This window comes from Giraffa tippelskirchi, chromosome 3, assembly GCF_054371585.1.
Source record: "Giraffa tippelskirchi isolate mGirTip1 chromosome 3, T2T-mGirTip1v1.2.pri, whole genome shotgun sequence".
Taxonomy (NCBI): Eukaryota; Metazoa; Chordata; class Mammalia; order Artiodactyla; family Giraffidae; genus Giraffa; species Giraffa tippelskirchi.
In genome coordinates, this window is record NC_137277.1 from 9301483 (window position 1) to 9787707 (window position 486225).

The 486225-nt window shown below is 52.4% G+C and overlaps 10 protein-coding genes, 5 long non-coding RNA genes, 3 other non-coding genes and 1 pseudogene across 43 annotated transcripts; 8 read left to right on the forward strand and 11 right to left on the reverse strand.

Annotated features, from left to right (window-relative positions):
• Positions 1–2502: 2502 nt before the first annotated feature.
• Positions 2503–15140, forward strand: BIRC5 (baculoviral IAP repeat containing 5). Of its 2 annotated transcripts, none has more exons than XM_081575680.1 (4): positions 2503–2658; positions 3065–3174; positions 4631–4748; positions 14986–15140. In XM_081575680.1, exons 1-4 carry the CDS (start codon positions 2548–2550, stop codon positions 15019–15021), a joined length of 375 nt encoding a protein of 124 aa, XP_081431806.1. In that variant the 5' UTR covers positions 2503–2547; the 3' UTR covers positions 15022–15140. The 2 variants fall into 2 exon arrangements, with proteins under 2 accessions (XP_081431806.1, XP_081431805.1); XM_081575679.1 differs by lacking the exon at positions 14986–15140 and adding an exon at positions 8544–10747.
• TRNAE-UUC (transfer RNA glutamic acid (anticodon UUC)) lies at positions 4099–4171 on the reverse strand. Its single transcript has one exon. It is a non-coding gene; the product is annotated as a tRNA-Glu (tRNA).
• TMEM235 (transmembrane protein 235) lies at positions 14986–22468 on the forward strand. 3 transcript variants are annotated; one of them, XM_081575678.1, is made up of 5 exons: positions 14986–15140; positions 15376–15631; positions 17023–17103; positions 17636–17773; positions 20805–22468. In XM_081575678.1, exons 2-5 carry the CDS (start codon positions 15454–15456, stop codon positions 21044–21046), a joined length of 639 nt encoding a protein of 212 aa, XP_081431804.1. In that variant the 5' UTR covers positions 14986–15140; positions 15376–15453; the 3' UTR covers positions 21047–22468. The 3 variants fall into 3 exon arrangements, with proteins under 3 accessions (XP_081431804.1, XP_081431803.1, XP_081431802.1); XM_081575677.1 differs by having other exon boundaries at positions 15419–15631; XM_081575676.1 differs by having other exon boundaries at positions 15419–15631; positions 20842–22468.
• Positions 22469–24099: 1631 nt separating this feature from the next.
• Positions 24100–30135, reverse strand: LOC145540673 (uncharacterized). The gene is made up of 7 exons (XM_081575681.1): positions 29836–30135; positions 28157–28240; positions 27375–27463; positions 26744–26929; positions 25937–26074; positions 25527–25719; positions 24100–24803 (listed from the first exon to the last, which is right to left on the reverse strand). Exons 1-7 carry the CDS (start codon positions 30035–30037, stop codon positions 24517–24519), a joined length of 1179 nt encoding a protein of 392 aa, XP_081431807.1. The 5' UTR covers positions 30038–30135; the 3' UTR covers positions 24100–24516.
• A 68820-nt stretch (positions 30136–98955) lies between these two features.
• On the forward strand, positions 98956–104518 carry LOC145543379 (uncharacterized). The gene is made up of 2 exons (XR_014080672.1): positions 98956–99005; positions 102370–104518. It is a non-coding gene; the product is annotated as an uncharacterized LOC145543379 (long non-coding RNA).
• Positions 104519–110453: 5935 nt separating this feature from the next.
• On the reverse strand, positions 110454–113807 carry SOCS3 (suppressor of cytokine signaling 3). Its single transcript, XM_081578194.1, has 2 exons — positions 113483–113807; positions 110454–112903 (listed from the first exon to the last, which is right to left on the reverse strand). The coding sequence occupies exon 2, from the start codon at positions 112810–112812 to the stop codon at positions 112123–112125; it is 690 nt and encodes a 229-aa protein (XP_081434320.1). The 5' UTR covers positions 112813–112903; positions 113483–113807; the 3' UTR covers positions 110454–112122.
• Positions 113808–129020: 15213 nt separating this feature from the next.
• On the forward strand, positions 129021–165531 carry PGS1 (phosphatidylglycerophosphate synthase 1). Of its 4 annotated transcripts, XR_014078482.1 has the most exons (11): positions 129021–129180; positions 137946–138135; positions 140823–140900; positions 142422–142521; positions 143319–143508; positions 144140–144318; positions 146547–147068; positions 152583–152732; positions 155707–155782; positions 160288–160416; positions 164957–165531. XR_014078482.1 is itself a non-coding variant. In XM_081575686.1 (10 exons), exons 1-9 carry the CDS (start codon positions 129038–129040, stop codon positions 160405–160407), a joined length of 1671 nt encoding a protein of 556 aa, XP_081431812.1. In that variant the 5' UTR covers positions 129021–129037; the 3' UTR covers positions 160408–160416; positions 164957–165531. The 4 variants fall into 4 exon arrangements, 2 of the variants coding, with proteins under 2 accessions (XP_081431812.1, XP_081431813.1); XM_081575686.1 differs by lacking the exon at positions 152583–152732 and having other exon boundaries at positions 155634–155782; XR_014078481.1 differs by lacking the exons at positions 152583–152732; positions 155707–155782.
• Positions 164030–258730, reverse strand: DNAH17 (dynein axonemal heavy chain 17). Of its 4 annotated transcripts, none has more exons than XM_081575683.1 (81): positions 258592–258730; positions 257338–257700; positions 255377–255570; positions 254413–254605; positions 254140–254239; positions 253805–253890; positions 253469–253594; positions 252598–252750; positions 252416–252505; positions 250611–250778; positions 250267–250383; positions 245547–245812; positions 244745–244940; positions 243637–243783; positions 240399–240507; positions 239978–240081; positions 237484–237624; positions 235963–236106; positions 233632–233814; positions 230664–230918; positions 229281–229450; positions 228523–228745; positions 226658–226774; positions 226475–226561; positions 225921–226073; positions 222903–223151; positions 221064–221186; positions 219436–219783; positions 219246–219337; positions 218713–218839; positions 217883–218035; positions 216443–216568; positions 216159–216266; positions 215519–215650; positions 215067–215227; positions 214273–214429; positions 213218–213322; positions 211530–211687; positions 210758–210896; positions 210380–210607; positions 209850–209987; positions 208853–208985; positions 207476–207603; positions 206604–206752; positions 202584–202866; positions 202309–202482; positions 201854–202061; positions 201299–201464; positions 200598–200700; positions 199796–199943; positions 199328–199419; positions 197926–198087; positions 197259–197423; positions 196954–197145; positions 194400–194666; positions 193532–193693; positions 191408–191641; positions 190111–190275; positions 188498–188593; positions 188142–188359; positions 185367–185574; positions 185008–185123; positions 184020–184212; positions 183514–183749; positions 182755–182877; positions 181032–181236; positions 180352–180516; positions 179572–179712; positions 179171–179341; positions 178606–178728; positions 177907–178100; positions 175742–175890; positions 174595–174722; positions 172816–173043; positions 171952–172143; positions 168380–168559; positions 167838–168020; positions 166994–167176; positions 166639–166782; positions 165951–166176; positions 164030–165049 (listed from the first exon to the last, which is right to left on the reverse strand). In XM_081575683.1, the coding sequence occupies exons 2-81, from the start codon at positions 257680–257682 to the stop codon at positions 164802–164804; spliced, it is 13392 nt and encodes a 4463-aa protein (XP_081431809.1). In that variant the 5' UTR covers positions 257683–257700; positions 258592–258730; the 3' UTR covers positions 164030–164801. The 4 variants fall into 4 exon arrangements, with proteins under 4 accessions (XP_081431809.1, XP_081431808.1, XP_081431810.1 ...); XM_081575682.1 differs by having other exon boundaries at positions 215513–215650; XM_081575684.1 differs by having other exon boundaries at positions 252416–252502; positions 258592–258729.
• Positions 258731–272314: 13584 nt separating this feature from the next.
• Positions 272315–298832, reverse strand: LOC145540677 (uncharacterized). The gene is made up of 10 exons (XR_014078483.1): positions 297513–298832; positions 296616–296730; positions 287814–287989; positions 287337–287551; positions 277025–277122; positions 276629–276863; positions 275289–275362; positions 274791–274924; positions 274357–274509; positions 272315–273112 (listed from the first exon to the last, which is right to left on the reverse strand). It is a non-coding gene; the product is annotated as an uncharacterized LOC145540677 (long non-coding RNA).
• Positions 275339–275445, forward strand: LOC145543854 (U6 spliceosomal RNA). The gene has a single exon (XR_014081102.1). It is a non-coding gene; the product is annotated as a U6 spliceosomal RNA (small nuclear RNA).
• A 6179-nt stretch (positions 298833–305011) lies between the features above and the next one.
• Positions 305012–306502, reverse strand: LOC145540680 (uncharacterized). Its single transcript, XR_014078487.1, has 2 exons — positions 306282–306502; positions 305012–305975 (listed from the first exon to the last, which is right to left on the reverse strand). It is a non-coding gene; the product is annotated as an uncharacterized LOC145540680 (long non-coding RNA).
• Positions 306503–306979: 477 nt separating this feature from the next.
• CYTH1 (cytohesin 1) lies at positions 306980–380789 on the reverse strand. 11 transcript variants are annotated; one of them, XM_081575695.1, is made up of 16 exons: positions 380686–380789; positions 369318–369472; positions 366361–366569; positions 333116–333351; positions 326855–326937; positions 325695–325759; positions 323665–323731; positions 323274–323392; positions 322885–322965; positions 321879–321991; positions 320954–321102; positions 320446–320557; positions 315237–315313; positions 311712–311783; positions 310746–310900; positions 306980–308876 (listed from the first exon to the last, which is right to left on the reverse strand). In XM_081575695.1, exons 7-16 carry the CDS (start codon positions 323722–323724, stop codon positions 308798–308800), a joined length of 1017 nt encoding a protein of 338 aa, XP_081431821.1. In that variant the 5' UTR covers positions 323725–323731; positions 325695–325759; positions 326855–326937; positions 333116–333351; positions 366361–366569; positions 369318–369472; positions 380686–380789; the 3' UTR covers positions 306980–308797. The 11 variants fall into 11 exon arrangements, with proteins under 11 accessions (XP_081431821.1, XP_081431822.1, XP_081431820.1 ...); XM_081575696.1 differs by lacking the exon at positions 333116–333351 and having other exon boundaries at positions 369318–369377; XM_081575694.1 differs by lacking the exon at positions 333116–333351.
• On the forward strand, positions 348213–355454 carry LOC145540679 (uncharacterized). The gene is made up of 2 exons (XR_014078486.1): positions 348213–350430; positions 353729–355454. It is a non-coding gene; the product is annotated as an uncharacterized LOC145540679 (long non-coding RNA).
• Positions 380790–381115: 326 nt separating the features above from the next.
• LOC145540683 (uncharacterized) lies at positions 381116–391739 on the forward strand. The gene is made up of 4 exons (XR_014078490.1): positions 381116–381215; positions 385582–387147; positions 389453–389566; positions 390058–391739. It is a non-coding gene; the product is annotated as an uncharacterized LOC145540683 (long non-coding RNA).
• Positions 385162–385233, reverse strand: TRNAC-ACA (transfer RNA cysteine (anticodon ACA)). The gene has a single exon. It is a non-coding gene; the product is annotated as a tRNA-Cys (tRNA).
• USP36 (ubiquitin specific peptidase 36) lies at positions 391528–424140 on the reverse strand. Of its 2 annotated transcripts, XR_014078488.1 has the most exons (22): positions 424055–424140; positions 421318–421481; positions 416810–417071; positions 416114–416335; positions 413025–413135; positions 411900–412002; positions 409656–409723; positions 409146–409216; positions 408442–408524; positions 406872–406983; positions 404559–404699; positions 403660–403760; positions 402680–402818; positions 400410–401048; positions 399713–399843; positions 397350–397937; positions 396725–396918; positions 395653–396582; positions 395101–395202; positions 394313–394428; positions 393854–394005; positions 392735–393629 (listed from the first exon to the last, which is right to left on the reverse strand). XR_014078488.1 is itself a non-coding variant. In XM_081575699.1 (21 exons), exons 3-20 carry the CDS (start codon positions 417060–417062, stop codon positions 393874–393876), a joined length of 3306 nt encoding a protein of 1101 aa, XP_081431825.1. In that variant the 5' UTR covers positions 417063–417071; positions 421318–421481; positions 424055–424140; the 3' UTR covers positions 391528–393629; positions 393854–393873. The 2 variants fall into 2 exon arrangements, 1 of the variants encoding a protein (XP_081431825.1); XM_081575699.1 differs by lacking the exon at positions 395653–396582 and having other exon boundaries at positions 391528–393629.
• Positions 417705–419415, forward strand: LOC145540682 (histone-lysine N-methyltransferase SETMAR-like; annotated as a pseudogene).
• A 7860-nt stretch (positions 424141–432000) lies between the features above and the next one.
• TIMP2 (TIMP metallopeptidase inhibitor 2) lies at positions 432001–485761 on the reverse strand. 4 transcript variants are annotated; one of them, XM_081575705.1, is made up of 6 exons: positions 470080–470120; positions 468995–469124; positions 448229–448329; positions 445853–445961; positions 436391–436515; positions 432001–434926 (listed from the first exon to the last, which is right to left on the reverse strand). In XM_081575705.1, coding segments are annotated over exons 2-6 (534 nt in total). In that variant the 5' UTR covers positions 468996–469124; positions 470080–470120; the 3' UTR covers positions 432001–434728. The 4 variants fall into 4 exon arrangements, with proteins under 4 accessions (XP_081431831.1, XP_081431830.1, XP_081431829.1 ...); XM_081575704.1 differs by having other exon boundaries at positions 470051–470120; XM_081575703.1 differs by lacking the exons at positions 468995–469124; positions 470080–470120 and adding an exon at positions 485324–485761.
• CEP295NL (CEP295 N-terminal like) lies at positions 460830–470120 on the reverse strand. 3 transcript variants are annotated; one of them, XM_081575701.1, is made up of 3 exons: positions 470080–470120; positions 468995–469124; positions 460830–462742 (listed from the first exon to the last, which is right to left on the reverse strand). In XM_081575701.1, the coding sequence occupies exon 3, from the start codon at positions 462144–462146 to the stop codon at positions 460893–460895; it is 1254 nt and encodes a 417-aa protein (XP_081431827.1). In that variant the 5' UTR covers positions 462147–462742; positions 468995–469124; positions 470080–470120; the 3' UTR covers positions 460830–460892. The 3 variants fall into 3 exon arrangements, with proteins under 3 accessions (XP_081431827.1, XP_081431826.1, XP_081431828.1); XM_081575700.1 differs by having other exon boundaries at positions 470051–470120; XM_081575702.1 differs by having other exon boundaries at positions 470007–470120.
• Positions 485762–486225: the final 464 nt, after the last annotated feature.

Consider the following 486225-nt stretch of genomic DNA (forward strand, 5'->3'; position numbering starts at 1 on the left):
TTATGTATATTTTACCATATATAATTGTATGTATATATATGTATATACATCTAATAGAATGATAGAGGGAAAAAATGCAGATATTCTAAATTCTTCCACTTAATTATACCTCTTTCAGTTGCCATAGAAATGAAAAGTAACCAAAACCCAAAATGTTGAGATTTCTCTGTGTATGCAGTGTTATCACACATAGCAACTTTTTTATATACATCTTATGCATGTTATATATGTTACTCTTACTGTGATAAAAATACAAGTAATAATTAAAAAAAAAAAAACCTTATGGAAAAGACCTAAGCAGCTGAAGCTTTCAGTAAAATGAAATTTTAAATGGAAAATAAGTTAGAGCATGTTGGTGCTAAATAGGAAATGAATCACAGAAATACATTGACTTGATGGTGTTTTTCCAGAAGATGTCTATTTTTATTTATTTTTAAAATTGTATATATTTTTTGGCTGCACCACGCAGTTTATGGGATTTTAGCTCCTCAAACAGACTGAACCTGTGCTCTTAACAGTGAAAGTGCCAAGTCTTAACCACTGAACTGCCAGGGAATTCTCTGTAAGATATATATTTTTAAACAGATGCCATCAATATTGGTAGAACTCTGATTAAAACAGACAGGATGAAAAAGGCAGGGTCAGCTCAGGCAAGATTGCAGAGCAAACCGTGTCCCACTCTGATGATTGAGAGGGCAAGTTGGCTGTAATCAAAAATGTTGAAGGCACATACACACTTTGCCAGAAATCTTGCTTGCTGATGTTTATGCTACAGGCATAGTTGGATGTGTGTGTGTCTGTTGACTCTAGTATCAATAGAATTCATAGTAGCAAAAAAAAAAAAAAAAAAAAATGGAGCTACCCAGTGGGAAACTGGTTGATTGGAATTAGGGTAGATCAGTAGCCCATCCAATATACACCACGCAGATGTTACAAAATGTTACAAAACGTTAGATAGTTGCTATCTCTGGGTTCTGATAAAGCTGAGATGTGCTGTTTTCTGAAAAGACAGGACACCAACTGATACATACACACACACACCACCCCTAGAAGTATATATAGAAACTGCTGAAAAGTTTCCTTCTGCTAGAGGTCTTGGGGGAGAGGAACACTTCCTTCCCATTGCATGATTTTTGCTTGTACAGCATTGATGTGTCACTCTTACAACAGGGGAAAAACATGCTCACAAAAGGTTTGGTGAGACTAGATGGCCATAAGGCAATATCTAGCACTGATGATTTACAATCTCAAAACTGTTTTGTCGGGTCATCACAGTGTCCATCAGGATTTGTTGCCAACTATTTAAAAATCCAGAGAGTTTACATAGAAAATTTGCCTCTGTGATAAACAGATGTTTGGTCTTTGTGCCTGATTCTTGGCACACAGCTCCTAAAAAACCTTTGGAATCTCTCTAGTGATAGGAGAGTCTCTTATTGTAATGAGCAGTTCTTGGCAGGCCCCTAGACAGTAGCCAGAAAGACCAAACCTTCATTAGATACCAGGAGGTTTCAGTCCCACCTTCCCAATCTTCAGGAAGTGAAGAAGAGCTGGTGACTCCATTAATCACCAAAGGCAAATGATTCAATCAACCAAGCCTGCGAAACCTCCATAAAATCCTCTCAGAGAGGATGTTCAGAGAGTTGGAAGGCTGGGGCGTCTGCCTGAGGCTGAGTACCAGCTACTCAGGCCTGCTCTGAAACCAATCTGGTTGAGCCTACAGGCAGATGCCTGCTCCCTGGGCAATCATTTCTATTGTCCAGTCATACTGTCCTGGGCTGTTCACTTCCTTGAATCACATTCCAATCCCCTCCCACCTCTCTGAGAAGACACCCAGGTCTCCTGGAGGTAGGGCAGTGGGCATTATTTCTTTCTACACATGGCTTCACCTCTGTTTACCCCTACCTGCATCTCTGGGGCCGGGACTTAGAAGGGATATCTAACTCCTGAGGAATTCTGGTGAAAGGGAAGAACAAAGCGCCAAGGATCAATTTCTGGATGTCCAAGAATATTCAGTGAAAAGACTCGATAAAAGACTTGATAAAAGAGTGACCAGCTCACTCCAGCAAAGGTGGAGGTTTAGCGGTAGACTTCATCTATGTGACACCTTTCCCCGAAGGATGCATGCCTTCTAAATGGACGGGCCTCAGCACATATTCCAATCTGGCCAGCGCAACGCCTGGGGAAGCTAGCACTAATGGTTTCAGGAATGGGGCGCCCACAACATAGAGTTTGCAGGCTGAAAGGGCTTAATCCATTCGTGCTCTGCAGGACCCACTTGAAGTTATCACGGAGGCTTCAGCCCATCCCAGCTTCTCTTCCCACCAATCTTAGCAAGTAGTTGGGATGTAAGTAAGCGCGGGGCGGGGTTCGCTCGGTGGCGGCTGAGCAGCTGCAGAGCCATGCGGCGAGAGGACTACGACTCCCAGCATGCCCCGCGCCACACAGCTTCCCATTTCCCAGAAGGCAGAGGGAGGCGCGTTCCCGACATGCCTCGCGGAGGCCGTCAACCGCCGGGTTTGAATCTCGGCACCGCTCGGCGGCGGCGGGATGGGCGCCCAGTCGTTGCCCCCGGCCTGGCAGCTCTACCTCAAGGACCACCGCGTCTCCACGTTTAAGAACTGGCCCTTCTTAGAGGGCTGCGCCTGCACCCCGGAGCGGGTAAGACCTCCCGGAGTCCCCAGGTCCTCCCCGCCCCAAGAGTCCCGCCCCCGTCCTAAGGCGACAGGTCCCGCAGACTCCAACCCTTCCGTGGGCTTCTGGGCCCGGGGCGACGTTTCCGTCGGACTCCAATCCTTCTGTGGGCTTCTAGGTCGTGAGTGACCTCTCCCTCGGGCTCCGGCCTTTCTGTGGACTTCCGGGCCCGGGGCGACCTCTCCCTCGGGCCTCAACCCTACTGTGGGCTTCCAGGCTCGGGGCAACCTCTCCCGCGTGCTCCGGCCCCTCTGTGGGCTCTCGGACCCCCCTGTGGGCTCTCGGACCCCCGGGACGACCCCTTCCGCAGGCTCCGGCCCCCCTGTGGGCTCCCTTCTCCGAGCTGGGGCCTGAGCCGAGCTCTCCTTTGCAGATGGCCGCGGCAGGCTTCATCCACTGTCCCACTGAGAACGAGCCCGACTTGGCTCAGTGTTTCTTCTGCTTCAAGGAGTTGGAAGGCTGGGAACCAGATGACGACCCTATGTAAGTCCCGCAGGCCGGCCTCACTGGGCTTCCTGGGTGCCCCAGTTCCATCAGGACCTTTTGTTTTGTGTTGGGCTCCTCCAAAAAAAAAAAAAAAAAAAACCCTGAATTTTGAAGGATTAGTGAAGGAGCTTCGGCTTTCCAACCTCCTTTGGCCTTAAACAGCTGTTGTAATGGATGAGTCTGCTGCTGGCACATTGGTAATGCTTTCAACCTAATCCAACCCGATTTGGCTGAATATCCTTCTGGATGGATGTTAAAGAAAGGCATTTTCCTGTGGGTTCTTAATACCTTTTAAGTTAGAATACTGGAGCAGATCCTGCTGTGACCTAGAGCTGTCCAGGTGCCTTTCCTATTTTGGAGTTTTTAAATCTGAAGCTTTATTATCTGGACTATCATTCATACAGCAGAAAAACCACACCTTAAAGTAGTACACTCAGTGTTGTTTTGGATTTTGTTCTTTGTGTCTAGTTTGTGTGTGTGTGTGTGTTCCTGCATGCGTGCATATATTCATACAGACAGCAGCTGTCTTCCTGTAATGTAATACCCCGTTTTTCCCTCCCATTTTTTTCCCCATCAGAATCAATAGCTTCCACAACTTGAATTTTTTTGCCCTGAATCTCTGGAATTGTTTCTCTTCTTGGCAGAAAGAGTATTACTGTTTTTCCTAATGAGTTTGCTCTTGTGACCCGGTATTGACTGGGATGGCATGGTGATCATACCAGAGATCAGTGGAGAAATACTGGTCGTATTCTTGGAAGTGAATTTCCAAGTGCTATAATGTTTTCAGATTATACTTACTATTGGCTGTCCTCTTGAAATTTCTGTGGCTGTGTGTTTCTTCCAGATTGTTCTGGGTTGTTGTGTTTTTTTGTTTGGTTGTTTGTTCTTTTTGGCCACACCAAGTAGCTTGTGGGATCTTAGTTCCCTAACCAGGGATTGAACCTAGGCCCCCAGCAGTGAAAATGCAGAATCCTAACCACTGGACCACCAGGAAGTCCCCAGACTGTTCTGGTTCTAGTGCTGTCTGCTATGCAGGGATAATTCCCACTGCAGAGAATGATAGTATAGGCACAAGAATTCACCAATAGATTATGTAATAAGCCCAATAAAATGAGATAACTGCAAATGGTTCCTGGATGATTTTAAGGGCTTTGACATGTGGTACCTTTAGATTTACACTCTGTAACACTTTTCCTACTGCTTGCTAAAGGACTCCAAATAGAATATACCAGCCATAGGAGGGGATGGGGGGTGTCCACAGACCGAGAAGATGCTGAGATGAGGTGTGTGGGAATGTGGGTCCGGACACTGGTTCCATCCACTTCAGAATTCATACTCTGCTCCTGAAGCAGAGCAGCGTGTATCTCAGGTGGGGAGGGAGACTGGTGGTAATGAGCTCTTCTCCCTTTACTTCACTGTCTCTGTTGACATGCTCGTGTATTGTTTTTTCTAGAGAAGAACATAAAAAGCATTCATCTGGTTGTGCTTTCCTTTCTGTCAAGAAGCAGTTTGAAGAATTAACCCTCAGTGAATTTTTGAAACTGGATAAAGAAAGAACCAAGAACAAAATCGTATGTATCGCTGGAAATAAGAACCAAGAACAAATCCTGTTCAGCATCTTTAGTATTAAACTCCCAGTCCCTCACAAACACTGCATAGACGCTTTTCCGCAGCACTTTCTAAACCCCTCAGATGTGTGTGTGTGAAGATATAAAAGGACAGAAAAGCATATGACCTAGAGTCACCTTGGGGTTATGCAATCAAAAAAATGCATGCCCTGAGTAGAGGTGCCCTCAGTGTGTGGTTACCTCTGGTGGTGGGACGTGTGAGGGCTAGGCTGGCATTCCTGCCTTCAGTGACAACTGAGATCGTAGCTCATTTATACGGAGTGTGTTCATGTGTTAGCAGAGGTGGGGACAGAGGGTTTGGAGACACAGAGTAGACAGTGTGTCAGGAAGGGGCATTATGTGTATTGGGAGAAAGAAGCGCCAGTCCTACTGGGCCTTGAAGGGATCTTTACAGGCAAACTTTGACTCTTGCACAGGTAAACTAGGTTATTGGGAGAGTGAAAGCATGAATCCATTAAGAAGTAGCTCCCAAACAACCTGGGCTGTAGAGAAGTAAGGTTGCCAGAGAAAACCAGGACTCCCAGTTAAGTCTGAATTTCAGGTACACAAGGAATAATTTTTTAATATATGTCACATTTTGTGTAGGTGTTTACTAAAAAATTACTTGTTTATAAGATGTTCACATTTAACTGAGCATCTTCTCTTTATGTGCTAAACCTGGTAGCTTTACGAAGAATAAATATTCAGATATTTAATTTCTTTTTAGCAAAGCCCTGGGCAGGGAGTCCAGACATAACACTCATCTCTGCCACTCACAGACTTTGTGAATTTAGACTAGTCTTGATCATAGTTTCCTGCCTATAAAATGGAGGATAGACCCCCATGGTTTCTGAGATCCTTTTCAACTTGAAAATCATGTTCTTTTTTAGAGATCAATATACATAATTCTGTCTAATATGGTACTTTTAAATGCTGAGGACAAAATCGAAAAGATTTTCAAGAAGCGAGAAGTCAGTGGTCAGTAAAGCTATGTATTCAATGGAGGTCTTGGGAACTGCCGTGTTGGAATTAGGAGGAGGGCTAGAGAGGGCTTTTGAGGTTAGGGGTCAGTTCATTTTCTGTGAAGTGCCACAGATGGTAAGTGTTTAGCCATTATGGGACACAGAGTTTCTGTTAGATATTCCTTTTTTAAAAAAATATTTATTTACTTATTCATTTTATTTTTTGGCTGTGGTGAGTCTTGTTGCTACACTCGGGCTTTTTCTAGCTGCAACAAGTGAAGGCTACTCTCTAGTTGTGGTGCATGGGCCTCTCATTGTGGTGGCTTTTCTTGTTGTGGAGTGCAGGCTCCAGGTTCAGTAATTGTGGCCCATGGGCTTAGTTACTCCTCAGCATGTGGGATCTTCCCGGACCAGGAATAGAACTGGTGTCCCTTGCAGGGTGGATTCTTAACCCTTAGACCGCCAGGGAAGCCCTGGAAATTATTCTTTGTTCATTTTTTCCCCACAAATATTTAAAAACATAAAGCATTCTTAGCCACTGGGTTAAGAACAGGCCATGGGCTGATTGGATGTGTCCCACAGAGCATATTTTGCCAGCCCTGTTCGAAGTGAAAGACCAGCTTGTGTACTTTGGGAACAGTTGTGGGAAAGCTATGCCTGTGCGAATGGGAGGAATGTTAAGGGTAGTACAGTGAGTCTGCAGCCAGATTGTGGAGCTCTGAGAAAGACAAAGATGTTTTGGTAGTTGAAACAAATAGGAAGACAGACACTACAGTTGTCACAGTCCAGTTCTAGAAAATTGAGTGCTTGTGGTCCTGTGATCTGATAGAGGAAGGTGGTTAACCTGTTGAGGAAGGTGACTTAGGAAGACTGGAAGAGGAGACCCAGGAGATGCTGGGCCTCCCTTATCTGGGTGTCAGCAGTGGGGGCAGAACCAGACCAGAACCAGGTGTAAACACCCAGGAGAAAAGTGGGGAGATTGGAAGAGAATGGTTTGCTTCCATTTTGCAGCTACTTTTTTGTTCTCCTCAAGTCAAAATACTTTAAAATCATGCATTTGTTTTTATTACCTTAATTATAAAATAAACTATCAGTATAAAACATATAAAGCTTTTGTAAGGAAGAACCAAAAGCTTCACCCCTATGCCGGTGGTAACCACCAGTAACTGGTGTATTTCCTTCCAAACCATCTTTAAATGTATATTTTTGGGGGAATTCCCTATTGGTCCAGTGGTTAGGACTCTGCGCTTTTACTACACGGGGCACAGATTTGATCCCTGGTCAGGGAACTAAGGTCCTACTAGTCTTGTGGTGCAGCCAAAAAAAAAAGAAAATCAAATAAAATTCAGTTTCACTAGTGGCATTTTATCTGCGCAGTAGCTACATGTGGCCAGTGATTACCTTATTGAACTGTGCAGACAATTGAACATTTTCATCATTGCAAAAAATTCTGTTGGATAGGGCTGCTCTAAAGTGATACCCAGTTGTGAGGTTTGTTGCAAATAATATATCCCTGATACAAAAATTCAGGTCCTCTTGTTTCCTTATGAGCATATGCTTGTGAGTGGATGTGGACAGTAAGGTTTGGGGTCAGAGCCAAGTGCAAGGAATGGGTGTAACCAGAGGCCCATCTGCTTCCTGCTAGAGCTCCAGGATGAACCATCTAGAGTACATCACTCCTGGAGGTGAGCTGGCATGCAGACCTTGTCTGTTCTTTGATAGGAAATAAGGTTGGGAGCTGATCTTTTAAACCATTTATTAAATTAGCAACAGGATTGCAGTACACAGTTTTAAGACAGACACTTACCCAGGTGAGATAATTACATGTTGCAGTTTACAAATACTGAAAACAAGGAACGAGTGTTGTCTGTCGTGATGCTCTGGATTAATGAGACCCCATATTTAATGAGATGCTACTGGTCAGTTCGAAGGACCACTGACTGGTCAGGCAGCCACCTGGGTGCTGGCTGGTGTGCGGCCAGGGACGAGCTGGGGCTTGGGGTCTGACCCGGAGCGCACCGTGTGCTCTGTGCTCCTGCTGCTGCATCTGCCACCGTCTTTGAAAACAAGTTACCTCTATTGTTTTTCTTATTTAACCCAATAAAAACCTATTGTTTGTTTTTTAATATGGCAGAGAAATCAAGTAGAATGAATTTGGGAAAGAGCTTTCTGGATTTGTTGACGTGATTATCATTTGTCCGCCTGGAGAGAGTACTTGGCAGATGAAAGATTGGAAGCCAGATTCAAAGAGCAACTGCAGGTGGCAGGTTTTCTGTTTGAGGAGAAAGCTGTTGCTTGATGGGGAGGAGAGGAAGGCTGTGGACTTTCTGTGGGAGCTTCAGAAGCAATGTAGGGTAGTGGGGAAGAGCGGGGCTCTGCCACAGACTAGCGGGTAACCCTGAGCTGGATGGTACTCTGGACCTCGGCTTCCTCTTCTGTATAATGGGGATAAAGGTGGCGTCTACCTCACAGGACATGGAGCGGTGAGTGAGCTAGCATGTAGGGAGCAGGTAGAATGGTACGGTGCAAGCGAAGCCATCCATCAGTGTCTTCTGTTATAATTATTGTGAGGCAACTCAGACGAGAGGCATTTGAAGGGAATTCCCTGGCAATCTGATGGTGAGGCCTGGGAGCCAGGGTGTGATCCCTGGTTGGGGAACTAAGATCCTTGGTTGCATGATGTGGCCAAAAAAAAAGAAAGAGGCAGCTGAATGAGAATATTTACCCCATAGAGCTGGGCATCCCTATCTGAGCATGCCTAGAGCTTCAATTTCACGTGTGTATTCTTTATTTCCAGGCAAAGGAAACCAACAATAAGCAGAAAGAATTTGAAGAAACTGCAAAGAAAGTCCGCTGTGCCATTGAGCAGCTGGCTGCCTTGGAGTGACACCTCCCTGTCACTGCTGCACAGTGACACAGACACGTCGTTTCCAGGGCACACCCCTCAGCATTACCAGTTTTTCTCTGGGGCCTCTTAACTGTGCCTTAGGAAAGCAGAACATCAACATTTTGAAATTAGAATATTTAAATTGTATTTTTTATTTTTTTTCTTGAAGTTGGTGCCAGGGGCTACTTCTGTTATATAGCTGGAGCTAAGTACTGTAACTGACCCTGTCTTTTCTCTTTGGTAGTTTTCGTTTTATTGCTTCCTGGACTTAGGGTGAGGGGAGGCATTTGCTCATGTGGGTAGAACCCTTTTACAGCAACGTGTTTGGGCTTCATGAAGCTGGTGACTGGCTGTCCAGCTGAGATGTGTTGTGTGAATGTGATCATAGGTCCGTTATGACAGGACAAACAAGATTAAGAATACCATTTTTAAGTTTCACTTGCATAATAATCTGCATTTATGGTGTGCACTTATTATGTTCCAGATGTTCTATATTATCTCACATTGATGTCTGCAGGTCCTGTGACCATCTTTTTTACCCCATCAGGTCTGTGGTGTCACAGCAGCTCCCTTCCTCCCAGACAGATTGTATGACCCATCCCTGCCACGCCTCTGAAAGTGCCCTGTATGTTAGGGGTTCCTTGCCATCCCATCTTGTGATTTTCAGATTCACAGGGGTAGCCATAGGATTAGACCCCAGGCTCTGCCTCTGGGTTTGATCTGTGTCAGAGCCCTTTCCATGACTGTAGTATGTGTGACTTGGTGAGGGTGATGCAGAAGGACTGATGTCTTGAGAGTAGAGCTGGCCTCTTGCTTTGAGGTCAGCTTGAAGATACTTCTGCCATGGCTCGTGGCAAGGTTGCAGCATTTTTCTACAATAGACGAGGAGGTCTTTCATGCAGAAAAGGAATGTTTCAGGGGCCTGACTCACTGCTTCTGGATAGCAGAGCACACAGTCAGAGTGGATTCTTCCTGCAGAGTCCCGCTGTGGACCAGCTGTCATCCGTTGGACGGGGCACACGGGCAGGATGAAAAATCTGAGGAAGGAGTTCATGGTCTTAAGTATTAATACTCTTCAAATACCTACTTTCCATTATTGATGTGCATTAGGCAACTGATAATTCTCCTGTCTTTCCAATGTGAATCTTCCTAAAGGAATAAATTAATTTAAAAAGTAGATTGCAAAACCTTTTTGGGGGAAACTTTAAAAGAAAAAAAGCATGTTTTTTTTTTATGTTGTTTTCATTCTTGCAAGATCATAAATGCAGTGATGTATGAGTTTCAGCCCCAGCACAGACTAAGCAAAGAGTTGGAGCAGTTGTAAAAAAAAGCGTGTGGAACACCCACTCCAGCCCTGAACTCTGCCCTCTAATGGGATGCTTGCCTTGTGGGCTTGGGCCTGGCACCTATTGAATTGGAGCTGCAGTTTCCTCAACAGTGATGCGAGGCTCTTAGAGGCTGTGCGGCCTCAGTTGACTTTTTGTGTGTGTGTGGCAACAGGATTTTCATGTAAAGAGGAATTGGGACAAAGCCCTCAGCCCCTCCTAAGATCCTGCAGTGTTGTTTTCTTATCTTGTTTGAATTATTATTTTCCATAACAGGATAAACTATAGTTAAAACTGAGCACAAAGCCTTTCTTAGTCATTGGGGACACCAGTGTGAACTTCAGGTGGATTTGGAGACAAAGTAAGATAGCAGGAAATATCTGGCAGAAACTGTCATGAAATTGCTGCACGGTTAGCCAGCCCTGGTGAGCTGGAGGGCGCACACTGGCTGCTCCTCTGCGAGAACAATGTAGTGGCCTGAATCCCTTCTAAACAACTTGGCTCAGAGCTGTGGGGACTTGGTGCGCTGTGCGGGCGGTCTGGCAGCCCTGATTGGCTGTGTCTCCATTGCTCCACATCTGCGCCACATTCTCCACAGCATTGCCTCCGCAGCAGTCCCCTCCTCCCTGAGGCCGGCTCACTCAGGGCTGAGGCCTGATCTTCAGATGATAGATTTTATTTCACCATCCTTCATGAAGTAAAGCTGCAGGGTGGATTGTTACTGTCCTATTGGAACCTCTGGGGGTTATCTGGGTAGTTGCTGAAGAATAAAAACTTTCATTTCAAACACTGCAGACCCTACTGGGTTTCTTAAATATTTTTGGCTTTTCACGGCAGTGCCTTCTTAGCTTGCCGATTGGTCGATCCCACCCCAGTGCTTGTGGGGGAGGCATGAGTCCTTGCAGAGTGACAGAGCCAGCCTTGGGCTCCTCTGCAAGAGCCGCTTGAGACCAGGGCCATTTGTGTCATCTGGACTCATTCCATGCGTAAACCAACTGTGAAAAACACACCTCAGACATGTTTTTCTGCCATATCTCAGTAAAATGAATTTTTCCCTCCAAGTATGGAGAATATAGCAGTGGTTTTTATTATGGGGAAAAAAAGCATTTCAGCCTTTATATTCATCTCAGCTGCTTATTTTTGATATTTGTGCCAATCTGTAAATGAATAATAACTGATCCTTACAAACTAGCATTGTATAGAAGCTGAGAAAATGTTTTTGCTCTCTTTTGCGTGATGGGTTCTTTGTGTTGGGTTCTTCGTGCTGCAGTTCTTCGTGTTGTCAGGCTGTGCTGTGGGGCAAGGCTAAGCTCGCGCTGACCCCTCGGACCATCTTTTTTTTTTTTTTAAGTCTTTATTGAATTTGTTACAATATTGCTTCTGCTTCATTCATGTTTTTATTTTTTGGCCATGAGTCATGTGGGATCTTAGTTCCCTGACCAGGGATTGAACCGACACTCCCTGCATTGAAAGGTGAAGTCTTAACCACTGGACCACCAGGGAAATCCCCCCTCAGACCATCTTACCCATTTCCTCTTCTAGAAACTTACATTCTAAAAAAAACATATCACTGGGCTTTAATGGCTGCCAATGTCCAGAAAGTTTACCAGACATCCATTAATGAAGCTTTAGGCCCTTACTAAGGGCAACAGCTCTTGCCTGGAAAATCCCGTGGATGGAGGAGCCTGGTAGGCTACAGTCCATGGGGTCTCTAAGAGTCGGACGACTGAGCGACTTCACTTTCACTTTTCCCTTTCATGCACTGGAGAAGGAAACGGCAACCCACTCCAGTATTCTTGCCTGGAGAATCCCAGGGACGGCGGAGCCTGGTGGGCTGCCGTCTATGGGGTCGCACAGAGTCGGACACGACTGAAGTGACTTAGCAGCAGCAGCAGCAAGGGCAACAGCCTCAACTTTCTCAAATATGTGTCTGCCTTTCTGATTGTTCAAGCCAGTGGGAGTCTGGAAGGGTTGTAACTGGCGGTGAGAGTTGTCAGGTGTGGCGAGATCAGAGCCAGTGGAAAGCCTGGGGAATTGGGACCCTCCATCCTCAGTGCTACGAAAGATGGGGTACCAGCCAGCCATTACCTGCAGGTTGGCACCCCTTTGGGGATGTGGAGCATTTGCAGGTAGTACTCACTTGAAAAAAGTCAACAACTGCCAGTAAAGTCTATTGGGATCTTAACCACATATTTTGAATACAAAAGTGGAGATTTATAAAGAGATGAAATAGCTTGTCCAAGGTCATGTAAATAGAAAGCATTCAGGTTGGGATTTGAATCCAGGCAGTCTGACCCCAGAGCTGGTCCCTCACTCACTAATGACACTGCCCAGCCTTGTGGCCTGGCCCCAGGGGGGCTAGTGCAGTAAACCATCCCCATTCTTGTGAGTCCTGGGGGATGAGAGTGGCCGGCCACGTGGCTGCCATCCTGTATGTCAGCGCTTCCCAGCTGTGACCCCAGCCATTTGAGAGCCCTTTGGAAGGGTTGACTTTGACTAGAATGGTGTCTTTAGAGCCTCCCAGGATGAATTCACTTCATAATGCATGCTGAGTGAAGGAGTTGACGTGTAGGGAAGGGCGATTTAGGGAGGTTCATTTTCTGTTGGAGGATGTTTGCCAAATGCAGTGAGATTAGTTGTAGTGTAGCTGGTGCTGAGCTGCTCTGAGAGTAATTTCACCAGTGGTTTCAGCTGCTTCCCAGTCCATCGCTGGGGGCCATTTATGGTGTCATCGGCCTGGAGCAGGAAGCTCGTCCCTGGTCTCAGGCATCCTGTTCTTTCAGCCTCTGTGAGTCAGTTCAGTGTAAGTTTAAAGAAAAGAGGTCTGGGGAATTCCCTGGTGGTCCAGTGGCTAAGACTCGGTGCTCCCAATGCAGGGGCCCTAGGTTTGATCCCTGGTCAGACAACCAGATCCTGCATGCTACAGCTAAAAAGTCCCACATGCTGCAAAGACGATAGAAGATCCCTCATGTAGCAACTAAACCCTGGCACAGCCAAATAAAAAAATATTAAAGAAGAGAGAGAAGAGGCTTGGCTGCATCCCTGTTGTTCTGTCACACATAATTGGGATTTCTTCCATTAAAGTTCTCGCTTGCCCCTGATTTCAGTGGAAGTGGTCTGATGCTGGCTTTGAAGAGGCCTCGGCAGCCTGGTGACAGGCTTGGTGCTCACAAGTTCGGGGTTGCAAGTTGATGAAAGGAGGACGAATAATGAAAAATAATCGGTCATTCTAAGAGGCGCCTTTTCAGAACTGGGCTAGGGTATAATTTGGGTCCATCTCAAGGGAGGTAGACTAGCGGAATTCATCAGAGTAGCCCCTCAAGGACTGATACCCATTGTCTGGGGACAGTCCAATCAGTCACTCCGACTGGCACATCTGGGGTTGAAAACCCTGAACCAGGGCTTTGAAGCGATGGGGTGTAGACTGCTCACCTGGCCATCTACACTGCAACAGGAGTGGGATACATGTCTGTTCCTCTGCAGAGAGGCGGGCTCTGGGGGCACAGTGGCCTCAAACAGCGCCCGACTCTCGCCCTGACGGCAGGATTGTATTCTGTGTTACAGGGGATGCAAACGAGACCTTTTCAGACAAGCTCAGGCGAGAAGCAGGGGCACTGGGAGGACGTGTGTGGAGTGGGCAGCCACAGGGTTCCTCTAGTTCTCCCTAAACACTGTCTCTCGGGACTCGCCTGGTGGGCCAGTGGTTAAGAATCCTTGCAATGCAGGGGACGCGGATTTGATCCCTGCAGGGGACGCGGGTCAGAGAACTAATAAGATCCCACGTGCTGCAGAGCAACTATGCCTGCAATACTGAAGCCGGTGTGGTCTGCAGCCAGTGGACAGCAACGACTGAGCCTGAGAGTCCATGTGACATAAGGAGGATCCTACGGGCCACGACTAAGGCCTGATGCAGCCAAATAAATATTTAGAAGAATAACAGCAAAACACCATCTCTCAAGCGTAGCTTAAACACAGAAGTGGTGTCCATCTTTGTCACGTTTGGGTCATTACCTTCTTTCCCAGCTCCACCCCCACTTTCCCCTGTTCCCCTAGTTCCTCCCCCCAATTTTGTAGACCGCTGCTGCTCCCAAGCACATGCTTTTCTCTGTCTGCCTGCTGGATTCTTTTACCCTCCAGGTCCAATGCCCCCCAAGAGAGGAGGGCCCCTGGCTGGTACCCAGCTTCCAGGGTGGGGGCTGGGGGTAGGGCTGTCAGGCAAGAGGGTACAGAAACTGCCACAGCCAGGATCACCACACCCTATCCCCACCACATGCCCCAACCCAGTCTTGAGTGTGGTGTGAGAAAGATGCGTGGTTGGCAGGACAGTTCGAGCCACTGTGTCTGAATGCCCCCCGAAGTATTATTTCAATAACTTTGTTGGGACTACTTCTACTTCCTGATGATATTGCTCAAACCTAGAGAAAAGGGGGTCAAAATAAACACTTGGAAATGAGAGCCCTGGGATGACCCTAAGTGGAGAAGCTGCTGGTGGTCTGAGAAGGACCACCCTCACTCAGTGAGGCTCTGACCCCCATCTTTGCCCTGCATCGGTGGAATGGGCAGCAGTGGATAGTCCAGGGACCTGGAGTGGAGGCCCTTCCATTGCCCAAAGCTAAACTCCCAACAGCCTCACGATGACAGCCCTCCTGCTCCCGGGTGGGGGCCCCTTTGTGGCTCCTCTGCCTCCTGCCCCACCAGCACCTGCCGCCTGTCCTCAGAGAAGCTTTGCTTATGTTTGTGAGTGAGTGATGGACAGGCAGAGGCTAGCTTTGCCTCACAGGGTATTAGTAATTGGAACCAACAGGAAGCCAGGTTCCCTTCTGTAGCCCCTCACAAGCCCACCCACTTTATCAGGACCCTCTGGTGGTTGATCCTGGAGACTGATTAAGACCCACACCGCTGAGCCAACCAGCAGCCAAGTGCTCCAGTGTAGCGGGTGGAGGTTGGCAGGGGAGCTGCCTCCCACCATTCAGGCTTCCTGCTGAGTCTCTCCTCCGGGCTTTTCTGGCCCCACCCTCCCTCCTCAGCTTGGCTATTTGGGAGCTGAAGAACCAGAGGTTTAGAGAAATTAAGTCCTTTGCCCAGTGACCCACAGCCAGGGACGCTGGGATTTGAACACAGCGCTGGCCGGCGCCTGCGGCTTCCTCCTCCTTTCCTCTGGGAGGTAGCTTGGAGATCACAGGTGGGAGTTCCTTGTGCGCCCGAGGGCCACCGCACCCGCAAGAGCCCACCTGCCGCTCCTGCTCCCCATTCCCGGGCCCCCTCCCTGCCCTGCTCCCCAAACCCCCGCCCACCCCACCACCCCCGTGCCCCTTCCCTAGACTTACTTCCTTACTCCCAGAACCCCCGTCTCTTGAGACTCTCTCGGGTCTCTCCGCTCCCTAAGTCCCGGCTTCTGCGCTCCCCCCACTCCCCAGCCCACAGCTGCCCCTCAGCTCCTGGCTCCCTCCGCTCTCCTAGACCCCGCTCGGCTCTGGTCCTGGTACCCTGACCGCATGGCCCGGCTGGGCGCTCTGCTCCTGGCCGCTGCCCTGGGCGCGCTGCTCAGCTTCGCGCTGCTGGCGGCCGCCGTGGCCAGCGACTACTGGTACCTCCTGGAGGTGGCGGGCACCGGCAACCACAGCGGCCACGGGCAGCTCTCCTCCCACTCGGGGCTCTGGCGCATCTGCGAAGGTACTGGCTGCCCCTCCCCCACGCGACCCTTCCCCTCAGACTCAGGGGGCCGCACCACCCCTCCCAGAGTAGCTCCGAGAAGTCACCCCCTCCCCCGCCTGTCTGCCCTCAGGGGCACCCCTTCCCCCAACTCTCTCCGAGACAGTCTGGCTGCAGGAGGGCTTAACTCCCACCGTCCCAGGGTGGGAAGTGAAAAGGAGGGGCCCAGGGTGGCCCCATAAGGACCCCAAGAACTTTCTAGAGCAGGATTCCTCCACAGTCCCTTGGCCTCACTCTTTGGGGGCTGATCTTGTGTTCCAAGTGATGTCATGTCACTTGGCAGGTGACAGGACATCGCTGGGTGACCCGGGACCTTGTCCCTCAGCCTCGTTGGTCAGATGGGGAGAAAATGATGCCTCTGGAGATGTGGGACTCGGGGTGGGAGAAATGAGGCCGGGGGAGGCACGGGCAGGCCCAGCACCCAGGGGTGCTCAGCACTGTGCTTGTTACTCATCTGCAGGGGCCCTGGGCTGAGGTGGGAGCCGGGGGGGGGGGCCCAGGTGTGGGGAGCTGGGGCCCTGGCAAGACCAGGGTTCCTCACCCCAGTGACCTGGAGTTGTTTCTTCATTTCTGTCCGGGTTTGGTCTGGTCCCTGCTCCCTGTCAGGCACAGCCAGGGCTGTGGCGCAGGGCCCCTGTTCCCCACACCCCTGGCCTGGCACGGGGCAGGAAACAGGAGCGCCACGTGGCTTCAGACCTGAATGGAGAGAGGCAAGGGCTCTGTCCCATTTAGGGAGGGGTGGGCTTCCACACGCTCCTCAGCTGGGGGCCTCACCAAGCTGGGACCAGCCTGGGGGCTTCCCCTGCGCAGGACATGCCCAGGGTGGCAGGGATGTGTGGGAGCATGTGTAAACGTGTGTGTGTGAGAGAAAGAGAGACAGTGCCTTTCTCAGAGCTACCAGGGAGGAAGGACACTGCAGTTTATTCAACCCTGCCCCCCACAGACAGCCTAAGGCTCCAAGCGTTCACGACTTGTGCATGTGTGTGCACCCTAGTGTGCGAGAGCCAGAGAGCCCATATAACACGCCCCTTTCTCATGCAGGCATAGCCTGGCCTCCACGTGTGAGCAGGCCCAAGGGGGGCCTGAGGGCATCCTCTCTGCAGTGTTTGAAATTTTCTGACAGGCCTCCACGTAGATATTATTTGCACATCATATAAACAAAATGAAAGGTCTTGAGCCCTCCAAGCCCATTTGAGCCCCAACTCTGAGTTCCAGGAGAGAAACTGACAGGGCCCTTGGCCCCGGTGGAGGGTGGTGAGAGCTGGCAGACCACCCTTCTCTGAGAAGCACGGGGGTGGGGTATACCCAGCAATGTCTGGCCCACCAGGCTGTGCGTACTTTCTACTTTTTAGGGCACAACAGCTGCATCCCCCTGATCAATCCCTTTGCCAGTGAGAGCCTGGACGCCTCCACTTCGGTGCAGCACCTCATCTGTGAGTGCTCGGGTGGGAGTCACGCCCTCCTTCCTTGATCTTCAGGCAAGGCTCAGAATCCCTCCTCCTAGACCCACAGAACTGCTTCCAGCTAGACCCTGTGTTGCCCAGAGCACATTTCCATAGTTGCTTGAGAACTTCTCCTGACTGGCCTTGGCCCCCCAGGCTCTGCCATTAGCTTATAACCACAGATGCTGGACCCACAGCCTGTCTCGCCCTCCCTGTGCCCCTTCTGGAGTCTCTTTTATGTCCCCAAATGAGTCTACTCACTGGGCATCTCCCACCTGGTGAGTTGAGGGGCACGTGTCTGCTGCCCCTGTGCCAGGACAAGGGGTGGCCCCTGGGAGGGTCAGGTGGTTACCATGGAGACATCACAGGGAATCAGATGGTCCAGCTCCTCCTCTGGCTGGGGCCAGGACAGTCCCATGTGTCCTACGAAGGAGGACATCCAGGCACTGAAGTGCTCTGTTGAACCTCCATTGGGGGCCCGGTCTGGGTCCCTGCCTGTTCCCTGAACCTCCTCTCCTGGCAGCGCTGCACCGAGCCATCTTGGTGGTCCTGCCCCTGAGCCTCGTCCTCATTGTGTGTGGCTGGATCTGTGGCCTCCTCAGCTCCCTGGCCCAGAGCATCCCTCTGCTGCTCTTCACCGGCTGCTACTTCTTGGTGGGGGGTGAGTCCAGGGACTGTGGGGGCCGCAGGTCCTGGGAGTGGGGTGCTGCCTGTCTCACTGCCCCAACCCCTGGCTGCTCTGAGCCTAGGCCCACCCTGGGGATTGAGCTGCAGCAGGTGAGGCACCCTGGGTGGCACTGGAGCCTTTGGAGGAGCAGGGATGCTGACTGTGGGGCCAGAGCCAGGGATGGGGGTTAGGAGCCCCAAGTTGAGCTGCCAGGGGCAGGAAGCATGAGGATCTCAGAGGTGAGCCCAGGACCTGCCCTGCTGGACCTGCATGAGGGGGGTGGGACAAGCTCCCATCCGTTCCCCTTTTCTTCCAACACCATCCCGGTGAGGGGGCAACATGGGTAGGGGTTTGGCAGCGGCCAGGAAGGGCTGAGCATTAAGACAGGGTGACACGGGGCCTTGGATTCCTTGGCAGTGACCCCAAACGAGCCAGATCCAAACTTTGACTAGTAACAGTGCATGCACTGACATTCACCTAGCCCGCTGGCACTGGGCCAAGCCCTCCTTCAGGAATGCAGTGACAGACACAGGCCCCTGGTCACAGTTTCGTGCTGAGATGTCCGAGGATTCCCCGAGCTCGGCAAGAAACTGGTCCTGGAATCCCCATCACTGCCTTTCGGGGCCATCTGTCCCAGCCAGCCACCTGGTGCCCCTAGCTGCCCAAGGCTGGCCGTCATTGACCGTGGGCTGGAGGCTCCTCAGGTCAGTCCTCAGTGGCCCCTCCCATCCAGGGCCAAGGCCTGAGCCGAGTCTGGCACCCTGGGCCGGCTCTCCTGCCAGGGCTACACCGGGAGGACCAGACCACGCTGGCCGGGGCTCCCTTCTGGGTAGGCCTGCTTCCTCCCAGGGGCTGCTGGGCCCTTTGGGAGGCCTTGGTCAGGAGGGAGTAGGTGCCAACTGCCAGGGGGCCCAGCAGCCTAGGTGTGTGGTTCAGAGAATGAGAACAGGAGGAAACAAAACGTCAGGCCTAGCCTGACCCCAGAGACTGTGTCCACAATCCAATTAAGAGGGCCTTGGGAAGCCATGGAGAGGAGTGATTGGGTGGGATCGTAACCAGGAGACCTGACGGAGACAGGAAACCTTGGCATCGTGCTTGGAACCAAGGCGCCGGGCCAGTGAGCTGAGGGACAGCCTGGAGGCAGCGCTAGGGTCATTCCCCCTGCTCCAAGGGAGGGCAGGCAGTGGGCCAGGTTCCAGGAACACCCCGCCTGCTCCCCTGTGCAGGGGCCAGACTGGCTGCACCTCTGCTTTCCTTGCATGGCAGGCTCCTGGTAGAAACAGATCACCTGACGTCACTGTCAGGAGCCTGCCCAGGGGGCTGCAGTGGGGTCAGGGACCCAGCTCTGGGGACTCGGAGTCAGGACTGTCACACCAAGGGGACCTTTGTGAGGCCAGATCACCCCAATCCCCCCCATTGTCACTGCAGAAGGGGAGGGACACGGAGGGTTCTAGGTCAACGCTGGCTGGGCCCTGAGCTAGGGACCTGGGGACATATGGAGCCTGGGGTGATGAGTTCCATGGCCATCACCTGGCTCGAAGCTCCAGAGCCAGCAAGAGGAGAGGCCTGAGACATCTCAGGAGGTCTGAGGTTCAGAAGCAGTCTGGCAGGAGCCGGACCTGGGTGCCTCCATCCCCAGGAAGAGTCAGGTGTTCCATGTCGGGGTCCAGCTTGGGAGCTTACTCTGGCAGAGCGGCAGGTCCTGCCCAGAGCCAGGCTGGACAGAAGTAGCTGGCAGCTTGAAGAGGCATGCTCAGCTGGTGGGGCAGCCTGGGAGGGATGGTGGGGGTGGGGTGGGAGGGCCTTGGCTGAGAGCTCTGACCACTGTAGGCTGAGACAGACACCTCTGTTTCTGAGGCCTCAGCTGCACAGAGTTCCCTGAAGAAGCCTGAGAGATGTGTTCAGCAACCCCCCGCACTGGGCACTGACCTCAGTCCCAGAGCCCTGCAGTTGATTTGGCTTCACAGCTTCCCAAAATTAAATCCATAACTTCTGTGGTGGCTCCACCCAGCCCTAGGCTGGTGGAGGCCAGTCCGTCCTTCCCATCTTTGGGCAAGTGAGGAATCCCAGAGGACCTGAGTAAGAGGCAGGCAGTATGGGGAGCCCAGGGTCTGCCCCTTCTCTAGGTCCCAGTGAGATGCAGACCTAGCTCTGAAGGTCTGCCTCGTGCCTTAACTGGGCAGTGTCCAGAGGGAGCACCATGCACCCAGGAAGTGCCTTTGGGGGTCTCAGGACCCCACCTACATTCCTTGCAGCTGGCACCAAGGGCAGGCCCTGACATCAGCCTGCAGCGGTGGGGCAGAGGGTGGCTCTCTGGGCTGGTCCCCCTGAACCTGGGTGGACAGGCAAATGTCCCGGTGCCCAGCTCTTTGCTTGCCCCTGACCTTCCAGGGTCACCTCACACTAGGTGCAAAGCCAGTCTTCTTCCTGCAGAGATGTAGGGTTGGAGGGAGGAGGATATCCTCGTATGGGGACGGACCGGGGTCATGGGATCTGTAGGAAGGGCCTGAAACTCAGACCTGGGGAGGGGACAGGGCCTCTGGAAGAGGGACACTGAGCTAGGGTCAGGAGGGGAGGCTGTGGGCCAGTGAAGTGGGGAGGGGGAACTGCGAGGAAGAGGGGGCCGGAGGTGCAGGTCAGGGGCCTGGCTCAGGATGTCTGGCCAGAACTCCAGAGCTCCTCCCACCCTTCCCACTGCCGGTAGAGGTCACTGGCTCTGTGTGTGTGCGTGTGTGCATGTGCGTGTATGTGTGTGTGTGTAACTCCAGGCGCGAGGGGAGGCTGTGCATGCAGGGGCATTTATGTGAGTAGGGACTACCTATTGGGGGTGTAGGTAGTGCTGTTTGCAAGGGGTTTTTGTAGGGTGAAGTCCTGAGGTTTGAGGACTGAGTCGGAGCCTCCATCCTCCCCCAAAGGCCAGTGGGCAGAGGCCATGTCTAAAGGACCACCATGCTGGGGTCCCAGGTAGGGCAGGCGCCCTCAGCAGGCAGATGCGCTGAGTGGTCACTCTGCACCCCCTCCCCAGGCGCCCTGACCCTGGCGGGGGTCATCATCTACATCAGCTACTCACAGCTGGCCTTCGCGGAGACGGCCCGCCAGTACGGCCCCCAGTGCGTGCAGGACGTCCGCATCAGCTTCGGCTGGTCCCTGGCCCTGGCCTGGGGCTCCTGCGCTGCGGAGTCACTCAGCGGCACCCTCCTGCTTGCAGCGGCCCGAGCCCTCAGCCTGGGTGGGCAGCCGGGCGCCCCCCACTCTGTGGTCATCTGAGTCCCAGGCAGGCAGGTGCGGGAAGAGGGGCTCCATTTCCCTTTGCACCTCCTGGGGTTTGGGGCGCTGAGCCCGGTCCTGAGAGGCCGCGGGAAGGAGGCTGGGAGCCCTATTCTCACGGCCCGGCTGGAGTCCTGGCTGGGAGCAGGCCCTAGGGTGAGCAGAGGCCGGGGGTGGAGCTGAGAATCCAGGCTCTTGTTGCTTGATGTTTGGGGGGCTCCCCTGCCCATTGTGCCTTCAGGGACTAACTGGTTTAGCCTCTTCCTAGAGATGAGAAAGGTAAGACCCAAGAAGTGGAAGCAAAGGGACCAGGGATGGCTGTGGTGGTCGTGGGGGCGGGGCACTGCAGGCTGTTGGCTGGTCAGCGGGTCCCCTTGCCTCTCGAGGCTGTGGCCTGTGCCCGCCCCTCCCCACCTGCCCTGGTGGGCCACAGCTGCCCCCAGTCCTAGAGGGGGCAGTTCAAGAGAGAAGCAGATATCCATCAAACACTCTATGCCAGGCCCTCACCAGGCCTTCTATGCCATGTTCTGTAGAAAAGCTGCCCCAGTCCTCAGAGGGGGCAGTTCAAGAGAGAAGCAGGTATCCGTCAAACACTCTATGCCAGGCCCTCACCAGGCCTTCTATGCCATGTTCTGTCCTCCCCCCGCCCCTCCCAAGGGCAGCTGTTGGTGGGGAGGAGACTGAGGACTGGGGGCCTCTTGGATTTCCAGGTGCAGGGGGAGCAGAGGGGAGTGGGCACACCTCTGCCCCCCTTGTTTTCAAGTCTCTGTCCTTGTCCTGGGGCCAGTGCTCCGGGACCCCACCCTCATCTATAGTTCCCAGAGGGATGTCTGTGATCCCTTGTGGGCCCCTGGGCAAGCAGGTGTGGAAGTCCTGTGGGGTGGGGGAGCCATGCCAGGATGGAGAGTGAGGGGCTTCTCTACCAGGAGGGGCGGCTGCCCGGGGCAGCAGAGGCCAGAGCCTGGAGTTTTAGCCGCAGGCTTGTTGAATGGAGGCAGACCCAGGCCCAGTGTTCCTCTAAGGGCCAGACAGACAGGAAGGTGGGTGGCCCGCCCGTTCCTGGTCATCGTGGTCTCTGAAGGCTGAGGCTCCTTCCACTCTGGGCAGGACCTGAAGATCTACTTAGCGTTTGTTTCAGGCTCAGGGCCCTCTTGAGTTTGAGGTGTGTGCAGGGGTCCATGGCAGCTTCTCTCACCTTGGTCTTTCCCCTCCCCCAGTCTCCCTTTATGGCTGGAGGCGGGGTGGTTACAGGAAGCTCCAGGTCCATCAGGGGCTGGTACCATTTGGGGAGTCCCACTGAGGGACAAAGAGCTGGGGGGAGGTGGCGGGGGGTGTTAAATGCAGGCTTCCCTTCCTACCTGTGTTTTAGCATTTAACGTTGTACCAATGTGTCCATAAATAAATCAGCTTGTTCTGTGTGCAGTTAAACCTTTATTCCCTTAAAAACTTTCAGAATAGATAATACACGCCATGGCTTACAAACAGTGCAGGGGAAGCCCTGTCACCAGGTCTGTGTGTGGTCTGTGTGTCCGCCCATCCAGAGTCATCTTTGGCAAACACGATGAGCTCTCTCTTATCTCTGGCTGGCCTAGGCAGGGAGGACCCCCGGGGCCTCACGCTGGTTCCAGGGGCTGGCTTTGTGGGCAGGCCCTCTCAGCTTGGGAGGCTCTCACCTGACCTCTGCCTCCTCTCTCACAGCAGCCAGGGGTCAGCAGTGTGAGGGTTTAACCCTGGGCCTCTCTGCAGACAGGCTTGGGCTCACGGCACAGGCAGTGAACCAGACACACATGGGTGCACCTCAGATCCCAGAACTACTGGAGGGGGGTGGCATTGCCCCTTCCCTCTCTAGAACAGACCTGGCCATGATTCAGAGAGGCCAGCCCGGGTGAGCCTCAGTCTTGGGTTGGCCAAAGTCCACAGTGGGTGCTTCACAATGGCCCTGGTCCCTAGTCCAGTCTCCACTGCAGCTTCCTGAGAAGCTCCCGGAACTCCTCTCCCTAATTCCTGGACCACAGAAACCGAATGATAATAAAAGGATTATCGCTGTGGGGGAGTAATTTGTTACCAAGCAATGGATTACCATTCAGTTCAGTTCAGTTGATTACTATTACAGTACAAATTTACAGGGCATAGCAGGGCAGGGTAGGGCAGGAGACAGTGCAGAGGTATAGAGCTGCTGGTTTTCTTTGGATTCTCTGTGTTATTGTCACCTTCTCACACAGGAGAGTGATTCCGGGGCCTTGGGGAGTCCCGGATGCTGCATTTCCCAGAGTATAGACAGATCTAGATTCTTCTAAGGAGGGAGGCAGGAACTTCCCTGATGGTCCAGTGATTAAGACTCCAAGCTTCTACTGCAGGGGGCCTGGGTTCATTCCCTGGTCAAGGAACTAAGATCCCACATGCCACACAGTATGACCAAAAAATAAATAACTAATAATAAGGGAGGGAGGCAAAGAAGGAGGGTCCTTAGCTTCAGGCTTCCTTGGCCCACCATGGATGCCTTTTCTCCTGTTGCTCACACTCACCTCCGTGCCTCCAGTCCAGGTCCTCTCCTAAGCACCATGCCTACACTTCTGCTTCTGGCAGCTTCTAACTACTCGTGCGTGGGGCTAAAACAACGTTCTTAAACTGAAGTGTCCTCTACCCTCACAAAGCTATTCCTCCTCCTACGATCCTATTAAGGGCTTTCTAAAGCACTGATGTGATGGCCTATCTCCCCTACTTAAAAAAATCCACATGCAGTTTCATATAAATGTATATATACATACATATATATCCAGAATGAAATATGCAAAAAATAGTAATAGTGGTTATTCTTAGGTGGTTTTCAAAAGTATATTTTGTCTAGGTCTTCCGGTTAACCTCAGCAGGAGCGTGGTATAGATATATTCTTTTTATTTTACATTGGCATGTAGCCGATTAACAATGTTGTGGTAGTTTCAGGTGGACAGCAGAGGGACTCAGAGGAGGGTGGTCTTAATCACCGAGTCTAAATCACCCCAGGAGTCACTAAAAGGAGATCCAGTCCCAAATTATGTGCAGTAATGACATTATTTTGTAAGTAAAAAGAAATTTATTGTTTAAAAAGGTAAATTAATTGTTAAAAAAAAAAAAAAGTCAGATAATTGCAAGGTAAAGCCCCAGCCCCCCACCAGGCCACCCGACGCCGGTGTCCCTTCCAGTGTCCCGTTCTTCCTCCTGCTGGTCCCTGAAATGCCCTCATGCCCCCTGGGCTGTGGTGGGTGTCCTACCTGTCCCGGCATGCTGGGGCCCCCATCCCAGACACAGGAGCACGTGGGGTCTGCTGAATGAACAGGTGGAAGGCATCACCCCACGTGTCATGGAAGTGAGGGCGTCCCAGGAGACCAGCAGATAACAGGGGTGTTGTTTTACTGCCTCTCCTTCCACCTGCTTGCTGGAGATACCTGCCCTTGTCACCTCCGTCCATCCTAGCCAAGGCACAGGGTCCGTCACCCCGTCCTCAGGGTCCTCAGCACGAATGCCCACTTTCCCAGCGCCAGCTCTGTGTCCTGCGCAGAGACGTCCCGGTGCCACACCGCGCGCACTGACCGCTCAGTCCAGGGGAAGAGCAGCACGCGCACTGCGTGGCCGGTCTGGGCCACCTCGTCAGCGCTCACGGCCTGCAGGCGCTGGCACAGCTCCTCAGGCGGCAGCCCGTCCACCCTCACCATCACCATGTTGGTCTCCACAGTGGTGGGGTCCACGGAGCAGACAGGGGACGCCAGTTCCTGGAGCCCTGGGCCCAAGTCCTGCAGTGAGTTGAGCCCAACCCCAGGGCTCTACGGCTACCCCACCACCCTGGCCTTGTCACCCAGGAAAGGCAGAGGGCAGCCCAACCGTAGTGGGAAGAAAGGAGGGAGCCTTCGTCCTGACCTGGGCACACTTGGCCCTGCTACTTTTTAGCTGTGACCTTAGACAAATCAGTGGTGGCTCAGATGGTAAAGAATCTGCCTGCAATGTGGGAGACTCAGGTTCGATCCTTGAGTCAGGAGGATCCCCTGGAGAGGGGAATGGCAACCCACTCCGGTATTCTTGCCTGGAGAATTCCATGGACAGAGGAGCCTGGTGGGCTACAGTCCATGGGCTCGAAAAGAGTCAGACACAGCTGAGTGACTAACACTTTCTTTAGACAAACAATTAACCTCTCGGTTTCCTCATCTGTAAAGTGGGGACACTGTGGTGTGGTTATGAGGATTCAACCCAGGTTAAAGGCTACATTCTGCCAGATCCTGCAGAGAATTACTGACCCCCACTGGGTGCCTACTAGTCCAGGCCCTGCACGGGGTGTGGTCTGGTGAAGCCCTCTAGTTCCCTGGATCCCACCCATCCTGGTTCGGCGGCTGACCTTCACCTACTCGAGTTGGAGGGATGCACGCCTGCTGGGGACTTGGACCCTGCTACAGGGGACCCACAAGGCACCACCCTGGGGTCAAAGGGACGTGGTGGGGTGTCCAGGCACCTTTGGCGAATCTCAAGGCATTCTGGTGGTCCCTCTGCAGCATCTCCTCGGCGTCAGCCAGTCCCACCAGGGCAGCTGCAGCCAGCACCCCCGCCTGGCGCATCCCTCCACCCAGGGCTTTCCGGATGCGCCAGGCTTCTTCAATGAAGTCCTTGGGTCCCCCAACCAGGGCCCCCACTGGTGCACCAAGGCCCTGAGGGAAGAGAGGAGTCCTGCCCACCGGCCCATGGGTGTGCATCTCTGTTCTTGGGGTTTTGGAGGGGGTAAGAGGGATGTGGAGAGGCAGACACTGTGGCCTTGTTAGGGGAGGGGGTTAGAGGACCCAGGGTGAGCAGCTGCCTGCCCAGGAGCACCGGGACACAGCTCATCCTCCTGGGGTGGGCACCTCCACCCTCCTGTAGCTTCCCTACCTTGGAAAAACAGAGAGACACAGAGTCACAGTGCTCCACAATGTGGGAAGGGGGCACGCCTAGCGCCACTGCGGCATTCATCAACCGCGCCCCATCCAGGTGGACACGGACCCCGTAGCTTCGGGCCAGCAAGTGCACCTGTGGGCAAGATGCAGACGGGGTCAGAGGGGCTGAGCTGGGGGGAGGACGGATCTCCAAAAGGTCACTAGCGAGTCACTGGGCTTGTCTCCTGGAGGAAGCACGAGGGGTCTGCATGGTTGGTGACCAGCTTGGCCATCTGGAACCCGAGCAGTCAGGTCTGGGCCTGGGCGTCCTTTGTGAAAGGGGGTCGACGATAAGGGCTTTATCTCCTGTTTATGGTGGGCTCACTGTAGGCCAGGCCGCGGACGCCTCATCCTATCTAAGCAGTGCCACAGCCCCATTGCAGGGGAACCCTCAGCCCTGTTTCCCAGGTGAAGAATAGGTGTACAGGGCGAGCTGGCCCTCAGGTTCTCACGGGGAGAGTGGCAGCGCTCAGCCCTTGCACTCTGGCCATAAGACCCGGCCAAGCTGGTGCTGCCTGGGGACTTGCCCCAAAGGGTGGGTCTTTGCTCTTTGGAGAAAGGCTGGGCCCTGGGGGCTCTACACTGGGCCATCATTCCCTTTGCAGCTGTGCCTAGAATCACACCCATGTCTCCCAGAGCAGCTCTGGCCACTGATGGGCACCCAGACATGTATCAGAGGAGACTAAACCCCAGCAGGGGACCCAGGGGACATAAAGCCAGTCGCTGGCTAGTGGCGGGGGGACAGTGGTGGAGCTGGGCCTACCTGGCGTAGGTATTCCATGGGGAGGACCCGGCCCCCCGAGCTGCTGTGGGTGTTCTCCAGGCAAATGAGCTCGCAGACCGGGTGGTAGGGGCTCCCAAGGCCCCGTGTGACCAGCCTCTCCAGCTCAGCCAGGTCCAGGGTGCCGTGGGGCAGGTCTGGGAGGGGGTGGGAGTGCACCCCTGCGATCTGCAGGTGTGGGGGGAAGCAGAGGATAAGGTCCAGGGGCCCAAAAGTACCTCCTACTCCTGTCTTGTCTGCTCCTCCCCAACTCTGGGCAGTGGAGGCTTCCGCCTGAGCTGTGGACCCGGGCACAAATGTCCCAGCGAAGGCAAGGGAGGCTGTAAGACGCCATGTTTGCTGTCCCTCCGCCCGGAGCGCCCAGTGCGCTGAGTGCCCACTAGAGGGCAGCAGGGTGCCGAGCACAGTCAGCATACAGGCTGCTGGACTGAGCCTAGCCTGCCCCTGCGTGGTCAATCTGGGAATGGCTCTCCTTCCTGCCTCCCCCAGAGAGGCCACCGTCCCAGCCATTTCTCTCTCTGCAGGTCCCAGCCCCGAGCCTGGGAAGCAGGTTCCCACCACAAGTGTTGAGCATCCTGTGCTGGGCCCAGGGTGAAAGGTGCTGGGTGCTTACCTGAGCCACCCCGCCCTGCTCATAGACATGGAGGTGGCATTCGTGCCCCAGGAGGAGCTGGGAGCCCCGGCGCCGGCAGTGACACATCACTAAGGTAGATGGGGTGGGGGCAGTGTTGGGATCAAGTGTTGGCAGACTGCATCTGCCAGCTGCAGCCTGTGGTCTCAGTGGCCGCACATGCGGGTCCAGGGGGCCCTCAGTCAACCCTCTGCACCCCACCCCCTCCTGGGCCAAGTCCTCCCCCCATCTGTCCCCACCCAGCTCAGCCAGGCTGACCCTCAGGGCCACAGCCAGCTCCCAGGTATCTTATGCCAATTAGGAGAGAGCGCCCCTTTAAGATACCTTCTTGCCATGTGCTGGAAAGCATCCTACTAAGTCTACAAGTCTAGGCCTGTGGATCATTGCACACTCTGTACCTCCCCCCTCATTCTCTGCAGCCCCCCTGCAGAGTACCTCCTGCAAGGGGAGGCCAGCCACAATGCTCCCCTTTGAGGGACCAGTAGCCTGGGGCACTGCATCAGTCAGGCACCAGCAGGAAACAGAGGGCACCCACTGGGAAACTGGGCTGTTTGATAAAGAGGCAATTTACAAAGGTGTGGCAGCCTGCCGGGAAGTCACAGAGGTTAGGGGCAAGACCCCCAGGCAGGAAGGGGTGAGAGAAGGGTGTGGCTAAGGGTTCCTGAAGGCTCAGAGCCCCACTGATGTTGTCACAGCCCCCACCACAAAAGGGAGAAGTGTGGAAGGAGGGCCTGGAGGGCAAGCGGAGGTCGCCCTGCGCTCACCAGAGATGAGGTTGGCCATGGTGTTTGTGGGCACGAACAGGGTCCGCTCCACCCCAAGCAGCTCCGCAGCCGTGGCCTGCAGCTCTGAAGTGGGAAGGGATGGGGGTGGGGGCCCTATTAACAATGGCACTTGTCAAAGTCCTCTCCTAACTCACCCATGAGCCCCTTGTCTGGATAAGGACATCTTGCCCAAGGCTGTGGTGAGTGGCCAGGTAGGACGCCAGCCCCAGTCTTCCAGCTGCAGTCTGCGGTCTTGGTGGCTGCACATCTGGGTTCAGGAGCCCCTCAGTCAACCCTCTGACCGCCCCCCCCCACCCCCGGCCTCCTCCTGGGCGGTGTTCTCCACCCCTCCCCCCCACATTGAAACTCTGTGGTTTGAACCCTCCTCTCCCACCCAGACCTCACACCTGTCTGACTTCCTTTCCCATCAGTCCCTTGCAGGTGGGGCCCTGTGGTTTCTCTGCTGACTTCCTCTCCCAGAACACGAGGACAGGAGCCCTCAGAAGGAGACTCTGGGGGCCTGGAAGGGGGGCGGGGCTTCCGGCTCCTGCTTTAAAGCTCCCCTCTCTTTGCCATGACATTCAAGACCTATGGGATCTGGCCTCTGCCTCCCCTCCAGGAACAAAGGTGCTGTCCTACACCCCAGCTCCAGCCACATTCCCCATTCATATCCTGAATACCTTTCTCACCACTATGCTTCTGCCCTGGTGAGCCAGCACTCTCTTCCCTGCCTGGGACTGGGGGTGGAGCATTTCATTCATCTTTGAAGAGGTTCCTCCACAAAGTCCCCCTTTCCTGTGAGTCCCATGTCTCCCCTCACCCACCCCTAGTCCCCAAGGTGCTCTCTGTGGATGCTTTAACCCCAGCACTTCCCTCACCCAGTGGGGATGACTGTCTATGCATCAGGCTGCCTGCTGAGCAGTGGGTCAGCATCTTTGAAGTTCCAGGCCAACAGTGGGTGTCTGCTGGATGCTTGATCAGCCCCATCATCACCTGACCCTACATCCAGGCCCTCAGGGCTAAAGTCACGACCCCCGACGACTTGCCCCTGGCACAGCTGACGGTTTGTACACACCCCAGCAATAGTGATGGCTCACTATGGCAACACCCCTCAAACCAGGGTGGGTGGCAGCAACTTTCAACCATCTTGAAAATACTTTCGAGGTTTCTAGAACTCACTCCTCTGGAGGAGCAGCCTGTGGAGAAACCCTTTTCTAGATGGGTTTTCTGTTGTCTTCATGTGGGAAGGTGGTGGGTGCAGGACAATAGCCAAGGGTTCCAGAGTGAGAAGACCTGAGTTCGAGTCCTGCTTTGCCGTTTACTCGGCATGGGACTTGGAGCACCTGGCCTGCCTTCTCAAAGCCCTCCTCTGCAAGATGAGATAACACCCATGCTCATCGTGTCGTGGGGCCGCACTTCAATGAGCACACAGATCAACCAGCGATCCTGTTAACTTGCAGATTCTGGCTCAGGAGGTCCGGTGTGGGACCCGAGACTCTGCATTTCTAACAGGCTCTCGAGTGATGGGTCAGACTGAGCTGCAAGGAAACCGAGTGCAATGCACGGCCTGCAGCTGAGCCGCCACCCCGAGCTCCGGGCCTCCGCTCCCGCCAGCACCACGGACAGCGCCCCGGGGTCGCCGCGAGGACCCCCGGCTCCGGCTTGCACGCCGGGCTCACCGCGGACGGTGGGGTCCTCGCCGTAGTCGTCGTCCCCCACGACGGCCTCGGCCATGGCGCGCCTCATGGCCGGCCCGGGCTTGGTCACCGTGTCGCTGCGCAGGTCCACCACGTACGCCGGAACCTCTGCCAGGCTCCCAGACCTCCGCGCCCAGAAGACCCGCTGCCGCGGGGTCGCGGCCCAGACCAGTCTGCGGAGCATGGCGGGGATAGTGCCGGGCCCCCCAACCCCGATCTTCCTTGGTTGGATCTGAGCGGCAGGACTTTCCCGACTTTGGCCGCGAATGACCTTGGCTGGCCGGAGGGCCCCCGCGGCATGCTGGGAGTTGTAGTTCAGCTTTCGTCGGGCGGACACTGGGCACACTCCCGAGGCATCCTGGGAGTTGTAGTTCTGCTTTCGCCGCGTTCGGCTCGGAGCGAGCTTGGGCTGAGGGAGAGAGAGGAAGGGTTGCGCTTACCCATGAAGAAACCAAAACCAGGCAAGTTTTTATGGAGCAGATGCTCATGTGCCTCTTACCGTGTGTCCAGGACTGTCCCAGACACTTCACAAATGTTAAAGCTGTTAAGCCTCCCAACAGCTCTCAGGTGACAAGCGTTATTATCATCCCATTTTGCAGATGGGGAAACTGAGACGCACAGAGCCAATGAACGTGCCTAAGGTCGCTTGTCCGGGAGCGTCCAGCTCTAACTGGACTGTGCTATGTTGCCCCCAAAAAAGTAGCTTCCCATCATCTACGTTTCAATACAGATTTATTGAGCACCTTTTGGTGCGAGGCATTGTCTGGGTGCCAGGCAGAGGGATACAAAGGTGATCCCAAAGTCTGAGCATCCTACTTTGGGAGCATAATGGAGGTGGAATTAGGGGGGTGACAAAGAGTCCCCTCCTCTGTACCCACCAGCCCTTGGTGGGGAGCAGGGCTTGCCTCCACCCCGGGCCAGTGTCGGGTTGAGGGTGGGGAGTGGTGAAGGGCCCTGACTGACTCAAGTCCCCGCTTAGCAGGTGTACGGTTTGGGACGAGTCAATTAACCTCTCTGCGCCTCAGTCTCCTTAAATGCAAAATGGGCTGTTTTGAGGATTTGATGACTTAAGGGTTTCTTTTGTGCTGAGTCTGCGCCTGGCTGGTAGTAAATGCTACAGATGAGTGTTTTCTGTCTTACTGCTGCTGTTCTATTGTGGTTACTGGTCACAGCCCAGGGCGCTGGGGTTTGGTGCTGCTGCTGTGGGGTGCAGCCCCACTCGGCCTAGATTGGGCCTTCTGCAGAGTTGACCATCCCTCTGCCAGGGAGAAGAGGCCTCTCTCTGGGCGCCCAGCTCCACTAGCAGCTCTCCTTCCCCAAGTGTGGGCCACAGATGTCTCTTCCTCATGGGAGGAGACTGGTCCCTAAGGGCTGAATGTGACTAGAAGAGGCACCCACAGCTCTGATCAGGGCAGCCCTCAGCAAAGAGGGCTCTGACCCTGACCTTCATCAGAGCTCTGACGTGTGTCTGCTCTAGGTCAGGTCTGGGGATAGAGGAGAGCAAAGCAGCTTGCCCTTGGAGTTCAGTTCTTTGGGATGGGGACAGGATGCTGCCTGTTGGCTCTGGGAAAAGCTGCAACAGGCCTGGCTGAAGCACCAGGGCAGGCTTCCTGGAGGAAGCAGTGATTGGCTGAGTTTTGAAGGCAGAGCAAGGTGTTAATCAGACAAAGGCAGAGGGAGAGTGTTCCAGGTGGAGAGAACAGCTTCAGCAAAGGCTTGCCGTCAGAGGCAGCTGGAACATTTGAGGCCTGCAAGGGAAGGGAGCGGGGGTGGAGATGGAGTCCTATCCCCTGTGCCTGCAGAGCCATCCTAAAAGGGCAGAAATTGCAAGTTCCTGTAGGATCTGGGGCCCCAAGGACACCCATCTAAAGGAAAGACCCACTCTGCCCTCCCCAACTTCCCCCTCGGTGCCCTGTGGCCCTGACCCACAATCTCCACCAAATTCCGGGCCCTGAGAAAACAAGCCCCTTATCTCAGTGTCTGGCTCCAGCCCTTCTGCTGGGAAGTGGGGGAGGGGAGCGGGGAGTAGCGGCCTCTGTGGGAAGGAAGGGAGGGTCTGGGGCAGCGATGGTGGCTTTAGGACGAGCAGGGAGAAGGGGGCAAACAGCTGGATCCTCAGGCACCTCCCAGCCATGGCAGAGCCACAGAATGGCCTTCTGTTTGCAGGCACTTAAACCTTCCCACCCATAACCTGCCTGCTAATCCTCACTGCAACCCTGGGGGGAGAGGGACTAGGCAGGGGCCTCAGGGGTACCCGAAAATGCCACCATGATGGAACAGATGGTCACCAAACTGGGCCTTTCTCCTCCCAGGGCACAGCTATTTCTTTAGTAAGCTGGGCTCTTCCTGGGGAAAGTTGGCCCCAACAGAAGTTGCTTCTGCCAGGTGGCCACTTATCACCGCCTATCTTGTCCCAGGGCACCTGGGTTACCCTCTCCTTGCCCAGTGGTGGCTTTTCCAGAGTGAAGGGAGCAGGAAGCTTGGGCTATCATGGGAGAAGGGTGGGGGCCCTCCATGGCCTGTTTCTGAGGCCTCATCATGAGGGCTTGCTGTTGTTCAGTTGTTAAGTCGTGTCCAATTCTTTGCAACCCCATGGACTGCAGCACGCCAGGCTTCCCTGTCCTTCACCATCTCCCAGAGTTTCCTCAAACTCATGTCCATTGAGTCGGTGATGCCATCCAACCATCTCATCCTCTGTCTCTCCCTCTCCTCTTGCCCTCAATCTTTCCCAGCATCAGGGTCTTTTCCAGTGAGTCGGCTCTTCGCATCAGCTGGCCAAAGTATTGGCGCTTCAGAGACCCTCTTGACCAAGACTTGGTCTCAGGGAGTTGTGTAGGCACATGCATGTGTGTGAATGCGTCTATGTATGTATGTGTATACATATATGTGTATAAGTTTGTGTGTGCATGCATGTTGGCATGCCCACCCAGGCATGTGTGCACTGTGCACTTACATGTGCACGTGTGTATACTTGTGGGTATGTGTAACTGTATTAGTATTTGTTATGCATGTATATAAGCACCCCTCAAGAGATATTGCTGATTTGCTTCCAGACCACTGCAATTAAGTATCGCAAAGTGTGTCACATGAATTTTTTGGTTTCCCAATGCACTTAAGTTATGCTTACACTATGCTGTAGTCTTTTAAGTGTGCAATAGCATTATGTCTAAAAAAAGTACATACCTTAATAAAAAATATTTTATTGCTAAAATTACTAACCATCATCTGAGCCTTCAATGAGTTGTAATTTTTTTTTTTTGGCTGCACATCATGCACATCTTAGTTTCCGATCAGGGACTGAACCTTAGAAGTGCAGAGTCTTAATTAACCACTGGACCGCCAGGGAAGTCCCAGTGAGTTGTAATATTTTCGTTGGTGGACGATTTGGAACATTTTGAGAATTACCAAATGTGACGCTGAGACAAAGTGAGCATGTGCTCTTGGAACAATGGTGCTGGTAGACTTGCTCGATGCAGGGTTGCTGCAAACCTTCAATTTGTTAAAAAAAAAGAAAAGAAAAAGCAATGTCTTCGAAGCTCAATGGAACAAGGTGTGCCTGTCCATATGTGTGTACGTGTGTGTGTGGGTATGTGTGTGCATATGGGCATCCCAGGTGGCACTAGTGGTGAAGAACCTGCCTGCCACTGTAAGAGACAAGAATTTGATCCCTGGGTCCAGAAGATCCCCTGGAGGAAGGCATGGCAACCCACTCCAGTATTCTTGCCTGGAGAATCCCATGGACAGAGGAGCCTGGTGGGGGACAGTCCATGGGGTCACAAAGAGTCGGACACGACTGAAGTGACTTAGCACGCATGCACACACGTTTGTATACGCCCTGTGTGTGTATTTGTGTATACATATGTATGTCTGTGTGCATGTGTATATGTGTGTGTCCCTGGAGTGTGTGAGGTCCAGTCACCCTGTTGGTAAACTGAGGACAGTCCACAGCTCCCGGACCAGGATGAGAAGCCAGAAGCCCCTGGTGCAGCCAGCATTGCTTGTCCCTCCAGCGCCCCAGGTCACTGGGCTGATCCCCTTCTCTCCTCTTCAGCCCCCTCCCCAGCTGTGAACCTGGAGGCCTGGGGTCCTCTCCTGCCTCCATGCAGACCCACCCACCCCATAGCCACTGCCCTAGGTCAGGCCAGATTGGGCTCCTGCCCCTGCCCCCACCCCTGGGATGTAGCCTGCACTGCCCACCCCCAGCCCCCCTCACCCCACCCCCCCAACCCTCCTCACCACCCCCACAACCCTCCCTCCATGTCGCATCCTCACAGCTGTCTCCCTCACACTGCTGCAGCCCTTTCTGATTCCCCGAATGCGCTGGCCTCACTCTCACCCTGAGATCTTTGCACCTGCATGCCTTCTGCCCGGAAACCACCCCCCACCCCCTAGCCAGTGGCACGTGTCTCTGGTTACCACCTTCTCTGTTTTCTTGTCTCAGCTGAGAAGCTCCTTCTGGAAAGCTCCCTGACCCCTTTCCAGCAGGGAAGGGAGGTGGCTCTCCTCTGGGGTGTCAGTAGGGTCTCTTCTCACTGCCTGCAGGTTTGGGGAGAGGCCGGGACACTCTTGGCCTTCGAAGTGTCCTGTGTGCCCAGACCAGCAGCACCCCCCTAGTACTCCGTAATTTCAGTTGAATGGATGATGAAGGAGACAATGACCCAACTTCCCTGACCCCGGGGACCCCCATGCAATATGGACAGTGTCGTGGGAGGCAAGGAGCCCTGTTGGGAGCTCTGCCCATGGAGGGCTGCAGGGCCCCTGTGCAGGAGGAGGCAGGAATGAGTGAGGAACACATGCTGGGGAAAGTTGGGGGTCTCCGAGGTAGCCCCTTCCTGGCCTTCTGGAGGTGTCTGTCCCGCAAGCAGGGTGAGGATGATGGGCAGGCTTTCAGGGAAGTGAGATATGAGTCCTGGGGTGACTGCCTCTTGAGGCACCCCCAGGCCCCCTGGCCCCCCTCCAGGGACAGGCTCTGGGGTGTGGGCGCACACTTGTGCACACACACATGCACGTGAGCCAAGTTCAGTGTGCATATTCCTGTAATGCTGGGCCGCTGGCAGGAAGTGAGCAATGGGGAGGCAGCTGCTGGGAACCCGGGGCTGGCCCCGCTGAGATAAAGGGAGGCCGCAGATTGGAGCTGGAGATAGTGGCCAGGCCCTGTAAACAGGTTGGGGAGATGTCCTTCCCATCGCATCCCCTTGGCCCTGAGCCTGCAGGATCCATAGGGCGCTGGCCTGGGTCCAGCCCCACAGCCTGGGAGTCTAGGGAAGGCTCTTTGTACCATCATCTCTGAAGACTGGGGGGAGTGGCAAGGGACAGAGCGCTGGGCCGGAGGGCCCAAGTCATGTTTGCTCTTGGGAGGGAGGGTAGGGGGGTGGGAGGAGCCAGTTCAAGCCCTGTGCCTCCCCCATTGGGGAAGAAAATGTGACATGCATCGGAGGGGTCCCCTTCAGAGCTGTCTCTGCATTTCCGAACAGGGTGGGGGACCAGGAGAGAATGGCAGCCATGGGAGGCTGCACCCTACCAGTCAGCAGGCGGGCTCAGCCGACAGCCCATGGTGAGCTTGAGGTTATGGTAGCCAGGAGACCCTGCGCTCTGCTGGCCAAGGGGAAACCATAGAACTTGCATCCTCATTCCACAAACTCCTGGACCATGAGCGCCAGGAACAAGGCTGGGTGCAAGTCTGTGTGAGGAATCCCAGTGCCCGGCACAGTGGGTGCTCAGATACACTTGTGTTTTTGAAAAAATAATGAGCTACCCACACAACCTAATACAGAAAAGTGCAGGAAGCACATATGCACAGTTTTACAAATACATATAAAGTAAACTCTCATATCATAGCCACTCAGATCAAGAAATAGAACATAGCCAGGATTCCAGAAGCTTCCTTATCATGCACGACCCGTTCCCTCTGCCAGAAGTTATGCTGCAGCCTGACTTTTATGCTCATTACCTGCTTAGCTCTATCGTTTTGCCATCACCCTATTTCCTTAATTCATAGCTAGCGCTGCTAGCTTTTGGATTTGCTGTGAATTTTGGGTAATGTATGCCTTTATATCCCTGGAGCAGGGATAGGCTACCCACTCCCGTATTATTGGGCTTCCCTGGTGGTTCAGGCGGTAAAGAATCTGCCTGTAATGTGGGAGACCTGGGTTTGATCCCTGGGTTGGGAAGATCCCCTGGAGGTGGGTATGGCAACCCACTCCAGGATTGTTGCCTGGAGAATCCCCATGGATTCTTCAGGAGCCTGGGCGGGCTACAGTCTGTGGGGTCACACAGAGCCAGACACGGCTGAGCGACTAAGCACGCATGTGTGCCTTTGTATGCCTGGCTCCTTTTTTGATGCTCCAGCTGTCAGATTCATCCGTGTTGCAGCTGTAGCTCGTTCTTGCCACGGCTGTGTGGTTTTTCCACTGTGTGCCACGGTTTATTTCTCCACTCTACCGTTTGGGGACCTTTGGCTGTTTTCAGACATAGTTTCCAGACAGCCCTGCGGTGAGCAGGCACATTCACCCTGGTGTTGCTTGGGGCACAAGTGTGCACATTTCTTTTGGACACATGCCTGGGGAGGAACTGCTGAGGCTGCGATCCTTATCTCCTCACTAGACCCTCCTGAGCCTTCCCCAAAGTGGCCAACGTGATTGACACGCCACTGTTCTCATTGTTGTTCTCGCCATCTTCCACATCATCAGACTTCAAAACTTTAGTCATTCTCATGGACGTATGGTGGTTTCTTGTGATTTTAATCTGCTCTTTCTGATAAGTGACGAACTTGAGCACCTTTTCTTAGGTCTTAACCATTCGGAGTCCGCTCCTGTGAGGAGCTTGATCAAGTTTTCTAGTCGCTTCATCAGAGATTATTCCCATATGCTGGGTACTAACCCTTGTTAGTTATATGTATGGCAAAAAAAAAAAAAGTTCCCCTTTTGTGACCTGTCTTTTCACTTTTATGGAATTCTTGCTAGATCACAGGCTCTTTGTTTTCTGTAGTTAAATCCGGCCCCCAACCTTATGATCGATGTCTTGTTTAAGATTGCTTTCCTTTCCTCGAGGTCGTGATGACATTCTCCTCACTGTCTTCTGAAATGTGGGAGTACTGCTGTCTCATTACATTTAATTACTTGCTGGCTCCATGGTGTGGCAACTTCACTTCGGAGAGAAGGGGCCCGTGTGACATGGGGACTGCGTCCCCTCCACCCCAGGGTGGCCCAAGCTGGCAATAGGGGGCTACCCGGGTCAGAGTGGGAATCAAAGTGTCCTGACTGGGGGAGGCTGGGGAAGGTCTTGGTCAGAAGTGAAAGAGAGGGTGGGAGGCACGTGCCACCAAGGCTTTGGGGACAGAGGTGGCCTTGGTCAGACCTTTCAGCTCTGTGAACCTCGTGAGGGTGGGAGGCATCTGCTGCCTCTTGGGCCCCCCCCAGAGTGTGCAAAGTTGGGGGCTCAGCCTCTTGGGATTGGAGGTGCTGGGTCAGCATCTGACCCCTTCCAAAGAGCACCCACACTGTGGGATCCCGGGGTCGGGCCACAGGGAACTCTGGGTCTTAAGGGCTCTTCAGGGGCCTGGGGAGTCCATGTGGTCAGGGTTAGAACAGCCCAGGGTGAAGCCTGGCAGGTGGACAGCCGGAACGCTGGAGTCCGGGGAAATCCGCTGGGACGGTACACCCAGGGTGCCCTCCATTCTGCGAGGAAACAGCCAGCCTTCCAGGAATCGCTTTGGGGTAGGGGCAGGGAGGATTGTGGAGGGAGCCAAGCCATCCCAGGGCTGGGTCTCCACTTGAAGGGTCTCCCTGGGGAGGGTGGGGCTGGGTGTGTGCCTCCTGGCCGTAGGGCCAGGAGATGTGGGGACAGCGGGGAACATAGCCTTGGAGACCCTCTGAATTTCAGGCTCCACCAGCTGGGGCCAGGGGACCCTCTGGACACCCCACCTTCCCAGGCCCCCCCAGCTCTGGCTGCAAAGAGAGCAGACCCTTACACTTTCTGCCCCACCTGCCGGCCCCAGGCCCCAGCTGGGCCCCATCAGCCACGTGAGGCCAGCGTTGGGGGCCTGGCATTATTTACTGCAGCAGCTTCCTCCTCCTTCCAGTAACTTGTCCTCCAGCTCCAGGCAGCTTCTGATCAGGCAGCAGACCTCTAATCTCTCGAATCTGCTCTCTTACCGGCATCAGCCTCTCGCTTCCTGTTACTCTGCCCGGGCCGAGGCGTAGGGTCAGCTTTGAGCTGGCCGGGCCCCGGCTGTTCCCAGGGCCTCTGCCCAGGCCCCTCAGTCCACCCGGCAGGGAGCACACAGGGGTCAGATGCCGGGCATGGGCTTGGCAAGCCGGTCTGGGGTGGGACCAGCTCTGCAGAAGCTGACCCTGTGCTGTGGGTAGAGGACCCCAGGATGTGGGGGGCATGGGCTCCGAGGCCGCGACTCTGGGTCCTGCATGGTGGGTGGCTGAGGCTCCTCCACTTGCCCTCCGTGGGGCAGAGTATCCACGAAAGGCACCCTTCCCCTCTGACTTCCTCTGCCTCCTGGTCCCCTGTGCCTGCACTGGGGCTCGAGCCTGTGTGAGAAGGGAGGGCACAGAAGGTTCTGGAGAGCAGACCTGGATGGAACACACAGGGATAGAAGGAATCGGGGCTTTGGCCTTATCTGCAGGGGCAAGAGCTTCCACTGCAGAAGGGGAAAGGGCTTCCACTGCAGAATTCCAGGGTTATGCACCTTGGGTGGGCCTCTCTAGCTACCCCAGAGGAATCGCAAGGCCGTAGGGTAAGGTGGGCAAGAAAGGCTGCCCTGCCTCCACTGGGCTCTGAACATGGGAACAGACATCAGGCGCCCTGGGCGCAGATCCTACCTTGTTTAGGAAAGGTAGTCCTAGTGATGGCGTACCTGTCCTCGAGACCTAGCTTCTGCATCAGTCATGTAGCCAGATTGGAACCAGGTGTCTAGTCCTGAACAGCACCTCCCTCTGTGCCCAGCTGCAGGAATTTTGTCTTATAAGGAACCCTCATCCTTCTTTGGGCTTCCCAGGTAACACTAGTGGTAAAGAACCTGCTTGCCAATGCAGGAGACCTAAGAGACCCAGGTTCGGTCCCTGGGTTGGGAAGATCCCCTGGAGGAGGGCATGGTAATCCACTGCAGTATTCTTGCCTGGAGAATCCCATGAACAGAGGAGCCTGGCGGGCTACAGTCCATAGGGTTGCAAAGAGTCGGACACAACTGAGGCCACTTAGCACAACAATCCTTCTTTATTTTGTCCTCAGTGGGCCTGTTCCTGTCCTCTGTGCCACAGACTCATCTCATTTCCCTTCCCCTGGCAGTCCTGCAGAGGATAGGAGATAACCGTTTTTTTTGGGGGGGGCTCCCTGGACACCTTGGGCTTAACTTCCCAGCTGCTGACAGGATTGCTGGTGTCAGGGAAAGCAGATCTTCACGGTGGCAGAGTTCAGAGGGGATCTTTGGGAAGGAAGAAGGTCAGAGTCTGAGGCTGGGGAATGAGCCAAAGTAGGGGAGCTGCCAGGGACCCCATCCTAGTTGGGGAGGCCAAGGGATCTCTCCCTGTCTTTGGGCTCCAAACACAGAATAATCCACCAGGGTGGGGAGGAGAATTTTATGCTTAGTATTTACATTTCATCCTTTTAAAATGTCTCTCTTTTGTGAATATTTTATAACGCAAGTAATAGATTCATAGTCACGGAAACTTGAAATCTATAAATAACTATACATATATAGTTATGAGTTCATATGGAGTTATGAGCTCAAGCATTTCTTATGAGAGAGTGCATGACCCAAGCAGTGAGAGGGTTTGAAGGTCACTCTCTCTTAGCGCTTATGATTGTTTTTCAAATCCTAGGCACCTTCCTACTGAGTTCAAAGTCCAAGAGGGCAGAATGAAGGAAGGTCCCACATTCAGGGACTTGGAGGGCTGGCATCAGCAAAAAATCTTGAGCTGGCTTGACGGGGATGATGGAGGGGTCTGAGGACCCGCAGGTGTCGCAGGCATAGTTGGGGCTCCGGGCTGTCTCTGGTGGGCACCTCCTCTCATCGGGAGAGAGGCAAGACTGAGCTCGCCCTGGCATGGGGTAAGGGAGAGGCAGCCACGGCTGGGCCTCTGGTCAGGAACCCAAGGCCCCCTTGCTCAGGGTCGAGGACAGCACCCAGGACTGGCACCTTCTGAGCACACCCACCTGTCTCTCCAGCCCTGGGTCCCTGGGAGGAGCTTTGTTACTGGAGCGCTTCACTCCACAAAGTATTTGTCATGCTTCTGTGGGGCCCCAGGCGGGGGCAGGACACAGCTTGTGCCGTCATGCATCTGGTCAGGTGGGCGGGCAGCAGTACAAGATGCCAGGGATCCAGGGTGGGAGTGCATTTCCAGAGTCCTGGGTGAGCAGAGGCTAGTGCTCCCTGTCGCGTTTTGTTGCTGCCAGGGAAGGAAGCTCAGCAAGAAAACGCCAAGTCCTCAGTCCATCCACAAGTCAGTATCTACTGGGCATCTGTTAGGTTTACCAGCCAGTGCTGGGTGCTGGGGTGGGGGGCTTTGTCTCCCGTCTAGGACAGAGGGCCAAGGATGGATCACACGGAGCTCTGCACGGCGGGACCCTGATCCCCATTTTACAGATAAGGAAACTGAGGTCCGGGACGTAGACTAACTTGAGGGTCAATAGAAGAGTCAGGATTGGAACCCATACCTCCCAGGTCCGTCTGTGAGAGCCACAGGTGTGTGGACAGCCAGCAGGGGGCAGTGCTGGAAGCGCCTGGAGGCACCGCCCAGCCGCCCAGCCTTGCTCCCCTTCTGAGCTTGGAGGAATCCCTTGTATCTTCCAGACTCAGTTTAGCTCTCTCCTCCTCCAGGAAGCTTTCCATGATACCTCTCAACCCTCTGCCAAGACACACCCTTTTCTCCCTGTTCCCTCCGCACCTGGCTTACATCAGAGCAGCCCTTGTCACCAGCCACTTGTCGGTGTCCCTCACTGGGCTGCAGGCCACTTGAGGGCAAGACCTGTGTCTTGTTCTCAGCATCCTAGCATCCATCCAGCTTAGCACATGGTAGCTGTTAAGGAAATAACTGAATGGATGAGAAAAGCAAGAGTAGAGGGTGCGAGGGCCTTCCTTCCAAAGATGGGAAGTGGCCCCAGAGAGAGAGGCAGGATTTGCATGCATTGGGGGGAGAATCTGCTAGGGGATGCCTCCAGCCTGGGCATCAGACAGCACTGCCAGGAGGGAGCCCTGGCAGGTTCTTGAGCAGGAGCACAGCAGGGCAAGCCCCTCCTTATCCCTGTGCCACCCCGTGCTGACCCTCCTGCAGTGGGGAGGGGCAGGAGCTGCACTCTCCAGGTCTGTGACCTGACTCCTTCTGGAAGTTCTTCCAGCCTTCTCACCTAAGGCCCTCAAGCTGCATCTGGGAACGGTGTCTGCCAGCAGCTGGTCAGGAATGGTGAGGGATGAGCTAGTCTCATTTCTCTTCCCCTGGCATTCATGTAGAGGATGGGAGATGGCCCTTTTGGGGGGGGGACCCTGGGCACCCTGGGCTTGACTCCCCTGCAGTTGACAGGATGCTGGCATCGGGGAAAGCAGGTCTTCATGGTGGCAGAGCTGAGGGCAGACACTCCCCTGGAACCTGGGATCAGCTCCTTCCTTGGCTCATTCATGCGTTTAGTCAGTAAATGTTTATTGGGCACTACTGGGTACCTACACCCTGCTAGGTCTTGGGGTTGGTGGAGCCTGGCCTCTGGGGGTGTGTGAGGGCCACTCCCATGGTGGTGCTAGTCCCCCTCACCCCACCGGCGGGCTCGGAGCCCCTCTGCCACCCTTTCCCTGCCCACTGTGGGCGAAGCAGGGAGACAGTCCCCTGGGGTGGGGGAAGGGGCTCTGGGGGTGGAGAGCCCCTGGCGGACCCTGGACCCTCCCCAAGGAGCAAGCGGGGTGGGTGGGGGCGGGCCTCAACGTGGGTGGGGGTGGGCCTCCGGCAGCCCTGCCGGGCCCCACACAGGCAGCTGTTCCCGGAATGGGGGTTTTAAACTTTTTTTTTGTTGGCGCATATGCATGTGGTCTTAATTATTTATACGCAGCACTTATCTCCCCCAAATGTTTTATCGGGATTCGGCAGATCCGAGAGATGGAAGCCCCGGCAGGAGGGGGACGGGGAGGGGACTGTAGGGGAAGCAGTGGGGAGCCAAGGGTGAACGGAGCTAGTTTAGGCGTCCCCTAAATCAGCCCGGGGGTGAGGGAAGGAAGGACCCCAATCGCGGTGTGTCGGTTTAAGTCTTTCAGGCCCTGGTGGAAGTTGGGAAACCGCAACGGGTATCCGGCCTGCGGGAGTTAACACTTCGGGCGGCTTTGCTTCAATTAACCTCTCTGGGCTCTTGCCTGCGTGGGTCCCGCCGACAGGGGGCGCCACGCCGCGGGTCACTTCTCCCCTGAGCGTCCTTGGTGGATGCGAAGGAGGATGGAGAACCACATCTGGCAGCAGCAACCCAGGAAGCCTTGAGAAAGGTCCCTGCTCTTTCCTGGTGGAAGTGGCCAGAGAGATCGGGCCTGACCTTGGGATCCCTCACCCGTTAACGTGCAGGGGCATTATGTCTTCTTTATACTCACCAACCCCTGGAGACATTTCCTGCCCATTTTACAGACCAGGAAACTGAGGTCCAGGAGAGTCACCAGTCTAAGGACCTCCAAGCAGAGCAGGGATTGGTGCCCATGTGGACTCAGGCAGGTGGTCTTTACTGGAGCAAGGGGAGGGTAGTGGGCCGGGCCTGCCCCCTCACTTGGCCCCCAGAATCCCAACGTCCCCCTAGCTGCATATGCCCTGTATATGCCCTCTTTTCCTGGACGTTTGGGCAGCGCGGGCGGGAGATTCCTGGAAGCGCCTCCCAGGCACACACCCCTCCTTGCACCCGCCCACCCTGTGCTTGCAGGATTTGCAGGGGGCTCCGAAATCCTGGGGTGGGAGGCCAGGAACCTGAGCCTGGAGGGCCCAGGAGTGCTCAGCGCGCTCTGGCCTAACCCCTGTCCTGCCCACACTCAGGCGGCCTTCTGGGACAGGAGAGCTGAATTGGCGCCCGGGGAAGGCGCGCAGAGTGTCCCAACGGGAGGTCTGGCTGGGGATGGGGGCCCCCGCGATGCGGTGGGACATGGGGCACTGGGTGGGCTGTACCCAGCTGCTTGAAATTCCACAGGGACAGAGACTTGGAGATGCACCCAAGAGCCTCCTAGCCCGGGGCCACCTTCCCCCTCCCCACCGGGGGCTTCCAGGGTTGGGGTGGGGGGCTAGCCCCTTGCTGGGAGAGTGTGCCTGTTTGTGCTGGGGGTGGGGAGGACTTCCTTGAATTTGCCGCTGCGGGGCGGAATCTTCCCGGTTGGGGCTGGGTGGGGACCGGGTTGGGGCAAGTTCTTGGGCCCCCTGGAATCTAGATTCCCTTGGTTGGGGCAGGGCCAGAGGGAGGGAGGGTCTCACCCCAGGCCACGGAGTCGAGGCTCTCTCTTTCAATGGGAGATTCCCGAGAGCTCCGGACGGCCCTGGGTAATCGGTTCATCGATTAACAGCTTGGGTGTGGGGGGGCGCTTCAACAGGGGGCGGGGCTGCTGAGTCTGGGGCCCAGCCCAGCGAAGTGATGCTGGTGGGAGGTGGGGAAGGCGGTAATTCCAGGTTGGGGGGGGGGGTCTCTGCACCTCCCTAAGACGGTGAGGATCCTCCGAGGGGCCCCCCGGGTGCCAAGCGCCAGTCGGGCCCCCTTGGGCCCCTGGAAGAATTGGTTCCCACCAGCCAACCTGTTCCCATAGCCAGAAGTTGCCATGGTGACCCCCTCCCACCTTCAGCTACAGCTTTTCCAGTAAAACCACTGCAGAAATCCATACTTCCCGACAGGCACGCCCCCGGCCCCCCACCCCCCACTCTGCGCGGTAGGGAGCGGCCAGGAGTTAACCCTCTGCCTGCCGGCTGGCCGGCACTGTTGGGATAAGTCAGGGGAGTGAGAGCTGGCCGTGGGGGACCTGGGGCTGGAGAGGAGAAAGTGAACAGGGGACAGGCCAGCTGCTGTTTTCCTCACGGCCCCAGGATAGGACTCCAGGAAGTTAGAGGAGAGAAAGGAAGCTAGCGCCCCACTGTCACCGGCTCTGGAGGATTCTTGCCGGGGTGCCAGGACTGCTCCCGGTGGAAGCCAAGTGTCCCCGCTAGGCTCTAGCTAGCCGCCCCAGGGTGCCTTCCGCTGTCGGTGGGGTAGCAGGTCTCCCCAGCTTGTCCTGCAGTTGCTGACGGATCAGCTCTCCCCTCTCCCTCCTGTCCCCCTCCTCCAGCGCAGACCTCTTTCTGGAGGCAGAGAGGGCTCAGCTCAAGTCCAGCAGCCTCACTGCCCGCACCCGACAGCCCCTCAAGGGAGACCACCCCCCACCCCCCAGCATGGCTTTGTGTCCATAGTTCCACTCTGGTGGGCTGTTGGACAAAAGAAGTCACTGACCGCTTGGGGTCTTGGCTTCCTTCCCCGAGAAGTGAGGGGAATGATCCGGGCTGCTTGCAAGTTTGAGGAAGAAGAGATATTCCATCCTGGCGGGGCAGGGGGTGGAGGGGGGTGCCAGGGATAAAGCCTGCTTTGTCTCTATCGGGGAGGGGCCCCTGGGGACCCCTAAGACTGTGTGGACCCAGGGCTCAGCTCTGCAGCCCAGTCTGCTTCCACTTTCAGAGCTGTCAGTGGGCTCTAATTGTTCTCTCTGTAGCCCAGGATGAATAATTGAGAGGTCTTTGAAGAGAATTAATTAGCCCGTTTATTGACTGTAAATGCTTTGCTGCAGATGATAAAGGGAAGGCTCGGCCGCTGCACCTGCCGCCAGCCCACACCTCGACGTGGTATTTGCACTTGGGGTTCCCTGGGCACCAACAGGGCTCAGCCTTTGCCTTTCCCCCCAGAGGGGTGCAGACTGCGAACTCCCCCACCTGCCTGCCCCTTGCTGCCAGGTTCTGCCCCTCAGCCCTGATTCTGCTTTGGGTATCTTCCAAGAGGCAAGTAGGGACCTCCCTGCCCGCAAGGACTGGGGGCAGGGCACGTCCCAGTGTTGGGAGCACTTGGCCAGCACGCTGAACTGAGGGAAGAGAAGTAGGTGTCCCGTGAGGTGGCTAAAGCCGGGGAGGCTGATGCTCAGGGCTCAGGAGGAGAGGAGGAGCCCTGTGTGATGATGTCTGCATCCCAGGCAGGGGCAGGGGCCAAGCTGAGAGCCCAAGCCTCCTCCAGCCCCTCCCCTCAGTCCTGCTGGTGGTGGACATCTGTGCTTTGGGTTGCTTGGTGTCCAAACAGCCTTCCCAGGGCCTGTGGCAGGCGCAGCGGCCGAGCCTTCCCTTTATCATCTGCAGCAAAACATTTACAGTCAATAAACTCTCTGTCAGATGCAGTACGGACTAGTGACTTCCCTTGTGTTTCCTGAGAAACTCCCTGTATCAGTCAGCTACTGCCATAATTAGGCTCCCTAACAAACAGCCCCACAATCTCAGCGGTGTTCCACAGTAAGCATTGGTTTTTTGCTGTCGTGTGAGTAGGCTTGTTAGGGTTCAGCAGATCCAGACTGGGCTTGCCTCCGGGTTGTGGGTTGGGTCCAGGTTTGTTCCACGTGTTTCTTGTCCTCCTTGGACCAGCGGGCGACCCGAGGTGTGTTCTTCCCTGGTCTGTGTCAGCAGGCAGGAGAGCAGGGTTGTTGTGCAAGGCATTTCAAGATTCTGCTCGCTGCATATCACCGCCATCCCATTGATCAAGTCATATGGTGCTCTGATCTGAAGGCTTGTGTCCCCTGAAAGTTCAGATGTTGAAATCCTGACCCTCAAAGATGATGATATTAAGAGGTAGGGCTTTGGTAGGTGACGAGGGCTCCAGCCTCGTGAGTGAGGTTAGTGTTTTGATAAAAGAGACCCCCAGAGCTCCCCCGCCCCTTTCCCCACGTGAGCACATAGTGAGAAGGTTCCCACTCGAAACCAGGAAGAGGGTTCTCACCAGAGCCTGACTGTGCTGGCTCCTTGGTTTTGGATTTTCAGCCTTCAAAACTGAGACATTTCTGTTGTTTATAAGCCCTGAGACTGCGGTACTTTATATAGACTGAGATGGGGGGCGGTGCCCAATGTCAAGGATACGGATGCATAACTGCAGAAGGGAGTGAAGCGGCAGGATAACCCAATCCCCTCTTTTTTATCTTTAGTTTTATTATGAGAATAGGTTTTTAAAAATCAGAAAGCAAAAGTAGGCAAAGGGGCCTAGTGAATCTCTTTGGAACGTCACCCAGATTCCGTAACTGTTAATATCTTGCCATATTTTCCCTGATCTGCCTCTTTTTTCTTGGTAAGGTATTCTTAAAGCTTTTGAAAAATTGAAGTTAAAATACACATAACATGAAATTTACCATTTTAACCATTTTTAAGTGTGCAGCTCAGTGGCATTAGATGTATTCCCACTGCTATGCAGTCATCACCAGCATCCACCTCCAGAACATTTTTGTCATCCTAAACTGAGATGGTGTCCCCATGAGACACTAACCCTCCATTCTCCCCTCCCCCAGCCCCTGGCAACCACCATTGTGTTTCTGTCTCTATAAATCTATTCTTGGTACCTTATCTAGGAGAAATTACACAATATTTGTCCTTCTGTGACTGTCTTATTTTGCACAGCATAATGTTTTCAAGGTCTACCCATATTGTAGCATGTGTCAGAATTTCTTTTTTTAAGGCCAACTAATATTGCATTGCATGTGTAGACCACATTTTGTTTATTCATTCATCCACTGATGGACATTTGGGTTGCTTCTATCTTTTGACTGTTTTGAATAATACTGCTATGAACCTGAGTGTACAAGTATCTGCTTGAGACTCTGTTTTCAGTTATTTGGAGTGTATACCCAGAAGTGGAATTGCTGGATTGTATAATAAGTCCACGTTTCACTTTTTGAGGAACTGCCATACTGTCCTCCACAGTGCCAGCACCATTTCACATTCCTATTTGCAAAACACAAGGGTTCCAGTCTCTCCATATCCTCACCAACACTTGTTATTTTTTGTTTTTTCCTTTCTTTCCTTCTTTCTTCCTCTCTCCCTCCTTTCCTTCCTTCTTTCTTCATCATTGCCATCTTAAAGGGTATGAAGTAGTGTCTCATAGTTTTGTTTTCCTTTAATATTTATTTATTTGGCTGTGCCAGGTCTTAGTTGCAGCATGTGGGATCTTCAGTCTTTATTGCAGCTTGCAAGATCTTTAGCTGTGGCATGTGAAGACATGTGGGATCTAGTTCCCTGACCAGGAATCGAACCCGGGCCCCCTTGCATTGGGAGCACAGAGTCTTAGCCACTGAACCACCGGGGAAGTCCCCTCATTGTGGTTTTGGTTTGTGTTTCTATCCCCTTTTAACTTCAGCTCTCTTTTGAGATGGGTTTCTGTTTCTTTTAACTGGGACTAGTTTGGGTGGGTTTAGCAGCAAGTGTCGTGTGGTTCTAACTAACATGTGCTGCAAGCCAGGCTCTTCACTCCCAAGCACTGTCCCAATTCAAGCCCCCAACAGCCCAGTGAGATGGGGGCTGTTTATGAAGCCCAGTGTAGGGGTGAGACTAGGGTAGACAGGTGACTTTCCCAGAGGCATAGAGCTGGGGTTCAAAGGCAAGCCTACACCTGAGCCATGACCTTGGGATCCTCAGGGTAGGGTAGGCATTGCCAGGTCACTGCCAGGGGAGGCCTGCCTGTTTCCTTGGCTCAAGACTTGGAGAACTGGTGTTGGGGTGGGGGAGACCCCAAGACCTGGACGGCACCAGGGTGCAGGAGAGACTGGGAAGAGAGAGGGCACTGAGACTCCTTGCTTCTCTCCCAGGATGAGGCATTTGGAGGCTGAGAGCATCTTGAGAAGAGGAGCTCATTGCCCTAAAGAGCTGCTGTGGCATCTAAAAATATGGGCTTCCTTCCTTCCGGGAAGGGGGATGGAGAAGGAAGCTGCCCACCCCCTGCTCACCAGTAAGCTGCCTGTGTTCAGATGAATTGCTCGATTGCAGTTAACACCTGGCTCCTTGGCCTGGCCTGCAGAGCCTTAGCATGCTGTTGAACTCCTTGTGGAATGGGCTTGCTGTGTGGGTCTGGTGGGCCGAAGTGATGGGGAAGAGAGCCTGCCTGCTGGGGGCTCCGCAGGAGGCAGGCCAGGCAGAACCCTGGCATCCCACCTGCTCAGTGCCCACGGCCCCACGCAGGCTTCAGCTGGCGTCTTTACTGCTTGCCACGTGTCCCGTAAGCCCAGACATCAGTGTCTGGCTTCCTGGAAACTGAGGTGGTGGTGAAAGGAGTGGGCAGAGCCAGCTGGCATGGATGCCCACCCCGGGCCTCAGGGCCACAGGAGACCACCTGCAGAGGAGCTAGGAGAGGGGTGGTGGCTGGGGCCCACCAGGCTGAGGCGGCAGGCACAGCTGGGCCTGTGGGAGGGGTGGAGGGGCCTCTGGGAAAGGGACTTACCGGCAGGCAGCTCTGCTGAGACCCCAAGGGCCCTCCTCGATTCCAGTAAAAACAGAACACGGGGTGGGGTGCCAGCTTCTGCCCGCCTGGGGCCACCCTCTCCCCTCGCCTGTCTCCCACCTGCTCCCTTCCCAGCCAGGCTCCTCTCCTCCTCCTCTCAGTCCTCCCCCTCCCCTTGTGGTTGAGTCCCAGGCTACTCCTGCTTTTAAGGTGATGCTTAGACAGGTATAGCAAGACTGTTCTCATGACAACTGGGAAGAAAAGCAGGGGCCAGTGGAGGATGCTGCCCGGGGGGATGCAGCCTGCTGAGGAATGGCCCCGTGACCCCCTTTCCCAGCCTCGCTGCCCACCCAGATGCCTTCCCGGCCAGGCCTGAACTGAGTGCCTGCTAGCCCTGCTGCCCACCGTGGCCCAGCAGCCCAGGCTCAGCTCCGTGAAACTGTTCCCCGCCTGTCCTAGAGGCGGGGCAGGTGTTCCTTGGAGGTCTCCCTCCAAGGCTCTGTCGGGCATAAAAGGGGGAGAGACTGTTTCCCAGACAGGTGGTCAGGGATTTTCACAGGAGCTCCCTGTGACCTCCATTCTAGGGGACCCGGGCCTCTCACCTCCACCCTGTGGGGACACGCCAGAGGGGACACGGCCGAGGTTGCAGGGCTGCCCACTGAGCTGACACCTCCCCGTCCCACTCCCTGGGGTCTGGAGCTCACCCTGAGAGGTGGGTGCTGCTTGCCCCTGCCCACTCCACTCCCCACAGCCAGCCACTCAGGTGCAGGGAGTGGTCTCGGGGGAGACTTCTGGGCAAGTTCCCAGGGCCTGCAGGGCAGCCCCTCCTTTTCCAGAAAGAGGAAGGAAGGCCCCGCATCTGGGGACAAAGCCTCCATCCCCACCCTCCCTGGCCTGAAGCTTCAGTTCACCCTGTGACCTGGCCTCTGGGAGATGGGCCAGCTCTGGGGTGGAGTCAGTCCCTTAGGACCCCCCCACCCCCAGGAGGACGTTTGTCCTCTGTGCTTCAGGGGCCAGTCTCTTCTGGCCCCCCTTCCCAGGCCCGGCGTGGGGGTCTGCGCTCTCCCCCTTCTCCAGGGCCCTGCACTGGCCCTCTGTCCTCGGGCTGGCATTGCAAGCCTTTCCCAGCCCCAGGGAGCAGGCTGCCCTGAGAACACTCATCTTGGCCACAGCCCCCTCCCACCCCCTGCCACCCCTGCTGGGGTTGCAGAAAAGGCCCTTCCTCTGACTGCTCCAGACTTTAAACTCCCACCAGGGTAGTGTTTATGCAAAGCACATGGAGAGCCCCCCACCCCCACCCTGCCTGCAGCTGTGGGCTTGTTGTCACCAGCAGCAGTGGCAGCAGAGATGTAGGGGCACCTACTGTGTGCAGGGGGCTTCCAGGCTGGAGGGGAGGTGTGGTGGCAGCTTTCAAAGGATTTTTTTTTTTTTGGTTGGTTGCACTGAGCCTTTGTTGCTGCTTGCGGGCTTTCTCTGGTTGCAGAAAGGCAGAGGGGGCTACTCTCTAGTTGCAGCGAGTGGGCTTCTCATTGTGGTGGCTTCTCTTGTGGAGCACAGGCTCTAGGTGCACGGGCTTCAGTAGTTGCCACACTTGGGCTGGGTAGTTGCGGCTCATGGGCTCTAGAGAGTGGGCTCAGAAGTTATGGCACACGGGCTTAGTTGCTCCACAGCACGTGGAATCTTCCCGGACCAGGGATTTAACCCATGTCGGCTCCATTGGCAGGTAGATTCTTATCCACTGTGTCACCAGGGAAGTCCAGGATTTTTTTTTTTTTTTCTGGCTGAGCCAGGTCTTAGTTTCAGCACACGGGATCTTCATTGCGGCATGCGGGATCTAGTTCCCAGACCGGGGATCAAACTCCATGCTTTGGGAGCACGGAGTCTTAGCCACTGGACCACCAGTCAGTCAGTCAGTTCAGTCGCTCAGTCATGTCCAACTCTTTGCGACCCCATAGACTGCAGCACACCAGACCTCCCTGTCTATCACCAACTCCCAGAGCTTGCTCAAACTCATGTCCGTTGAGTCGGTGATACCATCCAACTATCTCATTCTCTGTTGTCCCCTTCTCCTCCTGCCTTCAATCTTTCCCAGCATCAGGGTCTTTTCCAATGACCACCAGGACCACCAGGGAAGTCCCTTTTCAAAGGGTTTAATCCTGATGGGGAGACAAGGAACAGGCAGGGGGACGTAGCACCCACAGGTGTGGGGCCCACAAGGGGTGGTCCTGCCTCTGTGATAGAGTGATACCCAGAGATGGCCACCATGAAGCAGGCTGTCCCCTCTTCCTTCCTTTGTTCATCTGTTCTCAAACTGTCTACTCGGTGCCTGTTATGTGCCGGGCGCTGTTCTAGATGCTGGGACAGCACATCAGGCAAAAGCACCCACCTAGTGAGCTGGTACTCCAGTGGGAGGCCTACGGACCTCCAGGAAGTAAGGATTCCAGTGTATTTGAAGGAAAAAGGAGAGCAGATTAAATGGAGGAGGAAGGGGGTTGGGGCAGAGTTATAAAGTTCAAGGGTCATCAGGAACTGTGCCTGACCCAGTGATTGAGCCAGGCCTTGAGGCAGAGAGGGCTGAGCTACTTAGGAAACCTTAGGGGACAGCTGGAGCAAGGGCCCTCGGGAACAATGGCCCTGGAGGATGTGCTGGGTGTGTGTTCCCAGAACTGCAGGACACCTGAGGACCCAGTAGGAAGATGGGAGGCGACAGGATGGGAGTTGGCCTTGTAGGTCACCTGGGGGCCATGGGGAGGTCCTGATGGGGGTCAGGGGGGTCATTGAGTGGAGACAGTGGTCACCTGGGCAGAGATGCAGTGCTATGCAAGAGTGCCAGTGGAGGTGCTGAGAAGCAGTTGGCTTTTGGGTGAATTTGAGGAATATTATATTTCCACGTTATTTACATCAAACAAAACCCCAAAGCAGAAACAGAGACCTGTGTGTCCAGTGACATGGGTGCCATAAAGGCACATGAGCCTGTGGATGCAACCTGAAGTGGAAAGTGGGGACATGGGAGGTTCTGGGGCAGGGAGGGTGTCTTCGCTGAGCTCTGCGGACCAGCGGCTTTCCTTCAGTGCTGCCATCCACACACTGCTGGACACACCACAGCCAAACTAAGCAGAACCCCAAGTCAGGCCATCACAGGGAGCTTGTCCCTGAAGCCCCCTTGTGGGGGGAGCCTTTTCTGGGGTCCCTGGGGTTCACCTCTCCTAACTTCCACCTGTTGGAAGGGGAAAAGCTGGCTGCCTCTGAAAGTGGATTTTTTTGCAGCAACCAAAAACCACTTGCTACTGGGCTTGGCAAATGAGGGACTGATCAAAACTGGATCATGCAACTTTTGACCCCAAAGCAGCCCCCGCTCTGAAAATCCTGAGGCCAGTTTTCTCAAGTGGCTCCAAAGTCTGGTTGCAAAGCCTCTCAGACTGAGGGTGCAGCCTCACAAGTTACCAGGCTCTGCAGCACTCATTGCGAAGCCTCACCCTGCAGTCGAGGGAGAGGTCCCCTGTGAGCCTGAGCTTACACTCTCCTCTTGTGAAACAGCAGTCAGCACACCCCCGCTCCCCATCACAGTTGAGAGGCTTGGATGAAATCTGTCTCTAAATCCTGATCAAGGTCACACCTCTTCTCTTCGTTGTTCAGTCGCTCAGTCGCGACCCCGTGGACTGCAGCGCACCAGGCTTCCCTGTCCTTCACCATGTCCTGGAGTTTGCTCATGCCCATTGAGTCGGTGATGCCATCCAACCTTCTCTTTACCATTTACCTTTGTACCTAAATGATCAGTACCAAGGCTATGTCGGTGCCCCCTGAGTACCCCTGGCTGCTCATCACTCATAGCTTCGGGACATGGTTAAACCCACTGAGGCCAAGAACACCTGCTTGGCCACCTTCGAGCTCCTGCACCTGTGAGTGTTCCCTGTCATCACAGCATTTATTCACATTAAGAATTCACTTATGAAGATTTCCCTGGAGGTCCAGTGATTAAGACTCTGCGCTCCCAATGCAGAAACGGCTAGGGTTTGATCCCTGATTGGGAAACTAAGATCCCACATGCTGAAATTAGAGAAACCTGTGTGCTGCAATGAAGGCCCAGTGCAGCCATAATAAGTAAGTAAAATAATTTTAAAAAAAGAATTCACTTGTGGGGGGTGGCGATTCATCCTTGTTCTTTAGTCTCACCAAAAGTTGCCAAATTTAGTAAAATTAACCAAGAGACCGAGTGTGTAGTTAAAAGTGAATTTCAGATAAACAGCATTTTGTAGGATAAGTGTATGGGATGTGTGGAATATACTTATGCTAATAGTTATTCATTATTCACCTGAAATGCACAGGCATTTTCTAGTTGCAGATTTCTCTAGTTTCTCTCAATGCAGTGGCTTCTCTTGTTGCGGAGCATGGGCTCCGGAGCACACAGGCTTCAGTAGTTACGGCATACAGGCTTAGTCTCCTCACAGCTTGTGGGATCTTAGTTCCCAGACCAGGAATCAAACCAGTGTCCCCTGCATTGGCAGGAGGGTTCTTAACCACTGGGCCACCAGGGAATCCCCTGAGCAGCTTGTCTTTTATCTTTCAACCCTAGTCCCATCCACCCCATAGATTTCTTGCACGGAAGCTGCATTTTTATCATTCTGCCTTTCCCGGAGCTGAAATGACTTTTTCTTTTCCCCTTTTATAGCTTCACAATGGCAGCAGTAAAAAATTCTTGTCAGCAGGATGATTGAAAATTTAACTACAAAGGGAATCATTTGTTATATTTGTGACAGAGGCATAAAATGGATTCCTAGTCACACCACTGCAGTTTTTAAATATTCCCTTGGTGTTGGTGCTTTATAGTTACCTACCCAGCACATTTTATACTCTCCGGTATGAGGCTCCTTTGCAGCCAGAGTGGAATTATTTGTTCGTGTTTGGGGGCCCAGAAGTAACATTTATTCCCCCTCAAAGTTTGATGCAATGGGTTCTTGGTATTTCACAGTTATTATTGCAGTAAAATTTATATGCTTCAGAATTATGCCAATATTCAGCTACTAATGAGGTTATTGTTTGTGTTTCAAAGCCCTGGAAATAAAATTTACTCCCCACAATACAACTGCAATTTTATGTCCCCAAAACTGGCTGTAAATAGTAAACATAATAACAGAATGCTTGTAAAACACATAAGACATCCTTCTCGGAAGAAGGGTCTCTCTGTGTCTCCCCTGATGGGACGGGCAGGGTCAGGACCGGGCTTAGTATTTAGGGTTCCCAGGATGACTTCAAAGGGGTGAAGCAACTTCTTCCCAGGCCTCCTGGAGAGCAAGTTAGTTAACATTTCAGAGCCTCAATGGCTGGTGAAATGGGAACAAAAATACTGACTTATTAAATAGAAGGGTTGGTCTTGAGGGCATGCGATGGCCTCTCTTTGGACAATCCCTGTATTGGTTTTCTGAGGCTGTCGGAACAAACTACTGCAAATTGGGCAGCTTTTATCAATGGAAATTGATTCTCCATGGCTGTGGAGGCCAGAAGTCTGAAACCAGGGTGTCAGCAGGGTTGTGCTCCCTCTGAAGGCTCCAGGAGAGCATCCTGCCTCATCTCTCCCGGAATCTGGTGTCACAGGGGTTGCTTAGCTTGCGGCCACGTTGCTCTTCTGTGCCCCTGTGGTCGCAGATCTCTGTGCCTCTGCATCTTCTGCCCCCTCTTCTGTCTCTTATAAGGATACCTGTCATTGTGGTTTCTCCTTCGTTTTTTTTTTCCTATTTTTTTGGCATGTGGGATCTTAGTTCCTTGACTAGAGATCGAATCTGGGCCCCCTGCATTGGGAGCACAGAGTCGTAGCCACTGGACCACCAGAGAAGTTTCTTCTTTTCTGTCTCTTTTAAGGATACTTGTCATCGTGCCTTCTTCTTTATGTCTTTGGATGTAGGATATCTTTTTTGGTAGGTTACAGTCTTTTTTCTCAATGGTGGTTCAGCAGTTAGTTGTGATTTGGGTGTGCTCGTGAGAGGAGGTGAGCTCAAGTTCCTTGTACTCCACCATCCCGTCCCTTCTCTCAAGGATACGTGTCACTGGATGTAGGGTGCACCCTAAGTGACCTCATTCAAGATCCTTAACTTAATTGCACCCTCAAAGACCTTTTGTCCAGATAAGGTCACTTTCACAGCTTCTGGGTAGACATATTTTGAGGGGTCAACTCAAGAAATACCATCATCATCATTTTTAACAATTTTTATTTATTTATTTGGCTGTGTTGGGCCTTAGTTGCAGCACACAGGATCTGTTTCTCAGAAGAAGCAGTCTCTCTGTGTCTCCCCTGATGGCACGGGCAGGGTCAGGACCCAGCCTAGCAGTTAGGGCTCCCCGGGAGACTTCAAAGGGATGAAGCAACTATTTCCTAGGCCGCCTGGAGAGCAAGTTGCAGCATGAAGGATGTAGTTCCCTGACCAGGGATTGAACCTGGTCCCTGTGCATTGGGAGCTCAGAGTCTTAGCCACTGGACCATCAGGGGAGTCCCATCATAATCATTATTATTATTGCCAGCCGGGATGTAAGATGGAAACACTGAGAAGCACTAGCCCTGTGGATGGGATCAAATAAGAGATGACCCTGGAGGACCATGTGGTCCGTCCGTACAGTGGGATGTTATTTGGCCTTGAAAAGGATAGAAATTCTGACACGGGCTGCAACATGGATGAACCTTGAGGGCATTGTACCCTGTGAAATCTGCCTCTAACAAAAGGACAAGAGCTATGAGACATCTAGAACAGTCACATTCATAGGGACAGAAAGTTGACCAGGGGCTGAGGAAGGGGGCAACAGAGAGTTAGTGTTAAATGGGGATAGATTTCATTTGGCAATTTGCAAAAGTTCTGGAAATTAATGGTGGTGATGTTTGCACAACAGTGTGAAGGCATGTAATGCTACTGAATTAAGGCACTTAAATATGGTTCAAACGGCAACTTTTATGGGATGTGTATTTTACCACAATTTTCTTAAAACGAGGGAAAAAAACGCTCACAAGAGCCTGAAGGCTTTTATGGTCCCATGTGGCTGTGCAGAAGCCAAGTCTCAGAGAGGCAAGGGGGGCTGTCTGGACAAGTGACTGCTACGTGCTGAAGGCAGGAGCTGCAGGTCCCCGGCCTGGGCCTCAGTCTGTGTCCACCAGCACCTTTGGAGCAGACTGGGGCCAGAGTGCCTCCTCTCCCGAGTGGGCCCAGAGGCCCAGAGCGTGTGGGAGTGGCTGAGGTCACCAGAGCCTGAATTAGTTCCCTCCTGAGTCCCCAGAGTGCCGCGTACCTTCTGCCCTGGAATCTGGAGGCCTTAGCATCTCGGGCCTAGGGCCTGCCCAGGCAATTCAACGGTGCCTCGGGGAAGCAGATGATTTCCAGATTTGATCTCTGAGTTCCCTGGTCTGCTGGTTATCACATGGCCTTATTTCCTGCTGAGTCTGAGTCAGCAGGTTGGGAGAAGGTGTCTTGGAATCTGTTGTCAGGAAGGGCGGAGGCACCTGTGTGATACAAGGATGGCAAAGCCCACCGGTCACTCGTTTTCATTCACTTGTCCATGTTGTGCCCACTCAGTGTGGCAGCAACTCCGCTCTTCCTTCCCTGTCTCCCCAGCCTCCTTTCCATTTCAGCAAAGCCCAGCTGGCTAGAGTTCCCAACATTCCTGTTTCTGGCCTCCAGGGGCTGCCCACTTTTCCCTCCTTTCTTCTCTCCTGTCTGGGGCTGTGGGACGCCATCACCACCAGCAACCGTACTCCTCCCTCTGATGTTCCAGATCTGGCGTGATCCTGGTGTGACCCTCTGCATCTGCTAGCAGCCTGTTCTGCCCCCTCCCCCCCCAACCCTCCACCTCCCCACCCGTCCTGGGACTCTAGGCTTGTCCTTCTGCTCTGAGATTTGAGCCTGGGCTTGGGCTGCTGCTGGAAAGTGTAGGTTCCCGCCATGCAAATGAATGAACACACAGAAGACAGGCATCTGGCCAGACTGGACTGGGCACTGGGAGGGAGCTGGAGCCCCTTCCACTGCAGCCCCAGGGTCAAGCCCGATTCCTGCTGCCTCTGCTGAGGGTTCGGTGTCAGGCACAAGCGAGCAGCTGTTGTTTCTGGAGCCACTAGAGGGAGACCTTCACAGCCCAGCTTCGGCTCCTCCAAAGCCACTGGGTGCAACTGCCCAGCACAGGAGAAAGTGTGTGTGTGTGTATCCTACCTGGATGGTGGGCAGTGGCTTGGCTTCCTGCAGATGTGTGTGTGTGTGTGTGTGTGTGTGTGTGTGTGTGTGTCTCCTACCTGGGCGGTGAGCAGTGGCGTGGCTTCCTGCAGGTGGAGGTCTGTTTACTGGATGGCAGCGGGACTTACTTAGAAGCTAGGGGGTGTGGTGGGAGCCAGCACCCGGGCAGGAAGTTCAGCAGATAAGAACCACAGTGGGTTGAATGGAGGACACGTACTGGGAGCCTTTTCCATGCCCATGCCCTTTTCTATGCCCTGGGAAGGGAAGAGGGGCTGGGAATGGAGTTAATGATCCATCATGGCTGCATGAGGGAGCCTCCAGAAAAATCCCCAAAGTGCAGGGTCTGGAGAGCTTCTAGGTTGTGACCACCCCAAAGGTGATAGTGCTCACGACCCTCCCAGACCTCCCCCTGTGTGTATCTCTCTGTTTGCTGGCCATCTGTGTCCTTTCACGTCCTTTACTGTGTAATTAAGCTTCCCTGGTGGCTCAGATGGCAACGAATCTGCCTGTGCTGTGCTAAGCATTCTGTGTATTATGAGAAATAGCCCTAAGGAGAGTAGGAGCTATTCATATAAGATCCATTTTTCAGATGAAGAAACGGAGTCCCAGAGAGCCCAAGTAACTTGCCATAAGGGCTATGGTAAGGCCAGAGCTGATGATGTTCGAATCTAGGGCAGGGGAGTCAGGGCTTGGAGCCCACAGCTGTGGGGAGGGTAGTACAGGCTGGAGACAGCTCTTTGCCCCTTCTGCAAGTCTCTGCACCTCCAAGCCTGGCTTCCCCTCTGAGAGATGGGACTAATGATAGCTCTCTGGGGTGGAAGGGGCGTGATTCAGAGGCTGAACTGAGACACACGATGTGCAGGGAGGCAGACTCCAGGGCTATTGTTAGGCCCCATGGCATGTGGCCTCAGGGCCTTGGTCTGTATCACGTGTGCTCCTGAGTTGCCCACTGTCACGTCCTTGCTCCCCCACCATGGACTTTTCTCCTCTTGTTCCTCTGGCTGTACCCAGAAGGACCCTGTGCCAGGCTTAATGCTTTGCTGTCACCCTCCTGAAATCCTTGATACTTTCTGACCCCAGGGCCCTGCACATGTGGCAGCCAGGTCAGTTCTCCTGTCTCTGTCCCTGGGTCATCAGGTCCAGCAGGCAAGGAGCCACCTTCATGAGGAAAGAACTCACAGAATAGCCCAGGGGGGCAGGTCTTCCCCAGGCTTTAGGAGCTCGCCGCCCCCTTTCTCTGGGCACACATGCCACTCGGCATCCCGGCCAGGTGCTCCCGCTAAACCATAGCTGGAAGCGGAAGACCTCTGGGTCCCCCAGTCACAGTGGTGCCATTTCTGAGCTCACACTCGTCCACCCTCAGTTGTTAGCAGGGATCTCTGTCCTCCCAGACCCCCCTAGTGCACCCTGGGGGGAGCCCCGAGGCCAACGTGCAGTGCCACTGCCTGAGTGCTCCTCATTTGGCATCCGGCTCCCCTTAGTCAGTTCACTTGCCTGCAGGCCCGGGTCCCTGAGCACCCTCGGTGTCCCCCTCCAGCAGCCCGAGTGGGCACGTGGGGCCTTCCAGCTGGCACCTTTCAGTCCTCACCCCTGGCTCCTGGGCTGGGCCCCTGCCCTTGAGCCTGACCGCCTAGGGTGAATGGCCTCTGGGGCAGGCGGAGTTCTGGGAACAGGCTGTGTCCTGGCCAGGAGAGCGGCTGGAGCAGGAGGCTCTCTGAGGTCCACCCGGGGTCCCCAAGGCCTCCTCAGGTGCCATGGGTCCTGGCCTGTTACAGGCCTGCCCAGGGGGCTGGGCGGGGGGTGCTGAGGTCACGGGCTAAGAGGGAATGGAGCCCATCCCCCAGCTGGTCTCCCCAGACAGCGGCCTGGCCGGGGTGTCTCTCACACCTGCCCCACCCCTCTCTGATTCAAGAGTCCACCTCCCATCTGCCAAGTTTGCCAGGAAGGAAGTCAGAGGAATGTCGGGCCACGGCTCCCGAGAGCAGCCCCGGTCAGCGCACCTCATCTGCAGGGCGCTTCTGCCCACTCTGCTAGGGCCCCACACCACAGCTCGGTGGTCTGAGCAGTTATCTTCCGCAGCTACCACCTTCCTGCTCCATTCTCCGCCCTTGGCTTGGCTTCTCCCCAGGGAAGAGCAGGCTTCAGCCGCTGCTCAGGAGGAACTCTCTCCTTGTCACTGGGACCCCCCACTGATTTTTTTTTTTAATATTTATTTATTTGGCTGTCAGGTCTTTAGTGATGCCATGCAGAGTCTTTTCATTGCGGCATTTGAACTCTTAGTTGCAGCACGTGGGGTCTAGTTCCCTGACGAGGGATCGAACCTGGGCCCCCTGCCCTGGGAGCACAGAGTCTTAGCCACTGGACCACTAGGGAAGTCCCAGGAACTCTCTACTCTTAATCCACCTGCATCAACCACATGCCCTGGGCTCTGCCCTTTCTTCCCTCTTTCCCCCCCCACTTCTTTGCCTCCTTGCTCCCTTCTGTCCTTCCTTTCTTTCATTTATTCATTTAACAACCATTCATTAAACTTCTATTATACGGACACAGGTGGCACTAGTGGTAAAGAACCCACCTGCCAATGCAGGAGATGAGATGCAGGTTCAGTCCCTGGTTGGGAAGATCCTCTGGAGAAGGGAATGGCAACCCACTCCAGTGTTCTTGCCTGGAGAATCCCATGGACAGAGGAGCCTGGCAGGCTACAGTCTGTAGGGTCACAGAGAGTCAGACACGACTGAAGCAACTTAGCCTATGGACAAAGAGTGCTGCTACAGGTGTTCTCCGGGGCTTATAATCCTAGCAGTTTGGCTCCCCCCAGCCCCCTCCTAGAGTGGACATTTCTTGCTTTCCTCCCCACTATCCACTTTCCGCATGGACCCAGTTCCAGCCCAGGGGTGATCCTTGATTGGTTTAAGCCAGTTTACTAATGCCTCAGCCCCTTGGCCACAGTAATTAAGGACAGGGATCCAAACTCTGGCCAGATGGGCCCCATGAGATGTCAATTCTGGACTTTTTCTACAGCTGGCACTAGATGTGTTCCTTTTCTGTTGGGTTTGGACCTAGCAGCACAAGCCCTGGAACTGCTTAAAGGCCTCCTTCCATCACACGGGAGAGCCTGGCAGGATGGAGCGGGTTCCTAGGCACTGGGCACCTCTCACGGCCGCCCCTCTGGTGGAGGAGCCTTCCCAGGACCGTGGATCGCTGCCCCTCAAGGTTTAAGCTAGGAGGACTTGGTTTTTCGTGTCTCTGCAGTCCAAAGCATCCTAGCAGGCTCTGTATTCCCAAGAGGAGACTGTCTCTCCTTGAGTGTCCATCCATGGGGAGCCTGTTGCTAGGGGAGGCAGCCCTCTTGATTCTGGAACATTCTGACTCAAGAGAGTACTAATATTGACCCCAGATCTGCCATTTTGCTTTTCTGACCTTTCTACCCTTGGTCTTGGGTCAGTTATTTCCCAACTCAATGTGCACCAAGTCCCAACATGCACCAACCTGCACCAAGAATTCTCTGCTGCCTCTGTCCGGAGGCGCACACCAGAAGCCTTTGCTTCAGGCCACATCTCTCCAGAGTCCCTCTGCAGAGGGCGTTTAGGTCCACACAGGCTTGTCCTACTTGATCCTAACCTGGACCTCAGGGCAACCTCATAGGGGTGAGACGGACACAGGTAGTGATGTGTCCAAGGAGGGCATGAGAGGTTCCTGGGGGGCTCCAAGGGATGTAGACCTTCAAGTGGTCACTGAGGGACTATCATTGGTCCAGGAGGCAGATGGAGTGTACACTGCAAAGAGGACTCCCCCGGGGCTGGGGGAGGAACCTGGAGCCATGGCTGTTCATGGACGAGGCACAGCTGCGAACGTGGGAACCGTGGACCCTGGGCCCTGTCCTGCCAGCTTCCTGGGACACGTTGGCACCAAGTGGCAAAGTGTGTGCCAATCTCGTCCATCAACCTGGGCCCTGGCTGACATCCCCTGCGTGTAACCACAGGACGGGACCTCACTCCTTAAATGGGGAGAATATCCCAGAAATCAGGCCAGTCGTGGGTACTGGCTGGGTTGCCATGCCAATGCCCAAACACACAATCTTAGGGGTCAGCTGCCTGGACGGTGATCCTGGCCCTGGGCTGAGTTCGTGGGAAACCCCAGGGAGCACTGGAGTGGGGGTGCCTCCCATGCGTTGTACTTTGTACCGTTTGTGAGAGTGCTGCTCTCCATGTTTGTCTTCACTTTAGTGGTGTTTGAAATGGGGGGATGGGAATTCCCTGGCTGTCCAGTGGTTAGGACTTGGCCCTTTTACCACCAGGGGACCAGGTTCGATCCCTGGTCGGGGAACTAAGCTCCCACAAGCAACAAGGTGCAGCCATAAAAAAGGGGGAAAAAAAAAAGAAATGGTGAGAGGAATCTGTGCGAAGTAATAGAAATACATAAATATGTATTTATTAGTAGTACTATATATTATGTGTTATTATATGTGGTGGTCTTTGACCCCAGTTCTTGGCACAGAGTGCCTAAAACCCTTGTAATTTCCTAAGTGATAAGAGCACTCAGATTATCTTTTTTTTTTTTTAATATTTATTTATTTATCTGGCTGTCTGGGTCTTAGTTGCGGCATGTGGGCATGTGGGATCTTAGTTCCCCAACCAGGGATCAAACCCATCTCCCCTGCACTGCAAGGCAGATTCTTAACCACTGGACCACTAGGGAAGTCCCTTGTTCTAATATTTGGTCTTTGACCCCGGTTCCTGATGCAGAGCTCCTAAAGCCTTTGGAATTTCCTGGGCGATAGTCACCCAGGCGACTCTGTGTGGGGACCGGTCATCAGAAAGACCGGGCCATGATTAGCCGCTGGGAACCAGGAATGTGCAGCCCATCCTCCCCCCTCTGGACAGGGAAGAGGGGCTGAGAATGGAGTTAATGATCCATCATGGCTGCGTGAGGGAGCCTCCAGAAAAATCCCCAAAGTGCAAGGTCTGGAGAGCTTCTAGGTTGTGACCACCCCAAGGGTGACAGAAGCTCCTGTGCTTGCGACCCTTCCAGACCTCTCCCTGTGTGTGTCTCTCCATCTGCTGTCCATCTGTGTCCCTTCATGTCCTTTACTGTGTAATAAAGCTTCCCTGGTGGCTCAGATGGCAAAGAATCTGCCTGCCATGCAGGAGACCTGGGTTTGATCCCTGGGTCAGGAAGATCCCCTGGAGAAGGAAGTGGCAACCCACTCCAGTATTCTTGCCTGGAGAATCCCACGGACAGAGGAGCCCAGTGGGCTGCAGTCCATGGGGTCGCAAAAAGTCAGACACGACTGAGCGACTGACACATCCATCCATCCATTGTATAATAAACTGGTAAATGTCAGTGTTTCCTTGACTTCTGTGAGCTGTTCTAAAGGAATAATCGAATCCAAGGGGGAGGAGGTCATGGAAACAGAAGTTGTGGGTGACCCCAGGGGACCTACTCTTCATGATTGGCATCTGAACTGGGGGGCAGTCTCGTGGGACTGAGCCATTAAACTGTGAGATCTCTGGGCAGAGAGTGTCAGAATTGAGTTAAATTGTAGGATAGCCAGCTGAAGTCACGGAGAATTGCTTGATGTGGAGGGAAAAAGCCCTGGGAGCGGGTGTAGGTCTGAGGGGAGGGCAGGACCAGCGGAGTCCGATACTGCTGCAGACGCTATAGGACCAGGATGGGATGAAGGGGTGGCTCTTTCGAGACCTTGACAAGTGCAGTGAGGACGCAAGCCAGGCTGAGTGGACCAAAGAGATGCTGGAGGTGGGTGGGTGGACTCAGATGCTGATTTTGGGCTATTTCATTGCTGGGGTTGAGGAGGTACGTAGGGATCGGAGTGCAGAGACAGGAAGGAGCAGTGTGGGGTCCAGAGAGGTATTAAGAGACAGGAGGTGGCCCAGCGTGTCTGGTCTGGAGGTGGGTGGCAGTGAGGGGTTGCGGGGGAGATAGGGGGAAGACTGCTGGGGAGGTGACTGTGAGAAGGGGGAAGGGACATCTGGGCCTGAGAGAGGACCTGCAGTGGGGAGGGTCCCGCTCATGGTGCAAGGTGGCCCATCTGCGGAGGCTGGGTGGCCACAGGGATGGATTCAGTTTTAGGTTCATTTGTGAATGAAGAGGGTAGGGAGGTGTGAGGAGACAGAGTAAAGTCCCTGCTGGGGTGAAATAGTTACAGGGAGTGAGCTGGCAAGGGAACTGCTCAGGAAACGGCATAGGACTCCTGGGGGTCTCTGTCCACGTATGTACAGAAAGCCCAGCCAGGTTTACCACTCAGATGCTTGCAGGGGAGGAGCTGGGGACATGCTCAGGCCTGAGCCTGGACTCCTATCTCCTCTTCTCGGTACATTCCAGATGGACACACACTCGCTTAGCTACGATGATAACAGTCCCAAAATTTCCATGAGGTTTCTATGAAGAGGGTTAGAGGGCTGCCCTCCAGAGAGAGCTGGGGCTCAGGGACCTTGGACCTGCTTGCCTGGCAAGTTCACTGTTCCATTCACATGGAATATTCTTAGGAGGCCTGGTGGACCTCTGGGAGAGGTGCTGAAGTCCCAGAGCCCTCCCTAGCCTGTGCCTGGCTAGTGAGAGAGCAAAAGACAAGCCTCTGAGTGTAAGTTGACCACTGGACTGGACACTATTGTCAAAGGACCCAGATTGTCTTTGTAAAGACTGTATAAAGAACTCATAGGGACTTCCCTGGTGGTCCAGTGGTTAAGACTCTGCACTTCCAATGCAGCGAGCAGAAATTCCATCCCTGATTAGGGAACTAAGATCCTATATGCTGAGGGGCACAGTTAAAATAATAATAATATAAAATTTCCATAAAAATGAACTCCTAAACTTTGGAAAGGCTTCCCTGGTGGCTCAGTGGCAAAGAATCCACCTGCCATGCAGAAGACGCAGGTTCTATCCCTGGACTGGGAAGATCCCCTGGAGAAGGGAATGGCAATCTGCTCCAGTGTTCTAGCCTGGAAAATCCCGTGGACAGAGAAACCTATCGGGCTACAGTCCATGGGGTTCCAAAGAGTTGAACATGACTGAGCAACTAAACGACAACAACAAAACATTGGAAAGGAGGGTGCAAAAGGAAAATGGGCAGAAGATTCGGAGAGGCACTTGGCAAAGAGGATGCCCACATGGCAAACGGCTACTAAGCCAAAAAAAGGCTCACAAATTAAATCCACAGTGTACTACCGCTGCCCTGCCCACCCGTGAAGAATGGCTCCGGTGAAAAAGACAGGAGACCCCCTCCCACTGGTGAACATCTAGGGCAGATGGGACTCTCATACGCTGCTGGTGGGAGCTACACCGATGTAACCATTTCGGAAACAGCCTCCTGGTACCTCCTAGAGCTGCACACGCTCATACCCAGCGATTCTCCTCCCAGGCGTGCGCTCAGATATGGACTAGAATGTTCTCTGCAACACTGCCTGTAATACCTGAAAGTGGAAACGGCTGGAACCTCCATAGGAGAAGGATGGATAAATGGATGTTGGTCCAGCCACCCAGCAATGAGAACAAACAAGGGCCTACGTTATCAGTATGGGCGGATCTCTTCAGCACAATGTTAGCTCAAGAAGCCAGGCAGAAAAGAGCTCACACTATTTGATCCCATCCATGGAAAAGAAAATGTCCAAAGACAGGAAAAACAAATACAGCATTACAAGTCCAGGGAGGGGTTAAGAATATCTTGGGGTGGTTTCTAGAGGGCTTCCGGAGGGCTGGTGATATTCTGTTGACCTGGGTGCTGGTTCAGGTATGCTAAGTTTAAAAATTAACCCACTTGCACCCTTGGGACTTCTGCGTTTTCCTATATGTATATTATATTTCGAGCTTCCCTGGTAGCTCAGCTGGTAAAGAATTCACCTGCGGTGCAGGACACCCCGATTTGATTCCTGGATCGGGAAGATCCCCTGGAGAAGGGATAAGCTGCCCACTCCAGTATTCTTGGGCTTCCCTGGTGGCTCAGAGGGTAAATAATCCACCTGCAATGCAGGAGTCCTGGGTTCGATCCTGGGTTGGGAAGATCCCCTGGAAGAGTTCATGGCAACCCACTCCAGTATCCTTGCCTGAAGAATCCCCATGGACAGAGGTGCCTGGCGGACCACAGTCCATGGGGTCACAAAGAGTTGGACACGACTGAGGGACTAAGCACAGCACAGCATGTTATATTTCAGTTTTTTAAAAAAGATTAAAAAACAAAAAGCACCCTGCTTCACTCTACTGGGTGTGGAGCTTGGATTGCTGGTCCAGTGTTGACAGGGAACTAGCCTGTGCATCCGTCAGCATCCAGCCCCTCGTACCACTGTTCTAACCACACTCCCCTTCTCACCCCCTCCCATTGTCTTCCAGGCAACTCCATGCTGTCAGTTATTAGGTCCCCAACAGTGCCTTTGTCCTTGACATCCCCCACCCCACCCCCATCTTCCTCTTGCATCCCAAGTTCAGTGACTCCAGCTCTGCCTTCTGGGTGGACCCAGAGGTTAGCCCTTCCTCACGCACCCTGGTCCTGGTCCCTCCCAAGGTCCTCCTTCTGCCCTCCCCTTGGGGTTTCCTCCCAAGGGCAGGAAAGGAGGTCTTTCTAAAATACAGGTCTGATCGTGCACTTGGTTATTCTGTTATTTGGCTTCAGAGTCAACAGGTTACACGCGGGAAATAACCCAAGCTCCTTCCCAGGGCTCCCCAGGCCCTGTGGGATCCGGCCTTTTCTCTCTCCTCCCTCCCTGGGCTCCAGCCTCACTGGTGTCTCCCCACCTCCATTTTTTTTTTTAAACTAACCATTTTATTTATTTAGTGTGGCGTGCGGGATCTTCCCCCACCAGGGATAGAACCCACGCCCCTTGCAGTGGAAGTCGTCTTAACCACTGGACCACCAGGGAAGTCCCTCAAGACACCCCATTTCTTCTGCTATCATCCTTCTTTTCCAGACCCCTATGGCTCTCCTCCACCATTCAGTCCTTCTGTAAGCACGAGACCCGCTCTCTCAGCCCCAGTGAAACCCTGAGCCTTCCCTTACCCCTGCTTTGCCCAGGGAGTCCCCCAGGGGCCCAGCCCCGTGTCTCTCACACCCTGCTCCCCTCCCCTCCCCTGGGCACTTCTTGAATCCACTGTGACCAGAGCACTCTGACTTCTCTCTCCTCCAGCCCAAGAAGGTGACTCCCTGGCTCCCTGATTGGCCAGGTTGGAGGCTTCCATCAGGACTGGGGTGAGGCACAAGTCGTTTCTTTCCCCAAATAGGCCTGCACTGCAAAATGATTTACTTTTTTCCAAAAACAGAAAGTCAACCAGGCAGTTTTTAATATTTGTTTTTCTGCTTCTCTGTATTTTCTGACTACAAGGATCATCTATTACATACATAATTTAAAATAAAGCATCATTTCAAAGTCCATTCTCTTGGATTCAGTATTTGCACTTCTGGGAAAACACCTCCAAGAAATAATCCTACATAAAAGAAAAGAGTTGTGCGAAAAGAACCGGATTCAGTGGAGCAGATTCAAGGCTCCCCTTGAAGACCCTCCCTCCCCTACCATCCAGTACACTCTCCTCTGGCGGGGAAGCTGAGGCCCCAGAGTGGGGGGTCTGTGCTGCACCATCGCTGCCTGGGGAACTGAACTGAAAGTGGTGAGCATGGCTGGTCTACATGGACACCAGCTCTATCCTGTTTCCTGTTTGCCAGACACTGCATCCAGTACTCTTCTTCATGTTTTCATTTCTTCCCAAGACTCTGCAAGGACACCACTCTTGTTTCCCCCAGTCTCAGGTGAGGGGTATGAAACTCGCCAAGCACAGGTAACCTGCCATGACAGGGCAGAGCTGGGACTCGAAGCTGGCCAAGTCTCCCCAGTGTGATTTGTCCAACCTGGCCTTATGCTGTTGACTGCTACCAAGCAGCCATACCCTCTTCTTCTTCATTAATAAGAGTCCTGGTCCCAGAGATGAACAGTGATGGGGCTTAGCCAGTCATACCAGCGATCGGTCCAGGGTGACCATGAGACTCGGGCCTGCCAATGAAACGTAAGGAGAGTGTCTCTTCAGGATTCTGAGAAGTCCAAGAAGAATGTTTTGCTTGCATCCCATTTCTTCTTGCTCAGTATACTGTCATTTCATGAGGGTGTGATGCTTGGAGCTGTGGCAATTATATTGTGCCCATGAGGAGCAACATCTTCAATACTAGAGTAACTGAAAGTCTTGCGTCCTGAGAAACGCAAATCTGGATTTGCGTTTCTCAGGACGCAAGACTTTTAACACTAAAACTGGGGAAGCCTTGGGCAACAGGATGATGGGTCACGTTAAATTGGTGGCATGGAAGGATAGAAGGAACGTAGCCCTTGCCAATATCCTTGAGTTGTTAACCAGCTCTGGAACCCCTAACCTCTGGACTTTTTTGTTATATAAACAATGGTTATTGTAAGAGAGGCTACAAGAATGTATTATACACAAAGGGTATATAGCCAATGTTTTGTAATACCTGTAAATGTAGTGTAACCTTTAAAATTGTATAAAATAAAAATAATTTTAAAGAAACAAACAAAAACCCAGTGATTGTCTTTATGACTTGAGTCTTTTGTTACTTGTGGCTGAAATCACAGGCAAGAGCATTGCCCACCTTGCATCCCTTTATGCTGTTCATGCACTGTGCCCCCTGACCCCGTGACCCGCCTGCCTGCCATCCATCACTCTGCATTCACTCTGTCAGGTCTCCTTCTGGTGCCACCTCCTCCCTGAAGGCTTCCTGAGCTTCTCCTCAGCCAGCTGCAAACTTGCTCACCTTCGGAGGCTTTTACTGTACTCCTTTGTTCTGATATTTCTTGCTCCCTCCCACATTGCAGCTAACTGGGTGCTCGCTGTTTCTCTTCTTCCCTGCCCCCTGTGCCTTCCCTTCCCCCATGCACTACAAGCCCCTGGGAAGGGGGCACAGACAGAATGACTTTCTCAATCTTCCCTCCACCCCAGTCTCGGCGCAAGAGAGTGGACCCTGGTCTTGGTTTAACGATCCAGGGATCCAACGTGGAGTGACTTCTCGGGGCTGGGAAGTGAGGCCAGGCCTGACCTGCCTAGTTTCATTCCTGGACCAGGGGCTCACTGAACCCTCAGCCAGTTTCAAGGCCCCAGGGCTGCCCAGCAGCTTGAGATCCGGCCGGTCCTCTCCGCCTGGTGGCTGACTCAGCTCCTTATCACCTGTCTGCCCGGCCCTCTTCCTGAGAGAAGCCCCACAGGTGGGTGCTGTTTCTCCCCTCTGGAGACTCCAGCCTTTCTCCTCTGGCTGCTCCCCGCAGCCCCACGGCCCTTGGGAATGTGCCCCTCCCTATCCTTTGTTTTCTGGACTCCCACTTTCCCCAAAGCCGCGCCCGACTTCGCCCAGCCCCACACCAGGAGGTTGTGCAGGTCACTTCATGGATAGATCTTTCGGGTCGTGATTCAGACCGTACTGCCAGGAAAACGCACTGCTGTTGTTGGGAACAGTCCGGGGCCTTGTCCAGCCCTGGTTTGTAGTGACCCCAGGTTCCTCTCTTCCCCTCTCACCTGGATGCTGTTTAAGGTCCTCGCATTAGACTGGGGGCGAGGCGTGTTTAGGTCACTTCCCCTGAATGAGCAGCTTCAAGATGGGGCTTGAGAAGGACTGGCGTGGACAGGGGTCAGGCTGGGTATGGCGTCCTGGGGCGGGTGGGGGATGAGCCAGCCCAGCTGAGCTTTCTGGGGTGGCCGCTCCTCTTCTAGGGAATTGGTGCTGGAGGGGGAGGTGGCCTGGGCTCTGAGGCCAGCCACGGTGGGACGGGAGCCAGTGGGCTTCCAGGAAGGGAAGCTAAAGATACCCCCTTCCCGGCATGGCTGGAACCCTGAAAGGACAGGGATCCAGTTCCCGTCCTGTTGTCACTGGGGGGCAGGGGGTGGTGACCAGGAGGGCCCTGTAGCAGCTGTGCTGGGCCGGGCGTGGCTGGGGGGCTGGAGCCCAGGACCGAGCATCCATTGGCTGAGTCCCTGGGCCGGTGGGCGAGGTCAGGGCAGGGCCAGCATGTTCCTGGAAGCCCGGCAGCTTTGTCTGTCTCTCTGCCAAGCTGCCCACTGCATTCTTTGCCCTCCTATTTCCAGGCAGTCTCTGTATAGGTCTTGGCCCGGGCCTGCCTCGAGCCTGGTGCCATGGCGCCCGTGTGTGGGGTCACTTGAGCTCTTATTTGGGGCAGTGGTTGAGGTGGGCAGGGGGAATGGGAGGGGAGCTGAGGGGAAAGGATCCCCTTTCCGCTGTGTAGTTCTGGAAGCTCCAGGGACCTGGGGGAGGGGACCTGTGTGTGCGCACTGCCTTGAAACCAGGGATCGCAGGTCTGTGTCTGCCCGAGGTATCCCAGAGTGTGTGGGTGAATGTGAAGGGCGTGGGTGTGCCCTGTCTTCTCTGTGGGGGTGATCTGAGGGGCGCAATGTGCACAGTCTTCCCAGAGGTCAGCCTTCATATTAGATTCAGGATTTGCATCCGTGAAGGGGAGGGACGGTTTGGGCCTGGCTGCCCAGTGCGCTATCTGATCGGCCCCAAGGGGCTGCTGCCCTTGAGTCTTGTTCCAGAACGTCTTCAAGGCTCCTGGCTTCTGGGATCCTGTGTTCCAGTATGTTGGCAACCTCATCCCCTACCCACCCCCCTGCCCTGGGATGTGAGGACGGGGAGAAGCAAAGGTTTGGACCCCGCAGCCAGTTTTGTGCAGTCTGGTGGTTACACCATGGACACCGAGGTCATTGCCTGGGTTTTTTTGTTTTTATTTAATATTTTTTTATTGTGGTAACATGTACAGAACATAAAATTTTCCACTTTAACCGTTTCTACGTGTACAGCGGCATCAAGTACATTCATGTCGTTGGGCAACCCTCACCACCGTTCATCTCCAGAACCCTTCATCATGCCCAGCTGGAACTCTCCCCATCAACACTAACTGCCCATCTTCCCTCCCCACCAGCCCCTGGCAACCTCCACGCTCCTTTCTGTCTCTCTGGATTGGACTGTGCTGAACACCCTGTATGAAGTGCAATCCTACAATATTTGTCCTTTCGTGACTGGCTTACTTCACTGATCATAACGTATTCAAGGTCAGTCATGTTGGCATGTGTGTCAGAATTTCCTTCCTCTCTAAGAGTCCCCTGGACTAAGAGTCTCTTGTATGGATAGATCATGTTTTGTTTATCCATTCAACCATCAGTGGACACTTGGGTTGCTCCCACCTTTTGGCTGAGATGTCTGGTTGCTGATCCTGGCACCAAGGAACAGTGGGGACCTGGGCACATGACTGGACACCTCTGGACCTTTCGTCTGTGACATGGCATCTATTGTTGTTGTCGTTCAGTGGCTAAGTTGTGTCTGACTCTTTGCGACCCCATGAACTGTAGCACACCAGGCTTCCTGTCCTTCACCATCTCCCAGTCTCCTGGTTCTCATGTTTGGATGAGGTCGTACACGGGAAGCAGTGATAGTGGTCCTCCCAGAGGTCAGCCTTCATGTTAGATTCTGGATCTGCAACTCTGTGGGGAGTGGGGAAGTGGGCGAATCCACCTCTCACGTGGACTGTGCTGGTCCACGGGGAGTGGGAATAACCCCACCCATGGGGCCCTGGTGAGGAGGCTCGGGTGGCACCTGGGAGGGCTCCGTGCAGGAGGGACTCAACCTGGGCAGTGAGCCCAGGAGGAACCTCCCGGGGTCCTGTAGGGGGACTTCTCAGCTTGTCCTCACTTCTGTGCCCCCTCCTATATCATTCCTCTCAGCCAGCCTTCAGGAATCCTCTCCTGGGGCACAGTAGTTCTACCTGACCTATGTGACCGGGAGATTATCCTGTTCTTCACTCTGGGACTCCAGGTCCACAGGCTTTTCCTCCCTGTGCAAATCTGGCCTCAGCACTCCTGCTGGACCCCCTCCTTGAAGTCAGCAGACCTTTTCCAGGGCCTTGAGTCCAGGGCCTTCTAGTGGGCAGAGGAGATCTGAAAATCCAGCCGGCTCTAGGGGTGCCTACCACCCTCCTCCTACTGGTGGCCTCCCTGCAGCAGCCAGGTTGGGCCGGCCCCAAAGGAGACAGCAGGATGACTCCAGGAAGCCTGTGCAGCCAGAGATGTGAGCCTGAACTCCCCGGATCAATGTGGGGAAGGCTGGCAGCCAGAGGCCTGCGGCGTCAGAACCTGGGTCTCAGATTGCCTTGGGCAGGGCTTCCAACCCTTTTCCCAGCCTCCGCCCCAGAACATTTCCTTCCCTCTTTCCTCCCCTGACCCCCGGCTCGGCCCAGGGAGGGGGACCCTGGCTTCAGAAGTCTTCTTCCGCAGTCTCCACCCTACTCACCTCGGGACCTCTGAGCCTCAGTTTCCTCCTCTGGATCCTGTGGTTGGAGGACACCCAGTGTGAGAGTCTTTCAGGGCGTAAATGGGAGAAGGCTGTAGAGGGCCACCGATGGCCAAACATGTTAACGTAGATGTTACCCCACCCACCTGCCCCTCCCTGGTTCCTCCATCTCCACATTGAGGGAGGGAGCAGATACGCTGATCTACATGGAGAGCAGTGAGACAGAAGCTCAGAGAAAGGAGTTACCAGCCAGGACCACGCAGCAAAGAGGTGGCCTAGATGGGGTGCCCCTCCCCTTGCCCTTTCTGCAGGGCTCCAGTTCCCCAGGAGGGGGTCCACGTCCCTGTTTGGAGAAGCAAGACTGGGAGCTGTGATTCCCTTCAATCAGCTTAACCCCTGAACCGCTTCATAAAGGAGCCGGGGAGGTGTCCCACTTTAGGGCCTCAGGGTATGCTCTAGCTTCTCAAGTGCCCCGGGCTTACTTCCCTAGCCTTCTCCAAGCTCCCACCGGCCCCTGTCCCCCCAGCTATCCCTCGTCTGGTGGCCCGTCTCCAAGATGGCCCCAGTGATCCAAGCTCCTGGTATTCACACCCTCAGTAGCCCCTCCCATACCCAGTCTTTGTTTTCAAAAGAATACGGCAAAGTAGCAGCATGTAATTTCCAGCGCAGGGTCGTCAAGTGTTGCCTCTTCCATCACGGTCTTTTGGCTCACTTGCTATTGGGGAAGCCAGTCATCATTCCATGAGGATGCTCAAACTACCCCACGAAGAAGCTCATGGGAAGAGGGACTGTGGTGCTCACTCCAAGCTGTGAGATGGTGCCTTACATAACATACAGTGATCATGGGGGTGAGAGCCCATCCGCTTTGCCATATTCTGTGGGTGGGAAGCTAGTCTTGGGTTCTGCTCACGCTCACAAAGAGGAGACTATACACAAGTGTGATGCTCTGGGGTCGCCTTAGGGTTTGTCCACAGACGCTATGGGGGGGTGGTTTTCTCCTGCCAGACTCTGGCTGGCTCCGGAGAGGGAGACGGTCTCTGCCTCCTGACACTGCAGTTCTGATCTCAGTCCAGCTAAGGCTGGTTTCTCAATAATGAGGCTTTTCTCCCTGGTAAGATAGTACATCTCATTTGTATAATACATAGTCTTTTGATTAACGCAGCTCTGACCCAACTCCTATAGAATAACTCAAGTCTAACAACTGAGCTTACTATGTGCCTACTTAGGTAACTGAAGTCATTGTCATATACAAATATCACAACAACCATATGGGCAGGTATTATTGTCCTTGACTATATCTCCTGAGGCTCAGAATGTATGCAAAATGCCCAAGGTCATTTAAATAACTCCTATTAGGACTGTGCGAAGTCAACTTCCACTGGTTTAAGCAAGTCAGAAAGTGGTTATGTTACTGGCTCACTTGACAAAAATGCACAGGATGAGAGCTGGGCTTCAGGCACCACTGGACTGAACCACTGAATTCAGATTCCCCACTGGTGTCACCTAGACCCTGTCTCTCTCCATCTCTCAGCTCTGGTGACCTCAGCCATGGCAGGCTCTCCCTAGTGGTGGCTAAAAAATGGCTGCAGCAGCCCTGGGCAAAGAGCAGGCAGGCTGTCTAGCCACAGAGCTGCTTGGGTCTTGTCCCCAAGCTGGGACCAGCAAATGTGGGCATGTTCTGATGGGGCCATCCTGGGTCATGGTCCCCTATAAGGGGTAGGGGAGGTCAGCCCCATCAATGAGCCACAAAGACCAAGGATGGTGGGGAAGCACATATTGGAGATCTGTTACTAGAAGAAGAGGAAGGGGTGCTGGGCAGGCAAAGGCAGTGGATGGCCTGTCCTCTAGGTCATTAATTTGTGTATGGCCTCCTCCCACAAACAGTGCAGACCATGTTCTGGGCCAAGCCTGGGATGAGAGATGCCCTTGAGGGGAGGTCAAGGCACCAAACAGCCTGCAAGTGCTGGAGGAGGGGAGGGTGAGAGTAACTGCCTCCTACTTACTGCTCAAATTTCACGTCTGACCAGGGGGCCAGAGGATGCTGGGGTGAGGTGGGTGTGATTAGACAGGGTCATGCATGGTGTCCTGGCATTGGTGACTCTTGTCAGCATCTCGACTAGTGACAGACACAGATGATAGGATTATCTCAACCAGACCTACACCCAAATGAATGCAAATAAATCTGGGGAAATCAGAATTAGGTGGACAGATTGCATGAAGTCGATTGTGCTGGGTATGATATTGCAAGTAGCTTTGAAAAGTGACACCACTGGGGGAACTGAGCAGAGAGACCTTTCTGGTATTTTTTACAACTGCCTGTGAATCTACATTGATCTTAATACAAATTTCCATTAAAGGAATTTATTTTTGGTGCCAAAGCTGGGCTTCAGGGCTACTCCCCTGTGCTCATGGCTGCCCAGGCTTGCAAGGGGAGCTCCCCCTCCATCACGGCAGAGCCCCTTCACAGTATCTTCATATTCAGGCTGTGTCTCATCCACTGGGGGTGCTCATCAAAGGTGGGATGAGAGACTAAAGGAATTCGTGAATGGATGGGAGAATGAAGAGATGCATGAATGAATGCATGAATGCATGACTGAATCTGAATGGATGCATGAATGGATGCACTCCAGACAAGATGAAGAAGACACAAAGGCTTAGGGCAGGGGGGTAACCCTGCTTGGACCTTGGAGTAGGACAGCACCTTAAAAAGCCCACACACATGCCTGGCCTGAGACCTGGGTCCCCCTCAAAGGAACTCTGCCTGCAACTAAAATCAAGGGACTTGGGTTCTCAGTCTGCCATTTCCAGACATCCGGGGGTGAATTCCAAGTCCACAGCAGCACTTCTTACTATCTCATCCCAACCCCACCCCCAAACTTCCCAGCCCCAGGCACCTGATCGATGGAGGATCCCTGGGGTCTCCCCTCCACACTGCCATCCCTGTGAAGTAGGGCCTTGAACCTGGTGGGGTCTGAGGGTGGGGCCTCAGATCCAGATTTCCTCCCAGATCTAGGCCTCTTTTCCCATCCAGGTGAGCAGAGAGCCAGTGACCTGGGCGGGGGAGGGGAAGGGAGGCAGGGAACCCTGTGCAGGCTGAATAGCCTTAGAGTTCCTACTCTGACCTCAATACCTGGCCCCAGGAAAGCAGTGGAAACCAGGGGCTCACACAGGCGGTCTAGTAAGAGCAGGAGCCTGCCTCCCTTCATGCTTTGGGTCCCAAAGTCAGGCCCAGGGAGGGGATACCCTGCAGGCCCCCTCCCTCTGTTCCCCTGTCAGACCTCCCCATCAGGGTGGGGTTCATGCCTGCGCCTCCCCAAAGGTCTTCCACCCCATCTTTCTCCTCTCCCTCCTTCCCTCTCTCTCCCCACCAGCCTCCCAAATCAGGGCGGGGGAGACCCGATAAGCTGAGCTGAAGCCCCTCTCAGGCACTTCCCTGAGCTTATCCGAGGGCACCTAGGCCACCTCTCTCTGCACCCCCAGGGTGGGCGAGGAGGCCCCAAGCTGCAGCCCTCCATGAAACGGCTATCCTCTGCACTAGGAAGGCAAATCCGAGGCCCCCTCCTCCTTGACTAGAGCAAGACCCTGCTTGCCTTCTTTCAGGAGCTTTTTCCAAGGGAATATTTGCTGATCACTGGAACCCCTTTTTAAAAAAAAAAGTCAGGAGGAGGTAGTTCTAGTTAAGAATAGTTCTAGTTAAGGGGGAAGAGCTGGCTGGTTCAACTGCAGGTCAATGGACCTGGCCCGCAAGGCCTGCACTAGGATCGTCTGTGTAGCAGAAAAAGCGGTGACTTCTGAGGGGTCCGCATTCAGGGTCCTGGGTCCCTGAGCACCGCTGATGCTCACAGGGCGGGCTCTGGGGTGGGGCTGACCGGCCCTCTGGTTTTACAGACATGCCAGGAGGCGAAGCGACTTGCCTACCAGGAAGGAGTAAGGGAACCACCCGTGAAACCAGCCCGGGCACCCGCACGATGGGGGCGGCCTCGGCCTCGGCGGGATTAGAGGCGGGCGTGCATTGATCGCTGGTATAGACGCAGCCTCTCTGCGCGCCCGCGCCCGGCCGGCTGTCGGGAACTCTGGCCGGCTCCTCGCGCGCTTCCTGGAAACGTGCTCCCGGGCGAGGAGCCGCTCGGTGGCTGCAGCCCCGGGCCGCCTCGCCCGAGGGCCGGGCTGGGCACCGCGGCGCCCGCGGGCTGCCGCCCCCGCAGGGCCGCCCTGGGCGCTGGTCGGCCTCGGGGGATCCGGCAAGCCGCGGGGCGGGTGGGAGGCGGGAGGGAGCTGGCGCGCTGCCGCGGGCGGGGACCCGCCGGGGAAGCCGTGGGGCGGGATGTCAGCAGCTGAGCGGCGAGCCCGCCTCCCTTCCCGGTAACCTCGCGGCCACCGCGAGGGAGGTGGTGCCGCGCCAGGAGGGGGCGGGGCCGGCCGCCGTCACGCCCCTCGAGGTTGCTGGTCGGCCTGGGGCCCTGGAGGGGCTGGGGCGCGTCTCCCCTGCAGGAAGAGAGCCCGCTCCCTGCTGCTTTCCAACCAGAACCCCTGGGCACATTTCAAGCACACAATATTTATTGGGCACCTACTAAGGGGGAGTCCCTGGGTGCAGCCCACTGGGATGGCAGGCTGTTTCTTCCCTAGGAAATGTTCCAGAATTTGTGGATTGATTTACTTGTAAACCATAGGCACCTTATTGCTAGGTTTATATATTATGTACCCACAAAGGTTGCAATTTTCAAAGGATGAGATAAAGAGTAGAAATAGAAAGGTTGTGTTTCTTTCCATATGTCAATGGTTTGTCTTGCACCCACCCCCCCTTCAGAGACCTAAGTTTAGTGGCTGCATCCAGGCTGGACCTGAAGTTGGAGAAAACACCCCGACTGTCACCCTTATCCTCCCATTGGGATCCATATCATCCTGCCCCTCCAGGTCCAAGGCTGAGCTGTCTTTGGGGGCCCTGGATCCCACTTCAGCAGAGGGTAGCAAATGGCATGCTAGTATACTGGGGGGTGCTCTGAAGTCTGGGTTCAAATTCATATCTGCTGCTTTCTGGCTCAGTGACCTCTGGCCTCTCTGAGCCGCAGGGTCCTCTTTTGTAAACTTGAGGAACCAGTATTTCCTCACTGCCTAGCAGAATACCTGGGTGCGGGCTGCCCCCTGATTTGGCTCAGCTGTAATTGGGTAGCCATTCTCTTCTCCAGGAGAACTTCCTGACCCAGGGATCAAACCCTAGTTTCCTGCATTACAGGCAGATTCTTTGCCATCTGAGCCACCAAGAAAGGCCATGGGTACCCCTGAGCCACCCTGAATGGTACAGCAGTTAGAAGCACATCCCAAGGAACCAGGCAAGTCATATAGATTCAGACAGAACGAATTTATTGTGTGTCTAGCTTCCTGGTGGCTCAGATGGTAAAGAATCTACCTGCGATGCTGGAGACCTGGGTTAGATCCCTGGATTGAGAGGATCCCCCGGAGAAGGGAATGGCTGCCCACTCCAGTATTCTTGCCTGGAGAATTCCATGGACAGAAGAGCTTGGCAGGCTACAGCCCATGGGGTCACAAAGAGTCAGACATGACTGAGCGACTAACACTTTTAGCTTAGGGTACAGTGAAGGGTGGGCTTCCCTGGTGGCTCAGATGGTAAAGAATCCGCTTGTAAAGCGGGAGACCTGGGTTCGATTCCTGGGTTGGGAAGATACCCTGGAGAAGGGAAAGGCTACCTACTCCAGTATTCTGTCCTGGAGAATTCCATGGACTGTATAGAGTCCCAAAGAGTGGGACACAACTTTCACTTTCACGGTGAAGGGTGAAATTATTATTAATAACAGTAAAATCTGTGTCACCAAACTGAGGGGCTTCAAGGGAGAGGAAGAGTTCAAGGAGGAGTCGATGAAAGAGAAGAGGGAGGGATCAGAACAGTTAGTCAGTCAACAAACACAGAGTCTCGGCTCTGTACCCAGCACTGTTCTGGGCAGTAGACAATCAGGGTGCTCATTCAGCAGCCTGGGATCCCTGGGAGCCCAGGGTGTCCCCACTGGGGAGCATCGGAGTCGCCTTCAGGCCAGGGCTGAGGGGCCCCCAGGAGCTGGGGCGGCAGGGTGCAGCTAGGCCCAGAGCTGAGGTGTGGTCCCCTTGGGCGGAGAGTGACTCAGGCCCCTCCCAACCTCCCCACCGCCTGGGTTTGGTTTGTTTAAGAACAAATTAGTCACGGAGCAGGCAGCTTTCCCGAAAATAAAATGAGAATCCCCAGGAAACAGGGAAAATTGAAGGCAGGCGGGTGAGTCAGCACGTGCTGGCCCCAGGGCTCCACTTTCCAAAAGGCTGGGCCCTCTTCCCCCTGCCCCTCTCCGGCCCCTCCCTGTCCCCGCTCCGGGGACACCGACTTGCACCTCCCCACGTTCTCTGCCCCCACGAGGCTCCCCCTTTGTCTTTCTCCTTCCCCCTTACTTTCCTCCTCCTCACTCTCCCCTCCTGCTTCACCGCCCGGCCTCTCTCGGCCCGGCTGTGGCCTCACGCATGCGCACTCACTCATTGAGCGCTGGCCCTCCCTCCGGGGCCCCGGGTTTGCAACGTTTGCGTGCGTCCGTTCGTGCCATCTGTATTTACGGCGCACCTGCCAGGTCCGGGTGCTGCGGCTGCGAGGGAAGACGAGCCAAGAAAGCCCCTGAGTTTTGTGGGGAAAGGAGAGACTCCTGCTAGAAGACCTTCGAGGATGTTTCCCCAGACTCCCCATCCTCCCACCTCCCCCGACCCCTCCCGTCACTCCCTCCGCTGGGACACCCAGAGCTGGGCCCCCAGCAGATTGCCTGAGGACTTGATTCTGAGCTCTCTGTCCCTGCCTCCCTCCCAGTCAGAGCCCAGGGACATCAGAACCCAGGGCCGAGGGCCAACCACCAAGCGGGCAGAAGAGCCAGGGAAGGCAGTCCTCACCCACTGTCCCTCCAGGTGCTACCCAGGTCAGGGGTGATGGGAACCTGGGCTGTGCTTAGAATCTGAGAGAGGGGCTGATGGCCACCTGTTCCGTGTTTCCCCATCCTGATGCTCCTATGGGAGGAGGAGGCCAGGCCTGGGCTCTGGTCAGGACTCGGGCAGGCCCCCTCCAACCTCAGCCCCTGGGGACAGCAGGGAAGGTTCCAGGCTGCAGGCCTCTCAGGACAGTGCCAGCCTGTTGCAGCCTGGAGTCCGTCTGGCCAGAGCAGGTGAGATCCCTCCATTAAGGCAAGTCTCTGAAGGGCTAGGGGGTCTGTGGGTCCCCACGTGGCCAGGGCCCTTTGGTTCAGTCTCCTCCCACTCCCACCCCTTCCTCCCAGATGGAATCTGTGCAGGACCCCTGGGGCCAAGTCTTCCCAGACCCCTCTAACTAACTAGCCCCTCAGGAGCAGGGAGGCAGCCCCAGACCCAGGTCACTAGGCTGGGCTGGGGTCTCCTGGCTCTCTGGTCACTGTCCAACTGCCTCTCTCTATGAATAATTTAGTTGTTCGAATTACAGTAAAGAGCTGTTCAGTCTCCCTTCCCAAATCTGATACAAGACTCCTTGGTTCCTTCCAAGGAAAGTCCCTTTCCCAATGAAACTGAGCCTTGTGGGCAGGGATCTCTCCCTCCCCACAATCATTCACCAATATTGGACAGTGATAGAAGATAGATTTTTTTTTCCAATCTCAGCTGTAAAAAAATGAATCATAGCCTAAGATGCCAGTTTCTGGGAGCGGGAGAGTGCAACTGTCCTAGGGGCGAGGCGGGTGTACTCTGGGAGGAGCCTTGGGGGGGCTAATGTTGACCCCAAGTCACAAGTGCAGGCCCCTGGAGGGGACTTAACATGCAAGAAGGAACACTGCATGAGCCTGGGAGGAAGGAGCATGGATGAAACCAACGAGATGGTGCAAGAGTGCGTGTGTGTGCACATGCGCGCATGTGCAGGCATATACATGAACGTGTGCAACATATATGTGTGCCTCTTGTCCTCGTGGCTGTGCATTGCATGTGCACAGGTGAGCATGTGTGCATTCCTGTGCACACACATGTGCATTACATATACAATGTGTGTGCACCTGTGTGGGTGTGGGTGTGTTCTTGGAGTGTGTGGCTGGGACTGGATGAGGGCTAGTAGTGCTCGGATGACTTTTGAGCTGTCAACTAACTCTCAGTCTCTGGCCAGAGCAGGCATTTCCAGAGCCCAGAGAATTGGGTGAGGAATCCAGCGGCCCAGTCAGGTGACTTGAAGGCAGGGGAGGGGCTCTAGGAAGTTCAGAGAGAGGGAGGGAAGGGTGGGAAAGGCCATGGGTGGGGACCTTGGCTGAGAGATGCTGCAAAGAGTGAGGCAACATCCAGGGGCTTGAGGGTTCCGGGTTTCCCAGCCAAGAATGGCGGGAGGTGGGGCTCCCCTGCCTGATGGAACCCACTGGGTGTGGGCCCAGGGGAGAGGGCTGGAGCCCAGGCCTGGAGCCTCCGCCCTGGGGATGGAGGCCTCTCGGAACCTGGGAGGGGGTTGCGGCCCAGGGGGCAGGGCCGGGGGATGTGGAGGAGCTAGGAGGGCTGAGGTCGCAGGCTCCCACTTCTTGCAGCTGTGCTGAGGCTGGAGGAGGCGGGAGCCTCTGAAGTCAGGCCAGGCAGCAGCAGGAATCCCCGCCTCCAGCCAGCTCTCCCCTGGTCCAACTGGAGGAATTGGTTCTCCCGCAGCCCTGTCACAGGAATGGACCTGCATCTCCCACGACTCACCCCCGCCCAGCCCCCTCGCCTGCAGCCTGTACCTGATTTACCACTGCCTCCTACCTGGGCCAGCCAAGCAGGTGCCTTCCATGTCTGTCCTCCGGAACGGGGACGCCCAGCACAAACAGCACACCTTAAAGGGCCCAGGGGGTGAGGGTGGAGACCCCTCCTCACTTCACTTCTTTCTCTCATCTCCACCTCTGCCTCTGAGACCGCCCTCGACTCTGGGGAATCCAGAAATGACTGAGGATCAGGGGTTTCTAGAATCACTCGAACTGGTCCCAAATACTCCCAGGGGTAGCCCTGGAGGGGCTCGTCCTTAGGCAGCTGCCCAGTGGCCCCCGCCTCTGGAGGGGAGCTTGGAGACAAATGCACAAAGGCAGCTTCTTGAAGAGGGCTTGTTTGCAGGTCTGTGTGGGGTGAGGGAGGAGAGGGAAATGACAACCCACGTCAGTACTCTTGCCTGGAAGATCCCACAGACAGAGGAGCCTGGCAGGCTACAGTCCGTGGGTCGCAAAGAGTCAGACACGACTGAGCCACTAAGAGGCCACAGGCAGGTGGGGTGAGGAGAGAGCCCTGGATTCCATGTCTCCTGCATACTCCAGTGAAGGGCTGGCCCCCGCCCTCCCACTGCTACGCAAAGGAGACACGCCCGCCACCCCCCAGGCTCATGGGCTTGTACCACTTTTCCTGCCCAAGCCCAGTCTTGCAGCACCACCCCCCCCCAGTCGCATTGGGATGGGAGAGGGCACCACTCTCCCCCGCTGGCTGGAGAGTTTACTCCATAGATGCCCAGGGTCCCCTGAGAGTCCCCCATGGTCCCAGCTTCCTGGGCGGGGGTAGGTGGGAGAGCCTTGAACATTGATTCCCTTCTGCCCGCATTTGAAGGCCATGTGACCTCGGCACCCCCCGGCCTGATGTGGGCCCACCCCAGGCCCCCGGGACAGTCCTTCCTCTGCTCTGGGACTGAGCAGGAGTGGAGAGAGGTGGAGGGCACAGTCCCGTGGGCCTCACTGGGGCCCCCTGAAATCAGGACAGCAGCTTCCAGCACCCTCTCTATCCCCCCTCCCTGAGCTCCAAGCCCAGTCTTGGCCTCCTGAGAGAGGAAAGCATAGTCAAGCTCCACAGAAGGGAGGAGAGAGTTTCCCAGTTTCGTTGGAAAGAACAGGGAGTGTTCTGATTTCCAAGCCCTCCCATGGCAGCTCCTTGCTTCCTAGTGATAGGAATGGGGAACTCTGTCCCCCTCCTTCCTCTCCTCCCCGTCCCCAGCAGGCTTGTGCCGGTGGCGCCCAGCTGGAGGCGGCTGAGCAGAGCCCAGCCATCCCCAGCTCTTGTCCTCTCCTGGGTGGGGACCGACAAGCTTGGCTGGGATGTGGTGGGCAGTTCATCTCTGTAGCCTCTCTCCTCCTTCACTGCCAACCTGCAGCCTCACCAAGCTCCACCCCATCCGCAGTGGGCTTTTCCCAGGGTCCAGAAGGTTTTACTCTCTCTCATCCCCTGGCCTGCGAACATGTCTTCTCGAGGTCAGGGGTCAGAGAACTTTTCTGAAAAAGGCCGGGGGTCCGTATTTGATTCTCTGTCGCTGTAACCTGAAAGCGGCTGTAGAGAATTAATAAACCAATGCATGTGGCTGTGTTCTAATAAGACATTGGTGATGGACATTGAAATCTGAATTTCATATACTTTTCACATGTTCTGAAATAGTATTCTTTTGGTTTGTTTTTTGACGGTTTAAAAATGGAGAAACCATTTTCTTTGTTTGTGGGCTGAACCAAAACAGGCGGCAGGTTGAATTTGGCCTGTGGGCTACGGTTTGCTGCCACCCTGTTCTTGGCTGCCCCCCTTTTGGGCCACAGCCGACACACCCCTTCCCTGACCAGGTGGGACCAGCCTGTGGGACATACCCAATGCCCTGCACTGCTTGTTTCCTAATAACCCAGCACCAGACCTGGCACACAGTAGGTGCTCAATGAGTGTTTGACAATTAAGTGTGCTTCCTACACATTGTCTTTCTCTCTCTCTCTCTCTCTCTTTTTTACCCCAAACTTTTAACTTTTTATTTTGTGTTGGGGTATAGCCTATTGACAATGTTGTGGTAGTTTCAGGTGATGTCTCTCTTTTGAAAAAAAAAAAAAACCTTTTATTTATTTGGCTGCATCAGTCTTAGTTGCAGCATGAGGGATCTAGTTCCCCAACCAGGAATTGAGCCCAGGCCCCCTGCACTGGGAGCACTGAATCTTAGCCACTGGACTAGCAGGAAGTCCCCACATGATCTCTTTTGATCTTCACAACATGTGAGCGAGGCATAGCTATTATCTTCATTTTATAGACAAGGCAACCGAAGCCCAGAGAGGTTAAGTAACCTACCCGGGGTCACCCAGCTAGCTGGGACAGAAGGAGGAACTGAGCCTACACACTGTTTCCTGGGTGGCTGGGCAGCACTGACCTGGTGCTGGCCTCTGTCCTGAAGCTTGGCCTCTAGATGGTGTGGCCTGGTTGCTCCAGCCGTCAGCTAGGGAGCCCAGGTTGCCTTTCATCCTTGGTATCAAGCTTGCTTGGCACTGATGGAGGTTCCCATCAGCCCCTGCCCTTACGGTAGCATTCCGTGTGACTTGATTTTGGGCTTCCATCTCAGGGACAGACCCAGGGAGGTGGATCCCTGATTCCACAGTCCCCTGTCGCCCCTCCTCAGCCTCCTGTCTGAACACCCCAGAACACAGCCTGTCACAGCTGTCCTCCCTGCCCCCTAGCCGTGGACATGTCCCTACTGGCCACGGCCTTTATTCAGCCTCCATTCCAATCCTTCTTGCCAAGTGTTAGCCTCCCCATATGTCAGAGGAGGATGATTACCCTGACACCTTCCCAGTCCCGTCGTCAGCCTGGGAATTGGGGCGCGCTCCTGGGCGGGCCAGGCTGGATAAACATGTGGTCCAGCTGTGGCCTCCCTTCCCATCACGGCCGTCTCGGGAGGTTTGTGAGGTTGGAGGCAGGAAGGTACGGGCCACTCCTCTGGACTTTCAGGCCCTGACCCCAGGACCACTGCAGCTCAGCTGGCCCTTCTAGCTCTTTCCCACAGAATATCCTGGCTTCAGGGATTCCCATCACCTCGGCCAGAGTTCATCGGAAGTTCCCCCCTCCCCCGCCTCCCCTGGAGAGAGACAAGGAGGAGAGAGATGGGTTCCTCCAGCGGGGCTGGAGGAGGAGAAGGCTGGGATTCTGGTGACAGGGGTGCAGGCAGCAGGGTCTCGGGACAGGTCAGATTGTGGGTAGCCACCGTGTGGGTCCCACAGTGCACATCACGGCTCTGGGAGGCAGTGATAGGACAACGTCACCATCAGACATTGTGGGTTTTCATCCAGAGGCTTGAGGAAGCAATGCCAACCCCAGGGAGATGGATGGCTCTGCTGGGGAGGGGAAGTAAGTACAGACAGAGGAGCTGGGGAGCCGGGCAAAGGAACTCCGAGGAGCTAGATTCCTTAGTGGAAGCCCAAAGCTCTCTCCCAGCTCTCCCCCTCTTCTTCCCCATAACTATAGCCTGAAATGCCCAGGGTCTCCAGCCAGAGAGAGAACATGGCCGTGCTGGGCCCCCATCCCCCGCCGGGGGCCTCACTCTACTGCAAAAGCAGCCCTCTGCTATCAACTGAGCCGAGGGTCATCTGCCAGCTGCCACCAGGAAGATGGGGATGAGGTTCCTAGGCCAGAGCAGGAGCAAAGGTTGAACACTTAGGGAGAAAGGAAGCAAGGAGGTGGGGGAAGAGAGAGGGAAGGAGGGAGGGAGAGAGTGGAAGAGAGAGGGGGAAAAGGAAGAAAATAAAGAAGGATGAAAGGAGAGGGGAAGTAAGGAGAGAGAAGGGGACGGGCCGTGAGCAGCCTCCCCACTTTGCCGTGGTCCCCAGGAGGCCCCGGGGCTCAGAGGCCCCTAGGTGTGTATGTGCTTATTTATTTGCTCTTTGGCGGTATTTATCCCACGTGTGCTGATTTATCTTCTGGCTCTGGCCCGGGGTCCAGCCCCGATTGGCAGCCCAGAGCCCGCAGGCCTGGTTGCCACAGCAACACCTCTTTGTTAGGCACCAGCATCGAAAATGTCAGACTGTTTCCAGCTGGTCAGATCTGGTTCCCTCCCTTCTCTCCCCTTCTCCTTTTTCAATTCCAGTTGCCTCTGCCCAAGTTGCAAACTTCCTCTGTCTCCATGGGGATGGAGGAGGGCTGTCTCTCTTTTTCCGTCCCAAACATCTGTCTCTATAAACAGTTGTTCGGGGCACCTCCTCCTTCTTCTGGGCCCGGGCTTTGGGGCGGAAGTGCTTTGTTTATCTGGAGGGGGTCGGTTTCCTTGCTCCTCCGGGGCTGGCCGGTGTGGGATGGCTGTAGCCGTGGACTCTAGGAGCCCTAGGCGGGTGGCCAGTGCCTGCTGCTCCTCTGAGGCCAGTGTCTGATGGGAAGGGTGGCTGTTCTGCACAGTTGTCTGGTAGTCCTTGGCTCTGCTTTGCTAGCTGGGCTGCCTTAGACAGGTTACTTAACCTCTCTGAACCTCTGTTTCCTCCTCTGTAAAGTGGGGAAGCTAATAGTGCCTCCCTAACAGATCTGTCCAGGGGTGATGACATCACAAAGTGTCAGGTGCAGTCCCTAGAGCTCTCTCCAGAAGGCCCTTGTATTTCACAGTCCTGGGGATTCTTCCTGGAAGTTACTACTATCATCAGCCCCAGCCAGGAGAATGTTGCGACTCCGAGAGGTTGATTGGCGAAGGGATGGAATTCCACCCATGGTGCAAGCCCAGGCTTCTTTCAGTCCATCAGGACCTCTGTCTGAAACCCAGGTCCTTCTTTTGCAGACTAAAGAGCTTGGATCAAGTGACCTCCTCCCCAGCTTGAGATTTTCATTTCTTTCAGGGAAGAAGGTGGGGAGAGCTAAGAAGTTAATGGGGTTTTGCTGAGACCCAGGGGCCAGAATGCAAGCTGTATGGGTGAGGAGTCAGGCACAGGGACTCCGATGACTCAGACGCGCTTTCCCCAGCTGGTGGAAATGCGAACTGGGCCGCAGGCAAGAACACAGGACTGGCCCAGACTCAGCCCCAGCTCGGCCACCTCGGAGAGCCTGTCCTGAGCCCACGTGGCCTAAAGCGCCAGCGTCACTCCCATGGGTCTCACCAACCTCACTCCCAGCTCCAGGTCCTGAGCTTTTTCTTAGGTGGTCCACAGAATGAGATCAATTACACTGCTTCTTCCCAGGTGGCGCAGCGGTAAGGAATTTTCCTGCCAATGCAGAAGGCACAAGAGACGCGGGTTCAACCCTTGGGTCAGGAAGATCCCCTGGAGAAGGGAATGGCAACCCACTCTAGTATTCTTGCCCGGAAAATTCCATGGACAGAGGAGCCTGGCGGGCTACAGTCCATAGGGTCGCAAAGAGTCAGACACGACTGAGCACACACACACAGACACACACACACAGACACCCACACCCACACCCACACCCACACTGCTTCTAGATGATCAGAGGAGAGACCTCATAAATAGCCAAATCAATGGCTGAGTGACAGCTCGGGCTTCAGAGCAGGAAGAGCTGGGTTTGAATCCAGCTCCATTCATGGCTGGTGGACCTCGGGTGAGTTAACCTCTCTGAGACTCTGTTATCTCATCTGTAAAATGGGTAGCAGAACAGTGCCTGCTGGAGGGGATGCTGACAAAGCGCTGGGGGCTTAGCTTGGGGAGTGGCTGTAGAAATGAAGAGGACATTTCTGGTGTGATTATCGGGAGAGCGGGAAGCTGTGCTCCCCTCTCCCATGGTGGCCTGTGCCCAGGAGACTGGATACTTAGGGATTTGGGGTCTGGATGCAATGTGAGCAGAAGCAAGAGCATGGTGGGAGCAGCAGGGCTGGGGTGGTGGCGGCAGGGGTCGTTGGTTGGGGGTGGGAGGGCCGTGACCAAGAACCCGTCCTTGGAAGTTGGGAGGCAAGACCCCACTGGAGCTGAGCTTCCAGCCCCCAGTGCAAGCTCCATCATCCCATTAGGCTTCACATAGAAAATATGGATTGAAAGGTAACATTATGAGGAATTTCAAGGGGACTGCAGAGCACTAAACCCCAAACACGGGGCTTTGTTTTAGATGTGGGCCCTGTGTGACAGCCTGCCCCTGAGAGCGTAATGTGACTGATCGCTGTTGCCTGCGATGTCTTCCAAGAGACTGAATAAAATGAGCCAAAGCACAGATGCCAGGAGGAAGGGAGAATTGATACTCAGAGTTACCCTCCAGCAAACTGATGTCCCAAACATCACGGATGCCTAGCGGTTCTTCGGCACTCCAGGTGGGGTGAGAGGGAAGAGCTTGGGGTGCTAGGCCTGGGCCAGGTGCGGCTAGGTGGGGACCCCACCCCATGCCCATGGCTGGCACTACAGGCCAGAAGCATCTGAGAAGGTGCATTAAAAAGCATCCAATATGAAGTCCCTTTCCTGACGTTGATGTTGCCTCTGTAAGATATGCCCTTGTTGGACTTCCCTGGTGGTCTGGTGGTTAAGACTCCATACTGCCAATGCAGGGGGCGTGGGTTCGATCCCTGGGGCAGGGAAGTTCTGCATACCTTGCAGTGAGGCACCGTTCTTTTTAGGGCAATGCAAGCCACCCAAGTGTTTCAGGGGAAAGAGGCATCATGTTTGCAACTTACTCTCAAATAGCCGATGGGGGAAATGAGGCGAGAGGGAGAAAGAACATGGTAACACAAATGTGGCATGATGTGAACATTTGAGGCATTTGGGTGAAAGGTATACGGGAGTTTTTTGTAGTATTTTTGAAACTTTTCTGTAAGCCTGAGTTATTTCAAAATAAAATGTTGGGCTTTTCTGTTTTGTTTTGAAGGGTGTTTTACAACTGTTACTGTCGGGGTTTGGGGGAGAGGGGAGAAATAGCTGGGGGCGGGTCCATCCTGCTTGGAGTACCCCAGGCTGGGCCGGAGGCACCTCGGCCGTGGGACAGGGCAGCAGTGGCTTCGCAGTGCCAGCACCCCCCACACACTCCTGCCACCATCGGGCTCCAGCTTTCCGGCCTTGTGGCCAGTCTTTCCCTTTGGGGGGCCGGTGACTCAGCCACAGCTTCCATGTGGCAGGAAGTGGGCACAGTGACTCACGGGTGGCTCTGCCCCATCCCTCCTGGAGGCTGGGATAGCAGCTGAGGCTCCAGGCCAGAGTCTGCCTCCAATGAGGGGGGTCTGCACCCCACGGTGATGCGCCCAGGGAGTGCCACTCTGGAGGCTGGACCTGGAGCACTCCCCCAGCTGGACCCTCCTGGGACTAGCCGAATGAGCCCTCTGCTAGCTCTGCCCACAGCTGTGACATTGTGTGGCCACCTGTGGGCCTGTGGGACACTCCTTATGGACTCCCCACTGTCTGCAAAGCCGGCGGCTGCTGCCCAAGTGTCTGACCTTACAGGCTGCCCACAACCAGGTCCCTTGGCCAAGGGCCTTGTTAGCACCCAGGAGTCATGCAGACGCCCGGCTGTCTAGGTCCCTAGGGCCCAGCCCTTCCAGCCTGGGAAGGCTCAAGCCCCCTGGCATTTTCCACTTGCCTCCAAGATTTGTGCTGGGAGCCTGTCTACTATCTGATTGGTGGGTTCAAAACCAAAATAGTTAGCAAAGGAAGATTGCTTCAGGGCCCAGGCTGTGTCTTCCCTCGGAGACGCCCTGACCTTGCCAGCTTTTCTTCTCACTTAGGGCTGGGATTACTCACTTCAGAGTTAAGGTGTGATCATATTTATGGGGGTGAAAGTGACCCAGCACTTGCACACCCACTGTCTCGTGTATCTTCATAACACAGAGGAAAACCAAGGCTCAGAGATGTTAAGGAGCTGCCAGAGACCACACAGCACCAAGTCTGGATCTGAACTGGGGTCTTCCTGACTCCACAGTCCACCATGTCTTTACCACGCCTTGAGATGAGCTGTGAGTTCTCCTTGACTGTTGGTGGTCTTTCATGTGTCCACATTTGTCTACCAGCTTTAAGATGAATCAGGAGGGGTGGCCTGGAGGAGGGCATCCTCATTTTCTGAAACCTCCTTGCACCCTGCACACCCTGACACATGGGTGCTCAGGCACGGCTTCAGGTGAACGAGTGTCTGATTGAGGGCGACTCTGGTCCAGTGCCAGTCTTCCGTCTCAACCCCCCACCCCCACCCCACGCCTGTTCCTCTCACCTCCTCGGTGGATGAGAGATCCCTTCCCGGGCTGCCTGGTGCTGGCACTCACCTCCAGGCCGGTCTCTCTGCAGCCTCCTCTGCAGCTTCCTTATCTGTTCCTGATGGTCCCTCTCCTGTGTGTTTCCCTTTGTTCCTCTCTCTCTCTTATTTAAAAAAAAAAAAAAAAAATTATTTGGCTGCACCGGATCTTTGTTGCAACACAAAGGATCTTAGTTTCGGCATGTGAACTCTTAGTTGAGGCATGTGGGATCCAGAACCCCAGCCCCCTGCATTGAGAGTATGGAGTCTTAGCCACCGGACCACCAGGGAAATCCATTCTCTTTCTGCCTTTTGATTTACCACTCTGCTTCTTCTTTCCTGCCTTCCCTTTTTTCTTTCCCCTATTTTTTGTTTGTTTTGCTGTTTCTTCATTTTTTTCCTTCATTTGTTGGGGTTTTTTCCTTTTTTCCCCCTTCTGTTTTCCCTCCTTCCCTTGCTCCACCTCCTTCTCTGCACTGTCAGCAGACTGTTGTCCATTCCTCCAATGGCCAGTTGGCCGGTGCTGCCTTTCCCAGGGACACCCCTACTCAAGGGCCCTGTCTTGGTTTTGTGAGGTCACTTCCCATTTCTTTGGTGCAAACCTAAGGGAGACCCAGGGGAGGTGCTCCCAGCCAGTTGGAAAAGGAGCTGGGGGTCCTCTGATCCAGCCTCCTGGGGGTGAGCCAGCCTCTGCTGGAGCAGTCCTGTCCTGCTCCATCCCCGCTCCCCACAGTCCCCCGGTTCCTTTGGGGATGATGGGGTGGGCTCTTGGGACAGCTGGAGGAAGTGGTGCTCTGAGGGGCACCGTTTACTCTTTCGTTGTACTGTGTTGAAATCAGCCGCCTGGAAACTTCCTGTGTCCTCTGATCTGGGGGAAGCCATCTCCCCAGGATCATCAACTAGCTGGTGAAGCTCACTGTCCTTCCCCTCACAGATTGTGAGTTTTCATTCTTCCACGTCTTTCCCCCCAACTCAGGCCTCTCACTTCTAGGGCCCCTGGAGCATCTGATTGAGGACTATTTATTCAGTCCTTTTCGACTTCATCTGTCTCTTTCATCTTGTTGTTCTGGCCTGTCATCATGTCTGAATCCAGGTGAATGGGATTATCCCCCTGAATTTTGTTTTATTTGAAAATCTGGTCATTTGCCTTCATGGTCTTCATTCCAGTCACGGATGAAAACGTTCAACAAGAAGGCCAGAGATTTGTGGCACATCTGTAAAGACTTACCTTCAGATGGGCATTGTTTACTAATTGATTGCTTTTTTTGGTTTTGTTTTTTGTTTGGTTTTGTTTGTTTTTAGCCGAGCTGCATGCAGGATCTTAGTTCCCTGACCAGGGATCAAACCCATGTCCCCTGCATTGGGAGCAAGGAGTCTTAACCACCAGACCGCCAGGTAATTCCCATGCAATTGCTTTTTTTTTTTCTTTTTAGCTGTGTCTCCCTGCAGCATGTGGAACTTCCCTGACCAGGGATCAAATTCACACTCCTATGAAAGCACAGAGTTTTAACCACTGGACCAACAGGGAAGTCCTGTACTTTTTGTTTTGTTTTTAGTAACTATTTCTACCTGCTACAACCTAACCTAAATCACTGCTGATGGTGATTGCAGCCATGAAATTAAAAGACGCTTATTCCTTGGAAGGAAGGTTATGACCAACCTAGATAGCATATTGAAAAGCAGAGACGTTACTCTGCCAACAAAGGTCCGTCTAGTCAAGGCTATGGTTTTTCCATTGGTCATGTATGGATGTGAGAGTTGGACGGTGAAGAAAGCTGAGCACCGAAGAATTGATGCTTTTGAACTGTGGTGTTGGAGAAGACTCTTGAGAGTCCCTTGGACTGCAAGAAGATCCAACCAGTCCATCCTAAAGGAGATCAGTCCTGGGTGTTCATTGGAAGGACTGATGTTGAAGCTGAAACTCCAACACTTTGGCCACCTCATGAGAAGAGTTGACTCATTGGAAAAGACCCTAATGCCGGGAAGGATTGGGGGCAGGAGGAGAAGGGGATGACAGAGGATGAGATGGCTGGATGGCATCACCGACTCGATGGACATGGGTTTGGGTAGACTCTGGGAGTTGGTGATGGACAGGGAGGCCTGGCGTGCTGCAATTCATGGGGTCGCAAAGAGTCGGACATGACTAAGCGACTGAACTGAACAACCTAACCATACTATTTTCAAGCCTACCTTTTCTTTTTTTTTAAAATTTAATTAAATTAATTAATTTATTTTTTGGCTGCGCTGGGTGTTCGTTGCTCTGAATGGGCTTTCTCTAGTTATGATGAGCGGGGGTTACTCTTCATTGTGGTGTGCAGGCTTCTCATTATGGTGGCTTCTTACTGTGGAGCACAGGCTCTAGGCTCTTGGACTTCACTAGTTGTGGCTCGCAGGCTCTATAGCTCGGAGTAGTTGTGGCACGAAGGCTTAGTTGCTCTGCGGCACGTGGAATCTTCCCGGACCAGGGATTGAACTTATGTCCCCTGCACTGGCAGGCGGATTCCGATCCACTGTGCCACCAGATGTTCTCATGGAGTCAAGGTATTCTATATCTATAGCAACTTTGTTGTTTTTTTTTTTCCTGGCCACACTGCATGGCTTGCAGAATCTTATTTCCCTGACTAGGGATAGAACCTGGGCCCCCTGCAGTGGAAGTGGGGGGGTCTAACCACTGAACTTCCAGGGAATAGGGAATTCCCTATCCATAGTATTTCTGTGATCTGACAGTCTTGTCAAAGAAGCAAGGACTTATTTGGCCAGAGTTGTTAATAGTTAGGTTTAGCATTTTTTTATCCTTGAAAAAAGGATAGTCAATACTCATTGTATTAAGATTCCAAAATACAGATAGAAGACAAGAATTGTAAAACATTCTAAATCCCCCTAGGCCAAGATAAGCCCTTCAAACATTTTGATATATATTTCTACAAGTTTCTAAAAACGTCTAAAAGTACATACGTCAAAAATTCATAAAATTCCATCATACCACTCTTTTTTTATCTGCTTTTATTATCTGCTTCTTTAAATTACTAATATTTTGTGAATATCTCCCCATATGAATAAATGTACAGCTAAACTGTTTTGATTGGCTATATAGTATTCCATTATAAACTGTTTTGATTGGCTATATAGTATTTCATTATGAACTGTCTTGATTGGCTAAAGAATCCGCCTGCAATGCAGGAGATCCTGGTTTGATTCCTGGGTCAGGAAGATCCCCTGGAGAAGGGATAGGCTACCCACTCCAGTATTCTGGCCTGGAGAATTCCATGGACTGTATAGACCATGGGGTCACAAATTGTCGGACATGACTAAGTGACTTTCTATTCTATAAAGACATCTATTCAACAGATTCTACATTATTAGGTTCTGGTCGTTTTGCCTTTATACACGTTGCTACAGAGACCTATTAACTATGTGTCTGGTTCCTTCCCTGAAACAAGTTCAGATCTTTTTTTTTTTAATTAATTTATTTATGTGGCTGTGCCTGGTCTTGATTGCAGCATGCAGGATCTTCAATTCTTTAGTTGTGACATGTGGGATCTAGTTCCCCAACCAGGGATGGAACTCCCTTGCACTGGGAGCTCAGAGTCTTAGCCACTGGACCACCAGGGAAGTCCCAAGTTCAGATCTTATATTCTGCCTTTTTAAAGGACCCTTTGAATCCTCATAGTGTTTATCCGTCCTTCTCATGTGAACCTGTTTCCATTATAATAATTATACAATATCATCTCCCTGCTTGTAGCCGCCAAATCCTTTAGTCCACTCCAATTTAATGCCCGACACAGTAGCTTATACTTAGAGACACTCCGTAAATATTTATTGACTAAGGGCATGAATAAATGAATTTATTTAATGATTCATTCCAGAGTTTTGCTGGTGATTAACATCATACCCGCTGGTTTCCAGTTTCCCAAGTCTGGTTTCTGCCCCAGCGGGGCCTGGTTTGCCCATTTTCCAGTCTCCCTCTGGAAATCAGGAGTGACAGAAAGTGCATTGCTTCCCAGCCAGGGGTGTGAGCTCCCCATCTCCCCCGACCCAGACAATGGCCTTGCCCTGGGCTGACACCAGCTGATTCAGAGCCTCGCCGCCCACCCTCAGGGTTTCCTTTCCTATCGGGGACTGCAGTTCCCTCTTAGCCTCACTCTGCTCTCCTTTCTTTCTGAATCTGATGGTGCTGCTACTGCTAAGTCGCTTCAGTCGTGTCCGACTCTGTGCGACCCCATAGACGGCAGCCCACCAGGCTCCGCCGTCCCTGGGATTCTCCAGGCAAGAACACTGGAGTGGGTTGCCATTTCCTTCTCCAGTGCGTGAAAGGGAAAAGTGAAAGTGAAGTCGCTCAGTCGTGTCCGACTCTTAGCGACCCCATGGACTACAGCCTACCAGGCTTCTCCGTCGATGGGATTTTCCAGGCAAGAGTACTGGAGTGGGGTGCCAATGCCTTCTCCGTGAATCTGATGGAGGAACAGGTAAACTTAGAGCAGGTCTGCATGGCCTTGGAAGGCCATCTGGGGAATGGGTGAGAGTGTGGCCAACTTGAATGGCTCCCTTTTGAGGAAGAGGCAAAAGGCACTGCTCTTGAGGGCTTGGGTGAGATTGACAGAATTTGGGGGCGGAGCAGTACACAGTAGGTGCTCAGTCAAGGCGGTTTCTCTCCTTCCTTCATTTGACACAATTCAGTCTTTGCCCCTAAGGTTCCTCTCTCCCTTCTGTCTTCTTTCCTCCCTCTTCTCTCCTCATCTTTTTGAAATATGACTTCAGCTTCCTAGAAGTGCTTTTTTTTTTGGACTGCACCACATGGCTAATTCCCCAACCAGGGGACCAGAGATAGAACCCTAGGCCCCAGCAGTGAAAGCAATGAGTCCTAACCACTGGACTGCCAGGGAATTTACTAGAAGTGATTTATTTAGTAGCCCCACCCACCAACACTGTTTCACATAGAGCTCTTTTGTGATTATTTTGTCTGATATGTGGATTTTTTTTCCTAGTTCATTATTTTCCTTGACCCATTTTCACTCCTAGGACCCATAACTTTCTTGGGCCAGAGTTTCCCTGAACTTTTTGGAAAAACATCCCCTAAAGTGTAGAGAACCCATCTGACAATCCCCAGTGTCTCTTTCCTTAGCTATCATTAACTCATAGGAAATCACCCTAAAGAGACCCCACAATGAAATTCCTATCCTAGAGCTCAAACACATCAGACTCTTCACTGGGATAAAGACCAGCATCATTCCCACCGCCACTGTGATCTGTCAGCTTAGCCGAGGATTAACTACTTTTTTAAAAATTTTATTTGTGGCTGTGCTGGGTCTTTGTTGCTTTGCGTGGGCTTTCTCTAGTTGCAGGCAGTGGGTGCTACTCTCTAATTGTGGTATGCAGGCTTCTCACTGCGGTGGCTTCTCTTGTTGCTGAGCACGGGCTCTAGGCGTGCGGGCTCCAGTAGTTGTGGTGTCTGAACTTTGTTGTTCCACAGCATGTGGGATCTTCCTGGATCAGGGATGGAACCGGTGTCCTCTGCATTGACAGGTGGATTCTTAACCACTGGACCACCAGAGAAGGGCCAAGATTAACTATTGATGCTATGCCTGGCTCTGTAAGGGGTTGATTTTCTAAACAATGGCTAAGAAAAAGCAGCACAGTCCAACAAAATCTACTGGGCATCGACTCTGACTATGAACCAGGGAGTGGAGAGAGACAAGACAGATGAAGATGAGATTTGGTCTTGCCCCCAAAGAGCTTTGCCTCTAATGACTAAGAACTTAGGTTTGGAATTAGAGGGCTTACAACTAAACTGAAGAAGCACAGAGATGAAGCAGGTGAAATAGGGATAGATTTTTCTTTTTTTTAAAGAATTCTGAAGTGGTGTTGCCTTCCTATTTCTTCATCAGGGGGAAGCAGTTTCCAGTCATCCCATCCATTAAACAAATATGTATTAAGAAAGCAAAATACAGGCCAAGAGCCTGCTTTGTGCACAGCTGGATGTACACTGAGCCCATTCTCAGGAGACTGAGCTCTGCCTCGTGAGAAAGCCTTGAAACGAAGGGGACACCAAGGTCAGAGGGCAAGTGCCCAGCCCTTGCCAGTGGGAGTCACGTTGAGATCCACTTGAAGGGTTCAGAGTTGGGTCATCGAGGGTGGAAAGTTCTGGAAAAACCCTAATACCCCTGTTGCAACATTCTAGGGAAAATAGTCCATCTACTGAATAAGGGTGAATCAGCCGGGGAAGCTTTGGGGCCCTCAGCGTGGTCCCATGGCCACTTGTCCCCACTCTTCGGTTCCCCAGTGAAGTTCCAGCTACCCTCTAGGGGCCAAGGGGAGGAGAGAGTGACGCTCTGATCGGGAATTTCAACCAGATATATGCAAATGGCCAGCGGGCTCTTCGGAGGAAGTTCTGGGAGGAGAGAGCTGTGGGCAGCTCAGCGCCCATAACCGGCAAAGCAGAAGTGAGAACCTGAGACTTCCCAGTCCTTCCCCCCCCCCCCGGGGGGCCCCCTTCCCTCTCAGAAACAGGACCTGCGACTTTTCCCCAGTTACCCAAGACTGAAAAGAAACTAGACTTGCAAGCCTCTTTTGGGCCCCAGAATTGAGGAATAGATCTGGGGCAATGCGGGGGAAAGGAGTACCCTCCCTCTTCCTCCCCTGACTCCGAACCCCTGCCATGTGTCAGGTGGGGAAACCAGAGCCCTCTGCAGGGTGTCACCACCCTCACTGGCAGTGAGTGGCTGGTGGGGCCGGGACCTGACCTCATGTGCCAGCCAAGTTCCCATACATTCTGGCCCTGGGGCCACTGCCGGCCTCCACGGTAAGCCCCCCAGATGCTGTTCTTTCAGGAAACTAGGACCCCACTTTGGCGTATTTCAGCTGCACCTCTGGCCTCTGACACAGACGCACCTCTGGAAAGTGCAGCCTTCCCTGGAGAAATTTTGCCTGAGTTCTGGAGTCCCAGTAACTTCCACTTGTAATTAATGAATCGTCAATTGATTACACGTGTGAGTGTGAGGACGCTAGCCTCTCTGTCAGGAAGTCAGTGAGTCAAAGCCTTGGGTGGTTGTTACTTACTCATGAGCCAGGGTGCCCACCTCGCTGGGTTTCCCCTCACCTGTTCCAGCTTGCCCTGCAAGATGGAAGGAAAAGGCCCTGGGGAGAAAGCGGTTTCCTAACATTTGCTAGGCCCATAGTTGAACCACACTTTCCTCTCTCACCTGATTTCTATCGCAGGTCTGATGGCTTTTTGCCTGACCTTTTACCATATCCTGTTAACCCTGACCAACTCAAGGTGTAAACAAATCTCTACCCATAAAGCATCGGCAGTAGACTATGCTGCTACTGCTGCTGCTAAGTCGCTTCAGTCGTGTCCGACTCTGTGCGACCCCATAGATGGCAGCCCACCAGGCTCCCCCATCCCTGGGATTCTCCAGGCAAGAATACTGGAGTGGGTTGCCATTTCCTTCTCCAGTGCGTGAAAGGGAAAAGTGGAAGTGAAGTTGCTCAGTCGTGTCCGACTTCTAGCGACCCCATGGACTGTAGCCTACCAGGCTCCTCTGTCCTTGGGATTTTCCAGGCAAGAGTACTGGAGTGGGGTGCCATTGCCTTCTCCGGCAGTAGACTATAGATCGTATTTATTTCTCTTTCTGGGGAGTGAGGCGAGATGAGTTGGACGTGGGGATAAATTTTCCTTTTAATTCACATATAATTGATTTTTTATTTATTTTAACCGAGTTTAACTATACATCAGGTACATGTGATTTACTCACTAAATTTTATTTTTTTGTTCATATATAACTGGTTGTTCGTTTATTTTAACCAAGTTTAAGTATACATCAGGTGCATTCTCTGTCACTCAGTCGTGTCCATCTCTGCGACCGCATGGACTGTAGCCCATCTGGTTCCTCTGTCCATGGGCTTCTCCAGGCAAGAGTACTGGGATGGGCTGCCATTTCCCCCTCCAGAATACATCAGATACATGGGTTTTACTCACTAAGTTTTATTTTTTATTCACATATCATTGATTTCAATTTATTTTAATTGAGTTTAAGTATACATTTGGTACACATGTTTTACTCACAAGTACTAGTGTGATACCAACAAAGGTCCGTCTAGTTAAAGCTATGGTTTCTCCAGTAGTCATGTATGGACGTGAGAGTTCGACTATAAGCTGAGCACCAAAGAATTGATGCTTTTGAACTGTGGTGTTGGAGAAGACGCTTGAGAGTCCCTTGGACTGCAAGGAGATCCAACCAGTCCATCCTAAAGGAAATCAGTCCTGAATATTCGTTGGAAGGACTGATGCCAAAGCTGAAACTCCAGTACTTTGGCCACCTGATGCAAAGAACTGACTCATTGGAAAAGAGCCTGATGTTGGGAAAGATTGAAAGCAGGAAGAGAAGGGGACGACAGAGGATGAGATGGTTGGATGGTATCACCGACTCAATGGACATGAGTTTGAGTAAACTCTGGGTGTTGGCGATGGACAGAATGGCCTGGTGTGCTGCAGCCCATGGGGTCACAGAGTCGGACATGACAGAGCGACTGAACTAGTGTGATAATTTGAAAGAAAAAGAAAAGAAGCTGAGGGACTTCCCTGGTGGTCCAGTGGCTAAGACTCCGTACTCCCAATACAGGGGGCTGAGTTCAATCCCCTGTCAGGGAACTAAGATCCCATATGCAGCAACTAAAGATCTCCAATGCTGAAACTAAGACCTGGCACAGCCAAATAAATAAAGAAGCCGAGGGGTGTAAACAGCCAGGGAAAGAGCCTGGGGCTAAAGGTGGGGCACCTGGGGACCCAACAGCTAAGGCTCAAGGGTCAGGGGATGTTATGCTGTCCAGCTGGGCTTGGGCGCTGACCTCGACACGGAAGCAAGCCACTGAATCTCTCTAAACCTTATCCTGTGCTGGACACTGGGGACTCGGGGGTTGAACCACATAGACGCATGGTTTAGGGGTGACAGTCGGGGGAAGGGCAGGTAAATGGGACACGCGGGGACAGTGGCTGTCCCCAGAGGAGCTCAGGGCGCTAGGAAGACCAGCCCAGACGGAGAGATGGGAGCAGAGGACCGAGAGGCTCAGGCGCCAGCACCTGCGTGTTGGGCACCGGAGGCAGGAGCATCGTGGCCACAGGCTCTGGACACTGTCAGCGATCAGGCACCAGAGAATGTTCCCGGCCAAGGGAAGGACCTGGGTCTGGCCAAAAAAGGGGAGGGGAGCTGGGCGTGGGCTGGGAGGAAGGTGGGGCGGTGGGGGGAGGAGGGGAGGCCTGCCCCAGCGTGCCCTCTGTCCCAGGCGCGCACCCTGCCGGGAAGCCCTGGGGCCGCAGCTGCTCTGGCCACCCGGCCCAGAATAGCCTGCCTTCCGGGCAGGGCTGCCCGGGCCAGCGGCGCCAGCGCCCGAAATAGGGCTCAGCCGGGAGGTCCGCGGGCGCCGGGCGCGAGGGGCCGCCCCGGCTCGGGGACTCGCCGGGGAGCGGGGACCCGAGGCTGGGATCCCGGGCGCGAGGCCAGGTGCGGGGCGGCGGGGCTGGGCGCTGACCTCAGCCCACGAGGAAGCCCGTCGGGGGCCGGCCGCGCTGATGGAAGGGCTGACGAATCCGCAGCTGGCGGCGCGATTGGGCGGGTGTGTCTGTGTAGGTACACTTCCCCTTTAAACGCTGCCGGCAGAGGCGCAGTTGCCATGGGCACGCACGAGGTGGGTGGGATCGGGATCAAAGCGCCCCCGGACCGCGGTACGGGTCCGAGTCCTGGCGCCCGGCCTCGCCGGGGTCGAGGAGTCCAGAGATCCCGCCGACTGGGGGAGGGGTAGCAGGGACCCACCTCCAGGGCCACCGCCATCCGAGCCCGCACCCTGCTCCTGCGGGGTCCCGGTCAGATGCAGTCCTAGACCAGGGGGTCCTGGGGAGTCTCTGTGCCGGCCCCGCCCACCGAGAGGTGCGCCTGGGAGGGGGGCGGGGCAGCACTGGCTCCCGGCTGTTTGTTACCCTCCTTGGACCCTGAGGCTGAGCTGTTTAAAAGGGACCTGACCTCACTTTTTGCCCGTGCAGCCTTCATCCCTCACCACCCTCCACCCACCTGCTAGCCTTCTTAACCCTCCCAGCCTCAGTTTCCTCATCTATTAACCAGTAATTAGTCATATCTACAGTACAGGGTGGTTGTGATTAAAATAGAATAATTATGTAATGTGTCCTGTGCTCTGTAGATAGGGTCCTGTTTCCCTCCTCCTCCCCACTCCCTGTTTAATCAGGCCGGGGGCTATCCTGTCCCCCAGGCCTGGAGCTTCTTGGCTGAATCAACACCCTTGCCAGGGCTCTCCCCTCCTCCTCTCCACTCAGGGTTACCTTGGAAGCCGCCTCCTACAAGGGGATGGCTTAACTTGCTGTCGGAACCTGCAGGAATCCCAGGCTGCGGTCCAAGAATATTAACAGAGGGCCCAGCCTGGCTGAAGTGAGTCAGTCGCTCCTTCTGAAACGTTAGTTGCTGCTTCAGCTGCCCTTTGCAGCTTGGACCAGTTGGTTGCCAGGATTGAGCGGCCCCTAGAAATCGCTGGGAACACCAGCATGTCCTGGGGGGTGGGGTTAGGAGCCAGCCCAGGGTACCAGGTTGGGAAGGGGCTGGTGATCCCCCATTCGTCTCCTCTCTGGGAAAACAACCAAGGCTCCAGGACCTGAGAGCCGTGGTACCCCATGTAAGGAAGGGCGGGCCTGGCTTACTGTAACTGCCTGGCTAACAGCCTGATTGTCCTGTGGTTGGGCAGGCCAGCTAGAGAGGGGCCCTGGTGGGGTGAGAGCTCACACAGTGTGAGAAGTGGAGACAGGAATTACTGCTTTCCCAGGGAGTGTTAGTAGACCAGGTAGGTCTGCCAGGAGGGCGCCATTTCTCCCTTAAGCAGGTAAGACCACTCTGTAAATGCCAGATTATTTGCAAGAAATAGTCTGTCCCGGCTCAGCCCCTTCCCAGGGGCAGCAGAGCAGCCAGTGTGGACCCGTGCTCACTATGGTCGCTCAGTGGTCTATGACAGCAACCCTGGGAAGCAGGGATGTATTCTCCCCATTGTAGCAGGTGGGGAAGAGATTCACAGACCTACCCTAGTCTCCTAACTTTGAGGAGGCAAACTGAACTGGGGAGACAACCCGGGCTCCTAATCCCCACTCCATCTGGCCTCCTGAGTGTGGGAACTAGTGTGGCCCAGAAAAGCAGAAGAGTAGTTGGGGGGGGGGGCGGTGCAGCTGACCGCCCAGGTGCCTGAGCCCCTCCCCCAGCATGCTGTTTGCTTAGTACTCAGCTGACTTCCTGTCCCGGAAGAGCACCTGCGGGTATGCTGGGGTAGGCGGTCCCCTTCCTGTGGTTCAGGTAAGAGCAGAAGCCCCTGCCTTCTTGGCCTTCTCCCTTTCTCCTTTCCCAGGCTCTAGATTATCAGACCTGGGGGCCCCAGAAAGCCTCTCAGGACCAGAGGTTTGTCCAGAGTCTCCAATTGTAGGTGAGGGACTGAGGAGGCAGAGGAAAAGGGCTGCAAGGCCCTGGGTGAGGGCAGGACCTGAGAACTTGCCCTTCAGCTGTTAACAGACCACCTGGAGCTTTCTTCACACCTCTTCTCTGATGATGATAACAATGCAGTGATGAAAGGTGCAGATGGAAGTCCCTTCACTTCATATCCCCAGCTCTCTGTCTAACCTGGTTGTCTGGTCCAACAGGAACAGCTGAGGGATGGAGGCTGCTGTGCACCTGTGTCCACCTCACCATCAGATACCCAGGGCTTTGCAAAGAGCTCGCTGTTGGGCATCCCCTGGACTATCCCCTAGGTGACATTGCCAAGGAACGGTGTGGCACTGGCCAGATTTCCTACGCCCAGCCCTGAGGCTTCACCTTCCTCCTATCTCTTGCCTGCAGAAGCTCAGAATAAGCTTTCTAGAGGATGCTCTTTCTTGCGTGTAGGGTCATTTGAGGTTGCTAATACTGAAGCTCTTCCCCAGAGAAATGTAGGAAATATCCCTGCAGCTAAATGAGGCAATGTCTGAGGAGGACCAGGCCATGCCAAGCAGGCTACAGACACATCTCCCTCCTCCCCAAGAGGACTGCCCTTGGCCATGCAGACTGCTTCTCAGCCCTGCCCTTGGCCAGGCCATCTGCTGGGTACATCCCCAGGCATCTTTTCAGCCTGTTCTTTGTTCAAGGTGTCTTGGATGGAACATAAAAGAGCCTTCCTCTCGTTCCTCCTCCCAAGGGCAAAGAAGGACACATTGGTCAGGCTCTCTTCCTGGAAGAGACAAGGAAAGAAAAAAATAAATAAAATGTTCTTAGTTTTAGATCTTGCAAGACCAGTCGGCAGTACCGGGTTGAACAGAATCCTCTAAATTCATGTCCGCCTAGAGTCTTGCATGTGACCTGGTTTGGAAAGAGGGTCTTTGCAGATGTCTTTAGTTAAGATGAGGTCATCCTGGATTTGTTTGGGCTCTAATCCAATGACTGGATACAAGGAGAGGGAGATGTGCCTGGATACAGGCACACGGGGAAGATGGCCATTTGAAGACGGGCGGAAACTGGAGTGATACGTCTACAAGCCAAAGGATGCTGAGGCTTGCCGGTGATTGCCAAGTGCTGGGGAGAGGATTCTCCCCTAGAGACTTCAGAGGGTACATGGCCCTGCTGACATCTTTTTTTTTTTTTTTTTTAATATTTATTCATTTATTTTTGGCTGTGCTGGGTCTTCGTTGCCGAGCAGGGGCTATACACTCTAGTTGCAGTGTGCGGGCTTCTCTTCGCAGTGGCTTCTCTTGTTGTGGAGCACAGGCAGGGGCTTCAGTAATCGCGGCTGGAGGCTCAAGAGTGAGCACAGGCTCAGTAGCTGTGGTGCACAGGCTTTGTTCCTTTGTTACTCGGTGGCACATGGGATCTTCCCCGACCAGGATCGAACATTGCAAGATGGATTCTTAACCACTGGACCACCAGGGAAGCCCCCTGCTGACATCTTGATTTGGGACTTCTGTCTTCCAGGACTGAGAAAATCCGTTTCTGTTGTTTTAAACCCCCTAGTTTGTGGACCTTTGTTACAGCAGCCCCAGGAAAATCCTATGAGCACCAAATGTCAGACAGAGGGCAGTTGTGGAAAACAAGAAGGAAATGCAGCAGGCACGGAAAGCAAAAGCTTGGATGAGACCAAGGAGGAAACAGGAAGGAACACTTCCTAAGCACCCTCCTCCCACTCAGGACAGGAAACCGTGGCCAAGGCTTGTCGGTCTCCACTTTTCTCACAGCATGAGGATGGGGAGTTTGATGGGGGTGACTGTGGGAGGTCATTTTGAATCTTGCTGGTCCCAGGGAAGCCTTGCTAATAGTACTGACCCTGTGACATGATCTTGTCTCCACCTCATGACAACCCATGAATCAGGTTTTGTTGAGATGCCCATGTATAGATTAAGAACCAAGGCAAGGGCTTCTCTGGTGGCTCAGTGGTAAAGAATCTGCCTACCAATGCAGGAGATGGCGACCCACTCCAGTATGCTTGCCTGGAAAATCCCCGTGGATGGAGGAGGCTGGCAGGCTACAGTCCATGGGGGTCACAAAGATTTGGACACAACCGAGGGACTGAGCACACATCGATGCTGGAGATACAGGTGGCTCCCTGATCCGGATGATCCCACGCGCCCTGGAACAGCTAAGCCTGTGCGCCACAACTATTGAGCCTGTGCTCTAGAGCCCAGGAGCCACAGCTACTGAGTCCATGTGTCCTGAGCACCCTGGAGCCCATGCTCCGCAGCTAGAGAAGCCACCGCAATGAGAAGCCTGTGCGCTGCAACTAGAGAGTAGCCCCCGCAGCAACACAACTAGAGAGAAGCCCACGCAGCTATGAAGACCCAGCACAGCCATAAATAAATAAATCAATAATTTTAAAAAAGAACCAAGGCAAGACCATTACTAGGTCATGGAGGTACCCACATGATCAGGAGGTACCTGCTCCAGGTCATTTGCCAGGAAGCAGTGATCTGAGACACGTACCCACCTGACTTTCCTGCCCTACAGCCAGCGCCCTGCACTCTGCCAGTCCAGAGCTCCTGTGCCCACGTGCAGTGCCTCAGTGAGGCTGGCAGACACTGGCCGTGGGCAGGGATGTGCAGCCCAAATGCCTGCGTTTGGACCAGCTCTACTCCTGGGTAGCTGTGTGACCTTAGGCACGTCACATTATGTCTTTGTTCTGTAGTTCCCTCCACTATAAATATGGGGACAGTAATAGGACCTAACTCAGGGGGTTGCCCGGAGGAGGCAATGGCACCCCACTCCAGTACTCTTGCCTGGAAAATCCCATAGACAGAGGAGCCTGGTAGGCTGCAGTCCGTGGGGTCGCTAAGAGTCGGACACGATTGAGCGACTTCACTTTCACTTTTCACTTTCATACATTGGAGAAGGAAATGGCAACCCACTCCAGTGTTCTTGCCTGGAGAATCCCAGGGACGGGGGAGCCTGGTGGGCTGCCGTCTATGGGGTCGCACAGAGTCGGACACGACTGAAGCAACTTAGCAGCAGCAGCAGCAGGGGGTTGCTGGAGAATTAAATGCATTCCTACCTATCACAGGCTTAGAATAGTGCTTGGCGCATCAGAAGCAGGCCTTGAAAGTATGTGAAATACATAAAACACATGGGGGTGGGCTCTTTCCCTGCAGGGTTGGGGCCAAGAAGAGGGCTACGGGATGGTGAATCTGTCTTTATTCTTAATCCACAGGCCAGGGGGAGAACCACGGTTGAGAGCATTCTCCTGTAGTCCTTGTCTGTTTCCCACTGAACCCTCTGGAAACCTGCAGGGAGGGCCCCTGAGACCAGGGAGCAGAACCCTGAGCAGGCTGATTCAGTTGCTTAAATCGTGCCTCTGGGGCCTAGAAAACCTGTGATCCTGGTTCAGGCCCATTTCCTCCTCCCAGAGGAAAGATCGGACCCCTGCCATCACCTTGCCACTGAATGCTGGTCAGTCATCTCCGGATTTGCTGTGTTGCTCATGGTGGAAAGCTAGACTGGGGTGATTCACCATCACGCATCATCCTGTGGAAAGCTCATGTACTGCGCACATCGAAGGAATGGTACTGGGCATCGCGTTTACAGACAGAGCTCAGAATGTGCTGAGCAGCTTGTGCACGCAGCAACGTGTCCACCCCGGGCACGTGCAGGAAGTCCTCCAGGCACCTCTGGCCATTTCTCCATCTTCCTCTCAGGGGCCTGCAGCCTCTACTGGGAATCTGGCCCTTATAACTTCTTCCTCTCCAGATGTCTCTCATATCAATGACGGAGTCCGGCCTGATGGTACCAGGGCCTTGTATCTTCTGCCGTGGTTGAGGCCCCTCCCTTCCCCCACTCAGGACAGACCGGCTCAGTCCTTATCCTAGTGTGGGCACAAGGTCTCTTGTTGCAGCAGGGCCCCTTGGCTGACCTTTGCAACTCCTCTAAGGCTGGAGAGGGCTGGCAGGATGCCTGCGGGAGGGCTGGGCTGCTCTCCCGGGCTCCTCCCCTCCACTCCAGGGCTCTGGCCAGAGCCTGGTCAGGGTCCTTGCTGGAGTTCCCAGGCAACCCCTGGAGTGATGGTCTGAGAAGTCCAGTGGGGAAGCCCCAGTGTGGAGGGCAGATTCCATAGCCATGGACTGTCCCCACCCTCTCATCGGGCAATGCTGGTTGTTTCTCTGACTAGCTTCTGGGTGGCCTTCCCTCCAGAGCCCCTTGCCTACTTTCACCAGGTGCCAAGGCACACTGGAAAGAGCAGTGAGTGGCTGGAGGACCATGCTCCAATGCCAGCCAGCCTGTTTCCCTCCCAAACTGGCTCCTTTCCCTCTAGCCTCCTCTTCATAGAATTCTGTAACAGAAAGAGATACAGAGGTCGGGATATAGAGGTCATCTCATCCCTCCCCTGGCTTCCAGAGGAGTAGTTTAGAGTGACAGGAGATTCACTGAGGCTTCACGCAAAACTCTGCACATTGGGTTGGCCAGAGGTCTCAGTAGCGTTTCCTTGGCCCCTTGGGAATACCAGTCCTGAATGTCTGAGGCTCCCAGCTGCTGGGAGGTGGGAAGATCCTGGCGTTCCTAAGGCCTCAGTGGATGGAACAGCAGCCCCAGGACTGCCCTCCAGGGCTGACTGGTCTCTGATGAGAGCCAGGTGTGGATCCAGAAGCCATTTGGATCCCCTGGGGAGCCTTCACAGTAGCTGTTACGTGGAGATCCTGGGTGGTGGGGCTCTCACATGCACATATGGGTAATGGTGGGAGGGCAAGTGGTCAGTGTTCTAAGTCTGCTCCTGGGACGTCTTCCCTGGTGGTCCGGTGGTTAAGAATCCATCTTGAAATGCGTGGGATGCCACTTTGATCCCTGGTCAGAGAACTAAGATCCCACGTGCTGCGGGTCAAAGCAGTCCGCAAGCCACCATAAGACTCAGTGCGACCAAAAGCAAAAAGAAGTCTGCTCTTTCCACTGATCGTCTGTATGACTTGTGTGTTCGTGATAAGTTGTTTTAGTCTTGTCCAACTCTTAGCAACCTGATGGACTGTAGCCCACCAGTTTCCTCTGTCCATGGGATTCTCCAGGCAATAATACTGGAGTGGATTGCCATGCCCTCCTCCAGGGGATCTTCCCGACCCAGGGATCGAGCCTCGGTCTCTTATGTCTCCTGCATTGGCAGGCAGATTCTTTACCACTGAGCCACCTGGGAAGCCCCTGTGTGACTTGAGGCAAGCCTAAATCCCCTGACACCTTAGTTTGCTTATCTGGAAAATGCAATATAGTTCATCTGGGCTGGCTCAGGTAGGAGTAAGATAACATATTAAGATGTCCTGAAAGAAACAAAACGCAACGTATTCAAAATAAAAGATGCCTCTTTGCTTCCCAAAGTAAAAGTTGTAAATGATTGAAATCATATTTTAATGACTCCAGAAACCCCTTTGTGTAAAGAAATTTCTTCTTTTGTACAGTCAAGCATTTGGGGTCAAGCATTTGGTGGGCTTCCACCAGGCACCGTGACCCCCTCTTATTAGACTTTGTGAAGATCCCGTGCCTGGTACAGAGTAGGCATTCAATAAATTATTGCGAAGGAATGAATAAGAGTAAGTTGTTCCTTCAAAGAGTTCATGGTCCAGTTTGGAAGAAACTGGCAGCCACGAAAGAGAGGCAGAATTCGAGGGGGAGAAGGGCTGTCTGGGCTGGTGGAATGACCCCCGTATGAACCAAGCTCACAGGTGGGCACAGGTGGGAAGCCTATGGTGGGCAGATGAGGAGACCACCTGGATGGGAGGAAGTAAGTCTCCCTGTGTGGGGTGGAGTGGGTGGGGGAACTGAAAACAATGAGCTTTGCTCGAGAATGAGAGTCTGAATATACTGGAACCGTCTTAGAGGAAAGAACCGCGGGAAGCAGTGTGCATCCTATGGGGAAGGACTGCATGTGTCATGTGATGACGATTTCTAGAAGAAGAGCCTGGCCTGGATGTGCCTGATGGGGACACACCAAACTTCTTGAAGTTCCCCAAAGTCTTCTTTTCCCTTTTTTGGCCATTTCCCTGTTTTGATCACTGGAATGCCTGGCTGTCCCACGTCTGCTGAGAGAACACCTGCTACTTCTCATCACTACTAGAGTCATCTCTTCTGGGAAAACACTGTAGGTCATTTCCTCCTGGAGGTCCTCAGCTGTACCCTGTATACCATTTTATTTTTATACCTATTCCTTTTTAGGGTACTTCTTGATTTTCACGTCTGGTTCCCCTTTCAGACTATATGTATGCCTCAGACTATATGAAGTCTGAATGCTTCCTGTCGGCAGTGGTCTCTCCAGCATTGGTCCCAGTGCCCGGAGGTTCCCACCTTCATTGACATCACTTGGGGGCACCCAAATGATATCAGGTCCTAATGTACCCTAAAGCTCAGAACCACTACAGTCCCCATCGTACAATGTCATGGGACCCTACTTACAAAGATCATATCGTGAACAGCACCCCCTGTGGTTGTGTACAGGATGTGTACACACAGGCCTCCTGGAGGACCGGGTCCTCATGGATTTTATGTTTCATGTCTATACCTTCATCATCCTGTACATTATGGACACCACATAGCGTTTTCTGTATGGAAAGATTTAAGACTTGGGGGAGGGGAGGTGAAAGAGAGGAAACACATTTTCTTGTGTAATGTAGATACCAAACTTGCCTTCTGTGTGTTTCTTCTTTGAAGTCTAGGTTTTCCACTTTTCTCTAAGGCTGGGCCTGGTTATTACTACGAACAGCAGCTGTGATGTTATTAACGAGGAAAGCATGCAGTTTTAGCACTCAGGAGTCCTGGCTTCTCTTCACATGAGATCTGGGGGCCTCTGGTTCTCTCTGCAACGCAGCCTTCCAGGCCGCTGCTGTTGCTTAAGGCTGTGCTGCAATCTGGAGCACTCAGGAGTGGGAAGTCCAGAGTTCTCCCCACTTCTGGGAACAGCCCCCCATCCCCCTCCCCGCGCCAGCTTCCACAGGCAGCCCTCATGACAGTGGGTCAGGCTAACCCAGGGTTTCACAAATGCCTGGCCTGTTCCCAGCACAGCACAGCTGGGAGGGCTCAGCACTGGGGGGAAGGCGCACTGTGCTCCTCCCCCGACCTGCCACCATCCTCGGCCTGGGGCCCAGGGGCTGGAGCCCAGCAGAGGGACGGGCTGCACTTGTCGGCACTTGCCGCATCGAGAGCAGGCGGTGAACCTGGGCCTTCCCTCCCTGCTGATTTCCCAGCTCCGGCTTAGTCAAGGTTCCAGGAGGAAATCCCCAGTCCCAGGAAGTGAGGAGGACCGAGGCTTGTCTTCCCGGAAGGCAGCGAGTGGTCTCAGAGTCACCTAAGGTGGTGTTGAGTATTGAGATTGCTGACTCTCCTTGGGGCTTCTGATTCAGAAAAGCTGGGCTTGGAGTCCGGGAATCAGCAATTTCATCCACTCCCCGGGGGACGGCTGCAGGTGGTTCTTTGGCTTTTTGAGCCTTGTGGGGGGAGGGGGGCAGCCCTGGGTGGTAAAAAGGGTTGAGGCAAAAGAGCCCTGGATTCTCAGGTAGGACCTCTAACTCTCTAATGATCCCCACCACCCTGAAAGAACTGTCCTTGTAATCCAAGCCTCAGTTTCTCTATCACTGACATGATTGTGTAACCCGAGGGAAGAGTGATCAAATGTCCTGGACACTCAGGGCTACTAACCCAGGACAAGCTGGTCACAGTGCCTAAGGATAGACAGAAATGTGGATGTCTGAGGTACTGGAAATGAGGCTTAAAGATGAGTATTCGGGGCGCAGATAGCAGTCTATTCATTTTATTTACATTTTAACTGGTGTCTGTCACTCTCACGAAATCTCTGGAGAGCAGGAGCAGGGCTTTGTCTTGTTCATGTTCAATCCTATTAACACACGGGATGTGTTAATAGGTACTTGCTGAGTGAATGAATGAATGAGTGAGTGACTGACAGGCAGGGGCTGCGAGCCTGTTTCGGGGAGGTGGAGGCGCTGCTGGCCTGGAGGGGGAATCTCGGCTCCCCCGGGAAAACTTGATCCACTCGGGGCTGGCAAAGAGTAGGGCGTCCTGAGCAGCCTCTCCTCGGAGGGGTCACTGACCCCCTCAGTGACGAAGGACTCCCTCCCTCTCTCCCTCCCTCCCTCCCCCCAGGAGCCCCGGGAGCGCTGGTCCCCGCTTCTCTCCTCCCTCTCCCGCCCCCCACCCCAGGGAGGTGCGCCTGGCAGGCTCCCGGCCGAATTTCCTGGCACTCGTCTGAGAATAAACAGCACTCTGCGACTGTAATCCTGTTGCTATGGTGACCGCTCCGCCGGCGGCGGGGGCGTGGCGGGGGCGTGGTCTGTCCGCGCGCACGCTCCGCAGGGCGGCGGCGGCGGCGCGGGCCCAGGGGATGCCTGCCACTCGCCCGGCTCCGCGCGGACATTCTTCGCATAGCTCCGCCAGGGCTCCCGCGGTGTCCGGGAAGTGACTCTTCCTGGCAGAGGCCGTCCTCCAGAGCGACGCGCTCGCCTGCTTGCCCGCTCGCCGGGCGGCCGCCGGCATGGGAGGGGGCGGGACGCCGCGCAGGAAGATTCGCCCGGGACCGGGCTCATCCCACCTCGGTCTCGGTCTTCCCGGTCCACCCCTGTGCAAATGGTCCCCCACCCCGCAGACTTCTGTCTCTGCTTCGACTCCCTCTGTGGCTGTCTGACTCTGCCCCTCTCTGTCTCTCTCTTTCGCTCTCTCTCTGCCTGGTACCCCGGCGTACCCTGTCTGGAACATCCTTACTCGTTCCTTAGACTAGGACACACGTGGCCGCTTATTTCCCATCTCCAGCTCCCCGGTCTGTGGCCTCCTTCGTTCCCTCCTCTAGAGCAGGCATTAGAGTTCCCGTTCCTGGCTCTTAACTCATCGGGAGGACTGCCCCCAAACAGCACCAACGGAGAGCGGATAAGGGCCTCTCCGGGGTGAATTCCTACAGCGCCTGAAGCAGGGTGATTGGACTCAGGGCCTGCGGAAGAGCATCTCCAGCTTTGGTTTTGGCCAAGCACCCCCAGCTAAGCTTAACCTCCTGAGATGTGGGTGCCTGCCCAAGCTGCGGAGAATTGTCCCCCTTGCCTGTGGGACGCTTCTTAGCAAATCTTGGAAGCTGGCGGCTAGGATAGAGGGTCCCCCACAGGCAGTTCTCTGGAGGAGGGGTGCCTGCCTCCGAAAGGGTTGAGAAGTACAGATTTCTGCAACAGGGGTTGGGGTGAGGAGGGAAAAACAGAAAGGCGCTGGTGAGCAGAGCGAGCTGAGACTTTCTTGTCCTGGTATTGCCGATAGCTAGCTTGCTGTGTGAGCTCCAGTAAGTTGCTTTCCTTCTTCGGGACTCAGTTTGACTTGTCTGCCAAATTAGAAGGGTGGTCCAGTCTGTGGTCTGTAAATGGAGAGACCTATGGGATGAAGGGTGGGGTGGGCAGCGAGGGAAAGGAGTCAGGCGTCTTCTGAGTTCAACCTCCAAGGGGTGAGGGAACCACCTCCCTACCAAGCCCTCTCTTTGAGTGAAGTGAGTCGCTCAGTTGTGTCTGACTCTTTGAGAGCCCACGTGGAATTCTCCAGGCAAGAATACTGGAGTGGGTAGCCATTCCCTTCTCCAGGGGATCTTCCTGACCCGGGGATCGAACCCTGGTCTCCAGAGTTGCAGGCAGATTCTTTACCATCTGAGCCACAGTGAAGCCCCTTTAGTACCCTGTGAATACTGGACACTCTGGCTGTACAGCTGCCTTCTGGGTGGAGGATGGGGATGGGGCCTTGGTACGCTCTGGGTTCCAAGGTTCCATGGAGGCTGTCGTGCCAGCAGACGGAGGCAGACTGGCAGGCCTTGGGGTGGGGAAGAGCCTGCCAGAAATCTCCCAAGCCCTCTTCCTCCTGGGAGGCACTGGGGAGCTAAGCCCCACTGGGTCCCCTGCCCTGACCTGGCGCTCTGGGAAGGTGACTTTGCCAGGGTCTGCATTCCTAGTTCCAGAGGTGGTTGTCTGGTGTGGTTCCTACATGCTCCGTCCACTCAGTGATCTCACGCCTGGTCTGGCCCTTTGTCACTTTAGGTTATTTTCCCCCAAAAGTCCAGGAAATGGGAAAGAAAAACGATTTTGTTTATTTACTCTCAGTTGCCTTTTGGACACTGATTCCTGCAGCAGCTTATCGGGGGCCAGGAAGAGGGCTTTGACATTGGTTTCAGGCATCCGAGGCAGATGAGGGAATGGGCCCCTGACTTGGTGGGGGAACACTCGTCTCTCCATCTGTTAGGTTTGGGGGTTTGGGGGAGGAAGGAGCATAGAAGGGAAGTGTCTCAGAACAGGCATTTTTAGTTTGTGTTTTAGCAGAGCCCCAGTGCTGAGTGTGCATGTTGGGGAGGAGGTTACCAAACTCTTGGCTTTGCAAGGGGGACCCACCTAGGGGCAACCCTGGGCATAGACTTCATGCTTACTTAGGGAAGCAGAGCATTCATGGGCTTTGGGAAAATCAAAGCCTCCTGGGTTCCTAACCTGTGTCTTTCCCTCATTCCTAAGTGATGTGTCCCTTGGGCAGGTTGCTTAACCTCCATGAACCTAAGAGGCTGCCCCCAGGATCAGCCAACAAATATTTACTGAGCACCAGTTCTAGGCATCAGAAGTGACCAGTCCAAGTCCCCGCTCCCAGGAAACACGCAGATGGGTCTGCCAATGTGGGGTAATAACACCTGCCTGGTGGGGGTGGCCAGGAAGGTGAACCCAGGTGGTATCTGAGTGCCCCGGGGGTGGGAGTGGCTGAAAACAGGTGAATAGACGGCTGCTCTTATTGGGAGGCGGGTGGCCCCATCCACTGCTCAGGCTGGGGTTCCTACCCATGGGAGGGCCCCACTGCGTGCAGGGTTTGCATCGGGACCGCCCCTCCCCCCAGCTCCCAGGGACCTGGCTGTGCTGAGGTCACGGGTCACTGCCAGGACCCTATAGTCTGGGCTTTCTCGGAACACCTCTCTGCCAAGGAGCCCAGTGCCTCTAATAGCTTGGAGCCTCTAAAAGCTTTGACCACAGCTCAGTTTATACTCCTTGCAAGCCCTTTGAAGCGCTTCCTTCGAACTTGCTTTGCATATTCTGGTCAGATCTGAATCAGACTAGCAGGAATTACCCCTCCGGGGTACAGTCTAGGTGGCTGCCTTCGCTTGTCAGTGACGTGAAGCTGAGTTTGATTCCATCACGAGAAGCACCAGGGCCACCAGGGGGTAGGGCCGCTATTCTCTGATGTAGTGTGTGGGTGTGGGTGAAAGAGAAAGCAAGGCTGGAGGGGCGGTGGGGGGGTGGGAGAAAGGCTCCAGTCAGGTTTTTCATTAAAAAATAGTGCTCTTTATTATAAATTACTGAAATGTTTCTTTTTTGAATATAAATATAAATATGTGCAAAGTTTGATTTGGATTGGTATTTTTGTTGAGTTTTTCAAGCATCTTCTATCAGCCTCGAAGGCCTGGGTAGGGGGAGGGGAGAGGACTGGAGGTGGAATCTTTATAAAAGACAGCGTGATTGAGGCAGATTGTAAACATTATTAAAAAACAAAAACAAAATCCAAACAAAACAACAAGAAAAAAAAAAAAACACCCCAACACACAGCTGACCCATCCAGCCCAATACCTGACACAGAAAACTTGTGTGTGTTTGGTTTTCCCCAAAAAAGAACAGTTCCAGATAATTCCATCGCTGCTACATTCCTCTCAGTTTTCGCTGATCAGTGCTATTGCAGAGGGGGAGCAGCTGGGTGGCAGGGCCTCTTGATGACTTCCTGCCGGTGCCAGTCCCCCAAAGTGAGGAGGGAGGGCTGTCTGTGCAGGGGCTGGGGGCTGGGGGGCCCAGTGGCTCTGCCTCGGACCAGAGCCCAGGTCCCACTGGCGGCCAGTATCCACTGGGCTGGCTGGCATTCTTCCTGCGCTCAGCTGGAAAGCAGCATGGCTCTCTGCCCCCTCCCCCCATCCATCTTCGACCTCCACCACCAAATGGTGAGTGGCCGCTGGGCGCCCCTCTGAGAATCCCTTGGCCTCAGCTGGGGTTGGCTGAGTGTGTGGCTTCTTGTGTGCCAGTCCCTATCCATGGGACAGGGAGCATTTAAGGCAAATCTCCTAGCCAGATCTAGTCAGGAGGCACAAAGTAGAATGCCCCATCGTCTCTGTCTGGGGTCAAAGGTGGCTCATCTCCTCCAGCCCCACCCCCCCAGGTGCTGAAAGGTAGAGCACGGGTGGGTTCAGAACCACTGACCAGGCCATCCATTCCCCGCCCCCAATGCCACTCCCCCCTTAAAACGGGAGAAGGGCCCTGGGCTCTTGGGCACTAGACAGACTCTAGGACCTGTGTTTCTGGTGGCCATCTGAGGGGCAGGAAGAGGGGGGGGCAGAAAGGTCCCCTTCGGGTCGCCCTTCTCCCCAGAGCCAGAGGTGGAGCAGGCAGCCGCCCCCTGACCTGAGCGGAGCGGTGGGAGTGACCATTTCCTTGGCCAGCCTGCAGCCCTGGGCCCCTGAGGCACCCTCTTTCTCTCTCTCCTCCACCCTTTTCCAGGCTCTCAACCCGCTGAGGTTTAAAGCTCTGTTTTAAACCAAATCAAAGAACAAACAAGTTCCGTTGGAAAGTTCGAAGATTCCCCGGCAGTTCTCACAGTTCAACACTCCCCGCGGTGTCCCCCGTTTGGAAGCGCAGCGGGGTGGAGGAGGCGGGAGCGGACAGAGAATCCACTGCGGTCCTTGCTGTGGTCCCCCTGGGCCAGCTGGCTCCTCCGGAGAGGCTGGAGTTGGGGAGGTGCACTCGGTGGCTCTTCATCTCCCCTCAAACACATTCCAGGTGCCGCCCGCCCTGTTCTGCGGGTGGAGGACCGGCGGGAGGGGGCTCCCCGCCCCCTGGCTCACCTGGGAGCTGCAGGACTCTCGCGGCTGGATTCTTGTGCTTGTGCCATGTGCCACGGAGGAGAGGGGACCCGGGCCCCCTCGCCCTACCCCTGCCCCCTTTGCTCCCTAAAGCGGAGCATCGTACTGGTCCAGGAACTCCCGAATGGGCCCAGGCAGTTGGGTGACTTTCTCGTAGGAGTCCAGGTGGCCGTTGACGGTCTTCCGACAGAGATGTTGGAGAGTGGCCACGTTGGAGGAGAGGGGCCGGCTCAACACCAGAGGGATCTTTTCGCCCCCCGAGTAGATGTAATAGGCTCTCCTGGGGGGGTTCCCGGGGAGCGCCTGGGCCGGTGGCTGCTCGGGCACTTCCGAGGAGGGTGAGGAGGAGGGTTCAGCGGGGGGCGAGGAGAACGAGGGGGCGCCGGCGGCGGGCATGTAGTGATGCACCAGCTTGAGCACGCAGTCGAAGCGAGGCACGGGCTGCGTGCTCCGGGGGTCGCTCTGCAGAGAGAAGCTGCCCCCCTCGCACTGGATGCGCAGATTCTTGGTCCCCGACTGGGTCTTGACGCTGAGGGTGAAGAAGTGGCGCTGGTCCGAGCTGTCGCGGATGAGGAAGGTGCCCGCGGGCTCGGTGCTCAGCAGCAAGTTCGCTTCGCCGCCTGTCACGGTGCTCCAGTAAAAGCCGCTCTCCTGCAGCTTGCGCACTGCGTTCACCACCAGCTGGTACTCGCTCTTGGAGCTGAAGGTCTTGAGGCGCAGGCTGGTGTCCAGGGGGCGGCTCATCCCGGCGGCGGGAAACTTGCTGTGGGTGACCATGGCGCACGGAGCCAGCGTGGATCTGCGCGGCGGCGGCGGCTGCAGCTGCTCGGCGGCCTCCGCACAGCGGCCGCTACCGCATCCCGGGGGGCTGCGGGGAGGAAAGCGCGCGCCGCGTGAGTGCCCGGAACCCTCCAGCGCGCCCGACCCGCCCCGGCTCCCCTGCCTCTGCCGAGCGGCCGGGACACCAGCTGCCCCGGAGGCGCTCGCCTGGGCCCCCAGTTCCGACCCGGACGCCCCACGGAGCCCGCCCAGCCCCCGCCTCCAGGCAGCCCTTTCCCCAGCGCGCACTGGGAAGGCGCCGAGTGGGAAACTCGGGCGCGGAAGTTGGGTCTCCAGGAGCGTGGCCGGGGTGGGGAGGGAGAAGGGCCCCCGGGACGCTCTGGGCGCCGCTCAGTCCGGTGGCCCCGGGGGGGTGGGGCAGGGACGGAGAAAGAAATCCGAGGCATGGGGTGGGGGGTGGAGGGGTAGGGAGGGGACCCGAGAAGCCGGAGGGCCCCAGCCTGGGTATTCCGGGAACCTGGGATCTCCGGCTTCCATCCGCTCTGCCCCCTATCTCGTCCCCTCCCTGCCGGGAATGACCCGGGAAGGGGAGGGGAAACCGGGAAAAGCTCCCGGGACTAGCGAACCCCCCAACACCCCCGCTCCACGCCGTGCCCCTCCTTCCTACCTGGTCCCAAACCGAAGTCTTTGGCTTCGAGGCTGCGCCTCCTACGGTCCCCAAGGCACAGCGGCCAGCGGTGGGCAGCCCGCGCTGCGTCCAGATGTTGGCAGCCGCGAAGTCCACAAAGGGGCCTCGCGCGCGCGTCCCTCGGGCTTCTCCGGGGCGCCCGCCCTGCCCCCTGCGCGCCCCCGGGCCGGCCGGGCGGTGGGGGGTGGGGGGGCGCGAGGCGAGGTGCCGCGACCGGAGCTGGGCCGGGCGGGCTGCGTGCGGTGCCGGAGTGGCGGCAGCGACGGCAGTGGCGGCGGCGCGGGGAGTGCTAGTCGGAGCCGCCGCGGAGGCCGTGCTCGCGGGTATATACGCGGCCCCGGCGCCCCGCCCCCCCGATTCCTGGAACTGCTCGGCCGGCCTTCTTGTAATGTTTAGTCACTACTCGCAGCAATGAAAGGCTGCGCGCCGAGCGGAGGGAGGGGCCGCGGGCGGCCGAGGGCGGGCCGCGAGCGGGGCCGGGGACCCGCAGAGACGCGCGCGGAGACAAAGCGCGACGCGAGGCGGCCCGGGCGGCCCGGCGGGCGCGGCGCCAGCCCCGGCGGCGCGTTCCTGGCAGCGGCCCCTCCCCCGCGCGCGCTCCGCCCCCAACTTCTCATTCACACTTTCCCCCTCCCTTCTAAGAAGGCCAGTTTCTGGCAGAGGCGGGGGCGCCGCTCCCGGAGCGCGGGCAGTTCCAGGAGGCCGAGCGGGAGAGGCTCCTGGCTTCCCCCTCTTCCCTTTTCTCGGACCTCGCGGGGAGACCCCCCCCAACCCACCCACCCACCTCGCCCCCACCCGCGCCCGCCTGAGGTTCCGATCGCGGCCCCAGGAGGCCCGTGCCTGTCTCTGGGGAACTGGGGACACCCCCCCCTCCCCAACTCCCAAAGCCGGGCCTCGAAACTAGGACCGGACCTGGAAGCCTGATGGCGGGAGAAAGCGCGAGCGTCACCCGTGGGCCTGTCCCCCGAGGTGAAGCCGGGAGTCCTAAGCGTGGAAAGAACGCAGCCTGCGTGGCAGCTGTCCGGTCTCAGTCCATCGACCCCCTGCTAGGTTCTCTGACGACACGGGTGCCGCCTTCCACCGCTCCAAAGACAAACGCAAGCAACAACCGCTGTGGCCCTTCTGACTCTCCAAACCTGCCAGGTGCCCTTAAGCAGCGGGACGGGCCCGAGGGCGAGCGATGACCCCACCCCGCGCCCCGAGTCCGCTAGAGGGCGCCCTGGGGTCTGCGAGATGTAGTGGAGTTTTGTGCTGCACCCCACAAACCCTGAAACGCGAACCCGCAGGGGCGGTGGGGGTGCTGGCTCAGGAGCTGGGGGTGGGGGACCCAGGGAGAATTCACACCACAGTCTGGAATTAGACCTGGGAATAAAAAAAATCCAGCAGCGGAGAATTTCCGGAAAGCAGTTTTCAGTTCAGCCCCCTTCCAGATACCCCAGTACCGCCTAGAATATTCCCCCTCCGCTCCCCAAGTGTGGGGGTCCGATCTCCCCCCGGGGGCGAGAAGAGGAGGTGCTTGAGGTGAACAACGGATTTGTTCTTGGTCACTTTGGCATGGATGTGGGTGGTTTGGGTTAACCAGGGCCAGCTTTATGAAGGATGGAAAGTTTTCTGCACCCCAAACAGGCAGTGGCGTGCTGGGGACACCTGAGAACCAGCTTAGGAGGCTCTTAGATTGTCATCTCTCAGAACGCAGGGGCTGACAGCTTTGACCCTGCCCTCTTCCCGGACTCCCCGCCTCTGAAGATAAGGAAAGGAAGGGGGAGAGAAAACTCAGAGACCGGGCTCCCTGGCGTCTCTGGGAGCTGATAGGCACCTCTCCGCGCCTTCGATTTGCCACTGTCTCCTCTCTCCCCACAGATGTCAGAGGACTAAATGAGCTGTAGGCACGACACCCAACCTCTCTGGAAATTGGCTTTGCCATCTGTAAAGCAGGAATAATAATCTTTTCCCATCAGAGATTTGAGATTAAAAAGATAAGAAAAGATTCTGCACATCAAAATGTGCTAGAAATGGAAGTAATTCAGTCCAGTTCTCCCTTCGGATTCTGTTAGGAGAGCAGTCATTAGGAGGAAGTCTTCTTGTTACTTCTGCAGAGGGGGGAATTGATTTATTCAACACATTTCACAAATATTGGACTCTGTGTACCAGACATTGTGCTGGGCATTGAAATATAATGATGAAGAAGACCTGGTCTTTGCCCTCCAGATTTGCAGGCTAATGAAATGGATTCTCCTTCTCTGTAGACTCAGGCATTCATTCTTTTCCTCATCCATTGATTAGGAGGCTGCACCATGACTATCCACTTCTGTGCTGAGCCCCGAGGAGGACAAGGAAGGCTCACAAGGAATAGCCCTTGAGTTAATGGATGAGAGAGTGCTTTGTAAATTATAAGGCTCTGACACAAGTCAGGTTCATTCATCCATTCCACAAACCCTCAATGAGTGCCTGCTTTTGCCAGGCACCGGGCAAAGTGCTAGGAACACGGTCATGCTGGGTGAATCCTGCAGGGATGCTGATGAGGTGAGGGGACATGGGACCCCCACGTGATGGGTGTCATGTGAAAGGAGTGGTTGTCATTACGATCAGTCCTATGAGACTCTGATAATTCATTCTTGGTTGGGAGAGGGGATTAAAAGTGGGGGTGGGAGAGACAAGCAGGAAGAAATAGCCCCTGAACTTGGGATCCCCAGTCTGCTTGGAGAAACACAAAGCTCTGCAACAGGTAAGTCCTAATGTCAACAGCATGGTACCCCAGTGAGCCTAGGGTCTGCTGAGGGCCAGCGGCAAAGGGTATGTGACTGGCAGGGGAGCACAGAGTGGGTCCAAGAGTACAGGGATGATGGAAAGATCAGAGAAGGGGCAGGGTCACCTTGCATCCTGCTGGAGGGGGGCAGGGCTCCCTGAGTGATGACTCAGGAAACTGAACTGCTGTTTGGGCTCCACCACCCAGTAGCTGTATGACTTTGAGCCACTGACTTCCCCAGCTGTGCCTCTGTTTCCTCATTTGTAAAACAGGCTAAAATAGTACCTACTTCATTGGGTGGTTGTGAGGACTGAGCCAGTGCATCCAACGTGCTAGAATAGCGTGTTGCATATAGTGAATGCTCGACAAATGTTAGCTGTAATTATTTGGAAAGCATTGAGGAGTCTTTGGGGAGAGGGAGGAGGGGAAGGCTGAGCTCCCGCACCTTGGGCTACTAGGGGAAGGATGCGGCTATACGTGGCTTGATGTTTTGGAGAGCTATATATCTCCTATATGATACATTCCAAAAAGCTGTTTGTCTTCAAACAGTTCAGCCAGTCACCAAGTTTCCCTTTGGCTTTCTAATATCTCCACAGGCTTCCCATTGCCTTTCTGTGCGTGCTAAGTCACTTCAGTTGTGTCTGACTCTTTGCGACCCCCTGGACTGTGTAGCCCGCCAGGCTCCTCTGTCCAAGGGATTCTCCAGGCAAGAATACGGGAGTGGGTTGCCATTTCCTTCTCCAGGAGGTCTTCCCAACCCAGGGATCGAACCGGCATCTCTTATGTCTCCTGCATTGGCAGGCAGGTTTTTTCACCACGTGGGAAGCCCCTCCCATTGCCTTTGGGATCATGCAAACCCCTCTCAGTGAGTGTATGTCTAAGGCTCTCTGCCCCATCTCATCTTCATCAGCTACCTCTGCCCCACTGACGCTTTATGCCCGAGCTACCTGGAGCTCTAGGCTGTGTCCAAAACATTCCCCAGGCCTGGGTCTTTGCATATTTGCTTCCCTCTGGGTTGGACTACCTTCCACATCTTGGCTGATTTCTACTTTTCCTTTACGGTTTGGCAGAGACTCAGTCTAAACTTTCAGGGTAGCTCCTACGCTGACCAACACACTCTATTCCTCCACTGATAACCTAGAGGAAAGGAACTGTCGTTGATTTTTTTTTTTCTTTTTAAACCTAGCCAACTGGTCCATAGAAAGTGCTCAGTAAATCTTTAAATAAGGGATTGTGTTGACTTTTATTTTCCATCATTTTTAGATACCACCAATTGCTTGCTTCTAGAGTAGCTTTTGTTTTTTTTCCCTGACGGGCTAAGGAGTGGCTGTTTAGATGGGTAGAAGGGTATAGAAGCCCCTGTGTGGCTGGTGAAGACTGTTAGGCCTGCTAATCAGAAGACAGAGGGAGTGAAGACTCAAACTCTGCTGGAAAAGTCAGGGAGGAGACACCAGTTGGATACTGGGCACACTCCCAGGGACCTTCTTCCAGGCAAGAGAGATGCCCAGACCGGGGCAAACCTTAAAGCAGTTTCCCTGTCTGCTGGGGACTCCAGGGGAGAGAAACGTTATCCAAGTCCCTTCCCGTCGTTTTCCTGGCTAAGGAATTTAGGAGCCTCCTGCCTTTTCAGAATCTCTCCCTTTGCAGCATTTCTTATGAAGTCAGAATCCCATTTCCAGGCAAAGGTGCTTGGTCATAAAGATAATGAAGAGAATCATTCGTGATGGAGGGGAAGTACACAGCGGTTTCGGCTGCCCGTGGGGCTTCGCTTACTCATGGTGTGTGACAGACAATGCGCTCTTGCCCAAGCCTCCTAGATTGGAATGCTGGCGCCCGTCGGGGGGTCGCAGGAAGCTCTGGCCACCTTGGTGAACACAAGGTCCCACACTTGCGCACACGGTCTCCGTGTCCTCCGGAGGCTAGCCTGGGGGGCCGGCACCCACACTGCCATTGTTCTACTTGGTGGCTGCCTTTGCAGCCGGATGGCTTAGGAGACTGGCCTCAGACCACAGAATTGCTCAATGCCAAGCCCAAGGCCTCCCTCTGTCTCAAGACTGGTGGGCTTTCCACAGCATCAGGAGGCACCCTGGGTTCAACTGTCCAGTGGCCTGACTTATGCACGTTGATTGTGCTTCTCCTGTGTGACAGTTGGCGAGGCTTGGGGACACAATAGGGGCTTCCCTGGTGGCTCAGGTGGTAAAAAAAAAAAAATCTGCCTGCAATGTAGCAGAACCAGATTCAATCCCTGGGTCTGGCAGATCCCCTGGAGAAGGGAACGGCAATCCACTCCAGTATTCTTGCCTGGAGAATCCCATGGACAGAGGAGCCCGGCAGAATGGTGAGGAAAAGACTCTGGTTCCTTCCCTCTGGAGCTTCTAGTCTAGGGCTGATGGTTACTGCAGATACACAGGAGGCAATGAAGCCTCTCCCTTCCTGCTCCCCTTTCTCTTGGACAGTTTGGAGAAAATGCGTGTGTATGTGTGTGTGTGTTGTGTGTGTGTGTGTGTGTTGGGGGGGGTGTCTCACCTGATCTCTTGGAAGCCCTGCCCCTCACTGCCTCAGTGAGTCTCTCCCAGGGCTGGGCTTCCTTGGGCATCTTAGCCCCTCTTAGCTGAAGCCCCTGCCTGCCAAGACTGATGGTGGGAGCCAGTCTTGCTGGTGCCCAAAGTGATCGTAGAAATGACCTTTCCTGTGCAGTTGGAAAGGTCCAAGTGTTGTGTAGCAGGTTGACCCCGACCTCTCTCTTTCCGGCTTCAGACAATGCCAAGGGACAGGCTGGGGAGGCCTGGACAATGGTCTGGAGCCGGAATCGCCATTCCAGTTTGCAGGCCTTTGTTCCTGCCGGGAGGGGCCCGAGAGCTAATGAAAAGGTTTGTGGCTCAGATGTCTGTGAACAGTGGAGGAGTTCTTTCAAGCCTGACATTCCAGGCCCAGCCGGCCTCTGGCATTTCCCAGAAAAAGTGCCGAGGGAGGAGAAAGAAAACACTTTACCCACCCACCCACCCACTTACCCACCCTGCCTGCTGAGACTTCTCCTCCCTCTGGCACTTGGGCTGGGCCTGAGCTCAGACCCCCTGCCCTGGGGGAGCCCAGTCCTCCGTCCAGACTCTGGGGGTGCCTGGAGAGTACAGGGGTGGGTGGGGGGCATCTGGGGAGGAGAGAAGGGTTTCTTCCACGGCTCCAGTTGGAGTCTCCATCTGATCCAAGTTTGGAATTGGGGGTAGAGGAGGAGGGGAGTTGGCTTCCAGCCAGCTATCGCCCCTGACCTCAAACCAAAGCAGCCCTGCCGTGTCCTGGGCCGGGATGGTAAGAAGCTCTGTTCGCCCTGAAGTGGCCGCTGTGCCTGCGGCCCGTGCCCTTTCCTGTGCTCGGGAACAGACACCAGAGCAGCGGGCAGTTCTGGGAAGCGAGGCTGTGGTGAACCATCTGGGCTATAATGCAAATGAGGCCTGGCCTGGTGCCTGGAGCTGAAGTGGCAGTGCCCCGGAGGGAGAGCCAGCAGTGGGGTGAGGACGAGGCAGGCTCCTGGGCCCCAGACGCCCTTGGAGAGCTGGGATGGGTGGGTACCGGGTGGACGCCGTGGTCTGGCTTGCCCCACGATAGCCAGATGGGCTGGCTGCCAGACCAAGGTAGCGGGGGAGCTCCTGAGCTGCCCCGGGGCCCTGGGTCAGATGCTCACAGCATCTGAACTGACCTCCCCGGGGTGGGTCTGCGCTCAGGCTCCCTGCCATGGTGGGGTCACCAGGAAAACTTCCCGAGTCCCCCATCCAGGTGGTGACTCCCACCTAGGAAGGGCGCCGGCTCTAATGTGAATCACACATTGGCACGCACTGATTCTGGGACAAGTTGAAAGGGATGTGATGTATCCTCTCTCCGGCTAACCCAGCCAGGAGGGCAGAGAAGTGGCTCAGAAGGACTGGGAGGTGGGAAGTCTCCAGCAGGGACAGAGGTGAGATTCCAAGGGGTGACCCTGGGGGCTGACTCTCCCAAGCCCTTCCTTCCCAGCTCTCCCCTCACCCCTGCTGCACTCACCTGGCTCACCTGAGTGGAGTTCCGAGTGTCTGCACCTGGGCACATGAAGATTCCATAAGACCCCTATAATTGTAAACAAAATTGCTGATGGCAGTTCAGATTTCTGGGGTAACTGGACCTATCTAGAGCCACTTCTTGCTCTTGCAAGACTTGTTTTACAAAACCATTCATTCATTTCTTTTCTTTTTTGGGGGGAGGGACCAGACTATGTGGCATGTGGGATCTTAGGATAAAACTCAAACCCCCGGCATTGGAAGCAGGAGACTTAACCACTGGACTGGAAAGTCCCTCATTCATTTGCATGTGGGATCTTAGTTCTCCCACCATCCGGGAATAGAACCCAAACCCCCAGCATTGGAAGTGAGGAGTCTTAACCACTGGACTGCCAGGGAAGTACTCGTTCATTCATTTCTTTCTTTTTTAAAATTATTTTTTTAAAATAATTTTATTTATTTATTTTTGGCTGTGCTGGGTTCTTTGTTGCTGCGTGGGCTATTCTCTAGTTGCAGTGCTTGGGCTTCTCATTGCAGTGGCTTCTCTTGCTGCAAAGCATGGGCTCTATGGTGCGTGGGCTTCAGTAGTTTCGGCACATGCGCTCAGTAGTTGCGACCCCCAGGCTCTAGAGCACAGGCTCAACAGTTGCGGTGCACGGGGCTTAGTTGCTCTGTGGCATCTTCCCAGATCAGGGATGGAACCTGTGTCTCCTGCACTGGCAAGCACTCTTGACCACTCAGCCACCAGGGAATGCCTCATTCATTTCTTTAAGAGGTAATTTTTGAGTATCTGCTATGTATCGGAGATTGGTCTGGACGCCTGGAATTTATCGATCTGGGCCCTCAAGGAGCTTAGATTCTTTCCAGAAGAACAAGGTTCTCCCACAATCGATGTCATGATTAATTAGTTGCAACTGTGGTAAGTACTCAGTGAAGTCTCGGGGGCTGTGTGAGCATACTATGGGAACCCCCAGTCTGTGGGTTGGGGGGACAACTGGAGGGAATCCCTGAGGAACGGGCATGTGTTGACTGATGGGAAGCTGAGGTCTGGAGAGGTCTCCTCCCCACGTCTCCCAGCTCGCAGGTGCTAGGAGCAAGCGGAGCTTTGGGACAGACACACCACCAGCTCCAGGGCGCCAGGCTCTGCCGCCGAGTGTCTTCCCACTGTCCACTTCTGTCTCCCTTCACACTCTCCCCCCTGCCCACCAGGTATAGAAGCCTTAGCTCAGCTTCTGAGCTCAACCTGAGGCAATTCCAAGCAGAGAAGATGGTCCATTCTACTCCATTCTATGGGAGGAGAATCAGATGCATTCTCTGACTTCTGGAACTTTGTAAACCTCAAAGATGTTTCACGAAAAGACAGGACGGCTGTTTGCACAGCCACAGTCCAACATTTGCAATGTACAGATGAACTGCTGTGACCTTCTACAATTACCCTTCCTCCTGCGGTAACTGGGACATTTTATATATATATATACATATATATATATCTCCAAAGATGCATGCAAAGTGATGAGTTACATGCTGAATGCAGCTCAGAATTTAAAATTTTTGAAAGTGAAAGTGTTAGTCGCTCAGTCATGTTTGCCTCTTTGCAACTGCATGGAGTGTAGCCCTCCAGGCTCCTCTGTCCATGGGATTCTCTAGGCAAGAATACTGGAGTCGGTTGCTATTTTCTCCTCCAGGGGATCTTCCCGACCCAGGGATCGAATCTGGCTTTCCTGCGTCACAGGCAGATTCTTTACCGTCTGAGCCAGAGACAACATTTAAAAATCTGGAAATTTCACATTCGCCTTTGACTTGAGGGCTTTCTTTGGACCGATCTGGCAGGTCTAGGTGGACCCTCTAGTTGGGACCTGGGCTCTCCAGCTCTGCACAGCCCACCTCCCAGGATGACTGCCCTCCCTGCACTTCCCTCCCTGCCAAGAGCTACAGAAACAGAGGTGGCACCTCTACCTGGCCTGTGTCCTCCCACCTCTCTAGGCTAAGGGGTGAGAAGGACAATTGACTTCGGGGGATTTCCTTTGAGCATCTTTCCTAAATTCCAGGAGGCTGGATGTAAATCAAGCTTGGGCCTGGGTATCTGAAGTCTCATCTCCCACCTGCTGGGGCCTGGTCTGACTTCATCTCATCTCAGCAAGAAGACTTGTCCTGCTGGAGACTCTGCTGCCAGCCCTGGGGCGCACCTAGCCTCTTGCACCATGCAGACTGAGCAGGGAGAAGCAGGGAAGGTGGGGCAGGGTGGGGTTCCTCCAGGGAGCCCCCCAGCAGCCTACCTCCACCACCCAAGCGGGGCCCGGGGATCCCGGGATTCCCTGGGACATAACTGGCCACCGGCCGCCGTGTTTCCCCACGGGCTGGGCTGCTGGATCACGAGGAGGCCTCCAGCTCCTGGTTGGGGTGGCGCTGGCTGCCTGCCACACCACAAAAGGCTGAGATTCCCCTGAAGCTGAGAGCCGCATTTATCTCTCACCGGGACAGAGAAACAAACGGCATGCTTTGCCCAGGAGGCATTTCCAGAAATTTGGGCTCTGGCTTCTTGTTGACGAAATGCCAGATTATCCTGGCCCTCTTTGTGGTGAGAGAGAGCCATTGAGCAATAGGTGTTTTGTTTTGCAGATGACAAGATTTTCGACACTGAAAAGTTTAAATGACAGATACAAGAATCTTGACCACATCCCCACCCTTGTCAGCAAGGTTAATGGTTTGAACTCAGTGGCTTGGACAGTTTGTCCCTCACCACCCACAACTCCAACCGACTCAGACCCTAGGTGCCAGAAGACCTCTTTCTTAGGGCCCTACAGGCCCGGTGGGGCCTGTGCCAGGTCCATGGCTGCAGCACAGGGAAAAGCTGTTTTCTGAAGCAGACATTGGGAAACTATGGTGCAGAGCTGGCAGGATGCTTTTGTAAATAAAGTTTTATTGAAAATACAACCACATTGGTTTGTTTTGCTTGTGGCTTTTGCACCAGACTTGAGTAGATGCCACTGAGATTATCTGGCCTTCAGTATTTACCATTGAGCCCTTTAAGAAAATATTTGGCAACTCTTGCTCTGGGGGGACAGAAGCCTGTCTCACGCCAGGGAGGACAGGGGTCAGGTCTTAACTTTGGGGAGGAAGAATATCAAGGGCTCCACAAGCCGCAACTACTGAAGCCCGCACGCTCTAGAGCCTATGCTCTGCAACAAGAGAAGCCACTGCAATGAGAAGCCCGTGCACCGCAAGTAAAGTCCACGCAGAGCAATGAAGACCCAGCACAGCCAAAAACAAATAATAATTAAAAAAAAAAAAGTATCAGGGCCTGGGAAAGATCAGAGTAACAGCTCAATGGGGAGAGCATACCCCAGGGAAAGTGAAGGCAAGAGAAGGGCTGGTGGCCAGAAGGGAGACCTAGGGGGTCTCTGAGGTGCCAGGTTTGCAAAGTGATCTGTGGCAGGAGGTCAGTAAAATCCCAGGGGGCCAAGCCACGGTCATCCCCATTTCCACAAACTGGGCGGTTCCCTCCTGCACCCTGAGGCTCCAGGGCTCACAGCTCCTACCCTACCCTAGGTGCATTTGTCAAGCCCGAGTGAACGAGCCGCTTCCCGTGCTAGATTCTGTTCTGGGTACTCAGTGCCGGGCTTTAAGGGCTCACATTTGGAGGGGGGCCAGGGAGACAAAAGACACAGCAATCCACCAATAAATAGGATTAGATCACCGTTCTTAATAGAAAGAAAATAAAGTCCTGTTATGGGGTATGGGGCTGGGGGGTGGGGGTGGGGGACACTTTTAAGGGAAGTGACCTTTGGACAGAGCTGTGGGGTGGGAGGTGGACGACAGATCCTAAGGCAGCAATATGTGCTGGGGAGTTTGTAGGGTTGTAAAAAGGCCAGGCTGGTGAGGCCAGGCAGTCCCTGGGTGGAAGAATGGAGGCAGTGGTCCCAAGGTTTCATGCCATCCTTGCACCAGTGCTGCACAAAACTTGAGTGTGCTCCTCAGAAACAGGCAATCAGACCCCAAGTCAAACTAACCTAGGGGAGTTTCTCATCACTGATGGGCTGGCCAGCCAGCTGGGCCAGCTCTTGAGTTTGCAGTAGCCCTGTGTTCAGGAGAGACCCTCGCTCACCGAGCAAGCTGGGGGAGGGGACTTCCTCTTACACTGGCATGATTTTCGGCTCAGGGAGTGAATCACAGACAGTGAGGCATGGGTCCTTGGCTCAGGATTTCCTGGTGTTTCCTGCCTGCAAGAGCAGTCCTGCTATCAGGGGCGGCAGCCCACCACTCCTTGACGTCAGCTCTCCTTTTCATGAATGGATTTCCTTTTCCGTTTGGGAAGACACGATCTCGGTCATCAGTCCATCAACCCTGTCTTTCTCGCCCTGGCACCTCCTGTTTGGAAAGAAGCGAGCAGACTAACCAGAAGGCAGTGGGTGAGCACAGGAGGTCATGGAGGGAGACTCAGCAGATGGGCTTCTGAGACACCTGGGGGTTTTCAGAGGACAGATGCTTTCTTGCTCGAGGTCATCAAGGTGTGACTAGCAGCTGTCCTTGTGTCTGCCCAGACTGCTTGTCCTCCAAGTAGCTTGGGGCACTACCAGGCAGACTTGGGTCACCTGTATTAGTTGAGCATGACTTAGCTCCTCTATTCATTTTCCCTAACTAGACCAGATGAGACCTCTTGGAGGAAGCAGTGTTTGTCCTGTCACCATGGAAAAATGTAACCATGTAAAAAATTGCTCAATCCCTTAAAACCATTATTTAAAATTTTTGCAACCTCTCAGTGTGCGTGTTGGAGGGCAAAGTCGTAGTTGCCTCATTCTGGTTGTAGCTCTGTTTCAAAGTAGCCACGAAGGCCAGAGGCTCTGTGTGTGTGGCTTCAGAAAGGACTGGGGTCATTGCCTGCTGTTTATGCTTAATGTAAACACTCCTTAGTTTAACTTACCATACTGTCGATATCTCTGTGTGCTACTACAGTTTACTTTAGGTTAGAAGTTCCCAGTGGGGTGGTACTATTGTTGTTTATCTCACTTAATACCTCACTCAGCAAAGCATCACATGTAAAAAGAAACTGCCAGCTATTCTCCAGATGGTCAGGATGCTCCTGTGGTCCGCGTGGTACTCATTGCCCAGTATCATGGTGTGGCCATTCGGCAACTTGACTCTGCAACTACTCTGTGCCAGGCACCGTGCAAAAGTGGAACCAAGGAAAGGATAGTTTCATTCGAGTTCCTGTAAATTAGGCAATTTGGTGATTCACCACTTCTAACTTGGAAGAGCTGAATCAAATTCCACCCTGTATTTGTGAAGCTATCTGAAACTTAAGGGAAAAATGAAAATCTGAAATACTCATTGATTATAAACAATCTGGAAAATCTTAAATAGCACCAAATAACCAATGTTAACATTTTGGTGTAATTTACTTTCAGTCTGTCTGTACACACACTCTTTTCCCAATTTTTAACAGAACGGCATACGCTCTATATTACTCTTTGAAATTTGGATTTTACACTTAATTTCATTAACCATTCTTCTTTTTGTTGTTGCTGCACTGAATGTCATGGGGGACTGGCTTGTGGGATCTTAATTCCCAACCAGGGATTGAACCCCAGAGCCTCGGCTGTGAAAGCATGGAGTCCTAACCACTGGACTGCCGGGGGACTCTTTTTAGCTGTTCTTCTAGAACATACTTTAAGAATGAATGCATCGTCTTCCAACATAATGATGTACCATTATTTAACTAAATTCCCCACTGTTGAATGCTTTCACACTTTTGATATAAACAAAGTTGAGATGAACATTTTTGTAGAGAATGTATAATTGATTTCTTCAGGATAATTTGATGAAAGCAGAACTCAGAATATTTTGTATCCAATGTGTCCATATTCTTTTAACCACACAACACCTCCTCTGGAATAAGAACGATATCATCATCTCCTACAGCTTTTCCAGTTTCCAATTCCCAGCCTATGTGGGTTCTGCCAAGGAAACACTTGTTATAGATGAAGTTATCATTTAACTTTTCTTTAAAATTTATGTATTTATTTTGGCTGCACTGGGTCTTCTTGCTTTGCTTTGCATGGGCTTTCTCTAGTTGCTGCTGTGGGTGGGGGCGGGTGTCTTCCTTGCAGTGCATGAGCTTCTCATTGCAGTGGTTTTCTCCTTGTGGAGCACAGGCTCCAGGTGGTTGGGCTGCAGTTGTTGCAGCCAATGGGCTTAGAAGCTGCTGTGGCATGTGGAATCTTCCTGGACCAGGGATTGAACCCATGTCCCCTATATTAGCAGGTGGATTTCTATCCATTGGGACACCCGGGAAGTCCCATCCATTATTATCTTAAAATCAGCAAAGGAGAAAAGGAAGGATATACCCATTTGAATGCAGAGTTCCAAAGAATAGCAAGGAGAGATAAGAAAGCCTTGCTCAGTGATCAGTGCAAAGAAATAGAGGAAAACAACAGAATGGGAAAGACTAGAAATCTCTTCAAAAAAAATTAGAGATACCAAGGGAACATTTCATGCAAAGATGGGCTCGATAAAGGACAGAAATGGTAGGGACCTAACAGAAGCAGAAGATATTAAGAAGAGGTGGCAAGAATACACAGAAGAATGATACAAAAAAGATCTTCATGACCCAGATAATCATGATGGTGTGATCACTCACCTAGAGCCAGACATCCTGGAATGTGAACTCAAGTGGGCCTTAGGAAGCATCACTACAAACAAAGCTAGTGGAGGTGATGGAATTCCAGTTGAGCTATTTCAAATCCTCAAAGATGATGCTGTGAAAGTGCTGAACTCAATATGCCAGCAAATCTGGAAAACTCAGCAGTGGCCACAGGACTGGAAAAGGTCAGTTTTCATTCCAATCCCGAAGAAAGGCAATGCCAAAGAATGCTCTAACTACCACACAATTGCACTCATCTCACATGCTAGTAAAGTAATGCTCAAAATTCTCCAAGTCAGGTTTCAACAGTACGTGAACCGTGGACGACCAGATGTTCAAGTTGGGTTTAGAAAAGGCAGAGGAAGCAGAGATCAAATTGCCAACATCCATTGGATCATCGAAAAAGCAAGAGAGTTCCAGAAAAACATCTATTTTTGCTTTATTGACTATGCCAAAGCCTTTGACTGTGTGGATCACAACAAACTGGAAAATTCTGAAAGAGATGGGAATACCAGACCACCTAACCTGCCTCTTGAGAAATCTGTATGCAGGTCAGGAAGCAACAGATAGAACTGGACATGGAACAATAGACTGGTTCCACATAGGAAAAGGAATACGTCAAGGCTGTATCTTGTCACCCTGCTTATTTAACTTATATGCAGAGTACATCATGAGAAACGCTGGGCTGGATGAAGCACAAGATTGCCGGGAGAAATATCAATAACCTCAGATATGCAGATGACACCACCCTTATGGTAGAAAGCGAAGAAGAACTAAAGAGCCTCTTGATGAAAGTGAAAGAGGAGAGTGAAAAAGTTGGCTTCAAAGTCAACATACAGAAAACTAAGATCATGGCATCTGGTCCCATCACTTCATGGGAAGTAGATGGGGAAACAGTGGAAACAGTGGCAGACTTTATTTTTTGGGGCTCCAAAATCACTGCAGATGATGACTGCAGCCATGAACTTAAAAGATGCTTACTCCTTGGAAGGGAAGTTATGACCAACCTAGACAGCATATCAAAAAGCAGAGACATTACTCTGCCAACAAAGGTCCATCTAGTCAAGGCTATTGTTTTTCCAGCAGTCATGTATGGATGTGAGAGTTGGACTATAAGAAAGCTGAGAGCTGAAGAATTGATGCTTTTGAACTGTGGTACTGGAGAAGACTCTTGAGAGTCCTTTGGACTGCAAGGAGAGCCAACCAGTCCATCCTAAAGGAAAACAGTCCTGAATGTTCATTGGAAGGACTGATGCTGAAGCTGAAACTCCAATACTTTGGCCACCTGATGTGAAGAGCTGACTCATCTGAAAAGACTCTGATGCTGGGAAAGATTGAGGGCAGGAGGAGAAGGGGATGACAGGGGGTGAGATGGCTGGATGGCATCACCGACTCAATGGACATGGGTTTGGGTAAACTCCAGGAGTTGGTGATGGACAGGGAGGACTGGAGTGCTGTTGGTGATGGACAGGGAGGACTGGAGTGCTGCAGTCTATGGAGTGGCAAAGAGTCGGACACGACTGAGTGACTGAACTGACTGGCAAGAAGTGTTCTTGGCTATAGGGATGAGCTCCTTCAGCCTCTTTGGCCATGGGCCGTAGTTCCCCGACGGAGGTTATAACGTATGTATGCATTTGGGCTCACGGAGATGTCTTCACTGCCCCTAGACTGGGTGAGCCGCTCTGTGTCCTCGAGCTGCAGGCCCGGAGCTGACCAGGTGAAACATGGTCCTGCCTGGGTCTGGTGGGGACTTTTCCGTTCTCAGTGCGCTGGGGTAAGTCAATGGGTCACCCTCATCTGGACATCTTACCCAGTGCTTGGAGGCGGGGCTCGGCCTCTCAAGTCCAGCCTGAACTCGGTCACGGGACCTGGACAGGTGATGCCCCCCACCCCCACTACTCTCCACCCACTGTCCGCCGAGTCAGGGGATGCTGAGGCCCGCCCTCTGCTCTGCCGCGGCCTGGCTCCAGCTCGCAGCACACCTGTGCCCACCTGGCAGGAAACCGAAGCCGAGGGGCGGGGCCGCCGGCGCTCCCGGCTCGCGCGCGCGGCCGTTGTCCGCGCGCGAGGGTGTCAATAAAGTTCTCGCGCGCCGGAAGCGGAAGCGGAAGCGGCGAGTCTCCATGGCGGCGGCGGCGGCTGCGGCGGCGGGGCCGGTGTTCTGGAGGCGGCTGCTGGGCCTTCTGCCTGGCCGCCCCGGGCTGGCTGCGCTCCTGGGGCGCCTGTCCGACCGCCTCGGGAGGAACCCGGACCGCCGGCGCAGGAGGTGAGAGGGCAGCGGGGCTGCAGGCGCGCCCGCTCCCCCGCTACCCGGATCCCAACCCCCCTGGCGGGGCGGCGAGACCTCCGAGTCCCCCGCGCGGGCCCGCCCGGCTCCACTTTGCCGCCAGCCTTCCCGGGGAACGAGGGCCCCGCGAGTGAGGTCGGCTGGGCCTGCCCGGGGCTGCGATAGGCGAGCCCGACCCCGGTCCGCGTACGCTGGAGCGAAGGGGCTCCTGTGTGTGCACTCTGGGCGTGGGGTGGGGTGGGGTGCCGAGTTCGTACGTTTTTTGGGCCCCAGAGTGTGAGTGTTGGAGAGTGTTCGCGAGAGACACTGCGTGGGTCCGGAGGGGTCTTTTCCTTAAGTAATCCTAGCTGCGGGGGTGACTTGGCGGGAGTGAATCAGCCCTGCTGGGATTCTGTGCATGCAGCGTTTCTCACATCCTGCCAGAGGGCTATGAAGCAATCCTGAGTCAGGAACACTCCGGCAAGGGAAGAGGAACCACTCGAAACCCCTTTTACACTTTGCAAAGGGCCTGTGTTCTGGAAAAGTACTGAAGTGACTTATGAAAGTGGTGAAGGAGGCTTTGAAGCAATTCTCCCAGGCAGTGATTTTTAAAAGTAAACATTTACCGAGAACTTGTTGACCTAAGAGGCCTGCTGCTGTTGCTAATATTAAAAAAAAAAAAAAAAAAGAATCTGTGCACAGTTTTTTTTTTGTTAAAGAGATTCGAGCTTTACACTTATTTTTTAAGAAAACAAACAAACGTAGAACTGCATCCTTTCCTAGAGTTTGCGCCTTAGATTTTTATCTGCTACTTGGGTGAAATTTGACCTTCTGGCATTTGGTAGATCTGTGGTCCAGTCCAGTGCTGATTCTAGGTATGGAAAGGAACTTGCTTCATATTGGGTGACGTTGGAAGATTTTCAGCAAAAAATTAAAGTTTGATTTAGGGGAGGTTTTTGTGGTAGAATCAGTGCAGGTTGGAACTCGTGGACGCTTACTGATCAGAACAGCTTTAAACTTCACATCAGTGAACCTAGTGGGAGTGGTGTATAGAGGAGGTGGCCTCCCTTTTCTGTAGTTGGTGCTTAACAAAGACCTGTTCACTCCAGTGGATAATCAAGTCAAATGACTTCTATGTCCTGACCTCAACCCACTAAGAAATTTGGTTTAAAGTTTGAAAAAAGGCCCTGAAGGATGAGATGTTTAGGCCATTTTGTCATTTCCCTTGTATATATTTAAACTGTACAAGAAAACATTTCATGATTAATCATTGTTTAACACTGGAATTGATTACTAAAAGATGTTGAGGTAATAGGCACAAATTAAGACCTTTCTCTTGAGTGGTTTGTGTGTGTGTGGGGGGCGGGAAGGGGGCAGTGGGGATAGTCTAAATTGACTTCTTAAAGTCTTGTAGATGGCATCAGTGGATGCAGGTGTTGTGGCTCCATATTTCTTATTAAGTTGAGAGACTTGTTTCTGTGGGTTGGCAATTAAACCAGGAACCCAGTTAAATCACAGAAACACAATTGCCCGAAATTTTCATCTTATGATGCCTGTGCTAGGGTGGAGGATACATACTTTGAGCAGTATTACTACAATACTGTGGATTTCTGACCCTTTCTTTGTCTTACTCGGTTTGCAGATTTTTTCTGCTGCTCTGTGGCTTGGGTGTTTGGGGTTACTCATGTCTCTATGGCCACTCACCTCTAGTGGCTGGTGACTTTCGTTTCTTCTCCATTGTTCAGTTGCACCTCCCAATTCCTCATTCCCCGAATGATGTGGTTTCTTGTAACTCTGATCATTGATTCATTGATAATAATTCTGTGTAGTCATGAACTTAACGTTATTGTAGATTTTAGCTTGCCAGTCTGACTCAACTGTTGGAGTGCCTGGTGATTCCTTGTGGCTAGCAAGGGGAGTGGTAAGAGGAAACAGTTCTTTACTGCAGTTGTTTCCTTTTAGTTAGAGACAGCCATAGTGACAGAGAACACTACTTAAAATCACTTGTAATTAGTGATCTGGAAATAGTTGTTTTTCTCTTGAGCAGGCATCTGACTCATCATGGACAGCTGGATTCAGTCACTTATTCAGCCTGTGTGTATAGAGCACTGCTGTGCCTGTGTTAGGTACCCAGGAAACAGAAAGACATAGTGCCGCCTTCAAAGTGCTCAGACCCATAAACAGACAATAATAATAGTAAAGTGAGGTAGGAAAGGTCATGGCAGCACTGAAGCACACCTGGAAGTCAGAGGCTTCCTGGTGGTGATGGTCGTGGAGCTGTGTCTTCGAGGCGTGTCGTAGTGGGCTAGGTGGGGAAGTGGGGAGCCAGTGTTCACAGGAGGATAGTGAGTGATGTGCTAGTAGGTCGATGGGGACAGCAGTGGAAGGCAGCTCCAAGGTCCCACAGGTCTTGTTTCCAGGAGCGAGCTGGCTACTGAGGAGGGGAGAGGGGAGAGGGGAGCTGGGCCGAGCCCTGGGGATGCTTACTCTGAGAGACCCCGTGCAGTTTCGCTGGCTAACTCGTCTGGGCCTGCGGGGGTGGGGCTTGCTTGCGGGAAGAGGTGAGGGGGTTGGATTGGATTGGAGTCAGCTGTGGCGTGTGTTGCATGGGGGGTTGCTGAGGAGGCAGGTCATGTTTCTGACTGGGGCAGCCACAGGGGCGGTGGCACGCTTCACCAAAACAGGGAGTGGGAAAGAGGGCCAGGTCGGGGGGATGATGATAAGGTGAGTTCAGGGCGTGTCAGTTAGCCTCCAGGTGGGTCCAAGCGGAGGCACCGCCTGTTCAGGTGACGGAAACTTCGGGGAGTTTCTTGGAGCCCTCGGACTACGCAGAACTGGCTTGTTATTTGGAGCAGATGAGACCTAGGGGGAGCTGTGTCAGGAGGGCCTTAGCTCCTAACCAAGCTTGCCTGCCATACAAGGAGATATTTTCTCTGTGGTCTCCTTTTTCTTTTTTAAAAGCTATTTTCAGTTTGAGCTATGTGCAGAAAAGTCTTTATTTTTGAAACCCGAGGTCTATTTTCTTTATTCTAGGTGTGTGTATGCCTGCATGTGTGGGGGAGTGGAGGTGTTGTGGGGGTGGGGTGTCCTGACTTTCCTGAGTTGTCAAAGGGCAGTGTCACCAGCGAACTGTTCTTTTTATTGCATTTTTTATTTTTTTTTTACCTTGTAATGCCAGCTCAACCTACTCTTGTTCAACTTCTTAGTGGTTTCCACTCTGAGGGACCACCAGATTTCCAGAAATTACTTTTTCTCTGAATTTTCCCAGTTCCCCCTTACTCATTAGAGTTCAGTAGAGCTATCTCTTGGTTATTTATTACAACAGAATGGGTGAGGAGGAGGGGAGGACATTTAAAATCGAAGCATGATTTCCCCAAATAATTCAAATTAGATCTTGTAGAGAACTAAATTAAGATTAGCAGCAGTAGACCTTTAAATGGTAGCTTTATTAAGATCCTATTAATCTGAGTACCCTCTGAGCACATTGCAGCTGGTGACGAATTAGGCTGGTCAGCCAGCTGTGTTCTTGTGGATGGATAGAAACTAGCCCGGGACTAAAGCGTTCTGATAGATAATCCCGTGGTAAACAAGTGATCTGAGTAATGTAAACGAGTTGTTTTCAGAGCTGCCGAGTTGTTTTCAAGGCTGCCGGGAAGTCAAGCTGATTGAGGGAAGTCAGGCTGGTAAAGCCGTGTGGATTAGTAGCACAAGTGAGTGGTTCTCGGCAGGCTCTCTTCTCTGCCGGGAGCCCATGGCTCCCAGGGGGTGTCAGGGTCAGAAGTCTGCCTTAGGTCTTTGGCCCCTCGATGTAATCGACTTTCTTCTGGAAAGCCAAGAAGAGGATCACCGGGGCCGCGTGTAACCTCACAGTGGCAGCCCCAGCCCGGTGCCGGACTTCTTGTAGGAGTGCAGCGGCCGTTGGTCTTCTGAAGTGACCTACGGGAATTCACACTCATTTCCCTTACTTGGGGTTAGGGCTTGCGTTAGTCAGGAAGGGCCGCCTGCTGCCAGGGCTGCAGGAAGTCTGGTCCCTCCGTGTAGTTTGAGTAGTTTCTCGAGCCTTTCTCAGGAAGTGTTATGACTGTTGCTCTTTTCTCATCACTTCACCTCTTTACGTTTAAGTGTGTGTGACGGGGGTGGGGTGGGGGTTTCTTAAAAAGCAGTTTCTGAAAATAATGGCAATCCAGAGTTCTGTTTCTTTTAAAAGCTTCTTTCTTTTTCTTGTCGTTTTGTACCGATTTGGGTGGGACCCAAGTCACAGCATGTGTACCGTGAATCTTATTGTACAGTTCCCGGAGAGTTTGTGGACGTTCAGACCACGACCCTGAGTGCGGGATGCTTAGGTAATGCCCTTGCGTGGTGCAGGGGACAGAGCTCCTCTGCTGTCCCTGGTGGATTTGTGGTTGGTGTAGGAGACAGTCCTCCGGTACCCCCCTTTTCTTCCTTCAGAGCCTCACAGCCCCTGTCTTGCAAACACTCTAGGAGGCTGGCCTGCTTCCTCGTGTCCACAGGTAGCAGGTGGCACCGTTGGGGCCCCCGGGGAGCTCCTTGTGTCCTCTGAAGCCATGAGAGCCGTGGGCTGCCTGGCGGAGGTGAAGTGCAGACCCAGGCGGGATTCTTGGGTGTCAGCTTTCCTTGGCACCTCTGCTGTCCCCGTGAGGACTTGTGAGGGCTCAGTCGGACCTCCAGGCGCGCTGTCTTGCGTCCTGGCGAAGGGGGAAGGCAGTATGTGTGGCATTTCTCCCCCCCCGGAGCATGTGCAGTTTCAGAATGTTTGGTGGAATGGAAAACTCCGGTCCTCCCCCACAAAGGAGAAATGCCTTCTCCTGTTTCCCCGGGCTTCCTTTGCACAAAGGGGTGTTGATGGCGTCTCAGCAGGTCTTCTGCCCCCTCCCCCACCTTGGTTCTGCTGGCTCCTCTGAGCCCCGGGGTCCTGCTGCCGTCCGGTGCCTCTCATGAGTCGGCGCGGAGCATCGTCCCGTCCAGGGCGGTCTGGCAGGGTCCTGCCGTCCTTGCTCTAATGGCAGCCCCGTCCACGGACAAGAGCGTCACAGCACGCGGTTCTTGGTCACGGTGGGTCAGGTGTGGATTCCTCTTGGAGAGGCAGGGAAGACGCCGCCCTCTCTTCCCCACTGCCCCCCTTCATACTCACCGTGCCCGCCTAGTCGCCCCCCATTCTCTCACCCCATGCCCCCAGGCCTCTCTCCAAATGGAGGGAGTGGCCCCAGGTCAGGGGTCCTCAGCTTAGGCCCAGCACACTCCCCAGCTCAGGGAACTAGTCTGCAGATTCCACAGGAAGTCCTCCGTCACGAGGCCAACCCTTTCCCTGAGCCAGGTGTCCTGTGGGTGGTGGCCGGAGCCGCCCTGTGGAGAGGTTGCTCTCCCATCTCACCTTCAGAATTGTGAGCTGAGGATTGTTTTGCATTGTTTGCAGCTGAGGGCTGTAGCGAAGCCATTAAGCTTGCCTGAGTTTGAGTTCCAGGGTGCGCTCTTGCTGTGACCCAAGCCCTGTCCTCTGAACCTCCCTGCAACCTAGAGTCAGGGCGGGAGAGGGAGGCAGAGCCTTATCTGGCCCCCCAGCCCCTGTTACTTCCTCCTCCCTGTAACTGGAAATGGGAGCTCGATGGTATCTAGAAAGATGATTCAGGGGAGTGCAGGGCTTGGTGTGGAAATTGTGTGTGTGAAGGTCTAGTTCTCTAAATGGTGAGTGTGACAGCTCTGCTTTCTTTGTAGAGTAACCACAGCTCTCTGCCTCCTCTCATCTCTCGGGGGTTCGGGTTTTGACCTGGGACAGCTGCCTGGGGTGGGGGGAATTGCTTGTGCAGGTGGTGGGCCCCTGGAGGCTGGGATTACCATGCAGCAGGGGCTGTGGCTGGCACGGGGGGAGACCTTTTCTGAGAAGATTCCCAGGAGTCCCTTGTGGAAAGCGAGAACTCGCCCCCGTGGGGATCTGGCTGAGATGATCGGGGAACGTGGGCCCCTGCGCAGTCCCCCGCCACCCCACACTGCCCTGAGGGCTGGCTGCTTCTGCCCTGGCGGGGCGGCAGTTAAATTTTGAGGGTCTGGGGCCTGGGTGTGGTTCCCCTGCCTGTGCTGACCTTGTGGGGCCTTTATTAAACTCGGTGCTCCTTTTCCAAGCACCTTCCTCTTTGGAATGCAAAGCTACCTCTCAAGGGTTGGGTCTCCTCCACCATGAGTCCCTGAAACCTAATTAGCTTTCAATTCCTTCTTCTCTCTAACAAAAATAAACCTGTCAGTACACAGGTTAAACAGGAAACAAGGTAAAAAAGCCCTCAGCAGATCTTGGAACCCGGCCCCGGTGGAAGCTGCCCGGGAGAGCTGCCCGGCAGGCCAGAAACCTGCCCATGGTGGCCCCTGGCAAGCCAGTCCGCTGAGCCCCTCTCGTGGGTGGCCAGGGCCCCAACCCCCCTGCGCTCACTGTGTATCTTCTCTGGACTGCCTGTTGAGCCCCTCCTGGGTTTTTCTGGCACCGTGGGTTTTGGCAGTTCTGCCTCTTTCCCTTGCACACACCTGTCCTTGCTTGGGAACCCCCCGCCCACCGCCGCACTTCCTGTCTGAATCCCACCAGGCGATCAAAGCCCATTTCGAGGGAGGGTTGTTGTGAGGCTTCCCCAGCAGTTCAGGCATCAGCAGCTCCTGTGTGTGATCACTTGAAGCACATGCGCCGTTTGTGTATTCTGACTTTTCCTGAATCAGTCTTAGTGGTTTCCTTTGTGTTCTTAGACGATTTCAGGTGTGTAAGCTGGTGAGGCCACCAGGTTTGTGGGCGGCAGGGCCCTGGGCCGGCCTTGCCTCCCCCGAACAACATCAGTGCTCACGTGACCGCTTGGATTGAGGCCCAAGTTGGCACTTGCCTTCTCCTGGGTTGCTGTGTGGCAAAGAGGTGTTTCCTCATCTTGCTTTTTGGGAGTGGCTCTGAGTCTGTTGGCTCATCTGAAGAGCTTCGGGGACTACTGCATGGCCTGGGGCACAGGCATTGCCCTGGATCTGTTTTACCTGGTCTGAGCGATATAAGTGCTCTGAGGCTGGGAGATGAGTTGATTTTATGGTGCTGAGGGGTTTTCCACTTCAAGCAGACTATTTAATTACTGAGCATTAGACTTTTGGGGCTTCCCAGGTGGCGCTCGTAGTAAAGAACTCACCTGCCAATGCAGGAGACATAAGAGACATGGGTTGGATCCCTGGGTGGGGAAGGTCCCCTGGAAGAAGGCATGGCAACTCACTCCAGTATCCTTGGCTGGAGAATCCCAGGGACAGAGGAGCCTGGTGGGCTCCAGTCCATAGGGTCTCAAAGAGGCGGACACGACTGAAGCGACTTAGCACACATTAGATTCTTCAGGCCCCCTTTGGGGCCTCACATTGATTGTCGAGCAGTTTTGGGAAATCGAGGCTGTAGCCCCTCGTTTGCACATCCAGGCCTTTGATTTGCTGCTCTTTACGGGGAAGCTGGAGGAGAAATGTAGCAAGCAATGCCTGGGAGTGTGGTCCCCACCTCCTCAGAGGCAGCGGGAAGGGACCTCTGCTCGGGGGCCTGTGGCGAACCCTGGCTTCCCAGGGTCCAGAGCCGGTGCCTTCAACCCGTTGACTAAAGTTTTCTTGGCAGTGAGTCGCCGTGACCGCCCGGTGGGCTTTCTGGGAAGCCCAGCTGCCGGCCATCTGGCCTGTGTGGAAGGACATTCACGAACCCTGGGAAGATTCAGTGTTTTATCAGGAGACAAGTGAATGAAATCATCTTCCTGGAATCTGTGGCCCTGCAGGCCTCAGGGTGTTTAGCATCCTCTCCCTAGAGTCCCTCATGAGGCCGTGGCGAAGGTCACAGTCTGAAGAGGATTTTCCCGTTGCTCTTTGCTGGAAGTCAGACAGGGATGAGGCTCAGCGGACAGGGGGCCATTCACTGCGGGCTCGACCTCAGTGGCAGGGAGCCAGCCAGAGATGGGGTGTGACACCCCGAGGAGGCTGTGTCCAGTGGTGAAGGGGCAGTTGTTGTCACCACCGGCCCCTCCTGAGATGTTCACTTCCCCAGCCTCTTCCAGCTTTTCTTCTGTGTGTGCTGTGCTCAGTCGCTTCAGTCATGTCTGACTCTTTGTGACCCCATGGACTGTAGCCCGCCAGGCTCCTTGGTCCATGGGATTTCCCAGGCAAGAATACTGGAGTGGGTTGTCAGTTCCTTCTCCAGGGGATCTTTCTGACCCAGGGATCAAACCTACGTCTCTTAAACGTTCCCTGCATTGGCAGGCAGGTTCTTTACCACTAGTGCCACCCGGGAAGCCGAGTATTAAAGAGAAAACTTCATTTTTTTTTTCTTTCTGGTTCCTTCCCTGAATAAAAGGCCGTTTATCTCATCAGAGAACCAGAGGTCTGGGTTGCAGTCACCAGACTGAGACCAGCCCTGCCCTTGCTCTGGATGGCCTGCGCAGCTTTCTGCAGGGGAGTTTGCTGGGAGTATTAACCAGGTGATGGCCTTCTGAGGTTACTTGTGGCTGCTCTACATTTTTAATAGTTTTCAATCAGCGTAAAGTTTGGGGTTTATCTGTAGGCTTTGGCACTTCTTAAGTTGCTTGACTCGTAGGGGCTGAAGAAAAACTCTTTCAGGGTTTGACTAGGGCTCGTTTAAAATGGTCTAGAAGATCTGAGGTTCTCAAAAAAAAAAAAATTTTTTTTTCCCCTTATTTGCCCACAGGAGCTGAGAGGGACTTGTGAGGAAGTCTTTGAGACATGTGACGGACTGTGTGTGTCTCTTCCAGGTCGCCATGGCTGCTGTTGGCTCCTCTGCTGTCCCCTGCGGTCCCCGCGGTCACCTCGCCTCCGTGCTGCCTGTGTGCAGAGGGCGTGCATCGCTTCCAGTGGATCAGAAACCTGGTTCCAGAGTTTGGCGTCTCCAGCTCTCACGTCAGGGTGCTTTCTTCCCCAGCAGAGTTCTTTGAGCTCATGAAGGTAAGTCGTATCTAAGGGAGAGAGGTTCAAGTGTGGGGTTAGAGGTTTGGTGAGGGGGGCATAAGGTTGGGTGAGCCCTGAGCCGAAACACCTGTTGTAGAAACTTTCGATGGCTGCTCAGCTCTGCCTGTCAAGTGTCGGGCTCACACCTGGCTGAGCCACGCCATGACCAGAGGCTCCCTGCATGGCGGAGGTCTCAGGTGGAACAGCTCAGAGCGTGAGGGTCAGGTCCCAGATGTTGGTTCTCGTGGACAGGTTGATTCCCTTTGTTCCATGTCGGCGATGGAGGCTAGCTGGGAGGCTAGTGAGAGCTTGGGGACCACATGGGCACATTCCTGCTGAGGCTGTCCATGCTATGCATGTCCAGGGGCGTGGGGAAAGAACCTCATTCTGGTCAGGGCAGGGCAGACCACTAGGGGTCCCTGGCAGCATCTCCAGAATCCAGTCACTCCATCCGATGGTGGACAAGAAATGGAGACCCAAATGACCTATGGGGTGGGATCTGATACTTAGGAAGTGGCTGGAAGCCTCTCGTTTAGCGGAGAGCATTTATAGAGAACTGAGAAGTCTAGGCGTCTGGTTTTAGGTCTCAGGGTTCTGGTTCTTTCTGGTAATTCTGCCTAAAGTTTGTACCTTCTGTCTCCTGGTAAATATGCTAATCTTTGCATTTAGGGGGTTCAGGTTTTAGTGCATTACTCAGGCGTTCATGTCACGTCTAGTTGTTTGTGGTTAAGCTGCTAATTGGCATGAAGTAATTCAGCGCTCATTAACTTTTATTCACGTGAATTCTGAGTGTATGAACAATGATGTTAGAGTTAAGGTATGGTGCGGTCAGGAGGAGTGCTGGGAGATAACAAGAGATACAGGTAGACTTTCCTTTTTCTGCACAACAAACGCTAGTTCATTTGAATGCTTGCACATTTTTTTCTCCTGTGCCCTGTTATTTTGTAGATCCCCACTTAGTTTCCTGCTAGCTTATTCCATTATGGGTGTGTGTGTGTGTGTGTGGGTGTGTGTGTGTGTATGGGTGTGTGTGTGCGCGTGCGTGCATGCACACACTCCCCCCCTTCTCTGCTCTGCTTGACTCTTCGTGTGTCCTTGTTTGTGTAGAACTGATGCTGAAACTGTTTACTCTCTGCTCTTACTTGGTCCTCTGCTTGGCTTGAAGAAACAGATTTTTCAAAGGAGGCTGGTCTTGGTGTCCCAGTCAACTCCTGGGAAACAACAGACTGTCCATGGGGGTCTCCTGGCCTGGAGACGGGCCGTGCTCTCATCTGCCCGGGGTGGGGGAGCTCAGGCCAGGAGGAAGCTGAGGCCACCGTTTCCTGCCTCCTGCACTGAGTCATGGGCAGGTTCCCTGGCACTTTCCATGCGGAGCAGTTGTGTTTCTTCCTGGGACAGAGTGGCCCACATTCCCTGAGAAGAGACTGCGACGTGGTGCCTGCCTGGGCACAGGCCTTTGTTACAGCCGAGCTTGTACCAGAGGACCCAGCGTCACAGCAGACGATTGCATTGTCTTTTGTGTTTTGCTGCCGGAACTAAATCACCTTTCTCCTTACTTGTTGTTTTCCTCTTTCCTGTCTTCATACTCACTTTCCCCACAAGCAACCATCTAGTAAATAACAAAATGAAGGAAACAGCAAACATAGGAAGTTCTTCGTTTGTTCCTTGCATATAAGCCTTTCCTAGTGTTGTGCTGGTGTGTTATCTCATCAAGACACCCCTCTTCCTCTGCTGACAGTGCAGGCCGTGGGGGCCATGTGGGAAAGCAAGCTGGAGTGTGCGTCTTGCCTCTCCTGGTGCCCTCGCCAGCTTGCCCTTCTTCCTGCCCTTGACCTCCTCCAGGGCCTGGCTGCTCAGCTCCTGAGAGGGGTCTGGTGTCCTCCTGTGGCTGGAGCGGGTCTCAGGAGAGGATACGGCGGTTTGAACTGAGGCGTCATCTTTGGGTGTTGTGTGTTCTGTTGGTGTGTCTAGCTAGGTACCTGTCTGTCTGCATTTCAGAAATGTTACGTGCTCATCATAAAATCTTAGGGCAGATGGGGGTGGAGTGCAAGTTTGCACCCGTACTCCCTTCTCTGCTTCTGCCTCTTGGAGACACACACACACACACTCGTACACACACACACACACGTATAGTGTGCATGGGGGTGGTGACAGGGCAGCACGATTTGTGTTCTGTTCAGCGATGTGCTTCTGTCTCTGCAGTGCATGGCGGACCTTCCCTCAGGCCATGTGCATGGGCCTCCTTCCTTCTCAAGGCTGCGCTGTATCTTGTAGCATGGCTAGCTCATGCCTTACTTTCAGGTTGCGTATCTTAAATTAGAGTTGTGGGTCCTTATGTGTGAGATTACCACACACATTTGGGTCTTGCTTTAAATATTATCTGGTGAAGATACAGGGTAGTTCAGCTTGGAGCGTTATTTCCTTCCAGCATCAAAGGACTATATCTTTCGTAGTGAATATGAAAATGATGACTGTGAGGGACTTCCCTAGTGGTCCCGAGACCTCCGCACACCCTATGCAGGGGGCCCAGGTTCAATCCCTGGTCAAGGAACTAGATCCTGCATGGAGCCATTAAAAGATCCCACGTGCCACTGCTGAAGACCTGGCGCAGCCAAATAAAAAAAAAGTTTCTTTTAAAAAAATTATAACATATGACTGAATTTTGAATTGTTTCTTCTCTTTAGGGGCAGATAAAAGTAGCCAAGAGGCGAGTCGTGATGGCATCCCTCTACCTGGGGATAGGTCCTCTGGAACAGGAACTGGTAAGGTTTTGGGGGTCCTAGAGGCAGCAGTGGGTCACCCCGAAACCTCGGGCTGTGTGGCACTGTTACAGGCCAGCTGTTTTCTTGTTGCCCCAGATTCTGGGGTTGTGGGGAGATGTGATCCTGGGCCTTCTGGCCTCGCTGGCCCGTGTCGTCCTCGGCCTGTACGGGGGCCCCAGGCTGTTGCTCTGCCAGGCCGGGGCTCCGAGAATTGCGACCTGCTAGCCAGACCTGGCCACCCCCTGTTTGTGGCCTGTGGGCTAAGGCTGGTTTTCATATTTTCAGTGTAGGGCAAAAAGTCAAAAGAGGAGTAGTAATTGTGCCACATGAAAAGCATGTGAAATTGAAATTTCTGTGTCCATACATAAAGCTTTATCGGAGCAGAGCCACTCTCACTCGCAGAGTCAGACATGACCGAGCTCGCACGCGCCCTGCTCTCCATCGCCACTCGTTTTTGTTTTGTCTGTGGCTGCGTTCTTGCCTGGTGGCAGAACTGAGTAACTGTGACAGAGACCATCTGGCCTGCAAAGCTCCAAATATTTACTATCTGGTCCTTCACAGAGAGGCTTTCTGAGCCTGTGTTAGACGGGGGAGCCAGCATGCAGGTCGGGCTGGCTGCTGCTTTCGTCCAGGGCTGGCGGTGGGTGCCGGGTCCCCACCTAGACTTGCTGTCATGCCTCGTTTGTCCCCTCCAGTGAGACAGGCAGGGCTGGGAAGGGGCACACATCACCTGTTGTGCAGGGGTGCTCCTGCAGGACGAGCCCAGCGCAGAGTCTGCAGGTTGAGCCAAAGTGAGTGTGAACGAGGTCATTGTGTTGTCTGAGTCCTCGGGTGGTTTTCGACTCTGAGGGAGAAGATGGGCCCCTTGCCCGTAGCAAGTGTTGTTTCTTGGTTCATCCTAGTTCAGAAACCCCTAGGACGGGGTTGTGGTTACAGGGTGAGGAGAAGGGTTGGGGGCAAGAGAGCCCTGTCCCCTCCCTCTTGTCTGAGGAAGGGGCCGCCCCACTTTCAGGACGTACTGTTAGCTGCCAGCTTGAGAAGCCTGTTTGTCCTCCCGGGAGAAGAATGCCATGTCCAGCCCATGGAGAGTGGCCAGTGGGCAGGTTGTGTCTTGGATTCATTCGTTCAGCAAATATTTACCAAGTGTTCTCCGTGTGTGGGGCGCTGTTTGCTGAGCGCCTGTGAGAATGATCTGTTGGAACGTGTGTGGGAGCTCGTGTCTTAGCAAGTGTTCTCAAGAGCAGCGAGGTCCACACCCTTGGGCAATGTGCCCCTGACCCACAGAGCCCTCTTCTTGCCTGGCCCGGGCTGTAGATACCGTGTCTTCCAAGTACTGTGCCCGGGGCGGCAGCCTTGGGAAGAGGTTTCACAGCGTTGGCTTCTGGGCATGTGTGGCTGGTGTGTGCGTGTGTGTTCAAAGAGGACGGTGGGGGCGTTAGCTGACAGGTTGGTTCGTTTCTTTAACACGTACCCGTTTTTTCAGAGCTTTCACTTCTCTTCTCACGGCTCTTTCCTTGGCAGGTGGATTGCCTAGAAAGCACTCTAGAAAAGTCACTCCAGGCGAAGCTTCCTTCCGACCTCAGGGTGTCCATCCTCTTAGACTTCACGAGGGGCTCGAGAGGTAGGTCTGACGCTCTCCCCAGCCCCCAGGTTCTTCCTTGTCCAGAGCCTCTGTTTTAGGAGTGAACCTTCACTCCAGGCTCAGCCAGGAGCAAGGTTATTTGAAGTCAGTTTAGAATGGGCCAGGCCAGCCTGTCTGTCAGGATTCCTTTTGTGGCTAGGTGACCTAAAGCCAAGTGAAAACGACTTTGAGAAAAAGGGAATTTTTTTTTCCCTGAGAAGTATTGACACTTTTATTTTAAAAAATACATGTAAAGAGAATTGTCTTGACTCCCACACATCTGACCTGGTTTGCGCAGGTCTTGATTTGGGGCTTGGACCTTGGGCTGGCTTCATTTCCCTGGCTCCTTCTGGCAGCTCGCAAATCTGCATCTTGTCCATCGGAAGAGCACCTGCTTCCCTCCGGGTCAGACTGAAGCTCCTGCATCGGGCTCTGTATCAGGGCTTCCGAGCCTGCTGACTGGCCCAGCCTGTCCTGGGTGCCTCCCCCTTAGAGCTGGGGTGAGGCCAGAGTGGACAGAACCATCTTCACCCCGAGCAGAGTGGCAGAGTGGGGGGTGGGCGGGTGGGTGCTGGGTGGCTGGAAGAGCATATGTCTGCTACCCAGACTGCTCGGTCCTGCCCCGGGAGGTAGTGGATGTCCAGGTGGAAGCTGTCCTGGGGCCCCTCTGGCTGGAAACGCCCCACCCCTGGCGGCCTGACCTTGGGCCCTCGGGAGGTGGTCCTGCCCTGGCAGGCTGCGTATTTCTCCTGCTGTGACTCTCCCGTCCCTTCTCTCCTGCTTGCCTACATCTTCAGGAAGGAAGAACTCGCGCACCATGCTGCTCCCGCTTCTGCAGAGGTTTCCGGAACAGGTCCGCGTCTCGCTCTTCCACACGCCGAACCTCCGTGGGCTCCTGCGGCTCCTCATCCCCGAGCGCTTCAACGAGACCATCGGCCTGCAGCACATCAAGGTGTACCTCTTCGACAACAACGTCATCCTCAGCGGGTGAGTCGGCTTCCTCCCCCGGGCAGGAGCCAGCGGAGTGCAGAGGGAGAGTCCGTCCCCTGAGGCCCTGCCAGCTCGTGTTTAGTCTGGTTGCCTGGCTCTCGGCGTTTTCCCGGTGCCACGACTGCCACGGAAGCCACAAAGGGCGGCTTGTCGCTGGCCGTGGTTCACTGAGGCCTCACTGCGTGCTAGCTCCTGTGCAAGCCCTTCGCCTGCTGTCTCATCTAGTGCTCACTGTCACCCACGAGGTCTTTCCCTCACTCTGTATTGATACACAAGACACCCCAGAGGACGGGTAACTTGGGCAGGGCCGGGTGGGAAGCCATGCCCTTTAGAGGACCCCGGAGATGAGCCTGAGTGGTCCTTGGCTCTGTAGGTGTCTGCATCTCCTCTCAGTGGTCAGCTCAGTGAGAGGCGGGCCTTGCGGTCACTCCACGGTGTCCTCTTGCTGTCACTCTGGCCCGCCTCGTGAGGGGCCGGACTCACGAGCTGTTTGTTGATTGGCTGCTGCTCTGTCCTGACCTGGGTTGGTCACTCCCCTGCTCCTGCTGGTGACCCCGAGACCGGCTCCCCAGGACCTGCTGTCACGCCCTCTCGCCTGAGTCCTCACCTGCTGCTTTCCTCCCTGTAGTGCAAACCTGAGTGACTCCTACTTCACCAACCGGCAGGACCGCTACGTGTTCTTGCAGGACTGTCCCGAGATCGCTGACTTCTTCACGGAGCTGGTGGACGCGGTAGGGGACGTGTCCCTGCAGCTGCAGGGGGATGACACAGTGCAGGTGGTCGAGGGGATGGTGCATCCTTACAAAGGTAGGGCCCAGACTCTGCAGCCTCCGAGCCGGGGGCAGTGAGGGCAAGGAGGGCACACCTCTAGAGGGGATGGTGCATCCTTGCAAAGGTAGGGCCCGGGCTCTGCAGCCTCCTGGGCCAGAGGTGGTGAGGGCGCACCTCTGGTGGCCTTGCCACGGGTTTAAGAGACTTGGGTGGCGGAGCTTTGTTTTGCTTCTGTCTTTGGAGCCAGACAGATGACGTGACTCACTGGCCATCCGTCATGCTCTGCGGGTGAGGGAGTCGCCAGGGAAGGTGGGACTGTGGGCATTGGGTCTGGGTACCCATGGGATGAGCCAGGAACCTGCCCTGTACTTACAGGAAGCAGCCTGCTAAAGGGCCACCCCCTCAGGGCCACTGCTCCCAACTCCAGAGCTCAGAGGCTCTGTGGCTCTCGGCTCCAGTGAGGTCTGCGGCCTCCTGCCTGGAACGTGAAATGGGAGAGCCCTCGGCTCTGCTCTGCTCGCTGGAAACAGGCAAACCCTGGCAGCTGGTGTTCCCGGGGTATTTGCATTCCTGTGATTCCTGTGGCTGTGGCTTCCTGGTGGCCTTTAAGGAGGTCTGCTGCTGAATTTGCAGCCTTGTCAGCAATGTGGGGAACGGGTTAAACCCAGCCCTTGTGAGGGGAAGAGTTAGAGAGGAAGCATCTGAGAGGGGGTGGCAGTGTTTGAGAGTTGTGTGCGTGTGTGTGTGTGTGTGTATGGCAGTGTTTTAGAGTAGTGTGTGTGTGTGTTTATGTGCATGCGCAGTCATGTTGGACTCTTTGCGACGCCATGGACTGTAGCCCACCAGGCTCCTCTGTCTGTGGAATTCTCCAGGCAAGAATACTAGAGCAGCTTGCCATTTCCTACTCTAGGGGATTTTCCCGACTCAGAGATCGAACCCACTTCTCTTGTGTCTCCTGCATTGGCAGGCAGGTTCTTTACTACAGAGCCACCTGGGAAGCCCATGTAGGGTAGTATAATAGTTACTAGTATGTTTTAAATTTCACCAGTAAAAATTTATGGAAGTCTGTTTTCTCTCTGATTGTTCGAGTATCTACGTATTGTTCTCAGTTTTACCCTTTGGCTCATAAAGCCTAGAGTTATTTACTGTCTGGCCCATACGGGAAATGTTGGCTGACCCCCGTTCTCACTTAACACGCCTGGCATGCATAGGCAGAGAAAAGGGCCCCCATTCAGAGAGGAGTGAGAGTGAGCACAGTCAGGGGCGCGGGGGGCTGGGCACAGCCGTGCAGGGAACCAGGGCAGCCTGAGAGGCCCCCTCCACGATGCGAGGAGGGACCCCCGCAGGGAGCTTTTCTTTTCCGTGCAGCCACCCAGGCCTGAAGGCACTCGGGCCTGTGGGCCTGTCCCCAGCTCGGAGCTCGTGAGCGGTTACCAGCATGGCTGTGCTGCCCACCTCTGTTGTTCTTGATCAGCCCTGCCCAAGGCTTGCCATTGTGTCTCTTCAGAAAATTAACTTCTGACAGTGTTGAAGTTCCCTACTTTTATGTTTTATGTTGTTGTTTTCATTCTGTTAATTTCTGCTTTTTATAATTTCCTTCCTTGTACTGCATTTTTTGTCTTTTCCTGTTGTTTTTTCCTCCATAACTTCTTGAGTTGGATGCTTAGCTCATTAACTCTCTTATCATCTAGAGATAGCATTGAGACTCGCTTCTTTTCCTTTCATTGTGTCCCTGCAGCCACTCGTCACTAGTAGCCGTGTGCAAACAAGGCCCTGAGCCCGTCTGTCCGCCTCTGACCCTGTCTGGCTCTCTCCTGCTGTCTGATCATACTTACACATGTCTCTGTCGGACACATGCTCTTTCTGACATGTACCACGCAGCCCAAACATGGGTGTGCAGCTTATGTATGTGTTCCTAGTGGGTTGGCGCCCAGAAGCCCCCTGGGGCCCCCCAGCCAGGCCTGACCCCCTCCCCAAGGTGCCCACTGTCCTGACTACTGTCACCCTCAGCTAGTCTTGCCTGTTTTTGAATTTCTGTTAGGTGGCATTGGTAAAGGCCTTTTCACGGCCCCCTGAGTGCAGGCCTGTTGTGGTAGGATGCTTTCTCAGCCTTTCTGTCCTGGGAGGAGCCTCCCATGGGCAGTGCCCTGTGTGTTTGGTGAAGGACGAGCTGTGGCGCCCGCTCGCGCCTGTCAGACGTGCTGGATGGGTGTCCAGAGCCTCCGTTCGCTGCCCCTGATCCCCTTTGCCGTGTCTCCTTCTAGGTGACCGGGCTGCATATTGCAAGGCGGCCAATAAGAGGGTCATGGATGTGATCAACTCCGCCAGGACGCGCCAGCAGATGCTGCACGCCCAGACCTTCCACAGCGACTCCCTCCTGACCCAGGAGGACGCTGCCGCCGCTGGAGACCAGAGGCCGGCCCCCGACACCTGGATCTACCCCCTGATCCAGATGAAGCCCTTTGAGATTCAGATCGACGAGATTGTCACCGAGACCCTGCTGACAGAGGCCGAGCGAGGTGCTAAGGTCTACCTCACCACTGGCTACTTCAACCTGACCCAGGCCTACATGGACCTGGTCTTGGGCACGCGGGCCGAGTACCAGATCCTGCTGGCCTCGCCGGAGGTGAACGGCTTCTTCGGGGCCAAGGGGGTGGCGGGTGCCATCCCGGCCGCCTACGTGCACATCGAGCGGCAGTTCTACAGCGAGGTGTGCAGCCTGGGGCAGGAGGAGCGGGTGCAGCTGCAGGAATACTGGCGCAGGGACTGGACGTTCCACGCCAAAGGTACGCAGCGGCCGGCTGGCTGGTGGACAGCCCGCGTGGGGCAGCCAGGGGCGGGGCCCACCCCACACTCCAGCCTGCCCGTGATCCCGGGCGTCTGGTAGAGCCCCGCCTCGCCTCCCGCCTGTCTTCACGACGGCCCTGCGGGCGCGTCATCATCCTCATGTCTGTGTCCGTTTCAGCTCTTGCCAAATCTCTCCCTTGTGTCTACCCAAAACGTGGACACTCAGATCATTGGGGTGGCTGTTTTAAAAAGTGTACCCATACTCTCTCCCTTCACGTAGAGGACAAGACACGTGCTCTTCCTCGAGCATCCGAGTTCTCCCGCATTGGCCCTCCCCTTCTTGGGGACAGAGAGGATTCACCAGGGATCATTGGGCATCAGACAGCCTAGTTTTTCAGTCTTTTCCTCACCGTTGCTGGTTGTTTCCTCTATGAGTCAAACCTTCGCTCTTTTTTTTGTACTAGAGGAAACTGAGGCCCTCTCCTTGCAAAGCTCACGTGTACAGAACTGCCCCAGGGTGGGTTGGAGAGTGAACTGTGTGTTGTAATGATCCTTCTTGGGCAGTTGTGTGCATCCATGGAGCAGCCCACATGTGGCACAGTCCCAGGGCACATCCACGACGTGACTCACGGGGCTCAGAGCCCTGTGCTCAGCGGAGGGACCGCGGGCTGCTACACCACGTGAGTGCACCCGCCTCTTGTGCGTGATTGGGAGACCCGCAGCCCACTTGGTTAGTTCTGTGTCTGAAGGAAATGCCTGGCTTTCCTCACTTCTCGCTGGTGGCTCAGAGACCTGTTTTGCCCCTGCACTGGTCCTGGGGGCTTCCAGAGTGGCTGATCGCCGTCGGAGGGGGTGGTGGTGTTGCGGTCACTCGTCTGTGTTGTTTAGACTTGAGGTCACTTTGAACCTCAGCTTGGACTTTTGTTTCTTTAAACCATTGGTTTCCTTTGGGGGTGCACTGATGCCCAGGCCACCACCAGCCTCCTGGGTCCAGCCCTCTGGGGTTGACCCCAACATGGTAACTTTGAAAAGCTCCCTAGGAGATTCTGATGGCTTGAGAAACACTGCTCCCGCTCAGAGCTTCAGGCCCGTTGGGTGGTTCCCACTTCCTCCTGCGAGGCCCACGTGCCTGCTTGAGCAGGTGGCATTGTCTGCCATGGGAAGTACGCTTTGCTGTTGTTCCGTGTGGCCGATCCTGGATGTGTCATGAGCCAAGCCCGGCTGGCGGTCAGGTGTCTCCAGGCAGGTAGGCCGGCCTGTGGGGGTGTGGGAAGTATTTTAGGATTGGCTCTGTTACTTCTGAGAATAGCAGCAGTGCCTGGGATGGGGTCCTGGATACCGATGAGCTGGGGTGGGAGGAGCTCTGAGCTCGAGGGGACGCGTGTGCCTGGTAAGCTGCACGGAGGTGCGTCGAGAGCACTGGCGCCCGTCTGCCCTGTGGCTGGGTGGTGGTGGCGGGGTCCCTGGTCCTGGTGGGGCCCCCAGCGCAGCCTGGCCCGGCAATTCTGAGTGCGCTGTGGATTATTTCCGTGAAGCTGCGCTGAGAAACATGCGGTGACTCCCGAGTTACCGGCTTTTCCAGTGTCTTGCCTTTCCCGGACTGGCCTGCTCCTGCCGCTCCCTCCCGCCCGCCCTGCTGCGGGTGGGGCCCTGCAGTCTGGGAGCTGGCTTTGTGGGGAAGGCCAGGAATCCCAGGGTGTGTGCGATGGGGGCTGGGGGAGGGAGCATGGCGGGGGCAGGCAGAGTGGGACTTTCTCTGCGCAGAAGGCACCTCGTCCTCAGGGCAGGAGCCAAGCTCAGATCACTCAGTGCTGGGGGAGAGGCCAGGTCCTTCCCTGCCTAGGCACTGTGGTAGTAGTGGGAGTCATAAGTCCGCCCCCCTTTCTGGCTCATCTTTGGAGGGTCACTTCCCTTAAAGCAGGCTAGGACAATGAGCAGGCAGTGCAGATCCCATGTGGATTTGGACGGGAGAGTGGTGGACCGGCTACGGCCTGCCTGCCTTCTGCAGGGCCCATGCTGGGCGCAAGCATTGTAGCTGGGTTTGGGCCCTAGAAAATTTCTGCTGAGGGCTGAGTAGCTGATGCTATGATTCCCTTCCCCAGGCTCCTATGGGACAGGCCTGGGCTCATCTTGGCTCCTCCTGCTCCCAGAAGCTCTTGGGTGAGGCGAAGGAGCTGGGATGCCGTGTTCCTGCTTCTAGCTCCTCACCTTCCAGCTGTTGTCTGTCAGCGTCACACGCCCCTGGGAGTCAGGCAGCCGGAGGCTCTGGGTCTGACTGTGTTGAACCTGCGGGCGGCCCCCTGCTTGTGATGCCAGAAAACCCTGCCCTGTCGGGGCCTCTGGAGGTGGACAGGCCAGATGGGGAGAAACCACCTTCTCGTGGCAAGCGGCCATGCCGGTCTGCAGGTGCCCATGGATAGCAGTGCAGCCTGGTGGCCGCAGAGCACATGGGCAGGGTGTGTTCTTTGGTGTTTTCTGCTCACGAGTGTTCGGGGAACGTCAGGCAGGGCTGAGCGGCCGGCCAGAGCAGTGCTGCCCAGAGGCCTGAGTGGAGGCTGCTTTACTGGCTATTTGCTGATTTCTTAGCAGACTTGAGTATATGTCACCTTTTAACAAGTGGAGCTGCTTCAAAGAACTGGAGGGACCTTCCACTTTTTAAAGGCGTGTGCTAGAGACCTCTGTGGCAACGTGGGTTTATCTGATTAGTTTTTATTTGGAGTCTTGCACAGGACGTCTGTTCGGTATGTCGGGGAGAGCCTGGATAAACAAGATGTGCTGAGGGTCTCTCTCAAAGCATGGTTCTCAGCCCACGTTTACCTTTGGCAGAAGTGGAGGACCTGGTTCCACTTCCGTGTCCATTGGGTCAGTGACTCTGGATCTTACTCCGGAGGGAACAGTGACATGCGTACACTTGAGGGTCTGTGAAATGAGGGTATTGAGGGTCTGAAATGACCGGGTGGTCCGTGGGGAGGACTGGGGTCCCTGGTGCTGTGGCCGAGACGCTGTGTGCATGGGGGTGGAGGACACCTTGGTGAGAAGAGGTGTCCTTGTCCCCTGTAGCTCTGTTTCTGCTCTCTCGGTGGGTCAGTGAAGGCGACACTGAGGCTGGAAGTCTCACTGGCACCTTCTTGGCCCCAGGAGCTTTTGGGGTGTGGGCAGGGTGGAGGTCTACCTTCAGCGTCCATCAGCTGGCAGCTCTTCTTGTTTAGAAATTTTTATTTATTTGGCTGTCCTGGGTCTCAGGATCTTTCATGTGGGCTCTTCAGTTGTGGGAGGCACGATCTAGTTCCCTGGTCAGGGGTCGAACCCGGGCCCCCTGCATTGGGAGTGCGGGGTCTTAGTCACTGGACCACCAGGGAGGTTGCTGTCAGCGGTTGTAAGGGCTGTGTCTACTTGGTGCCCACGAACTCATCTCTTTAGGTCTTGGAGAGGCAGCAACTTCAAGGGAGTCCGAGTGACTGCGAAGAGTGTCCGGTGTAGTTCTCACAGCTTAGCTTTCTGCCCCGTGGAGACGAGAGGGCGTGAGAGGTGCTGTGTGCACCGTCATGGGATTTTGTGCTGGGAGCCAGGGCCACGTCCGTGCTGGGGGGTGAGGGCTCTGCCTGCTGTTGAGATGTGAGTTCATCTGGAGGCAGTATGAACAACAGCACTCCGTGTGTGGCGAGGGCGGGACAGGGCCCCTGGATTAAGAGATTTCTGGCTCCTGCTGACAGAGGCATCTGTTAATGATTGTGAGAACGTCACTATTTTTACTGCCTTCCCGATAGGCCGCTGGGCACGGCGCCCAGGGGTGAACCCGCAGCGAGAATGGGGCAGCTCCACCCTGTGTGCCGGGCACATGTGGGGCGGCTCTCACCTGGGGATGGCAGGCGTGCCGGGGGCCGTGCCGCTCGCCTGAGACCAAGCCGGCACCAGCCTCCGGCCTCCTGGGGTGTGGGTGCTGTTCTGGCCTCAGAGCAGGTGATGCTTGTCCATCTGAGGGTAGCTCTGTGACGTTTGTGTCCCCTCTGGTTTTCACAGGGATCTGAGAACCTTCTGAAATTCATTGCAGAATATTGTTGGGGGGAGAGGTGGCAGGTGCCGGATTTTGAGGTTTTCTGGGGAGCTCCTCAAAGAAGGGCTCTAATCTGAAATGTTCATGTGCTCCTGCTCTAGAACCGCAAAACCTTTTGCCTTTTTATACTTAATTTAATCAACTGTTGGAAGAGGCCTTATTATCCTCATTTTACTTACTTTGTGCACACAAGTGTTTACGGAGGGCCTGCTGTGTGCCAGGCGGCATTCAGGGCACAGGGGAACAAGACACCTCTGTCCTCAGAAGGTGTCCAGTTCATTGGGTAGCAGAGAAGAAGCAGATGAACGTATCCAAATCCAACGTCAGGTCATGGGAAGGACTGAAGAAGACAGGGCAGGAGGGGACTCCAGACTTACATGGGTCTGTTAGATGGGGGTTGGGGAGAGCCTCTCCAGGGAGGTGGCACCGAGCGGAGACCCCGGGCAGGAGAGGTCTGGGTGGAGGGAACGGAAACGTGGAGCCCCAAGACCACGGCTGGGGTGTTCGGAACAGAGGCTGGGCACCGCGGTGGGAAGGGGCTCGGAGCCCAGGGTGAGCAAGGGCCGCTGGAGCCTGTGGCCACCTGGGTTTCCCTGGAGGAGGATGCTGGGCCTGCAAAGAGACTGCCAGTGCGCGCAGAGCGGAGGCGGGTGTCCCCCTCCTTCAAGAGGAGGCCAGGGCATGGGGCAGCATGCCTGGTGGCAGAGCTGGGCGGCAGTGGAAGGCGTCGGCTTCCGAGTCATCAGCTCTGTACCCGCGGCACACTCCCTTCACGGAGAGACCTGCCGTCCCTGGCGGCAGTGCTAAAGTTCAACCCCCGCCCCTCCCCAGCACTTTCTCCCCTCCCGTGCTGTCATTCCTGTGCAGAGTCTCTCCCTGATCCGAGGTTCCGGGAATGCGGGATGGCAGGGTTGGGCCCGAAGGTCAGCCCTGGGATGAGGACCCGGGGCTTGATAACAAGTTTATGGCTGGGCTGGGAGCACTGTGTTTCCTGACAGTGAGTCCTGCCCGGCAGGCTCACCCTCTGTGTACTCACCCCGACATCCTGAGTGGCAGCTCAGGTCTGGCCGGAGCTTCAGACGGTCAGGAGCTCAAGAGGGCCTCTCATTTCCCCTCGCCGCGTGAACGTTTCCCAGCTGTCCTCAGGGCACAGACCCATAGCTTAAGAGCCCCTGACTTGGTGGGGTTCAGTCTAGAAGGACTCGTTCATAGCGGCTCCCGTGTCCTCGGCTCTCAGAGGCCCGGGGGCACCGTGTGGTGTCCCCCTGACTTCCCTCGCTGCACTAGCCCCACTCCGTCACGGCGCACCAACTGTGGCATCTCACCATTTATGGTCTCGCTGTTTTCTTTTTGATGGAGAAAGATTGTGCAGATGAGACTGCAGGGGAGGTTGATGGGGTGATTGCAGGCCTTCCCAGAGCGGTTAGTAGGTTAAAGGTACCCTATCTCTTTAATCCAGGCACTCACCTGGAGTCCAGCTGGGCCAGAGAGGGAAGCTGAAGGAGGCAGAGGTGGCAGGGAGGAGAGGAAGGATGAGAAACAAGAGTGTGTCACGCATGACCAACCGGGGGACGGCGCCCTACAGGCCGGAGACCGACTCTTAAGGGGAGTGCTGAAAAAAACAATCTTCATCTTAAGCGAGGCTGAAAAGCTCCTTCAGGGGTCCGTGATGAAAACTCGTTGAGAAGCAGTGGTCCTACAGGGGAGCTGTGGGCCAGGCCGAGTTGTGCCATCCGCCTCTGGTGGCCGACCCGTAGGCTGCCGTGTGAGGGAGCGATCCCTGCTTAGGCAGATGTTACAACTAAGGGCACGCAAGACCAGGCCACTCCCACCTTCCCCGCAGACCTGTGGTCCGGGAGCTTTGGAAGGACACGGTCCTGGTGGCAAGTGGCCCCCGTCAGCCTTGTCGCATGTCACCCGTGTAGGCAGGGCCTCCCTTGTCCTGGCTCTCCGCATCCCCTCTCCAAGCAGCTGGACAGGTAGCGCCGAGCAGACCCAGCGTCTTTATGGGGCTGATCTTGGCATCAGAAGGGTTGGAACAGGGACTGCCTGGCGGTCTGGCGGTTAAGACGCTGGGCTACCATTGCAGGGGGCATGAGTTCGATCCCTGGTTGGGGAACTACAGTCTTGTAAGCTATGTGGCGCAGCCAAAACTTAAAAAAGAATACAAGAATAGTGGAAATGGTAACAGTGGTGGAGATCTTGCCTTAAGGAGAGCTGGGGCGGGCAGGCTGAGCCTCGTGCAGGTGGAGGGCTTTGCCTGCAGAGGACGGGGCCTCTGGAGCAGGGCGCTGGGGCCGGCCTGCCCACCCCCGTGGTCTGGACGTGCAGTCAGCTGAGCCATGTGGTCGCTCACATGCAGCGGCCCTGCGGGGCGGGGCACAGTCGGTTGAGCGAGACGAACGGGCAAGCTAGTGGCTTTGATGTGGCCCCTGCGTTTGTGTGTGTTGGGGGGTGGCAGGCATATTACAGGAACAAGCAGCTGAGCATCGTCATCTCTTACCCAAGATGTTCTTGGAAATGCTCTTGTTCTGAGTGAGGATTAGGAAATGGCCTTCTATTTTAGGAGCTTGGTGTGTATCGCACGTTGATTCGCTCGTGGTGCTCATGTGTGCCTGTGGGCCCTTCAGAAGGGTCCTGTTGGCAGAGGAGAGACCCATGGTGGTGGGAGGGCGTGAGGAGGCCGGCCCTGCCCCGGGCAGTCTGCAGAGGAGCCCAGGACTCAGGCGGCCCCCCTGGGTGTTCCAGGCTGGGCATTCTTGGTGCAGCGTGGAGGAAAGATAGAGGGCAGGGCTGGTGCCCTGCAGGAGGACGGAAATGTGGGGCCACAGGTGTCCTGGAGAGGTTAGGTTTGGGGAACAGAAGTAGTTCTAATGGGGCTGGGACTTGGGGGAGGGGACAGAATGGGGTGCAGAGCAGGGGGACCTGCTTGTTGTCTGTCTCAGGTGATGTTTAGGATTCTGAGAGAATCCACAGCTTTCGTTACAGAGCTGTGGCCGAGGTGTCCCCAGAAGACAGTGTGTTCCCAGGCCGGGGGACAAGGAAGGATCTGTCCCCTTGTGGCTGCTCACACGTCCTCTGCCCTCCTCTGTCTGTGGTGTTAACTGGCTCCTTTTCTAGCAAAAAAAAAAGGGGGGCAACCGCATTCTCTGGGGTAGGACTGAGACACACAGGGCCTCTAGGCCCTCCGCTGTGCCGGCCTCCACACACTGGAGGCCTGTCGCCCTCTGGCCTGAAGCCCCCGAGCCCCCAGCGGGCTGACTTCCGGCGCTCTGATGGGCTTCTCCATGGGTGGCAGCGGGAGCAAGGGAGGGGCGCAGGGCCAGCTCACCTTCACAGCTTGCCCACCCCGCCCCCTGCCTTCTTAGAGGCCTGCCCCTCACCGCTCAGTCAGACCAGGCTCCACCCTCGAGATCTGGGACAGAATCCCAGAGGAGCCCAGACCCAGACGTCCCGAGCTGTGACTTGAGGGCCCCGGGGAGCTCCTCTGGGGGAAGTGAGCTGGACTCGTCCCCTCTGCTCTGGCAGGGGGAGGGGGACTAGCAGGAAGGACAGGTGCCCTCCACCCCGAGACTGCCTTTGGGCTGCTTGGCCAGGTGACCTGTTCTTAAACCCAGTCAGGTGTCACCCCACCTGCAGCCTCAGGTGAAAGGGTCGCTGTTCCCCAGCCCAGGGCTCAGCTGGCCTGTTTGATGAGCAGCAGATGTGGCCTGAGCTCTGCTGGGCCGCCTGCCCTCCGGGCCTGTGGAAGGACGGGGAGGCGGATGGTGGCCAGGCTGTGCTGAGGCAGCGTAGAGAGCGGGAAATAAAGGCCCCGTGCTGTCTGGGAGGGGTGACGGGTGTTAGCGTCGGGAGGTAGGGTGGGGTGAGAACAGAGCCTGAGCACGTGGGTCACAGGAGAAGCCCACTTCTCACCCTGCGGGCCACGCCGTGACCCAGAAGGGCCGCCGTCCCAGCGGGGGTCCAGACTGCCCGGCTGGGCGGACGTGGCCCCAGGGGAGCCCAACCCCTGGGCTTGCTCCCAGGACCCCAGGGGGCCTGCTTCTCCCTCTGGTCAGCATGCGGGGGCTGAGAGCGGCCCCCGGGGAAGCCCGTCCCCTTGCTCCCAGGACCCCGCAGGCCTGCTTCTGACCCAGGCCAGCGCATGGGGCTGAGAGCGGGCCCCAGGGGAGCCTGTCCCCTGTCCCGGGACCCCGCGGGCCTGCTTCTCCCCCAGGCCAGCGTGCAGGGCCCCTGTCCCGGGACCCCGCGGGCCTGCTTCTCCCCCAGGCCAGCGTGCAGGGCCCCTGTCCCGGGACCCCCCGGGCCTGCTTCTCCCCCAGGCCAGCGTGCAGGGCCCCTGTCCCGGGACCCCGCGGGGCTGCTTCTCCCCCAGGCCAGCGTGCAGGGCCCCTGTCCCGGGACCCCCCGGGCCTGCTTCTCCCCCAGGCCAGCGTGGTGCGGAGAAGCTGGAGAGGCTGTGGCGGCCGCCGTGCTCACTTCCTGTCTGCACGTTTCCTTCTCCCTGCAGGCCTCTGGCTGTACCTGGCAGGGAGCAGCCTGCCCTGTCTCACGTTGATTGGCTCTCCTAATTTTGGGTACAGGTCGGTTCACCGGGACCTGGAGGCCCAGATCGCCATCGTAACAGAGAGCCGGGCTCTGCAGCAGCAGTTTCACCAGGTTGGTTGGGGCTGCGGGGGGGTGGGGGCGTAGTTGGGTGCCTGGTTCCTGGGGGCTGCCAGCTGCCACCGTCTCTTGTTGGGGCCCCGAGGGTGGGAAAGAACCGGGGTCCTCTCGCGTGTGCCGGTGGCTGGTCCCGAGGGAGGCCTACTGCACCCCTCTGCCTGCAGCCTGGGGCCTGCCCTTCCCTGGCAGGGGCTCTCCCCACATCTCAGGGGGCGTTGTCTTTCCCTGCATGGGCAGAGAACGCTTTGTTCTCACGGGGGTGTGAATACGGCGTTGGTCCCAACCTCTTCTGAGACGGCTGATCGGCTCCTGGGGTAGGAGCCAGGGTCACACAGGCCCCGCACCCAGGTCTGTTAGGGAGCAGCTTTGGGTGTCCTGGGTCACTTCTGATGAAGACCCTCCCCCAGAGGTGCTTCAGAGTCTGGGGAGGGAGAGGCAGGAGGGGCAGCCCGGGAGGCAGAGTCTCTGCAGGTGGAGACAGAAGCCAGAAAAAAGAGCCAACCCTTAGAATGAACTCAGAGGCTGTGCAGACAGAGGTGGTTTGTGGGGAGCTGCGCCGTGGCGAGGGCTCGGACTGTCCTGGTCCCAGATGTCCGTGCCCTTGACTCAGCACGACGATCCTTTTGCGCTGAGAACTTCGATTCTCTTTATTTTCCTTCAGATTGTTTCTCTGAGTAGCGATCTGGCTTGGGATCGGCTCTGCAGGAGGTGGTGGAGGGACTGCTTGGAGGTGTGCCTGGCCAGGAGCGGGCTGCCCTAGTGGTGTGTTTGTGGGGGCTGGTGGTGGGCAGGGCCCCGTGGAGGCTGGCCTGCTGCCTTCCCCCTGCCCCTATCAGGGGTGGCGGTGGGGCAGGGCAGGCCTGTTTCCAAGGTGTCTTGGAATTTCTGCGTTGTTTCTGTTACTCTCCTAATAGGATTTCTTTCTTTGCAGTTGTGAGAGGGGGAGGCAGGCATTTTTGAGAGCAAGGGGGCGGGGGAGGGGTGATCCTGAGAGAGAACCTAATGCGCTTGGTCTGGCTCAGCGGGCATGTTATGTGGTCCAGTGAGGACCTCCCGCTCCCCTGGGAAGAGACTCCCCTGCGTGGCTCACAGGACCGCAGGCCTTTCTCCTGAGCTGGGGCTGGAGAGTCAGTCACGGGGCACGGGACCCCCAGCCCCTGCTGCTGGCCGCTAGCGGCCCACGGTCAGGTGCGGGGCGGGCGGGGAGAGCGCCGGGCTCCTGGGGACAGGAACGCAGCTCTGATTCCCAGAGGGGCAGCGGTCTCGGCCTCCTTCCGCGATGGTGGTCTTTCCGTTTAAAGTCAAGAATAAGCGCAGATGAATTCCTTTGTGCTTCTACATGCATCTCTGCGTTTGGTCACCTTCAGCAGTGCTGGTGGACTTTCGGGAATGCAGGCACAGTACCTGTGCATGTGAAGCCTGGGTGATCCTTTGGGCTCGTGAATTTATGACCTTTACGACAAAGCCTCTCTAGGGGAGGTGCCAGCTTCCCTCCTGAGTCATGGGAGCATAGATAACACCCCCGGAGGCCAGCCCTCAGAAGTGCAGCGGCTGTGTTAAGCCTTTATCCTTGTGTTTGGGAATTACTGTTGCGAAATCCTTGGAGCCTTTGTTGATGGACGAGGAAATGGTAACTGCCTGGTTCCCCGAGATCTGCCTCCTGCGATCTGGGAATCTTGTCAGTGCCTGAGCGGGGCCCTGGTGCCGGGAAGGGCCTCACAACCGGGGCCGAGGGGAAGTGGCGGCGGTCGGGCTCCGGGCGGCAGCGAGAGACTCTCATCTGCTCAGCAGATCACGGATGCTATGATCAGGCTTCCAGCAAATGCCCGCCGAGGTTCCAGCAGGGGCCGGCCGGCCTCAGGGCGCTGGGGCGAGAGGAGCGGTGGCATCTCCTGGACCTCGGCCTCAGTTGCTGAGAGCTGGGTTTCCCAGATGGTAGAGGGGTCAGGGTGCGCGTGGCCCCAGGACTGGGTCTCTGTGGGCCTGGGCTGATTTGGGGAAGCAAGTCTGTGCCCAGAGTCCTGGTGCTAGCCGCTCTCCCCCCGCTCCCCGAGTAGGGGGACTGAACCCACATCCTGAATCTTGAGAAAAGTTGGGCCGCTTGTGGTCAGGAGCTGCTTCCCCAAATGACATATTTGGGATATTTTCTTTTTCTTCCCAAACCTGAGTCCCAGGGGCTTTTGTTGGTGGAAGGGTGGCAGTCCGTGCCACTGCAGCCCTTCCATTCTTTAGAGGCAGGCTGATTTCTGTGCCTTTAACATTCAGAAAGGCATTTCTGGATGACTCCACCTATGTACTTACATACCCGGACGACAGCCACCCTCCGGAGAGGCCCATGTGATGCGTGATCCTGGGACTGCCCAGCCGCACAACCTCCCCAGAGCCCAGAAAGTCCCTAAAACCCCGCTGCCCGGGCCCTGCCGTCAGAAGCCGCCTCTGGAGTCCTCCTGGGGTCCCAGGGAAGGGCCCTGTTTGTGTCTTCCTGGGCACTGGAGTGGGGAGATATTTTTGTCCAAATCCAACGTCCCTCCCTTCTCTTAGTACATACAATGAAAACTGAAAGCTTCCTGGTTTTGTTTGGGGAACACGGCTCACCACTTGTGACCTAGGGAAGCCTCCCTTGAACAGCATTGTGACCCCGAGCAGCTGACTTCCTTCTCCATCCCCGTGTGGAGGCTGTGAGGAAACTTAAAGTGTTTCTGGTAATTTAATTGAGATCTTGGCTGCGTATTCATTGGAAAAACATAAAGCTGGAGCCGGGTCTGTGGAGACTGCCGCAAGGCAGCCCCTGGAGACCCAGGCCGGCTCCTCTGTCAGGCCCATCCAGCCGCGGTCAGTGGGCGGCCCAGTCGGCTCGGACGCGAAGCACCAGGGGCCCCGGCCCCGGGGCACGGCTTACAAGGGAGTGAGCACGCACGCTGTGCAGGAAGACGTGAAGTCGGGCACTAGATTTCCCCAGCCCTTGACGGGAAGAGCTGCGGACAGTCTGTCGTGTTCCGAAGGCGCTGTGTCCTCCATCTCTCCCGTCCTGTCCTCACTGGGTCACGGGTTGGCCAGGGACACGGCTTCCGTTCCCGCCCCCCAGAGGAGAGCGTCCGGCTCCCAGCGGGTCGGGGGCGGCACCCCCCTGGGGCTCCTAGTGCCAACGTGGATGGAGTGTTGGCACAGCCAGTGCTGAGGGAGCCTCACTGGGGCATGGGGTGGTCAAGGTTTCATAGATGAAGGGACGCGAGGCTCAGAGAGGGAAGTCACAGCTCATGACTGCTGCCTCTGCCTCGGGAAAGCTTCGAGGGTGTCGTGTTTTAAAAGAGAGGCAGTTTCTCCTCTCAAAGATTTTTTTATTCCTTTCCTTACTGTTGGCTGCGCTGGGTGCGGGCTTGCTCCAGTGTGGCGAGCGGGGCCTGCTGTCTAGTTGCCGTGGCTTCTCTCGTCACGGAGCACAGGTTCCAGGGCACGGGGTCTTCACTGCCCCATGGCACGCAGGGTCCTCCCAGACCAGGGGTCGAGCCCACGGCCCCTGCACTGGCAAGTGGATTCTTAGCTGCTGGGCCACCAGGGCAGTCCTCTTCTCAAACACTGTGTAAGACAAGGCTTATGTCAGCGTTTTTAAACTCGTTTTTAAACATGAAAGTAGTATTCGTTCACTTTACAAAGGGAGGAAAATTAGAAGATGCTGACCTTTTCTCCCAGAGATAGTCACTGAAATTATTTTGATCGTTCCTGGCCGGTCTTGGTCTGTGAGCGTTTGGAGAGTGTCACTTGTTTTTCTTTTTAATGAAATTAGGACTGTATTGTATGTTAATTCCCATCCAGCTTCTTGCACTCAATCTATGGTGTGCCTTCCCGTATCATTAAGTCAATGTTTCTCCAGGGCATGGTTAGCTTATGGTGAATGCTGGTGTGTCATATGGGTTTATTATGTTTAATTAGTTGGTTGTTGGACATTTAGGTGGTTTCCAGGTTTTCTCTATCATAAATGTTGGCGTGATAAATGTGCGTGTACAGAAATCTTAGTGCATAGTTATTTTCTTGGGATAAACTCTTGCAGGCGGAGCTTTTCAAGGCTTTTGATAACCTGTTGCCAAGTTGCTCTCCAGACGGGGACCCGGACCCCCCCTTTCTGTCAGCAGTGTCCGGGAATGCCTGTTCCCTCGGCCTTCGTCAGCAGGGGCTGATGACGTTACAACTTTCTGTCAGCTTGAGAGAAGAAAAACTGTGTTTTGTTTTAAAAAGTATCTTCATTGTTTTAATTGCACTGCCTCATTTAACGAGGGTGCACTTTTAAATACTTCCTCCACCAGCTGTATTCCTTCAGCTCTAAATTGCCTGTCCCCTGCTCATCTTGGTCTTCAAACTGTAGACACCCTGGCTTCCTAGCTTTCCCAAGGGATGTTTCATAGGAACCACCTGCACTGGGGCCCTGGCGGAGCCCCAGGGCTGGCAGGCCGAGTGGCTGGTCCTGGAGGCACCCATAACTCCTGGTTGTCCCTCTTCCCCAGGAGCAGGAGCAGCTCTACTGCAGGGCAGGTGTGGTGTCCTCTGCCACCTTTGAGCAGCCAAGCCGGCAGGTGAAGCTGTGGGTGAAGATGGTGACTCCGCTGATCAAGAACTTTTTCTGAGGACGGCAGGTACTGACCCGGGGTCACTAGAGTCCACGGGCGGTCCTCTCACAGGGGCTCTGGGGCTCTCTGGTCCTTCCTTGGTTACCTGCCCAGGGGTGTGTCTCTGGGGTCAAGGGTGGTTATGGAAGGCTTAGAAACCTGGTGCTAATGAGGCAGCCCTTTCACCTGCCGTCGGGTCCCAGGGCCGTGGTGGGGTCAGCGTGGTGGGGCATGCCTATCTTCTCCCATCCATGGGAGCCGGAGGAGGCCTTGGGGCCAGGGCCTCATGGCCGCCAGACACAGGGGTAGATTCTGTGCCCACTGCCTGTCGCTGAGCATGGGGTTCTGAAGGCAGCGGGGACAGAGGGGCAGCGCTTGTGGTGGGGGCATCCGGGTTTGCTGCCTGGGCCACGCAGCCACCAGGATGGACAGAGCCTCAGTCAGGCCTCGGCTGTGACCCCCGTTTCCCTGATGCGCCTGGGGTGCGCTTGCAGACTCACAGTGCTTTCGGGCTGGCGACTGGCGGCGGGACTCGCCAGTCCACCCAGGAGCCTGCTGAAAGCACCCGAGGCCCCAGGCCACCAGCTGTGTCCCACAGGTACAAGATGAAGCCTCACCTGACCACCCCTGTGGCTGCTGTCAGGGGTGAGGTCTCTCCTGAGTGACCCTCTGGGTTCAGATCCCTTTAGACCCTGACCTGGCCCCAGGTGAATCAGTCTCCGGGGTGGGACGTTCTGGGTAGGACTCCGCTAGTCCAGCCCATGCGGAGGGGCGAGTGGGAGTGGGAGTGGTGGGGCTTGTGGGGGAAGGAGAGCGAGGAGGCGGGAGGACAGGATGGAGGCTTGAGCGTCAGCGTGGTCCATGTTGGCCCTGTGTGCCGCCTGGGACCACAGTTCTCTCCTCAGTCTCACTTTAAAAGGTTGTATTTTATCAGTTCATTTTTTTCTCAACATTTTAATTACTTTATGCTTTATTCAGGTAACATGAAAATTCAGAGTAAAAAAATACTAAAAGGCTGAGATGCAACTGCCTTTCCTTTCCCCCAAGCAGCCACTTCTCTTTTATCTGCTGCTGTGTCTCTCTACCCTGTGCTCCTCCCCTGCCCCCAGGGTCTCCGGGAGCAGATTTCAAAAACCTCCCAGCCCGGTGTGGCCCACTCGCACATCTTCAGGTGCTTGAACCTCATTCAGAGAGGAGGCCTCGCAGCCTGAGGGCTTGGCAGCTCACCCAAGCAGGAGCAGGGCGGTGGTGGGGAGTTGGGGGTGGGGGGAGACAAACAGGATTCCAGCCCTGCTGTGTCTCCCTTATGTGTCTCCCTGCCAAGGGCTGGTGGCTCTGGTGGTCACGTTGGCTCGTGGGTCCTGGGAGGCCAGGGCTTCGGGGCTGGGGGCACCCCATCTGAGCCTGGAGCGGCCCTGGCCCCGCCCCCAGGCCCAGGCAGGTCTGCGGGTTCTCCCAGTGGGGAGTGGGGTGGAGCTGCAGCCACGCTGCCCGGGGGCAGCAGTACATCAGGTAACACTGTCTGTCTGCAAACCAGTTATTAAATTGTCCTGTGGACGATGAGGAGGGAAGCCAAAGGAATGCGCCGGGCACTGGGTTTCTGTTTGGAGGGAGGCTTTCGGTAAACAGCGTTTGCATTCCTGCAGATGCTGTGGGGCCAGAGTGAGCCTGAGCCATGGCCGGGCTTGAGCAATAGGTGGCCTGCTCGCTTTGTGTCTGCCGCCTGCCTTCAGGACGGTCCTGGGAGAGGGGGCTCCCCTTCTCCCCCTGGAGCTTGCCCCAGCCTGGGCCCCTACCCTTCTGCCCCCAAGGACTGCTGCCGGGCTCATGGCACTTTAAGATGCAGCACAGCGCTTGTCCTGGTCTCTGTCTCCCCGAGACTGGATTGCATCTCCACGGTGAATCATCTCACACAGTTCAGAGAGAATTTTGTCATCGACCCACCGTGTGTAGTGTGGAATGCATGACTGTTTTATTTCAGGCTCTGGAGGCAAAATTGGAACACCTCCCCATTCTGTGGTTATCACCAGGGATTAAGATGAGTTGCGTGGTGGCCACCGGCAGTTTTATGTTCTCTAGTCAGAGTGGTGGCTCTCCTGTCCTTCCAGCCTGGACACCAAGGGCTACAGTGACCCCTTCTGGCCAGCAGAGTCGGTTGCCCGGCATCCAGACTCTGGCCAGAACCCCTGCTTCCAAAGGGGCGTGGATCCTCCAGGTCCCAGGGAAGGAGGATTTGAAGGACATTTTCCCGTCTTCCTCTCAGTCCCGCCAGACCCAGGATTGTTGTAAATTATTGGGCTCCGAGGTAGGCCTTCTAGGACCGCTTTTTCACCCATGGATTGGATGAGAATCCTTGGAAAAAAGGTTTTACAAAACGTCAGGATCAAGCTGAACTTAGAAAACGAGGCCAGATATCCCTTGGCAGGGAGTGTGAAGTTGGGGGGGCAGGTTCCTTTACTCTGCTTTTAAGCCAGAAGACAGTGAGGGTCCAGCTCATGAGCACCGCCCCACCGCTCCCGGGCAGTCTGTTATCTGGAGTTTGTGGGCCCTGCTCACTGCCTTCCTTGTCCCCTTCTTGTTCTGTCTGCACCCACCCCCTGGGTCAGCCTTAAGGGCAGCCCAGATGCTTTTCTGAACTACGTGCATCAGCATGGCCACGCAGAGTCAGGCAGGTCTGGGCCTTGCTGCTCTTGGTTCTGCTGAGATCATTCTGGCTGCCGATAGGGACACCGTCCCCCAGCCGTCAGACGGGAGCCTTCCCGGGGCAGCTCCAGGAGAGGCACCGTGGCAGCCGCCTGCTCCCCTTGGAGCAGGCGCTCAGAGTGCGATGAGACGGGCCACCTCTCGTCCCTTCCCTGCTGGCTCGTGGGCAGGCTGTGTGTGTGTGTGTGGAGGGCGTGGGGTCACCTTTCCTGAACCTTGTCTCCTGTGCCCCTGGCCGTCCCGGTGCCCGCTGCCATGCTCAGCCCTGGGTCGCAGTGCCTCAGGACACACTCACCTCTTTGGAAGCCAGGGTTTCTTGGCCGCTGAGCAGCCAGCCCTCTTCTGCTGACTTGGGCTCTCTTCACTTTCTAATTCTGATTCCTAGATGGTGGGTTTGGTTGTGTGAAATTTTTCTTATTTCTTGAGGTAGGCCTGTATTGCTGTAATCTCCTGGAAGTCTTGGAAGTGGTTTCGCTACATCCCATCGATGTTGGAAAGTTGTGTTTTTTCATTTGTCTCCAGGTATCTTCTGATTTCCTTCCTAGCACATGATGCATCCTGGTGAACGTTCCATGTGCACTTGAAAAGAATGTACATTCTGGTTTTGGATGGAATGTGCTCTAGTTATCTAGAAAGTCCTACTGGTCCAATGTGTCATTTGAGACAACTATTTCCTTATTGATTTTTCTGGGTGATCTGTCCATTGTTCTAAAGGGGTGTTAAAGTCCGTTGCTATTAATTGTGTTATTGTCTTTCTCCCTTTGCATACGTTACTATTTGCTTTATATGTTTAGGTGCTTCTGTGATGAATATTACCTCTTTTTGTATTGATCACTTTATTATAGGATGCCCTTCTTTATTATAGACTTTAAAGTCTGTTTCGGTGGCAAGAAGTGAGAACTGTTGGGGAGAAGGGCGGGAAAGACAACGAAGATGCTGCCAGAACTGAGGGGACCGTTTATTGTGACCTTCCAGGACACATACACGTGTTCAAAGTGGTCCCTCTGGTTCCCAGCAATTTCAGAAAGTGGGGAGTTGACAGGGAAGCACTTGAGGTGCATGGAAATTGCCCCTCTTTGGAACAGTTTGTTTTTCAGATTTCTGGGGCAGGGAGGAGGCATTACCATAACTGAGGGAGGTTTTCTTCCTTCAGAGAAGGAAGAACACTTCAGGGGACAGTGCCTGTGGAGGTGGCGGCTCGTGTTTATACAGGAGCAGAACGCCCTGGCCCCTTAGTGGTGGGTGTTTACATGTAGCATCAGGCCCAAGGGTGTGACTACCTCCAGCTCTAACCCTGCAGGCCACTGGTGGGGAAAGATTAACCCAGCCGACCCAGTAGGAAGTCAGTATTTGGGGGTTTGGTTGCTGGGATGTTCCTCCGGCTGCTGGGAATCGGGGCCTCACCCCTAGGCCTGTGCCAGGCCCCTGGTGGCCATCAGGCGCTGAGCTGAAGGCCAGCTCAAGTGAATCAGACAAGCCCAGCTCAGTAGCGTCATTGTTTCAATCCTATCCACACCCCCTCTTCAGACTGCCTTCCCCTCTGGTTAGTCCAGATGTGCATGCTTATGAAGTGCGTCGATTATTTAGGAGAACAAAAAGCAGCCGTCAGTTCCTGTGAAAATAAATGACATTTGCAAGACTGGGTTCCCAACTGTAAATTGAGAGCTGCGGTCAGGACCTGGCCCAGGGCAGCGTGGGCCTCTCTCCAGCTAGACCTGGAGGAGCAGCGCCACGGCCGCCAGGATCCACTTCGCTGCCTTCTCCTTGGTCTTCAGGTTAAAGGTCCAGACGTAGGTGGGACCGCGGATGCGCGTTTTGTATACAGGACACTCATAGATGTTCTTGGTCTCCATGCGGTCCACAGGGATGGCCTTGATGAAGATGACGGGCATGGTTGGCGTCAGCTCTTTCAGCCGCGCTTCGGCGATGACTCCGGTCTGGGTGTCCCAGCGAGCTCCTGCAGGGACGGCATGCCCGAGGGTCAGGGTGGCCCGTGGTGAGGTGACTGGTTCCTGTCTGTCGCGCTGGCAGTGAGGGAGGGGCGGGGCCTGGCTCACACCACCCCCCCTCCAGAGATGTGCCAGGGCCCAGACTGGCACCGGGATCACCACACATGGAGCGTGTGCATCTCGCTGCACATGTCCAAGGGTGGGCTCAGCCCTGAAGCCCTGGGCTCCTCTGTTTACATTTGTGGTGTTTTCAGAGCCTCATGTGTCAGCCTTCTTGATTTCAGGGGCAGGAAACCATAACTCCAGCTAAAAGTGACCGATGAAAGCTCCCTGCTCCCCTTCCCACGTGGTGTCTGTCCTGTGTCCATGCGCAGTGTAAACGTGTATACGCACATAGAACTGTTGTTGCCTTGAACCAGACTTATTCCTACTCACCCTATTTAATGATGCTGAGATTTCCTGTAATTCCACAATAAACATGGAGAACGTCTGCTGCTGTGCTTACCTCTGGGGATGTGGGCACTGGGGGGCCCCGACGCCCCCCCCAGGTACAGGGGTGACATCTGTCGCGGGGGAGGGGCTGGCACTCAGCTCAGAGCAGGCCTGAGGAATTGGCCAGCGGTCCTGTCCGGCCTTGCTTGGTGCAGGATGGGGTGGTGGGGGGTACTGAGTGAGCGCTGGCTTTGCACTCCCTGCGGCTGCTGGGACCTGGCCATGTGATGCCCTCGCCCGAGGCTCTGAGGAGGTGGCCGGCTAGGCCGCCATGCTCTTGGGTCTGGGGTGGGGCGGGGGACTCAAGACAGGAGCCCTGGTGGAGGCGGGCTTCTGGACCTCCGCCCTCAGAAGGCACGCCTGTCCCAGGCTCCAGGGCCCCGTGCCCCCAGCGCCTCCCCTGCCAGCGCCAGCTACCTTCCATGAAGAGCCCGTACACGTAGGAGCCCTCCCGGGGGGGTGCGGTCATGTCCTCCCGGTTCTTCTTGGTCACCTCCACGGACAGACACATCTTGTCCAGCGGCCACTCGTTCTTCCTGGCCATGGACTGCATGATGGCCGTGAGGAAAGACTGGGGGTTGAAGAAGCCGGCCAGCCACACAGTGGTGGGCAGCGCGAAGTCCGTGGTCCAGGCCTCGAGCTCCTGGAGGGGACGCGAGCGGGGCCGAGCTGGAGCCTCCACACAGCGGACGTGGGCAGTGGAGCCCGGCCGCCCGGGATGCCCCCTCACTGTCTGGGTAGGGGGTGGGGGCGGTCAACGTCAGAGGCTCGGGTCTGAAAGGCTGCTGCTCGCATCCCTGGTCCCTCATGAGGTGGCTGCCCCGACGGGTGTTTCTGGAGCCTCTTAGGCCTGCTGGGAGGGCCTCTGTGTGCCTGGCCGCGGGAGCTGCTCCCACTTCAGGCTCACCCTGGGCTTCCTTCGAGGGACGGTGCCTGCACCCTGGGGCCTGTCTCCCCGAGGCGTGGCCCAGGCACTCTTGGCCCTGCTCTGACCGAGGCTGGGCTAGTGGGGACCTATGCACACTCCCGCTCCCCAGCCTCGCTCTTCAGGCCCTGGGGATGGGTTTGCTGAGAGCGCAGCGGCTCCCCGGAAGCCTGTCCTTACCCTGATGCGGAGCAGCAGGTCAGCGTACCAGGCCGCCAGGCCCATCATGGAGGGGTAGGCCCGGGCCACCCAGGAGTCAGGCACGGTGTCGTAGAACAGGGCTGTGGACAGGTCCTCCATGTCGGTTGTGATGGTCAGTTCTCCCTGGGGGACACACAGTTGGGGGCGCTGGGGCACTCAGCAGTGACCCAGACCCTGGCGTCACTGGCCCTGAGGTGCCCACTTCTCCAGCCCAGGGACCTTGAGGGTGTCGCTCAGTGGCCTAAGGCTCGTTGGTCTGTGGCCAAGGGCAGTTAGCCCGTGGCGGCCAGCCCGCATCTAGGTCCCACCCCGGGTCCTGCCGCCCCGTTCAGACCTTCAGCCCCAGGTTCAGCTCCTTCAGCGAGCGACGCATTTCGTTGGTCAGGATGTTCATCCTCTCACATTCCTGGAAGGCGACCACCACGTAGGGGGTCTTCTCGGCGGCCTTGGCCATGATCTCAGCCATGTTGAACGTCTCCGGGATCTTCTCTAGGATCTCGTCCAGCACGGCCTTCACCTGGAAGCCAGTCCCCAGCTGGCCTGTGTCACTGGGCCCCAGCCCTGCCCCAGCGCCAGGCCAGGGCGCTCTCCCGACGTTCACCTCCAAGCCCAGAAGCAAGGCAGGCGGAGTTGCCAGGAAAAGGGGATTGAGGGAGTAGGGGAGGGGGACCTTGGTCGTCGGGCTTCGGAGTCTGGTCTCATCATCAATGCCACGTGGCCGTGCCCTCGGGAGCGTGACCGCTCTAGCCCGGCGCCTTCGGATGTCCTGCATGCACTGCCTTCCTCCCCCATCAGGTCACCCGGTGGTTGTGGGGTCGTGACCCTGTCTTTGGTGGGAGCTGTCTGCAAGGACGTGCTGGTCACACCCTCTCAAGGGGTGGCCCACATGGTGGTCCCGTACACCACTGCCCACCCGTAGACCTCTGGTCAGTCATTAGAGAAAAGGTCATGGGGCTTCATAGCATTGAGACTCCGCTCTCTGGTCAAGAACCTGGGCTTCCCCGTGCTTCTGGGGGAGGGCTGGTGAGGTTCAGCGCCCTGGGGAGGGAGGCGCTGTGTGGGGACTGCATTCTCTGGCTTGGTGCTTAGTTTGGGGCCGCAGCAGCCAGCTTGCAGGCCCCCTGCCTGGTGGGGGATCGGGGGGCTGCTGTGGATCAGGGTGGGGGTCAGACACCCACCTTCTCCTCGCGGGAGACCCCGGTGCCGGCTCCCGAGTCGGTCTCCTTGGGCTGCATCTCTAGGACGGTGCGGAATAGCTTCTCCGAGGTGACCGTCAGGAAGCCGATCTCCGCGTTGGGGTGCAGGCCGTACAGGTAGGGGCTCTCGGGGGGCAGGTTCTCATCGATATATTCGTGGTAGCCCTGCAGGGAGAGCCGTGCGAGCTGGAGCCTGCGTCCTCGTACGAAGCCCTGGCTTCCCAGAACGTTCCGCCCACCCCTTGCCCTCTGGGCCAACCCCGTTTCTGTGAGCCCCTGTTGGGGCTGCTCCCCACCGCACAGAGGGCGTTTCCCCTCCTGCTCTGTGTAGGCTGCCTCTCAGACCCTCTTTTGGGGTTGCCCACCCACTGGCTTCCTCCCAGAGGGTCCGTCCGTCTGTAAGGTCTGCGACAGAGGCCTGCGCCAGGGAGCCCGCGGGCCAGCACTTGAGTCCCTGTTGCTCTGCATCCCGGAGGGTGCCCGTGTTTCACATGTTCCCCGTCCCTGGAGGGCGCTCTCCTCACCTTGTAGTCCAGGTTGGGGGGGATCTGAAAGCCCGGGGCCAGCAGGATCTCCCCCTCCAGCATCTCCGCCCGAATGTACTCCGCCAGGTAGGTCCTGCAGAGCCGGCGGTCCCAGTCGTCGGTGATGTGGCCGCCGTACATGATCTCCCCGAAGAGGTAGCGGAGGTCGTCCCAGGGCACCTTCGGGGGGACAGCTGCCATCAGGGGGCCTGCGCCCTGCTCTCCTGGGCCTGCCAGCCCCTTATGTCACCCTTGCCCCTTCCTCCCCACCCGCTCTGCAGGGTCACCCGCTACCCTTGGTCACCAGGCCCAGGGCTGGCCCTGCCTCCCCTCTGACTGAAGCCAACAGCTGAATGGGGTCAACCCCTCCTCGACCCTCTTCCCATGGGGCCCCTCTCACGAGGGGCTCTCCAGCCTCCTCCCCCTCTCCCCGGCCCTGTGTCCACCCCTCCTCCGCGCTCTCCCTTGATGTGAGTCCCCTGGCACCAGCACTGAGACCCCCCAGGCCCACCCCACCCCTGTAGCCTGCCTGTCCCTCCACTTTATTCCCCCACGTGGGGATGAAACGGGGAGCCACCTGTGACCTTTCCCTTCACCGCCACCTCCAACAAGAGCAGTAACTCGCTGTGGACAGAGTGTTGGCTCTGGGGCACTGGCGATCTTTTTGGCCATGCAGTCCAGTTCGTCGTGTCTTCACAGACGAGTAGATCTTCCTCTGACCCCACCCACAGGGCCCTGGTCCCAAGCATACTCCAGTAGCCTGCCCACGCATGCTCCTGAGAGCTCTGTAGCAGAGCCAGCTCCAGCAAGTACCTTCTTCCCGACCCCAAACCCTGGTTCTGCCCCGAGGGAACCTGACCAAACCAGGCAGTGTGCACAAGCGTCCCCCCAGCGGTGGCTGGGTCTCTCCGCGCATCCCACGCTCGGCCGCTCTCATTGCCCTCCGCTCTGCCCCAGCTTCCACGCTGTGCCCTCGGCCTGGGGCACCTTTGGCCACCACGCGCCACGACCATGCTTCTCTGAAGCCACTTGGGTGCAGGTCCCCCCCACCCCCGACAACGCTGGGAAACCGTCTCCCTGCTCCTCATCCCAGCATGTAGCTGCTGCTCCTACAAAGCACTGTCCAGCAGTGAGAGCCACACAGGGATGCCACGAATGAGACTTCAGATTTTCCAGCAGCCACTTAAGTGGAAAGATTGTTCTGGCAGGCATTCGGCACCAAAACTGTGAATGAGTTATTTCCCTTTTTTTGTGTGTTAGTTTTGCACCAAGCTTTTGAGACCCAGAGTGTCTTGTGCCCCTCGGTTGAGACGTGCTGCACATCACATGTACCGCATGGCCCGGGACCTCACCGCACACACTTCATTTTCTCTGAGGTTTGCAACTCCTTAAGGGCAAGGTGGGCATTGATGCAGCTCTTGCAGTGCCAGACAAGTTAAAGTTAATTGAATAAGAACTTGTTGACTTTTTTGGGGGGGGCCGAGTCACACATATGGAAATCTTAGTTCCCCAACCAGGAATCAAGCCCAGATCCTCGGGGGTGAGAGCATGGAGTCCTGACCACTGGACCGCCAGGGAAGTCCCAAGAACTTGTTTTATCAGTTGTCTGATGTGCTCTTGCAGACTTTGACTTGGAACACTAATCTCCTCTTAATTGTCATCTGTGACTTTCACTTTTTTCCCTTCTTGGTTATCTTGAGTATGTGCTGAGCTGCTTTCTCTGCATTTTGTGTATTTGCTTCGGGGACAGCTTCTGTTTCTCCTGCCAAGTGGGGTCGGGTACACCCCACACTCTGCCTCCCTGGTCCCCGCAGGGTAGGGGTGGTGGTGGGACTGACCCCCGGGGGGGGGTGCTGTGTGCCCACCTGCTGGATGGAGTCCCCGGAGTGCTGGTGAGAGACGAGTTGCCAGGCCCTGTCCTTAGAGTCTGGGTCGACTTTCTCAGGGCGGGGAGGACGGACAGGGCCGTGGGTGACCTCATTGCAGGTGGTTACTCAGCGTTGTCTCCCGGAGGCCATGGGCCGGGATGAGGGAAGGTCGGGCCTCGCAGGCCTGGGGCCCAGGCCTGAGGGCACACCGCTGAGCGGGAAGCCGAGCGCCCCTCACGCTGGCCGTCCCGGGAGCACACGGTGGGCGTCCTGCGGCGGTTTCTCACTCAGGTTGTGTGTGTCACGAGGGAAGCTTTTGCGTAAATGTCATTACAAGCTCCTAGCTCCCAGCACTCCTCCTCCTCCCACTCGAATCTCCCAGAGAGAACTCCTCTGACGAAGCTGCTGTGATGATGCAATTCTTTCCTCACGTCTTCCTGCGTCTGTTTACTTGCGCGAGTGTTGTAAGATGTGCCGCTGGCATGCAGCTCAGACCCTGTTGCAGGTGAAGTGACCCCCCTCTTCTCGCGCCTGCAAACGGAGACCACCATCCCCTTCCCCTAGGAGGGCCGACTTCCGCCTGGGCTGCCCTCCTGCCTTGTCCAGGGTTGGGTGTTTTGCCAGCAACTGAGCAAACAAACAACATTCCAGACTCAGGCTTGGGTGGCGGCTGTCCTGGGAGGTCTGCTTCCTCCAGGGTCTGAGGACAGCTTGCCCAGGTCTCCCCTCTTCCCAGCGCGTCTGAGCATTCTTACGATGGGCGGGGATTTTCTCCACCCCTTGTCTCTGAGCCCCCAAAGCTTGGAGGGGTGCTCTGAGCCTCAGGACTTTAGACATCCTTGGGGCAGGTGTCTCGGCTCTCAGGCGCTGGGCCCAGCCGTCTGGGTGTACTGGGACCCTCGTGGGCCAGTGGAACGTCCACCACGGTCAGTGTAGGAAGGCGCTGGTGTGCAGGAGTGTGGAGGAGCCCAGGGTTTATGGGTTCCCCCTCTTCTGCCGCCTCCTGGTGGGGGCTCACAGACAGGGCTCCACATGGGAGATCCCGAGAGGAGCGTGGTGAGGCCGGAGGCTGGCTGGCTCTCAGTCCCCAAGGCCCTGGCTGCCTCTGGCTTTGGGGCTCACGTCTGGACTCACCCCACGGCAGGCCCACGCCCCCAAGTCCTCCCTCTGGGCCACAGACAGGCCAGCAGGGGCCCTCCGGCCAGAGTTCCTGGCTGAGCTGACTCTCTGCAGCCCTCACGGCGGCTTGATAGTGCCTCACGTTTGTCTCGGAAGCGCTCTGCGTCTCCAGGGAGATTTTTTTTTTTGGCTTTCCCTCTGATCCTGCATTCTGCCTCCAGACACTGACCGGGGTGGCCTGCAGCCCCCGAGGCCCTTCTTTGGCTTCTCCCAGTTCACCACACTGCCCAGGGGGCCTTTCCGGGGTAATCCCTGTTCAGGTGCAGGACAAGCGGGTTCCCAAAGATGCTGACCCTCCTGGAGTCATAAAAATTGCCAGACAGCTGAGAACTGCTGGAGGGGCCGACCAGGGCCTGGGTGCTAACCATGCTATCAGACGGGTGGGGTCACGAGGAGCCTCATGTGTTCAGGTTTTCTTTGGCTTGTGGAACCTAGAGAACGTCTCTTAAACATGAGACAGGACAACCGAAAGGGAGGGAGGGCGGGCGGGAGGACCACCCAGCCGGGCACCAGATTGGCCCTTACCTTGGGGTTGGCCTCCAGGTAGTTGTAGAGCACGTTGATGGAGATGGTGAGGTCCCCATTGTTGAAGGGGTATGACCGGTTCCAGCCCTGGGCCCCGAACTTGCGCCTCTCGGCCACCACGGCGTGGAAGTAGCACAGGGCAAAGAGGATGCATTTGAACTCGATCTCCTTGGTGCACATCTCCAGCGTGTCCTGCGGGGGGACACACACCCCAGGTCAGGCGGGGGCCACACAGGCGCCCCGGGGGCGGTCAGGGTGGGTGGAGGATGGGGTGGGCCCTCAGGCCACTGACTGCTCTGCGCTGGTCTGTAAAGTTGGGTAGAGAATGCTTGCTTGTCTTTGCTTCAAATGCAGCTGTATCACGTAAGTATTGGTTACAAGTCAAATTACTGATACTTCTTCCTAATAAAATATTCCCCGATATAATTCCTGTGCAATTATTAACGTTTCCTCATCGTCTACACACACGCAGTACCCCAGACTCTCCAAAAACAACCTGTGAAGGGGGAGGGGATATTTAGCAAAACCTTTCGGAAAGCAGGTGGCCCCAGGGAAAGGCAGACCCGACCCTGATTCTGAATGCTAGTTCTCTCTGGGTAGGTGAGATTTGAACTGGTCTTTGCTAAGCTGGTGGCTCAGAGCAGAGAGGCTTCTGGAAGCTAAGCTGTGTCCTCGCCCGCTCAGCCCTGTGAGCACCACCCGGCGGCCAGGTGCTCTGTGGGGGCGGCAGGCCTGGTGGGCAGAAAGCCAGATCAGGGGACAGATGTCTATCAAGGGGTCACGGTGGGGAAAAGTGCCAGGGAAAAGCACACCAGATGTAACAAGGGAGGGGTCCCGCACAGGGCACTGGGGAGGCCGCCCTACCTGCGTGAAGAGGTCCAGGGCCTTGTGCAGGTTGGCGTACATGCCCGTGGGTGGCTCGTTGGTGATCTTGATGGCGTTCTCCAGGATGCCCTGGGGGATGATGTGGCTCTCGGGGCTGGGGGCCGGCTCGGCGCTGATGAACACGCGGTAGTCATCGTGGCTGCCGACGCTGTACCGCTCCAGCTTCTTGTCCAGGGTGCTCAACCAGCGGGCCACCAGGTGGATGTTCTGCGGCCAAGACCAGGCCTCAGTGCCCGCATGCTGCTCCCCAGGACAGGCCCCTCCGCAGCGGCCCCCGTGGTCCCCATCCTGCCGTCTGCCCTTCCCAGGGCGCTAGCCACACTGGGTCATCTCGCCAAGTAACTGAGGCCCCAGAGTCGAGGCTGGTGCTCAGTTAATTCAGGGCCTCCAGCCTTGGTGAGTCTTTCCTGCTCTCCACCCAGCATCAGGGCCGATATTACATGGTCCCTGCCCCTCCTCTGAGAGGCTTGGGTGGAAAGAAATGACCTGGAGAAAAGGCTACCCTCGTACACTGTGGGTGGGATGGTGAATTGGTGCAGCCCCATGGATAGCAGTTTGCAGGTTCCTCACGAAAATGGAAAATAGAACTATGTTGTGATCCAGCAATCCCAATTCTGGATATTCATCCAAGAAAATGAAAACGCTGATTCCAAAAGATACGTGCACCCCTGTGTTCAAAGCAGCATTCTTTACAGTTGCCAAGGTGTGGAAGCAACCTAAGTGTCCGTCAATAGGTGAGTGGATAAAGCAGATGTGGTGGCAGAAGCACAGTAAAACATGAAGGAATGAGAAGCACCGGATGGGGTGAATATGTGGGTAAATTTTAAAATATCTGTGACTGTAACAAGCAATAATGTATCATGGGATTTAAAATATCAACTCAGAGAGCATGATAATATAAAAAAAGATGTGGTATACATATATATGTGTGTACACACACACACTGGAATATTATTTGGCCCTAAAAAAGAATGAAATTTTGCCATCTGCAACAACATGGCTAGTCCTAGAGAATATGCTTAAGGGAAAGAAGTCAGACAGAGAAAGACAAATACCGTATGGTTTCACTTACGTGTGGAACCCAAAAAACAAATGGACAAACACCGCAGAGTCATAGATAGAACAAACAGGTGGTTGTCAGAGGGGTGGTGGAAGGAGAGAAATGGAAGGGCGATTACGAGGTGCAGACTTCCAGTTACAAAACAGATGAGTCACGGGGACGGTGGGGAAGGTGACAGATGGTAACTGGACTTGCAGTGGGGATGGTTTTTGTAAAAGAAAAGGAACAAAGAGAAGGACTTGAACCCGGGGTCCCCACACGGGGTCAAGCTAGGCCCCGTGGACTGAGGTCTGCCCTGCTGCGAGGTCTGCCGAAGCCGGGGCGGGCCTGCAGTGGGGCCGGCAGGGACCAGGGTGGGGGCCTGGACAGGCTGCAAGGCCAAGGAGGGGCAGTCGAGCCAGCACAGGGGAGGAGGGGGATGTCTTTCTCACTGTTGAAGGATCCACACTTGCATCACCAGGACAGTGGTGGTGCCCCAGGCCACCTGCTGACCAGGCGGAGCTGTGCTTGGTGTGGGAGCCTCCTGCCCTGACCCCTCCTTCAGGGGCTGTAGGAGTCCCAGCCAGGCTGGTGAATGTGAATCCCTTCCTTCTGGCCTTCAGGCCAATCTCCTTGGGTGCTGAGGCCCGAGGGAGCCCTACCCCCAGGGGCACAGGCATCCCCTACCCCCAGGGGCACGGGCACCCTCTCCCCCGCACCTGCAGGATAACCCAGTGTCCGTTCTCCGCGGCCACGTCCAGGGCGTTCTCGGCCACCACCTCTTGTCCCTGCCCCAGGGACACATTATGGAGTTTCCCGTTGTCTATGGTAAATCCCAGTTTTTTCCCTGAAGGAAAGAAAAGCAGGAAAAGCACGGGGACGGGTGAATGACAAAAACAGAGGTTCCGTGATGCACAGCTGGGAATTCCATACCCTCCCTCTTTTAAAATTTGACCGTCAAGCGTACCGCTTTGAAAGCCATCTTTAGGGACATGTCATAATTCACAACATTGTGCAACTGTTTATCTGGTTCCAGGACATTTTCATCTTCGGAGAAGGTGACCTTGTACCCACTGAACAGTCATTCTGCCTCTCACTGCCCCCCCATCATCTGGGGACCACTAATCTGCCTTCTGCCTCTATGGATTCGACGTTTCAGATACAAGGAATTGTAGAACATGGCTCCTTGCCTTTGGCACAACGTTCTCTCTGCTGTCCATGTTGCAAGGGCGGGTTGGTGCTTTGTTCCCTTTTTTTTTTCAACTTATTTTTTATTGAAGGATAATTGCTTTACAGAATTTTGTTGTTTTCTGTCAAACCTCAACATGAATCAGCCGTAGGTATACATATATCCCCTCCCTTTTGAACCTCCCTCCCAGCTCCCTCCCCATCCCACCTCTCTAGGTTGATACAGACAGCCCCTGTTTGAGTTTCCTGAGACATAGAGCAAGTTCCTGTTGGCTGTCTGTTTTACATACGGTAATGTAAGTTTCCGTGTTACTCTGTCCATACATCTCACCCCCTCCTCCCCTCTCCCCGTGTCCATAAGTCTGTTCTCTATGTCTGTGTCTCCACCGAGCCTCTCATGAATTCACCTCGTTAGGATCAGCCATTCATCAGCTGATGGACCTGTGGACCAGATCTGCCTTTTGGCCGCTGTGAAGTGTGTTTTGGGGAATGTCCCCGGGAGTGGGAGTGCCGGGCCACGCGGCGGTTCTCCGTGTGACTTAGGGAGGGACCACCGCAGTGCACAGGACCCCGACAGCTGTCCTTGCTGTGTGTCAGGCACTCGCCCCGCTGGTGGGGTGGAGGGGTCTTTCACCGTGGTTTGGACCCGTGACGCCACCAGTTGCCAGCCACACTTACCCAGGGCTTCCACGTCCTTCAGAGGGTCGACCCCCGGGGAGAGGATGAAGAATATGGGGGTGGAGGGGCTGCTTTCCTCGTAGGACTTGGAGAACTCGACACTCCGGCCCTCCACGAACTTGCTGCCCATTTTCTCCTCCACAAAATTCCTGAGGGGACAACGCTCGGTCAGACCCGAAGGGGAGGGCCTGTTTCCCTGGGGGACTTTCTTAGGCAGAGCAGGGTCTCTAGGTGGAAAGCCAGGTTCTACTGGGGCCTCCTGTAAGCAGGGAGGCCGTGTGTGGTGTTTGCTTGGGGCGCCCTTGGCTCCTGTCCACCTGCACGTGGACAGGTGAGAGGCTCTTGCCCCTGCTTTCAAAGGTGTGCAGGGTCAACTGGGACGGGACTCAAGGTGCCACGGCGTCCAGGTGACCACCCCTCTACTCCCAAGGAAGGGGTCTGTCTCTAGAGACTTCCTGCTTCCCACATACTTCCTGTCCGCTCTCCAGACCAAGGCAGCAAGAAGGAGCAGAACCCAGACCCCCAGGCCGGCAGGGGGTCCTGCTCAAGGCCTCCAATCGTGTTCAGTTCCTGCCTTTGAAATCAACCTGGAATGTCATTGTGGGGATCCCTGCCCGGGAAGGACTTCCGGGAGGTGCCAAGTCATGCCCTGGGGCAGGAATGTCATGAGCTCACTGCTGCTCCTGACGTGGCTGGGCCACATGGTCACTGTCTGCGGATAAATTGATGACACAGAACAGCAGCCGCCTGGTTCCGGTCGGGCTGCACTGCTCTGGAGCTGCGTCCTGGACACGTGGGTACCAGAGCCACCCCCAGCGGCCTGCTTGGTGGCAGGTGTACAGATCCGGCTGGTGCTTTGGGGGGCCTGATGCCAGCACCCCACCTGCCATGGGCAAGTGACCCTCCTGGGGCCTGTGGTCGGGAGGAGGGAAGGCACTGGGCCCGGGGGTTGGTGGAGGGCCGAGAGAACCTGGGCGGAAGGCTCTGGGGCGCCTGGCGCCCGGGCTCTGGCTGACTGTGTTGTCACTATTCGCCGTGGACTTGGACCTGGATCTCCTCACTGTTGAGCTCCCCTGCTTCACTGTGGAGGTGAGTCTGCTTTCCTCGCCTCCATCACGGAGCGTGACATGGGAGCGCCTGGCGTTCACCGCCCACGCGGTCCCAGTGCCCTTTCTCCCATGTGACTTGGGTGACTCACGAGCGCTCTGGGGCGGTGGGTGTGGATACCCACACGTGCTCAGCTCTCTCGGCGGGCGGCGTCCCGAGGGACGGTCAGTGCCCTTCCCCTTGGTCTTCCCCAGACTTCGTCCATCCTTCCTCTGGCGCTGAGCCCAGGTGGGTCCTGCTCTCTCCCTGGACCTGCTCGGCTCTCCCTTGTGACGTGATGTCTGGCTTCACTCTACCTGCTTCCTCCTATGCCCAGAACCCCTCCCGGTCCCGTTCCTTTTCGGTCCCAGGAAAACAAAGCAAAACAGAAACGAACTGGTCTGTGAACAACCAGTGGGTGTGAGTCAGGCCTTTGCTTTGTCAGAGGGGAATTCTAGGAGAGATGTGGGCGTCTTTTGGGAAATCTGGTGGCCTTCAGGCCACTGGGACGAGTGGAAAACCAAGACGCCTCTCTGAGAGAGAGGGCCTGCCTAGGTCCCTCCCTTCCCCACGACACTGCAGTGGTCTGCCTGGGTCGCTGTGCATGTGTTATAGCGGTTGCTATTCCTGGAGTCTTTCTGTGCTCTGGGGAGTGAAAGGAACCAGGAGATGAAACTTGATGGTTAAGTTTCCAGTCCTGGAGGCGGTTCAGGTCCAGGGAGGTTGCTCACGAAATCACAACTCTTCCCTTTGCTAATGAGCCGTAAAAACAAAAGATTTACTTGAAGTCCAGTCACTGAGGCCACGAACGTCCTCCGATGCTGATGGCTCTGCCACTGTTCCCTCCCCACGGCATCCTGCAAGGACCTCGTGTGGTTGTGCAGGTTGTTGGCGCCCAGGCTTTTTGTAAAATCTTGGTGGCAGACCCAGGGAGTCTTGTCTTCCTGTCACTTAGCTCAGGGCGTCCTCGCCCAGGGTCAGGGGAGGCAGGGAGTCCCATCGGCCACCTTTGGAGACCCCAGTGCTCCGAGAGCTCAGAACGGGGATCGGTGGGCGTGGCAGTGGGGTGGGGCACTCACTTGACGGCATAGGTCATGCGGTCAGGCCGCATGCACCGCACCATGCACAGCTTCTGCAGCGCCGTCTTGTTCTTCCACTCCTTGGGGAAGATCTCCTTTTCTGGGGCTTCCGACTCCACCAGCTTCTTCCACCGCTTGGCGGACCCCTCGATGTCATTGTCTAGGTTCTTGAACTCATCCATCTCTGAGAGGGCCTGGGGGCAGACCACACTTTCAGCTCTCCCCGGCCATCCCTGGGGGGCACCCTGCCCCTAGGCTCTGGGAGACGCCTGAATGCTCAAACGATGAGCTGTTAGAGGCTGGAGGCAAACCAGAGCAAGTGCTGGGATGAGGGAGGAGGAATCTGATCTAGGGACGTGACTCCTGGCTGCTTTTCCGGGGGTGGGGGCTCTGGAATGGTGGGGGGGTCCTGCTCATGGGGACCGCCTTCCTCTGGTCTTTTTGACTCAGACCTTGACACTTTGTACACTTTCCTGGAGGTAAGGGGCTTACTTTGTCACTTTCAGGGTCATGATGATGGAGCTGCCGTGACCCAGTAGGACGGCAGGGTCCCCGTGAGCTGGTAGGCAGCCCGTCACTCCCCAGTCCCTCCCCATTCTCCTGAACGTGTGGCTCGGAGCGCCTTATAAACATGCCTGGGCCAGACAGGAAAGAGAGTGAGGCGGGGAGAGAACGCAATGTTCAGGGTCTGAGACCAACCTTGATGCCGCCCCAGCCCTGGTGCTGCAGGAAGTCCACGGGCGACACGACCCCGGCCTTGAACGGGAACCGCAGGAGGAAGTCCAGCTCCACCGGGTTCAGTTCCTTCTTCATGGACAAGACCTGAGAGGCCGGCAGGCTGGCTTAGCTGTTGTCCCGCAGTTGCGAGGGGGCCGGGGAGGGGGGCGGGCAGACAGGGGTGCACACACCCCCACTCGCAGGGGAAACACTGACCAGCCCCTCTGGGGTCGGCCCAGAGCTTGGTCAGCCCCTCGTTTGTTTTTATCAGGTTGGCCAAAAGGTTTGCTTGGGTTTTTCCCTCTGCTTCGATGGCTCCCATCGGGGCACCTTCCCTGGTGTGAACTCAAGGGTGTCCCACAGCAGTGACTCAAACACATTGATCACCAGAAATGGTGTTAATGTGCGGGCTTGGAGCCACTGGGTCTGAGCAGGAGCCCGAGGCTCTGCATCTCCAGCACCCCTGAAGTGTCCCCTGCACGCCCCCACCTCGCCCTTCAGGGCTCCTGGTGCTGCCGGGTCCCAGGGCACCGAGGCTGGACGTTACCTGAAATGCCACCTGTGCGAGGAAGATGAGCTTGTCCCGCTCGAAGAGCCCGCGGGCCGTGTACATGTACACCGAGTAGGTGATCTCGTCCGTCAGGTTGATCACGCGTTGTTTGACCTCATCGGCGGGGGTGGTCTTCTGGATGGCCTTCTCGAACACCACGTTGAAGGCCTGGGGGTGTCATCGGATGCAGGGACTTGGGGATGGCCCCTGAGGCTGCTCCACGCCGCCCGTGCCGGCTCTGGTTTGTTTCCATTGGGGGTGGGGATCTGGGGGCACTGCTCGGACCCTCATTTGCCGTATTGGTGCTGGTCAGCCCTGGCGCGCCAGCTCCCGCCCCTCACGCCCACCTGCAGCCCGGACCCCGAGGGCTGCAGCCCTGGGCCCAGAGGCAGCCGCACCTTGAGTGAGAACTGGTAGATGGGGTTGATCTTGTTGAGGTCATTCAGGATGAAGTACAGCAGGGATGCCCTCTCCGCGGCCGGCCGGTAGTTCTCTCTAGCCTCGTTGATTTTAACTTCTGTGATTTTTGCCTCTTGCACCTTGAAACAAACAGTCACAAACCAAAGTCACTTAGGGCAGAAGACCTAAGTAGACTTTTCTCCAAAGCAGACAGACAGATGGCCCAGAGGCATGTGGAAATATGCTCACCGTTGCTTTGCTGATCGTTAGAAAAAATACACATCAAAACCACAATGAGGTGTCACCTCACAACAGACAGCATGGCCTTCATTAAAAAGCCTACAAGTCCTAGAGAGGGTATGGAGCTAAGGGAACCCTTTGCTGCTCCCACTGTTGGTGGAAATGTAAGTTGGTGCAGCCACGATGGAAAAAAGTAGGGAGATTCCTCAGAAAACTGGAAATAGAACTACCATATGATCCAGCAATCCTACTCCTGGGCATATAACTAGACAAACTATAATTCGAAAAAATTCATCCACCCATATGTTTATAGCACTGTTCACAATAGTCAAGACATGGAAATGACCTAAATGTCCATCAACAGATGAAGATGATGTGCCTGGTGGGCATCCGTGCCCCCGACCCTGTCCTGGGGCCCCTGTGAGGCTGTGACTTCTCTTCTCAGTGACCATCAGCTCACCTGCCATGCCCGCTGTGTGCTATGGCTGGGGGTATGGGGGGGGTGGGTCCCCGGGTGGGTCCCCGAGACGGTTTCTTACCTTCTCCTCAATCTCACTGGCTGTATGTTTGGTGGTCTCCAGGTTCTCCACTAAGGCAGTGTCTCCCAGAAAGTTCCCCGATGCGGCTGACAGCCGGGCCAGCAGAGAATCTTCCAGCTCTTTCAGAACAATCTTAAATTCATTCTGGGACTTGGTGAGATTCGCCTGCAAGAGGGGCAGAGACCCGGGAAGGGAACTCAATTGCCGGCACGGCCTGGCCTCCCCATCTGGCGGGGCTTGGGGGTTCAGGGCCTCTCTATAGCTTAGCCGAGGCTCCTGCAGCTGCCTGTCGTGGGCAGTTGTGCAGCAAGGGTGTGGGAACCACAAGGGAGATGTGGGGGCCGGGGACCCCTGTGAGCCCATGGGTGTGGCTCAGACAGCCCAGGAGGGAACTGATACACTGGGGCTGGTAGCAAAGACATTCTCGTGGGGCAGGAGTTCAGTGCTTTGGGGTGTCCGGGGCACTGCTGTGGACTCCTGTTCTCTCAGTGAAGTCGTCCATTGAGTTAGCATCAGGTTTGGGGGCAGCTGGGGAGGGGGAGGGACTCATTTTGTTGTACAAAGCGCACTCGGTGTGACAGCAGGGACACCTTGAGTCACCAGACGTGTGGGTCTTGGAGACCCGCCCCCTCGGTCCGAGCCGCCCACCCACCCGCCCTGCTCCTCCTGTCCTGTCGCACCTTTAGCTGCTCCAGGTCCGGGCGCTCTTTCGCCACCACGGCGGCCAAGAGCTGGTCCTCCAGCCCGTCCCTGGTGACCAGGAAGTTGATCAGGGTGCACTGGGCCTGCATCTCGGGCTTGTAGTGGGGGTTGAAGTACTTGGTGTGCAAGATCAGGCGGAAGTTGGGGTGGTACTCCACCTCCTTGTCGCCGATCTTAATGTACCTGTGGTCGGGGGAGGGAGGTATTAGGAGGGGCCCTCACAACCCCCGGTGACCTCGGGACAGCAGCACAGACTCCCTCGGGACTCCTGCCAGCCTGGGAGGACAATCCGGACTTCTAAACGAAATGTTTCACTATAAAGCTGCTTAGAATGAAGGTCTTCCAGAAGCCATCTGTACAATTTCCCACTTAACCAGGAAACCATTTCCCTCTAACGTACATGAAATTGGGACTTCCCGGTGGTCCAGGGGTTAACAATCTGCCTTCCAAAGCAGGGGACGTGGGTTTGATCCCTGGTCGGGGAACTAAGATTCCACCTGCTGAGGGACCGTTAAGCCCTCGAGCCTCAACTAAGATCTGATGTAGCCAAAACAACAAAAGGAAAAAATTTTTAATAAAAATATAAATGCACAAAATCATGGTGTATTGTGTCGGGGTTCACCCTGATGAATAAATAATCTGAAACTTGGGAAAAAAGAAAACAGAAGACCTTTCCTCCTTGGGGTGCCACCGGCCTTTCTAGAGAAAGTACCTGCTCTTTCTCTGGTCTGTTCTGATCTTACAGGAGAGTTCACTCAGCCCTGGCTGCACATCTTACTTATGTGGGAGCCTCTGAAGAAACACTCGGGCCTGGGCTGCCCCTCAAGGCCATTAACGTCAGAAAGACACTGACCCCCAAATTCAGAACCAGGACATCCGGGAGCTCCCCAGGTGAATCTGATGGACAGCCAGGAGTGCAGGTCGGCTCGTCCTTGGCAGGGGCTGCTTCTCTCTGGCTCCCCACTCTGCTCCCCCCTTTCTGGCTGAGCTCCCTTTGGGGGGGCTCTAATTTCACCCCTGGGTATCACCACTCAGGCCAGGCCTTCCTCAGAGTCTAGCATATCAGCACATTTGTCACCTCTGTTCTGGGCTTCTGCCTACACCCCTGCATTTATATGCGGCTCAGATCGACTCTGACCTTTACATTTTTAAAGTTGATTTACGTTTTTACGATAGAAAAGTAACATAAGCTCAGTGCATCAACCAATGAACGGATGAACAGAATGTGGCAGATCCACAGAATGTAATATTATTCAGCGGTAAAAAAGAACAAAGTATGCATGCTTATTACAGCTCGAAAAGATACTCAGAGAAACCAGGCACGAATGCCCTAAATGCCACTGGATTGGTTACTTTTGGTTAATTTTACGTTATATGAATCTCAGCTGAATAGGAAGAAATAGTAATACTGGCTCAAGATTTGCAAAATGCATGAAAACAGGAAAAAAGATGACCGTGAAGGACGGGCGTCTGCAGGCAATCGCTGATGCAGCGCTGGTGTAGGCTTTCCTCCCTAACTGGGATGTGGGCCCACCACTGCTCTCCCTGCGGCCCCTCCCAGGGGGCTTCCCCACTCACGCCCGTTGGCGTTTTGCTGAAACCCCTGTGGCTCCAAGGAAAGGAGAGGCCCTGCCCTCCCTCTCCGTTTGGAGGCCAGACCTCTGCGCTGAGGACCATCACGTGGGGGAACCCGTCACTCACTTTCCCTTTTTGATCGTGTTCCTGCCCAGCAGGGGGTCCAGAACTGGGTCGATGGTCTCACCAATGTTCTCGATGAGCAAGGTGTCCCCTTCCGAGATGGCCCGCTCAATGATGTCCAAGTAGCTGTGGGCACATCATGAGGTCGTGAAGGCCCCGGGGCCCGGTGACCACGCAATCGCATGTCCCAGGAGGGACGAGAGAGGTGACTGGAGGGCCAGTAGTTCGTTTCTCTCTCAAAGGGTCCTTCCGGAGGGGAGCTCAGGGCTCTCTGTGTAAATCACCCCAGGTGGGGAGGTTTGAACATGGAGCTGCTTTGTGGCTGCAGAGCTAAACGTTCCACATCTGCATTTCCTCTCACTGCCCCGCACCCTGGGAAGGCTCCCCGGCAGCTGTGTTATGGGCATTGCCTCTCATCTGTGATAAGAGATGGCAAGACGACCAGCCGCAGCCTCCCAGCTGGCCAGTGACCAGGCAGGACTGCCACAGGTGGGAGTCAAGGTGTCAGCGCTGCCCCTGCAGGAGCGGCAGCGAACAGGGAGAGGGGAGCAGCGGGTTTGAGTCTTCGCTGTCGGCGCTGTTCCCCGGGGTCTAGGAACTAAGAAAATCCACCCCCCCGTGGGCCAGTGTTTGTTTCCAAAGACCTGTCCATTCATTTAACAACTGAAAGGCTCTTAGTGGGCTTCGCAGACTTCTGGCTGAGCTCATGGGCTGGCCACTGCCTCTGGAGCCCCCACCCCGCCTGCCTCGGTAATGGCGCACCTCTTCTGTCCCAGGCGGATGGCCTTCAGCTCGCTGCCGTATTTGTTTTTGATCCACTTGATGCCCTGCAGCTGGGCATCCACGATGAGGGGCCAGCGCTCTGTGTTGCACAGGATGGTGGCGTTCTCTGTGGACATGCGGTCGCTGGGGAGCCCCTGGTTGTTCCAGGTGGCCACGTCCGCGTCGTCGGTCAGCAGGGTCAAGGGGTCCAGACCCTTCGTGATTGGGATCGGGACCTGCCGAGGAGGGTGGTGTGGCCCGACACCGTTCGGTGGGAAGAGGCACTCTGAATAACACGTGGGCCACAGGGGAAGATAGCCGCTCAGAGCAACTTGGGACCCGGCCAGAAAGGATGTCAGCATCGTTCGTGCTGGGCTGCCGTCTGCACCCTGGCTACCCTACAGCCTCTGCCTTGTTCATCGCAGGAGAGACCGTGAGACCTGGCTGGGTCTGCTCCCACCCCCCACCCAGACGTCCTGAGTGATGAATGCAACGGGACCTCTTACCTTTAACTGGCTTATGTACGGGATCCAAAACCTCTCCATCAGCTCATTGCGGTATTTCTTGGTGAAGTAGCCCACGTAGGAGACGAAGGCGGAGATCAGCAGGACGTCCCCGCACAGAGTGACCCCCTGGCTTTTGAAGTTCTCCACTGACTCAGCCCAGCGGACGTTTTCTGATGCCAGTCCTCCTACCAGCCTGAGGTAGGTGGGGGCCGGGGGTCAGTGGGCGAAAGAGATGCCCGTGCGCCCGGCGCGAGAGAGGATGGGCTGGAGGACCGGGAAAGGTGTGCCTCCGTCTTTACCACGGACCTCGTGGCTTCAAAGCCTTACTTTGCTCAGTGGTTCAGGAATGAACGTGCTTTGTAGGGAGTTTGGGGGAGAAGACGCTTTAGGGAAGCAAAGCTAATGCTTTCCGGGTGCAGCTGGGGACGCCGAGCTTCCTTCCCCAGGGTGCTGGCGTCACATGCACTCCGATGCTATCTGACCACGTGGCCTGACCGCCGAGGCCGCTGCCTGGACACCACTGAGCACTCGCTTTGGGCAGCGGCCAGCCCGGTGGCGGCCACCTGGCCCTGCGTGGGGTGGGGACTCCAGGCTGTGCCTCGTGCTTCTCAGGCCACTAGCCCGAGGGCTGGTCCCCGACCCTGAATGGCACACCCAGCATCGAGAGCAGGGCCAGGTTTGCGGAAGTACAGACGCCCGATTAGGCTCACGGAAGTGTGTCTCTAGCATCATCTGAGCAGCCCCTCTTCCTGGTGACCGAAAGACCACCTTTGACTGTCCCGGCAGAGGTGAGTCCACATCCCACCGGAGGCTAGGTAGGCAGCCTGGGGACCTCCCAGGGTTAATCCTCACGACTCTCTGTGCTCAGAAAGTGGTGGCTGCACCTGGGGCTTATCCCCCTGTGAGGCCGTTTTGTGGGCTCATCCCTTTTGAGGGTGGGGGGTCTGAGGACAGGACGGGTCTTGTGATGGGAGGGGGGCCGAGGCACCTGTTAGCCAGCGAGATCACCCTATTGGTGGCGTCAGCCTCCTGCTGGCACTTGATCTTCTCAGCCGTCGCTTTCTCAAATGCCGACGTTAGGTTGTTCAGGTTGGCGTTGAGTTCCTGGAAAATCAAGGTGGGAAGACCCTGTAATCGGGACACCCCTGGCTCTCCCGGGAATAGAGCAGCTGAGCCCTGGGACGAGTGAGATCCCCGAGGGGCCTGAGGGCCACAAGCACGGCCAAGGCAGGCGGCCTCCGGGGTGTTCAGGGCCTCGCATCAGATGCTCAGTAATTCACAGGGGTGGCTAGGCCGACCCCTCTCAGGTGGAGGTGGTGGCCGGCCGCGCCTGCGGGCCACACTCACGGCGATTTTGTTCTTGATGCGGGAGAGCTTCTCCTGGGCCTCGGCCAGCTCGGCGTTGGCCTCCTCCAGGGCCTGCCTCTTGGGGGCCACGTCGCAGTAGACCTCATAGAAGCGGACGATGTTGATGCACCAGGAGCACAGGCCCGCGGCAGCCGTGGACTTGGAGCGGATGAACTCAGGGTCGAAGGTCGGGTTGCCTTGGTAGGGCCTGGGGAGCGAGCGACAGCGGGCTGGGGACGCAGGCTCCCGCCACCCTGCACCTGCCTCCAGCTCCGCGTCTGCGACTCTAGCGCCCATTACGAGCCATAGGAGGAGCAGCACATTTAACTTACTATCTTCTGGTGTCTTAATGATTACAGAAAGAAGAATAAAAGACCGAAAGTCAGAATTCTGGCTTCTGGAGTGGAATTAAGGGTATGAAAGGGAAAAAAGTGAAAGTCGTTCAGTCGTGTCTGACTCTTTGGGACCCCATGGACTATATAGTCCATGGAATTCTCCAGGCCAGAATACTGGAGTTGGGTAGCCTTTCCCTTCCCAACCCAAGGACTGAACCCAGGTCTCCCGCACTGCGGCAGATTCTTCACCAGCTGAGCCACAAGGGAAGCCCAAGAATACTGGAGTGGGTAGCCTATCCCTTCTCCAGTGGATCTTCCCGATCCAGGAATTGAACCAGGGTCTCCTGCATTGGAGGCAGGTTCTTTACCAACTGAGCTATCAGGGAAGCCTATGAAAGGGAAAGGAAGTAGTGATTTCAAGTCCTCTGTTCTATACGATGGAAGAAATCCTGCTTCTTTTTTTCCCTTAAATCCTCTCTGTTCCTGCTGCTTTCTACAGCTGGTCTCACTTTCATTCTGCAACCACTCTGGCCCTCAGCAAGAAAACTGGTGTTCAGGGGTTGGCAACTTGCCCAGTTTTATGCTGACAGGAAGTGTTGGAACCAGTGCCCGGTTTTCCAGCATCACCAGTAAGGCTAAGGCTCCACAGGTGAGACTTCAAAGAGGTGACGTTACAGGTGTTATCTTACAAAAGTGATGAGGAGCAATGCCTGCAGATGCAGTTAAGAAGCTCCAGAAACCAGTGTTTTTAAAATAATGGTGACATCATTGAGCATTAACGGACTGAGCTGTCTGCAGAAGGAATTCTGAATGGATGATTCAAAATTGTAATTGAAGTGTGATTTGAGTTTAGGTGGGAAACACAGCCCATCATCTCCTCTATCTTGCATTTTTTTACACTCTGTTTAGGCAGTGGGTCTGCGTCTGTTAAGCACACTCCAGACAGCATGGGGAGGTGGGAGTTGCAAAGTTTGCTGGGTGACAAGGAGAAGACATTTATCATGGCACCATTTGTGATGGCAGAAACAGAGACAGCCTAGACCCTCAACAGCACAGGTATAGTTAAGTAAATTACAAATCATCTGTGGTTAAAAAAAAAAAGTGAAACAGATAAAGCGTTTTGACAAGATAGGGAAAAGATTTTTTTCTCCTGCAATGTTAAGTAAAAAATAAAAAGCAGAACAGATAATTGCATATATACAGTATTCTTTCAACTACCAGGGGGAAAATCTTTAGAAAAAAGACTGAAAGGAAACACGCCAAACGTTGACACGGACCACTTCCTGGAGGTGAGTCTCTAAGAGTTTTTCTTAAACTTGACACTAGTCCTTAGTCATCAAATGTTTTTCAGTTGTCCAGCTCTCTTCTGATACAGATGGAACTGAGAGGTTGAGGACTCACCTGGGCTCACTGGGGTCATGGGAGGGCCTCCCTATCTCGCTCGGGGTCAGGTCAGCTTGGCCCTGAAATTGGGTTGCCAGGGGATGGCCAGGCACAGAGTGCTCACAAGTGTGCGCGCTGTCACTTTAGTTATGTCCGACTCTTTGCGACCCCACGGACTGTCCCCCACCAGGCTCCTCTGTCCATGGGATTCTCCAGGCAAGAATACTGGAGTGGGCTGCCATGCCCTCCTCCAGGGGATCTTCCCGACCCGAGGATTGAACCCACGTCTTTTACGTGTCCTGCATTGGCAGGTGAGCTCTTTACCACTAGCACCACCTGGGAAGCCTGCTCATAAGTGCTGTGCTCACCAATGCTAGTGTTACTGGATTTATGGGGCAAGATTTGGAAGTGCCCACTCTATACACCCTTTCCAAGTCCCACCTTGAGACGGACTAGGACCTGGGGCCCTTTGCTGCAGTGGCTGCACCTGGACAAATGTCTCGTTGAGCAACAAATTCAAAGAAACTATAAGGGACTAAAAATAACTACATGCATGCACAGCTGGGATAAATTATGAACAAGATACAAAAAGGCTAAAACTCACTGCTACTTCTAAAGTGCCAGGAGCAAAAGCAGGGTCCTGTGTGTGATCCCTGCGCGCAGCACCACCAAGAGGGTGAGCAGACCACCCCTCCGACCCCACCCTCCGATCCACCCCTACCCTCACCCAAGAAGCCAGATCGACCAAGGTTAGGGAGATGAAGTGTGATGAGGCTCCCCTCGAGCTGGGGTCACGTTTCACCTTGATGCCCTGGTAGCTCAGGTACAGGTAGATGCACCCAGACTCTTGCCTGCTGGCTTTGGGGTCCCACCTTGCTCTGTGCCGCCCAAGACCCTGCCCTGCCCCCAGCAAGCACAGGCTTCCCTTGGGACCACGTGGTGCAGGGCCAGCGACAAGTGGGAGAAGGTTCGCGACCACACAGGGCCTGAGCATGACGTGCTCCTGACAGGCTGAGACCTGAGGGGACCCCATGGTGGCGGCTGAACCCCGACTCACTTGAACGCTTTCAGGCAGGCCTCGGGGATGTGCTCCTTGTCGAACTTTTTCAAGGAGTCCAGGAAGGTGTCCACTTTGCCCATCATGATTTTCGCAGCTTTCCAGCTCTTGTCCTTGGGGATCTTGCCCCCGGGTGCGGTCAGAATCATCACAGCGGCCGTGACGTTGACCACGGCATCCGGTGGGGACCCGAAGGACTTCAGCTCTGTCAGGTTGTTCTGCAGAGACAGGTGGATGGACCTGAGTGGGGATTTAGCCCCGAGCAGGACCAGGAGGTCTCCAGTGACAACCCCATGGCATCTCCTTTCAGCCCAGGGGTCCCAGGTCCTGATTCTTCCTCCTCCTCCTGCCCTCACCTTGTTCAGGGTGTCAAGGGCCTCTTGCGCGGCCAGCAGGGCCGGCTCTGCCTTGGCCAGGTCCGTTTCACAGGCCTTTTGTTTCTCGGTGACATTCTGGAAGGAAGCCAGACGGGAAAGACGGATGCTGGGGTCCATGTGGATGGTGCGTGTGAAGGGGGACCCTGAAGGGGGTCAAGGAGGGGTGCTCCCCTTCACTGTCACTCTCTGGGTCACTGTCTGGAGCCCGCCTTCCTACACTCCAATGCCTGCTGCCTCCTTTGCCCCAAAACACTCAGGCCAGAAGGCGCTGGGCATCAGCTGACTTGGGATTCAGAAAGGGGAACGGTGCCTTCTCTTGGCTCCAGCTTCCAGGCCCGGAGGAGAAACCTGGAGCCATGTAGGCCCATCCCCCAGGGCTTTGAGGCCTCGTCTCTTGGTGCCATTGTGTAATCCCTCCAGACTGGACTGGCTTCAGAGGTGCAGGCCATCCTCCCCTTAAAGTGAGAACGCCCTCATTCACGCATCCATTCACTCACTCACGCATGCACGCATTCACTCATTGGGTCCAGAAGAACCCCTCTGAGCCTCCAGGCACCAGAGAGATCAGGAGAAGCTTTCTATCGATCAATCAGGACCCGAGTGACAGCAAAGGGAGACGAAGGCTGTGGGGGGCTGGGAGCTGTGCTGGGCATGGGGGAGGGCGGACAGAAAGAAGAGGGTCCCTCTGCAAAGAACCTCCCGGAGAAGCCCACCCTGTGTCTGACTTCAGGGAACAGGGTGTGGAAGGCGCTGACTCGGCTGGGGGTGCTGAGAGCAGCCCCCAGTGCTGCCTCCCTGGAGTACGCCTGGGTGGGCCCTTTCGGGATCAGGGGTTGGAGAGGGGCGGGTGCCCAGACGTTAAGCTGCATGTGAGTATCGAACGGCAGCTCCCAGGGCTCAGGATGCAGGTGTGGGCTCTGGCACGGATCCTGGCTATATCACTTGCTAATTTTGAGACATCAGGCACGTTGCCGGCTACCCTAACAGGGCTGTGGTCTTGCAGCTGACCATGAGGGATGGAGGGGAGCTCCTGGGACCTTCTCTCATTCTAGCGCTGGTGCGAAGGACTCAGGCTTCCCCCTCCTGTAGGCTGTGGGAGGAAGCTGACTCAGGCCCTCTCAAGAGACAGCAGACAATTACTGAGGCTCTTAATTTAGGCCCTCAGGCAGAGGCATGACTGATGACGCAAAGGGCACGGAGACAGGGGCGATGGGAAATCAGCCCAACCACAAGGACCTTCAGCGTGGAGCCCACCAGAGTCGGGGCGTTGGAACCTCTGGGGGCTCCCGCTGTAGGAAGTCTGAGGCCCAGGGCTCCGAGGCCATCTTCTCAAGCCTTGATGTGCTCACATGAGCCTGTCTCTCAGATGCAGACCTGGTTCAGCAGAACCGGGATCTGGGAACCTGCATTTCTTACCAGCTCAGGAGATGCCACTGCAGGGGCCTGGGAGGGCAGCTCTATGCTGAGCTGGGGGCCCTGCATTTGGGGGAGGTGCCCTCCCTGTGGGGGTCCTTCTGGGTTGCCAGGGCCCGCAGGGAGATACTGGCCACTCGGGGAAGGTGCCCGGCCAAGCGGAACTGCCCACCGCCTACCTTGTTGATGACCTCCACCTTGATCTCCTCCTCGTCAGCAATGGCTTTCTCCTTGCTGACTTTCTCGGTCTCCACACCCACCACGTGGATCAGCTTGTCCGCGTTCTCATTTTTCTGCTTGAGCTCTGCCTCCTGAACCGCCAGCTTGGCTTTTAAATCGTCCACCTGGAGGGGGTGGTGAGGGAGACGGGCAGGCTGGGGTCCCGGCCGGGCTGGTGGCCACGTGGCCGAGCGGAGCACAGGCCTGCCAGTTGCTTATCGCTCCCTGGGACGCATTTCTTAGTGCTTTTTCAGCTTGTCCAAGGTAAGTATTCATTGAGCACCAGTTGTGTACACAGGGTTATCACAAGTGAAAGACCTGTTCCTGAGGCTCGGGGAGGCGGCTCTCAAGGTGGCCAGGGTGCTGAGGAGTCGTGGGGAGGCTGGTGGGGCCGTGAGAGCTGAGTGTCAGGGGTGAAATGCTCCCTTGGGTGCTCAGGTGAGGCCCCAAGCGGCCGGGTGGAGGGCGTACTGGGAAGTGGCGAGTGATGGGGTGAGACATCCTTCCCCAACTGGGTGATTTCTACCATGGGGAAGCCCCTCGGGTGCTGTAACTGCCCTCTCCTGGGCTCATTCACTGTGTCCTAGGACCACTTCTGGAAGGTACATTTGGAGAAAAAGAAATGCCCGCTGGGCCAGGCTTCTCTTTCTTTCCTCTCCAGGGAGGGGGCAGGCCACTTCTTGGCCCCTGTAAGCTCTTTCTTGGACATCCCCCACCACTGTGTCCCCCTCTCGACCCCCCCTGGGGTGGCCGGACGCATGCAGCACCGCCTGTGTCAGGGGTCATCCCTGACCTCTACCTTTGGCCGGGATGCAGGGACTCAGGGGCTGTTTACCAGGCCCCCTGGGGAGACGCCAACAGTGGGCAGTAAAGAGGGAGCCCAGGCTACACCAGGGAAGACACTCAAAACCAGGCGGAAAACTAAAATTTAACATGGTGTGACAGTACGGCAGACACTATTGCATCGGGACATGGCAGTGTGAATGGCACCCCAGGATGGACCCACCTTCCTGGGCTGCACTCATTGGGATGAGCAAACCCCTCCAGACTTGGGGGCCCCTCCCTTCCCCGGGAAGCACCTGACGCGGCATCAGCATCCCAAGAGGACCTGGGACCCACTGTCAAGGTCAACACCAAGACCCTGGCTCTGGTTCACAAGTGGAAGTTCCCCCAAGGCAGGGGTCCTGGTCCCCTTACCGCGTGTCGCACATCTGGGGGAAGGTTCCGGAAGCGTGGCCCGTGGGCCCGTTCTCTTACCTGAGAGGCCGTGCTCTGCAGCTTCATCAGCCCGTTCTCCAGCCTCTCGATTTTGGCCACCAGCTCCATCCTCTTCTTGGCCAGCAGGTTCTGGTACAGCTTGATCTGCTCCAGGAAGGTTTTGGGCGTCGTGTAGTTGTAGCGCCTCTCGGTGGCCAGGTACACCTTGGACATCTCATTGACGGTCGTGTGCACATAGGACATGAAGAGGCTGATGGAGGCCTTGACTTCCGGCTACAAAGCCAAGGCAGGGCCATTCACTCCCCTGTGCCCTGGTGGGAGGGACTCAGGGGAAGAGGAGGCTGCTGGCCATAGTGGACCACAAGGTGGGTTCCCTTACTTGCCAAGGACCTTGGATGAGAGGTACCCCCCTCTCAATCTTGGCGGCTCGGGTGCCCAATGAGGCTTGAGACGACCAGGCCTGCAGGGCTCTCATGGGCAATGGTGACGTTGCACCACCAGGGCACCTTTTCACAGCTGAGGTTATGACTGTTCTATGAGTCACACATTCATATATTCAACATATTTGAATAACCAGGTAAATCTGCAACCATGGATTAGGCATTTCCTGTTGTGGGCCTGAGGGGTTAGTAACTCCTTTCCCAGCCTCCTCTCGCCTGCGTCCACATCAGGATCACAGCCCCTACTGCCTGGGCCCCCCAACCTGCCAGAAGACAAGCACTGGGAGCTTTGCCCCACGAACTGTCTGAGCAACATTTGCACACACGTGCTAAGTCGCTTCAGTCATGTCCGACTCTTTGCGACCCCATGGATGGCAGCCCGCCAGGCTTCTCTGTCCACTGGGATTCTCCAGGCAAGAGTACTGGAGTAGGTTGCCATGCCCTCCTCCAGGGGCTCTTCCTCACCCAGGGATCGAATCTGAATCTCCTATGTCTCATGCATTGTCAGGTGGGTTCTTTACCACTGGTGGTGAAGTCATGTCTGACTCTTTGCGACCCCATGGACTGTAGTCTGCCAGGTTCCTCTGTTCATGGGATTTTCCAGGCAAGAATACTGGAGTGGGTTGCCATTTCCTTCTCCAGGGGATCTTCCCTACTCAAGGATCGAACCTGGGTCTCCTCCATTGTAGGCAGATTCCTTACTAACTGAGCTACCAGGGAAGCCCTTCTTTACCACTGGCGCCACCTTAATTTGGGAAGGTATTCATCCGACACATGCTTCTTTGGCATCTACTCGGCAGCCCTCACTCGTGTGGGTGGTGGAGCCATCGCTGGTCCTAGGAGGCCCCCTTCTCTACATTTACTTGGGGCGTGGAGCACACATCGTAACAGCAGCATTCCCAGGAATGGCTCATCCTGCAACTGAATGCTCTAACGGTGCAAGCAGGGAACTGTGCCCATCTTTAAAAGCTAGGAAGGTTAATTTCAAGCTTATTTTATCCCACTGAATATGTGTTCAAAATAAATCAGACACAATAACAATGTGGGATTTATTCTAGGCTTGCGATCACTTGCATCAGCTGGGTCAGAGTTTAATGATCGTTCCTAGGCCAGCAATGAACTCAAATGGTGAATGTGGGCACTGTCTTTCGATAAAAGACAGACACCGTAAATGAGAGGGAAAAAATAAAAGAAGACTTATATTGCCCCGTTGTAACTTGTCTTGACCTACAAAAGGCAGGTCAAAGGTGAGGGAGCAGCCCTGGGCAGAGCCCCTTGGGCTGAACCGTGTTGGAGCCCAAGGCAGGAGGAAAAAGTGTGTACCTGTATACATGTATCAAAGTAAATACGAGCTCTGCAATAGGCTCCCACCAGGGACTATGTTCAAAGCCCGAATTTTTCCATCTGTTCTCACGTGGGCATCACACCTCCCTGAACCGGCCCTGTGGAGCCCAGAACCCCCAGCTGGTTGAAACAACCATTCCCCTGTCAGAGTGACTCAGGGCTGCAAGATCAACCAATGATGGCCTTTGTTTATAAGTTTGACATCTTGAGTGTTTCAGCATTGATTTTTAAAAATACCACATTAAAACATCACTGATCTTAATGAAGTTTTTGGTGCCCCCTTAAGTTTTGCACCCAAGGTGAGTGCCTCACCCTAATCCCATCCCTGGAGGTAGATGATAAAGACCCCTCCCTCCTGGCTCTTCGCCCCAAGACTCACCCGAATCCCCTCCGTGTCCTCAAGGAAGCGCGCGCTGACGGACACCAGGGCATCCTCCGGCCACTCATGGAACCAGTTGATGGCCGTGCAGTTGACCACAGCGGGGAATTTTCTTGCTCGCACTCGCAGGATGGAGCCCACGGGGGAGAAACACAGGATCACCTAGGAGAGGACACAGAGGTTGCTCGCTGGGGGACGGCAATGCCAAATGGCGCTGCTTTTGCAGAAATCCCATCCAGAAGGGAAACTCTCCGCGTGGGGTTTGTCTCCGAGTGTCTCCGGGTGGAGGGTGGTGTGGAGAACATTCCCAGTTCTGAGTGAGAAGTGTGGCCATTGCATGATGTGGGGGTGCAGCGGAGCCTGAGCTCCCCTGAGGTGGCCCTTGCAAAGTGGGAAGGACGGCCGGGTGCTGGAGGGAGCGGGGAGTGGGCATTCTTGCTGGGCAGCGAGGACTCAGGTCCCTTTAGCAGGTCTAGTCCTTGCAGGGAGGGAAAAGAGCAGCACCACCTGGCCGGGGGCGGGGAGGGGAGAGGGCAGCCGTCCTACTGGACGCAGACCAGAAGGGAGAGAAGGACCCAACGTTCGCTCGGTCTAACTCGGGTAGCTTAGCCAGCTTCCCCCAAGAGGGAACGTGGAAGGTCAAGGTGAACTAATCCATTTAAACATGCTGTATAAGGGAGGGGTGCATACAGAAAACACTCTTTGGCCACAGGGCACTTCTAAAAGCCCACCTCCACCAGGCAGCCCACAGTAACTCTCCTAAGAGTTTTCCGCTTCCTGTGCGAGGCAGAAGAGCCCTCAACTCCTCCCCGAGTGAAGACCCAGCCTGGAAGACCCCCTAGGACCCGACAGGCCCGGGACCCCCTACCTTCAGGTGCTTGCGCACTCTGTCAATGAAGAACTTCCAGCAGGCCTCCCGGGTGTCTGTCAGGCCAAGGGACTTCACCTGGGGCCGCATGGAAGAGATGATATTCTCCACCTCGTCATCCATGAACAGCCCCGGGATCTCCCCCGAGGCCAGCAGGTCGTTGATCAGCACCAGGAACTGCTCCTCGGCCACCTGGGAGTCGGTCATCAGGAACACCGAGGGAACGTTCTTCACGGCCGACTTGATGTACTGGGCGCCGAGGTCGAGCTGGACCCGAGGAAGACACCCTCAGAGGTCTTGCCGAGGAGAGGCTCATTTAGAAGCATCTCCCACCACCACCCAGGGCAAGGGGCACCCACAGATCAGCCCTGCAAGAAACAGCAGGATCTGTAGATGGAGACTTAGGGCCTCGAGGGGAGGCAGCCCAGGCTCGTGGTGGTACCACTCACCACAGCGCCAAACTGGAAGCATCCCCAGGATCCCTGGGCTGCTGACACACGGGCCGGCCCCTCACTCAGCTTAAAGCATTTCTTCAGAGGGTCCGGCCCAGCTCTGGGGGCCTCTACTCCGGCCTCGAGAAGAGAGCTCATAGAAGTCAAAAGCATGCTACTGCCTGGCCTGGGGACTGTGTGTAGGGGGCCTGGGGGGCTGACCCGGCGGGTGGGAGCCCGGCTAAGCCCCCACGGCCACAAGTGCAGGTGGAGCGCTGGCCCATGATGAGGGACTCGCTCCGTCTCTCCCTTCTCATTGCACCACCCGGTTCCGGCCTTTGGGGGTCACCAGGGCTCCTGCGGCCACTCCACCCACCATCACCCCCGAGCAATCTCTGCTGTCTTCAAGATATCTTCCACTTTGTCCCAGAACACCACCATATCCTGCCCCTCCTCTCCCTAGATGTCCTTGATATCTTGTTGGTATCTTGGTATCTTGTTTTCTTGGGACCAGGTCCAGGATTTTCCATGAGGCACATGATGGCCCTCAGGCTTGGATTCTGACCCTCTGCCTCCTCGAGTCTCTGGTTTCCAGTGGGGGGCCCATGGCTGTTGGTATGACTTTATAATATAATCGTAAACTATATGTGTATATACTAACAACATATACATTGTTGACTTCTTACCGTAACACTATTATCAGAACAATAATAATACATCTTCTAACGGTTCAGGAGTCTGCTTCCCCTAATAGGATGCAAGGTCCTATAGCTCTGTTTATAGCTGTCCTTACTTCCAAATCTACAGAAGCTACTTAATAAATGATGACAAAGGATGAGTGCAAAGCTGGCTCGTCAGGGGCGCAGGAGCAATGAACAGGGATGACACGGATCACAGAGCCGCTGCAGCTCATGCCGGGGAATAAAATAGCAACAGCCACGGGTGGTCCCAGGGCGAGGTAATGGGAATAAAGCCCTCACAAGGGCAAAGAGTGTGATGCAATCAAGAAAATAAAAGCAATATGATTAAGCTAACAGACTAGAAACTTTATCAGTGGAGAAAACTCAGTACCACTACACGGCTCTGGATGCAAGGATTCTCTTCACTCCGAAGAGCACTTGAGGGGGTCAGTGAGGACCCGCTCGGCTCAGCTGAGAATCCACACACGCTGATTCAATCCAGGAGGCAGGACCTACATTATTAAGACCTTGTCCTTAAGGCTTGGGTTTAAAAATTAGAGCTGGCTAGTGTTTGATAGAAAGAAGAGCTGCACTGGGGACTCTGGCAGGCCGGACGCTCACCTGGAGGCTGCAGTCCCTGGTGCAGCCTGAGAGTAGGGCCGAGAACCAGCTGACCGTCCCCGTTATCCTTCCTGGGACCCCAGCCCGCAGACCAGCACCCCCTTCCTGCTGAAGTCCCAGGGTGCCAGGCTCTGGTGGGGGTCCAGACCATCCCCCCCTAAGGCCACCTGGCTAGTGACTGCCTTGCAGCCTCGAGCAGAGCGGCGGCTCCCCTGGGCCAACCTCGTCCTGGCCCACAGAAGCACCAAGGCAAAGAGACACCGTGGGAGACGGTCAAATCAATTTCAGCTCTAATCTGAGCAGCGGCCATGATAAGCTCTAGACTAATCATGTTTGACTAGCTCACAGTTCCCCGAGAGAGCAAATTTTCCGGAAAAATAAATCAATAAAAAGCCTCGGCGGCGCATCCTGGGGATGGGAGACCTGTTCGAGCTAATGTTTATTCAATTACTTCAGAGAGCAGCCCTCGCAGAACCCCAAGCAGGTGGGGAGACCGCTAGTTAGTATCGGTTCTGAATGATTGAATCTGGAAAACCAGGAAAGACGAGGCGGCAGACTGTGATGACCAGAGGCGAGAACCCAACCCCCTTGCCTGAGGGGACCCCTGCTCACATCTACTGGAAACCCACACTTCCGTTTACCTTCGGCACACAGCCGCGGGCCCTGGCCGACTGTGTCCCTGGCCTTTGCCGTCTTGAGATAAAGACCCTGCTGGTGACCATTCTGGTCTCTGTGTCGGATGCTCCATTTCGGGGAGTGGAAGACTCCTCCTCCCCCGCCCTCCCCTGCCAAGGGCGGCTTATTGAGAGGCGACGCCCTCACCTTGAGGTCTGGGATCCCGTAGCCCTTCTTGAGGGTGATCTGGAACACGTCCAGGGCACTGATGTACGCGGCCAGGCGGGAGAGGCTCTGCTTGCCACTGCCGCCCACCCCCACCAGCAGGGCATTGCCCCGTGGGGACTCCAGGATGCGGTTGATCCTGCAGATGTGGGCCACCGCATCCTCAAACAGCACCTGAAAAGAGGTCAGGCCGGAGAGATTCCCAGGTGTCTCATCGCCAGGACGTGCCTCCCTCACTCGTCCCCCGGCCCCCGCCCCACCACTGCCTGCTTGAGCCCCTGGCTCACCAGGTTCATGACCGCGTTGACCTCGTTGTAACTGTCCAGGACTTCCACCAGGAGCTTGTTCAGTGGAGCCAGGTCTGTCACCGGCAGGTATTTGGGTTCTCCGATCCCATGAGCAAAGTGGCAAAAGACGTTTGGTTTGGCAAATAGGAGCTCATCACCAAGATCCTAGATGTTGGTTGAGGGGAGACACTGCTCTGGTGGCCACCAGGGGCCCACGGAGCCCAAGCAGCAGCCCCAGCATCTTTCCTGATGGCCTCAGGAGGCCAGGTCACGTCCACTGGGGCCCACACTGATGCTGCCAGGGGCCCTGCAAACTTCTGGGCAAAAGCCCCTGGTCTGTGTCCCACTGGGAATGAACCGACTGTCCAGAAAAATGACTCTACCATGCAAACCCCGGACCCACCAGCGGAGCGTGTTACCCCGAGCAGAGCTGTCTGTGCCTGGCGGCTGGAGGGAGAGGTCTTCACCTCCCAACCTGCCGAAAGCGCCTCTCCTCCTCGCTTGGGCCATATCCACGTGGCAGAGCCATCTCGTGGGACCCAACATGGTCCTTCCCATCCCCAACCCAGGGCCCCTGCAAGGAGACAAGGATTGTCGGGGGCCCCTACTCTCTCTGCCCCTCAGAACCTTCCTGGACTCAGCAGGGCAAATCGGCGGCCTGACTCACGTCAAAGAACTTCTTGGTGGAAGCGATGGTGACCCTGCGCAGCGTGTCCTGGTCCTTCTCGTCCACCATCTTGTCGCCGTACACGCGTTCGGCCTCGTGCAGCCAGAGGCGGACAAGGTCCAGCGGGCATTTCAGGATCTCTGTGGTGGAGAACAGGAGCCCCTGCCCCAGAAGCGGGATGGTCAGCATCCTTGGGAGGCAAGCCAAGTGCCGCACATGGATCAAATGAGAAAGTGGCAGCTTTCCCAGGAAGTGATCTGGCAGCGTGGTACAGTAGCTACTCAGGGCCCAGGAAACTAGAGACTGCCAAGGCCACAAGTCCTGGAGGCTGAAGGGGGTGTCTGCGGCCTGACAGATGGTGGAGGGGGATTCTCTTCACCAGACAGGGTTAAGGGCTGCCCCCTCTAATGGGGTGGATGGTGGAGAAAGGGACAAGGGGTCTGATCAAGCACAAACCAAGTATGGGAGGCCTCGAACCGGCCATCAGGCTCAAGCTCTGCAGCCAGCCTACCCGGGCTGGCCAAGCTCGGCTCTTTGCCAACCAAGAGACCTGGCAAGTTCAATGGGTGCTGATTTTCCAGGTCCCTGTCCTGGGCTCTGAGAGTGTAGAGATGACGGGACAGACTCTGCCTTCATGGAGCTCCCCTTGTAGCGGGGAGACAGAACCAGACAAAGTCACAAGGTAATCACATGTTGTGATGTGTGCTGTGACATACACTGGGACAGTGGGACAGGGTGTGTGGGGAGGAGGAGGGGCCTCTTGGGGGCACGACATCTGAGCTGGCACTTGAGATGGGAGGACACGGGCGTGACTTAACCTCCCTGAGCCTTGGACTCCCCATCTGCAAAATGGGGATATCTGAGAATTATGTGTTGTTTGGAGGAGGAAACGGGGATGTAAGTGGCCAAACCCAGTGGCTAGTTCAGTCCATCCATAAGAGGAAACATCACCACCACCACCACCAAGACTCACACTGTCACCGTCACCACCCCCACCATCACATTGCCACCACTATCACCATTACTACCATTATCGTCATCATCACCATGGCACCCACCATTATCATCACCCCTATCATTATCACCAGCACCACCATAATCATCACCACCATTATCACCATCAGCGCTATCACCATAGTTACCATTATCACCATCATTACTATCAGCATGGTCAACATCAGCGTCAGTATCACCATCACTATCAGCACTATCACCATAGTTACCATCATCACCACCATCATCATCACCTGTCATAACCATCATCACATCATATCCCCCTCCATCACTGTCATCCATCCAGAGGTCACTTTGCTTTCTCTCCCGAGAATGGCAGAGGAGGAGAGCATCCGTGGACCAGGCATTGGCCATAAGGTGGCATTACGTAGCACTAAAAGAGCAGTACCTGGAAAATACTGGAGAGGTCCCTGAGGTTGAAAACATAATGAAACTTAATGGCCGTGGGAAGAAACGTTGATGTCACTTTCTGGTGCAGGGCTGTTCCAGGAAAAAGACACATCGATTCTTGTGCACTCTTAATGGCCTCAGGAAGTGCAAAGCTTAAGCTATAGTTTCTAAAGCAAATGGACTGTGAGACGGTGACAATTTAAGTAAGAAATCTGCAGGGGGAGGGATTCTGCCCCTCTACTCATGCGTCAATCATTGCTGTTTACAGAATTTCCTATCCTCCGCCTTCCCCCCCGAGCAATTGGATCTCATAATACCCTCTGTTGAAATACAGCATCATTGAAAAAAACATATTGATTTGAAAGTATAAATAAAATATTTAGCAGGGGAAAGTATGAAGCTGCCGTCGGCCCCATAACGCAGCGGGTCTTACAGACAGGAGAGGGGGCGAGGCTGGCCGGCTTACCCAGGGCGGAGGCCACCAGGTGGCTGCTCATCCTCTGGACCGCGAGGGGGGCTGAGCGGTAGGACAGGTGCTGGGTCAGGATGGTGCTGTAGATGCTCATGAGGGCCTCCTGGCCCGGGAAGCTCACCGCAAACACACAGAAGTGGCGCTGCCCGGAACAACCAGAGACCCTCGTCAGGCCATGCGTGGGGACCAGCTTGGGGCAGGGCCGCCTTACTGGGGAGCAGACTCTGTCCTCATCGCCTGGTGTCTCGTGGGCATGGTCAGAATGGACAGGTTCCCTCAAGCCTTGCGTGTGGTGAGGACCCTCCCCCCCCTTAGATACTGATTCCATCTAAAAACAGCCAAATTCACGTCCTGCGCTCCAGAAACAACTTGGCGGAGGCCAAAGAATGTTCCAGAGCGCAGCCTGGGTTTAAATTTCAGATCTCCATCTGTTCCAGATAATTCAGGGTGAAGTCCTGCCTGGTTGCAGACACAGTACAGGATATCCTGTTAAGTCTAAATTTCACACAGAAAATTTTTCTTTTTTTTTTAGTACAAATACGTCTCAAACATCGTATGGGACATGATTTGCTGTTTATCTGAAATTCAGATTTGCCCAGGCATCTGTATTTTCACTTGCTCAATCTGGCAGCCTCTCGACGTCCCCACGAATGTGCTGACATCTGAAGGGCTGGGGCGTGCTCCAGGGAAAGCCAGCCTGCAGCCCCCACCACCCCACATCCACGCTCTTGTTCTCATTGGACACATGAGCTTCGGACTCCTGCAGCCGAGCCAGACGAGTCTGGTTTCTGCCCACCTGAAGTCTGGGGTCGATGGTGAAGGACCCGGAGGTGGGGTTCATGCATGCCACGTACTGACAGTTATGGACGTCCTTCAGCGTCAGCTTCTGTCGGTCGTACCTGCGTGGGGGAGGCCAGCGTCAAGCCCTGCCGTTGGTGCCCTGGAGCCACCCCCGGCTCCCCACCCACCCTGGTCATGCCTTGCATACGGTTAAAAAAAACCAACAACAAAAAACCTTGGGACTTCCCTGCTGGTCCAGTGGCTAATACTCTGCACCCTCAGGGCAGGGGGCCCAGGTTCAATCCCTGGTCAGGGAACTAGATCCCACATGCTGCAACTAAAGATCCTACATGCCAAAACGAAGATCAAGTATCGCGCATGTGGTAACTAAGGCCCGGTTTAGCCAAATAAATGAATAATAAGCCTCAATAAATACCGATGATGTGTGAAATGGCCAACTGTACTTCATGCTCTAGAGGAAAAAAAAATTTTTTTTTTTTTTTTGAGAAAATTTTTGAAATGGGAGGCAACAGAGTGGCTCGCTGTGCAGATCTGGGTGTACGTTTCAGCTCAACTGGGACTCTAGGGAGGCTGGCTAACCCCTCTGTGCCTTGACCTCCCCAGCCCAGACCCCCCAGGCCTGAAGCCCCGTCAGCCTGGTCCTGTGTCCCAGCCCTGCCTCCCCCGCCCCGTGGCAGACCCCTCACCCCCGCCTACCAGTGCCCGTGGTCCATGTGCTGTCGGATGAGGGTGTGGGGGGCCACCGTCCCGTACTTGTCCACCTCGGGCATGTTCATGTCGTCGATGAAGTAGATCAGCTTCTTGGTGCCTGGCGGTCCGTAGTTCCTCCCTGATTTCTTCTCCAGTGGTTTTTCGAGAACCCCTAGAGAAGGGAATGGGGTAGCCCCCACAGTGCCCAGTCAACCCCAGAGGCAGGGGCCCAAAGGGTAGCCCGGGGGGCACCAAGGACAGGAAGGTTGGACTCCAGCCCCCGGGGGAGGGAAGGAGAGGGGGGTGGGCACCCCGGGTCCCAGGCAGGGGGGCAGGAACCTCGTGCCCCATCGACCTTGTGCCACCCAAGACTGGCTGTGAGCTCCCTGCGGGATCTGGTACGCCCACCGTGGGGACAGAGACCCGTGGGTGGGGGTGTGGGAAGTGGAGAGGCAGCTGGTGAGCTCCTGGGGCTGTGGTGAGAAGGGACGGGGGAACTCGGGGTGGGATTGGGTGTGTCCGGGCCAGGCAGTGAGGGCCCGGGCGCGTCCCCGACCTCACCCTGCAGCATGGCCGAGGTCGTGTAGAAGTTGAAGGGCACGGCCTGCACCAGGTAGTCGTCTGTGTTCAGGCTGTCCAGCTTGTCCCCCATCAGCACCGACTTGCCCGTCCCCGCGTTCCCCACCAGCATCACCGGCCACGACTTCTCCATGAGCAGGTCCATGAAGTAGCGGATGCGGATGGTTTCCGTGGTGTGCACCAGCGAGGCCTGGGGGGCGGGGCGAAGGGGGGCGGGAAGATGTCGGGGGAGGAGCCCTGACCTCAGACAGACCCAGGCCTCCAGGTCCCACCTCCGGACAAACTTGCAGACCTGGGCAGTCTGTTAAATCCCCCGGTCTTACTGAAAAGGTCCTACTGACAGAGACTGTGACTGGATGTCCCGACGAGAAGCGTGCGGTGGGACTCTGAGTCCCGCTCCTCAATTGTGGTCCATCGTCACCATTCTGGGCCGTTACCTGCAGTGGGATGTCGGGGTCCAGCTCAAAGGCAGGCACTTTGTCCGTCCACGGCAGGAACTTCTTGGTGTCGGGGTCTATGTAGTAGTCGAAGACCGTCCCCTGCGAGGGGAACTTGATTGTCTTAAATTCGTTGATCCACCACCTGCTGAACTCGACCCGATAATCTACAAGCTGTTGGGAGACAAAAACGAAGCTCACGAAGGGCCCTGCTGGGAGGGACGCCGGGAGACCTTGCCTGGGCGGCCGGACGCCTGCTGCAGCCGGCTGCGCACCTGGTCCTGGAACATGGCCCCCCCGAAGGCCCAGAAGCAGGCAAACACGAAGTACAGCTCGTAGAGCTCCTTGGCGGAGTCGGGCGGCGCGTTCTTCTCGGTGAGGAGGCACTCCAGCAGGTAGAGGATCATCTGGATGATGGTGATCTCGGGCACCGGCGTGATCTTCTTAAACCCGAAGCGGAGCTTGTCCAGGCAGGTGGGCAGGTACTTGTCGAAGAGGATCATCAGGTTGGCCTTCTCTGACTGCACCTTGCGCCTCTCAATCCAGCTGCTCACCACCCTGGGGAAGGCAGGGACGTGCTGCAGGACCAGGCCGCCGGGTGGGGTCCCTCTGGTGACCCTCCCCTTGCTGAACACTTCCACGTATTTCTGGTGCTCCTGCCTGGTGATGGGGCCGGTCCCGAGGCCTTCAGAGGATCTGATGAGGGTGTGCTCTTTCCCTGGGATTCTAGCGGTGGGGTGCTCTCCACCTAGAACAACTAGGAGCCATGCTCCCTACCCTCAAATGCGGCTGATACTGAGGACAGTAGAGCTGCATATAGGAAGAGAGGGGAGGAAAGGTTTCATAACATCTGGGGGACAGACAGGGAGGGGATGGGAAGGGAAGAAAAGGAGAGGAGCAGGGAAACATAGTGGCATTATCTGGACTCCTGGATCCACCCATGCCTGAAGCATGCTTGGTGAATTGAGCCAACTGACGCTTTTAGTGGAAGAGTCCAAACCAATACAACAGGCATTCCTGGGGAGCTGTGTTGCCTGGAGTGGGCTGCACAGAGGTGGTCCACCACGGCCATGAGGGGTGTGGATTCTAGAGTCTGAGTGCCCACTTGAATGGGCTCTAGTGTGGCCAGTGGTGGCCTCGGGTAAGTTACTCAACACGTCTGGGTCTCAGGTTTCTCATCCGTAAATGGGAGTGATGATGATAACGCCCATTTGGAAGGACTACCTGGGTGGATATTTTTAAAGCTCAGAGGACGGGGCCTGGTCCACAGTAAGTGCTAAACAGGCGCCTGCTAAAAGCGTAAAGAGTGCTGGCTGATGAGCTCAGTGAGCTGTCATTTCCAGGATGCCCAGAGCGTAAGCAGGAAGCTCACGTTACCCAACGCAGCTTGCCTGCCCTCTGCAGACACGCCTTTCTGCAAGTGAGTACGTGTTCTGGAAGTTCTGAGTCTCACTACATCCCCAGCAGATCAGGGAACCAAGAGTTCAAAACCTCTGCCCCGTTGCCCTTGGGTTAACTAGGTAACTGAGCAGATTTTCAAACACTTGACAAGCAAACACAGAAAAGCAAACATGTGCAGTTTAGAACTGAATTCCAGGTACACTAGTTCTTTAGAACGGAGACCAATTTGCAAATCTATACATAGACTGCTGCATTTGCCTTCTATCTTGCAGGCGGATATATCAAATTTTAAATTTTGCTTTGTTAGAGACGCTTAGTGCATGCAGATGTCTGTGCCGGCTTTGATCTGAAAAGCCAGCTCAGGTGTATAACACCGAGAGGCTTCCCTGTGGGTGCCTCTCCTGTCCCCGGAGGCCATGAGACCCTTGGACTGTGCTTCACGTCCCCTTCTGGGATGGCTGCCCCTGCGGAAGCGCTGCTCTTCCTCTGGGGCTGGGGGTGCCCTGAGCTGGCTCTCAGACTCTCCACTTCTCTCCAGCAAAACCCAGGTTTCCTCCTGGTCCCCAAGGAGCCACTCAGAGTCTCCTGGTCATTCCTCTGGAGCCCCAAGGACCACTCTTGGCTGAAGGGCATGTCTCCTTGAGCCCACTCCATGCCCCTCCTCTGCCCACCCCTGCTGATCTTCTGGCTCTTTCCTCCCCACCACTGCTGGGTGTCCCCCTGGACGCCCCTCGGCCCCGACATCTTCTTCCTGTCCCCCTGTATCTTAGCGTCTCCTGCCCGGGCTTTGTTCCAGTTCTCTTGCCTTGTCTGCTGCCCACCCTGGAAAAACCCAGATGTGCGAAGTGGGCAGGGTGGCGGGCCCTCAGAAGACTTGCCCCCCTGCGGTCTGTGAACGTGGCTTATTTGGGAAAAGGGTGCTTGCAGATGAAATCAAAGTAAGGATCTCGAGACTGAAACATCGTGGATGAGAGTGGGCCCTGATCCACTGCCTGGTCCTTATAAGAAGGGAAATTATGCCACACAGAGGTGTGTGCGGGGGGCGGGGGGGGGGCACCTGAGATTCAGAAAGTGGCCACATCCATCTACAAGCCAAGGATTGCCGGCAACACTAGGAGCTAGGGGAGAGCCCTGGAAGAGGTCCCCCCTCAGAGTTTCTAGAAGGTACCAACCCTCCCAATGCCTGGTTTCAGATCTCTGGCCTCCAGAAGCGGAAGAGGATAACCCTCCATTGTCTGAAGCTGCCTGGTTTCTGGTCCTTGGTCATGGCGGCCACAGGACGCCAGCAAAGTGGGCGGACAGGTGTTGCTGAAGAAGATGGCACAGTGATGCCAGGTCTCGGCGGCCCCCAGGCCCCTGTGGGCCAGGCCAGCTCCAGTCCCACCCCTGCCAGGCCACGGCGCTCGAGCACCCCTCCAGCCCTGGCCTCGCTGGACTCTCCACCTCCGGGGCTCCCCCACTCGCCTGCACCTGGAAACCCTCCTGCCTCTGCTCCGCAGCGCTCATCTTCCCCCAGCTGCTTCGAGACCCATTTCCAGAAAGACCCTCCTTTTGGGGGCCTCCTCCCAGTTCCTGCTCCTCGAATTGCCACCTGGCTTCTGCCTCTGTGATGCCAGGAAGCTGTTCCGCCTCAGTTAGCGGTCGGCTCCCAGCTGCCAAAATCCAGGGGCAACTGTCTGTCCTTGGCTCCTCGACTCTCCAGAAGCAGCCCTCTTGACCCCGCCTCCCTCCTGAGGCTTCTTCCTCCCTGGGAGTGTGGGAGGCCACCTTCCCGTTTCCCTGCCGCCTGTTCCTTCTGGAAGCGCTTCCTCCCCACATCTCTTATCACTCTCCACATGTCTCCTGGAGACCCAGTTTCCCCAGCACGGAGCAGCCTAGGGTCAGACACACAGCAGGTGCACAGAAAGCCCTGGTTGAAGGGATGGATGGAGGGATGGATGGAGGGATGGAGGGATGGATGGAGGGATGGAGGGAGGGAGGGAGGGATGGAGGGATGGAGGGAGGGATGGATGGATGGATGGATGGATGGAGGGATGGAGGGATGGAGGGATGGATGGAGGGATGGATGGAGGGATGGAGGGATGGAGGGATGGATGGAGGGATGGAGGGATGGATGGAGGGAGGGAGGGAGGGAGGGATGAATGCAGCCACGGTGTTTCTCCCTAGCCTGTCAGTCCTGGAACGCTGCACCAGGGTTTCTACTTAAGACCATGCAGGATGTCCTGGCGTGTAAATTGCTAGTCATGGGTCCAAGCGTGAAAATGTACCTCCAAGTTCAATGCCAAGCCTTCCATTTCTTACGATTTCAAACATTTCTCACATCCACCCCTCCGCCCACTTCCACAGTGGCCACCTGTTGTCTGCTGGCATGAACTCTTCCCTTCACATCAGAGAGGGCCCCTGTGCCAGCCCCTCGGCTGGTCTAGGGCCGGTCCCTTCCTGCTAAGAGCAACTCCATGCTTCACGGTCCATCCGTGAACACCAGACTGCTGGCTGTCCCTGGGAACCTCACACTCTGGCTCCCACGCATCTTAAATGTTGGTTCTCACCTGAAACGCTTTCCACTCAGAAAGCTCCTTCTCCTCTAGGGGGTCAGCCCAAACCCCAGCTCCCCCAGGAAAACTTCTTGTCTCCATGACAGGCCCAGCCTCTCCCTTTCCACTTGCTTCATCAGCTCCTGTGATGCAGTCTCCGTGCATGTCATCACTTATTCACATGTCTCTCCTGCATCCTTGCATTGTAGTGACCGTGCTGCCTGGGGAGGGCCTGGCACACAGTGCTTACCGTATGAATGAATAAGTGAGTGAATGAATGCGTGCCCAGGCAACACTGAAATGCCACTACCCTTCCCTTTTTCTCTGTATAGTTTGGAGCAGAACAAAAGCCCAACTCACGGGTTCCAGCCTAGATCGGCAGGGTTGATGTACAGAATGCCGGCTCTGGAGACAGTGGCTGGCGTGGCCGTCCGCAGGTGGCTGATCTCGAACACCAGCCGCATGGTGCGGTTCAGGGGGATCCGCTCGTTGCTGGCCAGGGTGAGGACCTAGCGAGGGACATAGGCCTGTGGGTTTCAGCTGCAAAAGCACCTTCGTCCCAAGGGTGTCACAGGTCCCATCTCAGAAGAGGAGGAAGGTCAGAGACACCCTCTGCACTCCCGCCAACCAGCTTCCCTAACCCAGCATCTCTCTGCCGTCCTTGATGTCAGCACCCCCTCCACCCGTCCCACCCCAGGGCCATGGACAGCCTCCAGATGTGCGTGGACCATGTAGGACTTCACTCTGGGGTTAAATTTGCCTCATCAAACCACGACTCCTCCTCCCTTTCTGGGGAACGCTGGGGTTCCCTCCTCCACCCAATTGAGAATCACTTTCTGAAGCTGCTTCTAGACAATTCTCAACGTTGTCTGCGCCCTCCAAGATATTAGCTTCCCCTCACATGGTGCCACCCACTACATGATCAGGTAGGAAAGCTCCCCATGCCCGCATCCTTCACCCACGCTGCTGCCAAAGAGCATCTGAGCTGGCCTGGGCTCAGTGGGCCTGTGTCCTGCAAGGACTGTGCCTCGGGATGGGGGCTTCCCCCCGCCCCTCGCCGTCTATAACACTTCGTGCAGAGCTCCAGACAGGCCCCCTCCTCAGTCCCCATCCACAGCACTTCCTGTGTGCTGAGTGAGGGGGGCGAGACGTGTGTGGAGTCCCACGCGCTCCCCTGCCCCTCGTCACTCTGGTTCTGGGGGGTCGGCGCTGGGATCGCGGGCCCCTCGCACCTTGTTGTCGTCCATGACGGTGTTGAGGGACTCGATCCACATGGGGTCTATGTCCCCGTCCAGCACGATCCACTTGGGGCCGTCGTGAGTGATGTTGGCCAGGTCCCGCATGATGGTAGAGAAGAGGCCTGCGGGCGGCAGGGCTAATCAGGTCTGGCTCCGGGTGGCCCTCTGCGGGGGCGCTGCCAGCACCCCGGCCACTCCCCGGGCCGAGACCAGCCTGCCCCCTCCCACGCCTGCCGGGCCGGCCCTGGCCCCTCTCAGAGGTGGCCGGTGCCCTGCTCCAGAGGGACAGTGGACGCTCAGACGGGAGGGGACCTGGCTCACTTCCTGCCCTTCTCCTGACCCCAAGGCCCCTTTCCTTGAGGCCTCTGCCCTTGCCCCTGCCCCGCAAGGCTCCCCACAAGTCTGGTCCAGTCCTCAGATTCGACAGCCCTACATGGAGTGCCCCACCCCTTCACTCCTCACTTCCCCCCTTTCTTCTTTCTGTCAGTAAAGGTTTGCTGAGTGCTCAAGTCTCAGACTCAGAGCAGGGGGCTTGGGGACAGTCACAGTCCCCTGCCCACTCCCACAGAACTTGCATTCCAGTGGAGGGGGGCAGGAGAAACACAAGATACACACACAGAAACAGATAAAGTGTCTCAAAGAGAAAGCAGGGTGAGGGGCAAAGGACCCTTGCAGGGGGAAGACTGGAGCAGAGCCCCACCCCGGCCCAGGAAGGGGATGCATGGAAGCTCAGGTAGGGTGGGGGATCTCTCCTTCCATCCCCTCCAGTGCCCCTTCCTCCCCGTGGACCACCCTTGGGGCCCTCTCTCTCCTCCAGCCCCTCACTTGTCCTTTCTCCAATGTCCTGGGTTCTTTTTATAAAGCACAGACCTCATCAAGTCCCTCCTCCAGGGAAACACCGTTCGCAGCCCCCGAGGCTCCAGCCTGTGTTTCTGGGCTCTCCCCGGCTCTGTGCACCACGGTGGGCTGATGCCCAGGTGTCCATGGCCTCCCCTGTCCCCCCTGCCTGGTGGAGTGAGCCAGCTCCCCTCTGTGGCCTCCCTGCTCTCCGTAAGTGCTGTCAGGATGCACTGTGCGTATGGGTGGGCCCCTCCCCCCTCCCCCCTCCCCCTCCCCTCCCCTCCCCCTCCCCTCCCCCTCCCCTCCCCCTCCCCCCTCCCCCTCCCCCTCCCCCTCCCCCTCCCCCTCCCCCTCCCCTCCCCCTCCCCCAACTGGGCCTGCCGAGGGTCTCCCTCGGGGACCTGGCCGTGGCTTCACTGCACGGAGCCTGGCCGAGCAGCCACAACAAAATCGGCCCGCCATGGACCCAGGCCTAGGACGCCTGCTCTGACCCCTGGTCCCCTTGGTCCCTCGGGGACCCCCCTCTGTTACCATCTTTCCACTCCCTGGTCGCCGGGTTGATGATGCCAAAGAGTTCGTCACAGGTGACGGCCTTGGGGTCCAAGTCTACGGCCACCGGCTTCCTCTTCAGGTTCTGGTAGGTCTTGTTCAGAGACCGCAGCACCTGGACCGAGGGGGTGCCGCTCACACGGGGCTCGGGGGCCGCACCCCACGCCCAAACCCTGTGCCAGGGCCCTCGTGCGAGCTCACAGGGCCTTTGAAGACCCACAGGCAGAAGCCCCGCCTTGGGCCCACTTCGCCCTGGAGACACGCAGGTGAGTTTGCATCTCCCAGACAACACCCAAGGGCACGCCAGGCACCCTGAGATCGCTCGTCTCTGTGCACAGTGGATGGCTGCTGTGCCAAGTCCCGGGAAAATTCATATTGCTCCTGATAATACAAGTAATGTGCTCACTGGAAAAAAATAAGGGAAGAAAGCTACCTGCAATTCTTCCACCAAGAGAAAAGAGTTTTTAAGGACATTTGAGGACATTCACGTGGATATGCGTGTAGATACACACACATACATACATTCCTTTTTAGAGAACTGGTTCATACAGTTTCTGCTTTTTAAAAATAACAAAGTGAGCATCCCTCATGTTACATAGTCTTTGGAGGTGATCTTTAATAATAGCATAATTGTCCATCCTGTGGGCATCTAGCTGAGCACTCAGCTGGTTTAGAATTTTCCGATGTTATGGGTATCAGTAATGTTGGCCACCACCCTCTGCTTCCCACTGTGCCCCAGGCAATGGCAGGGGGCAGGAGGGTAGGGATCGGCGGCAGACAGGTGGGTGACTAGCATCAAGGGAGACGGAGCAGAAGGAGAGGAGACCCGGGAGAAGGGTTCTCAAGGGGGGAACCGGGGTCCCCAACCACTCTTCGCCTCCTCCTCCGTCCCTGTGGCCCGTCACAGCTCCCTTCCCAGCCCATGACATTCTTCGGGGGCCCGGGATGCACTGGGCTGGGTCCCCAGGCAGTCACGCACCTGGGACTTGCCGCTGCCCGCGTTCCCGATGACGAACACCGAATGCCGGACTTGCAGCAGCTCCTCCAGCTGCACCACCTTCAGCACGAAGCTGTCCTCCGCCTGCAGCTTGAGCTCCACGACGCTCTGCTTGATGACCTGGCGAGGCAGGCAGGCAGGATGGGGTTCTGGGTCTGCCGTGCACGAGTAGGGAGCCCCCTGCCCAGGGCAGAGATCAGAAGGGAACAGTGGCCCTGCCCGTGGGGGTGTCCAGATGCTCTGCTGTGGGTGCTACTGAGACCCCCACGTGGGGGATGGGTTTGTCCGAAGCCCCTCCTGCTTCCTCTCCTGACACTCCAGTATTGAGAAAGGGGCTGGAGAGGCAGCCAGTGGCCTCGGGACATTCCTTAGGGCAGAGGGAGACACACACGTGTGGCCATTGCCTGCTGGCAGACATGGCCACCACCCCCGTGTGGTACCTGCCACTTAGGTGGTGGAAAGGGATGCCCTCGGCAGCAAGGAGCCCCTGGTGGGACCCCGGCCATACCCACCTTCTCAAAATTCAGGTCCCGTTTCCGAGGCACATCCAGGGCGGGGAAGAGGTCCCCGATGAGCCCCATGAACACGGGCAGGTCGTCGGTGACGATCTTGGGGATGTTGAAATCCCTGAGGGCCCGCATCAGTACCTGGTCCTCTGCCCGGCTGGGGTCGCCCCTCTTTAGGGAGCCAGCCACCACCAGCACAGACTTGATGGCTCGCAGGCCCCAGTCGTAGTGATCCTGTAGGTGGGTGGGCAGGCATGAGCATGCCACCTGACGTGCTGGGACCGAGGCTGCGGGGCTTCGCCAGGTCGTCTGGGAGGCAGCCTGGGCCACCTGCATTTGTCATCCCTCCCACCCGGCTCCGTGGGCCCCTGGACAGTCACACACCTGCTTTGACAGCAGCTCTTTGCACAAGGTGTAGAGTGTGATGAACTTCCTGGCCAGAAGGCGGGCCTCCAGAAAACCCTCTGCCACCAACATGATCTCGCATATCAGTTCAAAGTCGGGGACCACCATGGCGCAGGGCCTGAGGGGCCCGCGGGAGGGTCTGTCTTAGCTTCTCACCTTCCTCCATCCCTGCCCTCACCTGCCCCTCATCACCTGGATGCACACCTCACCTTCCGGGAGGACCACAGCCTTACTGGCAGAGATTCTAGGTGCAGAGCAGGTTCCCAGACCCCCTCCCCTCCACTCAGCTCCCCTCCCATCTTTACTTGTTGCTCCCTTGCTCTGCACAGGGGTGTCTCCAGGCCCTGCCCCCCTTTACTCCACTCTGAGAGTCACCTGAGCCCTGTCTCCACCCATCACCTTGTACGGATCGGCTGTGTGTGTGTTCAGTCTCTCAGTTGTGTCCGACTCTTTGTGACCCCAGGGACTGTAGCCCATCAGGCTCCGATTTCCGGGGCAAGAATACTGGAGTGGGTTGCCGTTTCCTTCTCCAGGGGATCTTCCTGACCCGTGGGCAGGTGATGCCTAAAATGGGACCTTCCTCTCCACCCCCTGGGAGTCAGAGGAAAGACACCGTCTGCTCCTTACAGAGGTGCTGGCCAGCTAGCCCCTCTCACCCAGGCCTTGTTCCCCATCCCTGCCTCCCTGGCCTCCTCTGGGTTGACCCGGCCCTCCACAGCCGCTCTCCTGGGCCTTGCCCCCCACCACACACCTGAACAAGGCCTTTAAGTTCTCTGGCAGCTCCGTACGCCCAGCGTACCCCGGGTTCATGGTGATGAAGATGCCGACGGTGGGGATGAGACTTATCATCTCTCCCAGGAAATTAAATGTTTTCTTCTTGGCCCGAATTGCATCTTGGACACATTTTACCTAAACAGTTGGTACATAGATGGGTTCATGCAGGAATAGCTAACTTTCATGGGCTGGACGGAGCTTCGTTTGCGCTGAAGCATGTGAATAGCTGTGAATTTGCAGAGGACTGTCCTGATCTTTTTTTTTTAATTAAACTTTGGTACAGTTGTAGATTCACGTGCAGTTGTAAGAACAGAACAGAGAGGGGATCCCTTGGTTCCCTCCCCAGCGCCCCCCAGTGGTGACTGAGGTGCAGCATCACCACCAGGACGGCGACGTGGGGACATTTCCGTGACCTCAGGTGGAGTCACCCTAGACAGCCAGCCCCACCGCTTTGCCATCCCACCCTCCCCTGACCCCCTGCAAACACTCATCTGCTCCTGTTTCTGTGAGGCTGTCTTCCATGAACCTTAGTAAGTAGAATGGTATAGTATGTCATCTCAGATGGGCTTTGGTCACTCAGCGAGACACCCTGGGAGTTCCTCCAGGTCGAGGCTAATCCTCGTTATCGAGTGATGTTCCGCCCCCTAGCCGTTTTGTGTGTCTGTTCCTGCTCCAGCAGTGACCCGTGGGAGGGTTGATTGGTAGCCATCCCCACATCAGGCAGTCTGCATCAGGTGAGATCTGAATTCTGGGACCATTCGCTGCCTTTGACCCTTGGTGCCCGCTGAGCAGCTGCAAACCTCCAAACTACCACTGGAGGGCGCCCCGTACCCACGGTTAAGACCTGCTCTGAGTCTGGGGCTCCTGAGCAAAGCCCAGGACTTTCCTGCCAGACTGGTCTACCGGTGTGTGTGGCTCACACCCCAACAGGGTGGGGCCTGGAGGTGGGACCCCACTCTCCCCACCACGTGGAGCCTCTCCTGATGTTCTATTCCAGTTCTTGCTCCTCCACTTCAGTTCACAGAGCTCCGCATAATTTTCCTGGGGTCTGTGTACTGACTTTGGGGGTTGGGGGGTCCCCAAGGCAGCGGTCAGCACTTCCAGTGGGTCCAGGGGGCGCTGACTGCCCCCATCTTCCCTTTGCCTTACTGGCCTCTGGTCCCAGGGCTTGGGGATAGTTCTGTATCTACATCAAGAGGGAAACAGTAGTGGAGGAGGCCAGCTACCCGCACTCACCCCTAATCCTGCCAGCAAACCCATTCTACAGATTAGACAATGGAGGCATGGAGAGTTTAAATAGAGCCCAGAACTAGGCAGTCATGCACTCCATCATGGGTATTCCCCAAATACCTGGGCACACTTCCTCCCTTTCTCCTGGCACTCCTGTCTAATTGACAAGCTCCTATGCATACTTCAATGCCCAGCTCCATTGGGAACTGAAACAAAGCCCTCTGTCCTGGTTCGGTGACAAGTGTGCCACTGTGTCTGACCCTTCTGTGTGCCCCACCAGACTACGGGACCCCGAAGGACAGGGCTGGGGTCCCGCTCACCTCTGTGCCACACCACCACTCAGGCTGACCTGACCCTACAGGAAAGCTGATGAGCTCCGACGTGGGAGGGCAGCGAGTTCCCAAAGGTGACCCAGAGGCCGCATGGGGGCCCTACCTGTACAGCGATCACGGACAAGACCTCCACAGAGATCCGATTAAACTCGTCGAAGCAGCCCCAGGCTCCAGTCTGGGCCAGGCCCTTGTAGATATTTCCGCAGGACTAGAAAAGGTGATGGGGAGAAGTGAGCATTGGAGAGTCCTACCAGGGGCCTCCACTTGCCCTCTCAGCTCCTACTCAGGCTGGGGGTCAGGCTCAGGAACTTCGGGGCCCCTGGGAGGCTAGAGGCAGGCTGTCCACTCCCTGGAAGAGTCAACACTACATGGGGCCGGGTGCCAGGAAGAGCCCAGATCCTCCCTGGGCTGAAGGCTCTGCCTGAACTCAAATAAGGCCATTTGTGTAAAATTCACCCTGGCATTTTCCACTAGCACACAAGGAAGGGGCCTTCCCTCTAAGGTGGAGGGGACAGACTCAGGCCCCTGAAGGATAATCGGGGTGATTCTTCAGTGTTTATACACAAGATTCCTTCTAGGAGGATCCAACTTCAGATTTCACTTCTCTGAAACCCAGGAGGTTGGTATGGGCTGTGGCCTTGACAGTCAGAGGGGGCAGCTGTCCCCACCCTCAGCCTCAAGATGGGGTCCCCTGGACTGCGAAGATCCCATGGGGATGGGGTGGGGAGGCCCGGGGGGACATGCTCATGACCTCAGTGCTCCCCAACCCTTCCCACCAGAGGCTGCTTTGACCTGACCTCCATGGTCTTCTTTCCTGGGCCCTTTAAGAACTGTGGCTGTGCTGCAAAGCCTCTGGTGACTGCAGGGACCTGGCCCCTCCCTAGGGGCCACCCTCACCACCCCCTTGAAGGCTCACTCTGTCTGGTGCCCCCAGTTGCTGGGACAAGTTTGGGGTGTAGGTTGGGAGGGGTCGTCTCCTCAGTGGGGCAGGATGTTTGGGGGCGGGTCTTGTCCACCCTGGGAGCCTCTACCAGACACACTGGTAATGCCCAAGAGGCCAGCCGGCAGTATTCACACATCCAGTGGTCACTTGGGGAGTGTTGGCTGTGGCCTCCTGGGGGAGGGGATTTTAGGCTCCCCTGGATGTGGGATGTGTACCTTGTAGTCCATCTGCTCGGAGCAGTTGAAGACGTAGACCATGGTGCCCAGGGCTCTGCCTAGGTCCTTGGTCGTTTCTGTCTTGCCGGTCCCGGCGGGGCCAGCAGGAGCTCCGCCCATGATCAGATGGAGGGACTGGGTCAAGGTTATGTAGCATCTGTAAGGGACCTCCAATCACCCTGTGGGTGGCAACCCCAGAGCTGCCCACTTTCTTTTACCGTGGGTCAGTGACACCCCCTGAGCCCCAAGGTGGCACCAAAGGGAGCTCACAGGGGCAAAGGAGGACTTGTGATGTCACCAAGGAGCAAACGCCGTCCTGCTGGAGCAGACACTACATGAGGGCTGACCCAGCCATGGCATTGGCGGGGGAGGGCACTGCCCATCCAAAGTAACAGCTGCCTCACAGGCGCTGAGGATCTGCCCTGAGCAGCCACTGCTCTGAGTGCTTTTTGGTGTTACATGATTCACTTGACCCTCAACAAGCTGCCGAGGATTTATAAAACATCGTCCCCATTTTACAGGCCCTCAGAGAGGCTAAGCAACACCCCTAAGGCCACACAGCTGGGGTCAGAGTGAGGGAATGAGGTCTCGGCTCCCAAGGCTGGGTGCCTGGCCAGCGGCAGAACTGAACCTGAATGCAGGTCCCCCAACCCAAATGCCCGGATCCGTCAGCCTCAGCAGGGGACATTTGGGTCCGACGGTGCAAGGACGCGTGGGGAAGAGCCCAGAGAAAGGGTGTGATTCCCTCCCCCGTGTTGTTCAAGGCCAGGTGGGAAGGCAGCAGAGGTCTTCACCTGTCCGTGAGTGGGGTGATGACCAGCCGTGGTGTGTTGCCCAGGTACTCATACGAGTACTGGATCTGGGCGTCGCAGATGTTGGCAAAGCAGTGCCTCCTCTCCTCGTCCCAGCGGTGGCGCAGCTGGGACTGCCAGGTGAAGGCCTGGGAGCTCTCCACCTGCGGAGGAGCAGGCTGCCTTGCCTCCAAGCGGCCCCTGACCCTGGGGTGCTCCCAGCTCCCCGCTCCTCCCGAGGAGCCCCCGTCAAAGCTAACACTGCCCCCCACCGTGAACCAGAGGCGCTTCTGATTGGGCTGCTTGTCCAGTGTCTTACCAGGAGCGAGACTAAGGGGTGAAGGAGGGGGTAGCCGCTGCCTGGAATCGTGTCACCCCCCACCCCACCGAGGAAGCAGCAGTAACTGGAGTGAGGGATGTGCGCTGGAGTCCTGAGCCCTTCCCGGCACCCATGCCTTGGCGGTGATCATCTTGGCCACCACGTCCCGGGCGTGGACATCGATGGTACAGATGGTCATGATCTTCATTCTGTCCCCGGCGTTGAGGTTTCCAATGAGCAGGGTGATGAGCGCGTTCAGCTGGTTGATCTGTGAGAGCAAACATGCCTCTCTCAGACACGGCTCCAGGGGTGGCCTCAGGGGTGGCCTGCGGGCTGGGCGGGTCCCCCTGGGCACTGGGGAACTGACCCTCCCCCATGGAATATCAAGGAGTCACTAAAAATGGTGTAGATGAAGATCTGATGCCACAAAAGATGGCAGATAGTAAGTGAAAACAGGTTTTAAAGCCACTTGGATAGTTATATATTTTCGCCTAGGAATTGATTATATGTACGCTAGAAGGTTAGCTAAGAATCTGTTGACGGTGTTATATCTTTCATTTTAAACATTATCTTTGGTTTGTAAATTTCTAACCAAGAATCTCAAAAAGTCAAATCGAAATAGAGGATTAAAGTCATGTATTTCTAAAGCGGTTACTCTTGGGCAGAACAACTATTGCCAATATTTGGCTGCTTCTGACTCAGAGAAATGGCAGTGGCACAAGGCAGGACCTCACAGAGCAAGGTGCTTCGGATGGACGTGAGGTGGGGGGACACACCTGCTTCTTGTTGTAATCTTTGATGGCATTTTCGTAGCCTTCCTCCAGCCTGGCAAACGCCAAGCCCACCTCGGTGGTCCACCAGATTTGGGTGCACGTGAGTGCGATCTGAAAACAGAGGGCGGCCCCAGTACCCCGCCATGTGAGCACCTTTTTCTGACCAACATAAGAGTTTACACCTGTTAAGGTGGCTCTTCGCCGCCGGACTGTGGCTAACCCAGGACGTGTGTGCTCCGTCCACCCCTCCCCGCATCTCGGAGCTGCCCCGTCCACCCAGCTCGGACCTGGGCGGGGTAGTCAAAGATCCACTGCTCCCTCGGCTTCTCCTCATAGGTCACCACGGCTTCGGGGATCTCGTGGCGGAGCGTGGCGCACATCCTGTCCAGCACACGGTTCAGCCAGACCTCCACCTGGGGACAGAGCCACAGGGACCAGAGAGGGTGAGCACGTCTCATCCGATGACTTGCTCTGATATTTACAAAATAAATTACCATTTGTCCTCATCCTTATCATCATTCCAGGGGTAGAAATGCCCAGGTTTTCTGAGCTGTAAGAATGCCCTGCTGGAAAAATGTGTTCAGCAAGCCCAGGTGTACCCGCAAAACTAGTTGCAGTGGGCGTTCATGTGCATTCAGGGCGTCTACACACAGAAGGGGGAGGGAGTGAGAGAAAAAGCTAGGGAAGGTGGTCTATGTCTGAGCCCACGAAGCGGTGCTGATATTCCGGGACAGGGCGTCTGTCCCCGGGGCCCTGCTGCCCCGTGTCCCGGGCAGATTCTGATGAGCAGAGCCCCACTTGTCCCCAAGTGCGTTCTCTCAGGGTCTGAGATTGTCACGCAGACAAACTGGCTGGTGAGCCTTACGTGTAATTTGAAATACAAACCTTCAACTAACTGCCACCATGGGGAAAATACCCGAAGGGGATAATCAGGTTGGTTTTTCTTTTAAGCTATTGATAGAAGCACAGCGCAGGCAGAGCTCACTGTAGTTCAATGGTTATGTCTGTAAAGTGGTTCAGTGTGGGAAGCGTCTCAACAAACTGATGAATGGATTCTGCTGACCCCGTCCGGCCAGGCACTCCAAATTCAAGTTGCTGGAGCTCAAGCTTTCTCGCATGAGATTTTTAACCTCCTAAGCCGACTTACTTCCAAATTACATGTTGCTTAGAATTACCTTTTGCTTAGGCTAATGTCAGAATAGATTTGGATGTTTGATCAATACTTGGGCAAAGAGATGGGAGGAGAGGGCAACCAGGAAGCTTGCTGTCAGCAGAAGGGAGCAGCCTCCTGGGCTGGGGAGGTGGGACAGGAGGCCGGGCTGCCCAGGGTAAGGGGAGCCCTCTGCTAAACATGGCAGCTGTAAAGCCCATCATGCTGAACAGGGATGAGAACTTGGCTGGTGTGCATGGCGCCCTCCAGAGTGGTCCCTTGGCATTAATAATAACAAAATGATAAAGATTTAAGGGCATTAATAAATCTGTTTTCTCCCTCCCGTTTCCCTCCTTCCTTTCTCCTTTCTTTTCACAGGTCACCTCAGACTGCACAGGTAAGGCTGTGCAGGGACTTCTATAAAGACGTCCCTTAAGCATTTGTTCTGCAAGGCCAAGGGCAGAGGAGAGAGGGTCAGTCACGGGCTGCTGCTGACAGCCTGTCTGTGGCCGTGCAAGGCACCGCCATCCCGGGGGGGGGGAGGCAGTGCTGTGCATGTTCACAGGGCAACTCGCACCTGCCCTGAGAGGTCGCACTCCCGGTCGAAGTCCACATACTCGTCCTCCTTGCTGTACATGCCCAGGCCGAACTTGAGTGGCTTCCCGCTGGCGTCGAGGCGGAACTTCAGTTTACAAAGGCTGTCGAAGAGCTTGGACAGGTGGCGGCTCACCTGGATTTCGGGGTCGGAGTGGGAGGACGTTGGATTTTGCAACCCAGGGGTTCACAAGCGGATGCCTGTGGCCTGGGTCTCCCTCGGGTGGTCTTAAGCGTCATTTTTTTTTGACTTATGCTCCCCCCCAATCCCCCGCCTCTGGGATGCTGATTAAACACACTTCACCAACAAAGGAAACAGCAAACACTGATCGGGCAGAACCTCCTGAATGTCTGTTTCTTCTCTTCCCTAAGAAGGTTCTGTCCTGGGGGGCACGGGGCCTATGCTCCTAAGTCAGATGCTCAGAACCTGAACCGCAGGCTGCCCTGGGGCTCCCGCACTGTGCGTCTGGAACCTCATGATTAAAATAAACTACGGTCCCCTCCCTTTGCCCGGATGCTCGCCCTTCTCTTTTAGAAGAGGAGCCTCGCGGGAAATTTTCCTCCCAGTGTCTGGGCTTTAGTAGGATGAGCGGCCTGTGTCTTAGAAACGGGCATCTCACCCATTTCCCAGAGCACAATGATGGAGCTCAGGGAGGGAAGGGTGGGCTCTGAGAGCGGTCCCGGGTCCTTCTGTCATGGCCCGGCCCCTGGGCGGTTTCTGGTGTGGACCACCTCTTGGACACTCCTCCAACATCCCGGGGCCACCCGGACATGGAGCCTGGCGCCCCTTCGCACCATCAGGGGCCTGCCTACCTCCACGGGGTCATTTCCGTTGGAGAGAATGTCCAAGAGGTCAGCTGAAGAGACAAAGTAGAACCTGGGGAAAGCCAGTCTTTTCGTCTCTAAGTATTCGGCCAAGGCCTTTTCGCACACAGCCAACCTGGGGGCAGGGAACGAGGCTGCTGAGTCCTGCTCGACAGAGGGTCTCTTTCAGCCCATCCTTCCACGTGCTGGACAGATGACACTGGAGGCGTCCAGGCTGTTCACAGCCCCAGTTTGATTCAAATCTTCCAAGCGGACACGCTCGTTCTCAGCCAGCCCCCGCACTTGTGGACGTCCCCAGGCAAGAGGGGCTACAGTTTAATCTCTGCCATCGCGGCTTCCTCTGAGGCTGAAGGCAGGCTCTGTGGCCAGGGTGGCAGGAAGTGGCAGGTGTTTCCAGGGAGGGGATGTGTTAACCCACAACCTGGGGGTTTTCTGGCCCAGCCAGCGGGGTGGTGGGGGAGGCGCATGACTTGGGTTTCTGCCACAGCGAAGCCCCTCATCTGGACAGGTATGGGACCCACCTCTTCTTCAGGTCCTCAAGTTTGGCATAGAGGCCAGGTTTGTTGGTGGCTTCGACCACGTTGGGTGTTTTCACTGCGTCCTCCATCAGGGCCTGGGAGGAGAAGGGACCGCATGGCATCACGAGCCCTGTTTGCACCAAGGGAGCTGTTTCCAAAAGTGCCCAGGCAGGAGCCAGAGAGCTGTGCTCACCTTGAATTCCAGGTCGATGTCATCAAAGCGCTTGGAATCCTCTGGCAGCTGGGCGCGGATGTCTTCGGAACCGATGAAGATGCTCTCCAGGTGGCTCCAGGTTCTCTGGACCTCGAACCAGATGGAGATGACCGAGTCCGCAGTGGACAGCTTCTGCTGCCAGCTGGTCACCTCCTGCAGGAAGTGGGACAGGTACTTGGACATCATCAGGTTCTGCAGCTGCACCTGGTTGTCCTCCAGCGTCTCCACCAGCACCTCGTCTGACTTAAGCATCATGGTGCCTGTCCGTGGGTGCGGCTCATGCTCAAACTCCATGGTGGACCAGGTGCTGTCCAGGGCTTTCAGCACCTTCCGGAGGAATAGAAACCGGGTCAGCGAGAGTCAGGCAAGAATCGCTAAAGAGGACCCAGAGTTTCCTAGAACGTGGAAGGAGGCCCTGCTCTCAGAAAGCCAAAACGTTCGTGCCAACATTATTCACAATGGCCAACAGATGGAAACAGCCCAAATGTCCCTCGGTGGATGAACGGACTGACAAAATGTGGAGTAATCACATAATGAAACATTATTTGGCTGTAGAAAAGAATGAAGTATGGACACATGCTACAACACAAAGCAAACTTAAAAACATGCTCAGTGAAAGAAGTCAGACACAAAAGCCCATATATTGTATGTTCACATGTATATGAAATGTACAGAAAAGGCAAACCTATAGAAGACAGGAAGCAGTAGGTTAGAGCTGGGATGGGTGGAGGTGTGAGAAGATGGGGAGTTATTAGCTAAAGGGTCTGGGTTTCATCCCTTTTTGAGGAGATGAAAATGTCCTGCTGCTGCTAAGTTGCTTCAGTCGTGCCTGACTCTGTGCGACCTCATAGACGGCAGCCCACCAGGCTCCGCCGTCCCTGGGATTCTCCAGGCAAGAACACTGGAGTGGGTTGCCATTTCCTTCTCCAGTGCATGAAAGGGAAAAGTGAAAGTGAAGTCGCTCAGTCGTGTCCCGACTCTTTGCGACCCCATGGACTGCAGCCAACCGGGCTCCTCCGTCCATGGAATTTTCCAGGCAAGAGTACTGGAGTGGGGTGCCATTGCCTTCTCCAGGAAAATGTCCTAAAATTGACTAATTCTAATATGTGATGGCTGCACATTTCTGTAAATATGCTAAAAGCCATTGAATTGCACACTTTCAATGGGTATGTGATTTATAGCTCAATAAAGCTGTTAAAAAAAAGAAAGCAAGCCCAACTGTGAACATTCAAACTCAAAAAACAGATGAGGAGAGAGGTTTGAATTGCAAAGGAATCCTCCGGCATTTTCATGTGTCCTGGAATGGCCCTAGGTACTAGCTGATGGCCAGCCCTCCTGACCACTGTCCACCCTTCCGGGCCCCATTCAGCTTCTCAGAAGGCAAAGGGTGAGGCAGGATGGACCACAAATGAGGGTGCTTCATGGAAAGAGAGGAGAGTTCAGTTAGGTGTTAACTCGTGGTACATTAGTTTCAACCCTACATGCCATTCCACAGGGTTAGACTGGTGAATCGCTTTCAGCATCAGCACATTCAACGGGCATCAGGCTGGCAGGTCGGTTTCCGCACCCTCCCACATAAAACGCACTTCACTGTTAACAAAGGATACCTTTTCCATCCCAGACTCCTTCACGGCCTTGTCAACAATGTTTCGGACCTCGTCCTCGTACTTGTGTAGGTTCAGCTGGAGTAAATCTGCCAGGGTGGTCTCATCTGACATTTCAAATTTCACCTGCAGAGGGAAAAAATAGGCACATTTCACATTCGGTCACATCTTCTCCAGTTGAGGGACACCTTTGTCCTTCATGGAGAGGCTGGCGAGGGAGGAACCCAGGCCAGGAAGTGGGTGTCAGGAGCTCCGTGACTTGGGCAGACACTCCTCCAGGCCTCTCCTCCCTGTAAAACTGGTAGCAACAGAGCCCACCAGTAGTGGGTTGAAGAGTGTCCCCCCAAATTCATGTCCATCCGGACTTCAGAATGGGACTTTACTCAGAAATAGAGTTTTTGCAGCTGTTAAGGATCTTGAGATGAAATCATCTCGGGTCAACTGCACAGAACCTAAAGCTGATGGCAGGTGTTTTCATCATAGAAAGGAGAGGGAGGTTTGAAATGCAGAGGAGGCCATGTGACCACGGAGGCAAGGATGCGTCGGACGCAGCCACAAGCCAAGGGCTGCCTGGGACCACCAGAAGCTGGGAGAGGCAGGGGAGGGTCCTCCCCTAGGGATCATGGCTCTGCTGACACCTTGACTTCAGGTTTCTGGCGTCAGGGCCATGGAAGAATACATTTCTGTGATTTCAAGATCCCCATCATGTTGGGCTTTGTGACCGCAGCTGCAGGACCCGATCCATCTGGGGAAGCTGCCGTGTTAGTAACAGGTGTGGCTGAGTCACAGGTACTGTTACTCTGGTAACAATACCAGGTATTTGCATGGTGTCACCCAGTCCTCAAATCTTTCTCACTGTCACATAGACATTTCCAAGCCTGGATTCCAAGCCTGCCACAAAAACTGGTTTGACCAACTGATGGAATTGAGTGTTTCTCAATCACAGTTGAGAAAATACCTGCCCAGGTCTCAACAGGTCCTCGGTGGTGCCCAATTCCTGGGACATTTCCGTTGTTTGCTGATCACTGCCCGGGGTTCTCTCCCAGGCCCTGGATTGGGTACACAAGCCTGCTGGCCAGCGGCCTCAGTACTCGAGACAATCCCTTCTTCTCGCCCGTTTCTCCCTTCTCCTCCCCAAGGCCCAGGCCACACCCCACGTGCTCCTGATGCTGGATCCGCATGTCCCTAACCGGGGAGGTAGCTGCCTCCTCTGCACCCCTAGAACTGCCACTGAGCACCCCACTCGGCCTCCCAAACACCATGGCCTGTGCTGGTCTTTCTTCCTCTGCTGCCCTGAGAGCAGGGCCCGTGTCCTCAATCTCTCTTCTCCCTTGACATCTACGGGGGGCCTCTGCAGAGTAGCCGTTCCATAGAGTTTTGTTCAATGTTTGCTGACAGTGGGGATGGTTCTATTCGCCTTCAGTGAGTGTTAAGGCCAGTGCCCCTCCCACTCCCCACTGGGGAACATCCCTGGGAAAATTTTGGTGCTAGGACCCTGTGCTCCTGGGTTACATGGGGGGACCCAGGACTGTTCCTCCACCCCAAAATTCCTGAGCCCCATGGACATTCACCACTCATGCTACAACCAGTACTGGTGGCATAATTTGCAGGGCCTGGTGCAAAATGAAAATAATGGGATCCCGTGTGAAAAAGTTATTAATTAAGGAAATCAAGATGGTGACAGCAGAGCCTCCAACCCAGCTAGAGGCCACCCTGAGCCCGGAGCCCTGTGTGATGGCCTGGGGTGCGCATGCGTGAAGCCAGCTTTAGCAGCATCAGCCCCCCCACTCCCGCAGCGAGTTCCCAGGGAGTGTTGCCCTCTGCCCCACATCAGTGTGGCACCTGGGTGGCCTGCATGAGCTGCTGCCAGTGGCGGTCCCGGATGGCGGGGTTCTGCAGCTCGCTCACGGCACGCAGGGATGTGATCATGTTCTTCACGGTGTTGTCCAGCCCCACGAAGGCATCCCAGCTCTTCATCTCCTTGTCCAGGGACCTCACGTCCTTGGCGAACTTCTTACAGTCTATGTCCATCTGCTCCACGTTGATGTTTTTCCACTTGGTGGTCTTCCAGTCGTCGATGCTGGTGTTGACCTAAGGTGGAAAATCGCCTACTGACTCCTCTGCTGGGAAGGCACCCGTGCCACCTTCCTGGCATTGCTCTCAGACGGAAAAATCCAATGAGGCGTCTCCAGCACTAAGGACAGAGCTTGGTAAAGTGAGCGGATACAGGGGGAGCAAAAAGAACCCCAGTTCTACCATGACAGATTCAACTTAAAAGTCAGCAGTTAAGAGAGATTTTGGCAAAACATGGGCTTTGTCACTGCTCACCAGGATCTTGTTCTGTCCCATGTCTCGGTGAGGCCACGAACGTTGCCCCAACCAAAGGAATGTGGATGACACCTGTCACTTGGGGGGCAGAGGCACTGGGTTGCCAATGCTAAACCCACAGTCCCCTCTACCTGCCTCGGCAGTTGTGGACACAGGCACTGAGCTGTGAGGGTTTGCCTGGAGCTGCAGTGTGGACTTTGCATGAATGAAAAATATGTGTCTGTGGTTAACTACACAAAGATTTTGTTTTTAGGGCTGTTTGTTACTGCAGGGTAACCTAGCTTACTTGTTGTTGTTTAATGACTAAGTCTTGTCTGACTCTTTGCAACCCCAAAGACTGTAGCCCACCAGGCTCCTCTGTCCATGCAGTCTCCCAGGCAAGAATACTGGAGTGGGTTGCAATTTCCTTCTCCAGGGGAATCTTCCCAACTCAGGGACTGAACTCAGGTCTCCCTCAATGGCAGGCGGATTCTTTACTCCTGAGCCACCAGGGAAGCCCAACCTAGCTTACACTGACAAAGACACCCCAGAAGAAACTCCACTCATGACAGGATGAAAAAGACACAGGTGGTACTGGGGTACCACCCTACGAAGAGTGGAGACAGAAACCCGAGAAGCTCCTGTCTTGAATTTGGGGTGGGCTGAGAATGGCTTGGGAGTTGGATGGGAGTCCCTGGAGGGGGTCAGATGTTGCTGATAGAGGCTTGGGGCAGAAAGGCCTGGTCTTGATAGACGTCCTTGACAATGATCAACAGTTGGGGCGCTGACAAGAGACTGACTCTGCAAATCCCAAGACTTGAAGCTTTATTCCCCACAGAAATCGATGGCCCTTTCTGGTTTAAGTTTAAGCTGCTTCTGTATGCTGTTATCGTATAAGTACCCTGGCTCGTTTGTCAATTTTTCTTGCAACACCCTGACCGGAAATGCTTATCGTTACCTCCTGGGGAAAGTAACCTGCATTCTTGGGTCTGTGCTAAGTGTTATTTATCAAGGGACAGTGCAGCTTTCTGAGCTGATTTCACTTATTGTTCAGTCCTTGCCTGGATAATCCCAGGGACAGAGGAGCCTGGTGGGCCGCCGTCTATAGGGTCGCACAGAGTCGGACATGACTGAAGCAACTTAGCAGCAGCATTGTTCAGTCAGGTCACTCGAGCACAAGAGACTTGAATTCAGTGAGTTGCAAAAAAAAAAAAAAGTATCGAGAGGCTTTGATGGATTCTCTCCCTTTGGGGGTGGTTGTGATGGAGCCTGTGGCTCCAAAGATTCTTCCCCACTCTGCCCTCTGTGAGAAATAGATAGATTTAGCATGGTCAGGAGACAGACATTTACATTATCTTACTAAGATGTAATCTAAAAAACCAGATACATGACAAGACAGGGCCTGCTCCTGGGCAGGGACGCCGACTACTGCTGCCAGGAGGGGAATCCTCCCCAGATGAGCTCACAGTAGATTCAAGTCTATGTGTAGTCTGAGAGTTTTCTATCTGAAGAGAGGAGGGTGTGACAGATTCTGAAGTTCATTCAAGTGCACAAAGGAGAACTAACACAGACTTAGAGAAGGAACTTCAGGTCACGGTGGGAGGGGAGGGAGGGATGCGTTGGGAGTTTGGGGCTGACAGGCACACACTGCTGTATTTAAGATAGATAACCAGGGACTTCCCTGGCAGCCCAGTGGTTGGGACACCGCACTTCCACTGCAGGGGGCACGGGTTCAATCCCTGGTCAGGGAACTAAGATCCTGCATGCCACGCGGTGTGGCCAAGAGATTAAAAAAATTAAAATCAAGGCACTATCTATTAAAAAAAAGAAAGACAACCAATAGGGACCTACTGTATAGCACAGGGAACTCCTCTCAACACTCTGTAATAACCTATATGGGAAAAGAATTTGAAAAGGAACAGGTACATGTGTATGCATAACTGAATCACTTTGCTGGACACCTGAAACACAGCATTGTTAACCAGCAATACTCCAATAAGAGCTTCGAAGGTGGCACAGTGGTAAAGAACCCGCCTGCCAAGGCAGGAGATGCAAGTTCAATCCCTGGGTCGGGAAGATCCCCTGGAAGATGAAATGGCAACCCACTCCAGTATTCTTGCCTGGAGAATCCTATGGACGGAGGAGCCTGACAGGCTACAGTCCATGGGGTCACAAAGAGTCGGACATGACTGAAGCGACTTAGCACGCATGCACACATACTGCCATAAAATAAAAAATAGAAAGAAAGAAGAACTAAAATATCTTTGGAAATAGAGGAGCCAAGAGGCGAGAGCATGGGGAACTAACACATGCCCGTACGCTGTGGACAGTGCCTTGACCCTGGGGTGGAGAGTGAGGCTTCCGACTCTTGTGTTTGAGAAGAGGGGCTGCCTCCATCAACCATCAGAGGTGGGTGTCATGGGGGGATAATGGGAGCCGCCCCCTCTTGGTGCTGGGATGCTGCCCGTGGACCCCTCTCCCACCTCCCCCTCCCTCTCCCTGCGCCACCTTCAACACCCCCCACCTGCCCCCACAAGCCAGATGGCCCCTCACCATGATGATCATGTCCCAGAGCTCCTTCAGCAGGCGGACCTCTTTGTGACAAGCCTTGAGCTGCTTGTAGTCCGGGACGCTGACCTCGAATAGGCTCCCGGACTTGCACAGCGCCTCCATGATGCTCTCCATGGCCGCGATGCTCTTTTGTTGCTGCGGGCATGGGAGGAAGCCTGTGAGTGGGGTGCCCGCACTCAGTGGAGCCTTCCCCGTCTGCCCCAGCGACCCTCAGAGCCATCAGCACTCTGTACTCCGACCCCACGCACACAGGAAGGCAGCAAACTTTCTAGCTGGGGGAGCAGTGCCCTCCCCATCCGTCCCCCCAACCACCCCTGGCTTTTCCGATGGGGCCTGGAGGGGAGGCCCCATAGGATGGCTGAGCTTGCATGTCTGTGCATACACACATGCACGTGCCCACACACACACACACACATGTGCGCTCGGCCCCAAGGCTGGTCCCATCGAGGCTGTGTTTGTGGGCTCACGAGAATGACAGCTTGAGAAAAGATGAGTCCCCAGAGTTACCACCCCATCTCCTCCTTGAGCAAAAATACCTTATCGAGGGACTTGTAGGGGTCGGGGTCGCTGAAGCTGAACGGGGCTTCTTGCCTGAACCTCTCTCTGAACTCATGCTGCTTGAGCTGCGGGAGGACCACGTGAGACGCTCAGGCTCCCCGCCCCCGGGGCTGGCCGTGGTGGGTGCTGCATCCCGGCCCCGCCCCCCCAGGCCACGGTACCTCGAACTGCTGGCACTTCCGCCTCAGGATGCTGACCTCGTTGGCCTGCAGGGGCGATACGTTCTGCTTCACCTGGATGGCCAGCTTCTTGGTGTTTGTCCACTGCTCCGGCAGTTCCTGTGCAGGCAAAGGCCAAGGACCACTCCCTTTTCTCCTCTTTTTAAAAAATTTTCTAGTGTGAGATCATTACGGACTGATGGGGAGTTGCAAAAATATCACAGGGAGGGACTTCCCTGGTGGTCCAGTGGCTAAGACTCTGCGACCCCAAGGAAGGGTGCCTGGGTTCGATCCCTGGTCAGGGAACTAGATCCCACGTGCCGCAACCAAAGATGCTGTGTGCTGCAACTAAGACCCAGTGAGGCCAAATCAATCAATAAATAAGTATCGGGAAAAAATAGCACAGAGAGTCCTATGTGCCTCCCCGCAGCCTTCTGCAGCGTTGGCATCTTACACAACGAAGGCTCGATAGCCAAACCAGCATCGGACTCTGGGGTGTTTCTGTTAACAGATGAAGGAACTTGTCGGTTTTTACCCTGTGTTTTAAGCTCAGTCCACATGTGTATGTCGTAGGCAGGTGTAGTCCTAGGCACTTTTGTCTCATGTATAGGTTCCCATAACCCCCACCACAATCTACATACCTCGCTGTTCGTCACTGTGAGGGAAATGTCCTGTGTCAGCTCTTTGCATCAGCACCCACCCTGCATCCCCAACCACTAACCGGCAGCCACTAACCAGTCTTCCATTCCTGCAGTTTTGTCATGTCAAGAATGACTTTAGCAATCAGATGAAATTTTGTATTTTCCAAGTTCTCCACACTTGGGCAAATATTGTACTTGCCGTAAAACATTTTAAAGACAAAAATCCCAGCCCGTAAACTCTTTGCCCACAAACAGACATTGTTTCACTTTCTTCTACAATTAACTAACGGTCTTTGTTGGTGGTGGCATGGCTCAAACATTTATCAGAAATTTTATCACCCCACTTGCCCCATCCATGGCCCCAGAGCTCCTGGGCCTGGCCACACACACTTCAAATCCTGGTCCTTACTGAGCCCTGGGCAGGGGGAAAAGGGGCCAAACACGACGCGCTCTTAAGCAGGGCCTGGGCAGTGGGAGAGGTCACCACAGCCACCCACACCATCCTGGCACAGCCTCTGCGTGGGGTCTTGGGCACTGGCTGGGGTCAGTGTTTCCTGGCACAGGGAGTCAGGCCCGTGTGACCAGACACAGTCAGGGCAGAGAGAGGGAGTGGGCAGAGGCAGCCAGGCCCGGGAGGAGACAAAGCCCAGGGGGGTGGCTTGACCCTGCCTGCAGGGCCCACCCTCCATCTCTCCCTCCGCCTACCCACCCCAGCCACACACAGCTGCTATGGCACCAACACTGACATCCTGCAAATCAGCTATAAGTGCTGGGCTTCTTCAAGTCCCTGCATCCTCTGCTGTGGCCCCTCTGCTGCGGGGGAAAAAGCTGGCTGGGAGCCTTCTCCTCCAGGGAGCTGGTCTCTCTCTCAGCCTTGCTGCTGGCTTCTAATCTTGGCAGGACCTCTGCGAACCCCATTCTCGGTCCATCGTCCCTCATGCCCAGGCTCCTGCTGGGCTCAGGAGGAAGCGTGGGACATGAAAGCATTTCTAATCCATTGAAATGCCAACTAAACACAGGGACTATTCCTCTCCCACCCTTGGGAGGCAATCTCCCTGTCCCCTCGTCTCTGGAGAGCCTTGTCCTCCCACCCCACCGTTCCCCGGGGATCTCAGGTCTAGAAGAGGAGGTTTGGCCTGCAGGCTCCGGGTCACCAGAGTCTGCCCTCCTCTGGCGCTGCCCTCCCAGGCTCCAGCTCACCCGACGGGGCATCCCAGACCCATCTACCTGCAGCTTCATGTGCGTCTCCTCGGGCATCTCCTCCCCATAGGACTTGAGCAGCTCGATGGTCTGCTTCAGGGGCTCAAACATATTGTCCGTGGCCGTCTGCCTCTCCTTGACCTTCATCAGATGCCCCATCACTTCCACGAGGCCGTCATAATCCCCCTCTTTAACGGGCTTCGTTAAGCCCATCCTGGCAACTTTCATGAAGGCTTCCAGGTCCGCGAGGCTGGTGGTTGAGAGGCCACATGTGATGGGTGCCCCCCTCCAGGGGAGGGCTGTGTCCCTGCCTGCCCGGCACCCCATGTTTCACTAGCTCAAGTGGTCGGCGAGTCCCGGGTAGGGTCACATCTCAGGGTGGCCTTTGTGGGGCCTCCTGGACAGAAGAGCGGGATTACACGTTCTCAGGGCTCCTGGCCCCTCCCAGCCCACCACTGCCTGTAACTGCACAGGTACAACCCTCGAGTTTCATGCCAGGCTTCCCTACCCAACTCGGGGCTCCTAAAGGATTCCTTGGCACCTGTTGGTCAGACACGGTAAGTGCCCAGTAAAGCAGCAACGACTGAAGGACCAGGGCCCCCACTCCCTGCCAGGTGACACCTTCCTGCTGGGACCCACCCTCCGTGGGGCCGCTGGTCTCTAAACCTGACCTTCAGCTCCACACCCGGCTGGCTGGGGGTCCTGGCACAGGGCTCTCTGGGGTGTGGTCAGCGTCAGGCCAGTGGGGGTGGGAGTGGGCCCAGGGCCGCGGTCTTGGTGCCCACCTGTTGATGACGTGGTTGCTCAGGTGCCGCTTGAACATGAGGCTCCAGCGCTTGATGGTGTTGAGGAGGGCCTGCTTGAAGGGGCGGCAGTCGCACTGCAGCCAGCCATTGAACACCTTGGTGTTGTCACACTTGGACACCTCCTCGTACAGCTTCTCGTAGGAGTCGATCTGGGAGGCAAGGACCCGCTTAGCTGTTGGGCTGCTGCGGTGGGGCCAGCACAGCGCGTGGGAGCAGGGGAGGCCCTCACAACGCACTACTTTCCTTCTCCCAGCCCCAGCTGACAGCCCCTGAGGCCCAGAAGTCTATCTCCGATGTGGGTTACAGGCTGTCAGAAAGGGACGTCACTGGGCAAGGCCAGCAGGTCTTCTGAAGGAGGGCACAACTAAAGTTCCAAGGGGTGTAAGGGGTCCCGGGTGCCCACGGGGCATCCTTAACTCATCCAGCTTTGTGCTGCTGCCTGTCCTCGAGGCTCTCAAGATTGGCAGCCAGCTGTCCCCCCCTGTTGTGGGAGAGACTGTGTCCCCCATCCCGAGCATCTCCCCTGTGGCTGGGCCACCATCACTGAGCTTCAGGAAAAGACATGAAGGTCTGTAAACTCATTACGTTTTCTTGTGTTCTAATGTATATATATTTTGGCCACTCCATGCGTTTTGAGGGATCTTAGTTCTCTGACCTGGAAGCAAACCCAGGAAGAGTCAAGTCCTAACTGCCAGACCACCAGGAAATTCCCATCATGCTCTACATTCCTGATGCTTTGGCATTGGGTGGCCTTGCTGACCCTGGAGGGACAAGCCCACCCCTGTCACAGGCTGGCTCATTCCTAGAGATGGCAGACAACCCCCCTGCGCAGGACCATGACTTTCATGTGCAAACAATGAACCAGAGTCCACACCCCAATTTTTACCACCCGCTCTCACACTTTAGGCCACTGTCCACCTGCCCGGATATCACCCGGGGGGCCAGGTACCTGGGCAACCTGAGACAGCCCATAGACCCCTGGGTCACTGAAATGATTCAAATGAGCCCATCCAAAGCCGGCTTGCCCTGCCTTGCTTGTTCCTTCCCAAGAGGACCCTAGCGTGAGTTCTCAGTCATGCTTTCCCCTCATTCTCTGTCTCCTGACACTGGTGCTCTGCTGGTGACACCTGTGGCCTGGAGTGCCCCAGCCTCTCGGGAGCTGTGGGTCACAAACCCTTTGTTCATGGTGGCTGTCTGCTGGTCTGTTGGTCTCTCCATACTTGAATAATAATAAAACCTTCGTTTAAAAAAACGTTCACCCGAGTCTTCAATCAAACCCAGTGCCCCTCCACAGCAGTGGGGGTGGGGAGGGAGTGGTTGATTCCAGAAGCGAGAAAACCAATGGGCAAGGTCCATACGCACCTGCTGCTGGAACTGGGCGAGGGTGGGCGGCGTCTTGGGGAGGGTCTCCTCAGTTCGGCCGTCCAAGTCCTCCCGGCTGATGGCACGCCCGTAAATGAGGAAGCTCTTCATGAACTCCTGGGGGTCGTCCGTCCACAGGTAGGAGTAGCGCTCGAAGGAGTCCTGGTACTCCTCGGCCTCCTTCATGGCGCTGATGACCAGGTTGGACATCTCCTCCCGCATCTCTATGAGGTCCGTCATGTCTTCCAGGTCGGTCTGCAGGTGGGCAGGAGGGGAACAGACGGGTGAGGGCTTTGCCCCGTGGTCTCCCTGACCTGGAGAGCGGCTCCCTGTTGGTTCAAGCGTCGCTAACCTCCCGAGATGAGAGGAGGGGACACTTGCCCGTTGGCCACGTTCTCCCACGTGAAGGTACGCCGGACGTGACTTTTTGCCTGGCAGACCCCAGGATGACTCACCTACAACTTCATGCATTTTGTAGTTACCCACCTTCTGTGTGCCCACAGTGGGAGAGGGCACTGGGAGTGTGGATAGTCCAGGACTGGGGTCACGAGTTTATCAGTAAATCAAAAACTGAGTTGTCATGACTCTCATCCTTGTATTCAGGTGTAGCGGGCAGGAGGTTGGGGGACGCCCCCTGAGGAAGTGATCGCTGGCCTGAGAGCTGATGGACGGAAGGCAAAGAGCAAGAGAAACAGCAAAGGGCCTGTGCTGAAAGGAGGCACGTGTTTGAGGACCTGAGTGAAGACCACATGGACGGCTGCAGCAGGAGCACGGGAGGCCCCGGCTGGACAGGGCCTTTTGCATTTCAAGAGACAGAAAACGCAATCCAAATTGGTCTTAGCAAAAAGCTATCGATTTGCTCCTGTAACTGGAAAATCTCAAGGTGGAGGGTGTGTATGAAACATGTTTTTTGAAGTTTCTGTATCTTAAGAAGTATTCTTGCCTAGAGAATCCCACAGACAGAGGCACCTGGGAGGCAGCAGTCCATAGGGTCACACAGAGTCAGACAAGACTAAAGTGACTATACAGCAGCAGTAAGAAGTTTTGGCATCTTAAAAAATCTTGCTGGGGATTCCCTGGCAGTCCAGTAGTTAAGGGCTCAGCACTCTCACTGTTGCAGGCCCGGGTTCGATCCCTGGTCAGGGAACTAAAAATCCCAGAAGATGCCTGGTGTGGTACAAAAGAAAAAAGAAAAACAAATCTTGCTGGCTGGGGAGAGACTGCCCCCCACAGGGCCAGCCACTTCTAAGAGAGCAAAAGGCTGGGATGGGGGCACGCCTTTCTTGTGCAAACCAGCCAAACACCCAATCACCTCCTTCATCTAACCAATCCTCATATCCCAAGCCCATGTTCCCGCTGCTCCATCACCCCAGCGCCAGGTACCAGATAACAGGAGATGACCCCGGGGCCTGTCTGGAGCAGTTTCCCCAGCCCTAAAAGCCTCTGGCCTGGGCTTCCCGCCATCCTCCTCCTGCCTCCTGACCAAACCTGCTGCTCCCCACTTCGCCCCTGCGTGGCTGGCCGTGCCTCTCCTTTCTTGAGGAGCTGTGAGCAACATTACGTTTTTTATCAGCGGCACTAACCACTGATAAATTAAAATCTTACAAATGAGACCGGTGTGGGGGGTGTGCACAGCTTGGGGTGTGGCCAGGTCACCGGGACCCTTACTCTGCCTTGCTCTGTTCTGCTACATCACGCAAGGACCCCAGGGCGGGTGGAGGAGCCCCAGAGGTGCGGCCCTTCAGATTCTAGAGCCACATGTCGCGCTCTGGCTCTCGTTGGCCTGTGTTGGGTCCCACACGTCTGTGCCTGAGTGGATCGCTGGTGGTGTGGTTCACTCTGATCTAAGCTCCAGAGCAGTTCGCTGTGTGCACTTGGGCCTGGAACGCCACCTCTGTGTGGCTCAGGAATCCTCAAACCGTTCTCTCTGCCTGGGAATCTCCTCCCATCCTTCAAGACTCAGAATGCAGGTCAGCTGCTCTGGGAAGCTGTCCTTAACCTGGCCAGGTATTTCCTCCTGTCCTCACGTCACTACACGCACGTGCGCACATACCTGTCCCTGACAGCACAAAGCATCTTGCTGGAAATGTTTGTTATTGCAAATAATACACACCCGTCATCAAGAAGTTCAAACAAGGAAGAAGCATATGAAATAAAAAGCCCTCTTTATGTCCTCTGTCCTCCCGCCTCCCTCGCCCCCATCCTGTTTCCCAGAAGGGAGCGCTCTTGACAGTTTGGAGTTCGTCCTTAGGAAGACAGGCTTTTGTTTGCTTAAATGAATGAAATCACATTCTAAACATAGTTCTGCAGCTTGATAAACACTTGATAACACGTCACGAGCCTCCTTCCATCCCAGGCTCCCTTTTGTGACTCATTTAGATGCCTTTGTCTGGATGGGCCTGAAGCTACTGAAGGACTCCTGTATTTGATGGCCATTTAGGTCTTTTCCAATGTTTGTTTAACTGCCCCACAAACCATGCTCCAACAAGCACACCTTCTTAGACCTCCCCCTTCAGGGAAGCTGAATTTCCCCCGCCTTTGCATCCCCAGGATCTGATCTGTGTTTTGTGTCGTGGGTGGGTATTTAATGCATTCAGAGCAAACGGGTGTGGGAGCCAGTGGAAGGCACATTTGTCAAAGAGCCTGCGTGCTCAGAGGATCACAGACTGTAAATGACGGGAGGGAGGAAAATAGCAGGAAGTGGGGCGGGAAAGCACACTTGGAGTCTCGTGGGTGGGGAGGTGTTGAGGGAATGAAAAGCAGGTCGACCAAGGACAGGTCCACTCTAGGGAGAGCAATCCGGGCCACCGTCCTCAGGGAACCCCTGGGCTCCTCGTCACACACGGGACCCACCACCGTGAAACACACACACACGAGCAAGCGCTGCCACATGGGGAAGGCAGTTCTGACCCCGGGCAGCAGTTGGTGGCAGGGAAAGCGGTGGGGCCGTAACAAAGCCCAGACTGACCTTATAGTGCATCCTGCCCTTGGCCAGTCTGGGGACGAGCTTGGCTGCGTTGTAGATGTCGGTGACCAGGCTCCCGATTAGCGCCAGGAAGCCTCGGTCCCCACCCACCTCTAGGGATGGGTTGAAGACCAGCCCGTCGTCCTCCAGCTCCATGCGGACCTCGAACAGCGGCGCAATGCTCTCCTGAAACAGGGCATTACGGGGTCAAGGCCCTGCCCTTGGCTAACTGTTCTCGATGCCTGATGTTCACCCAGGCACCAAAGAAGGTCTAGGGCTGGCTCTGCTGGCTGGGACCGCTACAGAGAGCACACTCCCCACCAAGGGCCCGTGAGCAAGACCTGTGCGGCCAAATGCAGCACCACCAGGCCAAACGCAGGCTGGGAGTCCAAGCCGGATGGAGCAGCAATGACCGAGTGCCGAGGAGACCCACAACCTGCGTTCAAGCCCATATCTGCTACTGACCAGCTGCGTGGTCTCAGGAGAGAACCTCGATGTTGTTTCCCTAGATATATAAAATGAGCAGAGTCGTTTCATAGAACAGAGGCAATTGTTGTCCCCATCTCTTTGGGTTGCCATGGGGATTAGATGGCTAGTTAACATACAGAGCGTGTGGGGTGGGGGCGGGGGAGATCCCAGCCAGGCAGGATGGCCTCTGCTGAGCTCCAGAAAGGACAAGCCTCATGTTCCTCAGAGGTCCTGTTTACAAAGCGGGCACACCGTAACCCTGTCTGTTCCTGGATCCTCCTTGTGAGGCTGCAGATCCTAGGTGTGGTCTTGTGTGTCAGAGGACAGGATGGAGCCCGCCCAATGCACCAATAAATCTCAGGAGTGCAGGCCGAGGCCTATGGGTGCTTGGGACCTGCTCCACGGCCACTAACCTTCCTTCAGATGTAGTCCACACTGGCACTGCGGGTGGTCAGCTCAAGAGCCCCCCAGCTCTATGACTGGGGGAGGGTCTGCTCTAGTGCCTGAGTGAGCTAAGTGGGAGAAGTCAGCTGTCATGAACTCAGTTGAGCAGACTTTTCTTGAGCCTCTGTCTAGGGGGGGCCACTCCTGCTGGTTGGCCGCTTGCAAATACATAGCCTCCCTGGGACGTTTTAAGAAGGACACTGTTATCAGGGCCTCATCACCCATTTGACTGTGACTGCTCTCTTTGTAGTGATAAACACTACACATTAGCTACCTTCATTGCTGATGTTGCATTGCTATACCTTGCTTGCTGAGTCTTTGTTGTTGTTTAGTCACTAAGTCGTGTCTGACTCATTTGTGACCCCATGGATTGTAGCCCATCAGGCTTCTCTGTCCATGGGATTTCCCAGGCAAGGATACTGGAGTGGGTTGCCATTTCCTTCTCCAAGGGATCTTCCCCACCCAGGGATCGAACCCACATCTCCTGCATTGGCAGACAGATTCTTTACCACTGAGCCACCAGGGAAGCCCTTGGTGAGCCCTACAGCTAGTAATGCCGTCTACTTTCACCAACAGACTCTGGGGTCTGCTGACGCTCTGATGACAACTGCCCCCTGCAGCTGTGTCAGGGCATCTCACTGTGGTGCCCACCACCCTCTCCTGAGAATGAGCTGAGTGGGCTAGGTCTCCGATCTTGCCCTCCTGGGCAGTATCCAAAGTCACTTGGGAGCCCCTGTAGTGAAAAAGACACGGGCAGGGCACAGCTCAGGGAGAACGGGCCAGAATGCAATTAACCAGCAAACCCACTCTGCTGACCTGGTTTAAGCGTCTGCTCGATTTGGCAGAGGGTGGAGAGGGCTGGTGGATGATGCTGCCAAGAGGAGGGCACATCCCACCCCCAGTCAACGTGAGGAGAGGCCAGGGGCACCTGCTTTTCCTCACCCAGCAGCAACATAGGTCAGCTTGGCTCTGTGGCTGTGTGCTTAGCCCATTTATGCTGCAGCACATTCAGGGTGACCAGATGTCCTGGGGTGCAGGACTTTCAGGTTTGAAATCAGGATAAGCTGGTCACCCTCGGCAGATTTTAATAAGTCTGTTCTTTCATCAGGAAACCAGATTATAGATTCCAATGTAAACCTTATCTCATATTTATAATACATATATATGTATACACAGTGATATGTATACTCAGTGATGCTTTATTGCGATTGTGCTGCTAAGTACGGTTATCATCTTGATTTTACACACTCTCATCAGCCTTTTTGGAGAAGGAAATGGCAACTCATTCCAGTATTCTTGCCTGGAGAATCCCATGAACAAAGGAACCTGGTGGGCTACAGTCCATGGGGTCACCGAGTCGGACACGACTGAGTGACTAACACATGTATACACATACACATAAATTTCACGTCTGTCACTTACATCTACAACCATGTTGTCCATCAGGTAATTTAGAGACTTGCGAATGAATTGGTAAAATTCATCTAAGACCATGCTGTCAATGTAGTTGACGTAACCCTTCCAGGACTGGCTTGTCGTATCCGCTCTGAAGAGTTCTGCGTTTTCCTGCAAACAGAGCCACACGGTTGATTGCTGTTTCACTGGGTCTACCTGTTCCCTCTTTAGTCCATTTATCCACTGACTTTCTGGACTACCCTTGTCCTCGCTCACACACTCCACACACACAGGTCTGATTTTGGCTTCCTGAATGTGCCAGTCTCTTCCTATGTCTATGCTGCTCCTTCCCATTCATGCCAAGTACGGTCGTCTTCTCCTTGACCTTCCTTGATCATCACCCTCATTCATCTCAGGTTTGGCTCCTGTCCCTGCCCCGCACCTGTGTTCCCTCTAGTGAGCCATTATTTGTGCCTGTGTTGGCACAGATGACCATGCTGAATTATTTTGTTTGTCTTTGATCTGTACCTCCCGTTGATGCCAAGCATTGCAAGAACAGGAATTGACTGTCCTTTACCCCATTATACCTCCAGCACTAAGCCGAATGTCTGGAGCAGAGCAGGAGCTGGTGGATGGATGGATGAGTGAACAGGTGGGTGGATGAGTGGGTGAATGGTTGGATGGATGAATGGGTGGGTTGATGGTTGAATGAGCGATGGATGGGTGAATGGTATATGGATGGGTGGATGGATAGTTGAACGGGTGGGTGGCTGGGTGGGTAGATGAATCTATAAGACACCAACAGCTACAAGGAAACACGAAGATGAACATGACCCAGTCTGTACCTTCAGGCAGTTATATTCTAACAGGGAAGAGAAGACACAGGCTTAGATAGCTTCAGTGTAAGGTAGAAAACAATGGTTCACATGACTATTATGGGAGTCGAGGACTCTAGCAAATGTATATGATGACAAAGCCTCTTCCTGACCCTGAGCCAGATTTCTCTCTCCTGTATTGTTTCCAATACATCTGGTAGTGTTAACAGGTTAATCAGTTAACTCTTTTAAGTAACGTTTTTGCAGTTTAACATGTTGATTTACTGGGAGCTTCTGGCACCAGGGCAAAGGAAAAGGACCTGGAAACAAAATATTTCTTGGCCTAGTCAAGTCACTCCAGGGGGGTAATGACCTTCTGAGCAATGACTTGACCATAAGAACAGCTCAGCAGACCCTCCTCCTTCAAGGTGGCCTGCTGGCCCCAGATTCAGCTACCCCCAGGGACCCTGTAGAAATATGTCACTTGTCCACACTGATTTATGTAGGGAGAGGAGGCTCTGACATCCTTAGAGGAGGACAGACATGTGACCAGAGGATCAAGCTTCCAGGTGAGCAGTCAGCAGAGTCTGCTGTTATAAAATCAGACTCCTGGATTACAAGTTGCAGACATCCAACGATTTATGAAACCTCCAGCCCCCTCCCCACCCTGCTCCTTCCTCCCGGCTACTGAAAGCACGTGGGCTCTCTAAGGCCCTCCTGGGCATCTCCTCACCGCGACCATGGCCTGGATCTTCAGGCCAGCATCCTTGACTGCAGCGTAGCGCTTGTTGAGGTTGGCCATCCTCCCATCCAAGTCTAACAGGGCCTCTCTCTTGTTGTCCTTCCTTTCAAACATCGGGTTGGCTGACCAGTCCTGGAGGGAAAACATGAGCGGGAGAAAAGTGCCTGGAGACAAAGCTTCCAGTCTCACTCCTTCCCAATACCCCTTTGGGAGTAAGTGTCCCTGCCCCAGGAGGGCCTCACAGAGGCTGAGGGACCGCCAAGCACTGTTAGACAGTCTCCAATGATGCGACTCAAAACTAACAGGGGTCTTGGGGGACCACAGAGAGACCCCTGGGCATTTCCCCCAATCAGGCCTGGAAGGGGCCTTCCTAGGGAAAGCAGTATCTGACCGTCTCATCAGGAACCACAGGAGCCGGAGGTGAGGGGACATGGCGGCTGGATCTGGAGACGTGTGTGAAGATGCTCAATGTCCAGGACAAAAGGGACACAAGGGAGAGAATAAGTGACTGGAGGAAGTGCCTGGGGACTGGGGAAATGCTGCTGTTTTCAGACTGAAACCACCCTGTGAGTCCAGGGAACATTAACAAAAGGAGACACATGTCCGGACACACTCTGGTGATGTGTCTGAGCCCTGGTTATGACCAAGGACTCTATCCACCTCTGGCCAGAGAGAACAGGGACAGCAAAGGAAAGTCGTACCACCATCAGGTTTTTCAACATTGTGGCTACGAGATGGGGTGGCTGCAGCCTGAACTGTGTCTCCCTCCAGATTTATATGTTGAAGTCCTAATCTCTAACACTCAGGATGTTACTGCATTTGAGAGAGGGCCTTTAAAGAGGTTGATTCAGGTGAGGTCATTAAGATGGGTTTTAATCCAATACCACTGGTGTCCTTATAAGAGGAAATTAGAACACAGAGAAACTGTGGTGTTGAAGACTCTTGAGAGTCCCTTGGACTGCAAGGAGATCAAACCGGTCAATCCTCAAGGAAATCAGTCCTGAATATTCATTGGAAGGACTGATGCGGAAGCTGCAATACTCTGGCCACCTGATGCAAAGAGCTGACTCATTGGAAAAGACCCTGATGCTGGGAAAGATTGAAGGCAGGAGGAGAAGATGAGATGGTTGGATGGCATCACCGACTCGATGGACATGAGTTTGAGCAAGCTCCAGGAGTTGGTGATGGACAGGGAAGCCTGGCATGCTGCAGTTCAAGGGGTTACAAAGAATCAGACACGACTGAGTAACTGAACTGAGCTGAAGAGGACACAGGGAGAAGACAGCCATCTACATGCCCAGGAGATAGGCCTCAGGAGGAACCCAAGCTGCTAGCACCTTGATATTGGACTTCTCACCTTCAGGACTGTGAGACAATAAATTTCTGTGCTGTGTAACCTGCCCGGTCTCTGGTCTTTTGCTATGGTGGCCAGAGCAGATGAATATAGAGATTTTTCTAGACTACTGAAAGAAAAGAACCATATCAAAAAATCCTTTACTTGGACAAGCTAGGTGAGATCCAAAGAAAGACCTTTGGACAAGCAAGGACTCAGAAAGCAAGTCATCAACACATCCTTTCTGAGGCAATGACTTGAGGAAATAGTCTGATCAAATGAAAATTGAATCAGAAAAAACAATCAGAAAAAAAGCGGGGTGAGCAGTGGCTTTTGCCTACAATTTATTGAGTTACATCTAAGTGGATGGTGATGAAATGAATGTGAACTATAATGTAGGAGAGTTTCATACCGAGATAAGCCAAAGAATGTCTCAACACAGATGAGATGCTTTCTAATGAACAGATTATGATGGCCTGTGGCATGTGTCTGCAGATTCGGGCCTTGATGACAAACCATGTCAGGGTGGGGGGTTCCAGGGCTGTCCCCCAGTTTTCTGGATCGAGCTTGAGAGAAAGGACCCGTGCCGGTCCGCATTGAGTGATGAACATGTTCCCAGAAGGGCTGAGTCTTAGCACCTCTTCCCTGACCCCACCCTCATTCCTGGTATCCCCCTGGCAGAGGGCACTGCCCCCACATTTGCTGAGCTTGACAGAACCAAATGGAATGGAACTCTGCAGAGGGACCTGGGGCTTTTCTGCCCTGGGGCCACCCTGATGTCACCATTCTGCAGCCCTGAGCCTCACCCAGCAGGTCCCCGCTGCCCTGGGCACTTTACGTGAGCATCTCCGAGGGGCCCGTTTCCCCAGGACTCTCTCCCAGGTCCCTATTTAAGCCCCACTCTGGGGCTTCCCAGGTGGCACTAGTGGTAAAGAACCCGCCTGCCAATGCAGGAGACATAAGAGGCTCGAGTTTGATCCCTGGGTGGGGAAGATCCTTTGGAGGAGGGCACAACCATGCACTCAGCATTCTCGCCGGGAGAATCCCATGCACAGGGGAGCCTGGTGGGCTATGGTCCACAGGGTCGCAGAGTTGGACACGACTGAAGTGACTTAGCACACACACCCACGCTGTGCTTTGCAGGTTACTCACCTTCATGGCCTGGGAAATCCCCTCTACGTTTTGCTTTGCTTTTTGTATTCTGTTCTGCAAGTTGTGCAGAATTTCTCGCATCTCTTGAATATATTCAAAGACACCTGAGAGAGAAGCATGAAGGGATCTTACAAAAGGGACTATCGAGCAAAGGCTGACTTGACAATCATTACTGTGACCCAGCTCTGGGCGAGTCCTTCTGCCTCTCGGAGCCTGAAGCAGAGGAAACAGTTGAGAACTTCCAGAAAGGCAGCGCTGAGGGGTAGCACACGTGGTAGGGCCCTTCGGAATCAGGACCTCCCCATCCCCGAGCGGGCGGATCACTGATCCCACGAGAACTCCAGATGCCCGATGGCTTGGACCCCTCTCCGTCCCTCTCACCCAAGTTTAATTCAAGGGGAAACGGATATTGCCTGCACACTTTCGCCATTCCAGAACAGTGTTGTCTCAGCATTCAATAATTTGACATCGATTGCTTCCAATTCTGACTTAATCAGTGGAAATTCTACGTCCTTCATGGTGGTCTTTATCTGCAAAACAAGGGCTACAGTTTCAGGGCATTTGTTCCAAATGCAAGCAGATTTAAAATCGTCTCCTGGTAAGGGTGTTTATTACTCAATACCAACCAAACCAGCTACCGTTAGTGTGATTTAACTGGGAATTATGTGTACAAAGTTCAGGGGATTTCAACTTTAAAAAATTTTTTATCATCAAGGGTTAGGGTTAGCTTATCTCTTAATCGCTTATGTTATGAGAAAGAGGAGGAAATTCACTACTGCAGAAACAATGTGTATATAATCCAAAACTTAAAAAATTTGGCTTGTGCTGAGTTGCTTCAGTCGTGTCCAACTCTTTGTGACTCTGTGGACTGTAGCCCGCCAGGCTCCTCTGCCCATGGGATTCTCCAGGCAAGAGTACTGGAGTGGGCAGCCACACCCTCCTCCAGGGGATCTTCCTGACCCAGGGATAGAACCCGAGTCTCCTGCGTTGTAGGCGGATTCTCTGCCACTCAATCACCGGGGAAGCTTAGAATCATGAAAAAGGAAGTCAGAGAAATACACACTGGTAACTGGGATGTTTTCTGGGGCATTTCTCAGAACATCGCCTGGGCCGTGATCTAAGGCTTGAAATGTGATTATACAGAGGAGGTCCAGGATCTGTGGAGAAGCCATTCCACTAGTTAAAGCATCAGAGTGAACTGCAGGGGAGGTTCCACACAGGCTTGATCTGGGGCTGCCCCAAGCTAAGAAATTCATGTAACGCTTGAAAGCATCAATTCACAGAATAGAAAAACAGATGGAGGGTGTACACAGTTTTTTAAATATCAATTATTCTTTTAAATAATAAGTACCATTTGTGCTTCAGAATATTGTCCTATTTGGTAACATTCTGATTTACACTAAGGTTTTCAAGGATAGGTCTACTCTATAAAGTGAGGGATGTGCATTAAAATTAAATCGCATGTTAGATGCTGTTTGCCTTTCACAATAACCCTTGACATATACTTAGTACTTTAAATGGTGCCCCCTCCCACCCATGTCCTCCTTTTCAAACAATTAACTCTTAGACAAGGTACAGTATGGGCAGAGAAATAGAGCTTAATGGCTATTACCAGTGGAAAGCAGACATAAGTAAGAGAGCACTGATGGGATTAGAAAGCGAGTCAATGTGAAATTTTGATTCCATTTATCAACCTTTGGATATTAAACAGTTACACCAATAGCCCAGACAAGAGCTAAATATTATTACCCTTTTGTGATTGCCCAGAGTAAACAAAGCTCATGGTGAGGAGATCCACTCAATATGCCCTGTTTAGTACTTTTCAACAGCCTATGTTATAAATCCACACCTTTAGGGCATTTTTCCCAGACATCCCCCCACCCCATCCCCAGCAGATTCTTTAAAGCTTCACCCCTCAACTCTTGCCTAGCTCAGACATTAATGGATATAAGCAGTGTGGGGGCCTGGGGTCTCTCTCGACCACAGGAAGTATGTTAAGAATAAGAAGTGCATTTAAAGGCAGTATCCCCAGCCTTTTCGGCACCAGGGACTGGTTTTGTGGAAGACAATTTGTCCACCGACAGGGATAGGGGAAATGGTTTTGGGACGATTCAAGCGCTTTACATCTATGGTGCACTTTATTTCTACTATTACATCAACTCCACCTCAGATCATCAGGCATTAGATCCTGGAGGTTGGGGACTCCTATCTAAGGGACCCCAGGGATCATAACCAGAGAGGGGAGCCAGTATCAATAAGCGTCATTGTAGACCCTCAGCTCTAGGTCCTAACATTCGCCCATTCCTGTCTAACATTTTTATTTAAACAATATCATTCACTGCTGAAGCTAACATGCTTCCCCAGCATGTGCTTGGTTGGGGTTTGTTTGGAAATTCAGAAGTGGAAGATCAGTCTTCTGTTTTATTCTAATTAACATTTGTTGGATTTTAGTTTGTTTCTGATTGCATCATTGTAAAAAAAAAAAAAAAACACCCATAAACCTCTTGCACTGAAAGTAACCCATGAACATTTTTCCATGTGTCTGCATCTCTAAGGCTTCCATTTTTCCTAAATTCCATGGCTGGGGGCACATTCTAGGGAATGGATGTACATGGCCTTCTTTGAGCCTGAAGAGAGTTGATTCTGGAGGAAGCAGATTCCAGTTGATTCTGGAAGAGTTGATTCATGTCCTTGAATTCAAGGACATGCGCTTAAGGCAGGCCCTGGGATTTCATGGTTCACAGGCCACTCCTGGGGCCTCTCTGGTCATCTGCTCTCTTCCTTCTGCAGCCCAAGTTTCTGCTTGCTCTGGTTTCTCTGCTGCCCCGAGACTCCGGTGGTAACTGAGGCTGGGACCCAATTCCAAATTCCCAGGGTTCGGGCTTCCCGGCTGATCCAGTGGTTAAGAGTCTGCCTGCCAATGCAGCGGACACAGGTTTGATCCCTGGTCAGGGAAGATCCCACACGCTATGGGGCACCTAAGCCCGTGAGCCACAACTGCAGAGCCCAAGTGCTGCAACTACCAAAGCCCATGCACCTAGAGCCCATGCTCTGCAACAACAGAAGCCCCTGCAACGAGAAGCCTGCACTCCACAACTAGAGGAAGCATGGGCACAGCAACGAAGACCCAGCTCAGCCAGAAACAAATAAACATTTTAAAAAAACAAATTCCCAGGATTCAAGGAGAGATAAACTCGTTGGCCCCTTTTGGATGAGGCGTCTGTGGTAGGCTGAATAATGGCCCCCACAGATGGCCACTTCCTAATTCCCAAGACCTGTGACTACGTCACGTTGCATTTGGCAAAAGAGGGTTTGCAGCGTGATTCAGTTAAGGACCTTGACGTCAGGTGGGCCCAATTGGATGGCAAGGTCCTTAACAAGAGGGAGCCGATAAAAACAAAAGGGAAGAGGGGAGTGTGACAACAGAAGTGGAGGCGCTGTGATCCGCAGGTGGTGTGACGTGGTCTCCAGCCCAGGGATGCGGGCGACTCTAGGAGGTGGAAAAGGCAGGGACATGGATTCTCCCCAGAGGGAGGCTCCACCCACTCTCATTCATGGAAATGTACTCCATTCTACTCCACATGGGGCTCGTACACCTTTGTCCTAAATGAAACCCCCACAAATGTGGCGAACAAATAAACAATGTGGCATCAGCTCACCGCGTTGTACCAGCCCACGATGAGCTCCAAGTTGCCCACAAACTTCCGGAAGGTTTCGTACTGGGAGAACAGGTTCTCGGCGCTGCTGGGGATGTCCTTCTGTTGCTGGAAGTTCAGGTACTTGACCTCTCTCAGCACTGCCACCAGCTGAGGCGAGTGAAGAGGACAGAAGCGGTCAGGTCTCACAGCACAGCGCTTGGCAGCACACGTGCGGGTCTGTCCCTGGGAGGCTTCTGCAGCCCCCAGGGGGAGCTGGGGGGGAGGCCCACCTGGGGGACAGGCTCTGCTGGCAGCATCAGGATGCCCCCTTCCTCCAGCCCAGTCCATGACCCCCTTACCGGCCCCCCCTTTCTTTGAGGTACCGATCATCATCTCCTCGTGTGTCACCTGCTACGCTAGTTTATTGCTCCCTCCCCTTCTTCTCCTGGCCCTTCCACCACCGCCTGCCCCCCACAACCCCTGCCTCTCCCACTCTGTAGGAGGCAAGCTCCAGAAGGACAGAGATCTTTGTTGGTTCACTAATTTATCCCAAGCACATACACAAAGTAAGTGCTTAGGAAATGTTTGTTGAATGAAAGAACGGATGTTAGTGGAAGAGACGGTTTCAGAGGGAAAGTCACGTGTGGGGTCCCCGCCTTGCTGAAATCACTGCTGACTTCACGAGCGGGGCTGACACACTCGTGTGGGGACGTGTTTGTGGAGGTCCAGGCTGCTCCCACTTCTGCCCTGGCACATGGCTAACCACCTGGGTTTCAGCCCCAGATGGTATAGATTCCCTCCAGCATCCCCAGCTTGACCAGGGGGCTTATTTATTCAGATCCTGCAAAGACCTTTTTTTTTTTTAATTCTCAAACCGATGGTTCCTCTTGGGACCCTATGAAACGTGGCCCAGCCTTAAAATAGTACATCATTCAAGCTATATTGAAGGATGCTACGATTGTGTCATATCTTAAACATATCCCAGGCACTCTTCAAGCAACACTTCAATAATAAAACTTTAGGGTAAATGTGACATAGACGTCAACCCCACAGGTTTATGCCATTGGGAGGAGGGGGTGAGCCTCAGGGCCGCGTGGGCTTGCCCCATGAGGAAGAAGACGGCACCCACCGCTTTGCTGAAGTTGACGCGGATGAGGTGGGTGACAGGGTCCCGCTGGATCAGGGGCTGCCCCAGGTTGAAGTGGCAGTCCTGGTCCACCCCTGCCACCCACTGCTGGTAGATCCTCTCACGGTAGCTTCTCAGCAGCTCCATCATCTCATCATATTTCTGGTAGATTAGTGTGGCCTCCACGCTGGACATGACCCTGGAAATCAGAGTTAGGAGGAGGGTCAGGTACTGTCTCCCACGGGGCCTCACTGGCACCCCAACCGAGGCTTCCAGACCTCGGGGTGCTGTAGCAGCCAGCCAGCTCGCTCGTTTCTTCCACGTTGGGACCCTGAACATACAAATGCCCTTTGTAGGTGGCATCTAATCCAGAGGTCAAATGCTAACCCTTGTAACATTGGCCCTGAATGGCCATGACTTGATTCACAGCCTCCAGCTTCCCTAATTCCTTTCTTCTCTTCCAACTTAGGACCAACCAGAGAGCCAGATATGCCTTCCAACCAAACACACAGGACACCCTCCCCCTATCCCCAAGACAGCCTCCCTCGTTCTGCTGTGAGCTCTCCTGCTCCTCTGCCTGCCTTCCAGGCTCTGCCAAACACAAGTGACAGTGGCTGACTCCCTGCTCTGGCCAGCTACTCAGGGTCGGGGACCTGCGCTATTGGGGTCTCTCCTGGGACCGTGCCCCGGGAAGGAAAGGCTTGGCCGATGGGAGGTGTGGGCCTGCCTCAGAGTGGGGACAGAGCACCTGACCCCACTTCCCGTGGCCACAGAGGAGCACTGCCAGCCCGGGGCCATCACTCACGGGTGGTCGATGTGCTTGAGGTCCCTCATGGGCGCCTCCAGCCTCTCCTGCAGCTCCAGGCTCCACTTGAGCTGCCCGGCCACCGGGGGCATGTTTTTGTGGATGGGGGGGATGTTGCCATCTGCCGAGGCCGCGATCTGGGCGTCATACAGGATCTTGGTGTTGTCCAGTTCAGTGTCAAACAGCTCCAGCATGACCGAGTACCTGGGCACCACCTCAGCGAGAATCAGAGGCCGTTCCAAGAGGCCCCCACACATGTGCAGAAGCTGGAGAGAAACAAGAGAGCCTCCTTTGCCTGGGGGGGCCCATTTCCTGCCCCGTCCCCGGCATCACCCACAGCTTGGACACTCTGTGTGGTCAGCCTTCAGAAGTAGGAAGACACATGCCTTCAACACTAGGAAGTTTTCTCTGTGTAGCAACTGGCTCACCAGCTGCTTCTGTGATTTCCGTCTTGATGTATGCTGGGTCCCATATACTTAGCTTATAAACCAACAGTACAAACTAGGTCCAAGGTCTAGGAAAAATTTATTCCAGGACCAGGAGAAATCAGGGTTTGGGCAAAGAAGATTTAAACAGTTAAGAAATACCATTTTAAAAATTGGAGGAGAAAAGCAGCTATCTATATAACTAGGGCTTACGCTACAATGGGATTGAGAAGTGTCTTTGTCATGAGAATTGTTGGGAAGACCACTGATCCTCAAGGACTCACCCAGGCAAGAGAAACCACCCGGGAAGCTTGTTTTGCTCTGAAAAGTGCTCTGGGGGAAAAGAGGTGAGGGGAGGCTTGTCTTACACTACGTGGGGTCCCCGAACCACTAAACTCGCCAAATGCTGGTGTGGGGAGGAGACCATAGGAGTGTCCCAGGGCTGCCATCACAGAGCACTGTGAACTAGGCAGCTTCAACAGCAGACTTAATTCTCTCACAGCCTGGAGGCAACAAGTCTTAATCACGGTGGACAGAGCTGTGCTCCCTCTGAAGGCTCCAGGGGAGAGTCCCTGGGGTGGCCGGCAATCCTCAGCTTGTAGATCCATCACTCGACCCTCTGCCTCCTTTGTCATGGAGCCATCTTCCCTGTGCATGTCTGGCCCTGTGTCTCTCCTCTTCTTCTGACACAGACCCCAGGCCCACTGGATTAGGCACAGGAGGCCAGCAGGAGGCCCTCAATGAACATCTCAATTACATCTGCAAAGACTCCATTTTCAATAATTCACAGGTCCTAGGGGTCTGCACCTCAACACTTCTCTCTAGCAGACTGTGTTCAATCCACCAACCAAGGGCCCCATGCTCAGCCCTGGGTTGACCGGGTGGAGGTGGCAGTGGGGATGGGGCTCAGACACTGTGCGGGTGCCCAGGGCAGGAAGTGCTGACTTCCAGGGAGTGCTCAGCCCTGGGGCTTTGCGGAGATTACAGGGAAAGTTTGGCACATTCACAGGCCATGACACCAGAGGTTCAAGCACGGGCTGCTGGAGTCCTCAAGGAGCTGGGACAGCTCAGGTCCCCATGGCCTGTCAGCCCAAGCACCCTGACCTGATTACTCCAGCAGGGGATGTCCTCTTGCTCTGAGGGCAGTAACCATGCCTGAGCACCTTGCACATAGCGAACTCATCACACTGAGGGTCTGTGAATGCTACACACTCGCATTCGCTGAACTAATGAAAAGCTCATAGAAGAGAATAACAGGATCATCTGGGTGTTTTGGTTTCGGTCTTGGCTGGCATCAGAGGGTGGCTCAAGCTGGGACATAGAGGCGAGTTTCTTAAAAAGTTCTCTCACAGTGGTGGGTGGCCTGGAGGCAGCGGGGGCCGGGGCTGTGTCTGAGCACTGGGGGAGGGGCCCTTACTGCAGCCTGCAGAGAGTAGCCGTGTGGGCTGGACAGTGACATGTGCCGGATGTTTAGGAAGCTCCCAGACAGCCAGGAGTCACCAGGGGAGAAGTCCCTGTGCCTGTCTGCAGCCCTCAGAGCCTGGAAGGCCTGGACCCAAGTCTCAGATTTGCCCTAGTTTTCGGTATGAAAACGAAGACCGCTGTGTCTAAAAGTGGCCTTTTGGGGAAAGAGTGGAACAGCGGCTGCCAAGAAAGGAGGAGAGATTTTCAGGTCCCTGAAAGTCAACGGGAGCAGCCACTGACTCCTGGGAAGACACTGTGACCCCGAATTGCTAACCACTACTCACTGCAGTGAGGGGGGGCTCCCCACACATTAGGTCACCAGTGTTGTGTCTCTGAAAACTGACAAAGCAGCTGGGAAAAGCACATTCTATAGCCTGACAACCCTCTTGACTTTTTTCTTCCCTCTTCATTTCATGCTTACATGTTTTCTGGCCCCTGGCTTCTGTGAAGGAGGTTAATTTTCTGCCAGAAGGAGACTGTGCAGAAAATTGTTCTAGAACCTTCCCAGCTGCGTGTGAATTACTGACAGCGAGAAATAGCATCCAGGCAGCTTGGGAACACGCAGGGGGTCAAGCGGACGGGCAGGAGGGCACCCCAAGGGCCTGTCCTAATTAGAGCAGAGGGTTGTCAAATGGGAAGAAAATGCTCTTCAGTACAGGAAGGAAGATGAGCAGATGGAGACAGGAATGGTTTACAAGAGTCTTCCCGACTTACTTTCTTTCTAATCTAACACAAAATCACGTGTCTGGAAAGGACTTTCTCTTGTGGAGTTCAGAAGCCGATTTAAGCCATGGTGGAGTGGGGAAGTGCCTGTGAAAACACCCGGGAAGTGGACTTCAGTCCTGCATATGCCAACCAGAGTTCCTCCTGGGCCAGCTCCTCCCCTCCGAAGGGGGACGTATGGTCTCTGGCAACTTGGGGTGGACACCTCAACCCACCTCCTTCCCCATCACACAGAGCACAAGGTGGTACCCAGCCTCCGAGAGGTCTGGGGACATGCTTCTCCTGGTTTCATCCCCACCACAGGCAAGAAGGGCTAACTGGTGCCGCAGTCCATCAGCTCCAGCATCATCTTCATCCTGGAGACCCCACCACAGGGGAGGACCAGCATTTCCATGTGGAAACACTGGCTGGCAACCTTCTTCGGGACCCTTTGCACTTGGGTAGCCCGGGGGTGACAGCCTCTGGTTCCCACCTAAGGTCTGCCAGGGAGTCAGCAGGGAACAGATCCACTGCCTCAGCGGGGGCCAGTTCCCTCCACCAGGAAAGCCTGGGTTTGCGCTGGGCTCGGTTCTGCGTCAACCTGAACCAACCACTTGCCCTCAGGGAGTTTATACTCTAGTTGGGAGGATGACAGACACAGAGATCAGTACACAACAGCTGCCAGGGAGAGCCAAGCACGAAGAAGGAAAAACAAGCAGGTCGGTGTCGGCAATGGCAGCGAGGGGAGGGCTCCCGCTGGGAGCGGGGAGGGGCAGCCTCTCCTAGGAGGTGTCTGAGGCGGCTCCAAGGGGAAGGGTGTTCAGAGAAGGGAGCAGCAAGGAGGCTGTATGTTAATTTGCATTCATTGATATTTTGCCTGGAGCGCCAACTCCACCCAAGACTTAATTGATTGTTACATCTGCAGAGCTTCAAATCCTCAAGAATTTTTGCTTTAGAAATACTCAAAAGGCAAAGGAACATCTTGGCACATTGGCGCCAAATGCTGGCTGCCTCGTGAACTTGGACCAGGAAGGTCCAGGAGCCCGTCTGCATGTCCCCCCCATGTGCCCGCTGCTGAGGGGTCCTGCAGGAGGGGTGCACCCACCAGCAGAGGGCATGAGTGTCCAGCTCCTCACAGCTCCAGCCAGTTTGACCGGTGACAAGGACACCTTGTGGTTTTAACTTGCACTTTCCCCAGCGAGGCCAAACCAACAACCTGTGTGAGTATCGGCCGTTTGGGTTTCTCTTTCAAATTGACAGTCTCTGGGGGTTTTAGTGCTTTTCTGCAATCGGTTATTTTAAATGTTTTCATAAGCATTTCCTTTTTCTAACATAAAAGTACTGTACACCTCACCCACACAACCTGGAAACGGTAGAAAACTACACAGAAGACAGAAAAATACTGCCATCGCCCCACCACCCAGCAATGACTTCCTGTCATAATACTGTGCTAACTTCTTGAATCTCAAACGTTAAGAGTCAGTGTGGCTCAACAGCTCAAAATGTGGATGCATTTTATTTTTTAGAGCAACCCTGCCTCTAACTTCTGCTCCTTATATAAGTAATGAGGGAACTGAATCAAAGAAGGACAAATGGAGGGCAGGACTCAGTACAATAACCCCATGCTCACTTTCCTCTCTTAAGATGAGATATGGCAGTAAGACCCCCTCAAGCTACTCAAGGTGCCGACTGCTGACTCTCTCTAAGGCCCTGAGAAAGGCCTCTGTCCTTTCTGGGCCTGGCTCTTCACTTACAATCTCCAGACTGCATGATTAGACCGACTCTACAACCACTCATTGGAAGGACTGATGCTGAAGCTGAAACTCCAATACTTTGGCCACCTGATGCAAAGAACGGACTCATTGGAAAAGAGCCTGAGGCTGGGAAAGATTGAAGGCGGGAGGAGAAGGGGACGACAGAGGATGAGACGGATGGATGGCATCACCAACTCAATGGACATGAGTTTGAGTAAGCTCTGGGAGTTGGTGATGGACAGGGAGGCCTGGCGGGCTGCAGTCCATGGGGTCGCAAAGAGTCAGGGACGATTGAGAGACTGAACAACCGTTCTCAGCATCGTGGAGCTGCTGTGACGCATCCTCAGTCAGGGCACAGTCCCTGCCCACACCTACCTTTGCACTAGACTCAATAGAACTGCAGTCATCAAACCCTTGGCAGAAGATGGTGGCCAGCCTCCTATCCAGATCTTGAATTTTGGTCTCGAAATCAGCGTAGTCGTCATCAAAACTCTGGAAGTGAATTAAATCACCAACCTCATAACCTTGACCAGCATGCAAAGCCAAGAGTGGGCTCACTCTAAGCCCACCCATCAGGATTCAAGTTACCTCTGAGCAAGTTCACTGTCGTGAGGGCAGAGTTCTTATGCTGTCTTTTCTCTACCACAAGCGTTCACCTCTGTGTGCCTGCCCACCCTTGGGGCATTTTATCGTTGACCCCTCCCAGGCCCCTGACTTACCGAGTCTCCAGGGTCCAGGGGGTCGTATTTGCAGTCGGCGAAAACCTTCACCAGTTCGAAGACCTCATCGTAGATCTGAGCCACCTGGCTTCCGAGAATGTTCCCCCTCACGCCCCCGAGCTCAATCTTCTCCAGCTTCAGAAACTCGATGGCTGTTTTATAAAGATCCTGGTGGAGGAAACCCCGACACCCTCATCAATTCAACTTCCTGGCCGACTCCTGAGGGGAGGAGCCCCCGGGCCACACGGCAGTCCGGAGGGGCCCTCTGCTTATTGGTGTCAATGTTCTCTAAAGCCAATTTGGGGACACACAGAGAGGGGACAGAAGTGAGGGTTCCGTGAGTAATCTCCTAGTTGTGATTGTGGAGGAGGAGGAGATGAAGGTCAGGATCTTGTCCGGACCCAACACTGGGTGACATGCATCTCTAAATAAAATCACCCTTTACAGGGGCCCCATTTTCTGGGTTGTGGGAGGAAGTGGTCAGAAAGGCACATGGTGGCCCCTCACAGCCTCATGTACTGGGCGCCTGATGGACGTTTATAGGTAAATCCCACTTGCTCATTCCCTCTGAGACGTGGGTCTCTCCTTGCCTTCTCCAACTCCTTTAGCCCCAATGGTACCTTCCTTTCCAAGATCGCTGGTTTGGCATTTAACCCCATTCAGTCCTATTGAGCTATCTATTGCTTCTGTCTGTAGCTCTCATTTCCCCACTGAGACCCCAAAGCCTCGTTGAGGACCACAAGCAGTCCCCACATGCCTGATCCGGGGCTCGCAGAGCACTCCAGTCCCTCCCCTAAACCAGAGACGAGGTTGATGCCGTTTCCCACCAAAGATCCAAGGTGTATCGAGATATGACCCAAGCAAACCTACTGGCAAGTAATAGCATTGTCACATCCCGCATTCTGGGCCTCTCACACCAGAGGAGGGCGGCACAGCTGGCATGGCCCACCAGGCAAGGGGTGGACAGCGTGGCCGTTTCCCCCACCGCCAGCAGCCCCTCTTTTCCCAGAAGCTCCATCCTGATTCAGAATCTACAATGTTCAGGAACCAGCAGCTACTTGGCCAGAAACTTGGCTGGGACCCTCAAGTTCTTGGGCCGGGAGGCTGGGAGGCTGGGGGCATGAAGCAAAGCTCTGTGATGGAGATATGGCATCTCAAGGGGTTTCCTGCTCTATCTCCCAGAGGGTGTGGATGGGAGCCACAGAGCCCTTCCCAGAGGCCCCGCTGACAGCATCCCTCAAAAAATTCACTGCTCAGTGGTTCCAGGATCCACCCCCCAACCCTGCTTTATTTTTTTAAATGATGTAACATGTGTACAAAGTATATCTAAAAAAGAGACCCCCTACAGATCACAAAACAAGAAGGAAAACTTTCTTGCCCTACATGCCTTCATCTCTCACCTCTTCTCCCCAGAGGAAACTGTTCTGAACCTCTTTTAAAGCGTTGTTTGTCCCATGTCATTCCATGTATCCCAATAAGGTCCTTCTTAAAACCTCAGTTGTGCTAACTTAGTACCACTCACCCTCTCCCTTGGCCTGCAGGCTTCCTGACCCAGGTCAGTGAATTTGTCATTAACCTGCTTGTGGACAGACGACAGGAGAAAAGGGGAAAGCAACTGAAATGGACCTCTTTGTTCCGGGTTAACAGCTCTGGGCCTGGTGGGGGCAGCCCAGTTACTTGGTTTCCTGGGGACGCAGATGTTTGGGTGTGACTTTTATTTCCCTCGTGGGAACCCATGTGCAAACAAGACAAGAACAGAAGACGCAGTTCTCCTAGGAGGGAGGGGAGCCAAATTCCACCTTTACCTCGATGGTCTGGACACGGTGAAAGAAGGAAGTTATTCTGGAAAAGGCAAGAGAAGAAGGGAATTCCCAAGGCACCGGCTCCTTGTCCTTCTAGGAGAGAGAGAGAGAGAGAAAAGGCAGGTCCATGGGGTCCACATCACCCCAACTTCTTTCCCACCTGCTGTCCACAACCCAGGCTGTACCTTGAAGAAAAGCTTCATGTTTGCACAACAGAAGTCGTAGGCCCGGTACAGCTCCTTCAGGACATTCACGGACAGAGAGATGCTGATGAGGACCTCCTCGATTTCCCCCTGCAGGCCTTTCAGCACCTCCTCGGGGCTCAGGAAGGTCCGCGTCTGGGCAGAAGGGAAGATGTTCCCAAGTTGAGCCGGAGGGGTGACACCCAGGTGCACTGTCCACAGCTGTATGGTCGGTTAAAACGACCCTCTCGCCCTGCCCCAGGCCACTAGACCACTTCTTCTGACACACCCGCTGTCCCTCAGGCTCATGGCCTAGCCGGTCTGCCCACCCAGGGCCAGTTGCAGGGCCCCTAGGCCCAGGCCAAGGTCACAGCACCACCAGACTCTGGAGGCAGATGACAAAGGGCCCAGAAATGCAGTCCTGCTCTGGCTGCGGGACCCTGGGCCACTGCGTCCCTCTGGGCCGGGAGACAGGACCATGAGCCTAATTCTCACACCCTCTGGCAGCCCAGGGCCCAAAGCTGCAACTACAGACCTGGGAGGCTGTGAAACGTGTGCTTGTGAAATGGAAGAAGGAAAGGGAATGGGTGTTGTCAGAGAAGATAAACCCCTCAAAGCCCCCGGCTGAGCCTTGGGGTGCCGGGACTCGGTGGGCAGCCCACTTTCATTCCTCCTCCCTCCTAGCACGAGGCAGGTTGGGCTGGCTCTGCTCAGGTCTTGGGAGAATCCTGGGTAGCCACCCAGGGGGCCCAGCCTTAGCCTGGAGCCTGAAAATTCTTGCATCAACATCTTTGTCTGTTTTTGAACTGCTGGGGAACATGGACCGGGATGCAGGGTGGGATGGGGGAGGGGAGCGCTGGGGCCTGGGGGCTACCATCTCGATGAGCTGGTTGCAGAACTCCTGCAGGATAACAATGATCCTGGAGGGTGTGTTGTAGTGCTCGGAGGTGGCCCAGATGAAGCAGATAGTGTACAGCACCTTGGTGATGAAGGTCGGGAGCTGGGGAGAGACAGGTGGGCAGGCGCTTGGTCACAGCACCTCAGCTCCCCGCTCCACACGGCTCCAGGAGGGGAAACTCCAAGGGCAAGAGATGCCCCCACCCAGTACTTGTGCCGGACTACAGCCAGGAAGCCCGCAGCCCCTTGCTGCCCCAAGACACAAGCCGAGAGCCTGCCAAGCCAGCCAAGGGACCATCTCTTGCTGATGTACCGCCATGAAGTCGGCCTGTTCCATCTCCTCCAGCAGGATACGCAGAGGCTTCAGGTACAGAACGATATCGTTGGCTTCCTTCAGGCCTGCGCGGGACAAGAACAGGGGCTCATCCCCACGGGAGTGGAAACTGGCCCCATCCCTGATGGCAAGAAATGGTGATGGGCAGCTCAGCGTGTTTACAGACACCTGCTCCCTCAAAAGGCAGGACTTCAGGAAGCTGATGGGGGAGGCCGACCCCACCCCATCCCCAGGGTCAGCAAGGGGCCTGCCCAGGAGGCGCTGACACCTTCCTCTGGTGGAGGGGGGACATTCTCATAGGGCCATCTTCTCACCTTCAGTAACGTTCGTGTACACATTTTGCAGGGCTGGCCAGTAGCAACTTTTGGCTTTTTCCAGGATCTCGACTATTTTATTCACTTTGGGCCTATTGAGCTGCAAAGGAGAAAAGGAGATCAATTTTTTCTTCCCAACAGATCCCAGATGAAGTCTGCCTGACCCCCAGGCCGGCACTGAGGGATCCATCCGGGTTACCCGGGTCCCCTCGGGGAGGCTGGGTGCTCAGACTCCAGCAGGCGCCTGGCTGCCGGGGACAGAAGAGCCATCACCTGCTCATGGATGTACTTGAGGTTCATCAGCCGGGCGTCCCAGAACTCAAACTCGACTCGGGGCAGGGGGTGCAGCCCGTCCAGCAGGGCCTGGGCCGAGTCCTTGCTCAGCACGTCCCGGATCTGGTGGGACCAGTCGATGATGATGGTCTCGATGGCGTGCAGCAGCGAGTTGTCCAGGGAGGAGGGGATCCTGCAGGGCCAAGGGGTGGGGGGTGGGGGACAACCTCAGCTACACCCGCAGGCTTCTTCCAGCTCCACCCCCGGTGGCCCTTGGCCAGGACAGAGCCTGAGACAGCACTGGGTCTCGCCCAGGGTACTGGCCCCCGAGAAAGAGATGACGGGAGCCAGCTCTGGAATAAAATCCACGTTGCGCCACGGCTCCCGGGCAGTTCTGATCGGGTCACCACAGGGCGAGTGTTGGGGGCCTGGAGTACCTGCCTGTGTGACGAGCCCTGCAGGAGTGCTCTCCCTCTGATGGGAGTAAGGGAACACGCGGTCGCTGCCACAGCTTCAAGAGCCACGCACACCACGCCGTTGCAGGCGGCGCTCAGGTAGGTGCGAGGTGACACCTGAGGGCCCTCGTACTTCTGGGGGTCTCTGGGAAGCCACAGCCTCCATTCAGAAGTGCAGCCTCCACCTGCTGCAAACCCCTTCCATGCCCCTCACTGCCCATGCCCTAAAGCTGGGGATCCCCCTTCCTGTGTGACCCCAGATGACGTGATGCTCTTGGCATGCCACATGATGCAGGGCCTAGTGCACGTGTGTGATGGAGGGGGAGCTGGAGCACGGGGGTCCAGCCGTTGCCTAGTGGAGTCTGGGGGGCTCCAATGCCCCATCTCAGACTCAGTACCTAAAGGCCCTGCCCTCCTGGGCTTCATTAGCTCCAAGACCAGTTTGTGGGGAGCTTGCCCTTGGTGTTCAGGGACCACCCCTCCCTCCAGCTCCCCGGCCGGGCCCCGACCTCTCCATGGACTCCAGCGTGCCGTCCAGGCTGCCCAGGTGCTCCGGGATGGGCAGCAGGGTCTTCCCCTTGATCTTGCCACTCATCACAAACATCTCGTTCTTCAGCTTGTGGACTTGCTTCACAATGTCCTCCGAGACCACGCGGGGCCATCCGCTCATGTTTTCGCTTTGGTTTAACACGGAGTAGAGGACCTGAAAGGACAGGATTCTGTAGCTCTGCCAGAGCCTTCTCACCTGGGTGGGGGGACCCAGGAGGAGTGGGGTCCTCTGAGACCCGGGACCTGGGGGAACTGAGCCCTTCTCCCTTTGAAGCAGGTGGTGGGGCCGGTTGAGGTGCTGAGACCAGTGATGAAAGCCCCTCCCCTGTGTTTTTTCCAAGTCCTTTTAAAAAAATACTGATTGATTGATTTGGCTGCATTGGGTTTCAGTTGCATGTGGGATCTTTGTGGCGGCACGGGCAATCTTAGCTCCCCAACCAGGGATCAAACCCGAATCCCCAGGTTTGCAAGGCAGATTCTCAGCCACTGGGGAAGTCTCCCAGCCCCTGTGTCTTTCAAGTTCTTTTTAAAAAAAATACCGACTGATTGATTTGGCTGCATTGAGTCTCAGTGGCATGTGGCAACGCATGGCCTTAATTGCCCTGTGGCATGTAGGATCTTAGCTCTACAACTAGGGATCGAGCCTGAATCCCTTGCATTGCAAAGCAGATTCTTAACCACTGGATCACCAGGCAAGTCCACCCACCCCTGTGTCTTTGTAGGGGCAAAGCCATCTCCACACTCTTGCCACAAGAGCATACACTCCTGGCTGAAGGCAGACTTTCCTTGCTGCCTGGGGGCGCTGTTATATGCTGAATTGTGTCCCCCTGATTCACATGTGGGAGCCGTGACCCCCAGCACCTCAGGATGTGACTGGATTTGGAGAGAGGGCTTTTCAAGAGGTGGTTAAGGGGGGCCCTAACCCAGTATGACTGTTGTCCTTAGAAGACATGAGGACACACGTGAAGTCGGCCATCCAAAGCCAAGGAGAAAAGACTCAGAACCAGCCCTGTTCACACGTGGATCTGGGACTAGCAGCCTCCAAACTGGTGCTTTGTTAGGGGGTGCTTCCCTGATGGCTCAGTGGGTGAAGAATCTGCCTGCAATGCAGGAGACACAGGAGATGTGGATTCAACCCCTGGGTCGGGAAGATACCATAGAGAAACAAATGACAACCCACTCCAGGATTCTTGCCTAAAAAATCCCACGGACAGAGGCCTGGCAGGCTATAGTCTGTAGGGTTGAAAAGGGTCTGACACAACTGAGCGACCAGTTTTGGGCCATGCCAGCCATCTCGGTGGATGTGAGTGGAGGTCAGTCTGGGTCCTGGCTGAGCTACCCCCGTGGCCTGAATTTGTACAAGGTGGGGATGCCCACTACCCCCATCTCATAGATGAGGAGAGTGATGCCTAGGAGAGATAAGTCACTGGAACTCTGGCTGGTCCGACTGTCCAGAGGGGGCTACCCCTGCCACACCTGCCGACAGTGAGGAGGCAGGACAGTAGGGAGAGATGTAAGACAGCACTTGCTTTTTCCCTTTCTCTGCTCCAAGTCTCAGAATTGGGAAACCCTTCTACTGCATCTCGAATGGCCCACACCTTTCGAGGCTGTGGGCAGGCATTGTCCCCAGTGCAGTACAGAGGTTCTAGTGATTTCAAGAGAGACAGGTGATGGCCAGGGCCACTCAGGCTTTATGTGCACAGCACCACCTGGAGGTCTTGTTAGAAAGCAGGTCGGTCTCAGTGCCCAGGGCAGCCAGACCTGAGCTCTCAAATACCTGACCTGCTTCTAGGTAACGTGGATGCAGATCTGTGGGCCCATCCCTGATTCGCAGGGTTCAAGGCCACTCACACAAAGTATGGGAAGCAGGCATTGTTCCTCCTGAGTCCTCCCCCCAACCACGAGGCCTGGGTGCACCCACCTCTTCCACAATGGCGATCAGCTGGTCCACAGGCGTGGGGCTTATGTCCCCGTAGACCAGACGTTCCTTGTAGTTGTCCTTGCCGATGGTCTCGGGTCTCTTCTTGATGAAGTACATCCCTTTGGACTTGAGGGAGGCCGGGAAGCCCAGGCAGGGTATGATCATGCCGGCAGGGTTGAGCGTCAACACCAGAACCAGAACATCTGGCTTCTCGAAGAAGTCGGTGAACAAAGCCATGTTCTCTTCCGTCCCAATCATTTTACTCCACTTGTCCGGCTTGAACTTCAGGATGAGGGAAGTGACACTCTCCAAATACTCCAGTCTGACGTCCGGGGGAATCGTCATCTTGACGTCAGCTTACACCTGTTACAGGAACAGAGACACTGAGGCAGTGGCCACCTCCTAGGGAATCTTTACTTCCTACCCATCATTGGAACCATCTGAAATGCCCATTCTGACCGATCAAGAAAGAAAAGGATCGTCGTGAAGACACGGTTTCCAGCTGGGGGATGGGGTGGGGTACCAGGAGCCTGGGTGCTGCTCTAGCTGGACGGCTGCCCTCTGCTTGGTTGTAGGTGTCACGGTGGAGCAGGGCCACTGGGCAGTGTGTCTGCTTGTGTTCACTGTGACCGTCAAGCTAATAGGCTGGGAAAGGTAGAGATGGCCCCTGGGGAAAAGGCAAGGATCATCGCAACAGTGTCTGAAGGGGAGAGGGTGGGGAAGGGAAATGTCACGAAATGAAGTGACAGAAGGGCCTGGAGGCAAGATCCCGGGAAGATGACATCACACCCCCAGGACGCCAGACAGAGGGGGTCAAGTTCATGTTCTCCCCATCCTAACAGCAGCCACAGTGTACCCCAACGTTTGCCCTGCTCTTTGGCATCCCTTCTGCGCCCCCCAACCCCCATCATGTGCCCATAAAGGGATTTCCCCATGGACCGCCCAGACACCGCTCACATTCCCTCTGGGAGAATCCCTTGTAGCTCTCTTATAGGAACAGGGTTAACTGGAGAGCTGGGGGGGGACCCCCTTGAAGCCCCAGAGAACCAAGACAAACGAGGCATTCCTTGTGAGCATGAAATTTAAAGGGATGCTCCAAACCCTGACTGGCCACAAGCAGGAAACAGGGCACCTTCTGGGGGGTGGGGGGTGCGGGGAGGGTAACGGGGCTACTGTCCACCAGCACCTGGGCTCCACCTCTGTCCTCTTGAGCCCCCTCAGCTTTGCCCGTGAGCACAATTCTTGGCCACTCACCAGCTGACAGCAAACAGCTCCTCAGGTAGCTAGCAGAGCCAAGAGACTGGCAGCTCTTCCCAGACCAGTAAAGGAAATGGCTCCCGTCCCTCGAGGGGTGCCAACTGCCATGGAACTTCTGCAAGTCTCCTGGGAACTGGGATTCTAGAACTTTCTTAGGATCTGAGTGACCACTGTGGTGTGGCAAAGGAACAACTGTCCATCACCCACCACAGTGGGAAAGGCTCTAGGACTGAACAAACTTTGCCTTTGAACTAGAACATTTAGTTCATTTTCATTTCATGAAATTACAAATGTATCAGGACTTAAATCTATTGTCTTACTATGTGTTTATTTGTCTTACCTTTTCCAGATTCCTTTTACTTTTTTTTTTTGTCTCTTCTAGTTTAATTTTGATTGTTTCATTCCCTTCCCATTATCTTGGCTATTACACATCTTGCATTTCCTAGAGGCACATAGACATTATAACATGTATCCCGACTCACACTAGAATCATACTCACTGAAACCTGATAATGAAAACAATTACCCATTTACAATAGCATCAAAAAGAATGAAATACTTAGGAATAAATTTTCAGAGAAGGGCAAGGCTTTTCTGACCCACCAGCAGCTGAGGCAGAAGCAGGGTCCTGGTTCCCACTGTTGACACCAGTCGATTCTGCCTCCTTGACATCTCTGGACTGGTCCACCTTCCTCTGTGGCTACTGCTCTCTGGTCCAAGCCTCTGTTACCCCCTCCCCCACCCCCTGGTCTATGGACACCCTCTCTCCTTCTCCACACCCCTTCTCGTCCCCAGCAAGTCATCCTCCAGAGCACCTTTCAAAAGACAACTGTCACGCCAACGCCCGCTTAAAACCCATCAACAGCTGGCTTGCACCACTTCCCTGTCTTGACACGATTGCCCTCATGCTCCAGCCACCCTGGCCTTCTTCCAGCTCCTCCAAGACACCTGCTCCCCTGAGGGCCTTCCAGCCCCACAGAGAACCCTGCACCTGTGTACTCTTCCTCACCCTCCGACACCAAGCTACACATCTTTCCCGGCCAGGGTCTCCCCTGGACCATTCACTCCCTCGATCTCTGCTGAGCACCCCGCGTTGCTTTGTGTCACCATGACAACTGCAATCAATCAGACACTAATTAAGCATCAGTCATCCGCTTCCCCCATTCCTAGAGCCCATCCCTTTTGATGAGCACTGCCACCCCAGGACCTGGCCCTGTGCCTGACCTGTGGGAGGCCTTCAGTAAACATCACTGAAGCAACAGAGACTCTGATAAGTCCTGCTGTTTAACCTCATCTAACCCAGTGTTTCCCCTAACGTAGTTGAGTGTGAAACTCTTCTCTCCTTTAAGCTCCATTACTCTTCTGAGGAGCAGTTTGAAATCCTAGATCATGATTCTAACTGATCTGTATTGTATAGTACATGGAACTCTGCTCAATGTTATGTACCAGCTTGGATGGCAGAGGGATTTGGGGAAGAATGGATACATGTATATGTATGGCTGAGTCCCTTCGTGGTTCCTCTGAAACTACACCAACATTGTTAATGGGCTATACTCCAATACAAAATGCTTTTGGTGTTAAGAAAAATTCTAACTAGTCCAAATTCCACCAGAATTGTAGTCCTCAGAGAGCATGCATCCCAAGGCACAAAGGACCAAACGTCAGATGGTGAAATAGTGGAGTCAGGCAGACCCCCCTTTTGGCTGTGACACAGCCTGGGGCTCGGGGTGGACGCCCTGCCTGGCACGGAGGAGAGACTCAGGAGGGGCGTGGAGAAAGGTGCTTCCCAGCGGGTCTTGCCTGAGGTCCCACCTGAGCGGAGAAGCCAGGACAGGACTCCCGGGTTCTAGGTGGAAGCATTAGCTTTCGCTCTGTCCACATGGTGGGGGAAACAGCGGGCCCTGGGGAAATGCCAGGCGGTGGGAGAAGCTTCCTGACTGGGAAATGCATGTGGGGCCGAGCAGTGGGTGACTGGCCGGGTCAGCCCCTCCAGGGCCACCTGCCGAGGTTTGCGGCTTCCTCACTTCCTTTGCTCTGACAGTCACAGCCGGGGCGGGGTTGGGGGGGCGTGAGCTGAACGGCTCACCCTCTACTTACAGTCCCCAGGGAGTGCTTCCTCCTGCTGAATCAACTTGGAAGACAAGTTTCCACCATCATGACCCATCATTAAATACAACTGGCAGGATGATTTTCCTCGGCTGGGGATGCTCGCGGGGGGCGGGAGGCCGGGCCATCTGGGTCTCATCGCTGTCCCCACAACACGCAGCCTCCCCATGTCTGCTTTGGCGCTGTTCCACGTCCTCAGGATGAGTTCCCGCCAGAAGGGCCAGGAGGACGGGTGGCTTTGTCCTCTGTCCAGGCGCATCCTTGCCCCTGGCCTTGGGCAGGAAGAGAGAGCAGAACCCCGCGGCCAAGCTGGCCCAGCGGGGACCTCAGGCTTCACGAAGCGGGCAGGGTGGCCTGAGAGATGTCTCTGACTCACAAGGTTTCCGAAGGTCACTGCCAGGCCAGGCAGCCTGGAGGCCTGGGGTCCTCTACCCAGCGAGCCCCAGGGTGATGCCCCACATGGGGCATGGACGCACCCAGATTCCAGCCAGGCTGCGAAGCAGAAGGGTTAGTGGGAGGGTTTTGCAGCCCAAAGGCTTCTGCCTGCTGGAGGAAGGGGGTGGTGGGTGGGGCTGCTCATGGAAACACGTGTTTGACTGATGAGCCTCAGGGTCAAAGGAGTACTATGCTGATGAGAGGCGGTAGCTCCAGGTTTTATTCAGCCCTGCTGTGATAGAGGAAAAAGCTGTGCTCACCTCCGAGGGCAGCAGAGGCAGCTGGGGGTTTACAGACAGGGAGCCATGCGGAGTCCGTGGGTGGGGAATTGCTAACAGGAGGCCCTGGGGGAGGGTGATTCTTGTTAAAGGCAGGCCAAGGAGTAGACATCAAAGATGAGGATGAAAGAGCTTGCTCCAATGCCAGGGGTGGGGGGTGACTTAGCAGGATTCTCTGCCGAGACTGGCTTAGGCAGGTCCTGAACCAGGCCTGGGGAAACCTGTCTGAAGTTTGGTCAAGAAGAGCCTTTGCCTGAGTTCAGCCCGAGGATGGGCTCCGAGTCTGGGGAGCAGGCCAAGCTGTGTCTCAAGCTCCAGACAGAGTCCCTTGCCTGCAACTCCGTCTGGCGGGAGGGGGAGAAAGACTCATGGCTCATAGGTCCTGGCGGATACAGGGCAGGGTGAGCCGGGGCGGGAGAGAGCGATGTAACTCCAGGCTCTGCCTTTATTAGGGTTTGAGGGAGGGGTGTGTGCGGTTTTGAGGGGTCCCTCGTGGGCTAACTGACGAAGAGGAGAGAGGAGAGATTGGGTGCAGGAAGCTAGAGGTGGGGTCACGAGCGCCTGGTTACCCAGGTCCTCCAGGGCCTCTGTGGTGTGGGAGGAGGCAGGACATCCTACCTGAATGTTCCGCAGGTGCCTGTGCCACGCGGCCGGCAACATGTTCATTCAGGATGGACGTCTTTTGAAGCGGATGCCTTGGCGCTCGAAACCTAATGTCAGGCATTTACACTTCCGATTCACCTGGGACTCGTGCCCGGTCCCTCCTGCCAGCTCCCCTTCCAAACTGCCGTGGTGGGTGCACAGTGCACCTCTGACACGCGCTGGCCTTGATCTCAACCCAGCCATGTCCCGGGAGCGTCCCAGGCTGCCCACCCCCTGCCTCCTCCTCCCCGCCTTCTCCTCCTCTCGTCACACACCCACTTAATTTAGCCTAAGAATTGATGGCACCTGCGATCTCTTTTTATTAAATTGAGATAAAACAGTGAAAGTGTTAGTTGCTCAGTCATGTCCAACTCTGTGCAACCTCATGAACTGTAGCCTGCCACTGCCCATCTGGTTCATGGGATTCTCCAGGAAGAATACTGGAATGGGTTGCCATTCCCTTCTCCAGGGGATCTTCCCGACCCAGGGATCGAACTCGGGTCTCCTGCATTGCAGGTGGATTCTTTACCATCTGAGCCACCAGGGACACCCAAGATAAAATAAACTCCCTGTTATTTTCACTAAAAACAAACAAAAGAACCTCTTCAAGCCTTTGATTTTTGTTCCCCTCTTTCGAGTGTGGTCCTCACAGGGGGTCCCTGGACTCGCAGCATCAGCATGCCCTGGGAACCTGTTGAGGATGCAGGTGCTTGGGCCCACCCTGACCTGCTGAAGCAGGAAATTTGGGGGCAGCGGGAGCCATCCGAATTTTAACAAGCCCCCAGGAGATTCTAATGCACACTAGAAGTTGAGAACCACCAATTTAGAGTAGAGTTTTGGTCTCTGTTTAGAGTAAATCCATTTGAAGCAGCCAATTCTCCTTAGCTATGGAGCCCTCCTGTATTTCCTTTCATTTTGGTCATGCTCATTTGAGGAGAACCCACCCCCAGGGCTTGAGTCTTCTTCAACAAGCCCACTGGTTACACGGGGAGCAGGTGACTTGAAAACAATGCTTCTCCCAGTGGCTGTGCAGTGGAATCACCTGGGAAACCACCCGAACTCAGGGTTCTGGTCCCACCTCCAGGGGTCAGGGCCAAATGTCTGGATGTTCACAGCTCCCCCTTGGTTCCAAGTGGGAGCAGGTGTAGAGTCCTGGCCCAGGAGGGGAGTGCCCCTCAGAGGAGAGTCTGGCCACCTGCGGCCCATTGTAGCGGAATGTGTGCCTGTGTTAGTTGCTCAGTTGCGTCTAACTCTTTGCATCCCCATGGACTGTAGCCTGCCAGGCTCCTCTGTCCATGGGATTCTTCAGGCAAGAATACTGGAGTGGGTAGCCATTCCCTTTTTCAGGGGATCTTCCTGACCCAGGGATCAAACCCAGGTCTCCTGCATTGCAGGTGAACTCCTTACCATCTGAGCCACCAGGGAAGCCCCACTGTAGTGGAATACTCACTGACAAACTAGAACTTTGGGTGGGCTAAGCGATAAGCACTGTCGCTGCGTGGCAGGGCTCATAGCAGAACCGTACATGAAGGACCCAGAACCGTGAGTTTCACCCCAAAAACCTTGCAGTTGGACTTGTTCATGCTGTCTCCCTCAGGGAACATACCTTGGATGTGTCTTGCTGTCCTTGCAGGAGAGGTCCTGTGAGGCCCCAGGGGCAGTACCAGGCTGGTGGCCTCTCCCTGCCACTCTCCTACTGTCCTTGTCTCCACTAATTAACTGCTCATCAATCACACTGGCCACTCGGGCTCACTTTGTATTTGGCCGGGGGCGTTCAAGGACAGGCTGCTTTTAAGAGGCCCAGCATCCTTCCAACAGCTTCCAAAACATTACAGCTTAACTTCCACCCGAGACCTGGAAATAGCAAGTATTTCTTTCTTCAAAAGACAAAGACTTCTTTTGAAATATTAAAAAAAATTAAATTGTGTTCTAGAGTAATTTCCTCTTCAATGACTAGGTTTATAATATCTCATACTGGAAAACAACATCTCCAAGGTGAAAGTCAAGGACTCTAAGTAGTAAATGGGATTCGAAACACCAGCAAAAAGCTACAAGAGGATGGCTTTCTCACTGCAACATGCCAGCCCTCTCACATGATCTGTGCTTCCACCGACCACTGTCCTGTTTGCTTGCAGACTCAAGTCTAACTTCCAACTTCAGGGGATGGAGAGAGAGACCTGGGCCCTGGGGGCTAGGCCTTTGTTGGAAAGCCTTCTCCACTTTGTTTGCAAAACAAAATGTGCTTTGAATGTAATGAGTCAGGAAAGAAGAATTTGATAGAGGCCTGGAAATGAAATTTCCTGCCTGTGGTTGGACTCAGCCTGTCTGTCTCTAAATCTAGCCCAAGGGCATTCATTGTGCAGAGACCAGGCTGTCTCTGCATCTCCCAGACTCCTCGGGTGGGGACAGGTCATCCGGGAAGCAGGGTGGCTGCCTGCACAAACAGGGTCGTGGAGACTAGCCTGCAGTGTTGTGGATGCCATCCATCCCTGACTCCCTCTCTGGTCTCTGCTGCGACAGGGGGATTTGTCACCTATGACGTGTCCCCTCCAGCCTGGCCTCTGTCCCTGAAGACTCCTTAAACAAAAAGGAACTGTAAATTTCAATCCTTTTGATAGGGACAGAGTAAAGGGACAAAGTAGGTAACTAAATAGTTAACTCCATTAAGGGGTGAAAGGAAAAATATGGTGTTATAGCCACGCGTTCCGGGAAACAAGCTCACTCAGAAGGACGATGCAGATAGTGAAGTGCAGTTTATTACACCAGCGGGCCCAAGGCAGAGTATCCTCTTAGTCAAGGACCCGACCAGCATTTGTGAAAATCTTTTATACCCCATGTGTACGTGTCTGAACCCACCACCCCAATTTCCTTGTGACTTACATAAACAAAGGAAAGGTAAATACAATCACAAGAACCCCATTATGTGTTCAAACAATCAATTATCAATAAGCCCGAGGTGACAGAAAAAATTTATGACCTGTCCGGAGGTAGGGGGATTCAGTTCAGTTCAGTTGCTCAGTAGTGTCCGACTCTTTGCGACCCCATGAATCGCAGCACGCCAGGCCTCTCTGTCCATCACCAACTCCCGGAGTCCACCCAAACCCATGTCCATCGAGTCGGTGATGTCATCCAACCATCTCATCCTCTGTCGTCCCCTTCTCCTCCCGCCCCCAATCCTACCCAGCATTAGGGTCTTTTCCAATGAGTCAACCCTTTGCATGAGGTGGCCAGAGTATTGGAGTTTCAGCTTCAACATCAGACCTTCCAATGAACACCCAGGATTGATCTCTTTTAGGATGGATTGATTGGATCTCCTTGCAGTCCAAGGGACTCTCAAGAGTCTTCTCCAACACCACAGTTCAAAAGCATCAATTCTTCGGCGCTCAGCTTTCTTCACCGTCCAGCTCTCACATCCATACATGACCACTGGAAAAACCATAGCCTTGACTAGACGTACTTTTGTTGGCAAAGTAATGTTTTCTTTTAGGCGATGAGTAACCTGGATACGATCTTCAAGGTTCCCCTGTCCGGAGGGGGTCTTATCCTTCTCTTGTCGTTTCCACAGGCACTAAGCACAGAGTTCAGAGTCCATTAGAGAGGTGGCCGAACATGATCAGCACAAATGGGCCTAAGATGGAGTCCAGGCCCTATGAATTCCTTCTTCAATGGGAGACTCCTATAAGTTAATGACTGCTCAAGAAAGCAGGTTTGTCATTGTTGTTCCGTCGCTAAGCGGTGTCTGACTCTGCCACCCCATGGACTGCAGCACTCCAGGCTCCTCCATCCTCCACTATGTCCTGGAGCTGGCTCAAATTCATGTCCTCTGAGTCGGTGATGCTAGCTAACCATCTCATCTTCTGCCACTCTCTTCTCATTTGCCTTCAATCTTTCCCAACATCAGGATCTTTTCCAATGAGTCAGAACCACAACAAACCAAGAACCACATGGTCTAGCAATAAAACCATGCAACAGAAATACGAGACATACCCCGAAACAATAAAACAACAGTGGCATGAGACCCACATCCTGCCCAGTAAGGTCAGTAAGTTAATGATTCCTAGGACATGCTCCTCTGTGTACTAAAAACAAAAACATAAGGAAAAGATGATATTATACTGAAACCTGAGTTATTTACCATACTTTACTATATATTGCTGCCTTTTTGCTCATCTCCACTGCATCATGGCAGCCCCAGTTTGACCATGTAGGGACAAGAAAACTCCCTTGCCCAACGTGGAGGAGGAACTAATGATGAAAGCTTGATGTCTGCTCAAGAAGGAGGAAGAAGGTGGTCTTTATCCCCTCCTTACTTTTCTTTTGATTGTAAAACTATAGGGACATCCCTGGCAGTCCAGTGCTTAAGACTCTGCAATTCTAATGCACGAGGCATGGACTCAATCCCTGGTTGGGAAACTAAGATCCCACTTGTTGTGCAGTGTGGCCAAAAAATAAATAAAATTGGTAGGTTGGTTGGTTTGTTGTTGTTTTTTGCCTAGGCTCTCTCTTTTTCGAAAATTTGTTGTTAATTGTGCTTTACAATATTGTGTTGGTTTCTGCCATACATCAACATGAATCAGCCAAAGGTATACATGTCCCCTCCCTTAAAATTTTTAAAAAATGTAGCTACTAAGTTCTCAGCTTGGCACTCCCTTGCCAGCCCCCTTGTATCTCTCACAAGCATTCTATACTAATAATCTCTTTCCTTCCCTGTCACCCTGCTCAGAGACAGAGGAACCTATGCTCTATTGAGTACCCAAGCATCTATCATCATTAGCATTGTTAATTGTATTTATGTAGGCTGTGCGGGGTCTTCACTGCTGTCCTCCAGCTTTCTCTGCTTGGGGTGGGAAGGGGCTGCTCTTTGTTCGTGCTTGGACTTCTCACTGCAGGGGCTTCTCTTCTTGTGGAGCGCACGCTCTAGGCACCAGGCTTCAGTACTGGCAACTCACGGGCTCTAGAGCACTGGCTCAGTAGTTGTGGAGCACGGGCTTAGTTGCTCTGCAACATGTGGGATTTTCCTGGAACAGGGATCAAACCTGTGTTCCCTGCATTGGCAGGTGGATTCTTAACCACTGGACCACGAGGGGAGTCCCCCAGGCGTCTCTGTTGGTGGAAAAATGCTAATAAGAACCCCATGTGGCCATGCTGGTGTGCCTGAAACCAAGGGGCTTCCCAGAACTTGAGACTTTCTGAGAGAGACCCGGACACACTCAGATCAGTGGGTCACCTGATTGCCAGTAGAAGTGACATGGCTGTCCAGTTCCCGTGGACTTGTCAGGAACCCCTAAGAATTCCCTGATGGTTCTCAGAGGTGTCTGAACTTTCTCATGACCCCACCCATTTTGCAATCAGTGAAGCCAGGGTTGGAATCTGATTTTCCAATTCACCAAATGCTGTTGGTTTGTCCAATCAAGGGACCACTTTAATTGCAAAGCTTTATTTTAAGGTCTTTAAGCTTGAGAGCCTCCTACCTGAAGGGTGGTCCTCTGATCAGACCACCTGGGAAACAACTGGAAACAGTCTCCAATCCCACCCTGTAACTCCATCAGAACCTGCAATGTCACCATGTCACCTCATCCGGTGGCTCGGACGGTAAAGAATCTGCCCGCAAGACGGGAGACCTCAGTTCGATTCCTGGGTCGGGAAGATCTCCTGAAGAAGGGATAGGCTACCCACTCAAGTATACATGGGCTTCCCTGGTAGCTCAGACGGTAAAGAGTCCACCTTGCAAGACCGTCATTAAAGCCTCGCTTCCCGCTGCACCTCTTGTCTCCAAGTCCATTCCTTGGGTGCGGGCCAGTGAGCTTTATTTCCCACAAGGACAAAGCCCTGCTCCAGAGATGGGGAGGTAGAAATGGAGAATGTGTGGAGGGGTGCTGGAACCATCACTGGTCTTATTTAAAGACACAGAAAAATGCAGCCACTATGGAAAACAGTATAGAGATTCCTTACAAAACTTAAAATAGAGTTACCATATGATCTAGCAATCCCACTCCTAGGCATATGTCCAGAGAAAGTTCTGACTGAAAAAGGTACATGTCCCACAGTGTTCATGGCAGCACTACTTACAATAGCCAAGACGTGGGGCTCAGCCCTCTCTGAGGGTCTGGCTCTGAGAACACTCACCAGCTCCTATCCAGCGTCAGCCCCTCTCTTCAGCTCATGGGCTGATGCTCTGTCTTTTCTTGCATGAATCTTTTGAGGCCAGTGCTTCTGACCCCACCATACAGATGGCATGGGCCGGGAAGGGCATGCCAGCCCCTACATGGTACTGGGAGTTGTGCCCTTGTCACTGTGAAGACCGAGGTACATCCCGAGCCCCTGCAGACTGTAAGGTCCAGAGCGATGCCCCTGACACTCTGGGCTTCACTTAGTGCAGCCTCTGAGATCTACAAGCTGGAATAGCTTCCTTCTGCTGCCCCCTTACCTAGAATACCTGGTCCCTGAGTCCTATCTGCAGGGCCCCCCACAACGTCCAGTTGGTCTCTTTGCCGCTCCTTCTGCTTAGACTGAAGGAGATGACTTTCCCGTTTTCTACGGGTGTGGCCTCTCGGGGACAGAGCTGGTCTCATCACCTGTGACTCACAGGCCTTCTAGTTAAATAGGTTCCTAAGAGGGGAAAACACAGTTTTGTGCTATGCTGGGAAATCTGCAGTTGGCATCCATGGAGACTGGGTTTTCTGAAATACAAAAACCCTGAGCTCTCGACCACTCTCAGTCTTACCAGGAATTCAGAGAGGCAGGCCTGCTGCAAAAGTTCCCTTCAAGTCCCCAGTTCACGTTACTGGTCCTGGGGTACACCTTTTGTGTAAAGGACCAGATAATATAAATAGTTTACGCTTTGGAATCTGGATGGTCTCTGTGGCAACCACTCAACTCTGCCATCGTAGTTCTGAAGCCGCCACAGATGGCATGTGGATGGTGGGTGTGGCCATGCTCCCATAAATGTTACTTCTAGGACTTCCCTGGTGGTCCAGTGGTTGAGAATCCGTCTGTCAATGCAGGGGACACAGGTTCCGGAGGATTCCACATGCCACGGGGCAACCAAGCCCATGTGCTATAACTGCTGAAGCCTGAGCCCATGCTTGTTATGCAACGCGAGAGTAACCCCCGCTCGCAGCAAATTAATACATTTTTTAAAATAGTTACTTCCAAAAACACTCAGAAGGGCCTGATTTGGCTTTCTAGCGGTGTGGCTGACCTCTCCGTAGAGAAAGAAGGGGAGATATTAACCAGCTTGATTTTCTTTTTCATGAGTTCAAGAGCCCTCAAGAAGGGGCAACTCAGGGAGGCCCTGCCTACTTCACTTGGCTGGGGGACATGCTTGACCACCTGCCCGCAGTACAAGTGTTTGTTTGTGAATTACATTCATGTTCTATATTACTGACAATATTCTTTGTGATGGGCTTCCCTGGTAGCTCAGTGGTGGAGAATCTGCCTGCCAATGCAGGAGACAGGGGTTAGATCTGTGGGTCAGGACGAACCCCTGGAGAAGGAAATGGTAACCCACTCCAGTATTCTTGCCTGGGAAATTCTTGCCTGCAAAAGAGTCAGACAGGACTTAGCCACTAAACAACAATACTTTATGAAACCTACAAAAGGAAATGTTTACAAGGATAACAAAGACAAAATGAACCATTTAAATTTTTAAAAAATCTAGGTGTATAAGAAACTTTGTAATTAAAGGTACTTTTAAGAAATCAATTACAGCTGAAAGTTATAACCATCACATTACATTAACCTCAGATGGAGCTGATTTTACTGAATTGCTATTTTGTTTGCAATCAGTGACTTGTATCGCTGCTGCTGCTGCTAAGTCACTTCAGTCGTGTCCGACTCTGTGCGACCCCATAGATGGCAGCCCACCAGGCTCCGCCGTCCCTGGGATTCTCCAGGCAAGAATACTGGAGTGGGTTGCCATTTCCTTCTCCAGTGCATGAAAGGGAAAAGTGAAAGTGAAGTTGCTCAGTTGTGTCCGACTCTTAGCAACCCCATGGACTGTAGCCTACCAGGCTCCTCCATCCATGGGATTTTCCAGGCAAGAGTACTGGAGTGGGGTGCCATTGTCTTCTTCGGAGTTGTATTGAAGAATACAGAAATAAAATATCTTCATAAAACAAAACAAAATACCGACTAAACAATTCTTGATTTGAAGGTCTTGAGTTTTTTCAAGTATTTTTTAAAATTGAGGGGTTTTTGAAATTGAGACACAAATAACACACAGCATTGTATTAGTTTAATGTGTACCATGTGATGATTCAGATATATACACACAGAGACAGACAATGAAACGATGGGAGCTTCCCAGGCGGCCCTAGAGGTAAAGAACCCATCTGCCAATACAAGAAATGTGAGTCGTGGGAAGCCCCAGATGCTGCCTTCTTGATAAGTCCTCACATGGTAGAGGCTAAGAGCAAGCTCTCAGGTGTCTTTACTTATTAAAGCACTAATCCCACCACGAGGGCCCCACCCTCCTGACCTCACCTAACCCTCTTCACCTCCCAAAGCCTCCACCTCCGAACACCATCATCACACTGGGGGTGAGGGCTTCGACATATGAATTTTGAGGGGACCCCATTCAATCCATAACAGCCAGGAAGACAATTGCAGAGATAGAATGGGATCATAAAAAATAATCTAAAAGAAAGCAGGAAAAGAGAACAAGAGAACAAATGGGACAAGTTGAAAACAAATAGCAAGATCGTGGGTGTCAATCCATCCTATGGATGAATATATTAACCACCTCCCACTCCAGCACAAGTCAGTCCTCAGCCAAGAGTGAAAAGGTCAGGGGCAGAGGAAGGACCACGGAGAAGCCTTTTAGTGGATGAGAGACTGAAGTTACAATTTAGACCTTTGGGCGTTTTATAACACAAAATGAGACACTTCTGATGTGGAAAATACCCCACAGAGCTATGGAATCTGCCCAAGGAAACACAGAGCTTTAGTGAAACAGGGGGGCTTCCCAGGTGATGCCATGATAAAGAATCCGCCTGCCAATGCAGGAGACGCAAGAGACTCCGGTTCAATCCCTGGGTAGGGAAGATCTAGAGGAGACGGCAACCCACTCCAGTATTCTTGCCTGGAAAATCCTATGGACAGAGGAGCCTTGTGGGCTACAGTCCATGGGATCCCAAAGAGTTGGACACAAGCATAGCATAGCAGTGAAACAGGGGGTCACGGCAGAGAAGGCGCAAGAATACAGGACAGCCCATGTCATTACAGACCTTAGGCTGGGAGACACCAACCTGTTCCTTATCCTAAAGATCTGAGGGTTCCTGAGCTCAGACTTGCAGACAGGACCATCTCCCCTACAAGGCGAATGGGAAGGCTTGCCAGTGAGGAGCAAGGCTGATCTGATGTCATTTCCACCTGGGCTTGCCAAGCAGATGACATGGAAGGTTTCACAAGAGGGGCTCTTTCACTGTTGTTCCATTCATCCTTGTTTAACATCCATGGATGGTCTACCTCTTGTGAGGTCCTGGGCTGGGGGTTGGAACTGGTTTCCAAAACTCCAAGTGTGTTTATGAAAGAGCAGGAATGTGCTGGCCAGGATGGAAAGAGGGCAGGGCCTCTCGGAGCTGACCCCTGGAGTCCTCGGTGCAGGCATCTTGTGGCTGCTTCTGAAGGCTGGGCGGGGGGAGCCCGCCGCCACCTTGGTGGAGACAAAACCGGTCCCCGAGGAACCAGAGGCAAGTGGCTCAGCTCAGTCCCTCAACACGCGTATTGCCCACCAGCGGCCTCTCCAGGGACCCTCTTTCCACCAGGGCAAAGGTAGGGAGCGTGAGGGCTGCAGAGTCCAGGATTCTGCCCTGAGGATCGTAAGCTCCATGGGGCCAAGCCCACCCACCGTCATTTCACTCACTCTTGCATCCCCTGCACCTGGCATGGTTCTTGGAACGGAGTTGACGCAAGAAAAACTGCGTTGGCCAAAAAATTTGTTCAGGTTTTTCTGTTAAAATATTATGGAATATTTGTGGAATGAATTAATCATTAATTATTAATTTAAAAAAAGAAGCAGAAACCATGACCAAAACCCTAACAAATCCATTAAAAATGTGCATAATTTACTCGCCAGCTCTGGAACACCAGACACCGAGGGGGAACCACCCGGGACTTGAAGGCAAGGAGGTAGAGGGGTAAGGAGTGAGAGGCACCTGCTTTGGGTGCAGAATTTATGGGAATCCTTTACACTCAGAGATCAAGATAAATGATATGCAATGCAACACTTGAAGGAAATCAAAGTGAATGAAAATTATGCACGATAACAAAATATCTGTATTCCAAGTAAAGACAGGCTAAGCAGCAGTGCCGAGCTTCCCAGGTGGCTCAGTGGTAAAGAATCCGCCTGCAATGCAGGAGAAGCCGTTTGGATCCCTGGGTCGGGAAGATCCCTTGAAGGAGGGAAATGGCAATCCACTCCAGAATTCTTGCCTGGAGAATTCCATGGACAGAGGAGCCTGGCGGGCTACAGTCCATAGGGTTATAAAAAAGGGGACATGACTGAGCGACTGATCAGCAACACCGACAGCAAAGCGGCAGTGCTACATTGTAAGGCAGCACAGGGGAGACTGACTTGAAGACACTAGCGGCAGAGGATTGTAGAAATGAGGCCCAAGCTCCCAGTCTTTTCAGAGCTAACTGGCTAGAGAACAGTGGGTACCTGGCAGGGCAAGGGGCTCCTGAAGCTCAGCTTAGTCCCCACAGAGAGGACCGGAGAAGGTCCCATCTGCGGCCACGATGCAGCCCTCCGTCCCCACTCCAGAGGGGTAGAGCCGCCCTGCTCCTGGGCCTGTGAGTCCATTTCCAGGAGCACAGTGGACCCTCAGCTCCCTGGGGCACAATGCCCGCCAGAGCACATGCAATTCCTGGGAGCCCGCATTGGGAGAACATTCTCAGCAGCAACGATTAAACATACAAATAGACAACAGCCAGACCATAAATGACCATAGAACTCAGACGACACCCTGTGCAGCAATCAGGACAAAACAGCCAGGACTTGCTCAGTGACTGCCAGCTTCCCTGGTTTTTAGTCCCTGCTTTCAACTCAGGGCCAACCTGCAGAAAACAAATGTGCCCCGTAATCAATCACAAAGGATGTCCTACTTCTAACTAGCCCACTGCCAGCTCCCCGATGCCAACAGCCACCAATCAGGGCTCACCCAAAGCTCTGCCTTTGTTCTGCTGGCAGCTCTCCACTGCTCTGGCTGTCCCCCATCTCGCTCCCTCCCTCCCTCCACCTCTCTCCATCCATCCTTCCATCCCTCTGTCCATCTCTTTCCAAACATAGGTGATGGGGGAGGTTCCGTGCCCTGGCCGGCTCTGAGGAAGTAGCGTGGGCTGTTCTTGTTGGGGCCGTCTTAGCTTACTGGAGCCTGGCCTGGGACACAGGCACTGTCTTGGGTGCTGATTTCTGACTGGCTGAGCTGGCAAAGTACCAGCTCTCTGAGGGTCCTGGGTTGCTGGGGCTCTGGGGAAGCAGGGCTGCTCCCTCTACCCAGAACAGCCTCCCAGCTTGCTGAAAGGGATGCAGGGTACTCCTGAGAGGCAGGATGGCATGTGGGTAGAAGCCCAGGCACGTAGTCAAATGGCCAGCGGTTGCAGCACGAGCCCGCCCTCACCTTGGCCAGCAAGCCTCTCAGGCCTCATTTGAAAATGGGGGATAATGAAAGTGCCCCCCTCATAGGGCAGCATGTGGATTAACAATGGGCACTATTGTCTCACCTATTATTATCACCCATCTCCATTTTACATGTCGAGTGGAACAATAAACTCGCACGATCTCCTGGAATTTCTTTTCACCCTGGAAGCTAAAAAGTTCTCCAAGGTCCCTGGTGTCACGGCAGTTTTTAGGCAGCCTTGACACTCTATTTCTAGCCCTTTGTGCACATTTTAGATTTTGTTCTTTTCCTTCACAGTTGAACACCCAGTCCAGTGGGGTGATGCCAATGAATGCATTATTGTTGCTAAAAAAAATTGCTAATTGCAGCAAGACTAATGATTTCTCAGATTGTCTGCACTGTGCTAAGTCTATGGGACCCCAGCGCCCTTCCTTGAAGCTGCCACCTGTCGAGTTAAAATGAGCCCAGAACATTCCTCCCTCCTCCTGTTCAGCATGAGGGGTGATGTGTACCTGGCTTCTTTTTTTTTCCTTTTTGACCGTGCCACACTACCTGTGGAATCTTAGTTCCATGACCAGGATCGAACCCACACCCCTGCAGAGAAAGTGCAGAGTCTTAACCACTGGACCGCCAGGGAAGTCCTGGGGAGCCTGGCTTCTTAACCTCAGTCTTTTCTATTACCTTTTGTTCTTCCTCCTGTTCTCTCTGCTCCCATCTCCATTCAGAAATCCCTGGGGGCTCGTCCACGCGCTTCTGCTGCTGATTCAGAGATCCCAGGCCCCCAGGGTTGACAACTGTGTCACACATGTCAACTCTGGACTCTCAGTTCTCATCCTGTGTAATAAGATTACTGCTAAAACACAAGTGTGTTAACAGATAAGGCTTCCTAGGTGGTGCTAGAGCAACTTCACTTTCACTTTTCTCTTTCATGCACTGGAGAAGGAAATGGCAACCCACTCCAGTATTCTTGCCTGGAGAATCCCAGGGACGGTGGAGCCTGGTGGGCTGCTGTCTATGGGGTCACACAGAGTCGGACACGACTGAAGCGACTTAGCAGCAGCAGCAGCAGCAGTGGTAAAGAACCCACCTGCCAGTGCAGGAGACATAAAAGATACCTGTTGGATCCTTGGGTCGGGAAGATCTCCTGAAGAAGGGAATGACTACCCACTCCAATATTCTTGGGCTTCCCTGGCGACTCAGATGGTTTGTTTGTTGGGCTTCCTTGGTGGCTCAGCAGTAAAGAACCTGCCTGCCAATACAGGAGATATAAGAAACACGCACGTAAGATCCTTGGGTCTGAAAGTTCCCCTGGAAGGGGGCATGGCAACCCATTCCAGTACTCTTGCCTGGAGAATCCCATGGACAAAGGAGCCTGTTGGGCTACAGTCCATAGGGTCGCAAAGAATTGGATACAACTGAAGAGACTTAACACATAACACGCACATTAACAGGTAAGGACAACCATGCACACTTTTCTACAGATGGATTTACTTCGCTATTTAGAACCCTGATATACCCAGTCAAGGGCTGGGGGAGGTGGGAAGCCCAACAAACCCAGCACTCTCATCCTCTCTTTTCCTTTAGTTTTTACCTTCTTAAATAGTTTAATTTACTTATTTATGATGTTTCTTCATTGTCTCCCACCATTTAAAGTTCCGTGAGAGTGCTCGCTTCAGCAGCACATATACTAAAATTGGAACGATACGGAGAAGATTAGCATGGCCCCTGCGCAAGGATGACACACAAATTCATGAAGCGTTCCATATTTTTCAATGTATGGCAAAAACCACTACAATATTGCAAAGTAATTAGCCCCAAACTAAAATAAATAAATTTATTTAAAAAAATAAATAACTAAAGTTCCGTGAGATAAAGCAGTGCCTGGCACATTGCAAGCACTCGAGAAATATTCACAGAAGGAATTCGTGAGTTGCTCCATGCTCAGTTACACCCTGAAACTGCTTCTCCCGGGCCTGTGGTGAACACAGAAATTGTGAGCCAATGTCCAGACATTCTGAGAGCTCCCGAGCATCTAAATGCATGGTCATTTTTCCTGGTGGTTCATCTTTATCGTATTTTACAAAAGTATAAGTCGCATAATGGATTGGAGATGAAAAACAAAACAAAGCAACTGGTCCTTTGCCACAGGTACCTTGAGAAGCACCAGACTAGCAGACAAGAGGTCTGAAGGCCTGGAACACAGGAAAAGTGCGCTTCTTAGGTACACGTTTAAGTCAGGAGTCCATGGCTAGTATGCTACGTGCAGAGTGGCCACAAAGGAGGCCTGGGGTGAGCAGGGCCGGGTATTACAATCCCCACTGGTCAACAATCAGTTGGCGAAGTCAGTGGTGAAGTCTGTTATCTCGGTGGCATCAGAGTCTAGCAAATGCGAATTTCAAGGACTGGCGGGCATAAAAGGGCTCATTCTGCATGGACAGAGTGCAGGGTCAGATCTGGGTCTGTGTGGCAAGGTGACAGTCCCCAGCCATCTATTCAAACACTAACCTAGATGCTGCTGGGAAGGTAATTTTGTAGATGTGAAAAAGGTCCATCATCAATTGGCTTTACATAAGGGAAATAGCCTGGATAATTGGGGTGGACCTCACCCGATCAGTTGAAAGGCCTTAAAAGCAGATCTGAGGTTTCCCTAAAGGCGAAAGAATTTCATCTGTGGCCAGCAGCTTGAGCTAGTGCTCAGGAGTTCCAGTCTGCCCTTTCTAATAGCCAGTACTATGAATTCAGACTTGCCTAGCCAGCCAACCACAATCACATAAGCCAGTCCCTTGTAATAAGCGTGCACACACACACACACACACACACACACACCCCCTCCTGGTCCTGTTTCTCAAGTCAAACCTTGATTGATCCAGAGTGTATTAGCAACCAGTGGAAAGTTTTTGTGTGGTGTGGTCAGAATACCAGAAAACCATGAAAACCTCAAATTTCCACTTACCCAAATGTAACTGTCAATAGAACTTCTGCGTCATGAAACAAGAAGCTAAATTTTCCATTTTCTCCATCCTTGGCAGCAGAGCACTGTTGTATTTTGTACAGAGGACGCATCCTCTGCAAGCGCACAGCTGCCGGCATCAAAGAGCAGAGCCCAGCCAAGACAATCCTGGTAGTGCTGTCTGGACCTGCGTGTGAGCCGTAGACCCCGCATAGGAGGTAAGGCTGTTTCTCAGCACCTTAGTGAAAAGAGATTCCAAGAAGGAAAGTGAGGCACACAGTGATGGGGTGCCCCTCCCGAGGACACGGAGCTGACATGGCAGGGAGGGAAGGCATGTTCCGTGAGCCGAGTCCTCATTTATAAAATTGCCCAACTGGGTGATCCCCGAAGGCCTCCTACCTCTGCACCCTGGGGTTCGGTCCACAGGACACTGGACTCAGCATCAAACAGCAGCTGTCTGGTCAGGGCAGCGAGCTTTCATTTTGTGAGCTTCATTCCTGTTGGGACACGTCCTACCCTGGAAATGCTGAACAGGCTCTGAGAACCTCTGAATTCTATATTGACTCAATGAAGCTTCAAGACTCTCCTGGGGGCACAGCTCTTATTAGCATGGGCCTTCATACCCCTGGAGCGTTTTTCCACATTTACAGATGCTGTGAGTGACCCAGACTTTCCAGAACCAGCTTTGGTGATGTTTTCCCAGTGCTGTGATTTAGCTCTTTTACACATGTATCCTGGGTTTGTCTCTCTAATGCACAAACACACCAGCAGTTGACTCTGACCTCGGCACCTGGCATTCTGTCTTTGCCTGTGAAATATCAGGAAACACTTGCCCCATGGGAAGGCTTGGGGAAAACTGGCGATTGCTGGTGGAGCTTCTTTCACTTGGGGATCAGTGCATGTGGGCTTGGGAAATGGCTTTGGGAAAGCCAACCTGGGGCCCTCCTCGGAGCCAGGACCCACCGTCGTTGGCGGTCCGTCTGCCCATGGTGGGAGGGGTCTGAGGCTCTTCCCTTACCCTGACCCTTTCCACCAGTTTCTGCCACTCTTCAGTGATTTACAAAAAACAGCCACAGCTCTCAAGATGGAGACAAGTCACATAATGTACAGGAATGCTTAAATACACAGAGCAGTCCGATTACTTTGACTGTGCAGATATCTGACATAAACCATGGAATGCAGAGGAAATCTCCAACTTTCCAAACGTGAGGAAGGAGGTGTGGGGAAGGAACCCCAGCCTGACCTGTGGGGAGCTGGCTGGGTCATTCCATCTGGAGGAAGCGGGAACTGATGGAAACCAGATGCCCTGGGGACCCCTTGGAAATCAAAACAGCGAGAAAATGAGGGAGCAGAACTTTGCTTTGCAGACGGCGCTGGATTTTGTCTCGCAGGCTCGAGACAGTCCCTGATTGATGTTTACGTCTGTGAGTCATTCTCAGGGTGTTTATGGGACTGAAGGGGAGAGAATAGCAAAAACACAAGGCGTGCTGGGCTTTTAGAATAAAAATGGATTTTCTTCTACCTGGAATGTGGTTATGCTTTAAGTTGAGCCAACAGGGAAAACCTTGAGTCAGGATCTGGAAATTTCATTTCTGCCCAGTCTGGTCTTTTCATATTTTGGGCTTTGGGGCTGGTTCCTCGGAGTCTCCCAAACTCTACCCACTTTCTTGTGGAGCAAAGTGAGAGTGAAGGGAAAACCCAAGTAGAAAACACTGATCAGGACGTCCCTGGCCGCCCAGTGGTTAAGACTCTGCCTTCCAATGCGCGGGGTGCAGGTTCAATTCCTGGTCAGGGAGATAAGATCCCACCTGCCTCGAGGCCAAAACACCAACACAGAAAACAGAAGCTGTCCTGTGACAAATTCAACAAAGACTTCAAAAAATCTAAACATACAGTTATCATATGGCCCAGGATTATAGTCTTGGACATTTATCCTGGAGGAAGAAAACTTATGTCCACATAAAGATCTGTATATAATTTTTTATGGCAATTTTTATTCATAAAAGCCAAAAAGTAAAAACAAGTAAAATGTCTGACAGAAGAAGTAGGATGGTTAAACAAAAGCTGGTGCATCCGTACCCTGGAATAGCACCCGGCAAAAAAAAAAGGTATTACTGACAACAACCTGGATAGATCTCAAGGGCATTACGCTGAGAAAAAAGGTTCATCTCCAAGGGTCACATACAGGATGATTTTGTATCATTTTGTTAAAATGACAACGTCATAGAAATGGAAAAGAGATTAGTGCTTGCTAGAGGTTATAGGCAGTGGGGAAGGTTATAGGTAGTGGGTGTGACTCTAAAAGAATACTCCTGTGCCTTGATTGTGGTGGTTACATAAATCTACACATCTGATCAAATGAGAGGAGAATACACAATTTTATGAGTGTCAACTTCCTGGTTTTGATATTGTATTATAACTATGTAAGATGTAACCATTGTGCTGGGTGAAGTGTACACAGGACCTCTCTGTACACAGTTTCCTGTCAATTTATTTTATTTTTTAACATTTTAACATTTATGCAGGATCTTTTTTAGATGCGGCATGGGATCTTTAATTGTGGCATGTGGGATCTTGTTCTCTGACTAGGGTTCAAACCTGGGCCCCCTGCATTAGGAGAGCTGACTCTTAACCACTGGACCACCAGTGAAGTCCCCCTGTCAGTTTATGAATGTTTCAAATGAAGAAGCTGTTTGCTGTTTGTTTTTTTTTTAAATATACACTGGGAGGGATGATAGAAGTTGAAACATTCTATGATTCTACTTTTTGAGAGTAAATGAGGAAACACTGATTCCTTTTAGACTAAATATTCACAATGTAAGGCTAACTAAAAAAAGAATACGGATCTATGTAACTTCCAAACTACTGGGGTGGGGATGAACTACCGAAAGCTCAATTAAAAAGCCAAGAAAAGAGGAAAATATATAAAACGTAAAATGAGAAATTTCATAATATGGTAGATACAAACCCAGAATAGGAATTATGATTATGAATGGACTAAATTTGCCAGTAAAATGACAGAGGTTATCAGATTGAACTAAAAAAAAAAATTACTATTAGGCTACATTTTAATTACAAGAGACTCTGTTTAATTACAGAAAGATCAGGACTAGATATGAGAAGCCAACACTACCAAGAAGAAGCTAGCTTATACTAGTGGGAGGCACTAACCAACTTCTTCTTTTGAACATTCATAGATCGACAGGAAATGGTAAACTTTTGGGGGGTTATAATTTTAATCATTTATTTAGTTTTGGTTGCCCTGGATCCCTGTTGCTGTGTGTGGGCTTTCTCTAGTTGCAGCGAGCAGGGGCTGCTCTTCACTGGGGTGGGTGGGTTTCTCAGTGCAGTGGCTTCTCTTGCCGTGGGGCACAGGCTCTAGGCATGCGGGCTTCAGTGGTTACACTTCATAGGCCCTAGAGCACAGGCTCAACAGTGGTGGCGCACGGGCTTAGCTGCCCCTCAGCATGTGGAATCTTCCCAGACCGGGGGTTGAACCCGTGCCTTCACAGGCAGATTCTTCTCCGCTGTGTCACAAGGGAAGTTCCAGGAAACGGTAAACTTCAAGGCAATAGAGTATCCACAGGAAAACTTGCACGTGAATGTTCGTAGCAGCGTTACTCATAACAGCAAAAATGTGGAAAGAATCTAAATGTCCATCACAGATGAGTGGACACATAAAATGTGGCACAGGTATACAATAGAACAGCATTTAGCAATAAAAAGGAATGTTACAACATGGATGAACCCTGAAACATGCTGAGGAAAGAAGCCAGTTACAACAACTTCATGTTCCTTTTATATGAAAGGCCAGAATAGACAAATCTCTAGAGAGAGAGAAAGTGGATTGCCCGGGGCTGAGAGAGCAGTGATGGTGGTAGTGAGGTGTGCCTGCTGACAAGTCTGGGATTCCTTTAAGGGGCAACAAAAACGTTCTAAAATAAGATTGTGATGACGGACACACAACCCTGTGACTACTGAAAACCACTGTACTGTACACTTGAAACTGGGTGAATCATGAGTGTTAATTGGACCTAAATAAAGCTGTTTTGAAGAAGAGACTTTAAAAATCCCCCCAACCCAGGCCACAGCCCATTTCCAGGATTCATATTAGAATAAATTTCTAACAGTTCACATATTTAATTCACATCAGAATTGGGACTCAGACATCAGTTCTTTCAAGAATCCTGGGTCATTGCAACACGCAGCCACTTGGAGCTTCAATAGACCAGGTGACAGCTATGTTTGCCCCAAACCCGAAAACTCTCAGCTAGACCTTCTGGGGCCCCCAAGTCTGACGCTCACTCTTACATGGTGGCAGACACTCTATTCAGTGCTCGACCTGGCTGGGCAGAAGCACAAAGGCACCAGACACCGTAAACGCGGCCTAGGCCACCAGCACTGTCAGCTGACGTTGGACCTCCCACTCCTCTGCTTTGGGCCCTGAAGGAACAGCTACTCACAGCAGAGGTCGAAGTGTTTCATCATCTCCTGGGAGCAAGGATGTGGGTGTTCCCCGTGATGCTCAGATTATCCAGGGCCCGTAAGACCACATTCCAGCCTCCAAAACACCTGCACTTCTGAGGCAGGTGGAGAGTCCAGGAAAAGGAATGAGAGCCTCAGATGTTCCACTGTCCCCTGGATCTGGCCTGCTCACTGGCAGAGGAGCTGAGAGATCTTGGGAAAGTGTCAGCTTCAGCAGAGACCCTGAGTGCCACGCTGCATCGGGTTGGATAGGGTCCCCCAAAGATTCACGTCCACCTGGAGTTGTGAGGGAGACCTTATTTGGGAAGTAACTAATGGGATGAGATCCTCCTGGATGAGGCTGGGCCCTCATCCAATGAGAGAGTCCTTATGAGAAAGCAGAGGCGCATAGGGCAGAGACCACGTGACATGGAGGCAGTGACCACAGAGATGCAGCCACAGACCAAGGATCACCGAAGCTCCTGGAGGCCTCAGAAGTGGGGAGAGGCAGGCAAGTTCCCTGCCTTCATGCCTTTAATTCCCGTCTCACACACCAGGGTCAGTCCTGGGCAAGGAGATAGCCAGATGATTTCTCACCATGGACCAGAAAGGAAAGAGAAAAGGCTTTGAGATCAGAGGCCGCCTGACCACACTCCCCTCTCTCCTCCTCCTTTCAGAACTCCGTTTCTGGAGGAAAGACATCATGGGGAAGGAAAGCACATTCAGATTAATATATTCTGCAAGGAAGATGGTCCCCGGCGATAACTGAAGACACTGGACCGCTCTGCTGTCCCTCCTGTGTTCCACCCCCACCCCAGCAGATCGTCCCGTGAGATGAAGGACAGCAGAGTACACTGTGTGTTGAGGGGTGGGGTGGAAAAGTGATCCCCCTACCCCATAGCAACAAGATCGTCTTCCCTGAAGTCTGAAGGGCTCAGGGTTCAGCAGAAGCACCCCCTTCCCCTGAAGGTAGCCAAGAGGCAGACCCGCAGGCACATCAGAGCTGGGGCAAGGAGAGCAGGCAGTCCCTCATGCCAAGGTGGGCAGGACAGGATTCCTCGGGTTCCTGTGGACCCAGGGAGGCCACTGAAGTGGCTGGAGGGCCAGCCACGTCTCCCCAAGAAGCACCCACTGGTGGGATGGGAGTGCCCCTTCTCATAGGAATGAGAGCGGTGCTGAGCAGAGACTCTGTAGGATCCCCAACACTGGTTGGCTAGGGGAGGAAAGGATGGTGCCTGAAGACCCAGGGGTCACCATGGGACGCAAGAGAAATCTCCAAGAATCGGATGGGAAGCCCACCCCCTGAGCCTGCGGCCAGCCACAGGAATGCACCTCTCTGGGTAACTCCCCGAGGTCCAGCACCCTCGGCAGGCTGCAGGCGCGGGCTCCTGGAATGGGCAGGGGTCAGAGGGCTGCTGCATTCTCCTCCTGGCAGCTGCATCTGGGCTTGGAGAGGAGCCTGGAGTGGATGGAGGTGGTGGACTCACCCTCCAATGGGCTCAGATATTTACCTGAGAGGGATGAAGATTTTAAACCAGATGCCACTAGAGGAAAATGCCTGACGGAACTGTTTACTGGGTTAATGGGAGTTAAACTTAGTGTTCTTGTTGTCAAGCAGGAATGAGGGCCTGTCAGAGGAATGTCTGAGCAGAGACGAGAATAGAATCGCACGTCTGCACACAGCGGACTGAGAGCCGGCATCTCACACCTGCTCTAAGACAGATATTGACATCCGCGCTGAGCGTAGAACTTGAACAAAAGGACAGCAACTGTCACGGATAAAGAACAGAGTTAATAAAGAAGCAAACACAAAGGACCAGATCTCCCCAAGCCCAAGGAAAACTCATCCTAGATCTGAAAATGAGACTGACAACTAGCAGTTTGAAAACATCAGTGAGACAAGCACACGTCTGGCAAGATTAATCAAGAAAATGGAGAAACCGTAAATACATATTGGGAACGAGAACGTCTTGTCTTGTGTCTTGTGCTTAGTCGCTCAGTCACGTCCGACTCTTTGCGACCCCGTGAACTGTAGCCCACCAGGCTTCCTCTGTCCATGGGGATTCTCTAGGCAAGAATACTGGAGTGGGTTTCCATGCCCTTCTCCATGGGATCTTCCCGACCAAGGAATTGAACTGCAGTCTCCTGCATTGCAGGTGGATGCTTGACCAGCTGAGCTACCACACCTAATGAGGGCATGGTTATTGCAAATAAGAAGGAAATTTAGATACGAAAGCTGTAGGTACCATTTCATGCCAATAACTTGAAATTCTAGAACAACGTTTTGACAAACGTGGTCTCCTGATCATGCTGGTTCATCTAGTAAGTTTTGAAAATGTTCAAACATATACACACGTAGCCTCAGATGTTTATCACCATAATCCCCATCACAGCCTGTAACAAAGAGATTCTTACTGAGATTAAATACTTTAAATACGGGTCACAGGCTGTGGAAGAGTTTTGGCGGCCTTGATCCTGGCTCTCTCCTGGATTTAACTGAATGAGACACTTGATTTTGGAGCAAAGACAATAACTCAGTCACCCATGGTAGCCAAGAGCCAAGCAGTCCACCCTCCACTCTGCTGCAAGAGAAGCACAGAAAACCAAATATAAAGCGTGGCCTCAGTGAGAAGGGGAAAGAAAACCATCCTTTTCCATAAATCTAGTTTTCAAATCGCTCTGTCCAAACAAGCTACTCTTTCCCAGGTGGTCCCTTCCCCTCCACCAGGGTCCCCCTTCAATGCCACTTACCACTTTCCTCCAATTCCCCCAGTTGAAATTCTACCTTCATCTCCAAAGATTTAATTGGAGTGAAAATCAATTCACAAAGCTTCCCTGATCCACTGTCTCCCCAGATCTGACCTCCCTCCCCCGGGTGCCCCAATATCTACACGATGCCTCCTGAAGAACCCTTTCTGGGGCTCCTGGGAAGGAGGGCCCCTCCCCTTCCCTTAGAGCAGAGGTTCTGTCTTGCTGTTTCTCAATCTTTTGTCCTGCCTTCCTACTTAGGTGTCCAGATACACGGTACTCATCTCAAGCCATTTTGCATGTGTTCTAGAAAATGTGTTTGCCCATGTAACTAAAGAGAAGAATGGGCCACATTCGAGGCCCAATCCTGCAGGGCTCCCTAAAGGAAACATCTGTACAGGGTAAAGAAAAGCCCCTTTGTTGGTGCAGACTCTGAACAGGGTGGTCTGCACCGAGTGGTGGACAAGGCCTTGGGACACTTCACCCGGCCTCAGATTTGCTGCTAACTTGTGCGCGTGACCACAGGCAAATCATTGACTTGTGGGCTGAATCACCTTTCTGTATTGAGATGTGAGGACCTTTGGGGTACACTAAATGCTAAAGGTCCTTACAAATCCCCCCAATTCTATGTGGACTCTATCAATCTGTCAATCTCCTTATCTAGGAGGAGTAACCCAGCCGTGGGGAGGCGTGTGGAACTCCAGGAATGCTGTGAGTGGTCATTTGAGGATGGCTCACCTGAGCCAGAGGGCTTCTCAGGTGGCTCAGTGGCAAAGAATCCGCCTGCCAATGCAGGAGACGCAGGAGGCCTAGGTTTGATCCCTGGGTAGGGAAGATCCCCTGGAGAAGGAAATGGCAACCCACACCAAAATTCTTGCCTGGAAAAATCCCATGGACAGAGGAGCCTGGCGTGCTACTGTCCATGGGGTCACAAAGAGCCGGTCACAACTTAATGACTGAGCATGCACACACACACACCTGGGCGGCAAAGATAGCCCATCCTCACCCCACACCCAGTTACCTTGGTCACTGGAACAAGTCTGGCCAGGATATTTGGCTATTGAGGAGCTGCCATCACTTTTTAAACATGATGTGATTTTCAATCGGTGGCTGGTCCTTCCAGGGCCCTGACTGCAACACAAGGAACCATGGGGGAATCCAGAACTTGAAGGTCAGGGCCATTCACCACAGGGCAGTTTTGCTGGGGAATCCAGCTCTGCTGCACATGTCCCATTCTTGCCTGAAGTTAATGGCCATATTAGGTGGCAGGATTCAGGTTGTCCTGAATGCTTGTCCCCCAGGCAGGCTGCTGTGGCTGTCCCTTTCTGAGCAAGCACCCAAGCTCAATCTGAATCACTTCTATACCCACACAACCAGGCCCTGAGCACCTGCCATGAGCCTCCTGTAGTGACAGACACCATGGGGGCTGTGACTACTCATAAACGGGAGGATGGCCTTGACAGAGAACCTCCGGTTACCCTGCCATTGGGTAACGTGCTTTACAATTCTTGCCTGGAGAATCCCATGACAATGGAGCCTGGCAGGCTACAGTCCATGGGATTGCAAGAGTCAGACATGACTTAGCAACTAACACACACACACATTTATAGACTCCACTGTCTACATGAGACAAGAGGCACAAATGGGGACTGTCCTGGGCAAACGGGACATTTGGTTAAGCTGGCTGAAGGAAGCAAGTGCTAAGAAGTTGGGGAGAAGAACAAGAGACCTTTGTGGGCTGAAGAGAGAAGGACATTTCCTGAAGGATTAAGGAGGTCAGGGAGAAGGCAATGGCAACCCACTCCAGTAATCTTGCCTGGAAAATCCCATGGACGGAGGAGCCTGGTAGGCTGCAGTCCATGGGGTCGTGAAGAGTTAGACACGACTGAAGCGACTTGGCGGCAGCAGCAGCAGCAGCAAGGAGGTTGGAGCTGGATTCGAAGGACACTGGCGTTGGGACAAGGCAGAGTGCTGGCCCTGGGCTGGAAGAGCAGGAAGCCCCCAGCACCCTGGGCTGAAAGGCGGGAGGAGATTTAGCAGATGAGCGGGATGGGGAGAGCCACCCTCAGGAGCCACGGGCTGTGGTCAGGGGCTGTAGCCAGACTGAGGTTGTAGCCAGACTGAGGGTGGGAGGTGGAGGAATGAACATCCTGGCCCAGCTCTCCTTGCTCCCATCTCCAGCCTGGCTCCCTGTGTGCATTTACAATTCTGGGGTACACACGGGGCAGTCTGCAGACAGTGGGTGAGGTGTCCAGGGCATCACCCCACGTGTTTGCCCATTGCACTTTATAGACTCGAAAACCATACTTATTCTCTTGCTGTGCTGTGCTTAGTTGCTCAGTCATGTCCGACTCTTTGCGACCCCAAGACCATAGCCCGCCAGGCTCTTCTGTCCATGGGGATTCTCCAGGCAAGAATACTGGAGTGGGTTACCATGCCTTCCCAACCTGGGAATTGAACCCAGGTCTCCTGCATTGCAGGTGGATTCTTTATCAGATGAGCCACAAGGGAAGCCCATTCTCTTGCTATATATGTGGAGTACAGTTTATGACAGCTGCTCTTCACTTCTAAACAAGGGCAATTTGGCTTTCCACCATTTCAAAACAACAAAATTGGTTTTTCGTTTGTTGTAATTTGGGGGGAGCTGTGCTGGGTCCTTGCTGCGGCACACAGGATCTGTTTCTGTGCCTGGGCTTTCTCTCTAGTTGCAGCAAGTAGGGGCAACTCTGTTGTAGTGCGTGGACTTCTCCCTGAGGTGGCTTCTCTTGTTACAAAGCAGAGGCTCTAGGCATGCAGGCTCAGTAGCTGTGGTGCGTGGGCTTAGTTGCTCCAAGGCGTGTGGAATCCTCCCAGACCGAGGATCAAACCCATGTCCCCTGCATTGGCAGATGGATTCTTAATCACTGGATCATCAGGGAAATCCCCAGGATGGGATTTTTAAAGGATGCTTTAAAAAAAAAAAAGTTGCAGCCACAGCTGTAGATTGGACATCAGGAGAGGAGCTGGGTGGAGGGGTGGTGAGGGTATCGGATGTCTAGGAGCCTGTGTTTGTCTTGGTCCCTAATAACAGTATCCATAGTTGTAAGGACAACATGAGCTGCTGTCTTCTGTGTTCATCTCATGGGTGAGCACCTGGTGTGGAGGCAGGAGTCATTCATGAAGATGGTGAGCTGGCAGGTGCCAGAGATGGAGACACTCAACACTGCTCCCAGAGACCCTCCCCTTGACGTCCGTCATTGCTGATGCCAGGGAGGCTAACTCGGGGTGGCTCTGAGATGGGGCATGTGGGGAAACGGATGCTGTCTTGTAGCTGGAACTGCTTCCTCTATGTCCCTTTTCCTGCCCGGAACACAGACCTGCTACTGGGGGCTGCCCTGGCTGCTATGGCACTGTGATGGGGCAGCCACCAGGGTGACAGCTGCCGTGCTGAGTTGGTGGGGCAGCTGAAACACCCCCGGCAGGCACCTGCCTGCAAGCTCCTTGTAGGAGAAAAAGATACCTTTGCTTGTTCAGGCCACAGTTGGTTGGGCTTCTGCTACCTGCAGCTCAAAGCATTCCCGAGACAGTCCTCATGGTGGGTAATACAAATTCTGATGCATTTAATGAAAAGACCACGAATAACCAATTCAACAGCCTCATCAGCACAGGCATCACGCATAGCGTACAGAGGAGGTGAGCGGCTGGTGGAGAATGTCCTTTAAGGAAGCAGCAGCCCTGCAGGGAAGAGCCTCAGAGTGAGAATTCTGTAGTTCTCCACCCACACCTGGAGACCTTCAAACCATGACAGGAGCGCCAGGCTAGGCGAATCCTCCAGGCAGGGTCCTCAGAGTGGGGCCACAGACCAGCTTTAGGGAAGGGACATCACTGGGATTGTATGAAAGTTTAGTCAGTACATGATGTGTGCAAATTCTGGGAAATTTAACCGTAGCTTTTAGCAAATATACAAAGAGCCTCAATCATTAAGGACCACAGTTACCTTCAGATGATCCATGCAAATCAGCCTGCACCAGAACTTGGTCTTTTCTGTGGGGTATTACATCAGGATGTGTATCAATGTCAGGAAAACTTCTGTCCTCAAAAGGACCAACATTGTTTTCTTTTTTTTTTTCTAAATGATGGCATCCTCCTGCGTTCACAGCCCTTGTGAGATTCCTGGGGAAGAACAGAAAGTAGAAATGCTTGACAGGTGAAGCCTGGAGCAGGTGAGAGTCTTCTGCTGGGACTCTCTTGCGGTCAGTCTAGGAGGAGGGTTAATGAGAAATAGCATATTTGCATCATCTCCAAGTGTCTCCTCCCTGATTTCCTATCAGCTGCAGGGAGAATAAAGAAACAGCATACCTGGACTAGACGGTCGACACCCACATCACTGGTAAGGGGTGTGGACCAGGTGCCTCCTGATGGGGTGCCCTTTGCATGTACGGCACCCCCATACAAGTTGCTGCCAAAAAGGCATAACCCCTATCTGCTCCTGAGGAAATGTGACATAAACCCCAAATAAGGAGCAATCTATTATTTTCTAAAAGGCCGGGATGAGGGGTTATTCTTAAAAAAAATATCCATGTTGGGACTTCCCTGGTGGTCCAGTGTGTAAGATTCCGAGCTTCCACTGTAGGGAACCCAGGTGGGATCCCTGGTCAGGGAACTAGATCCCACATGCCACAATTAAGACCTAGTGCAGGCAAAAGAAATAAATATTTTTAAAAAGATTTCTTAAAATGTCCATGTCATAGCAGATGAAGAAAAGCCATAGAAATTCCAGATTAAAGGAGGCTAAAGAAACAGGACAACTAAATGCAATGCCTGATTGTGGGCTGGATCCTAGACTGGAGGGAAAATGCTATAAAAGACGTTACTTTGGGTCAACTGACAAATTTGAATTTAAACAGTCGACCAGACAAGTGTTGCATCCATGTTAAATTTACTGATGTTGGTAACTATACAGTGGTTTTATGGTTATGTGAGTGGACATTCCTATTCTTAGCAATTATTCACAGAAAGGTTTAGAGCTAAAGGGCTGGGTGTTTGTAAGTAACCTTTCTAATGGCAGAGAGAGAGCGCACAAAAACAGCAAACGGGTGAAATATTGGCAGCTAAGTCTGGGCACACAGGTGTTCTTTATAGTAAAATTTTTGGCAATTTTTCTGTACTTTTGAAATTCTTTCAAAAGAGAAAACAATCTAAAAGGCAGGGCCTTTCCCTGTGTGGGTTGGGGAGGTGATATGGGGGAGACAGGACTGGGGAGAGGCAGTTGGTGTCCATGTCAGGCGGGGGGGTGGGAAGGAAAGAAGAGGCTGGCTGAGAATGAGTGATGGAATCAAAGGAAGAAAGAAAACAGGTCATCAGGAATCATTCCACTAATCTGCATCAGGGATTCTCTCATCCTTATGACCCTGGCGCTTCCCTCCTTCTTACTTAGGTCTTACATTTTGGAATCCTGAGCCATTTGGCTGATAAACAAGCCTCCATGTTCTCGAGTGGAGGGATGTGGACCCTCTCAGTTTCCGTTATTGATGTGGACCAAGCCGTAGCCAGAAAGCCCAGGAGCCACTTGTGGGGCAGACAACCAGGCAATGCCACCAAATAGGCGGGTCCATCAGGGAGTCCAAGTTCGAACAAAGGTCAGGCTGCTGCTGTTGTTCACTAACTCTGCACAAGGAAATGCCCACCAGATGCAGATGAACAGGTGGGAGAAAGTGGGATTTGAGCAGGAGGACCTGTTCCTGTCCCCAAGGGCCTGTCAACAGCTCCCTTTGTTCCCAAATGGCCACCTGCCGCTGATCAGCATTTCCCCACGATGTCAGAAGGAAGTTGTGCACAATGCAGACTGATGGTAATTTTTTTTTCTCTTCTAGCTCTAAAGAGCATCTTAGCATTCAGCCACCTCAGTGAAGTGGAGTTGAGTCATAGAGATGAGGAGAGATGCCCAGACAGCTGGGTAGAGTAAGGACAGGGCTGAGAATGGAATCACCAGGAGCTGGAGGGCTGATGTCAGTTAGAAGGAGGACACACAGGGGCATCTCCAGGAAACACAAGAACATGTCCAGAGGTCAGGGGTCAGAGCCACCAAGAAGGTCCCTGGTCTGGAGGCCTGCTGCCTGCCCACACCACTTGCCTCCAGCAGCTCTTCCAAGATTCTCGGAATGACATGTGTGTGTGCTCAGTCGCTAAGTCATTTCTGACTCCGATTCTTACGACCCCATGGACTACAGCCTGCCGCTCCTCTGTCCCTGGGATTTTCCAGGCGTGAATGCTGGAGTGGGTGGATTTCCTTCTCCAGAGGATCTTCCTGAACCAGGGATCAAGCCCACATCTCCTGCATCTCCCGCATGGGCAGGTGGGTTCTTCAACACTGGGAAGCCCCTCGGAATGACACCATCACTCAAAAGTCTGTCCAAGAACCACTGATCAGCTGTGACCAGTCGACTATACGCACCCTCTGGCAAGTTGTTCTAATTGATTTTTAAAGGATTTTCCCCTAGGTGGCTACTCGGATCAGGTAACTGGACACAGCTGGCTGGGAAGAGAAATGACAGCTCCCATTTATGCTCTGGGCAGCAAGTCTTGGTATTTCTCTGGCCTTGTGACCCCATCAGTGCTTTTCAAAATAGAAACAAATATTTTTAATGCTTCTGAGAAAGAATAAATGTCTGAGGATAGCCAAGAACATCTCAAAACCAAGGAATAATAAGGGAGGTTTGACTCACCAACTATTAATAACCTCTTTAGAAACAACTGTAATGAAAAGAGTACTCTTGGCACAGGAAAAGAAGCAATTCCAAAAATATATGGGAATTTAACACATGATAAAAGTGGTATCTCAATGGGAAAATGATAACTTAATTAATAGATTGTATTGGCATTATCAATTACTTTTCTGGAATAAAATAAACTTATATCTTTTCCTCATAACACAGACAAAAATGAACCTTAGATGGATGAAAAATCCAAAGGTCAAAAAAAGAAAATTCAAATTAAATATTGGAAGATAATTAAGGGAACTGTTTATTTTGGAGCAATGGCAACCTCTTTAAGAAAAGAAACTCAAAACCATACAGAAACAAATAGACATATTTGACTCTATAAAATTAAAATTTTGGAAAATGTAACACCAATAAAGTCAAAAAATAGATCTAGAAAACTACTTGTAATACACAGGTAAGTTTAAGTTTACTATCACTTAATGTCACAAAAACACCAACTAATTAATTTTTAAAGACAAGCCTAGGGACTTCCCGTGTGGTCCAGTGGTCAAGAATCTGCCTTGCAATGCAGGGGACACAGGTTTGATCCCTGGTTGGGGAACTAAGATCCCACAGGCCACGGAGCAACTAATCACCAAGCGCCACAACTACTGAGCTTGCATCACAACTAGAGAATCTGTGAGCTGCAACAAAAGATCTCGTGTGATAAAACTAAGACCCAATGCAGCAAATAACTAAATACATAAAAATATTAAAAAAAAAAAAAAAAAAAGAACCCTGAAGGAAGATAGTCACAAGGCATGAACTGGCAATGCACAGAGGGGAAAATTCAAACGGATACAGCAAAAGAGTGTATGTTGGCACATGAGGATCACATAAGGAGCCAGGGAAATACAAACCAAAACTCCCACGAGTTGTCGTTTCTCACTTTTCCCCAGCTCTTTATATTGCAAATATTGATATTTCCCCCCAGGCTGTAGTTTGTGAAGTCTGATGTATTCTTTTCAAAAAATGTACAGTTAGTATTTCTTGCACTAAGAAATACTGAGATGGGACAATTATGCGATGTCTCTCAACCTAACATGTGCACACTTCTCCTTCTTCATGAACCCGAACTAACTCAGCATCCAGAATGTATTTAGTCAACGGTCCCGGCCAGGCAGCTGAAGTAGGAACCTAAAACAATGAGCTCTTTGTGGCCACAATGCCCAGAGATGCAGCTTCCTCAAGTAAATTTACTAAAGATGGTCTTCTGGGGAAAAGTTGGGGGAACCTTGCATTTTTGTTCTAGCTCTCACCATTTTTCAACAGGTCTTTAGAATTTTTTCTGCGTTTTGGATTCTGTATCAGACTATGGTTTGAATGACAGTTTCTGCATCTGCCATAATCAACCCATTCACTCAAATAACATCCTTCACCCTTTTGTGGGCTGCACCCCACAGGCCAGCAAGCTTCGTAGCTGCCCGGCCTCGAGACCGAAGGAGAGACCAGAGACAACACAGAGACATCAGTGGTTCATTGGACAGAAGATCTACACAGGGGTCCTGGAGTAACAACCCACCAGGTGCGGCAGACCCCAGGCAGGACACGGAAGCAGTCTTCAATGCTCAGGAGAGAAGGAGGCTACTGTTTATTCGGGGAATTGATATCAGGTGGGCACAGAGTTACCAGCAACTATTGAAACCCTACAGTGAAGAGGGCTGGATGGTCATGTGAGGGAAGTCAGGATTAGTCAAGCAGGGAATATAGAGAATAAGAGAAAGAGCCATCTTCAGTGGTCTGACCATACTCCCATTATTTCAGTGGGTTTCCCCCTACATTCCCACTGAAGACTTTTAACTCAATCTGTGTAGGAAGAGATAAGATCAACATAACGTTACCCTTTTGCATATTATTGCAAAACATCCCACTTTCCAAACACATGAGAGAATGAGTGTCTTAGTCACACAACCTGGAGAGCACTAGACCACAGTGCTTACCTGAGTCCAGGATTGACTGGAGGGAGTCCTGATCACCAGAATGGCACATGGATCCCCCCTTTACCACGTGCTGCCTGCGGGACCCTGGCGATTACCTCACCATAGGTCCTGACTATGCAAATATCCACCTCCAAGGAGGGTCCTAATCCTGAATTGACTTAACCGAAGAAATAATATGTTTATGACAATAGTAGGAAGTCAGTAGATAATCATCATGATTTCTTACATGAAATGCCAGACAACTGATGGACAGAGGTTGGTGGCATTGTACAGGAGACAGGGATCAAGACCATCCCCATGGAAAAGAAATGCAAAAAAGCAAAATGGCTGTCTGAGGAGGCCTTACAAATAGCTGTGAAGAGAAGCAAAAAGCAAAGGAGAAAAGAAAAGATATTCCCATTTGAATGCAGAGTTCCAAAGAATAGCAAGGAGAGATAAGAAAGCCTTCCTCAGGATGGGGAACACATGTAAACCCAGGGCTGATTCATGTCAATGTATGGCAAAAACCACTACAATATTGTAAAGTAATTAGCCCCCAACTAAAATAAATCAATTTATTAAAAAAAAAAAAGAAAGAAAGAAAGCCTTCCTCAGTGATCAATGCAAAGAAATAGAGGAAAACAACAGAATGGGAAAGACTAGAGATCTCGTCAAGAAAATTAGAGATACCGAGGGAACATTTCATGCAAAGATGGGCTCGATAAAGGACAGAAATGGTATGGACCTAACAGAAGCAGAAGATATTAAGAAGAGGTGGCAAGAATACACAGAAGAACTGTACAAAAAAGATCTTCACAACCCAAATAATCACGATGGTGTAATCACTCACCTAGAGCCAGACATCCTGGAATGTGAAGTCAAGTGGGCCTTAGGAAGCATCACTACGAACAAAGCTAATAGAGGTGATGGAATTCCAGTTGAGCTATTTCAAATGCTGAAAGATGATGCTGTGAAAGTGCTGCACTCAGTATGCCAGCAAATTTGGAAAACTCAGCAGTGGCCACAGGACTGGAAAAGGTCAGTTTTCATTCCAATCCCAAAGAAAGGCAATGCCAAAGAATGCTCAAACTACCGCACAATTGCACTCATCTCACACGCTAGTAAGGTAATGCTCAAAATTTTCCAAGCCAGGCATCAGCAATACGTGAACTGTAAACTTCCAGATGTTCAAGCTGGTTTTAGAAAAGGCAGAGGAACCAGAGATCAAATTGCCAACATCCGCTGGATCATCGAAAAAGCAAGAGAGTTCCAGAAAAACATCTATTTTTGCTTTATTGACTATGCCAAAGCCTTTGACTGTGTGGATCACAATAAACTGTGGAAAATTCTGAAAGAGATGGGAATACCAGACCACATGACCTGCCTCTTGAGAAACCTGTATGCAGGTCAGAAAGCAACAGTTAGAACTGGACATGGGACAACAGACTGGTTCCAAATAGGAAAAGGAGTACGTCAAGGCTGTATATTGTCATCCTGCTCATTTAACTTATATGCAGAGTACATCATGAGAAATGCTGGGCTGGAAGAAGCACAAGTTGGAATCAAGATTTCCGGGAGAAATATCAATAACCTCAGATATGCAGATGACACCACCCTTATGGCAGAAAGTGAAGAAGAACTAAAAAGCCTCTTGATGAAAGTGAGAGAGGAGAGTGAAAAAGTTGGCTTAAAGCTCAACATTCAGAAAACTAAGATCATGGCATCTGGTCCCATCACTTCATGGGAAATAGATGGGGAAACAGTGGAAACAGTGGCAGACTTCATTTTTTGGGGCTCCAAAATCACTGGAGGTGGTGATTGCAGCCATGCAATTAAAAGACGCTTACTCCTTGGAAGGAAAGTTATGACTAACCTAGATAGCATGTTGAAGAGCAGAGACATTACTTTGCCAACAAAGGTCCATCTTGCAAGGCTATGGTTTCTCCAGTAGTCATGTACGGATGTGAGAGTTGGATTGTGAAGAAAGCTGAGGGCCGAAGAATTGATGCTTTTGAACTGTGGTGTTGGAGAAGACTCTTGAGAGTCCCTTGGACTGCAAGGAGATCCAACCAGTCCATCCTAAGGGAGATCAGTCCTGGGTGTTCATTGGAAGGACTGACGTTGAAGCTGAAACTCCAATACTTTGGCCACCTCATGAGAAGAGTTGACTCATCGGAAAAGACTCTGATGCTGGGAAGGATTGGGGGCAGGAGGAGAAGGGGACGACAGAGGATGAGATGGCTGGATGGCATCACCGACTTGATGGACATGAGTTTGGGTAAACTCCAGGAGTTGGTGATGGACAGGGAGGCCTGGCGTGCCGCGATTCATGGGGTCGCGAAGTCGGACATGACTGAGTGACTGAACTGAACTGAACTGATGCATGAGTGATATCCACATGGTATTTACCCAGTCAATATTCAGGGACAACGATGATGGGAATGGAGGAGTGAGAGCTGATGTAACCAGGCGGTAAGCTGCCGTGCTCTCATTCTGTTTACACTGGGCACAAAGGTGATGCAACAGCACCTGGACACACCAAGCGTTTAAAGAAAAAAGCAGCAGCTGTCTAATCCAGGGCTAAGGAGGGGAGCTTGGCTGACAGGTAGCACCCGTCAGGTGGACAGAAACAGGTCAAGGGTCAGAAGAGAGGCGTGAGACCCTAGAAAAGGCTCCTTCTTTCTCCCCCCCATGCTGCTTCTCCTCTTATATCTTCAGGTCGCCTCCATCCTTACAAATCTGGAGCACTTTAAAAAGAGTCAGAACAACCATCCTGACAAACTATTAATGCACCTGAATCACGTTTGCTTGGGTTACAGAAAACAAATTCAGATAAACTATGCACACAATTCTGTCTGCTTCCACTGCAGGGGACATGGGTTCCATCCCTAATCAGAGAACTAACAAAGATCCTTTTTTCTTTTTGGTGCAGCCAAAAACAAAAAAAAGTTTAAAAGCCAGGCCAAGACTGGGAGAAAATATTTGCAACACATATATCCAATTAAGGACTTGTATCCAGATTCTATAAAGAATGTTTACAACCCATTAACAAGAAGACAACCCAAAATTTATTTGAAAAAAAATGGGCAAATGACTTGAGTAGACAGTTCAGCAAAGAAGAAATACAGGGAACAAGCCAATGAAAAAATGCTCAGTAACATGTCACTAGGAAAATGCAAACTAAAACCACTTTGAGATACCCCCTAAAATTGGTAAAAACAAAGAGACTGACAGTACCAAATATTAGCAGGGATGCAAAGCAACAGGGACTCGAGGTGTTGCCGCTGATAACGTGAGGGACAGCTTATTTGAAAACATTTGGTGGTTTCCTCAAAGATGCCCTCGCTCTACAACCTAGCAACCCTGCTCCTGGGTACTTACCAAGAGATGTTAATGGAAGCACTTGTCCACACCAAGACTTGTCCATGCAGGTTCGTGACAGATCACTCAGAACAGAGAAAAACTGATGGATGGATTGACAATGAAATGCCTCCTGGCATCTAATGATTCACCCAGCAATGTGGATTCAGCGCAAGGGCGACGGGCCAGGAGGTAACCCAGCTGGGAGACCTCAGAGAGGGCAATGCCATCATGAGTGTTGGGGGGCAAAGGACTTCTTTCAACCTTCCTGTTCTGGGGATTTCTCGATAAGCCTGCCCCAGGAGAGGAGAGCTGTGACTGGACACTTTCCAGCCTGGCCTGGGTTGGGCTGGGGCACCAGGATGGGGGCAGAGGGGTTCTCCGCTGCTGTGTTTGGACCTCAGTCCCTGGGTCCCCGCACCTCGGGGCGGGGCCTTCTTGTGGTCCTGCCCCTCCCAGGAGGAGGAGCGCTCTGCCGGCCTGTGCCTCCTCACAAGCAGCAGAGGGTCTCTGCTCCTCCAGCCTGAGTCTCCATCTTTGTTCGCCGTTCCTCCCTCAGTGACTGCAGGCTTTTGTTCTGTGAGGAGAGCTTTGAGGGCTTCGAGGAAGCTTTCTCAGCTGCCTGCCCTGCCCTCCCCCCGCCCCGTGAGCACGGCCAGGTCCCTGGGGAGGACCCCGTGGGTCTCGGCACCCACGGCTCTCTCGCCCTCGGCTGGCCTGCTCCATGCCCACCGTGCTTCACTAGAAGTCTTGGCTCACCTCCTGCCCAGCTCTGCCCCGTGACCCAGTCTCTTGCCCTCCTTGGAGGCCTGTCTTAGATTTCAGGCATCTCCTTGATGGCTCGGAATGGTTTTGTAGACTGTCCAGACGTCTCCTGTTAGGATGAGAGTGTGACTGTTTCCAGCTTTCTGTGTCCTAAGTGAAAGCCAGAATATCTAGCTTATTGATTTAAAAAAAAAATTGGAAAGTGGGGCGAGTGACAAAATATGAACAGTTGGAAATACTGGGAAGTAGGAATATGGGCTTTTGTATTACTCCTTGTGCTTCTTGTATTTGTAAAACTTCAGGGACTTCCCTGGTGGTTCAGTGGTTAGGCCTCTGTGCCGCCACTGCAGAACGGCATGAGTTTCATCCCTGATCAGGGAGCTAAGATACCGCAAGCTACACGGTGAGGCCCAAAAATTTAAAAATAAATAAAAATTAAAATAAAATTTCAACAATAAATAGAAATAATGTTTATATTAATTTATATTTAAACATATATTTATAATAAATATATTCATTTATATTATAAAAATATTTATAATAATTTTATATTTATAAATATATTGGGGGCTTCCCAGGCAATGCTAGAGGTTAAAGAATCTGCCTGCCAATGCAGGAGATGTAAGAGACATGGGTTTGATTCCTGGGTGAGGAAGAGCCCTTGGAGAAGGGAATGGCAACCCACTCCGGTATTCTTGCCTGGAGAATTCCATGGATAGAGGAGCCTGGAGGGCTATACTCCATAGGGTCACACAGAATCAGACATGACTGAAGTGACTTACCATGCATGCATAGATATCTATTTATAAACAGTAAACATCTATAAATAAGTACATATGATGTCAATTCAGAGGCAAATTGGACAGAGCTGTGGGTGATCTGGGGACCCACCTCTTTTGATTGGCATTTGAAGTTGGGGGACCAGCCTTGTGGGACTGAGCCCTTCACCCGTGGGATCCGATGCTGCCTCTGGGTATGCAGTGTCGGAACTGAGTTATATTGGAGAGCATCCAGCTGGTGTCATGGAGGGCTGCTTGGCTGGGGACAACCCCCACACATCTGGTGACAGGTTAAGGAGAGACTCACAGGAGGTGGAAGCGGCATCTTCCTAATTCACCACCCATATTTTCTCTCTGTGGACATTTCCAGATCCAACCTTTGAAAGGTAAAGGTTAAGCTACAGGCAAGGCTATAAGCAGTAATTGCTTGGAAAGTTTAACGAGGCCAATTACATAAGACACGCACCAACCAATGTCAATGTTTGCCATGTAGCCACATCCTCTTTGCCCAGAACCTGTACTTACCTAGGAATAGGCCAAGGGTTGAGTGTATTTGAGGTTTGGGCTCTGCTCCCTGGGAACTGACTACCTCCAAGAAATATTTGGTGACTTGGACTAGCTCCTCGCTTCCTTATATTTCAATCCAGAGACCAAGTCAAGGAAAAAGTCACCTGGTCCCCAGGGCACACCACCCAAACTTTTGTTTCAATAGGCTCCCCAGACCCAGGGTCCATCCTTTGCATGCCTAAACTTCAGCGGGGTCTCCCCCATGTGGTGGACACCTGGAGGGAGGCAGATGCCCCCAGTTGTGACGTCTGGCGTATGCCACCCCCACAGGGGCCCTTCTGTCCCTCCTCCCGCAGCCTCCAAGGGAGCCAGCCCCCCAGCACTGCTGAGCAGATCTGCAACATCACCCTCCAGTAAGTGCAGAAGGTGGCACCCGAGGTCTGGGGAAAGGGTGCCACAGTAAGACGTTAGTGTCGTCCACAGGCAGATACTTTACAGGTGTGGGTGGATCTGGTGCCAAAATGAGTCAACCGTGTCACATGTGCCCAGGAAGAGCCAACACCATCTTGGCAGGCTGAGTACGTGAGTATGTAAAACAGATGAAAGGATGTGAGGTCCAGCTCTTCCCCTGCACATCTGCTAAGATTCGCTTCAGCAAATTCCTCCCCGGAGCAGGGATTTCTTCCCAGGTTTCTCTGTGCTGTCCGTGCGAGCCAGGGTTCTCCAGAGGAACAGAAGCAACAGACCCCAGAGCTTGCTTCCTCCCTCTCCAATGGGTGAAGACACAGCAAGAAGGCAAGACAGCCTCACCAGGAACTGAGTTGGCCGCCACCTTGACTTTGGACTTAGAGCCTTCAGAACTGTGAGGAATAAATTTCTGTTGTTTCAACCACTGGGTCTGGGGTATTTTTGTTGCAGTAGCCCAAACGTGTGTGTGTGTTATGTCGCGTCAGTCACGTCTGATTCTTCGCAACCCTATGGACTGTAGCCCACCAGGCTCCTCTGTCCATAGGATTCTCCAGGCAAGAATACTAGAGTGGGTTGCCATGCCCTCCTCCAGGGGATTTTCCCGACCCAGGGATACAACTCGCATCACTTTATGTCTCCCGCATTGACAGATGGATTGTCCACCACTGGCACCACCTGGGAAGCCTGTAGCCCAAGCAGGCTAAGATAAATAGATCTATTTAAAGAATATCTCTTCTCTGAATAGGTATGGAACATATACGGAACAGACACCGTAAAGAAGCAAACTTCATGCAAGGCCTCCTCCCTTTCCAATCCGCCTGGCGCCTCTGAGTTCCGAGGACAAAGGTTCACACGGGAACTGTTTAACCTGGGGCTGTGGAGGGACTCAGCCCCATGGGACTCCACCCACTTTGCGTCTGGGGTTTCCTGTGTACTTTTCTAGGGCAGACCATCCGTAGCGTGTATTAGCTTCAAGGAAGGGCCCAAGGCCCACAGGTAATAAGAACCACTTCCCTGGAGGCTCCAGGGGATACAGATCCAAAAGCTTTTGCCAGATGTGGACCTTTCCCTGCAAAGAAATGACAGTTCCTCACGTGGAGAGGGCTGATGCATGAAGTTCGGCATTCTCAACAGGGGGTGGTATCTTCACCCTGATTCAGAAAACAGGAGACACAGCTTTGATTCCTAGAAGATGCTCAGAGAGCCTTCAGATGGGGGCACGTGATGCCTGCGGGAGAGACTGGCTGAAAACGTGATGCTCTTGGAACCCTGGTTGGCTGCACCTGAGCAAACATGCCCCGTCGTGGTGTCAGGTCCATGTGACTGCTGAGAGGAGGGTCTATCCACCCCGCCCCTCGATACAGGGTGACCTCTTTAGAGGGACCACATTCTGCTGACAGCTGGGGAGATGGTGCTGAAGGAGACAGGCTGGCCTGCACACTCACCCTCAGAGCCCACCAGTGTCCAAAGGCTGAGGTCAGCCTGCAGAGAGTGTGGCCCCTATAGAGACTGGGGCAGCGAGGGAAGCAGGGCCCATTGAGAGTAAGGTGTAAGAGCTAGATGGCGCCCCACCCCAGGTAAAATCAAGCCCTGAACGAAGGGAGAGGCCCCCGGAGAGCTTCCAGAAGGGCCTCTGGTGCTGGCCTGAGACTGAGCCGGTCTGAGATCACCAAGCTGGTGTAGGACCAGGCAGCACTCCTCTCCCCACCCTTTGGAGGTTGTTTTAAGAGCACAAAGTGAGGAAAGTGCCCGTGGATTCTGCCTAGGTTGAGAGACAAACCGCTGTGAAATTAAAATTCAGTGTCATCACGGGAAACCCGGCAAGCAGCACAATTAAGAGAGTTACTTTCCAAACAGAAAAGAAAGAGTCAGCATGATGTGAATCACGACAGGGAGAGTCCAGGGAGCTGGTAGGGAATTTGGGATGAAGGCTGGGAGGACTCCTGAGGATGAGGTGGGGAGGGGCCCAGCTGGGACCTTAGGGATGAGCAGAAGCATCCCAGGAAGAGGGAGGTGGGGGAACTTGCAAGCGGAAGGCAGAGTGACTTGACGGGCCAGGAGACAAGATGGTCCCTGAGAACCGGGCTAAGAATCCAGAGGCTGGAGGGAGGAAGGAACCAGGAAAGGGGCAAGAAAGAGCTGAGACTGGGAGACAAGCAGGTCCAGAATCCTGAAGAAAGTGGAGCTGCTCAGAGGGGCAGCAACAGCCTTGAAGTGAGGCGGGGCTGGGCTTACCCAGGTCACCAGAGAAAAGCGAATAGACCACCTGCAAGGGAGGGCCAAGCACAAGGCCCAGGAGGTGCTGTGTGCTCTGGACACCTGGAGAGATGGAGAGGCTGCAGGAAAGGACGCTGGCCGCATGGCCCAAACTGGCAGGTCATAAATCTGTTCAAGCAACACCCAGGAGCACATGTTATCACCTGGTAGGATGCTCATTTTTTTAGGTGGTAGTCAGGGACCTCCCTGGTGGCTCAGATGGTAAAGAATCTGCAATGCCGGAAATCTGGGTTTGATCCCTAGATCAGGAAGATCTCCTGGAGAAGGGTATGGCAACCCACTCCAGTATTCTTGCCTGGAGAATCCCATCGACAGAGGAGCTGGGGGGCTACAGTCCATTGGGGTCACAGAGAGTTGGACACAACTGAGCGACTTTCATAGGGATAGTAAGGAAATAAAAAGGCCAGGACATAGGTGCTCAATAAATTGTAATTATGTCTTGCTTAAGAGCATAAAGATCGGAGGAGACTGTGTATGACAATCATCGACGATGTGACACTAAGGATGCTGGCCAGGAAGATGCTACGCAGAATCCTGAAGCATCAGGAAATATAAACAGATTTGTTTCCACTGAGTTTGTACAAAGATCTAAACCAAGAGCAGAAAGTTGATTCCACGCGATACAATGTGGTGAACCAAGAGGAAGGCTGGATTAAGGAAGATAAGGCTGGTCCGGCAGCAGCCCTCTTGTCCCTCTTGGTACAGAACTCGAGTTCTGGTGCCCGAGTCACGTGACCATCTGTGGCTAACGGGGCCAAGGTTTTCTACTGTCTTCCATGCAGTGGATCAGGTCACACACAGTGGCTCGCTCATGTTGATCAGGTTAGTAAACATCTCACTCCAGGTAGAATCCGGAATTGATCTAAACCATGAAGATCTAGCACAACCCTTGGCTGGAAAGGAGAGAGACACACTTCACAGCAAGACTTGATGATATAGCTGCTGCTGGCCTGTCTACATTCGTGTCAAGACCGTCCAGAGAGGGGATCGTGGTTCCGTAATATGAGTGAGACAAGGACCTCTCCGGAACAGAGAAGCAGAGTCCAGGGTGTCACACAGCCTGGAGTGGCGGACTGGCCCCATGAGCTTTGATGGCTGTGCCGACACCCAAATAACCTGTGAAAGAAAGACATGGCAGCATTTATCACTCGCATGTGATCCTCTGCTCAGAGCATTTCCTCTCCACCAAGGTGTCCTTTTGGCGCCCTTGGGGAGGGGTCTGATGTTCTGCAGGACAGATGGGCAGCTGCTTGGTGTGTCCATGCATCACTTTTTTTTTTAAATAATTTTTTTTTTAGTTTTGGCTCTGCTGGTCTTTGTTGCTGGGCTCGGGCTTTCTCTAGTTGCATCGAGCAAGGGCTACTCTCCAGTTTTGGTGCGAAGGCTTCTCGCTGCAGTGGCTTCTCTTGTTGCAGAGCACGAGACGAAGGGCTCTAGGCTCAGTAGTTGTGGCACACGGGGCTTAGTTGCTCCGGGGTATGTGGGATCTTCCTGGACCGGGGATTGAATGCGTATCTTCTGCATTGGCAGACAAGATTCTTCACTGATGAGCCACCAGAGAACCCCCAGGCAGCATGTTTTAAGCAGAACTGTTTGGCGCAGCTGTCTACCTGCTTGGAGTGAGCGGGTGAGTCAGCTGGCCCCTTGCTCTGGACCCCAAACTGGGATTTCATGCATGGTATGCAAAGGATCAGCAAAGGATTCCATACTTTTCAAAAATAATTAAAGTAATGATGATGATGAAACTGAGTTCCAGGTCCAGGTACTAGGCTAAGAGCTGTTTTTGTGTTTTTTTAAATATGCATCACTTGATTCATTCATACTTAGCCCAATGAGGTATGTGCTGTTACATATATGTGTACCTGCCCTAGAGTGTGTAGTATCCATGTGTATCTATGTTTATGTTTTCTAGCCCTGTTCACTGAAAGGGCAAAGAGATGAAGATACCTCAGTAGCAATGGGCACACCTAGAGGCCAATTCTTGGCCTCCAAAAGGAACTGGAGGCCCCTGGAGAAATGGCTGACCCTGGAACAGAGGAAGGGTGGGTATGAGGTGATCCAGAAGTATTTTGTGATGCCAGGAAAGGCATCGGTGCTAAGAAAATGAAGGGTATATCATGTCATATCATAGGACATGGAGCCAATGGATGGGGCTCCCACTGGCCAAATTGGGGACATTTTGAGCATCAAACTGACTAAGGACAGTAGTATGTTACAGACCTCTGGAAATAGGAATCCATGTATCCATGCCATTAACAGGTGTGCAAGCAGGACAAAGAAAGGCTCCTTCTCACAGTCAGGATGCCGAGGGCCAACTGGTCACTCGAGGGGGGCGCTCGAAGTGGGGTTCATCATTTTGCAGCCACCAGAGTAGAGATGAGTGTGAACAGAGCACTCAGGTAAGAATCACCAGTGAGCCTATGCTCAGGGGGACGTGTTGATGAGGAGCCCTCCTGGGGTGATCAGAGCATGAGCTCAGGTACAACACACTAAGTATGTATGGGAGGCCCCGGGGAACCCCTGATGGACAGGCCCAATAGGAGGCGAAGAGAGGAGAGACAAGAGGCACAGAGGCACGTTTTGCGGCCCCAGCTGGTTAGCAGGGGCAACCATGTGACTAGTCATCTACCCAGGAGTTTGCGAACACCAGAGGCTAGTCCTGTGGAGAGTCAGCAGGCGATGGGTGGGCAGAGGGGCCAGTGAAAGAGCCTGACGTTGAGCTGGCGGAGAGATAGGTGAGCCTAGATTCGTCCATCAAAGCCGAGAGGAGGGAGTGGAGGCAGGCCCTTGGCTGAGGACGAAGATGCGAGTGCAATAGGACAAACTGTCAAAAATGCCAGCGATGCTCACAAAACCTGCACATGAATGCTCATGGTTCCACTGTCCACAGCAGCCCAAAAGTGGAATTTACTCAATACCCATCAACAGATAAATGAATAAAGATGTGGTAGATCCATAAAATGGAACAGTAGTAATAAAAGAGAATGAAGTACTGACAACCTACACCACCAATGAACCTTGAAAGCAGTGGGGGGTGAGAGCAGTCAGACAGAGGACTACACAGGGTGTGATTTCAATTCTATGAGATGTCCAGGAGAGGCAAGTCCCCAGAGGCTGAAATGAGGGTCTGCCTAGGGCTGCAGGGGGATGAGAAGATGCTAATGGGAACAACAGGGTTTGTTTGGGGATGATGAATATATTCTGAAATTGATGGGTTAATGGCTGAACGACTTGGTGAATATACCAAACCCACTGAATTGTACACTTTAAATGGATGAGTTATATGGTACAGAATTACACTTCACTAAACCTGACGTGTATATACGTATGTACATATGTCTGCCTAACAAGGAAGAGAAGGAAGTGTAACTGATCAGGACTCTCTGAGGCCTTCCCTGGAGAGACACCTCCCCCCGCCCCCCAAGTCCTCCACCTGCCCCTTGTCTGGAAAAACTTTAGCCAAAGAATAAATTTAATCAGAGAAATGAGAAAATGCAGAAACAGAGGAAAATAGTCAACAAGACAAAACAACAGTTATTAAACAAAATACCTTTAGTTCCTCCTCAAGGGCTGTAGGTAACATCCTCAGTAATATCTTTTTGGCTGTTTTACAGATACTGAAACCCCAACCAGGAGGAAGTTGTTAACAACATGATGATCAGACTGCGGACATGACATAAACTGCTCTATCTTGCACAATTCCAAGAACTGGCCTTAAGAAAAAGGGAACAAATGGACCCTGAATCCGAAGATTAACTGAACTTAAAACCATCAAGGTGACATTGATCAGAACACCCCATGAGGAATTTCAAGATGACTGTTGGAGCTGACTGTGCTGTTCTGCACGTGGCCCCCAAACCCCACCTGTGCACCCCCAAAACTCCCCCTTAGAAGCTCTTGCCCCCTGACTGACAAGGGGAAATGGGTTCTTTGGGACATGAGTCCACCTTCTCTGCAGGATTGCTCAGGCTTCCTCGATAAAGCCATCTTTCTGTGTAACTAACACTCGTCTCTCAACATTGGATACTTGACCAATGAGCAGCCAAACTGGAGTCTGGTGACAGAAGGAATTGGGGTGGTTGTTTAAGGCAGTATTCTCAAACAGTACTGGGCGCCAGAAGCACCTGGAGAACTTGTTAAACCGTGTCAGGCCCCAGCACAGCAGGCTCCAATTCAGTGGGTGTGGCGGGCACCTGAGAATCTGTACTTCTAACCCATCCCCAGATGCTGCTGGAAATGCTGTCCAGGGAACCACACTTTCAGAACCACAGGAAGTGATAGCATTTATTCACTGCTGTTGTTCTAAAATTGAGATCCAATTCACTTACCGTAGCATTCACCCTTTTATTTTTAAAGTTATTTTTATTTTTGGCTGTGCTGGCTCTTTTGCTGCACGTGGGCTGTCTCTAGCTGCAGTGTGTGGGGGCTCCTCTCTAGTTGTGGTGCCCGAGCTTCTCACTGTGGTGGCTTCTCTTGTTGCAGAGCATGGCCTCTAGGGTTCAGTAGCTGTAGCCCAAGGGGCCGAGTTGCTCTGCAGCAGTGGGATCTTCATGGACCAGGGATTGAACCCGTGTCCCCTGTATTGGTAGGCAGATTCTTAACCACTGCACTACTGGGGAAGTCCACGATTCACCCGTTTAAAGTGTACAATTCAGTGAGTTTTAGTGCATCCGCAACATTGTGCAACTATCAACAAATATTTTCAACACCCTCAAAAGAAACCCTGTACCCGTGGGCAGTCACTCCCATTCTCCCGACATCACCAGCCTCTGACAACCACCAACCCACCTTCTCTCTCCATAGATTCGCCTTTTGAAGACAGTGCATATAAATAGAATCATATAAACCATGAGCTTTTGTGTCGGGCTTCTTTCACGCAGCATGATGTTCTCAGGGTTCAGCATGTCATAACACGAACCCCTATTCCTTTCCTTTTCATGGCTGCGTGATATTCCACTGTATGAACACACCAAAGTTCACTTATCCACTCCTCATGTGTATTGTTTCCACCTTTTGGCCATTGTGAATCATGCGGCTATAAACATCCAACTGCAAGTTTTTGTGTGGACATGCTTTTCAGTTCTCTTGGGCATATACCTGGGAATGGTATATACCTTGGCATATACCTTGGAATGGAACTGCTGAATCATATGGTAACTCTACATTGAGCTTTCTGGTGAACCACCAGCCGAGGGGACAGGCTAGGGCTTGTCCGTCTCCTTACCCTGTAATGCTATGCTGAGTATCTTCTGGGCTTTTGGATTCTACCTCACTGTGACTCTTCTCTGGTGTTATGGAGGCACATCTGGAAACTGAAATGATACTGAAAATGTATTATAAAGGCTGAAGGCACATTTCTTGATCTTAATAAAAGCTGATGTCTGTAGAGACTGTCATACAGAATAAAGTAATTCAGAAAGAGAAAACAGATACTATATAATATTGTTTATATGTGGAATCTAGAAAAATGGCACCGATGAACCCATTTACAAAGCAGAAATAGAGACACAGATGTAGAGAACAAACTTACAGATACCAAGCAGGGGAAGGAAGGGTGGGATGAATTGAAAGACTGGGATTGACACATACACGCTTCTATGTATAAAACAAATAACTAATGAGAACCTACTGTATAGAACAGTGGAGAAGGCAATGGCACCCCACTCCAGTACTCTTGCCTGGAAAATCCCATGGATGGAGGAGCCTGGTAGGCTACAGTCCATGGGGTCGCTAAGAGTCGGACACGACTGAGCGACTTCACTTTCACTTTTCCCTTTCATGCACTGGAGAAGGAAATGGCAACCCACTCCAGTGTTCTTGCCTGGGAGAATCCCAGGGACGCGCAGCCTTGTGGGCTGTCGTCTATGGGGTCGCAGAGTCGGACACGACTGAAGCGACTTAGCAGCAGCAGCAGTATAGAACAAGGAACTATACTCAATGTTCTGTGGTTACCTAAGTGGGAAGGAAATCTAAAAAAGAAGGGGTAAATGTATAACGGTTTGATTCACTTTGCTGAACAGCAGAAACTGACACAAAACTATAAAGCAATTATAATCAATAAAAATTAATTAAAAAAACAAAAGTCAATGTCTGATACTTGCTTCTTTTTCCAAAAAAGGGGGGAAATCACTATGCTAGTCATCTTTCTTGCTCTGCTCTCTTAACAGAAGATAGCACCATCCTCCCCACTTCCAATCTTTCTTGTCACTAGACTTGAGCTGTGTGAGGTTCAGGCCACACATCCACCCTCACGAGCACACTCGACAAGCAGCGCCTTCCTTCTCAGAGCCCCGCGGGCACGAAGCAACGCCACAGGTAACAAAGTGGTTTGGGCAGATTCGGAGTTTATTTGCTGCAGTTCCTTGGCGCTAGTTTACAATGCAAAAAACAAACAAACAAAAAGAAATTGGAATAATAATTATAATTTTTTAAAAACCCTGTCAACAACTTTCAGTCATTTCTTTATATTTTGACAAAACTTTTTTTTAAAACAAATACAAAATAATCTAAAAGGAGAAAAACTATACATGGATTATTTACACCTCTGATAAATAGACTAATACTGATCCAGGTGCCTCTCTGTCTAAGTAATATTCACGAGAACCCAGGCCAAGGACTCAGATCACCAGAGGGGCTCCAGCACCGGCCCAGACTCCCTGGATCTCGGCTGGCCCTGCCCTGGCTCTCTCACCCAGAAAGGTCAGGTTACCAGCCTGGACGCTCTTCTGTCACCTTCACAAGCTCCGGCATTAAAACGCCTGAAGCAACTCCAGGGAGGACCTACACAAAAAGGGGGCCCAGAAAGCCCCCCCCACTCCCCTTTACCAAAGCTATTTCCAGAGATGCGAGCCTGTCTGGAAGGAGTCGAGGGAGCCGGGGTCACACGGCCTGGGAGGGGTCTGGCGACGACGGCCCGGACGGCCCTGCTCTGCCTGGACTGGGTGCCGGGCCCAGACGAGTCCCTGAGAGAACGGCAGGAGAGCGGTGGCCGCGGCTCCTTCCCGCCACGCGTCAGGAGGGCGGGGCCGAGCCCTCCCCCTCGGCTCCCCCCGCCCTGACCCTGCCACGCAGGTGAAGGCCCGCTCCCCTCCGAGGGCCACCACGAAACCCACGGTGTGGTCCGGGTGAGGGCCAGTTCTGAGGCAGAGAAGGCTGAAGCCCTAAGGTGATTGGGTCAGACCTGCTCCTTCCTCTAAAACGAGGAATGGAGTGTAGGGGCAGAAGGAAGAAAAATCAAATAAGAAACAGGTCATCCCAGAACCTCTGATGGGACTGCCTTCCTCACAGTTTTGGTTATTAGTTATGTAGCTCAAGGAAAGATGCTGACTTTCTGTTTTAAAGCCCGACAAGAATGAATCCTGAAAGAGAAAGAAGAGCGCAGGCAGCGGGTGGGCTCCCTTCTCCCTGCAGTGCTCCCCAGGCACCAGGAAGGACAAGCACTGACCGGAGTGGCTGGCGCTGCCCTGGAGACCCCGAGGCTGTCCTCGATGCATGACCCCTCCACCCTCTCGCCGCCCCCTCTCCCACCCAGCCAAGCCCCCACGAGCACAGGGAGGCGGTCTGCCCAGCCCCTGCCCTGGGCTGACACCTGCAGCAGTGGTCCAGAGAGCTTCTTCTCCAGGGAGAAGCTTCCCGAAGCACATGGGACAGAATGCATCTGGACAGCTCTACTTTCTCTTTCTCTTTCTTCAAAAAACAAAAATATATCTTTATAGTATGTGGCTTCTCTTCCATTCCCCCTTTTTCCTTAACATATAATAAGATACGGATACACATATTTATGGTGCAGGGTTGAAGGCTTCTTCCCAGGGAATAACCGAGAGGTAAACGGTCGGCTCTGAGCTCTGCTCTCAGACCTGCTGAGCAGAGACCTGCGGGGAGGCGGCCTGGCCGACAGGAGCTCTGTTCTTTTTTAAAGAGAAAGGCTCAAAACCCAAATGTGAAGGCGTCAGGCCCCCTTCCTCAGGGGTGACCACCTACCCTTCTCCCACTTAAAAAAATTAGCAAAAGCTGAAACTAGTCTCTAGGAATTCAGGGTGATGCCTGGCCAGACGCTCCCACTCTGTCGGACGCTCAGCGGCCACCCCGGGCCTCACTGGCTGGGAAGCACTCGCAGGGCACGTGGGCCCTGCTGGCTGTGCAGACTCAGTGTCTTTTCGTGGAGGACACTTTCTTCTTCCGTGCAGCCAGCATCTCGTAGAAAGGGTCCCTGCTGATGGCCGCCCTGCAGCACAGAAAAGGAGAGATATCAGAGGGGACTGAGGAACCTAGTGGCAGCCACGCCTACACACTCCCCTCAACTGCCTGACTGTCCCTGTAAAGGCCACATCGTGGCATCAGCCTTCACTGGATCCACACGTGGCGCAAAAGACAAGTTTTGAGGAAGATGAGGTACAGGTAACAAGGTAACTGTGGGGCGCTTACTGCCTGTTTCAACCAAGTGATCAACTAAAGGTCAAGGAGACCTCTATACCTCACAGCTGTGCTCTAACTCAGTGAAACAATCACGATGCTTTAGCTCTGTGGTGACAGTGGCATTTGTCTGGAGCAGTGACTGCCACACAACCCTGTATGTCACCTGGCAGGTGGTGCATCTGGTTGGCAGCTGCAGTCTGTACTGAGCAACTTCTGAGTCCCCAAGTGCACCAGCTCAACAGCCAAGACCCATCACTGGGCAGCAGGGGCCTGAGCAGCGGCCAGCGGCCTGCCCCGCATCCACAGTCTGGTGGGGAGAGAGCCCGGGCAGACCCTACACTGGCCCCAGAGACACCTGCACGGGCGGTGACGGCAGGCCGCCGCCCCCTGCTGCCCCTTTATACCGGTCATTCTCCACTTTCAAGCAAGCTGTGATCCACAATTTGAAGTTTCATTTGCTTTTCCAGAGCAGTGGTATTCCAAGTGCCGACAGTTTCCGGGCTTGTCACAAGCCCATGTGACTGCGGACTCTGCACTTGACCAGGTACACAATGGCTCCTGCGAGCTGACCAGGCCCTATTCACAGAGAGGACGTGTGCATGAGAGGCAGGACATGGACAGGGCCGGAACATGTCCCGAGGGACTCTGCCATGCGGGTGTCTGACCACGTGGAGAGATAGGGAGGGAATCCTGCTTCCGTCTTCGGGGCGTCAGGGAGAGGAGCCCACCTCGGCTTCCTGGGTGGGCCAACCCCCAGGGACGCCAGGGACATCTCCGGCCCACGTGCGGGGGCCCAGGACACTTGACGTGCTCAAGTCTGGAAGCCCCACCCAGCCGCACATGTAGATGTGCTCCTTCTTGTGGCCATCCTCACTCTGGTCCCGGGGACACCCTTAGGAGATGGCTGGGTCACGCCTGATGAACGCAGCACCAGTGGGGAGAGTGAGGACGTGCTCCCAGGAGGAAGAGCCACTGAGAAAAGCATGGTGATGGGCAGTGGGCATGATGGCGGGTGGGACAGGGTTCACAGAGGCCCCAGGCGGGAGTGGGGAAGAGGGGCTACAGCAGGATACCTCCCCTGTGATAGAGTCGGTGACACAGGCAGAGCAGGGACCAGGAAGAGCCCTGGATCCAAGGATCTGTTTACACCTGCCTTCTCCCAGACCTTCTCTTCTTCACAGCTCAGTGGGGAGTGTGGGGCTCTGCTTTATGACCCCGGATCATTGCCACATGACTTCGACAAGCGTTTACCATGTACCCTCGATAGGCCTCAGTTTGCCCATCTGTAAATGGGACAACAGTGTCTCACAGGATTAAGGAATTATAAAAGGGAATGGTTACAATTTCTGCTGAGCTGTCAACATGAAGATGAGACCTGCTTCCAAAGACATGAGAAGGCCAGTCTGGCCAGTGGCATCAGTGCCTGTAAGCCTGCTCACCAGTCCCCTCAGTGGGGCCAGGAGCTGCTCTTGGGAAACCTAGATGTGAGGTGCTCTCTTAAAAATGTCCAAAGGTCAAGAATCCAGGGACCCAGTGAAAAGTCACCCGGGAATCACAGTCAAACTACCCACTACGGATTCAGCACAAGGGGTACTGAGGTGGGGGGGGTGGGCAGCACACAGGCAGCTAGGGCGTGACTGTCTGAGACGCGAGGTCCAAGCTGTCATTTGTCACCTACTTGATGCACTTAATCCAGTCCTCCTTCTCCTCGGGCGTTGGGGCCGAGATACGGTAGACCGTGTGGTTCCCCTCAACCACGCGTCCATCAGCCTCCGTCTTACAGGCCTTAATCACTTGGTCTTTATTGTCGGGGATGTAAAGTTCAAAGCAGTTCTGAGAATCAAGAAAGAGGAGAGCGATAAAGATCTAAGAAAGCTGCTGACCAAGAAAAAAAAAAAAGGTTCATTTATTTCCCCAAAAGGAAATTTTTATTAAAAAAAATAAAAAGTTAATTTCTTTATTCTGACTTTCATAAAATATAGGAAACATACATTTTCCTTTGGAAAAGAGTAGCCTAAAAGTGGAATTCTGGAGAACATACATTGTATATAAATAGGTCTTACTAGCAAAGATACCAAGAAGATACACATTAGCTCTACTCCTAACATATAGAAAATATGGAGATAACTGCAGGTAACCAAATGCCTTTTACAGCCAAGCCAGCAATAATCCAAAACAAAGGAAAAATATTTATAAGCCATCTGAACATCATAAAATAAGCGGCCCAATCATGAGAACTTGCTAAAGCCTTTTACAGAAGGATAATCCTATACTTCACGTGATACTCAGAAAGTGACACTAAAGCAGATGGACAGAATGAAAGGTGTTATTTAGTTTCTTTCACCTTTGCCTTACCTGTAAAGATAATTTTAAAAGTTAGGCTAAATTAAATTAGTACTTTTGGAGTTTTTCCAAGTCCTTGACCCTTGAGTAAGGCGGGGGTGAGCACCGATCTTCTGCACGTTAAGAGGCCTCCGTCTGTGCAGCAATTACCACTGAGAACAATCCCCTTGTAAGGGGACCTGCGCAGCCCCAACTGGGTTGCCCAAGGTCAACAGTAAACCTTTGCGACTTCATCTTATGTCGAACAGCTGCTACGCCCATCTCTTCTGTCCCCCCGAAGCAGCTCATCAAAAATACTCACTGGTTTTTTAGAGTCTTCCACCTCTCGGATGCTCAGGTTCTCCAGTGGAATAATTCCCCGGGGCTCCTTATCCTGCAGAAGAGATGGAGAGAGGAGACCTCACTGCTTGGCTTCTGAACACCTGTTCTGTTACCTTCACACAGTGACTCAGCCCGGCTCCTGCGCCTCTCCATGACCTGAAGTCCACAAATCAGCTCTAGAGCCCACACCCTACGTTCTAAAACAAGAATAGGGTCAAGAAACGTGTGGGCGTTGTCAATATATCACAGATGAACCCCTACAACCGAGAGGCCTTTGGAAGAGGTGCTTCTGCAGATGCTCTGAAAGCATGAGTGCAACAAGAGCTGCGGGTGGCCTTCCAGTGGGGGACATGTAAGTCCCTTTCACACAAAAACTATCTTGCTTCTTTGCCTAACTCATCTTTCAAGCCTCAGTTCTAGTGTCAGCAAAGCTAGGAAGCCCCAGTCTCGCCCTGGGTGCCCCTGTTCTGTGCCCCCAACATCTGGACTACAGTTGTATCATGAGTCACTACCTTATCATTATCTTTAGCCCCGTCTTCCCGCTCCAGGCTGGAGGATCCTCAAAGAGACACTACCTGCCCGACAACCCCACCTGGACCTAAAAGGCGCCTAGACTCCTGTCCAGAACAGAGCCCCGTGTCCTCTCACCCTCGTCTAGCCCTCCTCCAGGGTTTCCCATCTCAGCCAAGGCCACTCCCACACCTGCTGGCACCTGACCAGCAGCCTTCACCTCCTCTCTCGGACATCCAGACACCAATGGCCAAAGACTGTGTTCCAAGGTCAACAGTTTAACTGGGCTATGCCACGCTTCCTAGAGCATATGTTCCTAAAATACCATGTGCACCCTTTCAATTAGCAGACTCAGGTTTCCTTCTCCTTTTCAGGGCAATAATCTCATGACCTGTCTTTGTATTTGCGGGTCCTAGTATTCTGGCACTGGGAGCATTCTCACCTGTCCTCTGCACCTGTTAGCTTTCTTTTTTCCCCCCAATATTTTATTTATTTGGCTGCACTGGATCTTAGTTGCAGCATGCGGGATCTTTAGTTGTAGCATGTAAACTCTTAGTTGCAGCATGTGGGATCTAGTTCCCTGACCAGAGATTGAACCCAGGCCCCCTGCATTGGGAGCTTGGAGTCTAAACCACTGGACCACCAGGGAAGTCCCACTAATTGCTTTAATGCTTATCTTTCAATCTCTGGGACTGTCTCAAGCCTTTCCTCTAGGACAGGAATTACATTTCTGTCTAATCATTCCTTAAAGTTTTAACTTATTTGTTAATATATAAGTTATAATTCCACAATTATATAGCTATATTTTGAATATGCAGTTTTGGTTCTTACTTGTTTTTAGCCTGAAACTTATGGAGGGTGGGATATTTTGTATTCTGGCCACTTCAGACCCTCAGGAGAGAAGTGAGTGGAGGGAGCGTCCCCCTCAGACACCCTGAGCCCTGACTCTCCCGAGGCTGCTTGTGTCCAGCACGTGTTGGAGCTGATGCACATGCAGACCCTCCACGGACAGTCTTCTCACATGAACACGTACTCGGAGCTTTTACTGATATAGGGAGTCCTGTTTTTCCACTTTTCCCTGGTTTCTACCCTTTAGCAACCTCTCTACTCCTCCATCCAATGGGGTAAAGGGAAGAACTCCTACTGACTTTGCTTCTCCTAGACTTGGGCACAGCGGGGGGGAGGTCTGCGGTTCCTTGTGCCTGGCTGCACAGCAAGGGCCCTCCTGCTGGCTCCAGGATGTGCCGCGGCCCTTCTGCCAAATGGGAAGGTGCTGACTGAGTTCTGCCCTTTCCTTATCCGGCTGCTTTGTTCCCACTTATTTCTACTAGATTTTCCCTCTTTATTAGGTAATTCCATGAGGACGCCTCCACCTACCATCTTAACCCCCAGGCTCCCCCGTCAGCATCTTTGGGAACATTTTCTCTGGTTCCCACTGCCTGATAAAATGCTGATGCACTGCTAGACTGAATTCAGGTAACACCAGCATGGTCGGTGTCATTTTAAGAACCACAAGATTCTAGAATCGCACTGCATTACCACTGAGACTACGGGGGACCTAGGGGTGCACTGTTGAGATGCCTGCTTAGAGTTCATTTTAACCCAGAGGCCAATGAAAAAGATCCAAACAATAAAGATGTCATCAGTCTAGAAGAAAAAGGGCAACACATGTGGGGGGAACACGGGCAAAACAGAAGGAAATTTACCAAATTGTTCATAGTGGTACTTTGAGGGGGTGAAAAAAAATGTTTGTACTGTTTTTGGCATATAAAAAACATTATGCTCATATTGGAAAGCATTTTCGTAATAGAAAAGCAAAGCTGCAGAACTCCTGTGGCATGTGTTCAGCCTGTTACACACAAAATCCTGGTCAGTCTTCCTTGGAAACTGCTGAGTGACTGAGTCACCAGCTGACCCTGTCATGACTCTCACTCCCTGCGTGAGAGGCCACATCCACACGATGTCTACCAGCTGAAGAACCACTGTGCGGGACACAGTGGAACCTGCTTACCCCCCAGCTGCAAAGGGCCAGGCGTGCACCTGCCTCCTGGCTCCCACTGAGCGTCACACAAACACTGCAGGACTCTCGCCCCATCATGCCCCACCTTTATGATACAAGATGCTTCTAAAATCCTCATTCTCTCAGGAGGATCTCAACTGCCCTGATTTATGTACACACCCTCCAGTGCTGCCAGCGGTATGTGTTTGCTCTTCTGATGACCGGGGAACAGGGCAGAAACAAGAGCGCCCAGCCGTGGGGAGCCTGTCTGAGAGGGCTCCAACCTGAGGCCACCAACCTGCCAGGCCTCCTGGGGGCTCTGTTAGAGACAGCTTCAGAAAAGGTTTTACTGTACAATCTTTATGCTCATAGGTCTTGTTACAAAGGGGACTTGTATGTAACAAGTATTTGTATTGTGTTACAAGTCCGTTCCCACTGAATAAAAAACCAACAAAATTTTCAATTTAAGTAAACGTCAGTTTCTTAAAACTCCAGGTAGCCTCTAACTTTTCCCATTTCGTTTCAGTTTCTTTTCCTCTGTTTACATTGTGCCCCTTGGCTGTTCTTTCTAAATCAAGTGCTTCAGTATTCCAGCTACCACAGAAGATGCGCATTCTCCAAATCACAATTACCTCTGTCTCCCTTTCAGTGGGGCCACAAACTCTCTCCTGGCCATGGATCCAAACTCATTAGCTGTGCTCCATGACCCCTTTCTAATGCCATGTATGATGTTCTCAGCCAGGCACCAGGTGTCCCAGTTGAGAACTGGACATTGGCTCTGACCTATGGTTCCTGTGGCCAGACACCACACACCACGCCCAGGCCCTAGTTCTGAGATTCCTCTTAGCCCTTCCACTTCACTTAAACTCTTCTCCCGCCCTAAAATGCAGCATCCGACCGACTGTCGCCCCCGCCTCCTCCAATCTTGTCTGATTAGAGCTGTTTAACCACAAGGCCTGGCCCACCCCTTGTCCTAGCCCACCAGCAGGCACTCACCGTTGTGTATTCAAAGTAGTAAAGGCAGTTGTCAGTCAGAATGAACCAGCGTCTTTTCCAAGTCTTTACCCTGCCACCTGCAGAGCAAAGAGAGATGTGTGTTGGATAGGAGTCCACTGGCCAGGGTGTGGGATGAGGAAGCGAGGGCAGGGCGCCAGGAGGACACTGAGACCATGGCAGATTTACATCAGTAACGAGACACAGAGCCAAAACAGAAGCACCTTTCACAGTGTGAAAGTCTGTGGGTACAAGCAGAGCAAGCAAGTTGGGTGGCCCCCTGCAGATGACATCAGGACAGCAGATGAGCACACGGGCTGGGGAGGGAGCCGGGAGAGCGATGAGCCAGAGAAGCGTCAGCAGAAGCCTATGGATGCGGTGGAAATGGGCGCACACAGAGGGGAGAGGGTCAGCCCCCTGGCCACGCTACACTGCCGGTCCACCAGCCCAGGGTTTTATCAGAAGAGGGCGGGAGAAGAACTGGGAAGTAAGACATCTTAATCCCCTCACAATCAAATCCAGTTTTCCTGGAACAAGGAACGCACAGTCCTGTAGTTTCACCTTCTAGCCCACCTTCCTGATCGTAGTATGCTTCTACTCTGGCTTTTTAGGTTTCTGGGCCAGTGTCCTAAATTCCCCTGGAGTCCTGGGTGAGACAAAGCAGAATTCCTGGATGAGGGAAGAATCCACTGGTGGGCTGAGGTACCTATTCAACTGTGGACTTCTCATCAGAAGCTTGAAACAAAAATAACCGGAGGAGGAAGCCATGGGCCACGTTAGCTCTCAGGGGTGGCGGTGAGCTGGTGGAGGCTCCCTTAGTCTTTTTAAACGTTCCTCAATCAAAGGAAACATCAGAGTTGTGATGTTATCCTGAGATGACAGAAGGAAGGGAAACTTCACCATGACCTTGGTGAAGGAAGGCACACCCTGCTTTCAGTCTGACCCTGAGCATAGCCGTTCTCCTCAATGCACACCAGGTCCAGGAAAGGTTTTCTGAATACGAACCAAACGAAAGGCCTTCACGTGGTAAGATATGCAGGCCGTTTCACAAACACCTGGCGCCGCCCTGGACAGGAGGCGCTCTCTCTGCCAATGTGACCTACCGAGAGCTCCGCTTCTCCGATCCTCATAGAAAACAAGGACCACAAGGTGTAAATCCAACGACCCCAGTCACGCTTCCTCGCTTGCCCCTCACCTCCAACAGATGAGCAGGGGCTTTAGAGGGAGTGTCTCCAGCTTCCAGGATGTGGCTGCGCCCTCACTCCTGGTTTCCTCTAAGGGTCCGATTGCTGGAGCAATGCAAATACTGTCACAGAAATAAAGGGTCCAGCATAGGTCCTGGCAGCACCTCTAAGGGCTTTCCGATATTGGGGCTCCTGGCATGGCTCTGCTTGGGTGCCCAAACCCTGAGAGGTTAAGCGACTGATCATGAACTGCAGAGTTCTCAATGGCACAGACCTTGGTTAGGGAAGGAGGTTGGCCGTAAGCCAGCACGCGCTATGCCCCCCACCCCGCACCCCCTGTCCTGTGCTGGTGTCAAGCAAAGACTGACTCTCTCCCCCACAGCGACTGCTAGCTTCTGTGAGCACGTGCTTCTGGCCCCTGAGGCCCTAGGGCATGAATCAGGAAAACCATGGATGGAAATATGACATGCATGAGGAAATGGGAGAGGCTGGGCAGAACCAAAATAAATAAGGAGAAGGAAGACAAGGATATACTTAGAACTGGAGCTGATTTGCTGTGAAAAGGAAGCCCACTCCCGTCAGTGTCTGAGGAAGTGGCTCTTCTGCCTCTTGGGCCTGCAGCCCCATGTGGGGCCCCCGACACAGGACACCTCAGCCCACGCCCGCTGCCGTGCGCTCCCCTCACAGGACCACCCCGGGGGCCCTCGGATCTTGGGAGGTTGTGGAAGAGGGGTCAGATGCCAAAAGGAGGAAGACGGGAGGAAATTTAGGACAGAAAGCAAAGCCGGACAAAGCCTCTCCCTGGCGACAAAAGCCTGGCTATTTCCCAACGACCTGCTGCGTTAACGAGCTCCTACCATCGAGCATCACGCGGTCCCAGGGGCACATTTCACGTTGGAAGGAAAACAGACATGAAACAAGCAGACAGACCGATGCGCGCACCTAAGACAGTCCCTGAGGAACTCACAGGACCACCGCCCGGCCCGCGGGCCTCCAGCCCATAGATATAAAGGCCTGACTCTGGCTCCCCGGGAGCTGGGACCTGACAAGGCCCCAAAACGTTTTATAAACATCAGTGTTGGGGCCATTCTTTCCTGTGTGGTTCTGCTCAAGTGACGCTGAAGCAGACATCCAGGGACTCCTCATCTGGAAAACATGTGCCCCTAAAACAGCAAGGGGAGGGCAGACACCAGCGACATAACTAAGAGGCCAATTTGGGGGTCTGAACAATGACTCCTTGAAAAAGAGGAGGGATAAAAACAAAACATAAAAAACAGAGCCGAGGTTGTAATGCCCTCCCCCGAAACAGGAAATTAAACGGAAGGCCTTCAAGAAGGGGTTTTAGGGTTTTTGTCTTCTTTTTTTTTTTATTTTACTTGGCCTCATTCTCAGTTTAAGAACCGCCATTTTCTTTTCCTAGTTTGCTTCTCCGGTCATGGGAGGTGTGCCAGAAGCACACGGCCGTGGGAGTCACTTCCTTCTCCTCCTCCTCTTCTCCACTTGAGAAATCTCTGAAATTCATGGGTGTCAATTTGAATCAACAACATAGCATCCGCCTGACCAATAAAGTCCAAGAGAGAATTCAATGACTGCTCTGCTTGCTTTTACAAACCCACTCTTACTGTGTTTTCTTACACTACTGCCCTCAGGAAAGTTCAAATTATTCCACATCTGGGCCCAGCTGTTGGGCACACCATGCACCACCCCTACCAGGAAAAGATGAAAATCCCTCCGCACCCCCAAGCCTGACCAGTTCCCGAGGGACTGTATGGTAAGTTAGAAGCAGCATTAACACTACCACCAGCAATTAAAAAACAAAATAACCAAAAATAACAAAATAAGAAAACGCTGCAGCAATTACAGTGGCCTGGGCAGAGCGAGCGAGCAGGGTTGAGGGGATTACATACCTCCTGGAGTTTGGGGCAAGGAAAAGGAGAGCCAAAATCATGGAAACATACAAACGAGGGAGAAAAGAAAATTAAAACAAAGAAATTAAACCCGACTCCTTAATCTTACGGTGCACTGTATCAGTCATTCACGTCTGCCTGGGCGGGGATGGGGACCTAAAACAGTCACGGGGCAAATGCCACTGTCTGGCCTGGGAATAAGGGGTCTGCCTCATCTGCCACATCCTACCTGGTAAAGGCAAGATCCGAGGCACCACTCAAAATCCTGGCCCCAAAGATGCCACAAATCAGTTCTCACCGAGCTGACATTTATTACTATATCCAAAATCCAGAGCAAACACAGTGAAGATTACTTTGGGAAAAATTAAATGTCTCTCTTCAGATGGCTACTCCTTTTTAAAGTGTGTGTGAAAATGCACACTCACAAGCCTGTGAATACATATGTACATATGTGTATACACAAGAATACACATTCTTACAGTTATATGCATACACAGACATACACATACAACTACAGTCGGCCGGAAGGCCCGCCTTCTGTGTCACACACACATAAAGGGGTGATTCTAAGTGTGCTACGATGAAAACACAACAGGAAGAGTTTAGGAGGGTTTGGTGGGAGGTTCAGAAAAAGTAATGCAATCACCTAAAAATGAGTTTCACATTTAGTTAATTTTTTTTCTTTTTTAAAAATACGGGATGCCTCATGAATTTTACATGTCATCATGGTGTAAGAACCAAGATAATCTTCATACTGCTCTAAATTTAGTATCTGGGCTGTCAAAGCTAACACTTAGTATCAGCATTTAAACAACTCTCACTGGAGGGGAAAGCAAACCCAAACTTGGATATACTTCTTACATTTCCAGCAGGTTTCCTTTTAACTCTGTCCACTTGGCAATCAGGACGCAGAGCAGAGTGGCTGCCTCTGGGGTAAGTAATTTTAGAGCCTTGACTTCAAAGATTCTACCGGCTTAAATATATATGATATGCTGACCGATTTGAGAGACATTAAAAACTCCGATCAGTGAGGTGGTGCTTTAAGGAGAATTAAGTCATTATGTATAAACACAAGGACTTAGGATTTTAAAAGGGGATACAAATCCTCCTGAACATGGCAGAAATTGAAGATTCCATTTCAGTACTTCTCAGATGTGTCAGTAACAGCCAAGAGTGTAATAAGGACTTCTAATCTCACTGGGACCTGCAGCTGAAATGGTGACAGGAGGATATTCCAATGACACCTTCTGAGAATGCGGGAACCCACCAATCAAAAGGCCAAGGCAAAAGAAAACAGAGGAATGTACTCTCTCAGTGGCCAAAAAATTAGCATCATTATGTCTGGGGGCTCTCTCTGCATGCTGAAACTGTCAATGAAACAGTCACAGGTGCATATGAACGTGCGTAAAAACCTACTGCTCCTTCTGGTCACTCCTGTCCCTCTGATGGCAGATCATGACCACACATCTCAGCAATGCCAGCTCACTTTTGGCCGAGGGAAGGGGAGCAACTTTTAGTTTTTCTGAATGAACAAAATCATTAATGTGGCTGATTTGGATTGGAAAGGAGGGGGGAAAAAAAACCAGCGCCCGAGAATGAGTAAGAGTGCCGTGGATTGCGCTGCAGCCAGGGCCCTGGGTTTGCCATGCACGCTGCCTGTGGGGAGCCAGATGCAGAAGGAAGTGATGATGCACTGGGGGTGGGGGAGGCGGGAGCACTGGGCACAAACTTGTGATGGGAAATAGAGAGATGGGCACAGCTGGCCACCCTCCCAGTGGTCAGTGGGGCTGGGAAGGGAAAAGGACGAGGTCCTTGGGGAACCGCCTTGAAATGAACCCTCCTCAATCCACCCCAGAGAGGAAATGGGAGCGCAAACACCCGTGGGCAATATTTATGTTGGCAAGTCCGTCCCCAGGAGTCTGTGTGTCCCGTGGGGCGCTGGCCGTGCATTCACTGTCTTTTGGGAGGCAATTTTGTTAGAACAGTAGGAACTCATACCAAAGTCTCTCCTTAGCGCCTCCTGTACCAAACCCCCTTTCCCCATAGTGCATGAGCGGGTGTGCACACACACGTCCTTTCTAAGCTTCTGTGAGGAGCCCTGACCCAGAGGGCATCACTTACCGAGCTTCAATAGCCAGCCTTCTCGGTCTGGGTTGAAGAAAGTGTGGGTGAGGTCATTCCCATCATCTTCGGGGATTTTAAAGGGTTCATTTTTTATGCTCTCATACAGATTCTGGAAGGAAAGATGACGTTGCATGTCTCCGATCCTAGAAGATCTCTCCCCCTGCCCTTTCCTGTCACTTATGCAATGAGCATCACTGCGTGCCACGCACTGGCGGCACAAGAGCCCCTCTGCCTTCAGGAGCTCCCAGAGACAACAGAAACAGAGGCCTAACCGGCGAGCAAGAAAGAAGAGAGATCAGCCCGACCTCCACTTGAGCCTTTAGTCTCAGAGTTATAAATCACTTTCCCCCACTGATTCCTCGCTGGGCCTCATTACCAGTTTCTTAATGCAGTTCATGCAGCTGAGTGAATGGTCCGAGCAGACACTGGATTGACCCCACGTCCCTCCCCGTCCCCTCCATCAGCATCGCCTGAGCCCATGGCCTTAAAGGAGAGCTGAGCTCACCCGGAGCAGTTCCTCGGGCAGGTCTCCTCCATCGTTGATGCCTCGATTCATGGCAATGAACCTCTCCACGGTGGGCTTATCTTTGACATTGGGGTTATGCAGGCTGGTGTTCAACATGATGATGGCAAATGAGAGGACGTAACAAGTGTCTAAAAGGGAAAAACAAAATCCAGTCAGAAACATCCCACCAGAAAGAACAAGAAACGCCAGGTGAGACTGAGAATACCAAGCAGTGCTCTCAGAAGAATAAGCAAAATCCACGCGTCTGGGTACGCTCTAACTGCAGAGGGCAAGGCACGGGCAAGAACGTAAAGCATCCAAGACTTAAAAGTGTTTTATTTTTTTCAGATTGTAAAAGAAGAACATGTACAGAAAAGCACAATATATGAAAAAGAACATATAAGCTACCTGCAATCCCACCACCCAGGAATAACTTCTTTTGCTTTCTTACATAAATGTGCCTATGTGTAATGTATCACAAAATGTACCTCAGAGGTTTGACAGAAAACAGTAAAATTCTGTAAAGTGATTATCCTTCAATTAAAAAATAAATAAATTTTTTAAAAAATATGTACCTCAGAGATACAGACTGTAACATATCTGTTAGAATTACAACAGATACATAGTTTTGAGGCCTGCCTTTTGGCTAATCTTGTTAGCATTTTTCCATGTCAATAAAGCGTATTTATAAAAACATAATTTTTAATAGTTGTACACTTCATAATTCAGAGGTGCCCTTACTTAGACGCCTACTACCTTACTGGCAGACTTTGGATAGTTTCCAACTTTTTACTATTATAAACATCATTTAAAGCGATGTTCTTAGGCAGGAACCTAATCCCTCTCATTTTAGGAATGACCCAGTGCCTAGAAGAGAACCTGGTGGGCACTGCCAACCTCAGGAGGGGATGCCCCTCGTGCTTACCTGTGGACTGGAACACCCCATGGTTGCACTGACAGTAGCGCTGGGCAAACGCCTCCATCATCCGGTCAATCTTCTGGGCCTCTCCCGGCAGCCGGAAGCTCCACAGGAACTGCCTGAGAGGTGAAGACAGGGTGTGTTATGGGACAGGGGGAGACAACCTGTTTGTGAAAGGTTTCTGCAGCAAAGGGAGATGTCGGGGGCTTCAGCCTTCTGTCAGATGCAGGCTAACCACTCCACATCTCTGTCCTCTCGATAGGAGGGAATGTATTTATGAAACAAAAAAAGAAAAAGATTTTCCTATTCAAAAGAATGGTTCACCTCTTCAGATTAATACATAAGAACTCCAATTAAAAGAACTCCAATTTCCAGAAAGAAAGAAAAAAAATGACATAGCAGGAAAAGAGATATTCTATCAAAGCAGTCATGACTGAGCCCTTTAAGTCAAACAGAGACCCGTGGCCAACAGGTTTAATTCTGGATTTTTTTCACCTACCTAAACAACAACACAAAACATGATATTATTTACACTTAAACAGCAAAGAAAATACCAAATTACAATTTCTCAAAAAGCACAAGGGGACTAGATTAAGCAAAAAATTTAATGTTGACTTTTTTCCTTCTAAGATGAAGAGCACACTACCTATTTCCTGTTCCAGGGCAAGAAATCTAAAGGATTTTCTGAAGTGAAATTGGGAAAGATTCAAAGTGGAAATATTCATCAATTTCCAAATGTTAAATGAAAGATCTGAGGAAGAGTTTTGCAAATTTTGCTTTCAATTTAATCCCCGTTAACCATCCAATCATTTCAATCACAGATACTCAAATCATAGATACTCAAATCACCACCCAAGGTACAATTTCACTAAAACGCCAGGTTGTGCAGGATCCATGGGGTCACAAAGAGTCGGATATGACTGAGCGACTGGACTGAACTGAACTGTGCAGGACAGATCTACAACCAAAGACCCATCTCTCTCAACAAAGTACTGGCTGCGAACATACTCACCGTAAGGCCTGGACAAGGTTGAGATCGGTGAACTCATGCAGCTCCACAAACGCATGAAGAACTTGGATGTTAAACTCATCTCTAGCAAGAGAAACAAAAGATATGGGGGTGGGGAGAGCAGAAGTCAGACAATGATGCTGAGAATCCAAGGTCGTGCAGGCCCCCGGTCAGGCTGCCTCCCAGGCTGAGCGCTGAGACCCCCCGCAGCCCAGGAAGCAGCCAAATGTTAAATGAAAGATCTGCAGCCTCTGTGTACTGGCTGAACACAGGACATCAGCTGCTGGACACCTCCACCTGTCCCAGGACAAAGCTTGGAACATCTTGGAGTTTGTTCCTCTAGGTAACTGCCGACCAACTTTCTCTACTGCAGGTATCTCCGGAGGTCTTACCTCTCCCCCAGGTAGTCGCCAATGGCTGTTTTGTTAAGCCCTTCGCCTTTATACAAGAACTGGGCAATGTCTTCACAGGTGTTCTTCAGCAGATCATTCTCTATTAAGAACTGGATCCCCTGGAAAGACAGCAAAGACGCCAATAGCGCTTCAGACACCAGGAACATCCAGAAAGGAGGTGGGGGCACAGAAGAATGAGTGCAGGCGCTCTGCACACAGAGTAAGTGTCCAGTACGCACTCTCCATGTTCTACAGGAGGCAGGGCTCGTGACATGAGCTGCACTCCACAAACGGGAAGGGAGGCTGTCTCAAATGCCCCAGCTTCCACTGACAATGTGGAAATACCCGCTTTACAGGCTACAGGCTCTGGCTGCTGTCTTTTGTCACTTACTTTTTTAGGATCCATGTTGAATTTTTTCCTGCCCATGGCTACCTGTTTGTTCCTCTGCATGTTTTTCCTGCAAAACAACCATCACAGCCATTTAAGTACTCTGGGTAATCAGGAATTTTTGAAAGACTGACATAACTTCCACCTGTGTCGCTGAAGTGCAGTGATTTCTGAGATTTATCCAGGAAAGCTCAGGCACACTTGGGTCTAACTATGGAAGGTCAACTGAAATCCTGACCCTGGTCCTAGGCTCCTTTGTTTCTTCTACTACAGTGGGTTTCTTTTTTTTTCCATGTCATTTTTGAAACTTTATTGAGGTATAATTTACATATCATATAACATACGCATTTTGAGTGCACATCTGAACAATGTTTAGTAAGTTTACTGAGTTGGGCAACTATCACCATAATCCAGTTTTAGAGCACTGTCATAGTTACATATTAACTGTGTAAGCTAATATCTCATGAACTCATCTGTTCTTCCGTTCATCTGTTGGGGGATGTTAAAGCTAATTCCAGTTTTGGGCTATTTTAAATAAGAACGCTATAGATGTCCTCATGCGTGTGGGCATGTTCTCCTTTCTCCTGAGTAAATACCTGGGAGCTGAATTGCTGGGCACAGCAGGGGTATATGGTCAACATTAGGAGGAACTGCCAGTCGGTTTTCCCCAATGTTTACACCGCTTGTTCTCACCAGCTCTCGGCAACACGACAGGCACCACCTGGCTATTTAACTCGGGCCGTCCTAGTGGGTGTAAAGTGGCATCTCCTCATGACTCATGATACTGAGCATTTATATATAATAGCATTATATTCTATTATACATGTAAAAGCATTCATGGCTTTTTATTGCCTGCTTTTTAGTCAAGTTGTCTTTTTATTATTGAGTTTTATGGTTCTTTCTATATAGATTCCAGATACAAGTCTTTTTTCAAATACAGGTAATGCAGGTATTTTCCCTTTGTCTGTAGCCTGACTATTCATTTCCTTTTTGAAAAATTTATTTGGCTGTGCTGAGTCTTGGTTGCAGCATGCAGGATCTTCAGTTGTGGCATGTGGCATCTAGTTCCCCGACCAGGGATCAAACCTAGGCCCACTGCATTGGGAGTGCAGAGTCGTAGCCCCTGGACCACCAGGGAAGTCCCTCCTCACTTTTTTTAAGAGTACCCTTTGTAAGAGCAGAAATGGTAAATTCTGACAAACACCAATTTGTCCGTTTCTTTGAAGCTGCAAATTTTTTTTTTTTTTTTAGTGGCAAGTAAGAAAGCTGTGATTCAGAACTGGCAAAGTAGAGACTGGACATGATGAGCTGGTTGGTTTCTGCTGGACACGCAGCTTCACTAATCCATATGGCCCTGCATACACAAGTTTAAAATAACAAAACCCAATGGTCTCCTGAAGCTAGACAGGGAGACTTAGGCTTAGAAAAATACAGACATGCAGTGAATTAGAAACAGCCCATTTACGACATTAAGCAGTTAGAAAACGGTCTGGGAACCCCATTCAAAATTAAACTCTCGAAGCAACTAACATTTCATATAGTTAAAGGAAAAAAAGAACCAGCAGACACGCCTTGGCACTTTATGCTATAATCTCACTTCTACGTTCTCTTAAGTGTTAGGGAGGCACAAGCAAGCTTGCAGTGATGCCTAGACACAACTGGGCCTCCAGCCTTCTGGAGCTGCATCAGCAGCATCCGTTAAGCTTTCCCTTTACCCAAAGCGAAAAATGGAAACTCTAAAATAGGAACCCAGTAGATAAGAGAAGAGAAGAAATAGTTCACACAACAATTTAAAGGCAGTTTAAGACTTTGGGGGACCTGCCAAGTTCTCCAGTTCAGCCTTTCCAAAAACATCAAAAGCCTTCACATTCAGGAGTCCCTGCACGGAAGACAGAAAGTATGGCTATATGTGCTTGCTCAGAAAAGAAGGCAGAAGATACACTTTCTCTTTAAATACGCGACATGGGCACAATTTCAGGCTGGCGCTTGGCGATGCCACAATCACAAAACCACCCAGAAAAGGACAAACTCACCTCTCTTCTGTGGACCCCAGGTTTTCAATTTCATTAGCTACTTCTGCTATCTCATCCTTCAGCCTCTGCAAAACACACAGTCCAGAATTACCAGGAGGAAGATACAGATCAGATTAAAATCACCAAAATCTCCTGTAACTCCTTCTGACCAAAAAAGTAAAACAGAGCAAGCAAAATAAAGACAACGCCCTGCAAAACCTAAAAATTTTTGGAAAATTCATCTGTTCAACAAATGTTTCTTGAGTTCCTACCAGACTGTCAACATTCTAGGGAATACAAAGAAGAAAAAGATAACATCCTAACCTCAACGAGTTTACAGTCTAGGAAAGAAGTTTATAATCATATACACTACGTAAAATACGTATTTTCCACTGGGAAACAGCTGCCTTGACAGTCTGTCGCAGTGCATCTGCAGCTCACTGAAGGGGGACAAACCAGGACAAACCAGTCCCCCAGGCACCCAGCTGCCCAACCAGCAGTGCCTGTACTGGGTCAACACTGCCGCCAAACGGCCAGCAGAGGGAACACCACTCCTGGCTATGCTTTCCACCTCCTGCCCCATCTAAGCAGGTCTGCAGAGTGGACAGAGTTCACTGTTGGGGTAGAGGGGGCTTTGAGTGAAGAACTGCTATGCTTTTCCAGCATTTACCTGTGAGGTAGGACTCAAAGGACTAGGTAACAGCAAAGTACGCTCACACCAACACTGGAGCAGACCCAGTCTTTCCTCGACACGATGCAGCTTGGGGTTACAGGGTGTGCCCCCTCTGTTCCCTGCCCTTGGGCTTCCAAATGTTTTACAGAGAATTCTAAAAGAAATGGCTTCCCCAAGGCCTAAAATAATCCAACCAAAGACAACCTTTCAACAGGTGTTTTCACTCCTATCTTACAGAAGAAGAAACTCAAGTTCAAAGAACCAAAATTCTCTCTCTAGAATTGCCCTGCCAGAAAATGGCCACCAGGACGTGGACGTGGGTCTACTTAGCCTGACAGCTGACCAGCTGGGTGCAGCTCACAGAGCACTGCCCCACTTTGAGATTCCATTCTCCCTTGCTGAGCAAAGCTGGCTGTCAATTCCTGCACCTGGTCCGAACTGTGGTGAGAGAAAGTCAGAAGGGGTCATGAGAAGACACCCGGTGGTCAAGGTGTTGCCCAGCTCCTACCTGGATGTCGGCCAGCAGCTCCTGCTTTCTCCGCCGAATGTTCTCCAGCTCCTGGCGCTCCTCTGCAGTCAGGTCACTGGGAACTACAAAAAAGGAGCGAAAGGTTATTAAGAAAGATTTTACCTTACCAAAAATAAATACAATTCGGAGACCACAAAAGGACAAAGATACCACAGAAGAGGCGAGAAGCCTGTGTCGGAAATGACCAACTGCTGGGGAGACTCTGGCTCCCATTCACCATCAGGTTGACCAGTCAGAAAGGACCATGGATCACAGAGAAAAGCTCTGATAAAGGAACAGCTGTCACAAAAAAAAAAAAAAAAAAACCCAAGAGAAAAGGCTGCCTGTGGTGAGATGAGGTTGGCTAGGAATGAAAGAGGAGGACCATTAATCAGGCCCCAGCCATTTTCATCCCACAGGCTGGGGGGCTCAGGCCCCTGGTTAATCAGTCTCTCCGGGTCTCTGCCCCCTCACTGAATCCACCCCGACATGGGGCGACGTCTAGGACCCTGGCAGGGAGGGGGAGGCAATTGCAAAGCAACGTGAATGACAGTTTTCTGTCATTTCTGGAGCGGGGAGGCTAGTGTGTACAGAGAAAAAAATCTAGAAGGATATATCCCCAAACTGAAACAATGCTTAACTCAGGGGATGGGGTTATGGGAACTTTTCTCTCTGCTTTATATATCCTTTAACATTTTTTTGAATCATGTTTTAGAATGAGCTCTTGTCATCAGAACAGTTACTGCGGGCATCCGTCTTTTGCGCAGGCGCCTAAGTGAGAACTGCTCCATGTGATGTGGTGGCCACAGGCCACATGTAGGGAGTAAGCACTTGAGATGTGACTAGCCTGGTTTGAGATGTGTGGTGTATGTAAAAGACACACCAGACGGTACAAAAAAGTAACATTTCTTTAATACTATTTTATATTGATGACACGCTGAAATAACTTGGTACACAAAACACAGTATCTTAATTGCGCTCGCAGGGGCTGCTAGACAGGAACACTGCCCTTGTGGCTCGTGTGCCGTTTCTGCTGGGCGGCACAGAAGAATAGCTCTGCTTGAGAGCGCGGTCAGGGTGCACGACTCACCAGCCGTGCCGCTGAAACTGAACCTACTGCATTCAGAGAGCAGTTCTTCTCCCCGAATGTTTCATACAAATCATGTAAGATAGCAGAAGAGGGCAGAAACAAGAGACCACCATGATTAAGTCTCAGCACAGGTTAATTAGCTATATTAGAATCTCAGCTGACTTCTCCCTTTTAATCCAGTTTTTCCCCACCCTTTCCTAGAAAATTGTCTTTCAAAGTTCAAGACCCACAATTAAGAAACGCATTTGACTTCACAACCCAATCTGCCCCAAACACAACAGTAACAAAATAACACCCTCACTGTGTGAAATCCATTGACATTTCCTACTGTTTTAGTTTTCCTAACAGTAGCTTTAGCCCATGAAATTGATTTCATAGCCTAGTAAATGCACTGCAGTTTGAAACACACTCCCAGTACACTAAAGGCTGGAAGACACAGCCATCTAGAGGTTTCAACAGACCACCTACACGCAGCCTAGGCCTTCCACATGAGGCTTCAACTGTGTCTCTGGAAAGCCAGGGCGAGCAGTCCAACGGCTATGTCAGGAGAAAGTTAACTAACAAAAGGTTAGCTCTAGTTTGAGCAAAAACCACTCTGAGAAACAACACAAACTCTACTGATTCACACCCCATTCTAGAGAAAAGCAAGCCTAAAGGGAGTTTATTCTGCTTTTTCTGGACTTCACAAACCAGAAAAATTTCTAGTCCATGAAGATGAGAAGTTCCCTTTAGGAAACTAATTTTTTGAGGTTCTAAAAGACAAAGATCCATTCCAATATAACATGGTTTTGAGAATCTGAGGCAATAGTTCGTCTCTTTAACAGCTATTCCACAGGGGAATGAACCACCAGGCTCTGACTGTGAACCAGAGATGGCCTCATCAGATCACCAGTGAGTCTCACCCCCATCAGAGGCAGGACTACAAACAAGGTGCATTTAAAGCAGAACCATGATAAGAAAAATTTGTATCTCAAGACTGCTGGGTACCCTGAGAAGTCAAATTTTATTGTGCCAAACTGGAAACTCTCAGCGGTGGCCTCCTTTTCAGAATGTAAGCACTTGGCTATTCTGGGTTAGCCTTCACACAGGACAGTTTTTCTGGAAGGTCAAGAGAGAATGAACAGGAAAGAGCTGGAGTGTTTACGATGGAAGAGGCATCGCTGGATCTCCTCTCAGCAGAATAACAGGCAGCTGGAAACAGGAAAAACAGAGGCTCGAGGGCATCAGGTACAAGCCACAGGCCAATGGGAGGCACGGAAGGCGAGGCATGACCTTGGTGCTGGGAACAGCTCCCAGGAGAGATGATCAGCGCTCACCCTGGTCTTGGGCGGCGCTAGTGGAGCACACACAGAGGCTCATCCAGGCTCCACAACAAAAGCTGTATGTGATCAGCTGTTAACTTGTTGAGTGGGAAAGAGCAGACAGAGGCGAGAGGGCCGGAGGAGGGCAGGCAGCACACGAAGGGCAAGCAGGGTCCCTGCATTTCCTCCTACAAAGGGGCAGGAGACACTCATGACAGATCACAGACAGAAATCAAGGTTGTGAATGTGTGTGTGAAAATCTCAAAGATGAAAATTAAGCAACCAAACATCTGTGATAAACTATCAGACAGGGACAGAGTGAAGAAAAAGAATGCTGCGAGTGAAGGAAATCAGGAGAGAATCTTTGATAAACTAATCAGCAGGACAAGAATATTAATACAGACCTGGCAGCACCTATCAGAAGATCAAAAGTCAGAAAAAGTTAATTCTGAGTGATTGCTTCTGGGAAGGGTGAGTCTGGGAATAGAGAGAGATGGGGAACATGAGCTCCTGAATATCTGCTTTAAAAAATACAGTTAGGTACAACTGGATTTTTTTTTTAATGAAAAATAAAAATGTTAATCTATGGTTACGAGAAAAGACAGGCCTCCTGTCCTGGTAGTCAGATGGAAGGTGTTCTAGCCCATGTGCAGTTAGAACTAGCAAGACATTCAACCACATTTACTTTGAAACAGTCTCCTGACATTAACCCCTTGATTTCTAAATCACTTCTCCATTCTACATCTAGTCCCCCCCAAATCACAACACTGCTTCCTTTATGGGTCAATAAATCACCTAAGAATTTACAAAAAAAGAAAAGCAGATTTAGATCTCATTTTTCTAGTGGAATTTGTTCTGAGAGGAGAAAAAAAATCCAACAGTTCAACAAATGTATTTTCCTCTGCTTAAACTTATCAATGCAACACCAAATCATCAACTCAAGCCTTCATTCTCATGTTGCCCATGAGGAAAAAAAAAATTCACAGACAAAATGCTTAATTTCATTTAACAGCATGAAGAATCAAAACCATAGCTGGAAAGCTGAAGGAGAGAGGGGTCCCAAGGATCCTGGCTGGCATCTCCAGGACCCTGCAAGCCACCACCAGGACAGGAACAGCTGGTACTCAGAACCCAACACATCCACCCCGAGATTCTGACGAAGTGGCATGGGCACCTGGCAAAGGCATCTATGTGCCCAGGCCCGGGCTTTCCTGCGTAGCCACCGGGGTTAAGCTGTAAAATATGTGCTGACAGGCCAGATGGCAGAGCAGCAAACCACTCCTCCCCCCGACTGCCACGTGCGGCAGCCACACTTCAGTGCCAGGGAGGCAGCTGAGCCCTCTTCTCCTGAAAAGAATGGCAGCTAGGGAGGCAGCGGCCTGCGCAGAAAGGACACAGAGCAGAGGGCCTGGAGGCCTCGGGAATTCATGCCTGCAAAGGTTAATTTACAAGGTGTCCTGCTTCCAGCACGGGGACCATTCCAGCAGCAGCCCCTCACCATTCCCTCGCAAGACTCCAAATTAATGAAGGGGATTAAAGAGCCTACAACAACAAGGGACCATTGTACTCAGCTGTGAATAGGAAAGCCACACAAGGGGACCTTCTATTTATTTCTTTATTTAAATGTTGCTCTGCAGATTTAACCAGCAGAAACCCAGAGCTGCAACATGCTCCATCCAGCGCATACAAAAGAGGCTGTCTTAAAGAGACAGTGCCCTCCTTCCGGGCTGGGGACAGGTAGAAATGCATAGGGTGGCATCGCTAGGTCCAGCTTCTCCAGCCCCAGAGGCCACAGGCAGGTGCCCAGAGACCTGCCGTGGAGTCCAACTGAAAAGAGAGATCTACTGACAGCAGTTTCTGCTCAACAAGAATACAGGCCAAAAGGGACCATGCTTGCTCTCTGTCCTTGGTCCCCAGGAGTGACGTACATCGAAGTGTTGGAGGTGCGCTTTAGGGCCCAGACACAGCTTCCAGAGAGGCTCCAGCTACACCGTCCCACTGCCTAGATTTAAATTTGCCTTATTTTTTCCACCATAATCATCGACCATCGTCCTTCTTATATATAGGCCCTGCCTTTCGGTGATAACAAGGGTCCAAATTTAAACCAGTACAGCAGGTCAACATTTTAAAAGGCAGGTCAAGAGTCAGAAAGCCCTCCCTTTCCCCACATGTGGAGAGGGCAGACAGACAGGTCTGACCCCTCATGCAGCCCAGGAAGGTGTCACTGGAAGCCCAGACGGGCTTCCAGCCCTCCAGAGCCTGCACCTGGGGCCCCTGCTAAGCAAGGCCGGATGGACCCTTTCCAGGCTGGAGTCTCATGAAATTGAAAACACACAGGCCCTCAGAAACCACCCGCCCGCCTGGAGCCACAGCAACCGGGTAAAGGATGCCGATTAGCAGATGCAAAAACTACTGTACAGAAAATGGATAATCAATAAGATTCTACTGTAGAGCATGGGGAACTATATTCAATATCCTGTGATAAACCATAATGGAAAGAATATGAAAGAGAATATGTGTATATATACACACAAATATATATATATATATGAATCACTCTACTGTACACCAGAAATTAACACAACACTGTAAATCAACTATATTTTATTTTTTTTTAAAGAAAGAAAGGTAAATTAAGCACTGGGACTTCCTGTACCCTCTCCAGAAACTGTTACCAGCTCCAGAGGGAACACAAGCTATTTACGAACAGCTTCTGGGCTTAAGAGCACAAATCTGGGAAGCTGCCCACGGACTGAGGGCGTTGTGTCTACTGCCTCCAGAGACAAAGATCAAAGAGCCTGCCGTGTAGCGAGTGCTGGTCACACACCGGGCCCTTCCTGACTCAGCCTGTGCAGATCCTCCGGTCAGATCACTTGCTCTGCCCCACCCTGGGGTAAGTCACCTGGTCTCCCAGGAGATCCCAGCACCTTCCAATGTGAAAAAATTCTAAAGACTAGAAAAAAACTCAGGCTTTGGGTAACACACAAACAGTCAGAAAACTTCCACAAAACTCTCAATTCTATGCTGACATTAGAAATACACGAGGTCAGATATTCTCGACAGGGATAAGAAAACAACCAAAATTCACAGGGTCCTTAAGAACAGGCAACGTAGAGATGAGTGAAACAGAAAGATATGACGACTAAGGGGCTTCGCTGACAGCCTCACACTTAAGAGACAGACCTCAGGGTGGCTGTCAGACCAGAGGACACAGAAGGACAAGGCAAAGGGATGTGACGGAAACCGGAAACCTGGGGACACATACACGGCCAACTGTGTGCTGACCTGACCACCTCACAACTCTACACAAAGTCTCCCAACCTTGGGAAACAATTCTTTTCCCTCCATAAGTCAACACTATAGCAACCCTTTGTAAAATTTGATACTATATTATTCTGCCTTGAAAAGGAATGAAATTCTGACACGTGCTACAGGATGAAGGAACTCAGAAGACATTACGCTCAGTGAAATAAGCCAGTCACAGCAGGACCAATCCTGGACGACTCCACTTACTTTGTGAGGTACCCAGAGAAGCCAAATTCACAGAGACAGAAAGTGGAACAGTGGGTGTCTGGGGGAGGGGAGAACGGGGAGCCAAAATTCAACAGGGACAGAGTTTTAGTTTCACAAAAGTTCTAGAGATGGATAAAAGTGATGGCTGTACAACTATGTGAATGAATGAACTTAATGTTACTGAACTGTACACTTAAAATGGTAAAATTTTGTTATGTATATTTTACCACAATTAAAAATAAAAGAAACAAAAATTTTAATAGCAATACACTTAATTCCTGACTTCTGCTAAGCTTAGTCCTTCCTCAGAGGCTGTGATTTGATTTGGTATAAAGCGCTGTAAAAGGAGTGTCTCACCCCCAGTCCACAGCCTGTGCTGTGCTCGGTCGCTCAGTCACGTCCAACTCTTCGCGACTCCATGGACTGCGGCCTGCTAGGCTCCTCTGTCCATGAGGATTCTTCAGGCACGAGTACTGCAGTGGGTTGCCATGCCCTCCTCCAGGGGATCTTCCCAACCCAGAGATCGAACCCAGGTCTCCCACACTGCAGGTGGATTCTTTACTGTCTGAGCCACCAGGGAAGCAATTTACAGCCTAAGTGATTAAAAAAATATAGACACACCAACAGGACCACAACGAATTAAATTGGCATGTGCTAGCGTAACTGACATTCAACATCAAAGGTGAAAGGTAACTTCCAGTAAATTATCAATGTGAATATTTACTCTTGTAGCTTACATTCTTTCCACATAAAAACCACTCAGTCTCCCACCCAGAAGTAAGTATATTAAAGATTTTATTCCTGTAGCCTGTATCTTTAAGGAAAACTTTGTTCCTATATCAATCTTACAGACATCTCATCTAACCACTAACCTAAAAATTCAGGCCTCCTTAACTGAGATGAGACCCTGCCCAGGAGTTGAGGTAGGGGGCACCTGAGTGGGGCTTCACTGACCAGTGGTTCTGTGACCTGGGAAAGACCACCATCTCTCCCTGCCTTGGTTTCCTTAAGCAGGAATGGGCATGTCAGCATCCTCGCCCTTCTCAGTGAGAGGGTGTATATTAAACAGCTCCATAAACTGCCTCATGAAAGCAAAGTATTTTATCATCTTACCTTACTTAGAGAAGGAACCGACACATTTTATCTAATAAAAAGGAGAACTTAAAAGACAGGTTTGCGTAATCAAAGGGAAATGAGGTCAAATTTCAAGGTAGTAAAAGAGACGAAGTCATAAAATTTTTTCCTAAAAGTTTGGTTTAGAAAAATAAAGTTTAACATCTGCTTTCAATAAAAGCTGAAAACTAGAAAATAATCATTTAAGAACCTCTAGCTTTTTCCTAAAACCTGGCAGTGGTAATACATGGTCCAGCTGGACTTCTGCAGTGGTTTCTTTCCAGTGCTCATACTTCCAATCTCTGTCTCCAAGGCTGTTTCTGAAAGGGTCTCATGGACTGAAAGCAGAGTTGGAGCCAGCTTGACAAGGAGAACCATGCTCCACCTCTGGGTTCTTGAGAAAGGAGCCCTCCACTCTCAGGGCGAGCCTGGGAGCTCCCGTCCCAGCAGACAAACCCCACCGCCATTGGTGCCCTTCTTCCTCCCAGGCAGGGCGGGCGCTCCCCCTCCCCAAGCCAGCTGCCATCTGGGCACTGCACAGCAGTGCCACCACACCCCTTCCCTCCAAAAGAGAGGCTCGGTGGGGACCCGAGGCACGTCACTCAGTTCCCTCTCACTTTACTCACCTTCCTAAAACCTATGTGCATGCTGGCCCTTTGTAAAACCCTGAATATTTCTGCAGACTGAAACATTCCCCCTCAGCCTGACAGCTGGAACAGACTCCTGACAGCAAAATAAACAAGGGACTCCAGCTCCTCTTCTATGTGCATTTTTGGGAAGAGGGCTATGCGTACCAGAGGAAGCTTCCCAAGTTTTTAACGAGTAAAATAAAAACTCCAGGGGTGGGTTGGGAGGGGGATCTCTCAGATTTTGCCCCTCTGTTTTCTGTCCTCCTTTTTTTAACCTCATCTGAGCAGGACCATACAAATTGGTTATTAGCTTACTCCTTAATCTGGGGCCTATAGGAAACCACACTGAAGGCTGAAACCTCTATTAGAAGAAGCTACTGGAAAAAACCCTAGGAAAAGAGAGCAGAATGCGAAACCACAAGACATGCAGAGAAGCAGCCGCTGCACACATCAGGCTTGCCTGGCTCCGTGGGGTGGGAGAGGCCAGAGTGGGAGAGGCCGGCAGCGGCGCATAATAATAGAGGGATTCGCACTGGACAGGAAGCTCCACACGGTGGGCTCACCCGCGCCACCCACCCGGCCTCTTACCCAGGGCGAGTCCCCTCTCCGGTGGCCCCAGGATCCCGGCAGGCCTGGGGCAGCAATGTCAAAGCCCCGGCAGGTGGCAGCTGTCCGCCTCAGAGGCCATGGTGGCCCGGCACCGCGACCCCCCAGTCCCAGGCCCCCGGCAGCTCCCCCAGCGCTGGGTGGAGGCAGGGACGGAGCCCCCGTGGCATGTGCGCCGCACTGCCCGGGCAGAGGCGGCAGCCAGGCAGGGACACAAAAGCTGAGCAGAAACTCGGGTGCGGAGGAAGTCGATCCTGGTGGGGAAGGCTGGCGTGGTTGGAGATGGCCGCGGAGCTATCGCCAGGCTGACACTTGGAGCCTGTGCTCAGTCCTCCAGGCTTATTTCCATGAATGCAATTACAGCGCCCCGCCCACCGCACCCCGACTGGAGGCCTCCGAGGGGGAGGGGACACGCCACGAGCCTTTGCTCACAGGCTGCAGCAGCTTTTTTCTCCCCCTTGGAAGCAAAAGGCTGATGGTGGCTTCCCTGGGAGGATGTTAACCCTTACTTAAGATGCCTCTCCTCCCTGAGTGGATAAACAGGAGGGTAGGGTCCAGAATGTGGGCTATTCTATCACCCTCAGCAGAAGGCCACCTCCCCTCTCCCCCTACCCCCAGACTCCCTCCGCCAACAGCGTCAGCAGGCAGGGATGCTGACCTGGCTGCTCCAACGTCCCCCCCCCACGCCCCACCCCTTCCAGTCCTCTGCAGCCCTAAGCCCCTTGTGTCCAGATGACTTGCTCCAGTCTTTTACTAAAACGGCCTGCCTCCTACTCAGGCCACAAGCACGAGTCTCCAACCCAGCGTGCAGGTGGGTCTAGGACAATACCGTAAAACGGCTGGTGACAAGAAACATCACTACAGCCTGAGAGGAGTGGCTGTCCAACTCGAGGTGTGAGGATCACCAAGGGCATTGGCAGACACTCACACCGGGGACCTCAGGACCCAGACCTGGAGTCTGGAGGCTCAGGACTCGTGTTAAAGCAGAACAGGGGGTGACTGCAGGCCGTGTCTGCCGACTCCCCTGGGAAGCACTGTCTTTACTAATAGGGGAAGAGACCTAAGGATTAAAACAAGTGCCAAATACACGAGGAGAAAGAGAGAAGATAAACCACTACACTAGATGAAGTTCTCCGATCTCAGCACTACTGACGTTTTGGGGCTCCTTCCGTGTGGGAGGGTGTCCTGTGCAGCACATTTCACTGTACCCTGGCCTCCACCCACTGGACGCTGGCAGCATCCCACCCTACCCCCCGAGAGGACAGCCCCACAGGCTTCCAGACATGCCAAATCCCCTGCAGGGCCAAACCCCCACACCTAAGAACCACCGCTCCAGACACACAACAAAAAGAGGAAAAACACTAAAAATCCCACACTCCGGCCTGCCTTCCAGTGCTCAGTCCTCAGGAAACTGCTGATAGACGGCTCCTTCCCTCCACTACACTAACGTGGGTTCCTCATCACCAGGACAGGGTCACCAGACTTGACCAACACTTAGGCTTTGCAGCCCAGCCTGTCTTTAAAGAAACAGTCACAATATGAAAAATTTTATTTTTGTGTCATAAGAGTTCTCATCTACAAGAATCATACCAAATCTATGAGAAATAAACCCTAAAATTGTGAAATCTCTGCTTAAAGCTACAAAAGAAGACAAGTTTTCAACAAACATACCAGCTGAGAGTCCCTGCTAGATACTGGGTCTGGTAAGCAATCACACACCACCTGGCCCCAGGGAGACAGGTTTCCAACCTATCTCCATTTCCTTCTTGTTGTTCAGAGGCTCATCCTCCCCAGCCATCAAGACCACCTCTTCCAGGAAGAACTCCCTCAGTTCACACAAAAGAACCATCACTAAAGGCCTTCTTCATCCATACGGTCTCCTCTGAACATGTGTGAATCATGAAGTTTACCACCTGGTTGGACACTGTCCTGTTTGCAGGGGGGTTTCTGTCCATGAAATGAAGCTCTTGCCTTCCAGTAAAATATAAACATTCTCACAGCACTCTGCACAGTCCTAAGGGCTATATCCCCCTTTCTGAGGTAACATCAAAATAGGCACATGTACCCTCCAGGAATTTAAAGGTCCCAGTAGGTGGATCCTGACATCACTTCCTGTGCACGACTCAGTCATAAGGCACAGGCTCGCTGTGGCGTGTCCTGAACCCACCAGCTACAACTGAGCAACAGAGGATCCACCGCTAGGGCTGAATTTGCAATGTGTAAACTGGCAAAGACCTCAACGTGCCTCCAGGCCAGACTCGCTGGCAGCAAAGCCTACACCACAGTCAATTCTCTGCACAAACAGTATGATCCGAGGAAGCAAGGAGACAAGAAGTGACAGGGAAAAGCTACCGACAGGAAGTCTGCAGTGTAGCCCGCCTCATATCTACAGACAAATCTCAAGTAAATAGCCCCATAATCAAGTTTATGAAATCACAGCGATGATTGGAGAAAAAGACTGGGCACACAGTAGTAATCTCAGGAAATCTACCAACAGAGAAAATAAAAGCTTTAAAAAGTTACTGTCTCAGACTCATAATCCAACAATCTTTGGGGGAAAATAACGGTTACCACCCATAAACTAGGTGTTCTATTACTTACTATAGAAGATACAGAGGCAGTAAGACACGGGTTTAGCCCCCAAAGAGCTCCCATGTTACTGTTCCTTTTAAAGAAAAAGAATCAAGCAGCAGTAAGTGCCAATGGTACACTGGTGACAGGTGCTGTGGGGTCAGCAACAGCAAAGCCAGCAGCCAGGTTGTCCCAGGAGGCCTCACGGGAGAGGGCACACGAGGCTGGAGACAAAGGACAAACGGGGATACAGAACCAACTGGAAACTCCTGGAAAAGCTGCAATAGTCAGAAATGGTGTCCTCTGAGTCTGGCCTGAAGACATCTGACCGGTGTCTGGGTGTCCTTTGAGTCTGGCCTGAAGACAACATCTGACTGTTGTTGGACAGGCGGTGAGGTAGAGTCACAGGGGGTGTGGGGGCACCAGGAGAGAGGGATGGGCAGCATTCCTGGGGTGACCAGGGAGAAGTGACAGGGACACAAGGCAGTGAAACTTCAGCTCAGGAGTGGGGGCACAGAACTAAGTATCTTCTGCCCCCTGACAGCTCAGAGCTTCCACGGCCACCCACTTGCGGTTAATTCCACAGACAACTCCTGAGAGGCAATGAATCAGTGTCTTTCAATTCATCAACATCACAAACTTGCTAAGCCTACGCATCCCCAAGCCCCACATCCTCTGGGCAAAGGCCCCAGGCCAGCGGAGTCCTTGGTATCTAAACACTCCCACCTCCCCAGCTTCTGAATCACAAGAAACTCAAGCATGGAGTTTCAACCATTCTACTCCATTCCTTTTGCTTTAAAGTGCTAAGTTACTCTTCAGTAAAAGCTAGGAGCATAAAAGCTTCTTCAAAGTAGCGAAGACTGCCTTCTGTTCCTGCTCTGAGAAGGGCCGGAAGCAGTTGAGAGGGTAGCAGTTCCTAACTCTAACCTCAGACTAGAAAAAGCTGGCTCCTGGTGCCAGACATCAACCCTTCTCAGAGCTGCCCGAGGTCCAGAGAAGGTTTTCGAGGTTTGAGAGAAGCCTGAGAGGAGCTGGAGGCACTGACCCAGGCCCCCACTCTCCGGGTCCCAGCAGCCCTGAGTCCACTCACAGGCAGCAAAGCTGGGGCGGGCAGGCAGCCCGACTTCCAGATGGGGGCCTGCTCCCAGCCCCAGCACGGGAACTCATCCCTGCGGGGGCTACTCTCGAGTCCTCTCCCTCCTGCCTTGGCAGAGGGCGCAGCAGAGCGGGAGGAGACTGCAGGGGGAGGAAGGAGGGGAGGAGGCAGGAGGCAGGCACCTCTGCCCGTGGAGACCCAGGGTGCCTCTGTGCCCCTCCACTGCCAGCTCTGGGAGGCGAGCTGACCCAAGAGAGGGCATGGGCCTCCTCCGTCTAATACAAACAGATCCTCATTCTATTCTACCCCCAAAGACCAGCAAATTCCCTGCAAGCTAGCATGATTATTATGGCTGGAGAAAGCCACCAAGAAAACAAGAACGATCTGAGCACAGGCAGGAGGACCCCAGTGGGGGAAGGCGGTCCTCAGTTTGCACATCGGTTTCTAAAAATACTATTTACATGACCAACAAGAGTTTTACAGGAAGGGTGACGGATAAAGCGATATTAAAGTTCACATGGAAAATGCATATGTGAATAGCACAGGCAACTACAAAGAGGAAGAAGGGCAATGTGAAAGAGCTGCTGACAGAGACTAAAGTGAGGTGAAGTGAAAGTCGCTCAGTCGTGTCCAACTCTTTGCAACCCCATGGATTATACAGTCCATGGAATTCTCCAGGCCAGAATACTGGAGTGGGTAGCCTTTCCCTCCTCCAGGGGATCTTCCCAACCCAGGGATTGAACTCAGGTCTCCTGTATCGCAGGCAGATTCTTTACCAGCTGAGCCACTTAAAGTGAGGTGTCAATAATCTGAACTTCCAGCAATAGAGAAGGAAAACAACAGAAAAGAAACTCAAGAAATACTGAAACACTTCAAGTCATGAAGTCTCATAAAGAAAGTATTTTTAAAAGATACAAAAATTTAAAGAAAAATAGGATTATTCAGTCAATGGTGGTAGGGCAATTAGCTACCCATTTGAGGGAAAGCTAAACTGAATGCCTACTTCATTTATATCGGAATAAATTCTAGCTGAATCAAAGATTTTAATATAGAAAAAGAAACCACAGAAATTCTAGAATAAAGCATAGATTAATATGGTCATAATCTCAGAGAATCTGTTCAATTTGCTATAATAAAATGACAGGCTTCAGAATGGAAAATAAAGTTCTATGAGCTAGAAGGTAAACAACCAGGACAACAAATGTACAAAATCTATGCCAGAGGGCCAACCTCTTTTCACAAGGAGAGCACCATACAGAGCAGTAAGACAAAGAGACACGAGCCGTGAAGGACGTAAAAGGCAGACCCAGAAACATGATTCGCAGACAGGAAGGACGCTTCAACTCTCCAGTTAAAAGCAGGGACGCCACACCGCCTCCCGAGAGCCTGGCAGAAACCAGCGTCTGCCAAGGGCGTGAGGGCCCAGGCTCTGCTTCGGTAGCGCAGACGGCACAAACTTTGTGCAATATTTCTCAATTCAGCAACTGCATTTGAGAACTTACCCAACGGACATGCTCTCAAAAGTGCAAAAGTGAAGGCTACTTACACACAATTTGGTCGTTAAAAAGAGTGAGCTGGACACAGATGCCAGCACAGAAAGATCTCCCAGACATGGTACCACGAGAAGGAACAGGACACCACGCATGTGACACCGACGCTGGGAAATGGCACAGATCTGAGAAGGATGCGCTTGAAACTGTCAACAGGGACCCTCTTCAGAGACAAGAAGTGTGGACAGGGAATGAATGGAGGCAGTGATGCCGCACTTTATACCTTTCTCTTTATCTGGATCCAAAACTAAGGCAAAATTTTACACTGAAATCTGTATTCAGAAAAGAATATGGAAATGTCACCAGCCAATTACCCCAAAACATCTGCTCAGCTTACGCCTAAGTATTTCTTTTGTGGGAGGAACATACTTGGAGTCCTGTCATATATAATGCACGTGAAATTCCTGGGGGGAACTATACCATCATGCTGTGTTGTCTATGTAGGATTCCACTGGATTTCTATGAATCAGAATCCTGAACTCTTAACAGAAGAGACAAAGAAGAGACTCAAGATGTCAGAAAGAGAGGAGATGCAGAAACAGTCACTAACTTGGAAAAGAAATGTGCTGCACTTTTCTAGGTCAGAAGTTAAGCTTTCATGATTTCTCCGTATGGTAGGAAGGAAGACCATACAAAAGTCAAGAAATTATCTTCAGAAGAAGGGAAGGCAGTGGCGGGGCGAGTCCTGACCATGAGCAGAGCTGAGGGCAACAAGCCTGACTTCTGTGTCCATTCTCCCTGGTGTGCCACACCCAGCACAGGCTCAGGAGGAGGACGCGTGGGTCCCGAGAGCAGCGAGCGCTGCCCAACGCCAGCCCCGGGGGAGGCCCACGTGCCCTGGGAGCCAGGGCCCCACAAGCCTGTGGCCCCTCTGCACTAGTGACAGTCCCAGCTGCAAGGTGAACCCATCTGAATCCCCATGAGCGGAAGCTCTTCACAAGGTAACAGGAGAAGACAGAAGCTGTTACAAGAATCTTTCTAAAAAGGAAATCTCAACTTGGCTTCAGCAAACAGAGAAGCAAAGCCAAGAACAATGTAAGTTCAGTAAAAATGCCTTTGGAAGGCTGTCAAAATGCAAGGGAAAAGTGAGAAATGGATACCATATAAAATGTGCAGAAGGTCTAGCCCTCTACTTTTAAGGTAACCAACAGCAAACTATATGTAGGTCCAGTCAGCCCCTCCCCACCACCACCACCAACACACTCAGCGAATCTTCCAGAGCCACGGGGAGGGCTGGGCGGCAAGGTCCTGATGTCTCCTGTCCAGATCTACCGCATCTCCCCTGCCCTCGGCTCTGCAGCCCACTCTACAGGCTGGGGGCTGCTAAAGCCCCAGTCCTGTGTCCTGCCAAGACCACATTCCCTGCCTGTTCTTTCCACAATGCTGGCTCCTCAGACAACTTTACCCGCTGCCCTCCATATCCCACCTGCCTCCTGGACGCTGGGTCCTGACCACCGACAGCCAGCCCTATGCTTTTATTGTTCCACAGCAAAGAGAACTTGGGAGGCTGTGGAAAGCCTCACATGACAGATAAAGGTCCACTCTTTTCAGAGCAGAACCTGAGCCTCATTTCTTCAACCTCCTTCATTAAGAAGAAAGGGGAGTCCTGACCCTCTGTTCAGCGCTGCAGGCACTCACGCTGGTGTGCTCCACAGACAGCCTATGAAATCCAGACCAGAGCCTATGAATCCAGACCAGAGAGAGGCCCCTTCAAAACTGGTCCTGGCAGATGGTGATGCAGGTCTGCTGAGATCTGTGCTTCGTACAATGCCAAGAGCTCTTGCTTAAAAATAAAGATGTAACCATTTTTGGTTCCGCAAAATACAAACTCAACCTGTGAGGAAGGGAGTGGGGAGTATCTACGGGATGTGCACTTATAGCACCTCTGCTTTCCGGATTAAAACTCCCCTCAGCCTCAGCAACCTGCCCAATGTGAGGCTGGAACAATGGCAAGGACCACATTGAGAGGGTGGGATAAGGGGTAAGTTACCACCAGACACAGTATTTTAGATGCAACCTGAAAATCCAGTGTCCTAAGGGAGAGACACTACTTAATTCCATTCTAGTCGGTATCTTTTCCTACAAGTAATACTAACTTATACACACATAAGATCCACGGCCTAAAATCTTTTTTCACTTCCATTATTTGAACTTGACAACAAAGCCCAATTGTGAACTCTGCACACTTCCTGACAATGTATGAGGTGTTACCTCCAATTTAGAGATGAGGTAAGATTCAATGAGTATAAATAATCCAGGAACAAACCAAGTCCAACTCAAACTCACTGGCTGAGCCGTCAGCTCTTTATTTTCTCTCCCCGGAATAATCGTGCCACGTCAGCTCAGCACTCACTGCGCATCTGCACATGCCAGCCAGCGCTGGGGTTGGGATTTAAAGAGCTCAGCCCTGCCCTGCGTGGAACGGACAGGCCAGCAGGGGAGGCAGGCGAGCCCTCAGCAGCGCCCCGTGGCCAGGCTGCTCAGGACTCGGATAAGCCTCGGAGCCTGGACTTGAGGACGGACACAGATGCAGAGAGGGGAGGAGGCCGCGGTGGCTGAGTGCCTGGGGACAGTGAGCAGAGCTTTGGTCAGGGCCTGGGGCACCCGGCAGAGAGCCTGAGCTGTGCCAGTGAGGGTCTCATGTCCCCCTCAGCAGGGAGCTGGGATCCGAGTCCAGAGAGAAGGTTCAAAGGCAAACCAGGGGGGGGTCAAACGTTCAAAAGGTAATAGCTAAAAACAGCCTCAGGCGGCTAAGAAAACAGAGCTCAATTCAGTATAATGGTTAAGTCTCACACACCTGCATAACTGGACACTATCCTTACACACACGTGCATAATAGGACACTGGTTAAGCCTCACTTACACGCACCTGCATAACTAGAGTGGAACTTGATGAGCGTAAGTAAGAGGGAAGGACAGAGGCAAAGCCATGTCTGTAACTGAAGGACTGCAGACTCTCATGCAGCAGGTAAGAGCTGAGTTCTTTACAGACATTTTTTAAAACTTCATTCCCCTGTGTTGGGTGGCCCTTAGGGTGACAATCTAATCAATGCAGCTGTGGGAGACGCACACGCTGACACTTCACCCGCCCTCCTGGGATGCTGGGGACGGCCTGGGGAAGTCCATTTGCTCCCTTCACTTTCACATATGTCCAATGCCATTTCTGCCATCTCATCTCAGTACCCAGGGGCAACTATCTTAGCAACACTGCGCCCCCCAATGTCTCAAACAGACAACAAGATGAAACATTCCCGGGGCGGGGCGGGGGTGCTGAGGGAAATGGAGAACCACCCATTCTGAAGACTACTTTTTCAAAGCAAAGCTGCCCATCAATCCTATCTCTAAAAATTGATTTCTAAATGCCCTAGCCCTACTCCCATCCATGAATCAAGGGCACACACACTGAGCAGTTTATGTTGAATATTAAAGCCTCTAGGATGGCCAGAAGCCAACGGCATGGAACCCCTTGATTCTGACTTTAATGTGACTGTTAGCACCACCTCAGCGGGTCTGAAGCCAGGCCACCAAGAAGGAGCAGCGGCAAGCAAGAGGGAAGAACCAGCTCAGTGAGCAGCGGTCACCCTCTGCCCAGGCCGGGCCAGTGCACCCCTACCACCCCAGCATCATCCACCAGTGTCCTCCACTCTCACAAGGGTCCACTTTTGAGCTAGAGACCTTGGCTACCAGGGACACACCTTTCAGATACAAAACCTCCCATGAGGGCAGTTCAGCCCTGACGTAGAACTGCTTCACCGTCATCCCCTCCTCATATGCCAGGTGTTGTCACCACCAAACGCCCCTCTCTCCCATACGCTTTCACACACAGTATAGCTTTCCGAGCCACCCTGTGGGGTATGGTGCACAATACTGTCTGACACAAAGATGGAATGTCAAAATACACTTTATAGTGAACCAGATAAGGAAAAAGATATAAAGGACCCCTAAAGTTTATTATCACTTTCACAAAATCCATTTTGAAAAATAGCTTAATATTTATTTCTGACTTATTCATATCATCCAATACCAGCTACAAACCAGTATATATTTTGCTTTTTGTCTTAAAGGCACTAAAACATGGCCATCTGGGACTTTCCTGGTGGCCCAAGTGGATAAGAATCTGCCTGCCAATGCAGGAAACCTGGGTTGAATCCCTGGTCTGGGAAGATTCCACATGCTGCTGAGCATCTCAGCCCATGCACCACAACCACCGAAGCCTGCATGCTCTAGGGTCCTCCAGCCACAGCTAATGAGTTCCTGTATCGCAACTACTGAAGACTGTGCACTCCAGAGCCAGCAAGTCACAACTACCCAGCCTACGGGCTGCAACAACGGAAGTCCGCACACTTAAGAGCCTGTGCTCTGCAGCAAGAGCAGCCACCATGAGGAGAAGCCCGTGTACCCATACTAGAGCGCAGCCCCCGCCTGCTGCGACTAGAGAAAGCCCGTGTGCAGCAACGAAGACGCAGGGCAGCCATAAATAAATAAATAAAACGTGGCAGTGTGTACATGTCAAAAAAAAAAATCAAAAACAAAACAAACAAAAAAATACATGGCTATCTGATGAAAGTCTCACAATAAAACATACACAGATCCACACACAAAACTTCAAGACATTTGAGAGCCCTGAGCTAGGGTGCTTTAAAGCCAGTTTTTCTGCAAAAGCTTCTGGGATTTAGAATCCAGAATTTGTCACCCCTTTACTCATAGCTTCATTGTTTACAGTGTGGGTAAGGAGAAGGCAAAAGAAGTTCCCCAGACTCTGCAAGGCTTCAGTTGTTACCTAATACCAAAAGAGGAAGATCAAACAAGTACGGATATTCCCTCTGTTACATTTTTATTTAATAAAAATGGTTGTTGTTCATCCTCAACCTCACGGTTATTACGCATCCTCAGGTTACTTTCAAACCTGGTCTCTAACATCTTTCCTTTTTTAGTGTCACACTCACTCTGGTGTACATGCAACTTTCAGCGCTTCGAAGACTGTTACTCAGACTCAGGAAGTCAGACACCATCGCCAAGGAGGACGGCAAATGCCACCAAGACACACCCAGGGTGGATCCCCAACGAAAGGCAGAGTGGGGGTGGGGGCTGGGGGACACTTTCAGTTTAAAAACACAGTCTCTCTCTCTCTCTCACACACACAAGCAAGAGCCTTTCAGTTGGTACTCCTCAAGGGGCTGTAAAACTGGCGTCACACAACACACGTCGTCACATGTTGATCAGAAGAGATACCTAAACCTCACCCCATACACCCAGGCCAGGACGGGGACTCACCATCCTCGTGTTCGGTTTTAAGGACCATCTTGTCTGTCACAGCAGGACCCTGAAGGCTGCTGGGGTTTGTACTTCAAAGGAGAGCTCAGAGTGCGACTCAGTGGGAGGCAGGGCCGGGTGGGGCGGGAGTACCTGTGGGCCGTCCAACACTGGGACAGCTCAGGGCTGCTTCCTGGACTGAAGGGGAACTCCCTGGCCGTACTCCTGGACCAATCAGCCTCCATCTACAGAGGCGTCACTCCCAGTTCATGGCAACCACCCAGTTCCTGAAGTCAAGCTCAAGGAGCACCCTAGAGGTTAACTACCTCCTCCCTGGAAGCAGTCTGAGGCTGGAGTCCAGTGAGGAACAGCAGCACTTCTGGTCTCAGACTCACCCAAAGCAACAGACAGAGCTGGCGTTTCTCTCTTCACTTCCCAAGTACTTCCTTAGGACAAAATCACTTAAAAACCCCGGGGTTGTCTCGCAGTGAGATAACAGCGCATTTCCCAAGAGCATGACTAAGAGATCATAATCATTACAGTATGTTATGAGGTCATGGGATAAAAATAGGAGGCAGATTTTAGAGGCAAAAAAAAAAACCCTCCCCAAAACAACTAAGGGCATCATTCCCATATAAGTTCAATTTCATCCCCATTCTATGTTCTAATATATTGCACCAAACTGTTCTTTTCTGCATACTGTTAATATATTCACGACACATGTTTATTGTTGAAATTAGATTATAGCAGTGGGGGGGGGTCCCTTAATCCTATCACTCAGGGATAACCACTGATGACATTTCAGTATATATTCTTAATATTCGTCCAGATTTTTGTTTTCTATATTATATTCTCATTCTCTCTCTTTTACATATTTAACTCTTTATATATATATATATATATATATCAATATATCTCTCATTGCTGCTTAGTCGCTTCAGTCGTGTCCGACTCTGTGTGACCCCATAGACGGCAGCCCACCAGGCTCCTCTGTCCATGGGATTCTCCAGGCAAGAATACTGGAGTGGGGTGCCATTACCTTCTCCGTATCTCTCATTACAGCTGCCATATTTACTACATATAATAACCACATATACTATACAATATATGAAATATATTTATCCTTCTCTTAAGATATATTCACCTCAAGAGGTAAGTATACAGATGGTCCCTGACTTTCAATGATTGACTTTTTTGTGTGGCCGTGCTGTGGGGCACGAGGGATCTTAGTTCCCCAACCAGGGATCAAGCCCGGGCCGCAAGCCACCAGACTGCCCAGGAAGTCTCACAAAGGTTGACTTACGACTTTTGGATTTTATTATGGCATGAAAGTGATACACCGTCAGCAGAAACCACACTCTGAATGTTGCTCTTTCCTGGGTTAGCAGTACGTGGTCCGGTCCTCTCCTGTGTTGCTGGGCAGTAGCAGTGAGCACAGCCCCCAGTCAGCACGCCGTCACGAAGGGGAACAATGACACACTTACAGCCACCCTGGACGCAGATGACTGTTCTGTTTCTCCTGTGTCGGTGTAGTGATCAAGTCACTACAGGAGACAGTCAACACAGGCTGCGCGTTAGATGACTCGGCCCCACTGCAGGCTATTTTACTGTTCTGAGCACAGCTAAGGCAGGCTGTGCTAAGCTGTGCTGCTCAGTTTGGGTGTATTACATACATGCTGACCTATGACATTTTCAACTTATGATGTGTTTATCAGGATGTAACCTGAAAGAAAGCTTCCATGAATATTCACACAATGCTCTGGGGAAAGTCTTTTTCTCAGCATAATACCCACATTAGTCGCAATCCCAAGGAGACAGACACACACTCAAGAGTGGGAGTGTGGACAGAAGAGAGGATGGTCTAGAAAAGTGAGGGCAGGGTCTGGGGAGACCACAGTGACCACACAAATCCCAAGACCAGGAGCCATCCCTGAAGTCCTCAGTCCCGTAATAACCATGGTGTTAAGACCCTCTTCCTGGGACCCTGGGAGCCTCTCCAGGCTCGTCTCTCACCCCCATGCCCGGTTTTTTTCTCTAAGCAAAAGACACACACATCACATAAAGCAAGTAGTACCTATGGTTTAAAACAGAAAACCACAGTTTCCTGCCCGACTCTCCCCCTCCCCCACCTAAAATCACGCTCCACAGATGTAGGTCTCGGCTATCTCTTCTGCTCATCACCTCCCTGTTTCGAAATAACTAGTTACACCACTTGTTCTCGAGTTTTCAACTCTAGATATCAACTGCCTGCCATCAAAGATGAAGACTCAGCTTCTACCCCCACACCACATCCATGTCTACACACATGCACACATCCCTTTGGTATAATTATGCAAACATTTTTGGTTAAATCAGTATTTAGAATTCCCATAAATGCTGCTCAAAACCTAGCTACATAATGTACTGTGATTAAAATAACCACATAATGGCATTAAGTGTCCTTTTTGTTTCTCTTCGCTCAGTGCCAAACTCTCTGCCATGCTATGAAACCGTCAACATGGTCAAGCTTTAAGACAGCCTCCAGAAACCTCCACGCTTCTGCTCAGCCTGGTCTCATGGTTCTGAGGCCCAAGCTCTGGGTATCACCCTGTGCACGCCCTCCCTGTTTCCCGGCCACTGGTCCTGAGTCTTTGATTCTATGTTTTCTTTTTTTTTTCTTTCTTGGGATTACTCCCTCATTTTGGTGGAGCACATCCTCTCACAACTAACAGAGAGAGGCTGTGAAGGGGTGGGTTTTCATCACTGGGGCTGTGAATTTTACATGTCTCTTCTCTTACACCTGACATTTTGGCTGGGTGCGGCACTCTAAGCGAAGTTCTATTTCCTCCGCGCGGTGGAGGCACTCCCTTACTGTTCCCTCTTCCTGTACTGCTGGTAGCAATGGTGCCACTCTGATTCCCAATATTTTGTATGTGACCCTTTCCCCTCTCAGGAAGCTTTCAGGACCTTCTCTCTACGCAGAGTGTTATGAAATTTCGTATGTTATGTTAGCCATCGGGTAGAACCTATGCCTGAAATCTTATACTCTAATAATTAAATTTGTCCTTTTTTTCCCCCCAGTTCTTGTTTTTTGACATTTTTATTAGCAACCGGACCTCTCTTGTGGATCCTTTAGTTATTCTTACCTATTCACTCCTACTTTTCCTCTTCTTTTTGAGCTGCTTTCTAGGAAATATTCTTTCAATGGACCAAATGTTTGTGTCCCCTCACACACAACGTGATGGTATTTGCAAATGGAGCCTCTGGGAGGTGATCGGGTCATGAGGGTGGAGCCACCTGAATGGGATTAGTGCCCTTATATGAAGAGGCCAGAGAGTTGGCTAGCTCTCCTTCTGTCATGTGAGGACACAGCAGGAGTGTAGCTCTCTTTAAATCAGGAAGGAGGCCCTCACCAAGAACCCAATCCCGCCAGCACTGAGATGGTAGACTTTCAGCCTCTACAAAACTGTGAGAAACAAACACCTGTTGTTTAAGCCACCCACCCTGTGCTACTTTGTTACAACAGCCTGAACTAAAATAATTCTCTGCTTTATCTTCCAATCTTTCTACTTGAATGTTCTATTTCTGAGATTTGTTGTTTGGTCACTAAATCATGGTAGACTCTTTGCCACTCCATGGACTGTAGCCTGCCAGGCTTCACTGTCCATGGGATTCTCCAGGCCAAAATACTGGAGTGGGTTGCCATTTCCTTCTCTAGGGGTTTTTCTGGACCCAGGGACTGAATCTGCATCTCCTGAATTGCAGGCAGATTCTTTACCACTGAGCCATCTGGGAAGCCTATTTCTTTTATTTTTAATCTGCAAGAACTCACTCTTAATTTCTGAATGTATCTTTTTGATAGCATCCTATTCTTATTTCATTAATATAATTTAATGAGACTCTTAAGTATACAGTTTTAAAGTTTTCTTCTGTATCTTCCATGACCTGTTTCCTCAAATTTCTTTTCTTCTGTTTACTTTGTGTTCTATTCATGTTCAAGGATTTTCCTTAAATGTCTAGTGAACAGAGGCTAATTTCTTCATATTTAAGAGAGAGGCATTGACAATCTGATTAAAAACTCTGTGTAGTAGCTATGGCCTGTTGAGTGGTGAGTGTCTTTGTAAAATAATAAAGCAATTAACACGTAGAGACCCCACATGTAGGGCTCCGTAGGTTCTTGTCTTGAGCAGTGACTTTCTGAAAGACACGATCTCCAGTAAAGCTGGCCAGCAGCACCTGGGCAGGTAAGTAGAGACAGAAAGGGAAAGGAGCTCCTAAGTAAGTACACAGACTTTCACTCAGTCCCCTTACAGCCTGATCTCCACGCTTTACCAAAGGGAAAGAGAAATCGCCTTGCTACAGGAGATGGAAAAGCACTGGGTGACTTAACTGCCTGTCACGACTTCAGACCCACCCTCCGGTTTCTAGCGTCACTCCATTATCTCCAATATCAGAGGAATTTCTGAGATCTGAAGATACGTCATTTTGTTTCCTGATGACCTCTTTCTTTGCAGCTTAGATCTTTCCTGATAAGCTGCCAATAGGAAGGGTTTGGAGAACACAATCATGCAAGTGTCCAAAAACCCACAGAAGTGTATCTGTAAGGTGACGTAGAAAGTGGCAAAGACCTCGGCCTTCTACACACAGAAACCCACAGTTGCCTAGGAATACTGCAAAGCTCTTTTGAAAGAGTTACTTCTACTTCTTGGGCTTCCCTGGCGGCTCAGACAGTAGAGTCTGCCTGCAGTGCAGGAGACCTTGGTTTGATCCCTGGGTCAGGAAGATATCTTGGAGAAGGAAATGACAACCCACTCCAGTATTCTTGCCTAGAAAATCCCATGGATGAAAGAGCCTGGCAGGCTACACAGTCCATGGGGTCGCAAAGAGTTGGACACAACAGCGACTTCACTTTCTTTCTTTCTACTTCTTGGGTTCCCTGAAGAATATGGTGGATTCATACTGTTTTTCCTCACACACATGAACAGCATCAAACAGCAATGTACAAAAACAAAAAGACTTGAAAACAAAGAAAATACCAGGTATGTGTTGCAGAAAATGCAAATAAAAAAATTCCTGGATGCGCACTTAACTTGCACCTCACCACTGTTACCTGCCCATACTTTGTAAGGCAGAATTTTTAGCAGTTTTATCATCAACAGTAAAAATAAATTAGATATTTTTCAAAAGCCCTAAGACATGTCCTTTTACCCTTTGTCTTATTTACACAATCTGAATTTCAATTTTTTCCAAGAAGAGTCATTAACTTTTGCAAGAAAAAAGAGAAAGGTGTAATTCTTCAGAGTCTGATCTTAATTTCCATGTGAAGAAAATTCACTATCAATGCCACAGAATGCCATAAAACCGAGGGGGGAAAAAAAACATGTGGTTTTGAGTTTCTATACAATTTTCCTTGAGAAGGGGGTCGACACATCACCAGGTGCTCAGTGAGGACCCTCGTGCTGGGGGATCTGCACCTGGATCCAGTACTCCAGGAGCAGGTGAGGTCAGCCCTGTCCCTGAGAGAAGCTCGGGTAAATGATTAGCGCCCCCCAGTGGTGATGGAATGACGCCCCACAGGACTCACACCTATCGTCACCATCACACTCAGAAACGTGGTCCTGTGTGCTTTAGAAAACATGCGCTTGACCTACTCGTGATGCTAAACTGAAACGTCTTCCTCCACAAAGACACAGGAGCAACAGCATGACTCACAAATGAGAAAGCAGTGTACTGTATCTGATGCGGAGGAATTCCCCGGCAGTCCAGCGGTTAGAGCTCTGTGTGCTTCTACTGCAGGGGGTGGGTTCGACCTCTGGTTGGGGAACTAAGATCCCACATGCCTCATGAGGAAGCAAAAAAAAAAATTAAACTTGATATTGAGATAGACATTGAACTACATCTGAAAGCAGTTGCTACAGTTTTAAATGTCCTTTAAAATAAAGTCAAAATTACTAGATGTGATAAATTCAAACTGTGCTGCCCTCTGCTGGCTACTTGAGAAGATTGTTAAAAGGTTTACAATGAGCCATTACCTTCTGAAGGTGTACAGAAGAAAGCCATGTTCCACCTAGAATGCAGGGCGTGCTCTGGTGATATTCCACTGTTCTCATTTCCTGAAAGGTTTTCGTTATATGAAAACTGGTTTGCCACTGTGATTAATTTATGGGAACAGGTGATGGCCAATGGGAATTCATGTTACACAGGCAGACACAGACAACAAACAATATTCACGATAAATAATAAATTAACTAGCACGCTAGAAAGTAGCAGGTGCAATGGGGGAAAGAAGAATCCAGGAGTGTGTGCATGGGGTGCAGTAATTATTAAAGTACTAAACACAGGGCTTCCCTGGTGGCTCAGTGGTAAAGAATCCACCTGCCAATGCAGGAGACACGGGTTCCATCCCTGACTCGGGATTGGGAAGATCCAACATGCACTCAGATCCCACATGAGCAACTAAGCCCATGTGCCACAATTATTAAGTCTGGGCTCTAGAGACCGGGAACGGCTACTACTGAGCCCAGGCACTGCAGCTACTGAAGCCCGAGCACCGTAGAGCCTGTGCATTGCAACACGAGAAGCCACTGCAAGAAGCTGCCCTCGCATTGCAACAAAGAGTTGCCACTCGCCGCAACTAGAGAGAAAAGCCTGTGCAGCAACGCAGACCCGATACAGCCACATAAAAAAAGTATTAAACGTGGCGGTCAGAACAGGCATCACAGAGGTGAAGTCTGAACCTCTGTGACTCCCCCAACCCAAAGCAAAAACACTGGACACAGGCTTTTCAGGTCCAAAATTCTGCAGTGTGTGAGGTGCATTTATATTCTCCTCTGAAGCTCCTGCTTCCTGTTCCCCACCACATGGACTAATGAAATTAACCAGGCACTGTGTGCAGGATTAGATTCCCAAGGCTGTTTCCCCATGAACAGACCTGCGCTCAGGGACCTAGAGCCACTGTGGTGGCTGAACCTCCCACCTCCTGTGTCCTTAGGAGAAGTCTCATCCCCTGGTAACCTGAGGGTCTGCCCGCCATGTTCTAGCTGGTGTTCACAAAGCTGGTGCTCATTATTTGAAAAACATAAGTGCTAAGTTGTTGTTATTCAGTCACTAAGTTGTGTCTGACTCTTTGCGACCCCATGGACTCAGCGTGCCAGGCCTCCTCCCTGTCCCTCACTATTTCCCAGAGTTTGGCCAAGTTCACGTCCACTGAGTCAGTGATGCCATCCAACCGTTTCATCCTCTGCCCCTCTCTTCTCCTTTCGCTTTCAATCTTTCCCAGCATCAAGATCTTTTCCAATGAGTCAGCTTGTTCACATTAGGTGGCCAAAGTACTGGAGCTTCAGCATCAGTCCTTCCAAGGAGCATTCAAGGCTGAGTACTCTGCATTCCCTCAAAAAAGACTTGGGTCTCTACTGTGTGTTCAGTTTGAACTGTGCCGAGTGCCACGCTAGCTGGGTGCTGGGCTCCAGAGGTGATGAGAGCACAGGTCTCTGGAGGCCCTGGGTGGTGGCAGAGATCACCTGAAACCACCACCTGGGCTGCTCAGGACTAGGATGTGAGGGTCGGGTGCTCCAAGCTCTTGGAGAAAGAACACCAAAAATCAGTCCCTGGGGGCAGCAGGAAGAATGCGGAGTGAGCAGTCCAAAAAAGAAGAGTGACTTTTGAGAAAATCCACAATCTTAGTGGCATTACCTGGCATTTAGGAGAACAGGGGTGATTCAAATACTGCCTTAGGCTCACAACCTTGAAGAGAAAAGTAGAGGTGACCTTTATGGGTGAGTGGGCACTGTCTGGGAGAGGAAGGGCATTTTAGATATAGAACTGCCCAGCCCAAGAGGCCCTTCAAGACATGGTCCTGCCTGTCTGCCCCCATGTCTGCTGTCACCCCAACAGAGCCCCTCCACCCACAGAGACCTACCTGCATTTCTGTCATTTGCATAGCGATCATTCATCCTTCCAAGACTATGGGCCCCAAACTTAACTTCCCTCCACTGCACAAACCCTCAATCCAATTATCTTACTCTTCTTGAAAATGATTTTATACCCAAAGTCACAGAACGACATTTGTATTGGCGGGGCTGCACATTCTCTCCCCAGCCAGGAAATCCACCTGGAAAGAAGTCTGCAGGAAAGAGAGGCCTGAGAAATGCAGATTCAAAGATAAAACAATGCAGAATCGCAAACATGAACCAGGTTCATGGTGCTGCTGGACAGCCTGAGGTGTCACTCGGCCTGAAGGGACACGTGCTGCTGCACCACAGCCAATCAGGCAACCTTCAGAAGCTGCGTCAGTTTCCAGAGACACAGAGAGATTTTCACAAATACAGGATTACCTGGGCATCAAAACCACCCGCAGGAGACCAGGCGGCACCCCAACCACCACGGTCCCCCTTCCACGATGAAGGACGCTGAAGACACGTGAGAGCTGAGGAGCCACGTGACCACGGTTGCCAACACCAAGCCCAGGGGGCCCTCCCAGGGCAGTGTGCTCCCTCTGCCCGATGGACACACGCTCCGGGCACAGGGACCCCCGCAAAGAAGTCACCAACTGTGAATTCCCTTAACTCTGAGACTGCCTAAAAGACAGCCCCTCTTCACTGAGGTTAGTTTAAGGAGCACAAATATGAACCAGTAAGAAACTTTTCCTAAGGGCTGAGTTTAGGTCTTTGTATTTTTATCAAAGAACCGCTTATAAAATAAAGCATAAATATTAAATAATCATTCTGAGTTTTTCTAACACACAAAAGAGGATGATCTCATTGAAGACAGAACATACCATACTTACTGTCTCCCTGTGTTTAAATTATAGAAGGAGTACATGATTACTACATTCTGGGGTGGGGAGGAAGACGCAGAAAATATAAAATATAAAAATACTTTTTTTTTTTACTGCTTATATCACAAAGTAAAATTTAATATATGTTTTTCTGCAAGTTTTTTTTTTTTTTCCATAGAGATTTTCCTATGTCAGGGCATATAAATCTATCTCAATTTTTTAAATTGGTACATCCCACAGTAAAATTTGTATTAATGCTATACTTTGATTTTGTGCTGGTGACTCTCTCTTTCCAATACTCTGCCATCACAAGCTATGTGAAATCAACATTGTTTTTTATCTATCTTTCTGAACCTACAGAAAAGATTCAGAAACTGAATTCCAGAGTCGACCAGTATGGGCAGCTAATTTTTTATTTTGAAAAATTTTAGATCTGCAGAAAAACTGCATATACATGGACTTGCCATATGTCCTCCACCCAACTTCCCCTAACGTTACCATCTTATCAACACAATACTAATAAGCAGCCTGGTAAACCTACTGGAACCTCCTCAGTTTTCTCAGTATGGTGCTTTTCTTCTAGTCCAGGATGCAATCCAGGAGACCCCACTGCAGTTAGTCTCATCACGACCGTTCCCAGTCTCAGTGTTACGACCTTTTCACGTCACAGAGTATTGCTCTGTTGTTTTGTAAAATGTTCCCCAATTTGGATTTGCCTGCAGTTTTCTCCTGATGCAACTGAGGTTGTGTATTTTTGGCAAGAATTACACAGAAAGTGTGGAGAAGGAAATGGCAACCCACTCCAGTATTCTTGCCTGGGAAATCGCACAGACAGAGGAGCCTGGTGGGCTACAGTCTGTGGGGTCGCAAAGGAGTTGGACACGACTGAGCATCTAAATGACAACACCACCGAGAATGAGGCTGAGTTCTTGACGCCTGACCTCAGGGTCCGTGCTGCTGACTGGCCTTTTACTAGTGATGCTAACTAACCTCGAACACCTGGTAAAGGTGAGTCCACCAGGTTTTTGCTTTTGTGGCTGTTTGTCCCTCTGTGATTCCTAAAAATCTTGTTGGGAGATGCTCTGGGAGGATGTGGGTATCTGTTCCTTGCCATCTTTTATCATGCCCCAATTTTTGGGTCAGCGGCCACGTGCTTCTTCAAGTTGGCTCCTGTGTCTTCCAACTTGTCGCCATCATTCTCTGAGTACTTCTTCACTTCCTGCCATCACAAGACTTTCCAGGTAGGCTCACTTTTTATTTTTCCTTACCCAGCCCTGGAATCAACCATTTCCCCAAGGATCACAGGTTCCTTTTAATGGAGAATGGTATTTAGAAACCAAGCTCTGGGCATAGGATGTACTTTATAAACATTTTAAACTGGGACAGACATTACCAAGCTGCCTTCTGAAATCTGGCACAAAAGGCCCCCACCCAACACTAAGAGAATGTCCGCTTCTCCACAATCTCACCGATGCTCTTCAACATTCTGGTAATCTGCTGGCTGTTGTAGTTTACATTTCCCTGTCTATTAGGATTATTGGCTGTCTGTGTTTCTTCTCTGAATTGTTTATATCCTTTGTCCTATTTTCCTACTGTTGTTTGCCTTTTTACCGGTTTGCAGGGACTCTTCGTATGTTTTGGATAGCAATCTTTGCTTGTTAGTGCTGCAAATATTTTCTCCAACTATAATGCCTGTTTTACCTTTTTATGAAAGCTTTTGTCACACAAAAAAGAATATAAATAATATATTTATATATATTAAGTTCATTCATATGACGCTATGTCTGTCGATTGCTTTTTTATATGACTTCTAAGCTTCTGTGACCTGCTTAGGAAGTAGTGGTCCTTCCTCAATAAAATTAGAAAAATATTCACTTAAAAAATTACATATATGTGCATATATGCATATATTTATGCATTTATATTTGTCATTTTATGCTTAAAGAAATAAAACAAAAAACTCCAGATGGGTTACAGGTCAAAGTGTACATACATAAATGAGATACACTTCGGCCTAATGCACCTGGATTTGTTTTTGGTTTGATTTTTCAAGTGTAGAATGACAAAGGGAATCTAAATATTTTCTGGGTAATCAACTGTCGTCACCCCCTCTCCCCAGTGCTCTAAAATGTCACATGATCCCTACAAGGGAGTGACTGAGAGTGCAGGCGCAGGAGTCAGCCGCTTGGGTTACAGCCCTGGCTCCACTGCTCACTAGCTACTTGGTTACTCTCTCCGTGACGTCTAGTTTTCTCATCTATGACATGGAGAAAATCTTCCCACTTCATTGGGTTACTGTAACAATGCTTAAAATAATGAGGACACCTATTAAACACTTAATACACATTAGCTATTATCATAAACTAAATTTGGGTGCAAACATCAGTGTGTCTAGCCAGTGCTGTCCAAAAAACACATTATATGAGCCAAATATGCACTTTAAAATTTTCTAGCAGCCACAGTAAACAGGGGCTTTCCTGGTAGCTCAGCTGGTAAAGAATCCGCCTGCAATGTGGGAGACCTGGGTTCGATCCCTGGGTTGGGAAGATCCTCTGAAGAAGGGAATGACTACTCACTCCAGTATTCTGGCCTGGAGAATTCCATGGACTGTATAGTCCATGGGGTCACAAAGAGTCAGACACGACTGAGCGACTTTCACTTATACTTACTTACTTACACAGTAAACAACTAAAAGATAAATGATAAAAAATAACCTTAATAATAAGTTTTATTTAACCCAATGTATCTAAAACATTATCATTTCTACATATAATCAATATAATAAATATTCTGCCTTTTTTTTGTACTAAGGTTTCAAAATCCTGGATTTGTTTTACGCTTAGAACATACTTCAAGAACTCAATAGTGATTATCACGTGAGACAATGCAGGGCTAGACTGGTTCATGACTTAGTTGTATAATATATTGTCACAACAATATGACACATGTACCTGCAAGAAAAGTATTAAAAGAACTGAACAGCCATCCATGACTGAAAAAATCTTGACAAACTAGAAACAGGACGAATTTTTTTTTCAACATGATAAAAGGTATTTACAACTCACAGTAAATGTTATAGTTCGTGGGGAAATGCTGAAAGCTTTTCCCTTAAGATGGGGAAGAAATGAAGGGTGTCCACACTCAGCAACTTCACTGGTGCTGTACTGGAGGGTTTTCTAGCCCAATCTTCTCAGCCAGGAAGCCCCAGCAGAACTGGGCCCAGATGCTCTAGCCAATGAGACAGGGCAAGGAAAAGGGCACAGAGATCTTAAAGAAGGAAAAGAAAAAGGAAATGATTATCTCAAGAGTGGACTGACTACCCACACAGAAAAGGGGAAAACAACAACAACAACAAAAACATCTAAACTGTCAGAATCATTCACAGAGGTTAAGACTGCTGGTTACAAAGTCAACATATAAAAGCACAAATTAAATTGTTGTTTAGTCACGAAGTCCTGTCCAATTCTTTTGTGACCCCCTAGACTGTAGCCCACCAGGCTCCCCTGTCCATGGGATTTCCCAGGCAAGAATAGTGGAGTGGGTTGCCATTTCCTTCTCCAGGGGATCTTCCTGACTCAGGGGTTGAACCCACGTCCCCTGCGTTGGCAGGTGAGTCCTTTACCACGAGCCACAAAGCCCATAAATTTAAAACTTGGTGATAAATCAGTTCAACAATGTGTAAGAGTTTAATGGAAAAAAATTCTAAAATTGTGTTGAAAAACTTGAAAGAGGACCTAAATCCATGGAGAGAGAAAGCACACTCAGCATCCAGCACTCTCAGCCGTCACTTTTCTCAGAGGATCTACAGGTTCAACAGAGATTTGTCACTGTGAAGAACAATCCCAGTAGGTTTTTACACTTCTCTGTTTTGGGGGTTATAAGATGGGTAGTTCTGGCATGGGACAGACCATCAGAACAGAATATGAGCCCAGAAACCCTTGTAGATATAAACATTTGACATATGAGCTGGAAAAAAATAAAAATCACAGACTGAGTTTCCTATAAATGCTGCTGGCAATACATCATTCACATGAATACCAGGAAATACGAACGTGAACAGTCACAGCGGCACTTGTAGCAATAACCCCCAAATGGAAACCACCTAAATGTCCAATGAGAGTGGAACAGATTTTTTTTAATTGTGGTATACCCAAAAGATAAAACATCATATGTTTGTAAAAGTGAATACAACTACGTGAAACAACACGGATAAATCTCACAGGCAGAATGATAAGCAAAAAACAAAAGTAAAGTAAAAGTCTTCAAAATCAGAAGAAAATTTTACTAGAAGAATTTTATACCAAGTCCAAAAAGTGTTAAGGACAGACCAAGACATTTTCTAACATGTGGACTCAGAACACAGACCTCCCACATACCCTTTCGAAGGAAACTTCTAGAGAATGTACTTAAGGTAAATCAAAAACAGGAAAGACACAGACCAAGGAAAAGGTGATTCAACAGAAAGGTAATCCCAAATGACTCTGGGGGGAAGTGGAAACAAAGGCCAGACAGCAGACCTAAGAGCAACTGATCTAGATTTGAGCAGAAAAATGATAGGCACAGTCCAGGGGGACACATCTGACTGATGCACTTAAGCAGACAAAAAACATCACAGATGAGCTTACAGCACAGCTGCCACATTTTAAAAAACAACTGATAATTTCAAAGACAGCTGGGCAAAGGGAAAAGTTGAGGCAATTAACAGCTCCAGGAAAAACAAAGAGTGGTACCAGGAAGAGAGAATGATTGCAGAATACTACGTGGCTTGGCAGTGTCGTGCTCAACAGAAAGTCTGCAGAGCAGGTCTGAAACTGGCCATCAAGAAGCAAGAGAAGAATATTGTTAAACAGCTTAAAAAGTTCAAAATGGCTGCCCCTTAGGAGGAGGATCTCAAGGTGGTACAGGGAACTGCTGCTTTTCATTTTATCGTTTTTAGTTCTGTAACACAGTTTTCTCTTTTCCAAGATGGCAAATGTTTGTATTTGACCAATTCTTCTTGTAGAAGAAGTCCAGCTGCTGAGCCTACCCCCATGACCCTCCTACTGTCACCTACTACACCACATATACAGGAAACAAGCTGAAGGTGTTGACTCAGATTTACGGTAGGTTTGGCTCAGATGCTAAAGCATCTGTCTGCAATGCAGGAACCCTGGGTTCGATCCCTGGGTCGGGAAGATCCCCTGGAGAAGGAAATGGCAACCCACTCCAGTACTCTTGCCTGGAAAATCCCATGGATGGAGGAGCCTGGTAGGCTACAGTCCATGGGGTCGCAGAGTCGGACACGACTGAGTGACTTCACTTTCACTTTTCACTTCCCCTCTAACCATTTTATGACTCTGTGAACTAAGATTCCCCTTCTCAAAGATGAAAAGCGTCTGCTGAACCAGTGTCCTACAGTCTCAGGTAATCACAGAGCAATCATGTTAGGTGTTTCATCAGCTCAATGCGATACTCATCACCCACCAGATGATGAATGGATGGGTTTAACGCTGTCCTGGATCAAAAGGAAAACATTTATGGATCAAAGAAGCTGAAGGTTTTGTAGGGGACAATGGTGACTAAGCTATCAGGCAAGTTCATTCTTTAACTGTAATACATGAAAAGCACTAGCCATTGAAGATAAATTCAATTGATATTTCCAGAAATGATCTTTCTGACACTTTTACTACTTAGGGGAATATGAACAATGTCAGGGAGAATGATAAAATTAATTCACTGGATGTTCTGTGCACCTCTAAACCAAATTCAATTAGTAATTTTTAGAAAAAGTGGCCAGCCTTCAATAAATACGAAAACAAGTGTCATTATGGTGTGAAATTCAAGTGTGTATGAAAGCGAAGCTCTCTGGCAGCTCAAAGAGTAAGGACAGGGGCTAGAGAAGGCAAGAGCTTGCCTGCCCGCTCCTTCTTGCCTCGGACATCAACTCTGATGCACAAGCGCTGCACGTTCTCTTCCTGTTTCTTTCCCTCCCTTTCTGACTTACTAATTATACATCACCCCTTTTCTTTGTAAAACCACAAGACGGACATTATAAAATCGGTGCACTCCACCCATCCTTTTACTCAGCTGACAGAGTGCAAAGTGAACCCGTGGAAAGGCGCCAGGGCCCTGCTGATGAAGCCACCATGTGAGAGAGGAACGGGAGGAGACAGGGCAGGGCAGAGATGGCGGAAGGCAGTACCACACACACAGCCAGGCCTAACTTCTTCTTGGTACCTGTCACTGATTCTAAAAACAAACTAAGCGGAAACCATGGTTTTTGTCTAAAATCTAATCTCCTTGTTTTAGAAGACAGGTGGTTTCAGTGAAATACAAAACAAATAAGAAAACTCTAATAATCTATTCTTGAAGGGGCATTTCTTCAAGATTTTCTTCAAGCTCTTAAACCACTGTTCTGATGTCTATTTTCCCTATAAAAAGAAAAAAGCAAACCTCATTTCCAGTCTCAAAAATATTCCTACCAGGTTTGGAGGCAGGTCTGTTTGCAGAAGCTGCCATCACTCAGAGTGATGTCAAGGGCTCAAACCACAAAATCTTTCTCAGCATGTTCCTTCTGGGTCCGCCTAAGAAGGGACAGCTGATCAGGCGCCCAGAAAGGGGACAGCAAGGGATACAGACAGGGTCACAGTGAAGGCAACACAGGGAGCTGGAGTTGCATGCCAGGAGCAACGCCAGGGGTCTCCACTCATGTGGCAGCAGGAGAATGGAGAAAAGCAGAGGGCTTTAGATGATGTTTGGAGGTGGAATGGACAGCACCACTAAGAAAATGAATGTGGAAAATGAGAGAAAGGGAGGAATCGGGGTTGATTTCTCAACATGCTGTTTGCGCACCACGTGGGTGGACATGCTGTTTCCTAGAATGGGGACATCTGGGAGCTCTGTGCCACGCCAAGCACGAGGCCCCCTTTAGACATCTCAGTGGGGAGGGGGGAGAAATGAGGCAGTGAGCCATCTAAGCCTGAAGCTCAGAGGGGAGAAAGAAGGCTAGCAATACACTCAGTCCTCTTAATTCAAGCATCCTAGAAAGGATCCTAGAAAAGTTGCTGTGAACCCTGAACTGCCAAATACTGAACCCAGGTCCTAGGGGAATACAGGGCTAGGTTCCTGTGCGCCCCTGACCTCAGTTCCTTCAGGGACCAATACGTGAGCAAGTTTCAGGACACCTCACTGACAATGAACTCTCATCTGAAGGAGGCTCACTGAACACACAAGTGTTCTCAGTGGGTACATCACAGCTTCTTGCATTTGGAAACATCAGACAGCACTTCAGCACTGTGTGCGGGGCCATTTCAAACAGAGAAATCACCAACAGAAATACCAAAAACACGGCACTAAGCAGAGTGGATCCAGGGCTCCTGCTTACCCCCCGAGCACTGAAACGGAAGGCAGAAGGTCCTGGGAGCCTGCGGTTCCAAATGCCCAAAAGATCCGATTAGAGGTTAGAAAGAGAAAGAAACCTGACCTACTTTACAAATTTGCAACCTGCTCCCGAGGCCTGGCATTAGGGGGACGCCTTCTCTTCACCAGTTACAAAGGTGGTGTTTTGATCTCCAGTTTCCTCTTCCTTTCTCTATTTCCAGCAGTTCAGAACAAGGCAGGAAAAGAAGAGACTGTTATTCATTGCTCTCTTTCTCACTGGAAAGGAAAGAGCTTTATCATTCGCATTTCATAGCAACTTCTATAGAAATCACCTTTAAAACATATCTAATTGGAGGAGAATATCATCAATTAACTGGCTTGGAATTATCAGGACAAATAATGCTGTCAGTGGTTAAGACGATGACTGATGAGTATGCAAAAGCATATCAGTGAGTTTGTTAACACTGACCGAGTAAATGGAGATAATGTCACAAACATCTTATCACAAAGTGACGGTACAGATTGAATCCTATATTGAAAATGTAAAATGTCTAATTAAATACAAAACTAAAGGATATTCTGTAGAGTACAAAACTTCTTGTTTAGTAAAAGACAGTCCAGCCAAAAAGTCATGTATGATCCTGGTCGGGACACATCAAGAAAAAGAGTACACGCAGGGGTTACCCAGTCTCCCCAAAGTTTACTCCTCCTTCCGGAAGCCTCCAGACATGACCCTGAATGAGCTGGGTGATGAGTCACCAGGAGCATGAGGACATGGGGGCCAAGCCTCTCATCCCACCCCACAGGCTGACAGACTGCAAACGGAGGCTCAGCAGGCTGCGGGCACCCCTTGTTCCTCACATGGGGTTTACACAATGACCCGAGGGAATCCGACACATCACAACCATTAAATTAAGCAGTACTAACAATCATTGGAAAAGACCCTAACGCTGGGAAGGATTGGGGGCAGGAGGAGAAGGGGACAATGGAGGATGAGATGGCTGGATGGCATCACCGACTCGATGGACATGGGTTGGATAGACTCCGGGAGCTGGTGATGGACAGGGAGGCCTGGCGTGCTGCGATTCATGGGGTCGCAAAGAGTCAGACATGACTGAGCGACTGAACTGAACTGAACAATCAGCACAGAAAACGGTACATAATAAAGTACTAAGTGGACTAAATCACTGGCTCACCACATTGCAATTATGAAAGGACCAATTTCCCAGCTCTAAGTTAAATTACTTCTAACTCCCACCATCTAACTCATCTGGGGACATAACTCACTGATTCTTTAGAATAATCTTTAATTAGTGGTCGTGTATGGATGTGAGACTGTTGAGAGTCCCTTGGACTGCAAGGAGATCCAACCAGTCCATCCTAAAGGAGATCAGTCCTGGGTGTTCATTGGAAGGACTGATGTTGAAGCTGAAACTCCAATACTCTGGCCACCTGATGCAAAGAGCTGCCTCATTGGAAAAGACCCTGATGCTGGGAAGGATTGGAGGCAGGAGGAGAAGGGGAAGACAGAGGATGAGGTGGCTGGATGGCATCACCGACTCGATGGACATGAATTTGAGTAAACTCCAGAAGTTGGTGATGGACAGGGAGGCCTGGCGTGCTGTGATTCATGGGGTCGCTAACAGTCGGACACGACTGAGCGACTGAACTGACTGAATACCTTAATTCCAAAGTAGAAAACTTTCTGCCTGGTAATTCAAACGCCAAAACCCCTAAACAACAGAACTGTTCTAAAAAGATTTTACAGAAAAACTTCTTTAAACATAAATATTAACTCCCACTCCCCTCTTTTTAAAAGATTTACACTTTGAGTGGCAGCGGCACAAGCAATTCAGTGGGTGGCCAAGGCCTGGCTGATGACTTGAGAGGGCGCCCATCCTCTGGCTGCACTGGAAGAAGGAATAAAGTGACCATCAAAGGCGTGTCCACGTTGTGTTTGCCTCACAGACATCATGGACAAAAGCCACGAGCTACCAGGAAGCAGCTTACTTAGATACACAGAGCAACTCTGCAAAGCACGCACACGATACAGAGGGAACCTTCCTGAGGGCCGCCCCGCCCCCGTCCCCTGACTCTGCTATGCTCTTGGGTGCATCTGCCCACCCCCAAGAATTTATACTTCGAAATTTTTATGTGAAGCTTTCTCTTCAATTTTAAGGAAGCACAGAATTGTGTACAAGAACAGGAAAAAAATATTTTCATTTACTTTGTGATTGTTTCAAGTTTTACTGTCACTGTTTTTTCTAGGAAAATCTAGTATTTTTTGATGATGCAAAATGATAACATATTAAAACATACTTTAACTGATTTGCATATTATACTTACATTAAATAAAAGCTTTTCTGAGACCTTTTAAACTAGTTACATGCCATTTGTACATATCATTCCTTATTACATGTTATATGTTATATGTTATATGTTTTTACATATAATAAAACATTTTTTAGGAGAAAAGGAAAACCCTACCATACAACCCAGCCATTCCATCCATGGGTATTAATCCAACAGAAATGAAACATGTCCACACAATGACACAATGACGACGGCTCACTGAAGCTTTATTCACAATGACCTCAGACCAGAAACAATGCACATGATCATGACAGGTGACTGGATAAATACAGACAGTGGAACACCACTCGGGAGTACAGAGGAAAGACGGACATCCCAACAATGACCTCAATCACTTCATGCTGAGGGAGGGCCAGGCATAGTAGAGAATACACTGTTATGATTCCATTTATACAAAATTCTGGGGGACACAAACTAATCTGTAGTGTCAAAAAGATCCAGGGTGCCTAGGGTGCCTAGGGTGGGGGAGGGATGGGCTGCAAATGAACTTGAAGAACTTTTTCAGACAAATGTTCTGTATCTTGACTGTGATGGCAGTTTCAACGATGTATAAATCTGCCAAATATATCTCATCAGACTGTACTTCAAATGGATAGTTTATTGTATGTAAATTATACCTCAATAACTTTTTTAGAAACTACAATAAGGGGGAACCAGAAAAGTTTTTAGCAAAAAGATACATGGAAATGAATGTATTATCACTGTGTAAGATATTTCAACATCACCTTTGGTATCCTAGCATCTGTGGCGGCCCTGCCAAGCCCTCCAGAGTGTCCACTGATGACAGCCATCACTTCACTCTCCAGGCTCCTGCTGTGTGTCGCCCCCCTGACTGATGTACATAGAACATCTCACTGGACCTTTCACAATGACCTGCAAGGCAGGTGAGACTGTGTCTTTACCCCACGTCTGTGCCCCTGAGAGAAGACAAGATAATTTGCCCAAGGCACAAGGTGGCCTTGGGCCAAAGGGTAAAAATTAAGGCTGATGGATGAAAGATCCATGACAATGCATTTTGCTCTTTTTCTTTTTTGGGCCATGCCATGTGGCTTGTGGGATCTTAGTTTCCCAATCAGGGATCAAACCCAGACCCTTGGCAGTAAAGGCACAGAGTCCTAACCACTGGGAATTCCCAGTCAGTGCACTTTGGAAAGAGTAGTAAGAGACAAAGTTATCAAGTTTAAGCTTCTTTCCACCAGAAAGTCCCTAAATAGGCACTGTTCTCCCTATCCTCACATAAAAGGATTCTAAAACCTATCTGTTCAGGATTAAATCATGGTTTGTGTAGACTCACTTTCAAAAGTCTTTAACACAATTGGTGGATTATAAAAAGAGCTTGTCAGTTGCAAGGGGACACAGGAGTGCTGAAAGTCAGGGATACAAAGTTCAACTGCTGACCTGTGTCCAATAAACACAGGGTGGGAAGCAGATGAGTTCTCACCCTTACTTAACTCTTAAGAAACCTTCATCTGAACTCCACATACAGCTGGATGAAACATACACTATCCAGAAAAACCAGCTCCTTTTCTTGCTTAAAGGTCAAAGTTCTCCTTCCATCTAGAATGCCAGGTCCCTGAGATTTCATGTCTAAATCCCAAGACTCACAGAGTGCCCAGCTTCTAGATTGTCCTCAATAAATATCTGTTGATTAAATTAACAAGAAATGACCTGGGAAAGAAGCTGCTATAAACCCCATTCTGATTTATAGGAACACTAGGCAAGGTCTTAGAATAAAGCTACCCTACCAACACTGAGAAGAGAGGGAAAATATTTAAAAGCTACATTAAAAAACAATTAATGTTTAGAAGGATAAATTAACAAACATCATCATATACTAGTGTGAAATGTAAATGTGACAGAACTTTCTGGAAAATCACTTGGCAGTACATAGCAAGAGATTAAAAAATAATTTTTAGTCACTGACCTAGTGATTTCACTTACAGAAGCCTAGCCTAAGAAAACAATTAGAAATGTGGGCAAAGCTTTACCAACAATGATGTTACAGGGTTACTTGTTACAGAACAGAGAGGAAACTTCTAAATGACCAACAAGAAAGGACAAGTAATCAAATCATGGTGCAATCATATTACACAGCCTTGGGCAGAGTCAGGCCGCCACGGGGCCTGAGCATCCTTGCACATACTCTGTCACAGCTGGTCGGCCAAGGAGGCCACAGTGTGACCAGGTGGCTCCCAGGGGAGGGCTGGCTTGTCTGCTGCAGAAGGTGCTAAGCTCTGGGCACCTGGTTCCTCAGCTGCAGACTAACCCAGTTCAAGCGTGACCATCATCTGGGCTCACCTTGTCACCCCGTGGGCCTTGGTGTCGGGGAAGCAGCACTTCCAGCCTGGGTTCCGGTTTCTGCTGGGCTCCATGTGACAAACTGTCTGACCCAGTGAGGTCTGCTCCCTGCCTCCAGCCCCCACGGAGCCAAGGGGAGATAGCCAGCTGCTGGCACCCTCTTTGGAGTCTTGCTTCTCCTGCCGTCCCTGTGAAGATGGGGTCCTTCCCTGGAAGATGCCAGCAAAAAACTCATCCATATATACACTTTAAGGGCAGAGAAAAATATTTATCTTTCTTAAAAAAAGCTACAAAAGATTCCACAGAATGACTGGAACTAATTTTTAAACTTTTTGTTGTTATCATTGTTGTAAATAAAATCCACACATATAATTTCCGAGCTACAGTTGATCTAGTAATTTCAAATTTCTCATAAAATTTTATACTTCACTTTTTTTCCAGCTGTTTTATGTAAATTACTTTCACATGCATTGTCTTATTTGACCTTGCAACAACTCTGCAGGGCAGGTAGAAAAGATACCATTGTCTATATTTTCAGGGGACCTGGGGATGCCGAGTGACTTGCCCAAGATCAAAGGGCCCTTAGAGACAGTACCAGACCCAGACGCCAGGCTCCACTCCCAGTGCGCTTTCTACCACGCCACCTGCTCAGCACTATTATAACCTGACTGCTGAACTGTGGTCAATGGAGTGGATGCCTTCTTTCTCCTCTCTGCTAATCCACTTCCCTTCAAGGTGGGAACTTTTCTGGGCAGCTGCTCTGTCTTCTATTTCACTGATTTCTGCTCTTGTATATCTTCCTTCTGCTTGCTTTGATTTCATTTTCTCTTTTTTGCTAGTCTCTTAAGATGGAAGCTAAGGTTTAAGCTTATTTTTTAAATTCTACATTTTCCAAGAAGGACTTAAGGTCAGTGGACATGTAGGAATATACATTTAAAAAAAAAAAAAAAAGACTGAAAGGAAACTACACCAAAATGTTTGTGGTGATGGATCCACAGGAGTTCGTTACACTCTTCCACCCACTTCTGCGTGTGTTTTAAAATTTTCCACAATGTTAACTTTTCAAAGCTTGTCCAAGTGCTACAGTAAGAAGGACATTACAATTGCAGCCAGCCTAGCACAGCCAGACTATCCCCCAACGCCCTAGGAGAGGCTGAGAGCCACTCGGAAGCTGCTCTGGCAGGTGACTGGGCCTCAGCCCTTCCGCAGGCCTCACATGCCTGGCAATCCATGTCCCGAGAGAGAGAGGGAAAGGCTCTTTTCAGGTCACTTCCTCTGCTGTGCAGATCAGGACTCCAGGATGGCGCCTGCCCAGCAGCTGCCCAGCAACTGAGCAACACACAGGGAAGGTGTCTTTCTAAAAGGAGCAAAAACTAAAACCACACAGACACTTGAGGAAGCTGAAGCGGGGAGGCAGATGAACTTGGTAGCTATAATAAAGGAGTAAAAATAAAACCCAAGCTTGGTTATTTTTTGCTTCTTTGATCCACAGAGCCTTTTCTTACGAACCTCTGCTTGAAAGCTCAAAACCCTCTAAGGGGAATTCTGAATGGCCTGAAGCAAAACCACATCAATTAGATAGTTACAGTTGGAAAAAAATGCACTTAACACTCAGTCAACCCTTCCTATAATCCTGGACACAAATCCCCACAACATCATTTCAAACAAACACAGGAAGTGAAGGGAACCATCTCTAACCCAAGACAGGACCAAGCAACGTGACCCCAAGGAGAGCAGCACAAGCTTCCCAAGAACTGGTCTTCTACATCTGGGCTCCTGAATTCAGGTGCTTTGAAAATACGTGTGTGCACGTGTGCGTGTGTCTGTACTCATTCACTCATTCCTGGATCCTACTCTGGAGGATCCTGGTTCATTAGCCATGGCTAGAGCAGGGCCCCAGAGTAAATAGCTTTTTAAAATGACCCATGTGATTCTGTAGATAAGCCAGGTATGGGAAGCACTATTTTAACCCCTATTTACTAGATTCCCAACTTCAGGTGGGCAGGTAAACAAGCAACTTTTTAAATTTCAGTCTGACTCCTGCAGTAACTCAGAAGCACACATCCTTCCTCACATGGTCTCCTACATGTGAGATCCCCTGACTTTCGCATCCAAAGGGTTCTGAGGGTCTTATTTTCTCCAAGCTGCAGATCTCTTGTCTGCACATCTGCAGACAAGAGCAACTCGGTCTCACAAGGACTGTTTTCTTCACTTCTGCTGCACAGGCAGGTATCAGGGGATGATGTGCAACACATTTTTGTGTGGAAATCAACTGACCTTGGAGCTAACACAGAGAAATAAAATCACGCAAACTTCCTAGAGCCTCGTAGAACCCTTTAAAAGTCAAAAGTGACTTTTAACTATAGGCTTTTCTCTATCAATCACATTTTTACTACAACAATATGTTGCTGTGCTGCGCTGAGTCACTCAGCCGTGTCTGACTCTTGGTGACCTCATGGACTGTAGTCTGCCAGGCTCCTCTGTCCAAGGGGACTCTCCACGCAAGAATACTGGAGTGGATTGCCATGCCCTCCTCCAGGGGATCTTCCCAATCCAGGGATCAAACCCAAGTCTCCCGCACTGTAGGTGGATTCTTTACCATCTGAGCTACCAGGTAAGCTCAAAAATACTGGAGTGGGTAGCTTATCCCTTCTGCAGGGGAACTTCCTGACCCAGGAATCGAACTGGGGTCTCCTGCATCGCAGGTGGATTTTTTACCAGCTGAGCTACCCAGGAAGTCCATAAAGGTATGTTACTTCTATAATTTTTTAAAGTAGAAATTTAAATTCCTCTTATTAAAAAAGTTGTACGTATACATATTTATATGTGTTAGAAAATGAAAGATAAACAACAAGATCAAAAAAGGGAAAGAATAGTAGTATTTAGCCAAAAATTCAGTTCTGCAGGAAATTAAACCAAATGAGCCTTTAACATGAATTTGTGAAAGAGTGTCACACCTTGTCTGCTTCCTCTACACGAGATGCCCATCATGTGACATGAAGAACAAAGGCAGGTGTCTGGAAAAATAATCACCAATGTCATGTCAAGATCTTCTACAACAAGGAACTCCTTTTTCCTAACAAGCTCCATTGTTCAGGGATGTTTTCATTACCTGAAACCAAAAAAAAAATTCTCTTTGCTATCAAATTAAGTATCAACACAAAAACATTCAAGAACAGGCAGCAACAACTGCAGACATTCTCTGTTCTAGCAATCTGATGACGAACAGCGCTGCTGAGAGCAGAAACGGGACACACAGGTCAGAGTTTGCTGCGGCTCTGCACGCGCGCTACCTCTGAAAGAGGAACGCTCTTCCAGGACAAGAAATGCTTAAAGCAATTAGAAAAAGTCCACACGGTACTGTAGTCCTTTCTATCCATATGGAACATCTCCTCAAGAAGAAAGAGGTCCCGCCTCACAAGAAACAGCCAAGGAACAAAATCGCTAGGGTGATGTGGTCTGCAGAACAGACCCCAGATCTGTGGATCTGGTAAATTCCATGGTGAAGGGGAACTGACATTGCAGATGAATTAAGGTTGCTAATCAGCTGACCTACAGATGGAGAGATTATCCTAGATTATCTGGGTAGGCACAATATGATCACAAGACTGCCTGAAAGTGGAAGTGGGGGGAAAATTGAGGAAGTGGGGCAGAGTCAGCATCAGAGGGCTGAGATGTGAGAAAGCCTTGACCAGTCATTGCTGGTTTTGAGGATGTAATGAGAGGAATAAAAGAGAACAAAACAAATGAAAAAGATGTAACAGGGCCACGAGCCAAGGGATGCAGATAGCTTCTACAGGGTGGAAAAGGCAAGGACACGGATTCTCCCCTGGAGCCTCCAGAAGAAACAAAGCTGACACCCTGATTTTAGCCCTGAGACCCATTCCAGACTGTGACAAAACAAAATTAGCATGGTTTTAAGCCACTCAATTCATGATACTCTGTTACAATAGCCATAAAAAACTAATACAGTGAAGCCACTTCTTTGGTCTACCATGCAGACAGCGTGTCCAGAAAAGATCCAAGTCAAAGCAGCATCCTACTAACATGTCCACTTGTCTTCCTGATTTTTTAAATCACACACACAAAAACAATTACCAATTTTTAATACCTGTCACTTAAACCACTAAGCTACTAATGATTCAATGGGTAAAGAACCTGTCTGCAATGCAGGAGACGCAGGAGATGCGGGTTTGACCCCTGGGTCGGGAAGATCCCCTGGAGAAGGAAATGGCAACTCACTCCAGTATTCTTGCCTGGAAAATCCCATAGGTCAGAGGAGCCTGGCAGGCTACAGTGCCAAAGGTCACAAGAGTAGGACACGAACTGAGTGACTAAGCACTCTGCGCACACCAATCCTTGTCAAGATGCATACATTTGTCAAATACCGTAATACTTCCTAACTCACACCAGAAATCACCTTACTGTAGGTGATAGTAGCCCTCTTAAAGAATTTTCTTGCCACACTCATCTTTCAAGAATAGAATAATCATATGCGTTGTCCAAATATCCCTTTTTAAAGATCTGTACTGAAATCTCTGAATACATAGAAGCCGTACTCATAACCCTCTCAGCAAGCCAGCGGTGAGAAACTTCCTAACTGGTTATCATCATAACCAGCTGCAGCAAGAACCAAGCCCCCAAATAAACCACAAAACACAGAAGAATGAACCGGGACAGCGCACGTGTGAGGTAAGAGGGCTAAATTCTAATTTCAACAGCTTGCAAGTTGACAGGAACAATCCTGGCCCCCTACATTGGGAGTGCAGAGTCTTAGCCACTGGAGCACTAGGAAGTCCCCCTGAAACACGGTCCTCGTGCAGGCACTTCCACAGCTGGGCTGAGAGCAGTCAAATGACCAAAGGCTGGCTTTAAAAACGTCTTCCCAAACGCCATCATAAATTAGCATGCTCGCTTAGGAATCTAGGCCCCAAAGTCTGTTTCAGCCCGCAGAGCTAAGTATTGCACCAGAACCCTCGGTGACCCCTCCAGGGGACGGTCTAACAGACGAGCCCCTGACAGGAGACACACGATGAAGTTAGAGTGGTGAGATGGATGCTGGATGGATGGCAACACTGCCATTCTCGTGAAGAAACACTGTGCCTCCACAGCGTCTCCTGTTTCAGGGCTGAGTTTCCTCCCTCAGTAGCTTCTATTTCATCGTAAACGGTGAGAGGTGAAGAGCTACACCAGAGGGCCCTGGAAGTGGTGGACAGGCCAGCTTCGGGACAGATCTGTAGGAGGCAGGACTCCTGTATTAACCTTCACCTGGTTACCTGGCCTTCCCACATAAACTCCGGTTGCCCAACCACAAGACGGGTCTGGCTCCAGGGAATCCTCAAAGGCCAGGAGCGCCATTCCTGTTGCCACACCAGCCCCCATTCACCAAAGGCCCCAGGAGAAGCCAGCACAATCCAGCAGACTAAGAAAGAAAGGGGCTTTACCGTACAATCCAACAAACCCCTCAAATCTCAACCCTAACATGAGCGACAGGCTCTTTCAATATTAATCTGTTTAATAACCTGCAACATAGATTTTAACCAAAAAAGTAAACGAAATGTATCAAGACTTGGAATCATGGAATTGGAACTCCTAATTCCAAGAGAAAGTTTAGAAAAGGTATGTAAAAGTAAAGACAGGGGTGTGAAATAATAGGAAATAAGAATAAGCAGGCTATTTGGAGCAATGTGGATGGGCCCAGAGACTAACATACTAAGTGAAGTCAGTCAGACAAAGACAAGTATCATAATTATCACTTATATGTGGAACCTAAAAAGTAATACAAGTAAATTTATTTACAAAACACAAAGACTCACAGAAACAAACATATGGTTACCAAAGGGGAAGGGGGCACAGGGATAAATCAGGCGTTTGGGATTAATATATACACACTACTGTATATAAAACAGATGACCAATAAGGACCTACTGTATAGCACAGGGAACTATATTCAATATCTTATAATACTCTATAATGGAATAGAAGGTGAAAAAGAATATACATACAAATGTATGTATAACTGAACTGAGGTGCTGGAGAAGACTTTTAAGAGTCCCTTGGACTGCAAGGAGATCAAGCCAGTCAATCCTAAAGGAAATCAACCCTGAATATTCACTGGAAGGACTGATGCGGAAGCTAAAACTCCAATACTCTGGCTACCTGATGCAAAGAGCTGACTCAGTGGAAAATACCTTGATGCTGGGAAAAGGGCAGAAGGAGAAGGGGGTGGCATAGGATGAGGTGGTTGGATGGCATCACCGACTCAATCCACATGAGTTTGAGTAAACTCTGGGAGATAGGGAAGGACAAGGAAGCCTGGCATGCTGCAGTTCATGGGGTCGCAAAACGGTGGACACATCTTAGCGACTGAACAACAATAACCGAAATCACTTTGTTGTATACTAAAACTAACACACTGTAAATCAACTATACTTCAATTAAAAAAAAAAAAAGAACAAGCAGGTCGTGCAGCAGAAGTGGTGAGCACAGGGGCTCTGAAGTCTGAGAAACCTGCTTCCAATACCAGTTGTACAGCTCATCAGTCAGGTCACCTATTATAAATAAATCTCTCAACCTCTATCTCCTCACCTGTTAGGTGGGCGTGGCCACTGTACCTCCCACCCATGATTACCGTGAGGATTAAGGAGGAACATATGAAAAATGTTCAGCAGTGAACTTAGCACACAGCACACAGTTACCTGCTGGAGGTATAGTGGTAACATGTGGTATGTGATGCTCTCACCTCATTTGATCCCAAAGTTAAGTGCTTTACTCAAAAGTATCTCTCACCCAAAACACACTGAAGACTGGAACCCTCCGGGCTGGTACAGCATTTATTACATCTCCATCAGAGCATCTGTCATATATTCATATATTCTGACTGAAATTTTTCAACTCGTCAACTACCTTGCACTTTGAGTTTCTTGAAAACAGGGCCCATCTTTTAAAAGTCTTCATAGCCTTGGCATCAAGCAAATGCGTAACACAAAGAAGATAATGAAAAATGGGATGGATAGATGGATGGATGGTTGGAAAACTAATTAGAAAGCAAGAAAGACAAAGGAATCAAACATTTTTTAAAGCCAGGGATAAAAATAGAAAGAAAAAAAAAAAGAGTCTGGAGGGGAGAGTAAGACACGAGAGAGGCGGAAAGGTGCGTTCCGAAGCTGAATTCGAGATGATGATAGGATACCCACAGTGAAACATCGAGCAGGCAGCTGGAAATGCAAGAATACAGCTAAGAATCAAAATGCTCTCAATTTCCATTACTAGGGCTGTTGGAAACAGTATTTCAGGGAAGCAGAGATCATAATAGAAAGTAATTTAAGCTAAAAAGGTTGCAAAAACACATGCAGTCCTGCAGCTGCTGTGTATAAAAGCCTCAACAGACAAAATGAAATATGAGCCCATCCCACACGGCGTTCACAGCACACAGTCTATGAATACCTTAATCCAAGGCTGGTTCAGAGTACTTTCAAAAAAGAGTTTGCAAACAGTCTTAAGTCTCCCCAAATTAAAAACAAAAGTCTCTCCATTCTGCACTGCCTTCTAGCTGCTGCCCCCTCTCTAGTTTCCTAAAAAGAGCCATCTATACACACAATACAACTGCACAGTCTCCGTCTCCTTTCCAGGCCACTTTCTCTGCCCGGCCCTTCAATGGTGGCATGCCCAAGATGATGTCCCTGGACCTCTTCTCAGCACATCACATGACTCCCCCCCACCCCGCTTCCACTCCCACTCGTGTGTTGGTAAATCCCTGAGTGTCGGTTCTGAATCCAGCTGCCTAAATGGACCAGTGGACAGTCTGTACAGACCTCATGACTCCACTCAGGGTGTCCTCACCTGAGCTCCTGTGTTCAACTCTACGCATTCAGTCTACACACTCTCTACACAACTGGTCTCCCCAGACTCATTCGGCTTCCTTATGTTCCTTCAATGCTCTGTCTCTCCCAAACTCTGGCAACCACATCCTACTGATTTCTGGTTCGCCCCTCACCCCCAGCCCTACTGCCTTAACTTGGGCCCCATCCTCTCCCCGACCTGGATGCCTGCAACAGCTCCCAGGACAACTCCGGCTGCACCGCACCACAGGGGATCTCTCCGAAATGCAAAATAATCACCTGGAAACAGCCCAGCCTGAACCCCTCTACGGATCCCTGTGGCACAGAGAGGAAAGACCTGGGTTCCATGCAGGAGCCCACGCAGGCATGCAGAGCCACCTGAAGCTCCCCACAGGGGCCGGATTCTCCAGCCACGCTGGTTCATTCTTGGCCTGAAATGGATGTCTTTGCCATATTTGCCTAGTTGGCACCAACTCAGCTTTCAAAGTCCAGCCCAAATGCCAGCTCCTGCATGAACTGTCTTCTGCCGCGTCTAGTCCAACCCCAGCTCCAAGCAGAACTGCTCTCCTCTCTGTGCCTACGTTTTCCTGCACATCTGCCACACCCACTCTAACACTCCCCTTCACAGCCTCCTTCTACATCTGTCTCTTCCTGCTTGGCTCCAAGTATCTGTGATAGCAAGGGATGTACGATGTGGTCGCGAGTGCCTGCTGATGGAGTAAGCCTTTACAAACTGCTCACAGCGCCCAAACCAGTTTCAGGACTACTGGAGGGGGAAGTTTTTCTAATAGCATTAAACCTATTCCATCATTTATACCCAACTTTAATAATTACAATGTAGACTGCAACAATGTCAGATTAAGGAATGTTTTTGAAAGAGAAACCTTTTTTTTTTTTTTTGGTCTTGCAGCTTGCGGAAGCTTAGTTTCCCAACTAGGGATGGAACCTGGGCCCTGGGCAGTGAGAGCTTGGAACCATCACAGAATTCCCATTGAATCCTTCCTGAAGACTTAAAAAAAAAAAAAGAAAGAGGTGGAAGACACAGAAAGCCCCCGGCTAAGGAAGGTCACATCCTGACCCATGCTAAAGGAGCCAGGGCTCACAGGAAGCGGCTCTCAACCATCTCACCACCACAGCAGCAGAAAGACACAGCCTTGCACCATCATGGATAATGAAGAGTAGCAAAAATCCCCTACAGCCTTCACCCTGTATTACGTGTTTGGTTTTTTTTTTTTTTTTTTGGTCCATGCAAAGAGAGAAGCAAAACAACATCACCAGCAGTTTCAGAGGATGTGGGATTCAATTCTTAAAATATTTCTAAATAATTTCCCACCTCCTCCAGGCCTCTTATTGCAACTGCAACTGAGCAACAGTAATTAGATAGTTGAGAGGCTGTGTGGCAATGGAGCAGATGGACAGGTTCAGGCAAAGTATTTTTCTTTCGGAGCCCCCGGCCCATGACTTAGTCTTGGAGGGTGAGCAGGAAAAGGGCAGAGAGGAGACTCCACCGGCAACATGGTTCTCAGGCTCAAGCTTTCCATCCTCTGCCTCACAGTCTCTCTCATACACATCCCCACTCTCCTTCCCTACCAAGTGACCTACATGTTTGCTCTCACCCTTGGAATAAGAAGGCGTCCTCCTTCTAGTTCATACTGGACAACTACCTAATTCTGAAGGCATGAAATACACAAGAAAAAACTCTGTTCAGCAAAATGGCTTTTGACTAACACAGGACTCTCAGAAAGGGGCAAGTATGTGTCCTAAGATCGCACAGACTGAACTATTTATCATTGTCACCCAAACCAATAAAAACTACAGAACTCATAATTTTCTCCCCTAAAGGAAACATTTTGTATTTGGCCAGAAGACAATATATGGGTTGAGAGAGCCTCAATTTTTAAGAGAAAAACAAAGGAAAGGTAAATAAGTGACCGCTACAAATGGTCAAAATCCGACTCAAACCCCAGTCAAATTCAAGTATATATTTTCCCCATGCTTAAAATATCAGAGTGAGAAAAATATAAATCTGTTGATTTAATAGAGGCCTTAAAGGAGTTAATCTCGGTTAAATAGATGAACCATTATCTCACATGAACAGCCATAATACAGGTCATAATACACAAACAGACAAAAGAAATTTTTTTTAACCCAGCTAGTAATCAACAGATATAATGAGGAACCATTTTGTAACCATTCGTTTTTTTTAAAAAAAGCTTTCATATGCTAATCCTCACCAGTAGCACATTTGTAGTGATACTGGAACACATTTCCCCATACATCGCTAAGAACAGGGTAGCTTGACACAGCCTTTTGGGAAAGCAAATTGGCACCACCCATCATGAATTCCCAAAATATTTATATCCTCTGACATGTTAATGTCACCCCTGGAAATCTACCTTATAGACCACAAAATGTGTAATTATGGTAACCTTGTGTTCCAGATTTTCTAAGAAAGCCCTGACTTTATGTAATTGTATTCTTTTCAATAAACGCAAATCACTAAGAGTGGAGCTACATTTGGGAACATTGAAAGTCAGCAATATCATAGAAAAACGAAGAAAATTGGTTTGGCATAGGGTCAAGCACATTCATAAAAGTGTTCTAGTTTCTGTTTGGGATGGGGGGAAGAGAAAAATTCAAGTTCAGCAAATGTTAACTTTTGCCACAGAATCTGGCTCTATCTATTATTCTCTCAAGAGTCACTGAGCTGCTTCCACTGGGTACCAGGCCCCACGCTTGTTCTTAAGGCACAAAGACCAAACAGCAAATCTCTCCTGGACGCAATAGGCTCCCACGCACGATCCTGCAGCAGCACCCATGCATGCCACTGCCTACGCATACCACTGCACACACCTCACTTTAACCATCTGAGGATGGCAGGTGTGCCTGGTTAAGATCAACATCTCCACTCTCTCAAGAGAGGCTTATTTCTTAAAGGCCTCTTCTCCCTCATGCAGCAGAATAGGGATAAGCCGAAGTTAATAAAAGCCCAGAGGAGTAAGGTCTGTATTTGAGAAGTAAAGGTCTTGAACAGCACCATGGGTTCAAGGATCTTAAGAACCTATGCTCAGAAATCCGATTATTTTGTCAGAGTCGTGATCTAGAATCATCACCGTTAACATTTCCAATGTTACTACTGGATGGACCCTGCCCATCTCTACCTCATGACCTTTCGTAAGAGAGAGGCAGGCAAACCTCTGGAGCAGCAATTCCCAGAGTCAGAGCTGTTTGAGAATTGGATTAAAGCCAAAGACTCTCCAAAAATGCACATTCACAAAAACTCTCACATACAATCTCAGAGGGACGTGAAAGCCCATTAAGAAGCAGGCTGCACATTAAAAATGTCTGCCTGAATTCAGAAGTCACAAAAAGAAATACAGTCACTGAGTCCTTTCATGGGCAGGGAACCCTATGAAGGCAAAAATTCCTCTTCCTTCTGCAAGTGAGAACTGTGACATCCAGGAAGTACAGTCATCTAATAAGAACGTAAAATGACCCCCCCCAAAATCCCAGCTATTTCAGGGTTAAGAAGCTGCGGGGGGAGTAAAGACCAGCCAGCCATAAGCATAGGAACATCTTTTAGAAAATCACTAATTTCACATTGTTCCGAAAAGAAAAAAAAAAGCTTTAAAATGACTTTTGTTTAACCTCCCCCCCCCACTTCACACAGGTGTTCACAGTACAGTTTATCACACCACATGTGTAGTTTGAATCATGCTGTACGGATCTGTACATTACAACTAGACCAAATAAACAACTCAGGATCACAGGGAGTGTACAAGAGAAAGAGCTATCGAACTCGGTGGTGTGGTCTCTGAGTCTGCACAGGACATCGAAGAGTATGCAGTCAGGAAAAGCCTTCTGTTGAGTTTTCGAAATTCTCTTTCCTTGAACAGAGAAAGTCTAAGACATATTCTCTTTCTTTATCTTATTATAAATGAGTTATGTTTCAAAGGTTTTATCTAGCAAGGTGATAGCATGGAAATCATAAACCATGTCCCCAAAGATACAATGTTAAAAAACCATGGTAGTGACCTAGGCTGACTCATGAACCACCAATGGAGGTTCCGAGGGAACCCCCTGGACCTGGCATTCTATGCACTGTTTGAGTCCATAGCACCCACTTTCTTTTGAAATGTGGAATCTGAATAGTTGTCTTATCTTTTGAGGTAAATTCTCTGTAAAACCTAGGAGACAAATGGCAAGTTCTGGAGACCAAGGCAAATCTTAAAAAGAACTAGGAACCTTTTTCTTGTTATGATCATCTTGAACCATTAGGTACTTTTTGTGTGGTAAACCCAACGAGTGGGGGAATCTTCTTTAAATCAACCTTTCTGCTTCCTCCAATATACAAAGAATATGATTTTTTTTAAAACTGTATAAATAGAAAAAAAAAAGAACTTCTTCCTCATCTTTATGTGTGGTCAGCAGAATAATGGCCCCCAGAGATGGCCCTGTCCCAATCCAAGAACCTGGAAACATGTCACCCCTACAAGGCAAAAAGGGGATTATCATTGTAGAATTAAGGCTGCTGATCCTTATCCTTATCCAGGTGGGTCCATTGGCATCACACAGCCCTAACTAGAAGAGGCAGAAGTCAGGGAACTGAGAAGATGCTACCTGCTGGCTTTGAAGATGGAAGGTGGCCAGCAGCCAAGGAACATGGGCAGTCTCTAGAAGCTGGAAGAGGCGAGGAAACGGACGTTCCTGTTAGGACCTCCAGAAAGGAACACAGCCCAGTCAACACCTTGATTTTAGCTTAGTGAGACCAAATTTGGACTTCTGACCTCCAGAAATGTAACATAATAAGTTTATGTTGTTTGTGCCAATCTGTTACAGCCACCACAGGAAACAAATACATTACCCTTTCTGAGCACGAATTCATGCCATGCCTGGTAGCAAAGCAGTCACTGTGTTAAAAGCAACCAGACCAACAGCTTCCTGCCTCCAGCGGTGGGTAAGAACACCAGGAGAGGGCATGAAGAAAGCCTGGATTAAACAGCAAGAGATGGTACAGCAGCATGCAAACCTGGAGAAGGTTTCTTCTGGGTGGGCAGAAAGAGACGCCTGGGGGGAGGGTGAGGGCGAAAAATCCTTTGGGATCAACCTCCTGGGTGTTTTTTTGTTTTCAACCACAGAGGAAAAGCACACACTGCTTTTACTTGGAAGGTAACGGGGCGGGGGGGGGGGGCATCTGATGGATACTCATCCCACGTGGTCTGGATTTCAGTCCACAAATGCCGGCCTTTCCCCTGTCTGACACTGTGGGTCATAAACCCACCTATTGCGGTCAGCGGTTCCTCAATGACTTACTCGTAAATAAACAGAAAAGTAACAAGGTGCTTCACCTTTCACGTTGTAACATACCCCACAACAAAGCTCTCTCCCTCAGAGCTTAAGAAACAAACGTCCGCCTATGTCACTTAGTCAAGAAAGCAGATTCGCTTCCACTAAGCCACACAAGCATTTCCAACTGCTGTCTGTACTCTGCTACCAAACCACAAAACTTCACCACTTGTTCTATCTGCCATTCTTTTATCTCTCGGGAATAAAACGTTAAATAAATTAACTAAGGCATTCCACATAGCCTTCTGCCACCCTGGCAATCTGAAGCCAGGACGAATGCCCTGCGGATGGCCAACAGTTCCCAGGTGAGGCCAGCAGGAGAAGGCTTTGGAAACGGGTAGTTTTGTCAAGTTCTCGCTGTTGGTGTGGCGTGAGGACTGTGCCGCGTCTCTGGGCACAGATGAGAAGGCAAACTTGGGTTTCTCGGCGCCCCTCGGGCTCGCCTCGCAGGCGTTGGGGAACCAAGAGCCCGGTTTCCGCGGAGCGGCGGTCTGCCTCGGACCCTGGGGGGGCCAGCGGCCGGAGGTCCCGGCCCCGACGGCACCCTCAGGTGGCAGCCTGTCCACTCGCGGTTCGCTGCCTGTGTTTTCTCATTTTCGTTTCTGAACAAAGACATGGACCGGGGCACATAACTTGCCAGCACAGAAGGGGCCGGAAACTACGGAGAACGCCCGGGGGAACTTGAGCATTCGCTGGGGGCTCCCCCGCGGGGCTGCGGGGGAGGCCGGGCCTGCGCAGGACCCCGGCCCCGAGACCCTCGTCTCCTCGTGAACCCCGCCCTAGACCCCGGCCTCGAGACCTCACCCCGGAGGACTTCCGCCCCGGAGACTCAGGCCCCGAGACCCCGGTCCTACGACGCCGGGACCAGAGACCCGAGCCCGGCGACCCCCAGCGCCGGCCCCCGAGACCCGGGCACCCCGACCTCGGCCCTTCAGTGCCCCTCAGCCCTTAACACTCCGGGCCCCCGGTGCCCCTGCCCTGAGGAGGCCCCCGCCCCGCCCGGCCGCCCTCGGCTCGCGTCCGGCACCACAGTCCCCGGGAAACGCGAGTCGCCTGAGGCGCGGCCAAGGCGCCGGGCCGGTGAAGGGAGGAAGCGAGGGAGGGGGCGTCCGCCGGCCGGGCCGAGGGCCGTACTGACCGTAGCTGTCGTCCTCGTCCATGGTGCTGGCGCCAGGCTCCGCGCCGGGCTCGCCGCTCACCCCAGGTCCCACAGCTCCCAGCCCCTCTTGCCCGGCGCGTCTCAGAGCCCCGCCCCCGGCCCCCGAGCCCGCCGTCCGCCGCCCGCCGCCCGCCCCTCGTCTCCCGCGGGGCGCCCCGCCCGCCGCCTGCGCGCGCGCGCACCACACACACACAGCCCAGCACGCGGCCGCCTCCCGGCCCGCGCCTGCGCACGCGCGCCCGCCCAGACCCCGCCCCCCGGCCCGCGGCCCCGCCCCCGTCACCCGCGCGCGCACCCCTGGGGCCGCGTCCTTTACCCTGCCCAGGCCTGCGTACGCGCGCCCGCCGAGGCCCCGCCCCTCCGGCTGGCCCCTGGCGCCGAGGCCCCGCCTCTGACCACGCCCCAACCCGAGGCCCCGCCTCGGCTGCCTCACGGGGCCCAGCAGGTTTCGGATTTCCTAAGGGTGGCGCAGGGCTGGGAAACAGACCCGAGCCCGGCCGCCCACAAAGGTACCAAGGTCGTGTGCGGCCACTCAAGGGCAGGGTGGTCCTCGCTGACGTTAGTTTCTCAGGTCCGGCCAGTCCTTGGCCGAAGGCCAGAATATTTGAGTTCATTATTTCTGCAGTCTGAACCTTAGCACCGTGAATGTCATGAGTTCATTGCCTCTATATACTTCCTTTTCTTTGTCCTCTGAATTTACCCCGATCAAATTTCAAAGAGAGACACCTCAGCCTCACAGCATGTCAGGATTTTGGTGACCTTGATTCCTGCGACTCTTAGATTCATACGTTTCTAGGCTGTGCCTTACATGTTTTATTTGCCTGCACAGGGCCGACAGACCAATCCCCACCCACTGATTAAACTGAGCTGCCCTTTGAGGAGCCTGGGCAGTAGCTCTGAACCTGGAGGTGGGGACATCACCAATTTTTAATTTAGAAAAATGAAGGAAAATGCTGCTTTTCTAGTCGTTCCTGGATGGATATGCTCTTTCTTGGTTTGATGCTACACATAAAAATTATAAGTGTACCATTTGGAAGGATCATACAGGGGTGGTCCAGGACCCTCCTGGGGGGCATGACCCTGGACCCCCTAGCACAATGTGCTGTACTGGGGGTGCTGCGGGAGAAGAGCTCAGCCCAAGGTCCTGGCAATGCCCCTGAAAGGTCAGGGAATATCTCCATCAGGGGGAGTTGTGACCCTCCCCAGCAGTCTGTTTCCTTACAGGCCAGCTCCAAAACATGCCTCCCAAGAGACAACAAAGAAAAGTCCCTTTCCTCTCATGGAAAAGGAGTAAATGAATGAGGAAAGTCTAGGTTTTCTTTCCACATCTGCTCCTTATTAGCCTTGTGATCTGGGCAAATACCTCAGCCCCCTGGACCTGTCTCACATCCATGAAATGGAGCGTCTGCCTATAAAATCCAGGCTCCTGCCCAGTATTGATCTCTGATCTGTTGCTGTCTTCTACTTGACTTCAGCACAGCTGACAATGTTTTTGTTAGATGAGATTCCAACATTATCAGTCTAAGGGATCCTAATCTTCACATTCCATCAGGGCGCAGCTCTGGCCCACCCTTCTGGGAGCTAAGAAAATTGTGCATTCACAAACAGAAACATCCCTCTTACTCTCTTAGCTGTCTGACCCAGGCTTTGATGGTGAAGCTTGATGTCTCCCGTATGTCCAAGAAGATGGGCTCTATTCCTTAGGCAAGTGTTTCTTTCCAATAGCTCCAGAAATTAGACACTTCCCTCATAGAGATTATCTTACCCATAGAAGGTTGATTCCGGTGGACCTAGGAGTTTAATCTTCACTGATTTTACCTAACTCTTGCTCAATGACCAAAACTTGGGCAGAAAAGCAACTGAGGCCACAGGTTAAGTCTCCCTGTGAGCTGAACTCCCAAACAACAGTACCTTTGGATAGGAAGGGTGTGAATGCTAATCACTTCGATTAGCCTGGTCTTTGACTGTAAACAAATTCCCTTAACTTACATTGTTTCATTACAACAGTGTTTTCCAATGGCAGGTCCTGACTCTGAAAGGTTGAAAAACCAATTTCCATTGAAGGAAGAGAAGATAGAATAAAATAGAATCAGCAGCCACCTTGTACCATAAGGATAATGTTTGTTTTGGTTGTAAATGAATGCCCTGAGTAGGGATGTAAAATGTTCTTGACTACATGTGTGTGCCCAGTCGTGTCCAACTCTTTGTAGCTCCATGGACTGTAGCCACCAGGCTCCTTTGTCCATGGAATTTTCCGGCAGGAAATTTGGAGCAGGTTGCCATTTCCTATTCCAGGGGATTTTCCCTGACCCAGCAATGGAACCCACATCTCTTGCATCTCTCGCATTGAAAGACAGATTCTTTACCACTAGCCTCACCTGGAAATCCCTACTTGACCGCTGGTGACTGTCAAAGTTAGCTCTGTTAGCTCACGCTCCTGGCTCAGGGGCTGGGGGGTGTTGGGGGGTGGTGGAGGGTGGTGGGGGGCGGGGTGTGTGTGTGGTTGTTGAGCTGTTATCTCCGTACTACTGATTTGGGAACTGAGACCCACAGAGGTCACAGTATAAAATGGGAGCCAGCAGGTCAGCTTCTCTTACTACTTGTGTCCTCAGCTCCTGGGGACCTCAGGGGGAGACCTCAGAGGGAGAGCCTCAAAGGAAGGACAGAGTGGACGAGCCGAGAGGGCCCAGGGTCTGGAATCCGCTGGTCTGCTGCTTCCCCTGACCCACCCCCCGCCCACATCAAGAGCTTTGAAAACGGGCCGGGGCTCTCTGCAGGCCTGTCACTGTGGTCTGTTCTCTTCAGTGGGCTGATCCGCCTGACAACTTGTTTTTAAGTTGATGCCTCCCTTCCACTGTCCTTGCCTTACATAATAATCTCAAAAATTAGAATAATCAGGGACTTCCTTGGCAGTCCAGTGGTTAGGACTCCAGACTTCCACTGCAGGGGGGCATGGGTTCGATCCCTAGTGAGGGAACTAAAATCCCATATGCTGTGTTGCACGGCCAAAAAAAATTAGAATGATGAAGGAAGGCTTTTGAGCAGAGGTAACCCAAAATATATCTATTTTTTACCCCATGCTTAAACTGTGATGTTTTGAACTTTTTTAGAAACAGTGTTCAAAAAGGGACAGGTTACTAGATACCGGTACTTTCATGCAAGGGAGCACCCACAGTCTTTTAAAAGACTGAAGCTGATTTCTGCATTTACCAAAGTGAGCCAGTTTCCAAGCTGTGTGAAGTGGGAAAAGCTAGGACAGAACACGGGTGTATAATGTATTTCTATTCCTAGCAAAAATGCATCTACATGTGATGTACATTCATACTGTACACTCAGCCATTCTACATATATTCGGGAGGGGGGGACAATGCTGTGACAGGCACTGTTCAAAATACTGAGGACACAGTGACAAAGGGAACAGCTGTAAAGCCATGCCCTCTCAGGGCTCCCAAACTAGTGGACAAACACAGACCTTGGCGAATAGGACACATGGGGGACTGGGGGCCACCCTGCCTCTGGGAGGAAAGTCAGTTGCCAGGGAAACAGGAGTGGGAGACTCTTCATTACATATCCTTCCATACTCTTAGGGGTTGAATTGTGAGCCCAAAAAGGTATGTAAAGCCCTAACCTCCAGCGCCTGTGAACTGTGATCTTATTTGGGAATAAAAAGTGAAAGTGAAGTCGCTCAGTCGTGTCCGACTCTTTGCGACCCCATGGACTGTAGCCTACCAGGCTCCTCCGTCCATGGGATTCTCCAGGCAAGAATACTGGAGTGGGTTGCCATTTCTTTCTCCAGGGGATCTTCCCGACCCAGGGGTCGAACTCGGGTCTCCAGCATTGGAGGCAGACGCTTTAACCTCTGAGCCACCAGGGAAGTTCTATTTGGAAATAAGATCTTTGCAAATGTAACCAGGTTAAGATGAGATCATAGGGTGGCCCAGATCCAATGACTGGTGTCCCTCTAAGAAGGGGAGATTAGGACACAGACATACACAGAAAAGGCCATGTGAAGATGGAGAGGCCATTTGAGAGGCCAACAACGCCTGGCTCACCAGAAGCTGGAAGAGGCAAAGAAGGGATAGTCAGAGAAAGTGTGGTTCTGCCAACACTGATTTCAGACTTCCAGCCTCCAGACTGTGGGAGAATAAATTTCTGTTGTTTTAAGCCCCCCAGTCTGTGGGACTTTGTTGCAGTGGCCCTGGGAAGTACACAGTTTTTAAATGATATACCATATACATGTATTACCTGTTTTTATTTATTTTTTATTGAAGCCGAGTTGATTTACAATGTTGTATTAGTTTTGGGTATACAGCAAAGTGATTCCATTTTATATACATATATATATATTCCTTTTCATATTTTTTACCATCATGGGTTATTATAGGATATTGAATATAGTTCCCTGTGCTACACAATAGGGTCTTGTTGTTTATCTATTTTATATATAGTAGTTTCTTCCCAACCCAGGGATTGAACCCGGGTCTCCTGCATTGTAGGCAGACGCTTTACCGTCTGAGCCACCAGGGAAGTCATATATATAGTAGTTAGTATCTATTAATTCCAAACTCTTAATTTATTCCTCACCCACCCCCTTCCCCCTTTCTTAACCATACGTTTGTTCTGTATGTCTGTGAGTCTTTCTGTTTTGTAAATGAGTTCATTTTTGTCATATTTTAAATTCCACATGTAAGTGATATCATGATATTATTACCTATTTTAAATAAAGCTTTTAGAGTGGACTTAGATATAAGATACCATGGCAAGGGATTTTACTGTGACCTTTCTGTTCTTCCTCATGCCCATATTTTTTTATCTGGTTCCTTTTTCTAAACAAATGATTCTATTTGTTCTCTCTTTCTCTCTTCTCCCATCAAGGTGAATAAGGCAGAGCTGCCTGGATGGCTCAGTGGTAAAGACTCCACTTTGCAATGCAGGAGACATGGGTTCGATCCCTGATCCGGGAAGATCCTGCCTGCCGAAGGGCAACTAAGCCCGTGCGCCACAACTATTGAGCTCTAGAGCTGGGAAACTGCAACTGCTGAAGCCTGCATGTCCTAGAGAAGCCCGTGCTCCACAGCAAGAGAAGCCTCCGCATTGAGAAGCCCGTGTACCACAACTAGAGAGCAGCCCTCACTCACTGCAACTAGAGAAAAGCCCGCGCAGCAACAAAAACTCAGTACAGCCAAAAGGTGAAAAAAAAAAAAAAAAAAAGGATGAGGCAGCGGGGGCCCAAGTGGGCAGTACAAGCTGGAGGTTCTCATGAAAAAAGGGAGGACAGTGTCACCTCCCTCCATGAATACTGACACCCTTTCCACGTGCCAAAAGAACATTTCCCGCCACCGCCATCCACCACCATGGAGTCAAGGAACACGGTCTGCTGAGGCCAACGGACCCACAGACCCAACAGAGCCCATCCTAAGCCCTCCTCTCCATATAGAACCATAATCGGCTGCCTAATGAGCCACAGCTCAGAGCTCTGCCAAGGGAGAGCTGGGGTTTGAGAGACAGCTACCTCGGATAACACCTGCTTCACAGATGAGGAATGCACTCAGCTGGGCCTGCTAGCCGTCACCCACCAACCACCCTGTGAACCCTTCCTTCTCCCGGAGACCAAGGTGGGAGGCCTGACCAAGGCTGGCCAGAGACCCTGCTAGAAGCCAGCCTCGGACCCCTTCCCACCCAGGTTTAGACAGGGGTGTCCTTCGTAATACAAGGCAGGGCATGGGCACCCTGGCATAGGGAGAACCCTTGCCAGCTTCGCCAGCAACCCCCCCAGCCTGCACTCAAGAGGGAGGTGAGGCTGGGGGAAGGAAGTGTGGTTACAGAGACGTTGACTAAACCGCTCACACCGAGGCTGGGGCATTGTCTTGCTTTGAAAACCCCCAGATTTTATTTTGCTAAAGCTTGCAATTTCTTCTGTGTGTGAATGGCACTTGGAAATCTGTTTGTAATGGATCTTGATTGTATCCAGCTGTCACCAACTGTTCCCCTGCCGCCCGAAAGACAGCTGGCCACGTGCCACACAGTCCAGGCTCTCACTTCAAATAGAGGAGCTAATGCTCTGGTTCCCGCCAGACCTGCCAAAATGTTTTCACTTGTGGGGAAAAAAAACAAAAGTGGGGGATAGGGGGCAGGGGCTCAGAGACGGCAGCGTCAGGAGGACTGGGCAAGGCCTCTGGGCCAAGAACATTGACGGAGGCAGGCTGGCTCCATTCTGAGCTGCGAATGGGGCTTCCCTAGTAGCTCAGTTGGTAAAGAATCTGCCTGCAATGCGGGAGACCCTGGTTCAATTCCTGGGTCGAGAAGATCCGCTGGAGAAGGGAAAGGCTACCCACTCCAGTATTCTGGGGGGGCCCTGGAATTTGAGACCGATTGAGTCAATGCCCACCACTCTCTGCCAAGAGAAAGCGTCTCACTGAGGCCATGCAAAGCAGAAAACAGGTAATACACATAAGAAGGGAGAATAAAGTGCATGAAACACCGATCATTTCTACTACTGTAAGAGCAAAAAACCACATAAAGGTGCATTTTAGCAGTCCCCACAGTTAGCATAAGACTGACACGTCCTTTCAACAACAGTGTGACAGGTGCTGGGAAAACACGAGGACGGGAGTCACTGGACTAGGGCTTCTTGTCCTCAAGGACTGTCCTGGGGGCCAGGAAGGCGGACCCGAAAGCCAGTCCACTAGAGGTTGGAGAACTGGTTAGGAGACGATTCGAATCCAAGAGAAAAATGGCCGTGACTCAAGCTGAGAGCCAGGCAGTGGGGACAGGAAAGAGGACTTTTCCAGACAGCCAGGTGGAAAGATCAGAATTCCATCACTGACGCGTTGGAGTCAAGTGAGGGTGATGCTGAGCCTGGCGGGCATGTTTCTGGCTTTGGCATCTGGGTGGATGGTGGGTCCCCAGCCTTGGGAGGGACACAGGAGTTGGACAAAAGTAGGAGGAGGGAAGACAGAGCTATGAACTCTGTCTGGGCCACAAATTTGCCAGTAGGATATCCATGAGCATCCTCTGCATATATTGATTAGACAATGGGGTATATCGATTGGAGTGGATTGATCCTGGCTCCATCTAAGTATCCAGGGCTCACTAGATCCAACAGATTTAACATTTAAGGGACAGAAAAAGAAGAGCTCTTCAGGGAGAGGGGGATGAACAGTGCCAAATCCTGAAAAGAAGTTGTGGCAAACACTCATCAAATTTGGGAATTGGATCACTGAGTGGAGTGACGTGGGCAGAAGGCAGACTAAGAGGAGAATGAAACAGAGGGCAAATCACAGCTAAGTTGAGGGAGAGGGTGGCTGGGAGAGGACATGGAAACAAGGGGGCTTTTTTAGGGCGGCAGACACTTGAACATGTTCATGAGAAAGGGAAGGGGGGAAGAGCAAGACACAAGAGGCAGACAGGAGGTGAGGTCCCCGAGGGGTGGGAAAGGTTGATCTGGAGAGCACACTGAGGTCCCCACAGAAGGTCCTACTGACCATTCTATGTAAGATCAGAATCGTGAGTGTGGTCCTCGCCCAGCGGTGGGGTCAGCATCCTAGGGGCTTCCCTGGTGGCTCAGATGGTAAAGAATCTGCCTGTTGATGCAGGAGACCCGGGTTCGATCCCTGGGTTGGGAAGATCTCCTGGAGAAGAGAATGGCAACCCACTCCAGCATTCTTGCCAAGAAAACCCCATGGACAGAGGAGCCTGATGGACTGGGAGTCAGATCCAACTGAGCAACTAACACTTTCACTTTTCAGGAACATGTTAGAATTGCAAATTATCAGAAATCAGACCTCAGCCCAGACGGGCTGAACCAGAATGTCAGGGGCTGAGGCCCAGCAACCTGTGTTCTCACGACCCCCTGGTGATTCTGATCCCCAAACCTGGGACTAGCACAGCAGCTCTCAACACTGGCCGCCCAGCAGGATCACCCAGGAAGGGTTCAAATGCCAATGCCCGAGCCTCACCCTCACGAGTCTCGTTTCCTGCACATTCATTGTCAATTAAATTAGTATTAAATAACTCTCCCAGGTGATTTTGCTGCTCCGTGAGTGTTGGAACCGCTAGGTTAGAAGGGGAATAGATCACAAGGGGAGGGAAAGCAGCTTTCAGTTTTGGTTTCCTCTGGTTTACTTTGGGGTGAGATGAAAATCATTTGCAAGAGTAAGGGGCACACAGGCAGTTGAGAGGGCACAAACATGCGGTAACTGCAGAAGGGATGGGAGAGCAGGGCCGCCTGAAGACGAGCCTAATGGAGCATGGCCACCAGCTTCTACAGCCGGATGGTCCTCCCCAACAGAACCAGTTGGTCCTGAGGGAGTGGGGAAGGGAGGAGCAGGACGTGGCTGGGGCTGGACCAAGCAGGGTGTGTGCAGTAGGGGCCCCTCCAGGTTTGTGCGTGCCTGCTAACTTGCTTCAGTCGTGTCCATCTCTTTGCAATCCTGTGGACTGTAGCCCACCAGGCTCCTCTGTCCACGGGATTCTCCAGGCAGGTATACTGGAGTGGGTTGCCACGCCCTCCTCCAGGGGATCTTCCCAACCCAGGGATCAAACACGTGTGAGTGTGGGTTCAAGGGAAGGAGCTGGTGCAGGTGACTAGCCACAAGGTCCCGAAGGCCAAGAAGGAATCACATTGCTGAGCTCCCACCAGGTGTCACATGACACATCCTCAGGCTGCCCCCCGGGGCGGGGAGAGGATTCCCAGAAACTCGTTTGTCCCAGAACCTTGTTTCACCCAGAATCTCGTTTCACCCAGGTCCTGTCTACACTGAGGCTGTCCGTGCTACCAAGACTCGGCAGGATTCACACCCTGGCCTTCCCCACTCCATCACACCGGCCAGCCTTTCGCTGCTCACTCCTGACTCCTGAGGTTAGGCCGCGCTTCTAATGGATACTCACCTAGTTCCCCAGGTGTCCAGACAATTGCACTTTTTTCTTAATTGGGAGACTCCAAGCTCCATGGTCATGTCCTTCGCATACCTGTGGTTCTCCCCATTTCCTGTTCTGATAACATGCTAACATCGCAGGTTTGTCTGCATCACGGCCCCGGAACCTGTCACCCTCCTGCCTCTCTGGTACGAGGGTACGGTGCCATACCACTCGACTTCCCAAGCCAGAGGTCTTCCTCGGCCCTGAACTTTCCACCATATTTGTTACCTCTGCTCTCAATTCCAAGTACCCAGGTGGCCCCACCTGTCTAGTTACTGCCATGTCACAGTTCCAGACAGGAGCACTTCTTGGCCGGCCTGTTGGACTGGTCATCCTCGCCCATCTTCTCCACCCCCACCCCCTGGCCTGCACACACACTGTCGTCTGCCTCGGGTGTGTAAAGAGTGAATCAGACCTTGTGTTCTCTTGCAGGCACTCACCGGAGCCTGAAAGACACACAAAGGCTGGAGGGATGAAGTTCCTGCTGAAGTTATCAAGTGAGAAATACCCTGGGCTTTCGCTTTGTCACCTGACAGTGTCTGGCTGGCCAGGCTCTGGCTGGCCGGAGCCTGCTCACTGGCGAATGATCCGTTCACAGCCTCTCCCAGTCTCTGAGGCCACAGCTGGTAGAGCTGGCCCTCCTCTTGCTTCTCACTGGAGTTGGCAGCTCTGAGCTTGAGACCACAGGCTGATAGGGGAAACTTGGCCGTGTTTGTCTTCCTTGCACCCAGAACCACAATATGGATAGAGCTATGGTCTTGCTTGTATGACCCCTGCGCCCAGATTTGTGGTGGATCAACTCGAGCCGCCGCCCAGCCTGTGATGTGCAACTTTTGGACACAAGCTCAGCTGGTCAGACAGGCCTGTGAGCTGTAATCTGTCACCCCAAACTCTCGCCCACCTGCTGGGCACCCCCTCTGGTTTGGGTCCAGTTGACGCCTTGCTTCACCTCTTCCTTTGCTGTCATTTTGAGCTATCTGGCCATACCCCCCCAGTGACCAGGAGAGAGTTCTGTGTCTGAGGGCATCCCTGAAGGGAAGCAAGGGCTGAGGAGCTGTGGGGCTTGGGTACCAAAACCCACCCACCGGAAACCTGCCCCGGACTGCCACCTACTCACTGGTACTGCTCTTGCCGCCTGTAACCTCCCAATCATGGGGGGCTCTGCAGGGCCCCATGCCCCTCCTGGCCTTGCCCCAACTTCCAGGACATGTGCGATCGGCCAGACCCTGACCTTCCTGCTCTTGTTAGGCCCAGCCTGACCAGACCAGCAATGTCCACGTGGGCCACTGCATTCCAGTCCATATGGGAACCAAGCCTTCCTTACCAGGACCTCCAGTGTGTGGCTGAGGCAGCAGCCGGGCATGTCCACTCAGGCCAGGGCTGAAGGGGACCTGAGTACATCATTGTGCCCAAGTCAGGCTGGGAGCGGGGGCAGTGTCCCCAGACTGGAGGCCTGCATCACCCTTGACAGCTGTCAGAAAAACTCACAGTTTGGTAAAACCTATGATGTCTCCTTCATCTTTACCTGCAGAAATCCAAACGTTTGGTTACAAAAATTTTCAAACAACAGACTTCAGTGGAATGATACTGTTTCCATGTTTCAATCTGATGCTCATTGAAAATTATCCACAAAGCTCAAGGAGCCACTTCAAAAGATTCCTGTCTTCTTAAATTCAGATAAGTGTATGTATAATATTAAGACATTCAGATAAACTTCTTTATTCCTAATGAAGACCTGCTCTAAGCTTTCTCGCACAGATTGCCCAAAGTGGTGCCTGGCTCCCACTCATGGACAGGTGACCAGAAAGCACCCAATGCTGACCTTGCGTGTGAACGGGGCCAGCAGACTGAAGTAGGTGGGGGGGAACCTTTTAAAAGCCAAAGGGAAAAGACACAGGCAGGTCTCACAAAAACTCGTTATTTTATTGCACTGAGATCTTGGCAATATCTGTGGCCCCTTGGCCCCTGGCCATGAGCTGTGGGCTCGTTGCACACACGGGGCCTTGGTGTGACCAGGGCCCCTGGCAGAGAGGCAGGGAGAGGACTGCGACCAGCAGGAGAGGTGCCCCCTTCACAAACACAAAGTTGAATTAAACCCATGCTCTCAGTCAAGTGTCACCCTAAAAGCTTCGGCTCTTTACCTTGACGTGTATGCACCCAGGGTCTGGGCTCACATTCTGGGCCGCTCCTTTCCCTCTCAGTTTGGCCCGTAATTCTCCTCGAGAGGGGAGGACTCACCTACCTAACAGTGAGAAACGCTGTGGAGTCAGGCCAGTGCTCATCACCGCCTGGGAGAAAACGGGTGATATGTTTTCCTCAGAAAAAGGCGTTGTAATTATATAGCGGCGAAAAGGAAGAGACTGATTTGGAGAAGAGGGAGAGAAAGAGAAGGAGATAAATCCTGTGTGAGCAGACAACAGAATTTTTCTTCTTCCAACTAACAAAACACAACAAGAATACGGTTGGGGAAACAGTTCACACAGAAATGAATGTTGACATCTTGAGAGGGGAAGAAAATCTTGCCCATGGAGGCACTTGCCTTCCCTCCTGAGATGACAAATGACAAAGTCACAGGGCACCAGGGCAGGCCCCTCAGTTCTGAGCAGGCGTGGCTGACGTTCAGGAGTCAGGCCTCCAGAAAAAGGCTCCCTGGCCAGTCCAGGCAGAGCTCGGTTCCCCTCTGCTGGGGCCAGAGCAGCCCCAGCTCAGGCCACAGGGCATTATCCTCCCCACCTTTTAAGAGAGAAATACAAAACCAGGAAAAACAAAAACCACCACCCACATGAAAAAATGTATCTCCCTGTATAAAAAATGGAACGCTTTTTCGATACCACCTGGATCCCCCAGGTCCCAGAACAAAGGGTAGAACAAAGGGCAAAGCTCAGTGAGGAAGAAAGCAGGGGATGGACAAGTGCACTGGGCTGCAGGCCGAGGAGACCACTTGGAGGGCAGGACCAGGCCAGGCATCAAGCCACGCCCACAGGAAGTGATCCCAAGAGGAGAGGAAGTGATCCCAAGAGGACATGTGCTGACGGATAAACTTCAGACTTAACTTCTGTACCTTCTACCACTGGGACACTGGTCTTTTTTCTGGACAATATCAGCTCACTGAGTATTTCCCATATTTATTAAATTACGAGTTCGCAGGGACAGCTTGAGCAGGATAAAAAAAAGGGATCGTGATCGTCTCCAGTTATACAATCATCTTCAATTCAGAAGCACTCACAAAATTGAGCAAACGAAGCCGGTATTTGCATATTAGGGAAAGGAGACATATTGCTAATGGAAGCCACAGGCCTGGTCAAAAATAAACGTTTTATATCAAGTAGTAAAATAAAAGGAGGAATCTACCTCAAGAACACCACCTCAGTAAGGACCCCGGGGTTACTGCAGCTGCAAGGGCTGGGGGCAGGAGCGGGGAGGTCCAGCAAAGCCACCTCGGAATAGTAGCAGCCTGAGCAGCAGACGTGTTGTCGCCTCTTTTTGGCCCCCACCCGTCCCACCTCGGCCGTCTGCTCTCCATGGGGGTCTCGAGTTTCTTGAGATGGAGAGATGCACTGGCCCCCGCCCCCGACGCCGAACTCCAAAAGAAGGGCGAGGCTGCAGTGTGGGGCCAGCCTGGGGCTCTGACTTTCCGAGGGTGAACAGGTAAGGCATTCAGAGCCCCAGCGGGAGGAAGTGGCAACCGGCCGCACACTGTCACTTCTGGAGCTCGAGGTCACCCTGGAAGGCTCAGCCGCGTCCTCCCCACTCTCCCCTGCGGCCCCAGGCTGGACGCTGCTGGCCTCGGCCCCAGCCTGCTTCCCAGGTGCTGTGCTGCCCCCTGCTCCGTGCGTCACCACGCGTTTTGTCGCAGTGCACATCGTGTTCACCTGGGCTTCTGAACCACAGAAGCCCAGGGCCTCTGCAGGCCGTCCCCCCACTGACAGGCCAGCGAGTCCACGGCAAGCAGCTCTTCAGTCCAGGCAGACAGTCCGCGGGGAGCAATGCCGTGTCTCTGGAGGCTGTGGGGGCAGAGAACATGGTTCCTGATGGAGAGAGACGAGACCCTGAGGGTCCCACCACCATCCCTGAAGGGTGCGTCCAACACAGGCCACGACAGGTGACTGAGAGGGAGCCCAGAGACCGAGCACGCACGCCACACCCCATACCATACACACCACACTCCACACATGTGTGTACACCCCCCCACACACACATGCGTGTACACACATGCACACAAACTGACCTATCTTGACAGCAGCACATTCAGCGGCGATAGCTAAGACTGGAAGCCTTAGCTGGATGAGTCACAGACCAAAAATTCCGTCTACTCTGAAGTTTCTGGAAGGCGTTGAAGTTTCTTTTCTTCTCTCTCTTGAATTTTTTCAATTTCTTCTCCTATGTCAAGAATCACAGTGTCACAATTCCCACAAAGGCCTCCCCCAGGTCCTGGTGGCTGCTTCCGCTTACTGCATGCCAGCTCGAGTCTCAACGTGTGACTTAAGCAGATTTGCTCTCCACGTGACCCTCGGGAGGTGTCCCCATGACCCTGACTTCACTGATGGTGGAGCATGAGCAACTGGGGGGTGGAGACTCTGCCCCGGCCACGTGGTTTCCAGGCAGCCAGGCTCCAGCCTCGCCCTCGGCCACTTCAAACCGCCCCCAAAACCCAAGTCCCCCCGCCAGGCGCCACCACGTGTCACACCTTCCCTCGGTCGAACTCTTTGTCCCAGTCGTCAATGACCGTGGCCGTGCGGGCCAGCCTGCTGTCCTGAATGGCGTCCTGACTGACGGCCGACACCTCGCCGTTCCACGTCAAAACTGCAAGGCAGACACGTGCGTCAGGACCTGGGTGGGCTCCCAGCTGCCCTGGTGATTTACTTCAAGGATGAAGTTTACATAAGAGGCTGGTCTACTCCTAGTGATTCACCATTTTTGAGTGCCACCTTCTGGTGAAAATGGACACACAGATAAGAAAAGGAAGAGGGACGGCGTGGTCTCTGGTTTGCAGGACAGTTGATGGTTCTGTCACATGAGCACACACTGTTAACTCTCTCTACCACCAATCCTCAAAATTTAGTTTTTGTAAACCCCTGCTCTCATTTGAGAAACAAAGATCTTGTGTTCTGTCTCCAAGTCAGAATTAGAAAAATAATGTTCTAAATAAGAACATATAGCATGTGAGCCGGACGAGCCTTTCCGTCCACAGCCTTCCCCACCCCGAGGCACACACTCGCCTTCTCCCCACTCCCAGACCCCAGGGGAAGCTGTTCTGGATCCTTCCACAGCATAACCCGCCTGCAGGGTTCTTGACCTGCACGCAATGGCTGTGGAGGGCAGAGAGGGTACAACTGACATTCACATTCCTTTTCCCGTCTTCAGAGCCAAGCGATCTCTATGCACAAGGCTCAGCATAGAAGGCCCGCTTCAGGCCTCTCTATCTCCTACATAAGCCAATCGCAGGAAGACAGAAGTCAAATCTCAGAACAGTACCTCTTCTCCCATAAGCTTTATCAGATGAATATTTGAGCAATTCTTGGACCACATCGGATTCTCTCTCTCTGTCCCTGGATGCAAGTGGAGCCGGTCCCAGCCCTGCAATCAGAGGAACATTGACATACATTTAAATCACTGAGAAAATGATCACACACCTTTTATTTACAACAGCACTGCAGAACTTACTAATCACAAATTACTGAAAGAATGTGTAAAAGCGAGGTCTTTCTGCCTGCCTGTAGCAAGAGTTAATGATTTCTCTTCCTCGCCTATAGGGAACGGGCAACATGGAGCGGACGGAACTGGAGGGACGAGGCCCCTCTTTCTGTCGCCGCCACCACCACCGCCGCAGCTTGGTGGGGCAGCTCCCGTCTGCCCGCCCTGTCCTCAGAGAGCCTGGCCAGCAAGGAAGGAAATCTGCATAGACAGTACTAGCTGCCCTTCATCATGGCTCCAGAGACAACATCTGAGCTGGCCCTGGCCTCCGCCCGGCCCCCCAACCACCTCCAACCGCCAGAATAGACTCGCCATCCTAAACACAAGCCTCACCTCGTCTCTCCTGGCCGCCAACTTTGCAGTGACCTTGTGTCCTTCAGGCTCAGTGCTCTGAGCAGGAGAGCGTCCACTGTACACCCCCAGCCTGTTCCCACCAGCCCCACTGACTGCTCCTCAGCACAGCTTGGGCCCGGTGATCACGTGGAGCCACGTACAACCCTAGCTCTAGCTGATTCTCAGCCACCAATGCCCGTCCCCATTTTGGGACTGTGAGCAGGCACACACGGCGCAGGGTCTCCTTGCAGCCCCGGCGCCTCCAGCTTGGCCAGAGGGCTCACAAAACGATGCCATGGTCTGGTGACAGTCACTCTCTGCAGCCTTTTCTCCAATGATGCTCTGGCCGCCTGACGCGCCAGCCACTCCTCACTGCCTCGCAGTTAGTGCTTTGCCATGTAATTATCAAAACACCACGTTCTTTCATGGCTGTGTTTCTCTGGAGTCCGATACAAACTCCAGATCAATCCCCAGGGGCCAGTGTGCCCCCCAAAGCACTAACACAACAGCTGATCCCCTGAGATCTGGGCCCCTTCTGGAGGAGCTGAGGACCCTCTCCTCTGTCTTGTAACAGACACACTTCACCGGGAGAGCCCAGTGAGTCCCGTCAGCCAGAAAGAAAGACAAAACATGAAAGAGCTGCTTGGCAGGGGCCTCGACCTGGGTGGACCCACAGCACATGGAACCCCAGAAACAAGAGGCCGCGTGCTCGTCAGACAGGCTCGCAGCTCAGAGAGGCGGAGGCAGGTGAGCTTCTGAACTCAACGCTCCAGGTTCACGTGGCAGAGGACACCACCGGGCTGGGCGGCCCAGGAGTCATTCCAGTGGGAAGGTTCAGAAGGGAACAGCCCTGAATCAGAAGAAACGCTGGGCTCACAGGATGTGCTGATGTTTACGTGTGTCCTATGTTCTCCTGTGGGGTAGATCCGGCTGAAGGATCAGCCAGGTGAGGAGGCCCAGTGGGCAGACGGCTCGCACCAGGGCAGAGGTCTGCCCAGTGAACCGCATCTGCCTCTGGACACACATGGCAGGCTGGCTCCCACCTTCAGCCCCCTCCCTGCCCCGTGCACACCTGTGGGACCCCCGGGAGCCTGGCCATTCACAGCTGGCAGGGGCCTGCTCCCAGGGACAGCGGGGCCCCTCTGGCCTTCAGGCTCCTTCTCTTCTCCTTCTTGTCGTGGCTCTTGCTTCTTTTTTTTCTTTTTCTTTTTCCTCGGTGATGTTGCAACGGTCTCTGGCTGGACAACGTCCGAGGGAGCGCAGCTCCTGGGAAGTCAGAATGGACAGTCAGCTCCGAGCAAACCGAAGCCCAGACACCTCGAGAATTCTGCTGGTGTGTACCCGGCCCTGCAGAAGAGCCCCGGGAGACACCACCCGAACCCGACCAGGACAGAGTGCGCCAGCAATCCACGGGTGCAGCCCAGGAAAGCACACGAGCGCATTTTTAATCCTCACCGAGGCAAGTCCTACAAACTGGACAACAGGACCCTAGCCTAGCCCAGCCTGGGTCACGTGACCTCCCAGTCCACATAGTACTGGACAGATCTAGGACATGCCTCCACTCGCCAAACCCCGGGACACCTGACAACGTGGTCACGTCCCAGAGGTCCGGGCGCCTGTATTTCCAGACAGCACCCACCCGGAGCAGACTGTGTGAGTGAGTGGAGGTGCAGGGCCGCCTGGCTCCTCGCTCTCACCCGTGCCAAGGTGGGTCCCCGGGGAGGCAATCTTCTCCGTCACAGCTCTCCGGTCCCTTTCTCCTTCTCTTCCTACTGCTCATGTGGGGGCCATCGGTCATGCATCCTACGGGCCAGCCGTTCTCCAGGCGCTGGCCGCTCTCTGGCTGGTGTCTGCCGTCTTCCTCCGATTTGCCCACCAGTGGCTCCACCCGGCCCTCCTTCCTGCGCTCGGGGCTCCAGGGTGGCCCCGGTGTCTGCTCCTCCTGCGGGGGGGTGGCGTCCACATCCCCCGTGCGCTTCCTCTTCCTCTTCCTCCTCTTCCCAGGCAGGGCCGCCACGGCTGTGCAGGTCTCTGAGACGTGGCCCCCTTCCCTGCGAGCCTTCTTCCTTTTCTTACCAAGGCTCTGGGGGGGCTCGCTGGCCTCTGGCAGCTGGTATGGGGGGTCCCGGAAGGCCCCATTGACCTGAGGCAGGGGTGCAGAGGCGGGCGAGCAGCTCTGTGGGTCTGATGTCCCGAGAGGTTGGGGGCTCCTGGACAGTGATGGGGGACGGGGGCCGAAGGGGGGCTTCAGATGGCTGGAGGGCCTGGGAGCAGGTGAGACAGCCCTGTAGGGAGAGGTGGGCAGTGAGGACAGGCTGAGTTCTCCCGCCCTACCCTCCCTCGGGCCCCTCCCTCTCAGTTAAGGATTTTCAATGATTTTCCCCTGTAAACCTCAGATATGTATATGTTTCAGAGAAGTTAGAAAACACAGGCTAACAAGCAAATTCAAATCTCAAGATCAAAGTTCATAAAAATCACTACCTATTGCAGTTTCTTGTCACCTGGTAGTCCAAAGTACTTTTAAACTCCAGTGTTTTAAACTTTCAATACAAATGTGTTCAGAGGAAAGCTCCACCAAGCAATAAATGTCCAGCCTCCACAAGCATCACGTGTCTGAGCACAGGCAGTTAAGTCTTACAAGAAAGGCAGATATAAGCCTACCTGTCTTTTGCTATTACCTTCCTAGGATTTTCCTCTGAAACTTGGGGTTTATGAAGATCAGGGAGATAGACTTTCCAGCCAGCTATACAGCAAGACGAGCAAGGGGTAGGACTGGACAGGCGAGACTCTTGGCTCTCCTTCCTGTCAAATGTGTGTGTCGCTAACTTGTGTCTCTGTGTGTTTTTAGTGGCTAAGTCACGTCTGACTCTTCTGCGATCCCATGGACTGTAGCCCGCCAGGTTCCTCTGTCCATGGGATTGCCCAAGCCAGCATACCTGGAGTGGACTGCCATTTCCTTCTCCAGGGGATCTTCCTGACCCAGGGATCGAACCCAGGTCCCCTATTGGCAGGCAGATTCTTTACCACTGAGCCATCTGGGAAACCCTTCTGTCAACTATGCAACCATGGAAAAGCCAACTTTCCACCCTGAGCCACAATTTTCTCATCTGTGAATGAATGACAATAATGTCCACCTCCAAGGGTTATTAATTAAACAGAACTGTCTCATCGCTGTCTAAATCAGAACAAACTCTGATGGCCACACAAATTGCATTACGATGTCATGTTACTCTGCATTTTTTGGAATTAAAAAAAAAGTTGTACGTCAAAGAAACACAGGAAAAAAACTCAATGTATGTTGTGAACGTTTAAGGACCTTCCAAGTGCAAACCCCCCGTGCCAGCAGTGAGAGTGGCTGGGGCGGGGGTGGTGCTGGGGGGAAGGGAACAGCAGGGCCGAGTTCAGGGCCTTGAATGAGGGGGGCAGGGAGGGCATGATGGCGCCATGTGAATGCCGAACCACCTCATGGCTTTGCCTCGCCTGCTTTCCTTCTTTCCTCCCTCCCTCCCCAGCCGTCAAAGGCCTTGATAGCCTCTCACTCCTCAGACAGCCACTTATCAGTAACTCTGGGCCTTCTGCCCTCGACACCTGAAGGGACTCAAGCGTCCCTGTGCAGAGAGGGCTGGGAGGCAACAGCCCACAGCTCTGGAAGGGTGTCTACCCAGGATCCTGAAAAGCCCCCAGGAGCCCACTGGAGCCCACTGGGAATGCCCTGAGGGCCAGGGCGACAGACCCCACCTTGCCCCAAGGTAAGCCCAGGAGCGCTGCTCTTGCACGCGGGACTCTGAGCTCACATGGCGTCTGTCCAAACACCCACCACCTCCCAACCCCTGCCTTCCACTGTGGGGTCCTGTCTCGGTGCTGGGGATCCCCAGGGGATCAGTTCACAGCACGTCCATCACCAAATGCCCGTGGCAGATGGACAGGAGATGAAGACAGAGTCAAAAAAGAGCCAGGACCGTGGAGACCAAGCTGCCTGTGCCCCGCCGAAGCCCCCTGGGCAGGAGGATAGAGGAGACTTCTGTGCCGGCCCCACGGGGAGGAGCGCGGCCCTGCTTACCGGATTGCACTGACAGGCCAGGCGGCGGTGACGACGGGGTGAGTGGGTTTCCGGGGGTAGGTGAGGTCGGAGGATGGACAGAGGGCAGGTGGACGGAGGTCATTGCCGGTTGCCCTCCGCAGGGTGCTGGCCTGCAGTTATTGACATAAATAAAAACTTGGTGGTCTAAAAAAGGTTGCCGTGAGTGAGGAGGAAAATAAAAATAAAATTAAAAGAAAAGAAAAGAAAAAAGAGCCCAGAAGGGAAGATGAGAGGACAGAAGGAGAACCAAAAAAGGGAGCGTGAGGGGTGGGGGGGGGGGGTGATGATAGGAGAAGAATCAGAAGTGTTTTTGGTTAGAAACAAAAAGGAAAAAAGAAAGGAAGTTTAAACAAAAACTTCAGTACGACCATTACACCACAGAGCGTCAAGCTGCACACAGAGGTGCCAGCCAGCCTGTGTGTCCCCTCTGCTCGGAGCTCCCGGCCGGGGCCCATCCCCAAGGCTCTCTTAGGACGTCTGTCCACAGAAATGGAGGCCCATCGGCCACCAAGCCTCATCTGATCACACTGCTGCTGCCCCCGCCCGCGCCGGGACAGCCCTCCAACACTGGGGGGCACCCTCAGCCATTGTCCCACCGCCCTCCCCAAAGCTAAAATCAACCCCACTCTCTGGCCCCTACCAACACCCTTCCGGGTCGAGCCGCCCACACACCCACCTTCTTGGCAGAGAGGGCCAGCTTTTTGGCAGGAGGAGGAGACATGGTGTTGGCCGGCTCAGGGCTGTCGCCGCTCGGGACCGGGCACTTGGCCTTCACCGGCTCGGCGTCCTCTCGGGCCGGCAGCACCTTGGCGGGGCCGGCAGTGGTGGAGTGGGTTCCCTGAGAATTTCCGAGGGGGGCGGCTCCGCTCCGGGGGGTCTGGGGGGGCCTGCTGGTGGGGTGCTCGGGGCTGGAGCCCCCCCTCTCAGCGGTGGGGCCCTCGTCGCCTGCCTTGGGCCCAAGCCCATTAGGGGTCCCCACAGCTGGGGCCCGGGGTGAGGTAGAGACAGCGGTCCGGCCGTCCCAGGAGCCTGGCCTGCGACCCTCACTCCTGCTGCCACCTGGCACGCTGGCGCTGGGCGGAGGAGAGAAGTGCTGCAGGGAGGCCGGTTTCTTGACTTTCTTTTCAGGCCCATCCAGAATGGCTGGCGCGTGGGTGGGTGTCTTGCATTGTTTTGGGGAAGGGGACCCCAGGGCGGGCTTGGGAGGAGCATATCCATTCGGAGACTTCAGGTCTGACACGGAGCCATTTCTAGCAATGGGCACCCCAAGTTCTTCGGGGGCGTGTGGCTTCTTCATCGTCGCAGGGTCTGGTCTCTGAGAGGAGCAAAGCAGAGGATGTGGTCAAAGCCAGAGGGAGCGGGGCCGGCCCCCACAAGGAGGTACCAGGTGGGAGCTTTGGAGGAGCCACTCCAAACAAATTGTTTACACGGGCACACGATACAGACATCGCTACTTCTTTTCGGCAATTCCTGAGTTCTGCACAAATGGGTGTGCATCTGTATAATCATCTTGACTATGAAAGCAGCACGTTGTCATCAGGATTTGAGAAATACGAAAATAGTATAAAGGGAAAAAATTTACCAAGTTCCATCACCTAAACATAACCCTTGATTGATACGCTAGTGTCCTTCCCTGTGGGCTTCTCTGCTGACACAGGGGTGCCTCAGCTTCAACCACACGCCATATCACGTGCATACATGCTCAGGCCCTCAACAAAGGTCTTAATGTTTGATTAGCAGACAACTCAGTGTGTGAAGAGCTTATAAACTAGACTGGCTCCAGGTAGCCGTGAAATGACTGGGTGCTAAGTGCCCCATCCTTCTCCATAGCACCATTACACCCGGGTCTATACCACCCACACAATGAAATGCTCCCCGAGGCCTGCACTGGGGCTACTCATCGTGACCGGTCACCTCCTCCTCCCAACAGGTCAAAGTCCTACGCTTAGTAACTACTTGTCAATGAATAATCAAAAAACTGAATCTTCTCCTGTACTTAGTACCCCATACTCATTTTTTTTAGAAATGGAATGACTAGGCTATTAATATTTTCATAAATTAGGATGCATATTGCCACACTGAATTTACTATCCTCTTACCAGCAATGAGGTTTGCCCAAAATATTTGCTAACTTGATACCACTTTGAATCGTTAAGCACCTATATCCTTTGCACAGGCCCCAGAGTGACTTGAAGTCACTGAGGCCATTATTTCTTTATTAATTTTCCTCCTAAAGGGAGTACACCTTCCCACTGTGCTGCACAACCTGTTCAGCTGTTGAGGGTTTAAGTACCCGGGACCATACAACGTTATTTAAAGTAAAATGACTTCTGGGCAACTGCAGTGTATTTGGAAAGTTGCTTTCGTAACGAAAACACACACTGTCAGTGGAGTGGCCTTGCTAACCCAGCCTAACCCAGGATTACCCATGCTCACCCTCAGGCACCCCTGCACCCCTCACTGTTCCTCTGAGCTGTGACTGAGGCTTCTGGCTTTCCTGCTCTGGCCAGAGTGACCATCACCCTTGCAACTGGGTCACAGCTCATCACTGCTGTGTCAATTCCAATGCTTCTATTTCAGCTTCTCTTTTCTTGTATGTTGGCGGGGAAACAGATTTTCGTAAAAGACTAAAAGCCCTGCAGGCTGTGGAGGCCGTTGACAGTCTGGGTTTGGATTTGATCTTCAGACTGGGATCACAGAAGTTGTCAACAGAGATGGTTGTTATAGTTTTGAATTACGAATTATGTTGTAATAAAGGAAATTGCTATTTATCTTGGTAATAAAACTGAGTTAACTTTTTCTTAGTAGGAAATTTCCAATACAAAAAAACCTCCAAGGGATATTCCTTAATTATTAACGCTTTACCACATTAAGTTTCTTGCTCTCTCTCCCTGCATATACATATCAGGAACAGCAAGGTTTACATCGATCCTCTTAAACAAGTACCTTTCCGGTCACTGGGGAGGCTGCGGTCCCGTTGCTGACATTCTGTCGGACGTGGTCCGGAACCACTGCGGGGCGGCTGGAAAGGGAGGAGGCCGGCCTGGAGATGGAGCCCTCGGGACTCTTCTTAGAGCCTGGAATCCTGTCAAAGGCACAGAAGGAGGCAGGGACTGTCTTACTGAAGCTGCAGAGGCTTGACCCAGAGTGAGTGAGAGAAAGAATCAGAATACCAAAGTCAAGGTTACAATTTAATGGGGGGGCAAGCAGGGAGTTCCCTGGCGGCCCAGTGGTTAAGATTCTGGGCTTTCACAGTCATGGCCTAGGTTCAATCCCTGGTCTGGGAACTGAGTCCCTCACGTCGAGTGGCACAGCCAAAAAAAAGCGGTGGGGACCAAGCAAAGGCAGACCACGAGAACTTGCTACATAGCTCTGGACTCCACTCGATATAAGCAGAGAGCAAACTACTCGGGAGTGCTTCCAAAACTAGATTCTCAGTTTATCAGAAAGCCATCCCGAAGCAGAAGGCCACCCTTCACCACATCCTCATCCTCCAGGTGGGTGACCACCAGTCCCGGGAAAAGGCACCTCCTATGGCCTTCGCCCTCTGACGACCCACTTCCCTGGCCCCCACAGAGGACGGGGTGGGGGCGAGCTGATCCCGCCGGAGCGCAGCTACTCGGGGGCAATAAGGTGAAATGCCAGATGGCCTTCCCATGTACGTGCCAAGTCACCTCCACGTGGGGCAGAAGGATTCGCGCTCCGACCTTCCCTTGGGCTCTGGCTCTGACTCAGCAGCCAGCAGACGCGGTCTAAGCGTCCTTCCCGGTGGCCGCGCTCTATTACCCCTGACTGGCCGGAGGACAGCTCTTCCATCCTTCAGATTTCTCGGTTACTTTCATGCAGAAAAAGGCCAGGGAGGCCAGTCAGGGCGAGAGTGGAGGTGCAGGCTCTGGAGAAAGGGAGTGGGGTGGGGAGTCGGTTACCGCAGGTAGAAGAGGACGTAGGCCTGCTGGTTCAGAACCACCTTGATGTTGCTGGCGTGGACCAAGGAGTCATTCATCTGGTACCACTGTCCGTTGCTTGCCTGAAGCAGCAGAGGGTGAGGACGAAAACCAAATGATCAACACTTCTGTGATCCTTACTTTAAACAAGGGAAGGGACAAACCTTTTAACTGCCACATATATCTGAATTTGAGTTAGCAAATGCGGTTACGCAGTCACTTAGTCATGTCTGACTCTTGGTGACCCCAAGAACCGCAGCACGCCAGGCTTCCCTGTCCTTCACTGTTTCCTGGAGTTTGTTCAAACCTATGTCTATAAAGTTGGCAATGCCATCCAACCAACTCATCCTGTCACCCTATTCTCCTCTTGCCCTTAATCTTTCCCAGCATCAAGGTCTTTTCCAATGATTTCACTCGAAGATGCCAGATAGCTAACTCTGAATATGCCCCCTCAAGTGTGCTGGGCACCCCTTCCTTCCTGGCACCTCCGAAGATGCGAGCTTTCCATTTTGAAGTCTCTTTTGGCAGGTCTGCTTGGCACAGCCTCTCCCAACATCTGGCCTTCTGAGATTTCTTCAGGGGTCTAAGATCAGGGTACCGAAGGCAGCCCCCCTCTAGTGTCTCACTGCAAGGCCTTCAAAAGTGGGACCGATCCAAATGGGACAGGTCAGAAGGACGTCTTTGCACTCCACGAAGAAGCAGCGATAGGACCTGGACGTGACCATAAAACAAGGCCACTTCCCAGCGTATAACAAGGGCCCACGTGGAGTTGTGCAAACAGGCACCGCCAACCTGCCTCTCTCCACCTACCCCACCCCCTGCCGAGGCAGTGCACACACCACCCACCGAGGCAGCCAGACGCCGATACCGGAGCCACTGACCTTCACGTAGCAGTAATAGTGCCCGGCGTGGCAGCTGTAGCCTGAGTGGACGAGGACAGCGTACAGCCCGTACATGACAGGCTCACCACTGCTCTGGGACATGTACGGGCGGATGTTCAGGAACTCTGGGTAGCCCACATCCTGTTGGAAGAGCCAAGAACAGGCAATTACAATTCATCACTGAGAGTAAGGGTCAACTCGCCCTCCCCATCAGTGGGTCTTGAATTATGTGAGGCGACAGGCAGGAGCCTCCTCTGGTCAGATTTAAAAAGAAAGCAGAAAATGCATCCTTTTTAAGGGAGTTTCTCTGAGAAACCCTTATTGTCCTGTCAAGCGATTTACGGTCTCCTGTGTTGGCTGTACGCCCAGACTGGTTCTCTTGCTACCTGGAACCCACGTGCAGAAGGAGAAGAGCTGTTCCTTCTCCCTCCCGCCCCCAAGCAGAAGACTTTGAGGGGAGGGCAGGGGACAGGGCAGGGACCCAGGGCTTCATAAAAATAGATGCTGATCTTGTATGCCCAACTGCAATGGCAGGTCAAAATTTTAATGGATCAGAACAAAGGTCAAGCCAAAGTTTATTTCAGGAATGAACAATCTTTCATAAGAAAATACTATCAAAAATGAGCCTTGAATGACAGGGCCATAATGTACCACAATTACTGCCTGTGCTCATACAAACTTTTAAAAAAACATGAAGCACAATTTGCATGGAGTGAAAAACATAGCTCTTAGAAAAGTTTACAGTTTGCTGAGTTCTGACCCATCTCCACTGATGGTAACCCAGGCTCCATTCTAGAGACAGACAGGGACCCAGAACACCCCTTTCTGTTCAGTGAATGCCCCCATCTTGGGACCCCTGTTCCAAGTTCCACGGCCAGTGGTTACTGCTGCCTATTCTTGGGATTCGTATAGTCGGTGCCTGTTTGTGTCTGGCTTCTTTAGATCAACAGAATGTCATGCTATTCACCAACATGTCTTTTTTCATCTATTGACAATCTCAAAAATCTTAAAAGCAAATACATCCAGTAGGTTCAGGAGCCCCAGTCTAATCGTGCCAGACATGGGGCCAAAATCAAACAGACTAGTGTCTCTCAAACTGTGTTCTAATGGAAAACTGGTTCCAGGAGGTGTTATGGTGAAATGTGAGCTCCTCTGGGCAGAAGCAACGTGATCTCCTTCAGCACTGATCATCTCCCCTTGATTTGCTAGAGTCTCGCATGGCGTTGTGCAATGTAAACACGCAAGTGTCAGTAAAATGGAGGAATGAGTGACTCCCTCAACAACTGAATTTAGGAAATGCTTCATAATAAATTCCCCTGGGAGATTCAAAATGCAACACAGCTGAATAAAGGCTCTGAGAAGGCCTGCGATTAAAAACAACTGTTTTAGGGGCTTCCCTGGTGGCTCAGTGGTAAAGAATCTGCCTGCCAATGCAGGGGACATGGGTTCAATCCCTGGTCTTGGAAGATTCCACAGGCCACGGAGCAACTAAGCCCACGTGCCCCACCTATTGAGCCTGTGCTCTAGAGCCCGAGAATCTCAACTACTGAGTCCACATGCCACAACTTCTGAAGCCCAGGTGCCCTAGAGCCTGTGCTCCACAGCTAGAGAAGCCACTGCAATGAGAAGTCCAAGCACTGCAACTAAAGAAAAGCCCAAGCAGCAACAAGACACAGCATAGCCAAAATAAAAAAAAAAAAGAATTACTTTAACTTCGGTTGGCATTTCCCAAACTCAGCTGAACACAAAACATCTTCTTTCAGAGTACCATGCTACCGTCCTACAGAACAGCAGTTTGGGAAATGCTGACTTAAACAAGGCCCCCTACCACCACCAGTAAGGAGACCGAAGCTGAGACAAGCACCTTGCCTGAAATCACACAGCTAGGCTCTACCAACTGAGAACAGGTCTTCAGATCCTTATGAAACAAGGCATCTTCTATTGCACCACCACTATGCAGAAACTTTTTACTCTATACTCCACAAAGAAGCACAGCACGGAGCTGCAACTGCTCTGGGGACAAACAGGACATGGGAGATAGGAGCTACAGAGTGCAGCATTCATCACCTTGATTCTTAAGGCCACCTGGACCCTCCATTGCAGGAACACCCCAAGCACAGGCAGAGGTTGGGGGGAAAAAAAGGCGTCCTTGAACTTGACTCCCGAACAATCGTTTAGGAATTTTTGCAGAAATGCAGGCTCCTGGGCCCTGGTTTCCAGAGACTTGAATCTACTCTCTCTGAAACAGAGCCTGGAATCTGAATTTTAAAAAGTGCCCACCACGACGTCCAGGGCACTGGCTCGAGGGCTCACCTTGGTGATCTTCCCCCCACTGAAGTTGGCAAAGCGCTTGAGCGAGAGCGTCAGGACGTTGGACGTCCGGTGGATGGTGAACCGCTTGCTGGCTGGAACCTTCTTTTTGCATCTGCGAGGAACAGGAGAGGAAGAGCTATCGGCCTGTGCTCTGAGGACTGCTGTCCTCACACGAGGTTAGTGTCAGAACATTGGGACCTGCTTTTTTTTTTTTAATTTTTATTTATTTGGCTGCATCGGGTCTTAGTGGCAGCAAGTGGGATCTTTCATTGTGGTGCAACGATGCTCTAGTTGTGGCACAAGGGCTTAGTTGCCCCCAGGCATGTGGGAATCTTAGTTCCCCAACCAGGGATGGAATCCCCGTCCCGTGCACTGCAAGCCGGATTCTTAACCACTGGACCGGGAAGTCTCCTGGGACCTGCTCTTTAACAAGGAGTCTTCTTGAATGAGACTGTGCCCTCCGTACCCCTAAAAATCAAATCAACGCCAGTCAAGGAAAGGAAAGCAACAGCAGGACAAGGACTAGAGAAAAGGTGGAGATTCTAACACAAAAACGAAGTACTTTTCCCACCGGGAGACTAAGCCAGATGCATGGAAAAATAACGGGGCTAACACAGGAAAAAACAAATTCATGCAGATGTGGCCAAGAGATAAAGAGGCAGGCAGGAAATCACCGAAAGCAAAGCCAGAAGAAGAGGAAATGAAGGGGGAGAAGAGAGAGGCCAAAGTGAACAGCGTCTAGAGCTGAGGGGGGTGAACTGAGAGGGACAAAAAGCAGGGTTCTGGCACAGAATCATAAATCTACAAAAACACAGGGAGAGAAACTTTCTTTAGTGATTATGACTTTTAATGACCTGGATATAAGGTAACACACCCACACACCGAGACTATACAACCCTAAAGAGAAGAAGGGTTAGAGTCACGTCTGCTGAAATCAAAAAATGACCCGGATATAAGGTAACACACCCACAGAGACTGTACAGCCCTAAAGAGAAGAAGGTTAGAGTCACGTCTACTGAAATGGATAAATGCCAAGGACCACTCAAGTCCAAAACGGAAGCTGCAGAGCATGGCTCATCGAGGCGGCAGGACGGCCTCCACATGGAATCACCCCACTTCTGGGCCTCAGTTTTTCCTCCTGTGGCGTGGGGTAACAATAGGCCCTGCCTCACACGCACATGCACGTGAGCCCCTCAGAACAGAGACCAGCCCGGGGTAAGTGCCACACCAGCGGCAGCTAGGACAACCACAACTATCTCTTCATCTGTGCCGTTTCAAGGCTTTCAGTTTTAAGACATATGACACCACTCAAGAATGTGGATGGTGGTCAAGAGTCCCCTGGTGGCCCAGTGGTTAGGACTCGGTGCTGTCACTGCCGTGGCCTTAGCTCAAACCCTGCTCGGGGAACCGAGATCCCACAAGCCACAAGGCTTGGCCAAAAAGAGAGAGAATGTGGACGGCGGTCACTTCCGAGGGCGAAGGAGGGGACGGCAGCCGGGTCAGGTTAGGTGATGTGTTTTACCTTGCTGGCCGGCTTGATCTTTTTGGCCACAATCAAACCGAAACTTACTTTGCACACATATAGGCATTCTCTCCGCTCAGGACATCTGGTTTCACAAAAAGTTCCAGAGCACGCACGATGTTTGCAGCTTGCTGAGAAGGACAGAAACAGGGAGTACAGTGAACAGCGGAAGAAACAGGCTGACTCCAGAAATGCCTGATGTAAGGTCTTTTTCAGGCCGAGGCAGCAGACCATGGCACTTCACTTGTGTAAGAACCGGCCTGCTCGCTGCCGCCTTCTGGGAGTCCGAGCACCCACCACAGAGGCACCGGGGAGCCAGGCTGTCACCCCTTCTCAGTGGACGGGGATCACAGCCCCAGGGGTTTATCAAACCTCAGGCTGAGGTGAGTGCGGCCCCGGCGGCCTCAGAGCAGGGACAGGGGAAGGCGGCTCGGGAATGCGTGCCCTCTGTGTGGAAGCTGCCCACACCGCGCGGGCCTCCCTGCTCAAGCCCTGCACTCAGTGGGGTTGCTATTCACATCTGAAGGCACAAAACTGTCTGTTTGTTTAACCCCCTTTTTTTTGGAAAAAGAAAAAAAAGGAATACAGAGGAAGATGGCTAAGAGGAAACACACAAAAACGTAGGATTCCAGGAATCTCTTTCCTGATCTATTTGGATCACACGCCCTGATCAGTTTTCCTGTTTCGGGTTTTCTGTCCTCTGGCCTCCCCATCCTAACGCAAACGAACATTGATCAGCGTGAGGTGTGTACCCGGATTTCCAGCGCCACATCCAAGTAGGGGTCGTAGGTGTCTGAGACGCTCTTGCACATGGAGCACTTCACTGCGAGAGAACAAGCAGACGGCGGGGTGGGTGCAGGGCCCTGGGCCACCCCCCCCAGGTCCCCCGGGTTTGCAAGTCCGAGAACTGGAGGCACGCTCCCAGCTCACCAGCTCCCCAAGATCCCAGGATGGGAAGTGCTCAGGAGGAGACGAGGGCAAACCCCGAGGTGCCTGGCCGGCCTGGCCAGAGGTGCTCACCCCCACCCCAAGGGCAGCAGCCACGTCTGATTAACTGCGGAGCCCAAGGAAAAGCAACACCAGCGTGTCTACAGGCTCTGGACTCTGCTCCAAACCCCTTCCCAGGAAGGCTGCATGCGGGGCTGCGGGGCAGGCTTGAGGCCTCGGGGGCCTGGCGGGTTGGCCTGGGCACCAACATGAAGCGTTTCGGGTTAATACTCTAATCCCCAGCCAGAAGGGACTCAGGACGTTTCTCCACTTACCCCGAGATCGGAGGTAGCCTCCAAAAATCTGATGGACCAGGGTTGTAGCCTGCGTCTGACGATCCAACCTGGAGAAAGGCCACAGCCTTCAGGTGGAGGACAGGGGCCGAGAAACAGGCACCCCCGCCAGGCCCCGTCCCATCACCGGCTCAGCAGCGGCTCCGCCCGGAGCTCTCCCCCAGAGCAGCCACCTCACATGTGACGCCCTCCTACCCTCTCAGCAGGCAGCCTCGCCTCCCACTGGGAGCAAGAGGTCCGATGGATCGGCAGGCCATCCCCACCTCAGTGCCCCCCGCCTCCTGCTCCAGCTCTGCCCTCAGTCCTGCGTGGGCACCACGCTTTCTGCACGCATACTGCTAACCCTGCTCCTCTCTCCGCAGGCGGCCCCTTCCCGCCCCCTGCAGAGAGAGCCCGGGCACCCTGGTCTCAGCCTCCTGTCCAGGCCACGTGACTGTTCACAGCTGTGCTGCCCAGACGCTGAGCCTCGAGCTGGCTACGGAGTACAGCTCCAGAACACACGGGGGACCAACACAGGGTCAGCAGACTTTTACTCTGCAACGTCAGGGAACGAAAAATCAACTGCCATCATCTACTGTCACCAGCACTCACCAAAGGAGGTATGTCACAGGTCCAAAAACTGGCAAGGACATAACCTCAGACACATCCAGAACCTCTGGGTGGGATGCCCCCGGGTCAATGGGAGCCGTCAGGACAGGCGCCCCGAGGACCACACAGGGCCATACTCTCGGCCCAGCTAGGACGCAGCGGCAGCGCCGACATTCAACTACCCGGAGGCAGGACAGCAGAGCCAGATCGAGAAGCTATCCGAGGCACTGCCACCGAGCGTCCCAGCCGAGACTGAGGGCGTCGGGAGGAAACAGGAGGGACAAGGGGACCCAAGGCCTGTGCGGCACCTCCTGTAAGGGGAGGCTCCTGGGAGTCCCGGCAGCTGGATGTGGCTGGGGGGCAGCCCCCGGGGCAGAGAAGGCAGACAGGCTCCTTGGGGGGTGGGGGGGCAGGGCAAGGAGCAAAAGGGGGAAAAGGAGTGTCCTGAACAAGAAACAAAAAAAATACCAAGGCCACACGCCCCTTCTGAGTCTGGAGTGAGAGCCACCCACTCCAGCATGCGCTTCGCTGCGTGGCCAGAAGGGGGCGCCTGAAGTAAGAACCAGGCCAATCGCCAAATTTTTATTAGGAACCGAAAGCTAAGGCGCTTCCAGTACAAAATGAGAACCAGCCCCTGGGGGCAGCACGAAGCGGGAACAGTCAGCAACAAAACTCCGGGGTGAACTGAAGACCCCCAACAAGTGCATGGGGAGACGGAAGACCACCATGAACAAGCCTTGAAACATAACATGACCAAAAGGAGAGAAAGTTCACTTAGAGTTGCCCATGGGGGAGGGGCTGAGGGGCACGGGAACGGGGAGCGCGGGGGGTGGTGTGAGTGTGGCGGGGACAGCTGAGATGCGAGCCCACCAACAGCCCAGCACGCAGAAAGGGAACCGTACGGACAAATACATAAGCCAGAACCCAAGAAACACTCCTAGGAATTCAAGGGGAAAGGGATCTCTAACACCAGCAAACACAGGGCCAGCTTGTGTTCCCGAGGGGAGGGTCACCCCCCAGCCAGGGGGAGGTCACCGAAGACAGACGGCTTCACCGGGAGACAGGTCAGGTTCAACTCCAGTCTCATCCGCGTTTCCCAGCCTCACGGCTACAACTCAACTTAACCTTCCTGAAGGACGTTCCAGACATGACTCCTCAGCCGTACTTTCCGAGTCCAGGACTCAGTTCCATTCCAAGCCCAGGCAGCACTTCCTGCCTGCTTTCTCTCAACTGAACCCACAAACCCAGGAATGAAAAAACATCCTTGACAGCAGCTGTTTCACAAAAGGGAACACTGGTCTACACTCTCAAATTTGGGCGGAGTGAATCTCAAAAATCATCATCTCCTTACCCTCGAGTTTTCCCGCAGGCTTTTAAGTTCTTGCCTAAAGACATTATGCTTCCCACTGCCCCATCCTAGGGACTGAAATGACAAGGTGGTTTCAAAAAGATGGGGAGAGCCCGTCAGTAGTAGAAGGTCCTTGGAGACATCTATTAAAGCATGTCTCTCTGCGAGCTGCTGGGGCGGAGACGTCGCCACCCGACCTGCAGCAGGACAGGCCCTTTCTGGGGAAGCGGACCGCTCAGGGGCCCAGGGTGGACGTCCACAGACGCAGCCTGGGGGAGGGGAGCACGTACTTGGCACAGCCGCTCAGGCAGGCCTTCTGCATGGCATCAATGGTGTACCGCAGAAACTCGTGTGCGTCCTCCTGGTTCCCAAAGCGGAAGTGCCGGGCAATCTCTAAGGAGGGAAGGAAGAAGCGTCAGGCCAGCAGAGAAGAGCCCCCGCCTTCTCTCTGAACGTCCCATTCCCGCTGGTCTTGTGGCCATCTCTTAGCAGACCCAGGACCAAACCCAAGTGAGGAAACAGAGCCCTGCGTGACGCCCTATGTCCCAGGCACCTCCCTGACGGCAGTTATCTCCCCAGGAGACCCGCTACACGTAACAGAAAGCACGAATGGACGCCCAGCAGTAACGATATGAGCTCTGCTAATTCATTAAGCTGGCTTTCCAGGAGCCAATACAGACCATGGCAGATCACCACCATGTCGGCCCAATACAACATACACAGGCTTCAAAAAACCAATGCGCGGGCTTCCCTGGTGTCCAGTGGTTAAAAATCTGCCTGCCAATGCAGGGGACACAGGTTCAATTCCTGGTCCAGAAAGATCCCACATACCATGGGCAACTAAGCCCATGTGCTGCAACAACAGAGCCCGAGCTCTAGAGCCTGCAGGCCCCGACTACGGAGGCTCGTGTGCTCTAGAGCCCGTGTTCCGCAACGAGAGAAGCCACCGCAAGAAGCCCACGCACTGCAACTAGAGAAGCTCCCACTCACCACAACGTGAGAAAACCTGCAAGCAGCAACGAAGACCCAGTGCAGCCTAATAATACGTAAATACATAAAATAAAACAACAACAAAACTAAGGGCCCACCTCTGCCAAGTAAAACAGAAATCGGACTTTCACGGCACATGGACCCTGGTTCCTTGGATGTTGAGAAAAGGCCTTGAAGCACTTCCTCACCTACCTCCCCACCCAAAACACACGGCCCCTGGCCTGGCTGAACCCGCAGGATCTTGGGGGAAGGGCCGGGGGTGGGGGGTTCATCACCGGCTGGCATGGACTGCCCCATGTCCATCTGGCCCCAGGACCGGCTTTAGTCTGCTCCACTCTGTGCACGAGGCCTCCAGGCTCGCCCTCCCTCCCTCCCCTCAGCACCCCCCGGCAATGCCGCCCTCCCCAGGAGGAAGCCGCTCTTACTTCGCAGGTCCCGGATGAAGGACACTGGCTTGATGGCGTTGCCGCTGTTGGCGAAGGCCTGGATGATGTGGTTCTGCATGACGCACAGCATGCAGAAGCTGCCCTGGTGACCTGTGGGCATGGACAGGCGGTCACGGTAAGGCCCCTAAAGCTCCCAGGAGAGCTGACGACACAGCCTCCTGGCTGGCAGAGAGCAGAGCCCCCCAGCCCACCCAAGCCCTGCAAAGCTGGTGGCACCCAGGAACCCGTCTCTCCGTGAGACCCAGCCCAAGGAGTGTGAGCTGCCAAGCTCGGTTTAGAACAACGTGTCCTCTGACCAGCACATCGCATCACGTGGTCAATGGCAGAGAACATTTCGGGCTTCCCAACAGACACCCCCTTCACTTGCTCTTCAGCGTGGGAACCTCCGCTCTGCTGCCTCCAGGAGACATCAGGGCTCAGCCAGCTCCCGGGAGACCCCAGGCACCTGCTCCCCCAGTCTACCTGCCCCAGGGGACACCTACATGGGGATGGGACCGGTTGGCTGCTGGGCAGATGGTGCCCTCCAGGCTGGGCCAGCCCCCTGCTGGGGATAAACTATTTGTTCCCCAGGCATTAGGCTAGACAGTGCTACACTTCTCTCTGTGTGCGTGCTCAGTCGTGTCCGACTCTTTGCGACCCCATGGACTATAGCCCGCTCCTCTGTCCATGGGATTTCCCAGGCAAGAATACTGGAGTGGGTTGCCATTTCTTCCTCCAGAGGATCTTCCTGGCCCAGGGACTGAACCTGCGTCTCTTGTGTCTCCTTCACTGGCAGGCAGATTCTAGCTACACTTCTAATTACGAACTATCTTAAATACAAAGAGAAGAGCAAAGATGACACCCCATTTTAGGCAATTTTTAAGTCAATCACCAGTGTGATAGTTGAACTCCCCCTCACAACCCCGTTCCCCACGTTCTCTGTCCGTCCCTTGACCTCTGGCAGCAGGGACCCTCACCCTAACTGGGTCACCACTGTCCCCAGTCATGGATTCACCCTACTCCACATGTGGCACTCACCAGGATACTGCAGCTGCACGTTTAAGCTCGCTTTCTATAAACTGTAACCAGCCGCCCTTTAGTCCTCCCTCCAGACCACAGCTCATCCACACAGCCCCCTACTCACTCATGTTAACCCCTCCCTCTTCCTGCAGTCACAAACGCTGGGGTGAAAGGTCCCATACCCATCTCCTGTATGCGTGTGGGTTTCTCTAATGTATACACCTACAGATACACTTCTGGGTCCAAAGGCAAGCATATCTCTAGCTCTACAAGATACTGTCATCTCATATAGTGCATGACCTTCCCAAACAGATCCAACCGGGGATCAAACCTGGGCCCTTGGTAGTGAAAGCCCAGAATCCTAACCACTGGACTGCCAGGGAATTCCCCCAAATTTCCCATCTGCCTATGACTTCTGCTGCAGGAATATCATTTTCAACAAGGAGAGCGTAAGTTCCTCCTCTTGTCTCCTGCGTCACTGCTCTGGCCGGGACCAGCACATCAAACATGAAACACAAACGCACAAAGTGGCTGTCCTTGCTTCTCTCCTTACTTTAAAAATGTGCTTCTGGTATTTTCCTAACTGGAATGCTTTTTTGTAGTTTTTGCTAGATATCTTTTATAAACATTAGTAAAAATCCTTTCTGTTGCTACTTTGCTAAGAGGTTTTTTTAAATCATAATTTTTTGGGGTGGACATCTATTTTCAAGTGACCTTTCTCTCTTAATCTATTAATGAAGTGATAGCAACTAAGGTAGCAAGATTAGCAGTCATGTACGTAGAACTTGGGGCTCCCCTGGTGGCTAAAACGTTCAAGCATCTGCCTGCAATGCGGAAGACTGGGGTTCGATCCCTGGGTTGGAAAGATCCCCTGGAAAAGGAAATGGGCTATCTGCTCTAGTATTCTTGCCTGGAGAATCCCATGGACAGAGGAGCCTGGCAGGCTACAGTCCATGGGGTCGCAAAGAGTCGGACACGACTGAGGGACTAACATTTTCATGTAAAACTTACTGTGTGCCAAGGACTACCTGAAGCACTTTATGTAACTCACTTAAGTTTTATCAAAAACACTATGAAGCGATATTATTATTACTTTGCAGATGACAGACAGGTCAGGTAATTTTCAAGGACGTACGGCCACTGGGTGGCAGAAGCAGGATGTAAACCCAGCAGGCCGGCCTCTGGGCTGTTACTGCAGCTGCTCCCCTCGCTCCACAATTACACGTGGAGATTTCCTGACATCAGAACATCCCTGCGTTACTACGATGAACACAGCTGCTCACAGTGTTTACAAGACTACTGAATTTGCTGGTATTTTACCTAGAAGCTTTGCATATATATTCATGAACAAGATGGGACTATAATTTTTCTTTCTCGTATTGTGCTGGTTTAATTTTGTTACCCAAATCAAGAGAACCTCACTGAATGAGCTGGAAGTTTCTCTCTTTTTTTTTCCCTCTGGAAGAGGTTGCGAAGCATTGAAATGATCTGTTCCTTAAAAGTTTCAATAAAACTCACTCATCAACTGTCTCAGCCTGCTGTTTTCTTCATGGGAAAAAAAGTTAACCAATGATTTAATTTTGTTAATGGTTGAAAGGCTAGTCAGACTTTCTATTCTATTCTGTTTGGTGAAGTTATCTTTTCTTTCATCTTTAGTTTACTGGTATTCAATTTCCACTTTGGAGAACATTTTATGGTGCACATCAAATGGTGCTACTATAATAGATGTGATAACTGAATGTACATATTTTGGAGGTATTTTCCAAAAGCCCTTTTTTCTGTTTAGGTGATTATTTTCAGACCAGTTTAGAGACCATTACTTTACCTGGATTCTCTTTCACTGCACATCCTGCAGCCGGCACACCTCAAATTTAGGATCTATCATTCACTACATAGCATGAACCTGACTTGTAAATCTGACCCAGGCTAAAAATGGCAGTACCATGAGCACACAGGTTTGTCCAAATAAGAGAAAGTCTGGTCCTGAGGACCCATAGCGGCCCCGCGGCAAGGGCACGCTCAGAGCTGGGAGCGTGCCACAGCCCACCCCCAGCCCCGCGCTCACTCACAGCCCCGTGTGTGCTCCTTGGAGAGCAGGTAGTTGGCCAGGGGCGGCGTGTAGGTCAAGCACTGCACGGTGGAGTTGAGGAAGCAGGTGTTGCCGAGGTTGTGTAGCCCCGCACCCACGCGGTACACGCGCCCCCAGCGCAGCGACAGCCGCTCCACCGGGAAGAGCACCTTCTGGGGCGCGGGGACCCCGTCGCTGCAGCTCTCGTAGGCGTGCTCGCTGCCTGGAGGGGGGGAAGGGAGAGAGGAGGGCCTGACGTCCGAGCCCCAGCAGAGTGCCGAGAGCCACACACTCTGCAGGCGCACGCTCAGGAGGCGGCGTCTGGGGTACCCGGGTCCCCGCTCTGGAGCCCAGGAGGAAGCCTGTGACTGCACGGCTCTCCCCGACGGCCTTGGCCTGGAGCCCCAGAGTCCCTCTGTGGATGAGCTTTCGAGGACAGCTGGGGTCAGCAGGCCCTGGGCTGACCCCACCCATGTCGCCTTCTAGTTTCCAAGCCCTGTTCCTGAACCTCTTGAGACAGAGATCGCTCTCTGACCAACCCTGTTCTGTTACTTCCGCGGCTAAAACCTACTGGCCCCATGCCTGACACTCACAGCTGACCACACTGTGTTTCTGTTCCTACTACCGGTCAGCGTTTCGTCCCTCCGCCCATCAGCACACGGCTGGGCCCTCTCAGCACCACCCTCTGCATCTGTACCCTGTCTCCGGGCCGGCGGCTCATCTCCACTCCGGTGGCACCCGGCTCCCTCCGTCCTGGGGTTCAGCAGCACGTATTTGCTCTTCAGTGACTCCAGCTGGTAGGAGAAACTCTTGCTGGCCGGCTCGAACTCCAGCTTCTGCAGGAGGACCTTCTTGGCAGAGGCGGCCAGAAGCTTCCCCAGGTCCCCATCGTCAGCCGAGTCCCTGCGGCCAGGCTTGAGGGCTTCCTTCAGCTTGTCCACGATGGGCATGGTGCATCACTGGGGGACGAGGAGGGACACAGAGCAGCAGGTAAGCGGGCCCCGGGAGCAGAGCATCCTTTCTCTGACAACCCCCTCCTGGGCCTTAGGGATGGGTCCCACCATGAAAGTGGCTCTGGATCGGCCACCAACCCTACAGAGCAAGTGGAAGACATGAGACCGCGCTGACACAGCAGCATCCACGCCTCTCCTCTCAAAAAAGACAGAGTGCCTCCGCCAACAGCACTAAATGGACAGACACAGCCCTGAGGAGGTCAGACTACCCTTTTGATGTCATCTCTTCAAGAAGGACCATTGAGTAGGGACTTCCCTAGTGGCTCAGTGGTGAAGAATCTGCCTGCCAATGCAGGGGGACATGGGTTTGATCCCTGGTCCAGGAAGATCTCACTTTTCTCGGGGCAACTAAGCCCCTGTGCCACAACTACCGAGCATGTGTGATGCAACTATTAGGTTGGTGCAAAAGTAATTGCGGTTTTGCATTCTTGCACTTTGTTGTTTGATACTGGAAATACATTCTTATATAAATGTGATTATGCTATACATCATTTTAATGCACATTTCTTGCTTTCTGGGTTTTTTGCTAATGAATGAAATTATGCGCTGTTTATTTTATATTTATTTTAGACTACAGAAATGTTAGACAAAAAGCAAAATTGAGCAATTTTTTAATTCACATTCAAAATGGGTCGTAAAGCAGCGGAGACAATTAGCAACATCAACAATGCATTTGGCTCAGGAACTGCTAACGAATGTACAGCGCAGTGGTGGTTCAAGAAGGTCTGCAAAGGAGACGAGGGCCATGATGAGGAGCACAGTGGCCGGCCGTCGGAAAGTGACAATGACCAATTAAGAGCCATCAACAAAGCTGATCCTCTCACGACTGCACAAGAAGCTGCCTCAGAGCTCAACGTTTCAGCATCTGGAGCGAACTGGAAAGGGGAAAAGGCTCAGTAGGTGGGTGCCTCACGAGCTGACTGGAAATCCAAAAACTGTCATTTTGAAGTGTCATCTTCTCTTATTCTACACAACAACAACGAACCATTTCCTGATTGGATTGTGAAGTGTGACGGAAAGTGGATTTTCTATGACAAACAGCAACAATCATCTCAGTGGTTGCACCGACAAAAAGCTCCAAAGCACTTCCCAAATTCAAACTTGCACCAAAAAAAAGGTCATGGTCACTGGTGGTCTGCTGCCAGGTCTGATCCACTACAGTTTTCTGAATCCCAGTGATACCATTACATCTGAGAAGCATGCTCAGCAAATCGATGAGATGCACCAAAAACAGCAATGCCTACAGCCATCATTGGTCAACAGAAGGGCCTAAGAGCCTCTTGATGAAGGTGAAAGAGGAGAGTGAAAAAGTTGGCTTAAAGCTCAACGTTCAGAAAACTAAGATCATGGCATCTGGTCCCATCACTTCATGGGAAATAGATGGGGAAACAGTGTCAGACTTTATTTTTTTGGGCTCCAAAATCACTGCTGATGGTGATTGCAGCCATGAAATTAAGACGCTTACTCCTTGGAAGGAAGGTATGGCCAACCTAGATAGCATATTTAAAAGCAGAGACATTACTTTGCCAACAAAAGTCCGTCTAGTCAAGGCTATGGTTTTCCCAGTGGTCATGTATGGATGTGAGAGTTGGACGGTGAAGAAAGCTGAGCGCCGCAGAACTGATGCTTTTGAACTGTGGTGTTGGAGAAGACTCTTGAGAGTCCCTTGGACTGCAAGGAGATCCAATCAATCCATCCTAAAAGAGATCAATCCTGGGTGTTCATTGGAAGGTCTGATGTTGAAGCTGAAACTCCAATACTTTGGCCACCTCATGCGAAGGGTTGACTCATTGGAAAAGACCCTGATGCTGGGTGGGATTGGGGGCGGAAGGAGAAGGGGACGACAGAGGATGAGATGGTTGGATGGCATAGCCGACTCGATGGACATGGGTTTGGGTGGACTCTGGGAGTTGGTGATGGATGGAGAGGCCTGGCGTGCTGCGATTCATGGGGTCGCAAAGAGTCGGACACGACTGAGCGACTGAACTGAACTGAATTCTTCTCCATGACAATGTCCAACCGCATGTCGCACAACCAACCCTTCAAAAGTTAAATGAACTGGGCTACAAAGTTTTGCCTCATCCACCACTTTCATCTGACCTCTCGCCAACTGACTACCACTTCTTCAAGCATCATGACAACTTTTTGTAGGGAAGACGTTTTCACAACCAGCAGGAGGCAGAAAATGCTTTCGAAGAGTTTGCTGAATCCTGAAGCAAGGATTTTTTATGCTACAGGAATAAACAAACTTATTTCTCGTTGGCATTGTAAGGGTTCCTATTTTGATTAATAAAGATGTGGTTAAGCCTAGTTATAATGATTTAAAATTCATGGTCCGAAACTGCAATTACTTCTGTACCAACCTAATACTAAGCCCACACACTGCAACAACTCAAGGCTGTAAGCCTAGAGCCTGTGCTCCGCAACAAGAGAAGCTGCCACAATGAGAAGCCTGTGCACTGCAACTAGAGTAGCTGCCACCTGTGCAACTACAGAAAGCCAGCATGCAGCAATGAAAAGTAAAATACATACATAAATTTAAATAAAAAGAAAGAAACACCATCAAGTGACTTTGGACATCATGCCTGGTGTAATTTCCCTCAAAGGGCGACCACGTGGGCCTAACGTCTGCTCAAAACCAGGGAAATGCTAATTCTTGCAAGACACTCTGGTAAGTGTGCAAGACACATTTGTCTCTGCAAGACACAAATCCACGTAATAAAGCAATTCCCAAGGTGAGTGAGATAAGGATACCCCTGTGTTCAGACCCACAGTCTTCAAAACCAAGAACGTCATGAGCCTTAAGGGGCCACCAAACACAAGAAAGGAGGCTGGTGCAAATTGGGATATGCTGGAAGTGTAAAATATGTGGACTTCAAAGAATTAAGTTTGCAAATGTAAAATGTCTCAGTAATTTTAAAACTGGTTATATGCCAAAATGTACTTTTTATTTTATTCATTTATTTATGGCTGCTCTGTGTCTTTGTTGTCGTCCACGGACTTTCTCTAGTTGCTGCGAGCAGGGGCTATGCTCTAGTTGCGGTACACGGGCTTCGAGTTGCAGTGGCTTCTCCTGCTGCGGAGCACAGGCTCTAGGCGTGCGGGTTTCAGTAGTTGCGGCTCGTGGGCGCTAGAGCACAGGCTCAGTAGTTGTGGCACACAGGCTTAGTTGCTCTGCAGCACTGGGGATCTTCCCAGACCAGAGATCGAACCCATGTCCCCTGCACTGGTGGGCGGATTCTTAACCACCAGACCACCAGGGAAGCCCTGAAATGATCATATTTTACGTATATTGGGTTAAATAAAATTCATTCCACCTGCTTCTTTGTATTTTCTAATGTGGCCAAGGTAAAACCCAGTTATACCTGTGGCCTGCGTTACTGGATAGTGCCTGTACCGACTATCTTTTTTAAAAGTGAGAGAGGAGACAAATGATCGTAACAGGTCCAGAAAGGTGTACACAAGACGCCGAAGCTAGAGGCGGTGGAGCAGGCAGGGGTGTGGCGGCAGCTTGGACTCTGGAATGCCTGCATTATTCCATCTTGGATTAGTTATAAACTCCAGGGAAAAAAATCCCTGTGACTGCCAGAGCTTATTCTTTATAAAATAGGAATAAGAACAGCATTAAAGGTGCCTGTGAGGTTAATGGGGAGACACACACTGGATAAGAGCTGAGTACTAGCTGAGGAACCGCAGTGTAACAAACCAGAAACCCCCATCACCCCTGATTGCTACACGTGGATCTACCACTTTTCCTTCCCATCCACTACCTCTCAACCATGTGGCCAAAGCTCAAGGACTATTTACAATTAGGTAAGAGGTTCCTTACATGACTCACTCCCATCAGGAAAAAAGATGACTCCCTTGAGTGTGTGGTCTCTGGCTGGACCCAGGAGACCCAACTGATCAGGTGGACCCAAAACTCTGCTGGAGTGAAAAGACTCCCTCCAGCACCTCTGATGAAACCACCCAGATTTAAGTTATGGGACACCTAATTCTGTAAATGGATCAAATTTCTTTTTCTATAAAAATTTCTATAAAGAACAGAAATGTAAAAACATTACTTACAAAAAAAAAAAAGCAAGCACAAGTTCTTTGACATGAAAAAAAATAAAAGAAGCTTTCCTAAGGAGAATTATCTAAGAGAGCTCACCAAACTGAACAATGGCTGCTGGACTACAAGCGGGCTTACCTGGGGTGTCTGAACTTGGGCGTGCTGTTCCTGCAGCGAGGGGTCAGTGCTTGGCTGGACTGGGTAGGGAGGGTGCTGGGCCCTCAAAAATCACATGCTTCCCAGCTTTGGGCCTGTTAAATCATCAGAGCTGCAAGCGTGTTGTCCGGAAGGGGCATCAGAATCTGTGGGATGAAAGCACACCACATGAAGCCACCTCTCTTCCCGATGTCTCACCAGCCCTCCTCCCTAGACGTGGAGCAGGAAGGCCAACCATCTTCTGGTAACAGTCAGCATTAAGGCAGAAGGAACATGGATAGTGCGAGACACAGGAAGAGGACAGCTAGGCTAACTAGCTGCAAAAAATTTTGATGGATACAATACGAAAACCCTGCCCTCTGCTAGAGACCTTAACCTTCACGCCAGCGACAGGCCCCAATGAACAAATATCTCCCTCACACACTCACTGATGCTGCTGCTGCTAAGTCGCTTCAGTCGTGTCCGACTCTGTGCGACCCCATAGACGGCACAGGCTCCCCCGTCCCTGGGATTCTCCAGGCAAGAACACTGGAGTGGGTTGCCATTTCCTTCTCCAATGCGTGAAAGTGAAGTCGCTCAGTCGTGTCCGACTCCTAGCGACCCCATGGACTGCAGCCTACCAGGCTCCTCCGTCCACAGGATTTTCCAGGCAAGAGTACTGGAGTGGGGTGCCACTGCTTTCTCCACCACACTCACTAGTCAACTCCAATCTCTACTGCATTTGCAAAGAGTAAGAGATAATACATAATCATCTCCAACTTTCAGTTTTCATGAGCCAGTAAGATTTCAAAAAAAAGAAAGAAAGAAAGAAAGAAAACCGAACGTCCAATGCGAGTTGCCAAATTTTCACTCTAGCTAAGTCTGTGGGTTTTTTTTTTCCTGAATTACCAACCACAATCACCATGATTACAGAAAATTAAGGTACTTAAAAACTTTTTTACTGTGAAAACATTCATATACAATGTAGAGAGAACAGCACAGGGAACCGCCATGCTCCCCTTATTCAGCTTCAATGATTACTAGGTGGGATCAGGCAATTCCTCTCCTGTCCCCATGTTACTTCACAGCAAGTTTTAGATACTACATCATGTCTGAGATCCATAAATAAAAGCATATTAACTCAAAAAAAAAAAAAAAAAGACACAATGAACATGATCTCAGAATGAAAACAATGTGTAAAGATTTTTCTCATGAAAACTCCCTACAATGTCCCTCTTCTTGTCAACATCTCATATCGCTGAGGACTCTGTCATGGGCAGAGACACGGGTTTGGGAAACTTGAAGCTAGAGAATAAGCAGAACTTGGGAGATTTAACCCAATTTCATTTGAGATAAATAACTTAGAGAACACCTACCCTATATAGCCCACTCCCCAATGTGGAGTCGAGATTTTGAACAAATCGAATTTTTCCAGTTTTGACAGAAAGACGAAACCTCTTCATCACCAATCCCACCCAAAACATTAAGCAATAACCTACAAATGATTTCTCTGTGAGGTGCAGCCACCTAGCAAAAAATGCCCTTGTAATACATTATCAAAAACCCTCTGATGTACACACCTGGTAATACACTCTTCAAAACTCTGCAGGATACTCTTTCTAGCCCACGTTTCCCACTGTCCAGGAACAGCTCATACTTACCTGTGCACATTTCTACTTCTACTCAAACAAAGCTTTCTCGATCGCCGTTCAAACACATTTTCTCTCCCTCCTCCCTGTAAATGCACTTTTCCAGCATAAACTGCGCTCAAGATTCACAGGGTCAACCACGTGCTCCCGGGGAGGAGTCCCAGAGGCTGGGGCCTCCTAGAGGCACTTTTACAGGGGCCTCTGCAACAAAGCCAGCTCCGGGGCCCAGGCAGGAAAGAGCAAACTGAGTGTCCCTCTCCCCGGAGACCTGATTCTCCACCTCCGTTACAGGCGGTGGACTGAGGCAGGACCAGGATGTTTTTCCTCTCTCTTCCATCTTTATTTTAGGCGGCTGCTCTAGCTCCGGGAACCCCAGGGGAGACCCAATACTACTCGACCAAAGAAATGGGTATTTTAAAAACTCACATCTTGAACCCACCCCTTCACCATAACCACGAGGAAGGTCAGGAGTGAGCCTTCCCACATCTCTTACAAATAAGATAAAGGAACAAGACATCAGCCCTACTGCCAAACCGAATGCCCTCCCCCCTGATTCTAACTTAAGCCACTCCAGAGAAAATATGAACCCAGCATAAATGATGCTTCTGTGCGTAAATAACGACCGTGCTCAACACCGTCACAGGCTGCTGCCTCCTGGCCTGCCTGGGCTCCTGACCGGGCCAGCTCTCCCCTGCACCGTGGGCCGCTCTGGAAGTGCAGGCAAGAGCAGAGGGCAGACCTGGGGCACCCCCACGGAGGGCACACTTCCTGGGCCTCCCCGTGGACTCCCGAGCCCTCGGGGACGGCGCAGCCCTGGGGCCTCCCCGGAACCCCTCGTAGACGCGCACCTAGGGGTCTCTCCGTGGGCCCCGGAGCCCCTGGCGAACGCTCAGCCCCAGGGCCTCCCCGTGGACCCCGGAGCCCCTCGCGGACGGCGCAGCTCCGAGGACCAGTGGACCTCCCAGCCCCGCGCAGACAAACATCCATGTCTCCCCGCAAGTGTCCACGGGTGCGCCCCACGTCAGGCGGCAAACTCCCGGGGGAAGTCCCAAAGCCAGCCTGCGCGCCGCCCCAACCTAGCCCCAGCTTACCCGGCCCTCAGCTGGCCCGGCTACAGGCCAGCGGCGTTGGCGTCTACTCGGCACGGCCCCGCACACGGACCATCCGGGTCTCCGGCGCCTCACACACGTGTCACGGCGACTCTTAAAGCAGACGCGGCGTGCGGCCCGCCCGGCGGAACCCCGAGAGGCCCCGGGCGGCTTTAAGAGGCGGTGCTATCTTCCGCCCTAGTCCCTGGGTCCGCCCACAGTCGCTGGACGCTCCCGATACGTCACCTCCCCCATCTAATGGCCCCGCCAGCCTACGCGATGACGTAAGCACGCAGAGTCGGAGGCGCCCCACCCTCTCGGCCGGCGCCTGGCGAATTCCCGCAGAGCACGAGAAGTGCCTGCTTCCGGGTCCGGCGCACGGGGCGTTCCTTGGGCAGCGTCTCGGGGCCGCTAGTTTGCGCCTGCTGTCCCAGCGGTGGCGTGGGGCGGGCGCTTGGTTGCACCCTCCAGGGCATTTAGTGATCGAGACACCGATCGGGCGACAAGAGGGTAGCAGGCCCAGTAAAGCCCGGAGAGCGGACCGAGAGCTCTTGGGATGAAGGGGTCGGGAGTGATGGCATTTGACCTTCGCCGTGTCCCGGGCCCTGCTCAATTCCTTGACCCCACTCCCTTGCTTCATTTCAGAACCGTCATCCCGTGACAGCTACGTTAAGGTTGTGGTTGAATGTTTGCGAACACGTTTCTCTTTTTCGTATTTTAAAAAATCCTTTTCACCTGAATCCTCTTGGTTACCATCCGTCCTGGTCTTCAGGGCAGGTGGAGAGAGTGTGATCCTAGGCTTGACCTCCAAATACTTCACGGAAGCAAAGGAATATTGTTACTCCACAGTAAACGACTTTTTCCAAAAGACAGCGCTGGAGTACACAACCCAATCTGCTGTGTCTTTGGGAGACAAAAAGAGATCAATCCTGGGTGTTCATTGGAAGGTCTGATGTTGAAGCTGAAACTCCAATACTTTGGCCACCTCATGCGAAGGGTTGACTCATTGGAAAAGACCCTAATGCTGGGTAGGATTGGGGGCGGGAGGAGAAGGGGACGACAGAGGATGAGATGGTTGGATGGCATCACCGACTCGATGGACATGGGTTTGGGTAGTTGGTGATGAACAGAGAGGCCTGGCGTGCTGCAATTCATGGGGTCGCAAAGAGTCGGACACGACTGAGCAACTGAACTGAACTGAACTGTGAAAGGCAGGATGGACGATACGTACTGGGCGAAGCAACTAGAAGCCTTGAGCTAGTTGTCATGCTCCTTGCAGCACAGTCCTTCAGGCGGAGGAGGGTGGAGGCTGGCGATGGAAAGAGAGAATGGGTGTAACTGGAACAAAATTCACCTGTAGTTATCACTTGGGGGGGGTGATGTTATTTTGAAAAAGCAAACAAACGTAAGCTGGCAAGAGCCTGTGAGAATCCTCAACTACAGGGATTCAGATTGGAATTTGTCACTGAATCCATTCTGTGCCCTAAAACAATGAGTCAGACAAAGATTGTTTTCACTAATCCAAGCCTGATACAGTGAATAAACCAGTGATTAAAAGCTGGAGGCAGGTGAAACAGAGGGCTAGTAACTAGCTGGAGAATGAGGAGACCTCAGTTTTATCCCAGCTCTGTGCTAATTAGCAGGTTGCTTTGGAGACTGAACTAACCCGGGCCTCCATGTGATCATCTATGATATCCAGCAGATCTTGATTCTAATAACAATACCAATGACATTTGCTCCTGTTAACTGAGCAAGATATGTGCCAGATACCAAACTGGCCACTTACCCACACTATCTGATTTAATCCTCATGGCAACCCTACAAAAAGATACTGTTCCCATTTTACAGATGAAAAAACTGAGCCTGCAGGGTCCCAGCAAGCAAGTGGTGGTTTAAACTCAGGTTTCTCAGGCTCCAAGTTCACACCTTTAGCTCAAGCCCTCAGAGGTAACCCCCAAATTTCTCTGAGATGACAACCTGTTGCCTGAAAGGCCCACATGCTGCTTTAGAATGTGATGTGAGACTTGGAAGTCAGGAGGAACCTTTGGCCACACACATTTCCACCCTACTCCCCTCTCAAATACCCTCCTAGAAGCCTTCTGAGTGAAATCTAGGGGTGTGTTCACATGGCCAATATGAAAGTCTTTCCTAAAATGCTCAATCTCAAAGGTCACCAGAGAAATGCAAATTAAAACCACAGTGAGCTAGCATTCCACACTCTCTGGAACTGCTGGAAACTAAAAGACTACATGTTGGAGAGAATGTGGAGTGGATAAATTGTAAAACTGCAGGGACTGGAAAATGATACAACCTTTTGGGAAAATAACTTGAATGTTTCTTTTATGTAACATACTTACCCTATGAGCACATCCACTGCTGTCACCACGGCAACTGAACACTGCCTGTAGGCTGGTAAATTCCAAACATGCAGACCTCTCTCGCCCTTATCTAGTCCCTTCTGGATACCTCCGCTAAAGGGCCCATGACCATCTTGAAACTCATCATGCCCAGAAATGGATGCTCCCCACACTCCGCTGAGCTTCCTCGCCTTTCTGCCCTGTTGCCCACTTGGCCTGGTGTGCTGGAGTTCAGACCAAATCCTTGCCCTTTTCAGCTGTTTTCCCAGTGAGTCTGGCCACATGGGGGCACTGCTGAGACTGGCAGTGGCTTTCTGGCAGTGGCATCGGCTCCATCCAGGGAGGCATACTGCAGTTGCAGCCTCCCACCTGTCCTCTCCTTGGGCTGTGATAGGGCAGCCTCCTGCCTCTTCCCCTCCACCCTCGAGGTGCTAACAGCTTCCTGCTGTTCCCTTGGCTTCTCAGAGAGTTTCTTACATCAGGATGTAACCAGTCCCTGCCTTAATCCCTGCTGTTTTAAAGGCTGTGCAGAGTGGTTTGGGGGTTCCTGGTTGGACTTGGACTGATGCAGACTATAATCCCAACATCCACCTGCCTGGCTAGCATCCTGGGTTCCCCTCTCTCCCTCACCCCCATGTAAATTCTTAATGAACTTTGCTAATTTTACTTTCCAAAGATTTCCTCAAGCCATTCCCTCCACTCCATCCAATTGCCCAAGGAAAGCCGCTCTCTGCTTTCCTCTACTTTACTGGATTATAACAGAGTCCATTGCTCAAACTGCCAAACAGAATGATACACTTAAAAGGCCTACCCGAACCCATTTCACTTCTGTCTGAAATCCTTTCCTTTTCACTCCCTGCTGTGCCCCACCCCTGCTGATAGGAAAGCCAAGCTCTTTAGCATGGACTCTAATAGCCTGGGGGATGAAGGTGGGGGGTGGCTTCTGCCTGCCTTTCCCCTCCTCCCCAGCCACTCCCTGCCTTGGATCCTTTAGCAGGTGTTGTTCAGTCACTAAGTCATGTCTGACTCTGTGTGACCCCACAGACTGCAGCATACCAGGCTTCCCTGTCCTTCACTGTCTCCTGGAGTTTGCCCAAACTCATGTCCATTGAGTCAGTGGTGCCATCCAACCATCTCATCCTTTGTTGCTCCCTTTTCCTCCTGCCCTCATTCTTTCCCAGCATCAGGGTCCTTTCCAATGAGTCGGTTCATAACATCAGGTGGCCATCAGGTGGCCAAAGTATTGGAGCTACAGCATCAGTCCTTCCAAAGAATATTCAGGGTTGATTTCCTTCAGTAGAGCTAGTCCCCGCCACCCCCCCACCACGCCAGGCCCCAATCAGGCCATCTCTACTCCAGGCTCAGGCTGGTCTTTGGCCTAAAATTCCCTTGCCTGCCTGTCCTTCAATCACCTCCTCCAGCACCACCTTCTCCAAGAAGTCTTTCTGGATTCCCCCTATCCTTGTCATTCGGTTGGTGCTGCGTTTGACTGGCAGAAGATTCCACTTATACATTCAGCTGGAAATTGTCTGGATTTCTCTTCCCTTCCCCACCATGCCTCATTTCATGTGTGTCCCTGGGCCTAGTGCACAAAGGTACACTGGATAAATGTGAAATCCAACTAAATGGTAAATAAAATGCTAGAGATGAGATAACTGGATAATCTCTAAATCCTAAAGGAGGAAACCAGAGAAACACTGAAGATGAAAGAATAAAGTATTCTCAATTTTAAAAAAATAAAGCTGTAACTGAAATGAATCTAATTAGAACTTACCAATTTTTTTTTAAAAAAAGGGTATCCCTTGTGGCTCGGTTGGGGTCGAAAAGAGTTGGACACGGCTGAGCAACAGAACTGAACTGAACTGTGGCTCAGCTGATAAAGAATCTGCCTGCAGTGCAGGAGACCTGGGTTCAATCCCTGGGTTGGGAAGATCCCCTGGAGAAGGGAAAGTCTACCCACTCCAGTATTCTGGCCTGGAGAATTCCATGGACTGTATATAGTCCGTGGGGTCGCAAAGAGTCGGACACGACTGAGCGACTTTCACTTTAAAAAAGAGGTGGGTTAACAAATTAACAGTAGTCTTGCCCAGAAGTCACCTGGGGGTTCCTTAGCTTGGAGGTTGAGGTAAAAGGGATTAGATGCTCCCCACCCCCCACCCTCCCATTTCACAGCCTGTAGATGACCAAAGATTTATGCTAATTTCTGGAAATATCTACATCACATTTCTAACTGTAAATTAATCATTGTTCTTCTTTTACATCAGTCATTGTTAAGTTTGGGTTCCTATGAGCTGCTCCTGCTGGGCTTACACAACCCTTACAATTTTCAGTTTCTAGAAACTGCCAAATTAGATCTAAACCCGGTCTGGTTGAACTCACCAAGGAAAAGCCATGTGGCAGGGCTCCCAGAGTTTTGCTTTAGGCCTTCTTTCCCCTGCATGCAGATATCCTGCAATGGAACTGGGCCGGTGTTTAGTGGTTTGGCCAAAAAGTAGCCGATGGGCCTTAAATCCCTGTGCTGGCCGTGGCCACGCGCTTGCCTCCTGCTTCCCTTCCCAGGCAAAGCTTCCTCTCTAAGAAAACTCATCCTGGAACTTGGTCCCTGGTGGTCCTGTGGCTAAGACCCCAGGCTCTCAATGCAGGGGGAGCCCAGGTTCGATCCCTGCTTGAGGAACTAGAGCCCACATGCCGCAACTAAAGATCCTGCGTGCCATAACGAAGACCCAACGCAGCCAAATAAATAAATACAATGGAAAATTCACCCAGAGTAAATGCCACAGGTGTGTATTTTCCCTATGTGTTTGGGAGTAGCTTCCCTCACCTGCCAATACTGAAATCCTGCTTGAATCTTTACAGAAGCTGTGCGATCCCCTGTCCCCATGGCTTTCATCACACCTCCCCCTCCTCTCTGCAAACCCACCTCCCTTTCCCAAACTCTCCCACAAGGCCTCATCCAACTGAGTGTTGCTCCTGCCACTGGGTCTGGCCTGGTCTGCTCCTTTCCCCTCGGGTGGCTCTTATTATTCTTGGTAGCACAGTGGTCCTTTGCATGGCTCTGTTACTTTCCTCAAAGCATTGTGTGCGTCTGTTTGGCCTCAGGACTAGATTGCATAAACTTTTCAAGAGTGTTCAAGACCCCGCCTTTTCAGTCCTGACACCACCTTGCTTGCTGGCCCTTACCCCCAGCACTGCCCAGGGAACACATAGTAGGCCCACCTAGACTTCTCCTTGCCATCTGGGCTTACCTGGGAAGCAGGTGGGTAGAGACAGAGGGGCCGTGGGCAGAAGCTGAGTGTTGAATGGTGTTGAACGGCTGAATGGTGACTCAGTCCGTCCAGTACCCGTGAGAGGAGGTGGTAGGGGCCATCCCCAAGCCAAAGAGTCTGAGAATCTATGGTGCCTCCTTCCTTCCTCCTTCTGGCTGAAAACAGAGGACTCCGAGGCTCTGGAAGGTGGTGGGGGACACCAAGGGAAGGAGTCCAGGTTCCAAATCAGCCGTGGAGGGAGTCCACCAAACGTCTCCATTGGTCTTGGCAAGAAATCAACTCCTTTGTGTCAGTCCCTGGGTTGCTGGAGTCATTTGCCCTGATATCCAGAGCTGCCTTAGCTGGTACGCCTTTGCTTCCAGACCACAGGGCAAGGCTTTTGGGTCCCAGGGTTGTGGAAGTGCTACATCTGAGGATGAGCCCTAGCACCTGGGAATACAGCGTGGGGTGGGGGGTGATATTCCTTGTGTGGTTGGAAGATGACCCATAATGACAGGGTGACACCACATCACAGTTTCCCAGGACAGGCGGCTGGACACCTACTGGCCCCACTAATTGTTCATAGCAGCCCCTTTCTCTGTCAAAATTGTCCTGGTTTGGAAGACACAGAATATAGAGATGAATTTCCCAGATCGTTGAACTTTATCCTTTAAGTTTGGAAATTACACCTTGCAACAAGGCATCTTGATGTGATCAAGTGTCCTCACTGAGACTAGGATTTTGCTGTCATCGTTGCTGCAAAATTCATAAATAAAGGAGAGAAATTTGCCTTTGTTCTGAAAACAAACACATTAAAAACAAACCACTCACTACAAGGCCCTAGAAATGGAAGGCAAGCCAAGAATAAATAAATAAAATTATTTAAAAAAAAAAATTCAAGCTCTGCTCTCTTGGTTTGATTTTAAGTTAGATCAGATAAACATGTCCAGGAATAATTTACAGGGGAAAAGAGAGTGCCCCTCAAACATCTGAAGGGTTTTCACCAGCCCTGGTGGCTCCCCCACTCCCTTCCCACCCTCCACCCCCAGCCCTCATCCTAAACTGGGTCCTGCAGAGGCTTCTGTGTTTCCACTCTGAACCCACATTTGTCTGTTGTGGGTTCCGACCCAAGCGCCAGGCTGTCCTCAGTTGCCCCCAATGCTTTTCTTTCACAGAATGAGCAAAGCTGAGGTGGGGGAACAGTGGTGTCTGGTAGGATCCCCAACAATCTGCTTACCCCATATGTGGATCTTCAGACGGACTGAAAACTGTTTGCAAAGATCAAGAAAAGGGAAGATTGTTGGATCATGGGTGCGTGGAGTTTATGATGTCATTCTCTGCATTTCTGTGTTTGAAAATTTCTATAAGAAGTGCTTTTTAAAAAGTCACGTTTGACCTAGATACATAAAATGAATGAAATGGTTGTGTCTAAACCCCAAATGCTGCCCGCAGGTCAGAACAGGCACCAATGCCAAGGAGGGAGGGGGCAAGGAGGAGACCTGTACACATGGAACCTTGCAGGAGCGACTGCAATGTATGGATCTTATTTGGATCCTGATTCAAAGCAACAAACTGTAAAAAAGCATTAATGAGACCATCAGAGGTGTCTGAACACCGACTAGTCCATGCCATTCATGAATTATAATTATGTTCTCCAGGTGTGATTTAAATACTTTGGAAAGGTTTTAAAAATAGTTTTTTTTTTTTTTTTTTTTTGTAGAGATACGTACTGAAAACAGACAAAACTGACCTCTAGAAACTTCCTGATAACCTTGGGCAGGGTGGTTGGGCAAGTAGGTGCAGAGAAAGGAAACAGTGGGTTGATGGTGGGAGATGCAAGATGGATGCTGGTCTGTTTGTGTGTATGTGTGTATGTGAGTCTAAGATATGCTCCATAACAGAAAGGGAGATGTAAGTACCAAATGAAGGGACCCTGTCCTGCCTCTTGGCCAGTTTAAGAAACCACATTCACTGTCGTCTGCCCTAGTTCTCTGCCACATCCCATACAGATCTCCAAGCCCCCAGGCCTGTTTCTCAGGAGATAAACCAACCCATAGGCTTCCCTGGTGGCTCAGTGGTAAAGAATCTGCCTGCCAATGCAGGAGACATGGGTTCTATCCCTGGGTTGGGAAGATGCCCCTGAAGTGAATGGCTACCCACCCCTGTATTCTTGCCTGGAGAATCTCATGGACAGAGGAGCCTGATGGGTTACAGTCCGTGGGTTCCCAAAGAGTCGGACACAACTTAGTAACTAACCAACAACAGCTCAACCCCCACCCTCCCCTGTTCCAAAGTTAGAAAGGGGCAGCTCGGAACGTCGGAAATGACCACATGGAGACAGCCAGCGTTCTCACTGATAATACTGTTTATTGTCCACGGACCGAGCGGTCACTTGAGAATGACACAAAGCATCGGAGACATGCGCTGTCTGCTTGTCGACTTTCAACAACTCTCACGTGTTCCCAGCACAGGAAGGTCTCAAGACTTCATATTCCAGCAAAATCACATTGCCCCAAAATTGAAAAAACAAACAAACGAAAAAAAAAATCCAAACAAAAACGAACAAGGTCAACAAAGCTTTAAATTACGGCGGCAGGTCCTATATTTCTTAATACTTATCAAGCAAAGATTTGGAAACAACTACAATGTAAACTTTATTTTAAATATTTTGAGTCACTTGCAGAAGACAAGAATAGAGGGAGGAAAGAGCAGTGCTTAGAACATAATATATAAATTAATGCCAAATGGAGAGCCTTCTTAAACTATATATATATGGCAATTATTGACTGTGAGGGTATTTGAGTGGCTTCTTGGCCACCATCGTGTTCTTCATCTTGACTTTTTTTTTCCTGCTCAGCATGGCTACAAGACCAATGTGCGTGGATTGAATATAAAGGCCATCTTTTAGAACCAACCTACACAAAGATTCTTTGCCAGAGAACAAAACATAGGAGACAGAAAAGCAACGGTACTCAAAGAACGGAAGAAAAGGTCTGAAGGAATCACCATCATAGACTAGCTACCATGCCATTTCCACTCTAGATCCAAAGCTCCCACGATGCAGAAACCTTTGGGGAAAAAAAGGTGCGAGTCTAACCCCTATCAAGGGTAATAGAAAACACAGCACAGGAATGATTACAACTGATGTCAGAAACAAACCAAAACATTAAAAAAAAAAATCAGCAGAAACAGGAGTAAATGTTACATATGATAACACCGTACAGGAAGCAGATGGGGGTGGGGTGTTATATTGACCGGAGGGTCTGGTGTTCTTATATATACTTAAATCACACGGACTGGTCCATTATGACATCTTATAAACTTTCTATCACTGCACAACATGAAGATGCCCTTGGAGTGAGCCGAATTCCTGGAGAGTCCCCTAGTCTGCCCTAGAAAGGGGTCATCAAAATCTGTGCTGACCAGGCCCCCAGGTGGGCATGGGGGCTGCATGCCATGGTGGGGGAGGGTCAGGAGTCTTAGAGGTGCTTTGGGGTCACCACAGAATAGAACAGGCTTAGAAGATGACTTTGGAAGAACTCTGCAGAACAACTACTCCCAGGCCAACAGACTCGTTTCATTGTGTGTGTTTGCATAGCGTGCATGATAAACTCAGGACAGCTGACCTTTACAACACAAGTGGGGAGAAAAAGGAGATTATCTTTACTGTTACCGAGAAATTTCTGCCTCCGTTAACCCCCGTTTTACTGGCATCAGGAAACTACCTTTAGGGAACAGCTAGGCTCCTTAGCTCCCTATGAAGTTTCTTAACTTGGAGATTTTTGTAATACAAGAAATATAAGCAGAGGAGGGCAGGTACACCGGTAAATTTGGGTTCACATATTCCCTAAGGATTCATCTTTAGCAGAACGAGATGTCTCTTAAAGCTGGCCACAGTGTTCTGGAGGCCCAGAAAAGTCATGAGCGCTTTACTGACAACACCTCCCCACCAAAATTCATCCTTCCCAAGGGAGGACTTCATTCTGTGCTTCGCTGACTTCACTGTGGAGTACCCCCGCACTGCCGGGGCACTGATGGTCAGTCTTCCAGGGAGCTCACACTGTTAAGACTCTGGCACCTGCTTGGGGGGCTCTGAGGTGTGTTGGGGGACAGGGCAGGACCCAGCTTTTGATGTCTTCAAGATGTGCCTGACAGCAGGGGGAGCTCATGCCACTGGCCACACAGAGCCCCTAGCAAAGCCAATTTGTGCCCCTCGACCTGGGTGCCCGAGGCCAGGAAAAGGAGCAAGTGAGAGGGGCCTTCGCAGCTCAGGAACGAACTCTAGGGGCAGCCAGGCCTCCCTGCCAAATGTCTGCACCAGGGTAGGACGTCATAGACTCCCTCAAGGGCTGGGTCGTGTCCTGCGGGCCGGGGATGGGACCAAAAGGACTTGGCTGGAGCTGAAGCCTGCTGCCCTCACATCTCTACGAGGCCAGGGAGGGAGGCTCCTGCTGGAATCCTGCAGATTAATATGATTAACTGGGGCTCCTTCAAGAGCAAGCCACTGGTCCAGGGCTGCTCCCGGAAGTCACAGACGCTGGGAGTCCATGGTGGGCGTAGGGGAGACAGGGGGTGCACAGGGACCACCACCCTAGGGCCAGAGGTGTGGAAACTGCAGGAACCGAGGGACATGCCCCTCTCAAGATGAAAGGGACCTGGTAGGCCTGCTACACAGTCTGGCAACGACCCTCGAAAGATCCTGCAAAATGTACATTTCCAGGCTCTGCCCTGACCAGGCGTGGGGACCCCAAGTGCTGTCTGCTCAGCGTTTGTGACAGTGCCAGGGCTGGGCTTGGGAGGGACGCCTGTGCGTCCGGCCCCTGCCCGCACCCAGGGAAGGGAGACCAAGACGCACGGTGCCCAGGCTGGCAGATGGGGTGTGGGACCCATCTCTGCCTCCAGACCCACACCTGTGTGTTTAAAAGGAAGATGGGAGTGGAGAGGAGAATCACACTAACTTAAAGCCACTTGGATGACTGTTTTTATTCATGCTGTTTCCAGGAAGGGATGTCGGAGCTGGACCAGTCTGAACTCTTGGACGCTGTCAATTGGCCCCAGGGGTGCTGGTGGCCTGCTTACGGGTCCTCGATGTCCAGAAACTCCTGCTTGGGGGGTGCTGCTCCGCGGTACCAGGCGCAGGAGCCGTCGCTTCTCTTGATGCAGGCGAAGAACTTGGCCTGGTGTCCGTTGATATTCTTCTCCGTGACCCAGTCCATCCAGAGGCACTCGTCCGGAGAGGAGATGTAGCATGGGATCATGGGGCATCGCGTGATCTAGGAAGGGGGACATGAGGTGGATTCAGCTGGGCGCCGAGGCCGCTCATGGGGCATCTCCAGAACCTGGCCTCTACCTGGTGAAGGTGTTCAAGGGCAGTGTGCAGAATGAATGACCAGGTAAGGGCAGCAGGCAAGGAGGGAGGGAGCTGGGATTGGAGTCGAACTTGCTCCCTCAGTAGGCTTTCCTGAGCCCCAAACTCTCCAAATGGCAGCAGGCAGCCTGTCCAAGATAGGACAGAAACCTTTCTGCACTCCCTAGCTATTGCAAACACGCCCTCTACTTTGGGCCATCTGGTCTACCTTCTCTGAGCAGACCAAACCAGCTTCTGCTTGGCCTCACCTTCCGGAGTGTATAACAATAACAACAATAAAGGGCCTTGATAGACTTCCCTTGTGGGCCAGTGGTTAAGACTCTGCAGTTCCACGGCAGAGGGCATGGGTTCAATCCCTGGTCAGGGAACTGAGATCTCACAGGCCTCATGGTACGGCCAAAAATAAGGAAGTGGACGTCTCATAATATACAAATAAAACAAAAAACAATAAAGAATTCTGACTCTTATCAGTTCAGTTCAGTTCAGTCGCTCAGTCAGACAGGTTCAACTCAAGTAAAACGAACAGCGTCTTGCTCCCAAGCACATGTATGCTTCCAGGGGATCAGCAAGGATTAATAACATCTTGGCAAAAGAACCCAAGTCCACAGGAGGGTGCAAACCTTCAGGCCGTGCAAAGACAAAGGAGGAATTTGCTAGACTTACAAGTAGTTGTGGGTCAGAATTCACACTGTGAACGAGCTAAGGGGTGGGCTAGCGAGGATCTACCAGGATAGGCAGGAAGGCCACACAAGCAGTGTGAACCGGCTCAGGCCAATTTCTGGGCCACACTGGGCCCAGACTCACATCCTGCGCTGGGGTTGGCGGAGAGGCGGCGGGGACTGAGGGATGTTAGGAGACAACAGAATAGGACCCTGGGGGCCACAGAGATCTTACCTTCTATGGCTGCATCTAAGCATTAGCGCTGCTGTAACTGTGTTTGGCACCACTTCTGGGGTGCTTTCAAGAAGAAAGGCAGGGGCTTCAGGGGTTCTCAACACACAGACCCCACATTTACATGGAACCATGCGTGGAAATGGCTGGTACACTTGGCAAAACCATAACACCTGGGATGTTCTTTCACAAGGCACGCCAAGTCTCTGCATTTGTACTTTTGTAGAAAGACATTCTTAAGGCCCATGTTCTGCCCACAAAACTCCTCTTGCTAGAAGGCTCCCTTCTTAGAAGCTATAGCCCACGTGGTCAGATACCCCTTACCTCCCCAAGGTCCCCGGCCAGACACCCTCACTTGTGCGCAGACCACACCTCCCCAGAGCCCTGTCCTAAGTCGGGACCCTGTGGATTGGGAGGCCCTGGGAAAGTCAGGGATCAAACCCTGGCAGACTACCTGGAGGAGGTGGTAGCTGCTTACCTTGCACTCACAGCCCATCTGGTACCTGTGGTTCAGGCTCTTCTTCTGGGTGGTGCTCAGGGTGTCCCAGGGCACGATGAAGTCACAGAGGGTGATATGCATATTGCCATTCCCCTCGGCCTTCCCTGAGGAGACAGGGGTCACCAAGCTCAGAACAAAATGACGGGTTCTCTTCTTTTTCCTGCATCTGGATGAGGCTCAGGCATGGGGACGGTTAGTTCTGACAGTACCCTGAACTGTAGGCTATTTTATGTCCCTTCCAAAACTCCAAGGTTGAAGCCCTGACCCCTAGAACCTCAGGATGTGTGACTCTATTGAGAGAGAAGGTCTTTAAAGAATTGATTAAAATGAGGTCATTAGGGTGAGTCCGAATCCAGTAGGACTGGTGCCCTTGTAAGAGGAAGAGATTAGGACATAGGCAGACACACAGGGATGACCACATGAGGACACAGGGGGAACCTGGCCATCTACAAACCATGGAGAGTGGTCTCAGAAGAAACCAACTCTGTCAACATCTTAATCTTGAACTTCCAGCCTCCAAAATTGTGAGAAAATACATTTCTACTGCTTAAGGCCTCCAGTCTGTGGTTTTTGTTATAGCAGCCTGAGCAGACTCATACACCATGGAATATTTATTCTGAGTTTAAGAATGCAAGCTCACTGTAGAAAGCTTAAGAAAGTAACTTTTTAAAACGTCTCTCTTTTCATTACCTAGAGCTAACATTCTGATGCATTTCCTTCCAATATTCTTTTATGCGCACGTATTCAAGTGAAAAATGTCACCGTTGTACATAGATTATATTGTTTCCTGTGTTGTTTTTTTTTCTACCAAATATTTATTCACAAGCATTTCCTCCATTTGATGTTGAACTTGTAATTCTGGGTTGTTCCATTATGAACAATAAGAGCAGAATTTTATAAAATCAGCAATCTGCCCTAAATTCCCTGTATTGGGCATGATGAGATGCTTGATAAGACACTGTTCGCACCTTAGGCTCCTAACTCAGCCCCCTTCCTCCCTTTGTGAAGAGTTCTCACTGGTGACAGCCCAGACATTAGCAGAGCAGAAGAAAAAGACAGACCCGTGTATTCTGGTGAATGACAGGGCCTAACGAGGGCCGGGGAGGTTGTCTAAAATCTTGTCCTTCCTGTTACAGTGGCACCTTGTCAAGAGACACAGACGCCCAGTGATGACACTGGAGCCTGGCAGAGAGTGACACACGACTCCCTGAGAGGCAGACAGGAGCCCCGGGCTGCACCCTGGGCATCTGGGCTTGACAAAGCTGCAGAGCGTCCAACTTAATGGTCTCAGGCACAGCCCTGGCCGCCAACAATCGCTACTAGAAACACAGCTCAGCGAAGTGCTGATGCAGCCGGCTTATCTACTGCATCCCATCAGGAGGAAGTGAAACAAAAACTTCCTCATCGGGGAAAGACATCGGCTTGCCTGAGGCTGCAAGCGGCAACAATGACATCCTCTGTGCTGGGCGGGTGGCAGGCAGCACTCCCCAGGTGTGAATTCTCCTGCTCATCTTTCTGTCTTAACCATGCCTCTAACCTTCAAGCCTTCTATTTTTTTCTTGGAGTTGTCTGACATTCCAGGTAAAGAAAAGGATCAAGAAGCAGGATGACTCCTTGATTGCATTCATCCTGATCCTAACAACTAAAAAAATGATGTATCTGGGTGACCTTAAGCTTCAAAAACAGCTGTAATTTTTTCTAGACTTGAGGCTGAAGCTGATGCTCCAATACTTTGGCCACCTGATGCGAACAGCTGACTCACTGGAAAAGACCCTGATGTTGGGAAAAATTGAAGGCAGAAGGAGAAGGCAACAGAGGATGAGATGGTTGGATGGCATCACCGATTCAATGGACACGAACTTGGGCACACTCTAGGAGATGGTGAGGGACAGGGAGGCCTGGCGTCCGTGGGGCTGCAAAGAGTTGAACACAACTTGACAACTGAACACACACACAAAGCCATTTTCTAAAGAGTACAGAATAGACAGGGAGCTAAATGGACAATGGCAAGTAACTCTTTCCTATATCCTGGTTTCTTCTGGCATTGACCTTGCTTGGCCTGGTCATTCATTAGAGGCAGGCTGAGTACTCATTCCAGTCCCTCCCTCCAAACTTACGTAGCAACTTCCACGTGACTGGCATCAGTCTCCCACGTCACATTGTTCTTTGCCTTTTTTGTATATCGTGTTTTTCAATCGGGTCATAAGCACAAAGGGTAATGGTTGTGTCTTGATCCTTTTTTATCCATAGTTCCTTGCACATAATAATGGCTCAGTAAAAGTTTACTGATGATAACGTGGTTATTTGTTCTAACAATGTGATTCACTATCTTTTTTTTTTCTTTTTGTTTTTTGCTGTCTTCCTTTTTAAACCTTTTCACCACCAGTTCAAGCTTCTACAGAGAGTGGGCAAAGGCAGGGCATGGAGATGAAATGCAGATTTTTTCTTTTAAAAAATTTTTATTTACTTATTTTGGGCTGTGCTGGATCTTTGTTGCTGCGTGCAGGTTTTCTCTAGTTGCAGTGAGCAGGGACTACTCTCTAGTTGTAGAGAGTGCATGGGCTTCTCACTGAAGTGGTTTCTTTTGTTGCAGAGCAGGGGCTTCAAAAGTTGCAGCACGAAGTCTTAGTAGTTGTGGCACACGGGCTTGGTTGCTCTGCAGCATATGGGATCTTCCCGGACCAGGGATAGAAACCATGTCCACTGCATTGCCAGGCAGATTCTTGACCACTGGACCACCAGGGAAGTCTAAAATTGTGTATTTTCAAAGGCCCCAGTTCCCAGTTCCCCTGAGCTTTAAGTGTCATGTGTAACTGGTGTAGCATCTCAGAATGTTAAGAAGAGATGCCTTTCGGTAGAGATAATTAAGACTTGATTTGGTACGTGAGCATCTGTCTGCCTTGGAAAAAAGCAAAGTCTTTCTTGGACACAGAAAAACAGGAATTAATTAAAATTTGTAACTGAGGGTTGTATGTTTACTTTTCTTTCCGGAGATGAGGACTGGAGAAGAAAATGACAGGGCCGATTCCATAACAGTTCCTGAACACAGGAGTCTCACGGTGCCAACTCGACATGTGAAGCTGAGTCATCAGCCCAGGAGGAGGTGGGCTGCCCCAGGCTGTGTGGTCACTCGTGGGGCCGCAGCCAGCGCTGGCTGAGTGGTTTTCTGTGCCCCGTGATTCTTGGTTAGCCCGTTGTGACTCCAGGAAAACAAGATCTAGATTCTGTGCTTCAGAAAGTAAACACCAGATTGAATCCAGAGCCGTCTCACGGAGCCAGGGAACGAAGCCGGCTTAGAGAGGTTCCTCTGTAATGGGGTGAGTCAGCAGCCAGTGCAAGGGCCTTTTATTAATGTTACACTCCACGGCCAGTTAGGAAACTAAAATGTGCCCCACGTTGCTCGCTTCCAATATGAAATGAATGGTAGCTTAAGATGATAGCTTCTCGGGTGGCACAGGGGTAAAGAATCCGCTTGCTGATGCAGGAGACACAGGAGGCACAGATTTGATCCCTGGGTCGGAAGATTCCTTGGAGAAAGGAATGGCAACCCGCTCCAGTATTCTTGCCTGGAAAATTCCATGGACAGAGAAGCCTGGTGGGCTGCAGTCCACGGGGTCGCAAACTGTAGGACACGACTGAGCGTGCTCGCACTAAGATGACAGGCACACAGTTATCAACTGAGTGCATCTTCAAACATTTTTAGTTTTCCTTCTACATGGAGCTACAATATGGATGCTTTCATGGGTAGTAAGTTTCTGAAATGTGTGTGGTGGTTACTCGTGTAACTGTTTTCTCATTCAGCCTGGGGACAACTGAAAGGGCTTGGGTGTGGGAGCAGTTTCACAGGTCACGTACATATTACATGTTAAATAGCCTTTGATGGCAGATGTGAACAGCTGAGCTGACACATGAGTGAAAAGAAATGTTATCAGAGAGTGACTGAAATTATGAGGCTTTCTGTGTTTGACTCACCACGTTCCCTTTGGACATGAAGCCTCTCCCTTTCAGAAAAGGGTCTGAGCACAATTGATGTTCCTATCACATCTCACAAGAGAAAGAAAAGCGACTACCAGCAAAACAATCATCTCACCACCCTCCACGCCTGTCCTGGATCCACCTTCTTAGCAGCCCCGTGGCTGCCTCGCACTCCCGGGATAAGCAGGGCAGGACAGGACCCAAGCTCCACGCTCCAGAGAGACCTTGCCAGGGCTCCTGACTGCTGGACATAAGCACTCTCCCCGTCTTGCCCTGGGATCTAGCCAGAGGGCCCTGCGGTCTGGACCACCCATCTCGTGGAATAAAAGAACAGTGCCACACTCCTCAGGATCTCTGGGCAAAAGGCAGGTCTGACTGCCCGGGAAGGGCCCCAGGAGATGAAAATCATGCCCAGAGGCCACTGTGCAAGGGGGGTGACTGACCTCGGCTGCTAGGGCTCAGCCCTCCTGAGTGTGTGCAGACTGGCTCTTTGGCACCTCTGGAACAAAAGGTCTGCCTTTGACCCAGAGTGGGAGCCACCCCCAGAGATGGTGCTTGAATTGGTCTGGGGAGCTGCCTGGGCATCAGGATTTTTGCAAACTCCCTGTGGAATTCCAAGGAGCAGTGGAGGCGGAGGCCTGCTAGGCTAGGCTAGGCATTGGGGCAGTGAGACTTCTAAACCTGGACCAGTGATGGAAGAAGCAGAGTGTAATAGACTCAGGAGTCAGGCTGTTGTTTGGTTGTTCAGTCGTGTCTGACTCTTTTGCAGACCCATGGACTGTAGCCCAATAGGCTCCTCTGTCTGTGGGATTTCCCAGGCAAGAATACTGGAGTGGGTCGCATTCCCTTCTCCAGGGGATTCTCCTGACGCAGAAATCTAACCCGCCTCTCTTGCATTGAAAGACAGATTCTGTACCACTGAGCCACCAAGGGTTAGGCTGAAAGTGAAAGTCACTCAGTCGTGTCTGATTCTGCGACCCCATGGCCTATACAGTCCATGGAATTCTCCAGGCCAGAATACTGGAGTGGGTAGCCTTTCCCTTCTCCAGGGAATCTTCCCAACCCAGGGATCGAACCCAGGTCTCCCGCCTTGCAGGCGGATTCTTTACTATCTGAACCACCAGGGAAGCCCAGGGTTAGGCTAACCAGGGTCTAATTTCTGGCAGCACCACAACACCACTCCCTGGCAGTGTGACGCCAGCAGGGATGTGTTGAGAAACGCCTAACCAGTAGCTCTCCTGGGAGTAAGTGTGTAGCATTTGAATTCTGTGGTGTCAACACTCCCACCCTGGCCAATTTCAAGCTACCAACATGACATCAACCAAAGTTTAACCATCAGTCTGAAAGTGAAAGTGGGTTCAGGCACACACCATGGGGCCTAAGCACATGGCTCCATCCTCTACTCCTCAGTTTTCCTCATCTATAAAATGGGTTCATGATGGGGGTAGTGAGGATTAAATGGAACCCACATGAAAGGCATTTGCAGAACATCAGTGCCAGGAAAAGAGCACTCCTATGTCTATTAACGAGAAGCTGGTGGGGCTTGATGAAGAATCCTTTAAGACAGAGCCTCAGCGTGGGTAAGAATTCATCTGTGCATGTCTGGAAGCAGACACTGGCCCAGACCAAAGTTACCTTCCCACCTGGAGCCACCAGCAACAGGATCCCGGCTCTCCCTCCTTGAATAAGGGCTTCTGCAGCTCTGCAGTTTGGCCACAAAGCCCCTAGAGGGCAGTGTGGAGACCCAGAGGGATGGCTGAGGCTCTCATTTTAAAAGGTGCTACAGCCAAAATCACTGCAGATGGTGACTGCAGCCATGAAATTAACAATGCGTGCTCCTTGGAAGAAAAGCTATGAACAACCTAGACAGCATATTAAAAAGCAGAGACATTACTTTGCCAACAAAGGTCCATCTAGTCAAAGCTATGGTTTTTCTAGTAGTCATGTATGGATGTGAGAGTTGGACCATAAGGAAAGCTGAGCACCGAAGAATTGATGCTTTTGAATTGTGGTGTTGGACAAGACTCTTGAGAGTCCCTTGGACTGCAAGGAGATCCAACCAGTCAGTCCTAAAGGAAATCAGCCCTTTAGGATTGATTATTTAATATTCATTGGAAGGACTGATGCTGAAGCTGAAACTCCAATACTTTGGCCACCTGATGTGAAGAACTGACTCATCTGAAAAGACCCTGATGCTGGGAAAGATTGACAGCAGGAGGAGAAGGGGACAACAGAGAATGAGATGGTTGGATGGCATCACCGACTCGATGGACATGAGTTTGAGTAAACTCCGGGAGTTGGTGATGGACAGGGAAGGCTGGTGTGCTGCAGTCCACGGCGTCGCAAATAGTCAGACATGAGTGAGCAACTGAACTGATAGCCTGGTGGCTCAGCAGTAAAGAATTCACATGCCAATGCAGGAGACACAGATTCAATCCCTGAGTCAGGAAGATCCCCTGAAGAAGAAAATGGCAACCCACTCCAGTATTCTTGCCTGGGAAATCCCACGGACAGAGGAGCCTGGCGGGCTACAGTCCATGGGGTCGTAAAACTGTTGGACATGACTTAGCAACTAAACAATAGCCTTTAAAAGGACCAAAAAAAAAAAAAAGGGCTCAGAAAACTAGAAGCTGTTGATTTGTTAGGGCAATGAGGTCTCTACACCACAGAGGTTGGGCTACTGTGATCTCAGAGTCAGATCGTCAGCTCTCTGCATCATGATTTTTGTCCCTGTTTCCTTCTATTTAATATTATCTCTCCTATTATAAAAACAGTAAGATATTGCAAGTGTGAAATGGTGCAGCCATTTTGGAAAACAGTTTAGAAGTTCCTCAAATGGTTAAACACAAGAGTCGCCATAGGTCCTGCAATTCCACTCCTAGGTATCTACCCAAGGGAAATGAAGACACATATCCAGGCAAAAACTGGAACACATGTGCTCAGAGCAGCATTACTCATAGTAAATAAAAGGTAGAAACGGCCCCAGTGAAATGCTGAATGGATAGACAAAATGTAGTACACCCAGCCAATGGACTATTATTTGGCCATAAAAAGGAGTAAAGTTCTGATACATGTTACAATGAGTAAAACATTAAAAACGTAAAAAAAAAAAAAAAATTATGCTGAGGGAAGCCAGACACAAAGGACCATATATTATATGAGTCCATTTATAAGAAAGTCCAGAGTAAAGAAATCTAGAGATTAGTGGTGGCTGAGAGCTGGGGGTTGGGGGAGAATGGGAGTTAGTAAGGTAATAGTTAAAAGGTACAGGGTTTCTTTTAGACCATGGTGATGGTTGCACTCTGACCCTTGAATTATACATTCAATAATAAATACACCCTGCCCCTTGAATTAATACATTTTAAATAACAGATGCTCAGAATAAGACATTTAGGAAGTTCAGAAGGCCCTTTAAAAGAAGGGAAAAAAAATCTCCTTAATATTTATTTTTATTTAGTTTAGCTATTTGGCTGGGTTGGGTCTTAGTTACAGCACACAGGATCTTCAGTGTTTAGTTGTAGCATGTGGGATGCAGCTCCTGACCAGGGATCAAACCCAGGCCCCCCTGCATTGGGAGCTCGGAGTCTTAGCCACTGGATCAGTAGGGAAGGCCCCACCTTCACACTTACATCAATTGCAATAAATAAAATTAAAGCCCCAGCTCTTCAGCTGCACCAGCCACAGCTCTCAAGTGCCCGGTAGCACATTGGACAGCTTGGACATAGTGCATGTCTGGCATGCACTGGAGGTTTGGTTAGACCCGCGAGTCTCAACTCGGGGTGATGCTGCCCCCCCCCACCAGGGAACATTTGGTGATGTGGAAGACCCCCTGACTGGGGGGAGGATGTTGCAGCAATTAGTGGGTAGAACCCACGTGTGCATGCATGCTCAGTCGTGTCTGACTCTGCGACCTCATGGATTATATGACCGTCAGGCTCTTCCATCCATGGGATTTTCCAGGCAAGAATACTGGAGTAGGTTGTCATTTCCTACTCCAAGAAGTCACAGATGCAGCTAAACATACTCCATGCATAGGACAAGCCTGCCAGCAAAGAATGATCTGATCTCAAATATCAATAGTACTGATTTTGGACAGTAGTACTGTTCTGGACCCTGGGGGTGCAAGCTAGCGGGGCAGGCAGAGGAGGCAATGCAATGGAAAGAAGTAAAGGGATTTCTGTATCAATTCTGGTCCATTAATTGACCAGTAATGGACCAGTAATAAATGTACCATACTAATGTTAAGATGTTAATAACAGAGGAAACTGTAGGAAGACCTGAGAGACCTGGCTGTACTGTACTAACCTGCTCAAGTTTTCTGTACATCTTTAACTGTTCTAAGAAATAAAGTCTAGTAACAATAAGAAAAAAAAGTAAGAGAAGTCACTTTACGTAAGAATAAAAGAATAAAAACTTTAAAAGAGATGCAATGATAAAATTGTGGTCTAGCCATACAATGGAATATTATTCAGCCTGAAAAAAGGAGGAAATTCTGACACTTGCTGCAACATGGGTGACTCTTGAGGACATTGCGCTCAGGGAAATAAGCCCATCACAAAAGGACTAATGGTGCTAGATTCCGCTTTTATGATGTCCCTAGAGGAGTCAGATTTCACAGGGACAGAAAGCAGAACGCCGGTTGCCAGGGGCTGTGGGAAGGGGAGTTTAATGTGCACAGAGTTTGTTTGGGAAAAGGAAAGAGTTCTGAAGATGGATGGTGGTGGTGCTTGTGCAATAATGTGAATGTGCTTCATGCTGCTGAATAGGCACCTAAAATTGGCTAAAATGGTAAACTTTTGGCTATGTATATTTTATCACAATAAATGAAAGAGGAATACGATGAAGAAATGAATGGGTGAATAGCACACATAGTAATATTAAGAGATTTAAAACAAGGTTTTGGGACTCCTCCGGCAGTTCAGTGACTAAGGCTCTGAGCTCCCAGTGCAGGGGGGACCTAGGTTCGATCGCTGGTCAGGGAACTAGCTCCCACATGCCGCAGCGAGGAGTCCTTATGCTGCAACTAAAGATCTCGTGTGCTGCAACGAAGATCTAAGATCCTGCATGGTTGCAACTAAGACCTGGCACAGCCAGATAAATAAAAAACTACTTGAAAAAATAATAAAATAAGGTTTCAACTCTGCCTTCCGCCTCTTGCCCAGCCTTGAGCACTTCCAGCCTCTCATCTCTTTGTGTCCATCTGACCTCAGATTTCCTATGAATACTGGTTTACTCTATTCTTTCTCTTAAGTCACACTGGTTCCACTATTCTAATTAGGGGAATGCAGAGGATGGGTGAAAATTCATCAGTCCTCTGCCAGGAAAAAGCAGGGAATCCGCGAGACTTCTGAGTAGCACTGTGCGCGTCATCCATATCGTCAAGGCTCTGGTTCACCTCCAGCCACCCCACCTCCGCTCCCCTGGATGCCCTCTAAGAGCATCCCACGCCCATATCCGCGTACACACCTGCAATGAGATACTCCTTCTTTCCTCCAATGTCCAGCGAGACCCCACACACTGCAGAGGAGGGGGCTGTGTAGATAAACTCTATGTCCTGGTCAGGTCCCTTGAACATCTGGAAAAAGGAGGATGAGGAATGTAAGTGAAGGTGGGTGGCACAGCCAGGAATCCTGTTGCCACCCTGAGCACGGTGCCCCAACCTGCACCCGGGGTACTGCCAGCACGGAAAGGGGATGGAAACGCACCGGTCAGACAGGCTGGAAGACGACAATTCCTAACGCACAGGGTTCTTCGGCGTCACTGTGATTCACTGCCTAGGGTGGCAGCTGTCACCAAGCTGGGGATGACCTGGTCATCCAGAAGGACCCACCTCAGATACACCTGCCTTCCCAACCACGTGCGAGGTCATCACAGAATCTCCGGGGAGGGGCTTGGATACCGCCAGGTGATTCTGACCCACCACGGAGTACAGCCACTTTCGTCTCTGTCCAGGAATTCTGATCAAGTTCTGGCTACGTGATGGGGGCCAGAGCAGAGAGGCACCTCTTAATTAGGGTGTAACTCCCTGAGCAAGGGGAGTTCAACTTGCAATTTCCTTAGAGCCTCTTGCGAACAGACTTGCTGCTCAGGAGAAAGGGTGCATTGTTCCAGCGTCTGGGCAGGACGTGAGAAAGCCCCAGCCAGGGAGTTTCTGCTGCCCCTCCAGGGACAGTGACAGTGTGGGGACATGAGCGTGGGCTGAGAACTTCCCTCCACTCCAGTTTTGGGGGTGCAGCTCGCTGGTAGCCGGGTGAGTAGGGGTGGGGGTAATGGAAAGGGGACGGCACAAACGCACCAACACAACACAGGCAGCCAAACAGCACCGTGGAACACACACGCCTGGGCCTCCGTGATTCCACACGAACCGCATCAGGACTCTTGCTGTGGCTAAACCCAGGTTAATAGCATTGTTTGGTTTTGGGGGAGGAGCGCTTCAAGAAGCAAACCCAAATGGAACAGGGTCATCCCAATGTCACGATGAACCAGCTTTGCAAGAGTTACACTCCAACCCATGCCAAGAAAGGTTATGAATGACATCTGTCACCAAAGGGCTGAAAGTGCTTCCTTGGTGTCAACACCTCCCTTTTCATAACCCCACAGTGGGTCATTAGAGCAGAGATACTGTCTTAACTGCTTCATAACTAGAGACGTTGGCACTGAGAGACCGGGGCACCCCTTTAAATCACACAGACGTAATGATCAAGCATTTCGCTGACCTTCTGGTAACATGCATTTTCTATTTTTGTAAAAATACGGACGGCCCCAATGACTAACCAGGTCACAAAGCTGTCTGTCCAGTTAGAGCCTAGAATCTTCTTCCCTCTTACAGACCAAGTTTTGTTGTTGTTCAGTTGCTAAGTTGCGTCCGACTCTTTGCAACCCCTTGGACCATAGCACGCCAGGCTCCCCTGTCCTTCACTATCTCCTCAAGTTTGCTCAAATTCACGTCCATTAAGTTGGTGACGCCATCTAGCCATCTTGTCCTCTGCCACCCATTTCTCCTTTTGCCTTCAATCTTTCCAGCATCATGGTCTTTTCTAAGTTAGTTACTGTCAACAGTAACCTTCCATCAGCACTGGTCCTGTCCTCCCAACTTCCCCTGTCTTCCCTCCATCCCAAATACGGGCTCCTTGCCATATGACCTTGAACACAACCCACATTCTGAAAAACTAACAAATACTCGCCACCTCCCCCTGGGTCTACAGCTCCCAACACCTCTGGTCCTACCCTGCCTGGCAAAGCATCTTCTGCATCACTGGCCAGGCTGCCAAGTCTATTTCCTCCCCAACTCCCCTCTCTTAGGTAATGTCCCAGCACACCTCTCCACAGAAGCTGTCCTCCCTCCAAATCCTCGCTCCTCTTGAACGTAAAGCTGACCAGGCAAGACTGGAGCCCACTCGCACTTTGGGGGAATTAGGTCACTTGCCCCATTAGCTGTGGGCTCCCAGAAACAATGGCCAAGTTCCCACTGCCTTTGAACCCACCCACCATGGAAGAGGTGGAGAGGCACTCATGGAATGTTCCACAGAAGCTGTGAAGTTGGTAGCTTAACCCTGAAGCTCTGCCACTGATTTATATTCTTCAGAATGAAGATAACACATTTCTGGAAGAACTGAGCCGATGGGGACATACCACGTGCACACAATTTCTCAGGAATTCACAGATTAAGGAAAATCAGATCCACCTGCAGCCTGATGCCCTTGCCCCTCACTGTCTGCCCTACCCGTGGCTGGGCCAGTTCTAGGGACCTAGAGGCTCACTGAGACAGCAGAACATCCTGCCGTGCTCTCAAACCTCCCGCAGCTCTGCCGGACAAAGCAACCCCGGGACAGTCACCATTACCTTTATCTGCTTGATCTCATACTGAATCCGCTTGATGGGGTTGCCGTAGATGTCATTGCCAGAGTCCACCTCCTTCTTACTGACCGCTTTGGCCCTGATCACTGCAAAACAAAGATGCAAAGGTGAGCAGAGTCCCCGCCAACGAGACCATCCTGGCTCCAAGGTTGGGTGTTGGGGGAGGTGGCAGCAGGGAGGCACGAGGCGAGGGGCCAGGTAGTCCCAGCCTGGGCATAGCACTGGACTCCATCCAGAGGGGACAGACCAGGAATGAAGCCAGAGCCCTCCGCTGACAGGACCCGGAGCAGCTCTTGTCCCTCAAGACCTGGGGATTGCTGAGGCCATCGCTGATTTGAACAAGGCTCACTGTGGATCTCACTCTTCGGGACTCTGGGGCTTTTTTCCCTTTTTCGCCAACGTGTATGTATCGGTGGCTGGGAAAGCAGACAAGCACACTGACCACTGGCCTGCCATCCTGATCACACAGCTAAGGATGGTGAGAGTCCTACCCTGCCCCCTCCTCCCATAGCTTACTGTCAATCAGGCTTTTTCAGGCTGAAGGTAGAGGGGGAGTTACCTTCCTGCAAGAGGCCCCATCGTATTTAGTTTGGGGGTCTGACATCGAAAGAGTCTATCCTGCCAGCCTCTGAATCCGACCTCTGCATGCCCCTGAGAAACGTCCTGGGGCTGCTTTTTGTAATAATACACATCCTATCAGAAGCAACGGCAGAGGAAGGTCAAATATTTTAAACCAAGGGGCGTGGAATGGGAGGAGACATTTGAGAGCATCCGAGGCAGACAAAAGGGACAGATGCTGAGGGAAAAGGCCAAAACACAAAGAAGGATGGTCCTGGACCTTGACACAAGATGGAGGAGAGGGGAAGAGGTCAGGCTGGGAAGGTTCTGGAATGTTCCCTGAGGCCTGAGGCTGCTAGCGGGCCATGCAACCCAGGGCTTCCTACTAGCAATTAAGCCAGGACCCTGCTCTGCCCTGTAACCTGACAGTCAGGGATCAGCAGCTCACACTGTCACTTGGGCAGAGCCCTCCCTCCCTTTTTTCATTTTGAGGCTCATCAGCTGGTGGCACAGACCGTTCTAATGGCTTTAAAAGCTTTGTCCTTCAAGATTCGGCTGTTCAGGGTCACTGTGGATGAGTGTCACGTGAGCATGGGTGTGAGCAAAATAGAGAAACAAGGGGCAGACAGTCCCTGGCTTGGAGGAGCCTCCCCGCCTCCACCCCAGTGAGGGGCTGGAATCTCAGAGCCCCTGGCCAGGGCTGTCTTTTCCTGCAGACAGGGAGGTCCAGGACACAGACCCCCACCTGTGCCCACCCCCCTGGATCCCCCAAATGCTCTCTGGACCCCAGCCTGGCACCAGAGCCCCACGCCAGAGCTCCAGTGCCCCGCCCCGGCTCAAAGCCATCCTTATTTTTCCTTCTGTTGGCGCTGAGTCATGACTGTCCGAGGCCACAGGTTCCTGTTTCCCAGGCTGAGCCAGGCCCCAACCTACGAAGCCACATCCAGGAAATGCCAAGCGGTGGGCCACGCCAGAACAGAGGGCCTTGCCCTTGTAGCAGGTCGTCCTGATCTCAGCGTTTCTTCCTACCCCGCCACCCATCTTCCCACCCCCAGCACGTGTTATCTTTTCACAGTCACACCCCATCAGCTCAAACATCTTCCTTGGCTGCCCACTGCCGTCCTCTAAAACAGAAGACTCCTTGCAACTGGCACCAGCCAGAGACTATTTCAGCTGCCTTGGTGGTCACCCACTCTTGTTTGTTCCGCCAGTCCATAATACTCCCTGAATCTGAACCTGCCCAGAGGTGTCCCTACTTTTAGCCCTGAATGCCATCTCTTCTCTGCCTGGAGAACTTCTATTCATCCTTCAAGATCCAGCTGAAATAGCCCTTCTCCATCTTCTCTCTGGGAAATCCTGCCCTTTTGTGGCACTTAGTATATTCCATACCTCTCATCCATTTTGCTATGAACACCTGTACCCTTGTTTACTCAGAGCCCAGGGAGCTTCTAACAGGCAGAAGCTATGTTCTAACCAGCTCTATTTGCTGAGCTGAACCTGAGATAACTGGATGGCAACACAGGTGAGGTTTGTCTTGGTCCCTCTTACAACCTGCCTAGTCTATACTTTATTGCAACACTGCAGGAAAGTTTTTATGCGAATCAGTAAACATTAGATCAGTCTGTCATAAGTTTGCTCTTCCACAGTATCATCCTCAGCGCATGCTGTCAAACAAACCAGGAACATCCAAAGGAGATCATAGGTCTAGAAGAAGCAATACTGCCAAACTGTATTATGGTACACCCAATTCTGCATGTTTTTTGAAATTTTTGGAACTGCTTTTCAGAGGTCCAGCACTCTGCACAATGCTTACTGCATTATAGGTGTTCAATAAACACTCTGCTGATCATCAGAAAACAAGGAGAAAGTCAAAACTATCATGAGGTTGCACTGCTCATCAGTCAGAATGGCCATCATTAAAAAGGCTACAAATAACAAATGCTGAGGAGGGTGTGGAGAAGAGGGAAGCGTCTACACCGAAGGTGGGAATGTAAGTTGGTGCAGCCACTATGGAAAACAGTATGGAGTTCCTCAAAGAACTAAAACTAGAGTAGCCATATGATCAAGCAATTTTATTCCTGGGCATATATCTGGATAAAACTGTAATTCAAAAAGATACATAGACTCCCCCCATGTTCATAACAGCACTATTTACAGTAGCCAAGACATAGAAACCACCTGAATGTCCACTGACAGATGAATGGATGAAGAAAATGTGAAATGTTACTCACCCATAAAAAAGAATAAAATAATATCATTTGCAGCAACATGGATAGACCTAGAGATTATCATACTAAGTGAAGCAAGTGAGAAAAAGACCAATGCCATATGATATCACTTAAACGTGGAATCAAAAAAAAGACACCAATGAACAATATTTATGAAACATAAACTCACAGGCAGAGAGAGCAGAACTCTGGCTGTCTGGGGGGAGGGGTGTGGCGGGAGGGAGGAACTGGGAATTTGAAATTAGCAGATGTAAACTATTATATGTGGGATGGATAAACAGCAAGGTCCTACCACACAGCACAGGGAACTATATTCAACATGTGGTGATAAATCACAATGGAAAAGAACATGAAAAAGAATGTATATAATATAACCGAATCACTTAGTTGTACAGCAGAAATTAACAGCACTGAAATCAACTATACTGAAACCAAACTTTTTTTTTTTAATAGGAAAATAAGCAAAAACTACTCCCAAATAGCCAAGAGACCCCATTCGATTCCACACAATAAGGTCCATGCATTATTCTCTCATAAAGCTCCCAGGCAGTCTGGGTCCTCATTTGAAAGTGGGCAGCACCGGGACTCCATCCTGCTGTAGCCCCTCCCTGCGACAGCCTCAGGGAAGCTCCCTGACCTTGCTGGGACTCAGTTACTCATTTCTGAAACAGAGAAATACCACCACCACCAGTATGGGCACACCCTCTGGGTGAGAGGGGGGTACTAAGAGATGCCTGGCACACAATGCATGCGCAATTCAGCGCAGAACAAACACAGCGGCACGGAGAAGAATGGCCCCAATTCTCTCACTCCCGAGGGGACGAGGAGTTAGGAGAATTGCACCATGCTCACTGCAGGCCCAGGGACCCCGCCCTGGGCATCGCACACGCCAGAGCTGGGTCTGGTAACAGCTTCCCGGAGGACCTGCTTTGGGGCTACACACCACACACTCGCCTTCAAAAATTGTCAGAAAAGAAGAGAGTTAAGCCTAGAACGTTCACTGGCCCCTGAGCTGCTAGCTGCCTGCAGGGAGGTCGGGGGTGGGGTGGCAGGATCTCTGATTGGGCTTGTCACCGCGGAACAGGAGTTCAGATTCTTCAGGGTCTGTGAACTGAGTCTCAACATTTTACAGAATGAAAGAAAAAGAGAAGGAAAGAAAGTGAGAAGGAAGAGAGACAAGAGAGCTCAGTGCTATGGAAAACCTCCCCCAAAGCATCAACACCCTCCAACCACGAAGGAGAGAGGCTGGGCACACTCCTGTCCACCTGGGTGCGAGGTACCATCTGGGCTCAGCACCCTCTGCACAGGGTGGCGGTGGGGAGACACATGTAAGTGTTGGCAAAGGAACTGATCACAGCCAGAGGATCCCACGGGCAAGCTACAGACAGCAGACCCAAAGGGAAACAGATGTCTAGGCCTAACGAAGCGGGGAGAGAGGGAGGGCGAGATGGCATCTCGGTGAACCCCAGCCAGCTCAGCCACGGACGTCCTGACCCTCCGCTTTCTGCCCCTGGCATGAGCCAGAGTGGGGACTGTCTTCCCTGCCAAGCTCGGAGTTGGGCTACCTTTTAAGTACAAACTCGGGGAGCAGGGGCCCCATTCTGTTGCCCAAAAGGAAAAAGGTGCAAGGTATGGGAAAGTCTTCAGTAACAGAGCCTGCCTTCAAGGAGATCCAACCTGGGGAAAGATACATAGGTGATGGACTAGCACACAGAGGAACACTGTTTCCACCTGCCAAGGGCGGACAGAGGAAGAGGCAAGGAGAACGTTGCAGAAACATGTTTCCTGCACCCAGCACGATGGGCATCACCCTGAGCTCCAGACTGGAGCCACTCCAAATGAGGAGCGGGCCTCTCTGACACCCAGGCCATTTAAAGGACAGGGCTGGGGAGTAGCAAAGAGACCTGAAGAATCTGGGAAGAAATTAAAATCGAGGCATGGACTCCTGTTTACCAAACACCTGCTGCATGCTGGGCCCGGTGTCTGCCCCTGGGGCTGGGGATCAGGTTATGTCTTGTCCATCCCCATGAGCAGACAGCTCTGCTCCACCGCCCCGCCCCTCAAGAACCAAAGGCAGCAGCAGGAGGGAGGGTCTTTATAAAGATCCCTGTTCTGACTGCTTTGCAACCCAAAATGATGGCCTCTCCCCGGGCTGCTCAGATTTCTGTTTCTTTCCCTTCGGCCGTGAACACAACATCTGGGTTTGAGATCAAGGGTGATTCGCTGGCTGATGAATTCACCGCCAGATGTTGGCTACTGGAATGCACAACCGTGGACTTAATTCAAAGCACACGCGACCGCAGAGACCCCGCCCCCACCCCTGGGCTGTGGACACCACACAACGTCACTTCCCCCACTAGGAGCCTGCAAAAACAATCCTTAGTCCGCTCAGCCAGATTTGGGATGGAAAAGAACGGAGTGGATGGAAAGTCAAGGTTGCGGACGACGATCCAAGGAACACAGGCGACGTTCAGACTTTGAGAGATGACGACAGCCCCAGGCAAAACCAACGAGGCCAGACTGTGCCACTGCCCTGGGTGGGGAGGCGGGGAGAGGACAGGGAGAGGATGGGCAGGAAATCTTGGGTGTCCTCAGCACATGGTGTGGCCCGGAAGGAGAGCACACTCAACTGGCCTGTGTTGATTCAAGTCTCTCCCATACCCCACTGACATGTGAATCCTCCCGTGCCTGCGGACCTTATCGGGGAAGCGATGGAGACTAAGAACAAGCCAAGGACAAAGTCTGTGCGGAAGCCAGACCCCCCAAAGAGAACTGCCTTTCCAAAGTTCATTTATTTCACGCTGAAATAAACTGAATTATCTTGATTGTCTTGAAACGGGCCCATAATGCTTTCTGGAGGAACCCCATATGCTATGTACATATCCTATGGGAACTTTTCCAACGGGGCCACTCTGCCAACATGGGCTTCTGACCCCCAGAGCATGGTAAACCCATGGTTGTTAGGACCCTGACTTGTAGATGTTCACGGCCTTGTCCCAACACACTCAACATCCCCGAATCCCAAGCGCCCAGTGCCAGCCCCAGCACATCTTCCAGCTTAAGAAAAAAATCATGCGTCTGCCTGGAAAAGGTGTGGGCATCTCCAGGATTCGGAAAAACATCCGTTTAAATACGAGGTCAAAATCCAGCCTGAACCATCTGAACCTTAGGTGTGTACTGACTCAGGCTGGCGAGGGTGGCTCAGAGTCCACAGAAGCCACTGGTCCCCTCCCAGCCCAGTGCACCTACTGCAGTCTCCACTTGGACCTGAGAGGGGTGCCCAGGGAGATGGGCATTAACTAGGACCCCACTGCCCTGCTCTTCAATCTCCCTCACAGTCGCATGGAAAATGCCCAGTGGTCCTCCTGGTGAGGGACACACGGTCTGAGTCATCTACTGCAGGGGAGGGGTCGGGGGACTTTGGCCAGCACACTGGCCAAAGACCCTACTGGCCCATTAAGAGTGAGTGGGGGGCCACTCTGCTGCCGTACCTAGAATGGGAGCCCTGGTTTGAGAGCAGGAGGGTCACCTGGTCCACCTGCTTGTCTCTAGGAAGAACTACACACCAACCATTTCAGAACAGTTCAGATAGAAACAATTTTGTTCCAGACAGGACCTTGTTCAGTTACTAAGTCATGTCTGACTCTTTGCGACCCCGTGAACTGCAGCACACCAGGCTTCCCTGTCCTTCACGACCTCTCTGAGTTTGCTCAGACTCATGTCCATTGAGTCGCGATGCCATTCAGCCATCTCATCCTCTGTTGCCCCCTTTTCCTCTTGCCCTCAGTCCTTCCCATCATTGGGGTCTTTTCCAATGAGTCATTTCTTAGCATCCGGTGGCCCAAGTACTGGAGCTTCAGCATCTGTCCTTCCCAGCCCCCATTTACTTCCGGCCAGGCTGCAGGTCCCTGCACTCCAGGTGCGCTCTGCTCCGCTGGGGTACTTGGGAGGGGGCTGGAGGATTCCACACTTCTGTCTACATTCACTGGAGAATGGGCACCTTGAGTGTAGACATCTATACCCTCAAATCACAGAGCCACTGAAGTCTTTGCTTAATCCCTACAGCAATACCCCGGGGCTGCCACTTGGGCTGAGGGTCTCTTGTCCCTTTTGGGTGAAGACAGTGACACTGTCGGCTGGTTGACCTGGTTGAGGCCCCTTAACCTTTGATTGACGAACGTGTCCCAAGTCTCAGGGGGGTGTGAACGGGGGCACTTCCATCCCAGCTGCCACTAACCTTTGAGGCTAGAGTCAGGAGAGCGAGGGGCGCCCCACTTCCTGCATCTACCCCCCCAGACACACAGTCGGCTGCTCTGCCCTCTGAAAGCTGTAATGGAATGATTATATTTTTTCAGAGCCGTGGTCTGGTATTACTGAAGGATTCCTAAGTGCTTGCATGTAACTAAATCATCTAGAGGGCCGTGGGGTGTGTGGTAAAGACACTGCAAGCCTTGGCAATGGGGCTGCATCCGCTTGTTTGGTAGAGGCAAACTTCACTGGCTGGAGTGGCAGGGGGGGAGGGTGGATGGTGACTTACAGACAGGGTTGTGCTCACGCAAGACTGCAGACTGCTCCCATGCCCCATGTTTCGGGGCCACGCCCCTCCCTATAGACTAGCACATGGAAACGGGGTGCGGCTGCGGGTCCTGGGAGATGTCACAGGAATGCATGACGTCAGCACTGGCCTGGTGCCTGGAAGGCCCTGGGAGCATCCAGCCCCACCTGCCCCTCCGGCCTCACTGTGCACCCAGCCCTCACCTTCCCAGGGGTCCCTTGATGGACATGGCCCTGGGGGCTCTCTCTGGGCACTCAGCTCTGCCTTCCCTGGCCTCAAGGCCAGGCCCCTTTCAGTTGGGCTGGAGGAGACCTCCAAGTTCGCTGCTTACAGGGAAATGAAGTAATTAGAAACAGCCCTGGGATGCTGCAGGCAACTGAGGGTTTCGTCTGTCCCTATAGCAGCTGTTAAGAGACCGGACTCTCCCCCCACCAGGTCCCCCAAAACTTTCCCCCTCCCCAACCCCAGGAGCCAACAGATGTCCAGGGCAGGGCTGAGCTGTCCAGGGTGAGATCAAGACTTGGCCAGCATGACTCAGGCCAAGGTCAAAAATGCCCGGAATGATAACTGCTCAGCACAGATGTGCTTATTCGGGAATCGAGGGTGAGGCAGGGAGGGTGCAGACAGACAACAGGAAACAGCAGCACAGCCCCAGCCCGGGTCCACGCTGCTCGTGAGCCTGCACCTGAGGATCTGCCAGGCCTGCCCTTGTTGCTCAAGATTCTAGCACACACTCGTGAGCGGCTGTCCACTGGATGCCCCGTCTCCATGGAGACCAGCTCGCCCATCTCCATTTTCTGTCCGTCCGCTTCGGCTCCCCTGGGGAGCAGGAGAGAAGCATCTCTAGGAGAGCCTTGCAATGTAGACATGCTGTAGGCCTCACTGCCCCACTTCAAGCTGCCCTCCTGACCACCACCCCCCACCCCAGGACCGCAACTCAAGCCCCACCACCCTTCCTCCCTTCTTGCTGCCGGCCCAGCGGGATCTCATGCCAGAGGCCTTGATCACAGTCTCCGAAGCCTTGGGCTCGGGGCCCTTCCCATTCACGTGCTGCTGAATCATTTGAAAAAAATGCATCCCGCTCCTGGGAGGATTTGCTGAGAACAGTGCGGCTTTGTGGAGGGAACTGCTGCTCTGCACTTTCTCCGCCAAGACCCTGAGGAGGAGCCAATCTCAGCCCTGCAAACCCAAGCTTGGAGCCGGGAGCGGGGGCAGGAGCAGGACTGGGCGGGGCAGGGGGCAGCGTGAGGCTGGGAGAGATGCTGGGAGGACTCCCGGCCACCCCACCCTGCCTTTATCCCTCCCCGCCCGCAGGCTGAGGAAGGGGCCAGATGGATAGCAGAGAAGCGAGGGGCAGCAGGCAAAGGTCCCACCCTCACTGGTGGGCTGGGACCTTGGGCAGGTCTCATTTTAGGGTGTAAACACACACGAAGTGCCAGGCTGGTGGCTCAGGTCTCCATCCGTGTGGACGGTGCAGCAGCAGCGGCCCTGGCGTGGGATGCTGAAGCATGTGGTCTGTGGGCTGACCCCGACGCACAGCATTGCTCAGGAGCCAGGGGCAGGGATGGGAAGGCAGGAATCCCAGGACCACACCCCCAGCTGTCAGTGTGGAGAGACCCTGGGCGAGCAGGCTGGGAGGTCATGCGCCCACTCCTTGGCTAGTCCTCATGAGCTTAGCTCACCTGCCCCTCGGAGTGGGTGGTGTGTGGGGTGCAATCCACCGCTCCCCCCAACCTTGTCTCCAGGCTGGGATGAGGGTGGGCTACACTCTGCCATCGACGCTCTATCCTGTTACAGAGCAAATAGGGTGGAGGTAAGAAGTGGCCACCTCCTACGGAAGAGGTGCCCCTGCCCCCCACCCCAAGTTTAAAAACCTATTTTCCCGTCATTTTACATTTCTGAGTTTCTGGATGTTCTCATGCACGCTGCGACCCGGCACCTGGCTGGATGGGGGCGGGGACAGGCATGAGGACCGCCAGGGCAGCACCCATGGAATGCGGGGACACATCCAAAACCAAGGGTGCCCCCCTGGCCCCACCAGTGCAGGACCTGTCTCGCTGTCTCAGCTGAACTGCTGTCCCTTGTCCCGGTTCTTGTCCGTCACTGCTGGCCCCCACGTGCCCGTGGAGAGTTGACCTTCTGGCAGATACCACCGGCGCTGCCTGCCCCGTGCGGATCGCTTGGGCAAACAGGGGGGCCTGTCCACCAGCCCATCGGCCACAGAGGCCTTCCCCAGGGGCTGCCATCTGGCTGCAAGGACGTGACCTGATGACCCAGAGTGAAACAGGAACAGGGAAGCTGCCCCAAATGTGGGGGTGGAAGCACACAACCAGGGGAACGTTCTAGAAGATGCAGTTTCATAGAGGAAGAGCCCATGGGGGAAGGAGGGAGGACTCCCTCGGAGAAGCCACCGTGTCAGGGTCCTCAGTGCCCTCTGGCAGGACTGGGGGGAAACCTTCCTGGGGGCGCTGCCCCAGGGTCCTTGGCACCTGGGTCCAGTCGCATCAAAGTGACCAACAAGGAGTGAAGGCAGTGTCTTTGGGGACTCCACAGCCAGCCCCTGGGATACCATCGAGATCAAAGTGACTGGTGACGCCTCCGTTGGGAACCACTGGAGTGTCACCTGTTTGGGGGGAGGTGGTCCTGGAGGGCTGTTCCGTTGCTCACATTGCCAGTCTGGGCAAGAGGGTGCCCCAGACCACCCTGCTTCAGTCTTTGGCGGGTCAGGTGGAGAAGGGCAGGGTGTCTCGCACAGCTGCCGGGGGACAGTGTGGGAGGGACCGTCCAGGCAGAGATGAGTCACCCTCCACCATGGCTCGCTGCCCTTCCCCGACACCTACTTTTAGCTCAAATGTGGCCCAGAGGGGACGATTCCTCACCTAGAACATACGGGGCGCAAACACGATCTTTGAAAGTGGAAACAAAAATAATGCACTCAAAGGCAGGCTTGCCCCTTCATTAGACTGTGGCTTCCAGGCCGAGTCAGGAGGACCTCATTACTCAGTGTTTGGGTCCCATCGTGGCCACAGGTTTAAACCCAGTGACCCCAGGGTGCGCCCTGACCTACGACTTTTCAGAAGCAGATGAGAGAAACGGGGCTGGGATCAAACATTTTCCCCACCTCAAATGGAAAAGCCACAGACAACACAGACCCACATGATGGAGGCATGAGATGGTGGAAGGGTCCGCACTCAAAACTACTGATTTTAAAACAAAACCAAAAAAAACCCCACCCCCCCCAAAATCCCAAACCAAAAAAAAAAAACCCAAACACCTTGTAGGATGCCATTACTGCTCCATACAAATGGGCACATCCAGGGGTTGGGGGCTGGACGCTCAGAGACGCGCATCAGGTCACTCACCCCACCTCTCTGAGTATTCTTCCACCACCATCTAAGTCACTGTGGTCACTTGTTACCTATATCCTCCACTAGGATGTTATATTTCCATGTGTGTGTTATTCACTGTTCACCTCCAGTTTTGTGAGCCAGTGTCTGCCAGTCAGTATTTGCAAAGGAAAAATGGTACAAGGTCAGGCCAACATTTTCCAGAGGCAAAAAAAAGAGGTGAAAATGGGAAGAAAAGGAGGAAGGAGGCCTTTCCCACACCTACGTCCCAGCTGTGGTGTCCACACATTCCCAAAGCACTTTCTGATGCCAGGCCTTTTGACCCCAATGTATTCGGGATGTTATTCTCTTTTCGGGAACTGGTCCAAAACAAGCAGCCCAAACAAGCCTCAGAGGGGCCCAGGATGACAGGACGCGGCGGCAAAAATGACACCTGCCTGTGAGATGGATGAACTAACTGTGCTGGGTCCAAAAAAGCTTCCGAAAGACCACATGTGATACAACATCCTTTTTATAGGGGTCAAGCGTAAGTAAAGCTGAACAATATAGGGTGTGTTCTGGTGTGCGAAGTGGGGACAGCTCCCGAGTTCTGCAGATACACAACACAGCTAAGGAGGAACAGCTTACAGAAGAGGGAAGGGGCACACAGGTCAGGCTGGTTTTCAGCAAATATTTCCGATCTCAGATTTGAATGGTGGGCTCACAGGTGATGATTACACTGTCTATATATGGGCAGGCTGGGGTCCCAACAGACCCTGCCTTCACTCCCTGTTGGTCACTACAGCTAGGCTATGGTGCCAAACATACATAAGATTAAAAAGGCCATTGATGGCCCAGTGATGCCCACATACCATGACTGAAGAGGGACTCCTACTCAGGACAGCTGAGGTTCCTGGAAGGGAGGGAGGGAGGACCATCTCCTTGATATGCTAAGCCCAGGGGTCAGCTAACATTGGCTTGAGGGCCAAAGCCTGCCTACCCCTTATTTTTGTAAATCAAGTCTTATTGGAACTCGGTCACACCCATTCATTTAGTCTATGGCTGTCTTCCAGGCATTGAGTGGTTGCCACAGAGACCATATGGCCAGTGAAGCTTAGAATGTTTACTCTCAGCTCCTTGCAGAAAAGGTTTGTCCACTCCATTCCAATCCCTAAGTATGCAACTGGTAGATAAAACCCCATCCAGTGTAGGGTCTCTGTGGCTGCTGAGGCTTCTGGGTCATGGGTAAAGCTGGGAAAAAGGCAACCAGTCAGACACCCCGTTCCCTCCACCACTGCCAGCCCCAAAGGAGTCTGTAGGGGTGTGTCACTGAGAATCATTTCCCCTTTCTTTTCTCCTCTTTCCTCTTTCTTCCTCTTGCTCTCACCCCCTTCTCTCCCTCCCTCCCACTTTCTAATATTAAATTTACAAGAATGTTACCAAGTGATGTCCTATGAAATGACGTGGCTTTGAAAAGACTGAAAGATTTTCATTAAGCCTCTCCGTGAACATCTCAGCCACTGGCTAAGCAACCAATGATGTATCTTTTGAAATTGCGCCCGTCTGACCTTGGATGCCCCTCCAAGTCCAGTGTTTATTTGACTAAAACATCTGAAGCACTTAAATGTACCTGGCGCTTCCATCTGAGCTTGCAGTACATGAAAACAGCCTCAGCTCCAGGACATACCTCTGGGCTAACGCTGGCCAGACCCACGTACCGCGCCCTACACGGGCACTTATTTTCATGCTAAGGATTCTTTCCTCCGAATAGGACTTAGTTTTTAAAGGCAAGATTGGGAGTAAGTAGGATTTCTACAGAGGAACTCGCACCAAAAGCACAGGAGGATGACTGATGGCCCATTTTAAAGAGGCTACAGGTTTCTGAGCAGATGACGCAAATACAATCGCACAGACTTGGGTACCAATTCCGGCAGAATGCCCAGTTATCAGTGATGTATTTACTATGGGCGGGACTCTCACTTTTAACATATTTTCTGAAACTCCAGCAAGCGTTTCCTGGCTTCTTTAAGAAACTGCTTGTGCAACTTGTTTTGCTCTAGAATCTGCTGTTGAATGTCACGGATCATCTGACTGTGCCTGTCATCGTCGACGATGGCGGCCGAGGGGGAAGTGGGGCTGCGGTCACAACCGCCTTCCTTCTCTGGGTCTGGAGGGGAGTCAGGCTTCGGATGAGCCAGACGAGCTTGCCTCTGTTCCCTCCTCCCGTCTTCCAGCTCCGTCTGGAGGTCGGCCTCCAAGCTCACCTTGCGGTGTTCGATTTGCTCGAGCAAGTCCAGCTGCTTTAGTCTTCCTTGCTCCACCTGCATTTTCTGCTTCCGCACTGATGCCATCAAGCCAACCCTGTCTGCCTGTTCTTGCGGGTGAAGCTGAAGGGAGCCCTGTACCAGCGCATCCAGTTGGGGCGGCTCCCGTCCGGATCCGGGGCTGCACGAGAGCCGGTGCTTTTCATCCAGAGAGGTTCCTGCCCCGGGAGACCGCAGTTTACTGTCGCTCTTAACCATGCCCTTGGCCATCCGATGGTATTTCTGGTTCTCGAGCTTGCTTAGAAACTTTTGCAAGCTGGTTCTGGATGGCGTCAGGTGGGCTTTCATCCCCGCTGGATTCACGGGCTCCCCAGCGGGCACCACGTCCATCTCTGCGTCTCTTTCCACCTTCTCTCTCTGGCTCTCCCTTCTCCATGCTTGCGCCTCCTCCTTGAAGTCCTGATCTTCACTGGGGCTCTGCTCCACTCCAGGCTTGAGATCCAGCTGCAAGTTCAGGTGTTTTTTCAGCTTCCTGTTGGTATCAAACAACTCTTCGAAGGCAAATTCCAGCTCTCTCTGCCACTTGCTCTTGTTACCGAGCTTCGCGGGCGGCGAGGCCCCCCTTCTGTGGGTCGAGCCGACTGGACACGGCTGTTCCAGGTGGTCGGCTTTGCCTTCGGGGGTCTGATCCAAGCAGTTGTTTTTCGGGCCTTGACGACGAGCCGGCCGCTTCCCCAGCTGCCTCCTGCCCTCCCGGGCTGTGTCACTCTCCCGTTCCTCCAGGCGCTTGATCCCCTCTGTGGTAGCCAAGAGCTTCTCCACGTCTGTCCCGTGACGGCAGCCCCCACCAGTCTTCGTGGAAGGCGCTCGTTTTCCTTTGCTCTTCTCCGGGGGGCTCAGGGAAGGGGGACACCGGCTCGTGGCTCTGGAGGCCCCCTGCCTCTCCCGGTCCACTGCTCTCCTCTGGGACATGGCGCACCAGGGCTGCCGTCGGGCCAGCTCCTCCCTGCGTCCCTTCTCTTCCCGCGCGGCCGCTCTGTGCTTCCCCTTGGCCCTGGGTGACCTGGCTGCTCCTCTCTGGGCCAAGCCCTCCGAATCGGGTTCATGGTCCACGGCCAGCTCACCCCTCGAGCCCAACAGATGCGCTAAGTACAGCCGCCCCAGGCCTCCAACTTGCTGGTCCAGGGCCTCTGGCCACTCTGCCTTCAGCTCCTCAAGCAAGCGCTGGAGCAGCTGGGTCTTCTGCTGCTGGGGGTCCTTCTGTCTTCTCTGCGGGGCCAGGTGTCCCTTCTCTCGGACCTTGAGCAATCTGTCCGAAAGCTTCTGCCTCGAGAGCAAGGCTTCCTTGTCGGGACTGGGGCTCAGTTGAGCAGCTCTTTCCGAGCTTCTTCACATGTCAGGGACCTCTGCAGACACAGCTTCGGAGAGAAGGTGGTAGGAACCGAGAGAGCGGAGGTTCAAGAGCAGCGGGGGCTGAGAAGCCACAGGTGCCACCGCTGTTCCAGGTCAAGCCCACCCGGCAGGAAGACGCACAGCGTTGCCCCGAGCGTTCCGAGGAGAGGGAGGCCCTGGAGACAAGGCACAGGGGGGCTCTGAGTGGGCGGGGTGCTAGGGGAGGTGACGTGTCCCTTCAGACTGCCCTCCTGACCCCCGCCCACAAGGGCTGGTTCTCAGCTCCCGATTTCTGTCTCACACGCCTCTAACAGGACCCTGCAGGGCAGCTGTTCTCAGCGGAGGGTGGTTTTGCTTCAGAGGGGCACGTGTGGCCATTTCTGGAGACAGTTTTGGTTGTCACAACTGGAGGAGGGGGGGAGTGCTACAGGCATCCAGTGGGTGGAGGCAGGGCTGCTAGGAAACAGTCCGCGATACACAGGACAGATGGCTCTGCGACTAGAAGGGACCTGGCCCCCAATGTCCACAGTGCTGAGGTTAAGACCCCGCCTTAGGAGACAAGTTAGGGCTCAGGTCAGGGTGTGTGTGCAAATGCCTGGCCCTCTGGAGGGAGCTACTTATAAATGAAAGGAGAAAGGAGTGGAGGAGGAAGAATCTGGCGAGAAAGGTGTGTGCACGTGTGTGTGGGTGGGTGGGGGAGGTGTGCACCTGACTGCAGATGCACATGTTTGTACTAAAATTCAGTGCAAACAGAGGTTAAGCCGGTGGTATCTCTTTTTTCACATCCCTTTGGCATCAGGCAGGGACACGTGCTCCACCAGACCTTCCTAAAGAAGGAAGGACCTGCATTTACACCAGAAAAGAGTATGGAGCCTGTGACCACTCACGGCTGGTGTCCAAAACCACCATTACTTGTGGGCTACATGAGCTGCCTCCTGGACACTGCAGTCTGAACGGAGCCCCCTTCACCTGTGTAGGATTCCCTTCCCTTCTTTCATCTTAGGGTGTGTGAGGTGGAGTCAGGCTGAGCAAATTTTAGCTCAAAGTAATGGTGGTCCCCAGAAATCCCACTGCATCAACTGTAACAACTAATGTGAACTGTGTGGGCTGCCCTCCGCTCATCTTTTTTCCAGTAACCCTGTAGGTGAGGAGTTATCCGCACCCCTGGTTCACATGTGGGGAAACTGAGGCAGGGAGCAACTAAGAAACTTGACCCAGATCACACAGCTGGCAAGTGGCAGCTGCCGCTCAAGTAGACATCTCGTCTTTGACCAATGGTCACACAGCCGCCAGCTTTTGGTAACTGTGATCATGCAGTTAGACACATGGAAACCTGGTTAATACCATATCCTACCAGTCTGCCAACCCCCATGATGAGCAAGAGGAGAGAGAAAGAGAAAGATAGGGCGTTAAACACAATGGTTGAGATTTTCAACCAAAGTGCCATGGCAGTTCAATGGGGGAAAGAACCGTTCTTTGTTCATTTTCAACAAATGTACTTGGGACAGTTGGGTATCCATATACAAAAAAAGATTAATTTAGACCCTATCTCATTATATACAAAATTGAATATCATATACAAAAATTAATGCAAATGGATCATAGACCTTAACGTAAAGTCTAAAGCCACACTTAGAAAAAAACAGAAGTGTAATTTCATGACCTCAAATTGGGCACACATTCTTAGATACAAAACCAACAGCACAAGCAATGTAAGAAATTGATAAGTTTGGCATCATCAGTATTAAAAACCTTTGCACTTCAAAAGACATTGTTAATAGGTATAAACACAAGACACAGACTGGAAGGAAATACCTGCAAATCACACACCCAACAAAAGACCTGAATCAGTTGGCATAAACAACTCATACAACCCATTAAGAAGATGGCAAACAATCCAATTTAAAAATGGGCAAAAGGTTGAAATATACACATCACCAAAGATTTATGTACGGCTAATAAAGCCCATAACAAGATGTTCAACATCAACTCTCATCAGGGAAATGCAAAATGAAGATACCACTTCACACCTACTAGGATGGCTACAGTGAAAAAGACAGGCATTGACAAGTGGTGGTGAGGGTGTGGGGACATCAGAACCCTCACAAGCTTCTGGTTCCTGGTGGGGATGCAAAATGCTGCAGCTGTTCTGAAAAACAGCTTGGCAGTTTTATGAAAAGATGAATGTATGGGACTTCCCTGGTGGTCCAGTGGTTAAGAGTCTGCCTGCCAGTGCAAGTGACGCTGGTTTGATCCCTGGTCCAGGAAGATTCCACGTGCCTCGGGGTGACTAAGCCCGCGTGCCACAACTACTGAGCCTGTGCTCTAGGGCCCACTTGCCGCGACAAGAGAAGCCACTGCAGTAAGAAGTCCAAGCACTGCAGCTGGAGGGTAGCCCCTGCTCACTGCAACTAGAGAAAGCCCATGCCAAGCACCGAAGACCCAGTGCAGCCGTAAATAAAAGGTAAAAGTAGATCTCCCTAAGTACATGCCCAAGGAAAAGGAAATCATGTCCCTACACCAAGAAACGGAAGCGTAGAAACTGAGTAACTGCCCCAGCTCACAGGGAGGAGCTGGGTTTGAATCTGAGTCCCAAACATCAGCGACTGAGCTTTTCCTACCCCTAGGAACTGCCACGGGCTTCCCTGGTGGCTCAGATGGTAAAGAATCCGCCTGCAATGAGGGAGCTCTGGGTTTGATCCCTGGGTTGGGAAGATCCCCTGGAGGAAGGCATGGTAACTCACTCCAGGATTCTTGCCTGGAAAATCCTCCATGGACAGAGGAGCCTGGCAGGCTACAGTCCATGGGGTCACAGAGTCGGACATGACTGAGCCACTAAGCACAGCACAGGAATGCCCACAGGGGTGTCCAAACAGATGAGGAGAGACAGAGCTGTGAAGGTGTCTTTGTCTGTCTTAGAAGACAGCTGGAGAGAACAGGGTAAACTGCACTGTTACCGGGTGACAATGAGCATAACCTGGATGAGCGTCTCCCATTCCGGAGGGCCCCCACCCACTCAATCACCCTGTTACAGCCCAAGCCAGGTCCGCTGGGGCAGGTGCCCCAGTGCAGGCCAGTTGGTTTTCCTGGAGACATGCAAATGGATGAAAACCTATAACATTTCGATGGTGACCTTGGGGAAAAAGCCCAGAAATTAGTCAGCTCCCTTGTTCAGGAACTGAAAACCCTGGAGCAACTGGCAGATGCACCTGGGCCCTCTGCCCACATCCCCAGCTCCCCCAGGCCCTCATCTCCAAGCCCTGCCCTGCTCGCTGATGAGACCAGAATGCTCTGGGCATCTGGTTCTCCCTTGGGTCTTCTGCTCCTGCTCCCCCAGAGGGGGACGGGCTGGGCTGTGACTGCCACCCTCAACCCCTCAGGAAGCCGCAGCCCCGTCCTTACAGAAGACCCGCTCAGCGCGGCCGACGGGAGGGACACTGGTCCCATTCTCCTCTCACCCTCTGCCGTCCCCGGTGCGCAGAGCCAGCCCTCGGTGGTCACCTGGGCAGCGGCTCAGATGACTTTTCAGCCAAGGCAGACCCCCTCCCAGGCCACCAGGAAGCGCCCAGGCCCACAGCAGCCCTCCTGCCTTCTGACCCCTCAACGGAGCCTCCAGGGCAACCCCACCCCAACGAGGAGGAACAGTGACCACGAAGGAGGCGGTGAGGCTCTGATGCCAGGCGGGCTGGATCGAAGGGTCTCACCTGAGCCTCCTAACCAGGCTTCTGTCACCTCCCCCATCTCCACCCCACCCCGCACCTCCACACCACCCCTGCCCTCCTCCCCGGCACTGTGGTTACAGCCACTGTTCTAACTCAGCCAGCTGTGTCCCCTTCAGCATCTGCAACCGGTCCGTAGAGTGAGTCTCCAAGCACAATGAGAGGTCACCTGCATCGTGGTCGCCTGAGCTACTGGCTAAAATGCAGATTCTTGGACCCTGCCCCAGACTGATGATCCCACCCCAGCCTCAGTGGGAAGGGGGCCCAGGAATGTGCTCGGTTAACCATCTCACCAGAGTCAGTTGGTCGATCCCTGATCTGCAGGCTTGTGAACATTCCAGCAGTTCATGATCTTGCCCCCCTCTCCCCAGCCGGGCATAGCTGGCCAGGCTCCGTGCCATCCCAAATGTCCCCCACGCAGGTCCAGTGCCCTCGCTGTGCTCAATCCTTCCTTCTTCCTCAAACAGAACCCCTCCTCGTCCCACCCACCCACCCTTCCCAGACCTGGTCTGGTTCCTCCTCCCTGACAAGGCGGCCCCTGATTTCCACAGCAATGAGAAAAATGCTCTGGCTTTTCCCCCAAGGCCCACAGACTCAGTGCCCAGGTGACACGGTTTAGCACATTTTCTTTGAAACATTTAAAAATAGAAATAAAAGGGCCCCCAATTAGTGGCATGGCCAGCGAGAACATTTCCATGTAATTAAAGCTTACTCTTTCACACATAAAGTTAAACATTTCTCTGTCTCCTGAGTGTACACAGAAGAGATATAACTTGACCTTTTTAGAACTCTGAATTACCTTTAGGACTACAATACAGAAAATCCCACAAGGGGTTTTAAGATATATAGGGCCCCTCAAGAAACATTTCATTTCTGAATATTCTGAATATTCACTGGAAGGACTGTTACTGAAGCTAAAGCTCCAATACTTTGGTCACCTGATGTGAAGAACTGACTCACTGGAAAAGACCCTGATGCTGGGAAAGATTGAAAGTGCAAGAAGGGGGCGACAGAGGATGAGATGGTTAGATAACATCACTGACTCAGTGGACATGAATTTGAGCAAATGCGGGGAGAGAGTGGAGGACAGAGGAGCCTGGCAGGCTGCAGTCCATGGGGTTGGACATGACTTGGCAACTGACTAACAACAAAAACCATATATATATGACACAATTCCTATGAACTAAATGACCCCAGAATATAATTTAAGTCAACGTTTCATAACTTCCTCCATAGTTGTAACTTTCTGGGGGGCCTATCCCCCTTTTCTCATATGGCTTCTACACTGCTCTGGACTGACTGGGACTCACACAAAGAAATGTCTTAAAACTGTGTCTAAAGCCAGTAGAGTGAACAGAGTCTGGGGCCCTGATGGGCTTTCCATGAGTCAAGTGCATGAGCGTCTGAGTCCAAGTCCATTATCTCTGAATGTGATGTCCCCAGCACACAATCACCCACAGGGAGATGGAAAACCAGCCATGCTGCTGGAATGCAAGGCTTCAGCTCAGATTTTTCACAGGTTTGAACACCTGGTCAGATCTAACAAAGCTAAGTGTACTGGGAACCCATCAACAATCCACATGTGGGTCTCCACGTCCAACTCTGCATGTGCCAAGCGGGAGACCATAGTTCCTAAAGAAGCAAAGCAGGAAACAAGAGGGTCTCAGCTAGCTGTGAGCTCAGAGTCGGCAGAGACCTGTGGCTACCAAAACAGCCAACATGATCTTTATCTGTGTTGCTACAAATGCCAAAAAACAAGCAGGGTAATGGTCCAGCTGAGCCCCATGAAACAGGTACTTGGCAGAACATCCATGCCATTCCCACCCCACAGGATGCGTGAGGTTCCAAACAAAACAGGCTGGAAGTTTCAAAATCAAAATAAAATTATTGAAATTTTTAGGAATTCACCTAATAGAAAATATACACTAGGGCTTCCCTGGTGGCTCAATGGTGGAGCCATTGAGCCACCAGGGCAGAATCTGCCTGCCAATGCAGGAGACACAGGTTTGATCCCTGGTCTGGGAGGGTCCCACATGCTGCAGAGCAATTGGGCCCACACACCACAGCTGCTGAGCCTGTGCTCTACAGCCGAGGAACCACAAATACTGAGTCCAGGTGCTGTAACCACCGAAACCCAAATGCCTAGAGCCCATGCTCCCCAACAAGAAAGCCACCGCAATGAGAAATCCACGCACCAATAAGAAGCCTGTGCACTGCGACTAGAGAAAAGCCCTCACAGCAACGAAGACCCAGAACAGCCTAAATAAATAAATATATAAAAAAAGAAACATATACTAAATAAGAACAACACATTTACTAGATGAGGAGAAAATCTGAGTAAGGGAGAGGTTGTCTCTTCCCAGGTAGGGTTCAGAAAGACAGAGAATGGTTAAGGATGAGGAGGGCCTCAAAGTTCAGGAGAATGAAAAAAATAGACAAAAACAGATCATAGGAAGGAAAGTCCTATGGAACCAAGAATGTTTGGAGGGATGCTTGCAGGTGGTAGAAAAGTCTAGAACAGTATACTCTGGTGGTTCAGAGTATTGAGCAGTTGTGTGACCTAGGGCATGTTTCTTAACCCTAGGTGCCTCAGTTTGTTCACCTGTAAGATGGGGATGATAACAGCAACATCCATCTGGGCAGATGCTCATCATCATCAGAAACACCCACAAGCTTGGAGAGCTGTTTGGAAAAGAGGGTGGTACTTACTGTGCGTGTTTCCAGATGCCTGGACCAGACCACTGAGAACACATTACAGGGAGGCAGAAATTGGCAGAACTTTCTACAGGGTTGTCTTGAAATCATTGGGCTGACTTGATAGGTAGTGAGACACCCATCACTGGAAGCATCCAAGCCAAGCCAGGATAAAACAAACACCAGAAACATTTTAAACTCCCATTTTTCTGAGTTCTAGCCTCTAAAACCACACTTTGTGACACCCCGTGTGCTGCCCAGAGTTTCTGTTTTTGCTCACTTCCCAACTCTCCCTCAGTTAAGCGGTGGATCTTAAAGCCGGCTGGGTATTAGACCAGCTGTATCAGAATCACCTGGCAAGGTGATCATGGACAGAGATCATGACTACGAGTCCTGGCCAGGCCCCACCGCAGGTTTCTCCACCCGAATCCTGGCGTGGTGTTTGTGAACCTGCACGTTTAACCATCTCCCTGATGCACATTCAGGACCAGGACAGTTCTAGAAAGCTGAGATGGCCAAGAGCCATCCTCTTAGAAGAAGCCTAGGTCATTGTGTCTCTGTTACCTCCCCAACCAGCTTCATTAAGCCAGACATGAGGCATAGACTCGTGCAAGATTACGGGAGACACCAGGCTAGCTGCGTGGGGGGCTGCTTATGGCTGATCCAACTAAATGTCTCTTGACGATGTCAATCGCTTTCTCTCCGACCTTACGACTGTGGCTACCCCGCCTGGGTCAGGGGTCCCCAAAGCCAACAACTGTTCTTATTGTATAATGATCTATCCCTGCCCCCCACAAACCACCACATTCACTTCCAACTCTGTCCCACTAGCTTCCACTGTCCATCCTCTCCAGCCGAACTGTAGATGCAGAGCCCCATGGTGCAAGGACTTTCAGTTAGCCTCTGGACATGCGGCCTGGACATCCTTATTGGCCCACTTCCCAGGGTCCCCTTCTGAGCCTCACTAAACCAATGCGCACAGAAAGAGCGCCACCCCCACAATGGATAAGGTGCCGGACACAAGAACCTTGGCCCTGGGTGGTCTGCATAGGGTTTCCGGGGCCCACTGACCAAAGTTGGCTGGAATCGCAGCTCCCCACCTTCGCCAGCAGCCCAGCACCCGCCCTAGCTGGTGAATTCTGGCAGCCACTGCCACGGAAACGACAGAGCTACTGTGCTGTGACATCAGAGCAGGGGTGAAGTCAGGGCCAGTGACAAGCCAGCCAGACAGTCAGCACACTGGTTGTGGGTCCACCGATCACCAAACGTTTGGCTTAAACAGCTGGGGAGATGAGCAGCCTGTGTGCTAAGTCACTTCAGTCGTGTCTGACTCTTTTGCAACCCTATGGAATGTAGCCCGCCAGGCTCCTCTGTCCATGGGATTCTCCAGGCAAGAATACTGGAGTGGGTTGCCATTTCCTTCTCCAGGGGATCGTCCCAAACTAGGGATTGAACCCATGTCTATTACATCTCGGAGAAGGCAATGGCATCCCACTCCAGTACTCCTGCCTGGAAAATCCCATAGATGGAGGAGCTTGGTAGGCTGCAGTCCATGGGGTCGCAAAGAGTTGGACACGACTGAGTGACTTCACTTTTACTTTTCACTTTCGTGCATTGGAGAAGGAAATGGCAACCCACTTCTGTGTTCTTGCCTGGAGAATCCCAGGGACAGGGGAGCCTGGTGGGCTGCCGTCTATGGGGTCGCACAGAGTCGGACACGACTGAAGCGACTTAGCAGCAGCAGCAGCTATTACGTCTACTTGCATTGGCAGGCGGGTTCTTTGCCAACAGTGCCACCTGGGAGGCCCCCAGGAATGAACAGAGGGATGGCCAACTCAGGGGCACCATGAAGATGCCTGTTGAGAGCGTGCTTTCGATGTTTAAAGACGGCCTGGCAGGGAGAAAACCCTTCCTGTTTTCCAGCTTGACGGCATGGTCGCAGTGGTCCTTGTCAGGGCATCTCTCTTCTGAGCTGTGGCACCTCAAGGTCAGGGCTCCCGACAACACTGGCCACCCCTCCTCCCACAGGGAGGGCATCTGGTCCCACTCGGGTTGGGGACGTTTGCCCCTCCAGGATTCACTGTTGAGCCGAGCTGACTAGAGGTGGGGGGAAGGAATGCTGGCCTGGGGCACCCACTGCACACCCAAATTAAGAAATCAGACATGCCTGAACTCATGGCTAGGACTAAGGGCACAAATTTGACAATTGAGAAATTTAGTTTGGGGGATGTGATATTGGTCCCGAGATGTCAAAGCAAGCAATCTCAGGGTTTGGTTTCTTGAGAAAGTCAACAGCAGGAACTTGGAATCTTAGAGGCAGAGTTGATCCAAGGACGAAACTCTTTTGTGTGGGGCTGGAAGGGTTCTGGAGAGGTCATCTGGTCCCTGACCTGGCACGTGGCAGGAGGACTTCTGCCCTTGAATCCCTCAACCACAGCCCACCCCACCCACTCTCTGGGCTGCCCTTCCAGGCCCCCTAGATACAAAATCTTACGTCTATTTCTCCTTCCCCAGGGCATACTCAGCCCCCAGTCTCTTAGCCTCTTCTCAGCAAAGTCATGGACACTCACCTTCAGCATGGGACAAGTTTGGGGCGGGGTCAAGGGGGAGGGCAGATACCATGACCAAAATCTACAGCCTGTGGGGTCTTTGATGGCATTCCAGAATGTCCCAGCACAGCCACCACTGCCATCCTCTTCCAGCTGTCCCTGCATTGAAGACATTTCTCCCAAGCCCAGGCTCTCCCGACACCACCTTAGTGATTCCAAGAACACGGTTCCCATCCTCTGGATGAACCTGCTCTGTGGGCCCTTTTTCATGGGGCCCATCGCTGAACGTGGACCAAACCAGCTTTAAAAGTCTGGGCCCCATCCTACTGTTGCCCACAGTCAGACCCATCCCTCAGCAAACTCTGACTTGAAAAGCAACACATGTCATTCAAGTTCAACACAGAAAAATTAGAAAACCACACTTGCAGAAGCAAGTCTAATTCCTCCTCCTTTATCCGAACATTTTACAATTCAGTAAAAAGTCTCCTTGGGGACTCCAGAGTTTAAGACTCCGTGCTTCTACTGTAGAGGGCGCAGGTTCGATCCCTGGTTGGGAACTAAGATCCCACATGCTGCTCAGCTTGGCCAAAAAAAAAAATCTGCAACCTTTGGTTCTGCAGAGCATCTGTGGCTGTGATGTATCTGACCACTGTTCTGCTGCTGTATCTAACACTTAGATAAAGAAGATGGAGGTGAGCATCCTTGTGATGAGATGCTAGCACACGTCCTTTATTATTTTCTGCAGAAAAATTTCTAGATTTAGAGTTGCTTAACCATAGAGGAGTCTTCTTTTCTCCCTTTCTTTTTCTTATAGTTGACTTACAATATTGTGCTAGTTCCTGGTGTACAGGGAAGTGATTAAACTATACATATATTCTTTTTCATATGCTTTTCCATTATGATTTATTACAGAATAGTGAATGTATCCCTGTGCTCTACAATAGGACTTTGCTTTATATATAGTGGTTTATATAATCTATCCTTCCACCTACTTTCCCCTTTGGTATCCATGTTTGCATTCTATGTCTGTGAATCTGTTCCTGTTTTGTAAATAAGTTCATTTGTATCATATTTTAGACTTCACATATAAGTGACATCCTATGATATTTGTCTTTTTGACTTACTTCACTTAGTATGATAATCTCTAGGTCCATCCGTGTTGCTGCAAATGGCATTATTTCATTCTTTTTTATGGCTGAGTAGTATCCCATTGTATAAACAAACCACATCTTTATCCATTCATCTATTGGACATTTCGGTTACCTTCATGTCCTGATTATTGTAAATAGTGCTGCTCTGAACACTGGGGTGCACGTATCTTTACAAACTAGAGTTTCCTCCAGATACAAGCCCAGGAATGAGATTGCTGGATCATATGGCAACTCCACTTTTAGCTTTTTAAGAAACCTCCATAGTGTTGTCCACAGCAGTTGTACCAATTTACATGCAAGGGGAGACTTATTTTTAAAGTTGTCGATCGGCGTTGTCAAAATGTCCTTCAAACTTCTAAACTGCTCAGGTTAAGACAAAACACACCCACCTCGAGTCAGTCCTTCCAAGGACAACACGCTTCTTGGCCACGGGGAACAGAGCAATGGAAAGGCCGTAGCTGTGACGTCCAACCTGTTTCCAGAGACTTGAGCCAGGTTCTGGCTCATTAGATTCCTGGCACCGCATCGGCCACGAGACCTTGGGTGAGTCATCGACTGTTCCCCATCCAGACTGGGGAGGACACCTGCCTGACCTATCACCTACCTCATGAGTCCTGTCAACAGGAAGAGACAAAGTCCTTTTGCACCAAAAAGTCACGGTTTTTATGTAAGGGACTTCTGACTGGCGACCATTTGCCAGTCGCTTTACGCTGCTTTCCAGAATTGGTGCATAAGAAATAAACACCTCTTTAAATGTGTTCCTTTGTTTCCTAGCGTTAGTTGCTCAGTCACTTCTAATTCTTTGTGGCCCCATGGGCTGTAGCCCGCCAGGCTCCTCTGTCCATGGGATTCTCCAGGCAACAATACTGGAGTGGGGTGCCCATTTCCTTTTCCAGATCTTTTCAACCCAGGGATCGAACCCCGGTCTCTTGCACTGCAGGCAGATTCTTTACCGTCTGAGCCACCAGGGAAGCCCCCATCCTGGAGCCAATGGGTCCGAGAGGCCAAGATGTCACAACAGAGAATCAGAGACTAGCCATGCTCATCACTTCTCTGCTCCAATGCCTCTCTTCCTGAGATACCTGGTTTCTGTCTGGGCAGAACCCAGTGGGACCATTTTTCCCAGGGGCTTCTGAGGATTGAAGGGTAAATGCTGGAGTGGCTGTGGAGAAAAGCCCCCAGGAGAGAACTGTGTTTGCCCTCAAAGCCGTCCTGTCACAGGATCAACAGTCCTTCCAAAAAGGGACGCTTCCCTTGGAGTGGAAAAATCCACACAAATCTGAAGTCCATGAATGACCCCCAGTCTTTTTCCCCAGCTACACGGAACACTAATATTTATTTTTATTTGCTTATTTATTTGGCTGCGCCAGGTCTCCGTTGCAGCATTTGAACTCTTGGTTGTGATATGTGGGATCTCCATGTCTAATGCATTCCTGCCATCCTTCCCACCCTGTCCTTGTTCTTCACACCCTCATATGTCACATGTCACATGTCACGTTACCCATGTGAGGACACAGTGGCTTGGGGAGCGTCAACCAACCTGCACAGTGAATTCTCAACTACCTTACATCCCGTGCCTGCGCTAAAAACCCATCCACGGGCCCTGAATTCTTGATATGGACCAAAGGAAGGGCAGCAGAAGTGAGCTGAGCCAAAGAGAAAAACCAGGCTGAGCTTCCCACGTTGTACAAAGAACAGTCAATCCTAAAGGAAATCAATCCTGAATATTCATTGGAAGTACTGATGCTGAAGTTCCAATACTTTGGCCACCTGATGTGAAGAGCCTACTCATTAGAAAAGCCCTGATGCTGGGAAAGATTGAAGACAGGAGAAGGGGACGACAGAGGACAAGAGGGTTGCATGGCATCACCAACTCAATGGACATGAGTTTGAGCAAGCTCTGGGAGGTGGTGAAGGACAGGGAAGCCTGCAGTCAGCCTGCACGGCCTGCAGTCCATGGGGTCACAAAGAGTCCGACATGACTGAGCAACTGAACAAGGAAGAACCAAAAAAAAAAAAAAAAACCAGAGGGAGCCAGGAATGTCAGAGGTTTATTTCTTTTTTTATGTACATGACTTTCTTCTTGAGGAGCTCTGGGGACAGAGGCCCACAAGGTTTCACAGAAGCATTATCCAGGATCTCAGAAATCTAGATGGAGTGGGCGGGGTTGACATTTATTGAGTCCCTCCCATGCTTTCTCACACTTTACTCATTCATCAGAAATTCACTCACCATCTGCTGTGGCCCAGCCCTGAGGAGTTTCTTTTTTCAAAAAATATTTTTTAAATTTATTTGGCTGCACCAGGTCTTAGTTTTGACATGTGCACTCAGTTGCAGGATGTGGGATCTAGTTCCCTGACCAGGGATTGAACCTGCGCCCCCTGCATTGGAAGCACACAGTCTTAGCCACTGGACCACCAGGGGAGTCCCCAAGACATTTAATTCTGCTTTTACAGAAGAAACCGAGGCTCACACAGGCACAGAGTCAGGACTCAGAACCAGCTCTAGTAGGCTCCAAAGACCCAGGCTTTTTCTCTGATATCTTTTAATTCATCTTTTTTTTCTCTAAAATGTCAGTCCACTTCCCCATCCTGTCCTTGGTTAAGAATCAGCTGTTGAAGTGCCTCCTAATTAGAGCCTTCGGCTGCCACCAGAGTCAGTCAAAGCAAAGCCTAGTGCAGAGCCTGAGAGCTGAGCAGAGTCAGTAAAGATGACCTGACCCTACAGGGTCTCCGGGAAGCCCAGCCAAGACCTCCAGACCCCAGATGAGAAAGGGACAAGTGAAGACTCATCCCAAACCAGGCTCTGTCCCCGGGGACTCTTCACCCTAGAACATCTCACAGCAGAAGGGTTATGGCCTTGAAACTCATCTCTCCCTCTCTCGGGCTCACAGGTTCAAGATTCGCTGCATCTTCAGGGTCAGTTCAGAGAATGATACTCAAAGCATCAATCCTTCTGGAAAGCAAGGAGCAGACCACCTGGTGAGAAGTGAGTCGGCCCCAGGAAGCTCACACCCAAGGGTAGGGGAAAGTTTTCATAAAGGGCCAGCTGGTAATTCACGTAGCTCTGTTGTAACCACTCAAGGCTGCCATTTTTACAGACCCTAAGCAGCTGCAGACTTTGTATTAGGAATGGATGTGGGTGCATTCCAGTAAAACCATATTTACTGGAATATGTGATCACAGGTGATCAGAGGTGGGTTGGGGGGTAGTGGGGGTACTGTTTGCCAAGCCCTGAAAGGCTACATCCTATGCATCCCGTTGCAGGGCATGGCCTTGCTGCTGCAGCACCAGGTGGAAACATTCTACCCGAGTCTCATCGGAAATATCACACTGAACCCAGCACAGGGGTCCTTGGGATGCTATAAAATCAGATAGTGGTGACGGCTGCATAGCTCTGTGATGGCACTAAAAAAACCACTGACTTGCACTTTATTTAATTTGTAATTTAATTAATTAACTTATAAAGGAGAACTGAGACTTATTTATTTTGGCCATGTTGCACGGCACGCCAGGATCTTAGTTCCCCCAACCAGGAATGGAACCCCTGTGCCGCCCCACGGTGGAAACGCAGAGTCTCAACCACTGGAACGCCAGGGAAGTCCCTCCCTGAACTGCATGCTTTGAATGGGTGAACAGTAGAATCATACCTCAACAAAGCAGATAAAAAGCATATGTCTCTGAGGCAGAAAAATGGTTAACAGTTCTTTTCAAGAAGCAATAAACCCTTCCCGAATGTGCTTCTCGGAGGAACAAGGCAAAGGGAGGCAGCCCTGGACGTGATCCCCACCCTCTAGGTTCAGGGCTCTCACGGCCTCGCTTGTAGCCTTCTTTTCCGCCTCTCCCATCCTGAAGATACCCCTACCCCCGTCTCCTTGTTGCCTTTTCACTTTAAAATAATTATACAACTAACACATGTGAGTCACAGAAAATTTAGAAAATACAGATAAGCAAAATGAAATAAAAATCACCCTTGATCTCACCCACTGCCTAGAATTTTGACAGACATCCTTCTAGACTTTTCTCTACATGTGTATGTATAAGCATAATCAAAAAAAAAAACCCAATAGACTAGAGATAAATACAGAATCAGTAAACTACATTTAAAAAGCCAGGGAATTTTCATCATAAAACCCAGGACAGTAGTTATCTAAGGAAAAGGAGGTCCCCTTTTCCTTAGGGACCAGGAGGAATTAAGAGAGGTTTTAGGGTGGCAGGGTCTGGTTTTTCTTAACCTGAGTATTTGCTTGATAACTTTGTTAACAGTGTACAGTTATGCACTGTGCATTTAAAAATTATATTAGGGTTTGAAATGCGAAAGCATACAGATGTAACTGGGCTTTTAAATTTAATGCACTCTGAACATTTTTCTAGGTCATAAACATGAATCTATAATACTGTTTAAAATGACTGCTTAATATTCTGCTGTCAGGATAGAGCTTAATTTAATTTAGCTCATCTGCAACTGATGGGGAAACCTCCCGAACAAGGTCAGCTCTCAAGAGTTCTCCTTCATGGTCCTCCAGCCTTCATGCTCCGCAGAGACCTCCCCCTCCAAGCCAAGGTGGACCGAAATGGCCGCCTTCAGCTCCCTCTGTACGCCTCCTCTCATTTTAAAACCCTGTCTTCTCACTCTGCTGTTTGATAGTCATATCACCCAAGCAAATGAATCAGCTCGTGCCTCAGTCTGATCATCTGTAAAACAGGGATAATTATAAACTGAGATGAATTAACAGGAAACCTGTGTGAAACGAGGTTCCAAGCACTTAGCACTGACGGTGACAGTTGCCATTACTGTTTGTCATGGTCACTTTTCCGTGTTTCCCTCTCAGTTTCCTGGCCGCCCTCCTGGAGGCACCAGAGCCCCGCTTGTGCGTCTCTGCGCCCCCCACACCGGTGTGAGAGCCACGGCCAGCCCTCAGGGTGGGGTGAGGACTACCCACCCAGCACAGCCTCGAGCACAGAGAGAGTCAATGCCCCGCCAACCCCGGGAACCTCCATGGGCACCGTCCCAGGCACTGCACCTCTGTCCTAGGAGGCAGGAAGTGATCAGCGCTTCTTCGGAAATGGAGAAACCAAGGCAGAGGGCAGCGGCCCAAGTCTCAGCCCTGGATTGAGGCGTGGGCTGCAGAGCTGCCATCCTGACCATGCTGCTCCGAACCTATGTGCCACCCTCTTTCTCTGCCTCTTCCCTCCAAGGCCCCTCACTCATTCCCATGATCTGCTGGAGCTACAGCTGAGACCCCTCTGTCTCTCCTTCCCAGCAGAACTCAGCAGGGAGCACACCGCTGCTGACCACCTGACCACGTTAGGGGATGCCTGGCCCAAGCCCTGAGGTCAGACCCCAGAGGCGGCCCCCCACCCACCCCGCCCCACCCCTCCAGCCTGTCACCCTCCCTCCTTCCTGAGCTCTTCCCCTGCCAGGTACCTGCTCTGCTCACTAAGGCGACCACAAGCCCCTTCACGTGGCTCTCCTGCCAAGTCTAACAACTCTCAGGGGGACAGCAAAGACCCTCACCCTGGTCCCCACTGCTGGGGCTCAAGGCTGCCCACCCTTTGGTTCCAGAGCCCCTACTCCCCCCACAGGCCATAAGAAAGCCTTCTAAGGCAGTGGCTAACCTTTTGGAGGTCACATACCCCTTTGAGAATCTGGTGGAAACCACAGTCCCTGTCCACTGGAAACCTCAGACATGGGCACACGTACACTCAGCTGTGCTTACTGATTCAGGACTCAAGGCTGTCTGTCCTTCAGGCCCATCTCTGGACACACATCCATACCCCCCAGGTTGAAAGGATGAAAAGGATCAGTTGTGTCCGACTCCGTGACCCCATGGACTGTAGCCTGCCAAGCTCCTCTGTCCATGGGATTTTCCAGACAAGAATACCGGAGCCGGTTGCAGTTTCCTCCTCCAGGGGATCTTCCCGACCTAGGGATCGAATCCAAGTCTCGTGTGCTTCCTGCATTGCAGGCAGATTCTTTACCACACTGCATCATCTGGGAAGCTCCCCGCCCACCGGGTTAGGACCCTTCTTTATAGAGGTAACATCTCAATTTGATTTTAAACTTAAAAAAATTTTTTTATTACATTTTAATAAAATTTTTATTATAAATATTATATATATAATTATTTTAAATTTTATAAATTTTATATATAAAATTATTATAAATATTATAAAATAAATATTATTTAATAAAATAGTTTTTATTATATTTTAAAATTTGTTATGGCTGATCTTAGTTTCCCAACCAGAGTTCGAACCAATGCCTCCTGCAATGGAAACTAGGAGTCTTAAACACTGGACCACTAGGGAAGCCCCTCAATTTCATTTTTACAGCAAACCCTCACCCAGTCCACCCTGCTGGCATCTCCAGAAGCTTAACCCAGGCTAACTGGACACAGCTGATCCCAATTTTATCAACTACAAAATGGGATTTCCCTGGGTCTCTATCACTGTTCTACAGTGATGCAATGATGGCGGCACTGAAGGCTCCAGGATTCCAGCCAAACCAGGCCTCGGGGGCCCAGGACTGTGGGCCCTGGGCTGGGGGAAGCCAGCTTCATTCCTGCCCTTTTTGAGATGTTGGCACCCCTGACCATCCCTCAGGCTGGAAGTCCTCCCCAGCCTCACTTCCCTTGACTGTCTTTCCTCCCAGCATTCCAGGGCATCTCACATACCTCTCCCTTACCCTGACACCCTGTGGACCCTGTAGCAACCGAAGAGAAACCTAGCCCATCACTCTCAAAATCTACCTGCTCATTTTAAAACCAGGCACAAGTGCTGCTGTCAGTCCGTATACTAAGTATCTATAAGGTTCTCTTCTCAAATCCAAGTTGCCTTGGTTACCCACTTTGGAGACGACTGCTCTGTGCAATCTTTGGTGGGCATCAGAATCACCTGTGAGATACCAATGCCCAAGCCCTGGGTCCTGAGGGTCCCACGTGTGTCTGTGTGTGCACTCAGTCGTGTCTGATTCTTTGTGACCCAATGGACTGTAGCCTGCCGGGTTCCTCTGTCTGTGGAACTTTCCAGGCAAGAATATTGGAGTGAGTTGCCATTTCCTTCTCTAAGGGATCTACCTGACCCAGGGATGGAACCCGTGTCTCCAGCATTGGCAGGTGGATTCTTTACTACTGAGAAACCTGGAAAGCCCCCATATGGGACGCTAATTCAGACATCTACCTTTTGGCAAACTCCCTGGGCGATGCCCACTGTCGCCCACAGATGCACACCCTCAATGCCTCTCCTCGGGTCCTTCGAGATGGAATGCAAACTCCACGTGATAAACCAGATGTCTAGTCCCATTTGCCCTCTTGGGCCCTCCTGCCCAAGAGCCTGCTACGTACCCAGACTCTCACATTTCCCAAGTAGCCTGTCTGTTTACTTTGGCACCATGAAATGGCACTTAACCATGCCCAGACCATGTTCCCCTAGCTCCATCCTCCAATTTAGGGTTCTTTATGCTTCCAACCCTGACTTCCGAAGTCTGCTCTTCTCTTTTCAGAAAGCCTGTCCTAGCCACAGACCATTTGCTCTTGGCTCCAGGTGTGGGTGTGGATGTGTGTGTGTGTGTGTGTGTGTGTGTACACAGGGTGGAGGCATTTCCAGAACAGGGGAGAAGAATCAGTGGCATTTATACTCCTACCCCCAGTCTGCCTTCTCTTTATCTCCTTTCATGTATTTTTTTTTTTGCTTTATTGAGATATAATTGACATATAGCACTGTATAAATTTAAGGTGTATAGTATAATCATTTAACATACATATATCATGAAATAATTACCATGAAATATTCCAGTAACACTCATCATCTCATATAAATACACAATAAAAAATAATTTTTTTTCCTGGTGATGAGAACTCTTAGGATTTGCCCTCGTAACAACTTTCTTATCTATCACCCAGCCACCTTAACTATCGGCATCATGTTGTATGTTACATCCTTAGTACTTATTTATTTTTTAAACTTTTTATTTTACATTGGTGTATAGTTGATTAACAATGCTGTGGTGGTTTCAGGTGTAAACAAAGTGGTTCAGTTAATATACACACTTTTTCTTTTTCCTGCTTTTTTTTTTTTTTGCCCATCCTCTAGACTGCCTGGGGTCCTACAAGCGTATCTCTTAGCTGTTTTGGGAGCCAAGGGCTTCATCTGCTCCCACAGCCTCTTTGGCACTGGATCAGTGGCTCTGCATCAGGGTGAGGGTGGCTGCATGCCCCCACCCAGGCCTGGGAGTCATCTACACCCGCACATGCGGGATGCCCTTGGCAACCCAGCAGAGATGGCAAAGAGGAATAGCGGGATCCCAGCCCACCTGCAGCTCAAGGACTAGCATCCAAGACCACTGATTCCAGAGGACACAGCAGTCCCCAGGCTGCAAGCTGGCACCATGCCCTCAGATCAGAGAGGGAAGAATATGTAGGGTGGGAGAGCACCCACCTAGCCACGTGCCACACCCACAGCACAGCCTCTAAGCCCTGCATGCATCTCTTCCCACCTCCCAACCCAGGTTCTAGTCACCTCCCTGGAGAATACATCCTTCCAGGGACACTGTCTAGGACCAGGAACTCAAGTGCCCCACCCCCAGCACGGTACCCTCCTCCTCCCATCAGAACATGGAATCTCTCTTCAGAACCCCAAATGCCTTTCATCTTGTGACCCAGTTACTCTGTTCATTATTTGTCCAGAGCACATGGAGTCTGGTTTCCTTTAAACCATCCCCTGGCAGTCAGTTGGTTGGGGGGGGTCTACAGGGCTTCGGTCCCCCTTGACCCACACAGTCTTACACCTGCTTCCACCCTGCCTGGAGCCCGAGTCCTGGCGTTCCTTCTCGAGGGCAGGGAAAATGCCTTGCATCTCCCTGCTGTCCCCTGGGGTGGAGCGGGTCACTCCATAACTGCTTGTTGAAACAGGAGCAAGCCTGATAGGCAAATTGGGATTACAAAACACAGCTGATTGTACACTTTGCAAACGGAATTGCCAACAGTGTCTTTAAAGAGCACCCACCCACACCCTCACTGCACCCAAGGCCTCACTTTGCTCACAGGAAGCTTTGCCTTCCTTTCCCCGGCATGTGTCTGGAGAGGGCACTGCCCTTTCTGAGTGCCTGCTGTGTATTTCCCTGAGTGCCCACTACCTGGACCCCATCAGCGTGTGCCCCAGGCCAGCCCATTTGCCCTGGCAACCAGCATGTGGCCTTGGCTGCAGGCCCTGCCCCACTTGGTGCTAGAGACCACTGGAGGTCTGCAGAAAGCAGTGACTGGAAATGGAAGCGTTCTGAGAAAGATGGACTGGAGGCGCTTTTCTGGAAGACAGTGGTCCTAGGCACCGCCACCCAGGCCAGGGTGGGTGGGCACTGGTGGAGCTTTTACCTTCTGGGTCCAGGGAGCTCCTGGATTTACCTGTGACTCCAGAAACCGGCCGGAGTAGCCCAGATCTGCCAAGTCACTCAGCTGGCTTAAGGAACTCCAAGCTCCTCCACTGTGGTACTGCCCAAAGAGCAAGCCCAACGCTGGTTTCCAGCCAGATTCTTGGAGCCATGCGGGCCTGCAGGAGATGGCGAAGGACTCATCCATTAGATGAGACGGGGCCAGGCCAGCGGCACTTTGGAGCAGGGCTCTGAGACCCAAAAGGCTTCCGGCTCATTCCCACTTTTCTGGAAAGGTCAAGGAGCAGGGCCTTCCAGGAGGAGCCCCGGTCACCCCTTCCCACCTCTTCCTCCTCAATCGCATAACCTCATACCAAACTTTCTGCCAACCCCAGTTCCAATCCCACAGGCTGCAAGAGCTAAGGAGATGCCATCCCCCACCCTTCCCCCAGTAATCCCTACAAAGGCAGAAAGAAATATGACTGTTTCTTAAGCCAACTACCTCTTGCCGACCCCAAGCCATTTATTAAGCCTGCATCCAGCCAACAATGAAAGAAGCCAGCATGCTGCACTAAAGATCAGTCTTTAGGGAACCCCAGTGTGCAAAAGGCAATCACCCTTCCTGGACCCCTGGCCCACTTCCCTGGTGGCAGTCACCTGTAGAGCTTGACAACTACAAAAGCCAAGATCGGAGCCAGATTTTGTGTCTGCAAAGAGCTCCAGACCCCAGGCAATTCTGCTTTCAGTCAGAGTAGGGAATCATCAAGGAAGTCATGAACTTGTACCATGTAAAGTGGAGACGGAAAGGCTATTGCTTTGTAGGGTTTACCCCACGGCCACCCAGGTCCTACACACTGGGCTGTCTCTGTGACATGTCCCCAGTTGACTGAGCACAGAAGGGCTGCCTGCACAACAAGACTGGGCAGCATTCCCCCCAAATTCGCGTCCACCCAGAAGCTGTGAATGTGACCTTATTTGGAAATAAGAGTCTTCATAGATGTGCCCAAACGAAGATGAGGTCAGTGGACTAGGGTGGGCCCTGAATCCAGTGACTGGCATCCTAGTAAGCGAGGAGGACACACACACACACACAGAAGGTGGCCACCTGAAGACAGAGCCGAGATCGGAGTGATGTGTCTACAAACCAAGGGACACCAAAGGTTGCTTGGAGCTACCAGGAGAGGGGCCTGGCACAGATTTTCCCTCCAGGCTTTCAGAAGGAACCTGTGCTGCCAACACCTTCATTTTGGACTTGAGGCCCCTAAACTGTGAGAGATCAATTTCTGCTGTCTTAAACCCCCCCCCCCCCGCCCCCGTTTGTGGTCACTTGTTACAGTAACCATGGGGACCAGAAACACTGGGCTCTGCAGCACGACCCTGGCATCAGCAGGCCCTGGGGAACCTCTGGGCTGGGCTGGGGTGAAAAGTTTTGGCTCTACGATGATTTTGATGCAATGATTTGGACACAAATGCCAGGAGATGCAGGTGGAAGAGAGGGCAACCTGCAAAGCAAGAAGGAGACTTGAGGCATCTGGACACTCCTGGACCCTGACCTTTCATGCCCTTAATCCAAACCCAAAGCAGAAAACAGCCCCAGCGCTGCCTCAGCTGACACTGGGCAAGGATGGGAGTGGCTGGCTGGACATCCTCTCTGTGCAGCTGACGAGTGTGAGGTGGTCCCAAGCCCAACCCCTTCCTGCTTGGCCCCTGTAAACCAAGTCCTAGAATCTTCGAACCCATGGATTCCTTCCGGGGCTGGGCCTGATTCTGCCTCAGAAGCACAGCTTCTCTCTCTGAAAGGGGCCTGGACAGGTCTGGACTCCCAGGGGACACCCCTTGGAGGGCCGATCCTGGCTCCCGCACTGGGACGAGCCTCTCCTCCCCACTCCAATCTTCCTGAACAGTGAAGCCAAATTGGAAAATTTCTCGCAGTCGGGGTGCTGTGGGGAACCACTCTGCGAGCACACGCCGGGCCCCAAGCACAGGTTGGCCTGAGCTATGTGACTCGCACAGGTAGGATCACCTGAAGACTTCCTGGACCAGGCGGTGGCGGCAGCTCCAAGGGCCAATTGGGGTGTGGCCAGGAGTCATGAAGACATCAGAGCGGTATGGCTGACAATGGGAAAAACCCAGAGACCCCGGCTTTGAGCCTGCACAGGTGAGGGCGGCCCAGCCTCCCCACCCCTGGCAACAGGCTGCGGGGCTGGCTAAGACTTAGAAGCAGAAAATAAACCTGTGGGGAAGTGAGAGGGAGCTGCAGAGACCCACCTGCTGTACATCTGTCGTTTTGGTGAAACCTGTCTCAGGAAAGCCAGGGCAGTAGAGGCCCGCAAGTGACAGAACTCGATGGAAACCTCCAAGGTCAGCTGGTTCTCCCCATCTCTGCTGTGTTCTCTCTCCCCACTCTGTCTCCTGCTCCTCTGGGGCTCAGAATAACTGGGCTCTCTTTTCCTTGCCAGCTCCCGTATTTGGGGGACAAGGAGTCTGGAGGGGAGAGGATATGTGCTGGGAACTCTAGGCAGCCAGAAAACCCTATCTGCCATCTCCAGTCACCAAAGCTTGTGTGGATGTCCTGAAAAAGCAGTCCCCACTCAAGGAACCATCGTGCTCCTCCCTGCAGAGCTGTGCCTCCTGGGCAGAGCGGGGGAGGAGCCGGCCCTGGGGCTCGGCCCATCTTTCCGGGCTGCCCCACTGAGCCCGTGGGGAACCTGCCCAAGGGAGGGACGCTTCCATCCAGCCCCAGCCGGATCTGGTGAACCCCACATGGGGCTGCTGGCAGAGGCCCAGGCGGAGTAGCTCTTCCCCACCCAGCTCCAAACCCAGAGGAGCCCGAGTTCCATCTCACCTGTGAATGTTTCTTCCTGGGGTCCCCCGTCCTTCAACCCACCGAGGTCAAGAGGGCCCCTACTCCCGCACTGTGTCCCCCACCCTCCCCGCCCCCACCCCTCGCTGGCATCCCCGGGCCCTCCGCCTGCCAAAACCCAATCCGTTCCCTGGCTCCCTTTCTGGGGCTGGAAATGCAGCGGAATTTCGGTGGAATTTTGAGGTTGAGAAGCATCTCGGCAGAGAGGAAAAGAAAGGGAGAGAAGGAATGGGGAAAAAGAAAGTACGATTTTGGCGTCAACTTGCAGGATTCTAGAAGGCACCGAGGCCCCCGGGAGGCGGGCGCTGGGTCCCTCTGCAGGATGCGGGCGGGCGGGGCGCTGGCGAAACCTCGAGGTCCCGCGCGCCCCGCGGGGGCGGTGGGCGCCCGGCCGGGGCGGGGTCGCCGTCCTTACCTACGTCTGCATTGCAAAACGCCTGTTGCGGGTGCACCGGGGAGCAGCTGCAGGCGTCGGCCCGGGGGAGCAGCGTCCCCAGCAGCAGGAGGCAGAACGCGAGCGGCAGGCTGCGGGCCGCGGCGCCCATGGCGGGCGGGGGGGCGGGGGGCGCGGGGCGCGGGCTCGGGCTCGCCGCCGCCGCCTGGGCTCGGGGCGCTCCCCTCTCGCCGGCCGGGGCCGCACGGGTCTGGGCGGCGCTCCGCGGGCGCGCTCTCCTCTCCGGCCCTCACTCGCCGCACAAACTTTCTTGGCTCTAGGTCGCGGGGTGCAGCGAGGGGGCGCGGGGCGCGGCCTGCGGCGCGGAGGCGAGAGCTGGCAGGGGGGCGGCGAGCGAGCGAGCGCGCGCGCCGCGGACCGGTCCCGGGTGCTCCACTGCCTTCTATGGTTGTGTGCGCCGTGGGTGCGGGCCGAGCCGGCCTTTTATTGCGCTCCGAGGCGGTTTGGCTCCGCCCCCCGGTGGCGGGCGGCCAATGCCGGCTCCGGGAGCTCTAGGCCGCCCCCTCCCCGCGCGCCTCCCGCGCCTCCCGGCCCTCCCCCAACTCTGGCTTTTGTTGTGCCCAGCCTGGCACGGCCCGGGCCCCCAGCTGCGCACCTGGCTTCCCACCGCTCAGGGCCGCACCCCCGCCGCTTCCCACGCCGCCAGAGGTTGGGGGAGGGAGGGCGCTGCGTGCAGACAGCGCCCAGTGGACCCTGACTCAGCACTTGGGACTCGCAGTCCGCCCCTCCAGGGCACCAGACGACCCACCCATCACCCCTTCCCCTCCAGCTTGGCGCGGGACGTGTACGCTGCCTGATTCCCTTCCACCCCTGGGATCCCTGCGATTCTAGCCAGGGATTGAGGAAAAGGATGTGCCACTTTG

What these genes read in the sequence shown, in the direction of transcription:
- USP36 (XM_081575699.1), bottom strand. Translation starts at nt 417,062, where the DNA reads ATGCCCATCGTGGACAAGCTGAAGGAAGCCCTCAAGCCTGGCCGCAGG. An exon ending in GTGGGGGGAAGATCACCAAG is followed by an intron (nt 404,700 to 406,871) that starts GTGAGCCCTCGA and finishes CTCTTCCAACAG; the next exon opens with GATGTGGGCTACCCAGAGTT. An exon ending in TACGTCCTCTTCTACCTGCG is followed by an intron (nt 402,819 to 403,659) that starts GTAACCGACTCC and finishes TGCCTTTGACAG; the next exon opens with GATTCCAGGCTCTAAGAAGA.
- PGS1 (XM_081575686.1), top strand. Translation starts at nt 129,038, where the DNA reads ATGGCGGCGGCGGCGGCTGCGGCGGCGGGGCCGGTGTTCTGGAGGCGG. An exon ending in GTCCTCTGGAACAGGAACTG is followed by an intron (nt 140,901 to 142,421) that starts GTAAGGTTTTGG and finishes TTTCCTTGGCAG; the next exon opens with GTGGATTGCCTAGAAAGCAC. An exon ending in CTGGACGTTCCACGCCAAAG is followed by an intron (nt 147,069 to 155,633) that starts GTACGCAGCGGC and finishes TTCTCCCTGCAG; the next exon opens with GCCTCTGGCTGTACCTGGCA.
- TIMP2 (XM_081575703.1), bottom strand. Translation starts at nt 485,453, where the DNA reads ATGGGCGCCGCGGCCCGCAGCCTGCCGCTCGCGTTCTGCCTCCTGCTG. An exon ending in GTTTTGCAATGCAGACGTAG is followed by an intron (nt 448,330 to 485,323) that starts GTAAGGACGGCG and finishes TTTGTTTTGCAG; the next exon opens with TGATCAGGGCCAAAGCGGTC. An exon ending in GAAGGAGTATCTCATTGCAG is followed by an intron (nt 436,516 to 445,852) that starts GTGTGTACGCGG and finishes CTGTCTCCTCAG; the next exon opens with GGAAGGCCGAGGGGAATGGC.
- TMEM235 (XM_081575676.1), top strand. Translation starts at nt 15,454, where the DNA reads ATGGCCCGGCTGGGCGCTCTGCTCCTGGCCGCTGCCCTGGGCGCGCTG. An exon ending in GCTCTGGCGCATCTGCGAAG is followed by an intron (nt 15,632 to 17,022) that starts GTACTGGCTGCC and finishes TCTACTTTTTAG; the next exon opens with GGCACAACAGCTGCATCCCC. An exon ending in TTCGGTGCAGCACCTCATCT is followed by an intron (nt 17,104 to 17,635) that starts GTGAGTGCTCGG and finishes CTCTCCTGGCAG; the next exon opens with CGCTGCACCGAGCCATCTTG.
- LOC145540673 (XM_081575681.1), bottom strand. Translation starts at nt 30,037, where the DNA reads ATGCTCCGCAGACTGGTCTGGGCCGCGACCCCGCGGCAGCGGGTCTTC. An exon ending in CGAGGACCCCACCGTCCGCG is followed by an intron (nt 28,241 to 29,835) that starts GTGAGCCCGGCG and finishes TTCCCACTTCAG; the next exon opens with AGCTGCAGGCCACGGCTGCG. An exon ending in TGTCTCTCTGTTTTTCCAAG is followed by an intron (nt 25,720 to 25,936) that starts GTAGGGAAGCTA and finishes CTCTTCCCTCAG; the next exon opens with GGCCTTGGTGCACCAGTGGG.
- CEP295NL (XM_081575701.1), bottom strand. Translation starts at nt 462,146, where the DNA reads ATGTCCCAGAGGAGAGCAGTGGACCGGGAGAGGCAGGGGGCCTCCAGA.
- CYTH1 (XM_081575688.1), bottom strand. Translation starts at nt 369,450, where the DNA reads ATGGAGCTTGTTAGGAAAAAGGAGTTCCTTGTTGTAGAAGATCTTGAC. An exon ending in CTGGGGTCCACAGAAGAGAG is followed by an intron (nt 323,732 to 325,694) that starts GTGAGTTTGTCC and finishes GTTGTTTTGCAG; the next exon opens with GAAAAACATGCAGAGGAACA. An exon ending in TCAACATGGATCCTAAAAAA is followed by an intron (nt 323,393 to 323,664) that starts GTAAGTGACAAA and finishes CTGTCTTTCCAG; the next exon opens with GGGATCCAGTTCTTAATAGA.
- SOCS3 (XM_081578194.1), bottom strand. Translation starts at nt 112,812, where the DNA reads ATGGTCACCCACAGCAAGTTTCCCGCCGCCGGGATGAGCCGCCCCCTG.
- DNAH17 (XM_081575682.1), bottom strand. Translation starts at nt 257,682, where the DNA reads ATGACGATTCCCCCGGACGTCAGACTGGAGTATTTGGAGAGTGTCACT. An exon ending in AGCAACCACGTCATCAACAG is followed by an intron (nt 228,746 to 229,280) that starts GTGGGCACCAAG and finishes CTCAACCACCAG; the next exon opens with CCTCGCGGACCTGGAAGCCT. An exon ending in CGGGCAGCGGCAAGTCCCAG is followed by an intron (nt 208,986 to 209,849) that starts GTGCGTGACTGC and finishes CCCTCGGTCCAG; the next exon opens with GTGCTGCGGTCTCTGAACAA.
- BIRC5 (XM_081575679.1), top strand. Translation starts at nt 2,548, where the DNA reads ATGGGCGCCCAGTCGTTGCCCCCGGCCTGGCAGCTCTACCTCAAGGAC. An exon ending in GCGCCTGCACCCCGGAGCGG is followed by an intron (nt 2,659 to 3,064) that starts GTAAGACCTCCC and finishes TCTCCTTTGCAG; the next exon opens with ATGGCCGCGGCAGGCTTCAT. An exon ending in GAACCAGATGACGACCCTAT is followed by an intron (nt 3,175 to 4,630) that starts GTAAGTCCCGCA and finishes TGTTTTTTCTAG; the next exon opens with AGAAGAACATAAAAAGCATT.